Source organism: Bos javanicus, chromosome 17 (genome assembly GCF_032452875.1).
Source record: "Bos javanicus breed banteng chromosome 17, ARS-OSU_banteng_1.0, whole genome shotgun sequence".
NCBI lineage: Eukaryota > Metazoa > Chordata > Mammalia > Artiodactyla > Bovidae > Bos > Bos javanicus.
Window position 1 is genome coordinate 70,446,808 of NC_083884.1, and position 566,255 is coordinate 71,013,062.

At 48.5% G+C, this 566,255-nt stretch overlaps 11 protein-coding genes, 2 long non-coding RNA genes, 1 other non-coding gene and 1 pseudogene across 63 annotated transcripts; 8 read left to right on the forward strand and 7 right to left on the reverse strand.

Moving 5' to 3' along the window:
• Positions 1-349: 349 nt before the first annotated feature.
• Positions 350-30,494, forward strand: RNF185 (ring finger protein 185). 3 transcript variants are annotated; one of them, XM_061385418.1, is made up of 7 exons: positions 350-458; positions 15,373-15,594; positions 18,311-18,329; positions 20,382-20,494; positions 22,169-22,223; positions 26,126-26,243; positions 28,116-30,494. In XM_061385418.1, exons 2-7 carry the CDS (start codon positions 15,419-15,421, stop codon positions 28,211-28,213), a joined length of 579 nt encoding a protein of 192 aa, XP_061241402.1. In that variant the 5' UTR covers positions 350-458; positions 15,373-15,418; the 3' UTR covers positions 28,214-30,494. The 3 variants fall into 3 exon arrangements, with proteins under 3 accessions (XP_061241402.1, XP_061241403.1, XP_061241404.1); XM_061385419.1 differs by lacking the exon at positions 350-458 and adding an exon at positions 9,559-10,628; XM_061385420.1 differs by lacking the exon at positions 350-458 and adding an exon at positions 12,105-14,151.
• A 3,633-nt stretch (positions 30,495-34,127) lies between these two features.
• LIMK2 (LIM domain kinase 2) lies at positions 34,128-88,715 on the forward strand. 3 transcript variants are annotated; one of them, XM_061385415.1, is made up of 16 exons: positions 34,128-34,314; positions 48,849-48,948; positions 75,466-75,601; positions 76,278-76,387; positions 76,910-77,098; positions 78,252-78,357; positions 78,643-78,839; positions 79,903-80,089; positions 80,824-80,910; positions 81,542-81,673; positions 81,918-81,974; positions 83,367-83,432; positions 84,294-84,468; positions 85,146-85,201; positions 85,970-86,127; positions 87,278-88,715. In XM_061385415.1, exons 1-16 carry the CDS (start codon positions 34,299-34,301, stop codon positions 87,420-87,422), a joined length of 1,917 nt encoding a protein of 638 aa, XP_061241399.1. In that variant the 5' UTR covers positions 34,128-34,298; the 3' UTR covers positions 87,423-88,715. The 3 variants fall into 3 exon arrangements, with proteins under 3 accessions (XP_061241399.1, XP_061241401.1, XP_061241400.1); XM_061385417.1 differs by lacking the exon at positions 34,128-34,314 and adding an exon at positions 65,795-66,116 and having other exon boundaries at positions 48,859-48,948; XM_061385416.1 differs by lacking the exons at positions 34,128-34,314; positions 48,849-48,948 and adding an exon at positions 66,159-67,169.
• A 1,136-nt stretch (positions 88,716-89,851) lies between these two features.
• Positions 89,852-100,440, reverse strand: PIK3IP1 (phosphoinositide-3-kinase interacting protein 1). Its single transcript, XM_061385421.1, has 6 exons — positions 100,358-100,440; positions 99,310-99,426; positions 99,099-99,218; positions 98,038-98,232; positions 97,864-97,942; positions 89,852-91,422 (listed from the first exon to the last, which is right to left on the reverse strand). The coding sequence occupies exons 1-6, from the start codon at positions 100,425-100,427 to the stop codon at positions 91,218-91,220; spliced, it is 786 nt and encodes a 261-aa protein (XP_061241405.1). The 5' UTR covers positions 100,428-100,440; the 3' UTR covers positions 89,852-91,217.
• Positions 91,419-133,998, forward strand: LOC133229106 (uncharacterized). The gene is made up of 3 exons (XR_009730481.1): positions 91,419-97,780; positions 98,598-100,807; positions 131,188-133,998. It is a non-coding gene; the product is annotated as an uncharacterized LOC133229106 (long non-coding RNA).
• Positions 121,296-139,155, reverse strand: PATZ1 (POZ/BTB and AT hook containing zinc finger 1). Of its 4 annotated transcripts, XM_061385413.1 has the most exons (5): positions 137,528-139,145; positions 136,148-136,211; positions 130,007-130,178; positions 124,223-124,360; positions 121,296-122,815 (listed from the first exon to the last, which is right to left on the reverse strand). In XM_061385413.1, exons 1-5 carry the CDS (start codon positions 138,796-138,798, stop codon positions 122,397-122,399), a joined length of 2,064 nt encoding a protein of 687 aa, XP_061241397.1. In that variant the 5' UTR covers positions 138,799-139,145; the 3' UTR covers positions 121,296-122,396. The 4 variants fall into 4 exon arrangements, with proteins under 4 accessions (XP_061241397.1, XP_061241394.1, XP_061241395.1 ...); XM_061385410.1 differs by lacking the exon at positions 124,223-124,360 and having other exon boundaries at positions 137,528-139,139; XM_061385411.1 differs by lacking the exon at positions 121,296-122,815 and having other exon boundaries at positions 122,822-124,295; positions 137,528-139,155.
• Positions 139,156-165,052: 25,897 nt separating this feature from the next.
• DRG1 (developmentally regulated GTP binding protein 1) lies at positions 165,053-179,930 on the forward strand. 3 transcript variants are annotated; one of them, XM_061385468.1, is made up of 9 exons: positions 165,053-165,209; positions 165,990-166,113; positions 167,022-167,197; positions 171,246-171,315; positions 173,613-173,782; positions 176,939-177,069; positions 178,133-178,300; positions 178,563-178,685; positions 179,618-179,930. In XM_061385468.1, the coding sequence occupies exons 1-9, from the start codon at positions 165,168-165,170 to the stop codon at positions 179,715-179,717; spliced, it is 1,104 nt and encodes a 367-aa protein (XP_061241452.1). In that variant the 5' UTR covers positions 165,053-165,167; the 3' UTR covers positions 179,718-179,930. The 3 variants fall into 3 exon arrangements, with proteins under 3 accessions (XP_061241452.1, XP_061241454.1, XP_061241453.1); XM_061385470.1 differs by having other exon boundaries at positions 165,123-165,209; positions 165,950-166,113; XM_061385469.1 differs by lacking the exon at positions 165,053-165,209 and adding an exon at positions 165,257-165,605.
• A 4,376-nt stretch (positions 179,931-184,306) lies between these two features.
• EIF4ENIF1 (eukaryotic translation initiation factor 4E nuclear import factor 1) lies at positions 184,307-223,770 on the reverse strand. 8 transcript variants are annotated; one of them, XM_061385457.1, is made up of 19 exons: positions 223,702-223,770; positions 222,479-222,598; positions 209,836-209,909; positions 207,727-207,854; positions 206,396-206,682; positions 205,895-206,096; positions 202,381-202,556; positions 197,470-197,605; positions 197,076-197,255; positions 196,203-196,435; positions 193,273-193,344; positions 192,634-192,817; positions 191,624-191,703; positions 191,145-191,287; positions 188,952-189,036; positions 187,558-187,690; positions 186,088-186,432; positions 185,679-185,843; positions 184,307-185,157 (listed from the first exon to the last, which is right to left on the reverse strand). In XM_061385457.1, the coding sequence occupies exons 2-19, from the start codon at positions 222,569-222,571 to the stop codon at positions 184,916-184,918; spliced, it is 2,958 nt and encodes a 985-aa protein (XP_061241441.1). In that variant the 5' UTR covers positions 222,572-222,598; positions 223,702-223,770; the 3' UTR covers positions 184,307-184,915. The 8 variants fall into 8 exon arrangements, with proteins under 8 accessions (XP_061241441.1, XP_061241443.1, XP_061241442.1 ...); XM_061385459.1 differs by having other exon boundaries at positions 191,145-191,284; positions 223,702-223,769; XM_061385458.1 differs by lacking the exon at positions 223,702-223,770 and adding an exon at positions 223,520-223,597 and having other exon boundaries at positions 191,145-191,284.
• On the forward strand, positions 222,694-320,206 carry SFI1 (SFI1 centrin binding protein). Of its 14 annotated transcripts, none has more exons than XR_009730482.1 (32): positions 229,551-229,640; positions 231,418-231,547; positions 240,991-241,164; positions 242,619-242,690; positions 260,757-260,867; positions 266,386-266,480; positions 269,032-269,149; positions 271,010-271,112; positions 282,784-282,940; positions 285,117-285,278; positions 287,036-287,106; positions 288,949-289,041; positions 291,079-291,176; positions 292,339-292,405; positions 297,073-297,203; positions 303,653-303,734; positions 304,043-304,236; positions 304,940-305,015; positions 305,533-305,628; positions 306,001-306,077; positions 306,824-306,926; positions 307,999-308,095; positions 312,697-312,857; positions 313,279-313,353; positions 313,839-313,913; positions 314,003-314,179; positions 314,260-314,522; positions 315,028-315,132; positions 315,233-315,419; positions 316,463-316,791; positions 316,915-316,995; positions 317,257-317,345. XR_009730482.1 is itself a non-coding variant. In XM_061385449.1 (32 exons), the coding sequence occupies exons 2-32, from the start codon at positions 231,525-231,527 to the stop codon at positions 317,539-317,541; spliced, it is 3,789 nt and encodes a 1,262-aa protein (XP_061241433.1). In that variant the 5' UTR covers positions 229,551-229,640; positions 231,418-231,524; the 3' UTR covers positions 317,542-317,627. The 14 variants fall into 14 exon arrangements, 13 of the variants coding, with proteins under 13 accessions (XP_061241426.1, XP_061241433.1, XP_061241424.1 ...); XM_061385449.1 differs by lacking the exon at positions 316,915-316,995 and adding an exon at positions 317,437-317,627 and having other exon boundaries at positions 317,257-317,368; XM_061385442.1 differs by lacking the exons at positions 229,551-229,640; positions 316,915-316,995 and adding an exon at positions 222,694-222,923 and having other exon boundaries at positions 317,257-320,206.
• Positions 317,574-345,124, reverse strand: PISD (phosphatidylserine decarboxylase). 5 transcript variants are annotated; one of them, XM_061385464.1, is made up of 8 exons: positions 344,850-345,124; positions 338,320-338,399; positions 334,915-335,090; positions 320,100-320,336; positions 319,819-319,957; positions 319,520-319,666; positions 319,181-319,341; positions 317,574-318,810 (listed from the first exon to the last, which is right to left on the reverse strand). In XM_061385464.1, the coding sequence occupies exons 1-8, from the start codon at positions 344,909-344,911 to the stop codon at positions 318,586-318,588; spliced, it is 1,227 nt and encodes a 408-aa protein (XP_061241448.1). In that variant the 5' UTR covers positions 344,912-345,124; the 3' UTR covers positions 317,574-318,585. The 5 variants fall into 5 exon arrangements, with proteins under 5 accessions (XP_061241448.1, XP_061241449.1, XP_061241447.1 ...); XM_061385465.1 differs by lacking the exon at positions 344,850-345,124 and adding an exon at positions 340,516-340,606; XM_061385463.1 differs by lacking the exon at positions 344,850-345,124 and adding an exon at positions 321,554-321,719 and having other exon boundaries at positions 338,320-338,405.
• Positions 345,125-346,367: 1,243 nt separating this feature from the next.
• On the reverse strand, positions 346,368-396,475 carry PRR14L (proline rich 14 like). Of its 6 annotated transcripts, none has more exons than XM_061385423.1 (9): positions 396,342-396,474; positions 386,854-387,377; positions 379,805-379,877; positions 372,023-377,138; positions 371,085-371,156; positions 370,325-370,496; positions 369,680-369,786; positions 362,582-362,653; positions 346,368-359,881 (listed from the first exon to the last, which is right to left on the reverse strand). In XM_061385423.1, the coding sequence occupies exons 2-9, from the start codon at positions 387,325-387,327 to the stop codon at positions 359,602-359,604; spliced, it is 6,366 nt and encodes a 2,121-aa protein (XP_061241407.1). In that variant the 5' UTR covers positions 387,328-387,377; positions 396,342-396,474; the 3' UTR covers positions 346,368-359,601. The 6 variants fall into 6 exon arrangements, with proteins under 6 accessions (XP_061241407.1, XP_061241406.1, XP_061241408.1 ...); XM_061385422.1 differs by having other exon boundaries at positions 396,263-396,474; XM_061385424.1 differs by lacking the exon at positions 396,342-396,474 and adding an exon at positions 395,788-395,872.
• A 3,719-nt stretch (positions 396,476-400,194) lies between these two features.
• Positions 400,195-472,970, forward strand: DEPDC5 (DEP domain containing 5, GATOR1 subcomplex subunit). Of its 10 annotated transcripts, none has more exons than XM_061385429.1 (43): positions 400,197-400,412; positions 401,087-401,204; positions 405,704-405,791; positions 406,580-406,626; positions 408,234-408,319; positions 409,521-409,604; positions 410,602-410,651; positions 412,091-412,160; positions 413,742-413,820; positions 414,721-414,782; positions 417,659-417,728; positions 418,663-418,735; positions 420,015-420,118; positions 420,404-420,478; positions 421,781-421,915; positions 422,648-422,709; positions 422,848-422,921; positions 423,685-423,754; positions 423,950-423,986; positions 424,840-424,960; positions 427,475-427,695; positions 428,878-429,081; positions 429,827-429,962; positions 431,161-431,258; positions 432,854-432,919; positions 435,950-436,133; positions 436,297-436,457; positions 439,406-439,523; positions 441,617-441,784; positions 444,224-444,443; positions 446,591-446,724; positions 452,386-452,494; positions 455,194-455,259; positions 457,773-457,927; positions 460,446-460,523; positions 460,892-461,024; positions 462,215-462,323; positions 463,299-463,523; positions 466,214-466,383; positions 467,198-467,369; positions 469,724-469,784; positions 472,022-472,104; positions 472,221-472,845. In XM_061385429.1, exons 2-43 carry the CDS (start codon positions 401,147-401,149, stop codon positions 472,511-472,513), a joined length of 4,809 nt encoding a protein of 1,602 aa, XP_061241413.1. In that variant the 5' UTR covers positions 400,197-400,412; positions 401,087-401,146; the 3' UTR covers positions 472,514-472,845. The 10 variants fall into 10 exon arrangements, with proteins under 10 accessions (XP_061241418.1, XP_061241419.1, XP_061241422.1 ...); XM_061385430.1 differs by having other exon boundaries at positions 435,977-436,133; XM_061385433.1 differs by lacking the exon at positions 441,617-441,784 and having other exon boundaries at positions 400,196-400,412; positions 472,221-472,970.
• On the forward strand, positions 418,462-418,591 carry LOC133229306 (U4 spliceosomal RNA; annotated as a pseudogene).
• A 14,356-nt stretch (positions 472,971-487,326) lies between the features above and the next one.
• On the reverse strand, positions 487,327-498,384 carry LOC133229117 (uncharacterized). Of its 2 annotated transcripts, XR_009730483.1 has the most exons (4): positions 497,358-498,384; positions 493,181-494,596; positions 488,724-488,811; positions 487,327-487,706 (listed from the first exon to the last, which is right to left on the reverse strand). It is a non-coding gene; the product is annotated as an uncharacterized LOC133229117 (long non-coding RNA). The 2 variants fall into 2 exon arrangements; XR_009730484.1 differs by having other exon boundaries at positions 487,327-494,596.
• An 11-nt stretch (positions 498,385-498,395) lies between these two features.
• Positions 498,396-508,294, forward strand: YWHAH (tyrosine 3-monooxygenase/tryptophan 5-monooxygenase activation protein eta). Of its 2 annotated transcripts, none has more exons than XM_061385471.1 (2): positions 498,396-498,764; positions 506,845-508,294. In XM_061385471.1, exons 1-2 carry the CDS (start codon positions 498,678-498,680, stop codon positions 507,496-507,498), a joined length of 741 nt encoding a protein of 246 aa, XP_061241455.1. In that variant the 5' UTR covers positions 498,396-498,677; the 3' UTR covers positions 507,499-508,294. The 2 variants fall into 2 exon arrangements, with proteins under 2 accessions (XP_061241455.1, XP_061241456.1); XM_061385472.1 differs by lacking the exon at positions 498,396-498,764 and adding an exon at positions 500,448-501,381.
• Positions 508,295-549,557: 41,263 nt separating this feature from the next.
• TRNAW-CCA (transfer RNA tryptophan (anticodon CCA)) lies at positions 549,558-549,629 on the reverse strand. The gene has a single exon. It is a non-coding gene; the product is annotated as a tRNA-Trp (tRNA).
• Between the last annotated feature and the right edge of the window lie 16,626 nt (positions 549,630-566,255).

Genomic DNA, 566,255 nt, shown 5'->3' on the forward strand with positions numbered 1-566,255 from the left:
CATTTATTTGATCACTTCTTTATTTATATCAGTAAAGACTCATTGGGTTACCATTTTAGTCAATCGGTTATACTCTGTTACTGTCATCATGTATTTTGCTCATATTGCCCCAATTTGGCCAGTGGGATCTTCAAGTTAGCTCATGGGTCCTTTGACATATTCTCGTCAGTCTGATTCCCATCATCCTTAGACATTCCGTTCCAAAATGTTCCAAGCTTGTCTGACCCTTTCCATGGTCACACCTTGGCTTTCTCAAAGGCTTCCAGACAGTCCTTGTGTTTTTTCCCTTCCTCCCGGCAGGCGGAACCTTAGAGCCCAGGATCTGGCCCGGAGCACAGCGCAATGGACCAACCACTTCCGGTTTGGGCCGGAAGTTCCTCGGAAAGCGGCGGCTTGGCGTCAGCTGACCAGAGTCCGCGTAGAAGCGCTCCGAGGTCCGGCCGGATAGACTAACCCAGGTAAGAGACTGGCTGAGCGACCGACGGGCTGACAGGCTGGGGCGGCCTTGGCGGCGTTAACTGAGCAGAGGCAGGTACATAGGGGTTGGGTGGGGGGGTCAGCTCGGGGCCGCCCAGGTTGAGGGATGGGGATCGGTTTCCGCCCTCACCGGGCCCACGGACTTGGACACTTGAGCCCAGAAGCGCAAAGACTTCAAGCCCGACTCTGGCCCAGGCCCTTCGTCCCAGGAGGGAGTTCAGGATTATGTTGTGGTCTTCTGTCCAGCAATTACAGTTTGGGGAAACTGAGGGCTAAGTAGAGAGAAGGCTCCCACAAACTCTCCCCTCCAGTCAGGAACTCACTCAGACTCCCAGTCGAGGCCGCTTCTCACGTAGGGGGTGCTTTTAATGAGTTTGCCCCCAGTGGAGAGGCCGAGGCCGGGCAGCGGGCTGAATAGAGTTGGCTTGGGAGTGAAGGACCAGAGTTGGAGACTTCGCCGCCAGCAGCCAGTCATGCTTTCCGTGCCGAGTCCTTTCCCTGTACCAGGTCTGTTTCCTCACTTGTGAAACAGGGCAGTGTTTCTCTAAATACGGTTCTCACAGCCTGTGCTTTGAAATGCCGTGGGGTGCATACTTCCCAGTACAGGACTTAAATAAGAGCTCTGATTTAGAATCTGGGTCGGAACCGGGGAAACCGCATTTTGAACATACTCCTCGGGGGTCCTCTGCATACCCATGTTTGAAACCCACTGATGGTACGTGCTTTCTTGCTGTGGGTTCTAGAAATCCATTCTTTGCTTTGAGCAACTGGAACTCCTTCAGTATCTTTGGAAGAGGGTGCGGTGGTGTTTAGCCCAGAAAAGAGAGCAATGGAAGGGAACTGTCATCGAAAACAATGTTATGGTGAAAAGAGCTTCCACTTCATCTTTGCTGTTGAAAGAGGCAGGAACTAGGACCAATAGGTGGATTCTACAGGAAGACAAGATTTTAATTAAAGAACTTAAGGGTGGTCACAGGGGACCAGCAGTGGAATGGATTGCCTCCAGAGGTGCTGTACTTCCTGTCGCAGGAGTTTTTAGATGAAAGTCCTTTTCAACTTTAAAGTGGCTAATTCTAAGTCTTTTTTTAAGTCTTCTCTGGTGCTGACTTCTTTTTTTCTGCCCTCTTTTTTAAACATCTATGTCCCCCCAGCCTACATCTCCTAAAAGTGAGGCCAGTGGGTCTGAATTTATGTAATCTCTTCCTTGTTCTGTGTACCATCCTTTTCAAGGACTTGGGAATGCCCCATCTGATCAGGGCCATTAATGTTTGTTGAATGAATAACAAAGCAGGGTCCCCACCCCCTCGGTTTGGAGCTTATTTTCCTAGAACAACTTGGAAATGAATCTGAAGACTTTGTGATTGATGAGGAAAACCCAGTAAACTCTTTGGACTCAGAGTTGAGGAGCCTGTGTCTGAAAGATCCCCTTGAGGTTGTTCAGGCCAGCCTCCCCCCAGCCCCGGGACATAAATTCCTCTTCCTCTGCTCCTGCTGCTAAGTCGATTCAGTTGTGTCCGACTCTGCGCGACCCCATAGATGGCAGCCCACTAGGCTCCTCTGTCCCTGGGATTCTCCAGGCAAGAATACTGGAGTGGGTTGCCATTTCCTTCTCCAATGCATGAAAGTGAAAAGTGAAAGTGAAGTCGCTCAGTCGTGCCCGACTCTTAGCGACCCCATGGACTGCAGCCTACCAGGCTCCTCATCCATGGGATTTTCCAGGCAAGAGTACTGGAGTGGGGTGCCATTGCCTTCTCCTTCCTCTCTCTAGCAGTGTGTTGTTATAGATGATGTGTCTACTGAGAGAATTTTTGCAATCTGTTGGCTAACTTCAGCATTAAAACCAGTCCTTTGATGGACTTGACTTGCCAGTTCATCCTCAGCCGTAATCTGCAGATAATGCTTCTAGCGTGTCTTTAGTTTTCTAATAAAACATCAAAGCTCCTTATTTTGTGATTTACAAAACTCCAAGCAGATCCCTTTTTAAAAACCAGTTAGAATGCTTAGGTTGCCCAATGGAACAGAGGTTCCGTATTATGACCCAATCCTGCTGACATGCCTTTGCCAAAAAAAGGTTAGATTTGAGCCAAGACTTCGTGCTTGTGTTTATTCTTCCTCCCTTTTTTGTGTTTCCTAGAATTTTTTTTTTAAAGTTGTGAAGTGCTTATTCAGATGTTATCCAGGTGCTGAGTAAAATGGTTTTAATTTGGTGGTGTCTTTAAAACTTTTCAATCTGAAGTTTTCCTTTTAAAAAAGTACCTTAATCAGGATTTCCATAATGTGTTCTTCAGGCCGCTAGTCTGAAGAGAAGCCTCTGAAAAAAATATTCTGTGGTTAAAGTAAGTTTGGAAAAAGCTGTGTATGAGTACCCCTTCTTAGAGCTTCTCAGCGTGTAGTATCTTGTCAAAGGCACTGAGACGTCGATAAGAAATGTGCCTAACCTTGTTTAATCTAGTGTTGCCAAACTTAATTGATGTGAAGCACTTTTTTTTGGGGGGGGGTGGTAATGGAAGCACACTGGCAAATTCTGACCTGGAGCAGGAGTCTGCAGTCTTTGGCCTGGGGCCCAAATCTGACCCCACTGCCTGTTTTTGTGTGGCCTGTGAGCTGGGAATGGTTTTTACATTTTTTAATGGTGTAGATTACATCCAAAGAGGAAGAATATTTTTTGATATGTGAAAATTAAAAGAAAATCAAATCTATTTCTATCAATAAAGCTTTATTGGAACACAGCCACATCTGTTAATTTACATACTGTTTTTGGCAGCAAAGAAGAGTAATTGCTCCAAAAACCATATGATCTGCTAAATCTAAAGTATTTACTATACAGTGCTTTTCAGAAAAAAATTTGCCAACCGCTGACCTGCTCCATATACTTTTTTTTCTTTTTCTTTTGAAATGATTTTAGACTTCCAAAAATAACACATAAACTTCAAGCATACTCTTAACCCAGCTGTCCCTAATGTTAACATTTACATAACCATAATAAAATTACCTGATAAATTTAGGATAAATACCGTACTACTAACTATAGGCTTTATTCAAGTTTTGCCATTTGTTTCACTGATATCCTTTTTCTGTTCCAGGATCCAATCTAGTTTCCCACATTGCATTTAGTATCAAGTCTTCTTAGTCTGTTCAATCTGAGACAGTTGCTCAGTCTTTTTTGGCTTTCATGAATGTAAACTTTTTTTAAAAAGATAACTTTATTTATTCATTCATTACATTTTGGCTGTTCTGGGTCTTCATTGCTGTGTGGACTTTTCTCTAGTTGCAGAGCGTGGGGGCTACTCTCCAGTTGTGGTGTGTGGGCTTCTCATTGTGGTGGCTTCTCCTGTTGCAAAGCACTGGCTCTAGGCATTCAGGCTGGAGTGGTTGGGGCAAGTGGGTTCAGTAGTTGCAGCTTGCAGACTCTAGAGTGCAGGCTCAATAGCTGTGGTGCAGACGTTTAATTACTTCTTGGCATCTGTGCTCTTCCTGGATCAGTGCAGTGCCTCCTGCATTGGCAAGTAGATTCTTTACCACTGAGGCACCAGGGAAGCCTGACTGTAAATTTTTGAAGAGAGCTGGCCGATTATTTTGTAGATGTTTCTCAAAGTTTTTGAGAGGGTGGGATAAAATTCACATATTATGAAATTCATCATTTTAATGTGTGAATGTTCCCAAAGTTATGCAGCCTTCACTGCTGTTTGAATTCCAGAGTATCTTCATCATCCCAAGAAGAATCCCTGTACATGTTAGCAGTTTCTCCCTCCTCTTCCCTCTTCCCATCCCCTGACAGCCACTAATCTGGAATCACATAGTATGTGGCCTTTTGTCTCTGGCTTCTTTGATTAAGCATAGTGTTTAGGGTTCATCCACGTCATAGCACGTGTCAGTACTGCGTTCCTTCCATGGCTGAGTAATATTCCACTGCGTGGACGCACTGTTTGGTTAGTTGTCAGTTGATTAACATATAAGTTGTTTCTGCCTTTTAGTTGTTATGACATGCTGCTCTGAACATTCATGTGCAAAGTTTTGTGTGAACATATTTTGAATTCTTTTAGATGTGTATACCTAGGAGTGGAATTGCTAGGTCATATGGCAACTCTGTTTTTTAACCTTTTGAGGACCTGCCTAACTGGTTTCCACAGCACCTCACCATTTTATATTTTCATTAGCAATATATGAGAATTCCATTTTGTCCACGCCCTGTTCAACACTTGTTATTGTCCTTTATTATTTTATTATTTTTTCCACTCTAGTGGGTGTGGTGTGGCATCTCATTGTAGTTTTATTTGCATTTCCCATTTCCCTAAGACTTGATGTTGAATAACTTTTCATGTGCATATTGGACATCCTTGCATCTTCTTTGGAGAAATGTCTATTCAGACCCTTAGCCCTTTTGTAATTGAGTTACTTGTCATCATGTACAGTTTTGCATGTAAATATTCAGAGTGTGCAGATCCCCTGAAGCCCCTTGAAGTAATTCAGCATGAGCTGAACTGCAAAATCTGAGGCAATGCCAGTAACGCCCTGATCTGAATGCAGTTGGATTTGGACATGTTGAAAGGGCTTCCCAATGGCTTAGCGGTGAAGAATTCTCCTGCCAATGCAGCAGACACGGGTTCCATCCCTGGGTTGGGAAGATCTCCTGGAGGAGAAAATGGCAACCCACTTCAGTATTCTTGCCTGAAAAATCCCATGGACAGGGTAGCCTGATGGGCTACAGCTCATGGGGTTACCAAAGAGTCGGACACAACTGAGTGACTGAGCATGAAGTTCAGAGTAAGTTGCCATTTGAAACTGCTGACCACTCAGAGCTTGGTTCAGCCCAACCACTGCTGACTGTGCAGAGCTGGGATGGCCATGTCCAGTGAAAGGGGTACCTCGGCCTCACCCCAGACATGATAAGAACACTAGGAGATGCTGTCATTCAGGAGCTACTCTTGTGTTTGTCTGATCACAGGCAGGGACTCGAGGAGTCAGAGGTAGTTGGCAAAGTCAGGACTGGTGATGGCCTTGGGCTGCTACCTGAGTTGGCAGAGCTACCAGTGCCCTCATACATCTCTGGACTCCAAAGCATTCAGCTCTCACTAGACTGGAAAACACACACACCAGTAATTATTCTTTTTTTTTTTTTTTTAATTAAAATTTTTTAAGGTCCATTTTTTAAGTCTTTATTGAAAATTTGTTACAGTATTGCTTCTATTTTATGTTTTGGCTCTTTTAAATTTTTTGGTCAAAGGCATTTGGGAACTTAGCTCCCCAACCAGGGATCAAGCCTGCAGCCCCTGCATTGGAAGGTGGAGTCTTAATCTCCCGACTGCCAGGGAAATCCCCACACCAGTAATTCTAATTGTGAAAGTAATTTGTGCTCATACTAGACATTTTGCAGAATACAGAAACTGTCAGACAGTTTCCCGCAGCAGCTGAACCATTTTACATTCCAGCAAAAGTGCACAAGGGTTCCAGTTTTTCCACCTCCTCACCAACTCTTGTGGTCTTCTGTTTTGTTTTGTTTTGTTTGATAGTAGCCATCCTAATGGGTATGAGATGGCATGTCATAGTTTGATTTGCATTTCCCACATAATTAATGATGTTGAGCATCTTCTCATGTTGTTATTGGCCATTCGTATATGTTCTTTGGGGAAATGTCTTTTGAAGTCCTCTGCCCATTTTTGGATTAGATTGTTCATTTTTTTGCTGTTGAGTTTTAGGAGTTCTCTATATACTCAGTATATTGATCCCTCAGATACATGACTGGCAGATATTTTCTCCCACTCTGTAAGTTGCTTTCTTACTCTGTTGATAATGTCTTTTTTTTCCCCCCGCTTTGGCCTTATGGCTTGTGGGATCTCAGTTCCTTGGCCAGGGATTGAACCCAGGCCACAGCAGTGAAAGTGCCAAATCCTAACCACTAGACAGGGAACTCCCCTGATCTGTTTTATGCGTGCTCTCCTGATGGTCCTCCTTAGGACCTTAGGAGAAGTGGGATCATTGTTTTTGTCAAGTATATGCTGACGTTATTAAAACTCTTAGACAGTTTTGTTGTTACCTAGTTAAATCTTGTTGACCTTATTCATTTTCTTGATGTTCTGTCTTTAGAGTTTTTCAGAGGTCCTCAGCTTCAGATAAAATTTGAATTAATGAGATTTTGTAGACTCTGAATTGAATAAGAATTCACTGGCCACATGAAAACAAAAGCTGAACTCTCACTTTGAAAAGGTTTTGGATGACAAAGCAAGGGCACACACAATCACCCCATCTGCAGGTGAGGACCCTGGCCTAGCTGAGAGGGCCAGCTGAGAGCTGGACTAGGCCCTCTGGCTCTAGGTTGTTCCTCTCACTGTATTATACTAGAAATTCACCATGCTTGCCTAGGACCTGTCCACTCTGAAGATCTTTCTTTGATACAATGTTTTATCCAGTTATGTTGGTTTGAACTGAAATTGTCAAATTCCCTTTTGTTTATTGACATATTTATTGAATGTATACTGTCTGTCACGTACTGTGCATGTGACTCTGGGAGTGTTTAACTGGAGTAAGCAAGACAGTTCAGTGAATAATTGATCCTCTGTGTGAGTAGTGTTATCTCTAATACAGATCGGTACTAATCTAGGGAAACCTGAACTTTCTATGGTCCCATATCCATAATCTTTTTTTTTTCCCTTATATTTGTTGAAGAGTTTTGGACAATGCTTAAGAAAAAAATTACTCTCAAACAGTTATGTAACATTTCCAGTTCTGAAAAACATCCCTGAAGAATGTCTTGTACTTTTAGAGCACTGATTTTCTACGGCTTTAGTTGGCTACATTGATTCATCTTGAGTTGTACAGTTCAAAGTACTCCTGGGCATCAGATCCATCAACCCACACGCATTTATGAGATGCTCTTGAGGTGTCTAGCCCTGTGCTAAGGCACTTAGGGTCTGGGTCTGGACTTGAGAGGACATACAAATGAATCATTGAGGTACTTAATTGAGCACATTGGCTTGGGAGTTGAAAACTGCCTCTGACTGGCTCTGTGACCATGGGCAAATGACCTAACTACTCTGCACCTCAATCTGACATCACAGGGGGTGCTGTATATGGTAGGGAGTGTTTACCTTGAAGGCAGGTTGTGAAGATTGGATGAGACAGTTTGTGTAAAGGGCTGAGCACAGTGTCAGCTGATGTTACTCATAGTGGTAATAGATATAACAGTTCCCTCCTGACTGTAACACTGTTGGGGGAAATCTGATTTTGCCCAGGTCAAAAATCGTGTCCTGGTCTGGATTTGCTCATACACAGTTCTGCTGTCTCATCTACAATGCCTTCAAGGAACAATGCTCATTCAGAAAGGGAAGTTTTGACTCATTCATTCAGCAAATTAATCAAATAAATATCTGCTGACTGCATAGATCCGTGGGGAGTGTGAAGAAGTAGTTACACCTTCAGTGTGCTCTGTGAAACCTCAGTGGAGGGGTATTAGCTCTGTGCCAGCCCTCATTGTTTTATCTCTTTAATCCCTCCAACTACCCTGTGAGGAAGGTAATTGCCCCATTTTAACAGATGGGTAAAAAAGGCCTGAGAAGGTAATGCGCGAGGTCACAGAGTAAGTGGTGGATCTGAGATTTGAACCCAGAGCCATCATATTCCTCTGTGCCATGATGATTTTTAAGGACAAAAGCCCATAAAAAGTTAAAGAACATTTTAAGACAGTGGTATAAGGAATGACAGAAGGCAGCCTTTTGGTCCTTGAAAGTTTGTGCTGGGGTTATCTGAATCCTACCCTGTCCTTGCCTATGAAACCTGGTAAGCTTTAAGAAAAGTCATTGACACTTGATGCCAAACAAGCTAAAACACTTTTGATTTAGAAATGATGGAAGATAGGACTTCCCTGGTGGTCCCCTGGTTGGGATTCTGTGCTTCCACTGCAGGAAGCGTGGGTTTGATCCCTGGTCGAGAAACTAAAATCTTGCATGCCACGCAGCGCAGCCACAAACACAAAAAGGAAAAAGAAAAAAAAAAAAACAATAATAATAACTGAAAAAAAAAAAAAACCCACCGAAAAACAAATAATTGAAGACAATGTGAGAAAGTTGAAGCAGCTGAACCTAGAATTTCCACTCAAATACGTGTTATGTTTGGAAATTGTTACCTATAAGGCCTGGTCTAGTGCATGGGATATAATGGGTTTTAATAGTTAATTAGCAAATGAATTAGTGAATTTAAAATATCTTCCCAAACTGCCAAAATTACCCTATTTTCCCCATGAGACTTAGGATGCGTTCTCTTTTGAAAACATGTATACTGTTGGCAAAGATGGGAGTAACAAGCACTCTTGTGTATTTTTCATGGGAGTAAAAATTGGCACATCCTTTTTCAAAGGCGTTGGTACAAAATTACAAATTTTAGATACCCTTTGACCCAGCAGTTCTAAGCTGGAATATGTCTTAAAGATGTAGTCTAGAACCATTGGTCTCCAAGGCCAAGAACAGGATGACTAGGTTGCATGGATGAGAGAGACTTTTCAGTCTGATCATTTTGTGCCTTTTGAATTCAGCCACATGAGTGTTACTCATTAAAAATATAAATCAATAAAATTTCAAAATGTGAAATGTCTGAAATAATTATTATGCTAAGGATCATTACAAGTTAGTATAGATTTGTTTAATCAGATTGCTTTCCTTTTTGTCCTGTACTAAGATCTGAACTTCTGGGACATTTAACATTTTCCCATATTTTTCTGTGTCTTAATAATGTAGTACTTACTATGGAAAAAGTGGGAAGTACAGTTAAGTGTAAAAGCAGCTTTAAAAATTTGCCCATGGTTCCATTATCCAGAGACACTACAGATAACATTTGGGCCCCTTCCAATTTTTTTCTGTATCTTTTAACCTGTTAATATCATACAGTATGTTCAGTTTGGTATATAATTTTCTATTTTGCTTTTTTTTTTTTTTTTTTACTTTATGCTATATAGAAAAATTCCCACATAACCAAAATCCTCATAGAAGGGTAATTTTTAGTGGTCTTATAATCTGTCGTGTGAATCTACCAGTTTAGTTTAGCCAGGGGATGGAGCTGGGTGGGGAAAGGAAGAGACATTGGGATCATGGAAGCCTTTGGAAGGTGAGGTGGGTCTGGGTTAGGTGGCTCAGCTGGGCATGTCAGCCTGACAGGCCAGGACTGAAGGGCACAAGGATTTCCACGCTTTCCTTCCTGCTTCGGTTGCAGACCTTGCTGCCCTGCCGCCCCCACATGAGCTCTGGGCTCCAACCATGCTGAACTTGGCAAATTGAGCTGTCCACTTGTCTTGTGTCACCAGTAAGCCCTGCCCTCGGGCGCTCTGTACACACCACTGTCAGCACACTGGGCTGCCTGTTGGTTCACTTGCCTGTATCTCCCTTTAGACTGAAACCCTTTTTTATTTATGCCTTGAATGCCTGGCAAATAGGATCATTAATAAATCTTTGATGGTTGGTATGGGATTGGGTGGACAGATAGATTAGAGATACCCAAGAAAAGGACCAGTGCAGCCCTAAGGAAAAGAGGCCAATTGCTTAGCCTCCTCTGTCCTTCTGGGCCTGAAAGTCCACTCATGCCCTTGGTCCTGTATTTGAGGGCTGGGCCTCTGTGAGCTAACTGTGGGACCAAAACTTCACGTAGACGCCAAAATTTTAGGGCCTGGTTTCTGTGTGTTCCGAGTTCAATCACCCTCTTACTTAGATTTCCTCCCACTCGAACCTTCTGTGAGTATGATGTCGACATTCTTAGAATGTGGGTCCCCTCTCTGCCTGTGTGTCCAGCAGCAGCCTGATGAGCCGTGAAGACAGGCTGGGGCTCGGCACTGTTCCTGACAGAAGACTTCTTTGTGAACACGTGTCTGCCCATAGAAACAAGACCTCTGTGGGATCACCTCTCACATCATGCTAGTTATTTATCATCCAAATCTGTAATCTTCATAGTTAGAACCAACGTTTCCAGATGTCTCTGTACACTCTGGTCAAGGAATTCTTAGAGTTAAAGGGGCAGGGAAGGAAGATTATGCATTCCTGCAGTTTTCTCTAGGACCTGAGAACTGAACACAAGAGTACTGCAAAGAGATTTCTTCACGAGCTCACATTCCCTGGTAGTTCCTTCAGGGATATGCAACTCTCGCTTTCTCTCTTCTGCTTCGATCCTGTGAGGTAAGCCAGGCCAGCTCTGGGAAGGTCGTAGGAGTGAGGATGCTCAGTCAGTCCACTCCAGCTGCCAGGCTTGGTGTTCCTAAGGGATCATGGAGTATTACAAACCTGCCTTAGTCCCAGCACTATGTGTGGTGCCTTGGACATCTCAGATTTAGAGATGTTTTTCAGAGCAAGGTATGAACTTGTTCTTTAAATGATCAGCTTTGTCACGGATGGTCCAGGTGCTGGCTGGTCTGAGGCAGACTTGTCCCTGCCTCTGCCTGCCCCCTGAGTTGACCTGACTTCTCCGTGGTCCCTGTGGGCTGTAGCTGGGGTTGGGCATTCTGAAGGACAAGCCTTGAGGTTATTGTCTTTCCAAACTGCATTCTGGTAGAGTTCTACTATTTGAGAGCTGATTTTCCAGAACACTTCATCAGAATCATCTGGAGTGGACTGTGGGGACACTTATTTAAAATACACGTTCTTGAGACTTACCTGATAGTCCAGTGGCTAAGACTTCTCACTCCCAATGCAGGGAACCCGGGTTCAGTCCCTGGTCAGGGAATTAGATCCCACATGCTACAACTAAAGATCCTACAATGAAGATCAAAGATCCCACCATCCAGTTCCAGGTCCTGTTTAAATCACTGAGGGAGTCTAGGAACCAGATCTCTGGGGGGCTGCCGTGTTTAGGAAAAACAGGCAAGTTTGATGGAGCTCCTTGTTAAAGATTATTATAATTAGCTCCTATTCTAGACTCCAGGGACTCAGCATGGTCTTACTCTTCTTTATGACTCTGTCACCCCAGGTAGTAGCACCAGGCCTCCATTGTAGTTGGAGTAGAGATCCTTTGGTCTCAGGCATAGATGGATGAAGGGTGAGTTTGCTTTGCAATCACTGCAAAGAACAAAAAAGTTAGAGGAATACATTTGAGGAAAAGCAAAGACCAGATGTTTAATTTTGTAATGCTGCATGTTAAAGGGGCAACAGGTAAGAGTGGAAAGAGTGCTGATGTGTTGGAAAGTCAGAATCGGGCACAGAATTATTACATGTGTAGTGGCCTGACCTTGGGCAGGTCCTCTGACATCTCTGGCCTGATGTCCTCTGTAAAGTGGAGTGAGAGTCAGAAGTGGTAGTAGATGTGAATGTGCTTTGAAAACTGGAAAGTGCGTTCAGATCAGGAGTGAAGAACGGTAGGGGTAGGGACAAGGGCACACAATGGACTGCTGCAGGGCTCCTCTGTGGTCAGGTCTAAGTCGAGGCCTTCCGGGGACCAGGCCAGCTTTCAGCAGGATGGCAGCGCACATATGCCCGGGGTCTACTTCCTCTCTACTCTATCTGGTTCCTGAGCTGACAGGGCCCTCTGTTCTCTAGACCAGTGTCCCAGAGGCTCTGTCCACATCGTGTTCTGCAGGTGCTCAGTGAATGGACCCGGGGAAGGGCCTGGTGCAGTGAGGCTCCTGTGCCTGAGGGAAGGCAGGAGGTGGGGAGAGGAGGCTCTGGGGATGGGGCCCAGGGTACGTTGCAGAGAGAGCTTGTGTGAGCGGCCGGCCTGGGAGTTGACTGAAACCAGTTATGTGTGTCTGTACCCGCTCACTCAGCAAATATTTGAGTGCCTACTGGGATGAAGCTCTAGAGCTTAGGTAGGGACCACGTGATCAGTCTGCTAAGAATTAGAATGAAAGTGATACGGTCTACCTAGAGTCGGCACATGCCGGCCTGTCCCAGTGCCTGGCCTGCTGCAGGACTGCTATTCCCTGCAAACTCTGAGGTGACCTGTCACTGTCCCCTGGCCATTCCTACCCTGCCACCTGCCATGACCCCGATTGTCCCCTTAGGCCTCTGTAGGAAATGTGCTGTGTGGAGCCTTGTAGGGCCAGTGAGTGGAGAGGGCAGTGAGTTGGGGGCAGTGGGTGTATGTGCATCTCCCCACAGCAGCAGCCCCCTCCTACCTTGGAGGCTCCTACAAGTCACTGTGTTATCTCATACGGCCACCTTAGCAGCCTGTAGGAGGTGTGACATTTTCATTTTTCTGGTGAGATACTCAAGCCATCAAGGCTTTTACTCACAGGCCTTTACACGGCTGGTCAGTGTGGAGCCAGGACTTCAGCTCAGAACTCTCAGGTTTGGGAAGTGAAACATCAGGGAAAAAGTTTTTTAAGGGCATTGTTATTGTCTGACTTTAGAATACAGGTAAAAATGTCAGTATTATAAACAGGGAGGACCTCTGACCCCCACCTGCAAAGTTCCCCAGCCCTCCTAATCCCAGAAATGACTGTTGATAGTTTATAGTATGTGCGGTGTAGACATTTTCTTTGTGAATGTGTGGATGTACACTCATTTATATAATCTATTTTTTCTCACCTAAATAAACTTATACTCTCCTGCAGCCTGACCTCTTTGTAAAGTACCTTTTATTATGGAAGATTTTCAAGCACACATAAATAATGCGATGAATCCGCATTCATCATCCAGCTGCAACATCAACTTCCTTGTTCTTGTTTCATCTTTTTTTTCCACTTTCACTTTTCCCCCTCGAGTACTTTAAAGCAGGTCCCAAACATTTTCTCATTCCTTCATAAAGACTTAATTGTACATATCTAGCAGGTGAAAAAAATTTAAATATGCCATTATCACAACCAATAAAAGTAACAGTAATTCTTTAATATAAACTAATGCCCAGGCTGAGTCGGTTTTTGTCAGCCATCTCACAAACGTCTTTGAGCAGGTGGTTTGTGTGAATCTGGTTCCAGTGAGACCCACCTGCTGCCAGTGGCTGGTGTGTCTCAAGTCTCAGTTTATAACTCTGCGCTGTTTATTTTCTGGAGAACTTTGGTTACTTGTCCTGTAGAAACTCCTACATTCTGAATTTGCTGATTGCAGCTCCCTGGAGTTGTTTAACACATGCCTCTGTGCCCCGTATTTTCTGAAAATGGTCATTTGTTTTACAGACTTGATTAGAGTCTGTGTTTTAGGGCAAGGACACTTTGTTATTGGTGCTGTGTGCTTCCTGTTGCATCACATCAGGCGACTGTCATTAAGATCCATCAGTGAACCTGACTGAAGGTTGTCTTTCCACATCTGTACATATAGTCCTTAATTTTAAAATAATTTTTTTTTTTTTTTTAAGAAACACACATGTCAGGGTGCTTGAGTTGGAATGACAAAGAAAGGCCATAATGGGGCCCTCACAGACAGGCTCCATGCTGTGAAGAAGAGAGCAGACTTGTGGAGAGGAGGAAGCCCTGGACCACAGGGAAGACCTGGAGCAGAGGCCAGAACAGTGCTGTGCTGCTGGCAGCCAGCTGCTCTTCTGGGACATTATGTAAAATGATGTAACTGAGTGAAAAAGTGGTGCTGAGCTGGCTGCCTCTCCCTGCTCAAGTCACTGAGCTGCTGTCGTGGTGAGGGGTGCTCGTGGACGCTGAGTTCCAAGTCCGTGGTGTGTAGGAAGGCCCTGGGCCTGAAGGGACTGTGGCCTTTTGGTCCTTATCTCTTGGTACCCTGGAAGCTGAAATCAGGGAGGTCTTCTGTTGCTCCAGGGGTGAGTCCCAGACTTGTGGTGGGCCTACCTGCGCTGGAGAGAGTGAGTGGGATGGCCTGCCGCAGCAGTCTCAGAGCAGGAGAGGGCACCTGGAGACCATGGAGTCCAGTGCCTCAGTTTACAGATGAGGAAACCGTGGCCCAGAGAGGAGAAGGGAGGGTTTCAAGACCACCTAGCAAGTGGTCTTGTAACCACTATAAGCAAGCTGGAGGCTCAACTGTGACCAGCATCCAAGCCTCTGATTCTCTGACTGGTAGTCAGCTAGCATTTCCCCCTTGGAATTTCTGAGGTGACCAATTCTTACTCTGCAGCTAGAATTTCTGGGTATCCTTTGGTGGTGTTCTCATGCTTGTTCTTGTTCAACTCCTGGTGGATCTTTGAACTGGAGGTGGTCATGAACGGTGGTCTGTTTCTCCCCGCGTGTGGTGCCCAGCTTGGTCTGTGGTGGTGCAGTGGTGGAGTGAATACAGACTGTGTCAGGAGTCCCAGCCTCAGCCCCGCATCCATTAGTCAGCCAAGAGGTCTCATGCTGCAGTTTTCCTGAGGGGTAAAAGCTTTTCCTTCATTATGTTTATATTTATTTTTTACTTACGGTAGGTGATACTGATTTTCTATTTTCAGCATGGATATAGCCTTCTCTTTATTGAAAGTTGGTAGACTTAGACAAAATAAGGTAGATAGGATTCCAGCTTAGCAGAAGGGAAAATGCAAAAGATGGCAGTGTGGAAAATGTTGGACCAGATGACTTTTTGTCCTTGCCAGCTTCCTAACCTTTCACAGTTCCAGGGTTTTCTTTGTATTCTGGTGTGTGCTGGTCACAATCCTCTGGCTTGAGCAGACTCACCCACCAGCATAGAGGCCGTCCATAGTTATGAGCACTGCCTGTGAACTTTCAGTCTGATTGAGCGTGTATTTATCACTTGGGCAGTTCCCCGGGAGAATGGAAATACACTGAGACGGGGTCCTGGTTCCAGTGGAGGCTGTCTTCTTCTTGTGTGCTGTTATTTACGTGGTCCATTCTGGGCTACATTCACGGAAAGTTTCTGAGTCATTTTTGTCTGGCTAACACCCCACGACTGCCACCCTCTGCCACTTCTAGGAAGTCTCAAGGGTTCAGTCATAATCTGAATTTCCAGACGTGAGAGAAGATGGGGGTGTTGGTGTGGAGCGGGGCACAGAGAGTGGGCTGCAGAAACGGGCAATCATGTCTCTGCCTTTCAGATTTCCCTGGGGAGAGTCTTCACCCCGAGCTTGCTGACGGCCAAGGATGGCAAGCAAGGGGCCCTCAGCCCCTGCGTCCCCGGACAGCTCCAGTGCGGGGGGGCCCAGTGGCAGCAGCAACGGCGCTGGTGAGAGCGGGGGCCAGGACAGCACGTTTGAGTGCAACATCTGCCTGGACACAGCCAAGGACGCCGTCATCAGCCTGTGCGGCCACCTCTTCTGGTCAGTACCCTTCCGTTCTTCTGGGGCACATGTGCCAAGTCTAAAAAGCTTGTGGCCCTGGACAGTTTTGGAGCATTTGGGTCCTGATATACTCAGGCCCAAAGGCAGGAGACCTGGGTTCTCATCCCCGCTGTGCTGCTGATAAACTGAGTGACCTTGGACAGGTCCTGTCCCCACCCTGGGCTCCCTGACCCCATCCCTGAAGTGACAGTGCTCACCATTTAGTGAGCACCACTCCATGCCCACTTGCTGCACTGAGCCAAGAGGCAGTTACAGTGCAATGGCCCTGAGCAAGGACCTTGCCCTGAATCCTGACTCCACCACTTTCCTCCTGAGTGACCGTGGGCAAGGTGCTTCCACACACAGTGCTTCATTTTATAGGGTTGTTTGGGAGCATTCAGTGACTTAGAAGAGCATGTAGAAATGTTATGTTTTAGCTGTGATCCTGATGTTTGTTACCATATTTTACGTATATCCAAATGAAGTGGCAGAGTCCGTGTCCATTTTAGCCTTGGTGCTTATAGAAGCCCCTCCTGGCTCTGAGAATCTGGGTGAATGTCAAGATTTTATTGATTTATTTTTTTGCTCTTGCTTTTGAGCTGGACCCTGAGGGTTAAATTGGGGAAACGAGAGGGATGAGAGTGCCAGCCAGGTAAGGTGCAGAGCGTGCCGCCCGAGGCAGGCGGTTTGCATGGTCAGGTTCATGTGACACCTGAAGCTGCTGTGTGGGCAAGGAAGTATTAGAAGCAAGAGGGTTAGAGGAGGATTGGGCTAGATTGTCAAACCTAGATTTGATTAAGCAGAACATGGAGCTGTTGAATATTTTTGAGCAGAGGAGTGGTGTGAAGAAAGGGTCATTTAAATAACGTGTCAGTAAGTTTAAATTGGCAACAGGGAAAAGGATAAATTTATTAGCGATTTTTTTTTGGAGGCTCTTGCTTTGATGATTAAGTTTTATGCAAGAACTGTTTGTCATCAGCCCTCTCTTAGAAATTGAAGATACTCTAGTTTTGTGACTGAGGTATCATAAAACCAAGATTTTAAAAAATTAAGAATTCAGTCAGGGTACCATTGGAAAGAACACATTCAAAAATGAAACAAATGCTTCCAACCCTAGTGGTTTGTCCCCAAGCAAATCTGCTGTCCTCGCTCTGAACCCCAGCTTCCTTGTCTGTGAAGTGGAGACAGTTGCCTCGAATGTTAGTGTGACGACTGTTGAGTGACATGGAAACAGGAATAGTCATTCAGCCATAGCCTGGCACACAGTGGTTGTTTAATGCCTGGGAGTGACCATCATTGTTAGAATCCAGAATTTTTCCTGGAGAGGCACCCTGTCTTCTCCCCTGCAGCCTGTGAGGGAAGTTGCCACTGGAGAGCTGCCACAATTTGGGGTGCCCTCTGCTCTGTTGGGAATGAAGTTGCAGGGTTAACGTTGGAGTCAGGTGTCTGTTATGTCCAGGGAGGTTTTGTGTTCTGGGTTATGAGGGTAAAGTTCAGTAATTGGGAAAGGAATTATCGTCTGAGTCCAGAGGAGATACGTTGCGTCTGCGTTTTCTACTGTCCTAGCGCTTGGTAGGCATGCACCAAGTGTTTGTTGGTTGAGTGGATGAATGAATGAAGAGAGAAAGAATAAATCTGGAGGTAGAGTAACTTTTCCTTCAGTTCTGTAAATGTCTCCTGCACCCAGTGCTGGGCAGCAGAGGGACAGGAAACTGGAAGCCAGAAGACTTCTGTTTTGTTTGTTTTTGACTGTGCTGAATCTCCGCTGCTGAGCAGGTTTTCCTCTCGTTGCAGCTTGTAGGCCTCTTGTTGCAGTGGTTTCTCGTGTTGCAGATGGCAGGGTGTAGGGTGCTCAGGCTTCAGTAGTTGTAGTGCACGAGCTCAGTTGTTCTGTGGCATGTGGAGTCTTCCCAGATCAGGGATTGAACCCATGTCTCCTGCATTGGCAGGAGGGTTCTTTACCACTGCGCCAGGGAAGCCCAGACTTCTGTTTTAGTCCTGGTGCCACAGGCAAGTGGTTTCATGTTTCAGAGTTTGGTTTCTTCATTTGTAAAATGAGAAATCAGGCAGCAGTCTCTCCCTAAGCTGAATGTAGACCTTTCTGCCAAGCAGTGTCCCCGTCTTTCCATTATTTCACGATGTCTTTACCGTGCCGTTGAACTTTTAAGCTGCTTCCTGCCTGCAGAGCTCTCAGGGCTGAGAACAGCCTGAAGATTTTGTTAAATTGGGTCTAGATCCCACCTTCCTTGTGGGCCTGAGGAGGCTGTGAACCCACTGAAGTTGAGTCTAAAATAGGACATGTGTGCACGTGCGTGTGTGTGAGGATGCCCCCGTGAATTTCCCTGCACGGAGGATCCTTAGCTTTCGTTGGTTTCCTTCAGAGGTCGTAACCCCCCCAGAGGTCGATTTGTAGAGAAGCTGGTTTGGGGAGGGTCTGGAGCCTGGGGATCTTCATAAGTAGTGGGACTCCGAGGGTAGAGACTCGGGTCTTGTCCCCATTGCTTCTCTTCCTCTGTGGCTTTAGCTCAGTCTCTCCTAATTTCTGATACCATCAGTCCCCACAGGCTCTCAGTGGGTTGCAGTACTCCACAGTTCAGTCCTGTTGCCCCTTTCTCTGCTCCCACCACACCCAGTGTTTCTGTTAACGAAATCATTTTTTTACCTTTCCCCCTTTCTCTTTCTCCTTGATGAATGCTTGCCCTGGGGACTCTTGCAGTTGGCCGTGTTTACATCAGGTAAGATGCATTGCATTTTACTTTGTCTTTCATCAGCTGTGGTTGCACAAGACACCCCTGGTCTCAGGAGACTGCTGTCAGCAGCTGCAATCTCCCCTGCTTGTGGGCTCATTTGCCTGTGTTCCCCCTAACCCTGTGTATTCACCTGCCTGCTGACAGCCACTTGATGAAACAAGAGGTCAGTGGCGTCCCAGGCAGGGTGCTCCTGACTGCTGCCAGTGGCCTTTGTGGCTTTGGCAAGCTGCTCCTCTCTGGGTCTCATTCCCTCATGTGTAAATCAGATTGGATGTGATTGTATGTTAGATTTTATTGTTGAGATTGTGTTTCTATAAAAAGTACCTCCCATCATATCAGCACTCTTTCTAGCCTTAAAGGCCTTGAAAATACTAGGAAGGGGAGAACTCTTTTCGTCTCAATGGAGAGCTTCTATGAAAAAGTCTGTTTTCCCAGCATTTGATTATTATGAAAACCAGTTGGTAAGTCTTCTCCAAGACCCAGGCGCCTGCTTGGTGGGACAGAGCGGGGCCTGGCATTGATGGCTGGCTGTGAATAATCGCTGCTGGCTGACAGTCTCCATGGTTGTTGGCAGTCAAGCCCTGTACTCGTAGGTGGCTTGGGAATGTAGAGGGAGGTTAGAAGTTCCAGACCGCTGGAGCCTCAGAATCTGAACGGGAGAAGCAGAGGAAGCGAGAGGGCTTTCCACTGCGTTTCCAGGCTGTGCATTCTGACCCCAGTGGAACCTGGTAGAGCACGTCTGTTCTAAATCGATAGAGAGCACGTAGCACATTCTCACGCCTTTGACAGTAAAATAAAGGCAGTAGGGTATAAAACCGTCAGATGCTGCGTTCTCCTTGCCCTGAAATTCTAGATTCACATTTGTGTGATAAATGACGTATCATTGTGTCTAAAGGTACAATTTATGCTTTAAGATAAATATTGAGTGTGTATGTATGTGTGTGTATATGTATAGAGAGAGAGATTATAAATCAGTATCTAATGTCTACAAAGACACTAACGTAATGTATTTTTATTTTAATTTTGTTTTTGAGAAAACTAAAATTATTTTAATACAACCAGGGAAAGGACCTAGAAAACTCAAAATGGGATTGTTGTTTTTAATTTTGAAAGAAGTAGTTGAATGCACAAATTAATGGAAATGCATTAAAAAACACTAAGCAAATTTAGATAATAAGAAAAATCTATCCTTAGCACATAGTAAATAACCAGAAAATGGTCAGTTTATGTCTAGATACTGATGACTAAGGTACATAGTTGTTGAGGAAATGCTGTAAAAGTAAGAAACAGAAAAATATGACTGTCAGGATCATACAATTGACCTGTTGAGGAGGCCTGTTGAGGAGGTGGAGATTTAAAGTTTGTTATTTTGGGACTTCCCTGGGGTCCGATAGTTAAAACTCTGTGCTCCCAATGCAGGGGGTGGAGATTCAATCCCTGGTCGGGAAACTGAGATCCTACATAACACATGGCATGGCCAAAAAGAAAAATAAAGTTTGTTATACTTACATGTGCGTGCTCAGTTACGTCTGAATCTTTGCAATTCCATGGTCTATAGCCCGCCAGGCTCCTCTGTCTGGAATTTCCCAGGCAAGAATACTGGAGTGGGTTGCCATTTTCTTCTCGGAGGATCTTCCCCACCCAGGGATCAAACCTACATCTCCGGCTTGGCAGGTGGATTCTTTGCCACTGTGACACCTGGGAAGCCCTTGTTATATCTGCAGCCTAACCTGAGACTGGGTCTGTCAGACCTCTTGACACAGCTCCAGGCCTGCAGTTTCTTCCTGCTGGGAAGCCCCGTGAGAGAACGAAGCATTAAAAAGCCTGTTTAATTATGATAGCATTTAAAGGCAATTTTGATTGCACCACTAGTAAATATTTATCAAGTGCCAGGTGCAGGATGAGAGACTTGGGTTCCTTGCGATGTTCCTTGCTGGTGTTCATGTTTCCAGTGTGAGACCTCTGGTCCTCTGCTGGCTCTGACAGACCACCCTGGTGGGCTTCCGCCCTTCATGCACTTTTCTCTCCTGCTTGCAGTGGTTGGAGACGAGACCTAACAGACAGGTGTGTCCAGTTTGCAAAGCTGGCATCAGCCGCGACAAGGTCATCCCGCTCTATGGCAGGGGCAGCACTGGGCAGCAGGACCCCAGGTGAGTCCATGGGGCCCCTCTTACTGCTCCCCGTGGACACATACTCACTTCCATTCAGCACCCCTCACCCCCACCCTTTAGTAGGTGCTTAGAGACCCTCAGTTTCCAGACGCTTGAGATCCAGATGGGAGTCAGCCAGGAGGGGAGCGGAGCCAGGTTGCCACTTGCTGGGCTGTAACAGACGTGCTCTGAGCACCTGCTCGTGGGCTGGTCATGTGCTGGGCAGCACGCCGGACTCCACCACCGCAGGTGTGCAGAGTGCTGTGAGGGAGCCTGGGAAGCAGGGTATCCAGCGGGAGGATCTGCAGGGAGGGCGGTGGCTGTAGCAGTGATGTAGAGAGTCAGGGGGAGGAAACGGGATTGGGAGACTTTCTGGGGTCTGAGATTTCTGGAGATGGAGGCATGAGCAGGTCTGGCATGCTGTAGACACAAGTACTGAGAGCCTGCATGGTGTGGTGCGTGCACACGCACACACACACATAAACACACTCTCTTCCTGCAGCTCCTCCCCCACACACTCTATCTCTTCCAGCATCACACACACATAGGCACACACATAGACACACACACACATACACACACACTCTCTCTCTCTCTCTCTCTCTCCCCCCCCACCCCCTCGCCCCAAACTCCTGCAGTGTCTCTTAACCTTCCACCCCACTCCAGCATACCCTGTACCCAGACACACTGGCCTTCCCTTAAGGGACACACTTACCCTTTTACCTTCATGAGCCTTTGTATTTATTGTCCCTTTGCCCTTTCTATCCTGTTGGTCCTGCTCAACTCCCCGCTCCTCCTCTATAAATTCTCCATCTTTAATGAGCAGCCCTAAAGTCACCTCCTCCTTGAAGCCCCCTTTCCTCCCCACATTAGGTGCTTGCACCCTGCTCCATTCAGTTGGCACCTCCATTAAAGAAGTGCCTTCTACACAGTAGTGTGATATTTTACAGCCCCTTTAACCCACAAGCACTTCAGAAGTGGTGTCTGTCATAGCCTGCTGCCTGATGGGTAATGAGCAAAGTACTTGCCCAAGAGTAGTGGGACATAAAGCTGAAGGTGATGGGGTGGAACAGAGAGACCCTGAATCTCAGCCCTCTCTGCTGACAAGCCATCTTCTGTTCCAGTTTGGATTTTGGGTTTTTGACACAGTGACCCACTGGCAGTCATAACCAGTCTGGGTCCAGCTCTCTATTAGAGGAGTAAGCCAAGAGCAATCTGATGAGCATCTTGTAGCAAGTGGATTTTCTCTCTGGTTTTCTACACACTGCTGCCGTTGTTGCTGCTGCTGCTAAGTCGCTTCAGTCGTGTCCTACTCTGTGCGACCCCATAGACGGCAGCCCACCAGGCTCCCCCGTCCCTGGGATTCTCAAGGCAAGAACACTGGAGTGGGTTGCCATTTCCTTCTCCAGTGCATGAAAGTGAAAAGTGAAAGTGAGGTCGCTCAGTCATGTCCAACTCGTAGCTACCCCATGGACTGCAGCCCACCAGGCTACACACTAGGGAAAGGCAATTGCAGGTAGCACAGAGTTGATAGTTGATCTGACTGGGCATTGGTTCATGTGCATGGCACGAAAAGGGGCCCTGGCCTTGACCTTTTTGGTGAAGGGCTCCCCCACTCAGGAAACAGATCAAAGCGTTTCCTAATGGACTGACTTTACACCGTTTCTGTTTCAGAGAGAAGACCCCTCCCCGTCCTCAAGGACAGAGGCCAGAGCCGGAGAACAGGGGGGTAAGGAAAATTCTAGAACAAACCTTCTTGAAATGAGCCCCTGACTTTAGAAGTTTCCCTCTTGGCCCTACACTATTTCTCCTTGATTACAAAAGTAAAGGGAAATTTGCAAAATACAGAAAGGAAAAGAGGGGAGAAAATAACTTATAATCACACCATCCAGAGATAACCACTGGAAACATTTTGGTCTGTTTACTTTTCTATTTTTCTATAATTATCTGTGTACACAAACTTTATAGATTTGTGTGTGTATCTTTTACAGATAGATCTGTTTGTATACATATATTTTTATTTTTATGGCATTTGGCTCCTGTTTTGTAACCACCTTTTAAAATTGTATTCTTTCTTTTTAAATTAAAAAATTTATTTTTAAAAATATTTCTTTTTAAAATTTTATTTAATGCCTTCTGTATGCTGGGCATCAATCTAGGCACTGGTGATGTACATAGTGAACATACTAAAGATCCCTGCGTCTGTGGAGTTCATAGGCAGCTCTGGGAGATATTTCAGGTTCCGTTCCAGACTGCCACAGTAGAGTGAGTATCACAGTAAAGCAAGTCACACAATTTTTTTGGTGTTCCCAGTGCGTATAAAAGTTATGTTTGCAGTATAGTCTATTAAACGTGTAATAAGCAGACATAATTTTTAGACAGTAAATTAAATTATGGCCAAAAAAAGTATATACTTCAATTAAGAAATACTTTATTGCTAAAAAATGCTATCATCAAAACCTTCAGCAAGTCTTAGTAGTGGTAACACCAGAGATTACTGATCGTAGATCACCATAACAAGTCTAATAATGAACAAGTCTGGAATACTGCGAGAATTAGCAAAATAGGATAAATCAAACAAATGGTGTTGGAAAAATGGTGCCTTTAGACTTACTTAATGCAGGGTTGCCATAACCTTCCATTTGTAAAAAACACAGTGTCTGTGAAGCACAATACAATGAGAAATATCCTCAGAGAGGGAGGGATTTGTAATGATGTATCTTGAGATTTTGCATCAGTAATATTTTACTTCATGGCCATTTAAGTGATCACATGGACTTAATGTAATTTATTTAATCCTTTGGATTGAATGGATATCTAACTGCTTCCTTTTCTTTTTTATATTTAAAAAATACTCTGGTGAATTTTTTTTTTGGCCACACTGCACAGCCAGCTTGTAGGATCTTAGTTCCCCAACCAGGGATTGAACCCAGGCCCTCGACAGTGAAAGCACCGAGTCTAAACTGCTGGACCACTAGAGAATTCCCCCTCTGATGAATTTATAACTTTTTTGCAGGTTCATGATTACTGGGATAAATTCTTAGTAGAGTTACTGGATTAAAAATTTGCACATTTAAATGTGCACAAAACAAGTATATTTCATTTCCCCATCTTTTCGTCTGTGTGCTTGTGTATGTATATTTTTATGTAGCCATTAGTATTCTGCTTTCTTCTTCAAGAAAATTGTTTAATTTTAAATTTTTTATTTTGTATTGGGGTATAGCTGATTACCAGTGCTAAAATTTAATTTTGACAATATTTTCCATAATGTTCTTCATGTCCTCTTTATTAGTTTTAATGATAATAAAAAATACTTATTTCATTGAATTTTGATGCATTATAATTTGTTTTTTTTTTCATTGAAGGACCTTTTAGTTGCTTTCAGAATGAGGATCTTAGTAACAGCAGTGAACACTTGATGAATGATTATTATATGCAAAGAACTGTATGTTAAGGCTTTATATGTATGATCTTATTTAAACCTTACATCAACGCACTGAACAAAAGAGAAAACTGAGGCTTGTGAAGTGACTTGTCCGGGGCCACACAAAGCTGAAACCTAGACCAGGCTTGTATTGAAGTCCTGGCTCTTGACTACCAGATGACCCCACGTTAACCATCCCAGGCTTTGGTTCCCAGCAGAGCATTGCTCCTAACACAGTAATCCGAGGCCCCAGGAAGGCGGAGGCCCTGGCTGTGAAAACTGAGATGTACCTCTGACGTTGACCAGCGCCACTCACAGCCGCCAGTCAGGCTTTGCCTGCTCTGCCCCAGGAGCAGAAGCCTGTGAGGACTTGTGGGGTTGCAGAGGTGTTGCTGGAAGTGGGGCTGGAGGGCCAGTCCTTGGGCTGGCCCTGAATGAGGTGGTGGTTCCTGATGAAACAGTTGCATCTTTCTAGGTGAGGCAGCCTTGATCCCAGGAGCCCTCAGACTCTACCAGGCTGGTTCTGAGTCGGAGGCTTTTCTGTACCAAGGATATGGAAACCAGTTGTTTTCTTCCCTGAACATCTTATCAAAATCGGCTGTTAGGCTTTATGGGTAGTGCGGTCCAGCAGGAAGTTCAGAGCTGGTGCCAGGCTACGCTCAGTAGGGATGGGGGCGGCCACTTCCATGACCTTCGAAAGGCTCACAAGTGCAGCCGGTCAGCTGTTTGTGAAGAGCAGTTAGCCCAACAATTTTTCTTATTAAAATTATTTTAAAATCATTTGTTCTAAGGATCTACCCATGGATGCAGAGGAGGAGAGTTTTTTTAAGATGTGCACAGTAATTAAGAACATGGAGGGGGAAGAGGGGTCCACGTGATTAAGACTCTGCACTTCCATTACAGGGGGCTCAGGATCGATCCCTGGTCAGGAAACTAAGATCCCAAATGCTGCTCAGTGCTGCCAAAAAAATAAAATTAAAACAATATGCTTTGGGACTTCGCTGGTGGTTCAGTGGCTAAAACTCTGAGCTCCCAAGGCAGGGGGCCCAGGTTCCATCCCTAGTCAGGGACTGGATCCCACATGCCACAACTAGCACAGACCTGGTGTAGCCAAATATTAAAAAAGAAAAAAAGCATGGATTTTCAAACCGTATTATTGATCTAGTTTCAGATCTAAACTCTACCCCTTAGCAGCTGTGTGACCTTGGTCAAGTTATTTCACCTCTGAGCCTTGGTTTGGTCATCTGTGAATGTGGGTGATGCTGATGTAAGAATTAAATGTGATTTGAGTGTCCCAGTACTTCACTTGATGCCCAGCACAAAGTTGGCCCTTAGAAAATAGGAGTTAACCTATTTACAGTATTGCAGTTCCTGCCGAATCTTTTCATGTGAAAGATGATGCCGGGTAGAACACATTATAGAGAGAAAAGCTGAGGATGATACCAGACTGCTGGCAGTGATCATTGCAGGCAGGAGTTATGAAGTGGAGGGTGAACAAGGAGACCTCTGACTTCTATGTCATTTATTCTTACAATATGTGAATTTCTCATAGCCAGCATATATTACTTTTATAATCAGGAGAAAAGGTGTTTTGAAGTTTTAAAATTCTCTGTGACAATATTAAAAGAAAAATTTGAGGGAAAATACTTACCCATATCTTTTCCACCTGTGTACGTATTGTCTTGTACCTGTGATCATGGTGTTCAAACAGTTTCATCTGATAACTTGTCACAAGAGTCTTTCTGTGTTCCTGCATAGTCACCGTAATGTTCTCTGGGAGGAGGTATGGAAATTGTGATCATAGTCTCCATTGTTGGCTGATTACGGTTCCACTTTCTATTGCTGTTACAGATAGTGTGTAGCTTGTTCTATGTTCCTTTGTAATTGGGCATGGGGGTTATTGCCACTCCGGCTGTTACAAAGCATGAAGAGTTTTCTGGCTAGTGTGGGACTCTGGGAAAGAATCCCTGGAGCTCTGAGAACCCTCACATGCATCAGCAGAGAGTTCTACTTTGGGCCAGAGCCAGCCCTTTCTGGCATTCACAGCTCCTTAGCTGGGCCACCTGGAAGGGCAGAAGAGCAGAGCTCCTCTGCCTTGGGGTTGAGATGGGAGGAAAAGAGGGTGGGAGGTGCCACACGTAAGTAAGGTGACATGTGACAAGTAGGGGAGAAACCTGCTGGTTCTGAATTGCGTCTCTTCCACACAGGGATTCCAAGGGTTTGGATTCGGAGATGGTGGCTTCCAGATGTCTTTTGGAATTGGGGCCTTTCCCTTTGGCATCTTTGCCACAGCATTTAACATAAATGATGGGAGGCCTCCTCCAGGTAAGACCCTGTTCTCTTGGTAATTTTTCTTGTGGACTCCTTGGAATTGCACAATATGTATGTTACTACATGGATAATCAGGCTTTTCAAAATGTGCTAAACTCTTTCCAGATTACTGGTAGTCCTGGTCATGACACTGCACACTTACCAAGTGTTAGGCATGTTCAGAATGCTTTCCATCATAAACTCGGGGTCCTCCCAATGAGCCCGTGGGATGGGGGTGCAATCAGCTCCATTTTACAAACCAGAAAACGCTCAGTAGTGGTTCCCAAGATATTTCCCATGCCCCTAAAATGAAAAGAGATAAACTGTACCAGCTGAGTAGAAGCATCATCCTGGGCACATACGCCTCACCTTTGACCATTGGGGGCGGGGAGGGCAGGGAGACTGCATGGAGTCAGGACCTCTCGATTACTAGCATCTTTGGCCATTTTCCCCCAGGACACACATGGGGCTGGTCCTAAGTCCCAGCCCTTTGGGAACTCTGCCTGGGTCTGCCACCTGCTTCTGCCTTTCTCCCTTTAGCTAGCTTGCGTGCCAGCTCGTTCAGTGTCGGGCAGGGTGGCGAGGTAGATGCCCTGGGCTCTGTTACAGTCTGATGCCCGGGCCTGGATCATGACCCTGGAGCTGCCAAGGCCACTGAGTGGAGCCCGTGCTCACTGGGGCCTCCGGTGTGCAGGGCACAGTGCATGGTTCCGGACCAGGAGCTCACACTCTCAGGACAGGAGCCTCTCCTGAGCTGTCCATTCTTCTCGTACCTCCATCCTGGTGCTTGGCACGTGGCAGACAATCCATGAGTCTTTGTTGCCTTCCAGCCTGCCTGACTCCACCAGAGTGCCTCACTGGGGAGGAACGCAGCACCACACAATCTGGGGACTGGCCTTCCTGACTTCCTCCACCCCAGAAGTCTCTCCTCTGTCCATCTGCTGTTTCAGCAGAGGAGAGAGGTCCCGCAGCGCCGGGTGTGCTGTGCTCCAAAGGAGCCAGTCAGGGCCCTGGGAGGAGCAGGCGCCTGCCTGGCAGCACGGTTCCATCCAGCCTGGCCCAGTCTCACCTGGGCTTCCCAGGCGCACAGCCAGGCTGCCCTTGGGCCACTCCACCCCCCTGCCCCAGTCACAGGCGGTTTTCCCTGTTGTGTTGGGTACAGTTTGCCCATCTGGGATGGAGATTCTCCTAACTCCTTGCCCCACAGGCAGGAGGAGGAGCTCTGTATAGTAGCTTTTCTCAGAGTGGAGAGGAGTGGAGACCCAGGCTCTCAGCCCACTTTTGCCCCGAGCCTGCTATGCACTAAGGGAGACAGGTCGTCTTGTCTGTCTGGGTGCTCATTCTTGCCTCTGAAAAAGGAAGGCACCCCACACGGGGCTCCGTGAAACACCTCCTGACTCACCAGTGCCAGAACCCGGAGATGGTGTGCAGAGGCTGAGAGCACAGCTGCGGGGTCTCCACCAGCTCATGGACCTTGAGATGTTGGGAAGGTCCCCTCATACCTGTGCTTCAGTTCTTGTTACACAAAATGGGATAAAAATACCTACCAGGCCGTAATGTGTACACTCAACAGCATACATCAGATACTTAACAGATCACAGCTTTTCTTTTCTTCCTCTTAGACTTTCCTATTTTATGTGCACCTGCAGGCAAAAACCCTCTTAGGATAAACTGGAGACTTTTATCCTCATTGTTACATGATTCCACATTTTTCAAATAATTCTAATTTTGTTTTGTCTGATATTATTTGGGGTTGGAAATATTTTTAGTGTAGCAGGATTCTCTTGTAAAGAGACGAAGGTTGATGCTCTGGACTTCTGACCCCAGCGGGCAGTGTGCACAGCTGTAGCATTCTCACAGCCTCTCCCCTCCCTTGTGTCCCTCCAGCTGTCCCAGGAACGCCCCAGTACGTGGACGAGCAGTTCCTCTCACGCCTCTTCCTGTTTGTGGCCCTGGTGATCATGTTCTGGCTGTTGATTGCCTAATGCTGGGCTCCCGGCCCACACCCACGGCAGGGCCGCTGGACCGGTGACTCGCCACCCCCACTCTTGATGTTTGACTTCCTGGCTAATCCTGACCCCTGGAATCAGTGGGGTTAGTGACACATCAAGGAGTCTTGCTTCTCCATCAGAGTTTTGGGACTCAAGACCAGCCGTTGAGGACCCTGGAGTCTGGCCACTGCTGTAAACACCCTGCTGTAACCTCAGGCCTTGGCATCGAGTCCGTCTCTCACTGGTTACACCATGAAATCCGGTTCCAGCCAGCTCAGCAGGTCGACTCCACACAGGGGAGAAGCAGGAGAAAAGGAACTGTCCAGTTTCCCCCAGAGTTAACATTACAAAGACAAAGGGGTGAGCCCAGTATGGGAACTTCCTTCCATCTCTTTAAATACCCCTTGGTGAGTGGCCTCTGAAGTCAGTGGGACTCCTTGAACAGAGAGGTTCCCCTGCCACATCCCAGTCCTGTTCTGTCCTGTTTCCTCCTCTTCCTCCTCCGCAGACATGCATGAAATTGCCGTTCTATTAAGAACCTAATTGCAGCAGCTGGAGCTGGGGTTGATTCATGAACTCACCGGAGACCCAAAGATATATTGCCTCTGGGCCTTGTTCAATGTCTTCGGCTCCAGAGTGGCCTGAATGACCTCCTGATTTCCTGACGTAGATTACCTGCAGAGACATGTGGTTGCCCATCACCTTACCCTCCAGAACGGTGCACATCTGCCTCCTGCTCGGGGGCACCAACCCAGGTGATTGCCGAGCCCGGGACCGACTGCATCTTAGGAAAGATCTGCTGTGGAACTCAGGTGGGGTTCCGAGCTCGGGTGCAGAAAGGATTGAACAAGCAGCCATCCCAAAGGCCGCAGAAGCTCTGGGTGCATCCTCTCCCAGACCCCCCAGAGGATACTAGGGGGCCGTGTTGAGTCATCCCAGCAGCATGTTGAAGACCACTCTCCTCAGAAGCCAGATTGTCCTTAATGAAGAGGCAGGGAGGGGGAGACCGGCATGTGACTCTGATTTTGGTATGGCTCCAAGACCTTCTGTGTGTGTGCTAAAACCAGGGGAGCACGCACCTCCAGAGCCCCTGGTGTTTTGTAGAGCCGGGCGCAGAGACCAGGAGCCTCAGCATGATAAGAGGATGCAGTCTTCCCGTGGAAACCTTCCCCTGGAAACGTCCAGGGAAGCCATTCGTCCCCAGCCCTTGATCTGATTTTCACTCTGAATCTGATTGAGGAAGAGTGGTGCCGGCAGCAAGCCAGCTTACCGGGTGGGATGGATCTCGCTCTGCTGGTCTGGCTTCTTCCTAGAAATCTAGTCTCTTGCAGGAGAGACCCTCGGGATGGGGGGAGGTGGATTTACTCTGGGGCTCTCTCCCTTCACCGGTCCACACTGCTCCTGGGTTTACCCCAGTTGAGAGCCCCACCTAGTGTGTGTTCCAGATACGGCTCTGCACAGCCTGTGGAAACCGAGACCTGGAGGAAGATGAGGGAGGCCCTCTGCCCTCTTCACTGCAGCCCCCTTCCCCAGCCCCGTACCTTTCAATGCCAGAGCTCAGTGTTCAAACTGACAAAACACAAGTATTGAATAGGTGGTTCATTTACCGAGCCCATTTGGTAGGAATAAGCCACCTGCTTTACAGTGTGCCTGATGGATTTTAAACATTCTCTGGGCGCCCACAGAAGAGTGCTCTTTTTCTCACCTCTGGAAATACCCAAAGTGTGAGGCCCCCTGAAGTTTCTCAGTGCGATGGCCCCACCTAGTGATGGGCAAGAGGACTTCAGTTGGATGGATCCAACAGAAATGGGTCTGCAGAAGAAAGGTTAAAGAAAGAAGGGTTGCAGGTAGGAAGACAAATAATTTGGACCCGTCAGTGAAGTGGAGTGAGCCCAGGAGAGCTCCACCAGCAAAGGCATCCCAGGAAACTTAGAAAAGCCAGGTTGGCCCTGTGCTAATCTTGAACCTTGCAGGTCCCCACTTGCCCTCTGCCAGGAGTTGGGGCAGGAGAGCCGACTTGGGACTGCTGGCCCAGCCCCGACAGGGAGCCCCCTTCCACCACTCCCCCACCCCCATCCCCCACAGGCTCACCACGGCGCCTCTCTGCCGAGGCAGTTTTCCTTTCTTCTGTGTGTGTTTTATGTTCTTGGTCCCCAGCCCCTCCTGCCACCTATCAGAAAACAAGACCGTGTACAGTGGCACACCTTGACCAGTCACTAATTTTCATTGTTGTGAAAGTGATTTGATTTAGAATTAAACAAATGGTTTTACATAACTGTGAGCTGTGGAGTTTCTGTGTCAGGGGAGTGGGGGTATAGGCTGGGGACTCATCACGCTGGTCTGGCCTCTTCAAAGCACCTTTGTGTCCTCAGGAATGTTAAACTGAGGATGGAAGTCTTCAAACACCTGTGGATAATTAGAAATGAGAAGCTTAGGTTGGAGGCCTGGTTTCATAGACAGCCCCACCCAAGTTGTGACCTGTCTGGCAGGCAGACCCAGTTCTGATAAGTGTGTGGAAATCTGAAGCTTGCAGGCTGCCACAATGGAGCCTGGCTTGTGGCCCGAAAGAGCCTTGAGGAAAATTGGGTTGTTGAGTGTCAGCATGTCTCTCCATGTTCCTTGACGAGGCAGGCTGTCTTGTCCTCCAGCCGTGCCCTCCACCTTGAGCAGGGGCCGTGCTGCTCTGTGGAGTTCCTTGGAAGACGGTGGGATTACAAACCTGGCCCAGCCTCAGGCTCCCCAGCACATCAGAGCTATAGGTCATCCCTCTGAAAGGAGCTCTCTTCACCCTCTTAAACTTTGACCTCAGAGTTACCAAGTTGAATAGTGTCAAGATGTAGTAGAAAATTTGAAGATAAGGGAGCTCTAGGAGTTGATAAACCCAGTAAGAAAAGGAAACAAAGCACAGAAGAACAGGACAGTAAAGCCTCCATGGAGCAGTCTGCCAGCCCCAGTAACCGTCAACACAGGTCCAGCCTTAATTTATCCCCACGCTCACACTTCCTCTCCAATTCATTTGTCCTGTTAGAACACTGTTTGGAAGCAAATTCTAGTCATAGCCCATCAATTAAGTATTTCAATGTGCATCTCAATAATGATTTTTTTAAAACTAAAATACTTTTCATGTACCTTTAAAAATTAATGGTACTTCCTTAATATCATGTATCTAATCATTGTTCAAATCTTCCTAGTTGTCTCATAACTTTTTCGTATAGTCTGTTGAGATCCAAAATAGACCCATACATTGGTATTGGATGTCTTAAGTCTCTATTATATCTGTATGGTCCTTTTCCATCTCTTTTCTTTCCCTTGGGGTTTATTTGTTAAGGAAACCAGTTCATTTGTCCTGTTGAGTTTTCTGCGGCTTCACTTTTGCTGTTCGCATCACCATGGTATTAACCAAGTCTACTTACGCTTGTATTTCCTGTAAGTTGGTTGTTAAGTCTAGAGACTTGGCCAGATTCAGGCTTTATTTTTTGTTTGTTTTGTAAGACTGTGTCATAAGTGGTGGTGTATACTTGCTGCATCATATCAGGAGACACATAATGTCTGGTAGTCCCTCTTTGTGATGTTAGCAGCCTTTCCTGGTCACTGTCTAGATGTTCTCTGCGCTGTGCAACACAGTAATTGCTAGCCATGGGTGGCTGTCAGTCTCCTGAAATGTTGCTAGTGGCCTGAAGAACTGAATTTTTAATCTTAATTTAAAATCTCACATATGGCTAGTGGCTACCACACTGGACAGTGCAGATTTAGATTAGTTCACAGGGGTTGCAAAATGATATACTTGAAAATAACAATGTGTTAAGAGTTTAGAAACAAGACTGCACTTCTGGCAGAATGGGACAACAGAACTACAGAGGACATGGGGAGCAGTGGGGTCAGTGGGCACAGCTGGTGGCTGTAGGCATGGCAGAATGGCACTGGGGCAGAATGCGTTCAGGAAGAAGCAGAGTCCTGGGGAGACGGGAGTAGGAAGAGAAGGCTTTAGGGTGAGATGTGGTTAGCTCGTGAGGGCCTGGTTTGGCTGTTACTTTGTAGGCAGTGGAGAGCTATCACAGGTTTTTGAGCAGAGAGGTGACAGAAGCGTAACTCTGGATGATTCATCAGTCCATTTTAGGTAGGATGATTCAGGGAGAGGAGATTAGAGATCCTAGACTGATTTGGTTTGAAGCACATGGAAATGACACGGAGTGTCTGGCTGTTGACCAGTAGACCAGTTCCCTCAGGATGGCAGAGCTTCTTGCACCTTAAGCTGGTGTTAGGGCCCGGGTTTCCATTTCTGTCGGCCCAGAGAGTTGATCGTGAGTCAGTCAGCAGTATCTGGCCTCAAGGACTGACCAAGCCATGGTCATGTAGTCAAACTGGACAGTTGACTTGGTACCAGAAACGCAAGGGGCCTTCTCTCTGCACACACAGGTCTTTTCTGCCTTCTAGAACTCCCTTTGAGTTCAGTGCTTTTGAAATGTTTTTTGTGTCCATGTTGAAAAGCTTTCTCTGGGTTATATCATTTCTATAGACTGCTGTTCTCTTCCTTTCCATTTTAACTTGTGTTTCTCAGAGTTCCCTCAGCTTCCCAGGGGGCAACTTGGGGGAGTTGTTTATCCCCTCACTCCCAGTGGGTGAAGACCATGAGGTTTGAGATGGGAAAGAAGGGAGAGAGAGTGAGGAAGGAGATGAAACAGACCTGGGTACCTTGCTTTGGGGCAGAGGGAGAGGGAAAGCCTCCCAGGGGTCTTGATTCCAAGGCTGCCAGTGCCTGGGTGTCTGGGAAAATATAGTGTAACCTCTTCCATGTGCAGGACAAATAAAAGTCCCGTGCCTTTTGTCTAGCCCTGAGGTGGCTTGTCAGGAGAGTTCCCTGGATCCCCATCACTTTAACTTAACACACAGTTTCGTCTTTACTATATCAGAGCAGAGATTTCCTCAGACACTAAAGCCAGCTGCTGAAGAAGTTTCCCAGGAACTAACAGAAGTCAGACATATCTCCGCCACTGCCCCTCAGCACTTTCTTCACACTCAGGACATCAGTGGCCCATCTGACCTGCATCTGGTTTGGACTACATGGTTAGGGCAAGAGGGAAGAGAACTGTGCTCACCTTTGCTGGGACTGGAGTCAGTGGGATGAACTTCGTCATTGGTGGGAGTGTCCTGATTCATTTCCTTGGGCCCCCTTCCTGTCCCTTCCTTGTCATTTGTACACTTTCTCATGACCTAAATCTGATCTAAGAAAAGACCCAGCACAAGAGAATCAGACAGGAAGGACCTCAGGGACCAGCTGATGTGGTCAACCCTTCATCACACAGGGAACCAAATCCAGTGAGGGAAGTGGCCATCAGCCAGGTAGTGGCTGCCAGAAACCAGTCTGTTGTCCTAAATCCTGGTCCAGGGCTCTTCTCTACAAAGAGGAATCCGAAAAGGGTGAATCCAGACCACAGGTATATTTCCACTGGAAGATCTGGTGTTTCGGAGTCATTTATGTACATACTTGGCTTGCTAAGGATCTGCCACCGAGTGTGAGCTTGCTTCTAGACAAGTGACTTCTCTGAGCCGGAAGCTTCTAAGAAAAGCTCACCCTCCACCACCCTCCCCAAAGCTATTTGAGGGGTAAACCTGGTTTCTCCAGATTCATATTGATTCTTGCTCTACTGAAAAGAGCTTTGAACTGGAGATTAAGAGCCTGTGTTCGCATTCCAGCTCAGCTCATTTTGAGGTAGTCAAACTTGACCCTTTAGCCCTCTTTTCTTCATCCTTAAAATGGGTAGAGGGTCCTCTGAGTTAGGTCTCAGGCCTGCTCTGAATCGCCCTCACCAGTTCGGGCACCCAAGGCGGGCGCCTCTAGCGCTAGGGGGCGCTAGGGCTGCCACAGAGCCGAGTCAGGGGGCGGGGCCTGGCCTCGGCTGGGCGGGGCGTCGGCGGGCGGGCCCCGTTCCAGGTGTGGGTTTGGTCCTCACCGGGCGCCGTAAGCGGTGCAACCCGCTCGCGCCCGGGGCTGAGGTCCTCCCGCGCCTGAGGCGGCGGCGGGAGCTTCGCCGAGCTGGTGTGGCAGCGGTCTCCTCCTCATTTCCGCGCCTCCGGGACCATGGCGGCGCAGGCAGGTAAGAAAGGGCCGCGTCGTCCTGTCCTGGGCTCGGGGCGCCTGAGGGGAGCTGGCGACCTCTCGGGGGTTTCTGTCTTTGTGGTCCCCGCTCCTCTGAGGGATAATTTGGCGAGTGAGCGCAGCGCTCCCCGAAGACTCGGAGGTTGTGGGGGGCGGGGAAGAGGGCTCGCGAGAAGTGGGGGGCTAGCGGAGTGGGTCGGTTTCCCGCGAGCTGAAGTCCCTGAGGGGGGGAATGCCGGGGAGCATCTTTTTCTGTGGCCCTAGGGGCCACAGGCCCTCATATTAAAACTCTGGAAGCTGAGGAGCTCGGGTTTCCTTAGAGTGAGGGGTTTGAGGGAACATGGAGAGCACGGGAACCTCAGAGTTTGAGGCAGTTCTGAGGGAATGGAGAGTTTTCCCGGGTAATGGGTTTTCTGTGGAAAATTGCGGAGAGAATGGCTTTCCCCATGGGATCCAAGGCTTCTGGCGGGTATGTTGCGGTCGGTCTCCTGGGCGTTCGGATTCTTTGAGGAAGTAAGCAGTGTGGGCTCCTTGGGGGTTTAGGAAGCGATGGAAGATAGGGAGAGTGCATCTTTCTGGGGCAAGTAGGCCCCCGCCCCGGGGCCCTCACGGGGTCCCTCTGAGAGCAGAGAGGAATGTGGGCCAACACCTCCTAAAAGGAAGTATCTAAGGGTGAAGGGTAGCTTCAGGGTTAGGTTGGCTGGGCCTGCAGTCCCCTCCCCATCACCTCACACCACCCTGCAGCTTCCTGCCCTCCTTGTCTGTCCCCCAGCACCAGGACCTTACTGTTTCCCAGCCACCTGTGTGGGTGGCCCATCCTCTAGGTCGACCAGGGTCAGCATCCAGAAGCTTTCTAGAGCTGACAGGAGGGAATAGTGGCGGAGGGAGACTGTCCTGGATATCTGCCCCCTGCTTCCTGGCTTTCAGCTTGTGGACAGTCACTTCCTCCATCCTGAATACAAGGAGCAGGCCACCAGTGGGTCACTTCCTCACCATGGGAGCATGGCATTTTCTCCTTATTCTTGATAATAGGCTTCTGGAGAAAGAGGGCTAGGGGTAGACATGCTGCCTGTCTCTTCGTGTTTTACCTTTGTTTTTTAGCTTCCAGAGTTTCTTCATCTCAAATGATTTCTAATTTTTTTTTAACTTCTAGGTAATGTCGGTTCCCTGTCTTGAACTTTGATTCTCAGAAACTTGTGAAAGATCTTAGAGTGCAGTAATGTTTATTGGCTCTTTCTCTGAAGGAACTGAAAAGCTGTCCGGAGGTATTAGTGCTCCTGGATGCATTAGTTTGTACATTCTTCCTTAAAAATATTTATTGGATACTTCTGAACCACGCGCTTATCCAAGCGCTGAGAAATATAAACAAAACAGACACAGTTCTTACCTTTATGGTGCTTACACTCCTAGAGATGAACAGTAAATAAATGAGGTGAGCAATTGAGATAATTGCAGTAAGATTGCACCAGGGGCAAGTGGAGTGGATAGGGAATACATTCCTTCAAAAAGCAAGTTTATACTGAGCCCTGAAGATAAGAAGTTAGTCCAGCTAAGAAAGGGCAAAGAACTTTCCAAGCAGAGGGAACATTAAAAAGGTCCCGGGGCAGGAAGGCACGTGGTGCCTTTGAAGAGCTATGAGAAGGTCAGTATGGCTGTTTTATGGGAGAGGAGACTAAGGTTCAGAAATTGCTTGTTCAAGGTTGCAAAGTAAACCAAGTAAATGGCGTTGGTCAAAATTCATATTTTCCAGCTTCAAATATGGTGCATCATCCTCTCTATATCACAAGCATTAGAATGAAGTTGCTCATGGAGTCAGAGAAGGAAGTGGGACTTAAACTTTTACTTGTCATGTCTGAACTGTGTTCCAAGACAACTCAGATTCTTGTGTAACAGGAGAATCAGCAACAAAGAAATCAAATATTTGCTGAGTACCTATGGTGTCTAAGGCACTGGGCTGGGTCCAAGTGTTACAGATGCTAGAGATAATGTAACTCTCCTCATTTTATATGTAAAGAAACTGAGGCCCAGGGAGGAAGATGGATTTGTCTTGGGTCACTCAACTAGTGGTAGAGCCAGGACTAACCTTTGACCTGTCCAGTGCTCTTTCCAATAGTCCAAAGTCCTTGAGGTGTACAGGGTCTGGCACACAGTAGGCCCTTGGTAAATATTTGTGGAAATGAATAATATGTGGTTTGTGCCTTTGAGATACTCACTATTTAGAGTAATTAAGGAAAAAAAAAAAACAAATCAAGACAAGCTATTATGAGTCCTGTAGGTGACAACATTTTGTGTGTGTGTATTAGTCGCTCAATCATGTCCAACTCTTTGTGATCCCATGGACTGTAGCCTGTTAGGCTCCTCTGTCCATGGGATTTCCCAGCAAGAATACTGGAATGAGTAGCCATTCCCTTCTCCAGGGGATCTTTCTGATCCAGGGATGGAACCTGCATCTCCTACATTGGAGGCAGATTCTTTTAATATCTGAGCCACCAGGGAAGCTTTCAGGTGATAACACTAGGGAATTTCAAAGGTGAAGGAGAACTTTATTCATACATTCATCCCACAAATATATATTAAGTTCCTATTGTATACCAAACACTTCTAGGCCTGGGGGATTCAGCACAGAGCAAGATAGATCAAATCCCTTCCCTCATGAAGTGTATGTTCTGGTGGTGAGAGATAGACAGTAAGTAAATATATGAATATCATATGTCAGGGGTAACTGCTTGGAAGAGAAATGAAGTATGATAAGGGCATAGGTGCAGTGGGAGGTCATGAGAACCTCTGTGGTTAATGCCATCTGAGCAGAGAAATGAAATGTATCTGGGGGAAGAAGATTTTAGACAAGGTATACAAGAAAATGAGCAAAGACTCTGAGCCAGGAATGTGCTTGGCATGTGAAGAACAGCATGGTGTCCAGAGTGGCTATCCGATTTGTTCAGGGAATACTTGAGGGTAAGATTTGAGAAATCTTAGGTAGGTTAAAGAAAGGGGGATGGGATTTAGCAGGTTGATATCCTGGTAAGGGAGAAACTGTGGGAGTACAATTGCAAAGGCTGGTGAGTTTCAAGATCTTCACAAGGGGTGGTGACTTGATATGTAGGTAGAGACAAAGATTGGAAGGTGTGGGAGTCGTAGGAAGTGGAATGTAAAGCTGAGAAGGTGCGTGAAGCCAGCCTGGAGGTTTTAATGCCAGGCTTGTAGAATTTTCTGGTCTGCAGTAGAGACCATAGGTTTAGTGGCATGATGTGGGTATTTTATGTTTAGACTATCAGTTTGTTTTTGGTGGGCACGATGAATTGGACAAGGGTGAGGAAGAGCACCAGTCTGGAGTAGGGTACTTTGGGCCCTGAGCTGAGCTTGTTAGTGATAGGAATGGGGAAGGAGGCACCAACTAGAGGAAATGCCTTTTGTCATGATCAGGACAGGGTGACACGAATGGCCCTGGATATGGGATGGAGGGAGCAAGATAGGGTCCAAGAAGACCACAAGGTTTTAAAGCTGAATAGAAACCCATCATAGAATAGAAACCCAACTGTTAGATTTCCACATTCCTGGTGGGTTGTCTGCCTTTTCTGGAGGCTAGGCTGGTTTTAGCCCAGGCTTCTGATCAGTGCAAACTGAGGCAGGGAGCTCAGGCTCAGACATACTAGGGAGGTGTGGGGTCCACCCCAGGTATCACTTTGGCATTTCACTGAGAGGACAGGGAACTGTACAAGTCTCTTATAAGTCTGTTCTTTCCCACTTTTGACATTTCTTTATACAATAGCAAGAATTAGACTCTCTTACCTATTCATTCACATCCAGCAGTAGCTAAACATGAAACCATTGCTTGATTCTATTAAAATAAACCTTGAACATCCATCCTGGGATTCTGTTTGGTCAGATCTTTCTGGCCATGATTTATTTTTCCAGGAAAGAAAGTCTAGAATGTAGTTAAAGACATAGACTTTGGAGTTAGCAGACCCTGTGGTTTAATTCCAGCTCTAACACTTGCTAATGGACCATTTCTATTTCATTTTTAGTAAAATGGAAACAATACTAGTCCTTATTTCATGGAATCCTTATTTTTGATTTTTAGTTTTTAGTCACTCAAGTTGTGTCCAACTCTTTGAGACCCCATGGACTGTCAGACTCCTCTGACAGTCTATCCCGCCAGACTCCTCTGTCCATGGAATTCTCCAGGCAAGAATACTGGAGTGGGTTGCCATTTCCTCCTCCAGGGGATTTTTCCAACCATGTTCGTTTAGTTCATGCTTGCATAATGCTTAGAACACTGCCTGACACGTAATAAGGACTCAAAGTAATTCTTCTCTGCCGTTGACAATGGGTTGAGAATGACCATTGAAGAGTGTACGATTGGTTAACCAGGTTCACCAATTTGTAGCCCTTCCCCCAGATAAGAAAATGCCCACTCATTCACAGCTAAGTAAACTTGTTGGAAGTGAGAACCTGAGTGCCCCAAAGCTGCAAAAACCACCTGTCTTGTTTGTGTCTCTACCAAATATCTTAGTCCTCTACCAAGCTTGCCCTGCCCCCAGCACCTGGTTTGTCCCTCTTCGAGGTCTGTTATTTTTGTACATATCCTTGCCCCTTATACTCATGAAGGGCCCCAGAAGTTTGTGGCCTACTTTGTGTCTTGCATGTGGGCACATAGAAAACATTTGCTGAATTTGTTTTGAAAACCTCCCCTTCAGATTTTAGAGGCAGTGGGTTTTTTGTGTTTTTGGTTTTTTTTTTTTTTTGGCCGCATGGCATATAGGATCTTAGTTCTCCCATCAGGAATTGAACCTGTGTCCCCTGCAGTGGAAATGCGGAGTCTTAACCACTGGATCACCAGGAAAATCCTGAGGCTAGTGTATTTAATAGCTCAACCGTTTCCCCATCCAACTCCCTAGGTATACAGGAAAGAAAGAAGGAAAGCTACTCACAATTCAGTTGCCAACTAAGTGCCAGGCACTGTGGGAGGTATTTTCATGTAATGTATTTCTCTTAATTCTCTTGGTAATGCTGTAAGGTGGATGATATTATCCTCTTTTTAAAGATTAAGAGACAAGGGAGGTGAAAAAGATGAAGAGGATTAAGAGGTACAAATCTCTAGTTATAAAATAAGCCACAGGGATGTAATATACAGAATAAGGAATATGGTCAATAACATTGTAGTAACTTTGTACAGAAACAGGTGGTTACTGAGTGTGGTGATCATTTCATAATGTACACAGACATCACATCACTATACAGTGCACCCAAAACTAACACAATGTGCTGCTGCTGCTGCTAAGTCGCTTCAGTCGTGGCCGACTCTGTGTGACCCAATGGACGGCAGCCCACCAGGCTCCCCCGTCACTGGGATTCTCCAGGCAAGAACACTGGAGTGGGTTGCCATTTCCTTCTCCAATGCATGAAAGTGAAAAGTGAAAGTGAAGTCGCTCAGTGACCCCATGGACTGCAGCCTACCAGGCTCCTCTGTCCATGGATTTTCCAGGCAAGAGTACTGGAGTGCCGTGCCATTGCCTTCTCCGAACATAATATATATCAACTATATTTCAATTTAAAATCTTAACTGATAGGAACGGGGGGAGAAAGTTATTTGTTTACTTTCTTAAAAAAAAAAACTTTAAGACACAGGATCTGAGAGGTTAAATAATTTGCACAAGGACACAGAGTCAGGTTTCAAACCCAGGTCTAATTCCAGTTCTTCTGCTTAACCCTTAGAAATGTTTCCCAATAAACTAAAGAAGGGCAGAAGGGAACAACAGCAAGAACAAAACCTTCTGAGATTCCTGTGTTTGTGCCTTGACCTGAAAAATGAGAGGCCCCTGGTTTGGTGTCATAGACCCTCAGAATTAGTAAGAATAATCTGATCCCTCCTTTCATGAAGAATCTAAGGTCCAGATAAGTCCATAAGCATCTTTAAAAATCATCTACTTTTTCTTCCTTAGACACTCCCTTTGGTATATTTGGGAAGCTAGTGAGGAGGAAAATTCTTTGGTATGCAGAGAAGAGTATCTACTGGAACATAAATCATTATTGTTAGTCTTGTTGGTAGTCACTTCATTAAAATGTGATATTTTTTCTCTTGGCTGTTTCCTACCAGTTGCTGCCCTGCCCGTTTGCTTCCTGCTTTATCCCTGAACAAATCAGATTTCTATACCTGACCTGTCAACTCTCAGGGGGCACAGCAGTCACCATACTTGTTTTCTGCTGCACGGAATTGGCTGGGTTTTGTTCCTGGTTCTCATTGTCTAGTGGAACATGAGAAGCACCATTGATTTTTTTTCTCAAGTGAAAGGATAAAATCTGTACATGTTGGTTCAGGTCAGGCTTTATGGTTTCATGAGCTCTCAGCGCTTGAAATTTCTCACCACTTTGAAGTCAGGAAAGGACTAGTTTGCAGAAACCCAACTCTTAGCTCAAGATTAAGGTGAATTTTAGTGTCTTATGGGAAACACACTGGCTCTGAGTTGGGGTGGCAGGCTGAGCCTTCCACAGAGTAACTGTAGTCTTGAGCAAGTCTCAGCTTATTTGAGGCTGCCTAGGGTCATGAACTGAGAAGGCGATGGCACCCCACTCCAGTACTCTTGCCTGGAAAGTCCCATGGATAGAGGAGCCTGGTGGGCTGCAGTCCATGGGGTTGCGAAGAGTCAGACACGACTGAGCGACTTCACTTTCACTTTTCACTTTCAAGCGTTGGAGAAGGAAATGGCAACCCACTCCAGTGTTCTTGCCTGGAGAATCCCAGGGACAGGGGAGCCTGGTGGGCTGCTGTATATGGGGTCGCACAGAGTCTGACACAACTGAAGCGACTTAGCAGCAGCAGCAGCAGCAGGGTCATGAAACGGAGAAGGCAATGGCATCCTACTCCAGTACTCTTGCCTGGAAAATCCCATGGATGGAGGAGCCTAGTAGGCTGCAATCCATGTGGTCGCTAAGAGTCGGATACAACTGAACGACTTCACTTTCACTTTTCACTTTCATGCATTGGAGAAGGAAATGGCAACCCACTCCAGTGTTCTTACCTTGAGAATCCCAGTGACGGGGGAGCCTGGTGGGCTGCCATCTATGAGGTCGCACAGAATCAGACACAACTGAAGCAACTTAGCAGCAGCAGTAGAGTCATGAAAATCTTAAAAGGTCTGGTGGTCTCAGAACTTAGGTTTGAGCCTTTCTCATGGTTTGATAACTCAGTTATCCTCTGATCCCATTTATGTTTCAGAAAAATGAAAGGGTTAGGTTTGAATAGATGATTTTTAGCCTTACTATCCTCGTACCCTTGTGCCTGCCCCAGTAGAGTCACAGGTTGTTTGAGGGTCACATCACCAATTATTAAGTTGGGAGAGAGAAGCATGTATAAGCTGAATATGTTTTATACCGTTTTTCCAAAGATCCTGAAGGTGAGAAACTTCCTAACGAGCCATTTATTACAATTATCACCTTGTCTGCATTGCACACTTAGCACTTCTTAAAAGCAACAAATCCCAGTAATAACCATGAAGGGATCAGTCAATTCAATTCAGTTGCTCAGTCATGTCTGACTCTTTGCGACCCCGTGGACGGCAGCATGCCAGGCTTCCCTGTCCATCACCAACTCCCGGAGTTTACTCAAACTCGTGTCCATTGAGTTGGTGATGCCATCCAACCATCTCATCCTCTGTCATCCCCTTCTCCTCCTGCCTTCAGTCTTAATCTGTGAAGGCACAGTTTTTTGATTATTAAACACCTAACAAGGGCTTTGTATTGTTCAAAGTTGCTGAGGGCATTTACGTAGCCAAGCTCCCTTTTTCAGACTCTTGACAATCAGTAGTTGCTGTTAAGTCTGCAAACAGGATTGGTAAACACAGTCAAGGGAGAGGTGAACAGCCTGGTACAATGAGGTCTTTTCTTAGAGGAAGACTTTCCCAGGCAGATAGCACTCAAGATTGGTCTTCCACTGGGCCTCACCAAAATCTCCAAGACTTTGTATTACTATATTTCTCTTCCTTTTCCTAGAATGAAGGTTGTAAGAGAGAATCATTGACTTTTAAGACTGTAAGCGTGCGGAAAAGGCCAAGAGTATTTTTCTGAAGAAAATCCAGGCATGGGAGGCTGAAGGTTCTGAGGGAATTGCCTAGGCCAGGTACAGTGTGACAGACCAGGACATCTTCATATGACTTTACCTGGAGGTAGTCCTAAGGACACATTCCAGGTGACTCATCGCTGCTGACTGTTGAAGCTTATCTTTGGAAATTACCTCTATAGCTGGCAGCTGGGTAAAGTTTTTCAGTTGGATTTGCCACATAAAGGAGTATCCATTTGGCACCCACCTTTAGGCTAGGCCTTGGAGATCTGAAGATGATCAAGATACGATCTTTGCCCCTTAGAGCTGGGGGCAGTGATGCAGACTGGGAGGGAGGGACTGAAGGAGGCAGAAACAATGAGCTGTAATTACAGAACAAAAGGTATTAAGCAGGTATTTGACAAAGTGAAACAAACACTTACTGCCTTTAGAGGACCGTGAAGGGAAGGTGGACGTCTGATGAAGGGCAGAAAAGGTGGGTAAATAGTAGCCTAAACACCTAGAGTAGCTCGAGGTGTGAGCGTTAGGATACAGGAATATGAATGTGTGTGACAGGGATGAAAAATAGATCAAGATGTGACTAGAACATTCCTTTGTAAGGCGTGTTAAAAGATAAAGGTTCTTTAGGGCCACCTTGTAGAGGGCCATTCCTTCCTTTTTCTTCATTTCTTTATTTTTGGCTGTGGCTGAATCTTCATTACTGTGAGCAGAGACTCTTCTTTATTGCAATGTTCTGGCTTCTCATTGCGGTGGCTTCTCATGTTGTGGAACATGGGCTCTAGAGCGCACAGGCTTAAGTAGTTGTGGTGCATGGGCTTAGTTGCCCCACAACATGTGATATCTTCCCGGACCAGGGATTGAACCCATGTTCCCTGCATTGGCAGGCAGTTTCTTAGCCACTGGACCACCAGGGAAGTCCTCCTTTCAATAAATGTTTGTTGAGGGATTGTAATAGACCAGGGAGCTGACAATAGGCAGCTTTAGTGTGTGTGAGGAGCTTGTGTTCCTGCCTTAGGAGCTTTGCACAGATCTGCCCACCATCCCAGCTTCCACAGCTATCCTTTCCTCCTCCGCTTTGCCTGCTTAATTTCTCTTCATCCTTTAGAGCTCAACTTGGAAATTACTTCCTTAAGGAATATGTTTTTGTGTGCCCTACCCAACACCATTTGCTCCGTTATAAGGACTTGATATCTCCTTCCTATGACTTGCCACAATTATAGTGAAAATAATGTTATTGTTTAATATATGCTCTATGTTTAATCTGTCTCCTGTGTGCTGCTCTTTTCCGACCAAGCACAGTTAGATACATAGTTGGCATGCAATAAATATTTGCTGAAAGAATGACTGAAGCATGTCCATTGAATTTAGCAATAAGCAGTCACTGTTGATCTTGGTGAGACAGTTTCAGAGAAATGGTGGGGGTGGAAGTCAAATTGCAGTGGATTGTGTGGTAAATAGGAAGTGTGGAAATGAAAGCAGTGCAGTATGTGTAGACAGCTTGTTTTTAAGTTGAAGTATAGTTGAGCTCCTTATTGCCAAATTCAGACTTAAATTGAAGAAAGTAGGGAAAACCACTAGACCATTCAGGTATGACCTAAATCAAATCCCTTTTGATTATACAGTGGAAGTGAGAAATAGATTTAAGGGACTAGATCTGATAGAGTGCCTGATGAACTATGGACTGAGATTTGTGACATTGTACAGGAGACAGGGATCAAGACCATCCCCATGGAAAAGAAATGCAAAAAAGCAAAATGACTGTCTGGGGAGGCCTTACAAATAGCTGTGAAAAGAAGAGAAGCGAAAAGCAAAGGAGAAAAGGAAAGATATAAGCATCTGAATGCAGAGTTCCAAAGAATAGCAAGAAGAGATAAGAAAGCCTTCCTCAGCGATCAATGCAAAGAAATAGAGGAAAACAACAGAATGGGAAAGACTAGAGATCTCTTCAAGAAAATTAGAGATTCCAAAGGGACATTTCATGCAAAGATGGGCTCAATAAAGGACAGAAATGGTATGGACCTAACAGAAGCAGAAGATATTAAGAAGAGGTGGTAAGAATACACGGAAGAACTGTACAAAAAGATCTTCACAACCAAGATAATCACGATGGTGTGATCACTCACCTAGAGCCAGACATCCTGGAATGTGAAGTCAAGTGGGCCTTGAAAGCATCACATATATGAACAAAGCTAGTGGAGGCGATGGAATTCCAGTTGAGCTATTTCAAATCCCGAAAGATGATACTATGAAAGTGCTGCACTCACTATGTCAGCAAATTTGGAAAACAGCAGTGGCCACAGGACTGGAAAAGGTCAGTTTTCATTCCAATCCCAAAGACAGGCAATGCCAAAGAATGCTCAAACTACTGCACAGTTGCACTCATCTCACATGCTAGTAAAGTAATGCTCAAAATTCTCCAAGCCAGGCTTCAGCAATACATGAACCGTGAACTTCCAGATGTTCAAGCTGGTTTCAGAAAAGGCAGAGGAACCAGAGATCAAATTGCCGACATCCACTGGATCATTGAAAAAGCAAGAGAGTTCCAGAAAAACATCTATTTCTGCTTTATTGACTATGCCAAAGCCTTTGACTGTGTGGATCACAATAAACTGTGGAAAATTCTGAAAGAGATGGGAATACCAGACCACCTGACCTGCTTCTTGAGAAACCTATATGCAGGTCAGGAAGCAACAGTTAGAACTGGACATGGAACAACAGACTGGTTCCAAATAGGAAAAGGAGTACATCAAGGCTGTATATTGTCACCCTGCTTATTTAACTTACGTGCAGAGTACATCATGAGAAATGCTGGACTGGATGAAGCACAAGCTGGAATCAAGATTGCAGGGAGAAATATCAATAACCTCAGATATGCAGATGACACCACCCTTATGGCAGAAAGTGAAGAGGAACTAAAAAGCCTCTTGATGAAGGTGAAAGAGGAGAGTGAAAAAGTTGGCTTAAAGCTCAACATTCAGAAAACAAAGATCATGGCATCTGGTCCCATCACTTCATGGGAAATAGATGGGGAAACAGTGGAAACAGTGTCAGACTTTATTTTTGGGGGCTCCAAAATCAGATGGTGACTGCACCATGAAATTAAAAGACGCCTACTCCTTGGAAGAAAAGTTATGACCAACCTAGATAGCATATTGAAAAGCAGAGACATTACTTTGCCAACAAAGGCCCATCTAGTCAAGGCTGTGGTTTTTCCAGTGGTCATGTATGGATGTGAGAGTTGGACTGTGAAGAAAGCTGAGCACCGAAGAATTGATGCTTTTGAACTGTGGTGTTGGAAAAGACTCTTGAGAGTCCCTTGGACTGCAAGGAGACCCAACCAGTCCATTCTGAAGGAGATCAGCCCTGGGATTTCTTTGGAAGGAATGATGCTAAAGCTGAAACTCCAATACTTTGGCCACCTCATGCAAAGAGTTGACTCATTGGAAAAGACTCTGATGCTGGGAGGGATCGGGGGCAGGAGGAGAAGGGGACAACAAAGGATGAGATGGCTGCATGGCATCACTGACTCCATGGATGTGAGTCTGAGTGAACTCCGGGAGTTGGTGATAGACAGGGAGGCCTGGCGTGCTGCGATTCATGGGGTCACAAAGAGTTGGACACGACTGAGCGACTGAACTGAACTGAGGCTTTCTCTGGTTGTGGCGAGTGTGGGCTGCTCTCCGTTGTGGTGCATGGGCTTCTCGTTGCAGTGGCTTCTTGTGCTGCAGAGCTCGGGCTCTAGGTACTCAGGCTTCAGTTGTGGCTCACGGGCTTAATTGCTCCACGGCAGGTGGGATCTTCCTGGACCAGGGATCAAATTCTAGTCCCCTGCATTGGCAGGTGAGTCTTACCCAGTACACCACCAGCAAAGTCCCATAAGTTTATCTTCTGTTAGACAGCTTTTAATACATGTGGCTACGAAGTGGAGAAGCAAGGGTGGTAGCTAGAGGAGAAAGCGGGCTCCAGATTTGTTTTTAATGGGAAAAACTTGAACTTATTTAAATGGCAGTTGGAAGGAGCCAGTGGAAAAGGGAGTGGTGGTGGAGACTGTCTTCTGAAAGGTGTGATGGGGTGGAGTCCAGATCATAGCACATTGTTCAACAGTTGAGTTCTGTAGACACTGGGGAGTCTGGGCGAGTCAGCCGAGACTGTGCAGTACACCAGGAAAAGAAGCTGTCTATAGGGTCGTACAGGGTCGGACATGACTGAAGCGACTTAGCAGCAGCAGCAGTGTCTAGTACAGAGCACGTGTTAAGTGTTTGTTTAATGGCTTTGAGTTTCTGAAGACTGGAGCGCACCGCAGGCTCTGGAGGGTATGGACATAACGAATTAGCTTGAATATCTTCATAGTGGAAAGTCCTGATTCTTCTTGAATTTCGGAAACAGCCAGAGGTCACTCAGAGCCAAGACAAATTGTTGAGCAAGTGGGTGGTCAGTTCAGAGACTGTTCCTTGTGGGTTAAAAGTAAAAGCAAGAAACAGGTGTAGCTTAAAATAATCAGACTTGCTGGGGGTGAGACATGGCAGTCTTAACAGGCCTTTCATATAAGAGTTCCCAAAACATTTCATGCCAGTACCTCCAGAACTGGGAAGATTCATTTTGATGTCTGTGTTCACTAAAAACCCTCTCACTAAACCACCGGTTGGAGAGAGTGTCTCAGACTTTTCTGCCTCAGAGTTTGTGAGGTTTTTGGTGCACTGTGTGAACACTACCACCTTCAAAACACAAAGGCTTCTCCCCCTTGAAAGTCTTAAGAAGTTTAGATCCAGGAGGTGATGCATGCATAGGAGAGAAGCAGGTGGGCCGAGGCTTTAAAACCTTCTGCCAGCTTGTTCAACTCTTCCCTGTGCTGTGAGGACAGCTGCCGGTGCCCTGGCTGCCCCGGAAGGCCGCCAGGCAGTCTTGAAGTGTGCGGAGCCGTGCATTGTCTATTCATAGCCCCTGTGCCTGTAAACCAGGGTCCGGTGCCTGTCACTGTGCCTGTGGCAATCTGGAGTTACCCAGAGAGAACAAAGCTGCACACACGGGCACACAACAGAGTCTTGTAACAACCCTGTCCCATTTCCTAGGCCCGAGTCAGGTACCACAACTTGATCTCAGCTGCCCGCTTTATTTCACGAAGTTAGCACCTGAATCACACCAGGAGCATTGTGTTCTGTCCCTTTTGAAGGGACATGGATGGGCTCTGTGCTACTGCCCATACTTCTCTGAGCCCACACAGCCCTTTCCCATCCTTTTTCAGGCTTTAGTAAACTTTCCCCATCTTTCAAGGCTCAACTTCCCCTGCAGTCACTTTACTGGCTCCCCTGAGCAGAATGAGCAGGAACTAGAAAGAGCACAGGCTTTAGAGTGAGCCAGACCTGAGTTGGGATGCTAATGCTGCTGCTTGAGCTTTCACCCCCAGCCCCAAGTTTCCGTTCCCTCACCTATTAAATGAATATAATAATACCTGTCTCATGGTATTGTTTTGAGAATTGAGATTGGGTCTGTGAAAGAACCTAGCACAGTTCTTGGCAAGTAGGAGGCGTTCATGAAATGTTTGTTCTTTCCCTACTGTACTGGTAATTTCTTTCTCTGAACTAAATACTTTGATGTGAAATAACATCTCAGTAAAAAAAAATTACAATATGGAAGAATGTTTCTTTTTCAGTGCATTTCCTCTTCCAGGAGCAAGGTGATTTATCCAACAGCCTCCAGTGTAGAGCTTAGACTGATGGGTCCAATGAAAAGACCCATGATGCTGATTGAATGAATGAGCTCCTAGACGAAGTGATGGGAAATCAGCACAACTAGGGCTTTTGAGGAGAAGGACAAGGCTGCAACTTGTGTAACCTAGAGAACAGACCTTTCTGGGTGCTGGCTAGGGACAGTTGTAGGAAAGGCCGACCCGAAAAGAAAGAGACTTGTTCATTTCATGTACTCAGGACTGTAAGCATGGGCTGAAAGGAAGGAATAGGCAGGTTTTGTTTCAGTAAAAAAAAGGAACAACCAGAACCAGCTTTTAAAATATTTATTTACTGGTTGCTTCAGGTCTTTTGTTGCTGCACTTAGACTTTCTCTGGTCGCAGCGAGCAGGGGTTCTACTCTGGGGAGCACAGGCTCTAGGCACACAGTAGTCAGAGCACAGGGGCTCAGTAGTTGTGGCACATGGGCTTAGTTGGAATCTTCCTGGACCAGAGATCGAACCCGGGCCCCCTGCATTCCTATGCAGTATACCACCAAGGAAGTGCCAGGACCATTTTTTAAAAAGTGGAGCGACACTGCTTTTGAGGCTATGGAGTTGCTGTTGCTGGGGAGATGAGCAGCTGGATGATTGCTCGGAAGGGATCTTGTGGAGTAGGGAACCGTGCGTGTAGCAGAGCATCACTCAGCCCTTCCAGCACCAGAATCTGTTAAGTCCATCTTCTACAAGGTAGGGATCCTGCCCCCGCACTTTCTGCTTCTTCAGCCTCTGAACCCCTTGCTTCTGTGTGCAGGTGACGATGCCTGGAGGTGTCAGGGCTGTGGAGACTATGTCGCTCCAAACCAGAGGTTGTACAGGACCGTCAGCGAAGCCTGGCCCACCTCCTGCTTCCGGTAAGTGAGTCCATGTGCCTGTCTTCACCAGCACCCTGCGGGCCAGGCACTGGCCTTCATCCTCTGGAAGATACAGAACATGCTTCTGACTTGAGAGTTTCCATTTCGAGGGGTGATGTTCAGGGGGCAAAGAGGGAGGTGCCCAGGAAGTGCATGTGAGCAGAGGTCAGGTGTGGCCCCCTGATGCCAGATGGAACTGGAAGAACGGCACGTGGGCCAGGTATGGCTAAAGATGGGAGGTTTGGGGATGGGAGGAGCCCTTTTCAGGGTGTCCCAGCACCCTCACCTGGCAGATGAGGAGACTGAGGAGGAGAACGTGCGACTTTCCTACACCTGCACTTCTGATTACACAGATGCCTTGAGGGCTGTTGGCACAGCCAGCTCTTCTTCACCCCAGGATGCCTCCCTAGCTTCCTGCTTTTTATTATCAACTCTGTTATATCAGTGGCTCTTAGATGATTGTTTGGTGGAAGCTTGGTTTCTTGAAAACAGCACAGCCTTTAATGTCAGATCTGTTCCTGCTCTCTGAGACTTAGTTTCTTCATCAGGAAAATACAGATGTTAATCATCTCTCTCACAGACTTGTTGAGATCTAATGAAGTCAAATATGCCAAGGGTCCAGCCCATGGTAGGTACCTACTGAATGAATGGCTGGAATCCTCGAGAGTAGGAGCTTGTCTTTGTATAATACAGAGCATAACCCAGCGCCTGGCCCGCAGTCATTCTTCACCGGGAGGCTGGGTGGGCATTTGTGGCCCTCGAGGTCTGAAGCGGCAGGGCTGTGCTCACGACAGAGAATGAGACAGAGTGCAGACAGGCACCACATGCTGTAAATACCAGCTCCCACACACAGCAGAGCATCCCCTGTGCTGATAGCAAGTTACTGAATTGACCTTTGAGCACTTGCCTCCGCCCAGGGAACTATGTGGCGGGTTGGCCTGGAGGGCTCTGGCCTCTGGAGGAGTTGGAGCACTTTCCTGCCCTTTCAGCTCTAACTCAGAGCTCGCCAGTCTTCGCTGTGCATCTGATTACCTTGGTTACTCCTCTTATCCCCAGGGAAGTTGATTCTACTTCCGTTTTGCTTCTTTGGTAAGATAGGAGCAGAGTGTCAGAGCTGCAGGGGCCTCTGGCTGCCCTTTCATTTTACAGCTCAGCCAAACCAGCATCAGAGCCCTGTGAGTTCCCAGGCTGGAACTCTCCTCGGCCTTCAACCCACATGGTCATGTTTGTTCCTGCCGTTTTCTTACTTCTATGGATATCTTCTATCCAAAATAAGCAAGAATGGGTAGAACAAGCTATAGGAGAAATGCTGGATTCTCCTATAACTAGAAGCACCACTTCCTGAATGATACAGCCCCTTCATATCACAGACTCGAGGCCTGAAACCAGAAAGACAAAAATTACATGGACTGGCCATGGATGAAATGAGCTGGCTCTAGAACTTAAGTCTTGGGTCACTAGTAGGTCTGGTGAGATGCTAGCTTGTTAGAGTGCACTGTGTGTGTGTATGAGACAGACACAAGTACGTGCTCACAATGAAGTGAGGCATGTTATCCTGGTGGCAAAGAGTGCAGGCTATGAAAGAGAACTGTTTTCAAATCCTGGCTTTGCAGTTTGTTAACTGGCCATCAGTGACTTCCCTGAGCTTCAGGTACCTCATCTGTAAAATGGGGAAAAGAATAGTTCTCATCTCACAAGGTGGTTCAAGAGGATTAAAGGTAGTGACCTGTGAAAAGTCCCTGGCATAGGGCCTGACACATAGAAAACCATTAATAATCAGTAGTTGTCATTAAGTGCTATGTTGAGTGTGTGTCTATATTCCCCTATATGCGCATGTGTATTTTAACTTTGAACCACCCTGGCACAGTTAAACCAACGTCATGCCTGTGGGGGAAGCATTCAGGTCAGTCTCCTATTTGCAGCTTTGCCTCGAGGACAGAATCTTTCTGATCTCGCTCTACTGACGGGGCACGTCTCCCGACTCCTGAGCTTTCCCATGAAGTGGATGGCGTGGAACCCTCAGACAGAGCCTGGCGATTTGCCCTGGGGAGACTGGCTGCTCTGGAGCCAATTTGTTGTTGTTCAGTCACTCAGTCCTGTCTCTGTGACCCCCATGGACTGGAGCATGCCAGCCTTCCCTGTCCTCCACTAGCTTCCGGAGTTGGCGCAAACTCATGTCTGTTGAGTCGGTGATATCCAACCATCTCATCCTCTGTCACCCCCTTCTCCTCCCATCTTCAGTCTTTCCCTGCATCATGGTCTTTTCCAGTGAGTCAGCTCTTCACATCAAGTGGCCAAAGTATTGGAGCTTCAGCATCAGTCCTTCCAGTGAATATTCAGGGTTGATTTCTTTTAGGATTGATTGCTTCGATCTTGCTAATTTGACTCTGCCCCAAATTGGAGGAATATCTTCAGGGCTTGGAAGGACTACATTTTCTCTCTGACTCTAGAAGTGACCTTGGTTACGAGGAGCACTAGGCCTCAGCCTGAACTGTCTTAAAAGGTCTCTTCCACCCCAGCTCATCTGATTTCAGAGTGTGGGTTCAGAGTGTCTGGGTTCAAGTCTGCCAGAAGCAGGGCCCTCCCTTCCAGCTACCCAAAGAAAATCCATTCTTTGTGATTCCCAGCCCCGCTCTTACCCAGCTGGGCTCCAGTTACAATAAAGGAAATGACTTTTCTTCTCCCCTTCCCCCACACCTTTGTTTTCCTAGTCACAGGGTGGGGCTGGATATTGAATGGAGAAATTGCTGGAGTTTGGCCCAAACTGCCCCACTCGCCTTCTTACACCAGCCCATCCTCTGTCTGCAGCCACATCCGTAATCTTGCCTCTGATAGTGCCTTCCGCCAGATTCTCAGGTTCCCCGGACAACAGGAAATCACTTAAGGCTGGGAACCGCGGCTGTACAGTGGAGGCCAGGTGACAAACCTCCTGGAAGTCCGGAATTGTGCTGGTGCCAGTGGGCGCCTGGCCAGGATCCCCCTGGTCTCTGGATGCTTGGTGACCACCCCTCCCGCTTCCTCCCCTCAGCCTTTGCAGTGGGCCCATTTGGACTCTTAAGTTCCTCTGACCTTCCTTCTCCATGAGCAGTGCTGTTGGCTCTAGAGCCGGGGCCCTCCTCTCTGAAGCTCTCTGGAAAACTGGCCCCTCTTGCTGGGGAGGGAAGCAGCTGGGCCGCTCACCCTTTGCTGTTGTTTAGTCAATATGCTGGGTCTGACTTTGTGGCCCCGTGGACTACGGCAAGCCAAGCTCCCCTGTCCTTCACTGTCTCCCAGAGATTGTTCAAACGCATGGCCATTGAGTCGGTGGTGCCATCCAGCCATCTCATCGTCTGTGGCCCCCATCTCCTCCTGCCTTCAGTCTTTCCCTGCATCAGGGTCTTTTCCAACAAGTCAGCTCTTCCCATCAGGTGACCAGTGTATTGGAGCTTCAGCATCAGTCCTTCCAGTGAATGTTCAGGGTTGATTTCTTTTAGGATTGACTAGTTTGATGTCCTTGCCGTGCAAGGGACTCTCAAGAGTCTTCTCCAGCACCACAATTCGAAAGTGTCCATATTTTGGCACTCATTGTAGCTGAGGTTAAAACAAGAAGCTATGAGTGGTGACTTGGTCTCTTGGCATGTTTGCAAAGCAGGTGACAGGTTTTCTGAAGACTGTCCTTTTCACCCTCGTCAGAAACGGTTGGCCATGGAGGAGGGTAAAGCTGCCTCTGCTGGTCTTCGTGGCCCCGACCTAGAACTCTGCTGTCTGACCTGCTTTGACATCATCTTCAGAGGGAAACACCGGGCCCCCTCCCCCCATACGGCTCCTGCTCACGCTCAGGGCCTTCTTCCTCAGGGCCATGAAGAGCTTTCTCTTTCGAGAAGTGTTTGCTAAAGGCAGAGCTCTGGAAAAGAGATGCCGCAGATAGAAAGCTGTCATCACTTCGTCAAGCTGCAGACCATTTCCTCTAAATTTGTGACTCCAGGAAAGGCTGGTGAAGAAATCACAGACGTAGCCACCGACTGTGGTGTAATGGGCTGGCTGACGACAGAGGGTTTTCTGCGGTGCTGAGAGCACCCACACCCCTATCCACACAAGCACAGTAGCTTGATAATTAGAGTAACAGGTACCATTTATCGAGTGCTCACTCTGCACCAGACACTGTCCTAAGCACTTCACATACATTATCTCATTTAATTTCCACAGCACCCTAATAATGGCGGTGCTGGTCTTACCTATTTTACAAATATAGGGAAGTGGAGCTTACTTGCCCACAGTCACAGAGCTAGTAGCTGGCATAGCTGGGATCTGAATCGAGGTGTCCTGCCTCCTGGCTTACCAGAGTCTTTGCATTCCTGACTGGGGCGGTCATTTAACCTCCCTGAGGCTAGATTTCCTCTTCTGTAAAGGCAAGGTGAAAAGAGACCACTGGTGGTATCAGCTAACATTGAAGGGCCTCTGTTCAAAGGCTTCGAGAACTCAAGTGTCGACAGAAAGTGCTGTTAAACGGCTCTGGGCCTGGGAGTCGGTGGAGCATCCCTGCCCCCTGCTGTTGGTGCTGCTGCCACTCAAGCCCCTGATGCCCATTGACCCGTTTGTCCAGTTCGTCTCTAAGGAAGCTGTCAGCAGCAGGGTGTTAAGGCGGGTGCTCAGGGGCCTGCGGCCTGCCGCGCCGGGAAGGGAAAGGGCAAACACCTGGGCCGCCTTTTGCCCCCACAGGGGACTCCATCGTGGACAAGATGGGGCTGCTGGTATGCAGCAGAGCTGTGCACCTTAGTCCTGCTCTGTTCTCTGGAAAGAGAAAACTAAGATCCCATAGAAGCCCCGCAGCAGCTACTGGGGCAGAGATGGAGAGGGGTTGTGGGGAGCCAGGGATGGACAACTGATATTTACTAAGCATTGTATTGGGAGTTTCACTTAGATTATCTGATTGAATCGGTTTCACTTAGCTTGCCTTACAGTGATCCTGCAACCCCATTTTGTCCTAAAACAGAAAGGGCCAGAAAGAATAGGTAACTTGCTCAGAGTCACACAGAGCTGACGTTTGAATTCAGGTCTCTCTGGCTCGCGGCGGGGGTGGGTGTGGGGGGTTCTTCTTCCCACTGTGACTTCCACAGAGGAACAATAGACCTGGATTTGAGCTTTAACTGAGCCAGGCCAGCTGTGTAACTGGACCAGGTCGTTAGCTACAATGAGCCTCATTTTCTTATCTCTAAGACATGGTGAAAGTTACCCACCTCATGAAGTCCCTGTGAGCATCACAGACGTAGCGGATCAGAGAGCACTGAGAGTGTTAGGATGGGGCAACGCAGGGTCAGCGGCTGCAGGGGCAACTCTGGTCCTTAGTTTGCCATTCTGACTTCACTTAGAGCATCATCTACTGTATTAAAGCATGCAGTTGGCTGCTGTTGGGGATACAGATTTGACTTCTTGGCCTGTTCTCCTAGCTTGGAGCATTCTTAACAGTGGGCTCTAGTCTGTCTTCCACTGTGTCTCTCCCCTGGAACGTTCCCTTGTTGGTGGTCCAGAGGACAGCCCCACCAGTCTGTCTGCCAGCCACTTTTCAGTCCATCTTGTCTGGCCTCCTGAGCTGCGCTGGAGGTGGTAACGTGAACCAGAGTTCGCAGTCAGGCTGCTTGAGTTTCCATCCCAGCGCCACTTGAGTCACCACCTTCATCTTTCTTTGCCACAGTTTCCTCCTCTATAAAGGAGTGACTTGGTTCCATCTCAAAAGGTCATTCTTTGTGCAGACTAAATTTGACCGTGCGCTCAGTGCACTTAGCACTGCCTGGCCGTAATCAGGACTTAATAGGTGTTAGTGTTGACTGTTGGTGTCTCAGTCACTCTGGAAGCGGCCCCTCCCCTTGGCTGCCCCGAGTTTCCCCGATCTCTCTGGTCGTTGTGGCTTGTTCACGCCTCTCTACCCAGCTCTGAAATGCTGCCGCCCCTCCGGGTACTCTATTTCCTCCCTGGGCAGCCTCACCCACCCCCGCGGCTCCTGTCGTCCTGCACACACTGGTGACCTATACTCCACACACTGATGAAACCAGTACCAGTCCAGACCTTTCCACTGAGTTCTAGACTAGCTGTCCTTCTGTCGACCTCGCATGTCCCTTTGGATGTCTTGTGGACATCTCAGACCCCGCTGGACCTTCAGTCTTCCCCCCAAACTGACTTCTTTTCCATTGTTACTATCCCTTGAATGGTGCCACCATCCGCCCACTGCCCAAGCCACAGCCCAGGTGTCCTTCACCTCTCGTCATCTGCATATCCAAGCCTGCCGGTTTTAATATCTCTTTAAATAGTAATATAATAGCTTTGAATGCCTCCACTTCTTTCCATTGCTCCTATCACCACTGTGTTCTGGGTTACCACCATCCCTCACCTGATGACCGCAGTAGACATCTAACTGTCCATAGTCATTCTGCACCCCCAGTCCATTCTCCACAGAGAAGCCAGAGTAGGTGATCTGTGGGGGGGAAAAAAAAAAAACCAGTGTGACCGCATCACATTCTGTCATCTCTCTGCCTTATACACTTCAGCAGCTTTCTAGCGTTCTTAGATCAAGGCCACAGTCCTTTTGGGTGCCTGTAGAGCCCCTGTGGCCTGGCCTCGCCCCACAGCCTCTGTTTCCTCTGCTTCAGCCTTGCTGCTCCTCACAGATCCAAAACTTGCTCTTCTTTCTTCTGAAGGGACTTTGTTCCTGCTGTTCGCTCTGCCTGGAATGCCTCCTCACCCTGTTTTGGTCTAATTAACACCTGCTCATCCTTTAGATCTCTACCTGGATGAGGAATGGATGTCTCAGGGAAGTCGCTGCAGAATAGGTCATGGCCCCTGTTTCACAGACCTTTCCCTTTGAAGCCTTTTCTGTGGGTTTAAGCTCACATTTATTCACTTGATCATCTTCTTAATGACATCCTCAGATCTGTACTTTGCTAGCATAACTTGGTTGGGGACCACAGGGCTTTTTACCTGTCATGTGTCACCACTGAGCTCATGTTGGCATGGGAGGGATAGTTGTTGAATGAATTGCCAGGGGCCAGCCAAGAGATGTGAAGTAAGTGAGGCCTTTCCTTGCCCTTTCTTCCCCACATCCTTCCCTCAGCAGCCTCTGTGGCTGCAGTTACTGTAAACGGTAGTGAGTGAGTGGTTCTGAATGTTGGGTTACTTGGGACAGCTGCCTGCACCTGTTGAGGTGAGAAGTTAAGGACTTGTCTTCTGCTCCCAAAGGAGCCTGAGAGGCTGGCCCAGGAGTCCTCCTGTCCAGCGGCAGGTCTTGACCTGTCCTTCTGTGTAGGTACAGTCCAGACAGGAGTAAGCCCTGGAGAGAGAAGGGGCTCAGCTACTGTGGCCCAAATTGGTCATGAACTGCCCTGAAATCTGCCAAATCCCAATTCTAGTTGTAAGTTTTAAATTTTGTTTTTTAAACTTTTAGAAATCTTTGAAAGATGGCATTAGCTAAAGATGACCATTGAGTGTAAGGTAGGGGGGGGAAGTATCTTTTACTTTTGGGTGATTTATGGTGGGGAGAGTGTGGATTTGGGCACTTCCCCAAGAACTTGGAGATGAAGTTTGTCCTGTGGGGGTTAGACTGGTTGGGTCCATGTGGAATGGGAGCAGTCTTGTGTGGTAGTTAAGAAAGACTCTAGAACCAGATTGCGTGGAGGCAAATCCTGGCCCTGGCATCTACTAGCTGAGCACCTTGAGCAGGGTACTCACCCTCTCTGTGCTTTGTTTCTTCATCTGTGAAACGGAGAAAATTGCCTACTGCCTGCCTCCTGGTATTATTTTGGGGGCGAGTGAGTGAAGCTGTGTGTGGCCCTGGTGGGGCCAGGGCTGGCAGAGCAAGCACTTGTCACTATTATCTGCTTGTTGGTAGCTGCCAGGGAGCCCTGAGTCTCCCAGGGCTGAATCAGTATGTAAATTGGTGACATGTGCTCCTTAGAAGAAAAGCTATGACCAACCTAGACAGCATATTAAAAAGCAGAGACATGACTTTGCCAACAAAGGTCCATCTAGTTAAAGCTATGGTTTTTCCAGTAGTCATGTATGGATGTGAGAGTTGGACTAGAAAGAAAGCTGTGTGCCAAAGAATTGATGCTTTGGGACTGTGGTGTTGGAGAAGACTCGAGAGTCCCTTAGACTGCAAGGAGATCCAACCAGTCCATCCTAAAGGAGATCAGTCCTGGGTGTTCATTGGAAGGACTGATGTGGAAGCTGAAACTCCAATACTTTGGCCACCTGATGCGAAGAGCTGACTTATTGGAAAAGACCCTGATGCTGGGAAAGATGAGGGCAGGAGGAGAAGAGAACGACAGAGGATGAGATGGCTGGATGGCATCATCGACTCGATGGACATGAGTTTGAGTAGGCTCCAGGAGTTGGTGATGGACAGGGAGGCCTGGCGAGCTGTAGTCCATGGGGTCGCAAATGTTGGACACAACTGAGTGACTGAACTGAACATACTTAAAGAAGTAATGATTTTTTTTTCAATTAAAATTATTTTAAAAACTAGTGGAAGTCTTCCCTGGTGGCTCAGTGGTAAATAATCCACCTGCCAATGCAGAAGACATGGATTTGATCCCTGGTCCAGGAAGATCCCACATGGCACAGAGCAGCTCAGCCCATGCACCACAACTGTTGAATCTGTGCTTTAGAGCCCGTGAGCTGCAACTGCTGAGGCCTGTGCTCCCCAGTGCCTGTGCTCCACAGGAGAGGTCACTGTGATGAGAAACCCTTGCACCACCACTGGAGAGTAGCCTCGACTCTCTAATGAGAGAAAAGTCTGCACAGCAGCAAAGACCTAACACAGCCAAAATAAGTGATTTTTAAAGAAAAGAAAAGTCAGTAGAATAATGTCCAGCAGTGAAACAGAAAGTGAAAAGTCAGGCAAAGCTAAAAGTATGTCCACATAGAGATACCGAATCTGGGTTTAGTCACCAGAAGGGCCTTCTTTGTTGCAGGCAGGGCTGGTTTGGTTAACACTCAACTCCCAGAATGACATTTCTCTCCGTGACTCTTCATTTCCCTTTATCTTAGGTTCATGCTCACATTGCAGCTTTCTGATGCCTAATTCAGCTTCCTGGGTTCTTCTTTTTTTTTGGCCACACGGCACGTGGAATACTAGTTCCCCGACCAGGAATCAAACCCTCACCCTTGCAGTGAAAGTGCTGTATCTTACCCTGGGACCATGAGGGAAGTCCCTAAACTGACTTTTAAAAAAATAAATGAAAGGACCGTCTCGATGGAGACCTGGCCTGAGGATGAAGCTGTGCTCTGCTGTTAGTGAACACTAGCCGGCAGCAGGCCTCAGTGGACGTGCACACAGTCAGCTGTGGACTTGAGACAAATGCCAGTAGTGGGAGAGGAACTGGCAGCTCAGGACCGGCACTCCCTTTGTATTTCAGTCTTCCTGTTCTCTTGGTTGAGAGCCTCTGCTTGCTTAATGCCTCTGATGACTCCTCTTGCCCGTGGGCGACCTGGCTCATGGTGGTCTGCCCTGCCCTCCCTCACCATCCCAGCCTCCCGCTGCTCGCTCGCTCACATGTGCCCAGTGCCGTGGCGGACGGGCCTTCCTCTGTTCCACCTCAGTGCTTTTGCACATGTTGTTCCTTCAGCTGAAATGCCTCTTGTCTGCCTGGCGATCAGCCTGTTAGATGCGGCCAATCCCTCGTGGAGGGGCCTCCCCACATGCACCCGCTCTCCTCCCCACCAATCAGAGGAGACTTTCTCCTTCTCTTATTCTCCGTGTATAACCTCAGGCGTGGCTCCATCAGTATTTGTTTACATGTCTAGCATCACTCCCCGAGTATGAAATTCTCTCAGTCTGGAGCTGCATCCAGTTCATCTTTGTATCCCAGAGCTCGGCAGAGTGCCAGAACACAGCGGGCACTTGGGGTTTGTCGGGTGAACCATGTTTTTGTCCAATGACCACCTTTCTCTTTCGACTCTTGGATGAAGCCCGCCCAGTACACGTCATCACCATCTCTTCGCTCTGCACTGTTCTCCCAGGCGAGACCGCTTCTTCTGACATGGGGGCATGGAATAAGACCTCCATCTGTAAATGTCATTCTAGAGTCTGGAGCCAACAGTGCTGCAGCCTTGAGGGATGGCATGCTTTCCGCACAGCCCAGCCCATGGTGCTAGAACCTCTCCTCCCTTGGGCAGTGCTGGAAGAGTGCTAACAGGCTCTCTTTCCACCCTCTTCCCCGTGACCAGGAAAAACCTCCCAGTACCTCAGGCCGGATTATCTGAGTGGTTTTCTACGCGTCAGTCACCTTCTGGTCCTGCCTTACCCGGTAGTGATCCTGGTTAGATTGGGGGAGCCCCACTCTGCTCCCATCAGTAGCACTGACTCTTGTAGCAGTACCGGCTGTTTTTGGTTTTTTAAATATTTATTTATTTGACTGAGCCAGGTCTTAGTTGGGGCATGTGGGCTCTTTAATTGCAGCATGTGGGATCTAGTTCCCTAACCAGGGATCAAACCCGGGCCCCCTGCATTGGGAGCATGGAGTCTCAGTCACTGGACCACCAGGGAAGTCCCTGTTTTTGTTTTTGTCAGCCCTTGTGCTTTGCTTTGTTAACTTGTTTCAGTTCCAGAGGTGGCCTTTTCATGAGATGACCCTGTATTCTGGAGTCACCTTTCCCCAGTGTACCTTGAGCAGCAACACTGCATTGTCACTGAGGACAAGAGAGAGGCAGCTACTGTGGGTTCCAGATGCGTAAGAACAGTGCCAGGAGGGGGGCGTCCCCAGTGAGCCAAGGCTTCACAGGATGTCAGCCACCAAACCTTTCTTTACTCGAGCTGCATCCAGAATAAGCAGATGAACAGACTGCCTGTAGCCGTTTCCTCCTTCGTAGCAGGGGATGCTAGTGATCTGTCCTGCCTGCCTCTCGGATTTTGTGTGAGGATAGGATGGAATCAAGGGGGAGAGTGCACAGAGAGAGGAAAGCTGTGCTTTCAGCCTCCAGTCTGCATCAGAAACACTGGGGCTTACGCAGAATGCAGTTCTTGGGCTCACTCTCAGCAGTTCTTACTACATCGGTCTGGAGTGGGCTCAGGAAGCTTGATTTTTAACACGCTGTCCAGGGGCATCTCATGCTGCTGTTCTTTTAACCACGGTTTCAGAAACAGCACTATAAATCAAAGAACAAGTATAAAATAGTTATTCGAGGCAACGTTAGTGCCTTGGACCTGGAATCCAAAGTCTTGGGTTAAATCCCAGCTCTGCCCATTCCTAAACCCGTGACCTTGAATGACCTTCTCTTTGAGCTTCAGTTCTTCATAAGTACAAAGGAGATGATACTCTTGGACCTGGAATCCAAAGTCTTGGGTTAAATCCCAGCTTTCCCCATTCTCAGACCTGTGACCTTGAATAACCTTCTCTTTGAATTTCAGTATTTTGCCTGTAAAATGAAACTGGTACACCCCAGCCTCACAGGGTTGTGAGAATTAAAATGTTATGTGAGCAAGCCCACCTCAGTAAAGGGCTCATGGAATTCGGTCAGTGTTTTACAGAAAGGGAGCCAAGTGTCCACTACTTCTGGAATGTGGTGTCGTGTTAACAAACACAGGGTGAAAGACAGTCCTTGGCGCCGAGCTTAATCAGATGGCACAGAGTCTGAATAGAGCCTTAGACATAGGGTCCAGCCCCTCGGAACTCGGAAGGGAGGACGGAAAGCCCAAGGTATACAAGGGTACCCAGTCAGGTGAAATGTGTTTAGTTTAGATGGAAAAATTATTTCTCAATACACTGAAGAAAGAAAGGCGGGGGTGGGGGGACCTTATGGGTGTAGGAACAAAACCGCTGTTAGTAACTTTTGAGAAACTGTGCAGAATGGGGTAATCCCCCCGGGTGTAATTGCTTATTACTGTATAGTTGTTAATACCTGCTGTGTATCAGGCATTGGTGATCTAATCGTGAATAAGAACGGAGGTGGCTAACTGGCCTGGTTTTCAAAAAGGAAGAATAGAGATCCTGGAAAAAGTACTCATTACTTTTTTGGCTTGACTCCTTCACAGAGTCCTGATGGGATTTTGTGGACGAATTCCAGTGGGGTTCCGTGGAATTTTGCAGATGATGGAATAGGTGGGCAGTGAACACTTAGGACAGGGGCTCCAGCAGCCGTGGATCCGTCGTGACTCATTAGACCTGACTTCCTATTCTCACTGGGTCCTCTTGAATTCTACAAGGCATTGGATAAAATCTTTTGTGATATCCTAACAGTGCAAATGTGGGCAGGAAATCTGGAGAAATCAGAGGCAGAAGTTCAGGGTACCCAGCACTTTGGGGCCCTGTGTTGTTGCAGAGGCCGGATTCCTGAATACCTCACTTGGGCTCCTGTTGAGGAAGGCCTTAGGACTGGAGGTTGGCAGACCCGGCTTTTAATCCCAGCCCTGAGCTTCCCACAGTAACTTGGATGGGTTGCTAACATCTCTGGGTTTCCCTTGCCTTGTCTGTGCTGTACATACTCCTTTCTAGGTTGTTGCAGGGACTGACCTGGCTGATGAGCTTGAAAGCTCTCTGTAAATGGAAAACACTTTATAAACCTTAGTTTTCATCACCAGTCTAGAAGTTGCTCATAACAGGGTTCCTGAACCATTTACTAGGCATCTGTGAACATCAGGTGTGGACCTCACATATTCGATCTGGAGGTAGGTAGATACAGGCTCCAAGTCCCTCTTATGTGATGTGCTTGAGGACGCATCAGGGAATCCCCTTCCTGAGAAGATATGAGTGCTCTGTGGGAGGTGGGCCTGGAAAAGGGAGGAGATAGCTGCCAGCTGGGGGTGGAGGAGGCTTCAGAAGGAGCTAAGGGAACAAGGGCTTGGGGACTGACTACCCAGGGAGAGCCTGCATGGCCGGGTGAGGAAGTGGAGGGGAGGAGGTGGCCAGAGCCATGACCCCAGGAGCGAAGCTGTGGAGACAGCCTGGGGATCCCCAGTGCAGGGCGCCCAGGCAGGCTTAGCACTAGGAAAAATGTGTGAGGTGTTTGCTCTAAACCGTGGGACTTCTTTTTGTTTTTGTCCATTTATCATTTTAAAAACCAGCACTTAGGAGCTTCCCTAGTGGTCCAGTGGTTAAGAATTCACCTTGTAATGCAGGGGACACTGGTTCCATCCCTGGTCTGGGAAGATCGTACATGCCACATGGCAAGTAAACCTGTGCACCACAGTTAGTGAGCGCACGTGCCCTAGAGCACATGCTCTGCAACAAGAGAAGCTGCCACAGTGAGAAGGTGGTGCACACAACCAGAGGGTAGTCCTGCTAGCGACAACTAGAGAGACCTGTGTGCAGCAGCAAGGACCCAGCACAGCCAAAAAAGCAGCACTTAGGGATTTCCCTGGTGGCCCAGTGGCTAAGACTGTTCTCTTCCAATGCAGGGGGTCCAGGTTTGATCCCTAGTGAGGGAACTAGAGGCCTCATGCTGCAAGTAAGACCTGGAACAGACCAAAAAATATATATATATATATGTATATATATATGCGGCACTTAAGTGTAAGGAAAACAATGTAGGCAGTATCAAAAGGGTAGAAAATGAATGCTGTTTCATCTGTGCTGCTTGTTTCACTGCCCTAAAGAGGAAACCGATTAGCCATGCGCTAGAATCCAGCAGGATGGCTAAGGACTATGTATGCAGACTTTTGAAACAATGGGATCACTCTGCACATTCTCTCCGATGCCTAGATTTTTCATATAACCCCTCATCCAGGACAGTTTCTGTTTCAGGACCTAAGGTCTCCCTCGTTATTTGTAACAGCTGCATAGTATTCTGTCTCATGGATGTGCAATAGCCCAGTCCTGCTGACAGACACATGGATTGTTCCTCATCTTTTAGTATTAAACCATGCTGTGAACACGTGTCTCGGCACATTTGTAGGAATATTTCTCTGGGCAAGATTTCTAGCAGTAGAATTGCTGGGACTCCCCTTCCTGAGAGCTGACTGCTGCTGTAGTGTGGAAAATGAGCTGGAGTAGAAGGGGAGCAGAGGCAGGAAGAACGGCCAGCAGATGGGCTGACGCTGCTCCCTGGCTAAGGTCCCTGAGTACCCATCCCTGGTCAGAGTCCTCCCGGCCAGTAGAGGGCCCCACAGGGACAGAGTTCCCCAGGCATCAGGCTGTCTGACCAGAGCTGCCTCCGAGAAGAGGCTGGGGTGATTCATTCATTCATAGTGTTCACTTGGGGCCGCTGGTCTGAGGGCTGTCCCCTCCAGCCTCTCACCAGCCACCTTAAAGCCCCGCTCCTCAGCTGATTCCGAGGAGTCGGTCGGCTGGGCTCCCTGCCAGGTTTCCAGCTTGAGAAACGTGCAAAAGATTACTGCCTCTCCTGCCATCTTCCCCCGCCGTCACCGCCAGTCCAGGGATCCCGGCACTGCCTCTGGCAGCTGCCGCGTCTTGTGCCAGCTGCTCTGGTACCTAGAAGAGTGGCTTCCCACCCAGAACCAATATCCAGGGGCAGGGCGTAGAAATACAGCCTCCACTGTGACCTTTCACCTCCCATTCTGAGGGGTTCGGGCCCTTCGAAGTTGGCCCCGAGGAGCCACACACTTGGGTCTGAGCGGCCAGCGGCTTCTCACATCTGGTGGTCCCCCATCTTTTGTGGTTTCTCTGGAGGTCTGGATTTATGGGGGTCAAGCCGACTCTGCCTGGGAGGGGCCTGGGAAGTGGCTGCACCTCTTCCTGGGGGAGGTCCTCACATTAGTTCCCCACACGCCCACCCACCCACCGAGTGCTTTGTGAGGGAGCAGGGGGATGGAGAGAGCCTGCAGCCTCGCTCGCATTCCTAGACACCGACTCACTGCGCCCGCCGCCGCTGGAACAGCAGAGCTGTGTGAAATGTCAAGAGGAGTTATGCTCATGGGCTCCCTGGCCCTGTCTCGCTGTGGCTTGCATTTTCTTCCACCCGCACTCTGTTCATCAGATGGAAATCGGAAGGTGCAATTAGAAGATAATTTGCTAGTTCCAGACTTAATTTGGGGCCCCCTCCTTGCCTGATCGAATTACAGGGGAACATAATAGATTTTTGGTGAGAAGTAGTTGGCTGGAAGAACAGAGCTCCCCGCTCTCCAGCTGGGCGGGCCTTTCAGTATCCCGCGTGCCGTCCCCTCTCCGCTCTGTGCGGCCCCCCACCCCTGGCTCTTGTGTGGCCCCCAGGCCGGAATCCTGATCCTCCCAGGGTCAGCTCAAGAGGTCTAAACTCAAATTGAGACCCAGGGAAACAGGGAGCCCTCTGCAACTTCATAGTGCTGAAAAACGTGGAAGCTGGCAGTTTTTTAGAAACATCACTGAGACCGAGATAGAGGCAGCAACTTGCTGAAGGCCACAGAGTGAGCCTGTAGTGGTAGTAACAGTGGTCTTAATGATATTAGCAGCTAACATTTATCAACCCTTAATGTGTTCCAGACTGCGTGCCAAGGGCTTACGTGCAGGGCCTTGTCGCATTCAAACCCAGACAGTCTGGCTGCAGTCCCAGGCCAGGCTCCAGCATAGCAACGGTAGAGCCCAGGATTGACAGCCCAGGTTCGAATCCTCGCTCCACCTCTCACACGTGCAGCTGGTTGACCTCAGGCATGGGGTTTATACTCGGTACCTCGGTTCCTTCCACCGTAAAAAGGGGGGAGTCACAGGACTGTCAGCTGGCGTGGTTTAAGTTCATTCATGTGTGTAAGGTGCTGCGCGCAGGCTTGGGGCAGGGTGCGTGCTGGTCCAGTGCTCACTGCCCGCCGGCCGCCTCGGGGGCTGGAGCGTGGGGCCCGTGTGGCAGGACACAGACGTGGCTGCCGTCCGCACGAATGCAGGAAGTGGTCTTCACTATTAGAGGCCAGGTACAGTGTGGTTGAGGGAGCTGCCTGTGGGGCAGAAGCCAGCAGACTAGCCCACTGCCTCTTTTTGTACAACCTTTTGATTTTCACATTTTTTTATCTTTTTTTTTTTTTTTCAAAAAAATATATTTATTTATTTATTTGACTGCCTTGGGTCTTCTTGCAGCATGTGGGCTTTCTCTAGTTGTGGTTGTTCTGCGACATGTGGGTTCCTAGTCCCCTGGCCAGGGAGCAAACCCATGTCCTTGGCGTTGGAAGGCAGATTCTTAACCACTGGACCACCAGGGCAGTCCCTTCACATTCTTAAACAGAGGAAAGCAAAAGAATATTTTGTGGCACGTGAAAACAGCACAAACTTCACGCTTCCATATCCATAAGTAAAGCATTATTGGAATATAGCGACATCCATTCGTTTTATATATATAGGCCACTGTCGTGCTGCAGTGACACAATCTGTATTCGTTTTAGGCCTGCACAGCCTAAAATGTTTGCTCTCTGGCCCTTTACAGAAAAAGTGTCCCAGCCCCGGCTCTTACTGGATTTGAAACCCAGCTCCCTCACTCAGCAGCTGTTTGTCTTCAGGCTAGTGACACAACGCTTAGGAACCTCAGTTTCATCATCTGTTAAACGGGGGTGATAACATCTACCCCATGTATTGGCCATTTAAGTATGACAGATAAGTGATAATGCAGGGCCTGGAACGTCCTAAGTGCTCCATAAGTGGTAGCTTATAACAGGGTGCAGACACCCTGTCTTATCACTTGTGTCCTTATCCCCGTGCCCCATCAGTAGAGGAATGGGAAGAGGGCCCCCCAGCTCCCAGCCTCCACCTTCGCCACGGGCTTTCCTGTCTCTGGGACAGGGTGACTTGCATGGAGAGGAGCGTGTGTCGGGTGGGAGAAAGCAGGCGTCGCTCCCTCAAGTCCAACAGTGGGGTCTGGACGTGGCCCCGTCTTCCTCAGGCAGAGGGTAAGGGACTCTCTCGATGGTGGGCCCTGGTTTAGCCAGTCCCGTCTCCAGACACGTGGCTCATCGTCCCCACAGGCACCCTGGGCCTTGCCCTCCATCGTGCCCTGGTTTTCAGTGTGAGAAGCCTGGTTACCGTGGACACCGGGGAAGAAGCACCACTGCCTGCTGAGGCCGAAGGGTGGCATTCCAGGAATGAATGAATGAATGAATGAATGAGAGGGCACAAGTGACCTGGACTCCAGTCCCTGTGCTCCTCCTGTGTGCAGAAGGGTTTTGCGGGAGATGTTTTACCTTGAAGAGGCAGAATGAAGCTCGGCGGCTGAGACCTCCAGCTCTAAAGTCACATGAGCCTGCATTTAAATACCAGCCCTGCCGCCGACTAGTTATTTGGCCATGGGTAAGTGACTTAATCTCTCTGTACCTCGCTTCCCTTGTTTCCACCGAGGAGATAGCCCCCATGTCAGAGAAATAAGACAGTATCACATGGCGCTTGTCACAGGAGAAATGGCAGGCAACATAGCGCTCTGGGCCTTGTTTCCTCATCTGCGGCGCAGCTCTGCCCAGAAGTGGAGTGCCCAGGCCAGACAGAGGGAAGGAATGAATGGGGACCCTCGTGCCAGTACCGAGTAGATGCCAGCCCGGAGCCGAGAGCCCAGAGGGCAGCTCCCTGGCCCTGGGTCTCTGGACCGGCCTCTGGGGCCGGAGGGCCCCCCCTTTAGGGGGTGTGGCTTGGCCTGGAGCTGGTCTCCTGGGCTTTTCTTCATCTCCGAGCAGAGTTCCCATCCTTTGGGCAGCTCTTCAGGCCGGGGACACTTGGGGCAGCTGTGCCCACCCCGTCTCCTGCCCTGCCCTTCCCCAGGCTGAGGGATGGACACCCAGCCAGTCCTGGTTATTGTCTGCGGCGCCAGCCTGCAGCCTCCCTCCCGCTCGGCTCCACCCCTTGCCTGCAAGGTCTGTTTCCTAATAGCTGCTCCAACCACACACCTCGTTCCGCGCGGAGCCCCTCCCCTTCCTCCCTCCCCCGGCAGGGGTGGGGCTGCCGAGGAAGGCTAACTTGACAGCAGCGCCTCTTTCTTGGCGAGTCACCGGCCCCTGCCTGAGAATGCCTGAATGCGTGTAGCCTCTGCAGAGAGGTGCTTCTCCTGAGTCCCGAGGGGCCGCCCAGCCTCGGAGAACCGGGGAGCAGCGTCCCAGCCATGAGCTCCTGCGGGACTTCGCTGGGGGGCAAGGGGCTCAGAACGCTCACGCCCCTCCGGCCGCCCCGGAGGGAGAGGTGAGCTGGGCAGCCAGCGCTGCCAGAGCCCCAGGCCTGTCATGGTGGCCGCCCGCAGGCCGGAGGTCCTCCCCGACGGGTTTGCAGCTGAGCTTGTGTCTTGTGTGTCTGGCGTGGGAAGAAGATGGGGAGTTACTTGTCCGTCCAGGCTTACTTCACCTCCAGAGACCCCTTCCGGTGAGTCGCGCTTCCCATCTCCTCTTTGGGCCCCGGTCCTGAGGGGAGGGCCAAGGCCACCCCCCTTTGCCTCTTGGGTTTTTCTTGTCCTCCCATCGCGCGTGTGTCAGGCACAAGCCAGTGGAAGCCGCTTCCCCACGGAACCAGGTCCCCCCACCCCAGATGCTGGGAACAGGGAGGGGAGGGGCGGTCGGGCCGCAGCCGCCAGGGAGCTTGGCCTCCCGGGGCTTCCCAGACGCACCTGGACGAGCCTCCGAGAGATGCAAGGTGCTGCCGAGCTGGCCTGCTCACGGTGCTACTTCTTCCTGGGGGAGTGCAGGAGGGGCTGTTCTTTCCAGCTCTCCACGTCTCACCTGTGGGCTGTGCCGCCTGCCCGGGAATTTGTCCCAACAAGCAGGATGGGCAGGTTTTGCCAAACAGCGTGGAAGCCGGCGAGGCTGGGTGTGGGCAGCCCAGTACACTGTAAGCTCTCTCATTACACAGTTTGTTCTCTTAATAGCAGGCACCTTGGCCTCTGGCCTCTAAGGGCTCCTGCATTCCCTGTGAGTAGGATTGCCTGGCAAAGTCCTGGGCACGTGAGACCTGGGGCAGCCGGCTTTGGAGGGTCCCGAGCTAGGGGGCCAGCCCCCATGCCTGCCGGGTCCCCAGACCTGAGCTTCTGCGGGGCTTCTCACGGGGAGATGTGGAAACTTCCGGTCTACCTCCGACCTGCCTTTCTCTACTGTCTGCCCCACCCCACCTCCCTACAGAAACTCCCCAGGGGGTTCTGGCCTCTGGGTCCCTCCTGGCTGGAGCCATTCCTGGCTGGGGTGGAGCTTGTTTTCATTCTTTGGGAGCAGCCTGTTCTGAGGTCTGCCTCCCCCTCACCAGTGGTCCTGGTCGGCTTCTCCCTCTGGCGTCCCCAGCCCAGCCCCTTGCCCAGATTGCGCTGTGGGGATCAGTCGGGTGGCCGTGCCCTGGGCAGAAAAGCAGAGCACCACGTGGCTTCTCAGAATCACCAGACCCTGGTCGAGTGGTGGGAAACCCCAGGGTCTGAGGGGGCGGGATAAAACTGGTCCTCGGGGCTGCCTCTTCCAGACATCCTGCCCGGCACTTCATCCTGCAGTCTCTTGACAGCCTCAAGACCTTTGGTGTCCCCGTTTTACAGATGTGGTAGCTGCTTTCAACAGTTAACTTGCAGGGTCTTTCTGGCCAGCCTCGGGAGGCTGCATCTCCCCCTGCGTGTATCTCCCCAGGACCGTTCTCAGGTTTGCTTTCCTCGCAGAGGAGAGAGGGAGCAAGCAGGGAAAGGCTTCCCCATAGTTTTCCTGGCACATGGCGAGGACAGCAGATATTCTCCTCTGCAGGGCCTTTGGGGATGGGGATTGATCTTGAGTTGTACCATGTGGAATCAAGATGCCAAGTGTTTGAAGCAGCCACTAGTTTAAGCCAGGGCCTCATTAATCCCTCTTACTCTTAATCCTGGATCGGCAGCCTGGGGGTGGGGTGGCTTCCTTAGAAGCCAGGAATGTGTGCCCCTTTTAATCTCTGGGGGCACAACACAGCCTCTCAGGAGCTCAAGCAGATAATGGACAGTCAGCGTGGACCTGTGAGGACCCGGCCACTGCGCCACCCAGGTCTGCCCGTGCTTTGTCTTGCTCTGCCCCAGCCCCTCCGGGCAACCTGACGGCCCTCCCCCCAACTCTGTTTGCCCAGCTGGAGTCAGGGGGGGACTGACTGGCGGGCCACAGCCGCTCTCCCCTCCCCCGAGATGGGAGGCCACATTCCTGAAGCCACTTCTGAAGAGCTAGCCGAGCATGGGGCTCTGTGCCCTGCCTCCCCACCCAGGGACCACCCAGACCCTCTCCTCTCCCAGGTAGCAGTCCAGTCAGTCACCAGTGTCACTGCCTTGTCAGAAAGCCGCTTCTGCCCTCGCCCCCTCCTTTATTGCAGGATGTCCTCAAGGGCTGCCCTCTGACCAGGTGCCTGACCCCACCCTGGGCCTCGGTTTCCTCCCCTGCGGAGCGTAGGGACTGGATTTCCTGGGCTCCTCGACACGACCCTTGCCAGATTCTGTGGAAGAAATTAAGTCCTTGACCCCAGGCCCTGAGCACACAGTTCTGGGTCTGCAGCTTCAAGGAGAGTGACGCAACCAGATTCCATGGGGACATGATCAGGCGTGACAGCTCGCCGGGGAGGGAAGTGGGAGCCGGGGATGAAGAATGCGATTTCTGTGCCCCAGGCGCCCCTGCCCGCCAGGGAGGCAGGCAGGCAGGCATCGTCCCCTTCTGCCCGTGCACCAGGGTTGGGGGCTGAGACGTAGTCATGAGCATCCTCGCGAGTAAGAAAACCCCTCCGATCGGAATTTACAGAAGAGGAAAATTAAAGAGGGACTTTAGTCTGACATCATTAAAGGATTTTTCTTTTTACAGCTTTCCCCTTAATGCCTGACGTTGATTTGGTGAGTTTGGTTTACACATTGTCTCTTGAAGAAAACAAGTGCATCTTTGTATTCTAAAGCAACCCTTGTTCAAAGGGAGAAACTATTCTTAACCCTGCCCACCTTCACAGTCATATTTGGCAGCTGCCTTAGGTCCCCTGGGACTCTCTCTCCTCTGAAAAATGAAGGACTCAGATCAGGTGAATGGTTCCCAGCTCTGCAACCCACGTGGCTCCTCAGACACACAAGCCCTCTTCCATTAGCTGCAGCACCACGGCACAGATGACTTGAAACCACAGGCTTTCTGGCTTCTGGTTGGAACTGAGTCAGCGCACTCTGGCAACACTTATTTCTTGCTGATCAGAAGCTCGTTATGTGTTTGGCTAATTTTTTCAAACAGGATAACAACCTATTTATTCCATAATAATTACAGCTTAATTGACAGCCTGTTTCAGTCTGCAGGGTCTGCAGGAAGGAGGGGTGATTAAGGGGTCTGGGGTGGTAGAAGGCTGAGCTCTGACAGACCGGAGTCTCTGGGCCCCTGCTCTATTCTGCCCCCGACCCCTTCGGGCCCAGAGGAGGTGTGGCGACCCCAGTCGTTTCACTCAGGCTAGAGCAGAGAGATCTGCCAGGTGCCCCGTGCACCCCAGTCAGTGCTCAGAGGCAGGGGCTGGAAGAAGCTTCTCCCACTCTGCTTTCTGCTCAGAGGCTAAGGACAAGCCTCCGGCCAGGCCCTCAAGCAGGACGCTGGAGGGCTTGTTCTTTAACCTGTGTAAATCCAGGTAACAATGGCTGTTCTGGCGCTCTCACCACCAAAGGTGGAAAATTTACCTGTAAACGTTTGGTCTGAAGAATTTTCATGTGACTGAGGGCGGGGCCTCTGTCTTATCTCACTTGGCTTCTCTCAGCACCTTGCTTGTTCCATCTGGCACACCCTCCATGAACAGTAACTGTTTCCTAATTGGTCAGAATTGATTATAATCAATTGATTTCTAACTGGCTAGATAGATAATTCATTTGGGGACCTTCCCTGTTTCCAGAAATCTGTTTGGTTCTGGGCCAAGAAACAGGTCCCTCTTGCTTGGGCCTGGGAGAGGGACGGGTCTGTCTCCTTTCACCCTGGGTGTTCTCCAATCGGAGAGGGAGGTGGGGAGATGAGCACTTCCTGGGCCCCCGCTCTGGGCCAGGCTCTCGCTGGGCGTCTGTACGTGGTTTAATTTTCATCATCACCAGTGTGCGAATGAGGACACTGAGGCCTGGGTCATGAAGTAACTGGCTTCAGGTGACTCAGATAGTGAGTGGCAAAGATGGAATGTGGACCCAGGTCTTAAGAGAAATTATTTATGAAACTTTAAGTTTGATTATTATTTTTTAACCAGTATGTTCCCTGCTGACTCTAAAGGCTTTAGCTTGGATCTGAGCTGCCCACTGAACTGACCATCAGGGTTTGGTCCACTCTAGCTGCCCAGGCTCTCCATAGTGCTCCGGGAAAGTTCTGGAGGTTGTTAAAGCATGTGGCTGGAGAGTCTCTGCTCCATTCACTGCTCTGGAGAGTGTGTTGGCTGATGCCTTGGCCCTGGGGTCTGGCTCCACCGCCAGGCCCACCACCTCCAAGCTCGATGCCCTGGGCCTATAGCCAGGGCACATGCTAATTTTCACTTGAAACTTCAGAAAATTGAAGGCTGGGAAAGGCTTTGGGGAGAAGGTATTGTGGCCATGGCCCCTGAGGATCAAGGTGGAATTCTCCTGAGTCACACCTTACATTCCCAGAGTGAGTTTTGGACCCTTTTAATAGGGGCAGAGTCTGCTGGGGACCAGCCTGCCATGGACTCAGTGGAGGAGGAGAGTCATTGTGCCACTTAACGTTGGGTCCTTGGGCTTCAGGAGAAGCACCAGCAGGTGCTGACACGCAAAGGGACGCGTGCTCTCAGGGCTCCAGCCTCTGTGTCTTCACAGATGCGAGCCCCACGGCCCAGCTTAGTGGGCGTGCTGCACCATGAAGCGGAGGCACACGTTGGTGCAGATTCCGGCTTCGTCATGTGTGTTCCGGGCAACTTCGCAGAAGTGACTTGACTCTGCTTTTCAGTCTCCTAGTCTGTGAAACAGGGCTAATCCTATCACCCTGCAGGGTGCGGTCAGGATTAGAGCTCATGAAAGTTAGGTATCTCCTACAGTGCAGCAGAATATGGTTACATTCTCGAAACAGGTTACCGTGGCTGCTGTGAACATTTAAGTGAGTCTGCCGCAGCAGTGTCCCCGGAGGCCCAGAACCACTTGTGTCCTGTGTAAAGCAGCCTGGGGGCTGTGTAAAGCAGCCCGTCCTCCTGTCAGACGTTCAGCTTCCTGTTCTTCAGAGTTGCCTGTGGCGCCGGCCCTGCCTGAGCAGCCGGCTGTGCCCCGCAGAGGCATTCCTTGACCCAGATATGTGCGTGGTGGTGTCACGCTCTGGCCAGGTCTTCTTCCCAGGAGGCCAGCACGTCTGGCTCCTGCCTGCCTGCACTTGCCCCTCTCCCCGGCCCCTTCCCAGTCCTGGCCTGGGCTACTTGCAACAGACAAAGGGAGGCTATTGGCAGTGGAGAGGAGGACGCATTTGGTGCTTCTGTGCCCTGCAGTGCACATACCATGGCAGGGGTGTAACAGGGCCCCGGCCAATGGTTGGTGCAGGTTCGTCTGCAGCAGCTCTCCTCCACCTCAGACAGGAGAGGGGCGGGCAGGGCCCGGTGACCGGGAGCCGCGAAACCCCAATGCTCCCACCTGGCCCGCTGGTGCTCGCCACGCCCATAGTGTTCGCTCTGGAAGTGTTTGCTGAGGGCTTACTCCGAAGGCCCTTTGCACGGTGCTGAGTCTCGCAGGGGTGAGTGGGATGCTGTTCCTCTCCTCAGTGAAGGAAGAAGGCAGGTACCCAGATGCCTTACATCAGAAGGTGGGAGCATGAAGGAAGGCCCTGCCCCTGCTGCCGGCCCCCGTGCCGGGCACGTCACCACCGTCCAGAACTGAGTTCTGTCCTCACTGCCTGCCTAAAAATAGGTGATGTTGCCACTTCAGAAATAAGGAGCCAAGCAGCTGGCCTGAGATCACCCGGGGGCGGGGTGGGGGGAGATACATGGTGCTGAGATTGGAGCCTTGGATCATCCAGGGGAAAGTCTAATCCCCTCAGTTTACGGGTAGGGGGACTGAGCCCAGAGAGAGAGAGGGGCTTGTCCAGAGACATGTGGTTCCTAAGAACCTGAACCTGGTGTCTCCTCCCAGCTCAGAGCGCATGTAAAAGTGTGCCTTTTACGCTGAGAGGAGCTGGAGTTGCGTGCCCAGAACGGGGTCTTCCCCTCCACCTCCTGTAACTCATGGTCTGCACTGAGCCGTCCTGGGCACTGCACATCCATACTCGTCTACCTGAAATTCAGCAGCCAGAGGACAAATGAAAAACGCTAAGGGTGGGTGGCTGATGGCGGACGCCCCATCTCGGCCTCTCGCCCTGCACTGTTAATCAAGTTTTGTTTAGATTTTCTCTTCTTCAACCCATTATAAGCTCTTGGAAGTGGAGGAGGGGACCCTGTATGATCTATCTTTTCTATCTGCAGTGCCTACCAAGTTACTCTAAGAACACACTTGCTTTGCCCTTCACAGTTTGCAGGAGACTTTGCTCTTTATTAACTTACTTGTTCATAGTGGCTCTTTGTAGTAGATGCTATGGGTCACGTTTTGTCCGTGAGAAAAAGCTAGTAAGAGAAGTTGTCCAAAAACCACCCAGGTAATGGCAGTAAGTGGCCAATAACATGAGTTTCCATTATCATCATCACTCAATAGCAGTGGACGCTACAGCATTGTTAGAGTGCTAGGCCTTTTATATAAGCTGTCTTATTTTAAAAAATATTCTTGGCCCTGCCACACAGCTTGTGGGACCCTAGTTCCCCGAGCAGAGATCAAACCCTTGCCCCCTACAGTGGAAGCACAGAGCCCCAGCCACTGGACCGCCAGGGAAGTCCCAAACTGTCTGTACTTTAACATGTATTATTTTATTTTCACAGTAGTCTATATTACAGATAAGGAAGCTGGGTCAGAGAAGTGAAATAACTTGCCCAAGATGACATAACTAGTAAGCGGCAGGTCAGGATTCAAACCAAGAAAAGTTCCACCCTGCCTCTCAGAAAGCAAGGAGAGTGTGGGTGCCGCGAGGCCTCGACGACAAGAACAGTCTGTTAACTAGGAAGAGGGAGGTGGGACAGGCTCACCCGGCCAAGGGGCTCTTAGCTCTGAGTGCCAGGGTCAGACGTGAGGATGATCGCGTGTGTAGACATGACCCCAGAACACCCCCAGCCTGACCGAGTGTGGAGCTTCACAGCCCAGTGACTGGAGGAGAAAGGAGCTCTGAGGCTCACACGCACATGTTACATGGTGCTGATGGAGTCTTTCTTCCCCTCATTATTTTATTTTGAAAAATTTCAGATATATAGAAGAGTTGAAAGACTAGTTTAAAAAACTCATATATCCTTCACCTAAGATCATTTGTTAAGTTTAAGCCACTTCATATGTCTGTATACACACATACACAGAGTTTTATTTTTTACTTATTTATAAGTAAATTGCAAGTAAAAGGAAATCAGTCCTGGGTGTTTGCTGGAAGGACTGATGTTGAAGCTGAAACTCCAATACTTTGGCCACCTGATGCGAAGAGCTGACTTATTGGAAAAGACTCTGATGCTGGGAAAGATTGAGGGCAGGAGGAGAAGGGGACGACAGAGGATGAGATGGCTGGATGGCATCACCGACTCAATGGACATGAGTCTGGGTGAACTCCGGGAGTTGGTGATGGACAGGGAGGCCTGGCGTGCTGCGGTTCACGGGGTCGCAGAGTCAGACACGACTGAGTGATTGAACTGAACTGGCTCTCCTTATTACTTTACTATTTTTCTTCTATAAATTCTTCTGTATAGGCAAAGTATCATTATCGCATCTAAAAAATTAACAGTAATTTTGCATTATAATCTAATGTATAGGCGAAATTCAGATTTCCTCAGTTCCAAAAATGTCACTCTTGTCTGTTTTCATTTTCAATCCAGAATCGAATCCAGGGCTTAGGTGTTGCATTTGGGGGTTTCTGTGTCTACTGGGCTTTTCTAATCCCTGTACCTTAACTTTTTAAAACAGAAAAGACCAGTTGTCTTATAGAATGACCTCCCCTTTCTGGATTTGCCTGATTGTTTCTATACACTTAATCTGTTTTTCTCAAGGATGCTCATAGGTAATGCTGTTGGAGATGGGTAGGTTCTGAAGAGTGGAGGTCACTGAGCTTCTTTGGTTCATTGAGGTATCATTCTTGACCAGAAGTTCTTAACTGGCACATGAATGGGCTTCAGTCCTATGACATGTACCCCATACCTAAATTATATGCACATTTTTCTCATGTGTGTATTTTTTTGGGAGAGGCTTCTTACTCAGTCGCTAAGTCATGTCGGGCTCTTTGCAACCCCATGGAGTGCAGCTCACCAGGCTTCCCTGCCTTCCACTATCTCCCAGAGTTTGCTCATTGAGTCAGTGATGCCATCCAACCATCTTATCCTCTCTGTCATCCCCTTCTCCTCCTGCCCTCAATCTTCCCCAGCATGAAAGTCTTTTCCAGTGAGTCTGCTCTTTGCATCAGGTGGCCAAAGTATTGGAACTTCAGCTTCAGGGTGAGTCCTTCCAGTGAATATTCAGGGTTGATTTCCTTTAGGATTGACCAGTTTGATCTCTTTGCAGTCCAAGGGACTCTGAAGAGTCTTCTCCAGCATCACAATTCAAAAGCCAAGAGGTTTCTTGACTCTTATCAAATTATCAAATTTCTCCAAGGGCTTCAAGACCCAGAAAGGTTTAGGTTTCTGTTCTTGCCTTGCTCTTCAGGTGTTCTGAATGCCAGGATTCCCTCACCAACTGGTACTATGAGAAGGATGGGAAGCTGTACTGCCACAAGGACTACTGGGGGAAGTTTGGGGAGTTCTGCCACGGATGCTCTCTGTTGATGACGGGGCCTGTCATGGTGAGTGCATCCCTCCATCTCTGCCCCCTCCGTCGTCAGAGTTCATTGGCAGTGCCTCCGGTTCCCTGTGGCCATTCACCTTCTGTCTTCCCGTCAGCCGAGGCCTCTCCCTTTATTTATTCAGTCACTTAACAGATGATTTTTAGGACCTATTAAGTGCCAGATGTGATCCGTCTCTCAGAGACTTAACAGTCCAGTGTTGGGAGGGCTGGGCAGGCAAGGAGGGGAGACGGTGAGATGGGATGGGGCCCTAAAGGGGAGCATGAGCCTCCCTCCTGGGGCTGATGACTTCTGGGGGCCTGTGCCCATGGCTGAGACCGAGAGTTTTTTTCTTACAGTCTCAGAAATGACAAGGAGGGACTTCCCTGCTGGTCCAGTGGTTAGGACTCCTCGCTTTCACTGCCAAGGACCTGGATTCAGTCCCTAGTTGGAGAACTAAGATTCTGCAGGTCACATGGTGTTGACAAACAGAAAGAAAGAAATGACAGAGAAGCACCAGTCCAGCCCTTTCCCTGGAAGCTCTGGGACGGGGTGGGCCAAAGTCAGCGATGACTGGGCAGGGATGGTCTGTAGAGCCCTGATGGGAGGCCCCTCACCCACCCCGCCTCCACTCCAGCAACAGTGCCAACTTGTCTCCTCCCCACGTCTGTCCACCCTGCTCCCCACCTGCCCACAGGTGGCCGGGGAGTTCAAGTACCACCCAGAGTGCTTCGCCTGTATGAGCTGCAAGGTGATCATCGAGGATGGGGACGCATACGCCCTGGTGCAGCACGCCACCCTCTACTGGTAAGATGGTGGCCCCGTGTCCCTCCTTCCTGACAAGGGTGGCTGAGCGGGCGGGGCAAGTGGCAGTGTGAATTGTGCAGGACTGCTGGGGTCTCGGCGCGCTGATTGTATTCCTGTCACAGCGATGGCTCTTGACCAGCTCTGAAAGCTGTGAGCGAGATAATGAACGTCTCTGCCTTCTCTCCGTACCTAGTGGGAGAATAAGCATACTGCCCTGCAGGCCTCCCAGAGGGAGATGATGGCTGGGAGGGGACTCTCGGAGAGGGAGCCCAGGATGTTAAAGGCAAAGGCCCCTTAGAACTCAGCCCAGCTGCCTCGGTCGACAAAAAAAGTCAGGCTGGGGCCCAGTTCTTACCTTGAGTCAGAGGCAGAGAACCCAGCTGCTCATTGTGAGCGGCCAGCTGGAATCGGGCAGGGCAGTGAACGTGGGGCTATGCGCTCTGTCGCTGGAAGGCTCATCGTTGCTGGGGGCTTCCAGGTGGGGCTCCAGGATCTCAGCCCCCTTTCTGCTCCTCCCCGCAGTGGGAAGTGCCACAACGAGGTGGTACTGGCACCCATGTTTGAGAGGCTGTCCACAGAATCCGTCCAGGACCAGCTGCCCTACTCCGTCACACACATCTCCATGCCAGCCACCACCGAAGGCAGGCGGGGCTTCTCTGTGTCCGTGGAGAGTGCCTGCTCCAACTACGCCACCACCGTGCAAGTGAGAGAGTGAGTGCCTGGGGTGGGGGTTCTGGAGCGGAGCACACAGCAGGCCTTGGAGCCCCAGCATCTTAGCAGAGCTCTGCATCCACATCGCGTCTCTCCTTCCTGGGCTCACTGTGCTGTCACCACGCCTAGGCCCTGGCACTGACCGCCCTCATCCCCCACCATGACTGCTTCCCGCCAGATACCTAACACCAGAACCGCTTACCTTTCACGGGTCAAATTTCCATCATGTTTGCTCTTTGAAATTATCTGGCTTGGTTATGTTTGTTTATCATCTGTCCTCCTCAAGAGTTCCCTGTGGAACTTAGTCTGGTTCTTTGCTGCGCACCCAGGGCCTGGAGCAGTGCCTGGCACATAGTGGGTGCACATGGATTGTTGTTTCATTGGTTGAGTGAGTGAATGGAGGAAGGAGAAAGAGGTAAAGACTCCATGCTGTGTCCAGGCTGGCGACCAGATGAGGAAAGGGTCTGTCCATCTGATACCAGTTGTGAGGCACTGTGGCTCCCAGCCCTGTAGACGGTGATCATGTGCTTACTGTGTGCTGGGTGCTGGGTGCTCACAGCAGAGCGGGGTCCTGGGGCTGGGAAGTCAGAGGGAGGTGAGGTCTGCTCTAAGCCCGAAGCTGTGTTCAGGACAGAGGTGGGGGTCTGTGGCTGTGTCTGGTATAGATTGGGTGGTTGGGAATAGCCAGAAGGGGCCTGTTAAGTCACAGAGAGCCTGGATCATGAGGATCCAATGGGTCTCTTGAGGGATTTAAGCAGCAAGGTGACACGACCAGGGGAGCGTTTTAGAAGCATGCTGCTGTGGAAGTGGGATGGAAGAAGGGCAGGCCTAGAGGTACAGAGACCAGTTAGCAGGCTGATGCATGGAGCAAGAGACGGGTGTTGGTAACCATGGTGATGGAGCATTCTTCAGGACGTGAGGATTGGGGGGCAGTGAGGGAACTCCCGAAGCGGGGAATGCCGTCTAGGTTTCTGGCTTAGGCCTCTGGGTGAGTGGGGTGCCTTTCACCGAGATGGGGTGGAGCCTCTCCCTGAGTGGCCTGGGCCTGGGGGCCAGTCGGGGCCCAGGGCCTGGTGAGCCCTTCCTGCACAAGTGAAATTGGTCAGGCTGTCTTTAAAGATGCCTCTGCCCTGCCTTCTCTCGTCTGGCCCAGGGTCAACCGGATGCACATCAGTCCTAACAACCGAAACGCCATCCACCCTGGGGACCGCATCCTGGAGATCAATGGGGCCCCCGTGCGCACGCTCCGCGTGGAGGAGGTACCTGCCATGTGTCCTGTGGGGTGTGGGGGGGCGGACCGTGAACAGACCCTCTTTGTCTTGCCACTGAGCCTGTGAGCACTGGTGACCCCCTCTGTCAGCCTGGCTTGTTCCCAGGGCAGCAGGGATGGCTGGCCATGTTGGGGAGTGCCAGGCTGTGGGCAGAGGGCACGGTGTGGCCAGTGGCCGCCAGAGGCCACAGCGGGCTCTGGTCCTCTGGCCTGATGGTGGGTGGCCCACGATGGGATGCCCTGCGGGCCTGCCTCACACTGCTCCCGGCTGCAGGTGGAGGACGCCATTAGCCAGACGACCCAGACACTGCAGCTCCTGATTGAACACGACCCCGTCTCCCAGCGCCTGGACCAGCTGCAGCTGGATGCACGGCTCTCTCCCTGCGCGCAGAATGACAGACACGCGCACACCCTCAGCCCCCTGGACACCAAGGAGAACCTGGAGGGGACACTGAGGAGACGCTCCCTGAGGTGCCCCGTCCCGCCCTGGCTCTGTGCTGCCCCACGCCCAGCTCTTGGACTAGTGGAGCTGGCTCTCTGAGGCCAGCAGAGTTAGGAAGGGAGCCAGCTGGCCGGGAGTGGGCAATGAGGATTGTGCTGACCCAGCGCCCCCCCGAGGATAACAGTTCATAGCCAGGGCCCATGTGTGATCTGACCCAGCTGTCTGCCAGCTTTCCCTAGAAACCAGAGTGTAGTTGCTAAGTCATGTCCGACTCTTTGCTACCTCATGGACTGTTCCCTGCCAGGCTCCCCTGTCCATGGGATTTTCCAGGCAAGAATACTGAAGTAGGTGGCCATTTCCTTCTCCAGGAGAAGCCAGAGGGTCAGGCTTTGTCCACTGAACTCTGAGCTGGGCAGGAGGCAGCGGTGCTGGATCCCAAAGGGTGGCAAGGCCTGTGGGGGAAGCGTAGGGTGCCGAGGCTGGACACGGGGCACAGATAAGTGTAGATAAGGACGTTGACAACCAGAAAGCAAGAGATGAATGCACGAGGGGGGACCAGAAGTCCCTTCTTTAGGAAGTCAGAGTGACAGTCACCAACCATTGGCTGCTCTTTAAAAATGTCATAAACAAAGTGGCTTTTTTGCTCTAAAAATCATACGCACTTATTAAAGTTCAGGAAGTACAGGCAGGTACTACAGAGATGTCCCATTTGCTCATGTTTTGGGTGGTAGTAGGCTGTTGCTCTAAGCCAATCGGGGCTGTAAATCAGGCAGACCTGGAAGGTGGTGGATTCCCATCGACCCATCGACAGTGCTGCCAGCTGGTGGAGTCTAGTCCCTCACTCTGGGTGAGAGGTGCTCAGAGTTCCCGCTTTGCGGGTGATTTTCCCATGCTTACATAGACTCCGGATGTCTGCCGCCCCCAGACAACACCTCTGTCCAATGTCAGAGTCCCCCTCCCCCGTCCCAGCACCCTGACTGCAGAGGTTGGAAAGACCAGGGTGGCCCTGAGGTTCCTGCCTCAAGGCTTCCATGCTGGGTCTTTGAGGGCTGCCCTGTCCCCACCCTCATCCCTTCTCCTCCTCCTCTGCAGACGCAGTAACAGCATCTCCAAGTCCCCTGGCCCCAGCTCCCCCAAGGAGCCGCTCCTGCTCAGCCGTGACATCAGCCGCTCAGAGTCCCTGCGCTGCTCCAGTAGCTGCTCACAGCAGATCTTCCGGCCCTGTGACCTGATCCACGGCGAGGTCCTGGGGAAGGGCTTCTTCGGGCAGGCCATCAAGGTGAGCGCCAGCTCTGCCCCTGTGCCCCCCAGCCCTCGAACCCTCCTCTGGGGATTTTCACTATTTGCCCTCCCAGGCCACCTGAAGGCAGCGTTGCTGCTGGTGTGAGCTTGGGGGACCTGGAGCCCCGGGTGGGATGAGGTTGACTGTGGCCCCCCCATCTCTGGTCAGTGAGTGTTTCTAGGTGCCCAGAGGCCTCGGTGTGGGAGTGGCTCCTGCCTCCCTGCTGAACAGTCTCGGGGACTAACCTCTCTCTCTCTCTCTCTCCTCCTCCTCCTCTGCTGAGAGCTGGGAGGGGGGGTCAGGTAAGCCATGTGTCTCAGCCTTCGGGGCCATGGGGCTGGAGAGCTTCCTCCCAACCCCCCCAGCTCCCTGGTGCATGTCTGTGGCACTGACCCTCTTGCCCCCCAGACTCCTGTTCCCCGAGAGACACGCTCCTGGGTCAGATGACCAGAACCCTTGCTTGGCTTGGCAGCACCCCTCCCCCTGCCTCCCCCCAACACGCCCCTTTTGTGGGTTCTCACCTCTCCTCCGTGCATGCCCAGCTCTCCGGGGAGGAAGGTGTGCTCCCTTCTGAGGCCCTTGCTGTGTGTTCTGCACTTGAACTGTCAGTCTGATCCGGCTGATGACGTCAGCGTGTCCTCCAGGGCATGGGATGGCCAGCGACAGATTTGCGCACAGTTCCCCAGAAGGGCCTCTGTTCTCTGCACTAGTGACAGTCACCCTCCTTTTAGGTGACGCACAAAGCCACGGGCAAAGTGATGGTCATGAAGGAGCTGATCCGGTGTGATGAGGAGACACAGAAGACTTTTCTAACTGAGGTAAGAAGCGGGGTGGGGGCTAGGAGTTTGTGTCACTGTTGAAAGAGGAAAATTGATACTAAAGAATGACTTCAATCCCAGCTTTCAGCACCAAAAAAAAAAAAAAAAAGATGTGAAGAGGAAGCTTAGTTTGGAGTCGTCACTTTCTTTCTGCCTGCCTTTCTTAAGGCAGAACAGACCATTAGAGGAATGTCCCTGCCCCCCCCGTAAATGACGGCACATTATTTGTACAAAAAACACTGAGGACAGCACGAACTGGTACAGTGAGCTGTGCTTCATGGAGCTCGTGGAGTGTGGGGTGAGCGCAGGCGCTTTGGAGCAGCTCGACACTGGACACCCCGCCAGGCCAGCCTGGCACCTTCGTGTCCTTCCCCACCGCCCCACAGGGTGCTGCCCTCCTGGTCTCCACCTCACTCTGGGGCCCTGCCTCTCCAGTTCCCCAGATGTAGCTCCTAGAAAGGCAGGGTCCCAAGCACGAGGCCAGGGAGGCTGTCCCCATCCACGTGGGGCTTTCTTCCCCAGCACCCGAGACAGGAGGGGGAGACACGGGGCACATGTGTCATGCTTACTCCCCGAGGGAGGGGGTGAGGAAGAAACCGGGCCCCGCCCTCGTGGCCTCCCCGCCCTGCAGGTGAAGGTGATGCGCAGCCTGGACCACCCCAACGTGCTCAAGTTCATCGGCGTACTGTACAAGGACAAGAAGCTGAACCTGCTGACGGAGTACATCGAGGGGGGCACGCTGAAGGACTTCCTGCGCAACGTGGTGAGCACAGCACCCCCAGAGTCCCTAAGAGCCTTGGGGGGGTCATCAGTGGGGCCCCTGTGTCACCACTGCTCTGGAACCACAATGATCAGAGAGACCTGCTGCCTTACCTGCAAAGGGCCATTTTGGGTGGGACTGGGCACAGGCAGGGAGGGTTTACTGCAGATCACGTTGACCCACGGGGCCTGGACCACCAGTAGAACAAGGCCCACCGGCCTCTGACGGGCCTTCCTCCATCCTGCAGGACCCGTTCCCCTGGCAGCAGAAGGTCAGGTTTGCCAAAGGCATCGCCTCTGGAATGGTGAGTCCTGCCGACAGCCCTGCCAGCAGAGTGGGTCTGGGAGGAGCTTGGACAGGCATCTGCTGAGGCTGGTGTGTAGGTGCTTAGTAGGGGTTAACAGTGACCAGAGGGGCTGACATTGAGGAGGCCAGAAGGAAAAGGCAGGCACACACCGTCTTGGAGGCAGGTGGCACAGGAGAAGGGTGGGCACCCCCTGAGGAGGGGCGCCAGGCAGGTTGGAAAGAGTTCCGTGGGCCTGTGAGCGGCTCCAGGAGCCCAAGGGAGGGAACTGGTGTTGCGGGGAGAGGGGCGGGTTTCTGCGTGGGAGGGTGGCTCAAGAGCCAGAGGCGGAGGCCTGGATGGGGAAATAGCAAATACAGACTGGTTTGGACACATGAGGGTAGGAAGAGGGAGAGGTTGAAGTCAGAGCGCTGAGATAAGAAGATGCGGCACGTACACACAGTGGGGTATGACTCAGCCGCGGAAAGGATGGATTAGGCCGTTCGCCGCCACGGACGGACCTAGAGACTGTCACACTGAGTGAAGTCAGTCAGACACAGAGAGACAAATATCATATGATACCGCTTATGTGTGGACTCTAAAACAGTGGTACAAATGAGCCTGTTCACAAAAGGGAAGTGGAGTCACAGATATAGAAAACAGACTCATGGTTGTCAAGGGGGAAAGGGGGAGGGATAAACCGGGAGGATGAAATCAACATATATACACTACTATATGTAAAGTGCGTCACTATTAAGAAGGCACTGAGGAGTACAGGGAAGTCTCCTCAGTACTCTGTAATGACCTGTATGGGAGAAGAATCTAAGCAAGAGTGGATATGTATATGTGTCACTGATTCATCCGCAATACACCTGAAACTTCACATAGCATTATAGATCAACTACACTCCAATAAATTTTTTTTTCCCTAAGTGAGAGCACTGAATGCTAACCAGTAGATCACAGGGAAAGTGTAGACAGAGAGGGAAATGTGTGTTGGGAGCACAGATCAGCTGGGCCAGGAGGTGGCCACTTCCCCTCTCCCAGCAGGAAGGATCCAGGGTGGCTAAAGCCAGAGACTGGGAGGGGGTGGCCTAGCTCTGAGTAAAATAGGTTGGGGGGTGCTCACTGGGCCCAGGGAGTCGGGAACTTCAGGACAGAGCAGCGCCTGGGTTGGGATCGGTGAACAGAGGCTGCTGGGCAGGAGACGGCAGCAGGGAGAGGGGAAGCCCTCGGCCTTCTGTTGACACCGGGATGAGGAGTGACAGCAGGAGGGCCCTGGAGTCCAGCTTGGGTTCTTAAGCTGGCGTGGGGGGTGGGGGTGTCCTGGGGGAAGAGCAGGTTTTGGGGCCCCCGAGTCTCAGAGTCAGCCGATTGACTGGCCATGGGCCTCAGCTCCTACCTCTTGTTCCAGGCCTATTTGCATTCCATGTGTATCATCCACCGGGATCTGAACTCGCACAACTGCCTCATCAAGCTGGTACGTGCCCCCAGGGCAGCCCTCCTGGCTCCCTTGTTGCCAGCAAGACTGCCTGGCCCCTCTGGCTTTAGACCAGAGGTATCGCCTCAGGCTTCTGTCTGCTGGGGGATCCCCATACATGCAGACAAACCCCACCTCCTCCCAGTAGCAGCCTTTGAAATCCTGTGGTTGGAAAGGACTTGAAGTTCCTCAACTGTTTGTAGAGCCCTGTCACTTTTCCTGGTTTTGCCCCGTGTTGGGGGCAGCAGCTCCCCAAGGACCCCATTTTGCAGCTGTGGCACCTGAAGCCTCAGCCCGAGGCTACAGAGCTACTAAATTCACAGGGAGGGGTTTGGGGCCAGCCTCCCTCTCCCCTGCTGGTCAGCTCTGCTCGCTACAGTGTTACTCCTGTTGACTTGCAGTGTAGCTTCCTGGGTGTCCACTCACTGGCCCTGGCCATGCCCTCTGGACTCACACCAAACAGTCTTAATCCCTTTTCCACATGACTGCCTTGTAGCTATTTGAAGAGCTTATCTCCCCTTCGCCCCCCACCCCCACGGAAGGCCTGTATCTTGTCTTTTTCTGTCTTATCCTGGTTCCAGCTTTAAATCTTTCTGAGAACAAGGCAGGACGAGAAAAAAAGCAAAACGAAATCCACTGTCCTGTCTCTTGGGTTCCACTCTCCAGGTCCCAGGGCCTCTGCTGAGAACACCCTCTAGGTCTGGGGGTGTCTGCCATGCAAAGAGTGCAGACTGAGAAGACAAACACCACCATCAAGACCCCCCTTGGTTATACGCGTCTTCTCTCCTCCTCTTGGGACTGTCCTGTCCCCGTCCGGTCGTCCCCCGCCCCCCAGGGCTGACCTGACCCTTGTCCTCTCAGGACAAGACCGTGGTGGTGGCTGACTTTGGGCTGTCACGGCTCATAGTCGAGGAGAGAAAGAAGCCCCCCGTGGAAAAGGCCACCACCAAGAAGCGCACCTTGCGCAAGAGCGACCGCAAGAAGCGCTACACGGTGGTGGGGAACCCCTACTGGATGGCCCCGGAGATGCTGAACGGTCAGTCCTGACACCCCGGAGGGGAGGTGGGGCCACGTCTTGCAGCAGAGCCCCAGGGTGTGTAGACCAGGTACCCGAAGCCGGGGGTGCACGGTTTTCATCCCGTGCCAGACTGGACCTCAAAGACGCCTCCCTCCCCGAGATCAGGCCTGCAGGCTGGCTGGCGCCCCATCTGGGGCCCACGCTGAGGTCTGACCGCGGTTCCTGTGCCCCAAGGGGTAGCTGAGCGCTCAGGCACTTTACTGCCTGTTCTCACTCCTTGCTGAGAACTGAGGTGTGCTGCCCCCTCGTGGCTAAGGCGCAGACCAGCCGGAGATGCTGGCCAGGCCTCCTGAGCCAGACAGCGCTGTGAGACTGCAGAAGTGGCCCGCTGCAGCCGTTTCTGAGGTCTCCAGCCAGAGAGTGCACAGGAGGCAGTGCCAGAGTCCAGGTGCATCCTGGCCCAGTTCTCTTTCACTATCCCGTGCGGCTTCACCCTGGGCAGTGTTGTTTCATGAGACCTCTCTGAGGCTGACTGGTTTTCAGACGGGGCCTGTCCCCACAGCCTTAGAGGCACCCCCACAGAACCTCTCCTAGCCCTGGCTCTTAGCTCTGACCTGACCTGGCTCCAGACGCAGTGCAGAGCAGAGACGGGACCAAACCTAACAACAGCCTGCTCTCCTGTGTTTTTTGTGAAGGAAAGAGCTACGACGAGACGGTGGATGTCTTCTCTTTTGGGATTGTCCTCTGTGAGGTGAGCCCCAGCACGGAGACCAGGCCTGAGGCAGCAGACCTGGCAGCCCGGCCCCCGCAGTCGAAACGGGGGCTCCTCCTCCTAAGATGCATAGTGCCACAGAGTCAGCAGGAGCAGAGGGCCGTGTCGGTTATCACGGGTCTTTGGACACGTTCGAGTCTCACTTTTAAAAATATCGTTCACTTAACAGAAATCAGTTGAGCATCTACTGTATGCAGAGCCCTGGGCTGGCAGCAGAGGGCTTCGGACATGAATCAGATCCAGTGCCTCCCTTCTCAGGGCCCGAACTCCAGCACAGGGCAGGGCGGGGCTGTGTGGAAGCAGCCCCTCCAGAGGCTGGTCACGGGCGTCTTGCTTCTGTGCTGAGGCTCCTCCAGATTCTCTAGTCAGGAGACAAGCCTGCATTAGCAAGATACGGAGAGACGGGAGGGGGCAGCCCTCTCAGCTGGGTTTTTACTTCCTTCCTCTTCTGTTTATTTGACTGCATCTGGCCTTAGTTACAGCACGCAGGCTTCCCTCGAGGTGCAGCACGCAGGCTCAGTGGCTGCAGCACAGGGCTTAGTTGCCCTGCAGCATGTGGGATCTTAGTTCCCTAACCAGAATTGAACCTGCGTCCTTGCATTGCCAGACGGATTCTTAACCACTGGAGCACCAGGGAAGCCTCTGCCTCCCGCTTCTGACCATCCCTCCTGTCCTGTTCCCGCACCAGCACCCCCCTCCCCCACCACATGGCTGCACCGTCCCTGACCACTGTCTCTCCACCTGCAGATAATCGGGCAGGTGTATGCAGATCCTGACTGCCTGCCCCGAACACTGGACTTCGGCCTCAACGTGAAGCTCTTCTGGGAGAAGTTTGTCCCCGAAGAGTGCCCCCCAGCCTTCTTCCCCCTGGCAGCCATCTGCTGCAGACTGGAGCCTGAGAGCAGGTTGGAGTCCACGCCCCTCGCTCAGCCCTCATGGTCCTGGGATGCTCACCCCAGTCCTCAGCCATTGCCAAGCCTTTCCCAGGCTCGCAGATGTGGCCATCAACCACTGAAGCCACCTGACGACCCTGACGTGTCAGTCAGCAGGGAGGAAGACGGGGGTTTTGTAGCAAGTGACCCAGAGACAGCGTTAAACTTTAACAGCAGGAAATTCACCGAAACCTATATACCATGCTAACAGTGTTTTCAAGTTTCCATATTCCCATGTCCAAACACATTTTTTTTAATACAGTTATCTTAAGTAGAGAAAAGTTTGACATTTCGCTTTGCATTTTTGTCACTACCCAGTATTCCAGATTATCATTTCTGTTGACTGTGAAATTCACTAGGAGACTGTAGGAACATACATGCGTAGATGTTCAGGTTTTTCCAGTTTGTCCTTATAGTAGGTATTACAGTGAGCATCTTTATGCATTAGCCAATTTTTTCCTTTAAAGAAATCTTCTTAAAATTATCTTTAGTATATGAGAACATGTATTTAATATGTGAGAAAGACACAGATGCTATGGAAAAAGTACTCAAGCCAAGCAAAAAGGGTTGTTCAGGGTGCAAGTTACCACCATCTTTAAGATGGTGCTCAGAGTAGGTCTTGCCAAGAAGGTGACAAGATGTTTAAGCAAAATCAAGGAGGAGATGGAGGAATGGACCTGAGCTGTCTCCAGGGCAACAGGAGCCAGGCATTCTCTTTCTCTTTGGGGTGAGCTGCCAAGACTGTGATAAGCCCCTCCCGGGGCAGATCCCATCGATATGGAAACGACTTTCAATCTCAGGACTGAAAGGATCTTTAAAAGGGCACTTAGTCCAAACCTACCTGTGATGATTGCGTTTTCTCTGAGACCTGGCAGGGGCTTTTCTCCTCCTGTACTTCATTTTCAAGCTGCCCCTTTGAGCCAGACCCTCCTCTCCCTGTGTTACCACCTCTCGTCTTTGCAGCAGCCTGTGCAGTCTATGACCTGAGGCACACCAAGGTTAAGGGCTCGCCCAAGGTCAGACACCCAGGAAGTGGTGGAGCCACAGGCCTGGGTGCCTTCTTTGCCACCTCACTGCCCGCCCCTACCCCCATGACTCACCTGTCTCCTCCTCCTCTTTCTAGACCGGCATTCTCCAAACTGGAGGACTTCTTTGAGGCACTGTCCCTGTACCTGGGGGAGCTGGGCATCCCACTGCCCACAGAGCTGGAGGACCTGGACCACACCGTGAGCATGGAGTACGGCCTGATCCGGAACCCGCCTCCCTAGCCCTGGCCCAACCCCCTTCTGGGGGCATCCCCCAGCCAGCACTGCCCCCTCTGCACCCATCCCTGCTGCGGGCAGGGCCGGCCAGGCCTCCTGGGGATCGGCAGCTCATTCAGAAGCAGGACTGGCCATCCTCCTACGTCCCCGGAGGCAAGCGGGCACAGCACCAGGGAAACGTCCCCACAGGTCCTGGAGCCCGGTTACTGTCTGTAAATCCCACACTCGCCTGGAAGCTGTGAAGAAAACAAACAAAGCCTGGTCCCTGAGCCAGGAGGAGTCTGTTACTCGTGACCACTCGGGAGCGCCCTGGCAGTGGATTCCCAGAGGCCCCTGCTGACACTGACCAGCGCACCCTGGACCTGCTGGGCAGGCTCCCGGGTGCACCGCCGGCGGGCCCTGACGCCTCTGGTTCGGCCGGTGCAGGAGGACTTCTTGTGGAGTGTGGCAGAGAGTGCGGCTGTCCGAGGACCGGAAGCGACCGCGGTGCTCCCCGGCCCTGGCGCGTCCCTCCCTCCCCTGGGCAGCATTGAGGGAGTGGGCTGTAAAGCGTCTCCTGGTCGGTTTGTGGTGGGTCCGGCCAGGAGTCAGGAGCAGGGCTGGTTTCTGTTCGCCTCCTGGGCCCCGGGGCCCCATAGGCTCGAGGCGGAGCCTCCACTTGTGTTCTCACACTGAGCTCCGGACTGGCGGGGAGCTCGTGGGCGCGTCCCTCCTGCCAGCGACAAGCAGTCACCCGCAAGCGCAGGTGGCGGCCAGCGTGAAGGAGAGGCCCTGCCCTCTCGGAAGCCCTGGTGTCCTGGCTGCTGTCCTTTGCACGCTCACGTGCGCTTCATCCAGGAGCCCAGGCTTGTGCGGGGCGGGCTCTGGAGGACACTGGTTAGTGGAGGCCCAGCATGTGGGGTGTGAGGTGACCCTGCACCATATTTGCTAAGTGAGGAGTGGGTTTGGGACCTTACTGCGGTGTGTGTGGTTGTGCTGGGGGCGGGGGCGGCTGGGTGACGCGGGAGAAGGCGGTTGCCGTTCAGACTGTCTTGGTGTTGTACCTGTGGGGGTGATGTGTGAAACGCTGTGCACAGACAGACCTGATGAGCTGAGGCACTGGGTGTTGCCTCTGGCCAGTCTCCTTGCTGTTGACGCCCTGCTCAGGTGTGGAGTGTGCGAGCCCTCGCCCTGGGCTCCCGGCAGCAGGGAGGCCAGCATCGTGCAGCTGGTGCTGCCTCGGTGGTCCCCACAGGAGTGGGGGTGGTGGGCCCAAATCAGGCCGCGGAGCAGACCAAATAAATTAAGCAGTTAACATGACTGATGGTGCGGAGAGTGAGAACGTGACTTGCGGCCTGGTTCAGGGACACGCACATGGAGGCTGCAGTGGCCACTTTGAGGCCCCGCCCATGTGACCCCACAGCAGGGGTTCGAGTGCTCTGACCCCACCTCCTTACACAGACACCCGCCTGCTCCAGGGGACGTGTGCAACCCGGAGGCAGCCAGGCCTCGGGGCAGGTGACCTGCCGCCTCCCAGCCACGCCATCCCCTCAGGCCCACCCAGGCCCGCCCTCCGACATCCGTGCACTCCCACTGCCCAGCCGTCCCGGAGTCCTCTCTGCAGGGCTGGGTGCCACCTTAACAGAGGGAGGAAGTGTGTGCTCGTCACCCCTGCCCCTGGTGTCTCCTTCCAAGAGCTCAAGGGGAGACCTGCTTCTTGCGTCCGCACATGGGGCCTGTGGGGTGCCAGCTGGGCCAGGTGATGCGATCTGGCTCGCGGGATCCTGGGCACAGCACGCATCCACAGACCCAAAGGTGCTTTCTCCCAAAGCTGGCTGGAGTCGGGGCCAAGATCTAGTTCCTGGAAAAACACGTGCTAGGGTGCCCCTTGCTGGCAGCAGTATAGAGTGGTGACTGGATACAGGCAGAGGTTGCCCTGGGTGTTCCTAGAGGCTAAGAACCTGTTGTGAAATCCTTGCTAAAAAGCCCCCAAAAAACTGCCGTTGGTAGCTTCTGCTAGAGCTCTAGGAGTCACCCTGCGGGGACCTCCCTCGGCCCAGAGCAGCTCCTGGGAGCCCATCACCCCCTGCACACCCATCCCTGCTTCGGCTGCTGCAGCCGTCCCATCCCCCAACCCTGTCTCCAGCCCCTCCCTAGCCTCTAAAGAATGCTGAGGGGGAGAGGGTCTGCAGTGACTGGCTGCCCCCTGCCATGCTGCACAGCGTCTTTCCTGCAGCTTCGACCCGAGAGGCTCTCCTGGTGATGACGCTCCAGTTTCCAACCACCTGGCTGTTGCCCCTGGTGTGGACCAAAGGGAAGGACAGACAGCGGAGCTCGCCCTGCAGGTGTTGACAAGGTAATCAAACACTTCCCAGCTTTTAAGGAGGAGTGTCCTGACACCCCACAAAAACTTGGCAGTATGGGTTTTTTTTTTTTAACGTTGAGTCAAATGCAGAGCAATTTCCTGCGCTTTTATTCGCAGGTGTCAGAATGAGGTATATAAAAACATGTACACAGAAATGCTTTTATAGAAAAGTAGAAACCGGTAATGTTCTCTGCATCATGACCAACAAGAGACCCCCCGAGGCCTAGGTCCCTCAGCAGGTGACTTCTGGGAACAGCCTGCCCGAGAGACAGGGCCCCACAAACCCGGCCTCCGTGAAGGGTGGTGGCAGGGCTTTGGGAAGGAAGCTCTGCGGACAGGTTAGCTCTGCTGAGGCCCCGGAGTGTGCCATCAGGGCCTTGAGGCTGACTGGGCCTTGAGGCTGACTGTACTGGTAGCTTCCTCTTCAAACCGTAGTGTCACACCCTTCAGGCCCCCTCTGTCCAAAAGGCGTCAGGAACCCTAAGGTCCCTTCCAATAGGTCTGTGATTGTTTCACAAGTTAGGGGTCGTGACCCTCACCCTGCTTCCCCACAGGAAGGTGCTGGTCCTGAAGCCTTCCATCACCTCACCTCCAGGCGGGTCTCCGGGGTTAACCTCCGAGCAGCAGCTCACGAGGCCCCGCCCACAGCATCATTCCTGCAGGTCAGCTGGCTGCTGTCTCAGCCCTGAGGAATGCAGAGAGGTCACTGTGCACCCTGAGAGGAGGCTGTCGGGGGTGCCCCGGGCCCGCTCAGGTCCTGGGGGCTGAGGCAGCTGTGACCCCTCGCCCTCCTCAGCGGAATGTTCAGTGCCGTTCTGCCCTTCCTCTCCTTTGGGAACAGAAAGAGCCCTGGGGCCCTGGGCCCGGCCCGCAGTCCTCAAGGCACATCGCTGCCAGCAGCCTCTGCCTAGATCCTGTTCTCAACCCACAGTGCTGACTTTCGTACAGACTCGTTTCCATTTCTCAGAAATGGTCAGTAGGGGACTGCGTCCCAAATGCTGAAAAAACCAAATATGTTTTTTAAACACCGCCTCTCGACCTACGTGACCAGAACTGTGAATAACAGCACACGCCACTGAGACCCACAGCGAGCACGTGGGGAGGCCGAGGCTGAGGCCACCTTGCACAATGAAGCAAAGGGGAGCTGGGGGAGCCCCCTGTCCATCCCTGGTTTGGTTCCGGGGCACAGGAAGCCCCTGTCACAGCGCTGCTGTGGGGGCTGCTGCTGTCCCCATCCGTGGGAAAAACCCTGCTCCATGGTTATGGAGAGAGAGCCTTGGCAGGACCCTACCCAGCCTCGCTCTCAGCCCACAGTGCCACCTGCTCCTGTCTTCGGGTTCAAACAGAAAAAGTGGGGGGTTTCAACCACAACAAAGTGTAGATCCTCCCAGCTGTGGAGGGGGGTAGGTAGTCCCGCACCAGTGTCTGCAATGGGCTCCTGCCCATCGTGGCAGGGCTCAGGCTCCTGGAGTGCCCGCCTGGCCCATGAGGGGGGCACTGCCCTCCTGAAGGTCGACTGGAGTCTGGCTGGCGTGGACCACAACCGTCTTCTCATCCACGATCTCGCAGGTGGGGTTGGTGAAGGCAGACAAGGGCAGGGTGATCCGCTGCAGCTCCCGCTCGCACACTTTCTGCTCGTGCTGGGCTTTCAGGTCCTTGCCCCTGGCAGGAGAAGAGGGAAGAGTCGGGCTGTGCCTCCCGCACGGTCTGCTCATAGGCCAGCACCCTGAAGCTTGGCAGGGGCTGGCCGCAGTCACAGCCAGGCAGGGCTGTTCTGCCAGACTACCTCAACTCAGCAAGGAGCCCCTAAACCTCGTCTGTGAGATGGGGGTGACAGGAGCACAACCCTCACTCAGCTGCAATGGGGCTAATGAAGATGGTGGGGACAAAAGAGACGCTTAAAGCAAAACGGAGTTTTGCTTTTTCAGCCCAAGGCACCATGGGATCCAGAAAAACCCTCAGCCCTCACCCATAAAGCCGTCCAGAAAACTGACCTGACCATCCTGTTCTGAGATGCCTCATCCAAAGTCTCAGAAGGTGTGAGCTCTGACTGGAAATGGGAACCATCCCCTCCCCGGAAGGTGTGAGCCCTGGCTACAAAGAGGGACCATCCCCTCCAAGTGCAGTGGGCAAGGAGCCTCTGCAGGCTGCTTGGGTCGACGGGAAACGGACACAATGACCATGGGACCCCTGGGTGTTCACAGGCCTTCTCCTGGTACTCCGTGACCCAATCAGGCTGAGGTGTTAACCCCATTTTATTCACATGAAGTGCTCACTCCATGCTGAGGGCTTGACGTGCATTACCGTACTTCATTCTGAACCCAAACAATTAGGTGTTATCATTCATTTCATAGATGAGGAAGTAAGTCCAAAGAAGCTGAACTCTCCAAATGACACGGTGGGCTCGAGCCCAAGTCTGTTGGACTCTGGCTGATGCTCAAGAGAAGTTCTGACCTTATCAGGATCACCCCCACAAAAAGGACAGGGCAGGGCCTCACCCACCCAGTCTTCGGCTGCACATGTCGGGTCCACCCCACTGGGCCGGCCACGCCCACTGCAAGCCAAAGGGTGTGGTGTGCGCCTGGCACATTGCACACCAGAACCCAGGTCAGCATCCTTAGCACAGCAATCAGACACGGCTCAGCCGTCAGAGGAAATCTTCCCGGAAGGAGCCCATCCTGAAGAGGCCCTGAAGCAAGCAGCTGAGGGATGACCTGGTGCGGCGAACAGGCCTGCCTCAGAGTCCCCAGGGAGACAACCGAGAGCAGACGGGTGACACAGCTATTGCCCAGGGAGGCGCAAGGACAAAGATTCCCAGAGTCACAAACGCTGAGGACGAGGGCACTGGAGGGAAAGGAGCAGGGGCCTCCTAATTGCCTTTAAATCAACCAGTTCTCCACCCCTGGAGCAGCCCAGCCTGGGCTGTGTGACACGGCCTTGGGGAGCCTTGGTTTCATCATCTGTGAAATGGGAATGATACCTGACTCCAAATATGATGATGAAAGTGAAAGTGGAGTCACTCAGTTGTGTCTGAATCTTTGCGACCCCATGGACTGTAGCCTACCAGGCTCCTCCGTCCATGGGATTTTCCAGACAAGACTACTGAATGGGAAAGCATTTCGAAAACCATGGGACTGCTATAAAGCTCACAGGGGGCTGTTGCGATTTGCCCTGAAGGTGATGTGACTCACCAGGCAACGTTATCTTAATCTGGGTTCCCACAGGAACTCTCCTACTGGACAGCCAAGGTGAGTGTTGTTTATGTGACCCCGACCACTGCCCTCCGCTCTAGGCCTTGAGCTTCATCATCCTGTAAAACGGGGAGCCGGACTTGAGAACCTCCAGGGCCCCTAACATCCTGTGAGATCCTGAGCATGACGTGTGCCCCGTGCACCCCTGCTCCTCACTGTTGGGTCACAGACAGCATACCTGTGCGCTCATGCCCCCGACTAGCCCTGGGTGGCCAAGTCTCTGCGTGTAAGCCTTGCAGCTCCTGCCATCCGCATCGGGCTCCCCAAGCCACAGTAGAGGAGCTCCCCGAGCCCCTGGAGGGGCTGAGGAGGGCCACGGGGACACGGCTGCCTGGAGCAAGCGCATCCCCACTCATGGCCCGAGGTTCGCTCTGCCTCTGGGCACTTCTTGGTCACGGCTACTGCCACACAGAAGAGAACACCTCTACCTCTGGCATACAACAGAAAACTACAGTCTGCCCACGTCAGGAGAAACTTGGAAAGTCTGGATTTAATTCTATTAAGGAAGAGTCCCTTGGACTGCAAGGAAATCAAAACAGTCAGTCAAAGGAAATCAACCCTGAATATTCATTGGAAGGACTGATGCTGAAGCCCCAATACTGTGGCCACCTAATGCGAAGAGCCAACTCGTTGGGAAAGCCCGATGCTGGGAAAGATTGAGGGCAGGAGGAGGAGGGAGTGACAGAAGATGAGATGGTTGGATGGCATCACTGACTCAACGGACATGAGTTTGAGCAAACTTTGGGAGATAGTGAAGGACAGGGAGGCCTGGTGTGCTGCAGTCCACAGGGTCGCAAAGACACACGACTGAGCGACTGAACAAGAGGGAGCCCGCAAACAAGCCAGCAGAGAACCAAAGGCCATTTACAAAAGCAGCAGAGTATGTGCCCAGAGCCTTGTGCCAAGGCCCGAATTTCAAAACCTAAGGGGCTGGAGGAAGAAGGAAAGCAGGAACTCATGCTTTCCAAGGACCCACTAAGGTGCCAGGAAGTGGCCTTCCCACCTTCCACCCTGAGAAGGGCCACCTATGCACCGGCTGGATGCCGCACCCTTTATACGTGCGTCATTTTTGTCTCATTTCCACCCAGCACTGCGTGTCATCCACATTTTACAGCCGAAGAAACTGAGGCTTTCCTCAGCTGCCTCCTTTACCAAGCATCTGGCTGTGGTCAGCCGGGCTGTTGATAACGGTCAGGCTACGTCATACACAAGTCTTGGGGGGGAGAAAAATCAATGTGGATTAATGGGGCAGAGCTGGGCTTGAAGCTCAGCCAAGGGTAAACGTAAGGAGCAGGTGCCGGGACAAGTCTGGATGGCAGTCTCTTCCATTTAGAAGCCTCAAAACACACTCAGCCCCACATGCCTCCTGCTAACGGCGCCTGTGAGTCCTAGAGGTGCCAAGGCAGCCCCCAGCTCCTTCTGGGGTCTCAGAGAGGCCACCAGCATGGCTGTACTGACCGTCAGGCAGCTCAGCCCCTTCTCACACCTATGAGGTGGGGGGACATCCAGGCTGTTGTCTGACAGCCAAGAAAGAACAAAAGACTCATTCACTAACTCAGTTCCTCTCCTGGGCGGGCTGAAGCGTTGACTGACAGTTTTCCCCTTGCCTTTTAATCAGAGCCAGAGCACAGACACTGCGCTCGGGGCAGTGAGCTGCAGGCTGGCCACCTGAACCAGAAAACCAGGATAAAGGCCCACCAGGCTGAGCCCTTGCCCGCTCCCACCTGCCTCCCTTCCTCCCCTGAGAGGAAGCCTGGTGCCTGCCCGCCCCTCCCAGCCAGGGGAAAACTCCCTCCCATTAGCCTCCTGGCCCTTGGAAGGGTTCAGGGCTCGCAGGAATTCTATCCTGACTGCTCCAGGGTCAGGCCTGGTGGCCGGGCTGGCCAGAAAGCAGGAGTGCACGGAGCTGCTGTCTTTATCTGACATCCGCCTGCTGGGTGATAGAGGCACCCAGGACCTCCTTTAGGCATCACAGGCTGCCTCAAATTATTGCGTAACTCTGAGCCACTGCTCTCGTCCCCGTCAGAAGTGGCGCTGTGCCACACTGCTGCTCAGGACAAGTTCTTCAAGGCAGCCAAGGTCAGGAACACCAACTGTCTGCCCAGACTACACTCATTTGATCGTCACAACAGACCTATGCGGCATCTATTAGGATCTCTGTTTCAGGGACAGGACAGCAGAAGTGGAGAGGCTCCACCATTTATTCACGCAGAGGGCGGATTTGGGATCTGAACCTAGTACTGCCTGCGGCCCACCAAGTAATACTGTCTTTAGGAAACGTTTGAGCTGGGCAGCTCATCGCTAACCTGCCCCCGTGCTATTTTACACATGAGGGAAGCAGAGAAGGTAAATGACTTGTCCAGTGTCACACCCAGAACTGCTCACAGTTCCAGAACCAGATCCTTTTTCTTTTCACTTTTAAGCCCAGCTGTTATAGTTTGAAAGTTTCTGTTTTATTTTGAAAGGTTCTGTGCGTGTTCACCCAGTCGTGTCTAACTCTTCTGCAATCCCATAGACTACAGCCTGCCAGGCTCCTCAGTGCATGAGATTTCCCAGGCAAGAATACTTTGCCGTTTCCTCCTCCAGGGGATCTTCCCAACCCAGAGACTGAACTTGGGTCTCATGCATTGGCAGGAGGATTCTTTACCACTGAGCCAGCTGGGAAGCCTGCACTGTCTTATGCACTCCAAAGCAAATTGGCATGAAGCTCCTGAGCCTTGCTGGACTTCTGGGAGACACTGGCAATCCTTATTGGCCATGTAGCTTGGACACACCGCTGAACTCCTCTCGGTCTCAGCTCCTCGCTGTGAAATGGTGTAAAAGTGGTCCTTCTAGTGTGGTCCTGCGGCTTTGGTGCAATCGTCAGGGAAGGACACTCAAGTGGGTCTTAAGAAAGTCTAGGTGGCTGTGGTGGTTATTTAACCTGACTGGTGTTCTGCTGTCTCCATGTAACAGTTAAGGGTAACCTGGGGTGGGCATGGGTGTGCATGAAGAGGGGGCACAGCTCCACGGAACAGAGGAGACAAGGAGGTGCAGAGAAGTGGAAGGACCTGTGCTCCACAGTACTTCCAGGACACTGTTCTGTGACTGGGGAGAAAGGGGGCTGAGCGCTTGCCTCCAGCCCACAAGCCGTTTCCTGTGGGCTGTGCTTGGGGCACTTTTGCTGAGGAAAGGGGTGGTCCCGTGGTTAGAAGTCTGGTGACTCGGTGCCTCGCCCTGAGATTACAGGAAAGTAAATATAGGCTCTCAGGGCACTCCCATGACAGCCTACAGGAGCAGATCTAGAAGCAAAAGGCGTGGCTTCCTCCTCCGGCCTGAGAACTGAGCTCGCGATTAAGGACGTTTAGCAGTCAGTTCAAGCACCTGGAGGCCTGGACACTGTCACAAGACCGGAGGCAAGCCCAGTGCTATCCAGTGGCTGAAGAGGAAATATTTCAACAGCTAGACTCAGCCAACACGGTTTGGGTCTGAGCTGCGAACTGTAACCAGGGCCTCCCCATCATTCCCCCTAACTCCCTGAAATGACAAACAGGTGCCCCTAAACCTGCCCCATCCACTGTCGTGCTGAGGGCAGCGACCTTATGCTAGGGGACAGGAGACCCTCTCAGGTCAACACTTCCCCCCTCTCTGAACCTGTGCTTCCTGAATCACAGAAGATCAGAGAAGCAATGGAGCCTGGAGAGCACAAGTGCAGTGTGCCCACATTTTACAGAAAAGAAAAACAGCTATAGTTTACTGATCTCTTTCTTTGGGCCAGGCAGTCAAGAGTCTCAGCGACAGCCGTGCCCTGGAGTAGGAAACAGAACCACCCTGCCCAAAGTCACACAGATTGCTAGTCACTGGCAGGACTGAGACTGAGCTCCACCGAATGCTAGGTGTGTGACCTCAAACAAGTCTCAGTTTCCTTATCTGTAAATATCATTGGCCTTATCAGGGGCGATTGTGAGGACTGAGTTAAAGCACACATATCATTTGAAGCAGTACCTGGCCTTTAGAAATACTGCTGCTTTTACTGTTATTATTCTTACCAATATGTCCCCTTTTCCATCTGTAAAATGAGACTGACTACATCACTCTAGAGACAACTCGATTTTATTTAATACTGGGTGACCCACTGGGGCTGTGGTCCTCACCACTGGAAAACGCAGGCCACTACATTACTTCCCTTATAGGAAGCCTTCCCAGACCACAGAAAAGAAATATCACAGATACTCAGGAATGGAAGTCAAATACCCTGATTTTTGCCCAACGTTTTGCAAATAATCTTCCCAGAGTCAACCAGGGCACAACTTGATTATCATCATGCACTCCAACTCGCTTCCTTCCTCCTGTCCTAGAGGAGATCCCACTGCTTATAGCTCAGGACATTCAAGCCCCAACTGCAAAAGCAGTGGCTGGGAACCTTTTCTAGGAGCAGATTTTTATAACTCACAGAATTCAATCTCCCAGTCCCTGCAATGAGAGCCCAGCCTCATTTCTGAAAGGCCACCCGGTTCCACAGCAGACATGCTTCCACACCAGACAGCAGGGAATGTCGGTGTCAAGAGAGCTGGATGTGACTCCAGCCACTCCCAGGCAGTATAACCTTGAGCAGGTTACTTCACCCTTCTGATGAAGGCCTCCTCACCTGTACAACGGGGAATAAGAATCCCTACCTCATCATGCTTTCTGGGTGATAAGTAAATGCACCAAAGAAGAGGGTTTGTCCAAGGCCACCTGGTGAAAACTAGAACCAAGTCTCTGCATCCAAGACCTCACTTCCTTTACAAGTAAGAATGCCACAGAGGAGTCTGGTTTGACTTTGTGTACCTTCCTCTCCTCTCTCACCGAGCCCAGAAAAGAAGCTACTGACCTCTTGTAGGTGTAGCCAAGGACAATTCCAGCTCCAATGACGACGATGATCACCATCATGGTGATGCCCAGCACGTAGCCTGCCAAGGACAGGACACAAGGTTCCATTAGCTCCACCCCAGATAATCAAATATTTCTCCTTGAATTTCACAAGGACAGAGGCGGGCAGTCATACCCAGTGTTCCCAGGTCCTTCTTCTCCTTGGAGTTCACCCGCACTCGTTGGCTGATCCCAATCACTGGCTGCACAGCTGCAGCCTCGCTCCGGGCAGGCAGGGCATTGGCAGGAGCAAACACCTCATCTCCCCCTGGCACTTCAGCGGCCTCCTCAGTTTCTGTTGCAGAGGTTGGCAGGCCCTGGGAAGTGGTATCTGGAGGTGAAGTGGGAAAACAGCTCTCATCAGAGAGTGGCCTGAGTTTGGGGGAAGCTGAGTGGGCCCACCTTAGAATGCGCTGTACACACTGAAATCAAGACCTAGGGGCAAGATCTGGCCTGAAGGCTGGACCACAGCTGGAACAAGACAAAGAAGGCTGTGAGAATGGGCCTCACCTGCCTCCCATGTCTTCATATTCTCAAATTCTTGCCGTCTTCCAAGGCCCAGCTCAGCTCACCTCCAGGGGTACCCCCTCTATGCCAAGAGGCAATGCGTAACTCCTCTAAACAGCTCGCATTTGCTGAGCCCACGCTTTATGCCAATCCCTATATTACATGCTAACATATCCCATTTAATCCTAGAGAATCGTCCTTGCTGCCCTGGGAGCCATAAGCTGGACTCTAGAGTCTAAGAAACTTGGATTCAAATCTGGACCCTGCCACTGCCTTTGGTAAGTCGCTGAACTTCTCTTTAATCTTAGATCCTCCAAACTGGGTGCAGGGGGGCTGTGAAAGAGTGCCTAGCACACAGCAGAAACTACACAAACCGGCCCGTAAACACCGAGGGGCGAGCTAAGGGCGTGGACCAACAACACACTTCTCCGGGGCTCCCCCGGCGCGGAGCTCGGCCGAGGGGCGGGGCCTAGCCGCCCACAGTTGTTTACTAGGAGCTTGCGGAGAATGAGCTCATTCCGGGCGGCGGCGCCGGCCAATGAGCTTCGGGTCCCGCGGCCTGGAGACAGCCCTGGCCAATCGGACGGGGCGGGGCGGGGCGGGGCGGGGCCGGCCGGTGTCGCGCGGCCGCACGTGCGCGGCGGGTGTTGCGACAGCTCCTGGGAAGCCCTGGGAGCGGGGTCTGGGTACCTGGGCAGCGCAGGTCCTGGCAAGGTCGCTTCTCGGGAGCTCCAGCCTCGCCGCTGACGTAGCACCAGGGCCCGCGTGGGTCCTGGTCCGGGTTCCGGCAGTAGCTGTGGTTGCCGGCGCCTGAGAGGGGAGAGAAGGCACCATGGGTCGGGGTTGGAACACGGCCTCCGCCCGCCCGCCCGCCCGCCCGCCGTCCGGGACGGGCACTCACCCGACTCTGGGGCAAATGCCAGGCCGCTCTGCGCGTCCAGCCAGTTAAGGCAGCTGTGGCCCGGCGCGGGGGAGGGCTGATCTGCCCGGTACAGGTGGCCGTTATCCCAGAAGCAGCCTATGAGGAAGAGGAGCCCCCCGACAGGACACTGAGTGGCGGACAGGGGAGCCCGGGCCCACCCCTCCTGGGAGACCCTGCCCTCACGTGGAAAACCCCGCCTGCCTCGCTGGGCTGTAGTGAGGCCGGAAAGAGAAGGGAGGGCGGGCGAGTGAAGAGCCCCTAGCCGGTGCCCGGCCCCCTCTGCTCAGTGTTGGCTTTTTTCTTTTCTTTTTTAAGCCGGAAAGCACTGCACAAGTGCAAGGGGTTGTTGCTCTGAAACTTGTGACCACTTTGGAGGAAGGTGCGGGGGAGCCCTGGGTTCAGGACCGTCTGTGGAGACGGTGGGAGTTTTGGGTCAGGGGGCGGCAGGACCCCAAATCCATCCGTGTGTTGTCATTCTATGTTATATAAACTCTGGTGTTCTTGTCTCCGTGGATGAGGCCACACTTTCACAGGCAGCATTCCCTCCCAAGAGAATCCTACAAAGGCCTTTATATCCAGTCAGGCAAAAGAGAGCCTCAAATGGAGGGAACCTGCCTAATTGCTGCCTGGATGTGACTCCAAACTCCCACTCCCCTCAGCAGGAGGGCCGCAGGAAGGGGCTGGGTAAGGAGGGCAAGTGCTCTGGAGACAACCTGCAAAGCCCCCCGAAAAGAACAGGACTTAGGAGTGGGGGAGGTGAACCTCCAAGTTCCATCCACTCATGAGCCACCGGCAAGAAAAAGAAAAGAGAAAGTGGTTACTTGCCTTTGTTCTTAATGGCAAAGATGGAGCTGCAAGCTCCAGGCAGGGAAAGGAGAAAGAAAAAAACAAAACCAACAAAGCTTTCATGGGACAACAGGAAGCTGCTACAAGCTCCGTTTCCTGTCGTGGTCCTGCTTGGAAAATAGGAAGCATCACCCTTTCTGCTTCATTAAGTTGCTGCAGAAAGGAAAGATTGTAATCTCACCTCCAGATCCATAGGCTTCTGCCAGGAGCATGTTGCTGACGAGGATTGTTCGCACCCAGGCCAACAGCATCCTCACCTCCTTCGTCCTGCAGGTGACTGACCAACCAGAGTCCAGCCGGGGTCCCCCTAGGCGGCGGCTCTGCCTCCCGTTCCCAGCCTTGCAGTCAGACCTGCTCTTGTTATGTGCTTCTGGTAAACAGCCTCTCTTTAGAACTGGGAGCTTCCAGCAAGCTTGCTGCAGCGAGGTGGTTTTTTTATTTTTCCGGCTGAAAGGCGCCCCCTGGGTCCTAAGCCTCCTATGCCATGCTCATCACTCTGCCCTGAGTCAAGAGAGGAACTCAGCCAAGCCGAGAGAGGCAGAAAAGTTCAGGTCGTGCTTAGCAGTGGTTCAGCTTGAGACATGCACTGGCTGCATCCCCGGGGCCTTTCATCTCTTCTGTTTACATTTGTGTGAGTACATAAAGAATAATTTTGTCAAGAGGCATCTCTAGGGGTTGGGGGCTCAGGGAGTTTGGAATTATAGTCAGTAAGGCAGAACCACTTAGGGAGAACATGTTTGCTACACAACTTGGAGGAACTCAAGACTGGATGGGACACAGATAAGAGAATCCAGGTGGAAGCAGCTCTTTATACCCGTTCTTGAAAAAAAGAAAAGGGCCTTGTGGTTTATACATGTTTATAAACACTGACTCTCTCTTTTTTTTTAAACAGTGTAACTTTGCCAGAGTCATATCAGTCACATTCTTTTGCTTCTCTTTGGGGCTTGGGAGCGTCATATATAGTAGGAGCCCACTAGGGGTCTCTTTAGTTGGAAAAATATGTCCTGCAGACATTGGGACATTTGCTCAGCTGTGTTTAATAGCCTGGCCTCTCTACCAGCCATGAATTCATATAGAGGAAGTTAAGGAAAATGGTTGCCCTTTCCTCACCCCCACCCTGTGGGAAATCCATCTGCAGCAATTTATATCCATTATTAAACCTCACCACATCCATACGCCTGAAACCTTTTGGAGTTAGGCAACACGGCCCTCTTCCTGTCTGGCTGGCAGCGCCTGTTCCCAGGCAGCCTCAATAAACTGAGGGATGGAGCAGAGTGATTCGCCAAGACTACCTTGTGACTCAGGCGAATCTCAAAATAGAAATGGGAGACGGTTTCCATCTGAGGGCTTGCATCTTGCAGGCAGTAATTTAGGGAGGAGGGGAACAAAAAAACTTTACTATGTAAGTTTCAGAAGTTTTCTCAAGGAAGAAAGCTAATGTTAAGCCAACTAATGTGAAGTGAATCTGAATTCACTCAGATTCAGACGTGGAAAGGGCAGAGAGATGAATTGAGTTGACTGTAGAAGTTCGGTGACACTGGGTTCCGTCCACCCATCAAATAAGACACATTGCTTTGTTTGTGCAATTGCTCTCCCATCTACACAAGCTTCTGGTCCTCTGACTCCTGACTTGGACTGGGAATAACAGACATAAATACACTGATATGCCAAATTTTTATACTTTAATAATTCTAACATATTCAGGGGTCTTTTTAAAACACTTTTAATTTTACAAAAATTTTAAGAACCTCCTATAAGTACATGTTAGATAAGGTTCTGTATACTGAAATACTGAGAAGAAATCTGTGAACAAAGTATTTTAAATATCTGCCTTCATGGAGCTTATATTCTAGGTTAAAAAGAGAAATGACAAATCTATAAAAATGTCAGGTGGTCTTAAGTGTTATGAAAAAAAGTGAAACTGGATAAGAGGGGGAGAGTAAGGAGGTGGTACCTCACTTGCTAAAGAAAGCTTACACTGTTTTCAAGGAGGATATTTTTACAGGGAAAAGGCTGAAGGGGAAGTTCTTTGTGCAGTTTTCCTTGTGAGTCCTAAGTACTCTTACACCACTGCGAGAGACGTATGATACATATTTTATTTCATTACATAAACTATATCAGCTTGGGAAAATGAGGATGCAGTTCTGATTTCAGAGTAGCAGGAGATTCTTGTGGATTGATCCCTCAGCATCTAATCTGTTGCCTTTGTAAGCAGTGAGCACTCAGTTATTGTCTGATGAAATGCTCCTCCTTAGACTCTGAAGGGCTGCTTCCGCTGGATCTTAATACTTTTCCTCCTGATTACAGTAGAGACAGCTGTGCTCAGCCCGGCACTCGTACCATTTTCAGATTATCCACTGTGCCCGTATAGGAGTGCCAGGACTTCCTCCTCAGGAGCCCAAAGCTGCTTTACCTGTTGCTCTTACCATCTAATTTCTCCTTTTAAAACACTGCTGTCTACCCTAACTTACACACTTTGATATACGGCAAAACCATGTTTTGTGCTGTGCAACTTAGCTGGAAAAGTGCTGCCTGAAAGAGATAAAGAACAGGCCAGAAGAGATTTCTTTCAGCTTAGTCATCTCTGCTTTTTCTCCCTGGTAACTAAGGCGTTTATCATGGTGATTTGATTTTTTTGAGACTGAGGGACTCATGTCTCAGTCCTTCAAAGGCACACTCTATTATAATAGGCTCAGTGCCTCCCTTCCTCGGGGAAATCAGATTGAGTTCAGAGATGTGCCTGTCGTCATCACTGATGATGTCTTGTTTTTTTCCTTAGGATCCAAATTTGAATTTTGTTTCATGTATTGGTGCAATATTGGTCATTTTTTGTGACCTATAGTTATTCTAAACTTCAGATTTCTTCTGGAAATATTACTGCAATAACAATGTGATACAATGCTACCCAAAATAGTTACTTTGGATTGTTTATTTCCTGAAGATAACATTGTGAAATATAATACTCCTGTTTTACTAACTATTCCAGGGATGTTTAACTATTGGTTTCATATTAAATCATTGCTAATCCAGAAAGGAACTAAAAAACCTCTTGATGAAGGTGAAAGAGGAGAGTGAAAAAGTTGGCTTAAAGCTCAACATTCAGAAAACTAAGATCATGGCATCTGGTCCCATCACTTCATGGGAAATAGATGGGGAAACAGGGCAAACAGTGGAAACAGTGGCAGACTTTATTTTTGGGGGCTCCAAAATCACTGTAGATGGTGATTGCAGCCATGAAATTAAAAGACGTTTACTCCTTGGAAGGAAAGTTATGACCAACCTAGATAGCATATTGAAAAGCAGAGACATTACTTTGCCAACAAAGGTCCGTCTAGTCAAGGCTATGGTTTTTCCTGTGGTCATGTATGGATGTGAGAGTTGGACTGTGAAGAAAGCTGAGCCCTGAAGAATTGATGCTTTTGAACTGTGGTGTTGGAGAAGACTCTTCAGAGTCCCCTGGACTGCAAGGAGATCCAACCAGTCCATTTTGAAGGAGATCAGTCCTGGGTGCTCATTGGAAGGACTGATGTTGAAGCTGAAACTCCAATACTTTGGCCACCTGATGCGAAGAGTTGACTCATTGGAAAAGACCCTAAACCTGGGAAGGATTGGGGGCAGGAGGAGAAGGGGACCACAGAGGATGAGATGGCTGGATGGCATCACCGACTCTATGGACATGGGTTTGAGTGAACTCCAGGAGTTGATGATGGACAGGGAGGCCTGGCGTGCTGCAGTTCATGGGGTTGCAAAGAGTCGGACATGACTGAGCAACTGAACTGAACTGAACTGAATCCAGAGAGACAAGCCTATTGAATTACCTCATAAGGGAGCCTCTAGAGCATTTCCCAAGAAGGATGGGCAGTTTGCTTTGAACTTAGCTCTAAGAAAGCCTTCATCTGTTAAAAGGCGTAAGAATGCTTTTTGTCAGTGAAAGGGCCAAGATGTTGGTTTTAAAAAAGACTGTGATGAGATCTGATGAGTTGACTCCAGATATTCTCTCCATATGATGTGCTGTCAAGGGGCCGTAAGTACTTCCCTGGAGACCCAGTGGTTAAGACGCCAGGAGTCTGCTACAGGGGACATGGGTTTGGTATTGATCCCTGGTTGGGGAACTAAGATCCTGTATGCATCGCAGCATGGCCAGAAAGGAAAAAAGCGACCACTGAGATTTTGCTGAGAGGTGTTTGGGTGTACAATCACAAACTGAGCAGGGGGTGATTTTATGAAGCTTGTTAGGAAATAATAGTCCAGTCAAAAGAGCTAAACTCCAATGGTGTTTCTAAAGTTTGGCCTTCAGTGAGTTAGGTTATGTACATTTTGGTACATGACGAAGTGTTCAAAAAACATTTGAAACAAAAGGGAAAAGCAAAGTGTGTGAAGGAAAGAGTCTAATAAGCCCACAGAGAGTAGTAATTTTTTAAGGGTAAGCAATAAAACATCCAAGGGCTTCCCTTGGTAAAGAACCCACCTGGCCAATGCAGGAGATGGGGGTTCAGTCCTTGGGTTGGGAAGATCCCCTCCAGTAGGAAATGGCAACTCACTCCAGTATTCTTGCCTGGAAAATCCCATGGACAGAGGAGCCTCAATGACTATTGGGTTGCAAAGAGTTGGACACAACTGAGCGACTAAAAAACAAATTACTTAGCATAGGTAATCCCACGTATCCTTAGCCTCTCACTGTAGGGGTTGAGAATACAAACACAAATGTCAGGATTCAAGTCCCAGCTCTATCACTAGCTACCAGTAGGGAAGCTACTAAACTCCCTGACTCAGTTTCCTTATATGGGAGAGAGAGAGAAAAACAGTGCCTGCATCACTGAATTGTTGACATTCATGAAGCCTTGAATAATTAATTGTCAGTTTTTAATAAATGTGTCCATTTTTGTGTCACTAACCTCAACTTAGAAATACTGAGTACATTTGCTGTTTTTCAGAAAATTACAATCTGGTTATAAAGATCAGACTAACACGTTTGAAAATAAAAACAAGATGGGGCATTTATAAGTAGGTGTTGAAGGGCATGGCAGGAGGAAAAGGAGGCAACCGAGGATGAGATGGTTGGATGGCATCACCGACTCAGCGGACATGAGCTTGAGCAAACTCCAGGAGACAGTGGAGGACAGAGGAGCCTGGTGTGCTGCAGTCCATGGGGTTACAAAGAATCAGACACGTCTTTGAGACTAACAGCAACAACCACAAAGTCTGACACAAATGATAAAGGTTTATCAGTTCAGTGATTATTTATTCAATGCTGTTCACAGGCGGGCACTAAGCTGAGCGCTGAGGATGCAACAGGGACCCTACCAGGTCCTTGTCCTAGAGAAGTTCACAACCTTGTGATAGGTCAGGCGTCAGTGGACAGGCAGAGCAGTGCGGAGAGGGACACCCCTGATACTCCAGTGACAGAGTCCATGCGTCCAGTGCAGGGGGCCTGGGTTTGATCCCTCGTCAGGGAACTAGATCCCACATGCCTCAACCAGAGAGTCTGCATGCCACAATTGAAGATCCCTCGTGCTACAAAGAAGATTGAAGATCCTATGTGCTGCGACTAAGACCCAGAGAAGCCAAATAAATGTGTGTTTTTTTTTTAAAAAAAAAAACACACACACAGAGATGTCAATACTAAAGATTTCTGCTACTGGGACTCACAGGAGAGGCAAGTGGTCTAGTTTTAAGAGGTCAGAAAAGGCTTATCAGAAAAAGTAAAATCTGAAAGGGAAAGATCCACTTTCTTGGCAGGTTGGAGGATGTACAGAAGCCTGGTAGGGGGCTGTCGCCATGGCTGCTGGAGCCTTCAGGGAGGTAATTAAAGTGAGGCTGAGAAGCCAACAAGTGAAGTCGAAGAGGGAAACACCAGGTTATGGAGGTTCCCGAATGTGGGCGTTATCCTGAAGATGAGGCAGATCCAGTATAGAGTCAGACTTGTGTTTTAGGTAGCTGACTTGGGCCGCAGCATGCAGAATTAGAGGAAGCCAAGGCAGAGCTGCAGATGGTGACTGCAGCCATGAAATTAAAAGATGCTTACTCCTTGGAAGGAAAGTTATGACCAACCTAGATAGCATATTCAAAAGCAGAGACATTACTTTGCCAACAAAGGTCCGTCTAGTCAAGGCTATGGTTTTTCCTGTGGTCATGTATGGATGTGAGAGTTGGACTGTGAAGAAGGCTGAGCGCCGAAGAATTGATGCTTTTGAACTGTGGTGTTGGAGAAGACTCTTGAGAGTCCCTTGGCCTGCAAGGAGATCCAACCAGTCCATTCTGAAGGAGATCAGCCCTGGGATTTCTTTGGAAGGAATGATGCTGAAGCTGAAACTCCAGTACTTTGGCCACCTCATGCGAAGAGTTGACTCATTGGAAAAGACTCTGATGCTGGGAGGGATTGGGGGCAGGAGGAGAAGGGGACGACAGAGGATGAGATGGCTGAATGGTATCACTGACTCAATGGACGTGAGTCTGAGTGAACTCCAGGAGTTGTTGATGGACAGGGAGGCCTGGCGTGCTGTGATTCATGGGGTCGCAAAGAGTTGGACACGACTGAGCGACTGGAACTGAACTGAACTGAGGCAGAGCTGAAAGGCCTAGAGGAGGCCGTTGCAGTGGCCCAGGTGAGAGAACAGTGGGCCTGTCCTGGGGCTGAGGCCACCTGGGTGTGAATGCTGCTCTCCATGATAGACAGGAGTTTGAGCAAGCTCTGGGAGTCAGTGGTGGACAGGGAGGCCTGGCATGCTTCAGTCCCTGGAGTGGCAAAGAGTCAGACAGGACTGAGCGACTGAGCTGAACTACCACCTAATAGCTGTGTGACCTCAGGCAGGTTGCTTAAGGCCCCTGTGTTTCTGTTTCCTAATCTGGAAATGGAAAATGGTAATAAAATTTACCTCAGAGGCTTGTTGGGAGGATTAAAACACCCAAAACACACCTGTCCGACTCATAGTCTCACAGACATAGGCAGTGTGGCTGAGGAAATGTAGCGCGTGAGCAAGACTCTGGCTGAGGGGGTGTCGGGAGCAAGCCGGGGGACCTACAGAGTCTGCAGAGGTGGTGGTGGTGCCACTCGCTGAAACCAGGATCGAGAGGAAGAGCAGGCTGCGGAAAGGCTTAGAAAATGTGGCCAAAGGTGTGTGGCTGGCAGCCAGGAGAGTGTCTAAAGTTAGAGAAGCTGTTTCGGGAAGGAGGGTGGGGTCAGCATTGCCAAATGCTGCCAGGAGCGTCAAGGAAGAGCTGAAAAGAACATGTCAGTGAGACTTCCCTGGCAGTCCAGAGGCTGAGACCTCATGCTCCCGACGCACTGCACCTAAGAGTTCACATGCTGCAACTAGGGCCCCCGGTGCAGCCAAATAGAGTAAAAAAAAAAATTTTTGCCATAAATTGGGGAGGTCAGAAGTGTGGAGTCCAGGAGCTGTAGACTGTCAGGAAGAGGAAGCAGGAAAGGAACAACTTGGGTTTGGAGCTGGAGTCATTGCCCTTGGCCAGTTGCTAGGTCTGGTGTGGGCAGTCACATGACATGATGGACTCTGCTGGCTGACTTTAGGGAGGCAGCACTTTTGCCGGAACCTTGGCTGTGTCTTCAAAATGTAAAAACGCTCATCCGTATCATTTCAGGTGTGCCTAGATGATCGTGGTGTTTGCCGTGAATTATTTTAATTTGTCCTACATGGCTGTAGTTATTAATAGCGTTTATATTCACGTGAACAGTGTGTAAACTGGGTGTTTATCTGTTAAATCTGTCCTGGATGCAGGAATTAGCATGTAGCTGGGAAAATATCTCTGTACCACCTTTTGAATCCTGAAATTCTCCTCCACTGAATCCTGTTGATTCCCTCAGTAGCAGCTGTGTCTGGGCTGAATCTCCTTTCCCACGTCACTCTCCCCTTCTCCCGCTCCTGCTCTGCACTGTCACGTACATCGTTCTCTTCACCCACCTTTTCCCACACTTAGCTTCCTCCCATTCCTCTTCAGAGATATTCTTTAGGGACTTCCCTGGTGGTCCGTGGCTCAAAGACCCCACACTCCCAATGCAGGGGGTCTGGATTCAGTCCCGGGTCAGGGAACTAGATCCCGCATGCCACAACTAAGAGTTCTTATGCCACAGCTAAAGATCCCACCTGCTTACAGTTAACACCCCATGTGCCTCAGGTAAGACCCGGAGCAGCCCTTCCCCCAAATATATATATATATATATAGTTTAAGAAATAAACTATATTAATAAACTAAAATTAATAAACATTGTAATATATAATCTCCAGACTCTGTTACAGTAAAATGAAGAGAGAAGAAAAAAAAAAATTCCAAACAGGATCAAAGAGTGACTGTGGCTGGAGGAGGTGCAAGGATGAGGGAAATGAACGTCTTATTACCGCGAAGCCCAGATAACAGAACCGAGCATGTCACAGGGGAGTCATAAGTGGACGCAGTTTGGCCCCAGCTTGGCAAGACCCTGATTTCAGTGACAGGAGGTCACGTATCAGCTTCAGGCTCTCAGTGTGTCCTGTGAGTTCCCATTGGCATTTCTACCTGGAACTTTCTTCTACGTTTACCTTAATGGCTCAGCTGGAACGCAGCCATCGCCACCTAGCGTTCTCGAGCTTTATGCAGTATTGGCAGCCGCTTCCTTATTGTCCTGATATTAGAAATAGAAATTCTGCCCAGTTGCAGCCAGGCTGTCGCCGCCCAGGTGTTGGAGGGGCACTTCCACTTTATAGGACCTTGTCCCTCCCAGCGCCGAGGGGCCTTTTGTCGTCTTCAAGAGCCGTCAGATTCATGAAGAAGCTCCCCGCCCCTCGGGTGGCTCTGCCGTCAACTGTCTCACCGCTTGCTGCTCTGACTTTGTGCTCCCTTGGCTGTGAGAGTAAAAGCTGCCCCAGTCAACACGGCAGTGCTAACACGCGTAAAGCATTTAGAAGAGCGGCTCACATGCATGGAGAGCTATGACCATTGATATGACTGTTGTTACTGCCACCATCCCAGATCAGCAGCTATGCTGATGGTTATGAAAATCCACATGATCTAGAAATGGGGTAGAGAATACTTGGTTTCCTCTCCGTTTTGTGGCCACCAAGGAAGTCCCTGCGAGTCCTTTGATGCACAGAAGTTTTTCAATTTTGAGGAAGTCTAATTGGTCTGTTTTTTCCTTTGGTTGTTTGAGCTTTGAGTGTTATATTTTACATGTGTTTGTTTAGCTGTTCCAGCACCATTTACCCATTGGCTCAATGGTAAAGATTCTGCCTGCCAATGCAAGAGATGCAGGAGACTCTGGTTCAATCTCTGGGTTGGGAAGATGCCCTGGAGTAAGAAATGGCAATCCACTCCAGTATTCTAGCCTGGAAAATCCCATGGACAGAGGAGCCTGGTGGCCTGCAGTCCATAGGATCACAGGGTCAGACATATCTGAGCAACTGAGCACAAACACACACCCTTCCCATTAAAATAATTATGCAGTGTCTTTTTTTTTTTTTTTGCCCTACTGTGCTGTGCTTGGATTTATCAACCTCTTTTGTCATCCTGCTTTCTGAGTTGGTATTTACTATTTAGATAGCCTTGTTTGCACTGTGTTTTCTGGAGCCAGACTCACTAGGTCTCAGGTCCCACCCTCAGACGTCAGAGAATGCTGGCTGTATTTTTCAGTTCATCCTCACAGAAACTCGGACCACTCCTGCCTGCCTCAGCCCAGACCTAGTACCTCCTGCCAGTTGTGAATTGAATTTCTGGGGTAAAGGACTGCTAAGAAAGCCTCTGTCTTTCTTGTTTAACCATTTAATTTTTTGTGTGTTTTTGGTTGTACTGGGTCTACGTTGCTGCACACGGGCTTTCTCTAGTTGCAGAGCTGGAGGGCCGCTCCTCACTGTGGTCCGCAGGCTTCTCGTTGCGGTGGCTTCTCTTACTGTAGAGCACGGGCTCTAGAGCACGCAGGCACGGTAGCTGCGTGCACGGGCTTTGTTGCTCCGCAGCACGTGGAATCTTCCCTGTCTAGGGATCGGACCCATATCCCCGGCACCCAGCGGGTGGATTCTTATCCACGGTACCATCAGGGAAGTCCAGAAACCTCTTAGTGGAACCAGAGCTCTCCAGAGGTCAGGAGTGGCACCAGCCTTACAATCTGCTGTATGCTTTTTTGTAAATTACTATCTTGGAGAAGCCATATGAGGAAACACATGGGGGAAAAAACTTATCTTTTGAACTTCTCTCGTATTGCCAAAACAAGCCCCTACAAGTGCTGTGTGTGTATGTAACGTGTCCCCATCCTTAGACAGGAGGTGCTCCTGGATGACGCGGCTTGTTCAGCTTGTACAGTGCCCGAATGTGTCCCGGGAGCAGAATTCACCCCTCATGCCTGTGGAGTCTCCTGTCATCCTCGCCAAACTCAGCTTTCCTACTGGGCCACTGAAGACAGAATTTACATCTCAGTCGCTTCCCCGAGGGAGGTCTGAAGTTCCTTCTTCCCCGCTCTAGCGAATAACCAGGCGAGGGACCCCAGAGAAAGGACGTGCACATGCTCTGCTGTTCTTTAAAGGATCAGGCTCGTGGCTCCTGGAGCAGACCTGAGGGAGGAGGGATAGCCGACCAAGTCCACAGCTTCCGGGTGTCTGTCCTGAGCTCATGCAGATTTGGGGTGAGCAGAGATGCCCAGTTTTCTCCCATAATAAACAGGGTGTCTCCTGTGAAATTTGGCTGTAGCAGTCATCCACCAGCTGGTTGACATACATAAACTTCCCCTGTGGGAATTTTCAAACAGATACAAAAGCAGAGAGACTAACGAGTTAGCAGGTACGTGTCACCCAGCTTATGGCGCTGTCAACACAAGGCCAGTCCTGTTCCTCCCCTCCCCCCACCACTCCCTCTCCCCACTGCATTATTTGAAAGAAAATTAGTATATTGATCAAGTTTTCAGTTTCTACTTGTTCTTGAAGCTGTCTCCCTCAGGTGCGGGAATGTGAGCTGTCATTTAGCTTGCTCTTAGCAGCTTTATTGAGCCCGGCGTTCTCTCTCTGGCAGTATTTTTGGTATTGGCAGAAGCACAGGAATTTTCTGGCCTCAACAGTCAGAGTCCCGGGAGCCCATCCTGTGTCTTCCCTGTGATCCCGGCGCTAGACCTCCGCTCGTGAGCTCTACCGGCTCATCTCTCCTGACGGTAGGGGCTGGGGGTTACTCTTCACGAGGGTCTAGGCTGGCTCAGAGAAGGGGCTTAATACCGAGTTGTTGTTGCCTGACTGGATGAATTCCATTTGGCCTTCCCCTCACCCCAACCTCACCCTCAGCTGTGCACCTGGTTCTGTGTGTCTAAATGAGGAGGAAGTCACCTGAGCCTCACTACCCCTTCTGTCCAGCTGCAGAATCCAGCTTTTTCCTGGCTCCCCCTCCTGGCCGCTCCCGTACAGCTGCGACAGGTTGATGCCAGAGCCAGCTCTGCCAAAGGGAAAGTTGAACACTGTCCTGAGGTGGCCAGGCCAGTCCAGGCAGGTCTGAGGAGGAGAGCAGCTCATGGAAAACAGCTCTGGGAAGGGCGGCTTTCCGGGGAAGGGACAGGGAAGGTGGCCCACTGCCCACCTCGGTCAGGAGAGTGGAGCTGGGGCCTCAGCCCTGGAAGGCCACGTGGGCCCGTGAATGAGCAGGTCATCAGGGTGTGGGTATCAGGCCAGTACTGATAATAGAGTTGGGCTTCTCCCGCCCTTAAGACACAGCAGCCCGGGGTAAGACATAGTCACTGGGCAGGCAGGGGGCTGCAAAATTCTACCTTGGCCTCCATGGAGGTCGAGGCCAGGAGGGTGGTGAATGTAGGCAGGAGCATCCCCCCAGTTCCCAGCTCTTTGGACGAGTGGCAACTCTGCAGAGCTCTGGGTGCATGTTTCTGCATGGAGGGGCCCTCCCTCCACCCTCCATAATTATAATAAATTTTCCACACCTCCCCACTCCTTTGATCACAGTTCTTGGTTATCTGCACATATTTCTCTTTTCCAAAACACGACTTCCCCGGAAATGGGCTGTGGCAGGACGCATCTCACCAGACTCCAGCCAGCCTCAGGCGTCAGGAAGAGGGTGGGAGGTGGTCCAAGCTTGAGGGCAGGGCCCCTCTCCTTCCCTCCAGCCCCTAAGCCTAAGAGCCAGGATAATTCCACCCTGAGCTGAACATGGAAAATGGGCTTTTGTTCTCTTTCAGGGTGTAGAGTTTCCCCAATACATAAGGAAGGGAACCCAATCCAGAAGAACCCCAGGGCATGAACGTTGCCATTGGACTTGGGCAGGTGTAACTGTGAGACAGTCCCTACAATGAAATGTCTGGAAGGAGTTAATTTCTGTGCAGGGTGATGGGGAAGGAACAGTGGCCCGTGACCTGCTGTCTTATGGGGGAAAGGAGACCGTGCACTTACAAAGTGTAAGTATATAATACTAACACATCAGGTGTGCTGTGTGCTAAGGTTTAAGAAGAACCTGGGGTAACAGAGAGGGGAGGATGTGTTGTGTTATATTAGGTGGTTAGAGAGAACGGCTCTGCCCTGTGAGTGCCTGGAGAAAGAATATTCCCGGGACTCCGTGGGTGGTCCAGTGATTTACGACGCTGAGCTTCCACTACAGGGGCTGAAGGCTCGATCCCTGGGGAATTAAGATCCTGCATGCCACACGGCTGAAATAAAGAAATAAAATGTAGATGAACAGCTTCAAAAAAGAAAAACATCATTCCAGACAGGGCACAGCGAGTGCAAAGGCCCCAAGGTAGGAGTGTAGGAGCGTGCTAGCTTGTGAGAGGAACATCCTGTGTGGCCAGAGCCGGGTGAGGGTGGGAGGGTCAGAGAGGGAACAGGAGACTGGGTCCTGAGGGGCCTTGCACACCTCACAGAGGGATTTGGATTTGCTTTGAGTGAGATGAAAAGCCCATCAGAGTGTTTGGAACCCCCACTAACATGAGCCCACTGACGTTTGAAAAGACACCCTGGCTGCAGAGACTGCTGGTAGGGAGGGCTGTGTGGGCAGGGGACCAGCCGGATGACGGGGTGGAGAGACGAGGTGGCCGGGCCGGGCAGCAGCAGGAGCCAAGGAACACTCGACTTGCAGATGGGGCTGCAGGTACAGCCAGCAGGGCGTGCGGGCTGCCTCCAGGGCCTGGCCTGGGAGAACAGGCTGCCCTTCACTGAGATGGGGGGTGGGCGGGGGCTGTAGAACAGCAGGTCTGAGGAAAGATTCACCAGTTCTGCAAGTGAAGGGGTCCTCTTCAAGTGACAGTAGACATTTCAGAGAATTGGCTCCTCAAAGGAATAATAATAATGGCTAATGACATTTCATCATGAGAAACGCTGGGCTGGAAGAAGCACCAGCTGGAATCAAGATTGCCAGGAGAAATATCAATAACCTCAGATATGCAGATGACACATCACCCTTATGGCAGAAAGTGAAGAGGAAAAAAAAAGCCTAAAAAGCCTCTTGATGACAGTGAAACAGGAGAGTGAAAAAGTTGGCTTAAAGCTCAACATTCAGAAAACGAAGATCATGGCATCTGGTCCCATCACTTCATGGGAAATAGATGGGGAAACAGTGGAAACAGTGGCAGACTTTGTTTTTGGGGGCTCCAAAATCACTGCAGATGGTGACTGCAGCCATGAAATTAAAAGACACTTACTCCTTGGAAGGAAAGTTATGACCAACCTAGATAGCATATTCAAAAGCAGAGACATTACTTTGCCAACAAAGGTCCATCTAGTCAAGGCTATGGTTTTTCCTGTGGTCATGTATGGATGTGAGAGTTGGACTGTGAAGAAAGCTGAGCACTGAAGAATTGATGCTTTTGAACTGTGGTGTTGGAGAAGACTCTTGAGAGTCCCTTGGACTGCAAAGAGATCCAACCAGTCCATTCTGAAGGAGATCAGTCCTGGGTGTTCTTTGGAAGGACTGATGCTAAAGCTGAAACTCCAGTACTTTGGCCACCTCATGCGAAGAGTTGACTCATTGGAAAAGACTCTGATGCTGGGAGGGATTGGGGGCAGGAGGAGAAGGGGACGACAGAGGATGAGATGGCTGCATGGCATCACTCGATGGACATGAGTTTGAGTGAACTCCAGGAGTTGGTGATGGAAAGGGAGGCCTGGTGTGCTGCGATTCACGGGGTGGCAAAGAGTCGGACACGACTGAGCAACTGAATGGAACTGAACTGAATGACATTTAGGGCTTCCCAGGTGCTGTGTGTTTGCTCAGTCGCTTCAGTCATGTCTGAATCTTTGCGACCCCATGGACTGTAGCCTGCCAGGGTCCTCTGTCCATGGGATTCTCCAGGCAAGAGTACTGGAGTGGGTTGCCACGCCCTCCTCCAGGGGATCTTCCTGACCGAGGGATCGAACCCAGGTCGCCTGCATCTCCTGCATTGCAGGCCGATTCTTTACCCACTGAGCCACCTGGGAAGCCCTAATTAATTAAGTGGCTGCATCCGGTCTTCACTGTGGCACACGGGATCTTTGCTGCATCATGCAGAATCTCTGGTTGTGGCATGGAGTCTCTAGCTGTGGCACACGGGCTCTAGAACAAGAGGGTTCATGTGCTTGGACTTAGTTGCCCCGTGGCATGTGGGATTTTAGTTCCCGACCTGGGATCAAACCCGATTCCCTGCACTGCAAGGCAGACTCTTGGCTGTAGGACCTCCAGGGAAGTCCCGAGCCTCGATTTTCTCATCTGTGAAATGAGTACTGGGTGAGACTGCACCAGTCACAGTCATGAGAATCAGAAGAACCGTGTGCTCAATGAATGAGGGAGCTATTAGGGAGGGAAGACTTGTTATTTAAACCTGGCTGTAGAATTCCTCTTAGGAAAATGTCTTTGTTCAGACCATGGAGCATGGTCTGCCCCAGCCAGCTCTTCTTCACTGTCTGATTGCTGGCTGACTTTCCCCAGCAGCCCCTACACAGTCAGAAATGGCCCTTTTCTCCCTCAGTGATATGAAGGCATTTGTCATTGTGATTGTCAGCTGTTATTTGGGCGTCAAGCGTGTGTTTGCCCAGGTCCTTCCTTTTCTGAGTCCCCGCCCTGTTTCCCCCCACCCCACCCCTACATCTCTGAGTCGAAGCCTGCTCCAGGCTCCTGCTGCAGGGCCACCACCTTCTCAGACCTCCTGCAAACCAGCAGAGCCTTTATCTCCCTCTCCCCTCTGCTGTCACATCCTCTCCGGAGGTTCGGACGTTTCCTTGTGTGTGCGTGTCCCACGTCCTGTCCTTCCCGTGCAGCCGAGCGCCGTGAGAGCAGTTCAGCCCTTCCTGGCACGTCGCCCTCTCAGAACATCTGTCAAATGAATCAGCCATCGCTGAGTGCCAAGCACTATTCTAGGTGTTGGGAACACAGAGATGAATTATCTTTGCACGAACCCCGTCTGCAACGAAGCCTGGCCCCGTGTGGGGAGATGGATCCATAAAAGGATGATGTAAAAGTAGAAATTATGCAGAACAGGGAGATGGCACTTAGGGATGGGGCCCTGGGATCCACGGTCAGACAGTTCAAGATTCGGGTCTTGACTCTGGCACCGCGCAGCTGTGTGAACATTGGCAATTACTTGACCTCTCTGGGCCTCTGTGAGATTAAACAGAACCTACTCCTCAACCACCGGAGAAGGCAATGGCACCCCACTCCAGTACTTTGCCTGGAAAATCCCATGGATGGAGGAGCTTGGTGGGCTGCAGTCCATGGGGTCGCTAAGAGTCGGACACGACTGAGCAACTTCCCTTTCACTTTTCACTTTCATGCATTGGAGAAGGAAATGGCAACCCACTCCAGTGTTCTTGCCTGGAGAGTCCCAGGGACGGGGGAGCCTGGTGGCTGCTGTCTGTGGGGTCGCACAGAGTCGGACGCGACTGACGCGACTGAGCAGCAGCAGCAGCATTCCTCAACCACGGGGCTGTTGAGGTACTTGGGGCCCCTGGCACGGTGCATGGCGCAGAGCAGTGATGTGAGGGTGAAGCTGCCTCCCTCCTGGAGAGGGCGGGGAAAGCCGTACAGGCAAGGGGCCACCTGAGCTGAATAAGATGAATAAGCATTCCTCTCGGGCTTCTCTGGTGGCTCAAGTGATAAAGACTCCACCTGCCAATACAGGAGACACAGGTTCAATTCCTGGTCTGGGGTGACCCCACATGCTCCGGAGCAACTAAGCCCGTGTACCGCCACTACCGAACCTGTGCCCTAGAGCCCGGGAACCCCACCTGCTGAGCCCACATGCTGCGGCTGTTAGAGCCGCAAGAGAAGTGGCTGCAATGAGAAGCCCACTCACAGCAACTAGAGAGCAGCCGCCGCTCGCAGAAATTAGAGAAAAGCCCGGGCAGCAGTGAAGATGCAGCACAGCCGAATAAATAAATAGATAGAATTATTTTCTTTAAAAAAACGGAGCTCCTCAGGTAGACAGGAGATGGAAATGACACGAAAAGGCAAATAGTTTATCATCATCCAGAGAAAAGCTCAAAAAGAAGTAAACAGGCCCTGCCGCGCGTGGAATCTGTGGTCCTCAGTGTGGACGTCGGGCAGTTTTTTAGCTGAAATCTGAAAGATTACTCACTCAAATGGATGTGAACGGAAGCAAAGGCTTCCAAGAATCAAGAATGCCATGTGAAGACTGCCGAGAGTGACGGAGGCCGGAATCCTCTGGAAGAACCACGCGGCATCCATTCCGGCTGAAGCGTGCCTGGAGCAGCATCATGGGGGCCGGGGTGGGGTGGGCAGGCTCAGGGCACGGGTTCCGACCCGGGAGAGGAGAGAGGCAGAGGAGAAGGAACGTGCTAGCCGGACGGAGGTGTGGTCGGTCCCGCAGGCCCGCCCTCAGCGCTGCAGGCCTGGCCCCTGCCCGTGTGGCCTCCCCCGTGTGGGGCGCTGGATGGAATGCAGGCAGCAGGCCTTCCCTGCAGCAGAGGTGCGTGGTTCTCCTGTGGTGGCTCCCTTCAGCGGCCTTATCCTCCAGGAGCCTTGTTTGGTCGGGACGGATTCGTCTCTTAGGTGAATGTTTGGCGTTTCCTTTCACACAGTTTAGTGGGAGATGCAGATCCAGACAGACATCCTGCCCCCTGAACCTCTCCAGTGAGGACCACCTCCCAGGGTCCAGCAGGCACCTCGGGAGGGCCCGGGAGAGTCAGGCCTTGGCCACGGAGAGCGGGGCAGAGGCGGGGTGTGTGAAGACGCCAGTTCTGGAGGCCTGCTGCCAGGTGCTGGGTGGCTGGCTGGGATGTGAAAACTGGCAGGAATTGGCGGGGCCCTGGGGATAGCGTTAGGGTGAGTCTGACGTGGCCACCCAGCATAAGAGAAGGCAGGACTGTGGAATTTCCTCCTGCAGGAATACTGGAGAGAACTGAAACTCTGAGCTCACTGCCAGACCTGGCCCTTTATCCTGGTGCCTGTGAGCACAAGCCTCTGGGGAAGCCAGGGGGAAAGCTGGGGCAGACGGGGACAGAGCTGGCCTCACTCCCCACTTCTCCGGCTCCCCGCCCACCCTCTTCCCTCTGACCTGCCTCCTCTGCCCCGCCCCTTCCCCCAGAGGAGACATGAATGAAAACAAGGTGACCAGAGAACTGGGCAGGCAGGTCTGGCTCTGGGCACAGTAGGTGCTCCTTTGTATGGGGCTTGGAGTTCTTTGAATGACCTTGTTTGGGGGACATGGCATTGCGCTCTGCGGGGATCAATGGACTGATCAGCAGACCAAGAAATCATAAGCTCTGGGTGTCCGATCCATTTTACTCACATAAACTGTGAGCCCGCAGTTGGCTGGCCCCGAGTCTGAGAGAAGTCTGAGCTCTGAAGCCAGGGGAGGCCGGAGGAACAGGAAGAGAGGCTGGTCTTGAGTGGTGGTCAGCCGACTCGGGCTATATGGGAGCCAGCATGCACCAGGTTTTATAAGACGGATGAGCTAAGAATTATCTTTACATTTTTAATTGGTTGGGAAAAAACCCCAAAGAATATTTTGTAGCACGTGAAAAGCATATGATGTTCGAACCTCAGTGTCCATTGATGCAGGCTTGTGGGAACCCAGCTGTGTCTGTGCCTGGCTGCTCCTTACAGCGGCCACAGGGCTCTCAGAGCTGAAGGTGTGCACCCTCCTGTTTCACAGAAAACACTTGCTGGTCCTGCTCTTGTGCTTTTGTGTGGGTATAGCCTGGTGGAGGGGACGATGCAGGTGAACTAGGAGGGAGCCTTCTGAATGTCTCCTGACGTGCTTCACAGGAACCAGCCTGTGTAATCCTCACAGCGGCCTCGAGAGTAAGAGCTGCGCCTGCCAGAGGCTACCGGGTTAGAAAGAGGTGGTACTCGGACCCTCGCCCCGTTGGCAGTCTCAGAGCCCACCGAGAGCCAGGGCCTCTGGTGACAGTCCGGGGAAGGGGGCCGCTGCGGCACTGCGAAAGGTCAGGGGAGGGCAGAGGTGAAGGCGGCCACGGAGACGCTAAGACTCAGGTGCACAGGGCTGTGGAGGAAGAGCCTTCCAGGTGGCTGGTGTTTCAGGGAAAAGGCTCGGGGCTGGGACAGTTGAGAGGTGCTGAAAAGGGGTGGGGAGTGTGGAGCCTGGTGGTCAGGACTCACCCCAGTGCAGGGCCAGTCCCAGCCCCTGCCCCGCACCACTGAAGGCCCCATAAGGCTGTGTGTTCTGGGCACATTGTTCAAGGGTAAGAACAGCCTTGCCTCTTTGGGAGGTTGTGAGGGTGTATAAGTGTAAAGTGTTCAGAAGGGCACCTGGCACTTGGTATGGCGGCTATCGCGCTTACTCTTGTTAAGTTTGGGCTGTGACTGCAGGTCCGCACCAGTAGGGGCTTGTGCTCTGGGCAGCCCCCGTAGAGAGTGTAGGACTGGAGCGGGGAGTCTGGAGGAATCGAGCTAATGTGGAAAGTTATTAATAGTTCTGCGGACCCCACAAGGCTCTGGAGAGAAAAGGGCAGAGTAGTAACAGAGGGGGCCAGGGAAGGCTTGGGGCCCACTCACGCCCAGGGATGTGCCCGATGTGTGTGATTCAGCCTCAATACAACCTCCCAGGTCAGTGCTGTGTCCCCCCTTCACGTCAGGAGGCCAAGGCGTGGAGCATCGCCACGGCTGTGGAAGAATCTCAGAAGCACCTGAGACTTGCCTCAGGCACCCCCACTCCCAGCTGTCGGTGGTCACCTTTCTTGGTGGCCATATGTGCTGGGGTCCCTTGGTGCCACAGGGCCCCGCTGTGGGTTATCACCACTGTGGGGAGGCAAGGCCAGTGCCCCTGTCCTAGCCCAGACCACCAGGCAGTGAGTGGCTGGACAGGTTCCCTGGTGTGACAGGTCTGCCCAGAGCCAGTCCAGCAGACTGCTGGGGGTGCGCGAGCATCTTCATTCAGAGGGACCCAGGCTTCCCGGGTGGCTCACCCGTAAAGAATCTGCCTGCCAAGCAGGAGATGCAAGTTGGATCCCTGAGTGGGAAAGATCCCCTGGAGAAGGAAATGGCAATCTACTCCAGTATTCTTGCCTGGGAAACCCCATGGACAGAGGAGCCTGGCGGGCTGCAGTCCATGGGGTCCCAAAAGAGCAGGACACGGCCTGGTGACTAACCAACAAGGGGACCCGGGAGCTGAGGGGGTCAGTCTCGAGATGAAGAGTGCCCTCACTGTCTCGGGCACTCCTGGTGCTGACCCTGACTTCCTCTGCAGCTTTTTTCCGGTGCCGGCCCTTGTCGTGGGAGCCTGGTGGGGAAGAGAGGCAGCTCTGTGCCAGGTATGGCCATGTGCAGAGGTACTGCCACTGGAGCTGGGGCCAGAGGCCCTGGAGTCAGAGGACAGAACTGAGTGTGAATCCTGCCGGCGCCCCTTCCCATGTGATGGGGCGAGGGCGTGCTGGGGGCAGGGCAGCGGTACCTCCACCTCTCAGCCCATCTGCTCACCTGCAGGAGGGGGAGTAATGGACCCCACCTCACAGGCTGTGCTGAGAATTAGGCCCAGGGTTCAGCTCAGGCTCCCTCCCAGCCTTGTCCTTCCTCTGACACTCACCCCAAAGGGCCCAAAGCCTGCATCACACACTCCACAGAGCCCAGCCACTTACCCCAAATTTCATGTAGATGCTTCGGGCTTTTAAAGAAAATCCAGCTATGGGAGATGGGGGCAAAATAGATGAAGGGGATTAAGAGGTACAAACCTCCAGGTATAAAACAAGCCACAAAGAATGTAATATACATAGTAAAGAACAGTCAATAATGTTATAACTTTGTATGGGGATAGGTGGTTACTGCACTTATCCTGGTGATTGTTTCATGATACACAGATTGCTATGCGGTACACCCAAAACTCTCATCACGCATGTCAACTCTATTTCCATTAAAAAAGAAAAAAAAAAAAAAATCCAGTCTTTACCTTTAAGCCAGAACAATGTAATTACTGATATTAACGTGGGTCTAAATCACTTTGCGCCTCGTTTACTTCTGGTCTGTGTCTATTTCCCTCCCATCGTTACACTTTTCCTTTCCACCTGCTTGGAGATGAGATGCTGTTTCTGAGTTCTGGGACTTCCCTCTTCCCTGGGGTTCCTCAGGATGTCCGGGGTTCCATCCGTCTTCCTGTCCCTTTGTGCGCTGCCTTTTTAACACGTTGTTATTCACTTTTGGCCGCGCTGGGCCTTCACTGCTGCACAGGCTTTCTCTAGCTGTGGGGAGCAGGGGCTGCCCTCTAGTTGCAGCGCACAGGCTTCTCATCACAGCGGCTCCTCTTGTGGAGCCCGCGAGCTAGGGTGCGGCCTTGGTGATTGCAGCTTACGGCTCAGGATGAGCGATTGCGGCGCTTGGGCTCAGTTGCTCCCCAGCACGTGGCATCCACCTCTCACGGGCCTGGGGCGCGCACCTGCTCCCCTGCTGTCACTACTCCTACCTTGGATGTTTATCTGGACTCTGTGGTTAAGTCTGCTTCCTGGTTACCCGTCTCTCTCCCTTCAAGCTCCATGAGTGTATCCTGGGCACCACTGTGACCTCAGGGTCTGGGGCAGACAGCAGTGAAGACAAAGGGGAGAGGGTGGGTGGACGCTGGCAGCCCAGTCTGCAGGGAAGCACCCACCTGTCGGTCCCAGTGGAAGAGAGGCCTCCCGGGACCGCATACGGGTGCAGGGGCTCAGATGCCCATCCCCCAGTCCCAGAGACCCTCATAGCTGAAAAAAACAGAGTCAGGACAGCAGGCAGAGTAATGTAATGTACTAATGTTTTTAATACAGTCTGATCAGGTCAGTTCACGTCACAGGGTTGACCCGGGCTTGCTCCCGTGCGATACAACCACGGTGCATGATGTCCACCCTCGCTCGTTCTGCCTCCCTCCAACAGCACAGAGAGCCCCGCCCGCCCTGACCAGACTGGCATTTTTAAAATTTTGCATAAAACTATTTCTTCCATAGACTTCAAACAATCAACTAGCCAAGTTAATTATGGTACATCTAAACAAAGTTTTAATCCTAACCCTAAAGTGTGACTGCGGTTTACAAAGAGCTCTGTATCACCTGGGATAGCTTTCAGTAGCAATTCACTACGACTGGTCCTAAAAAATAATAATAATAATAATAATAATTAGAGAATTAAAACCCAACAGCAAGTTGAATGGTTAAAAAATCACAGAAGAACTGGAATTTGGGGTTGGAGTGTCCTCAATGCTAAGCCTGTCCTAGTGGCAGAATGCTAGCCTTCAGGTAGGGCTCAGAGAAAGGGTGGGGGCCCTCCAGGTCAAATGTCAAGCTCAGAGGGGCCCTCAGAGGGCACTGCCCCCACGGTCCACGGGACGCTGCTGCGGGCTTCCAGCTTCCTTAAAAACAGTTGGGCATCAGCTTTGTGTAAGTGGGTAGAGACCCTACTGTGGCTTCTGTGGAGGGATATGAGAAGGGGGGATGAGGGATCGGAGAAGGAGGGCAGGGGACTGGACTCTCTGAGGTCCCAGGACGCTGTCAGGTGTGGGGGTGGGACTGGGGCCACTGAGAATGACGAGCACCGGGGGCTGCCCGTTGGAGAAACCGGCCCTGGCCTCCCCCGGGAAGCCCGCGTGTAGTGTTTTTTGCCCTCATCCCATACCGGGTCTTGTAGGTTATTTCTGCCGAGTATCAGATGAGAATCTATTTCTAAAGACCATTGGGGGATGGGTGGGGGGTGGGGGCGACAGGGCTGGAGCGGGGGTAGTTAAAAACGAATAAAAATCTTCTCAGCTACAGAACCCAAAGACACAACTTCCCTCCGCATTCACAGCATTTCCCAGCCGTCCCCAGCGGCTGTCTCCGCAGGGACGCAGCGTCTGTCTGGCTGCCTCACTTGCCCTCGGGCCCCAGGGGCTGCTGGTCGACCTCGGGGTCGACCAGAGACGAGGCGAATGCGGACTGAACGATCTGAAACCCGAAGGACTCGAGGAGAGACATGTTCTGCTGGGGAGAGAAAGGCGAGCCGAGGGCGGGGCCCAAGTCCCCCAGGGGGCCCCCGAGGGCGCGGACGTGCACCTTCTGGATGTGTTTGTTCAAGTAGGACTTGGAGCGGAAGAAGCTCCCGCACTCGGGGCAGGGGTACTTCTTCTCGCCGTCAGACTCCATTTTGTTTTTGGGGACCGCCATGTCGCAGGAGAAGGAGCCGTTGGTACTCTGTTTCTCGGGCGTCTTCAGGTCGCTGGCGTCCGAGAGGTCACCGTAGGAGTCGGAGCTCTCAATCGGATCCTGATGCGAGCATTTCTGACCTTCTAGGAGGAAACAGAACACAGAGGGGCGGGTGAGGCCGGGCTCTGGGGACGCCCCCTTGGAGGGGGTCACCAGGGGCCAGCTCACAGACTCGTGGAAGGCAGCTGATGACCAGCCACCGCCCAGCAGAACCCACGGAAGTGCAGCGGGTCAGTCGGGGAGCCCGGCGTGCCTACGGGGGGGTGAGGCAGCAGGGCCTGGGGCCGCTGACCTCCGTCGCCGCGGACTCTCCACGCAGGCGCACTTGAACCGCTCACCGCCATCTTAGCCTGCTTCAAGGAATATGGAGAGGGGGCCTCCACTGTCTCCACCGGAGAACTCAAGAGCCCAACTCCTAGGCGCCCTCTCAGGTGCCTCTGCGGGTAAAACAGCTGTGGTAATGATGCTGAACAGGTATGTCGGTGACCTCACCTCGGCACCAAACTGGCTGCGCCCTAGCAAGGCAGAACCAGAGCCGTGGGCTCCTCGACCCAGGCAGACCCCATCGACCGCTGAGGCTGAGCCGGTCCTTCTCCCGACGCTGCGAACACACGCCCTGCCCTCCGCGCCTCCGCCTGCCAGAAGCCTTCCGGGCCAACTGGTCAAAGCACAACAGCTTAGAAGGAACTGAACAACTCCATCGGCTGCTGTCCATACGCAGGGCCCGGGACAAGCCGGGCCTTAGGACAGCCCTTGCTCATCTGCCCTGCCCGGCCCACACGGGCATCCTCCACCAAAAGCAGCTTCCTGTCTGGGTTCAGAGCGCCATGCCGGGAAGGGAGGTCTGTGATGGGAGTGTGGAGCATGCCAGCTCTGCCCTCTGCCAAGCCTGGGCATCACCCACAAGGCAACCACAACTTGAAATACCGCGGAACAACCGGAATCAACCAGTGGAGGTGGGGCCTAGGGAGCTCTACGCAAACCGAGTCGGAGTCAGCGCCATGCATCTCACAAACGCGGCCAGAGGCTCTCCGGAAAGGGCTGCCCACAGCAGCCAAAGGCCCCTGCCGAGGGGGAAGCCAGCCCTTGGCTCCCCCTGCCCACAGGCTCAAAGGAGAAGAAAGCGTTCAGCCGCAGCACCACGCCCTCCTGGAAGGGCCACAGGCAACGGACAGGCCCAGAGGCTCATCATGCAGGGCTCCTCTTCCTGCCTGGGCCGGGGGCGTCCCTCAGGGCTCTAGGTGTGGGGACTGGCCAGGAGCGAGGGGGGAGGGCTGGGGAAGAGGAGGCGGGGGCTGGATCTCGGCAGTGCCCTGCAGTGAGACCCCCACTGTGACTTCTGTCCTGGAGGCCACTGCCACTCGGATCTCGAGCCGCCTCCTCGAGGCGGCCAGCAAGTCGGCCGCCTTCCCGCCTCCCCACGCCCGGCCCAGCGCCCCCACAACACAGTCTGCGCAGAGAAGCAAAGTGCAGAGCAAGGGGTCGCTTGCCTTTGTTGCCATAGGTCCTGGCGCAGTGGAACGCTGCTCCCCCATTCGGGATGGGCTCCTGGTGCCTGGAGACCTGGGGAAGGGGAACACCGTGGTGGGTTTTAACATGGACCTTTAAGTAGGAGGCAGAGGAGAAACCTAAACAAGACAAAAGGAGATGAGATCCGCGGCCGGCACACAGACACCTCTCTCTGCTTCCCCCTCGCCTCTCCTCTGGCCGCGCGGGCTAGCACTTCTAACAGGGGCCCTCCTTGGCTCAAGAGCACCACAGCCACGGGAGCCACCGCCAGGCTCAGGAGGGCGGCGGCACCGTCCTGAGTCGGCATCTCTGCAGAGCCTGCCCTGCAAGGCTGCGGTGGAGTCCGCCTGGAGGGAGGGTCTGAGATCCCACTCCTGCCAGGGCCAGAGGCCCGCTGCCTCCAGACCGCTCAGTGCCTCAAGGGGGCCAGTGGTCAGAGCGGATGGTTCACAGCCCCACACCAGCTGCGGGGACCTGACTAGAAACACAGTCAGGAAAACACAAGGGACTCCAGGGCAGCCTCGGGACTCCAGCTGCCTAACACGAAGGCAAACCATCTGCACAAGAGACCGGACGCAGGCAAAATGAAGTCCCAAAGAAGCGCCTCCGGAGTCCCCCTTCTCCTGATGGTCAGGACCAGCTCTATTCTGCTCATTTCTCACCTGCAGAGTGACTGGGTTTAGTGACTGTTTAGACCTTCTGAGGAACAATGAAAATGGGAAGTTGTCTTAAACGGAGGGTTGCAGTCATCTCTCATTCACAGTGGTCTTCTTGGTTAGGTTTTGGAGGATCCATCAGGTTCACTTAAGGAAGAAGGAAGAGGGACAGTCCTTGTCTTTACTGGGGAGAGGCAACCCCGCCATCTGGGAGCTGCCCCACTCAGATGCTCCGAGGTCACTTTGGGCCTTGAGACGCTTCCGCAGCAGCGATGAGTCCTGGGAGATGGAACTGGCTGGACCAAAGGAACTCTACTTGGGGTGTCACGGGAAGGAGCTGTGACATCAAGTCCCCCTACAGCCAAGGATCCGGAAGTGCCTTCAGCAGGAACCAAAACTTTGCAAAAGACCCACGTGCAGTGCTAGTGCCTTGATGGTATCCCTTCAGTCCAGAGGCAGCTGACATATCCTTGGGTACTTCCATTTTCTCGTTAAATTGTAGCCACAGGGTAGCAGTGGGCCCACAACCAATGGGCCAGTGGCTGGAGAGTACAGTGAACGTGTGCACAAGACTTGGGTTTTTTTTTAATGTTTATTTATTCTGTCTTCATTGTGGCTTGCGAGATCTTTAGTTGCAGCATGTGGGATCTAGTTCCCCAACCAGGAATCGAGCCCAGGGCCCGCCCCCTGCATTGGGAGCATGAAGTTCTAGCCCCAGGGAAGTCCCTGAGACTAGTTTTAAAAATGCTTGGATTGGCCTGGCTTTCAAATGCTGCTGGAACTATTGTTCAGTAAAGGTCACCTTCAGCCAGTGACAGAGGCATGCCAGGCCCTGCATACTGTGTGTATCATGCTGTGCTTCACAGCCACAGGTACAGCTGCTAAATGGCAGAGCCTGGACCCAGTCCGGGGACCACATGCATCACACAGTCCTTCACCACTAGGCAGACTGTCTAATGGTCCCTGCATCTTGGTCCTGGACCCAGAAACATCCCCGGGCTTTGTGCAACAGGCTCAGTTACCACCACTTAAATTCCTGCACTTTTCTGCCACATATGCATGCTAAGTTGCTTCAGTTGTGTCTGACTCTGTGACCCCCATGGACTGGTAGGACCCCCACCAGGCTCTTCTGTCCATGGGATTCTCCAGGCGAGAATACTGGAATACTTGCCATGCCCTCCCCCAGAGGATTTTCCCAACCCAAGGATCAAACCCAGGTCTCCTGCACTGGCAGGCAGGTTTTTGTAGAATCTCATTTAACAAACGTGCTCCCGATGGTAGCAATTGTGGTTCTGGAGGGAAATGGGGGACACGGTGAACTGGGCTTCCTCTCCTGATGAAAATCCTCCGGGACAGGATGCTACTGTCCCGCCCTGCCTAGTAGAGCATGCTGTCCTGCGCTGTGACTGGGTGGTCTGCCTGCGGCCAAGCATGGGAACAGACTGGCTTCCAAGGGTCCCACAGGAATACTCTCTCGAGGGAGGTTGTGGTCAGAAGGAGCAGCGAAGGCCCACAGGATGGAGGACCTCAGCCCTGTGCCCTGGCAGGCAGCAGAAATATCAGACTTCTGCTGATATGATGACACTGCTTCAGCAGGCAGTCTGTGTCTCTTCATCCCTGTGGGGCCTCTGAAGTGGAGCGAACCACTCTCTTGGCACACCAGGACAGGGCCACGGCAGCCAAGAGGGACAGAAGAGGTGGGAAGGAGCCCCAGGAGCTATTATATCTACTCCTTGTGGGAAGAGCTGTGCTGGGGACACAGCAGATGCTCAATGAAAGCTCACTGCGTTTTCCTGGAAAACAGTCTGGGGACCACGTGGCTGGGTCCCCTTGACTCTGCCCCAGCTGCTGACTGCTTACTATCTATAGCAAAGCCACGTGGTGGGTGGTAGGCAGCATCCACAGCTGCCACCTAGAGCCCAGAATTTAAACACACGGCAGCTCAGCAGCCAAGTTCTGGGTTGAAAGCTGAGTTTTCCACAAACACATCTTTGAAGCCAGACACATTTGGCCGGAATTCTAAACTCACCTGCTTGTCCATCACTGACTAACCAAGAACCAAAGAGGCCGCATGATACAAGGTTTGGGGTGATGGGGCTCGAGCACACCGGTGACACCCCCATCGCCGACGGGCTACCTTCCCATGCTCCAGGGGCAGAGAGTTTACTGCCACGAAGCCACTGGGCCTCTGCGGCATGTCCTTGGCTGGTGTGTGCACTTCCCACTCTGGAGGCAAACCCTCTGCTCACAGCTTCCACATCCGTGCGGGGGTCAGAGGCTGCTTTCTCTTGGTCCACACCTTGGTGGGGCCGCGCCCAGCTGAGCTGTGCTGGAGAGGGCTCTGAGCAGGTCTGTGTCCGCACGGCCCAGGAGATGGCACACCTGTTGTTGGTGACAATGTGTGTGCTCGCCTCCGGCTGGAGCGACGGCGTTCCCTACCCGTGGAGCAGTGACACGTGGGTGCAAATGTTGTCTCGGTCACGGTCAAAGGGAGACTCCCAACGTGCTCCCCCTCGTCCCAGGATACACGCACGTGTACACGGCCTACCACAGAAACTTCAGAAGAAGGGAGAGCATGGCAATTATTACACCAGGTCGTCCCCACCATTCAACTTGGCTGACTTCCTCAACTCGAACGTGAGGGAGCCGGCTTCTGCAGCCATCCGATTCCCCTGCTGGGACTCATCTCCTCTAAGATGGGACGGCCCATGTCCCGATGTGTCTCCAGCTCAAAGACGAGATCATCTGTCTCCAGCGTGGGATCTGCTCTCTCCCATTCTTCATGGGCAAGAGTCTTCTGTGTGGCTGCAAACAGGCAGATGGGTGAGTAGTAGAGCTGACTGTTCAAGGACTGCTGGGACTGCAGGCTATCAGAAGACACCTGGAAACCGACCTGATCCAGCCTCACCTGTTGATCGGCGGGCTGACCCTCCGCTTGGTCCATCGCAGACAGAAGGACATCCACCTAATTCCTGCGGCAGCACCTGCGTCACAGCTTTGATAGGTCAGCCCAGAGCTCCCTGTGATCTGATTCCAGGGTCTCCATGTCCCAGTGGCCCGTCCTCTTCCTGGAAAAACTGCCTTCCTCTTCCTTTTTGTGGGGGGAAAGGAATTTCTGCCCAAGGAATGAGTCCAAGGTAGAACCCTGCTTCTTCTCTTCTGACGAAGACCAAGACTGTCTTCCTTCTGAGGACCCAGGGTGGTTTGGACTTCTCTCTTCTTAGAGGAATAGGACTTCTGCTCTGACGCTGGGACCCGAAGCTGCTTTGCTTACAGTCCAGATCCAGGGGCTTTTCTGAGGGAAGGAGGGCTCTGGTTCTACTCTACCAGCACCCCCACCCACCGGAGCCACGTGGCCTGTGGCCGCCGCCCAGTCCTCTTCACCAGCGCAGGGCAAACACAGCCTGACTTTCAGCAGTTGCTGGCTCTGCCACACCAGCTGTCTCCTGACTGGGTTAGCATTCCCTCTTGCTCCCCGCTGCTCTCAGCTCTTCTTTCCTCCTGAGCAGGGTCCCCAGGGGCTGTGGCCCTGGGCCCCCACCCCATCTCCCTGCCTCTGTAATCCAGGCTTCATTTCAGTCTCCTCACTGGCATCCTCCTCCGCGTGCACTGGTTTCCCACCTCTGGTCTCCGATGCCGACTCTGAGGCTGAGAACGTTAACTCTGAAACCCTGACAGAGTGCCTGCTGGCAGCACAGTGCAGCGGGCCTGAGCCATCAGGGGCGTGAAGAGGAAGCCAGACAAGGAACCGTCTCCTCCCGGAGCCGGGCAGCCCCGCTGCCCTCTACGGACATGCAGAAAATAGGACGGATGCCTCCACAGCTTTTCTGACCACCTCCCAACCTGCCCGCTTCCACAGCACTTCCTGGTGGTACACACATCGGCATCTGGCAACCTTCAAGGCAAACCCCAAGTGTGCAGTTCTGGTGGGGGGTGGACCCAGCCCAGGGCAGCAGGAACACCTGGCTACTCTGCAGGCACCCTCCACAGGATTCAGAGACCCCGGCCAAGGACCGCAGGGGTGCTGTGCCTGGTCAGGACCAGAGTGTCAGAGAGCTTTGTGTCTCCCGACACAGCGACAAAGGAGGGCCTCCCGAGTGTGCTGTGGCTTGCAGGGCCCAGAGAACGGTCACCCGCCCCGTCTCCCGGGATCTTCACAACAGCCCTGTGATGTGGGCAAAGGGGTGTTCTCAACCCCTTGTAGAGATGAAGAGACTGAGCCTTAGACACAGGGGAAGGGAGAGTTCAAGGTCGTACAGGAAGGTGAGGTGGGAGGGGCCGGCGAAACCCAGGGTCCCCCGCCTCCTGGCTCAGTGGTCAGCCCGTGAAGCCACACATAGGACTTCCAGGAGCACTGGAACCAGCGCGTCCCAGGAAACAGGACTCGCAGCCCTGTCCCCCGCTCCCAGCCAAGCCAAGCGCACCATGCAGAAGCTGCCTCACGCACGCCGGACAGCCGCGCCGACTCCGTCAGCAGACACGGCACAGCCTCCTCCTCAGACAACACGAGCCTCAGCCCTTCCGGCAGCCGGCGGGCCCGGCAGAGGCGACTTCACCCAACACGACAGTCAGACGCCAGCCAGGCCGACCTCGGCCGCGAGCACGCTGCCCTGCTCCGAGCACCTGCCATGTTCTGCCCTCGTCAAGGCCACAGTCTGCCCGGGTCTGGATTTTTATGCTAGAAAGTTCCGGCCCTTGTTTACCTACAGACTTGAGCTCTTTACCTGGTTGCTGACTTTCACCCGTATGCCTGTGACTCAGCCGGCACGGCTCTCGGGTCGGTCTCTCTCTCTCCTACCTCTCGGGGGTCTCACGATTGCCACAGACCTCAGTGGTTCAGCGCATCCATCCTGCCCCCGGGGCAGCAGGTGCGTCATGGGCCTCAAGCCTGGGAAACACCTCTCTCCTTCTGTCCCCGCCTGCTGACCTCCTGGGAGCTCCCACTCCAAGCTCCCCAAGTTGACGGGAAAGGAAAGGGCGACACACAGCTAGCTGAGGGTGAGGTGTTCACCGCTCAGTGGGGTGGGCGGGAGGGGTGGCTGTGCAGAGTGGGGCCTGAGGCGGGGCGCAGGCCCGCCCCCCGACGTGAGGAAACAGCAGGGCGATTACCTCGGTTACAGATACTGCAGAAGTTGCTGGGCCCCTCGCTGTGCTTCTTCAGGTGGTCTGCCATGTACGCCGCCCGCAAGTACTTCCCGCATACCTGGCAGGGCACCTTGTCTTCGTGGCAGGCCAGGTGGGAGCGCAGGCGGTCTCGGGTGGCGAAAGAAGCATTGCAGGTCTGAGGGCAGAAAGGAGAACGGGGTGAGGTAAAAGCTGGCCCCACACCTGACTCCCCGTTGAGCACATCGTGCCACAAAGCATTTCCAACCAACACAGGAACTCCCTGTACAAAGAGAATTCGGCAGGTGGCCCAGGCTTCCTGCCCAGATGCCGAGCAAGCCGCTCCTGCTCCCCACAGTCTTCCCCACGGGACCCCTGAGCTGGGATCACTGGTTCCCACTGGCCCCCGACACGCCCGGTTCATGGCAGGCTGAGTTCTGCAAAACGAAGAGCTAGGCACTTTTCATTCTTGAACATTTAAGAACTGACTTTCGTTGCCCTGGCTGTAAGTGAATTTACAGAAGAGCTGCTGGCATGTAAATAGAGCAGTCTTCACCTTCTCCACCCTGGGTTTCCCCTGGTTGCCTCACACGAAGAATTCCATTTACTCACTATTTATTCAAAAGTGACAGTTGCGGCCACGGGGAAATGGGAAGGAAAGGCAGGATAGAACAGAAATTACTCTTCATAACATTCGCGTGCATTTGCATTGAAAAAGCAGCCCATGAAAGGACAGCGTCAACTGCGCGAATGTGAAAATTAGCAGAGACCAAGAGGCTCCTGGGGGGCATCTGGAGAATTCCCAGGACTGGTGCCAACCGGGACAGCACCGCCTGCGCCGGCCAAGTGCCCCTTGTGCCAGGCAGGCCCAGGCTCCGCCTTCATAGGTACTAGTGGCAGGCAGTACCTCACGGTGGCCCTCGAGCCTGGCTGTGCCCTGACCCCGCCAGCTGGGAGCTGCACTCAGCTCCCCAGATCCCTCGACTCAGTCTCAGTCCTGGATCTACCCGCAGCGTTCCGCCCAAGCCGGGGCCTGCACAGAGCCCTAGAGGTCACGGAATGTCGGGAAAGCCCTGAGGGTTCAATCTGATGACCTTCAAATTATTTTGGTTCCATGCATATGTCTCAGCTTTGAGTCAAGGTTGACTTCATTTCTTTTCTCCCTACGTGTGTGTTTACTGTTTTAGAACCATAAGAGAAAGCAACATTCACCTTTAAGGTCATCACAGACAGAACATTAACTCACTGAAGACGGGCCACCCCCATCAACTGGCTAGAATGGAGGTGCTCCCACAGTCTCCGTTGAACAGAAACAGATCCTGAGACCCCCGAGGCCTTAAGGTAAGCGTCTGAACACTGTCTCCACGTACAGCGTTTATCTGTTGCTTCACTATACAATCAAAGCGAGAAACAAACGTGCGAGATGCTGTGGAGATAGAAGACGCCGAGGTGGCCACCCCGGCCCCAGATGTGTGTGTCAGGACCGCCTCTGTTCTTCTTGGCCGTTATGTCTTAAACAAATGTCACAGATGTGAATAGAACAAGTTACGCTAATAAAATACAGCTTACCCTTGAACAGTTTTCAAGGGTTTGAACTGCAAGGGTCCGTTTATATGCAGGTTTTTTCACTAGTAAATACTGTGATAGGTGGTACAGCACCTATAATCAGCCGAACCCAAGGAAGAGGAGCCTGGACAAGGAGGAATCACATGGACAGGAGGCCGACTGCTAAGCTGTGCGTGTGTATCTGAGCCCGAGTCAGCGCTCTCACCTTCACGTTGTTCCAGGGTCAACTGTACTGCTTTCACCTACTTCACATGTTGAGTTGATTCATGTGACAAATGAGGGGCTAAGTTCTGAGAGTGACCTGCACAAAGCAGAGGGCTCAGCTACTGCTGGGCCAGGGCCCTCCCCTCCGTGGTCAGCCTGGGGTGTTCCCACCCTCCGCGACCCACAGGCAGGCAGGCAGAGGTCCCGCGAGGACCTGGGGCAGCTGGACTGAGAGCCGGCCCGAGCCCATGCTCTGACCACCTCCAGCCTCAGCAGAGGTGTCTTCTGGTGAAAGGTGTTGGTAGTTTTTATCAGTGCCCTTGGGGGCCAGGCTATCCTGACAGAGGTGACAGGATTTGTGCAGGGAAACTTGGGCACTCACATGACTCAGAAAGCATCATGGGTGTCTGGTCTCATGGCCTCAGTAGGGGGAAACAGAATTCTTCCCTCACCCAGCCCACCAGACTGTAAACCAGGATAAGGGGTGCTGTGGACACCTCAGGGAGAAGGGGTGAGAGCTGGCTCTGCTAGACAAGTGACCGAGGACCACCCATCCCGTGACGAGGGCAGTGTAATCTACACCACACAACACAACTCAAGAAAGGAAGCAACCACGGACCAGGTGTAAGAAAACGCAGCTGAAAACGCACACTGAGGATTCCACCTTCCGTGCTCTCTGGAAGAGGGTGCCGCCAGAGGGAGGTGAGGGAGAAGCCTCGTTGCCAACTTTCTTTTGGGACGTGTCCTTATAAACACTACCTGTCACGCTTTGCTAACAAAAGATAATGGACAACCAAACCTCAATTATCCGCAAGTGGATTATCCGTCTAGGGGATTCGCTAAGCAAAACTGAAATCGCAGACCAGGCTGAGGTTCCCCACCCCGTCGTCCACTGATTATCTCTCAAGGGATGAGAGCTAACTTGAGCCTGAGTAAGCATCATTAGGAGTGTAAATCTGCTACTTGGAAAAAGAAAATGTGAAAACGTTTCCTGTGTTACAAAGCCACGCTGGAATGGTGGTTGGCTTCTCTATGCCAGCACTGACCCTCTGGCCGGAGAACCAGAGGTTTTCTGGAGGAACTGAGAAAGTGCCCAAGTCCAGGCCTGCCAGAAGTTCACACAACAGCGAGCATAAAGGGCCTGGCTACTTGACTCAGGAAAAGAAGCAGAAAGGCTGAGAGAGATGGATCTCAAAGACGGGGTGCCCAGAACTTCCAGGCTGGGGCCACTCAAGACAGAGGCAGCCCCTGTCCTAGGGGCAGAAGGCAGGGCACCATGCCAGGATCAGGACCCCGGCCCGGTGGTGCTGGGACGGCCGCCTGGCCCCAGCCCCGCGTGCAGGCAGCCTGCTGTTGCCAGCGGTACACCGGCCAGGGCCCCCCAGCCTGAGTCCCCTCTGGTCGTCACCACTCAACCCACAGCCCCAGCCAGGCTCCCTCCCCGCCCTACCAGTTTCTCCCCATCCCAGACTTCCAAAAGTCCCAGACTCCCAAGGGTTGAGCAGTTTGGGAATGGGGCCCAAGTGGTAGCAGGGACACCGGGGCACACCCTACGCCGGTGGCCTTCGAGTCTGGCAGCCTCGGGGTAGAAGTCTTAAGGGCAACATGTGGGGGCCCAGCAGGCCCCCTTCTGGAGGATGTCAGTTCCTTTATTCCCACCTCAGTTCCTAATGAGTTATCCCTCCAGCCCAAACCCCACCCCCGACCAGCCCCTGAGAAGTGGGGCCACGGGGAGCAGCAGGAGAGGTCTGAGCTGTTCCAGCCTCTCGGTGTCAGGCTGAACTCCCTGTGGGGGGAAGGTCCAGCCCACAGCACGTGCAGATGAGCAGTGCTGGGGCATTATGAAACCCCAGGGAAACTGGTGTGTCACCGCCAGGCTGAGCCTCCATGCCCCTGCATTCGGAGGACCTTTGCCCTCAGGCTGAGGCATCAGTCCCCGTAACCGCTGCCTCTCTGGCACCAGGAGGGCCGAGAGGTATGGCCGTGCCCAGCCCTGCCAGGGGCCCCAGGAACCAACTCCCAGCGAGCCGTCTCTTCACCTCCGATGCTTTCAGCACACACACCATGCAAAACAGACTCCCCTGCCCTGTTTAACCCAGCCCCGGCACACCTGGCTGGCCAGCCTAAGCCTAAGGGGCAGCACATCTTCACCTGCCAGGTCACCGTCAGGGGGGTTCTGGCTGTGGGGCTGGAGGCGGGACCACGGCCCTGTGAGCGTGTGTGTGTCGGAGGGCAGGGCAGGGCAGGCACGTACACCAAGAGACCGTGAGGTCAGCGTTATGACACAGACCAAAGACAAAACACACAAAGCCTCAAATGTTAGAATGAAAACTTTTATCATCACTCCTATTATTCCCACAGAGCCCAAGGGGGCTAAAGGACACACCACTGGGATCCAAGGGGGAGGGTCTACAACCGCTTTATCAGCCCCAAAGCCATGTGTCAGGATGACCCAAGGTAAAGCTACTGGTTAGTCTAGTTCCTGAGCAGACCTGCTAATGAATGACACTCAAAACCACAACCGTCTAATTCACGAGCCAGCAAGGAAAGCAGGACCTGTGTGAGTGGAAGGGAAGCAGGCAGCTCGGGCTGGCCAGCAGGAGGAGGACTCACTCCCAGGGTAGGAGGAGAGGAGGCCAGGCCCCCTTCCAGAAACCCCGGGCTTCAGGGAGGTGCTATCAGGGGAGGGGAGGCACTGGCCTCCAGGCAGGGGCAGACACCCAGGGTACCATCAGCTAAAGGGGGGAAACAAGGCCCGAAAGCCCTGAAAGAAACACGGAGACCGCGGCGGGCCCAGGAAGGAGCTCCCTGCAGCCCCCACATGGGGGTCCCTGAGCTGGGGAAGAGCCCGAGTACCCAGGAGGAGCTGGGCACAGTGGACAGGTCTCTCCCAGGAGCAGGAGGTCCAGCCCGCTGCCCCCACCACAGAAGACCTTCTCAGGAGGCCCGGCTAGCCTACAGGCCATTGGGTAAAGGCCCGGCCACCCTCAGAGGCCGTCCAGCCCTGCCTCAGATATCCCGGGGGGGCTGGGCAGAAGAGAGCGTTGCTGGAGGGTGCCGGGCCCAGGTTTTCAAGGGCTGGGAAGGATTTTTTTAGAGAAAGGGAAAAGGCGGTGTCAGGAACCGAATGGGACGACCTCCACAAAGCAGGCTGGGCAAAGTCCCATGATGGCAGGTCGCTAGGAAGAGATTCCAGGGGCGGCAGGCCGCTGCTGCTCCCAACCCACACCTGGAAAAAGGGCAGAGAGTGCAGGTTACCCCCCCAGGCCACCGGGCACGCCCCCACTGCCCGCTGGGCACCTCCTGCTCTGCTGGGCTGCTCAGCACACTACCTGGGCGTCAGAACGTGCTCCATAGCGGAGAGTCAGAGAGAGAGGAGGCAGCGAGCGCACATGCATCCCGGCAGGCCTGCAGGACCGCCGCCATGCCTGGCCCCCTGGGGCTCCCCGTCCCTCCTGCAGCACGTCCAGCCCTCCCTGTCGGTCTCCCCGGAGCACTCCCTCCTTGCCACCAACAGGATAAAGAGAAGCAGGTCACCCCACAACTGTCTCACGCCTGAGATGGTGAGAACTCGGCCCAGGAAAGGGAAGATGACCAAGGAAAAGAGAGAGTCGTGTTTTCCACCCACACAGGACTGCTTAATGGCCAGGAGAGGAAGCTTGGTTTTCTGGGCACCACAGGGCACCCAGATACCATTCAGGCAGACACACCAAGGGTGAGAATCTGGCTCAGTCTCCCCTACCTACTGCTACACAAAAAGCTCTCCAGGACAGGAAGCCACCTCGCTCTCCAGTTCTCAGAAGCCCTTGGCTGCGCGCACACGTGGCTCGGGACAGGTTAAGCAGGTGCCGGTGCAGAGGTGAGAGCACCAGCGCCCTGCCTCCTTGCCACCACCCCCACCGCGAGGTGCCTGAGCCGAGGGGACCCAGATGGAGCGCCAAGCCGGGTCAGGCTGCCAGGCACACAGAGGAAGCGGTGCGGGCCGGGCCACCAGGAGCCCTTCCGAAATCACTTCTGCCCACGGTGGCCCCTGCGAACCGCCGGGAACCAAAGTCGGACGCGGTGGGCTGCCAGTACCCCAGGACGACACGTGTGCCCTGCGGCCCACCATCCAAGGAACTGGCAGACGCCAGGAGAGGACAGCCAAGCAGCAGAGCGAAGACAGAGACGGGTGGGAACCAGGACCCAGCAACCAGAAGGGAGGGGACATCAGCAGTTGGGGGGAGGGGGCGGGGGAGAACAAAGGAGGAGAGCAGACGAGGGGGAGGGGGGCAGGGGGAGGGGGCAGAGGGAGGTGTGCACAGCGGCGGTCAGCCGGCAGGCCCGCTCAGACGCCAGCGGGCTCGTGTTCCCTCTCTGCCCCGGCCCGGCCCCTACCTGACACTTGTGAGGCCGCTCAGAAGTGTGCACCTGCTTGATATGTCCGTTCAAGTGATCAGGCCTGGAAAAGAGAGACCAAGAGAGACTTTAGAACAAGACCTCCAGAGAACAGGGGCTGCAAGCTTGGCCAGACCTCCCCCTCTACCCCTGCACGACAAAGGAAAGTCAGCTCGCAGCCCTGGCTCCTGAGGCCCAGGCCTCTGTGGCCCGGTTTTCTCTAGAGGGGGAAGGGAATGAGCTGAGCATTTGTCTCTGACCTTGTCTGCCCGCCCCCACCCCCAGACACTCCGTGATTTCTAGGTCCCAAGGACAGGGCTTTAGAATGAGACCAGGCTGCCTTGCTGCAGCCTTTCCGGGAGGGGCTGTGTGTGCTTCATTGTCCGGACTAAAGCCCCTTAGAAACTCCATGTTCCCCTCCCCCAGCCTCTCCCGCCACAGCAGCCAATGAATGCCACCCGGATGGAATTCAGTCCCCAGAGGCCAAGGAATGGAGCCCTAAGTCCCCAGCTGGGCTGGTAAACCAGATGCCCGACAGAGCAGGTGGGCAGGGGTTGCCTGACCGGTATGACTGGTTCCTGCTTGGGGCCCCTCTGAGGGAGTTCTCTGCATGGCGGTGTTCAGACACACAAGGCCCTCAGAGCCCAGGCAAGCTAAAACCAGCCTTTTATTCTGAATATCCTCTTAAGAGGAAAAACAACCCTCTGCTGGCAGACAAGTCTGCAAGTTCCTTATCAGTCTCACTAAAAAGTCGATCTAAAAAGACATCCTGCCCTTCTTCCCCCTCTGTCCAGTGCACATAAAGGGGATCTGTGGGTTCAGGTAGGCTCTGGAGCCACCAGGTCAGAGCATATCAAAGATCTCGCTGTTCAGAAGACTCTGGGTGCCCAACTCCGTGCCCCTGATTCCGGGGTCTCCTGGCCCAGGACCGCCAGTGGTGGGGGTGGGGTCCTACGCCGTCCCAGAGGCACTTGTTTCAGTCCCTCCCCCGGCAGCCAGGCAGCCATTCAAGCGGGGAAAGTCGCTGGAGGAGCCCGGCCTCCCGCCCCCAGAGGGGGCCCCTCGCCTGGTGCCGGAAACACAAAGGGAGCCCAGGGAGAAGAATGGTGAGGCCCGGTGGCTGTGGCCACAGCCGGCCCCTTCCCACAAGGCCCCGAGGAAGAGCAGCAGGGCCCGCCTAGTGCCAGAGAACGTCCCCCGAGGCAAGAGAAAGCGTGTCGTGACCACACCATCTCAAAAGTCAGCATCGTTAAAACCCTCTGCCCAAACCTGATGTGGCCCCACAAGGCCAAGTGAATCCCCAGATGCTGGCGAGGAGCTGGCTGTTCCAGGAGGGGGGCTAGGACAAGTCATGGGGGGTGGGGGTGCGCCGTTCCTCACCTGGAGAAGCCTTTCCCACAGCTCTGGCAGATGTAGGGCTTGCCCACGGACCCGTCGTGGGAGCGCACGTGGTAGGACATGCGATCTTTCCTCTTGAACCGCAGCCCACACACGGGGCAGGAGTAGGGCTTCTCCCCCGAGTGGGAAAGCTTGTGCCGGTTGAGATGGTACACATCACGGAAGATCTTGCCGCAGATCTCACATGCCACCTGCTTCCTGGTCCGGCTCCTCTTTCGAGGGCCGTCAGGGTCCTCAGAGATGGGCAGCCCGTTCTCACCCAGCCTCGGAGGAGGAAGGTCGATGTAGCCCAGCTGGAGGCTGGTGACCCCATGCTGGGCCTCGTGCTGCCGGAGCCGGTTGGCATCAGTGAACACCTTCCCACACAGGCCGCACGGAAGGATGCCTGCCTCCCTTAGGCCCCCCGGGGACCCGAACATTGAGTCCAGCAGGTTGGCCTTCCTTGGGCGGCCCCTGCCTCGCTTGCCAGTCAGGGGAGGAGCACTGGATGCCACATTGGGGAAAGGTGAGGTCAGCAGCTGGGGGGACAGGGGTCCGGCCACCATGGGCAAGCGGTCCACCCCAGGTAACACAGGCAGGGAGGCCTGGCTCGCAATGGCTGCACCAGCTGCCCGCGCTGCCTCCTCCTCGGGCTGCATGCTGCCTGCGATGCCATTGCTGTTGGCAGCTAAGGCTGCCCCGTTGGTCATGTCCAAAGGGAAACCCAAGTCCGAGGTCCCGGGGGGACGAAAGAGCATGATGTCGGCCCGGGCAGGGGGCACCAGGATCTGCACATTGGACTGTTTGATGACTTCCTGGCAGATCTCAATGACCGACCTCATCAGCAGAAACTTGGCGGCGGTCATAAGCTCAGGGAAGCTCTCCAGGCGAACCACGATGCGGGAGGTGTAGGCGAAGTCCAGTATGTCCCCAAACACCTTGGAGCTGATGGTGTGCATCTCCAGCTCCCGGCTGCCCCCAGCCCCGCCGCCCGGGGCCGCCGCCGCGCCCCCCACGTCAGCGGGGCCCCCGTCCGCAGCTCCGCCGTCGCCCAACTGGGCGCTGAACACCGACTCAAAGTACTCGCTGCAGGCGGCCAGCACCGCGCGGTGCGCTGGGAAGCTCTCGTCGCCCACCCGCAGGAGCACGTCGCAGAAGCGCCCGCCGTTTTTGCGCTGCTGGTTCAGGTTGTGCAGCATCTCCGTGCTGTGCCTGCTCACCTGGTAGGTGTAGCAGCCCGACGGGCCGCAGGAAGCGTCGTTCACTCGCTCCATGGCCGCCGCCCCCTCCCCACAAGCCGGGCCGCCGCACTTACCCGCCCCACTCCCTTCCCCTAGGCAGCGAGAAGCGGGGCGCAGCGAACGTGTCTATACTCCCCACACGTGCCGGCCCGGGGCTCTGTAATCTCGCAGGTGCGCCGAGCGCACACGCCCCCTGCCCGGATCGGACTGTCTAGACGGCAGGACGCACCACCGCCCACATAGCTGCCCCCACCCCTGCCAGATCGTGCACTCTTCTCTCGTCTCCGCCCGCCCGCCTCCCCTTCTCTTTCTACCTCCGGGGGGGTACGCGAGCAAAGAGGTGCGCCCCTCCCGCAAACACGCCTGCCACCTCCCCTCCCGCCCGCCAGGCGGCGCCGGCGCGCAGCCAAGAGGGCGCGCGCGCGCGGGGAGGAGGAGGGGGGGGTCTGTCGCGCAGGCGCGCGCGCGCGCGCCGCGGATTTTCCCGGGCCCGCTGGGGGCGCGCGCTGCGTCCCCTGCAAAGCGCGAGCCGGGGCGGGGGCGCCGGAGCGGAGGAAACAAAAGGCTAAGGCGGCGGCGGCGCCGGGGCGCGCACCAGGGCGGCAGCGCGGGCCGGATCCCGGAGCCTGGCGGGCGGAGTCGGCAGCGAAGGCTGGAGCGGGCGGGCAGCGGCGGCGGCAGGGCGGGCCCTTTCCCGGGCTGAGCGAAGACGGCGGCTGAGCGACTGCGTTGCGGCCCCGGGCTCCGTGTGTTCGGAGCGGAGGAAAGATGGCAGCGGCTGCACTTCCTCTTGCACTTTCACCCCTGGGGGGAGGAGAAGGAGGGGGCGATACCAACAACACCCCCCCCCCTCGCTTGCAGAAAAAAAAAAAGAAACGGCGAGCTCGGCGTGGGGGGCCCTCGGTGCCCCCGGCCCTGCACGTGCGCACCCGGATCCCTGGCCCGGACCTCCCCGCGCTGCAAACTTTCCACTTTCTTTGTGCCGAGCGCCCCCCCCCTCACTCAGCCGAGGATGCACGTCCCCCCTTCCCTATTTATACACCCCCCCTCGCAGCTCCGCTCCCCCCCGCTTCCTGCCCCCCCCTCCCCAGTCCCCTGCTCCGCCAATGCTAGCGCAGACTGAGCCCCCGTCCGGCCCCCGCCTCCCCACCCCGCCCACGGGGCCGGGGGCTGCAGTCTCACCCCTCCCGGACCAATGCAAACGAAGCGCCTAGCCAGCAAACCAGCTCCCACTGCCCCTCCCTCCCCGCCAAGAGTGGCGGCTAGCGGACAGGGCCGGGGGAGGGGGGAGACCAAGGGGGTGCAGATCCGGGCCCCCCAGCCTGCGGTGTGCGCCCGTAAGTCCAGCGGGCGTCGGCTACGCTTCGGCACCCCCCTTTGATGCGCGAAATCCCCAGAAGTCGCTTGCGACCGCCTCCCCCACTCCCAAACCCAAAGAGGGCCAGGGTCCTCGCTGGGGGCAGGCCGAACCGCCGGAGCTCCTTCTGGACCCCGCGCACTGACTGAGCCGAAGGGGCTTCGAGCCCGGGAAAGCTGGGGATACGAGGCCATCGTCCATCCTCTCCCCCAAACCGCCACACGCCAAGCTTTGTGCCCTAGGGAGTGGAAAGTCACCAGTTTTGGGAGGCGACAACAGAGGCAAGGGCGGTGGGCAGGAGCTGGCATCCCCGCGTTCCCCAGGGAAATGGGGGTACAGGAGGCTCCAAGGAGCCTTCCTGAGGTCGGGAGCATCCCCAGCGCCCGCAGCCCAGCGAGTCGCCGAGCGCTCGGGCTCTGAGCCCGGCGGGCGGGCCTGGACGCTTTGTCCCCGGCTGTCCGGGAGATGCTGCCGCGCACGGGTTGGACGCAGAGGTTCGTCTGCTCGGGAAGAACCGGCGACTGCCGCCAGGGAGCCCGACTTGGAGCCCTGGGCTACAGGCACAGCGTGTGCGGGCGGGAAGTTCCCACAGTTGCAAAGAGGGAACGAAGTATGTGTTCCAAACTTTCCACGGTTCCAAACTGAGCGCTTCCATTAAGAGAAGCGGTGTGCGGGGCGGGGGGGGGGGGGGGGGGGACATTCTGGGTATTAGCATGCAAATGAACGGGCCCGGCTTACAACTCCTTTCGGGATTCCCACCGCCGCGCGCCCTAGTTTCGCGGAGCCACGCGCGCCCGGGGGCTTCCGGGCGTGGCACCGCGGGAGGACTCGAGTTCGAATTCGAGACCTCTGCTTGCTGGTTGTGTGTCCTGGTGCCAGTCACTCGGTCTCTCTGAACCTTAGTTAAGCACACTCAGTTTCCTAATAGGTACACCCAGGATAGCAGCACCTGTCTCGAAGTCTGCACAGCACGGAATTCTGGGCCGGGTCTTTCTACTTACACACCTTCGCCTTTCTAGGCAGAGTAGGTGTAAAACACTTGCTGAAGAAAATAAGTGATGAGGCTTAGAGGCTTGAAGGAAGTTCTCTGGACCCGGAGCCAGGCCATCTGTATTCTAAGCCCAAACTAGCTGTGCCACCTCAGGCTACTGCCTTAACCTCTCTGAGCCACATCGCAGATATTTTGGTGGATTCTGGGAACCGGCAATTTTTGGGTTGGAGAGCAGCGACAAAGAAAGAAGGAAGGGATCTGATTATTGAGTGCTTACGGTGTAACACACAGCCTCTCTCCAAGATAAGAGATGTTCCCATTCTACCGCTGAAGAAAATGAAAGACTTGCCCTAGACCACACAGGTAATGGTGGATCCAGGAATCTACCTGGGTGTGCCCCTTCGGAGTCAGTGTGGACCCAGGAATCTACCTGGGTTTGCCCCTTCGGAGTCAGTGGGTCCTGAACCCTCCTCAGTGTCTCCACATGAACTAGGAACTGATTCTCAGTCTGCTGTGTTTAGAAAACAGGGTGCTGAGACATCATCCTGGAGGGGTCACTTTGAGAACATGGGCTCTCAGAGTACTCTCAGAACTCTGCCCCACAGTGCTCTGAGGAAAACAAGATGCATCAGCCCCATTTTGCGGATAGGAAGCCTGAGGCTCAGGGAACTTGAGTGAGTGACCCATGATCCCACTATGAGGAAGTGGCCAGAGACTCATCTAGATCCCAGTCCTGACTGCTACTGGGAGCTTTTTTCTGCATATCCTCTGGGCAGAATAATTGTGTAGTTGGCCTGTGATGGTCTCCCATTTTCATCTATGGCTGAACTTTTCATCTTGCCTATCTCTTAGGTTCTTTCTTTTTCGATATAATTGAGATGAAATTCACATAAAATTATCCATTTTAAAGTGTCTAATTCAGCAGGACTTATTACATTCATAGTGTTGTACAAACAAGACTTCTTACCAAGTTCCAAGACACTTCTGTTACCCTAAAAGAAAATTATGTCTCCACTCCCCACTTCCTCCAGCCCCTGGCAACCCCCAGTCTCCATTATGTTCCTATGGATTTCCTTGTTCTAGATATTTAATATAAATGGAATCACACAAAATTTGATCTTTTGAGTCTGGCTTTTTAAACTTAGCATAATGTTTTCGAGGTTCATCCACGCTGTAGCACTATCATTCCTTTTTATGGCTGAATTCCACCATCTGGATATACTACCTTTTACTTATCTGTTCATCGGGTTGGTGGTCTTTTGGCTACAGTGATTAGTACCACTGCTGCTGCTGCTGCTAAGTCGCTTCAGTCGTGTCCGACCCTGTGCGACCCCATAGACGGCAGCCCACCAGGCTCCCCCGTCCCTGGGATTCTCCAGGCAAGAACACTGGAGTGGGTTGCCATTTCCTTCTCCAATGCGTGAAAGTGAAAAGTGAAAGTGAAGTCACTCAGTCGTATCCAACTCTTAGCGACCCCATGGACTGCAGCCTACCAGGCTCCTCTGTCCATGGGATTTTCCAGGCAAGAGTACTGGAGTGGGGTGCCATTGCCTTCTCTGGATTAGTACCACTATGAACATCCAATTACAGATGTTTGCTTAAGTACCTGTTTTGGGTATATACCTATCAGTAGAATTGGTATCATATGATAATCTATGATAATTCTGTGTTTAACTGTTTTCCAAAGTGGCTTCACCATTTTACATTACTACCACACATGTCTTTTTATGAGCAATTTTAGACTGATCAAACCTCTCATTTTATGAATAAGCATGCTGGGGCTCAGAGAGGTTAAGTAACTTGCCCAAGGTCACACAGCAAGGTTCAGACTAGAATCACATTTTCCTGAGTCCCTAGCCTTCCACCCATGAAGAGTCTCTTACGCACCTTCAAAGACCTGAACTACTTGCCTGAGCATCCGATGACTGATTTGACAGACCTGTCCAGTGAACGGCTAAATCAACCCTATGGTGCAGCTCCTCCTCTTCCCTCAGCATCTGTCCAAAGATCCCACCACCATGTTCCCAGTTTCCAGATCACACCTTGAAAAGATGCAGAGCTCGTAATCCCTGTGTCTGCATCCTGCTGCTGGCCTGGTGGGCCCACTTCTGTTTCAGTGGAGACCACGCGCCTCCATCTTGGCAGTGCACAGCTGGACGGCGAATCAAGAGCATCCTTGTCTCCCAAGCTAAGTCAGCTGTCAAGGCTGTTTGCTCACTAGATCCATATTTACTGAGCACCTACTAAGCACTAGTTTTTTTGTCTGTTTGTTTTTCAAAAATTGTTTTAGATGCCAGGGATACAGCAGTGAGCAAGTTAGACCACGAATCGTGCCCTCAAGGAGCCCACAGCCTAGGGAAGGAGACAGACCAAAAAAAAAAAAAAAAGGACATCAAAAAGACTTCTCCTGCCTCTCCTCCCCCATTCTTCAAATTCTCCCATCCTTCCAGGCCCTGCTCAAATCCCACTTCCTCTGGGACATCTTCTCCACAAGCCCAGATCCAAGTAATAACTCCTCTCGTCTCTCACAGTGCTTCCCCTTCACCATTGGAAAAGTGATATGTGCATTGCATGAAAATGTAGAAAATACATGAAAAGACAACAAAAAAGAAAGATCCTCTATAATTTCATTACCAAGAATTAAGCGCGCCACTTCCTTCTGGTCTTTTTCTCCTTCTACGTATGTATAATGTTTTTGTTTTTTAAACATAATTGGGTTCTATTTTACATACTGCTTTATGCTCTGGTCTCATAGCAATGTATTTTCTTCCCAGCATGTTTCAGTGTTCCTGTCTGGGAACAGGGTGTTGATAATAACAGCGGACATTTATTGAACAGTAACTGCCAGGCATGGCACTAGGGACATTAACTTGGTCTACCGTCTGTCATTCTCGAAACTCCCCCATGAGGTGTATGCTCTGGGATTCTCATTTTGCAGAGGAGGGCACTGGGGAACAGCCAGATGAGGAAGGGGCCGGGGTGGCTGATTATGCATAAAGCAGAGTGACACCTGGACCCCGACCACTCCTGGGGCCTTCCCCATGAACCCAGACTGCCAGGCTTTGGTCGAGCAATTGGAGCCAGGGATCCAACGGGAGGAGGTGATGGAGAGAAGTAAGCCAGAGAGGCACCTTGGTTTCTGCCAGGCAACCAGAAAGCACCCTTCACACCTTTATTGGGCTTGCTTAGAAGGCCTGTGACAGCAACGCGCCTCCTCTGCTGGCTCCCCAGTGCTGGGCTGTGTCGACAGGGTCATTCGTTGGGCCACGATGGCACCTCATGCAGGAGCAGAGCATGGAATCTGGAGCCAGACAGACAGTGTCGTTTTGGGTGAACTGTGCCAGAACTTTATTTAGTGCTTCCAGCCTTCCTCTGAGGGTAGGGTTATGGCCCTCTTTCTATAGGTGAGGTTACTGGGAAACGAGGTGGTTCGTCCAAGCCTGCATTCGTGGAGGGTGGGGTCCAAGTCGAGAGCTGGCCTCCCTGACTTCAGCAGCCAGTCTCTTAGCACCGAATCTTAGGCCTCTTTTCTTTCTTGACAGCTGGGTTTTCTTCGTGCCTGGGAAGAGCATGCAAATCATTTGCCTCTTCACAGAGGATCCTGCAAGAGGCCCCAGAGCTTCTGCCTCCACCCCCACCCAGCTTATCTCGGCCTCTCTGTGCTGTGGTCTCCGGGGCCCGACAGGGACCCTGCAGGCTGGGGTTTATCATCAGCCATATTTCCTGCCGCTTTGTCACCAGCAGGACTTTCTGTCTCTTTCGGTTAATCGGGAATGAAAAAAAAAGCAAAAAGGCTTTCTATGTAATTATCTTATTTTTCTTCCTATATGCAAATCTATGAGAATTTTTCTTCTTGCTCCTAACTAGTTGAGAAAGAGCTATGGTGCCACTGGTGACGTGGGTGCAGGAAGCACGCGTGCGCGCACCCACATACGTGAAAGACAAGGGGCCAAGCATGGCAGATGATAAGCTGTTGTGTGTATGCTTGCACGCGTGCGCACACCCACATACGTGAAAGACAAGGGGCCACCTGAAGAAAGCTGGCTCCAGATGCCAAAGTCTATATCCTTAATATAGAAAGAATTCTTAAAGATCAATTAAAACGTAAACATCCCTCAAATCAGGATATTTGCTGTACTGTGTTTTAGGCATTTTGTGAACTTGAGATTTTTCAAAATAAATGAATTAACTAAAAAAAGAACTCTGAAGCACACAGCATTGTGAACGTACTAAATGCCTCTGAATTATGCACATTAAAATGCTGCCCTTTACGTTATGTGAATCTTACTTCAATTTAAAAATTTTTTTCTTTTTTCTTTCCATCCGTCTAGTAGGCTTTGTTGGTTTAGTTTTACACAACATTTTTCATGACCTAATTATACAGAAGGTAAATGATTGCTGCAAAATACAGAAATATAGAAATAAAATTGTTTTAAAAACAACCATCATCCCAACCAACAACAAGCCAGTTACAATTGGGGGAGCATTTATTGGTCGCACTCTAATTTATATTCCATTTCTTCTCTTTCTGGATACAAATCCGTTAATTTTTAAAAGAATATCCTAAAGGAAAAAATGTGCAAAGGACACAAGCAGGCAACTCACAAAAAGAGGAAATGAAGCGTCCTATAAAACCAGATACTCTTTCCAGTGTACTAGTTTGTCTCCATTTAAATATGGCTTCCCCAGACAGCCTAAGTATTGGATTGGCCAAAAAGTTTGTTCCGTTTTAAGAAAAAGACACATCCTTGGTGAAAATTTAAAACGTCTTACAGTTTTACTTAAAACTGAAAAAACTTTCTGGCCAACCCAATAGTGAACGGTCACTATGTTTCCAGCGGTGCCCGAAGCTGCCCCTTTCTTATTTTCACAACGCCTCTGACACCAGCGTTCCTCAGGTAATGAGTACCCCTTAAGTCGTCTTCTTCCCTGCTAGACAGAGGCTCCCATGCAGAGAATCCTCTTATCTCATCCCCACAGTATCTCCATTGCCCAGTACGTGCATGTGACTTATAAATACTTGTTGAATGAATCTATGAAAAAGGCCATTTTGGGCAATCAAATTATCCAATGTTTTGCTAGCTGTCATTATGGCTGCAAGGGCCCAGAAGGACCTGGTGTTCTCATGCTCTGATGGTGCCTCCTGCAACTTTCTGGAAAGCAATGTTCTAAAAGCCTAGGAAATACGTTTGCCCTCTGACCTAGCAATTTCATTTGATGAAATCTGATGAAATAAGCACAGCTGTGCTCTTAAGATATGGGTTCAAGAATGTTCACTGGAGCACTGCTCCTAACGCTGACAACTGGAAACCATCAGCTGTTTGCACGAAAAAAAAGTGACAGCCTTTGGGTTGAGTTAAGCTTCCAGCTGAAGATTCCGTGGTAAAGTGTGGCCCAACCACCAGCTCCCGTGGAAAACTGTCATCACTATACGGCAGACGGTATGGCAGGATGGTCCTGGGACGCTCCTGTTCCCCAGCCCTTGGCACAGGACACAGAGCCCGGAGCGCCCTTGGAGCTCAAAACAAAATATGTTTATTGAAGTGAACTGACCTCAATGGAGAGACCACAGGGTAACCCGCCACGGGAGTCCGTGCTGGGTCTCTATCTCGGGCTCTTCCTAGACCACCGCCCTCCTCTGAGCCTCAGTTTCCTTACCAAGAAGTTGGCTCAAAAAAGTTAGCTCTCGTTATCACGGCTTGCCATGGTGGTGGTCAGCCTGGTTTAGGTCATTTTTATTTTTATTGTTCATTTTTCCAAAATGGATTATTTGGAAGTGAGAAGCAGACGGAAAAAAATGATCCACAATCCCATTATCCAAACAGAGGTACTAAAATGTTATTTTTTGCCTAGCCCTTTCTTCCAGTTTTTTAATCACGGTAAAACACAACTAACATAAAATTCACCATCCTAACCATTTTTAAATGCACCATTCAGTGGTTTTGAATACATTCAGCGGCTCAGCGGTAAAGAATCCGCCTGCAATACAGGAGATGTGGGTTCGATTCCTGGGTCAGGAAGATCCCCTGGAGAAGGAAACGGCAACTGGGTTCAGTGTTCTTGCCTAGGAAATCCCACGGACAGAGGAACCTGGCGGGCTACAGTCCATGGGGTCACAAGAGTTGGACACAACTTAGCAACTAAAAAACGACAACAAATGGTACAACCGTCACCACCACCCGTCTCTGTAGCTCTCTTCATCTTGCAAAGCTGAAACTCTGTGCTCTTTAAACAATAACTCCTCATTCCCGCCCCTCCGCTGCCCCTGGCAACCACCAATCTACTGTCTGGATGATTTTGACTCCTCTAAGTACCTCATGTAAATGGAATCATACTGTATCTGTCTTTTTTTTTGGTCTTATTTCACTTAGTATAATGTCCTCGGTGTTCATCCACGATATCAGAATTTCCTCCCTTTTTGAGGCTGCCTCATGCAGCCTCATACGTTCCTACGTTCCCCTGCACGTATGAACCATGTCTTACTTATCCATTGATGGATACACAGGTTACTTCCTTATTTCGCTATTGTAAATGATGCTGCCATGAACATGGATGTATAAATAGCCTTTTTTTCCCCCATTCCAACCTGTAGATTTTTTTTTTAAGTGTCACAGTGATACTAATGAATATATACAATTTAATCTTGCTGCTGCTTCTATTTTTTTAATTTCTTTGTTTGGTTGCAGCAGGTCCTCACTGGGGTGCACACGAGATGGTCACTCTTCATTCTTTTTTTCTTTTAGTGGTGGCGTGCAGGCTCTCAGTTGTGACCCATGAGATTGAATTCCCTCATCAGGGATTGAACCCGGGCCCCTTGCATTGGGAGCGTGGAGCCTTAGCCACGGGACCACCAGGTAAGTCACTATGCTGCTTCTTAAATGTACCAATATGTCATGAATACCCTGCATGTTACCACTGGGGCTGGAGGTAAGTATGTTTGTGGGGCAGCTTCACCTTTTACCTTAAGGATTTCTAGTGTTTCATTCTATTTTGTAATGAAAAGGGATTACTTTTGTAATTTGAAAAGCAATGAAGATTCCATAATGTCGTGAGTACTTTTCAAGTCATTATATAAACATTAAATATAAGATAAGCAAACACTTTCACTCGATGCAGAGTTTCCTGTTGCACGGATGGTTGTCTTTTTATTTTTAATCAGTTTCTATGTTGGCCCTTTAGGTTGTGTTCTTTTTATTTTTCTTTGCTGTTAGAGTCAGCACTGAGATGAACATCTTTGCACATCACACATAGTGTGAGTTTCTAAATGATCATCTAATTTTGTACGTTGGGCTGAAAATAGAGGAAGACAGCTTGTCGGGCCAGCAGTGCTTTCTCAAGGCATTTTTTTACTGGGAGAGAAGGTGAGAGATAAGTAGAATTTGGGCGGGGGGCTTACAACAACAAGAGTGAAAAACAGATTTTAAAATAAGAATTTTCATGTAAATTACTGGAGTTTCCATAAATGAGCCTCAGGTCCACTTTGGCTCAGAAATTTAGGGTGTCAATCCAGACTGGTCAGTAGTGATTCTAACTGGACTGGTGAGTACCTCAGTCCAGGGCTGGGATGCAGGGTTGCAGGGAGATGACACCTGCAGAGACTTGCAGTCCACCGTCCACACTTGCAAAACCCCTGTCAGGCCTTTTGCAATTCCCTCTGAGGGCAGATATAGCTCCAGCCATGGAGGAATTCCTGGGGGAAGGACTAACTGGCCAGACTTGGATCCACTGCTACGTGGGTCCAGTCAGCTGTGGTCAAAGGCAAGATCATGTGGTGCAAACGTGGCTGCCAGGAGCCAGCCCTCATCTCTTTCTTCCCCCAAGCAATCTTGCCCTCTACAGATTGGCTTTCTCTATCTTTCCAAGCACATGGCAGAAGAGGGCTACATTGAGTGAGTGAAGTCGCTCAGTCGTGTTGGACTCTTTGCGACCCCGTGGACTATAGCCCACCAGGCTCCTCTGTCCATGCGATTCTCCAGGCAAGAGTACTGGAGTGGGTTGCCATTTCCTTCTCCAGGGGATCTTCCCGACCCAGGGATCGAACCCAGGTCTCCCACATTGCAGGCAGACGCTTTACCCTCTGAGCCACCAGGGAAGCCAAATTTTGTCATGTTCCTTATCCCAGGCACACTAACCAACTAGAGCTGCTGAAGTCCAGCGTTGAGTCCTTTGCAAAGAAAACTGGATGAGTCCAGTTCAAATCTCTTATTCACCATGCCTGTGGCCAGGAGAAAGGAAAGAGTCCTGTCCTAACAGATGACTCCCCTGTGGGGAGAGGGTAGTTCTCAGAAAATGTGGATTGTTATGAACTGGTCAGATACTTACAAAATGAGGGCTCTTCCTGATGCAACTCCATCATGTCGTAGCTGCTAAACTGCTAAGCTTGAAAACGTTTTCTCAAAGAAGGGGCTTGCTTATCTGTGTTCCATTGAAACACCAGAGAAACTGAGTCTTTTCCTTTTAAGGATTTCAGGACTAGAAACCTTTCTGCACATGGACTAATCAGACTGGCCAGCACCCTGAGCTAGACTGCCTGCTGGGTCCTGACCATCCAAAGATGATCAGATATCCTTTCAGCTCTGGAGATCCTGCCCCCGCCCGCAATATTGTGTCTGTATCAGTCAAGCTCACTTAGAAATCTGATATTTCCGACACAGCCTGCTTTGCAACTTCCATATGACTGCATCAGAAGGCACTAAATTGCATGAATTCATCTGAGAGTTGAGATCACAGGAACTAATAATGTACTTGATCTCCTTACTTTGAATCATCTTTTTTTTTTTTAAACAAAATATTATGAAGGCCATTGACGGTGGTGAAATTAATATCCGGTTGGGATTTCCCAAGCAGCCGCAGAGGCCTGTCATTACGGAGCGGAATCTGGGCCAGACACCCTCGTGATACGCTCCAGTGTCTGCCTTGGCTTGTCGTGTTGTTAGCACTTCTGCTGAGAGCAGGAGGGGAACACACTCGGTGCAGGACACACATTCATCTGGGTTGTTGCTGCTGTTCAGTCGCTAAGTCGTGTCCGACTATTTGCCCCCCGTGGACTGCAGCACCAGGCTCCTCTCTTCTCCCTGTCTCCCAGAGTTTGCTCAGATTCATGTCCATTGAGTTTGTGATGCTGTCTAACCATCTTGTCCTCTGTCACCCCCCTCTCCTGCCTTCAATCTTCCCCAGCATCAGAGTCTTTTCCAACGAGCTGGCACTTCGCATCTGGTGGCCAAAATAATGGAGCTTCAGCATCGGTCGTTCTAATGAATATTCTCTGGGTATTCCAGAATAGGAAGGAAGTACCTAACCTTCCATCTACGAGCTGGGTCACTGTGGATGGTTCATCTCCCCTCTCTGAACCCCAGAAAAAAGGGCTGGCTGCCTCTTAAGTTGTATTCCATGGAACCAGGGACTCACTGCTGATAAATCCTCGGAGCTGGGGATTCCAGTGAGCAGCCAAAGGAAATGTTCACACACTGCTTCATTGGCTAGTGCCTGAATTGACTACGTAGAGCTTGTGTTTCTCTTATGATTTTTAAAACACATCTTAAAGACTCTGAATAGAAGGGACAAAGGCAAATGTAAAAACAAGAAAAAGTTGAGCATCATCTTTTAACACATCCAGGTACATGTTGCTGCTAACATCATTTTGTTTTAAAGCTAAATAAACCGTGCTGCTGTCTCAGCCGGGTTTTTTCCTCTTCTTTTATCTCGTGTGCCTCACACGGAAGCAGAGATCCTAAGTTTTTTTTCTCTAGGCTAATCTGCAGGACCCAGTGCAAAATGAAAACTCAGGGCCCCCTTGTACACAAGACAGGAAGAAAGTGGTGTTGAAAGTAACAGCAAGTAAGGCTTTTCCCTTTCTTCTGTGATCACTCTTTCTATTAATATCTGTCTCAACTTACAGTGTTTTTCATTTCATATTTAACATAGTTCCAAAGAGAGAAAAAAAAATTTTTTTTAATTATTAGTATGAATTTTACCATTCCCCTTGACATTGTGCATTGCCAGTTTTAAACGCAAAAATCTACGAGAGTCTAACTCACACAAAGAGTTACCAAATTACACAATTTGCATTTTGTAACTTGTCCACAGGCTTGTGTTTTGTGTTTGCCACAGCAGTGGAAGCGCTGCACAAAACACACTCAACTGTTTTTATTTCACTTCTCAAGACACACATGTTCCAGCAACAGCTTACTGATGAGTCAGGGCAGACTGGGAGGAAAAGAAACTCTGGGTTGCTCTGTCTTTGCATTTTCTCCTGTCGTCATTTTCAGCATAAGTACTTGGCTGATACAAAGGCACGTGAGTGAGAGAGAATACAACCGGGCTCTTTGGTCATTCATCTTTCTTAAAATGTTAGTGTCTTCTTTCTGCGTTCAGGCAAGTCCCAATTCAAACGGAAGACATGGCCGCTCAGGGCTGTGTCCCCGCTTCCCCTCAGAGGAACCCTTTGACCTTGTACTTGCTTTGGGGCTTGCTGAATTCCCATGTAGCGTGGCTCCACCGGAAGCTGTGCCCACCGAGCATCTAGAATGCTGGATCCATTCTCCAGGTATCAGTGCTGTGATCAGTCATGTCCAACTCTTTGTGACCCCATAGACTGTAACCCACCAGGTTCCTTGGTCCTTGGGGTTCTCCAGGCAAGAACTCTGGAGTGGGTTGCCATTTCCTTCTCCAGGGGTCTTCACCCAGGGGTCGAACCCGCATCTCCTGCATTGGCAGGCGAATTTTTTACCACTGAGGCACCAGGGAGCCCACATTTTGACTGTATATTGATTTGTGTGTTTGCGTTACTGTACGCCACGCCATTTTTACTCCACTGTGAGCTCTTCCAGGCCAGACGATGTGTTGGTTGTCACTCAAAGCAAGTGCTCGGAAAACCCCAGGAGTATTTTCCCAAAGGGATTCTGATAAACCACAATTGTTGATGAACAGAGAAGTTCCTCATGATATACTATTGAGCTCAAAGAAAGAGTGGTATGAAACAATATAAAGAATGATTTTCTTGTAGTAACACGGATGGAGCTAGAGATTATCACACTGCCCGACAAAGACAAATATCATATGATATTATATGTGGAATTTAAAATATGATACAAGTGAATTTATTTACAAAAGAGAAATAGACTCACAGACGTAGAAAATACCTTATAGTTACCAAAGGAGACGGGTGTTGTGTGTGCTCAGTCACTCAGTCGTGCCTGACTCTTTGTGACCCCACGAACTGTAGCCCGCCAGGCTCCTCTGTCCATGGGACCTCCAGGCAAGAATACACGAGTGGGTCGCCATTGCCTTTCCCAGGGGGTCTTCCCAACCCAGGGATCGAACCCACGTCTCTTTTGTCTCCTGCATTGGCAGGCGGATTCTTTACCACTAAAAGGGAAGTGGGGAGGGATAAATTAAGAACTTTGGATTAATAGATACACGCTGCTGCTGCTGCTGCTAAGTCGCTTCAGTCGTGTCCGACTCTGTGCGACCCCAGAGATGGCAGCCCACCAGGCTCCCCGTCCACTACGATATGTAAAATAGATAAACGACAAGGACCTACTGTATAGCACAGGGAACTATGTTCAGTATCTTGTAATAAGCTACCTTAAGACACGTACACTTACACGGCTGGTATTTGTGTTACTATTTTTAACATATAATTTTAAGTTTCAAGGTAATACCCTGTTCATACTTGTTTTAACAGGTGAAACTCTCTTAATCGTCTCTTGCCGCTGGCCTCTCTTTCCACCCCCTGAATGTAGGCAGGTTTGTAGCCCAGTATGTATCTATTTCTTTATCCACATTCATCCACTTATCTGCAGGGCTTCCCAGGTGGCACTCTGGTCAAGAATTTGCCTGCCAGTGCAGGGGACGTAAGAGACATGGGTTCGATTCCTGGGTGGTGAAGATCCCCTGGAGAAGGGAAAGGAGTCCTTCTATTCCTGCCAGGGAAATCCCACGGACAGAGGAGCCTGGCGGGCTACAGTCTATGGGGTCGCCAAGAGTCGGACACGCCTGAGCACACACACACAAAGTGAGGTGCTGAGAATAATCGCATTAATTCATCATGGCTTAAGGTTTCCTGCGTTTTTACCTAATGTCCTGGATCCCATCCGGGACACCACGTTATAGTTGTTTTTGTTTAAACATTTATTGATTTATTTTTGGCTGCATTAGGTCTTAGTCGCCCTGCATGCAGGGTATTCCGTTGCGGCCTCGGGGGCTTCTCTCTGGTTGCGCACAAAGGCTTAGTTGCCCGGGGCATGTGGGATCTTAGTTCCCCAACCAGGGATTGAACCGTGTCTCTTGCATTGGAAGGAGGAGTCTTAACCACTGGACCACCAGGGACGTGCCACCACGTTATATCTGAATTGGCATGTCTCCTTAGGCTCCCCTTGGCTGTGCCAGTTCCTCAGACGTTCCATGTTTTTGATGACCTTGACAGTTTTGAGGAGTCCCTGCCAGGTATTTCGCAGACTGCCCCACTACTGGGAGTGGTCTGATGTTTCTCTCATAATCAGACCGAGGTTATGGCTTTAGGGCAGGAAGACCACAGAGGTAAAGCATCATTCATCACATCATATCCAGGGCGCCCACCATCTGCAGGATTTATCACAGTTGTTGTTAACCGTGATCACCTGGCTGAAATAGTGTTTTCGGAGTTCCCCAAGGTCAAGTTGTCCCCTCTCTTCGCACACACACTGGACTCTTTAGAAGGGGGTCTCTGTGCACAGCGGGCACCTGTGTAGTAGGGACTTCGGTTCCCCTTCCTCATGGACAGAGTGGCTGTGTGAATCATTTGGAATTGTGCACAGATTTGTCTCTTTGCCCCATGTCTCTTTTTAAACGTTTATTTCATTTATTTATTTGACCACATCAAGTCTTAGTTACAGCATGTGGGAGCTACTTCCCTGACCAGGGATTAAACCCAGGCCCCCTGCTTTGGGAGGTCAGAATCTTAGCCACTGCACCACCAGGGAAGTCCCTTTCCCATGTACTTATTAATCAATCGTTTCCACCGATGTGGACTCATGAACATTTATTATTTATCCTTTGGGTATATGTGGTGTTCCTGCAAATCTCAGTCGGTAAAGAACCTGCCTGCAATGCTGGAGACCTGGGTTCAGTTCCTGGGTCAGGAAGATCCCCTGGAGAAGGAAGTGGCAACCCACTTCAGTATTCTTGCTTGGAAAATCCCATGGACAGAAGAGCCTGGCGGGCTGCAGTTCATAGGTTGCAAGAGTCGGACATGACTTAGCACTATCTTTTCTTTCTTTCTTTTTGTGTATGTACTTCTTTATTTATCTTATTGCTCAAATTGTTCTAGTTTTGGCCATTGGGAGCTTGTATCTATAGGATTTTACGTGAGTTTTTTTTGTTTTGGTTTTGTTTTCATAAAAATTAGGTAAACTGCGTATGTGTGTACACGCTAAGTCGCTTCAGTCCTGTCGGACTCTTTGCAACCCAGAGAATGGTAGCCCGCCAGGCTCCTCTGTCCATGGGATTCTCCAGGCAAGAATACTGGAGTGAGTTTCCATGCCCTCCTCCAGGGGATCTTCCTGACCCAGGGATCAAACCCACATCCTTTATGTCTCCTGCACTGGCAGGAGGATTCTTTACCACTAGCATCACCTGGGAAGCCCTCCCTTTTAGTATCTATGCCTAATTCTGTATTGTTCATATACAGAATGGATTCTGCTGTTCCGCTACTGATGGACATTGGATTGTTGCAGTTTTTTTTTTTTTTTTTTTTGCAATGACAAACAATATGCCATAAACATTCTTGTACTTATTCAGAAGTTATAAGATAGATTCCCCAAAGTGGAATGCAGAGTCAAAAGGCATGTATGCTTTAAATTTTGGTAAATACTGTCATTTTATTTCCCAAAAGGATTATCACAATTCACCTTTCAAGTAACAAGGAATGAGAGTGCTCCTTTTTTCCACATTCTTACTAGTCCTGGATGTCTTTTCTCTATTTTTATCAATATAATGGGGACAAAATGCTATCTCCTTATTTCTTTAGTTAGAATTCCTGTGGTCAGTAGACCCATAAACTGTTTTTCATATATTTACTGATTCTTAAGACATTCCTTTCTTCCATTAACAAACTGTTAGAGAAGGCAATGGCACCCCACTCCAGTACGCTTGCCTGGAAAATCCCATGGACGGAGGAGCCTGGTAGGCTGCAGTCCATGGGGTCCCTAGGAGTTGGACACGACTGAACGACTTCACTTTCACTTTCATGCATTGGAGAAGGAAATGGCAACCCACTCCAGTGTTCTTGCCTGGAGAATCCTAGGGACGGAGGAGCCTGGTGGGCTGCCGCCTATGGGGTCGCACAGAGTCGGACACGACTGAAGCGACTTAGCAGCAGCAGCATAGTATCAATAAGAATGATAAAGTTTTGTTTTTCATACGTGTTGTAAATATTTCTTTTATCAGTTGGTTACTTATATTTGGCTTTGTTGTGGGTGTCTCCTGCAGTCCAAAAATATGTTGTTTTGTAGTTAAATTTGCCAGTCATTTCCTTTAAGGCCCCCGGGTTTGTCTTATTTTAGGAGGCTCCACTCACCCAAGTTTTTATAAATGCTTTTTTCACGTTTTTTTGATTGTGGTCATTTTTAAAAGATTTAATATCGTACCATTTCATGTAAAACATGACACTCTTACAATAATATAATTCCATTTACACCCCCAATATTGTCCTTTGTGCTATGATGGTCATATTCCATGTGTCTGTACACAACTCACAATACAATACTGATTTTGCTTTAAACAGTTGTCTTTTTAAAAAAATATAAAACCAAAAATTTCCAGTTTTACCGAGACGCAGTTAATGTGTAATTTAAAAGACAAGTTAAACAATATTTATCTACATATTTTTCATTTCCAGTGCTCTTTGTCCTTTTACTCATCAGAGTTCCATCTGGAGAATTTCCTTGAGCATTTCTTGTGGCTGGCAGTGAACTTCCCTTAACTTTCAATTATCTGAGCCCCTTTATTTCACTCTTTCTTTTTTTCCTAAACTTTAAACTTTTTATTTTGTAATCAGATACAGCTGATTAACAGTGTTGGGGTAGTTTCGGGTGAACAGTGAAGGGACTCAGCCATGCATATGCATGTATCCACTCTCCCCCAAGCCCCGCTCTCCTTTAGGCTGCCGCATGACACTGACACCCTCGCTTTCTTAGAATAGTTTTACTGGATGGAATTCTGTTCTCTATTGCAGAGAACAGGTTCTCTGTTTCCGCGCGTAAAGGGCCTCGCACTGGTGTCCTCTTTCATCTGTTTCTGATGAGACAGGACTTGTCGTTTGTACTGATTTCCTCCATATGTCTTTTTTCCTCTGGCTGCTGCTTGATTTTCTCTTTAGCTACGGTTTTCAGCACTTTGGATATGGTGTTCCTAGGTGTGTGTTTGTATTTATCCTACTTGAGGTTTGTTGAGCTTCTTGGATCCACGGGATTGTGTTTTCTGCCAAACTTGGGAGATTTTGGCCCTTGTTTCCCTGCATGGTTTTTCTACCCTATTATCTCGCTGCTCCTTCTGGGCTACTCATGCACCGTTTGACGCACCGTTTGTGTCGTCTGGCAACCCACTCCAGTGTTCTTGCCTGGAGAATCCCATGGACAGAGGAGCCTGGTGGGCTGCAGTCCATGGGGTCGCTAGGAGTCGGACATGACTGAGCGACTTCACTTTCACTTTTCACTTTCACGCATTGGAGAAGGAAATGGCAACCCGCTCCAGTGTTCTTGCCTGGAGAATCCCAGGGACGGGGAGCCTGGTGGGCTGCCGTCTATGGGGCTGCACAGAGTTGGACACGACTGAAGTGACTTAGCAGCATGGAACACTAAGACTCTGTTCATTTTTGCCCCCAATTTATTTATCTTCGTTTCTCAATTTAGATAATTTTTGTTGATTTTTCAAGTTTGGTTTAGCTTTTCTTTGCACTTTAAAAATCTTTTGTTGACTTCATAAGGTGAGGTTTTCATTTCAGATGTGGTGCTTGCCTGTTCTATAAATCCCATTTGAAAAAATATCTCCCATGTCTCTGCTGTTTCCTCATATGTCTGCTGCTTCCTTTAAATCCTTGAATATGTTTATAATAGTCCTGTTAAATCCCTTGGTGCTCATTCCAACCTCCAGGTCCTCTCCTGTAGATTTTTCTCTCTCCAGGTTGTCTATCTCACTTTCCTTTGTCCTTCTGCGTGCAGGTTGTATAGTGTGGTGGATATGAGTGATACGTTGCAGGGAGTCTGGATTTTGATGCATTCAAGGGTTTTGAGTTTGGGTCTGGTAGGTAGTTAAATACCCGGGGTTCCCTGACCCGGGGTTGAACCTGTGTTCCCTGTATTGCAAGGCGGATTCTTAACCACTGGACCGATAATGGAAGTCCCACCAGATTTGGTTTTGAGTTGTGTCTGGGAGAGTCTTTTTTGGTTTTGTCTTTAGTCCTTGGGCATGACCTTTACTCTAGGGCTTAGTTCTTACTCCTAAAGCATGGCCTTTGGGGAGTCTCAACTGAATAACTCAGATATTGAGGACGTACATTCTGATTGGGTTTGAACTGCGTGTTCCAATATTGAACAAACTTTGCTACCTCTATTCAGCTCTCAGCCCCGAGAAGCTGTCTCTGCTGAGCCTCACGGGGTCTCATTCTGAACACACACAGCCTGTCGGCCAGCTTTCCTCAGCAGAAGGATCAAGAGGAATTCCCACACAGGCTGTTGCCTCCTTCCAGCCCCTGCTGTGCTGCTCCGATACCCTGGCCTGCAAATTCTTGCTGCATCAGCGGCCCCAAATACTGCCTTCTGACTTTTCAGCTCAGGAAAAGTCACTCCTTTGCTTGGGATCCCCTGCAGTTGGGAAATTGTCACCAGGGTGAAAACCAGCAAACATGGGACTCATCTTGTGTACCTCCCTTTTCTCAGGGATCACAGTCTGCCTTGCCTCTTTTCCAAAGCATGAAACCGATTGCCTCTGATTTTGTCCAGTCTGATACAGATGTTGTTGAGGATCAAAGGATTAGTTCATCATCATTGGAAGTGGAAGTCCTACTTTCTCTGTCTTTTTGTAAACATCTTTTTAGAGGTATAATTGACATAATATGTTGTACCTATGTGAAGTGTACAATTTTTAAAATATTTATTTATTCGTCTACCTTGGGTCTTTAGTTGCTGCATGTGGGATCTTAGTTCCCTGACCAGGGGTCGAATTTGCGTCCCCTGAATTTTAAGGTGGATTCTTAGCCACTGGACCATCAGGGGAGAACCTAGAATGCACAACTGATGAGCTTTTATTTATGTATATTCCCATGGAACCATCACCACAATAAAGAAATAAAGATAATGAACATATCTATAACCCCCAAGTTTCCTCTTGTTCTTTAGAATTGAAGACATCTCAGCTTAAAACCATCTGAACCTGGTGCCTCCTAAAAATGATTGATACTTACTTTTACAAACTCTAAGCAGTTAATATACTAATCTATTTAGGTCTAGTCTTCTCTCCTGGGGAAATTGTAGTATTTTATTTTATTTTATTTTTTGCAAGGAATGATGGTGTTTCCCATAGATTTTCTAACTATTTGATGTAGAGTTATACAGAATAGCTTTTTGTAATCATTTTTAATTGCTTTTATTAGTGGTTATATGTCATTTCTGATTCACAGTTACTGTTTATTTATTATTTTTCTATCTTTTACCCATGTGTCAGACTTGCCAGGATATTTTTCCTTTCGATTTTATTGGGCCTTTCAGATCCTTTCAACTATTTTGACAAATTGTTATTTTGTTCATTTTCTATTTAAATTATTTTTAGAATTTTCTTTCTACTTTACGTGGTTCTTGTACTAATTTTTAAAATTGAATATTTAACTCATTTATCTTTTTAAAAATAATTACAACCTTTAAGACGACACAATTTCCTGAGTACAGTTTTTGTAGTATTACCATGGTTTTGTATGACATGTTTTATTCATAAAGTTATACATAATTTGACATTTCACTATTTATTTAAGTATAGTTGATTTACAATATTATATTAGTTTTAGCTGTACAACATAGTGATTCAATGTTTTCATAGAGTATATACTCTATTTCTTTATTTTATTTAAATTTTTTAGTCTTGGTTACACTGCGTGGCTTGCAGAATCTTAGTTTCCCTATCTGGGACTGAACCCTGCCCCTGGCAGTGAAATCTCAGAGTCCTAACCATTGAACTGCCAGGGAATTCCCAATACTCCATTTAAATTTATTACAAAATAATGGCTCGATTTTCCTGTGCTGTACAATATATTCTTGTTGCATACTTATTTTATACATAGTAGTTTATATCTCTTGATCCTGCACCTCTATCTTGTCCCTGAAATTCAGTCTTTCTGTTGTATGAATAGATGCATTGGATGTTATTCCTTTCATTCTATTTTATGTTTATTATTTATGCTACTTTATTATTTCCTCTTTCTCTTTTTCATTACTTTGCTTTATCCCTCCTGTTATTTTAGAAGCTCTTCTATACTTTTTGATTCTACATTCTTACCTTCCCATTGCTGACATCATAATCAAATGTACATTTCTTTATTAACATACCACAGTTAAATATGACTAAGGCTTTGGAGGTACATGTATTTCTCCAACCTACCTCCATTTTGCTAAACTAGATTGACATTTATAGTCTAGGGTTTTAATAAGATTTCTCCTCAGTTCATTTCTTCTGTTTTGAGCATACTTACTTAGAACAAATAATACAAGTTTTTGGATATTTTTTACAGTTTTCTCAGAAGAAAACTAAGGGAGGAAAGTGAGTGTTCTTTTAGCAAGGTACTGTTTGCTCTTTGCCCCCAAATGACTGCCCGCCCTGACCATATTCACCGTCTCAGATGAGCAGGATGTATGCTGGTGTTCAGGAATAATTTCCTTTCTTGAGACACCCTTAGCCCACACACTTGCTCCAGCCTAATGGCACTTTCGAAGCCACAGTGCTTCCCCTGCCCTGCCTTTGCTCATCTGCCTGGAATGTTCCCTTTCTTTCATCTCCATCTCCATTTCCCTGGGCACGTCTCTTTCAAAGCCATTTTCTGACCCAAACCAGATGTAAGCACTTCCTTCTTTGAACCCCACAAGGTAGCTTGTTTATACCTCTTCTGACACTTGGCATTGCTCACTGGGTCTTGTATTAATGAGTTTGGGGTATTTTCATACTTTTACCCCTCTCCTGGGGGATAAAAGATATCCTATCTTTGCATCCCCAGTGCCTACCACAGTCCCTGGCTCATAATTCATACTGAACAGAAATGACTAGACTGTATTGTGCAAATCAAGGAATCACCCACTTGAATGGCAGAAGAGGCAGACTTTTAGTGAAAACTTTTGTGTATTTTCTTTTTTTTCTTTTTGCATTTAAGAGAGAACGTGTTTGTAGAGAAGAATTGTCTCCATCATGCTCTGTTGTTTTATTCAGTTGCTCAGTCATGTCCAACTGTGACCCCATGGACTGTAGCGCGCCAGGCTTCCCTGTCCTTCACTATCTCCTGGAGTTTGCTCAGACTGCCCTAGATGTGCACATTCCCTTCTAAAAGTAAGACACGTCACTCACTAGTGATACTAATACCCATCCTTCATGGAGGGCTTCCCATCCTCTGCTGTCACAATATCTGGGAATTTTTTATTTTTTCTTTCTGTATCTGGGAATTTTGAAGCAATTAAAAAAGTGGTAACATGGATTTTTCATGTATCATTATCCTGTTATTTCTCCTGCCATCAACCAGATACAGATGTTTAGCTTACCTTACTATTGTGTCTGTAGATAAAGTATAAATGGTCATTTAGGGGAAAAGTTACATATCTTTTAAGCTTCTTCTTAAAAAATTTTCCCCCTGTCTTGTTTTTATTTCCATTTTATTTTCCTGGTGTACAACCTGTATTCTTTGACTGTTAGAATTATTTACATTTGTTTAATAAATATGTTTCAAGGACTGCCTGTAGCTGTCCCCATGCTGGTGTTGCAGATTTATATCCTCACAGGCTCAGGGGTTGGTGGGGAGTCAGAGGAGTAAACAAGTAGAGTGATTGCTGCTCTGATGCGGTGAAAACCCGGGGCAGCCACTGGCGGCTCTCCACCAGTCTTAAGCTTCAAGGAAAGCTTTTCAGAGACTGTAGGGCCTGGAAGACCATGAGGTTGAAGAAGAGTTATCCAGATGCAGGCGGCACAAGGAAAGGGTGGGAGCAAAGTATACTTAGCAGAAAACACAGTGCAGAGAACACCTGCACATTTGAAGAACTGCAGTTATTTCAAAATGCTTGGGGGGTCCTGTCAAGAGACAAAGCTTGTTCTGTCTTTCCTCTGTTTTATTCCTTTTTTTTTTTTTTTTAAAGAAACACAGTGCCAAGGCACTAGTAGTTTAGCCCTAGGGCAAGAAGGCCTTCTGTTGTGGTTGGTACCCAGCAGACCTGGGCTCGCTGTGGCTCTTAGAAGCTGAGCTTTAAGGCCTGGCCGTGGCCTCCCCAGGGCTTCCCTAATAGCTCAGTCGGTAAAGAATCTGCCTGCAGTGCAGGAGACCCGGGTTCGATTTCTAGGTTGGGAAAATCCCATGGAGAAGGAAATGGCAACCCACTCCAGTATTCTTGCCTGGAGAATGGATAGAAGAGCCTGGCAGGCTACAGTCCATGGGGTCACAAGAGTTGGACACGACTCAGTGACTAAAACACACACACACACACACACACACTCGGCCTCCCAACCTTGATACTTAAGCACAGGGACAGTGTCTTAGTCACTCTGCTCTGTCCTCAGACCTGGTACAGTGCCAAAAAGCAATAGGAGCTCAGTTACTATTTGTTGGATGAAGAAGACGGCCACCCAGGACCTGGGAGTGCTTCCCTGGTAGCTCAGTCGGTAAAGAAGCTGCCTGCAGCTCAGGAGACATGGGTTCGATTCCAGGGTTGGGAAGATCCCCTGGAGAAGGAAATTTCAACCCACTCCAGTATTCTTGCCTGGAAAATCCTATGGTCAGAGGAGCCTGGTGGGCTGCAGTGCATGGGATCACAAGAGTAGGACATGACTTAGTGACCAAACCACCACAGGACCTGACAGAGATCAATATTACCCTTCAGCACAATCCTGACAGTTGGGGCCCCCCAGGTGGGTCCTGGGGTGTCTTTGGTCAATGAAGTGGTTAACTTAGCTGCAGGCTTCCTATGACAGATTTGCTAAGGAGAACCTCTTCACAGAGCATCATGCCCTTGATATTGTCAGCCAATTAATTCCTTAAGTACTCTAAGTTAGCAAAGGCATGCTGATTTGATTTTATCTGTCTTTTAAGACTGATCTTTGATCATATCCCATTCCAGCTGGACTTCCTCTCCTCTCCTTCCCTCCTCCATTAGACGGTGCATGATCTAATTACCTCATCACCCCTTAATTTATTTATGAAAAGACTGAGGTTAAAGGAAAAAAAGACAGAAACTTCTGAGTCCTTTGGGACTTTCTATAAAAGCTTTCCTTTCTCCATTCCTTCCCTTACACGGAATAAAACCTCCTTTTGCGTCTCTGGCAAGTTGGAATTGTTCTTACTTAAAAATTTAGATAAATAAACTTCCCTCCCAGGGCTGAGTGGAGGCCAGCCTGCAGGTTAAGCCTGGCCTGCGGACTCCCAATGGATCAATCAATCTATCAACAAGAATTCCTTGATCTTGCAGGAAGCAGCTTTCAAAATCAGCACACAGCTTCTGGGCGTCCTGGCTTCCTCTGCACAAGACACTGGGGAAGAGGAGCCTTTTGAAATTTTAAATTTTATTATTATTACACAAATAATGCATGGATACATTAATCTTTTTTTAAAAAAATTGAACAACAGTAAGAGAAGGCAATGGCACCCCACTCCAGTACTCTTGCCTGGAAAATCCCATGGATGGAGGAGCCTGGTAGGCTGCAGTCCATGGGGTTGCTAAGAGTTGGACACGACTGAGCGACTTCACTTTCACTTTTCACTTTCATGCAATGGAGAAGGAAATGGCAACCCACTCCAGTATTCTTGCCTGGAGAATCCCAGGGACTGGGGAGCCTGATGGGCTGCCGTCTATGGGGTTGCACAGAGTCGGACACGACTGAAACTACTTAGCAGCAGCAGCAGCAGCAATGCAGAGTAAGAAGTGAAAGTCTTTCTCCACTTTTCCTTGCATCCATCCCACTGTTTGAGATTGTATCCTTTAATTCAGACCATTTAACCATGTACAACTATGTAAACATATGGATGTGAGAGAAAGCTGTGCGCCGAAGAATTGATGCTTTTGAACTGTGGTGGTGGAGAAGATTCCTGGGAGTCCTCTGGACTGCAAGGGGATCCAACCAGTCCATTCTAAAGGAGATCAGTCCTGGGTATTCTTTGGAAGGAATGATGCTAAAGCTGAAACTCCAATACTTTGGCCACCTCATGCGAAGAGTTGACTCATTGGATAAGACTCTGACGCTGGGAGGGGTTGGGGGCAGGAGGAGAAGGGGATGACAAGAGGATGAGATGGCTGGATGGCATCACTGGCTCGATGGATTTGTTTGAGTGAACTCTGGGAGTTGGTGATGGACAGGGAGGCCTGGCATGCTGCAATTCGTGGGGTCACAAAGAGTCGGACACGACTGAGTGACCGAACTGAACTGAACTTTAACATCTTTCCATGTCCTATCTTTTTGTCTTTTCATACTGTTCATTGGGGTTCTCAAGGCAAGAATACTGAAGTGGTTTGCCATTCCCTTCTCCAGTGGACCACGTTTTGTCAGACCTCTCCACCATGACCCGTCCATCTTGGGTAGCCCTACATGGCACGGTCCTACAAGGAATGGCTCTTAGTTTCATTGAGTTAGACAAGGCTGTGGTCCATGTGATAGATTGGTTAGTTTTTTGTGACTGTGATTTTCAGTCTGTCTGCCCTCTGATGGAGAAAGATAAGAGGCTTATGGAAGCTTCCTGATGGGAGAGACTGACTGAGGGGGAAATTGGGTCTTGTTCTGATGGATGAAATGAGATGTGATGGTTGGATGGCATCACCTACTCAATGGACATGAGTTTGAATAAACTCCAGGAGTTGGTAGACAGGGAGGCCTGGCGTGCGGCAGCCCAGGGGGTCACAAAGGGTGGGACACGGCTGAGCAACTGAACTGAACTGAACTTCAACATAATTGGGATCACAACGTAGGTGCAGTCTTGCTACCATTTTTTTCTTGAAACACTATCTCCTGGACATCCTTTCAGTTAAGACCACACAGATCTACGTTTTAATGCCTGAAATAGTATTTCACAGCATGGAGGTACCGCTATTTAATTATCCTTAACACAGTTTAGAGTTTTTCAGTATTACAAGCAATGTTCCAAGGACCGGTTCTTTGGGAATTATCCAAGCATGCGTTTACTGCAGCCTCACCATGTGCCACGCACTTTACTCGGGGTTGGGGGGGTAAACAAAACAGACAGCTAAAAATAGTTTTGAGTGATGGAAAGGGGGTATTTTCTTTTCCCAAGAGGACAAGACAGGCTGAAGATCGGTCTCCACATCAACCCAGGAGGCCAAGCAGTCCTCGGGGTGTCTCCCCAGCAGGGAAAGGGGCCCCAGCACCCGTCGGTGCTGGAGAGGAAGATGTGGGTGCCCTTTTCAGGAAAGAGAGTCTGATCGCTGCGGGTCAGCAGCAAGGAGTCGCTCCACATACACCACGCGCCGGGCGCTGGGCGCGGAGCCCTACGCGGAGCGCACGTCCGGCGGGGCGGGGCCGAGCGGCGCGCGACCCTCAGCGCGCTCGGGGAGGTAAGGACCGGGGCGGCCTCTCTGGCCCCCAGTCCCGCGGGCTCTATGACACCGCACTGGCTCGCGGGACGGGGCGGGGCTGGCTGAGGAGGAGGAGGAGGAAACCAATTCACGTTGTAAATCTCGCGGTGAGCCACGCGGGGAACTCTCGTGAGAAACAGGAAATACCGCGCTTGCGCACGGCTGTAGCGCCTGGTGGTTGTGGCCGGTCTGCCGGCGACTGTGAGGCGGGGAACTGCTCCCGTGGAGGCCGTTGAGTCCCCCGCAACTCGCCACCATGAGCAGCACCCTAGCTAAGATCGCGGAGATCGAAGCCGAGGTAACGGACGCTCGAACGCTCCGTCCTAGCCTTCCTCTGAAGCGGCGTTGCTCCCGCCTGAGCTCCCCTCAGACGTGTCAGGCCCGGGGCCGCGTTGCCGGCCTCCCCTCAGCCTCTGCTCGCTCTTCTTGACTCCCCTCAGCCCGGGCCCGCGCTACTTACTTTTGCACCTTACTTGGCGCCCCCTCCCAGCATTCGGCTTCTGTCTGAACTTTCAGTTTTCTGTTTCTTTTCTGTGAGCAGCACGGAATCCTATCTCCTCACTTTAGCCTTGACTTGCTCACGAACCTCAGTGTCTTTCTTCACACCCCTTCTTCCCTAGTCTCTGCTTTGGTGACCCCCTTTCCCAGAGTGTTGCTCCCGGGAATAGGATCTGGAAGTAAATTGTCACCTGTGGTAGGTTTGATTTCACCTGGACTGTTGTGTGGTTCTTCTGTCTGAAGGGCTCAGAGTTCTTTAAAATCGATTGGGGTACACGGGGTACAAGCAGTTGAAAAGGGTTCAGCAGTTGAGTTGTAGTCTAATCTGTGAACGCTGATTGTAATGATTTTGGTCACATTTCTTCTCTGGGCCTCAGTTGTTTGCTCTGTAATGAGGCGAATTGACTGGGTGATGGAGAGAATGGATTTTTACTCTTTCAAAGTCTGACTTAAAATGGGTATAGTGACGTTAGAGGACTTAGAAGAAAACATCCTTCTCAGAGCTGAGGGAGCATTCATTCTGGATGTTTTACCTTGTAGGAACTGCTTCTGATTTATGGCTGTGATTCCTCCCTAATAGATGGCTCGGACTCAGAAGAACAAGGCCACAGCACACCACCTAGGGTTGCTTAAGGCTCGTCTTGCTAAGCTTCGCAGGGAGCTCATTACTCCAAAAGGTGGTGGTGGTGGAGGACCAGGAGAAGGTTTGTGTTTGGGTTTCTCTTTTCCTTTTGTGTGTGTGTAATTTTTATGAAAGTAGTAAAGGTAAAAACTAGTTTAGAAATGTCTATCGAAGTAGATTTATGTTTTCTAAGCTTAAATTCTTGAATTGTGTTTATTTTTATTCTATTGATTTCTGGGTTTGTGTGGGTTTTTTTTTTTATTTGGCCATACAATGTTGCTTGTGGGATTTTAGTTCCCCTATCAGGGATTGACCTGGGCCTTGGCAGTGAAAGTGCAGGGTTGTAACCACTGGGCTGCCAGGGAATTCCCAATTCTGCTGATTTCAAAGGTTAATGAATATTCTCTCTAAGTGAACTAGGGTTTTGTTTATGTATATCCTGTCCTGATCCAAAATAGATTTATGTTGGCTCAGTGAAATGTATAAATAAAGAGTCGACAAGATAAAGGAAGTTCCTGCAAAGGGAAGTGAAGGTAGGAAGAGTAAGTTGAAGCCAAGAGAAAGTTGGTATGAAAAGTAATGTCACAAGGTCTGTACACTTCTAGAGAAGGGCCACAAATTTGGCTTTGAATTTGTTTGCAACTAATTGTAAGAAAAGAAAACTCCTGCTAGTCACACAGTTCCCAGAGTTTGTAGGGAAAAAAAAAAAGTTTTTTAGATCAATTATTGTATAATATTTGGGCCCTAAATACTGTGCATAGGTATATAACAACAGTTAGAGGTATAAAGTTTTTCCATCAAACAATCCATTAAATACTGTGAATTGCCATGGGGGAATTTTGTGTGCTTAAGTTCTACCCTAGAGATAAAACTGTTAAAAGTTGGAGAAATAGGTTTTAGAGGGGTAGGCGACCAGAGTGTAAAAGGAATTGCTTGAGTCTCAATGCTCCCAGGATAACATTCTTCTTTTTATATTTATTGATATTTTAGGATTTGATGTTGCCAAGACGGGTGATGCTCGAATTGGGTTTGTGGGTTTTCCGTCTGTGGGGAAGTCAACGCTGCTCAGTAACCTGGCAGGGGTATATTCTGAGGTGGCAGCCTATGAGTTCACTACCCTGACCACTGTGCCTGGCGTCATCAGATACAAAGGTGCTAAGATCCAGGTAAGTTAGGCCTGCAGGCCAAGGACTGGAAGAAGTCAGTTCTTCCATTCATTAAAAAAAAACTTACTTGGAACTTTCTGTATGCCAAGCCTCGTATTTGATCTACCAGAACCTCTTTGGCTAGCAGGGGAGACAGAAGACCAGTGCATACAAATAAAAATATCGTTTGTAAAAACACGGAGAAAGGAAGGACTGCTTTTTCCACCTGAGGATGGGGTGAGGGAAGGTCTGCTAAGACAGAAAAAGCTTTACATGGAAAGTGACAGTAAGATGGGTTTTGATGTTTATTAGAATTTTATCAGCTGGAGAATATAAAGGGCAATTTCAGGCAGCTGTAATGGGGAACAGCCTGCATTTTGAGCTTAGCTGTGGATAGGAAGTAGTAGAAACTGAATTTGGAAAGGTAGATTAGAGCTGAATTATGAAGGATCTTATGTGCCTGTCAAGGAAGTTGAATTTTATCTTGTACATAGCTGGGAGCCATTAGAAACTTCTTAATAAAGAATAACATGATCAGACCCTTTTTAGAAGGTAATTCTTATCTGTGAGGCTTAATGAAGTTGTTGTCTTCAAAAGTTCTCAGATAGATGATAGATTTAGGGCTCCCAAATGAGGAGTCCACTTGGGTATGAAAGATATGTGTAAAATATGATGTAACACTTTCTTTTTGGCTCTGCAGCTAAGAAGGTAAGGTTCTGAATTTCATGACATTTGAATCTAGGCTAGAGGTTCCCAAACCCTTAGTGTCTCAGTAGGTTCATACCCTCAGTGTCTTAGTAATTATTTCCTGATAACTTTTCTGTTTCTAGTAATTTTTTGTGGTGCTCCAGACCAAGAGAAGTAACCTGTTCCTTTAATAGTTAGAGCCAAACAATTATTTATGATCTTACAGCTACATTTACTGTAGCTGTAAGTAAATAATAATTAGTTATTTACTAATGGGATATGGACACTGTTAGGTACCATGTAACTTCTCAGACTTTGGAGTCAGATTGAATACTGCCACATTTGTTTCTTTTTCCACCCTTATTTTTGTGTGTTGCTTAATTTTTGCCATAGTAATCTCTGAAAAATCCAACTTTCCAAAGATTTGGATCTGTTATTTTTGAAATCGGTGTAGTAGAATCTAATGGTGAAATTGTGAGCTTCTTGGATCTAGTAGGTTGACAGATACTGAGAATTGCTGTTTGTCTTGAAAATCAGAATGCCCCCAGTGCCTTGGCAGAAGATTTAAAAACTCTTTAGCGTAGGCATTTGTTTTCCCTCTAAACAGTGAGTTACAGAGTGAGTTGTGAAGTGCATTCATATTTCCTTATTACAGAGTCTGAAGTAAGGAGGGACCAGTGTCCTGGTGGTATTTTCAGTGACTTTTTCTTTCTGGTTAGGTTCCATTAGAACACATGCCTTTCTAGGACTCCATGCCAATGTATATAATAAGAATGAGGACACTTGGGCATATCTGGACCATTTCTTAATTTCATCGGATTTCAGAATCTTATTGATAGTCAGTTTTGTCAGTTCAGAGAGTAACCTCTTTCCTGAAGAGATGTTATGGCAATGCTTGGTAAAACCCCTCTCTTTTCTTGTCTTTTCCTTAAAACCTTTATTTATTTCAGTCTCTTTTGACCTTTTCAGGTTTTTTTCTTCCTTTTTTTCATGGTGCTTTCTTTTCCATCTGTGCCCTCTGCCTGTTTTTCCTTCCCTTTCAACTTTCTCCAGAAACCAAGTTAAGTAGGCATACTAGTAGGTGTGTTTAACTGGATTAAAATGATTGCCCTCAAAATGTTTTTTTAAAGGCTCTTTTGTGGCAGAGGATTCATTATCTGTGATTCTCTGGGGAATGGTATACAAAATTAGAACCATCTAATAATTATAAGGAGATTGATTTCTGGTTTTTGTTGTTGGTGGTGTTGTTAGGAAGATTTTTTTAACAATAAAGATGCCTAAAAATGGAATAGTACCTCTTGAGGTAATTAGTTACTGTGTCTGGAGATGTTCAACTAGTAGCTGAACCACCAACTAACCAATTAACCAGTGATGTTAGAAGAAAACTGATGTTTCACATAGTCAGAGATTGGCCTGCAAAGTGGATGTACAGTGCTTTAAAAATTATGGGGCTTATGTTTCACCTTGCCAGAGTCCCTAGGACTCTTGTCATATATATGTATGTGTGTGTGTTGTGTATCTATGTATATGGACATGCACATATATCTGCTTTAACTTCTAAAGGCATTCGAATTTAAAGTAGGTTAGCATCCAGATCTTAAAATCCTACAGTTATGTGATTTGAAGATATATTTTTTCTTTTCTCAATTCTTAGTTGTAATCTGAAATTCATATATGTAAAGGATGGCCTGTTTTTATTGGGTGAAATTTAGTTGCCACATTTTAATAGTTCAGTGTAATTTAAAATATTTAAATAGTTTAATGTAATTTTAAATATTTCCCTCTCAAGAAAAGCTTAAGTTAACTTGCTTTTATGTGTGTTGGGGCCTCAATAAATTTCTCCAACATGTTCAGCTGCCACAGTTAGAAAGCTCTTGCTCTTTTTTTCTCAGTTTAATATTAAAGGAAATATTATTTTATTTATTGCACTGTGCCAGGTCTTAGTTGCAGAAGGCAGAATCTAGTTCCCTGACCAGGGATTGAACCTAGGCCCCCTGAATTATTGGGAGTGTAGTCTTTGCCCCTGCATCACCAGGGAGGTCCCCAGGCTTATCTTATATTTTCCCTGCCCCAGCCCTGCAATGAACCACTTCTGAAGGAGCTGTTCCTCCCTTTTGTTGGAGACAGGTACTTAGAAATCAAGATCTGGTGTGCTCACTAGTCCCAGTTTTAGAGGAGGTGATGTTATTTATTATGTAGTGAGGAATAGAGAGGAGCTTTTGAGCAGGTTCTTGAATGGAAAAGTTGAACTCTAAACACCTCCCGAGTTTGTTCTTTTTCCTTGTGGTTTATTTAATGTGAAGTATATTTCTGTAATATCAGATATGCTTACCACAAAGGATAGTTGTTTTTTTTCCCTTTGGCCATGCTGCACAGCTTGTAGGATCTTTGTTCCTAGACCTGGGATGAAACCCAGGCCCTCGGCATTCAAAGTGGAGAGTCTTAACCACTGGACTGCCAGGGAATTCCCCAGCAAAGACTAGTTTTAAATGATGTTTTGATAAGCTCTAACTATATCCCTGTCTGTTCATGTAGATAATTCAGTATTGGCCATTCAGTACCATGGCCCTTGGTATTTTCAGGTTTTACATATGCTTGTAACGGACTCTTAAGAGCTTGTAACTGTAGTTTATGAATTTGAATCATGAGTGCTACAGATTTGGTTTTGATGTTCTTATCATTAGGTACATACACTGTGACTTATGTGAAGTTTTACTTTATTGCATTTCCCGGGCAATTGAGTGGTTATTTTCAACTGAGGACACATATCAGAGTCACCCTTGGAGCCTTTTGAAATACACATCAGTATCTGAATCCTACTTTGGCTCTTGCAAAGTAGAATTTGCAGGAATAGGGCTTAAATATCTGCATTCTGAATTGTTTTATAGGCGATTCTTATGTGCTTGCTTAAGAATGGCTGCAGAAATTTTTGTGAATTGGAGGATTTGCAAAGGTCTCAGGATTTATCACTTGTGAATATCATGATCCAGTTATTATCTATAGTAAAGAATTTGTGTGGAGGCTCAACTTTCTGCAAAGTGGGAAAATATTGAAAGACACTAAGGTAGAATTATGGATTTGTGTCCCCAAGATGTGGATTAAAATCTGATTTATTTGGACTGTGACTTTGGGCAAACCACTTATCCTCTCTGAACTTCAACTAATATCCTTATTCACAGACTTGCTACGTATTTTGAGTGAGATAAAGTATGTAAGAAGCTTGCAGCTGGTATTTAGTAGATGCTTAGTAAAAGTAAGATTTACACATTGACTTACAAGGAAGGTTAGATTTGGATCTCCTGAATTTTGAATACTTAAATCATTCTGTTTAATCTGTTGAGATTTATAACCAACTTTTCCTTTTCTCTCCTTAATCTTGCAGCTTCTGGATCTCCCAGGTATCATTGAGGGTGCCAAGGATGGGAAAGGTAGAGGCCGTCAAGTCATTGCAGGTGGGTATTCTGGGGCCACCGTCCTGGTATATCATCTCTTCACTGGGTGCTGTTCCTTTAGGGACTGTGGAGCTTGGAGTTGGCACCACAGTGAAGGGAGTAGTTTTACCTGACTTCTCACTGGAGCAAAATGTTGGAACTTGAAGGTATTCAGAGAACAGTCCAGACCCCCATTTGAAGGGAAAGGAAGGACAGGAGAAGTGAAGCGCTTTGATAGAATGTTGCCCTGTTGTGACAGATTCAGAGCTAGACCTCAGGTTTCCTGACTCCCACTCATGCCTTTTCTTCTTTTTTTTTTTCATTTAAAGTAAAATTTTATACAAAAAAGTAAATAAAGTAAAATGTTATAAAAGGCTAATCATAGGGTAATTCTTTGGTGGTCCAGTGGTTAGAGCTCCATGCTTTCACTGCTTAGGGAGTGGATTCAATCCTTGGTCAAGGACCACAAGCCACATGATGCAACCTTTAAAAAAAAAAAAAAAAGACTAATCATAAATTGCACTAATCTGCTACTCCATCTGTTTTCATCTCTACTGTCATTCCCCATTGGCAAGTACTGTCAAGTCTTCAACTGTTTCTTCTACTTCATATTTTAAAATGTTATGCTTATATTACTGTTTCATGGTTAATTAATTTTAAATACCATCTATTGGTTTCATGTTATGGTAGGAAATTAGCTCTCTCATACTCCATATCTCTTCTATTTTTTCAAATATATTTTCAAATATATTTTTTCAAGTTATAATTTTTAGTTAACTCATCAGTCATGGTTTATGTTATTATGTAATGACTGTGTAACTTATTCAGTGCTGAGATAAGTACTGTATTATGACTTGATTTCTTTAATCTTGAAATTTGTTTTTTAAATTTGTTTTTCATTGAGTTAATAATTGGTTCTTATTTTGTTTGCTTTTCTGTTTGCTAATAGTTTTCAAATGTTCCAGTAGATCAAATGCCTATCAATCAGTATTTTTCTAGATATTTGAATACAGTGGCTATTGAGGACTTTGTGTGCCTGGTGCAATTGAGTTATGGAATTTTAAATTTTATCATTTTAATTTAAATTTGAATAGCTCCAGGTGGCTAGTGGAGTCTGTGTTGGACAGTGTAGCTCCAGATTTTTTTTTTTTATAGATACATTTATTTCTTGAAAGTGAAAGTGAAGTTGCTCAGTCATGTCTGACTCTTTGTGACCCCAGGGACTGTAGCACACCAGGTTCCTCTGTCCATGGGATTTCCCAGGCAAGAATACTGGAGTGGGTTGCCATTTCCTTCTCCAGCTCCAGATTTTTTGCATGGCTGAGATTGTGTATGGGATCCCCTATTTCTTAGAGTTGTTGTCTTACCTTTTTTGGGTTATTTTCATGTTTTGCTGAAGTACATTATTTAGAAACTTAACGAAAAAGAGTGAATGATAGGTAAATTGTTCGTGTTTTTTTCATGTTTGAAAGTATTTTTATTTCACCCTTACATTAAAGTAATAATTTAGCTATTTATAGAATTATAGGTTTGAAGTCATTCATGGATGACTATTAGGAACTTGCTAAATGAAAAGAGTTGGGCACAAAAGACTATATTTTGTATGATTCCATTTATAGAAAATTCTTAAAAATGCAACTTAACCTATGGTGACAGAGCAGTGGGTGACTGGGAATTGAAAGGGAGAGATTGCAAAGGGGTACAAGGGAACTTTTGGAGATGATGAAATGTTCCGAATCTCAGTTGCTATGGTGGTTACATAGGTGTATACATTTGTGATCAAATTGTATGCTTAACATGGGTACTATTAATTTTTTTATAAATTATAGCTCAAGAAAGTTGACAAAAAATATGCGAACTGGATAACTGTTTTCTTTTAAATCTTTCTGAACTTTTTCAGGGATTCAGGTTATTACCTGGTTTGTATCTTCATTCCAAATTATTTTTCTGCTAGTGTATCTAGAATGCTAGTATATCTAGATCTAGACACATCTCTCCATGCACTAACAGAAAACAAAGCATACATTGCAGAGTGACTCTGGCATAAATCTTTGGAAACCTTAACTTCATGTGTGTGTGTATATGTATGCATGCTAAGTCACTTCAGTTGTGTCCGACTCTTTGTGACGCTATGGACTGTAGCCCACTAGGCTCTTCTGTCCATAGGATTTTTGAGGCAAGAATACTGGAGTGGGTTGCCATTTCCTCCTTCAGGGGACCTTCCCTACCCAGGGATCGAACCTTCGTCTCTTACATCTCCTGCATTTGCAGGTCTTTAATGATCTTTGAAAAAGATTTTTTTATTTTCAATTCTTCAGTGGCCAGAACGTGTAACTTGATCTTGATTGTTCTGGATGTCCTGAAACCCTTGGGACATAAGAAGATAATTGAAAATGAGCTGGAAGGCTTTGGCATTCGCTTGAACAGCAAACCCCCCAACATTGGCTTTAAGAAGAAGGATAAAGGAGGCATTAATCTCACAGCCACTGTAAGTGAAGAAAGTATATGGGGTAGGTTGTTGAAGGGACTGGGGTGGAGAGTGGATTGTGGTTTGTGGACACTGACATTTGGAAATTGCTTGGCTTCTCCCAGAGCTAATTGAAGTCCTACAATGACATTGTAATGACTGACAGAGTAGGACAGGAGTCCGTCTTAGACTACTTTTGTGGCTTTATTTCCTCTTTGGGGTGGTATGGAACTAAAGCTTATGCTTGCATGAAGTAGATGGCTGCTTATATCATCTATTTTCATTCATTCAACACAGATTTATAGAGCACCTCCCATGGGCCACCATTGTTTTAGGCTTTCCGGGGAAATGGAAGTTCAGTCAGTTCAGTTGCTCAGTCGTGTCCAACTCTTTGCGACCCCATGAACCACAGCATGCCAGCCTGTCCATCACCAACTCCCGGAATCCACCCAAACCCATGTCCATTGAGTTGATGATGCCATCCAGCCATCTCATCCTCTGTCGTCCCCTTCTCCTCCTGCCCTCAATCTTTCCTAGAATCAGGATCTTTTTAAATGAGTCAGCTCTTCACATCAGGTGGCCAAAGGATTGGAGTTTCAGCTTCAGCATCAGTCCTTCCAATGAACACCCAGGACTGATCTCCTTTAGGATGGACTGGTTGGATCTCCCTGCAGTCCAAGGGACTCTCATGAGTCTTCACTAGACAGACCTTTGTTGGCAAAGTAATGTCTCTGCTTTTTAATATGTTATCTAGGTTGGTCATAACTTTCCTTCCAAGGAGTAAGCATCTTTTAATTTCATGGCTGCAGTTACCATCTGCAGTGATTTTGGAGCCCAGAAAAATAAAGTCTGACACTGTTTCCCATCCATTTGCCATGAAGTGATGGGACTGGATGTCATGATCTTAGTTTTCTGAATGTAGAGCTTTAAGCCAACTTTTTTACTCTCCCCTTTCACTTTCATCTAGAGGTTCTTTAGTTCTTCTTCACTTTCTGCCATGAGGGTGGTGTCATCTGCATACCTGAGGTTATTGATATTTCTCCCGGCAATCTTGATTCCAGCTTGTGCTTCCTCCAGCCCAGCATTTCTCATAATGTACTCTGCATATAAGTTAAATAAGCAGGGTGACAATATACAGGCTTGATGTACTCCTTTTCCTATTTGGAAATGGAAGAGGGGGCAAAAATTCCTGGCTTTATATTCGAATGGGTAAGTAGCAAACAAAATTAATGAGTGATTATAGTATATTATGAGTCTGAGTGCTACCTGCTGCACTATTACAGCATATTATGTTAGGATAAACTAAGGACAGAAGTTAACTAGGGAAAGAGGATGGAGAGTGTTGGTGGAAGGGTTGTGGTTCTAAGTAGGTTGATCAGAGAAATCTTCACTGAGGTGACAAGAAGGAGTGAACCAAATGAATATCTTGAGGAAGGGCATTTCACGTAGAGGGAACATCCAAGTGCAAGACAGGTAGAGCTTGCCTTTGCTTGTTTGAAGACCAACAGGATGAGCAAGTAGAAGAATAGTTAAGAAACAAAGTCATGGCATAGGGCCGTACATACTTTTACTTTGCAGAATTTGGTTGGGTTCCAGTCTGTGGAATAAAATTGATTCAGGTTTTAATGGAATCAGTCTGGCTGTTTGTTGAAAACAGACTGAAATGGGTTAAGAACAGAAACACAGAACCCATTTAAGAGGTTATTAAAATAATCTAGGCAAGAGGTGATTGTTTCTTAGATCAGAGTTGTAATAGTGGAGGAGATGTGGAGTAGTTATTGTGGAAAGATCTTGGAAATAGTTGGTGGGAATTACAGCTAAACTGGATGTGGGTTGTGAGAGAAAGAGGTGATGGTGAGTTTTTGTTATGAGCTAGAAAACGGACTCTCGTGACTAAAATGGTAGGATTTAAGTGCAGAATAGGTTTGGAAGGGAGGGGAAGATCAGATATTAAGATGCCAGTAACACTCAAGTTAGATACCCAAATATTACTGTCAAATAGGCATTTGATCGGAGAAGGCAATGGCACCCCACTCCAGTACTCCTGCCTGGAAAATCCCATGGATGGAGGAGCCTGGTAGGCTGCAGTCCATGGGGTTGCTGAGGGTCAGACATGACTGAGCGACTTCACTTTCACTTTTCACTTTCATGCATTGGAGAAGGAAATGGCAACCCACTCCAGTGTTCTTGCCTGGAGAATCCCAGGGACGGGGGAGCCTGGTGGGCTGCCGTCTATGGGGTCGCACAGAGTCAGACACGACTGAAGTGACTTAGCAGTAGCAGTAGGCATTTGATGAAAGATCTTGTTGCAGGTATAAATTTATTGGTTATCAATTTTAAAGCCATGAGCTTAGCTGAGATCACTTAGCTGAGGAAGGGAGTATAAATAGAAAAGAGTTCCAAGGATTGAGCTTTGTGATACCTTCCTCCACCCTCTCACAATGATTAGAGGCCAGGAGATGGGAAGAATCAGCAAATGAAACTTCTCAGTCAAGAAAGAAAATCAGAGAAGTTTAGAATCCTGAAAGCCAATTAAAGAAAGTGTTTCAGATTGGTAGAGTGATCGGTTCTATCAAATGCTCCTTCTAAGTCATATAATTGAGGATTGAGAATTTCCTATAACATCTAATATTCTAGAGGTCCCAATTATTTGACTGGCATAGACTTAAGCTGTCCTGCCCCAAAGATCTTTCCTATTATCTTCTCATAATGTTTGAGTTGGAGGCTTCTTTCTGTATTTTTGCTATGGCTGCTGTAGTAAAGTACTATAGAGTGGGTGGTGTAAACAGCAGAAATATAATTCTCTTAATTCTGGAGCCTGGATATTTGACATCAAGATGTGAGCCATACTGGTTTCTTCTGAGGCCTCTGTCTTTGGCTTATAAATGGCTGTCTTTTCCTGTGTTTTCGTATGATCCTCCCTCTGTGTGTCTGTGTTCCAATCTTGTAAGGGGGAACATGAGTCATATTGGATTAGGGCCCACCCATATGACATTTTAATTTAATTACCTCTTTAGATTTTAAGTATTTCCTACTCAAAGCCTGTCTTATCTAGGATAACGGTCTTTAGAAATGAATTTGCCCTTTATCTAGAATTATCTGGGTATATCAACAGACACTTTTAGGAGATTTTTTTTTTTTTTGCTCTCTGACCAGTTGTCTTCTGTGCCCATTCAGTGCCCTCAGAGTGAGCTGGATGCTGAAACTGTGAAGAGCATTCTGGCTGAGTACAAAATCCATAACGCTGATGTGACTCTGCGTAGTGACGCCACAGCAGATGACCTCATTGATGTGGTGGAAGGAAACAGGTACTGATTAAATGGTGCCTGAGTTTGAATTTGAAGCCTTGTAATGGAAACAGCATTGGATTGTGAATCTGGCAGATAGCAGTTCTAACTCCAGTTGTGCTCTTATTAATAATAGTGGGCCTTGCTTTCTTTCTTTTTTTTTTTCTTCTTTTTTTCCTTGCTTTCTTGATAAAATGAAGGGTTGTTCTTGATTGCTAACATCCTTCTTTGCTCTGAAGTTTGATGATTATCAAATTGCTTGTTTCAGTTACTTGCTATGAACTAGACTATCCCCTAAGCTCTGTGTTGTATGATGGTTCAAGAGAGTAGGTTCTCAGTCTGCTCTCACAGAATTAATCCATCTGAGAAATTCTGTAGGCTCTTCTGCAGAACTTAGAGCAGACTGGGATGTATCTGTTCTCTAAGAGTACATAACTGAGATCTTACATAACATGAGACAGTACTATTTGAAATTAATAATTGAAACTACTGTTATTTCTGGCATTTTGAAAACAGACAAAAACTGGTGCTTTGAGTTACATGTTTTATAAGTGAGGCAACTGAAGCCTGAGAAGTTGTAGCTGGCCTAATTATTAGTAACCTTAGCTGCCCTATTGATTGAACAGTTAGGATTGTGACACTGCTAGATGTTGTGTTTAAAATTTTTTTTTTTAATTCTTGAAGTTATTATACTATTAGAAGTGTTTTACATTCTTACAGTTCATAAAACAACTGGGAAATTAACTCTGAGATCGCCTAGGGACACATGTCTAGAAAGTGACAGAGCTGGGAATACATTCTGTGTGACTCTAAAGCTTATATTATTTACACTGCAGCATGCTTTCTCAATAATTAGTTGCATGACTAGGGACTGTGGCTTGAGTTCCGTTACTTCTTAACTGATAATTCACTTTTTGCATGTTCTACCTTATTTTGATAGGAAACATTTTCTTTTTTTTGGCTGACTTCCTCATGATTCCAGTTTAGAGTCTCTGATTTTGAGTCCTGGGTGAGGGGCTGTTGAATCAGACTGACAGTCTTGTCCACAGCTCTAGACTAACATACTGTTTTTCTATTTCTGTAGAGTCTATATCCCCTGTATCTATGTGTTAAATAAGATTGATCAGATTTCCATTGAGGAGTTGGATATTATCTATAAGGTGCCACACTGTGTACCCATCTCTGCCCATCACCGCTGGAATTTTGATGACCTGTTGGAAAAGATCTGGGACTATCTGAAACTAGTGAGGATGTAAGTCTTAGTGGAGAGGGTGTTATTACTGTAGGACTTAAAGCAGACTGTCCAAAAATAATACCTGCTAGAGCTCATTAACATAATCTGTTTTTGGAGATAAAAATAAATTAATCCCTATCATCTGCAAGGCCATATTGAGGGCATCTTCTCCCTCAAGATAGAGGTTATCCATGTCTGGTCTGGGTTGATGGAGGGTTAAGTTGTGTTCACCCATGAAGCATTCTAAGAAGTAAGCAGCCTTGCTCCCTCTGTATTCTAGTTACACCAAACCCAAGGGCCAGTTGCCCGATTACACGTCTCCAGTGGTGCTGCCTTACTCCAGGACCACGGTGGAGGATTTCTGCATGAAGATTCACAAAAATCTTATCAAAGAATTTAAATAGTAAGTATGATGGCATGTGGTGCCTTCTTTTCCCTGTGAGCTACTGATTCTTCTAATGAATAATTCTTAGGATAGTGTTATAGAAATTCAGTCAGTTCAGTCGCTCAGTCGTGTCCGACTCTTTGCGACCCCATGAATCGCAGCATGCCAGGCCTCCCTGTTATAGAAATTAGGCATCAGGAAATGCTTGCTTGGTTAGAACCTTGCAATGTCTTCTTAAATGCTAAATCAAAACAGAAAGTGACACCATGCCAACTTGGAGCAGGAAGAGCCCTAAACACCGTTTCAAGTTGGGAGGGCTGACAATACAAATTGCTCTGAGGTTCTCTTGTTAATTCATTTTCCTCTTGGCAAACACAAAATGTTAATTCTTCCTGCCAGCATCATATTGGGCTTCACTGGGTACTGAGCCCCCCCTAAACCTTTTGGATAAGCAAATACTCTCTTGATAGAGTTCTCCTAGTATGGCTAAGGAAGGATATCCTACGTTTCTTACCAGTAACCACTGATGGTTCATAGGCCCAATGAAAACTAGTATTCTGTAACTGACATTGCATTTGTAGGAATCAATTTCCAATCAATTATTTCAGGGTATTTCTCTATAACAAGTCTGTGCTTTCTCCTTTTATTTTTAAATTAGTCTTGTCACACTTCTCATTTGTATTTTTTTGCTTGACTTTCATAAATTGGCTCTGGAGCATGGGGAACCACATAACTTTCAAGTCTTCCACATTTTATGTGAAGGCTCCAGTGTGCCACACTTCAGGGGAAGCTAAAGTCTTTGGGCTTTGACTGGGGATTGGGAACCTTGTCTGTTGCAGGTCTTTGACTCTTAAGAACTAGAATGCTAACTCTAAACAGAAAGTGACACCTAGGTAGCTAGAAGCTAGGTGATTATTTACACTGAATGTTCTTTTTTTCCTTCCATACAGTGCTCTGGTGTGGGGTCTGTCTGTGAAACACAATCCTCAAAAAGTGGGTAAAGACCATACGTTGGAGGACGAGGATGTCATTCAGATTGTGAAGAAGTGATGCCATCCCCTTCCCCATCTGCTGGGCCAACCCTAGCAGCTTTCTCCACGATCAAACACCTGACTCCAAGCCCCTCCTGGGTTTGACAGGCACTGGATCAGGATCAGGGAGGGAGATGGAAGCACCCAAATTGGAACTTCACTTGTCTTAACTTGGTGTCACCTTATATGTTGAGCTGCATAAAGGACCTGGTAGGCCAGCTGACTATGTACAGTTCATGTGTCATTGTCAGAATTTGTTTTGAGATGGATTGAATGAGGATGGTTATGTACAGTGAGGCAGCTGCAGAAGAGGTCCTTGGGAGCTTGGTCTTGAATGTGAAATGGGTAAAAATATGACTGCAGCATTTCATCTGGTGGTTAGTCATGAGATGCTTCCAACTGGATGTGGTCCTTTCAGTCCTTTCAAGGGGTCTTTCTCTAATGATACTGGAGAAAGGAAGGACTTGATGTAAGTTAAGTGATTATTCCCTGCAAGTCTAGCCCACTTGGGAGATGGTGGTTCAGTAAAATACTCCGACCAGACACATTGGGCTTTGAGTGGCAAGCCCACCTTTAATTAGCTGTGGAACTCTGCATAAATTACTTGATCTCTGTGTCAGTTTCCTCGTGTAACATGGAGATGGTAATAACACCTTCTAGAATGGAGATTCTTAGTGTTAAGAGATGGTACTTGTAAAATGCTTATTAGCACAGTGTCTGATATGTAAATACTTGGTGAATGTTGGCTGTTGTTTTCACTGGTTCCTCTCCTTTAGTTAGAGCACAGCTGTGTATCGGTGTTGGGCTGAATGTTGAGCTGAACTGTGCTGCCAGCTGCATGCCACTGTCTCCTTTGCCATAACCCAGCCCTTCTTGACTTCAGGACTTCCCATGGCAGTCCTGGCCCCAAGCACATAACCTGGATGAAAGCATGGAGGTAGCCCAGTGCAAGTGAGGCAACCAGTCTGATCAGAGCAGGTTTGTGGGTACACCTGTGTGTTTGTATGGAGGTGGGAGGGAGGGTAGGTTATAAGAAGTAATGGGGTCAGGATTGCTAGAGAGGGTACTGAGGACATCATTAAAGGTTATTAAGGGAATTTAAAGGGGTTTTCTTGATAGTGGAAAATTGACTGGCAAAAATCTGTGTGTTGGAGTGATGAGTGAGAATATGGGAGACAGAGGGTGTGGGTGTACAGGAGGAGAGACCTAAACCTGGCAACTGGCCTGCTCTTTGCAGAGAGAAGTCAAAGACTATATAATTATGGATTGCACAGATGATAGAGAAGGGTGGTCCATGAGAAAGTCAGCAAGGGAAACAGATTTACAGGAAGACAGAATTTGATTTTAGATGAGGTGAACTAGAGCTTCTAGCAGGCTGTGAGCAGTGAGGATGTGGGATTATCCACACACTCAGCCTTTTCCAGGAGTTGTTTCTCTTGTTATCTTAGTGACAGTTGTTTCCCTCTCGTATCTTCCTAGAGCTTGGGCTTAACACTGTCCCCAGACCCAGGAGATAAGCCTCTCAGGCCTGGTATCCTAGTGACTTTGGAGGGTGTAGATCTTGATATCACTGGTACATTCATGATAGAGGCCATAATTTAGAGTCTACTCTGGCTTTTCAGAGACACTGGCTTTCTGAGATATGGGATTTCCAGCAAGGTTTACTTTCCAGTCAGAGCTTATATTGGGTTTTGAGGAATCCTCAAATTCACTTTCATTGGGCAATGAAATGCCAGAATGTTGAGAAAGATGTTGAAATCTGGGTTCATTCCAAGGCTTCAGGATATGCTTTGAATGGGCTTTGCTTCCATCCTTCCACATCTTCCCCTTCCCCCATCAGTGGCCCCCTGGTGTTTGAGGAGAGCATTACCCTACCTCCTTTCTGAGCTCAGACTTGGGAGTTCTGGGAGAGGTACAGTTTTGTGTTTGGAATGCTGCCTGGGGTGGGGCCACCAAGGAGCGTTATTCCTACAGGGCAAAGCTTTCTCTTCCTGAACTCCACGACTAGGGTTGAACTCCACGACTAGGGTTGTTTGACTGTCACAACATAGCCTGAATTTCCATTTTTCTTTTCAAATGCCTTTAGCTGTGTTTCAGTTCAGTTCAGCTCAGTTGTGTCTGACTCCTTGCAACTCCATGGACTGTAGCATGCCAGGCTTCCTTGTCCATCACCAACTCCTGGAGCCTACTAAAACTCATGTCCATTGCGTTGGTGATGCCATCCAACCATCTCATCCTCTGTCATCCCCTTCTCCTCCCACCTTCAATCTTCCCCAGCATCAGGGTCTTTTCCAGTGAGTCGGTTCTTGTCATCAGGTGGCCAAAAGTATTAAGCTGTGTTTAATAGCAGACAATAACTTAACTGGCTGAAAGGAAGAAAACTTGGTCTCTCACGTAAGTTGTCTGGAGCTCAGATGGGCTAGCTGGTGGGTCACTGAAGATCCAAATTCTTTCCATGATGCCATCCTGTTCACTGCTTTGCTGGGCAAATGGCGCCCTTCACAGTCGAAGAATATCTTTATAGCCTTGGGCTTTATACCAGTATCTAGAGGATGCTAAAGAGGGCTGAGTCTTAACTTTTGGTGAAGCCATTTCCCAGAAGCTGCACAGCCAATTCCTCTTAGTGTCTCATACCCATTCTTGAACCAGCTGTTAGTAAAGGGAGTAGAATATTGAAGAGTCTGTTTACTCCAGTATGTTATCTTCATTCTTGGAGTTTATTCCTTTCATTTATAGGCCAGTGGACCTGACTTTCTTTCTACCTTATAAGAGACTGTCTTATAATCTCCTATAAGAAGACCTGGCTGTATTTTCCCATTAAAAAAAAAATTAGCTTTATTTTTTTTTGTTGTGCCTCATAGCACACAGGATCTTAATTGCCTGACAAGGAATTGAACCTAGGGCCCCTGCACTGGGAGTGTGGAGTTTTAACCAGTGGACCACCACAGAAGTTCCTGTACTTTCCCATTTTCCCCCCTACTTCTCATTATTACTAATTTTCAAAGTACTGGTTGCTCAACTGCTTTCTTAGGGGTGGAGGCAATGTTCTTTCCTACCTGACCCCTCAACTTCCACGAGATTCTCTGTGGCCCTCTGCTGTTTTACTTTGAGGAGGCTTTGCACATCCTTCCAGCTTTGATTGCTTCTAAGCTTGTCTCATGCCTGCTAGACTCCCCAGAGTTGCTCCCTGTAAGAGGGCTTATTAGCTGAGACATCATGTCATCATGCTCTCCTTACTCCATAGCTGGCTCTTAGTTTCTGAAGACTGTACTCACTTCCTTTTTTGCCTCTACTTCCATTCACCAAAATAGCTTTAAGATCTATGCATTTAGCTTCTGCTGTGCTATTCTTAGCAGCATTCCTTTATTTTCTTCTGACTCCCATCTCACCAGCTACTGGCTTTGCCCTTTGCTTGGTGCCTACATTTGTTCATGTCTGTCGTATTAGCTTCTAGCCTAAAAAGGAATTCCTCACTAGCAGCTTCAAACCAACCTCCCCACTTTACACCTAGGACTGTTGGTTCAATATGAAAGGAAGTGAAAGGACACACTAGATGGAATTGGATCCAGGTTTCTGTTTTGCCACTGTTGCTTGAGACTGTTTTCCAGATTTTTTGTTTATGAAACAAAGCATTTGTGAGAATTCTAAACAGGGCTTATTTCTGAAGTTGACTCACTCAGGTCCCACTGCAGGGAGGGAGGGGTGAAGCTGAAGTACTATGAAGAGGCAGACCTCATGCTCAATCCACAAAGCCAGGTTTTGTTGAAAAGCGACTTGCTATTTGTTCTTGGAAGTATAGGGCAGGGTGGGCAGCTCCAGGTTTATAGGCTGCACCCCTAACCCTTAGGCTGTTTTTTTAACCTTTCAGTCAAAATCCAGTCATCTTGCTAACTTCACTTGTGCCGAATCAGAATGGTCTCATTATTTGAGCCTCTACTATGAAGTCAAACTAGAGTTGAGGGCCCTAAATGGTTAAGAACTGAGAAATCGGCTGAGTTAAGTCGAGGAGCTTGAGATTTGTCACCTCAGATTGGGAGGAATAAAAAACCTTCAGTCAGGAAAGGGGACTCAAGGCCATAGTTATTCTGGTAGAATCCTTTTCCCCAGTGTTGTGCATGTAGTTACGGTACACAGAATAACGGAACGGAGAAGTAAGAACACAGAAGAAGTTAACACAGGCACCAGAATCTTGAGGGAAGTTCTATATGGAAAAAATTCTGGAATGAATCAGAATACTAAGGCTCCATTTTTCCCTATTGGGGACTCTGACTTGGAGACCCAGGAAGCCAACTGTTGACTTTTGCCCCAGTAAACGTGACAAAGGACCATATACCTGATTACCAATAAATTATTTTCTCTAGTTGGGTTTAATTTTAGAAATTACACATTATCATCTGATATTAGCCATAAGACTACCTATAGGGTCAGCTCAGTCTAAACTCACTCATTGGAGTCATTAGGCTCAAGAAAGAGGGCCATGGCTTCCTCCTCCCAGTCAGAGTTCAGGTCCATGAGTCCTACAGAAAAACTCAAGGTAATTTCCCTCAAGAACCTACTGAAGAGGCAGGGATTCAGGAAGAAGAAAACACAGCAGTGGCATTCACTTCATTCACACACTTAGCATATGCAACTTTAATCAACCAAAAGAAAAAGCCCCAACTGTACAAGTGAAAAAAAAATCCAAAATGTTGACACAGGCTTACCTAACACCAGCTACTTTTATGTACAGCTGTATAATTTCAAAAAAGCTATCCTATATGTATGTACAAAAGTTGTTTATACACAGGTCTGTACATAAGGGTCTATACATTTATTTCCTCAGAACCCTTAAGGTGCCACCTCTTGGTGAAGACACCAACACTTCATTCACATATCTTACAAAAAAAGACTTTCTAGGACTGACAATACTGCATCCTGTATTCAGACCATGTAGACTCCACTGACTGGTTAAGTTCCTTCCATCATAACGCAGACCACACCAGAAGCCTGGGTGCCCTAGACAGCTTCACACAAGAATGACCACACCAGATGCCTGGGTGCCCTAGACAGCTTCACACAAGAATGACCACACCAGAAGCCTGGGTGCCCTAGACAGCTTCACACAAGAGTGCTACAAAGTAAAAGCCGCAAACCGACGTGAGACGAGGAAGCAGAGTCCTGAGCAGGTGCCGCCGCAGGTCCAGGCTTTGGTGAGCGCAGGAGCCCCGCCTGCCCTGCTCACTGTCGGTACTCCAGTTCATCTACACTGATGACTTTGGTGGGCATGGAGGGCAGGGGCTGCTGTAGCACATCTGAGCCAAACCATTTGGCGAGGCCCACAGGGGAGCTGCTCCTCTGGCTGGGGCGGTGCTCGAGCTGGGAGTGCACATGCGGCAGGCCTGACCGGCTGGGCACATTCTGAGGAGTCGTCTGAACGCTGACAGCAGCTGCCTGGGAACCAGAGCCTGGAGGATGAAGAACTGTGGAGATACGAAGGAAGGTTCTCATTCAGAGCACAAGGAGGGGAAGTAGTTCTCCACTAGGCTGTGCTTCACTGTGCACGAAACTGTGAACAGTTCTTAACAAGGTGATTGATTCTAGGCTTCTTTTGGAAACTCCTTTCCAAAATGCCAGAACAGTACCTTGGAAAGCTGAACTATTCAGAAGCCATTTGTACTGACAGTCCATCTTAGGTGACACACCCCCTACTCCCCATGACAAGCAGAAGCAACGACCCAAGCCAGGGAGAGTATCTACTCTCGGCACTCCCTATGCTAAATCTGTCAGAAGGATTCTCAGCCTCTCTTCTCCAAAGAGGCAAACATACCCCCCCCCCCCAAAAAAAAGCCAGGGTATACCTGGCTTTCCAACTGTCTTTACAGGAATTCCCAATCCAATCTTGCTAGGATGTATGAGTAAATAGTGTCATTTTATCCCCTTCACTGGAAATTGGTTCAAAAACTCCTAATCCTTAGCTCATCTGGTCCTCTCCTGAACCTACCTGAGCGCTGTAGCTGCTGCTGCATCATTGCCAGATGCAGAGGTGTCCCAGGACGAGGGTTTAGGAGAGGGTGACTAGTGGCAGGTAAAGGGTAAAAGGGTTGACTCAGGATTGGGCCAGACAGTCCCTGTAAATGGGTCAGGTCCATCCCAGGGGGAAGCACACCTATTGGGCAGAAAGAAGAAACATCAGAAATAATGTACCTGAAAATTTTCAAGCTTGACTATACAGTTTTGCTGATCTGAAAGTTCCTTAAGAATGAAGACTGCTCAAGCTAGGTTCCTAATCTTTCAGTGGGCTAAGGACTAGATCAGATTGGACCCAATGGAATATCTTTCTAGGGATAAGACCCTCCAATGGTACAGCACTTCATCAGTTCTAGCAACTCATGCTAGAGTTAGAAACTCACCAGCTTGGAGCAAACTTGGAAGATGCTGTGGATGTACTCCCTGGGCCAGCATCCTTTGGACCAACCCCGGGTGAAGCTGGTGAGCGGGCCGAACGATGGGGACGTGGGGGACCAGGGGGACTTGGTGGACAGGGCGGAGAAAAGGTGTTCCTGGAACGGGGGATGCCAGGGTGGGTGTCTTCCTCCCCGTTGCTTTAGGTCGATAATCTTGTTCTTTGGTGTAACGGTTGGTCTGGGACAGTGGGGTGGAACAGGAAAACCGCTGCAGGGTTGACAATTTGGGATTTGTGGTGGGAGAAGAGTCCCGATCAGCAGTGGGCACAGAGCTGGATGACAGGAGGTTCTCTGTAAGGATCCAGACAGAATATTTTGGTATTCACAAACTTTTTTGTCTTCCTGATGAACCAGTAACTCATTTGTTAGAAAGCTCACAATCCTTATTTGATCCCCTCAACATATTTAGAGGACTGCACAGTGGGGCCCACTGTTTTTTGTCTTATGAACTGGCCTAGTCAGGGTCATGGGTAGTTAGGGAGAGACCCTGGAGTAGATCCCAGGTTTTCCAGTCTTCCAACACCTTGCTGGAAGAGTTTATTTTTGCTACACTCTCAAAATCCAAAGACTCTGAAGTTGTAAATGAGATAACTTTAAAAAAATAAAAAGGATCCATCTTTGTTCTTCCCAATCCAAGAACAGCTATGGGCAAGCAAGGCTGGCACATCGGGTCTGGTGGCCTGACTTGGTCGGGCACTTGGCTCTGTCCATAGTTAGGGCTGTGCTCTGACTCTGTGTGGGAGCTGCTCCTGTCCTAGTCGGGTGCTTGGGATTAACTTGCTTTTCAGCCTAAGAGTAAAAGTGAGTAAAATTATGCAAATTCATCACAACAGAAAGCCTACAGAGCAATTATTGTCTGGTGAAGGACTCTGAACTGCCTTTTAATAGGACCAACAGGATTTCCTTCCTTTCCCCAGAAGCTTTCTCAGAGGCAGAAAGCTCTTAGATCAATACCTAGACCTATGCAAACCTCACTTATTAGAATCTGTTTCACTATGTCCTTAATCTGAGCTGTGCAACCCCTAAAAACCTCTTACATTTTCCATATATTTCTGAAAGCCTCACACACCTCCTATATGCGTCACTCACTGCACAGATCTTACTGGGTAATTAGTCTCCAGACTGGAGAGAACCTTTCAGAAATAAAACTGGTTGAACTTTTATTAATTTGCCAAATAAATGTACTCATAATTCAAGCCTAAATAAGGATCCTGAATGCTTGTTCTTCCTAATGCCAGCACTCAAGGCACTATTAGACTGGTCAGAATTTCAAGTGGCTAAGTGACTATGAGCTGGTCCACTCCTCCTGTTAGACCCAGAACTGAGGTCCACAGCAGCAGGGGCCTTGCCCAAGGCTTTGCACGCTGGCGCACACATTGCTGGTGCTCTACCACACACTCAACGGCTCTGAAGTACCTTCACTGGGCTTCTGGGTGTCCTCTTTACCGTCACCAAGAGCTGCTTTTCCAGAGGTTGGCTCCTCCTTGCTTTTCTCTTTGCTCTCATACATCTTACGAATCACTGAGGTAGGAGTGAAGGAAGGAGAAAGCTGTAGAGGAAAACAGTATTCACACATTCTTTAATTGCCTCTCCCTAATCAAGTGGCCAAACTACTGAAGCTGACGAGTCCCCTTTCACAGCATGTGGCAGAGGCCAGCTCCAACGTTCTGGCCTCTAGCTGCTGAAAGAAGAGCATCAGGATGGGCCGAACAGGCAGTGTCCCCAATGTGCCGTCCCTTGTTCGCAGTTCACTTTAGTCAAAACCGAGATGCAGCTAGCACACAGCTAGTTAAAGCACAGAAAGTTCTACCTGCCTCTGCAGCCTCTGCTCCAGCCATTCCCCAGGCCAGAGTTAGGCTGGGAAGGGGGAAAAACATGGCCCGGAGAAAACCCTGCAACAGCAGGCCCCCTCCCCTAAGCTGGGAAAGGACATTTCAGATGCAACCACAGAACCTAGACTTCTCTGTCCTCTTAATGTTTCCCACCCTTACTTGGCTACCAGAAAACCCAAGTAGCTTCCTGACGGTCTCCTCCGCACCAGCACTCACCATTTGGGGTCATTTGTTCCCACCTCTTTACTGCCCGTTTTTACACTGACGTTTTTACTGTGCATGCAACTTTTCTCATTAAACAACCCTGTATCCTTGATGACAGGAGACAGGGCATGAGTTAAGCACAGAAGAGCTCCTAGATCCTGCCTTCAAGGTGCTTGGTGCAAAGACCACTTGGGGTACTGAAGTACAGAATAATAGTCTTTTACCCTCATCAGCCCTGAATAGGTGATAAAGGTCTGTGGGGTGAGTGAAACCTAAAAAAATAAATGATGCTGGTTCTTGAGTCAGTTGTAAAGCTTGACTTGTCACTGCAAATGAGCAAGCCACTCTGTCCCAGCCTTAACTCTGAGACCTGAATCTAAATTTGTGGACTCACACCATGGTTTACTGGACTCCCCATGCTCTAGCTCCCATCACCCATCTTCCTCACCTCCCATCCTTCACGTTCATCCCTCTTCTGCTCCCCACTCCAGTGATCATTCATCGGAACATACCACACCACCCTGTATGCCCTGGCCCTGACTCTTCTGTCTGCTGGAACACACTTTCCCCAACATGGGGGCTTCACTAGAACTTAGAATCCTAAGAGACTACATCCTGAAAGGGGAGGCCCTAATTAACAGGCAGGTGTAAACGTCTATTACATCACTGACTCCTGTGGAAGGCGCTCTAGGAGAATTTGGGGTACCTAGTGACACAGGAGCAGCCAAGCAAGGAGAAGCCTAGGAGTCATTCATAAGGGCAGAGGTCACTGACCATGCTTGTGATGGAGGCGGCTGGGGCAGGGGAAGAGGAATTCCCTCGGTGCACGGGTGCTGGTGACTTGGTCACTCGCTGTTGCCTGTAAACAAAAACCAGTTATCCGTGTGAGTCCCTAGCTGCTCAAACTCCAAGTTTAAACTGCATAAAACTCAAGGCCAGCCCAGGAAACATCCCATTTCCTTTCTTCAATTTCCCAAGCATTTAGTAAGTGTCTAACATGTGTAAAACTATATGCCAAGTTCTGAGGAGAGACAAAAGCTTAATGACACATAGTCCTGGGTCTTGTAAGAGCTGTCATCTAATGAGGGAGATACTAATCTAGGGCAAACGTGTCATGTCAAGGGTACCAGCAGAGTACAATGGGAAAGCGAGGGGCAGAGGGGACAGGTACAGGGACATGGGAAGGTCTTGGGAGTGCAGGGCTATCCAGGGCAGATGTGGAGTTTGTTGCTGACTATGCCAGTGAGGCAGGCTGGAGAGGGCCTGCATTCTGCAGGGCAGGGAGCAACACCAAGTACTACAGTCCCTGGCACAGAACTGAGGCTCTGAGAGACACCAGGTCAAGTCAGACAGGGCACCAGGACTGAGCTACTTTCAGGACCCAGTCACCCGGAGCACTCCCTGCCACTCTGGGTCTGTACACAGGGCTGGCCCCGGGCCTCCCAAATAAAGTTTAAAAGAGCAGACTTCCTTCTCTCCCCAGACTTTCTACTTATTCTCTCTTGGAAGAAAACAGGAAAGAGTTGATGACCACACAGGCTGAGAGAAGAATGAATTACATGAGCTCACTGGCTAATCAAAGCTTCACTGCATTTCAGTGATGTCAGACCTTGTACTGCAAAGGCCAAAGCCTCAGGACAGTCAATGATTCTGAAGTTCACTGACTCATAAGCAGAAGGGAACCCTAAACTCCTGGCTGCCTTCCAGTCTGTATCAGGGAAGCCCCAGTGCTGCCACACTGAGACCAAGTAAGACAGCGAGGGGAGAGAGTATTCTGAGTGACTAAGAGGTAAAAAACAGGCAAGACAAGGAGAAACCGTGTCTGTTGGGGGCCACGACTGTACACAGAGTGTACAGGCAGGGAGGGCCTACCATCTGATCCAAAAATTGACACTGTCTTGGATCTACCTGCTGCTTTCAACTAAGTCACATTTGAAAAACCTGTTTCTGTATCTGTCAAATGCAGTTCTTTACCCCATCTACCTCACAGAGTTGTTGCCAAGAGCAAATTAAGTTGTGGATATCTAAAGTGCTTTGAAGGTCAACAAACTGCTATGCTGTAGAGAGAAGTCCAGTGAAGGGGCTCAGCAGAGCAGCTGTGAGCTCTCTGTACAGGCTGGAGGGCTCTCTCAGGGTGGGCACATTTATGCAAGAGGACAGGGTGCTTACTAGTTCCAGTGCTTTCTGAAAGTGCCAACATATGACCAGATAAAGTAAGACACTGAGGCAGCATTTTTAGTAATCACATCAAAACAAGTAAGTTTCAAGTACCAAATACTATATACGGTGGGAGTACTGTGTTTAAGGATGCCCACTTTGGTGATAAAACTAAGAATATGAAGGTGGTGACTACTTTTCTTTTAGAGACTGGACAATGGTCACTTCTGGAGAAAGGGGTATTGGGACAAGGCACAGGGATGGCTTCTGGGGAGCTGACAAGGGAGTCTGCCTTACAACAAGCTATACATTTGCTTCATGCAGTTTTCTGCCTGTTTTATTTTATAATTAAAAAAAGGACAATATTGCTACTCTTTCTTCCCCAACTTACGGTTCGTTTCATTTCACTGCCTGTTGAAACTGCTGGGGAGGATGGGAGGAGAGTGAAGTCAGGAACTATTTGATCAACAAACCTGACTCAAGGGACAGTTTGATACTCAACAAGGAGCCTGAGGGTGAGGAAGCGAGATGGAGTTTTACGTTCCATCATTTCATAAGTATAACTGCAAATAAGTAGCTATGCCAGCTACATCTGTAAAAATGAATCCTTTAAATGAAGAGTATAAATAAAATTATATAGGATGAAAAGCCTATGCCCCTGCAACAGAATTCAATTATACAATTTCCTCTACTGAACACTCGGTAGGTAAGACTTGTCACCATATGTTGTACAGTGTATCAGTGTGTACAACAGAAATGATACTGTGGATAACTCATTTGCAAATCTCAAGGGTAGGATTAGAAATTTACCTGTTTCTGAATCCATCTCTGGTTCTGTCCACCTGCGGTTTGCCAAAACCAGGCTGGTAGAAGTTTGCTGCCTGCAGCGCGAGGTCATGTGGCACGGCCAGCCCCTCCAAAGCTGCCTGTTGCAATTCCAGCTGGCTCATCTGCTGGACAGATGTGGCAGAGTGGGAGTTAGCAGAATGACAGCCAGTGCACCTTCTACAAAGGTCTCTCTTTGATCTTTCAGAAGAGGTATGTTTTAAGCAGCAGCTAAGAGAAACTAAGATACTGCAAACCTGCCTAAACTGTGCTGCCATCCACTGAACTGGATGTTAGTGATTTATGACTTTATATGATGCAATAACTTCACCAGTTTTCTAGCCTTCACTGAGCCTGAGTTACAGTTCAAAACCACTTTCAAGCATTACAGCCACTTAATTCTGTATCCCACAAGCAACAACAAGGGTGGAAAGCAAACAAGTTTGAGAAAAACTCAGCCAGACCTGGGCCGTGACTGGGCTCATGGGCTTGCGCATGCCTTGGAATGGATCTCCGAGAAGCTGCTGTGGTCCTGACGTGAAACCTGTTGGGAAGGTTAGATTCAGGGCGTGTCAAGACAGCACCTGTCCCTCAGAGGCATTATCTCTACTACATGATGCGCCTTGCTGAGCATCATCTCTTTCATGAAGGACTGACTTCCTGGGCTGATGATGTCGCTCTTCTTCTGTGCCCCTACAGTGGGGACCTCACGGACCTCTATCTGAGCACTTAATGATTCAAGCTGCTGGGGTATCCATCCCCCACTAAGCTGTCTCTTCAGAGCCGAGACCTCTATCTGGGAGAGAAGAGCTTTTCTAGCCAGTGATCTGGCTCTCTGTAACCACACCAACTGGTACCAAAGCAGACACCAGTGTTCTGAGATTCACACTGTTTCCATTAGATCTCCCTAACTGTGGAAAGATTACAAAAACTTTCTCTCACAATATAATTGGCAGGGGTCAGAACAGCCAGCAGCATAGAGTGGTCGAGGGTACAGGAACACAGATTCTGCACAACACTTTTGCTAACACAGCTTTCTGGAAGTGCTTCTCCCATTCATGTTCTGAATCAGCCGTAATACCTCACAGTTGGTTGTGTATAGCTTCATCAGGTTGGCAGAGAGCCACTAGTCTGACTTCTCCATGAAGGAAAAACCTAAGGAGCCAAATTAATTTTTTTCAGTTGAATTTTCCAAATAAGGAAGATGACTAAAGAGCTGGATCCAATTTAGTTCTCCAGAGAAAAAAATACAAAACTGTAACATAAACCTATTTATCCAGAAGGGCAGCTGGATAATTATCTTCCACTTGTGTCCTTACCACCCCCTGAAAAAAGTGTAACAAATCAGCACGTTTCTTTTTAAACTCTTCAAGGGTACCAATGAAAAAGACTTTGCCAGTTTTAGGAGATGGGTATACCCTAGGGGAAGGAGAAGGGAAATGACGGATGGACACCTATGCACAAAAGCATTTACCAATTGGTGATGGTATTCTGGGACGAAGATAGTCTGCTGAGGCTGCTCTCGTCTGAAACACCTGTGACAATGGAGGAGAGGGTGCTCTCTGGCCCAGTAATGATGTCGTAGGCTCCAGGCTCCCCATAAGGCCACTCAGGAGATTGGAAGAAGCAGGTCTCTGAACAGGTGGGCCCAGAAGTTCCTAAAGGCAGAAAAGTCAAATCCTTGTGAACAAACCTAGTTCTTTCTTCCTCCTAGTCAGAGGCTGTGGATTATGAATTTGGAAGCCAATGATGAATCTCCCTCCTGCTTCACTGAAGGACTTGGTACATGTACATGCAATGAATTTCTCTGAACGTTCAGCTACCAAGATTTCCTTTAAGTTAGTGCTATAGATATAGGTTAGATACTTTAAATTTCCACAGAAATTGCAAACCTGCAAACGGGAAACCAAGGCTTTACTCAATCATCTTTTTTACCCACCAACCCACCCCACATTTATAGCTACAGAGAACTATGTCAGGCAGCAAAACCGTATCCTTCATTGCCAGGCAACATGGATCATTCTCTACGGCCCAAAGCTGGCCCACTACACAAAACCAGTTTGGAGGACTACTGTTCAGGACTCCAAGGCCTCGGTATAAGATTGTTAAGTACCTGCAAGATGTTCTTAGGGACAGGCTGGCCTGGAATCTCAGCAGGGGACATCAAATGGCTTTCAAGAGTTCGCTAAAAAAGTCAAAGGAAAACTGGTTTTAACCTTCTCACATACTTAACTTATAGATTAATTGGGGACCACAAGGAAACATTAAAAACTCCCCAGGGAGTTGGCACTTAATAGCAGAATGATATCCAAATCACAGAAAACTTAGATCAACTTGCCCCACTTGTCACACAGGTCCCAGAGATCTTGGAACAGGAAGAATTTTCACATATACATGCAAAGTCCACTCAGAGACCCTCAGACAAGGTCTTTTCCTCTCTGGTAACCCTAAGTCCATTTCACTATTTCTAACATTGCATCCAAAAGAAGGGAAAAAGAAAATGGCGAAATGGAGGAACACTTTAGTAAGAAGCCACAAGTAGGAAATTTTGATAATTTACAGATTTTAATGTTCACGGCAACCTTTGCTAGCTATTATCTTTAACAAGATTTACAGATCATAGATGGTATCAAAAAAATGTGAGTTCAGCCAAAATCATATTTCAGTTTCATATTTTAGGAAATTTAAATTTTATTATTTTTAAGCAGCTATTCCAAAGTGGGTCTCCTATTCAGGGCGAAATTAAAATCTTCCACTTTCAATTCTTTTAATGCAGTAGCAGTTATACTTTGCATCCAACTTATATTACCTCTGGTGCTTCAGAAAACCCTTGTGTGTCCGTTTAGCTCTGCTTGAAGTGCTTTCTCTGTCAAGTTTCCCTTCTACCAGGTGGAACTGTGAAGGTCCACAGCAGTGTCCTCAGGCATGACAAACAGCCCCAAATATGCAAGTGTTTCATTGTTGGTTTTGGAATTGGAAAGGACTGTAAGTGATTTTAATAAGATCTCCTCAAGAGTCATTTAATTCCAACTAACAAAAACAAACGCACAACTTTATACTAGATGGCTTGCTATATCTGGAGGATAGAGTCTACAACTTAATTTGGAATAGAGTTTAGACTGAACCGATATGTCCTCTTTTGGGGATAAACAATATGACTGAACCAAAATGGCTGGAGGCAGATCAGAAATAGTATACGCAACACACACAGCTGTAGTAACTAACGGCTTGGAAGCAGTCCCTGACAAACAGCAACATGCAAACTAAGCAGTATTTTGGGATGATGCCTGGTGCACTTCATAGATTATTTCCTTGTTGTTGTTTTTCTAGATTGAGTTTGTGTTCCCCTTTGCCTATTATCCACTCCTTTATGCATCTGTCTGAGGCTCATTCCCTCAGCTGAAGCCAGATATATTTCAGAGCACTGAACCCCCAACATCAAGCAAGTTATCTTCACAGCTTAGGGGCAACTGTGTTAATATCAAACCCTAGAATCATATCTAAAACAAAATGTTCAAAAGCATCATCGGGTAAACAGTTGAACCCACCCCCACCCCCGCTCCCATTTCTTTACTAAGACTAAAAGAAGCTATTTACAAGATTTGACCCACCCTGCTGTGGTCAGCACCTAATCACCAAGACAGAAGGTAACAAGAAAGCAGAGCAGGACTGTTTACAGCCAAGTGATCTGGTCCTCATTTGAGAGCATTTACATCTAATAGTTCCTTGCATGGAAATTATTTAAAGCAGCTTACAAGGAACATTCCCCTGTAACTGGCATGGTGTGGTCAGGTACACAGGAATAACTCTACCTATCTGCAATGTCCCCTTCTGGAGGTAGAGAGTCAGGTAGGTAGGCCAGGAACAATGGTATCTCTGTTAGGATTTATCACTAACAGCTAGTCAGATTCAAAATATCAAAAATCAGCTGGTACCAGCTGATTCTCCCTTGGTACCAGGCACAATGAAACACATGCTTCCCCCATGGTTAACCAGTAGTTCCCAGACAAGAAGGTGTCAAGAAAAACAGGCAAAACTCAATTTGGTAAATTTGCGATAACTTAGCAACTAGAATAAGTCTATGTTTTTGTTTTTTTTTTTAATTAATATTATTTGATTTACTGTTTCCCTTTCACTCTGTAATCATCAAGGGTTAGCAATAGTAACACACAGACGGTGGCTAAGAGGCACCCTCTAAATGTGTTATGCGGAAGACTAGTGTGGGCTACACACCTGTAATTTACTGACATACAATCACCTTGTAACCCAACTTCATGCCTAAAGGTGTTTTATAAGTTTGGAGTCACAGCTTTTTCTATTAATAAATAAACAGAATGCAATTGTCTTGAAAAATCCATCTTAGATACTTTACAAATGCCATGTATATCTGTCAATACCTAATCAAGAAAGCAAATAATCCCAGGTATCTGGGAGCAATTAGGAGTAGTGAAAAGATTTTACTATAAAAATATGGTAACATTATTTTAACTTAGGTAGCTGAATAAGGGCTTCCCTGGTGGCTCAATGGTAAAGAATCCTCCAATGCAGGAGATGCAGGTTCCATCCCTGGGGAGGGAAGATCCCCTGGAGAAGGAATGGCAACCCACTGCAGTATTCTCGCTGGGAGATCCCATGGACAAAGGAGCCTGGCAGACTATAGTTCACGAGGTTGCAGAAGAGTCAGACACGACTTAGCGACTAAACAACAGCAAACAGCTGAAGAAACAGAAAACTCTCTCTAGAGTTCATCCCTAAAGGTATTTTTACACCATTTTTTTTAAGCACTGAGTTAAGATAAGCAAGTCATATCTGAATCCATCAGTCTCTCTACTGTCATGCACAATACATACAGATAAACCTGCTTTCTCAAGTAACAAAAGAACAGTGGTAATTGGAGAAGACACAAAAGCATCGAGGATCAAGTGACTACTAAAGAATTTCCAACTTACTCAGAGTACCTTTTAAAAAATCCATTTATTGGATGGGACGTGGAATAGAAAGAGAGAAAAGGAGAAAAGGCTGGGGTCTGTGCCAAATACTTACACTGACTTTAGGCTGAGAAGGCAAAGTCCCACTTGCCTTCATGGTGCTCACTAGCTTGTTGAACGCAGTCATATCTCCGTCTTTTTTGAGCTGTCGATTGCTGGCCACAGTACTCAGGGTCTCCTCTAAATGTTCTGCCATAAAGGGAGTCGAATTCTTCACTTGCTGGTCAACCTTCAAGCCCTTGAGCCCTGCTTCCACCTCCTCCACGGAAAGCACAACCCCTGAATGTGCTGAAAGGTTGAGAAAGTCTAGGTTCAGCCAAGCAAAGGAATATGTGGTAGGAACTCTCTTTGTACTCTGTGGTGGATAAGGTGAAAATGATTTATTTCACAGTTGAACTGAAGTTGTCAGGAAAGACTGGTAACAAATACAGACAAACTGAAGGCACCGAGATCCTGCAGGAGGATGTCTATTATAAAGAGTCTTCTGGAGACTCGTGATGAGGGACAGGAATCCCAGACAGCCCAACAAGAACGAGAGTGCTACCTGCACGATGGTTATTCTAGCATCAAGGCTGCATGTTCAGGGCTTATAACCTAAGCAAGAACATGGCAACCCAGGGCAGAGGTGTGAGCAGCTGCCAAGTTATGCTCAGGAGGACTGAATATTCACTGGAGGGCTCTACTCAGGCTCCAGGTGAGCAGGACTTAGAAGAAGAGTTCTTGCCACAGAGTTCAATGACCTGCTGATCTGGTAGATTCTCAAAAGAGGTGGTACTGTTTGATAAGTGTTTTTGAAGAACATTAAACAAAACCCACCATCTATTTGACTTTTGATGAAATAGCAGTCTGTTAGAACTGATTCTGCCTTAATTAAGACTGAGCATCCAAATGTTTTAAATACCTAAAACAGACTCTAACAGACACTTACAGCTCTCTTTAAGCTTTTCTTTATTTGCAGAAAGGCTGGAAAGGAGAGGCTTTAAATCCACTTTGGCTTTCTGTAGCATTTCTAGAATATCCACTTTAGTTTCAGCATGGTCTTCTAATGGTATAGGAGCAAAATAATTCCCCGAGTTCTGTCCAGGAGAGAGTATGGCTTGTTCCAGACCTAACATGGCAAGTTAATATATGTATAATTAACTGGTCTTCAAAAAAGCACAGAAACACATCTTCAACAATATTAAAATGACACAAATTGAAGGATATTTTTCAGTATCCAGAAACCCATGAATGCTAATGGACCCCTGACTAATAAGGATGAAATGAACCATATTAAGGAAAGCTCAAGTCTATGTCCAGGACAGAATCTGAAGCAACTGTACCTGCAAGTCTCTCCAGTTCTTCATGAGGCGTTGACCCAAGGCTGCTGGATCGGCTTCCTGATCGGCTCGGGTTAGAGAACCACCTACTGAACCGACTGGCGGAGACTGAACCTTCTCCCAAAACATCTTCTATCATCTAAAGGGAGAAATGAAAGAAGCTAAGATAACAGTTTCCAGGTGAAAAGGACAAGAAGGTTCAAAATTTAAGGAAGGGTCACTTACTTTGAAACTTCCTTTGATGCTGCTGACCTGAAGGCAAACACCCTCAGAACTTAGGATTTTGAACATCTTTAACTTCTCTTCCCCTCCTGGATCGTTTCTGAGTAACCCAAACTTGGGCATAACCATGTATTCTCTAAGCATATAAAGCAAAACCTCTTTGCCACAGAAAGTGTTCTGATTTTCTATCATTTGCCTCATTAGAAAATCCATGAATGTTCTAAGAGGGCACAGTTTCAAAATCAAAATCAGCACCAAAGTAAAGCATTCCGCTGCCAACCTTGAGTGGCCTTTAACTAAGCATCAGGTGTGGAGAGCTGATGAAAGAAAACCCTTGCTTCAAACTTCAACACCCTCAAGGTTGTAATAAACACCGTGAAATCCAATGCTGCTAATTTCAGAACCCAAAAGCTAAAAAAGCAGAGCTCATATTTCCAAGTCAAAGTTTAAGAAGTGTCAAAATGTGAAAGACAGACTTTTAAATGATCTCTAATATCTGTTTGAACTTCATGGAAAGTTTCAGGTGTTTGTTTTCTTTTAAATCTGACCTCCATAGTTTTTGGTTTAATAAGAGTGATTAAATGATGCATTATGATCAGAAATAATTTTTCAACAGTGTTTCTTAACAGTAATTTCTATTACCAGTCCTTCTTGAAAACTAGATTTAAGCATTTTTTGGAAAGAAATTTTCAGTTATACCCTATTATAAATCTAATTAAATACCCAAATTGATCTTTATGCAGTGCTCTGATCAATATTTAGAAAAGACAAGATAAAGCAAATATCAATCCAAAAATGAGGCCCATTCTTGACGATAAGGCATAAACAGCAAACAGGTTTTTCCCCAAGACTTGTACATATATGACGGAGTTAGGGACTTTGTTTTATCTGAAATCTAGAACTCATACTTCTGTCTTCGCAGGTATTGTTCAGCAGATTCAATCACATTCCACTTGTAAATTCTCACACCTTGAATAATGCCGACTTTCAAGTGTACTAATTTGCAATCATTAAATTTTAAGATAAACATTATAAAGTGATGTTTCACTGTGAAAAATTGGGAACTGTACCCAAAACACAACCGCCTTGGTGAAAAATGGTTATTTTTAAAAATAAAAGCTACAGCTATTTAAAATATTTTAATTTTAGAAAGAGTTTGAAATTTTACAAATAGCAAAAATAGCTTAGCACTGTACTTTGTTTTTATTTCCTCTGATTGTACTGTATAGGAGAAAAGCCAGAAGATACGCAGGAAGAACGTGAAAAAGTAAAGAAAGTGAATATAAGGTATCTGGATATTTTCTAAGGATTTGACAGTAAGTGTTGAGAAACTCATTTCCATACTTTGATCAGTGACCAACTTTGTTAGAGAAGCTTAGTTTTATTATAGCTAAAACATACGCAGAAACAAAGTCGCTTTTACTCATGTTTACTGGAAATGCCAATTTCAAGAACTAGAACATTTTGAAGCCAAAAAGAATCCTAAGAGTCAATCTGGTCAGTCATTTTTACCACAGGGCCAGCTGGGATGCTACAATGCTCAGCTGAATGCTGCTACATCCCACATCCTCCTCTAATCAAGTCTTTGAGGAGGCTGTGAACTGCAGTCTGGTATGTTTCAAATGCTCCTTCTAGACATTTTTAATAGCATTTTTAAGGTCACCCATACGACTGCTAGTTTGGTCTGTCAGAGGTTGTTTAGATTGCTCATATCCTAGGATTCATATTATGCTGATACAGATACTGTGAAATATTTTTGCTCTTTGACAATTACTAGCTTTTACTGATCAATGCTTTTCTTACTTTCCACTTTCATTGAAACGTCTATATTTTTGTATTTGCTTCATTCTAGTTTGATTTTTCTTTGGATTTCTAATGAATGCATTTAAGGCTACCTGTTTTCTTCTTAGCATACTTTTGACTATACCACCAAGGTTTTTCTTTGTCTCATTCCTGTTCATCACTAAGTGATTTAGGATTTCTGTTTTGATTTCGTTTTCCTTCATTTGACAGTTCTATGTACTTGTAGTGTGTCAGGCTCTGTGGTTAAGAGGTGCAGATCTAAAATCAAATTATTTTTCATTATTTATTTGACTGAAATTATTTGCACATGTGATCCAAATTTTCATTTTGTACAGATTTTTGTGGCTGTCAGCTTCTAATGTATTGTAATGCTAGTAAATATAACTTACAAATATAGGTGCAATTCTCTTTATGCCAATTTCTACCCAATATTTATGGGGCCTAAGTGCCAGGTACTATCTCAAACATTTTATATAATTTGTCTGTTGATATTCAAACATTATATTGCCCTTATCTTCCCCAACTGATTGGTCATTTTCTGAGAATTATGAGTCTAGTTGTTTATAAAGCACAAACAGAGCATCTCTTTTTACTGATCCCAGCTTTGCTTTTAAGTGAACCTATTATAGAATACATACCTTAGTGAGTAAGTACCTCCATGAAAAACCTGGAGAGAATTCCTAGCCTAGGTTCCTATTCAGAATTAACCAAGTTTTGGTTGAGGGTGAGGCTAAAGGATAAGACGGTGCTCAGTTCCCATTCCTCCCATTTATATTTTATAGGCAGTACAGTTGTGGGGAATTTGGAGTAAAGAACTCTTAACTCAAAGTACAAAAACTAGAATTCAGTTTCCACTACTTACTAGCTATGTGACTTCAGAAAAGTGATTTAAATCTCTTCCTCATCTATGAAATGGGAACAGTTGTAATCTAACTTACAAGGTTTTTCTGGGGATTAAATGACCTGTTGAATGTAGAGCCTAGAACAGCACAGCATGCATATTACCTATCATTACAAGTTCAGCTTTGAATTCTCTCTCTGTCAAGACACACAGGTAAGTTTCACGGGTGCTCACAGTGGGAGCCAAGTACAGGCCTCTAAATTTTGACCTTTAGCTGTGAAAACTTTTTACAATAAGATTTCCATTGTCTTCTAAGAGAATGCAGAAAAAAAAAAGTCACTAAACACAGTTGGTGTAAAAATAAAAAAATTACTGTCCCCTAAGAATTTGAAAAGACCACTCGGTTTTATATCAGGTAAATTAAACTCACATCTGGATGCAACCCTTCTGCTCAGTGAGCCAAAGGACTACTAGTCAGCTCACTGTAAGCGAGATATCTGACTAGGAGACTAACAGTTAAAACTGTGCTAGAACTTAAGCAGCAAAGCCAGGCAGCTGCCAGTTGGTTTGCAGCCACCCTCCACCTGCTCCTGACCAGCACCGTGGACAAGTGTGGTCTTGGGCCAGGCTGGTCCACAATCAGGTAAGTTCAGAGAGCTGCAGTAAGTGCTTAGAAACTTTTGTAGCAATCTGGCATTGCTGTGATATTTTTACTTTATACTAAAGTATTGGTCCTCAGTGGACTGGAAACAATATCTGGTCCTCACCATAGAGAATTTAAGCTCTACTGCCCTAGCACACTCTTGCCTGGAAAATCCCATGGACGGAGGAGCCTGGTGGGCTGCATTCCATAGGCCCATTATTCCATGGCGTCGCAAAGAGTAGGACAAGACTCAGCAACTTCACTTTCACTTTTCACTTTCATGCATTGGAGAAGGAAATGGCAGCCCACTCCAGTGTTCTTGCCTGGAGAATCCCGGGACGGGGGAGCCTCGTGGGCTGCCGTCTCTGGGGTCGCACAGAGTCGGACACGACTGAGCGCCTTAGCAGCAGCAGCAGCCCTAGCACTCACCTGTGGCCCTACACCTGTGAGTGCTATGCAATGTCTGCTCACCTGTTCTGGGTGGGCATCTTTTAGGCTTTGGGCAGCAGGCAGATGACAAAGGAGACAGGACAGCGCAGCCTGCTTGGTCATGCCCAGTTTTGTCCACTCATGTAATAATCGACCAGGAAGCAGTTGTAGTTGAGGAGTCAAGTAAGTTAAAGTCTGTGAACCAATAATTCTAAAGGACTGGCCAAACTTACTAGCTGTATTTCATGTCCTATAAATGATGTCTAAGATGTACAGTTGCTCTTGGTCAAATGGCCTTAAAAATTCTATCTCATCAGTCCTATGCACTGTTTCAACAACTACAGAGTTCTGAGGACATAGGTCACAGTTTTGTATTTTCTCTGAAAATTTGATGAAGCATTGCTAATCCCTAAGTGGTCAAAGGGGACGGGGCAAGGGCAGGGACGAAGAGCAGATGTGGGATATCTTATCGTTTCTATTTTAGAAGTCGAGAAAGATTAGACCTCAGCAGTTTAACAGCAACAGTGATGGTGTCCCACATTCCTTTCCACAAAAGGTTTTCAGAACCATCACATCACACAGGTACCACCTAACCAGCCATACCCGAGGAATGCAGATCAGTGTGGTACTGACCACCAGTTATAAAAATCCACCTCCACAGTAACTTTTTACAACAAACACTTGACTATTTAAAAATAGAAGCAATGTTCTTAAACATCTGAAGAATTCTTAGTCCAATGCTAACAGCCTGGAGAAAGAGTTAACTGGTACAGAATCCTCACTCAATCATTTCTACTTAGCCTCTCAAAACAAAGCCAACAAAAATTCAAATAATATTTAAGAATAAAAGTCAAAAAAACCTCCCAATCATCTAGCAAAACAAAACTTTTAAATAGAATCTTAAAGATTCAGGTCAAATTTAATCCCAATTGGCTGATCCAATTGTGATTAATTATAAGCATGCTGCTACACTCACCGAAGCCAAGCATGGCACCTTCTCAAGGTTAAAGAATTCATTAAAGTCAAATTCTCCCGGGGACTGCTCGGGCAAGACGGCCTCCCTTGGCACTTCCTGATCAGCAGCAGGCTCCTGTTCGAGGATGACCTCCACCTCATCCTCTTCAGCCACTCCTCCATTGCACTCGACTATGCCTGAAAGCAAAACCGGACAAAGACAGTCTGATCAAGCACACTGCTCCAGAGGTATTCGGTGGCCTCGGCACGATCACGAATGCAGAAGAGCCGCGGGTGACTTTAAAAGCAGACTTCCTGTACCGGTGCAGCACTTGCCACGTATGGCTCCTACGGGGGCCAGGGCAGGAGAAAGCCTGAGTACCAAGCCACAACACCAACTTGACTCAGCAAGGGCTATGGTCCCTCCTCTGCCCCGTCTTCAAATTGTCCATAATGCAGTGGATCTTCTTCTAATTTTTTTTAAAAGGACAATCTTTGAGCATATCTTATACGAATGGAACCAAATTGACGTGGCTCTGCTTTCACCCATGCGCCTGCATTAACACTTTAAGTCAGAGTAGTTACGTGAAACCTAGTCCAAGGGCAATTTCCACTTGCCTACTGACTGTAGGTCATCCTTCAAGGCAAAGTTCAAACCTTCACTGGGAAGTATGTCCTGCCTACCCAGTTTTACCCTACCAGAAAATTAATCACCGCCTTCTCTGTAATATGTGTGCTATCCCTCAGAGTACATACCACACTATATTAAAGTCTGATGTGACTCGTCGGCTTTGCCTTACTGTGCAGTGCCTGGTACATGTAAAACACAGTTACGTCCAGATGTGAGGATGGGAAGATAAGGGAAGCTAACATCTTAGTTTTAGCCAGAGGACGGGGCATAAAACAAAATCCTTCAGATAAAAACAAACCCTTTTTTTTCTTTTAAAATAAGTGCACTGAGAGATACAGGAAACTCAACCTTTTAATCTGAAGGACAGAGCTCCCAAAGCCCTTCCCTATAAAAGCACCTGTGGAAGAGCTGCTTATGGTTTCAAGATCATAGCAGACACGAAGTCCTCTTAGGGGGAAACAAAAGAGTGCCCATCCCCTCTCGAAAGGCCCCCACAGGCCTGCAGTCTTGTTATCACTCAGCCAGGATATTCTAGACCAAGAGAGGCTACGTGCTAGCGTCTGCTTTGGTTCCAACAACACTTCAGAAAGCTAGACAGCAAGGCAGGGGCTACAGCGACTGAAAGGTGGGGGGACCCACTCACCCAGGTCATGACTGTCAGGTGGGAGTGGCAGCCAGGGCGGCAGCAGTGCTCCACCATGTGGTGCTCCGTGCTGTGCCCAGGCGGCAGAGGTGCCCGCCCCCTCAGGGCCTGGGCCTTCTGAGGGCCTAAGGCCCCAGCGAGGTGGCGTTTTTGTGCCTCGGACAAGGCAGTGGGTCAGCACACATTTACTGCCAGACAGCAGAGGCCGACTGACATTTAACTAAAACTACTACTTCAGTGGAGGTAGTTTCCTCATTTTATAGACAAAGAAACCAAACCCTAGAAAAGGCAAACAACAGCCTAATCAGTGCCAAGTCTGTGTTCTTTTCCACTAGAGCAGCTTCTCACTCATCGAACCTACCGGAACCTGTCTGCCTACTTCACAATGAGAGCCAGCAGAGTCTGAAATTAGTTCAAACGCTCACAGAAAAGCTTTAGTGATTCTCCTGTTCTCCTGTGTGGAGATGAGAGCATCTCTTAACAGATGAATGGCTTTTGCAAGCGGCAGAAGTGCCCTGTGTGTAATTTTATGCCAGCTTGAGAGCAAACTGGGTCTAACAACTGAGAGTGGGTAGGAATATGCTCTAGCAGACGAACACAACTGGCCATTTATTATGATGGTCTCCAAAGCCAGGGACCCAGGAAAGATAATTAAAGTTAGGTTTTATCATATTTCAGAATGAACATATGCTTTTCTTTTTTTGGCCTTGCAGTGCAGCATGTGGGATTATCTTAGTTCCCTGACCAGGGATCGAACCCATGCCCCCTGCAGTGGAAGTGTGGAGGAGTCTTAACCACTGGGCAGCCAGGGAAGTACAGAATGAATACAGATTTTTCATTAGAGAGAACACAAATTAAAATTTTCTATCAATGGAGAGCTTTAACCATTTCCTCCTTCCAGATAATTTTTTTTCTGTTTGTAACTGCAATATATATTCAAACTTTCATTCATCACCATATATACAATACCTAGCACTGGGCCCTCTATGCTAGGTGCTCAACACACACTGTATTAAAACCACGCAGGCAAAGAACACATCTGTTTTGTTGATGGCTATACTAGCACTGTGATGTGCCTGCAAGGAACTCAACACACAGAGTTCAATGGAAAGCTAAAATACACTTGTAAATGGGCTCAAAGGCACTCATCGGCCCTCCCTGTCTTTTCATTCCTGCAGCCAAGAGGCAACTACAGGACACGTTCATCTTAAAGACGGTCGGTAGGGCAATTAACCACTGCCGGTGACAGAGCCAGGAGCCCTGGATGCTGCTTGAGGCTCTGCCGTTCAACCCACGGGGCCGGGGCCCCGCTGTCACCTCTTTCCAGGCCTGTCTCTTTTTGCATCTGTGAGCTGAGGAGGTGACACTACTGATATATTTCGCTACTTTTGGTTCCTTCTTTGTTGATACAGCAATGGCTGAAATTCATATTTCATCTTAGTTCAGAAAAAGACTGGCTTTTTCTCACCAGAAGCCTGATCTTTACAATTAGGTGAACAGATCACACTTGGTGGCGTTGCCTTCACCTAACTGAGACAAGACAAAAGCATCTCTCAAAGGCAGTTTAACTTCAAAGTCTCTCAAGCTGCCCACTTGCCTCTTCACTGCTTCCTCCCAAGACCACCAGCCTGATCACTGCCCTGAACATGACTATGAGCTCCACCCTGCAGCAGGCATGCCTCATACTTCAGCTCTGGCTTCTTTAGTTTAGCCAGGGAGGTGCCTGAAAAAGTGAGTTTGGGAGAAGCCAAGTGACAGCTGACTAGGAAGGCCTACCACCACAATGAGGGAGGCTGGCTCAGAAGCACAAGCATCTTGCTCAACTTCACTACTCACTTCCTCAATGTCCACCTATGGAGCCACCTATGTCTCCACTTGCTCTAAGATGGGTACAACAGCCTCTACCTCACAGGGTTGTTAGAAGTAGGATTATATAGACAAAATGCTAATTGCATGTCCAGTATACGTAGGCTCAATAAACGAGACCCCTATTATTTCTATCACATACTCTTACCTCTGGGGGGCCCTTTCGTGTACACAGTGCTCTTACTGGGTGGGGAGACTGCTCTGTTTAGCCCTGCAGGCAGGACACAAGTTGAGGAGACGTACGGCCTACACAGTGAACTCACGCACAGGAAGCAGCTTCACTGTTCAAAACATGCCACTTCTAACACTGCTGCCTATCTCTAAGTGTAGTTAAGCCAACTATAAACATGTTTCATTTCAGAACAGTGAGCTTTCCCTCCCAGAGGTCTTGCTGACCTTCCTTCACAGAGGCTGTTCGTCGCCGCGTTCTTTTTCTCCCCTTATGGTCTTCTTCCAGTATCTTATCATCAAAGCCAGTCAGCTCAATGGTTTCGGACTGACTCGTGGGTCCAGCTGAGAACCATTCTGGTTCTTCTTCTGTGTAGGAATCGTTTCTTCTACGCTCACCAAAGACACGCTTACTATCCACAAACTCCCTCTGGAAAAGTACACAATGCAAAATAAAAAGTAAGATTCTAGTCAAGGCATTTCTACCTCAGTCCAAGTCTTGATGAGTTAAGCGATGCTCGGTAGCGCGATGAAGATGCTCTGTGGTGGCCTGACGCTGCTCCCCACCCCAGCTCTCGGCTCCTCCCTCTGTACTAGGATGGGCTGTGTTCACCCAGCATCACGGCTCCTCCCTCTAGACTAAGATGGGCCGTGTTCACCCAGCGTCACACAGCACACTGCTATAAATGAAGTGCACACGCGAGGTGCCAGAGGATTGAGGAGACAAACCCTGAAACGCTTGTCCTTGTAGTCCCTCTCGCGGTCTCTCTCTCTCAAGTCTCGCAGGTCCTTCTCGCTAAGACGGTGATCCTTCTCAAAGGTCCGAGCAGAGATGATCCTCCCGCTGCCGATCCTGCGTCCGCCAAGCAGGCGGAGCCCGTCGCCGTCTTTCTCCAGCGGGCTTCCTGAGCGCCGGGAGCTGACGGCCGCCGTCACGTGGCAGCCCCCTCCAAAGCTGCGTCTCTGTGGGCTGAGAACAACATCTAAGTCATCTTCCTTCACACGCTCTCGTGGATCTGCAAAGATGCCAGAAAGAGAGAGTCAGGTGAACCAGCAAGGGTAGTTCTCCTCCCTGGGGTAGGGGTGTGTCTCTGACTGGTGGCCACTGGGGTCCTGGGAAAGAGTCACCACTGAAACAGCCAGAGAGTTCACATATTTTTAACAAAGCGTGCGCCTTTTGCTTCATCTCTGGAGGGAGAAATGTACTTCATAATCAGTAACTTTCCATGATTAATCTCCACAGTCCTTTTAACTAAATTCTTTCTTTTTTGGGGTTGTACAGCATGGGATGCAGGATCTTAGTCCTGGTGTGTGTGTTCAGTTGCTCAGTGGTGTCCAACTCTTTGTGACCCCCTGGACCACAGCCTGCCAGGCTTCTCTGTCCGTGGGATTTCCCGGACCAGGGATCAAACATGCACCCCCTGCAGGGGAAACGCAGAGTGTTAACCACGGGACTGCCAGGGAAGTCCCTTAACTAAATTCTTATCTGTATAATTATTAGCAAATGTTTCGTCAATTAATAAACTATAGTAGGTGTCAGTATTTGAAACTAACTACTTTAAAAGTTAAAGTGTCTCTTCAACAAATAGTATTGAACAGCTGACTATCCATATGCCAAGAAAGCCTTATCTTCACATTGCTATCACATATAAAAATTAACTCAAAGTGGATCACAGATATAAATGTGACCCTTAAAACTACAAAGCTTCTAGAAGAATATATGAAGGAAATCTATGACAGTGGCTTTGCACAATTTTCTTAGGCTTTGACACCAAGAGCACGATCTACTTTAATAAATGATAAACTGAGTTTGATCAAAATCTAGAACTTCTGCTCTTTTAAAGTTACTGTTCAGAGAAGACAAAAGCAAATCTACCCACCATGGCCACACAGGAGGGCTATGATTTTACTTGCCAGGTAATCATAAATGAACTGTTCAGTCAGTTTTCTGATAATGGTACTTTCTCCCAACGCCTAAAACTCTCACAGCTATGAATGAAGCCAGAAGCGAAGGGCACTGCCTCTGAAATTGCGGCTCCCACCTCTTGGAGACTGCTTACCTACTATCCTGCGCACCAGGGAAGGCCGGTCCGTGTCCAGCTCTTTCTTCAGGCTTTCCACCGGTGAGCTCCGCCCTGAAGCTGGGTAGAGGGAGGCGTGCCACTTCTCAGGGTCCCAGACACCATCACTGCAAGTCAAAGGGCACCATGGTTCAGCTCCTGCACCACAAACTACACAGGTAGTCTACCTTCTACTACTGCAGGTGCCAGGTTAGGGAAACCCCTTTGCACTATAAAGCTTCACAGTGGCCATCAGAACGGTTCCCTCTTTCAAAATAAAAACAACTGACAAATTCTGCAGTACTTTGCTGTTGTTCATGTAACAGCAACAGACTTGAAAAGCAGTGGTCTGAGAGGAAGTGTATCTACCCCTGTCCTATACAAACAAATGCTCCCTAAATATTGATTACTCAGTTTACTGAAGATAAGTACAGGGAGGAAAAAGTCCCTTAATCTTCTCACTAGAGGCAGCTCCTGGAATGCTTGGTGTATATTCTTCCAGAATTTCTATGGACAGTCTTGGGTTTTCCCTCAAAGGTGCGTAGTCTAGGTCTGATATTGTTACTCCCATGCTAATGATGGGGTGGCAGGCGGTGCCGTGTGCCGAGCAGAAGCTCTGGAGCCTAATGATCTGGTACGAAACTCCAGCTCTGCCACCGCTGACTGGGCCCTCCGGACCCCTTACTGAGCTATGTCCTTTAGCCTTGTCCAGAAAGGACTTTCGCGCCCCCGGGTCAGACCAGGCTGTGCTGCACACTAGCACCGCACCCTGCACTTGCCCTCCACAACCCGTGATGGTGGGCACGACAGGCTCTCAGGAGCATCTGTGCCCTGGCGCAGGCCCACAGTCCAGGATGACAGCACGGTGTTCGACAGCACCTGACACCCAGCGCTCGCCACACAGCGGGCAGCAGTGCAACGCCTCTTCAGTGAGTCAGTGACCTTCTGGGCCTCAAACTCCTTTAACAAAGGAGGTATTACCTATCAAGGATCACCTGGAGTGTAAGAACCCAATAAATCTTAATTCTCTGAGAGAAAAGAAATAGCAGAATGAGAAGCCCTTTCCTCTGTCTCTTCATCATTATCAATATTATTAGGCACAATGTCTCCACTTCAGGATTAAAGCGAGTACGTGTGCCCATGGTAACTTTATTTTATGCCAAAGAATAGCTGTAACAAGAAAATTCAACTTGAGGCATAAAAAACCCATTACAGCTTTAATGAAGAAAAAAAAAAAAACAAAAACCAAAACTCAAGCTCATCTGAGACTCAGCAAAAAATACTAACCAGTTGGAAAAGCCGTTATTCAAGGATCACCCTTACCAGGGGGTAAGTGGCGTGGAGTCCAGATTCAGCACCCCATGAACCGTCCATATACAAAATTAAAAAAAAAAAACATGTCCTATTTTACCAAACAATTAAACACTTTATATTCTTTAAAAAATGTGGGCCAATATGAAGTATTTACCTTGATATTTAAGTGACCGTACAGTCTTAAGATAACCGTAAAAAATGCAATGTAGGGTTATTGTAATTTCAGACCATTGTAGCTATGGCCTTCTCAAACCAAAGCTTTCTACTTCTTTGGAGGGAGCCCAAGATGCAAAAGGGCTAATCTGATTGGCCTAATGGTTCTCCTGTTTGGTGGGGAGGGGGCTGATAAAAGGCTCAGAGTTCTGCTGATCATCCTACCCGAGGCCCTTGAAGAAGGACCCTTAAAAGCATGTGCAAAACATCACTGGTAGAGAGAAAAAACCCTGGCTGGGACTCCTGTGCTCAAGTCAACCCTGCTTTGTGACTGTGTGCCTCGGACCAAGGCATTTTCTAGTTTTAGTTTCAACACCAGTTAGTTGAAAGGGAACTGGTTCAGTTGTCCCTGGAGTTCCCCGCAGCTTCTATCTCTGAACTTCAGCGAATCAATCATGAAGCTGATAAAGAAGACAGTGCAGTGAGATGCCACTTTTGTTCAAGCTTACTTGCAATGTATTCGTGTGGAAACCCCTGAAATCTCCCCACTTGTTAATTCTAGCAAAACAATACAACTCTTAATTTACTAAGTTTGGTATAACTTAGTAAATTATACCAAAAGAAGCTGACCCCCATAAATACCTGTCGTATTTCTCAGAGAGGCACGAAGGCCTCTGTTTGGAATGAGGGCGTTCTTTAATATCCAAGAGCTCCTCCTAGAAAGAGAAATCATATGGTGATTTTGAACAGTATTTCTTGGGTCACATACTTGCAACTTACTTTTGTTACCAGTAACTTAGTGTCTACGTTAAACAGTTCACACAGTTCTTATTTATTTACACCCTGGCTTACTCCTGAAAGGACAAAGTCGGCTCAAGGTCCTCAACAGGCACTCAAGCGTAATTGGCAAATGATGTAAGTGATCAGTTTACTGCTAAAACACATTCTCTCATAAACTTCCATCCAATAATATACTCCACACACTGAACGCTGATAAGGCATGGTAGCTTCAGGCTGATACAAAACGTTCAGCTAACCTGACTAGTCTTAAATGCATCAGAATCCAACTTACAAGGGGCAGATTTCCTTTCCATTGAATAGTGAAACTGCAAGGGAAAAAAGCGTCCCAAACACCCATGTACCACTTATCTGGTGTACGTGTCCTTAACATTCACAATGCCTCTCCTTAACTGTTTTGGTGCTCAAACTGAGAGCCTCTTCAAACTGGCTCCTGTATCCTTTTGACACACCCCATCATTTTAAATTTTTATTTATTTAAGCCGTGATGCCTGCCATGAAGGATCTTAATTCCCCAACCAGGGATCGATCTGCACCCCCTGCAGTAAAAGCACAGAGTCTTAACCACTGGACCACCAGACAAGTCCCCCATTATTTTTAAAAAAGCACGTTTTTACTTTCTGCATTACATGTACCCATCCTGTCCTAGTCTTAGAGTCAGCCATTTCTCTGAGAAATCCAAGTTCCTTTAAGTGAGAATGGTGTAAGAATTTGAGGTTTGGTAACTCGGTATCCTCATTTGCTTCCAGGTATGTTATATACCTGGAAAATGAGAAAAGAGAAGCAAAAGGCAAAGGAGAAGAGGAAAGATATACCCATCTGAATGCAGACTTCCAAAGAATAGCAAGGAGAGATAAGAAAACCTTCCTCAGTGGTCAATGCAAAGAAATAGAGGAAAACAATAGAATGGGAAAGACTAGAGATCTCTTCATGAAAATTAGAGATACCAAGGGAACATTTCATGCAAAGATGGGCTCAATAAACGACAGAAATAGTATGGACCTAACAGAAACAGAAGATATTAAGAAAAGGTGGCACGAATACACAGAAGAACTATACAAAAAGGATCTTCATGACTAAGATAACCACAATAGTGTGATCCCTCAGCAGAGCCAGACATCCTGGAGTCCAAAGTCATGTGGGCCTTAGGAAGCATCACTATGAACAAAGCTAGGAGGTAATGGAATTCCAGAGTTATGGAATTCCTGATGGAATAACTGAGTTATTTCAAGTCCTAAAGGATGATGCTTTTGAAGTGCTGCACTCAAATATGCCAGCAAATTTGGAAAACTCAGCAGTGGCCACAGGACTGGAAAAGATCAGTTTTCATTCTAATCCCAAAGAAAGGCAATGTCAAAGAATGTTCAAACTACCGCACAATTGCACTCATCTCATACTCTAACCAAGTAATGCTCAAAATTCTCCAAGTCAGGCTTCAACAGTATGTGAACCGAGACCTTCCAGATGTTCAAGCTGCATTTAGAAAAGGCAGAGGAATGAGAGATCAAATTGCCAACATCTGCTGGATCATAGAAAAAGCAAGGGAGTTCCAGAAAAACATCTACTTCTGCTTGACTGACCACGCCAAAGCCTTTGACTGTGTGGATCACAACAAAATTTGGAAAAATTCTTAAAGAGATGGGAATATGAGACCACGTTACTTGCCTCCTGAGAAATTTGTATGCAGGTCAAGAAGCAACAGTTAGAACCGGACACGAACAACAGATTGGTTCCAAATTGGAAAAGAAGTACGTCAAGGCTGTATACTGTCACCCTGCCTATTTAACTTATATGCAGAGTACATCATATGAAATGCCAGGCTGGATGAAGCACAAGCTGGAATCAAGATTGCCAGGAGAAACATCAATAACCTGAGATATGCAGATGACACCACTCTTACGGCAGAAAGCGAAGAGGAACCGAAGAGCTTCTTGATGAAGGTGAAAGAGCAGTGAAAAAGCTTGCTTAAAATTCAACATTCAGTAAAGTAAAATTATGGCATCTGGTCCCATCACTTCATGGCAAACAGATGAGGAAACAATGGAAACAGTGACAGACTTTATTTTCTTGGGCTTCAAAATCACTGCAGATGGTGACTGCAGCCATGAAATTAAAAGATGCTTGCTCCTTGGAAGAAAAGCTATGACCAACCTAGACAGCATATTAAAAAGCAGAGACATTGCTTTGCCAACAAAGGTCCATCCAGTCAAAGTTATGGTTTTTGCAGTGGTCATGTATGGATGTGAGAGCTGGACCATAAAGAAAGCTGAGTGCCAAAGAACTGATGCACTGTGGTGTTGAAGACTCTTGAGAGTCCCTTGGATGGCAAGAAGATCCAACCAGTCCATCTTAAAGGAAATCAGTCCTGAATATTCAGTGGAAGGACTGATGCGGAAGCTGAAGCTCCAATACTTTGGCCACCTGATGCGAAGAACTGGCTCATTTGAAAAGACCCTGATGCTGGGAAAGATTGAAAGCGGGAGGAGAAGGGGACGACAGAGGATGAGATGGTTGGATGGCATCACCGGTTGGATGGCATCACCAACTTTATTGACATGAGTTTGAGCAAGCTCCAGGAGTTGATGATGGACAGGGAAGCCTGGTGTGCTACAGTCCACGAGGTTGCAAAGAGTCGGACACGACTGAGCAACTGAACTGACGTTACACACACACGCACCTGCTCATATAGATGCATATACACAGAACCATTGCCGCCTTTTTATATAAACATCTTCAAGTAAACTAAAAATAGCGATTCCCAAACCTTCAGTACCAGTAAAATGCTACAACTGCTTTGCAAAAAAGCACATACCACTGTGCCAGGGCCCCTCCAACACCCTTGTCACAGGCCTCACAACAGAACACTTGCTGCTTGTCTGATCACCGCTTCCCCTGTCTTGGGGAGAATATGAAGGGGCAGAGTTACTCTCTTAGCCTTTAGGCATCACTGCATAGAAGCATGCCGTGAAATCACTCAGTGTCGTCATACACCTGAGGTACCTAGATGTTTTCTCCATGATAGCAAAATGCCTGAGAAGCAGAAGACATTTTACTTTTAATACCACGATATCAATCAGGCATTTACATTTATTTATGATTCACTTATGAATTGTGTCTTATTAATTGGGTAGAAATACCTAGAAAAATTGGGAATGTTGAGATACACAGAATCCCAAATATAAGAAAATGTCTAGAGGCTACTAAAAATTCTGAAAAAAACTGTCAAAGCACTGACATACCACTGCAAACTGGCAGTAGCGAGTGGAGTCCAGTGGAATCTGCGTGGTGAACGATGTCAGAAAGGTAGGAGTGACACAGCCTGGTGGTGAGGGAGGGGCGGGGTGGATGACCAACAGTAGTTATGATGACAGAAGATATAACAACACCGAAATCCTAAGAACAGGAGGGCTTAAAACATTTTCCAGTAAAAACAGGAAGGACCTTGCAATATAGGAAATACTTATACATATACCACAGGAAAAAAACGCTGCAATTTTCTGCTACTTGAAGCAGCCCAAAGATGAGTACACACCCCTCACTTCACCATTCACAAATCCAATATTAAAGTAAGAACCCCAGGATACTATTAAACCAAGGGCAATGTACTTCATCCTTAAATAGGTATATTCTCAATACACAAAGTTTCTAAACAGTGTGGCTTTGAAATGTTTTAACTCCAAACAACAGGGAGCCCAAGTGGTAGGTGTTCTCTATTATTACTATCGCTGTTTGCTGAAATTAGATACCATTTCATGTCTACCAGGACGACTGTTTAAAAAGAAAAGAAAAGAAAATAGTATTGACAAGGATGTAGAGAAACTGGAAACTTCTATCATTGCTGATGGGAATGGAAAATTGTGCAGCTATTGTGGAAAATGGTGGCAGTTCCTCAAAAAGTTAAACACATGACCTAGCAATTCCCCCACTAGTTACATACCAAAGAGAACTGAAAAATTATAAACCTATACAACGCAATAGTTAGCAATAATACAGAATAAGTTCTGATGCAATATAAGCCTTGAAAACACTACGTTAAGTGAAAGAAGTCAGACACAAGAGGCCACATACTGTGGGATTCTCTCTACACGCAACATTCAAACTGGGCATATCCATAGCGTGGGAAAGTAGGTTGATGGCTGCCAGGTGCTGGGGGAAGGGAACTTTGTGGGGTGACTGCTAGTGGGTAGAGTTTGTGTTTGTGGAGACGAAAACAATCTCAAATTAGATAGTAGTGATGGCTGTACAACTTTTTGAATTTACTAAAAACCACTAAATGGTATATATTTTTTTAAATGTTTATTGGACACACCGCATGTGGGATCTTAGTTCCCCAACCAGGGATCAAACCCATGCTCCCTCCATCGGGAGCTCAGAGTCTTAACCACTGGACCACCAGGAAAGTCCCTAAATGGTACATTTTAAAAGGGGTAATTTTATGTATGTGAATTCTATCTCAAGAACAAAAAAATTTTAAGCAAACTAAGAGGTTCAGTTACCAAAAGTTAATGTTTTACTCTCTCTTTTTACAGATTTATCACTCTAATTACAGATTAATAAACACAAACGACTCTCAGATACAGAAAAGAGGCTCAGATTGGTACAAATGTTTTATGTTTCTCTCCCGTATTAGTCCAGTTTTCTCTGTTGACTATATGCTTGGCATGTACTAGGTGTGAACGCTCAAGGGACTGCACAAACTTGACAGGCATGTAAGAGCACGGAGGGGAGTTACATGCACGGAGTTACGGGCACGAAGGTTGGTGCACGTGGGCACCAACCATGCCAGCAGCACCATCCATGCCAGGGTATGCCTCTGACCAAATGCAATGGCCAAAACACAGTCCACCTGTCTACAGAGGATAAAGAGTCATTTACTTTATTAACAGGCCAAGAACTGGGAAAACAAAACAATTCTTGGATTGTAATAATTGCTGGAAATAACATCTTTAAACATCTAGGTCAAACTATACACTGTTCTTGAGAGTAGGCCTTCTAAAACCAGTTTCACAGCATCAAGGAAACCGCATATAAACAAATTTGTACAATTTCTGCAATAAGTGTTCATCTCCAATGGCGATCCAAAGACCTCCACTGGACCCTAAGAGGTTAAGAAGTAGCACTTTAAACCAATCACGTTTCTCAAAATGTGGCCCAACGTCTACCCCAACATTTGGGGAAAAATGAGATCCTCATGGGGTTTAGAGAGCTACACCTGTTAACCTTCAGCAATGTCTCAGGTTGCTTAAGATGGTTTTCCATCCTGAGAGGATCCCCCACATAAGTGGGGAGGAGAGAAGCCATTAGCTAAGTCAACACAAAATCTGCTCTTTCATAACTGTCCACAGAACACTTCCTGTGTGCCAGGCTTAGTGGCTAGCACAGGCAGATGACTGTTGTCCCTGGCCCCACTGCTCTCCAATCTCTCAAGAGACGTCTTCTTGAACTCGCCATCTCAGGAGTTCTTAACAGCAATTATTCCTGGAAAGGAATCTCTTTGGGATACTTTCAAAGAAAACCTTCAAGTTTGGCGAAAAGCAGAATACTTCAGAGTGCTCATTTTGAACTGAGTATGTTCCTTCGCTATGAGTACTTCAGGAGGGGATGGGAGATTACCCTTTTGTAGAGTTCTGATAACCTACAGAAACTTGCATCGTGGACAGATTTACTGAAACGATCATCTGGTCAAGAGAAGAGTTATTATCTGAGACCTTGCTTTTTTTTTTTTTTTTAGACCTTGCTTTTTTGCATAAGTGACTAAAACCTGACTGGGCAAGAATACGCTGCTAATTCGCTAAGAGTCCCACGCCCACAGAAGTGTAAACGTATTTTCTTAGGTTTAGCAGCCTTCCTTAAAGAAAACGTGTCAAGCTTTCCCAAACAATCTATCTGGGAACTACTAACATGGATACCGCTTTCAGTGATCAGAATTAAAGTAGAAATCAAATGACAGAAACCCAAAGCAATAGTTAAAGCCTTACACAGTTTCTGCAGAAATCCTATGCATTCTGTTGACCATCTGACATAGACTTTCACACAAGTCACTTAGAGAGGTGTTCTTTACTTCTGTGAGCTGAGTTTAATTCCTACGAGTAAGACGGCCAGGCTTTTTTTTGGGGGGGCAGGGGCTGTGCCCCGCAGCATCAGGGATCCTATTTTCCCAACCAGGGATCAAATCCGTGCCCCTGGCTTTGGGATGAGGGGTTTCAACCTCTGGACTGCCAGGGAAGTCCCCAAAGCCCGATTTTTTTTATGATTACCCTTTACATTTCTATTTCACTGTTAGTTGTCTAAGCACCCTGGAAATGACTCAGTACCTCACCTGTGTGCCTGCTCTTTCTGAAGAGGGCAGATGTCCCTGGAACAGCATTTGGGCTGGGTTCCCCTTTGACCTCCTCTCCTGGTCCCCACCCTCCACACACCCATTAACTTTGGGCTTCGCCCATGAGGCTCTCAAATGGTTGCTGACTGACCTGATATCTCAACCTAGGAGTCACATGACTTTTCTGAAAGGCTTAGAAAGCTTTTAAAAATAGCAAAGGGGTACTGGCATCCAGAGATGACAGCCAGGCAATGGTAAATGACCGACAGGGTGTGTGGGATGCACTTCCCCATCCCCCACTCATGAAGTTTGCTGAAGGGGCACCATTCAGAGCAGGTCTTACAAGCAGGTCAGGGTTCAAACTAGATCCTGTAGCATCCTGCAGGATGCAGCACCTGGATTCAACCCAAGCCTCTAATGGTGGCTGATTTGATGCACACACTTTCTTCTATTGAAAGAATTCATGTGAAGATAAGAAAATGGAAATAGGGAAAAAAATAGGAGAGCCTGCTTTTTCTGTTGATCTGACCAATACAATAAAAATAAACCTTGGCTTTTAAACATGTTTATACAACTGATAAAAGCAATGTAGAACATGAAGTAAGCTGGTAAATAAGTACAGAAAGAAACTTACAAAAATCATTTTCAGGGTAGAAGCACTATATCTGCAATACTGCTTTATGGTTTCATATTAAAATGGAGATGGTTACTGTGACGTACAGAAAGCAAGCATGTGGATCTGAAGTCGGTATCTGAAGAAGCTACCTTTTAGTGCTTCCCCCTACCCTTATTATATCATAAGCTGTTTCTAACACTTATTGTGTGTCAGGCACTTTTCTAAGCACTTGACATCCATTTTCTCATTTATTCTCCGCAAAAGTCCTATGGGGTAGACACTGTTCTATCTGCATTTCACAGAGGACAAGGATGAGAGTCAGAGAGGTGAGAATATGGCTGAAGGCAACACAGGTTAAGTGAGTGGCAGAGTGGGGATACCAAACCAGGCAGCGGGTTTTGGCGGCTCCCTGTTCTCTCCACTGATTCTCCCAGAGGATGAAGGAAGACACCCAAGCCCTCCCAGCAGCTCTGTCATCAGTGCTGGGTTTGTCTCCGTCCACTGAGACCACGAGGAGCCCTGAACAAACTGCCAGCTCCCTGCACAGGCTTCCCCTGGGCCAGCTCCTCTCAGAGAACCTTTCCTGAATCAAAGGCCCTGCCCACAGATGTCTATGTCCCAAGTTCCCATTGTGAAATGACTGGCTCCTTATCTAGCCAGAAGTTCCCACCACGAGCAAGGAGAGGATACCCAAGGGGGCAGGGAACCGTGAATCCTGACTTTTTCCAGATGATTCAGAATTGAAACAGGTAGGAAAGAGCACTAGCAAGACAGTGTCTGCAGTGGTATCAGTCAGCCCCCTCTAAGAACTTCCAGTTAGGTTTTCTGGACAGCAGAAACTTTAACATGGTATCGTGATTTTTTTGTACCGTAAATCTGCCTTCCCCAATATAAACAAGCACCCCTATTTTTATGTTGGCTTAAAAGTTTGTAGCTTAGTGCCTCACTGAAATGCCACCTATTAACTCAATTTATGAGGCACCCATGAAGTTGTTGAACGAGATCTCGGTATAGTAAAGACTTGACTATCTGACTACTGATTTCAACCTAGACTTTAAATCAAACAGTATTCTCAAAGGCTTGACTTCAAGTCTCGCAACTGATTCTAAGAAGGCCAGAATGATTACTCAAAGCAGTCCACTTCAGTTGCTTGTCTGTTTTCTTAATGATTTTCCCTGGCAGTCAGCACTTTCACTGCTGGGGCCCAGGTTCAATCCCTGGTTGGGAAACTAATATCCTGCAAGCCATGCGGCATGGCAAGACAAACGCGCACACGCACACAGAAGCAAACAGAGCAAAACGCAAAACAGAGACACCAACGCGGCTGTCGCACCGCACACAGAAACAAACAGAGCAAAACGCAAAACAGAGACATCAACGCGGCTGCAGCACCGTAACCAACTGCCCCTCAGCCACAGATCAGCGTGGTTCCCTTTAAGGATCCTTACCCTGACAAAAGGGTGCCGGTTTATAACTAGTCAAGGCAATGAAGAGCACACAGGAAACTCAGATAATCCAACACTTATTTTTCAGGTGGTAGATTTAACATGCAGGCTTAACATTGGTCAGTATCAAGCTGAATATTCTAAGTGTCCTCTGCTTTTATTCCCTGTCCAACTGGCAGGTGACAGCATTCATTAAGGAGTCTGTGGCAAGCTACAGGAGCAAAAGAGGAATAGTACAAAGCGTGTAATACTCCGATCTAAGAGAATCAGTTTATTCACCTGAAGAAAAAAAAAAACCAAGGATCTGAACAGTGAGATAGTCCCAAGCATTTCTATTCTGTGTTTCAGGCAAAAGATGCTACCACTAACTGAAGAGCAGGTACTACATCTCAAGAGCTGGTAAAAGGGCCTCTGAAGAAGGTAAGCAGCAGCTAACGGGTCCCCAGCTTTTCCCACTCGTGAGCCTCACTACCTCCTGTTTTCTAAACGGATGGTTCTCAAACCTGAATCTGAGTCAGAATTCTCTGAATTGCTTGTTATTCAGCCAGACATGGCTGGCCCTACCCCTAGAGTTTGATTCAATGCCTATGAGATGGGGCCTGAGATTTTGTATTTCTAACAGTTTACCAGATGATACTAAACCATGGCTTCCCTGGTGGCTCAGATGGCAGAGAATCTGCCTACAATGCAGGAGACCTAGGTTCAAACCCTGGGTTGGGAAGATTCCCCAGAGAAGGAAATGGCTACCCACTCCATTATTCTTGCCTGGAGAATTCCATAGAGGAGCCTGACAGGCTAAAGTCCATGGGGTGGCAAAGAGTCAGACATGACTGAGCAGCTAACACTTTTAGTTTTCACTAAACGTTACTTCAAGCAACACACTTTGAGAACCATTGTCTAAACTATTTTTAATCCATGACTTTTGATGTGGGATCCCACTCTATAACTTCCCAAAGTCCTTAAACATAATGCACTCACTTAAAAAAAAAAAAAAAAAAGCACCATTTAAATACTACCAAATCATAGCTTTTGATCTTAGGAAAATGCCAATCTAGCAAAATGGACCTCAGTAGGTTTACACATTAAGGGCTCAAAACCCTCAAAATAGCAAGTGATATAATAAGTCTACTTATAACCATCCAAATTAATAATCACTGAGGCTTAGGAGGAGGCCTGAAAATTCCCAGTGTGACTCTTACATGAGTTCCTGAGACATTCATAGAGGCACAGCAGACAGTAACTGAACCCTGAGGAGTAACTATGCACCTGAGTCCCTTGACAACATCAACACCACATTTCAAGTTCCCCACGGAAGATGAGAGCCTTGTTACTCAAAGCATGGTCAGTGGGCCAGCAGAATGGGCCCCACCTGAGAGTTGGTTAAAAAGTCTCATTAAAAGAGTTGGTTAAAGAGAGGCAGAAACATCACTAAATGCTTTGTTTATTCCAACAGTTTGGTCCCAATAAGTAGATAGGGAGGAGGATGGCTCAAATATCATTCCAGGAGTAGAATCAACAGACCATTTACTATAGTGCTCAGAACACAGAACTGTTTTAAACTTCCTTCAAAAGAAAAAAGGCTTAGTTTGCCTCAAATCCCACATGAAATTACCAGAGTGTTGAGAAACATGTACATGGAAACACTAACCTAACACCCCGACAATACCCAGTTGCCACCCTAAAACTGTGTGTGTGTGTGTGTGTGCTCAGTCCTGTCCACCTCTCTGCAGCCCCATGGACTGCAAAGCCTGCCAGGCTCCTCTGTGCATGGAATTTTCCAGGCAAGAATACTGGACTGGGGTGCCATTTCCTACTCTAGGGATCGAACACATGTCTCTTGCATCTTCTGAACGGCAGGCAGATGCTTTACCACCAGCGCCACCTGGAAGCCCCTGTAATTGTCATTAACTAAAAACTCTTAAATGAGCCGCAAAGTACAACTATTTCTAACTAACCTGCGTAGAGACCGTTGAATCTAAATGGTCATGAACCGAAAAAATTTCTTTAAGGCACATTTATTTAACTGAGGCAGAATTCTGAGGCTAGACTGCCAAATACAGGCAATACTGAGTTTCTTAATCTTTACTGTAGACATTGTAGACATTCATAAATTCTACACTAACAGATTAATAGTATCTTCCTAAAAAATGACTTATTCATAAAGATAGATATGCATTAAAAAATGAAATATACACCTTACCCTCTAATCAGGGTGTGAAAGTAATTCAACAGCCTCTATGCCTGGATTCTACAACATAATGCACCAGTCAGAACTTTCACTCAAAAAGAACCGGGAGACCTGAATTCACATGAGTTTATAAAAGCACTTTCCTTTCTTTTAATAAGCCTTTCTCCATTCAGATTTCACTTGTCCACATTTTAGGTAACGAGTTTAAGTTGTGAAATACTACTCAAGCACTCTTAGGTTTGAGACAAACTATATTTGGGAAAAGCAAACCTGAATGAAGAAGTCACGTGCTTTCTATCGCTGCATATTCTGTTATGCCAAAACAGACTGGCTTAAGATAGAAGCTGACCAAAAACCTTTAACAAGTGAAAACACTCTTGTCCTCAAGTTTTTTTTTTTTTAATGCTAAAAATGAATGTTACTCCAATAACATTGGGTACTTTATCAAGTAGTTAAAGTACCCAGTGTTACTGGAGTAATATTCATTTTTAGAGAATTAAAATTAGCTAGTTAAAAGTAGCAGCATCACTGCACACACAAGCTGGTTAAAAGAAGCAGAATCAGTGCACACAGAAGGCCCGAGTTTAAAACACGAACCAGCCAGCATCCTGGGAAGCCTGGGACAACAACCACATTAGAGTCCTTGATTGGGCTCATACAAGGGAAGTAAGATACAAGGCCCAACTGGGGCATAACCCTTCCCACCAACAGTCCCAAGCACATTTCAGGGAACTAGGAAAGAATTCAATGCTCTCGTCAACTGCTTCAGAAATGGTCAGCAGTCCACAGGACAGTGAAGCAATAGCTTCAATAAACACATGACCTTGAGGTGATTCCTCCCCCAACCACCTCAGGAAAAGCAGGTATCTAAAGGAACTGAAATCACCTCAAGTCTTCAGCTAAGGGAAATATGATTAAAGTCTTACTTTCTTGAGTCCATATCCATTTTATAACAGCACGTAAAAACAATTAAAAAATCTGGTTACCCTAGGAAGGCACACCAAAGAGTACTCCTGTGAGTTCACCTCTCAATGAAACATCAACAGAGGACACTGATGTCTGTGAGGCATCGCAGAGCTGGAATCCTTACTCTACGGCCTGTAAATCAGTAGTAACGCACCAGTCGCACAGCTGTTACACAGAGTGTGCGCCAACACATTTGTTGCTGTTGTTTAGTTGCTAAGTCCTGTCCGACTCTTCGAGAGCCCATGGATGGTAGCTGGCCAGGCTCCTCTGTCCATGGGATTATCCAGGCAAGATTACTGGAGTGGGTTGCCATTTCCTTCTCCAGGGGATCTTTCCGACTCAGGGATCGAAACCTGGTCTCCTGCGTTGGCAGGCAGATTCTGTACCACTGAGTCACCAGGGAAGTGCCAACATATTCCGATCCACAAATTCACACAGGGAGGATCTGAGCCTTCAGTGGAAGCCTGCTGCTGCTGCTAAGTCACTTCAGTTGTGTCTGACTCTGTGCGACCCCATAGACAGCAGCCCACTAGGCTCCCGGGTCCCTGGGATTCTCCAGGCAGGAACACTGGAGTGGGTTGCCATTTCCTTCTCCAATGCATGAAAGTGAAAAGTGAAAGTGAAGTCGCTCAGTCATGTCGGACCCTCAGCGACCCCATGGACTGCAGCTTTCCAGGCTCCTCCGTCCATGGGATTTTCCAGGCAAGAGTACTGGAGTGGGGTGCCATTGCCTTCTCCTCAGTGGAAGCCTACTTAGGGGCAAATTTTAAAGTCTGGGTGTTTGTACTTTCAGAAAAAAAGTTCAAAGCAATGTTTTACTAAATCTAGTTAATATTTAGTCCACATAGTCAGAATGAGACTACCTCTTTAAACAATACTAATGAAGTTTCTGCACAATGTTACTTATCACCTCACCTATAAAGAAACACTATTTCATTAGTAACAAAGCCTACTTTTGTATAGCGATGGGGGGATCTGGAAGCGGGTTGCTTCTTCAGGTCGAGAAAAGCATCTCCATTTTCTGTTTCACCCACACTTCTATCCATGGCTCCTTGGTTGACAGTTTTTTGCACCTGTAAGAAATCAGCACAAAACTGTCACCGAGAACAATAAATTTTAAAGAGTCCTCACTGTTTAAGAAACTGAAATGATCTCGGACTCCCTTTAAAAAACCCTTTCTGTAAACCAGAACCCAGTGGAAACAAAACCACTGGTACTTGGATATCTCTTATAGTAAAGAGCTCTAAGCATCAACAGGGTAAGGAAAGCAGAAGTGGAACGTGCCCAGATCAGGGGACAGCCTCTAAGCAGCTTTAATATAAAAAGAAACCAAGCCTGGTCGCTGCCACTCGTGAGGGCCGTCCGGCGGAGTGGGGAAGTTTTCCGAAGTGGGGGCAGGTAGGAGACGGGCTGGGATCGGGGAAGCGGAGCAGTGGTAAAGTGCCTGTCACTTGCCAATGGACGGCGCCAGCTGCCCCTTGTTACCGGAGGCAGGGGACTGGGGACGGGGCCACAGCTCCCCTCGCCCGGCCCGCCGCACCTGTGGACATGTCAGAGGCGCCCGTGCCAAGGAAGGGGCGAGCGCCGGCTTCAGATCCAAAACTCGGCTTCCCGGGGCGGCGACCCCAACCCCCGGCCTCTCGCGCAGGCCCTGGCCCAGCAGCCGCCTTCGGAGGAAGGGCGGGGACAGTACTCACTGAGGGGAGGCGGGCCAGAGGGAGCGGGAGGGCCGAATCCCCCAGCCCCGGTGCTCCAAGCTGGAGCCGGCGCAGGCCCGCCGCCGTCCGCCCCGGCCCGGCGGCTCGGGCCCCGCCAGCCCGCCCGCTGCCCGCCAGCCGCCCCGCTGGCCTCCGGTCCCTGCCCGCCCCCCGCGCGCGCCTCGGCGCTCGCGCTCACGCACGCGACCCCGGGGCTCAGCGCGCCCGCGCCCCTTCTCTCCCCGCGGGCCCAGGCGCGCGGAGCCCCGGACCCCGCCGCTGCCGCCCGGCCCTTACTGGTTGCCTCGGCCGCCGCTCCCCTCCCCGCCGCCCGCGCCGGCCCGAGAGCTGCTCCGCGCGGCCTTCGCTCTTGCCCCCCCCACCCGCCCGGGCTGTCTCCCTTCAGCCGCCGTAACCGCGGCCCAGCCCTCCGCCCCTCCTCCCCGGCCCCCTCCCCCTTAATAACTCCCTCCACGCACCCGGGCCCCAGCACCGCCTTCGCCGCCGCGCGCCCGGATGTGAGGTGTCCGCGGCGGTGCCGGCCGGAAAAGGGAAACACGGCGGCGCGCTCCCAGGGCGCCGGCCCCTGCGTGCGCCCGGCGGCGGGGAGGCGGAGGCCGGGAGGCGATGGCGGCGGCGGGTGGAGACCGGGCCGGGGGCCGGGAGAGCCCTCCCGGATGCGCGCAGGCAGTCGTCGCGGGCAGCCCCGGGGAGGACGCCGCGTTCCCACGCGCGCTTCGGGGCGGGGCGGCCGGGGAGGACGGGACGGGCGGAGCTTGGAGCCCACCATCACCGCCCGGCGGCCGTCCGAGGAAGACAACTGGGGCCGGGAAGTGGATCGGGGGGCCGCAACCTGGGAACGCGGCGGCTGCTGCGTTTGCACGATCCGTTCTAGGCGGAGAACCCTGGGGCTTCGGCAGCGGGATTCTGTTTTAGGCGAACCTGGGGGCTTGGAGCCTTCCGGAGTGTGTTCGAACCTCGACTTTTTTTTTTTAACTGGTGGTGTGATGTTGGGCAAAGCTCTGACTGAATTCCGCTCTTCTTACTGTAAATGATGTATGTGTGTGAGGAAGAAGCGAGATTACACGTTGCTGTGTTAAAACTGCCACGGTTGCTTCTGAATGAGCTACGGGCGACTGACACATTCATTGAAATGTTCTTTCCCGCCCCGTAACCTGAATCTTTCCTTAGTCTGCACGGGAAGGGGAAGTGCAAGAGCTTTTGGCTGAAAATGAGATTGCAGATGTCAAGCGCTTAGTACGTAGTGCTGGAACCGGCAGACAGGGCCACAGAGAGGCAAAAATATCAATATGATTCCCCTCATCTGTGAGCAATGAGAGTAACTGCCGTGCTGGGAGGAAAGGTTTAACGGAGATCGCGTGTGAGCCTGGTCTGCAGGAATTTCACGAGCTCGTTTCTGCCTCGTGGGACCGTGAAATGATACGTGACTGTGGAGGGAAACGTAATTTTTCTCGTGGAAGGATAGCGAAATCTACATATCTTTCAATGAGCCTGCTTTCTTTAAGCTTCAGTTGTGAAATCAGCCCATTGGGCAGTGACTGAGCTCTTGAGTTCCCGTCCTGAGTCTTAGCAGAGAAAACAATTATGAAAACTTTTTATTTTTGTCTATTGGGTAAAATGTGTTTTTTTACAGTCTTCTATCCGCAAGCCACTATGGAGAAGTGGAGCAGGCCTTTTTTTTTTTTTTTTTGAAGCTCTTAAATCCTGACCCTCACAGTGTGAAACCATAGTTACTTTACCTTTGGAACCTGTTTACTCATCTATCAAAAAGAAATAGCAGTACCTACTTTTCAGGCTTGTAGTGGGAATTAGAGATAACATTAAAAACACTCTTCTGGTTATCTTTTGCTGTTTAACAAACAATCCCAGAATTCAGTGGCTTAAACCAACATTTACTTTACACCAAATCTGCAATTTGGGGTGGTTCTAGCTGGGACAGCTGGTCTCTACTCCCTTCGGCTTCAGCTGTAAGGTTGGGCACTGCTACTGCTGCTGCTAAGTCGCTTCAGTCGTATCCAACTCTCTGCGACCCCATAGACGGCAGCCCACCAGGCTCCCCGTCCCTGGGATTCTCCAGGCAAGAACACTGGAGTGGGTTGCCATTTCTTTCTCCAATGCATGAAAGTGAAAAGTGAAAGTGAAGTCGCTCAGTCGTGTCCAACTCTTAGGGACCTCATGGACTGCAGCCTACCAGGCTCCTCCGTCCATGGGATTTTCGAGGCAAGAGTACTGGAGTGGGTTGCCATTGCTTTCTCCGAGGTTGGGCACTAGGAACACCAAATGGCTCACTAACGTGGTTGACGGTTGGTGGTGGCTGTCAGCTGGAACCAATGAAGCTATTGGCTCTAACACTTAACACCTGGTCTCTTGCGTGGCCTGAGCTCCCTCACACTACTGGCTAGATTCCCAGAGCAAATGTCCAGGTAGGAGAGGGCCAGACAGTCGTAAACTGTCTAGCCTAGCTTCCAAGTCACTCATTGTATGTTCTGCCCCATACCAGTCTTTTTTTTTTTTAAGATTTTTTGATGTGGACTGTTTTTAAAGGCTTCATTGACTTTGTTACAGTATTGCTTCCCTTTTATATATATATATATTTTTTTTTTTTTAGCCAAGAGGCATGTGAGATCTTAGCTCCACAACCAGGGATTGAACCACTAACCTCTGCATTGGAAGGCAAAGTAGTAACCACTGGACAACCAGAGACGTCCCCACATCCCACATTCTAGTCTTTAGATAGGAGTCACTAAGCCAGGCCTGTATTTAAGGGAAGAGGACTTAGACTACACCTTTATATAGGAAGAGTGTCACAGAATTTGCAGGCATATTACAAGTCATATATGAAATGTGCTCCAGGCACGGTAGCTATTATGCTAGAGGCCTGGTCCTCCGATCTATCCTAGTGAGAATGTACTCTTCCTCCGCCGGGCTCTTCTTTAATGTATTGTAGAATCTTGTTCAATTTACTTTTTACCTCTCAGAGCCTTAATTTATCCTTATTAAAGGAGACAATTATTACCTAGGAATAAAGGCAATCTTTTACTAAAGGAGAGCCATCTGTGAGCTCCTTTCACCTGTCATGTAAAGCTGCTGCTGCTGTGCGACCCCATAGACGGCAGCCCACCAGGCTCCCCGTCCCTGGGATTCTCCAGGCAAGAACACTGGAGTAGGTTGCCATTTCCTTCTCCAATGCATGAAAGTGAAAAGTGAAAGTGAAGTCGCTCAGTCGTGTCTGACTCCTAGCGACCCCATGGACTGCAGCCTACCAGGCTCCTCCATCCATGGGATTTTCCAGGCAAGAGTACTGGAGTGGCGTGCCATTGCCTTCTCCGCACGTAAAGCTAGATGCTTGCAAATCTTTGTTTCATTGTAGCTTTTGAATGCTATTCTCTTTGGCAGAAATGATAATTTGTAATTCCAAATGCCTCCTTTACAACTAAAATGAATTTTCAAGCATCAGTATGGGAAATCCCTTTGAGAGAGTAAGAAAGAGATAAATGATTTATTCTACTTATAGATTATTTGTAAAATCTTGGTTTAGGTTCAAATTCTTGTTTTATAGTCCGTTGGGGAAATGAGCAGTTCAAGAACAGCACAAAAGCAAATGGAAATTAGAAACCTAGAAATTTTGAGAGCAGCTTCAACTCATAAAGTTGGGATTACATCTCCACTGCTCTCCACCTTTCTAAATGGGCTTTTTCCTAATCAGCTTTTCTGTCTCCAAGGGTACTCCCTAGTTCCAAGAAAATAGGATTTGAACAGTTTCACAGCTGTGGCATCATGTACTCAAGGATTCAGTTCAGTTGCTCAGTCATGTCCAACTCTTTGCAACCCCATGGACTGCAGCATGCCAGGCCTCCCTGTCCATCACCAACTCCTGGAGCCTACTCAAACTCATGTCCATTGAGTCGGTGATGCCATCCAACCATCTCATCCTCTGTCGTCCCCTTCTCCTCTCACCTTCAATCTTTTCCAGCATCAGGGTCTCTTCAAATGAGTCAGCTCTCTGCATCAGGTGACCAAAGTATTGGAGTTTCAGCTTTAGCATCAGTCCTTCCAATGAACATTCAGGACTGCTTTCCTTTAGGATGGACTGGTTGATCTCCTTGCAGTCCAAGGGACTCTCAAGAGTCTTCTCCAACACCACAGTTCAAAAGCATCAATTTTTCGGGGCTCAGCTTTCTTCACAGTCCAACTCTCACATCCATACATGACCACTGGAAAAACCATAGCCTTGACTAGACGGACCTTTGTTGGCAAAGTAATGTCTCTGCTTTTCAATATGCTATCTAGGTTGGTCATAGCTTTTCTTCCAAGGAGTAAGCGTCTTTTTATTTCATGGCTGCAGTCACCATCTGCAGTGATTTTGTAGTACTCGGGGATTACAAAGGCATTATTAAGGGACTTCTGGAAGACCATACAGCAAGTTATTTGCAGAGCCTAAACCCTTCCTGGAGAAGGCAGTGGCACCCCACTCCAGTATTCTTGCCTGGAAAATCCCACGGACAGAGGAGCCTGGTAGGCTGCAGTCCATGGGGTCACGAAGAGTCGAACACGACTGAGCGACTTCACTTTCACTTTTCACTTTCATGCATTGGAGAAGGAAATGGCAACCCACTCCAGTGTTCTTGCCTGGAGAATCCCAGGGACAGGGGAGGCTGGTGGGCTGCCATCCATTGGGTGGCACAGTTGGACACGACTGAAGCAACTTAGCAGCAGCAGCAGCAGCAACAAACCCTTCCTGGCACCTTACATCTTTGACTTTATATATGCAAAGTACTTAAAAGAGTCTGACACCACCAAGTGCTGTTGCACTATCTCTTGTTATTCTGATTAATCCTTCCCAAGAGGACTAATTATTTTATTATAATTCAAATAGAAATGGCTTTAATTCCTTCATAAATCAGTCAAAACCAACGGTGGTAAATGCATATGAAAAAATATTAGTAAATCATTTAAAAAGCATACTTACTGATTTATCTTCCTGGATAGTTGTAATTTGTATAAACATTATTTACATAAATATTCATACTTATAAAAGTAACTTTACAGTAAGTAAATACTAGTTACCATGTTAATTAAGATTTTTGAAAGTCACTAAATTATTTTAAAAAGTACTTGGCCACATCAGATAAAAAGATTTTCCCATGTCCCGCTAAAGTGGACCTTCTCCTTTTAAACACTTTTAATTACAAAAACTGACATAAGTAGAAAATAGAGCAAAAATGCAAATTACCTGTGATTCTAATCCCAAAGCACTCAACTTATTTTTCCTCATGTTTTTAACGTAACATGTCTCAAGTATTTATATTCATAATGCTAGCCTTTGTTTTTCGCGCTCCACCAGAAATCTCAGGTGCTTTAAATGTTTTACAAAACACAGAAGGAAAGGATTCAAAAATGCCCTACCTTAATGACCTATAATGAAAAAGAATCTGAAAATATATACCTGAATCATTTCTCTGTACACCTGACACTATTAACACTGTAAATAAACTATTCTTCAATTAAAAAATAATGCCCTACCTAACGTCTCCCATCCCCATGTTAAAAAGATAATGAGTGGGCCGAAATTTTAAAATTAACGGCTGTTTATGGGATACTAATAATTAATGCTTGTTAGTTACGTTTTAAAAGTAATGGTTAAGAGACGATATCAACCTGGGATAATCTCAATTCCCCGGCTGGGCAACCATGTGCCCTCACCCACGCAGTCCTCGCTGACAATCTCCCCACTGCACGCACGCGCGCGCTTCGGTACCGGCTCACTGCTCCCCGGGAACCGTGGAACAGTGCCGCCCATCACGCGCGAGGCCGGAGGTGGCTGAAGGACGACCTCGGTCCCCCCCCCGCCGGCCTCCACGCAGGAGCTTCGCTCATCTCTAGTGCCTGCCCCGCGAAGTGTAACTCGGGAATCCACTCAAAACAGGTTCAAACCAACATCGATGTCGTAAAGCAAGTGAAACAGCTCCCACCGCTCCTGTCCAAAAGCGGTAGAAAGCTGAGCTCTGAGAGAAGCGAGCAAGCCACAGAGGCACCGAGGCCTCCGTGGGGCCGCCCGAGGCAGGTGCGTCTCTCCACGCACCTCACGGCTAACTCGCATTTCGGATGCTGAGAGGTGGCGTTGGCGGGTGGGGGTGGGCGCGTCCTCTGCCGCACTGAGGCTGCGCGAACTCCGGGTCCCGGGCGGGGCGTCCCTCACGCACGCAGTGTTGCCGTGGAGACGGGGGGCGGGGCCGGCGCGAGACTTGCGTCCTGAGGCGCGGGAAGCGAGGGGGTGGCGGGCACGGGCCGTGACGGCCCGAGGGGTTGGGGCGGTATCTCCCGAGACTTGTCTGAGGCGGGAAGGCTCGGCCTCTGCGGCGGAGCCTAGAGGCGAGCGCACGTCCCTCCGAGCCAGGTCGGTGACTACTCTGTGGGCGCGTCCGCTTCCTCCTCCTCTGGAAGTGCAGGTGATGCTGCCTCCCCGCAGGGCTGAAGTGGGAGAGGGTAGGCGAGTGGAAAGGGCGCGCAGGACGGCGCCCGGCGTCGTCGCTTCTCGCCCCGCGTCCTCCCCGCGCGTCAGGTGAACCCGGGCGGGTACGAGTGCCGCGTCGGTGCTGGGCTCATTGGTGCGCGCGAATTCGAATTCCCTGCTGTGTGGCCGAGCGAACAGGGAGAGTTTGCAGAACTTAGGGGCCACACCAGAGCCCCGAGGGCCAATTGGGCGAACACCCGCAAGTGGGAGATTAGTGCTTTTTTTTTTTTTAGTTCAAACTAATTTACTTGTTTATTTTTGTTTGCACTGAGTCTTCGTTGCAGCGCTCGAGCTTTCTATGGTTGCCTGGTGGCATGTGGTATCTTAATTCCCTGGCCAGGGATGGAACCCAGGTCCTCTGCATTGGGACGCCGATTCTTAACCACTGGACCACCAGGGAAGCCTCGTGGTGCTGTTTTTATCTGATGGGAGGCAGTTCAGGTTTATTGTTAGCCTCTGGATTATAGTAAATATTTGTTGAGCGAATGGTGTTAGGTCCCTGTGTACCAGCCCCAGCTGTACCACTTAGTGATGATGTGGGCCCTTCATCTATAAAATGAAGATGGTTACCATCTGCTGAGGTGGTTGTGTTAAAGCAACTAGTTAATGAAGCGTGCTCAGTATTGATACTGTACCTGGGACAGAGTACCCGCTCCATGAATGCTATTTTGACTCTAATCTAGACTTTCTAGGTGGCATGGTACCCACCTAAGTGCCATAGAAGCATAAGGCTTGGAGGTCTCATGGAAGGCTTCCTGGAAGAAGTAGTTGAAATTTATTCTGCAACATGGCATATAAATTTAGGTATTTCCTTGCTTTTCTTTAGCAAGATCTCATTTCTCAGTTATTGTTAGAAGCTGCAGAATACTGTAGAAACTTCTTTAAGTTACTCTTGGATTTGCATTTTTCAAATTAACATGTGTATTAAAAAATTAGTATTGGGACTTTCCTGGCAGTTCAGTGGTTAAGATTCTCAGTTTCCAGTTTCCGGGGTGCAGGTTCCATCCTCCCTGGCCCAGGAACTAAGATCCCATATGCCGCCTGGCAGGGCCAAAAGAAAATTAATATTGAAAGCTTATATTAGAAAATAGTCTCCAGGTTGCAGTTCCAGTTTGCATTCTTCTAACTGTTCTTCCTCATGTTACTTGTAAATTGGAAGTAAATAACCTTATAGGTGATATTTTTTGATTTGTTAAATTTACACCTTGTGTCAACCATTATTCATGGGAAATAAGTACTTAGCTCAGTTTTTCTTTCCTCATCCCATCAACGTGGTTATGTGGTAATTTGTTGTTAATAGTGTTTACGTTAAATAACAAATATTCACTGTTGAACCAAATGTATGTGCCTGTGCACGCCCTCAGTTGCTCAGTTGTATCTGACTCTTTGCAACTCTGTGGACTGTAGCTTGACAGGCTCCTCTGTCCATGGAATTTTCCAGGCCAGAGTACTGGAGTGAGTTGCCATTTCCTTCTCCAGGGGATCTTCCCAACCTAGGGATGCAACCCAAGTCTCCTGCGTTGGCAGGCGGATTCTTTACCACTGGGCCATCTGGGAAGGCGCATGCTGAACCAAGTGGACTATTGCAACTCTTCCTCTCTTGTATATCCCATCATTTTTTCTGAGAATTAATGCTTGTCTTATTTTCTAATTTTCCTAGTATTCCATGCACAGATCACTAATTTTTGATTCGTGAAGAATCTGCTTACTGAAAAGTGTGCATCAAGCCACTGGTTGAATTTTCAGCAAAAAAAGATTAAGCAGAGAATGGAGAGGAAGGTTGACTCCAGGTGAGTGATGAGACTTGACAAAAAAGATAAGTGAAATTATGGCTTATTTAAAAGCTTGTAAACATTTTTTGTGTGAAAATAATAAATTCTTAAAATGCAGTTTTTTCCTAAAATCAGGAGTAGTGAGTAACAGTTTTTTGTTGATATTTTGGGTCTCTCATCTAGGGTATAGAGTATAATGCACATTTTGTACTTTATGTTACAGTCAGAATCCATTTTGGGTGTGTGGAGATATCCATCATTAAAATTCTTACTTTGAGCAGAAATAAGGATGATATTCCTGAGAAGTTATATTGAGGCTGGCTTTCTCCTTCTCCTCCTTTGGATCGTGGCTGCTTTCAGCCTGCACTAAGGTTCTTTTGATTGAAAATAAGAGACTTCAGTTCTGGCTAGCCAAGGAAAAAGGGAATTTACAAGAGACTACAATTTACTAACAAATCTCAGATTCACAGTGGTGACTTGCACCTGGCCCTTCATGAGTATCCTGCCCCTTAAGACAGAGGGACTGGTTCAGGGCTGGGCATGTGACTGCATGGGGCCAATCAGAGGTTTTCCTCTAAAGCTGGGACAGGCTTTGAAGAGTGAGACCCACCTGGTGCTGAGGTTATAGTGGCAGCTGCTGCAGTCTGCATGCTGCAAAGGCTGGGACCCTGTACGCAGGTCAGCACACTGAGAGAAGCAGGAAGAGTTGGCAATTTGAGCTGCCAGTTCTAGTCTTAAGGCTCATGTTCAGACTTCGGAAGTATGTGAGCTAGGGATTTACCTCTTTGTGCTGGCTATCTTCAGTATAACCCAGGGCTTTCCACTGAATTTGACCAGTGAGGTCCTGGTAGAAGATAGTGAGGAGAGAGGAAAGTGAGGCCAGACTGTTTATCCCCTTGGCTCCCTCCCTGCAAGATGCCTTTTGGCTTCAGTCTTTCCCAGCATCATAGTCTTTACCAATGAGTTGGCTCTTCGCATGAGGTGGCCAAACTATTGGAGCTTCAGCATCAGTTCTTCCAATGAATATTCAGGGTTGATTTCCTTTAAGATTGATTGGTTTGATTTCCTTGCAGTGCAAGGGATTCTTAAGAGTCTTTTCCAGCACCACAATTCAAAAGCATCAATTCGTTGGCACTCAGCCTTCTTTATGGTCCAGTACTCACATCCGTACATGACTGCTGGAAAAACCATAGCTTTGACTATACGGACCTTGGTTGGCAAAGTGATGTCTCTGCTTTTTAATACGCTGTCTGGGCTCGTTATAGCTTTCCTTCCAAGGAGCAAGCAACCTTGCATCCTAACTAACATGCAGAAGGTTTTTGTTTATTTATTTGGCTATGCTGGGTCTTAGTTGCAGCGTGTAGGATCCAAGTCCCTTACCAGGGATTGAACTCGGGCCCCCTGCATTGGTAGCACAGAGTCTTAGCCACTGAACCACCAGGGAAATCCCCATACAGAAGTTTCTTTCTTTCTTTGTTTTTTTTTTTTTAAATAGAATCTACTAGGTCTTGGGCAAGGTGGAAGCCAGCGTAGCTGGAGAGACCTATTCAGTAGCGTTTGGTCCCTTCCTCCTGAGTAGTGCCATCTTTGTACTTCAGCCCCCATGTCCTGTACAGACTGTGTCTCAGCTCAAAATTCAGTTCAAGGAGAATGAATCTGGTTGGTCCAACGTAAGTCAAATTTCTCCCCCTGCTCTAATCAAGTTTTTCTTGGAGTAGGGTCATGGAGCTCCCAGCACAGCTTCTGAGGTCCTACCCCTGCTGATCTCACAGCTTTTGAGGGATCCATCCTCAAAAGCTGAATCCATGCCCTGACAGTGTTTAGCAGTGATCCGTAGAGAGCTTGTCAGGCTTGCCTGCCTTTAGCTTCTGAAACAAATTAACCATGGCCTTAAATTGAAACTCTGTTTCCTCAAATAGTCTGCAGCTTTAGGATGGGAAGCTTTGATAGGAGAATGGATTCCCTAGGTATTCTGCTGTAAAGCAGTCTGAGATCCACCGTGTGAGTCCTGCAGGACTCCTTGACGTTCCTTTACTCTCCTTGAACGTCTACACTGCTCATACCTAGTATTCACACCAGCTATTTCCAGTTCCCAACTCCCGACTAGTTTCTACTCATACTTCCAAACTCAGGTCCAGTATCGTCTCTAGGAAGCCTCTTCCCACCCTGTTCCCCCTCCCCTCCCAGTGTGGATGAGGCACCCAGTGTGGGTGTTCCCATAACACACTAAGTTTACCTTTTTCGTGGCATTTAATGATTGGTATTCTCATTGTCGTCTTGATACACCATTAACTCTTGAGAAACTCTTAAGTGTCCAGTACACTTTCTCTGAGTGAATAAAAAGTGTATGTGTATGTGTGCGAATATACACGTATAGCATACACAGATACACATCTCTTTAGTATCTGAAGCCTGTGTGGATCTGTTGTTTCTGTTACCTTACGCGGAGTCGAGCTTCTTTGTATGCTGGACCCGGTACATTACAGGACTGTCTCTAGGTTTATGAAGGTGCCTCCCTTCCTAAAGGGTTTGCATTTCCCTTTGTTATTCTCCTTGGTGCATTACTATTCCACAGTCGCCTTAAACCAGTTGTAAGGCTTACGATTCCCTGACCCTCTTAGAACCCAGAGTGTAAATTCTCACAAGGCTGTAGAACTTCTGATTCACCCACACCCTCAATTTAGAGAATGGGCCCTGAGTCTTTTGGAGATGGGCTTGTGCTTTCTAAACTGATGTACCTGTCAGCATGCCAATTACTTCCATTCATTTCAGTGCATGAAGTACCAGTTAATTTGTTTACAATGAGAAATAACTAGGGAAACCAGCAGTGTATGCCTACCTGCTGCAGGAAGCCATATTATATTCTGAAGTTTTCTTAGGAAGTTTGAAATCACAGTGTGGAAACATAGTTGATATATTACCTCCAGGATGAGTGCAGAGTATTCAAATCTGACTGTGTTACCCCTCCCTACTTAGAACTTTCCAGTGACTCTTGTTGCCTTTGGGCTCCAGTCCATGCTCCTTTACTTGGCTTTCAAGGCGTCTCCACAGACCGTTTTCTAGCCTCATTTCTCACCACTCTATGCCTCATACTCTGTTTGCAGCTGTCCAGCTCTGTTGTTTGGGTCAGGTTCAAGAAATCCAGAGTTGTTGTTATTGTTTAGTTGCTGAGTCGTGTCCAACTCTTTGCAACCCCATGGACTGTTGCCCACCAGGTTTCTCTGTCCATGGGATTCTCCAGGGAAGAATACTGGATCAGATTGCCATTTCCTTCTCCAGGAGATCTTCCTGACCCAGGGATTGAACCTATGTCTCCTGCATTGGCAGGTTGATTCTTTACCCTGAGCCACCTGGGAAGCCCGAAATCCAAAGTAATGGATGCTAAACAAGATGGAAGTGATTTTCCTTTCACACATAGGAAGTCTGGAGGCAGGTGGTTACGATGATTATGTTCAGTAAGGTTCTTATGGACCCAGGACCTTCCCCCGTCCGCACCGCCATCTCTGAAAGGTCCTCATCCTTCCGGTTCAAGCGTGCAGCCATTCCGAGCAGCAGGTAGGAGCAAAATAGGAAGACAAAGTGTACATTGGCTGGCCCTTAAGGCAGATCGTAGGAACCTGCCACCTGATGAGCCCCTATACATCCTCTTAGAACTTAATTTTAGAAAGTAGGAGTAGGGGAGCCTCAGAAATGTAGCCCTTATTCTGGGCAGCCATGTGTGCAGCCAAGTAGAGGATAAATACTGGGAGCGTGTCAGTGTCCTATGCTTGCTGTAAGCTGTCGATATTCTTGTTTTCTCATTGTAAGACATGAGAAACACACTGAATACACATTTGTCTTTGTAGCATATTAAAAAACTGAGAAATTACTTTGCTGACAAAGGTCCACATAGTCAAAGCTATGGTTTTTCCAGTAGTCATGTATGGATTTGAGGGTTGGACCATAAAGAAGGCTGAGCATCGAAGAATTGCTGCTTTTGGTGATATTGGAGAAGACTCTTGAGAGTCCCTTGGACTGCAAGGAGATCAAACCAGTCATTCCTAAAGGAAATCAACCCTGAATATTCATTGGAAGGACTGATTCTGAAGCTCCAATACTTTGACCACTTGATGCAAAGAGCTGACTCATTAGAAAAGACCCTGATGCTGGGAAAGACGGAAGGCAGGAGGAGAAGGGGGCCACAGAGGATGAGATGGTTGGATGGCACCACTGACTCAATGCACATGAGTTTGAGCAGCTCCAGGAGATGTTGAAGGACAGGGAAGCCTGGCGTGCTGCAGTCCATGGGGTTGAAGAGTGTCGGACACGACTGAGTGAACAACAGCAACGACAGCAAGCCCCAGGCTGTACTGTGTTGCTGAGCGTATTACAGTAGGTGCTTGATACTGAGAGAATAAACGAACACTGCAGGGAGCACCTGCCAAGTAAATAGTTAAATGAATTGGTCAGGGCATGCCTTCCCCTGGGCACTGTTTTGTTTTTTAAATTTTTCTTAATTTTAAAAAAGTCGAAAAAAGTCAAAGTATAGTTGATTTGCGGTGTGTGTGTTTCAGGTGTACAGCAAAGTGATTAAGTTACACATATGTATATGTTCTTTTTCATATTCTTTTCCCTTGGAGGTTATTACAAGATACTGAATATAGTTCCCTGTGCTATATACAGTGGGTCCTTGTTTATTTTATAGTAGTGTGTATCTGTTACTCCCAAACTCGCAATTTATCCATTTCACTTCTGGTAACACCAAGTTTTCTGTATTTGTGAATCTGTTTCTGTTTTGTAAATAAGTTCATTTATATCATATTTTAGATTCCCCATGTGAGTGATATTGTATGATAATTTCTTTATCTGCCTCACTTCACTTAGTATGAGAATCTCCAGGTTCATCCATGTTGCTGCAAATGGCATTATTTCATTTTTTATGACTAATATTCCATTGTGTATATATGTACCACATCTTGTCTACCTATTCATCTGTCGATGGCCATTTAGGCTTCTTTCATGTCTTGGCTATTGTAAATATTGCTGCTTTGACCATTGGGGTACATGTGTCTTTTTGAATTAGAGTTTTTGTCTTTTCTCCTTGTCCCTTTTGAATGAACATTTTCAGATTCTGTCTCCTCACTTCTGTTTTTCTGTGTTTCTTGGCTAATCATCATCCTCCCATTGACATTTTTTTTAAAAAAAAGCAATTGTATTCCTGTGTTCTGAATTAAACCAGGCTCCTCCCTGTTCCTCATGATTGTTGGGTTTCTGGTATTGTTTTTGAAGTACCTTCTGTTTCATCTTTCTTTCCTTCTGCCTTTCCTTTGTTCCATAAGTGAACACATTTTATATGTCTACCTACTGTGAGTGCCTGGCAGTGTGTTAGGGGCTGAGTATATATTAGCAGATAAAAGTGGTTCCTTTCATCATGAGGCCTTGTGATGGGAAACAGGCATATATGTACGGAGACAAATCTGTGGCTTCAGTTTGTGATCTCTTCCTTTCGGTGTTAGAATAGCTTAGATTTCTGGGGCTACTTCACTTACACCAGAGTTGGTATCCTTATGATCTTTAAACTTACAGAGCTGCAAATAGTTCATTGCTGCTTGACTCACTAGCTGGTGAGGGGGAGCCCAGAGTCTGATGAAAGGAGAGAGCAGTGGTCAGGGATGACTTCAGGCGTGGGCCTCCCCGTCTGATGACCTGTTTATGACGTAACAGGACTTCAGAAGGGCACTGACCTAGCACTTTTTCCTTGAGTTTGCTGTTTCATAAGCTCTTAACATTTTTAGAGCCTCTTTTATTTTTATGGTAAAAGGAGTGGGATGAAAGCCTCATTTTAAAATTTTTTGTTAATGTTTTATTTTGAAATAATTTCAAATTTAGAGAAACATTGCAAGATTGGGACAAAGAACTATATATCTTTCTCATCCCAGGTTTTCCTGTTGACATTTTTACCGCATTCATCTGGTTCTGTCTCTCTCCTCCCCGCATCTCCGTCGTCTGTCTGTCTCCTCTCAGTGTTTTTGTGTCATTTATAGACACGTGCAGAGGGGCAAAGCATTTTAGTCCCCGATACACATGCTTCTGGCTGGACTCAAACACAGCCACGCTCTGCCTTCTCCTTTCAGCTCATACTGTAGGTGAGGACCCTTCTCCAGTCTGTGTACTGCCATCTTTTCACAGTTTGTGCTTTCTGTTGACAGTTTTGCTGTTTGAAGTGGCCCCTAATCAGAGCACTGAAGTTCTGTCCAGTGTTCCTTGGTACAGGAAGACTGTGATGTACCTTAGGAAGAAAATGTAGGGGACTTCTTTGGCGGTTCAGAGGTTAAGACTCCACTCTCTCAGTGCTGGGGGTGCGGGTTCAATCCCTGGTTGGGAAACTAAGATCCCGCGTGCCTTGTTTGTTGTCCATTTGCTCAGTCGTGTCCGACTCTTCGCGACCCTATGGACAGCAGCACGCCAGGCTTCCCTTTCTTTCACCATCTCCTTGAGTTTGCTCAAACTCATGTCCGTTGAATCGGTGATGCCATCCATCCATCTCATCCTCTTGTCGTCCCCTTCTCCTCCTGCCTTCAGTCTTTGCCGGGATCAGGGTCTTTGAGATGTGGCCTTGAGATCAGGCCTTGAGACGAGGCCAAAAATAAAAAAGAAAGTGTAGGCCTTCCTGGTGGCCCAGTGGTTAAGAATCTGCCTGCCAGTGCAGGGACCACAGATTTGATCCTAGTCTGGGAAGATTCCACGTGTCACGGGGCGACTAAGCCTGTGCGCCCCAGCTACTGAGTCCACGCTCTAGAGCCCGTGCTCCATAATAAGAGAAACCCCTGCTAGGAGAAGCCTGTGCACTGCAGTGAAGAGGAGCCACTGCTGGCTGCCACTAGAGAAAGCCCATGCACAGCAGTGAAGACCCAGCACAGCTGGAAATAATTTTTTTAAAAAGTGTATGTTAGATGCACTTTGTCCAAGCATGAGTTACAGGGCTGTTGGCTGTGAGTTCAATGTTAAAGACTCTCCATATGTATTAAGTATGGTGTCTTTAAACACAGGCACACAGAAAACAAGGCTCCGTATTGATTAGTTGATGATATTTTTTTGGCATGCAGGATCTTAGTTCCATTACCAGGGATCAAACCTACGCCCCCTGCAGTGGCAACGTGGAGCCTTGACCACTAGACTGCCAGGGAAGTCCCCATGAGAATGCTTTTAAAGACTGGCAGGAAGCTAACTATGTGTTCTCCTGTAGGGACAGTGGTTCGGTATATTCACTAGCTCAGTGCTTATGGTGGCTTTATAGAACTTACCACAAACAATGAGAATCAAACTATGTGTTTCCTCCCTCCCCTGGGCCCTTTGTGAGTAAACTGAAGTCAGTTGTCCCCAAAATGATATTTATAGCAGAAAGAAAACAACAAAATGTAAGAAAAACTTCCCTTTTCATTTTGTCTTTTTAATATTTATTCATTTATTTGGCTCTGCTGGGTCTTAGTTGCAGCATGTGGAATCTAACTCCCTGACCAGGGTTTGAACCTGGGCCCCCTGCATTAGGAGCACAGTCTTAGCCACTGGACCACCAGGGAAGTCCCTCATTTTGTCTTTTTAGTCCCCTTTAATTTGGAAATATTTCTCAATATTTCCTTATCTTCCATGACCTAACATTTTTGAAGAGTTTAGCTTACCTTTTATGCATATATTTGAATTTGTTCAGTGTTTCTTCATGATGAATTCAAGTTATGTATTTTTGGCAAGAATTTCACAGAAATGATGCTGTGTTCTCAGTACGTCAATATCAGGAGATTTGGTCCTATTACCATTGATGTTAACTTTTATCACTTGGTATAGATGATATCTGTCAGGTTTCTCCACTATAAAGAAGTGAATAAGTGTTTTATGGGGAGATACGTTGAAACTACATTAATAGCCTATTTCTCATCAGACTGGCACCCACTTGTTTTTACATCCATTGATGATTCTTAGCTGAGTCAGTTATTCCTGTGATGGTTCTTAAAAGTTTATTAGTTGTATTCTACTGCAGAGTAGAGCTTCCCATTTTTCTTCATCTATTTATTTACTCATTTACTTACTTCAGTATGGATTTGTGGATTCCTGTTTTATTCAGTGGGTTTTAGTCTGTTACTGCCAAAATTGTCCCAGATTTGGCCAATGGGAGCCCTTTTCGGCTGGTTCCTGTGTCCTTTTGACATTCTCCTGTCATTCTTTGAACATTTCTTTACTGTCTGATCCAGTAAGATAGTGCAGCTTGTCTTGTATTTTTCTTGTCTCAGATCTGAAAGTCAGCCGTATTTCCAGGCACTGCCACTTCCTCTTAGTAGGCAGTGACATTTTAGAAACAGTATTTGAGCTCTACGTTTGCTCATTCCTGGTGGGATGTTGTTGCCACCAGATATTTCCTGCAGGCAGATCTCTGACACGTGTTTTTGAAAATCATGCTGCTGCTGCTGCTGCTAAGTCGCTTCAGTCGTGTCCGACTCTGTGTGACCCCGTAGACGGCAGCCCACCAGGCTCCCCTGTCCCTGGGATTCTCCAGGCAAGAACACTGGAGTGGGTTGCCATTTCCTTCTCCAATGCATGAAAGTGAAAAGTGAAAGGGAAGTCGCTCAGTCGTGTCCGACTCTTCGAGACCCCATGGACTGCAGCCTTCGAGGCTCCTCTGTCCATGGGATTTTCCAGAATCATGAGTTCATACCAATAAGAAAATCTCTTAATGTTTCTAAAATGGGATTAAAAGTCATAAATTTAGTGTTTGGTCAAGGTGTGTAGTTTCACATTGATGTAAAAGTCACATAACCTGGAAATCATTCCTAGTTGTTTCTGCATGAAGAAACCTATTTCTAACTTGAAAATGATTCCCCTTAAATGACACGTTAAAGAAGTATGTGTTAGGACTGAGGTCTCCAAGGTGCCCTGCAGCTCTGTAGCTTCTGCCTAGAGCTGATCTAGTAGTGCCCACCTCCAGATGGGGTGGGCATTTCTTTTTTTTGTTGTTTATTTTAATAATTTTTATTTATTTTTTGGCTGCACTGGGTCTTTGTTGATGCACAAGAGCTTTTCTCTAGTTGCTGTGAGCGAGGGCTATTCTGTAATTGCGGTGCAAAGCCTTCTCTTTGCAGTGGCCTCTCTTGTGAGGCATGGGCTCTAGGGTGCTTGGGCTTCAGTAGTTGTGGCTCCTGGGCTTTAGAGCACAACAGACTTAGTTGCTCTGCAGCATGTGAGATCTTCCCGGACCAGGGACCAAACCCATGTCTCCTGCATTGGCAGGCGGATTCTTTACCACTGAGGCCCCAGGGAAGCCTGGGGGGTGGGTGTTTTTGTCAGAGATTGGGCAGTTTATTGTCCTTGAAGTAGAGTTATTACCTTTCTGTCTTGATGAGCTTATCTTTTTAATTTCACTTGTATGTTTAAAGATATTTGCATCACGTGCAGAGATAATTTGGTTCTCTCCTTTTCTCCTCAAATTTGAGGTCTTTTAGGGACAGTGCAGTAAAGAAACCTTATTCTCCAAAGATACTGTCCACAAAGAAGCCCTTTGCATTCTCTGGGAGCCGGAGTGAGGTATCTAGGGCCAGTCACCCAGTGAAATACCATCCCTCACAGGCCTGGACCCGAAGGGGCCGGCTAAGAGAACTGCGTGTCAGGTGAGCTTGCCAGGGGTTCCCTGCCTCAGGGACTTGGTCATTGTTCCCCTTTTTGGTTAAAACAAGGGGGTGAGTCTTATTCTCTTATCTCAGTTAATTGGAGACCGCAATGCCTGTTCGCCATGATGGAATGCTCAGAATATTTGGGAATATGCAAATGTAAAAGCCATCATTGAGTGTTTTCATTCATGGTCTCCACTTGTGCCCCACAATGTGTAAGCTATAAAGAGTCTTCCAGAAAAAGTCTAAACGTGATCCAAGAAAATGATCATTTTCTGCTACTCTTGATTAGGTCTTTGAAAGGCATCCTTTTGTTTATTCAGCAAAAAGTTATCAGGTGCCTGCCTGGCCAGGTGTGGTGTTAGATGCTGAGCGTATAAGGTGAATATGACATTCCTAGTGCAAGAGCTCACGGAAGTGTAAAGTCAAGTAGGCTTGGCAGACAAGCCACAACAGTGAAGTGTGGTAAGTGCTGTGAGGAGGGCGGATGTGGTCCCCAGGCCCATGGGGCGAGAACAGTGCACTAGCCCGGCATTGCCAGCAGTGACTTCCTGGAGAGGTGGAGTTTAGCTGAGTCCTGAAGGATAAGTAAGATTAAGGCAGGTAAAGGGCAGGAGGGAGAGTGTTCCAGGCTGAACCTGGAGGTTAACTGGCCAAGACATGCTCACCTTCCTGTGTGCTCCAGGTAGCGTGCTAGGGATACTGTGAGCCACGGTCCCTGCTCTCAGGCTCAGAGTGCAGAGGGAATGATGGGCACCCTGTGAGCGGTTTCCTGGGATTCTGCATCATAACATTACTCTGGGGGCTGGAGCAGGGCTGAGAGTACCAAGCTCCTTGCTCTGTTTGGTTGGGGAGAGCCCAGGAAAGCTTCACATAGGAGTGAGCATTGAAGATGAACCTTGTTGGGTAAGCGAGCATTTGCCAGGCCTTTGCCAGGTGTTTCGGGCAAGAAGAATGTGAACAAAAGCACTAGCGTATACTTCCTGTTCCTCAATTCTGAAGTCTTTATGGACAGAGTATATTAATAGTGTTTTTAAAAAATAATCTGCTCAATTTTAGCTTTTAAAATCTGTCCCATCTTGTGCTATTTTTTAAAAATTTATATTAATGCAGAATAATTGGCTTTACAATATTGTGTTGGTTTCTGCCATATATCAACATGAATCAGCCACAGGTGTCCATATTATCACCTCCCTTTTGAACTTCCCTACGGCCTCCCACCCCATCCCATCCCACCCCTCTAGATTGTCACAGAGCCCCAGGCTGAGTTCCCTGTACCATACAGCAAATTTCCCTTTTTTCTGTCTGATGCAGGATTATCTATGATTCACCTTCGACTCACGCTAGCATCCCACCCCCTGAGACCATTAAATTTCCGTCTCCTTTCCAGAAAATTGATGATACAAACCAGATGGAGTTCTTAAATGTGTATGTCCTTTCTCTCCTTCTTTCAGATGCGTGGCCAGAAAGTACTTTCATTTGTGGATTCGCATGACTTTTGGAAGAGTGTTTCCCTCTAAAGCCAGGTAGTATTAGCTCAGAACACCAGACTTCCCCCGAGTTTCATCCTGGGTTTCTGTTTTGCACGAAGCCCATGTGTAACCTTCATCCTGGCGTGTGTTTCATTCCCCCTCTGCTCCTCCCCGGCCGCCAGGAGGGGAGGATGATATAATGGTAGCCTAACACTTACTAGTCTGACTGAATGAATGTTATAAAGGAACCACAAATAAACTAGGACAGCTAAGACCCTCTCGGGGAAGAAGTATTTGCCCTGGAGAAGCAAATGAGCTCTTTCAGGTCCCTGTTGAGAGTAACAGATTGACTTGGTCTGGGGCAGAACCTAGGGAAAAGTTGACGCTGTCAAGGGGCGTGAAATATAGTCAGGTGTAAGTCCCACAGCTTCAGTTTGTCTAGGCTGCCGCCTACTGCTGTGGGTGTTAGTGAAGATCATTATGGCTGCAGTGCTCAGAGTGGACCACACGGGGAAGACACTGGGGTCAGGACACTGCAGGAGGGGCCAGTGTAGGGAATGTTTCAGAGAACTGAGAACCATTGAGAATGTTGTTGTTGTTATTCTGTTGCTAAATCATGTCCAACTCTTTTTGACCTCGTGGACTGCAGCATACCAGGCTTCCCTGTCCTTCACTATCTCCCAGAGCTTGCTCAAACTCATGCCTGTTGTGTCGGTGATGCCATCCTTTGCATCTTGTCCTCTCTCGCCCCTCTCTCCTCCCACCTTCAGTCTTTCCCAGCATCAGGGTCTTTTCTAACGAGTCAGCTCTTTGCTTCAGGTGGCCAAAGTATTGGAGCTTCAGCTTCCGCATGACTCCTTCCAGTGAACATTCAGGGTTGATTTCCTTTAAGATTGACTGGTTTGATCTCCTTGCTGTTCAAGGGACTCTCAAGAGTCTTCTCCAGCACCACAGTTCAAAAACATCAATTCTTTGGCACTGAGTCGTCTTTATGGTCCGATTCTAACATCCATACATGACTACTGGAAAAACCATAACTTTGACAAGACAGACCTTTTTGGTAAAGTGATGTCTCTGCTTTTTAATATGCTGTCTAGGTTTGTCATAGCTTTTTTCACAATGAGCAAGTGTCTTTTAATTTCATGGCTGCAGTCACCATCCGCAGTGATTTTGGAGCCCAAGAAAATGAAGTCTGCCACTGTTTCCATTTTTTTCTCCATCTGTTTGCCTTGAAGTGATGGGACCGGATGCTCTAATCTTTTTTTGTTGTTGTTGAATTTTAAGTCAGCTTTTTCACTCTCCTTTTACGCTTTCATCAAGAGGCTCTTTAGTTCCTCTTTGATTTCTTCCATTAGGGTGGGATAATCTGCATATCTGAGGTTCTTGATATTTCTCCCAGCCATCTTGATTTCAGCTTGTGATTCATCAGAGTACATCTATTTCACATGATGTACTCTGCATATAAATTAAATAAGCAGGGTTACAGTATACAGCCTTGTTGTATTCCTTTCCCAATTTTTTTTTTAGATTAAAAAAATTTTATTTATTTTAATTGGAGGCTAATTGCTTTACAGTGTTGTGGTGGTTTTTGCCGTCCATTGACGTGAATCAGCCATGAGTATACATGTGTCCCCCTGTCCTGAACCCTCCTCCCACCTCCCTCACCATTCCATCCCTCTGGGTTGTCCCAGCACACCAGCTTTGAGTGCCCTGCTTCCTGCATCGAACTTGGACTGGTCATCTATTTCACATATGATAATATACATATTTCAGTGCTATTCTCTCAAATCACCCCACCCTCGCCTTCTCTCACAGAGTCCAAATGTCTGTTCTTTACACCTGTGTCTCTTGGTGTCTTTCATATAGGGTTGTCTTTACCATCTTTTAAATTCCATATATATGTGTTAATATACTATATTGGTGTTTTTCTTTCTGACTTACTTCACTCTGTATAATAGGCTCCAATTTCATCCACCTCATTAGAACTGACTCAAATGCATTCTTTTTTGTAGTTGAGTAATACTCCATTGTGTATATGTACCACAGCTTTCTTATCCATTGATCTGCTGATGGACATCTAGGTTGCTTCCATGTCCTGGCTATTGTAAACAGTGCTGCGATGAACATTGGGGTACACGTGTCTCTTTCAATTCTGGTTTCCTCGGGTTGTATGCCCAGCAATCGGATTGCTGGGTCATAAGGCAGTTCTGTTTCCAGTTTTTTAAGGAATCTCCACACTGTTCTCCATAGTGGCTGTACTAGTTTGCAGTCCCACCAACAGTGTAAGAGGGTTCCTTTTTCTCCACACCCTCTCCACATTTATTGTTTGTAGACTTTTTGATGGCAGCCATTCTGACCAGCATGAGATGGTACCTCATTGTGGCTTTGATTTGCATTTGATAAGCAGTCAGTTGTTCCATGTAGGGTTCTAAATGTTACTTCTTGACCCACATGCAGGTTTCTCAGGAGGGAGGTAAGGTGGTCTGGTATTCCCATCTCTTTAAGAATCTTCAACAGTTTGTTGTGATCCACAGAGTCAAAGGCTTTGGCATAGGCAATGAAGTAGGTGTTTTTCTGGTATTCTCTTGCTTTTTCTATGACCCATCGGATGTTGGCAGTTTGATCTCTGATTCCTCTGCCTTTCTAAGTCCAGCTTGTACATCTAGAAGTTCTTGGTTCACTGTTGAAGTGAACTATTGTTTACTTCAGTGAAATGAAGTGTACTGTTGAAGCCTAGCTTGAAGGATTTTGAGCATTACTTTGGTAACGTGTGAAATTAGTGCAATTGTACAGTAGTTAGAACATTCTTTGGCATTTGGGATTGGAATAAAAACTGACCTTTTCCAGTCCTGTGGACATTGCTGAGTTTTCCAAATTTGCTGGCATATTGAGTGCGGCACTTTCACAGCATCATCTTTTAGGATTTGAAATAGCTTAACTGGAATTCCATCACCTCCACTAGCTTTGTTCATAGTAATGCTTCCTAAGACCCACTTGACTACACACTCCAGGGTGTCTGGCTTAAGGTGAGTGATGACACCATTCTGGTCATCCATGTCATTAAGACCTTTTTTGTACAGTTCTTCTGTGTATTCTTGCCACCTCTTCTTAATATCCTCTGTTTCCATTAGGTCCATGGTGTTTCCTGTCCTTTATTGTGCCATCTTTGCATAAAGTGTTTCCTTGGTATCTCTAGTTTTCTTGAAGAGATTGCTAGTCTTTCCTGTTCTGTAATGTGTTTTTAAAAGCTGGAATGTTACGGGTTCTCACCCCTTCCCCCTCTCCTTGCTATGCCTTCTCCTTTTTCTGACAGAATAGCTTTCCTGATCTGGAAAACCAAGGTCTCTTGATTCAGAGTCTCTCGAACAAATTCAGCTTTTGTCTGTGTTCTCTGAAATCTTTTCCCTGTATACCTGGGGGAGGGCCTTGCTGTTCCCGTCTTCTCCCCGGGTCTTTACCAGTGAAGCTCCCGGGGTGGCCGCTCCTCCCAGCCCAGGGGTAAGGCATAGTCCACCTCTGCTCCTCCTCCTTCCCTTGGACCTGGCCCTGCCCTTTACTGCCTGGGGAGCTCTTCAGCCTTCAAGGAAATCTTTTTGTGTGTGTCTGTCTTTCTTGTTGCCACTGGGAGAACTAATCAGGCTTACACAGGAACTCTTTTGTTTTTCTTTCTTTTTTTTTAAACTCGGTTGAATATTTTATTTATCTTCCCTGTGTTAGCTTAGAAGTTGTGTACTCTTTCATTCTTCTTTTCCTGACTGCCCTAACAGATGTGTTTAACTTTTTCAGGTATAATGTTAATTGGTTTTTTTACCCTCTCCCCAAACAAGGTTCCTTTGATCACTTTAATTCTGCCTGTCGCTGTCCCCATTTATGTGCCCTACTGTAAGGTATTTTAATTCAGTTTACATTTTAAAATCTTCAGAACAATATTTTTTTTCTTTTGGCCGCATCACGCAGCATGTGGGATTTTAGTTCCCCCAACCAGGGATCCAAAAGTAGGTCTGCTTGTGATGAATCCTCTCACATTTTGTCTAAAAATGTTTTTACTTTGCTTTCATTTTTGAAAGATATCTCACTGGTTATAGGAAGTCTACGTTACCAGTTTTCTCCCCAGTCTTTGAAGATACTCCATTGTCTCATGACTTGCATTTGCATGCTGTTGATCTTTTGAAGATTCAGTGTTTGTCTTATTTCTTGAAGATTTAATATGATATACCTGGGTGTGGATTTTTTTTTTTTTTTTAAGTCTTTTAGCTCATTTTGAGATAGGTTATAGGTTTGGTTGGTGGTTTTCTTGTTTGTTTTTTTTTCCCCCATTTTGTGGCATGTCTTTCTGGAATAATTTTTTTGTCCATTGTTGCTGTTCAATCGCTCTGTCATGTCAGACTCTGTGACACCATGGCCCACATAACTCCAGGCTTTCCTGTCCATCACCATCTCCTGCAGTTTGCTCAAACTCACGTCCATTGAGTCGATAATACCATCCAACCATCTCATCCTCTGTCCTCCCGCCTTCAATCTTTCCCATCATCAGGATCTCTTCTAGTAAGTCATCTCTTCGCATCAGGTGGCCAAAGTACTGGAGCTTCCGCTTCAGTATCAGTCCTTTCAGTGAAGATTCAGGGTTGATTTCCTTTAGGATTAACTGGTTTCATCTCCTTTCTTTCCAAGGGACTGTCAAGAATCTTTTGTCCATAGGCCTGTTACTCTCCTTTTCTCCTACAGTAACTTTGTATAGAATTTGACCTCAGTTACTTTTCTGTTGCTCTTTTTTATGTGAAATTAATTTTTGTGGACTTTTACAGTGAAGTGAGCTTTAGTTAAGCTTCCTAATTGCACTCATCTGACACGCTAGTAAAGTAATGCTCAAAATTCTCCAAGCCAGGCTTCAGCAATATGTGAACCATGAACGTCCTGATGTTTAAGCTGGATTTAGAAAAGGCAGAGGAACCAGAGATCAAATTGCCAACATCCGCTGGATCATAAAAAAAGCAAGAGAGTTCCAGAAAAACATCTATTTCTGCTTTATTGACTATGCCAAAGCCTTTGTGTGGATCACAATAAACTGTGGAAAATTCTGAAAGAGATGGGAATCCCAGACCACCTGATCTGCCTTTTGAGAAATTTGTATGCAGGTCAGGAAGCAACAGTTAGAACTGGACATGGAACAACAGACTGGTTCCAAATAGGAAAAGAAGTTCGTCAAGGCTGTATATTGTCCCCCTGTTTATTTAACTTATATGCAGAGTACATCATGAGAAACGCTGGACTGGAAGAAACACAAGCTGGAATCAAGATTGCCGGGAGAAATCTCAATAACCTCAGATATGCAGATGACACCACCCTTATGGCAGAAAGTGAAGAGGAACTCAAAAGCCTCTTGATGAAAGTGAAAGTGGAGAGTGAAAAAGTTGGCTTAAAGCTCAACATTCAGAAAACGAAGATCATGGCATCCGGTCCCACCACTTCATGGGAAATAGATGGGGAAACAGTGGAAACAGTGTCAGACTTTATTTTTCTGGGCTCCAAAATCACTACAGATGGTGACTGCAGCCATGAAATTAAAAGACGCTTACTCCTTGGAAGGCAAGTTATGACCAACCTAGATAGCATATTCAAAAGCAGAGACATTACTTTGCCAACAAAGGTCCGTCTAGTCAAGGCTATGGTTTTTCCTGTGGTCATGTATGGATGTGAGAGTTGGACTGTGAAGAAGGCTGAGTGCCGAAGAATTGATGCTTTTGAACTGTGGTGTTGGAGAAGACTCTTGAGAGTCCCTTGGACTGCAAAGAGATCCAACCAGTCCATTCTGAAGGAGATCAGCCCTGGGATTTCTTTGGAAGGAATGATGCTGAAGCTGAAACTCCAGTACTTTGGCCACCTCATGCCAAGAGTTGACTCATTGCAAAAGACTCTGATGCTGGGAGGGATTGGGGGCGGGAGAAGGGGACGACAGAGGATGAGATGGCTGGATGGCATCATTGACTCGATGGACGTGAGTCTGAGTGAACTCTGGGAGTTGGTGATGGACAAGGAGGCCTGGCGTGCTGCGATTCATGGGTTCGCAAAGAGTCGGACACGAGTGAGCGACTGATCTGATCTGATCTGAATATCACAGAGCTCCCTCTTCTGTCCCTTTCGTGGTGTCCACAGGTGTGGAGGCTTGCTCCTCTTAACCACGCCTGGTCTGATCCTCTGTTTCCTTGTCTCCTTGTCCTTTTCCTGCTCAGTATCTACTCTGCTCCCAGCAGTTCCTCCTTGGCATGAATCCCTATCTGATTTTGAGGTCAGCACCTTCAGCTCTCACGTGAGCCGTGATTTTGGAGAGCACCAAACTCCTCTGTATTTCAGCTGCTGGTCTCAAATTGTGCCTCCACATTTTGCAGTGACTACTCACCGGCTGATTTAGGTTCTCCTGTCCTCAGGCTCCTCAGATACCACCTTCATTGCTCCTTTCAATGATGAAAGCTCAGCTTCTTTGTACTCTGGTGCTGGATCAAATCTTGGACACAGAATTCCAGGTGAAGCAGAAAAGGATAGCTCTATTGCTTTGCCAGGCAGAGAGGAACACAGTGGGCTAATCCCACAAAACCAAGTGTCCCAACTTGGGGAAGACAGTGACAGGTTTTATAATAATTGTTCAAGGAGGGTGTGATCAGCTCGTGGACATTCTTCTGATGGCTTGGTGGTGCGGCAATTAGGAGTCCACATCATCAACCTTCAGGTCCAGCTGGTCTGGGGTCTGTATGCTGTGTATTAGTCATTATCTTCTTCCGCCTGAAGTGGGTTTTAATATCCACAGAGCAGCTCAGAGATGGGGGTCCTTTGATGGGGAAACAGGACCCTGCCCCAAGGCTGCTCTTTTCTCCTTGGTCTCCCATCCTCTCCCTTCCCTGATTAACGGCTGCTTGAATCTGCCCATTGGAACCCAGGGAAGATCATGGAGCTGAATGAAGGCTGTTTCCTGCAATCAAAGAAATGAAGGACACAAAGGCCTTGTGGCCAGGACCCCACTTTTCTTCTCTACGAATGGTGGTCCTTTGACTTGGGTGATTTGTCCTTACCTGCTTGCATTTTGGGTTTTTAGAGTTAACTTGTCACCTGGTTTTGTTGTAGTTGATACATAAGTTTTTGGTTTTTCTGCATGGTTTCTCTGTGTGTTTTATAAGGGTTCAGAGATTGAAACACTATGTGGCTGCCTTCACTCTCTTCCCCAAATCCTTTTCCTGCTTAATTTTTTTATAACTTAAATTTGACTCATTTAACTGGAAACCTCTTCAAATAATATCTATTTATATACCAAGTATTGGGAGATGCTAATTGTGTTAGAAATGCATTTGACTCCAAGTTAGAGAAAGTCAGAAGATGGCTTATGCAAATCAGGATTTGGTTTTTCTCACAGCCTGGTTGGAAAAGATGCTGATGCCGAGAAAGATTGAAGGCTAAAGGAGAAGGGGGTGCAGAGGATGAGAGGGCTTGATGGCATCACCAACTCAACGGATGTGAATTTAAGCAAACTTCCGGAGACAGTGAAGGACAACGAATCCTGGTGTGCTGCAGTCCATGGGGTTGCATAGAGTTGGACATGACTTAGTGACTGAACAACAGCTGTTTGGGGATGTCATCAGAGACTCAGACTTTTAGATACTTTTCAGTTCACCATCCTGAGCATATTGACCCTTTATCCTCAGAGATGACTGTTCTGGTTTTGCACAAAAAGGGCAAGGAAGGTTGGTATCAGCTAGACCTGTCTGTTTATCAGGAAGGCAAAACTTGCCTAAAACCCCCACCTGCATTCTGCTTTTGTCTCATTGGCTATAGCTCTGTCACAGGACTCTTTAGCTACAGAAGAGGCTGGAACAAAAACCTTCCCAGCCTTTCTAGTGGATGCTAGTGAGGAAGTAGAGGCTGGGCATGGGGTGTGGGGTATCTGCGACCCACGTCTGCCTCTCTGCATCAGAGCATTCATGTTGCACTCTTGTTCCTTCCTTTGCACTTGAGTGGTGGCAGGGATCGAGGAAAGAATACTGGGCTGGGTTTTAGGAGACCCGAGTTTCGGTTCTTAAGCAGACCCTAGATAATCACTTGATCTGGGATTAAGTTACAACTCTGGGCCTCTGTTTCTCAAATTGTAAAATTGAGAAAGTTTGTTCTCTAAGCATCTACCAGAATTATAATTCTGATACTGTGTTTTCATTGACTTTGAAATTTGTGATGGAGTGGGTATTTTCAGCTTGCAATCTCTTTTTCAATCAAATGGGTTATAACTTTGGGCAAGGTTGGGTGTATTGACCCCCCCTTTTTTTTTTTGGTCTTTTCCCATACTGAATTATTTATTTCTCACTTTCAGGAACATTAGGAGAGAATGATATCACACCAGAAGTTTGAGAATAATGCCTTTATGTGCTTGGAGAATGTTTTGACGTCTATAAACCGTAGTTGTTCTATGTTTTACTTGGCGCCCCACTCCAGTGCTCTTGCCTGGAAAATCCCATGGATGGAGGAGCCTGGTGGGCTGCAGTCCATGGGGTCACAGAGTCAGACACGACTGAGCGACTTCACTTTCACTTCTCACTCTCATGCACTGGAGAAGGAAATGGCAACCCACTCCAGTGTTCTTGCCTGGAGAATCCCAGGGACGGGGGAGCCTGGTGGGCTGCCGTCTATGGGGTCGCACAGAGTTGGACACGACTGAAGTGACTTAGCCACATTAATATATGGAACCAGAGTAACCACTGAATTAGTAAGGGCAAAAATAATATAGTATGGGTCCTTAGGTAAGGCCGTCTTAGGTAGGAAGTAGTCACTTCTCTTTCTGAAGAGAAGATCTGAACAAAATTACTCAGCTAATTTGGGAAGTAGATAAAAACATCACTTCCATTTAGAGTATTTAGTTTATCAATATTTATTCCTCATTCTTAACCGAGGCCTTGCTTCCTATTTTCTTGAGAAAATAGAAGTAACAGAGGAGACTATCACTGCATCTCCCCACGGCCAGCGTCTGTCACCACGTGGCTTGCTTTCCCTACCGTGAGGCAGATGAACTGTCCAGGTTCTTGTCTCTGGTAACGTCTTCTGGTGCTGCACTTTCCGGTGCTTATACCAGGCCACCACACTAGCAGTTCCCCCCCCCCTCTCTTTTCTGTATTAATTTTTCCCTCTTTACTGGATCATTTGCACCAGCATATAATGCTATTATTTTCCTATCCTGAAAAAAGAAATCTCTTTGATGCTGCTTCCTCCTGCAGCCAGTTCTCTGTCTCTTTGCTGCCCTTCAGCTCTCATCTCCTGAACATCTCCAGGCTCTATAGCACCTCTTTTTGTAGGCTCAAATTTACCTCATGAGGCTTTCGTTTTCCACCTTGCCACCAAAACTGTTTTTACTTTTGTGAGGTCACTTTGTTGTTGTTCAGTCACTAAGTTGTGTCTGACTCTTTGCGACTGCAGTACTCCAGGCTCCCCTGTCCTCCCGGAGTGTGCTCAAACTCATGTCTGTTGAGTTGGTGATGCTGCCTAACCATCTCATCCTCTGCTGTTTCCTCCTCCTGCCTTCAGTCTTTCTCTGCATCAGGGTCTTTACCAATGAGTTGGCTATTTGCGTCAGATGGCTAGAGTATTGGAGCTTCAGCATCTGTCCTTCCAATGAATATTCAACGTTGATTTCCTTCAGGATTGATGGGTTTGATCTCCTTACAGTCCAAGGGACTCTCAAGAGTCTTCTCCAGCACCACAGTTAGAAAGCATTAATTCTTTGGCGTTCAGCCTCCTTTATGATCCAACTCACATCTGTACATGATGACTGGAAAAACCATAGCTTTGACTATATGGGCCTTTGTCGGCAAAGTGACATCTCTGCTTTTTAATACCCTGTCTATGTTTGTTATAGCTTTTCTTCCAGGAAGCAAGTGTCTTTTAATTTCATGGCTGCAGTCACCATCCACAGTGATTTTTTTAGCCCCCAAAAATAAAATCTGCCACTGCTTCCACTTTTTCTCCTTGTACTTACTATGAAGAAATGGGACTGGATGCCATGATCTTAGTTTTTGGAATGTTGAGTTTTAAGCCAGCTTTTTCACTGTCCTCTTTCACTTTCATCAAAACGCTCTTTAGTTCCTCTTTGCTTTGTTCCATAGGGATGGTGTCATCTGCATATCTGAGGTTATTGATATTTCTCCCGGCAATCTTGATTCCAGCTTGTGCTTCATCTAGGCTACTATTTTGCATGATGTGCTCTGCATATGTTAAATAGGCAGGGTGACAATATACAGCCTTGTTGTACTCCTTTCCCAGTTTTGAACCAGTCATTTTTTTCATGTCTGGTTCTACTTGTTGCTTCTTGACCTGAATACAGATTTCTCAGGAGGCACGTAAGGTGTTCTGGTATCCCATGTCTTTAAGACTTTTCCATAGTTTATTATGATGCACATAGTCATAGGCTTTAGTGTAGTTAGTAAAGTGGAAGTAGATGTTTTTCTGGAACTCTCTTGCTTTCTCCACGATCCAGCGAATCTTGGCCATTTGACCTCTGCTTCCTCTGCTTCTTCAAAGCCCATCTGTACATTTGGAAGTTCTTGATTCACACGTTGCTGAAACCTAGCTTGAAGGGTTTTGAGCGTAAACTTACTAGCATGTGAAATGAGCACAATTTCATGGTAGTTTGAACGTTTGTTGGCCTTGCCCTTCTTTGGAATTGGAATGAAAACTGACCTTTTTGAGTCCTGTGGCCACTGGTGAGTTTTCCAAATTTGCTGACATTTTGAGTGCAGATTTTTAACAGCATCATCTTTTAGGATTTGAAATAGCTCAGCTGGAATTTCATCACCTCTACTAGCGTTGTTTGTAGTTATGCTTCCTAAGGCCCACCTCACACTCCAGGATGTCTGGCTCTAGGTGAGTGACCACACCATTGTGTTTATGTGGGTCATTAAGACCTTTTTTTGTACAGTCCTTTTGTGTATTCTTGCCACCTCTTCTTAATCTCTTCTGCTTCTGTTAGATGCTTACTGATTATGTCCTTTATCATGCCTATCCTTGCATGAAATGTTCCCTTGATATCTCCAGTTTCTGTGAGGCGATCTCTAGTCTTTCCCATTCTATTATTTTCCTCTATTTCTTTGCCTCATTCATTTCAGAAGAATTCACCATTGATTTTAGTAAGTTCACTACTTCTGCTAAAGTCAGTTGTGAATTTCCTCTCACTTGCCTCACCAGGGAGCATTGGCCAGCCCACCATTCTCTCCTCTAAGAAGCCCATTCTTCTCCCAGCTCCCAGGTGGCCACCCTCTCACTCCTCTGCCTCTGCTCCTCCCACTTTCTTCTCCTGGTCCCTCCTCACCCAAGTCCCCACCCCTAGTCCTTGCACTGCCTCTCTGTCTGCATCCCGCTCATGGCAGCCTCATCAAATCCCAGGTGATCCCCAGAGGTACGCACTCGCCCAGCCCTCTCCCTTGAACCCTGGACTGCTGCCCGCGTGACATTGCTGCCTGCACCAGCTAGACGTCACAGCTCAGCGTGTCCATAGCCAAAGTCTGGATGTTCCTTACAGACCTCCCTGCTGAGTCTTCCCCTTTCTAGTAAAGGAAACACCCATCCTTCCAGAGACTCGGGTCAGAAACCTGGGAGTCCTCCCTGCTAGCTCTTACTCCTTCATACCCCAACTGTGGTACCAAATGCCAAAATTATGTTGATTCAGCCTTCAGAATAGATGCAGACTTGAGCGCTTTTCAGCACTTCCAGTTGCCACCATGGTGGTTCAGGCCATCATCGTGTCTCCCTTGAATGACTCCAGGAGCCTCATCCCTGGTCTCCTGCTTCCAGTCTTGTCCTTAGTCAGTCTCTTTACACAGGCCAGGGGCTGTTTCCCATCCTATGGACGGTAAAAACCGGAGTCCTTACTGTGACTTACAGGCCAGTCACCGTTTTTTGTTTTAACTATTTGTGGATCTTTTCTTTTTTTTCATTTCTGCCATTATAGTTTTAATTTCCAAGAGTTCTTTTTTTGTTGTTGTTCTATGAATGTTCCTTCCACTAGAGAAGGGAATGGTAAACCACTTCAGTATTCTTGCCTTGAGAACCCCATGAATAGTATGAAAAGGCAAAATGGTAGGATACTGAAAGAGAAACTCCCCAGGTCAGTAGGTGCCCAATATGCTACTGGAGATCAGTGGAGAAATAACTCCAGAAAGAATGAAGGGATGGAGCCAAAGCAAAAACAATACCCAGCTGTGGATGTAACTGGTGATAGAAGCAAGGTCCGATGCTGTAAAGAACAGTATTGCATAGGAACTTGGAATGTCAGGTCCATGAATCAAGCAAATTGGAAGTGGTCAAACAAGAGATGGCAAGAGTGAATATAGACATTCTAGGAATCGGCAAACTAAAATGGACTGGAATGGGTGAATTTAACTCAGATGACCATTATATCTACTACTGCGGGCAGGAATCCCTCAGAAGAAATGGAGTAGCCATCATGGTCAACAAAAGAGTCTGAAATGCAGTGCTTGGATGCAATCTCAAAAATGACAGAATGATCTCTGTTCATTTCCAAGGCAAACCATTCAATATCACAGTAATCCAAGTCTATGCCCCAACCAGTAACGCTGAAGAAGCTGAAGTTGAACGGTTCTATGAAGACCTACAAGACCTTTTAGAACTAACACCCAAAAAAGATGTCCTTTTCATTATAGGGGACTGGAATGCAAAAGTAGGAAGTCAAGAAACACCTGGAGTAACAGGCAAATTTGGCCTTGGAATACGGAATGAAGCAGGGCAAAGACTAATAGAGTTTTGCCAAGAAAATGCACTGGTCATAGCAAACACCCTCTTCCAACAACACAAGAGAAGACTCTACACATGGACATCACCAGATGGTCAACACCAAAATCAGATTGATTATATTCTTTGCAGCCAAAGATGGAGAAGCTCTATTAAACAGTCAGCAAGAACAACACCAGGAGCTGACTGTGGCTCAGATCATGAACTCCTGATTGCCAAATTCAGACTTAAATTGAAGAAAGTAGGGAAAACCACTAGACCATTCAGGTATGACCTAAATCAAATCCCTTATGATTATACAGTGGAAATGAGAAATAGATTTAAGGGCCTAGATCTGATAGATAGAGTGCCTGATGAACTATGGAATGAGGTTCGTGACATTGTACAGGAGACAGGGATCAAGACCATCCCCATGGAAAAGAAATGCAAAAAAGCAAAATGGCTGTCTGGGGAGGCCTTACAAATAGCTGTGAAAAGAAGAGAAGCGAAAAGCAAAGGAGAAAAGGAAAGATATAAGCATCTGAATGCAGAGTTCCGAAGAATTACAAGAAGAGATATAAGAAAGCCTTCCTCAGCGATCAATGCAAAGAATTAGAGGAAAACAACAGAATGGGAAAGACTAGAGATCTCTTCAAGAAAATTAGAGATACCAAGGGAACATTTCATGCAAAGATGGGCTTGATAAAGGACAGAAATGATATGGACCTAACAGAAGCAGAAGATATTAAGAAGAGGTGGCAATAATACACAGAAGAACTGTACAAAAAAGATCTTCATGACCCAGATAATCACCATGGTGTGATCACTCATCTAGAGCCAGACATCCTGGAATATGAAGTCAAGTGGGCCTTAGAAAGCATCACTATAAACAAAGCTAGTGGAGGTGATGGAATTCCAGTTGAGCTATTTCAAATCCTGAAAGATGCTGTGAAAGTGCTGCACTCAATATGCCAGCACATTTGGAAAACTCAGCAGTGGCCACAGGACTGGAAAAGGTCAGTTTTCATTCCAATCCCAAAGAAAGGCAATGCCAAAGAATGCTCAAACTACCGCACAATTGCACTCGTCTCACATGCTAGTAAAGTAATGCTCAGCAATACATGAACCGTGAACTTCCTGATGTTCAAGCTGGTTTTAGAAAAGGCAGAGGAACCAGAGATCAAATTTCCAACATTTGCTGAATCATGGAAAAAGCAAGAGAGTTCCAGAAAAAACTTCTAGTTCTGCTTTATTGACTATGCCAAAGCCTTTGACTGTGTGGATCACAATAAACTGTGGACATTTCTGAAAGAGATGGGCATACCAGACCACCTGACTTGCCCCTTGAGAAATCTGTATGCAGGTCAGGAAGCAACAGTTAGAACTGGACATGGAACAACAGACTGGTTCCAAATAGGAAAAGGAGTTTGTCAAGGCTGTATATTGTCACCCTGCTTATTTAACTTACATGCAGAGTATATCATGAGAAACGCTGGACTGGAAGAAACACAAGCTGGAATCAAGATTGCCGGGAGAAATTCAATAACCTCAGATATGCAGATGACACCACCCTTATGGCAGAAAGTGAAGAGGAACTCAAAAGCCTCTTGATGAAAGTGAAAGTGGAGAGTGAAAAAGTTGGCTTAAAGCTCAACATTCAGAAAACGAAGATCATGGCATCTGGTCCCATCACTTCATGGGAAATAGATGGGGAAACAGTGTCAGACTTTATTTTTCTGGGCTCCAAAATCACTACAGATGGTGACTGCAGCCATGAAATTAAAAGACGCTTACTCATTGGAAGGAAACTTATGACCAACCTAGACAGCATATTCAAAAGCAGAGACATTACTTTGCCAACAAAGGTCCGTCTAGTCAAGGCTATGGTTTTTCCTGTGGTCATGTATGGATGTGAGAGTTGGACTGTGAAGAAGGCTGAGCACCAAAGAATTGATGCTTTTGAACTGTGGTGTTGGAGAAGACTCTTGAGAGTCCCTTGGACTGCAAGGAGATCCAACCAGTCCATTGTGGAGATCAGCCCTGGGATTTCTTTGGAGGCAATGATGCTGAAGCTGAAACTCCAGTACTTTGGCCACCCCATGCGAAGAGTTGACTCATTGGAAAAGACTCTGATGCTGGGAGGGATTGGGGGCAGGAGGAGAAGGGGATGACAGACGATGAGATGGCTGGATGGCATCATTGACTCTATGGACGTGAGTCTGAGTGAACTCCGGGAGTTGGTGATGGACAGGGAGGCCTGGCGTGCTGCGATTCATGGGGTTGAAAAGAGTCGGACACGACTGAGCGCCTGAACTGATGTTTGTTCCTTTGAAAAGAAAAGGACTTCCTTGGTGGTCCACTGGTTAAGACTTCACCCTCCAGTGTAGGAAATGTGGGTTTGATACCTGGTCGGAGAGCTAAGATTCCACATGCCTTGCAGCCAAAAACTCAAAACATGAAATAGAAGCAATATGGTAACACATTCAAAAAATTCAAAAACTAATAATAATGACATCCTCGAGGCTTGTAACTTTTTGAGGTTAATATAGTGATTCGTTTTTAAGATTTCTGCCCTCTCTTCTAAGCTGCTTTTTTGTGTGTGCCTTTGTTCACTGTCGCATGTGAGAGCCTTTCCTCAGTCCTCGAGAGATCCTTCTATTGTCAGCCCACGTTTAAGAGTTAGGCGCTAAAACTCAAGTTTAGAAGATAGATACGTCTATTATATTTGTATGCATAGGGACTTGTAAATTGAGGGTTTCCCTTTAGGCTTTTGACAGTTTCACTGGGAGACCTCCATCTTTCAGTATCGGAAGGCTTTTTCCCTTAGGCTGATCAGCTTTCCCCAGAGGAGAGAATCCTCCAAACTCCTTCTGGGTTGAGGTGGAGTGGAGTGGAGGCGGCGGTTACAGACTTGGCGGCAGGCGGAGGAGGGGGAATGTGGGTCTCATTGTTCGGTATGTAGACTCTTGGTTTAGGACCATCTCTTGAGCTCTGCCTGGTTTTGGAGAGTCCAGTGCCACTCAGGTTCATTCTCTCCAGAGATAAGCCTGAGTCTCTGCCCGTGTGAATAATGGGGTCCAGGGGGATCCAGCCTCTTCTTACAGGCTTGCAAAACAATCCTGTGTTTTCATCCCAACCCAGGACTCCGCACTTCCTGATGCCGCTCATTCCCATCCCTTTCTTGGGTCTGTGCCACCATGCACTTGCCTCTTGCCCCCCAGAAACTGAGTTCTCTCTCTCACCTGTTGATTCAGTTGCCACCCTCCTGCCTGCTTTCTGTCCTCTAAGATTTGTTGGCGTCTCTTGTTTAACATCGTTGTCTCTTGTCTCTTTCTTTGTGGGCTTACACCTTTTTAAAGTATTTGCTGTTATTTTAGTGAGGTTTTTGGAAAGAAAGGAAATAGATGGAGAGTCGATGGTAGAAGGAAGTACTTGTGCAGAGGGGTGTGATTCTTTTCCATTAAAAGTTATGGACAAAGCTGTTCAAAATTTTTTCAAACAAAAGAAATCTGTAATACAGGAAACACCAATCTCTTCTAATGCCTCCCTGAGAGAGAACCGCTAGTAACAGTTTGGTATTCTGGAGGTCTTTTCAGGATTTTAATATATATAATACAATAATTTATGTACACATATATACATGCATATGTACATGTTTTTATGTATACATACATTTTGTACATATTTATTTGGTATGTATTATATTAATTCTAACATGGGTACTGGAAATACAAAAATTACTAATAACTTTTTTTTTTTAAGTTACACATATCATATTTTACCTACCATGAGGTGGTGGTGGTGGTGGTTCAGTCGCTCAGTCGTGTCCACCTCTTTGAGACCCCGTGGGCTGCAGCACGCCAGGCCAGGCTTCCCCGTCCTTCCGCATCTCCCAGGTTTGCTCAAACTCTTGTCCGTTGAGTTGATGATGCCATCCAACCATGTCATCCTTTGTTTCCCCCTTCTCTTCCTAGCCTCAAGCTTTGTTTTTTCATCCAGCAGGTTTTCTGGAGTACCTTCCCTTTCAGTATGTTTAGTTCTATTTATAGAAAAATGACTATGCATCGTTGATTGAATTTGACATTGATTAGAATTTAAGATGTTCTCTTTTGATAGGTATTTGTGGTGATTTTCTCTTATTTATTATTATGAAAATAGGTGAATTTCTTTATTTTCTCTTTTTTCAAATTCTTTTTCCATTTATGCTATTGCAGAATATTGAGCAGAGTTCCCTGTGCTGTACAGTAGGTCATTGCTGATTATCTGTTTTAAATATAGCAGTGTGTACATGTCCACCCCAAACTCCCAGTCTATCCCTCCACCCCCTCCCTCCCTCCCTCCTGGTGACCTAAAGTTCATTCTCTAAGTTTGTGAGTCTTATTTCCGTTTTGTAGATAAATTCATTTGTATCATTTTTCAAACGACTTTGCCTATAAGCGATACCATAGGACATTTGTCTCTCTCTGTCTCCTCACTTAGTATGATGATCTCCAGGTCCATCCATGTTGCTGCAAATGGCATTATATCATTTTTTTAATGGGCAAATAGTATTCCATTATATGTGTGTACCATATCTTCTTTATCAGTTTATCTGTTGATGGACATTTAGGTTGCTTCCATGTTCTGGCTATTGTTAATAGTGCTGCAGTGAACACTGGGAGTTTAATTTCTCAATGTATATTTTTGCCAGCCAGTTTTTTAAAACCTATGACTGAATGAGGTAACCTGCAGAAGCAGGGAAAGATTTGGAGTGACTGACAGGTCAGAGTTCCCGAGTAATCGGTCTTCTTGACCACGCTGTTAACATCAGTACGCTGTCACTGCCCTGCTGTTTTCTTAGTAGGTTTTCCCTTCTTATTTTATCTTGCTTCTGTTTTGCTCTTGTTATAAATCCCCTGGCCAGATTTCAGTTAAACTCATGCACTCTGTTCTGTTAAGTCCTAGGACTGCCATTAGGCATTTGCTCAGTTTACAACTTTTAATCTCCTGGGTATGTAAATGAGAAGTAGAGCTGCTGTCTTTTACTAATCAAATATTTTTCAGTCCTGTGAACGAAAAAAAAATTGAGAATGTTAATTCTCAACTCACTGTATTTGAAAAGTCAGAGGTTTTTACTTTCACCTCTTGAATTGATAAGAACTAGAGTATAAAATTTTTTAGCTTTATTTCTAGTTTAAGTAGAGCTAAGATTTTGACCTGAAAAAGTTAAATATGTGTATTTTTAATCTATATTTTGGTGTTATCGAATAATGAGCCACAGTTTTCTGTGAGAAAGCAATGACCATAGGAAACAGTAATTTGGGAATAGATATCAGCTCCAACATCATCAGGTGTGTCTCTCTGATTTTTTATTTTTCACTGCTGTAGGCTTTACTATGAACAAAAAATTCTGCGAAAGGTCTTTGAAGAGTGGAAAGAAGAGTGGTGGGTTTCCCATCGAGAGTGGAAACTCCGTGTTCGAGCTGACTGTCACTACAGGTCAGATTTCATGTTATATTACTTTAATTTTACTGGTGAAGTGAAGTGAAAGTTCCTCAGTCGTATCCAGCTCTTTGCGACCCCATGGACTATACAGTCCATGGAATTCTCCAGGCCAGAATACTGGAGTGGGTAGCCTTTCCCTTCTCCAGGGGATCTTCCCAACCCAGGGATCGAACCCAGGTCTCCCGCATTGCAGGTGGATTCTTTATCAGCTGATCCACCTGGGAATTTTACTGGTACACATTATCAAATAATTACTTGTTGGCATGATCTTAGATCAAAGGAAGATAAGTCTTTTTTTTTTCTAGTTTTGTTGAAATATAATTGACATATATGAATTACTGTATGACTTTTAGGTGTACAGAATAGATATTTGACTTACATATTGTAAAATGATTGCCACAATAAATTTAGTTAACATTCATCATCTCATATAACCGCAATAAAAAACAATGAGGAAAAAATTTTCTCCTTGTGATGAGAGCTTTCAGGATTTATTTTCTTAACAATTATCATGTATTCTCTTAACAACTGTCATATATATCATACCACAGTGGTAAGTGTAGTCGTCATATTGTACCTTGTATCCCCAGAACTTATTAGTGTTATACCCGGAAGTTTGTACCTTTTGACCACTCCCCTAACCCCATGCCTCTGGTAAACCACAAATCTGATCTTTTTCTCAGGTTTTTTTTAAAAGAATGCACATGTGAGATCAATGTTTGTCTTTCTGTGACATACTTCTCTTAGCTTAATGCCTTCAGATTCCATCCATGTTGTCAAAAATGACAGGATTTCTTCTTTTATATATGTATATGTGTGTGTGTGTGTGTCTATATATATATATATATATATATAGTTTTTGTGGAATTTCCTCATTTTTAAATGGCTGAATAGATTCCACTTTATGTATTTGGGTTGGCCAAAAAGCTCGTTCTGTTTTTTCTGTAATGAGCTTTTTGACCAACCTAATGGATACAACTTCACCCGTTCATCCATCTGTGGACTCTTAGTTTGTTGCCCTGTCTTGGCTTTTGTAAATAATGCTGCTATGAACATGGTCGTGCAGATATATTTTCAAGTTAGTGTTTTTGTTTCCTTTGGATATATTCCCAAAAGTGGGATTTCTGGATTGTCTGGTAGTTCTATTTTTAATTTTTTGAAGAGCCTGCATACTGTTTTCCTTAGTGGCTATTACTAATTTACAAATCGTACCAGCAGACCGCAAGGTTCCCTTTTCTCTATATCTTCATAATCATTTATCTTTCTTTTTTAATCTCTTATTTTAGGGAGACCTAATTTCCTACTTTTTTTTAAATTAAAGTAAAATTGGTTTATAGCATTATATAAATTTCAGATGCACAGCATTATTATTCTATCTTGTCCTTTTGGTAATGGCCTAGAGGTGTGAGGTGATATCTCATTGTGATTTTGATTTGTATTTTCCTGATGACTAGTTATCTTTAAGTATCTTTTCATGTACCTGTTGGCTGTTTGTGTATCTACTTTGAGAAAATGTCTGAGTCATTTGCCAATTTTTATTTATTTTTGTTGAGAATTAGTATGTTAAATGGAGAAGGCAATGGCACCCCACTCCAGTACTCTTGGTCTGAAAAATCCCATGGATGGAGGAGCCTGGTAGGCTGCAGTCCATGAGGTTGCTAGGAGTTGGACACTACTGAGCGACTTCCCTTTCTCTTCACTTTCACGCATTGGAGAAGAAAATGGCAACCCACTCCAGTGTTCTTGCCTGGAGAATCCCAGGGATGGGGGAGCCTGGTGGGCTTCCGTCTATGGGGTTGCACAGAGTCGGACACGACTGAAGCGACTTAGCAGCAGCAGTATATTAAACACATGCGTTGCATTAATGCTCATTTAGAAAAAGAATGGTTAAAGGAAGTTGTATAATTTTTAGATTGGATAAAGATGAAAACATTGGGGATTCTGGAACAGTATTTACTTTCATTTAATACATATTCTTATTTTTCCTACCATAGGACTTTTGAGCACCCCAAGGGCTTAATTGTTGTTATCTATTTAAAAAAGTAACCTCACTTTTCAGTCTTTTATCTTTTACTTTTGACCACTTTTAAATTGGATTATTTGATTTTTTGCTATTGAGTTTATATATTTGGATATATATATTTATATCCAAATTATATATTTGGATATATATATATCTTTATATAGTTGGATATTAATCCCTATATATTTATATATATCTTTATATATTTGGATATTAATCCCTTATCAGATATATGGGTTGCAAATATGTTTTCCCATTTTGTAGGTTGTCTTTTTCACTTTATTGACGTGTTTGCTGTGCATAAGCCTTTCGGTTTACTGCAGTCCTCCTTGTTTATTTTTTATGTGGTTGCTTGTGCTTTAGGTATCATATCCAAAGAATCAGTGCTAAGACCTATGTGGAGGAGCTTTTTTCTTGTGTTATGTTTTCTCCTGTGAATTCCATGGTCTTGCATTTAAGTCTTTAATCCATTTCCATTTAATTTTTGTGAGTGGTGTTAGATAGGGGTCTAGTTTCATTCTTTTACATGTGACTATCCAATTTTCTCAGCACCCTTTATTGAAGAGACTGTGTTTCCCCCCATTGATTCTTGGCTCTGTTGTCAAGTATTAGTTGACTGTATATATTTGGGTTGATCTGGGGGCCCTGGATTCTGTTCCATTGGTCTCTGTGTTTTTTATGCCATAACACTGTATGTGCTGTGCTTAGTTGCTCAGTCGTGTCTGACTCTTTGCAACCTCATGGGCTGTAGCCTGCCAGGATCCTCTGTCCAGGGGGATTCTCCAGGCAAGAATTCTAGAGTGGATTGCCATGCCCTCCTCCAGGGGATCTTCCCAACCCAGGGATCAAACCCGAATCTCCTGCATTGCAGGTGGATTGTTTACTGTCTGAGCCACCAGGGAAGCCTATGACGTTGTATACTACCGCTTTATAGTATAGCTTGAAAACAGGAAGTGTGATGTCTCCTGCTTTGTTCTTCCTGAGGATAGCTTTGACTATTTGAGGTCTTTCGTAGTTCCACATAACTTTTGGGATTTTTTTTTCTACTTCTGTAAAGATGAGATTGGAATCTTGGTTGGGGTTGCATTGAATCTATAGATGACTTTTGGTAGTATTGACATTTTAACAATATTTTCCCAGTTCATGAACATGGACGACCTTTCTGTTTATCTGTATCTTCTTTGATTTCTTTCATTAGTGTCTTGTAGCTTTCAGAGTAGAGACCTTTCACTTCCTTGGTTAAATTTATTCTTAAATATTTTGTGTTTTTTTTTTTGATGCGATTGTAAATGGGATTGATTTAGTTCTTTCTTTTTCAGATAATTTGTTGTTACTGTAGAGAAATGCTACTTATATTTTACATTAATTTTATATCCTATGGCTTTGCTGAGTTCATTGATTAGATCTAAAAGTTTTTTGGTTGAGTCTTCAGGAGTTTCTATATATAAAATCATGGCATCTTCAAATTGAGACAGTTTTACTTCTTCCTTTCCAATTCTGATGCCTTTTATTTCTTTTTCTTGCCCACTTGCTCTGGCTGGGACTTCCAGTACTATGTTGAGTAGGAGTGGTGAGAGTAGGCACCCTTGTCTTGTTCCTGAACTCAGAGGAAAAGCTTTCAGCCTTTCTCCATTGAGTATGTGCTAGATGTGGGCTCATGATATGTGGCATTTATTATATTGAGACACTGATGATCTTTTGGTTTTCTTTTTTCATTCTATTAACGTGGTGTGTCATATCGATTGAGTTTGTGGTGGTTGGACCATCCTTGTAAGGAGAAGAGTTTTGTATTATTTTCTGTTTTTCTTCAAATTCTTTTTAGAGTAAGCAAGATCAGAGTCCTAAATTAAACCCAAGGCACAGTACTGTATGCATGTGAACTTATACACACAGAGGTAACCCTCTAATTCAGGTAAACCATTATGTACTGATCATGTTAATGATTAGAATAGATTTTTCCTCACCAGCTCCCACTGCTATATAATTTCTAATTCTGTTTTCTAAACCAGTAGAGTTACTTTAGTTTATATTGCTTGGGAAGAAGTATATGCCCAGTATAGAACTTTAAGAAAACAGAAAAGAGGGACTCCCTGACAGTCCAGTGGTTAAGACTCCATATTCTCAATTGCAAGGGTCATGGGTTTGGTCCCTGGTCAGGGAACTAAGATCCTCCATGCTGCACAACACAGCCAAATAAAATAAAGTTTAAATTAAAAAAGAAAATAGAAAAGAAAGAGAAAAAACTTTAAAAAATTATTTATTTTTTAGTGATAGAAGAAACTCTTAATCCGTGACATTTGTATTCCCAGGGATGTGAAAAAAGTAAAAATTGGGAATTCTATCACATACATATTTTCTATACCTTTTTTAAAAGTAAAAACTTAATATATCTCACATATTGTATCTTTTCCAAATGGTATTCACTCGTAATCACGTCTTTAGGCTCTCTGGGGTAGGGTTTCTGATTTATGGATATTTCAGATAAAGTATAGACAATGTTTTTATTAGGGGTTTCCCTGGTGGTTCAGTTGGTGAAGAATCTGCCTGCATTGTAGGAGACCCCAGTTCGATTCCTAGATTGGGAGGATCTGCTGGAGAAGGGATAGGCTACCCACTCCAGTATTCTTGGGCTTCCCTTGTGGCTCAGCTGCTAAAGAATCTGCCTGCAATGCGGGAGAGCTGGGTTCCCCTGGAGGAGGGAAAGGCTACCCACTCCAGTATTCTGGCCTGGAGAATTCCATGGACTATATATATAGTCCATGGGGTCGCAAAGAGTCAGGCACGACCTGAGCGATTTTCACTTTCACTTTCACATAAACAATGTTGAATCCTTCTAGTAAGCTGGCAGAGTATGAAATCAAGTCTTAGGAAATGGGATAGTGAAGAGATGGAGGGACTGACAGTCCTGTGGATAATGTATGTATTGAGGAGAAAAAGACAAAGGAGGACGCTGACCATGTTTTAAGTGCAAAGGAGAACTGGTGTTTTCCATGGCGTGGGTGAGTAAGAAATGACTGTCTTTCCAAATGCTGCAGCTCTGTGGATGCTGAAGATGAAGTCACACTCAGGTAATTCATGCCTTTTTCCCCTTAGTGATAACATAAGGTGTGGAGAACAACTCTCTGTCAAGGAGGACACATTTCACTGTGATTGTAGGAAATTAAGCTTTTAGTCATTCTTTATGACCCCATGGACTGTAGCCCTCCAGGCTCCTGTGTCCAAGGCATTTTCCAGGCAAGGATGCCGGAGTGGGTTGACATTTCCTTCTCTAGGGGGTCATCCCAATCCAGTGATTGAACCCACGTCTCCTGCTTGGCAGGTGGGTTCTTTACCTCTGAGCCACCAGGGAAGCCCAGCTTAGGATATGGATTGGTTTTTCTGTGTCAGAAGTGTTCTGTTAATTTTTCCTGTGTTCAGAATGGACTGGGTATGTCAGATTAAGAGTTGTTTTGTTTTAAAGAAACACTGCTTGCTTTTGTGGCTCCTCAGATATTACTTGTACAGCCTGATGTTCCAGACCTGGAAGACCTACGTGTATCAGCAACGGGAGATGAGGAGCAAGTACCTGAGAGCCGAGAATCATGGTGAGAAGAGGAAGTACATGCTAAAGAATATGCCTCCATTTACTTGTTTTTGCTTCCCCCCCCCCCTTTATTAAGACTTTATTGGGAGTCCCCTGGTGGTCTCATGGTTAGGATTTGACATTTTGTCTGCTGTGGTCTGGGTTCAGTCCCTTGGTTGGGAAACTTGGGATGTTGAGCAGAGGTGGTGAGGAGTCATCCTTGCTGTATACTTGGTTAGTGGAAAAGCTTTTGAGTTCCTCACCATTAAGTATGGTATAGGCTTCTTGTAGATATTCGTTATCAAGTGGAGTAAAACCCCTCCCTTTTCCTAGTTTACTGAGAGCCCAGATTTACTTTCATAGAAGCTTCTGTGAAGGACAAGTACATTGTCTTTGAGAGAGAATAACTGAGTCAAAGGGAAGAGTTGATTGACTCCCCTTCCTGTTTTCCCGGATGTGTGATTTCTCAGCAGGAGCTCCTGTGATCGTATCCCCGTGGTTTATCTCCATGCGGCATGGTTTGGGCACCTACAACTCACGTCAGCATGGTTTGTGTGAACAAATCACCAGGTTCCCACCCTGCTGGTGCAGCGTGCTGGCCGTGTTTCTCCCACAGCACATGGGGCTGCTGTCTGTCTTGCCACTGTGTGTCAGATCACACTGCTGGCTTCTGATCTTCTTGGTCCAGGTTGACCCTTAGTGATCTCGTGACAGTTCAGCTCTGGTTGGTATCCGGTTCCTCTGTGAGTTGAACTCAGAAACCCGTTTGGGTAAATCTAAGGGAAAAACACATAGTGAATGATAATGTCACCTCCTGCTATTTCTCATAACCACGAACGCCCTGTAGGCCCCTCAGACTCAGCAGGTCCCTCGGACGCCTTGTCCACTGCACCCTGTGTAGACCTGCTCTTCCTGTAGCTAAGAGAGACCTCACTTAGGAATGGCTTCCCCATGCCCACAGCATTCAGCTGTCTTCTCTTAGGGCACGGCTCCCTGAGCTGTCACTTGCATTCTTCTTTGTCACTGCCTGATAGTAAACGTTATAAGACCCTCTTCTTTCATCTTTTTTCATTTGTTTTCTCCTTTTTATAGATAATCTCATTTCAGTTCAGTTCAGTCGCTCAGTTGTGTCCGACTCTTTGCGACCCCATGAACCGCAGCACACCAGGCCTCCCTGTTTGCAAATGTACCTCTAAAGGAGGCACCATTTTGCAGGTGAGGAACTTGTGTGGGGTTACTTAGCTAAGTGACAAGGACAGTACTCGGGCCCAGCTTGTCTTACTCAGCAGCCTGTGCTCTAAACCCGCAGTGCCATGCTGGTCCTTCTTGCCTGAGATGTGCTGACTCCGGAGCTGGGGTGGGCCCACAGAAAACTGTGAAGTGAAAGTCGCTCAGTTGTGTCTGCCTCTTTGCAACACCATGGACCTGTTGCCCACCAGGCTCACCTAGTCTGTGGAATTCTCCAGGCAAGAATACTAGAGTGGTTTGCCATTCCCATCTCCAGGGGATCTTCCCAACCCAGGGATCGAACCTGGGTCTTCTGCTTTGCAGGCAGATTCTTTATCTTCTGAGCCACCAGGGAAGCCCAAGGAAGCTACATATTAAATTCTTTTTCATCTTTTGATGTGATTTGTCAACAACTATGAAATACAAAGTAAAGCTATAGTCCTCCTGTCCACATTTTAGAGAATGTGCTGAAAATGTTTTACATATTTTTATTTTCTCCTTTATGTTCTTTAAAAAAAAAAAAAAAACTTCACCAGTAGTGACTCTTACAGTGAAAATGGAATTTACTATAAAGGGAGGCCCGTGGACCTTTGTCCTTCCTGTATGTAGTAAATTCTCTTTGCTTTGGGATCATTTTATTTTGTCTCACAAATAAATACAGATAGTATCCTTTCCTTTTTATCTTGCCTATTCTACTTTACAAATATTGTTTCAAACAGCAAATTTTATAATATGACTTCTTTTTTAACCTTATATTGCTAAGTAGCTTCAGTTGTGTCTGACTCTTTGCGACCCCATGGACTGTAGCCCACCAGGCTCCTCTATCCGTGGGGATACTCTAGGCAAGAATACTGGAATGGGGTGCCATTTCCTACTCCGTTAACCTTATATTAATGGAAATTTAAAAAATCCACAAAATGGAAAGGTAGAATAATGAACTTCTGTGTACCCATCACCCAGCTTCTAGTTGTTATCAACTCACTAGTCTTGTTACATCTGTATCCCCATTCACTTCCCTGCTTCCTTTGTTATTTCATGTGTAGATATTGAAGAGTATATAACTCTATAAAAAATAAGGACTTTTAGAGATATCTGAACAGTGCAGTGCATTGGTTTTCCTTTAAATGTTTTGTAAATGTCATCACTTATGTAACTGTTCTTTGCATCTTGCATCTTTATTAAGTTTGTAGAGCTTCACAACTTTTCCAGCAGAGGGCACTGGAAGACCGGAGGAATTTAGATACTCAGCGGAGGGACCCGTCTGAGGGCCTCTGAACTTTTTTGTCTTAAGCCACAGTAATCCACCTCTCCTAACCCCTTCTTGGAAATCTTTTTGGTGCATCTAGATGCAAAGCAAAATATGCGACGGGCCTGGAAGTCCTGGTTGGTCTACGTGGTTTTCCGTAGGACCAAACTTGAGATGCAGACCATCGCCCTGGAGTTCAGGCAGCGGAGTGTTCTGTGGTGAGTGTGCTGCACGGCCCTACAGATCAGCAACATTCGTTTTTACCTCATCATTGCTTTATGCTGCTGGAAAGCCAGCATAAAAACCCACCTTAAAACAACATTTTGAATATAATTGATACATAGTAAATATTTATTGGTACCTTGTTTAGCATTAAGATCAGGTTTTCACAAAATCATAAGTAACACTAATTGAGTATTTACTGTTAAGCCTTGTGTTAAGTTTCTGAGTATGTTGATTTTTTAATGTAAAGTGTCCCATTTACTCCTTACCATAAACTGTAAGATAAATACTGTTATTGCACAGATTAAGATACATGAGCTCAGGCAAATTACTCAACATTTCTACGTGCATGAGTCGTAATTAGCGAAACTAAGGCTCACCCTCCCATCTTTCTGATGCCACAGCTCACACTTTTACCTGCTGCCCTGCACTGCATCTCAGCAGCACCGTCCTCCATTAGAGAGACCACCTGAGTCAGTTCACTTTGAAAGCCAGAAGTGTGTAGCAGTGAGCTGCTTTATAGTGGTACTGATGCCTCTGTGCAGTGTTCCCAGCGGTTCTCTGTCCCGAACGGCAGCGCACTGAAAGCTCAGTTCTGGCCAAGAGAGCGGGGCCCTGTGTGTAGCGTGGGTAAGAGCAGAAGCCTTGCAGCTACACTGACTTGGGTTCAAACCCCTCTTCTCACAAGTACTGGGTCATTTCACTTCTCCAGGCCTCACTTTCCTCACACCGTGAGGTGTCTTTTTCAGGTTGTCATGGGAAATACATAAGGTAGTATTTGTGAAGTATTAGCCTAGTGTCCAGACCATCACTGGACATAAAGAAGTAATTTAAAATGTTTCTTATTTAAACTTTATTCAGCAGATATTTGTAAATGCTTAGTAAGTACATAGTTTCTCTAGAGTCTATGGAGGATATTTCTACATAATTTTATTTATTCAGTATCTGTTACAGGCTTAAAATGTTTCTGATTGAGTCCAGAGGTTACATTCAGGGAATTTATAATTTCTCTAAGTGCTTAAAAAGATAAGTAGTAATGCCTGATAGGTTGAGATTTTGAAGAGATACAGCTAAGCATGGCTTAAGTTAGGAGGAAGAAGATATTGGTGAGTTAGAGTGACCAGGGTAAAAACAGAAGTTGCAAATGCTCTTTTCCACATTACTGCTTTTCTGCAACAAATCAGAGAATAAGTAGGAAGGAACCCAAGGCTAGAATGAAACCTGGCAAGGACAGGAGGAAGGGAAGGGATCCATCAAGACTGGAAATCTAAAAGCCATTATTGGGTGACTTCCCTGGGGGTCCAGTGGTTAAAACTCTGCTCTTCCACTGCTTAGGGGTATGGGTTCAATCCCTGGTCAGGGAACCAAGATCACACATGCTGCGTGGAGTGGCTGTAAATAAATACTAGTAGTTTAGCAGTTTATCCTGTGGGATCTCCTGAAGTAGTTGGCAGTGATTTTTTTTAAACCCACATTGGCCAAACAGAGCGTGTCTAAGTTGTCTAAGGCTGGTCTGACCTTGTGTGCTATGTCACCCTGGTTGTGTCTGACTCTGTGTGACTCCACGGACTGTAGCCCGCCAGGCTCCTCTGTCCATGGGATTCTCCAGGCAAGAATACTGGAGTGGGTCGCCGTGCCCTCCCCCAGGGGGTCTGACCTTAGGGACCATCAGTTTCCAACCCTTAGCTGGCAGCTCTAGAACTGTTCCTTGATTGCTTTTTCTGGCAGCAGATCTAATGGTGTTGGTCTTAGGGAGAGGGACCTGAGCCGCGGGGGTCTGAGGCCCAGCCCTCACTTCCCTGCTCTTTTGCTGACCGTGCTCTGACTGGTCCCGTCTTTGATTTGCTCTCCGGCAGGGTGTGGTGGAGTGCGTGGAGACAGCAACTGGGCCAGGTCCGCCTAGGCCGAGCCCTCCAGGCCACAGCCGTGAAGCGCCGGGCCCAGAGCCTCCAGCTACAGGTGAGTCTTCAGACTCGGGCTTTGGGGTCTTCTGTGCGTGTCGTCAGGCCCCCACCCACAGAGCACGCGCCCGACTTCTGGCGTCGTGCTGCTGCCTGTGCTGGGCCCTCCATGTGGCTCCAGGGGCGGGAGGCACAAGCAGCGTGGAAGGCTGGACTCTTCAACAGAGAGGCTGCTGGAAGGATACAGTAGATGTGATTTTTTGTTGTTAATTTGTTTTTGGCTGCTCTGGGTCTTTGTTGCTCTCTGTGGGCTTTCTCTAGTTGTGGTGAGTGAAGGCTACTCTCTAGTTTCGCTGTGGTGGCTTCTATTGTTGCAGAGCACAGCTCTAGAGTGTGGGGGCTTCAGTATTTGTGGTGCATAAGTTTAGTCTCCCTGTGGCATGTGGAATCTTCCCAGACCACAGGTCAAACCTGTGTCCCCGGCATTGGCAGGATTCTCTACCATTGAACCACCAGGGAAGCCTGCCCCGCCCCAGTAGCTTTTTATTAGACAACATTTTGCATCATCTCTGCAAGTATATGCAATACATGGAGATCGTGTGCAAACAGCGTAGGTCAGGGGTCAGCACACTCGGCCACAGATCAGGTTTGGCCAGCTGCCTGTTATAAAATTTTACTGGGATGCAGTTACACCTGTCCATTCATGTCTAGGCTGCTGTCAGGCTACAACGGCAGAATTGAGTAGTTGCAACAGAGACCACATGGTCTGCAAAGCCTAAAATAGTTACTATCTCACCCTTTAAGAGAAAAATTTGTTGACCTCTGAATTCACAAGGTCTTCTGAAGCAATAGGAAGGAAGTAGACTTAGTTGTTACCAGTGATAATGTGGTAACAAGAACAGTAGGAGCAGTAATGGTGTTTTTGTGGTCTTACTGTCCTAAATGCTGGACTAAGGCCCTTACATGTGTTACCAGAATTTTCAAAATTATTTTTAAAAGCCCATATTATTACTTTGCCAACAAAGGTCCATCTACTCAAAGCTATGGTTTTTCCAGTAGTCATGTATGCATGTGAGAGTTGAACTATAAAGAAAGCTGTACGCTGAAGAATTGATGCTTTTGAACTGTGGTGTTGGAGAAGACTCTTTGAGAGTCCCTTGGACTGCAAGGAGATCAAGCCAGTCCTAAAGGAAATCAGTCCTGAATAATCATTGGAAGAACTGATGCTAAACGTCCAATACTTTGCCACCTAATGTGAAGAACTGACTCCTTGGTAAAGACCTTGTTGCTGGGAAAGATTGAGGGCAGGAGGAGAAGGGGACGACAGAGGATGGGATGGTGGGATGGCATCACCAACTCGATGGACATGAGTTTGAGCAAACTCCAGGAGTTGGTGATGGACAGGGAAGCCTGGCGTGCTGCAGCCCATGGGGTCGCAAAGAGTCGGACACGACTGAGCGACTGAACTGAACTGATAATTACAGGTTAAATAACTCCGATACCTGGGCCCTGACCTTTGTCGTGCAGCTGGCAAAGGTCAGGGGCAGCATTTGAACCCAAGCAGCCTGAAAAGTGCAGAGTCGTCCCTTGACCATCATGCTGCCTTATCCTCATGGACTGGTGCTCTCAGGAGGGAGAGGGGTCCAGGTGAAAAAGCTGAAGCACAGGAACGGAGTGAGGCTGGTTTTCCGTCACTGAGGGACTCGGGCTCTGTGCGTGCTCGTCCCTCTCAGCAGCCACTTTGAGAGCCTGCACGCTCGTTCTGCGGGTGTCACTGTTGCTCAGCACGCTTTTAGAATTCCCTTTTGACTTTTGACCTCGGAGCTTGCAACAGCGGCTTTGAATGACTATCTTTAGTGATAGGTTTTCATGATTTGAGGTTGGATTTAACTTATAAGACACAAGTCATTCAGAATCAAATCCAATGAAAAACATGAGCAATAAGAAAACACTGATATGGACCAAAAGCTTTGTGAGACTCTTAAGACAAATTTTATGCTGCAGATTATAAATAAAATCCTTGTGTCTGGTACGTATGATTTACCAAGAACCTTAAGTCATTCCGCTCAATCCTCAGATCTCTGAACTAGTCAGGACAGACATCATGACATATGTGAAATTATAAAAAATGAGGTTTAAGCATAAAAACATGAAATATGAAACACTTGTTAAAAATATTAACAGGAGTCTTCCTTGGCTGTCTAATGGTTAAGATTTCACTTTTCAGTGCAGGTCCAATCCCTGGTCCAGGAGATAAGATCCCTCAGGCCTCACAGCCAAAAATCCAAAACATAAAACTGAAGCAACATTATAACAAGTTCAATGAAGACTTTAAAAATGGCCCACAACAGAAAAATTAAAAAAAAAAATTAACATATCCATATCTCCAACATACAAATTTAAAAGCTGTTAGCATTTTTCCATCCTTGCTCCAGAATTTGATGTAATTTTAATGTAGTTAAATTCGCATTTCAAGCCCTATCCGTCCTTCCTTCTGCCACCTTGCCTTCTTAGAGATAACTCCACCCTGATGTTGAAATCCTTATTCTCTTATATTCTTTTTCTTTCACTTACATGTACATAGAGAATAAATGTTCTGGCTTTGTGTTGTTAGGAAATTTATGAATGGCATCATACTCTACTTTGTAGCTTGCTGCTCTTTGTTTTTAATGCAGCAGTGTATTTTTGAGGTTTATTCAGGTTGATACAGAGATCTATTAACTGCATACATTCAGCCATTTTGCTGAGTAAGACTCAGTTTATCTGCTCACTGCTGCTAGACTGTTATTTCTTCCTGAGTACTTTTTTTTTTTTTTTTTTTTTACAATCACTAAGTGTTGCAGAAAGCGTTCTTTTTTAAATGAGTTTACTTTTGGTTGAGCTGGGGCTTTGTCGCTGCTCGCAGGCTTCTCTAGTGGGGAGCGGGGGCTACGCTCTGAGTTTCCGTGCGTGTGCTTCTGATGGCGGTGGTTTTTCTTGTTGTGGACCACGGGCTCCAGGGTGTGTGGGCTTCAGTAATTGCAGCATGTGGGGTCAGCAGTTGTAGCTTGCGGGTTTAGTTGCTATGTGGCATGTGGGATCTCCCCAGACTAAAGATTGAACCCGTATCTCCTGCATTAGCAGGCAAATTCTTTACCATTGAGCCACCAACCAGGGAAGCCGCCTCGGAGAGCATTCTTAAACACACATCCCTGTGTGAGAGTCTGAGAGTTTCTCGTTCCTGGAAGTGAAGCTCTTGGGTCTTTGGGTATCATCTCGTCATCCTTATCCAACATCACCCGTTTGCTCTCCACCGCTGTGCCAGTTTACATGCTAAAATTGTTGTTCTGGTTTCTTTGGGACTCATCAGCACTTTGCATTGCCAGACTGGGTCATTTTCACCAATGTGATATGTGTGAGGTGGTTCTTCATTGTTGGTTTAATTTCCGTTTCACTGATTCCTAGTGAAGCCTGGTATCTTTTCTGATGCCTGATTGTCGTTGGGTTTCTGGTTTTGAGCTTGTTACCATCCCTCACTCCTTTTTTTCTGTTGGGTTATCTAGCTTTTTCTGCTCTGTGCACATTGTCATAGATTCTGCTTACTAATCTTTTGAACTATTAGGTACACTAACTATTAGGTATTTTCCTCTAGCCTATAGTTTGTTTACTTATTTATTTTTTTGCTTTATATATGGTGCCTTTTTTTCATACAAGTGTTTTCTTAAACTATGTATTTATTTTACTATGATGTGGGTTCGTTGCTGCGTGGGCTTTTCTCTAGTTGTGGTGAGTAGGGGCTCTTCTCCAGTTATGGTGCAAGGGCTTCTCATTGTGGCTTCTGTTGTTACAGAGCATGGGCTCTCGGGAGCATGGCCTTCAGCGGTTGTGGCTCCCGGGCTCGAGAGCACAGGCTCGGCAGTCATGGTGCACGGGCTTAGTTGCTCCATGGCACAGGGATCCTCCTGGATCCGGGATCAAACCTGTGTCTCCTGCACTGGCAGGTGGCTTCTTTACCATGGAGCCACTAGGGAAGACCCCCATACAGGTGGTGGTAATTTCATTGTAGCCTAACTTATATTTTTATAAGTTGTGTGAGACAGGGTCTTAGTTTGTCATTTTCCTTATGGGTAATTAATTTCCACAACACTCTTTACTGAGTAGTTCATCTTTTATCTTTTTTATACTGATCTTATTTGGAGAAGGAAATGGCAACCCACTCCAATGTTCTTGCCTGGAGAATCCCAGGGACAGGGGAGCCTGGTGGGCTGCCGTCTGTGGGGTCGCACATAGTTGGACACAACTGAAGTGACTTAGCAGCATACTGATCTTATTAGTCCACTTCCATTTGGGGCAAGGTCCCATTTGTTCCAGGGTCTGTTCTGACCCTCTCTGGGCTCTCTGGTCCATTGGTGTAGCTGTCTATCTCTAAGCCAGCATCACACTGTTTTAATTATGATTTAATGAAGCAGGTAAGAAAGAACAAAGGTTCTCTCATCAGAATACCTGGGTGGACATTCTGCTGCCGTCACCTGTTAGCTTCCTGCCCTTTTTAAATGAGTTATCTAATCTCCTTATACCGTACCTTACTTATTTGTAAGTAAATAATGGTGTTGGCTTCCCAGCCCGGTGGTAAGGAATCAGCCCACCAGTGCAGGAGAGGTAGGTTCAGTCCCTGTGTCAGGAAGATCCCTGGAGAGGAAATGGCAACCCACTCCAGTATCCTTGCCTGGAGAATCCCATGGACAGAGGAGCCTGGCGGGCTACAGTCCATGGGGTCAAAAGAGTTGGACATGACGGAGCGACTGATCGTGCATGCAGATAATAATGGTACGACCTAACAGGGCTGTTGAGGATTAAGTGTGATGAGGCATGTAGTATGGTTAGAATGATGCTTGGACTATGGAATCCTCAGTAAATGCTAACTGTTTATTACTACTACTGATCTTACTGTATAGCTCTTAAGTCTTCATATGTGGAAAGAGATCTTATTTACTCTTGTTCTTTTTCAAAATTGCCATGGCAGTTCTTCCTTACTCTTTTAGTATCAACTCATCAAGTTCCACAACAAAGCCTACTTGGATTTTTATTGCAATATACTGACTTTTCACACTAGATTGGAGAAAGTTGTTTATGATAGTCTCCCCACCTGTGAACTTAAGGTAGCTCATGATATATTGATTAGTGTGAGAGGGAGAGTAGGAAAGGTTAGGCTGTGGTGTAACGAGGCGGGCTGAGTAAGGCTGTGCCCGAAAAGGCTTTGCAGGCTCTTTTTCCAGGAGGAGGGGCAAGCTCCTGGCTTTGTGTCGAGAAGAGCTATGATCACACTTCCCTCTTAACAGGCTCCCTCTGGTTCATTGAGTACTGCCTTTTGAGGAAGAAAGGGAAGAGAAAGTGTGTGTTTTCTTATATTTTCAAGAAGAAATAATGGAAATATAAACCAAAAACGGAAGAGTTGTTACCTATGAGGGAAGGGAGGGAATATATAGGAACAAAATTTCAAGGAATTTGCTTTGTTACACAGTTTTAAGTTTGGAACCATGTAAATATTTTATATAATTAAAAAAGAAAAGTAAATCAATAAGTAAAAGAACCAAGCCCTAGGATTTTAGAACACACTGAAAACAAATATATCAAGTTTGTAGCAATGACTACAAAGAGAAAAGAATTACTTTAAAATATGATACTTTGACTCTTCATTCCTAGCTGGGAGTATTCTAAGGACACAGAGAACTAAGAGATCTAAAGTTGGATTCAGTGGTCTTATTGTTAGTAGCAGGTTTGGATTGTTGCCTTGAACTATTATAGCTACTTTGTAAGATAAAGCAAATAACCATGGCAGTGTCATTAAGAAGCAGATTTTCAGTATAAAAGGAAAGATTACAGGTATAAAATCAAAGAAACAAAAGCCCTGTAATCTGAAATTAGAAATGCCAGTGTCAATATGGACCCATAATTTTATTTTTTTAACCTGAATTAGTGGAATTCTAACTATTGACTGAAAAGACTTAGAGGCAGTGGCAGTAATACAGCAGTTAGCATCCCCAGTGCCTAAGCTATGGTCTCTTATTTCCTTTTATTTGCCACTAAAAGGAACTGAGGTGTTTTTGGGGGAAATGACTGATTCCAGGAATAGAGCAGGAACTAGACATCAAGGCAATGGCACCCCACTCCAGTACTCTTGCCTGGAAAATCCCATGGATGGAGGAGCCTGGTAGGCTGCAGTCCATGGGGTCGCTAAGGGTCGAATATGACTAAGCGACTTGACTTTCACTTTTCACTTTCATGCATTGGAGAAGGAAATGGCAACCCACTCCAGTGTTCTTGCCTGGAGAATCCCAGGGACGGGGAGCCTGGTGGGCTGCCGTCTATGGGGTCGAAAAGAGTCGGACACAACTGAATCGACTTAGCAGCAGACATTGTAAGCCTAAGTCCTAGGAGATGGTGTGCAGGACTGTGAAGAAATAAAGAGCTTGATGGGCTTGTGTCCGCAGGCCTCCTGCAGGCTTAAGAACAATTTGAGCATCAAAAAGCGTAATGACTATAGTGGGTTGAAAATATACAAAGCATATAAAAATTCATGCATTCATTAGAGGAAAAAAGAGCTGATTGGTCACAATTTTGGGTTGTTAGAGCTTTAATTCTATTATTTGAAAATTAATGAAGACCAAAGTCAAGCATTTATCCTGCCTTTCCTGTACAGACTACTCTCTGAGAAATGAGAGGGTTAATGAGAGAATAAGGCTTTTTTTTAAAAAATAGAATTCCAGTTAATAAACAAATGTAGGAGTATTAGAATTAGAAAATTGTTGTTTTTCCTCCCAGTGAGAAAATGGATCTGGGCAGTAGTCACCCAGCGGAAAGACAACAGAGAAATATAAGGGAGGGGTCAGACTGATGCCATCTGAAGCCACTGAACAGTCTTAGCACTGAACAGTCGCTAAAGCTACGGCAGCCTTCCACGCTGCCGTAACAGGAAGGAATCCGAAGCACTTGAAACATGTCCCTGACTAAAATTTGAACACGACTCCAGCCAAGCCTAACGTGAATCTTATTATCAGTTCGTGGGAAACACAGGAATCGGAGGGACAGTTTAAAGACACCAGGAGGAGACAGTTGGCCAAATCTAAGACGTGGAACAGTTTATAGGGTACGTGGCCTGGTTTCTCCTTAACAGGTTAGTAGCATGAAGAGAAAAAAGGCAGAGAGGGAAATTGTCATCAGAATGGAGAGATTTAGGTACTTCCCTGGTGATCCAGTGGCTAAGACTCCAAGCTCCCAATGCAGGGACTCGGTACCTGGTCAGGGAAGTAGATCCTGCACGCTGCAATAAAGATTTTAAGGTTGGTGCAGCAGTAACTGTGGTTTTGGACCCTGAGTTTTAAATCATCATACCTGGGCTCATATACATCTTTATTAATTAAAACAGGAACCTTTACAGTCAACACAGTTTTGCCAACAAGAAATTAGTTTGTTTTATAGCATAAAAATCCACACTTCAGGATTTGATGAACTCTTGGAAAGCATTTTCTGTGTCCTCCTGGTTATGGAAGCATTTTCCCTGTGAAAGGTTGAGATGCTTGAAGAAGTGGTAGTTGATTGGCAAGAGGTCAGGTGAGTCTGGCGGATGGGGCAGAACTTAGGACCCGGTTTGTTCAACTTTTGAAGCCTTGATCGTGTGGCGTGCACTCAGGTGGTGTTGCTGAGAAGAACTGGACCCTTGCTGTTGACCAGTGCCGGCTGCAGGCGTTGCAGTTTTCGGTGCATCTCGATTTGCTGAGCGTATTTCTCAGATGTGATGGTTTCACTGTGATTCAGAAAGCTTTAGTGGATCAGATGGGCAGCAGACCACCAAACAGTGACCATGACCCCTTTTCTGATGCAGGTTTGGCTTTGGGAAGTCCTGTGGAGCTGCTTCTCAGTCCAGCCACTGAGCTGGTCATCACCAGTTGTCATATAAAACCCATTTTTTGTCGCACATCACAATCCCTTTGAGAAGTGGTTCATTGTTGTTGCGTGGATTAAGAGAAGACAGCACTTCAAAATGATGAGTTTTTTGATCTTGGGTCAGCTCATGAGGCACCCACTTAATCGAGCCTTTTCACCTTTCCAGTTTGCTTCAAATGCCAAATAACTGATTTAGAATGGTTGATGTTGAGTTCTTTGCCAGCTGCTTGTATAGTGGTAAGAGAGCAGCTTCGATGATCCTCTCAACTGCTGCTGCTAAGTCGCTTCAGTCGTGTCCAACTCTGTGCGACCCCATAGATGGCAGCCCACCAGGCTCCGCCGTCCCTGGGATTCTCCAGGAAAGAGTACTGGAGTGGGTTGCCATTGCCTTCTCTGGATCCTCTCAGCTGGTTGTTGTCAGCTTCCAATGGCCAGCCACTGTGCTCCTCATCTTCAAGGCTCTTGTCTCCTTTGCAAAACTTCTTGAACCACCACTTCTCTGTACATTCCTTAGCAGCTCCTGACCCAAATGCGTTGTTGATGTTGCAAGTTGTCTCCACTGCTTTGAGACCCATTTTGAACTTGAATAAGAAAACTGCTCGAATTTGTCTTTTGTCTAACAGCATTTCCATAGTCCAAAATAAATATAAACAGCAAGTAATAGGTCATTAGGAAAAAAATAAAGCAAGAAATGCACATTAAAATGATATATAGCATAATCACATTTAAGAATGTATTCCAGTATCAAGTGGCAAAGTTCAACAATGGAAAACCACAATCATTTTGCACCAACCTAATAGAAGATCCTGAGTGCCATAGCTAAGACTTGGTGCAGCCAAATAAAAAATAGTTATTTAAAAATAAGTAGCAAAATGGAGAGATTTAACTTACAAAGCAGTCATAACTAATGAAAAAGGACCACTGGCTACTGTGCTAAGAACAGACCACGGAAAATCAAGAGTAAAAGCAGGGAGGACAGTTAGGAAACGATTACAAAGTTCCAGGCGAGACTCTGGGCCAAGATGAGAGCAAGATGGTGTTGGATTCTGGATATGTTTTGAAGGAATTGCCAGCAGGGTTTGCTGCTGGACAGATAAGGTGTGAACCTTCAGAGAAAAAGTCTGAGAGGACTCCCAGGTGCTTCGGCCCGAGTCACTGGGCCAGTGGAGTTGCTGTTTACTGAGATAGGGAAGGTGAGGGCAGAGGCAGGCTTGTGGGGAAAGACAGGGAGGAGCTGCATCCTGGGCTCCATAACTTTAGCCTGATGGGCCTTTCACATGACCTTGAGGGGCTGTCAGGGAGGAGCTGGGTGGGTATGTGTGGAGTGTTGAGTCCACACCAGAGAGGTAAACTCGGGAGTCCTCAGCACACAGGTTTCATTTGGAGCCATGAGATGGTGAAAGCACAGAGGGAGTGGGTGTAGCCAGTGGCACTGAGCCTGCCCAGTGAAGAGACGGGAATCGGTGGTGGGAGAAAGGAGAGGCGGAGGCAAGGAGGCCCGGTGGGGAAGCTGAGCTGTGTCAGACGCTTCTGGCAGGCAAGGACTGCGGTTTGGCCTTTGGATTGAACAACGTGGAGGTCATCGATGCCCTTGATAAGAGCAGTTTCAGTGAACCCAAGGAGGAGAGGATCTCCCTGCTTATTGGGGGAAGAGAAGTGAGAAAGTAGACAGCCCTGCTGAAGGGTTTGGAAAGGAAAGGAGAGCACTTGGGTGTTGGTGGGTGGCCGAGTGGTCTAGAGAGGGGTGTTTGGTGGTTGGTTTGAGGATCACTGATCTATTCGCTTCTGGAAGTACTTGTGTGACCATAGTCTTTTAAAACTTTATTTATTTATGGACAAGTCTTCCTTGCTGCACCCGAGCTCTCTTGTTGCTGTGCACGGGCTTCCTGCTGTGGTGGCTTCTCTTGTTGCAGAGCATGAGCCCTAGGCATGCGGGCCCAGGAATGGGCTTAGTTGCCCCAAGGCTTGTGGTAGCTTCCTGAACCAGGGATCAAACCTTTGTCCCCTGCACTGGCAGGCAGATCCTTAATTACTGGGCCAAGAGTGAAGTCTCGTGTCACACCAGGCTGCAGCTTTTTCCCTCAACTTTTTAATTTTGACAAGTACCAGATCACAGAAAAGCTGGATACTGGCTTCTCTTCACCAGGTTAACCCATCCTTAGCATCTTCCCACGTTTGCTTTCTCAAGTGTATCGGTGTATTTCTTGTATTTTCTGAGTCGCTTTAAAGTTGCAGACATCAAGTTTAAGCCTGAGTGAAAGTGAAAGTCACTCAGTCGTGTCCAAGTCTTTGTGACCCCATGGACTCATACAGTTTATGGAATTCTGTAGGCCAGAATACCGGAGTGGGTAGCCTATGCCTTCTCATACAGTTTATGGAATTCTGTAGGCCGGAATACTGGAGTGGGTAGCCTATCCCTTCTCCAGAGGATCTTCCTGACCCATGAATAGAACCAGGGTCTCCTGCATTGCAGGTGAATTCTTTACCAACTGAGCTATCAGGGAAGCCCCCACCCTGAATACTTTAGCTCATATCTCCTAAAACAAGGACGTTTTCTTATGTAACCACATCCTCACTGTGTAATGTTGATCTGATAATATCGAGACTACAGTTTGTATTGCAGCTGTATATTGTTGCTCTTTTAGTATCAGATCCAGGGCCCAATCAAAGGTCACCCGTTGCTTTTGGTTGTCACATCCCCAAAGGGAGAAATAACAGCACGTTTGAATGCTGATTTTAAAAATCTAGCAGAGAGTGAAAGCTGATGACACAGGAAGGGAATGGGGGTAATTGCCAGAGTGATAAACTTGAGAAGGTGAGAGAAGATGGGCAGGGTAGGGGTGACCTTTGTTGGGAGTGTGGAAAGAAGGCAGAGCCCCTGGGGGATGTGTGGGAGCTTGAGAAAATTGTCTTTTGATTGCTTTTATTTTCTTGGCGAAATAGAAAAAATGGTATTCAGATGAGAGGAAGGAAGGGAGAAGGGGTGTCACAGGTTTACAGAGGTATGAAGGTATAAAAGAAGGTATCAAGTCATCTATGACAGTTTCCTTCAGAGTAGGGCAGGTGTATTGCTGGGTGTGCATGAAGACCTTCCCAAGGGTACCCTAGATGGATAATCTTAAGGGAATCCGTCCGCAGACCCTCGGTTTCTGTAGGTCCATGTCCTGGGGACTCACGTGCTGAGAAAGGGCCTCAACCGTAGGCTTCCTCCCCCTTTGGAAGAAAAGACAGAGCCTCACCTGTCCCAGATCTGAATTAATTATACCACCCCTTGGATTGTCCCAGCTTATTATTCCTCTTCTTTTTTTCCCCCTCTTAATCCAGGAAAGAAGGGCTTTCTTTGGTTGCGCTGAGCAGGGGCCACTCCCCAGTTACAGCGCGTGGACTCAGTTGGGTGACTTCTCTTGTTGCAGAGCCTGGGCTCTCGGGCCTGTGGGCCTCTGGAGTTGCAGCACACAGCCTTCAGTCTTGGGGCTCCCGGGCTCGAGAGCACAGGTTCAGTGTTTGTGGTGCACAGGCTTAGTTTCCCTGAGGCGTGTGGAATCTTCCCCAGCCAGGGATCGAACTGTGTCTCCCGCATTGGCAGGTGGATTCTTTACCCCCGGACCTCCAGGGAAGTCCCAGAATGCCCTTCTCAAAGATCCTCTCACCCCACATCCCCATCACTTACGATCCTGCTTTGGAATCGCCACTTCCTCGTTTTCTGACTTCACCCTCTCCAGTGTGTGGGTTTCTCTTTTCCCTTACCTGTATTTCACCTCTGGTTTCCTGCCTCCCTTAATGGTTGTCTTTTCTCTGGTTTCCAGGCTTGGTCACGGTGGCAGGAGCAGCTCCTCTTTGTCCAGAGGGAGAGATGGAAGACGGTCTCCGCAGTGACACACCTTCAGCGTCGGCAGCAGTGGAGAGCCCTCAGGGCCTGGCTTGAGTACCTGCAGCTGCGCAGAGAGAAGAGGCTGCGGAACCGTGAGTCCTGGGCGCCAGGGGTAGAGGGAGGGTCGCCATGCCCACTGCCGCCAGGGGTGGCCATGAATTTACGGGGGGTAGTAACAGTTACAGCACAGATTTTGAAAGAAAAGATCTAGGAGGACAATAAAGCATCCTGAATTCACATTTAAGTTATTTCCTTCTGTGTTTTTTTTTTTTTCAATATTTTATTCAATTTTTTTTACTTTATTATTGTTTTTTATTGAATGAAAGATTCTTTACATCCTATAGAGCTTTACAGTTTTCAGAAGTTGCGCACACGTGATTTTGTATAATCCCATAACAAGCCCCCTCCCCACTGGCAACCATTAGTTTGTTCTCCACACAGCCGAGTCTGCTTCTTTTTTTTCTGGATTTGCTAGTCTGTTGTGTTTTTAGGTCGCATGCATAGGTGGCTTCGTACACTATTTGTTGTGTCTGACTTGTTTTTAAAGTGGCGTTTTGTGTCCTCTTCCCCTCAAGGCACCGGCATTCTCCGGAAGGGGCTCCTATTCAATGTATTTAATTCAGTAGGATTTTAATTATGCTATGAGCGCTGCAATTATTATGATTAGTATGATACACAGTTTTGTATCTTGCTTTTTTCCATATAACTAATCGATGCTTTCCTGTGTCTTTAAGTTACTTTTTATAAGATTTTTTTTGTGTGTGTGTGTACCATTTTTAAAGTGGTTGAATTTGTTATGGTATTGCTTCTGTTTTATGTTTTGTTTTTTTGGCCATGAGGCATGTGAGATCTTAGTTTCCTGACCAGGGATTGAACCTACATCCCCTGATTTGGAAAGGTGAAGTCTGGTTTTTTTTTTTTTTAACTTTTTATTTTGTTATGGGGTATAGCCTAATGAACAACATTATGATAGTTTCAGATGGGAACTCAGCCATACATACACATGTATCCATTCTCGCCCAAACTCGCCTCCCATCCAGGCTGCCATGTAACATTGAGCAGAGTTCCTTGTGTTATATACAGTAGGTCCTTGTTGATTATCCACTTAAAACGCAGTGGTGTGTATATATCCATCCCAGACTTCTAACTATCCAGAAGACGAAGTCGGAACCACTGGACCTCCAGGGAAATCCCATAAATTTTTTTTTTTTATGACTGTTTTACAGGGGGCACTTACCTTAATATACTTAGTCATTCTTCTATTAATAGATATTTGGGGGAATCTGTGGCAGTCCAGTGTTAGGACTCCATGCTGTCACTGCTGAGGGCGAGCACTTGATCCTTGATTGGGGAACTAAAATCCCATAAGCTGTGTGGTGTGGCCAAAAAAAGAGAGAGAAAAGAGATATTTGGGTTGTTTGTCCCTAGTTATGCAGATGCATGATTTATGATGTTGCGTTTTCTGAGCACTATCCTGAAGGTTTAGTTTTCCCACAGTAGGTCAGAAGTAACGACAAATTGGTCATGAAGGCCAGTACTTTTTGTCCTTCAGTTTCTCGAGCCCACACAGAAGTCCTGGCCGCAGGGTTAGGCTCCCCTGCTTTCCCCAGGCCTCCCTGCAGGATTCCTAGCCTACCAGCACTGTCTCTTGGGAGAGCTGATGTGCCCACTTGAAACTAGTGATGAGGGACCCACTGTCTGGATGCCCAAGCCTGGAAGTTCAATGAAGGCATGAAGCTACTTAATGATGAGTTGCAGACTAATACATGCCTCTACCTAAGGCATTCTCATCCCAGGACCAATGCCCTTCCCCTCTCTGGCTTTAAGCTCATCAGGCCATTAGCTAATTAGTCTTAAAAGGAGATGGAGCTGACGGCCTGTATCAGCCTGGCTGACGGCTCACAGAAGCCTCTGCCAGCGTGTCGACCGAGTCGTGTGTCACTGACTCGTTCCTGAAGTCCCGAAATGCTGGTAAAGAGGCAGGAGTAAAATAGGGTTTTCTTTAGAAACAGCTATCCTCGGTCACTAACCAGGAGCTTCAGTCCTTTCACAGAATCCTTTTCTCTTTCTGCGGAGAGCAGAACTGTAGCTAAGGAATCCATAGTAACCCTCCCCTATTCAAAACCCTTTTTTCCAACGTTCTCTGTGGAGCAGCAGCCTTAAATCCCAGCTGTGTGCCAGTGGTGGGTTTCAGCCCATCCTAGAGATGCCTCCAGCTTGTGGCCCAGCCTTGACGGGGAAGCACTGAAGCTCCTTTCTCTGTTGCAGAGATGGCCGAGCGAGTCCAGTGCGCCACCCTGCTCCAGACGCACTTCTCTGCCTGGCGGCAGGCCTGGGCGCAGAGGGAGAGCCTGCATGCCCACCGCGCGCGGGTGGAGGGCCTGGCCAGGAGGACGCTGCTGCGGAGGGCCCTGACGCACTGGGAACACTGTATCCTTTGCATTCCTCAGGCCTGTCCTCCGGCCCAGCCAAGACAGGGAGAGCCCGGCAGCCTGTAAGACAGTCAGGAGACATGGGAAACAGTTACCCAGCAATTTCGGACAGTCCTGAACTCTGGTCAGCTTGTTAAAAAAAAATTTTTGTTCCATTCTGGGAATACTCATACAAAAGAGTGCCTGTAACAAACATTTGTAGTTTAAAGAATAATAGTAAAATGAGCACAACTCAGTAGAACATCGCACACACCGCAGTCCTCTCCTCCCTGAGTATTCCCGTTCCTCCCTCTCAGAAGCATTCCCACTGCCCTGATTTTGTTACCATTTCACCCTTCTCTTCCTGCCCATTAGATGTTACCATTTCACCCTTCTCTTCCTGCCCATTAGAGGGTGGAAATAGCCATGCCGTTTCTGCTTCAGAAACTTGCTTCAGTTCACTTCTGTTTCAGAAAGCCTTCTGTCCTTGGCGGCCATGTTGTTACGATCCCAGCTTCCGTTCCTTGAGCTGCTGCTATGTGCAGACATTGTGATTATCTCCTTAATCCTCATAGCAACCCGGTGGAGTGGGTGTCGCCATCTCCATCTCACAGATGAGGAAGCGGAGTCGGGGGTGCTAAGTGATTTTCAGTCTCATTGGCAGAGCCAGGCTTCTGACTCCAGTGCACTTTCTTAATCCCTCCCCCTGCCACAGTCTGTGCCCGGGTTTGGGGTTTGGACTGCCCTGGATATTCACTCACGTTTTCATTTGTTCACTGAACTCTTGTTTTAAACCCCTGCCCAAGTTCTTGAATACAGGGAAACCAGAAACTTAACAGTAGCTCATTGTCAACTGGGGGAAAATAGACATGAAAACCAGCCTGTGTAAATGTGGCCTGATAAGTACTATCATAAAGGTTTGTATTAAGTCCTGCTAGAGCTGCTGTGGAGACCTAGCCGAGGAGGTAATTGATGTTTGAGCTGAATTCAAGCCTTGCGGGCTGACACGTTCTCCCGACGGGAATCGGGAGAGGCGGTTCAGGTGTAAGGAGTGGCATTTACACAGGTGTGGATGAGAAAGGGCACCAGGGGTGGTGACCAGGGTCTGCATTGCGTTGTGGGGTGTTAGGGGCAGGCAGATACAGGCTGGGGCCTGGCTCGTGGGGCCCTTGTGTGGGCGGTCAGGAATCTGGGCTTCATCCCGGGACGCTGAGGATCCCCTGCAGGTTTTTGAGAAGCGATGCAGCAGATCTGTACTTTGGGAAGGATGAGGCTCGATGGTGGGAGTGAAGCTGGCACAGGGACCCAGTCTGGTGCACGGCCCAGTGCTGGGGGTGGGGACAGAACGCAGAGACAAGGAGGGGAGCAGATGGACTTGGCAGCTGAGAGATGGAGGGGTAGGAGGAGAAAAGGACTGAAAATAACTCCAAGGGTTTAAGCTCAGACATCTGACCGGATTGTGCTGCCAAAACAGAGAGTGCGGGAGTCTCAGGTTCTGCTGAGATTTTTAAATGTTTACTCTGACTGGTAGCAGTTTATCTCGACTATTTTTGCCCCTCATGAAGTAGGCATCACAGGGGAGAAAGGCAGATAAATAACTCACATCGTGGTTCCCCTCAATCCTCTCTTCCCTGGGTCATCAGGCGAGATGAGGTAGACACCAGCCCTCCTGGCTCACCCGTCGTCACCTGCAGCCGGGACCCTTGGGATGGGTCACTGGGGTCGCACCAAGCTGGGGTGGGGCCTTGTCGAGACGAGAAGCCTTGACTTGGGCAGACATGCTGCTGTGCGCAGAGGAAGCTGAGCGGTGGAAGGCGGCAGGAGAACACTACAGGCGAGGCCTGCTGGTAAGGGCGCCGTGGCTGTGCTCGGGCATCCCTCCTTGGGGGGCCCGACCCTTGTCATGCTCTTTAAGTGCATCTGGTTGTGTGGTTGCCATTTGTCATGGAAGCCCCCTTCATTGTCATGTCCTGATTTTAATTTTGGATCAGAGATGGCGATGGTGTGGGGTCAGAAGGGTTGGGAGCTGCAGAGGAGCCTTAGAAGCGATCTAGTCCTGGGGTATCAGCACTTCAGGCCCCCTCTTTAAATGGTGGAGGCCTAGTCTTGCAAATGAATCCAAGTTGAGGTGCGTGGATGAAGCCAGGTCTTAGAATAGTGTCCATTTTGCCGGCTGCTCTCCCCCACCCTCACCGCACGAGGTGGCCTCCAGACACTGTCAGGAGCCTCTGGGGGCCCACAGATCACTCTGTGAAAACCCCTAGGTGCTTCTTCTCTATCTCAGAAAACTGAAGCAAGCCTGTGGAGCATGGGCTCTGCTTAGTCACCCGTGAAGCATTTTGGACGGAGCTGGAGCCAGGCCAGCATGTCTTGCCCCTGTTCCCCGACCTCAGTCACCAAAGATTACTTCTTTTCCTTCTGTTCTACTCTGCAAAACTGCATTTGCGGTTGTGTAAATATACAGGATTGCCAAGAGGAATAGCAACAACTGCAGATATACAGGTGATACCACCCTGATGACAGAAAGCAAAGAGTAACTAAAGAGCCTTCTGATGAAGGTGAGAGAAGAGGGTGTAAAAGCTGGCTTAAAACTCAACATTCAAAAAACGAATATCGTGGCATCTGATCCCATCACTTCATGGCAAATAGATGGGGAAACAATGGAAAGAGTGACAGACTTTATTTGGGGGAGTTCCAAAATCGCTGTGGCTGGTGACTGCAGCCATGAAATTAAAAGTCACTTACTCCTTAAAAAAAAATCTTCAATCGAGATAATGTATTAAAGAAAAGAGATAACGTATTAAGAAAAGCTGACAATCCGAGATAGCATATTAAAAAATAGAGACATCAATTTGCCAGCAAAGGTCCATCTAGTCAAACCTCTGGTTTTTCCAGTAGTCATGTACAGATATGACAGTTGGACCATAAAGGAGGCTGAGCACCGAAGAATTGATGCTTTCGAACCGTGGTGCTAGAGAAGACTCTTGAGAGTTCCTTGGACTGCAGGGAGATCAAACCAGTCTATCCTAAAGGAAATCAACCCTCAGTATTCATTGGAAGGACTAATGCTGAAGCTCGAATACTTTAGCCACATGATGCGAAGAACTGACTCATTGGAAAAGACCCTGATACTGGGAAAGATTGAAGGCAGGAGGAGAAGTGGGTGACAGAGGATGAGATGGTTGGATGGTATCAGTGACTCAGTGGACATGAGTTTGAGCAAACTGGGGGAGATAGTGAAGGGCAGGGAAGCCTGGTGTGCTGCAGTCATGGGGTCACAAAGAGTCGAACATGACTTAGCAACTGAACCAAGTATACACGTTGACCCCACATGGTAAAAAAAAACAAACCCACCATAATCTGAAAGTCTGTCTCTTCTCTGAGAGGTAGTGGTGATATTTTGACCTTTGTCTGGTGTTTCTGTGTGGGTCACAGGGACTTCTCCTGGTCAGGGGTGAGGGTGATTTGCTCGTGTGTGTGCAGTACCTGTGGGCAACAGGGAGTGTTTATTAAGTGCCAACTGTGTGGGCTGGCTTGCATCAGACTCCCAGTTGAATCTCAAAGCAGAGAAACACTGTCTGGGACCCGGGAGCATCTGTGAACAGCCATGGCTGAGCTTCTCACCACCTACTCCGGCGTCGAGCTTACTGTTACAGGCACACTGTTGACTGTGTCTGTTCTTTTCACAGCATCTTTGCTTTAAAGCCCTGAAAGACAACGTGACCCACGCCCGTCTCCAACGGATAAGAAGGAATCTTGCTCACCAACAGCATGATGTCATGGTGAGGCCCTCTTCTGTACCAAGGCATTTCTTCTGATGGCCCTTCTTTCTCTTTTTTTTTTAACCTTTGTGCTTAGAGGTTTGTTCAGATCTTGAGACTCCAAAACCTTCAGGTCCATATTCTTCAGTGATCCATACCACAGGATAGAGAAACTTTTTTCTCTTATGTAATGCCGTTTTTTATCTGTTTGCTTAAGAAAAAAAATTGGTGATTGAATCAGAGGTCAAGCACTGTGGATTCAGCCTTGACCTGGGGAGTATAGTCTTAAGTCGTGCGTTCCAGGGACTTTGGTACCGTTTGCACCGTGTGTCTGTCGTCTTCAGTGGTTAATTTTCCTGAGGGTAACCAGCATTCTACCTTCATTTGTCAGTTGTGCTTCTGGGCATAGAAGGGGGTTTTCTAATTGTGAAAGTGTTCAAATGTACAGAAAAAATATAAAAAATAGTATAATAAATCTCAGTTTACCATTTAAGTTCAACAGTTGTTAACAATTGCTTTTTTTTCCTGAGTCATTTCAAAGTAAATTACAGATGTTTTGACACTTTACATCTAAACGTTTGAGTATGCATTGCCCCCAAATGAGGACATTTTGCTCTATAACCACAATATCATTATCATCCCTAACAAAACGAATAGTAATGCTCTAATACTAACCAGTGTGTGCTCACGCAGTCATGTCCAACTCTTTGCAACCCCTTGGACTGTAGCCTGCCAGGCTCCTCTGTCCATGGGATTTTCCAGGCAAGAATACTGGAGTGGGTTGCCATTTCTACTCCAGGGGGTCTTCCCGACCCAGGGACTGAACCTGGATCTCTTGCATCGTCAGGATTCTTTACCACTAGTGCCACCTGAGGAGCCCAGTATTAACCAATACCGAGCACATGTTGAAATTTCCATATTCAAATTCAGTTGCCCCAGACCCAAATGTGTTTATAGTTGTTTTTTACAAGCCAGGATTCAATTAAAAATTTATGACTTACTACATTGGGTTATGTCTCTTAAGACTCTAGTAAATCAATAAGCTTCCCCCACCCCCCATTTCTTTTGTTTAACATGTTTATTTTTTAATTGTGGTAAAACACACAAAACTTCATCTTAACCACTAAGTGTACAGTTCAGTGGCATTAAGTACATTAACATCACTGTGCACATCACCCATCTCCAGAATCCTTTCATCTTGCAGAACCAAAACAGTAAATCCCAGTCTCCTCCACCTCCCCCAGCCTCTGGCAACCACCGCTCTCCTTCCTGTCTCTGTGAATTTGACTGTTCCAGGTACCTCATATTTATAGAACTTTGCCCTTTTGTGACTGGATCATTTCACTTAGCATAACGTATATATGTATTTTTAATGACATTGACTTTTTGAAAAGGAAGACCAGTTTTTTGTACAGTCTTCCTATTCTCCATTTTTCTGTTTACTTTTGATGTCATTTGATTTCCCTTTTTCCTATGTAGCTCTTGTGAACTGGAAATTAGATCTAAGGGCTTGACTAGATTGAAGTTAAATGTTTTTTGGCAAGACTACTTCGTAGACAGTGAGCTCCCTTCACCAGGGTAAAGAATCTACCTGCCAGTGCAGGAGATGCAAGAGATCCAGGTTCAGTCCCTGCGTTGGGAAGATCTCCTGGAGTAAGAAATGGCAACCCACTCCAGTATTCTTCCCTGGGAAGTCCCATGGACAGAGGAGCATGGTGGGCTGCAGTCCATGGGATCACAAAAGATTCGTAAGTAGTAATATGTAATAAGATCAGTTTTAATTTCTAAAATGGTGTTGGCCTCCATGAGGCCCCGATTAGGAACAGCTTCTTCATTTTTATTTCCACAGATCTGATAGATTCAGCAGTTTGTTTTTTATGTTGGCCCAGAATAGTTCCATATAGTTTGGCCATAATTATTTTTCAAGTCTGTTACATGTCGGGTGTTCCAAATTGAGGTAATTCCTGCATCTTCTGGAGTTACAGATTCGCTACCTAATGGGTCAGGAGAGATCGTTTTGCATTAATGCACTTCCATTTCCTTCTTGTTTCACTTCAGCTGCTTCACAGGGTCTGGAACCTCTGGCAGTCGCGGCTCGAGCAGAGGGAGGAAAGAGAGCAGCTGCCCTTCCTGCGTGCTGCCTGGGACCACCGCAGGTAGGGACGTGGCCTGCAGGCTCCCCAGGGCCCGCTGTGACTTGCTTGCTGGTCTCTAGGAGTCATCACCGCCCTTCCCCACGTTACCGTGCAGATTCGGAAAGGCCCTGCCGTGGACCCGTGGTTCCTGCGCCTGCCTCTTCCGCTCGGTTGATGAGGTGGGAGGTGGGATGAGGAGCGCTTGTGCCGGTGCTCGGCCAGCAGCGCCTCAGGTCTCAGGCGTCGGTGACGTTCTGTCTTGGGATTCAGGCGTCATTAGTGTTACAGAGACGTCCCAGGCAGGTGGGTGTTTGTGGCTTGGTCTTGGAGGTTGTGAAGCATGTCCTCAGTTAAACATTCAGTTAGATTAAGTAAATAAAAGCATCACATGTCCACAGGGAAAACTCAGAATGTATAGAAAAGAAATAGAAAGTAAAAAGTAACGACTGCCTGGACGCCTTCCTTCAACGGCTTAGTCTTATTTTTCAGAGGGAACCGCTGTTCACTTTTTATTTTTTTTTGACTGCCCCTCGTGGCTTGTGGGATTTTTAATTCCCCCACCAGGGATTGAACCAGGGTCCTCAGCAGTGAGTGTGGAACCCTAACCACTGGATTGCCAGGGAATCCCCTTTTCTAAAAAAATTTTTTATTACTTTTTATTCACTTTCTTGCTGCAAGACATGTTCAATAAACCCTCCCCCAAGAGTATAACTTAATTTGCATAGCTATGGGTCCAATTTTGGAGCACTTTTTAATGAGTCAGTGAGAATCCCAGTATTTAGCCGACTCATATCGGAGCTGCCAGGGTATATTACTATTATAAGTCCTGTTTTACAAAGCTGAGTGTGGTTCTCAATCTTGGTATTATGTGAAGGCATGTCACAGACCAACATGGTCCTAAAAGACCCCAGAGTTTGGCCATAAAACCAGAAAGTTCAGCATACTGGGGGGATTTCATACATATTACCTAATTCCAAGTCCACTGTTCTTGGTGGTCCAATTTGGTTTACAAGAAAGCTGTTAAATTTTGGGGATTGGGCCACAGTCCAAAACCAGGGGTTGGTGGATTTCATGTCAGAAATCCGAAGTACCTGCACCCAGATTCACCTTCCTTAAAGTCAAAACAAAAGTTTAGAAGCCTGGAAGTGGGAGGGTGACTCCCTTGTGTTGTGTTTCGTTTCAGAATAATATTGCTTCGCAAGTGTTTCCGGCTGTGGTCACAGTCCACCCAGAAGAGGCGATCCCAGCAGGTACGGAGTTCCTCAGCTCAGCGGGCTCTGCTGGCTCACGTTCTTGGATCTGCTGGTGTTGGAGAGATTCTTAGGGAAGGCCTGTGTCAGGAGGCCTGGTGTTCTGGTTTGGAGGCAAGGGCACTGAAAAGCTCAAGGTTCTGCCCCAGGGCCCTCCAGGAGTGTCAAGGTCTGCATGACTCCCATCCCTGCCTCCATGTGCTTTGACAGCACAGCTGCTCTATGAAGGCGATGAGCGTATAAGCCATTCTGTTCACATCTTGACTGTCCTCAGCCAGCCCTTCATCCCGTGGGACCTTCGGGAGATGCCGGGGAAGGTGGAGAGCCTGAGTCCCATATCCCAGAGCTAAACCACGTGAGACACAGGTGCCCGCGGTGGTGGGAGGAGGCAGGTGGAGAAAGGCTTACCGAACAGCTGCTATGCCTGAGACCAAGCCAGGCCCTGAGAATGCAGCTATGATACAAAGCACAGGGGGTTCCTACTCTCACGGGGCTTGTAGTTCAGCCCCGGAGGGCCTCTAATGATGGCTGATCGCTGAACTGAGAAAGGTGGGTTTCCAGGCCACATCAGGCTCAGGGGAGTGTGTGTTCAATTGATGATGTCTGCAGGGCCTCACAGTAGGACATGGGCTGCTCAGCTCTTTGCTTGGCCTTCCCCCGGTGAAAACGGGCGGGACACGAACCAGGCTTCTCCTGGTTATTTTGCTGCTGCCCTCTCCACCTCCTCATCTATCTGCTGCTCGAGTCTGGCACATGGATCTAAGGAGCTTGGCTGGTTGCTTGGTTTGAACATCATACTGACTCCCTTGGGAGCTGGTCCTGTCTGCTCTTCTCCCTGTTCCTATTTCCACTCTGCCCTTCATAGCTGTGCACAGTCCAGCTGCCAGTCCTTCCTGGGTGTTCTCTGCCTGCTCCTGTTTCCCAGTCTGCCCACTGCCCTTTCAGCTCAGGTGTCAGCCCTGGCCCCTGCCCCTGTGCCACACGCAGCCTTCTCATCACCCAGCATTGGCTGCCCCCACCCTGTCCACCCCACCAGGCTCTAGGCTCCTTGAGCACAGAGCCTGCCCTGCCCCATTCATCTCCTGAACTGTTGGCCAAGGGCAGGCCCTGACTGTGTTTGGACGAGCGAGGGACACAGGTGAACAAACAGATGAGCTGCTGGTGACTGCTTCAGACTTTACCCCAAAGACCACCCCAGTGCTTGATGTTTGGGACAGATCAGAGCCTGGGTCGATTCTGCGTCACCTTTGCCTTCCACACCTGGAAAAGGCTTAGAATTGGTGCATTCTTTGACATCCCTTTGGATTATGTGGCTGTTTTGGAAAAGACATTGCCACCTGGTCTCTCAAGGTCATTTACTGCAAGCACAACAGAATATGAAGAAAGAGTCCTTTTAGAAAAAGAACATGAGCCCCCAAGTTGAAAGGTTATGTTTATTCAAGGTGGAAAAGAAGCAAAGGGTCTCATTGAATTTCTCCCTGAAAAAGAGGGATCCCCTCGACCCTGGGGCCCAGCACTGGAAGAAGGTCAAGGGTTGAGTCCTTATCTCTACAGGCCTCCAGCGCAGCCCACACAGTGGACGGTCTGAAAAATAGTAAGAGCCCTGCTCAGCTGTTGTGTTTTAAAAAACCTGTAGCTAACAATCTGGGTATTATTGCTTGGTTCAGATATCCAGGAACACATCAGTGCCTTTTATTTTAAGAAAAGATAAACATGTAATTTATTATGCGTTTCCTTCTATTTAAGAAGTGATATTACAAAGAATGGCGAGAATGTTTGCTTGTTGTTGAAGCTGGGTGAGAAGTCTGTGGGGATTTGTTTTATTATTGCTTCTACTCTTTTGTATACTTGAAAATGCCCATAAGCAATAGGTAGACATCACAGAAAATTTGAGAAGTGTACAAAGACATAAAAAAAGAAAAAAAATACCCATAATCCTGCCTCTAAGATGACATTTGGTGAGTAAACCTGATATTTTTTTTCCTCTGTGTGAGTAGGAGTGTGTGTACCCATATATTCACAAACACACACATAGGCATGCTGTAAAATTTTCTGTTGCTCTGTAAAAAAAAATCACTCCAAACTCAGTGGATTAAAACAACCACCACTTTATTATGTTTTAAGAATTCTGTGTGTCAAAAATAGAGAGGACATAGCAAGGATGATTGGTCTCTGCTCCGTGTTGCTGGGGCCTCTGCTGGTATGATTCTAGTGGCAGGGGGTTGGAGTCATTTAGCTTAGTTTCCTCACTCACTCACCTGGTTCTGGGGCTGGAATGACTCAAAGACAGGGCTCCACTGGGACTGTTAACTAGAGAGCCTATGCACGGCCTTCCCCAGAGGCTCGGGCTTCCTTTCAGCATGGCGGCCCCTGGGTAGCAGACTTCCTGTGTTGCAGCTTAGGGCTCCCAGAGTGTTCCCACGAACAGGACAGGAGCTATGTGGCTCTTTATGACCCAGCCTTTGAGGTCACTTAGTGTCACTTTCACCACTGGTCAAAGTAGTCACTGTCCACCCAGGTTCAAGGAAAGGAAGATCAAAGAGTTTGCAGTCTTGTTTTTTGGTTTTGTTTTATTTGTTGTTACCGTTTTTGGCTGAGGCATGGGGGTTTTAGTTCCCCAACCAGGGATGGAACCCGTGCCCCCCAGTGGTGGAAGCCCTAGCCACTGGACTGACAGGGAATTCCCTGCAGCCAGCCCTATCTTAAAAACCGCCACACATATGTATGCTTCCCCGCCACCCCAGGATTTTGTATCATGGAGGCATATGTATCATTCTGTCAGTGGTACATCTTCCTACTGATGTAGCCATAGAATAGCCATAGAATAGTAGTTTTTGTCAGTTGTTCAGCCGTGTCCAACTCTTTGTGGCCCTGTAGGCTGCAGCACACCAGGCTTCCTTGTCCTTCGCTACCTCCTGGAGTTTGCCCAAACTCATGTCCATTGAGTCAGTGATGCCATCCAACCATTTCACCCTCTGTCACCCTCTTCTCCTGCCCTCAATCTTTCCCAGCATCAGGGTCTTTTCCAGTGAGTCAGCTCTTCGCAACAGGTGGCCCAAATACTGAAGCTTCAGCATCAGTCCTTCCAGTGAATATTGAGGGTTGATTTCCGTTAGGATTGACTGGTTTGATCTCTTTGCTGTCTAAGGGACTCACAAGAGTCTTCTCTAGCACCACAATTCAAAAGCATCAGTTCTTCGGCGCTCAGCCTTCTTTATGGTCCAACTCTCAGATCTGTACATGATTACTGGAAAAACCATAGCTTTGACTAGATGGACCTTCATCAGCAAAGTGATGTTTCTGCTTTTTAATACTCTGTCTAGGTTTATCAAAAGTTTTCTTCCAGGAGCAAGTGTCTTTTAATTCCATGGCTGTGTCCCCATCCTCAGCGATTTTGGAGCCCAGGAAAATACAGTCTGTCAATCTTCCCATTTTTTCCTCCGTCTATTTGCCACAGAGTGTTGGGATCAGATGCCGTGATCTTAGTTTTCTGAATGTCCTGAAGTTTAAGCCAGCTTAAAACTGGACAGAACAGTAGTTGCCTTTTTTTCTTCCTGTTTTTTATTTAAATATACATGTTTTTTATTTTAATTTGTGTTGGCTTCTGCCATACAACAGTGCAAATCAGCCATAATCATACATACATCCCCCCTTTCCCTCCCTGATTGCATCCCTCTAGGTCATCACAGAGGGCCAGACGGGGCTCCCTGTGCCACACAGCACTTCTCCCCAGCCATCCGTCTGACACCTGATGGTGTCCATATGCAGAAGCTACTTCCCATTCTCCCACTCGCTCCCTCCCCCACTGTGTCCACAAACCCATCCTCCACATCTGTATCTCCAGTCCTTCCCTGCAGATAGTATCATTTTTTTAGATTCCATATATATGCATACATATGTTCGTTTTTCTGATTCACTGCACTCTGTAACAGGCTCTAGGTTCGTCCACCTCACTAGAACTGACTCATTCATTCTTTTTTACAGCTGAGTGATATTCTGATATATGTACCACAACTTCTTTTTCCATTCATCTGCTGATGGACATTTAGGTTGCTTCCGTGTCCTGGCTGTTGTAAACTGTGCTGCTGTGAACATTGGTACATGTGTCCTTTTTGATGATAGTTTTCTCAGGGTATATGCCCAGTAGTGGGGTTTCTGGGTCACATGGTAGATTTTACTGATCCTATAGTAGATTAAGTAGCCTTTTATAATTACATAAAAATTTAAAGACTCTGTATTTCAAAAAAGTATTATAAAATCAAAAGATACAGGGTGGAAACAAAAATTGATAACACACACAACAGAGGACTAATAAATTTAAGGTTCAAAAAACCCGTATATGTCACTGAGTTAAATGCTGACAGTCAGTAAACTGGGCAATGAGGATGAACACTTGGGCCATAGGACAAAACGTTAGATAGATACGCATACACACGCATATGGGGTCAAATGTAGGGAGAGACGCTTAATTCACTTTTAATGAAAGGCAAAGTTTTCCACCTATTATTTCATTTTTCACCTGTCATGTTGGCAGAAATTGGAAGTCATGCTTTTCATTTTAAAAGGTGTTTGTACCGGAAGCAGTCCTCCTTTGAGAATGTGACCTGGAAAGACTTTTTTTGTTTTTAATGTAAACTGCAAATGGTCATTCACGGTCTTCCCCTCAGCTGTTGCAGGCCAGAGCAGACGGCCACTTCCAGCAGAGAGCCCTGCCTGCAGCCTTCCAGGCGTGGAGGAGACTCTGGCGGTGGCGCCAGCAGCAGCGAGCCCTCGAGGCCCGGGCAGCGTGCTTTCACAGGTACCCCGCGCGGCTCTTCTCCGGCCACGTGTCTCGGGTCCAGGTCTGCTGCTGCCCATGCAGCCCTTTGTTTCGTTTCTCAGCCTGTTGGCACCGTCGGCCTGGGTTCTTCCTGGATTTTGAACACTGTAGGCTCACTGAGCTCGTCTGCCCGGAAGAGACAGCCCGTGTTTCCCCTGGGGAAACATTTGCCCATCTGTGTACAAGTGCTTCGAGAACTGCCCTGGTTTTATATCCCTTCCCGCATCACGAGCCGCAGTGAGCTGCTTTAAAGCTGCCCATCAGCGTCCCGGATCGGGGTGTGGCTGGACGTCGCATCACCTTGGCTGGCTTTCCTGAGCATGATTTCCCTGAAATGCTGGCTCCTCTTCCGCTGGACCATCTTTTCCCTCTCGATGGATGCGGTCTTCATGGGGGTGCTTCTTTAGTTGTGGTCAGTGTGAGCTTAGGTGCCCCGTGGCATGTGGGATCTTAGTTCCCCAACCAGGGATCAGCCTGGGACCTTTGTCAACCCCAACCGGGGACCTGTGTCCCTCACATTGGAAGGCGGTCTCTTAACTCCTAGGCCACCAGGGAAGTCCCTCAACCTGACTTTTTGAAGCCTTGAAAATATTGTCAGCAAAGTTAGGATGGACAGAACTCCATCCTTTTAGCTCCCGTGGGGGCAGCCTTGCCGAGAGCAGGTTTGCGCCACCCGTTAGTGGAGTACAGTGAAGAGGTCATTAATGACTAACTGGTGGCCACAGAGGTGTAGGTGTGGTGCGAGGGGAGAATGGAAAATACAGAAGCCCATTTGCCTGTGACGACATCATCTCCACTAATAATTTCCTTCTCACAGCAGCCCGGAGAGAACAGGTTCAAAGTGATAAATGACTCACCGTGTAACAACAGCCAGTGTTTACATTCAGGTCTTCCTGATTCCAAAGTCCAAGCATTTGCTGCTGGATCAGGAGGAAGGTCTTTTTATGACTTGGTTCAGTCCAGTCACTCAGTTGTGTCTGACTCTGCAACCCCATGGACTGCAGCACGCCAGGCCTCCCTGTCCATCAACAACTCCTGGAGTTCACCCAAACCCATGTCTATCGAGTCAGTGATGCCATCCAACCATCTCATCCTCTGTTGTCCCCTTCTCCTCCTGCCCTCAATCTTGCCCAGCATCAGGGTCTTTTCAAATGAATTCAGCTCTTCGCATCAGGTAGCCAAAGTATTGGAGTTTCAGCTTCAACATCGGACCTTCCAATGAACACCCAGGACTAGTCTCCTTTAGGATGGACTGCTTGGATCTCCTTGCAGTCCAAGGGACTCTCAAGAGTTTTCTCCAACACCACATTTCAAAAGCATCAATTCTTCAGTGCTCAGCTTTCTTCACAGTCTAACTCTCACATCCATACATGACCACTGGAAAAACCATAGCCTTGACTAGATGGACCTTTGTTGGCAAAGTAATGTCTCTGCTTTTTAGTATGCTGTCTAGGTTGGTCGTAACTTTCCAAGGAGTAAGCATCTTTTAATTTCATGGCTGCAGTCACTATCTGCGGTGGTTTTGGAGCCCTATGACCTGGTAGGAACTTTCAGTCTTGGTGAGGAGGAGAGACTGATGCTCAAGGGACAGTTGGAGAACAGTCCTAAAGAACAGGCCATCTGTGTCTTCACAGTGTCAACACAGGTTCTTCCAGGGCTCAGAGCTGGTGCTGAGGGGTGTGCCTGGGGAGGCTTGCTTTGTGGGTGGGGGAGAGTGGATGGTGGGATGAGGAGGGCCAGACTGAGGGGCCGCCTGATCCTGCAGGTAGATCGCGCACAGGTGTTTGACAGGTGCGTGGAAGTAGTGACACTTTGGATGTCGCCCTGAGCGCGGTGCGCATCACTTAGGGCACACACGGGGGACCAGCTCCGGGAGGTAGATCGCGGACAGGTGTTTGGCAGGTGCGTGGAAGTAGTGACACTTTGGATGTCGCCCTGAGCGCGGTGTGCATCACTTAGGGCACACACGGGGAGGGACCAGCTCCGGGAGAAGTGGACATGCACTTGGCTTTGGAGGCGCCGAACGCTGGTGTGAGAGGGTCAGCCAGAATCCTGGACTCCGTACACTAAGTTCAAGGAGGTGCTTTTAGTGGGTGGCCACGAAGCAGAGAGGCTGGCGTGGGCTGGCACTTATCTCTGCCCCCTCTGCTGCAGAGAGGGGCTTTGCCTTAGTTTCCGTACTGAGGTCTAATGTAAGAGGCATTCAACAAATGGCTTCACTACCTACAACATACGTTTCCTTTACAAATGAGCTGGTTCTGTTGCTTGCTTGTTTGTATTTTGGGATGTTATGAGGACCAGAAATCAAGGGCACCTTCAAAGCAGCCCAGAGGAGCTCCTAAAAGGGATGTGGTTGGCGTCAGCCTTGGGCGAGTTTAGAACCATCACTTGAGACAAAAGTGTGGAGGGCGAATCAAGGTAGGGAGTCAGATGGAGGCTTGAAGGCTGGCGAAAAAGATCTAGACTTTACTTCTTTGGGTTTAGTTGGATCTTTTTAGAAAACTCAGTTTTTCAGGTTCCTGCCTTCCTGGTTCACGAGGAGGCGGAGTAATTGGGAACCTGGCTTAGAAGCCGACAGGCCCGACTGAGTGCAGACCACACTGCACGCTTGGCAGCTCTGTGGCTCTGGGCAAGTCACTCAGTCTCTCTGAGCCCCAGTTTCCTCAAATGTAAAATGGAGATGAAGTGATAATATCCCACAGGGTTGCCATGACCATTGAGTAGGATAATCCATCCCCTGGAACTGATTTGTGGCTCTTAAGGTAAATTGATGTCCATGGGTTTGGTTTCGAGTTTAGCAAATCAAAGTTCCAAAAAAAAAAAGCATATGTTCTATCTTTCCATAATTCTTGGGGTACTTAAAAAAATATTTCAGGAATATAAACTGAATTCATGGTGGAATCTCATGAATTATGACTAAATAGTTTTATTAACCAGCCAGTGAAACATTATACTGAGAATGAGGCGATACCATTTGCCTTTTTTTTTTTTAATTGAGCTAAAATTTACATACAGTAAAAGGTATAGATGTTAAGCAAGTAGATTGAATTTTTACAGATTGCGTCGCAGGATAACTAGCACCCCACCTGAGATACAGAATGCTTCCATCATCCCGGAGAGTTCCTTCCTGCCCTTTTCCAGTCAGTTCCTACCCGCACGAGTAATCCCTGTTCTGCGTTCTGCCCTTCTAGGTTCGTTTTTGTGTGGTTTTGAACTTTGCACAATGGGATCATATAGTACCTGCTCTATTGTGTCTTCGAGTCTTTTAAAGTTCAGCCTAATGTTTTTGAGATTGAGCCAGGTTATTGCATGTATCTATAGCTGTTTTTAACTTGCTGAGTAGTATTCAATTGTATGTGTCTAAGACACTGTTTCGATCTGTTTTAACATAGGAGTTGTTTTCCAGTTTGAGGCCGTCGTACCTAAGGCTACTGTGGACACTGTTTTAGTGGAACACATTTTCGCTTCTCTTGGGTCGATACCTTGAAGTAGACTTCTGGGTCAGAGGGTGGGCATCTGCTTAATCTTGTAGGTGGCTATAGCATTTTCTGCTCAAACCAGAAAACCTGAGGATTCTGGTTGCTCCAGCATCCTCACCAACATTAAAATATTTTTTTATTTATTTTTGGTTGTGCTAGGTGTTCGTTGCTTCGTGGGCTTTTCTCTACTTGTGGCGAGTGGAGGCTGCTCTCTAGTTGCGGTGTGTGGGCTTCTTATTGCAGTGGCTTCTCGCTGCTGAGCGCAGGCTCGAGGGCATGCAGGCTTCAGTAGCTGGGGCTGAAGGGCTCTAAAGCACAGGCTCATTAGTTGCGGCGCATGGGCTTAGGTGCTCCACAGCATGTGGGATCTTCCCAAGTCAGGGCTCGAACTTGTGTCCCTTGCATTGCAAGGCAGATTCTCAACCACTGGCCTGCCAGGGAAGCCCCAACATTGCTCTCGAAGTCTTTTCAGCTTTGCTGTTTCAGTGGGTATGTGGAGAGCAGTTTCATTTTCCTGAGGACTAATGATGTACAGCATTTCTTTAAAGCCTGATTGTTGCTGTTCATTCGCTAAGGCTTGTCCGACTCTTTGTGACCCCGTGGACTGCAGCACGTCAGGCTTTGCTGTCCTTCACTATCTCCTGGAGTTTGCCCAAACTCATGTCCATTGAGTTGGTGATGCACTCAGCCTTCTTTATGGTCAAACTCTCACATCCTTACATGACTGCTGGAAAAACCATGAAAGTCGCTCGGCCGTGTCCAACTATTTATGACCCCATGGACTGACAGTCCATGGAATTCTCCAGATCAGAATACTGGAGTGGGTAGCCTTTCCTTTCTCCGGGGGATCTTCCCAACCCAGAGATTGAACCCAGGTCTCCCACATTGGAGGCGGATTCTTTACCAGCTGAGCCACCAGGGAAGCCCAAGAATACTGGAGTGAGTAGCCTACCTTCTCCAGTGGATCTTCCCAACCCAGGAATTAAACCGGGGTCTTTACCAACTGAGCTGTCGGGGAAGCCCACAGCCTTGACTGATCAGACCTTTGTTGGCAAAGTGACGTCTCTTCCTTAAAGCTCATGAGCCAGAAACAGGACATGTGTAATTTGACCAAGTCAGATTGACTGCCAGGAAGGAGGGAGCTCTGGAGTGCTGCTCTCTGTACACGAGGGAAGGGAATTTGTAACCGAGGAGGCTCTAAGAGAAAGAGGGTTCCTTTTTGGATGGATCGCTGTTTCTGAGGCCAGATGGGGCGGGTTGAGAGGTGGGGACTCACTTGGGAGCATTGTCATCGTGAGTGTCCTCGGGAGTGAGTGGTCACAGCAGAGCTTATCTGGGCATCACTGCTGAGGACAAGGGGGTCCTCGTGGCGTCTGACAGCTGCCGCGTCACCAAGGGAGAAGCAGGCTTGGCTTGTGGTTGGCTTCATCAAGTGTGGGAGTCCTCCAGACCTGATGCATGGTCGGGCTGCATTTACGCTTTTCAGTCTGAGCTGATTTTCATCCTTGGAATACCAGACAGGTTTTGATCCTTTTGGCCTTTATCACATGCTCACTGACCACTTTATACCTTTTGGGAGGTGTCCGTTCAAGTCTTTCTCCTAGTTTTTAAGAGAATTGAATTGTGTGTCTTTTAAAAACTCTTACTGATTTGTAGAAGATTTTAAAAATATTTTCTGGATACCAGCTCTTTGTTGGACTACGGTATTGAAAATACTCTCTTCCAGGATGTGGCTGGCTTTTTCATTTTCTAACTATTTATTTTAACTGAGAGCAAAGTAGGTGATTATATATGTACTGACGTGAATTAACTGTGTTTTGTTTTCATTTTTTTGTGAGCGGAAGTGTTTAATTTCAGTACGGTCCAATTCCTTGATTTTTTTTTTCCTTTGATAATTTGTGATTTGGGGATTCCCAGAAATAATTTGCGGTCTCTGCCTCAGCTCAGCAAGATTGTCGTGCTGTCCTCGGCCTCCCTCCCCTGACCCCAGTGTCCAGAAGGTGCCCCCCAGGCGAAATGGGGCTCACCTTGCACGTTCCCTGTCCCTCGATGATCACACCTGCGGTGCCTGGAAACAGTAACTTCGTGCATCTTGTCCCAGTTTGTACCACGTGGACGGATGGGTTGCTGTGTCCTGGCAGGAAGTGCAGCTCTTTGTTCTGAGTGGTGTATCCGACGGGTTAAACGCCAGGGTCGCTGTCTCCCGTCCCCCAGCATCAGTCCTAATGGCTTTGCCAAGGCACAGCCCCTGCAGGCTGTTGACCAGTTGTCCCAGTGCTGCTTCCCTGGTGGCTCAGACAGTAAGCTGTCTGCCTACAGTGCGGGAGACCTGGGTTCGATCCCTGGGTTGGGAAGATCCTCTGGATCTGGCAACCCACTCCAGTACTCTTGCCTGGAAAATCCCGCGAACTGAGGAGCCTGGTAGGCTACAGTCTATGGGGTCACAAAGAGTCGGACACGACTGAGCGACTTCACTCACTCACTCACTCACTCACGGTGTGCAGGTAGGCCTGGGCAGAGGTGCAGACCATCTCTCTGTCCACTTCACCTGAAATACTTGTTTGAACTTCTTTTTCTTGGGGCCCAGCTCAGCTTTGTGTTTTCCGGCTTCTGTTTTTAACTGCTTGCCCTAAGGACGTGGGTAGCAGCAGCCTGGCTGCTCAGCAGGGACTGGAAGGGCTTTCCCTGCGCCCGTCGAGCACTGTGGGTAATTGAGCGTGGGGCGCAGGAAGAAACAGGGTCTCCAGGCCTGAGTCGTCTTCACGCCGTGTGGGTGAGGCCGGAAACTGTGTGGAATGTGTCAGGTCATTTGGGGGGTTTGGCTTTTGTCTGCTTTCCTTGCTCCCCACCTGGGCTTATTTGGCTCTTAATATAAGAGAAAAAACCCAGTCATTTGGAACGTATCATTCTTGTGGAGTTAAGTGCTCTCCTGTTATTCACTCTTTTCAGGGAGGTGTTAGAGAAGCAGGTGTTTGCCATCTGGTGTCAGAAGATGTCTCAGCATCGAGAACACCGCTTGGCAGAGAGGATGGTGAGTGGCTCCCCCGGGGCCCCCCAGGGAGGTGCTGGGACACTCAGGGCCTGCTTCAGGCCTCCACCTGGCGCCTTGCCCCTGAGGACGCTGCTGGACACAGACCCATGCTGCAGGGTGACCCGCCTGCAGCCAGGTTTCACGAGGCCAGGGCAGGGCCTGGCATCTGTTTCCTTGTCTGTCAGTGGACTCTGCAGATGGTTTCTGGGCCCGCCCAGCTCCTGCATGTCCAGCTCTTCCGCCTTGGTCATCGCTCGGGGCCTGGACTTTTCCTGGCTTCCGTACCGCCGCCTCTGTGACCCTTCCAGTCTCTCCTGCCACAGGCCGTGCTCCATGCAGAGCAGCACCTTCTGCAGAAATCATGGTCCTTGTGGCGCCAGCAGGCAGCGGCACACCGCCTGGAGCAGCAGCAGCATGCACTGGCCTGTGCCCACCACCACCTCGGGCGGCTCAGGAAGGCCTTCTGTGTCTGGAGGGAGGGCTCCCGAGGGCTCAGAACAGAGTGAGTGGCTACTCGTGCCTTGGAAACCCTTCCCCACTCGGGGCAGCTTTGACTGTAGTGGCAGACTGTTAGCTCTGAGCGTCTGCCGGGGGGTGGGGAGGTGGTCGTGTCAGCCTGGATTCTGGTCTTAAGTCCCGGAAATTCAACTTGAAACCGTCTAAGCAAAACTGGGGCTGCAGTGGGAGGCTCCTGGGGTGTTCATGGATCTCTGGACTCAGGACCTTGGCTGGTCAGCAGGGCCTATGGACCTGAGGTCCCGCCCGTCAGCTCCATCCTGCTCACTGATTGGGGCCACTTGAAGCGCCCATGGCCGGGGCAGACTATGGCAGTTTCACCATACCCCGTAGTCAGGGACCAGGGCAGACAACCCTGTGTGCCCGGCAGGCGTCGTCCTGCCCTGGGTTCTCTCTTGATCTGCTTTGTGCTCCGAGGGTCTCTCACTTCTGGAACTCTGGCCACATTGAACCTCCTCCTCAGTTACCTGTTCCCACACGAACACAGAGCCCTGTGAATTTGTCCACAAAAATTGGGCTGCGTGAGTGCTGTTCTGGGTGGAACGCCCAAATCCTTTGTCAGCTGTTCCCAAAAGGTCTTGATTCCCCTGCATGTTTAAGACCCCCTGGGCAGGGTCCCGGCTGCAGTGGGGTAACCCTCGAGAGGGCCTTCACAGGGTCTGGGCTGAGTGCCAGCTGTCTCCCTGCAGGAGGACGGGCACTATGCGGGCTGCACGGTTCCACGCGGCATGGCTTCTGCGCCGGGCCTGGACCAGGTGGCGGGAGGTGAGGCCTTGGCACATGGGCACTGCCCGCCTGGGGCTGTGGGTGGGTGGAGCCTCATCAGGGTGACTCAGGGCGAACACAGGGTCTCCTCCACGGCCCCGCGGAAACCACCTTCCCCTGAGTGTGTGCAGGAGGCCGGGCGGCAGCTGGGGTGAGTGCCCAGCTGGTTTCATGAGACGACTGGGCATAGGTCCCCGCTGTGGCAGGTGCCAGGCTGTCCCTCCTGGACGCTCTGAGTCTAAAGTTCCTGGTCTAACGGTTCACAGACGTCCTCTTCAGGGCGAAAAATGTTCACACTGCTGCTGGTTCGCACTGAACCGCAGGAGGCATTTGCCCCATGTCATCCTCACAGCCCTCTAAGACAGCCCTCTAAAAACAACGTGTTTACAGAGGAGGATGCTGGGCTTGGGGTTAATAACCACTTTACCCGAGCTTCCCCAAACCAAGAGTGAGACCGAGGCACGGCCAAGCCCCCTCAGCCCTGGGCCCGCGGCGGCCGGCTCTCTCCTCTCCGCAGCGCCGGGCCCTGCGCAGTGCCGAGTGGCGGAAGCTGGCGCGAGCCGACCTGCACCACCAGCACAGCTTGCTGCACAGGGCGCTGCAGACCTGGGGGGTACGCGATGCCGCGGTCCCCCAGACCTCCTCGGCTGGCAGGGAGGGGGATTCCGAAGACTTGGTTCCCCTTCCTTGTTCCTCCCGCCTCTCCCGAGGTAGTAATTCCACAAGACTCAGAGCAAGTGCCCTGGCCAGTGGGTCTTACACCCCTGAGCTAGTTCTCTGTCCTTCCCTGGGGGCCAGGGGCCTGGGGGCTGGACTCACCAGGTGAGGGCATAGCTGGTCCTCTCGCTGTTCCTGGGTGGGCTCCTGGCCTCCCCCCACCCTCTGTGCTGCCTGCTCTGGGCATCACAGGCCCTGTACCCCTGCGGCTGCCCCAGGGTGACAAGCGCTGCGGCCCGGGTCCTCCAGTCCTCCTGGTCATCTGCAGGTTTATCAGAGCCGGGTGCGGAGCGTGCTGCAGGAGGCGGCTGCCAGGGAGAGCCGGCACAAGAGGCGGCTGCTGCGGTGAGTCCGCACGTCCCTGGCACAGCCCAGGGACCGGGGAGCAGGCTGCAGACCACGGCAGGTTGGGGGGACCCCAGCCAGGGTCTGGCAGTCACGCCTGGCTGCCTCCTGCTGCTGAGAGCAAGGCTTCGGTGTTTCCAGTGCTGGTGCTGCTCACTGGGGCCTCACGTGTCTTGAACCCACACTGTGTGCTGAGCGGGGCCTCTGGGAGGCACCTGTGCCATCTCCCGCGTGTCTTGTTCATCTGAGTACCTTTCCCTGACCGTTCAGACCTGCGGGAGGTACCTTGTCACCTCTGCTCCCTCCCAGGCCCACCTCCTGCCCTCCCCCACCCCTGCTCTAGGCCTCTCTCCAGCCTCTGGGCCCGTCTGCGTCTCGCACGTGGGCTCACTCACGCCCCTCGGCCGCGCTGTGTTCTTCCCCTGCCTCGGGCTGTTGAGCACCTGCTGTTCCGGGCTGTGCGTGCCTTCCTCAGTCTCCCCGCTGCACCTCTCTCAGCGTGGATGCAGCGCCTCTGTCGCTGTCACCGGGTTGCAGCCCTGTGTTCCCCGTGGCGCCTGAATGCACGAGGCCGTGGTGCCCGTGGTGCTCCCACGGCACCGCTCAGCCGCGTGCGGGGTGTGCAGTCAACGTAAATCGTCCGTGCGACGGACACGCTCGGGTGTGGGGAGACCTCGATTCACGACCAAGCAGAAGAGCCTCGCACTGTCCACCCCCAGGTCACCTGTCCCCCCGTGTGCCCGCAGGCATGTGTTACGTCGCTGGAGAGAGAACGCCATGGCCCAAGCAGACGAAGCAAACAAGATGTCCCGGGCGGCAGCTCACTACAGGAGGACTCTGTGCTCCAAGGTGAGCCCTGTGGGCCAGCTGGCCGCCGGGGGGCTGGGGCCACGTTCCTGCCAGGGGGCGGCCTGGAAGTGCCTCCAGAGGTGTGAACTGAACGAGGAGCCCAGAACAAGAGACAGCGCCCTTCTGCACATACACAGCTGGGCCAGCAGGCGGGCTTGTGTACTCACTCCTTTTACTGAATTCTGAACCAACATCCGTAAAACAAAGGCAGGGTGTATACTGACTGTGAACCAGCTCTCCCCAGAACCAGGGTTGCCCACACACGTGGAACCTTCCCTTGGGACGCCACGCCTCTGTCTCCTCGTATCATCACGGGGAGGCCTCCCTGACCCCTGCTGCTCTTTGGCCTTGCGGGATTCATGGCCTCGGGGGCTTTCTGTAGAGCCTCCTGGAAAGTGAGGTCATTGGTCACAGTTGGCAGGAATTGGTGCCCTGGCTCCACATGCTGGGGGTGCATGGGAACAAGTCACATCATGTGACAGGACGCACATGCCGTGGTGGAGGTGGTCCTCGACTCGGGGGCATTTCAGAAGAAGGCAGTTTGCTGGGAGCCCGAGGCTGTCCTGGCAGCTCTGGGGCCTCTGTGAACCAACAGCAGTTCCACGTGGTCAGGGTCCAGTCTGCTCTCGGGGAAGTTCACAGGCCGGCGTGAGCGCCCTGCTCTGGAAGGACGGTCGGGGCTCAGAGGGGAGGCGGCCTCTGGGGAGTGGAGTTCGTGACTGTGTGGCGAGCAGGCGGCAGGCACCCTCTGTCCTGTTACTGTGGTTTCACGTGTGCCTCACGTATGTCGCACGTGACATGAAGCTTCCACTTAACACACAGGATGGGAGCCCGAGTGAGCCTTGATGTCTTCAGGCACTGTGTGAAGTTCAGCTCATCTGGGCCCATCGCCTGGGGCACAGGGCTTCCTGCGAGGGGCCTGGGCAAGGTGGCCTGGGTCTGTGTGGACGGCGGGCACTTCCTGGAGCCCACATGAATGCCGTTCACTCCATGAGGAGCCACCCACAGAGCCGGGTTGACCCCAGGAAGTGGGGGCGTGCCACGGCCACACTCTCCTGCTTCTGCCCCTCAGGTCCTGCCTGAGTGGCGGGAGGCAGCATCTGTGCAGGTGCGTTACCGAGAGCAGGCGGACGGGGCTGTCAGGGAGGCCCAGCTGGTGCTGAGCAGAGGTAAGTGGGGCCCGGAAGCTAGATGGTGGTGGTTCAGTCATGTCTGACTCTTTGCGACCCCATGGACTGCAGCACGCCAGGCTTCCCTGTCCTTCACTGTCTCCCAGAGCTTGCTCAAACTCATGGTCATTGAGGCCATCCAGCCATCTCATTCTGTCGTCCCCTTCTCCTGCCTTCAGTCTTTCCCAGCCTTTTCTGATAAGTTGGCTCTTCTCTACAGGTGACCAAAGTATTAAAGGTTTAGTTTCAGCATCAGTCCTTCCAATGAACATTCAGGGTTGATTTCCTTTAGGATGGACTGGTTTGATCTCTTTGTGTTCCAAGGGACTCTCAAGAGTCTTTTCCAACACAATTCAAAAGCATCAGTTCTTTGGCACTCAGCCTTCTTTGTGGTCAGACTCTTCACATCCATACATGACCACTGGAAAAACCATAGCTTTGACTAGACGGACCTTTGTTGGCAAAGTGATGTCTCTACTTTTAATAGACTGTCTAGGTTTGTCATAGCTTTTCTCCCAAGGAGCAAGCATCTTTTAATTTCATGGCTGCAGTCGCCATTCGCAGTGACTTTGGAGCCCAAGTAAATAAAGTCTGTCACTGTTTCTACTGTTTGCCCATCTATTTGCCATGAAATGATGGTCCTGGATACCATAATCTTCTTTTTTTGAATGTTGAGTTTTAAGCCAGTTTTTTCACTCTCTTCTTTCACCTTCATCAAGAGTCTCTTGAGTTCGTCTTCACTTTCTGCCATAAGAGTGGTGTCATCTGCATATCTGAAGTTATTGATATTTCTCCTGGCAGTCTTGATTCCAGCTTGTGCTTCATCCAGCCCGGCATTTTTCATGATGTACTCTGCATATAAGTTAAATAAGCAGGTGACAATATACAGCCTTAATGTACTCCTTTCCCAATTTTGAACTAGTCCATTGTTCATGTCTGGTTCTAACTGTTGCTTCTTGACCTGCAAACAGGTTTCACAGGAGGCAGGTAAGGTTATCTGGTATTCCTATCTCTTTAAGGGTTTTCCACAGTTTGTTGTGATCCACACAATAAAAGGTTTTAGCATAGTCAGTGAAGCAGAAGTAGGTGTTTTTCTGGAACTCTCTTGCTTTTTCTATGATCCAGCAGATGTTGGCAATTTGATCTCTCCTTTCTCTGCCTTTTCTAAATCCAGCTTGAACATCTGGAAGTTCTCAGTTCACGTACTGTTGAAGCCTGACTTGGAGAATTTTGAGCATTACTTTGCTAGCGTGTGAAATGAGTGCAATTGTGCAGTAGTTTGAGCATTCTTTGGCATTGTCCTTCTTTGGGATTGAAATGAAAACTGACCTTTTCCAGTCCTGTGGCCACTGCTGAGTTTTCTAAATTTGCTGGCATATTGAGTGCAGCACTTCAACAGCATCATCTTTTAGGATTTGAAATTTCTGTCACCTCCACTAGCTTTGTTCATAGTGATGCTTCCCAAGGCCCACTTGACTTCACATTCCAGGATGTCTGGCTCTAGATGAGTGATCACGCCATCGTGGTTATCTGGGTCATTTTTTTTTGTATAGTTCTTCTGTGTATTCTTGCCACCTTTTCTTAATATCTTCTGCTTCTGTTAGGTCCATGCCATTTCTGTCCTTTATCGAGCCCATCTTTGCATGAAATGTTCCCTTGATATCTCTAATTTTCTTGAAGAGATCTGTAGTCTTTCCCATTCTGTTATTCTCCTCTATTTCTTTGCCTTGATCACTTAGGAAGGCTTTCTTATCTCTCCTTGCTATTCTTTGGAACTCTCCATTCAGATGAGTATATCTTTCCTTTTCTCCTTTGCCTTTTGTTTTCTCTTCTTTTCTCAGCTATTTGTAAGGTCTCCTCGGACCATTTTGCCTTTTGCATTTCTTTTTTTGGGGATGGTTTTGATTACTGTCTCCTGTACAGTGTTACAAACCTCTCTCCATAGTTCTTCAGGCACTCTCTCTGTCAGATCTGATCCCTTGAATCTATTGGTCACTTGCACTGTATAATCGTAAGGGATTTAATTTAGGTCATACCTAAATGGTCTAATGCTTCTCCCTATTTTTCCTCAATTTAAGTCTGAATTTGGCAATAAGGAGTTAGTTCACGATCTGAGCCACAGTCAGCTCCTGGTCTGTTGTTGCTGACTGTATAGAGCTTCTCCATCTTTGGCTGCAGAGAATGCAGTCAGTCTGATTCTGGCGTTGACCGTCTGGTGACGTCCACGTGGAGTCGTCTCTTCTGTTGTTGGAAGCGGGTGTTCGTTGTGACCAGTACGTTCTCTTGGCAAAAGTCTGGAAGCTGAAGAGCGGCCTGTGAAGATTAAACTCAAGGTGCTGGCAGGGCCGTGCTCCCTCCAAAGGCTTTGCAGTGGTGGGGAGGTGGTCTCCTCCCCTGCTCAGCTGGCTTCTGGTGGCTCCTGGGCACCCTTGCTGCACCTCAGGCTGTAGACATGTTGTCACTCCGGCCTTATCGCTCCTCACATCGTCATCCGTGTCTGTGTCTCTTCTTAAGAGACCAGTCATAACTGGGTTAAGGGCACACCCCACTCCAGATGTCAGTTGCTCCACACACCATTAGCTCAGGTTCTGGGGTGGATGTGACCTTGGGAGGAGTAAACTGGTCCATCTTCACATCCTTTTCCCAGCTAGTTGCCATTAATGAAAGGGCCCAGGCTTGAGATCTACAGAGAAGTAAAGACCTGGAGCTGGAATGGGGTCTTGGAGGCAGTTTGATGGGGACGTTCTGCCCGTGACAGCTGCTTGTCAGGTTGGGCCCTCCCTGTCAGGGTCCTGCTTCCTAGTCTGCTTGGGAAGCAGGGACTGTCCAGCTGGCCCCAGGCAGTCCCATGACCTGCCATTCCAATGGCCTGGGGGGACCGCTGCTGGAGAGAGATGTGAAAACAGGGACCCTTGGGTCTGCAGGGGCACGTCTGAGACTCTTGAGGAGACAGCTGCTGGTTAGAATGAATGAGAAATGGTTTAAATCGGACCATAGAGAAAATGGATCAAGCTGTTAAATTGGCTTAATAGCATTTTCTCTGAGACAAAAGCTAATCCACTCAGGTTTGGTTCTGACTGGTTCTTGTGTCAATGAACACAGTTCCATGCTCTCCTGGACAGAATCTCAGGGTCCAGCACGCTCCTCTGTGACCTCAGACTGCCCCTCACCCTAGAAACCAAGGCTAAGTGTTGCTAGTCATTCCCAGGAAAGATGCGGCGCTCAGCCCGCCCCCAGTCTCTGCTGGGACGGCTGCCCCTCACCCTAGAAACCAAGGCTAAGTGCTTCTAGTCATTCCCAGGAAAGATGCGGCGCTCAGCCCGCCCCCAGTCTCTGCTGGGCGGACTTTGGCACTGGTGCTGCACGGCACCCGGTTTGGGTCAGGCACCGCGGTGGGGAGGTGACCGGCACAGCTGAAGCTGCTTCCCTTGTGGGCCTGCCGGCAGCGTCTTTCCTCAGATGGCTGGTGGCACGTGGCTGGCCCTCGGCTTCTGTGTCCATTAGGGCTGGTGCGGGGCGCTGGGGGCTGTTGATGACATGCCGTGTTCTCAGCACGCAGCACGTGTGCTCGCCATACCCATGGGGCTGTTTCTTGGCATAAGTGAGCCTCTGAGTCTCAGGCACACATTGGTGGTCCAGGGCTCGGCTGGGGCTGCAGGAGGACGGAGCAGGGGTAAGGGATCGTGGGCACTCATGCCCATCAATGGCTGCGTAACTCAGGCAGGGCCTCCTCTCAGCCTCGGTGTGCCGGCTGAGTGTGGGAATGGTAGTACCTGCCCTGGAGGTGGTCGTGGGGGTCCAGTGAGGCTCACACGTCCGTGTGTAAAGCAGGACCCGGGGAACAGCAGCACTTAATGTGACACCTCCAGGCTACAGAAAAGGAAAAACTCCAAAAGGGAAAGCAGCACCAGAACAGAGTGCTTGGTCCCTCAAGAGAGTCTGGTGACAGACACGCAGGGTGCGGCCCCGACCCACCTGCTTGCGGAGCCCAGTCGTCAGAGGATGCATGCGCTCAGCAGAGCCGGGCTTCGCCGTGCCTGGCTCGGGCTGCCTGGGCTGCTGAGCCTCGGTTTCCTCCCATTGCCTCAAGCCCAGCAGCTGCTTGCAGGCGGCTCTGCAGGGGTCTTGGCACACCTGCGGCTGCTGTGCACAGGCTTATGGCTCGGGTGGGGTGGGGGGCCCAGCGATCAACAGCCCTGGTTCCCGTCAGGGTGTGCGCAGCCTCTGAAGGTGGCCAGAGCTGTCCTCACAGAGGACATGTCCACACGCAGTGGTCTCACCCAGGTTCTCCACCCTCTAAGTTTCACTGTTGCCTGCTGCTCCGTGAGGGCTTCCCAGGTGAGGCTAGTGGTAAAGAGCCTACCGGTGCTGGGACATAAGAGGCACAGGTTTGATCCCTGGGTTGGGAAGAACTCCTGGAGGAGGGCTTGGAAACCCACTCCAGTGTTCTTGCCTGGAGAATCCCATGGACAGAGAGGAGCCTGGTGGGCTACAGTCCATGGGGTCGCGGAGTCAGACACGACTGAAGCGACTTAGCACGCACAGCACTAGGGGTCCACGTGCGTCCTCCACGAGAGCTGACTGACTCCGGTCTGTCTCAGGCCGTCTCAGGACCTGGTTTCGGCTCTGGCGGGACCGAAGCCGGAGGGCTGCCCAGCAGAGGGTGCAGATGGAGCGGGCAGTGCGACATTGCTGCCGGAAGCTGCTGCAGGAGGCCCTGGCCCGGTGGAAGGCACACCATCAGGGCTGCGTCAGGAAGAGGGTGAGGTGGGGGGCGGCTCCACGAGCTCCCCAACGCGGCTGGGCTGTCTGGGCCAGGAGACTGCGTTCCGGAGAGGAACGGTCTTTCCTGAAGCGCTCCCAGCAGCCAGTGTGGACGGTGGTGACCGGGGTCCTGTGGGTGCAAGGCTGCCTTTCTGGTTGGTGAGTGAAGGCGGGGGAAGCAGCCTCGGGAGCCTGTCCCCCGGGTGGACAGTGGCTCTGCAGAGAACCCGTTCAATCTGAACCACACCTGTCAGCACTGGGTGAACTGCAGAGCCATCTGGACACCCCACCTGTGCAGGAGGCCCTTGGGAGGAGGTGCTGGTGGGCCTGGAGCCCACGACGCCCTCGGGGGCTCTGCGTGTGGGCACCTGCCGGCCCCAGGCACACGGCCCACAGCCCACTACATGCTTTCTCCCCAGCTGCGGCAGAGGCAGGCCGCCCGACTCCGGGCCCAGACGCTCAGCCGGGCCTACTTCCACCAGTGGAGACGACAGGTGGGCGCCCTGGAGAAGCCCCTCCCCGTCCTGCTCCCTCCCGGCCTGCCTCCAGCTCCTGCTGGTGTCACCCTCCTCCCGGGGCCCCCCCCATCCCCGCCAACCACTGCCCAGCACTGCCAGCTTCCTTCCCTGGGAACCTGTTTAAGGCCAAGTCCCTTCTTGCAGTGTCCTGTTGAAAACACGTCAGAGTAACGTGTAGAAATTGATAGGAAACCCACTTCAGGTCTTTACTGAGGCTTTGCGGAGACACCGGGCAGACTGCGTCCTGTGTCCCGCCTGGCGGCCCTTCAGGGGTCTGGTCCCTTTGCTCCCTGGAGCCCGGAGTCCTGCCCCCGGAGCTCCTGGACATTCTTTCCCGAGCAGCTTCCTCGATCCCCAGCCTCAGGGCAGGCAGGGCGGGACCCAGCTGGAGAGGGATCTGAGGGTGACTGGGGCCGCGCAGGGGGGCTCCCTGAAGGGGACACTGCCTTTGTGGCCCGCAGCTGCTGGACAGGAGGCACGAGCAGCAGCGCACGGCACGGGCCCTGTGGTTCTGGGCCTTCTCCCTGCAGGCGAAGGTAACGGGCTCCCCGTCCCAGCAGAGGCCACAGCCGGCGGGAGGGGGCCTCAGCAGGATGGCTGGGCCTCACCGCTCCTCTCCCTGGAGGCCTGGGCCGCCTGGCGGGGCTTCGTGCAGGAGGCGAGGAGGAAGAAGGCGCGGGAGGAGCAGGCGGTGCAGGTCTACCAGCTGCAGCTCCTCAGGGAGGGCGTTGAGCGCCTCCTGCGCTTTGCGGCCGGCATGAAGGCCTTCCGGCAGCAGCTGCACGCCCAGCAGCAGGTGCAGGTGGGTCTGGGGTGTCCCCATCCCCCCAGCCCCGTGGGCACGGGCGGCACAGCACTGCCCTGACCGGAGGCCGTTTGCAGGCGGCCCACAGTCTGCACCGCACAGTGCGTCGCTGTGCCACGCTCTGGAAACAGAAGGCGCTGGGTCGGGGCAGGGAGCCGCAGTCCCCTGCGTCCACTGAGCCCAGCAGAAGAGTGACGTTTGAGTGTCCCCTTCTTAGCCACGTTGCCGCCGGGGCTGGCGATGCCCCCCTGGAGACCAAAAGGCCACCAGCTCCTCGTGGGCTTTGGGGAGCTTTGGATGGCCTGGCGTCAGCCCCTGGGGACCCCCAGCTCCTGGAGCTGTGAGTAGCCCCGTCCCTCACCTCCTTCTCCTCGCTTCCTCCTGGGGCAGAGCTTGGACAGTATGGGAAGAACACTGGGCTCCGGGGTCACGGCTGAGCCACTGGGAGCCCCCTGTGCAGCAGAATCCTGTCCCCGCTCCTGTGGGGCCCTAACCGGGGGCTCAGCCGCTATTCCTCCCAGATGGGCCCCCTGGTAGCCCCTCCTCACCAGGCCTGGTAGTCTCCCCACTTCTCCCGGCACAGCCAGGAGCGGGTGCCCTCTGGGACACGCTGGCCCTGCACGCTGCGCTGCTGCAGCCTGTGCCTGGCTCCCGTGAGACGCGTGGGTGGGGCGCCCACAGGCAGCAGGCCCCTGGAGTTGCTCGTCCAGGAAGGCAGCTGGGGCGAGGGCCTTCCTCACCCGGCCTCCAGTCTCCCTGAGAGATTTCAGGGGACGGGCTGGATGACTGCACCCACAAGGTCCCAGGCCCTGGGCAGCCTGGAGAAACAGCCCGTTTCTTCCCAGCAATGCTGCCCGCTGGGCACGGAAGCAGCCGCGACGCCCAAGCTTCCTGGTGGAGCCCTTGCAGAGCCAGGCGCCCCTGGGGTGCGGCCCCCTCAGCAGGCAGGGGTAGGTGCTGCAGTCCTGGTGCCTTAAGGGGGCCTGGCTCCCTTCCTTCCTGCTCCTCTGGGGGCACTGCCTGACCGGCTCCTGCCGCTCCGCCACTCAGGTCCCAGGCCCTGTGGGAGTGCGGCCCACACCAGGTCCGGCCAGTGGGCCCCGCCCGGTCAGTGCTGGACCCAAGCAGCCCCCTGCCACGCGCCCCTGGCCTGAAGCTACCACCCATGGCACACCCCAGCCCAGAGCTGCTGCCCCCATCCTCCTTTGCGCCACGTGGGGCCCAAGTACCTGTTTGGGTAAGACCCCTGGGGCGTGTTCTGGTCTGGCCTTTGCTGCTGCTTTCTCGCATACTCGGTGCCGTAGCCAAAGCTGTGCCCGCTGCCTTGGGAGACGTACCCAGTGTAGGGGCCACTATCCTGGGGACACAGCAGGGAATGGCCCCCAAGGCCTGTGCTCGTGACGCTTACACGGAGGTGGAGACCAAAGGAAACCCCACACGCAGACAGAGGTAGAGGCTGTGGACCAGGGAGGGCCATGCAGGCCCCAGGGAGAAGCTGGACTTAGGAGAACGAGAGGCTGTGGACGCGGGTCCAGCAGAAGGTGCTGTGGCTGGGACGCGGTGCGTGGATGCCGTGGGAGGCAGAGCAGGCAGGGCTCGCTCTGATGGGTTTGGCGAGAGGAAGGGAAGGAGTCCAGGATGGCTCCTGGGTTTCCAACCTGAACAACGAGGGGAATAATGAGTTCTTTTACTGCGAGGGAAGACGTGGCTGGGGACCCAGGTGACACATGAAGAGTGAGTCCTGAACCTGTCAGGTTTGAGGTAAAGCAACAGATGGAGCCTGGCCTCCAGGAACGAGGTCAGGGCTGCAGATCAAAGTTGACAGTTCGCAGCACAGGTTGGAGGTAACCCCCTGAGAACCGAAGGGGTGACAGGGAGGAGGGGTTGCGACTCTGGGGCCTGTGATGTGAGAGTCAAGGAGCTGGGACGGGGAAGTGAGGAGGCACAATTGTGCCCTGGGCTGGCCCCGCAGGAGCTTGTGCCCGAAGGGCTGCGACCTGAGGGGGTGGAGAGGGGGTGGGAGCATCACATCCCTCCAGGGGCTGGTGTCACCAGGAGGAGGGAAGGAGGGCTGGAGCACCTTTCTCAGGGAAATGGTCGGTCGGTCTTTGCTAGAAGGGGTGAAAGCTTGGTACAGCTGGCAGTGGCTGCTCCAGTGGTGGGGGCCCTCTGGTGGGGTCGGGTGCGGAAGTAAGAGGGCAAGGCCAGAGCAGGTGTGGGGAACCCCAGCTCCCCACCTTCCTCCCGCTTCCCTGGTCAGTGTTCATCTTTCCTTTACAGTTGTCAGCCCAGCCGGTGACGCCTGGGCTTCCATCCCAGGTCCGTTCGTCCCTGGCCGGTGTCCCCAGCCCCTGTCTGCTCCTTCCTGGGGACTTCAGGGGCACCAGGCCTGGGCCTGGCTCTGACCCTGAAGGTGTGTACCAGGGGCCTGTCAGTGCCTCGAGAGGGGGCACCCCTCCTGGCAGCTCAGCTCATCCTGGACTGAGCCAAGAGGCTGGCCGAAATCAAGCATATTCTCCTGTGGGCACTGGCCACAGCGACCTGGAGGCTGAGCTTGAGGGCATCCGGCAGCAGCTGCAGGACTACCAGACCACGAGGCAGAACCTCAGGTGAGACCACGGCACTTGTGCCACCCCAGCAAGGGGACCGACCGGGGCGCTGTGTCCCCGGGGACAGCCCCGCAGGCAGGCAGAGCAGCTCCCCGCTCAGGTCCAGGGTGGTCTCACCTTCAGGGACCTGAGGGCGTAATGCTCAGGAAAAGCTGAGCAGAACTTGACACCCAGCTGTGCCCCTGGAAGCCGGTGGTCTGCCTGGTACGTTGTCACTCATTCGGGATGGTGCCCTGCGTGTGCTCTGGTCCACAGCCAGCCTCCCCCACGCCCAGGCACCTCCACATGGGCAGCAGCCTTGATCAGACGGAAGGGCTTGGGTCCCCCAAGGCCTGCTCTGCACAGGCTGAGGATGGTGGGGGAGCCTCTCTGCCTCCGCCCATGGCAGCAGAAGCGGGTGTGCTTGTCTCCAGGCTGCAGGCTCTGCCTGGGCAAAGCCAGGCAGCAGTTGCCTTACGCCCTCAGGTCCTGCCAGCGGCAAGCACACAGCCTGAGGCGGTGGCTAGAGCTGAGCAGGGCGGAGCCCCGGGCTGAGGACCAGGAAGCTGAGCAGCAGGTTGAGGAGGAGCTGCAGAAGGTGAGGCGCGGGCGGCTGGGATGGCTCCTGGGCTGGGCTTCCTCTCAGCTGGCCCCCCATCCCCCCAGGTGGAGGTGCAGATCCAGCAGCTGGCCCATGAGCTGCAGGCCCGGCGCCAGCCCGTCCACACCTGCATCGCTCGGGTCCAGGCCCTGCGGCGGGCTCTGTGCTAGTCACCACGTCCAGGAACAGAATGCAGAGCAGCAATGTTTTTTAGTTTATTTCAAAATGTTGCAATTAAATGAATCACTGTTCAGAAGTCTCCCACTTTTCATACAAAAATACTGTGCTACTGATACAGTTGAAAAAGTTCAAATGGCTTCTCCTGCAGGAGAAATTCACAGCATCCCCAGGAAACATGAAACTTGGCCCTCCCCCCGCCCCCCATCAGTGGCTCCCTCAGGACTTCGTACCTGTTTGTTAGTATCTGTTACTTGGGGACAGGTTTTCTAGGCACTGACACCCCCCTCCGTCACACACCAAAGACATCAACAAGGCTCCTTTGTTTCCAGTGTAAGCCCCTGATCAATAGCAGCAACTTCTGCATATTTACACAGGCCTGGATGTAGGGAGGGGACACAAGCTCGCCCCTGGTCCCAGCTGGGCCACCACTAGGGGGGTCAATAATAGATCCTACCAGCTCCGAAAGGTCACTCGCCAGGGCCTGCAAAGCACCGAGCCACCAAAGGCCACCCTTGGAAGCTGCTGACAGAGTCTCGGCAGGTGACGTGTTCAGCCACATGTGCAAAGAGAGAAGACAGCCTTTCCCAACAAGCAAGGTGGAGCAAACTCAGGGACAGAAAGCAGCTGCGTTACCGGCCCCGCTGTGGGGCCCACAGTCAGTGCCAGGAGGCACCTCACCCTGTGCAGGGGGAAGCAGAGGCGGAGGCCAGAAAGCAGTGACAGGACGAGCAGCAAGAAGGTACCTTAACTACCGCGTATCTCAGAACGGAAATCGGGACCAACCGAACGCTTGGCCGGGAGGTCAAAGAGCCAGTTTTTACGAGACGTAAAAAAGTCTCCAAGAGGGACTCCATCATCCTGGCCCACACTTTCTCCTCGGGTGGGAGAGGGGGTGACGGCGGTCTAGGGCACGACGGGCTCTGACGACCTTGTCTGCACCCCAGAAGCAGGGACGGAAGTCACCCAGGTCCTGCCTGGTAAGACCCTGCAGTCCCCTTGAAAGGACCCTCAGCAGCCACGGCCATGCAGGAGGCTCAGAGGGAGCCCAAAGCCTCCCCAAATCGGATCTTCTGTCCTGCCTGCAGTCTGAAGTTGAAGTCCTTGGGGGCCTCGAAGATGAGCACGATGGTGGAGCCCAGGTTGAACTCGCCCAGGTGCTCGCCCTTGCGCATGGGGATGCCCTCCTTGTTGGCGTGCGTCACGAAGCTGAAGTCGTTGTAGGAGCCTTTGCTGTACCGCGGGCTGTTTGTGTGCAGGTCCTGGGAGGTGGGGACAGAGCATGTGGGCCGTGGACACACCCTGCCCCCCACCCTGCTTGGGAAGGGAAGTGGGAACAGCAGCTCAGGCCAGGGGCCAGGTCTGAGCTGAGAGCCCCTGACCTGCTGTGACCTGGGGCTGGAAGGAATGGAGGCGGCATGACCTGCCTGTTCACCTGTGCCCGTCACACACAAGGGCTCCCCTTGGGTTTTCAGCAGAAGCAAGTGCCAAGCACGGAGATTAATTCCCTCCCCCTGCAGCCACCTCTAGACCGGGGTGGGAGACCCGCCTTCCTAGAAGTCGCAGCCCCAGCAGCTCTGGCCGCACAGGAGACAGTGCGGGGAGCCCAGAATGGCCGTGGGACCTGCTTACCCGGTCGAAGTAGATGCGGATGGAGCCCACGTTGGTGGCCCCCACGGCCGTCAGTGAGAAGAAGCCGTGTTTCCAGTCCCCAGTCAGGACCACCCGCTCATTGTGGCAGAAGAGCTCCTTGATCCAGCGGGCCATGCCAGGGTTCACGGACATCAGGGAGCCTGTGGGACAGACATGTGTACTCCCTGCCTGGCCTGTCATTCCAGATGCAGAGCAGGCTGGACCCCAACCTGCATCCCCACACCCAGCTCTGCCCCCAACTCTGGAGCCCACAGCCTCTGACAGGAAGAAGCCCAGGCGCTCGTCCGAGGCCCCCGGGGGCAGCTGGGCCTGGCCTACCTGGGAAGTGGCGCCTGTGGGAGACGGTCCAGTCAGTAGGGGAGTGGAAGCAGTGGTAGTCCCCGGGGGCCAGGTAGATGACACAGTGGTAGAGCTCGTTCCCTTCGCGCGTGACCAGCTGGCTCCTGAAGGAGCTGTGGGGCGTGGCTGCGGGCAGAGGGTGGGCCAGCTGCTCAGAGCCCTCTGTGCCGCCTGGACACCGGCTCCAGGGAGGCCTGAGCTGCAGGCAGAGGGTCTCCTGTCCACAGGCCTCCCGCCCCTCCACCTGCTGGCGCCCAGCACCGCGGGCCAGGACCCACCTGGGGGGAAGGGCAGGTCCTCTGAGGGCGTGCGGGGGCCCAGGAACGACTCCAGTGAGTAGGTGACCCCCTTCACCTGCTCCACCTCACAGTTCTTCACCTGTCCGAAGTTGAGGATCTTCCCATCCGAGGGGCTGATCTGGAAGGGTCAGGAGAGGCTCGCTGCAGGGGAGGGTGTGGAGGACAGGGCCATGGCCCCCCTGGGGGTCCAGCTTGGAAGCAGTGCCCACCAGGCCCAGTGTGCCCAAAGGTGCCGAGGCGGGAGGTGGGTTGGGCCTCACCACGCTGTGCAAGCCGCACACGGGCCGGGCCTGCGGCTTCAGCTTGCGCCGGAAGAACTCGCTGAGGTTGCGGTAGTGGTGCAGGTCTTCCACGGCGGCCTCCTTCATGTTCACCCCGAAAGTCCAGATGTACAGGCTGTAGACGGGCCTGCGCAGCCAGTGCGGCAGCTCCACTTGGTTGAGGCGGCCCCAGGCCCGCGACAGCAAGCGCGTTGGCACCGACTTGTACAAGGCCACCTGCAGGCCCCAAGGGCAGGTGAGTGTGCCACGCCATGCACGCAGCCCCAGGACCCCCCCACAGGGACCAGCTCTGAGGCCCGAGCAGCTGGGACCCTCGAGGGCTTTGTGACATGGTGGTTTCTCACCAGGAACCAGACTGAGCTTCCAAGTCTTTACACAGTAGCTCAGGTATCACCCATTTCCTGCAGCATTCCCACCCCGTTTCTTGGATGGGGATGGGCATACGAGGATCGGATGTGGTCACACACAGGCTGTGGTGGGCACTGCTGCGAGCGTCCCAGACCAGCACGGGAACAATCGGCTCTCGGTGCTCAGGCGAGTCCACACCCCAAAGTGCACGTGCTCAGCCTGCCCTGAGCATACGGGCTTTCGGGCAGAAGTACCGGGCACTGACACCTATACTCCAAGGGCCTCGCAGTCCACACAGCCGTCCCCACCCAAAGCTCCTCTAGGAGAGGGAACTCTGCACCTCAGTCAGACCCTCCAGCCCAAGCTCTTAAATCTCAGGTGCCACTGCAGGACCTGCTTTAATTGGTGGCTGCTGCTTGCTGAACACTGCCAAGACCAAGTCCCCAGGGTGCAAAAGCAATTCCACTCCCAACTTTAAACACCTCTAAAGAGGCACTGAGTTAGCAGCTCTTTGCACTCCCGGCTGATACCCACGTGTGGGGGTGGCCCAGGGCTGCCCTATGACCCTAGGCCTAATGCCCAGTGCCCCACAGGTACCCTCAGCTTCCAAGCCTGGTGACACCCATTGGGCTGCTCAGGGCCCTCACCTGGCCCTGCTGGGGGCTCCTGGGTCCTCAAAAGCATCCCTACCCAAAGAGGCCACACAGGCTCTAGCGTGTATGAACTGCCCTCTGGTGTCCAGAAATTTGATTCTTCTCAAAATCACCTCTAAGCTTTTTTCTGCCTGAACACAGGAGATGAAACAGACACCATTTTCTGAATGCCCAATGTGGGTTCTTTCCAGAAACAGAGCACTTACACGGCAGGAGTGCAGGCAGAGAGAGCAGCCCATGGATGATGGGCCTTTCCAGTCACCTGTCCACAGCCCACATGGCCACCGACCAGCCCAGCCCCTCCACCAACTTGCCTTCCAACAGCATCTGTTGAAGGGCTCAGGCACCACAGCACCACCTCTGCCCAGATAACTGGGCACCCCCCTCCAGCCTGCTGCGGGGAGGCAGGGCCGGCAGCCCCCGCACACTTACCCTGCTCACAGGCCTCCATCCCACCCGGCTGAGGGGCCTGAGGGCGCCGAGGGGCAGGAGGTAGTAGAGGACCGTCAGGGGCCAGGAGCGCAGTTTCAGGGCAGGTTTGGACATGCAGCTCAGCTGTCCCAGCCTCCGCCTCAGGGCCAGCTGAGGGAAGTGCAACCTGCAGGGCACATGTCCACGCACGGCCGAGGTCAGCAGAGGACCAGGGGCCCCACCCTTCCCATCCGCCGCACCCTCAGCAAGCTTGCCTGCCTCTCCACGGATTTGGTGACACTGGCCAGACCTCCTCACACTAACCGCACTCTGAGTCGGGGGCTGGGCTGCCTCTGTCAGCGCTCACCTCCCAGTCTCTCTACCTGCATGTCAGCTGAGACTGCTCAGAATAGCTTCTGAACCTGGCGAGGGCCCTGTCTCGGACCTTGGGGCCGAGCACCAAGGAGGCAGTGTAGACAGCCCACGGGGCGGTCCCCGCCTGCCTGAGGCCAGCTCTGTTCACATGGGCTTCAAGGAGAGCTAGGCTGAGCCCCCAAGCCTCTGGCAGCATAGGATCTGGGTAACTCTCTCCATGGACCAAGCCTCTTACTTCCTCATCTGATAAGAGATCAGGCCTGGTAAGATCACACATACACACGCAGGTGCACACACACAAACCCTCACGGCTACTGCTCCATCCCCCCTGCAGTCTTTCTATGTCAGCTCAGGTTCTCCACAACAATCCAGAGCGTGGTGGCGCGAAGCTCCCTGCCAACCCTCAGGCCTGCTGGGGCCACACACACCTGACCCAGGCCCCCCCCCTCCAGTAAAGGTAGGTGGGCCTTCCTCTGACCCCACCAGCCCCAATTCGGTACAGTCAGCAAAGGCTCAGCTTCAGGGGAGCCAGAGACCAGGGTAAGTTCTATCCTGAGTCGTGACACTGAGGCCCAGGTCGCCGTGCCACAGACCCAGGACCTAGATGCTCTCAAGGCCCCAGTGTGGGCTTTAGACCACACTACTACCCGCTCGGAGAATGTCCTGGAGCCTCGGTTTCATCAAAAACACTACACTCAGCGGGAGCAGCAGGCTCCATCTGCGCTTCTGCTCTCAGAGCAGCTCGGTCCTCTGCCCCCAGCTGCTCAACAAACCAAGGAACAAAGGCAGCACAGCTGATAGGAAAGCAGAGAAGATGCAGAACAGCCGAAGGCCGGGCCCTGCAGCTCAGCGGCGGCCCTGAAGCTGCTGACTCTGCACTGCTCACCAGACCCTCTGCGATCATTCTCTCCCGTCCCTTTAAAAAGGTCCACGAAATGGGTAGGGGCCAGGCCAAGCCAGACACATCACTCCTCTACCCCAGGTTCCTCCCGCCCACCCTGCTCTCTGCAGGAGTGCGGGGACCAATCCCAGAGAAGCTGCGCCCAAGCGGGGCGGGGGCGCAGCGTGGACACTGGACCACCAGCCCGCTGGCCCCCACCAATACCTGAAGCGGGCTCTCCGACTCAGGCCCCCCGGAGTGGGCCCCTCTAGCCGCGGGAGCTGGTCCCCTAGCCCCCTGCCGCCGCCACCACCTCCACCGCGGAGCCGCTGGACGTGAACTCTGACCTTCCGGAGGTCGCGGCGGGGTGCGGCGGGGTTAGGACGCGGCCGTGGGCATCTCACCATTTCGCCGCGCGGAGCTCGGGTCCTCGCCGCGCCTCTGACTGACACATGGTGGGCGGCGCCAGGAGGCGGGGCCGGCGCGCCTTTGTCTCTCCTCCTTCCTCCCTTCCCCCCGGGTCGGCGCTGTCACCGCTCCTCGGCCCCAGAGGTGGCGGCTGGGGGGACCGCTCCCCGGCTCGGTCCGGTCCGAAGGCTCGGGGGCGCAGGTGAGAAGTCGGGGCTGTTGCGGAGACAGGCGCGGGTCACGGACCTGCTCGGCCCGCTGTGTTCCTGGCCACCTGCCCACTCCCGGCAGGGAGGGGACTCGGCGCCGCCGGGCCCAAGCGGGAATCTGAGCCCTGCGCTCCGGGCAGGCACCCAGCGTCGGCCCTGCCGCCCCTCCCTCACCAGGACCTGACCCATTTTTCCTTTCAGGTGACAAAGTAGCATCTGAGGGATGAGGGCGCGGCGCTGGGACCCGGCGTCTGGCCTGCTGTGGCTCTCCTCGCGGCCTCCACCCCTTCCTCATTAGAGGGGCAGCCGGGCGCCCTCGGGGAAGCCTGCCACCCCGCCTTCCCCTCTCTCCGGGGAGGAGCGGCACTGTGGGGCGAGGGCGCCTGCCTCGCAGCTAGCGGGCAGGGGAGCAATATTCCGCAGCCCCGAGTTCGTCTGCCCAGCACACTGCCAACCCGCGAGCCTGGTGGCATCTTTACAGGAAGACACATGGGGGCCTAGGGCTGCTCCCGCCCGGGCTACCGAGCAGGGCAGAGCAAGAGGCCCCAACTCGGACCACCTGGACGTCTGCCGCCCAGGGCAAACCCACCTCGCTGAAGGTGAAAGTCCAGCAACTGCCGGCTCCCTGGGTGTACGCGGCCATGGGGCTGGACCAGGCTGACTAGGGTCTGGATGGTCAACTGAATTTCTGCCCTATCTCAAACCAGGACACCCATCTCCCCAGGCCACCCTCCTGAGTGGCCAGAGGGTGCCCACCCAGACTTCCTCTGCCCGAGGGCCAGGCCTGAGCTGACGTCCTGCCCACCTACGAGCAAGCCTGCCCCACCTGAGGCCCCAAACTTGCCTGCTGGCTCCCAAGAGAAGCAGGCCCAGTGGGAGGATGGGCAGTTGGGACTGAGCATGGAGCTAGGCTTCAGGACCAGGTTCACCAGCCATGCCCCACCCCCCTCTAGAAAACTGGATTCATGGTGGGGGCTGGTGAAGTCTTGTGGGCCTGGATAGCAGCCAGACTTCCTTGGGGCAGATTTCCTCACTGTCCTCCTGGCGGGACCATGACCGATTCTGCATGTTGTCAGGCACATTCAGGAGCCCACAAACCAACCCAGCTCATTCCAAAACGTCAGGCCCTCAAAGCAGATCCCCACGTGTGCCTTTGCGCTGCATCCTCTCCCAGAGCCTTCAGTCCAGGGGCTCTGGGGGGACCAGCCCAAGGAGCTGCTATCCTGGAGTCACTCCAGAACTGCCCTGAGGAGCCCGAAATCTGCATGCCTCAGTCCTGTCTGGACCACTACTCTGTTGCCTCCTCTAAAATGGAACACTGAGACCAGGGTCAGATTTCTTCTAAATCACCATCGGTGCACCCCCAAAAGGCCCCCAGGAAGCAGGCATGAGTTCAGCTGTCCCCCAAGAAATGGGCCAGCACCCTCAAGCACCAACCAGCTGGGAGCTGCACACTGGCGGGAATGGGTCCCTAGAGGTCCGCCCTTCTCACTCAGGGTGTTCCCACTTCAGAGCCCCCCTGCCCTCTGTGCCTACAGTGGCCTTTGGAGGCCAAGCCAGAGCCTTCTCTCCCTCTCTGGCTCCCTGAGTGCAACTTGGGGCACTCAGGCCTGAATGTGGACTCTGCAAGGAGGGCACTCTGAAACACAAGTACAGACAGCTTCCCTCTCTCCCTAGAGTCCCAAGGACACTCCGTGGGATGAGATGGGGCTGGGACCAGTAGGAGTTCAAAGTCATTGCGCAGCCTAAGAGCCAGCCATGCGGAACATGTGGACACAGAGTGGCTCTGGTGGGGGATGGGGACCACCTGGTGGCTATGACCCTGGATGCCCCCGCCACCCTCACCCTGCACGCTGGGAAAGGCGAGCCGCAGGTGCTGTCTAGGTCTCAGTGCCCTCATCTGAAAGGGGAAGGACTGTTCCTCCTGGTCACCTGTCTGGAGGCTTGGAAACCCCACGCCTCCATTCCCCCCAAAAGCTTAGTGCAGCCTCATCCCGCAGTCCTGGCTCCTGAGGCCCCCCTCCCTTTCAGACCCACGCTCTGGGAGGACAGAAGTTTGCTCTCACAGGGAAGACGGAAGGAACAGGGCGGAGGAGGCAGTTCGGACAGAGGAGCCCCAACCCCAGGGCAGCAATGATGTGAGCAGGAAGGGCGGGCTCAAGACGACCAAGTTGGAGGGGCTCACCTTTGTCAGGACGAGCTCTTCTGGGGTTCACAGAACCCTAGCCCTGCCGCAACATCCCCGCCCACCCCTCACACCCTGTACAAGTCAGCCGGGGGCAGAGGGGGCAGAGGGTGTTCCGTATGGAAAGCTCCCTGGGTGCCAGACACCCGGCCTGAAGCCTCGGCAGGTGACCCCCAGTGCCCCCAAACCACGTGTCCCTGGCCTGACTCGCGGTGCACACGCCTGCTCTGTGGGGTGGTCACAGGGCAGCTGTGTCCAGGTGGGGCCACCATCGATTCCTCCTCGAGTGCCAGGGCTAGAGGTGGCAAAACGTCAGAAGTGGGAACCAAGAACACGGATTCTCCCCGAGAAACGGGTAAGCCATCTTGGGGAAGCCTCCGGTGAAAGAAGAGGAAGCAAAAAGAAAGGTCCAGATGCGCCTCTTTCAGGGGAGGTGCAGGGAGGAGGCAGGAGTCGTTCTTAGCTGCCCTCAAGGAAAGCAACCTTCTCCAGGACAGTCCTTGGCACCAGCCGGGAGTGGGGTTCTGGGAAGGGCGGGTTTCACCCCCTCCGGCCCGTGGTCCCGCTTCCCTCCCCTCAACTCCCAGCCCCCGGCAGCACTGAGGAAACTGGGCGCAGGGAAGACCCCGAGCAGCCCGGGTTTCCCTTTTCCGGGCTGTGGGGCGAAGAGATGCTACAAGACGCTGAGGAAGTGAGCTCATCCGCCGGGCCCCGTGACCCACCGCGTGGGGCCAGGGAAGCCACAGCTCGGTGAGGACCGGGGAAGGGAGCGGGCTGCTCCTCAGATCCCCGGTGGGAAGGGGCGACCCACAGCCCAGGAGGCGAGGGCCTCCTTGCTCACTCACCCGCAGGTGGTCGGCTCCGCTCGCGTCCGCGCCGCCCGCGCGACTGAACTCCCGGGAGGCGCCGCTCCACGGAAGCAGGGGGCGGGCAGGCGGGGGCCTGGCTGCAGCCACTCAGGCCGCCGGGGCGGAGGCAGGGGCCGGACACCAGGCTCGGCCGCGCCCGCCCCGGCCAGGGTCCCTTTAAGGGGCGGGGCGGGGCAGAGGAGCGGCAGGAAGAGGGGACCGCCTCCGGGGCTGGGGGCGCCGCGCGGCCCCACACACGCCCCTCCCCACCGCCGGGCCTCCTCGCGGTGCGGGCCTCAGCCTCCAGCCACCTTTTCTAGCCAGCCCTCAGAGCTGACAGAAGGCAGCGAAGCCCTCGCTCCTTCTCACACCCAACCCTGAGGACAAAGGCTGCTTCCCCTCCCCAACCCCTCTTCTCCAGGCAGATACACCCTGACACATAAACCCCCAGTGCAGACCAGCACAGGAGGCCCAGTGGGCAAGGTCCGCCCAGCCCTGCACGCAGGCTTCCTCGCAGGGATCAAGACCTGTGGGGTGATTCTCCTCCTATCTTCCTGCCCCACTGGATGGTGGGGCCCCAGCCTGCAGGCTTCAGCACCCTACCCCCTATGCCCACCAAAAACACTTGGTCAACATGGGATGGAATGAGCCAGTTTTCAGGGGTGCACCACCACCACGACTCAGTCACAGAAAGCACGCAGTACCACCCCAGCATCTTCTGACCATGGGGAATTCACTTTCCAGAGCATTTAGAAGAGCCTCTTCCTCTTCAGGAAGCCTTAGGGCTTGTGAGGAGATGGCAGGGGAGCCAAGGCCATCTGCACCAGATGCAGAGAAGGCGCAGTGGCACACACAGCTCACACACCTGCCGGCATCTGGATCCACCAACAAACCACAGCCTGGGGCATCTCAGCGGGGAGGAGGGAGAAGACGGAGGCTCCTCCCTCAGGGACGGCCCCCATCACCGACGGGGCGGAGCTGGGAGGCAGGCGGGGGGGGGGGGGGGATGGGCATTCTCAGTGAGTCTCCAGGCCCCTCTGAGCTTAGAGCGCCAACCAAACACCACTCACGATGGGATGACAAGGAGTTAAAGCACAGAAGATGCTGATACACAATCCTAACAAGAAAAACACAGACCCAGAAACCTGGGGAGACCATCGCGGCTTCCCCAAAGCCTGCAGTGCACCCAGACCCGACGGAGCAGGGCGGGGGGGGGGGGGGGGGGGCGCGGTGTGTATGACAAACCTGGCCCAAGAGCCCAGCTTTTCATCCTCCGAGCGCCGCGGAGCGCTGCTGCTCTCCACCATGAAAGGACCAACTGGGCTGCTCCACGTGGACCTGAGCTCCTCTGGAATCATTCGAAACTCTCAGGCTGGTCAGTGCTTAGAAAACTCATAAACCAGCCCTGAGACCGGCTCTCCCGCCTTCTAACCTGCCCTCCACCACGCGTACCTCAGGAGGGAAATGCCTTCTGGACCATATTCCAGACAAAACTCAACATGGTTTCTGGGACTAACAAACCCCTCGGCAGGTGCACTTTCCCCGAGTGAGGCCCCTCTGGCCAGCCACACTTGGGCCTCTATTTCCACCCTGCCTGGACGCCCCTGGGCGGGAGTGCCACCTAGCGCCACCGCAAGGTTCTGCAGGCCCCCAGCCACTCGGCCAGAGCACTGAGGACGGTGCCGGCCCCTCCCCACACCCTGAGCACCGTGCCCTGCTGGGCCAGGGGGCCAGGGAGTGGCAGGTGTCCTCCGTTAGTTCTCACTGCCCGGGGCTAGTGGAGGCCCCTGAGGAAGAACAGTGATGGCCGGCGTCCCAAGGCTGGCACAGGGAGCCAGCAGCAGGTCATCAGCCTGGCAGGAGCCGGGACAAGCACAGAGCGCCCTCGGGTGACTTCTTGATCCAAGGGCTTCTCACAGTCCTGCCAAATTCTCCCGTGGGGCTCTCCAGTGTTAACCAGCAGTCCCACCAGCCCGATGACTTCTCTGCTGCCTGGAGAGCAAACAGGGTGCAGAAGATAAGGAAGCCCAGCAGAAAGCTCCCTCCTGGCTGGAGCCCAGCCTCATCCATTCCCTGCCCCCTCAGGGCTCCAGGCACAGGTGCCCCCCAGGCTAGGGGAGAGGAAGGGCTGGAGGCGCTGCCACAGCTCTGCTTCCCACCAACTGGACTGTCTGCCCATCTTAACATCCAGAGTTGTCTTCTCACCACCTATGAGGTAAGAAGCAGAATAGCACTTACTGAATACCCACCCCCTGCCAGCATGGGACCAGGTATTTATACCTGTGTCATTCTCATTGAAAAGCAGCCTGTTCACAGAGAGGAACAATAAAGAAGCTACAACAATTACCGGAAGTTTAAAAGCATGTAAAACAAGCTCCACACTGTCCAGGCTCACGGAGGGAAGGAGACGCCAAGTGCAGGTGGTGGGTGGGGGCGGGCCACGTGGGAGACCAACAGGCTGATCCGGCTTTCTTTCTTTTCACAGCTGGGATGCCGCACCTTCCTTTTAAAGATACTAAACTGAGCCGGAAACAAGGAAGCGATGTTAACACAGGGACCGCTCCCTGAACACCCCATGGCTAAGCTGAGACAACAAACTGCATCCTATGCTCAGATGTGGACTGAAGTGTCGAGGGATGAAGTTGCATTTTACAACATCTGCAATGTTCTTTCACTGGCTTTGAGGGGAGTCCACAAATGCACGCAGAAATGAAGCAGATACAGCGAAACATTAATGTCCATGAATTCAGTGGTCTGTGTGGGTAACTCTTCTCTCAACTTTTCTGCCTTATTCAAATGCTCACAATAAAAAACTGGAAGACTCTGTTTAAGCCACAGAAAAACTCTAAATTCTACTACTGGGGAGAAAAGCCCCAGACCAGGCTGGCACACGGTGCCTCTCCTGAGAACCCCTCTCTGTCCACACAGCAGCTCCTTGCCTGGTGGGAGAGGCAGCTGCCAACCACCACCCTGCACCTCGGGCCCCATCTCCATGGAGTCAGCTCCTTGGTGCAGGAGGAGGACACGTGCCAGCTTCTGCCCCAAAGGCCACCCTTTCCACCCCGCCCACATGACCACACCTGTCCTCAGGCCCGGTCAGAAAGGGACACCTCAGAAGTGCCAGAACCTGGGGGTGGAGGCTTCTGCCACCAGATGCCACCCTGCGTGGGACAGGAGACCCTGGGGTGGGCACACCTATGTGCTCCCTCCACACACCTGCCACCCACGTCACCTGCTGGCACACCTTTCAGCCTCTTGGTAAGAAGCACTTGCGAAGGTCTGTTTCCCCTTTTGCACTTACGGAGACACAAGCAGGGCATATCTGAAATCAGAGCCGCCACACAGACACAGACCGCACGACACTCTGGGCACGGGGGGCGGGAGCGCCTTCCAGCCCCGGGCAGATCTGTCCCCTCAAAGCCACCTCTCCACAGAGGCCCGGGGTGACCACCCTCCCCCTGGAGGCCAAACACCAGGCCTGAGCAGCCCAAAATGATCAGACTCTTTGACCCTGAACCCAAAGCTTTCCCAGGAAGGACATCATGAGTTCCTGAAAAGGCACTTGGGGAAGAGTCTTTGCCTCGCCTAGCCACAGCTCTGGCTCTGAAGGCAGGTGTCTTGATCCAACCGGGGCCGCAGGAGGGTGGGCTCCTTAGTCCATGCCAATCAGACTGAAATGTTAAGCTGACAAGTACACTGAGCCAATACAGGCAGAGAATAAACACATGAGAAATGTTGATGGGGACTCACGCTCAGAGAAAAGCCGACAACAGAGCGTAATACAGTATGAGTCTGGAGGCTCTTCATTCCCTCCCCTCCACCTGCTCAAGTCAGAACTCACCAGGCGTTTTCCACTCCCACCCCACATCCAACCCAGCAGTGCATCCTGTGCACTCTCCCCTCAAAACATACCCAGAATCGAATGTGCAGTCTACAAAATCCAATGACCTGGCGCAGCTAACAGAAGCACAGCAGACAGGTACCAGCAGAGCAGTTGCCAGGGGCGGAGGGAGGGACCCTGGGCTGGGGGTAGGAGGGGCAAGCTATTAGGCACAAAAGAAGCCACAGGAATATACTGTACGACGCGGAAATACAGTCAGCAGTTTATACGAACTACAAATGGAGCATGACCTTAAAACTTGTGAATCACTGTACTGTACACCTGTAACTTACATTCTACGTTAATTACACTTTGATAAAAAAAACAGCACAGACTGCCTTTCCCCTCCTCACTGCTCCCACTCTGATCCAGGCCCCACCTCTCCTGCTGGGATCCTGTCAGAGCCTCCCAACAGGTCCCCTAACCTGTCCCCACGGCAGCCAGGACAGTCGGATCAGAACCCACATCACTCAGGGTGCACTCAAAAGATAGGCAGAGCTGGCGCCCTGGGTCCTCCCGCCCTCCGGGCCTCCAGCCACAGGGCCTCTTGTTCCCCATCAACAGCGACAAGCGCGCTCTGTCCAATCTGCCTGGACGGCTCTCGCCGCTCCTCAGATGCCCCGGGAGCCCACACGGCTCTGGGCGGGCCTGCCTTCCTTCCTTCCCTGGTCCTGCCCAGCCCAAGACACTGTGCCCTGTACCTGTCTGTGCTTCCTCCATGGCGTTTCAACACCTCGACATGCCCATGTGTCCCTGTTTCTTGTCTGTCTTAGCCCCTAATAAGGGCAGCTCTCTGAGGATGGGAACTCCGGTTCTCTTCACTAGTGAACCCCCTGTAGCTCAACAAGGCCTGGCACATGAAAGAGCGCAAAGATTTGCTGTATGGAGTAAACACGAGAGGAATGATGTTTGCTGTGACAATGGTTTCACTAACACCCACTGTGGTTCATGTACGATGAGCCTATGCCTAATGGACAATGCCTATCACAGACGGCTACAAGAGGCTTAGATGCCAAACACACAGCACAAACTCTGCAGGTCCCCACACCCTTTCAGACAGCAACTCTACAGCCAGCACTCAGCCCGCGGACAGGCCTATGTGCAAAGACGTGCTCAACATTGAACCCTAGTGAAAACCACCAGTGCACCAGAATCCACCACAGTAGCAGAGTCACTTAAAGTTCGTACTTACGTGGAGTCTGCAAAGTCATCATACTAGGTTGGTGCAAATGCAATTTCAGTTTTTGCATTGTTGAAATTTGCTGTTTGATACTGGAATACATTCTTAAATGAGGTTGTGTTATACAACATCTTAACGTGCATTTCTCGCTTTATGTTTTTTGTGCTAATGACTTATTGCCGTTTAGTTTACATTTATTTTGGACTATGGAAATGATGTTAGACAAAACGTAAATTCGAGGGATTTTCTTATGTGAGTTCAAAATGGATCTTAAAGCAGTGGAGAACACTCGCAACAAAATGCATTTGCCCAGAAACTGCTAACATACATACAGTGCAGTGGTGATTCAAAGTTTTGCAAAGGAGACGACAGCCTTGAAGATTAGGACTGTAATGGCCAGACATTGGAAGTTGACAATGACCAAGTGAGAGGATCATCGAAGCTGATCCCCTTATAACTACGCGAGAAGTTGCCAAAGAACTTAACATTGACCATTCTACAGTCGTTTGGCATTTGAAGCAAACCGGAAAGGTGAGAAAGCTGGATAAGTGGGTGCCTCACGAGCTGACCGAAAATTTAAAAAATTCTTTTGAAGTGTCATCTTCTCTTATTCTAAGCAACAACGACAAACCATTTCTCGATAGGATTGTGACATGCAACGAAAAGTGGGTTTTATATGACAACCAGTGATAAGCAGCTCAGTGGTTGGACCAGGAAGCTCCAAAGCACCTTCCAAAGCCAACCTTGCACCGAAAAGAGTCATGGTCACTATTTGGTGGTCTGCTGCCCATCTGATCGACTACAGCTTTCTGACTCTCAGTGCTGAGAAATACACTCAGCAAATCGATGAGATGCACCCAAAACTGCAACGCCTGCAGCTGGCACTGGTCAACAGAAAGGGCCCAATTCTTCTCCATGACAACGCCCGACCACATTTCGCACAACCAACGTTTCAAAAGTTGAATGAATTTTGCTAAAGTTTTGCCTCATCTGCAATATTCACTGACCTCTTGAACATTCACTGACCTCTCACCAAACGCCACTTCAATCATCTTAACAACTTTTTCCAAGGAAAACGTTTCCATGACCAGCAGGAGGCAGAAAATGCTTTCCAAGAATTTATCAAATCCTGAAGCACAGATTTTTACACTACAGGAATAGATCAATTTATTTTTCATTGGCAAAATTGTGTTGATTGTAATGGTTCCTATTTTGATTAATAAAGATTGTGTTTGAATCTAATTATAATGATTTAAAACTCATGATCTGAAACCACACTTACTTTTGCACCAACCTAAAGACACAAAATAGGAGCAGCTGCCCCTGGACGGCGCAGGTACGAACTGCACGGGTCCACTTATAAGCAGTGTTCTCAATAAATACGCATTACAGAACTATGCAAATGGAGGATACGGAGCCACGTACCCCAAGGGTGGCCTGTAAAGTTACAAGCACATTTCTGACTGCTGCAGGGACGGAGGTTGGTGCCTTCAATTTCTACATTGTTCAAGGGTCAACTGTATATCCGTTTAAAAACAGAGATAGACAGGAAGTGAATACACAAAAACTAAAGCCCACGATTACGCAACAAGTCATCTAGTGAGAAGGAGGGGGAATCAAGAGTGTCCTCCCTGTTTTCCAACATTCTGTCAGAGCATTAACATCATCTCTGTCATTTACAAGAGAATGAGACTGATTTACAGACAGGGGCCGCCACCACTCAACCGGGAAAGGACAGCCTTTTTCAACCAACAGTGCTGAGCACACCAGACATCCACGTGAATGAAGTCAGACACTGACTTACACAACACAAAAAACAACTCCAAACGGATCAGAGACCTAAACATCAGACCTAAAGCCGTAAAATTCTTAGAAGAGAGACTTCCCTTGTGGTCCAACGGTTGAGACTCCACGCTCCCAATGCAGGGGGCTGGGGTTCGATGACACACGCGATGGGGCCACTCAGCTGTGCACACCCAGAGCCAGTGCTCCTCCACAAGAGAGACCAGGATGAGCAGCCCAAGTGCCGCCCCACTCACCGCAACGGAGAGCCCGCACAGCCAACAACAAATTTACAGAGGAAGAGAGCGCAAGCAGGACTGACTTCAGCCCAGCTCTTCCAGGCCTCTCGCCGCACTGGGCCGCTCTGCCCCCATGTCCCGTCACTGTCCGGAGCCCAGAGCTTATGAGCTAATTCAACCCTGTCCTCTTTACAGACAATCGTCTTTCAGGTACTGACTCACAGGTGGCAGAATTCCAGTTATACAAACAATGGATGCTAAAAAAAACCACTGACGTTGGTCTTTTGTGAATGAGGAAGCAGATTTCTTCCACACGCAGATTCTCTTGGGATTCCTTGGAAATGAGTGGGGATTTCCTGAAAGCAGGTGAGCAGGTCACAGGGTGGCTCAGCCTGACAGATGCTCAGGGTCAGAGGGAAGAAAGCTTGAGTCTAACACTCCAGTGGGGTCATGGGTCACAGTCTCACAAGTATTTCACTAGTTGGAAGGAGAAGGATATGTTTACACAGGAAACCACCAACAACAAATACGCAGCGTTCAGCATACTTAAAAAGTGTGACTAACACACTATACAATGACCCCTCACCAAAAGGAGTCTGGAGTATGTGACCCCAAAACAGAAAACTTGGAAAGTGATCTGTCTGAATCCACACAGCTACTAAGGCGCACAGACAGAACCAGCCTTCAGGACTTGAGACCCTGGCTGCCAGGGGCAGCCTGGCCGGATTAATGATATGGGGAGGCTCACAGGGAAACCCACACACATCACCCCAAATACCATCAAGTCTCTGCTTTCACAGGTCAGGGTCTACTCACAGTGCAGGTATTTCATTTGTTAAATTAAGGGTGAAAAGAAACCAATTTTTAAACTCACACCTTTATACTCAATTTCAGCATTGACGGAACGTCCACTAGGAGTCAGGAGCGACGCTGTGCCGCGGGAAGCCCAGGTGCCTTGAGTTCATCAGGCGTCCCTTGACCGCAGCCGTCACTCTGTGACACCCAACCACACCCTCACTTCCCAGCCCAGGAGCTTTTTGAGCAGTAATGGTAAAGAGACTGGACGGCTGCAGTCTGGTTCCTGGTGAGAACGTATCCACATCACACAAGTCCAACCCTTCTGGCCCGTCCTCAGACTGAGGAAGCATGACGGCCAGGACGCCAGCCCCAGGGGAAGGCATGAGCTCCCAAGATTTCAAGAGGCCTTGGGAAGACCAGGGCTGAGTCTGAAGACAGAGGGAAGCCTGACACGACTTCTACATCGCCCCAAACCCACTGGAGACATGAGCTCCAAGAAAGCACATTCCGCTTTCTCAGACGGCTTAACTTCGGGGTGATTTACGGAGGGACAGGAACTGTGCTCTGGGAGGACACAAGGCGGCTCCCCGGTTCCTACCTCCCAGTGACCAGCAAGCTTGGGCGGGACGTCCAAGCCCAGCTTCTCCAGCTCTCGCTCCCGGTACTTCTCGTACTGCCGGTACCCTGCATACCCGCCACCCGTGGCGACCAGAATGGGCAGGGGGCGCAGCAGGGACGAGGTGCGGGCAGGGGCCGTGTGGACTTTCCTGGCATCTGTAAAAAAACAGGAAAACGTTGAGCCAGGAGAAGGGACAGCACTGAGTCATGCAAACACAGCACCAACAGGAAGGGTGGGACAAGCCCTCAGGAAAGCTGACGGGACCCCAGAGATCTGACGAGCAGGAGCAGCCCTGAGTCACTGCGGAGACGCTGCTGCCTCCAGAGTCTACCTAGTTGGGGACTCATGCGTCTTCCCCATGAAACAACGATGTACCTCGACTGCCACCACAGCTACATAGTTTAAGATGAAAACGTCAAATGTAAAGAGATCAAGAAAAGTATCCCAGGGTGCCCTGCTGGCTACCCACAGGGCCAGACAGGGACAGGCTCTCTGATCTCACTTTTATGACCCAGACCCAGTTCTGACTGGACAGCAGTATTCTTTCAAAGGCAAAATCTCATAAGTTCTTACAATTCAACAATAAAAGACAAATAGCCCAATTAAAAAACATACTAAGGGCTTTCTTCATGGCTCAGTGGTAAAGAATCTGCTTGCCAATGTAGGAGACACAGGTTCTCTCCCTGGTCTGGGAAGATCCCACATGCCAGGGAGCAACTAAGCATGTCCGTCACAACTGTTGAGCCTCTGCTCTAGAGCCTGAGAACCAAAACTGAAGCCTGCCAGCCCAGAGCCCGTGCTCCACGATGGAAGACGCCACCGCAGTGAGAAGCCCGTGCTCACCACAGCCAGAGAAAAGCTCACGCAGCAACAGAGACCCGGCACAGCCAAAAATGAGTAAACAAAAAAATAAAAACATACTATGGATATGAACAGATGTTTCTCCAATAGGAATGGCCAGAAAGTACATGTAAAGATGCTCAACATGCATTATGGGTTGAATCATGTCCCCCCAAACCAGGTGGCTCCATGGTAAAGAATCCACCTGCTAATGTAGGAGCCACAAGAGACTTGAGTTCAATCCCTGGGTCGGGAAGATCCCCTAAAGTTGGAAGTGGCGACCCACTGCAGTGTTCTTGCCTGGGAAACCCCATGGACAGAGGAGCCTGTGGGCTACAGTCCAGGGGCCACAAAGTCGGAGACGACTTGGTGACTGAGCGCGCACACACACAAAATTCATATGCTGAAGTCCCAGCCCCAGCGCCTCTGTCACCTTTCTTGGATAGAAGGTCTCTACAGAGGCAATCAGGTTAAAATAAGGTCCCCACAGTGGGCTCTAATAATATGACTTGTCCGCTTACAGAAAGAGAAAACCTGGAGACAGACACGCATACAGGGAGAAGACCATCTGAAGACAAGGGCAGCGAGGTGAAGGCAGCAAGTGAAGAAGACTGCAGCACAGTGAGAAGAGGGGTTTGGATTTTTTTGTTTTTCTTTTTTTCTGGCCATGCCGAGAGGTTCGTGGGGTTTTAGTTCCCAGACAAGGGATTGAACCTGGGCCCTTAGCAGTGACAGCTTCAAGTCCTAACCACTGGACCGCCTCCCTGCTGTTTCTTTTTTTAATGAGCAAGTATGGATGTCATTAATCTCTTCTATCTTCTGATTATTCCTAAAGAACCCTTACTACTTAAACTAACTAGTCTACCTCTGACCAGAAAAACTTGTCAGAAAGCAAGAAACAGTTTTTTCCCTCTTTCTGGATTGTCTGGTGAGGAGAGACCTGCTGTACGCAGCCTCACGGCACTTAGCCAGCGGCCCAGGCTGGCGGGTCACACCCTCCTCGGCGCTTTGGCTACACCGGTCCTTGCTTCAGTTATAGGTCTCTTTCTCTACCGGCTTTCTTTACTCCTCTAACAGGAGGCAGTAAGCAGAGGGTGCCCTTCACTCCTGATGCCTCCCCGCTGTGTTTGTCACGTTATAAAAGCAGTTTTTCTGCAGACCTGCGACATTCTGACTTCATTTCTGAGGCTCCCCTCCATCCTTCAAGTGAGTCTTACATGTTCCCACGCGCAAGTCCTACTTAAGTAACACCCAGATGTGCTCCTATTTAACTACCTTAATAATAAGCTTTTTGTTTTTATTCTCATTAACCATCTCATTTTATTCCCAAGGTATGATTACTTGGCAGTCAAAAACAGCTTTTGGTACAGCAGAATAAAAAGGGTATCTAGATAATAAAAACAACGCACATTTTTGTACAGATTTAAACAGCTGCTTAAAAGAGCCAAAAAGTTCACAACCCAGTGCTGAGGTGGGTGTGGGGAACCGATGTACTCATGAGCCTTTTCTGCTCAGGAGTGTAAACTGGGACAACCCTCTCTGAAGAGCAATTTGGTCTAAATACCAAGTTATAAAATACACAGACCTTTTTAGTCAGCAACTCTAAGTCACCAAGTTTATCCTGAGGATGCATAAAGATACGTTACTACAGAACTGTCTGTAATAGAAAAAGAGTTCAGTTCAGTTGCTCAGTCGTGTACAACTCTTTGCGACCCCATGAACGGCAGCACGCCAGAACTCCCTGTCCATCACCAACTCCCGGAGCTTACTCAAACTCACGTCCATTGAGTCAGTGATGCCATCCAACCATCTCATCCTCTATCGTCCCCTTCCCCTCCCGCCTTCAATCTTTCCCAGCATCAGGGTCTTTTCCAATGACTCAGTTCTTCACATCAGGTGGCCAAAGTATTGGAATTTCAGCTTCAACATCAGTCCTTCCAATAAGTATTCAGGGTTGATTTCCTTTAGGATGGACTGGTTGGATCTCCTTGCATCCAAGGGACTCTCAAGCGTCTTCTCCAACACCACAGCTCAAAAGACTAGAAGCAACTTCAATGTCCAACACTAAACGGTACAATCAAGTGATGGAACACCACACATGCACCCAGTAAAGATAATCGGATAACAGCAGCTAAAGCTTCAGTGGTACCTATGTGCCAGGTACTCTAAGCACCTCACAGGCACAATTCCATCTGATCCTAACGACAGCCCTGTGAAATAGGTGCTGTGTTTGTGTGAATTTACTGATGAGTGAACTGAAGCCGAGAGGCCGGCACCGTCTCTAAGTGCTACTTGTGCTTTGCTTAGTCGCTCAGTCGTGTCCGACTCTTTGCAGCCCCACAGACTGCAGCCCACCAGGCTCCTCTGTCCATGGAATTTTTCAGGCAAGAATACTGGAGTGAGTGCCATTTCCTTCTCCAGAGGATCTTCCCCACCCAGGGATCTAACTCACATCTCTTGAGCCTCCTGCATTGGTAGGCAGATTCTTTACCACTGTGTCACCTGCGAAGTCCAATCTTTTGTAAGTAGTAAATTGCTACTTACTTGTGGAAAAGGTTCTCAGAGGTGGCTTCCTCAAGGACTGAAGGAAGTGGCTCAAGGCAGCATCTTCACAGTGAGGACGCCTATAATCAAGCAAAAAGGAGTCGTTAAACATTTTTTTAATTAAAAAAAATTAGAGGATCAACTGCCAAAATTTGAATACAATCTATAGAGTCAATAATACTATTGCATCCACTTAATCTACCAGTTGTGACCACTGCACAGGACTGCCGTTTTGTAAGAAAATGTCCTTATAGGAAAAGGGCTCAAACAGTTAAAGGGAAAGGGGCACCAAGTGTCTCAGCAGAAAGTGTACACATATACACACTCACAGAAAGAGACAGAGGGAGAGAAGGGGGAGTGATAAAGCAGATACAGCTGAACAGGGGAGTCAGAGCACAGGGTATTTGGAAATTCTCTGTACTATTTTCATATCTTTTCTGAAGTCTAAAACTTTTTCACAAAAGAATTACTCTTAAGACCATAATAAGCAGTCAAGCTGCACTTATACAAAAAGCATACGTTTTTTCACCACAAAAGAACAGCTGTACACAGCCTTGTAGCTTCTAACTCCTATTAATTAAAGAACCTAATAAAGTGCTGAAATTTTAAATGTTTTGCTTTTGGGCTGTGCCACGAAGCCCGCAGGATTGAACCTGTGCCCCAGCAGTGGAAGCACAGGGTTCTAACCACAGGACCACCAGAGAATACCCTGAATTTTTTAACTTTATATGTTTACCCTGGGGAAAGAATGACGCAAACAAATCAGGCTGAGCTACTCTAATCTACTTTGAGTCTGGAAGGCTCAACTTGTTTGGAATTTTTAAATTATTATTTGTGGCTATCTTGCCACAAAAGCTACTTTCACAGGGTAAAAGGGTTTTCAAGCATTCTGAGAAAAAATATGACCATTTTCATGGCTTCAAGCTGTAAGGAAATGGTATTTTATTCTTCGTCGCTCTTCATTTCCTCTTTACTTAGGGAAATAGGACACATCCCCAGTGCAGTAAGTGACTGTGCGAGCAAGGAAAGCATTAATGAATTTTTAGTAAACAACCGGCTCTCTCCTTAATCAAAGAGCAAACAACCCACCTTCAATTCAGATAGCACTTCAGTTCTCCCAAATACTGACCTGAAATCTAAAGTAAAGAAACTACGTCCTTGTTAGTAAGGGTTTCTTTTTTTCCTTTGGAGTCTTTTATGAAAGTATAAATTTACTCTATTATAAATGTCTAAACTGCTATTTTTGTGGAAAATAGAATGGCATTTATGACTTTCATACAGTAATATTTACATTCATGGATTCTTAGTAGTTATGTCTTACATAAATATCCTGTGAACATTATCAGATTTAAACACCTTCATTTACTCCTGTGAAATTTCCTTAATGACACTCTCGCAGCTTGGTGCTAACAGGGTGACTCTGATTCTCCTACAGGCAAGCAAGATCTGCATGCAGAACAAGTCTGGGACCTTGACCATCACCACCCCCTCAGAGGCCAGATGGACGGACAGCTACTGACACAAAAGAGGGAGTGTTGCAGTAGGTGAATGTCCTTTCAGAGTGCACAATGCTCATCTCTCAGACTGGACACTCCCACTGCAAAAGCAAGCGCCTGAGACTCTGCTTTCCCAGTGGAATTAGAGCCAGCGCTGTACGTTCTGACTGAAGGCTGCATTGTTGCGTGGCACACACTGCTGCACTGTGCATTCCAGAACTGCTGCTGAGCCCCCAACTCAAAGAATGCTTGCAGACTGTTGAATAAGGCTTTTTCTTCCCTCCCCCCGGGGTGGGGGGCGTTGGTTAGGGGAGATACAAGTGGGAGATCGTGGTTTATCTACTGTAACCCAATGCACAGCACCCAGGTAGCTGGTTTGCATTCACATCTTCCCAAGAACAATGTCAAGGTCTCGCCATCCACTGCTGCAGCCCTAGCTCCTGGAACAAGTGCCTGGCAAATAGCTCGTTGCATCAGATTGTCTTTCATCCCTGGGTCATTCTTATTCTCATATCAACACCACACTTTTTCTGATCTTACAACACTGCCCACGCCACTGCGGGCGCGCAGAAAGAGCAACGTTCGCTGCCATCACTTCCTCGCCTTCCTGTCTCTCTTAATCCCACTCAACCGGGCTTTTGTCCCCACCACATAGTCTCCTGCCAAGGTCACCTCTTCCACGCTGCCAACCCCTACTCACATTTCTTGGACATCGTGTTATTTGACCTCTCAGCAGCATCTGTCACAGGTGATCCCCTTCTTTTTTTTTTCCCCCTCCAATTGAGGTATAACTGAAATGTAACATTATATTAGTTTCAGGTGGAGGATATTATTCCCTATTTGTATATATTGAGGAAGGATGCCCACAATAAAACTAGTTAAACATCCCTCACCACACGTATTTGCAGATTTTTCTTGTGATGAGAAGTACTCTCTTAGCAACGTTCAAATACACAAGACAGTCCCAGGAGCTGCAGTCCCCACACCGTGCCGTGCGTGCCTGGGACTCAGGCGGTTTTAACTGGGAGTTTGTCTCTTTCAATGCCTGCCTTCACACCTTGCTCTTCTTGAAACACATAGAGCCTTTGGAGCCCTGATTTTCCTCCTGTCTGTCCAGTCTCCCTAACTTCAAACAGCTGCCATGCCCAAGGCTCAGACACCTGCTTTGTCCAGGCTGTCGCCCTAGAGATGTTCACCCAGTCTGGTTTTAAACAGCCAGATGCAGAGGACTCTCCTCACTGCTACTTCAGAGACCTCCAGACCATATTTCAACCTGGTACCCAACATCCTCACTTTGAAACGCCTCAAACTAAGTTTGTCCAAAACAGAATTCCCAACCCTCCCTCACTCCCCTTCAACGGCTCCATCCCCCAGAGCTGTCCATCTGTGGCAGAGACTAGCCAGCCGGTTATTAAACCCACTTCCTCTGCCCAACAGATGAGATTTCCTAGAAGTGAGTTCTAACCACTGTGAGAACCATTCAGACTTCCCAGGTTCCCTCCTGGCCTGTTAGATGGAGACAAACATGCAGATCCTGGGCAGCCATGTGTTACGATGGCAAGAGATAGGCCCTCAAATCACAGTGCCTTCACGATGAAAAGCAGCCTGGGCTTATATGATAGAGACAAAAACTTTCACTGTGTTAGTCACCAAGATGCTAGAATTTACCTGTTACCACACCAACACTGCTATAATTAATACACCATCCCAGAAAAAAGGCACCACAACTCCCCCAGTGCACAGGCTGAAACCCCAGAACTCCTCTGCAAGTCCTTTCTTTCTCACTGTCCATATTCAATCCACTGACAAGGCACGAAGCCCCCACTTTCAAAGTACACCCTCATCTGCCTACTTCTCTTCTGGCCTGAGCCACTGGGTCTCTGCTGAAGAGCTGCACTAGCCTGGTCTCCCTGCTTGGCCTCCGTGTCCCATTCATCACAGAACATCCAGACTGACCTTTTCAAAACAGACCCTACAGAAGTGGCCCTCTGAACCCCAGACCTCCTGCTACTTCCCCTCTCCTCATGCATCCACCCCCTTGCACACCCACGCCTCTGCATGTGCTGTCTGCTCCGGGGGGCACACCCCTCCAGCTCAGTCCCTCCTCACTCAATTCTCTGCTCAAATGCTTCCTCCTGACCACAAGCCCAAGAGTTCTCTCTCTGGAGCACTAACTCCTTAATTAACGTCCTTTATTTTTCTTCTCACTACCTGAAATGAACTGATTTTATATATATTCACGTATTTCTGTCTGTACTTGTCGACAAACACAGGGGTTTGTCTGTTTTCCCCCTAGACCTCAATCTCAACAGCGAGATTAAGCATCAGAGAAATGAACGGCTAGGTTCAATCACATGTACCTTCTGTATGGTAAACCCACGTGTACCTCCTGCAAGCAGGCAATTAAAGCCCACTATTAAGCACTTAAGTCTGACCCTGGGGCTCAGATCTCCATTCCGCCACTTGTTAACTAATTCTAAGCCTCAGTTTCTCCACCTCTAAAAACAGGACCCACCTCATTAGGAGTAAATGAGACAATCACATAAAACCTGAATCCCAGGCCCTGGTACCTAGCTACATATCACTCTTATCAAAAGAACACAAGTGAGGTTCAGCTGGCACATGGGGTGGCCGCACCAACTGTGACCACTGTTCACCCTAACTGGTCTGTGTCCACACTGTCAGAGTTTTAAACTATTTTATGATTTACTTATTATTTTTGGCTGTGCTGAGTCTTTGCTGCTGCGAAGTTCTCAAGCTGTGGGGAGTGACAGCCACTCTCTGGTTGTGGTGCTCGAGCTTCCAATTGCAGTGGCTCCTCTTGCTGCAGAGCACAGGCTCTAAGACTCGGTAGTTTCGGCTCTCTGGGCTCCAGAGCACAAGCTCAACAGCTATGGCACGTGAGCTTAATTGCTCCATGGCATGTGGGATCTTTCCAGAAGAGGGGTCGAACCCATGTCTCCTGCATTGGCAGGCAGATTCTTTACCACTGAGGCACCAGGGAAGCCCAGTTTGAAAATATTTTTAACATCACCTCTGGTGGTAACACTAACTATAGTCCTTATGTCCCTCCTGCTTTTTAGAGCTGTGAAAAGTTCTCCTGAAAATGAACTGGCAGGTTTCTTAAGGCCTTATTCCATGTTCTATCTCGTATTATTTAGCCATATTCCCTCTCTCTTCCACTAAACTGTAAAGTTCTTTCAATGCAAGGCCTGTATCTTTTAATTCCTCTCTTTTCTCCTGCCCTCCCCCCTCACCCCGGCACTGTAGTTGACAGTGGCAGGAATGTCATAAATACTCCTGAAGGAAGGTCTTGCACAACCACGCACCCCCTAGGCACTAGGTTCATACGTGCCTGAACCAAAGAATCGTCCAGAGCACCCATAAAAAATACAGTTGCAAGGGCCCCAACCGACACCTACTGAGCCTGAATTTGGCAGCATTGTGGGGATATACCTGGGAACCTCTTTTACTAATAAACACCCACTCCATTCTTTTATCAAATTTAGGAAACATGGTCCTAAATTATCACTTATAATTACTTTCTCTATTTCTCACCTGTCACATATCACTCAGTTACTGGAAAACTCTGCAGTATGAGGCTTTCAAATATATGTCTCTCAAACAGACACTGCTTTACTTAAAAATCATGGAAATGTTATCTTTTGGGGGTTTTTTGCATCTCAATATAGTTTCCATCTGGATATGTAACAGCTTTGAAAACTGAATTACTGTACCCAAATCCTCACCCCTCCTACCCAGTGGCCCTAAATCCAGTTGTATCTACCTATACGGGTACTAAAGTTTCGACTTTTTTCCCTTTTTAAAAGATAGTGGGTGAAGTCACCTTCCTCACCATCGTTTCAAAAAACAAAACAAAACAAAACAAAAACAAAAACATGAGGGTCATTTTTTTAGTCTTTCCAACTTATGACACATTTTACTACTGACTCGTAAACAGCACACCTGGTAACAACATTAAAACCAGAGACCCTCTTCTTCAAATCCTAACAGTTATCACCACACTGTGGAGCCCTCTCCTGAGAAGTTACACCACTTCTGAGTAATTAATAATAGAAGAGGGAAGCTCTCCTAGCCAGGGCAATGGCATTTTCTGTTCCCTCTCTGTCCGAAACCAGTGTCTCTACTTCCCAAAATCACAGCGCAAGCCCTCGTCCACGCTGACAAAATGAAGCCAGTCCGAAACACAAAAGTTGCGGGTCTCGCAAACCTTAGCTCTTCGAAATGACACCGAGCGACAGATTCTAAGTTACAGCAACCAACATTTTAATCCATTTCCCCAGAGTCCAAATGCTCCCATGCTAGCTCTTACATAAGCTACTTCGAATAATGAATGTCCTCACGGTGGGCAGCCTGAAGGAAAGGTCCCTGCGTGAGACACAGAGGTACCTGGGAAGGAGTCTCACCTCTGCTGCTACCTGGCTGGGTGGAACTGAGCAAGTCCCTCCGTCTATCAGGGCCTCGACCTCGCCAAAAAGAAAGGGCTGGATTTATGACCCCTCTAACAATCTAAGAGTTGACAGTCACCAGGGTAACCGAGACCCTATTTCCATCATGGACTATTTTGAGATTACGGAATCCTATCCTCTCACTTCAGAGTCCAAGAATCCAAAATGAAAGCCGCCCAACTCCAGCTCCAGTGCTCTTCCCACATCTCGGCGCCCCTCCCAGCAATACCACTCCCAGAGAAAGAAGCGTCCAGCCCTGCCTCGGCTCTAGTGGTGGACACGCAGCCCATTTCACCTGGTTTAGTGGGTGCTTTTTGTTTATATTTTTGTTTTTTTGTCCCTTGTGGAGTGGAAAGGACAAAGAGAGAGGTTTAGGCCAGATTCGGACCGTCCTAGGCGGAGGCAGTCGCACCTGCGCCCGAGCTCTAGGTGAAGGTGAGTGGCTCCGTCTCCACTCGAGCATTCCTCAGGGCGAGCCCGCGACAGAGAAACGACTCCTCTCTCTAGACCCCTGTTTGGCTCGGGCCGTCCCTCGCCCCGAGGCAGGCTCCCCAAACAGTTGTACCTGTTCCGCCACGCGACCCCGGGCAGCCACCTCAGACATCCCTGCCCCACGGACGCCGCCATCTTGTCTCCTCCTCCTCGGCGGGACACGCCCCCCCCTCTTTTATACGCGGGTCGCACTCATGTGACGTAACGAGTCTCGAACTCTCGGGCCCAATGAAGAACGCAGAGCGTGTGGGGGGCGGGGCTATGTGTCTAAGGTCCTTCGCCCGCCCCTTTAGGCACCTGCAGAGCCGGGTCGGGTAGGTGAGCAAGGTGGCTGCGCCTACTGTGCTAAACCTGGACCTGGGCGCCGGGTTGCCAGTTCTCCTTCCTCCCTCTGACGTGCGTTTCCGCATGTGCCCGGAAAATCTGACTCACCCAAGGTCTGAGAATGGATCAGTTGAGCTAAATTGCTCATTTTACGGGTGGGGAATCTGAAAGCGTCCACAGCTCAGCTGCCGTTGAGTAAGCGCTTCTTAAGTGCCAAGCTCTGTGCTAATGACTCAGCGTGCACGGTGTCTCATTCTTCACTTCCCATCGCTGTACTATCAGGGAGTCCAGAGACCAGAGGTCTTGGATCACCTAGACATGCAATTAGTCGTTGCACGAGGTAACTGGTGTGACAGCGAGTGCTCCTGCAGTTTCTTGACCTTCAGGTTTAAGTGAAAATAGACTTAATAGTATCTGCCTTCGGCAGCTAGCTCTGAGAATTATTCTTATTCTAAAGATAGAGAAATCAGAGCTCAGGAAAGCTAACCACTAGAATGCTAAAGGGCACACTGCTATAAAAGAGAAAAGCTAGAATTTGAACATACATCTCTAGTTCCAAAACCCATGAACTAAACATTCTTCTTTTTAAGCCCTTTGCCTAGAATCTGGCTGAATATGGGTCCCCAAACTAAAGGAATATAGCTCCGCTTTTTCCTCCCTAAGCTGCTAATTGTACTTGTCTTCACCAGGCATTTGATATTTGCCTGGTGCCTGCAATTATTGACATTTCTACATGGTTGGTTATGCTCAATTAGGACATAACCAGGCTCTAAAGGGAGCCTAACAGGCATCGGATTTCCTATTGAAGAGGAGACATTTCCCTTTATGGTTTTCAAAAGTCTGAAGCAGGTGGGGAGTATAGAATGGATTTTACTATTCATTGAAAGTAGTAACTCAAAACCAGGGTAAAAAAAGAAGTGGGAGAGGGAGATTATTTCAAAATGAAGTGCATTTGTGGAAACTGAATATTCACATGGTGGCTCAGGTGGTAAAGAATCTGCCTGCAGTGCTGGAGACCTGGGTTCAATCCCTGGGTCAGGAAGATACCCTGGAGAAAGGGAAAGACCCACTCCAGTATTCTTGCCTGGAGAATTCCATGGAAAGAGGAGCCTGACGGGCTACAATCCATGGGGTTGCAAAGCGTCAGACGCTACTGAGTGACTAACACTTACACCATATACAAAAATTAACTCAGAATGGATCAAAGACCTAAAGCCAAGAACTACATCTGTATAAAACTCTTAAAACAAGGGAAATTTTCATGACATTGAATTCAACAGTGATTTCTTAGATATTACACCAAAAGCATAGGCAACAACAAAATAACAAAAGTTGGATTTCATCAAAATTTAAGTTTTGGGCATCAAAGGACGCTGTCAATAAATTGAAAAGACAACCCTGAGAATGGGAGAAAATATTTGCAAACAAACACATCTGATAAGGGTATGGTCTCCAGAATATACACAGAATTACTAAAACTCAACAACAACAACAACAAATAATCCAATTCAAAAATAGGCAAAGGACTTGAACAGACATTTCTCCAATGATAATATACCAAAGGCCAATAAAAGATGCTCAGTGTTACTGATCATTAGGGAAATGCACATCACAAGCACAGTGAGATATCAACTTCACACCCATTAGAATGGCTATAATCAAAGAGAAAGGAAAATAACAAGTGTTGGCTAGGATTTTGAAAAATCAGAACACTTACGCATTGCTGGTAACAATGTAAAATGGTACAGCTGCTATGCAAAATGACTTGGTGGTTTCTCAAAAAGTTAAACAGAATTATCATATGATCCAGCACCTGTGTGCGTGCTCACTCTGACTCTTTGCAACCCTATGGACCGTAGCCCACCAGGCTTCTCTGTCCATGGGGTTCTCCAGGCAAGAATACTGGAGTGGGTTGCCATTTCCTCCTTCAGGAGATCTTCCTAACTTGAGTTCTTTACCACTAGCGCACCTGGGAAGCCCCAAACAAGCACCCAGGTATAACCTAAAAGAATGGAAGCAGAGACTCAGAAATTTGTACAACAATGTTCATAGTAACATTATTCACAATAGCCAAAAAAAATGGTTCAATAGATGAATAAATAAAAATGTGATATGTCTGTATAATAGAATATTATTCAGCTATAAAAACATGTATGAAGGGACTTCCCTAGTGGTCCAGTGGTTAAAAATCTTCCTTCCAACCCAGGGGTCATGGGTTCAATCCCTGGTTGGGGAACAAGGATCCCACATGCTATTGGGCAGCTATTAATAAATCCACAGTCTGGAACCCCTGAACCCCCAAGCCATAACTAGAGAGAGAATCCCAGACACCACTCGAAAGACCTCCTATGCTGGAAAAAAGATCTGTGAGCAGCAACTAAGACCCAATACAGCAAAATAAGTAAATATTAAAAAAATGTATGAAGTACTGATATATGCTACAACAGGAATAAACTTTGAAAACATTATGGTAAGTAAAATTAGCCAGTCACGAAAGGACACATATTGTTTAATTCCACTTATGTGAAGTGCTTGCTGCTGTTTAGTTGCTCAGTTGTGTCCAACTGGTTTGCGACCCCATGGACTGCAGCCCACCAGACTCTTCTATCTGTGGGATGTTCCAGACAAGAATACTAGAGTGGGTTGCCATTTCTTGAACGGGGGCTTCCAAGGTGGCGTTGGTGGTAAAGAATCCGCCTACCAATTCAAGAGACCCCGGTTTGATCCTGGGTTGGGAGGTTCCCTGGAAGAGGAAATGGAACCCACTCCAGTATCCTTGCCTGAAAAGCTCCATGGAAAGAGGAGCCTGGTGGGTTACAGTGCATGGGGTGGCAAAGAGTCAGACATCACTGAAGTGACTGAGCATGCAAGCAATAAATGATCTCCTTTTTGTCTCTATAGATTTCCCTATTTGGCATTTTCATATGAATGAAATCATATATGCATTTGCATAACTGGTTTCTCTCACTTAGCATATTTTCATGGTTTGTCCATTTTAGAACATGTACCAGTACCACATTTTAATGATTGAATAGTATTCCATTATATAGATAGACTGCATTTCTTTATCCAATCATAGTTAATCATTTCTACCTTTTAGCAATTATGAAAAATACTGCTATAAACATTCATATATGGTTTACTGTATAGGCATATATTTTCATTTCTCTTTTGTATATACCTAGGAGTGGAATTGCTGAGTTGTATAGTTTAATTGGGTTTCCCCAGTGGCTCAGCCGGGGCTCAGAAACAATATGGACCTCACAGAAGCAGAAGATATTAAGAAGAGGTGGCAAGAATACACAGAACTACACACACACAAAAGATCTTAATGACCCAGATAACCATGATGGTATGGTCACTCACTTAGAGACAGACATCTTGGAGTGCAAAGTCAAGTGGGCCTCAGAAAGCATTACTATGAACAAAGCTAGTGAAGGTGATGGAATTTCAGCTGAGTTAGTTCAAATCCTAACAGATGATGCTGTTGAAGTGCTGCACTCAATATGCCAGCAAATATGGAAAACTCAGCAGTGGCCACAGGACTCAAAAAGGTCAGTTTTCATTCCAATCCCAAAGAAGGGCAATGCCAAAGAATGTTCAAACTACCACACATTGCACTTATTTCACATGCTAGCAAAGTAATGCTGAAAATTCTCCAAGCCAGGCTTCAACAGTATGTGAACTGAGAACTTCCAGATATTCAAGCTGCATTTAGAAAAGGCAGAGGAACGAGAAATCAAATTGCCAACATCCATCCATTGGATCACAGAAAAAGCAAGAGAATTCCAGACAAACATCTACTTCTGCTTCACTGACTACGCTAAAACCTTTGACTGTGTTGACCAAAACAAACTGGAAAATTCTTAAAAAGATGGGAATACCAGACCACCTTACCTGCCTCCTGTGAAACCTGTATGCTGGTCAAAAAGCAGCAGTTAGAATCAGACATGGAACAACAGACTGGTTCAAAATTTGGAAAGAAGTACGTCAAGGCTGTATATTGTCACCCTGCTTATTTAACTTATATGCAGAGTACCTCATGCAAAAAGCCAGGCTGGATGAAGCACAAGCTGGAATCAAGATTTTTGGAGCATATCAATAACCTCAGATACGCAGATGACACCACCCTTATGGCAGAAAGTGAAGAAGAACTAAAGAGCCTCTTGAAGGTGAAAGAGGAGAGTGAAAAGCTGGCTTAAAACTGAACATTCAAAAAACGAAGATCATGGCATCTGGTCCCATCATTTCATGATAAATAGATGGGGAAATGATGGAAACAGTGACAGACTGTATTTTCTTGGGCTCCAAAATCACTGCAGATGGTGACTGTAGCCATGAAATTAAAAGACACTCCTTGAAGAAAAGCTATGACAAACATAGACAGCATATTAAAAAGCAGAGACATTACTTTGTCGACAGAAGTCCATCTACTCAAAGCTATGGTTTTTCTAGTAGTCGTGTATGGATGTGAGAGTTGGACCATACAGAAGGCTGAATGCTGAAGAATTGATGCTTTTGCACTGTGGTGTGGAGAAGACTCTTGAGAGTCCCTTGGACTGCAAGGAGATCAAACCAGTCCATCCTAAAGGAAATCAATCCTGAATATTCATTAGAAGGACCGATGATGAAGATGAAGCTTCAATACTTTGGCCACCTGATGCGAAGAGCCAACTCATTAGAAAAGACCCTGATGCTGGGAAAGATTGAAGGCAGGAGAAGGGGGCGACAGAGGATAAGATGTTTGGATGGCATCACTGACTCAATGGACATGAGTTTGACCAAGCTCCCGGAGATGGTGAAGGACAGGAAAGCCTGGTGTGTTGCAGTCCATGGGGTCGCAAAGAGTTGGACATGATTGTCAGAGAGTGTTCTGCCTATGTTTTCCTCTAGGAGTTTTACAGTTTCTGGTTTTACATTTAGATCTTTAATCCATTTTGAGTTTATTTTTGTGTATGGTATTAGAAAGTGTTCTAATTTCATTCTTTTACATGTGGTTGACCAGTTTTCCCAGCACCACTTGTTAAAGAGTTTGTCTTTTCTCCATTGTATATTTTTGCCTCCTTTGTCAAAGATAAGGTGTCCAAAGGTACATGGATTCATCTCTAGCTCCATTAAAAAAAAAGGCATTTGGCTGCACCAGGTCTTAGTTGCAGTACACAGGATCTCCCGTTTTCATTGTGGCCTGCCCAGGCCCCACGTACAGTAAAAGACACAACCCTTCTCCTAGAACCCCACCTACTGTCACACCAGGTCCTGGTGGTATAAAAAGGAGGAAAAAAACACTGTAGTTGTCTGGGACAGACTTGAGGACCTTTACCATGGTCAGATGGAACCCTCTGCTCCGGACCCCCCTGGCTACTTCCCAGCAACCCTTTGACATGCACTGGACTAGAAGCTTCCAAATATGTGTTGACAATGGTTTCCTCTGGTCAGGACAATTATACCGATTTCATGTGTTGTCAGATTTTGTTTCATCTCATTTTTCCTTTAAGTCATCTCTGTAGAAACACATTGTATTGGTGAGTCCCTGGGTAAAATCCGAGGGGGGAGGAGTTTCCTGAGTCCAGGTAGAGATGCTTATCCTCCAGAGTGAAGGCTGGCAAATGAGGTGTCACTTCCTGTTCTGTAAATCGAGTTTTATTGGAATACAGTCACCCCTATTTGTTCACATAGCATCTATAGCAGCTTTCCTGCTACAACCACAGAGCTGAGTAGCTGCAGTAAAGGCCATATGGCTTGCAAAGCCTGAGATAGCTACTGTCTGACCCTTCACACAAAAAGTTGTCTAAAATCTTGTCTAGAGCACCCTGCATGGGCGCCTCTGTCCTGGCATCATCAGAGATGGGAGCTAGCCACAGCCTCCCAAAGAAAAAATGTAAGAAGGGATTTGGATATAGTTCACCAAAATGGAAAATTATTTCCATGGGATGGTCTATGCTCTCTGACATTCAGTGACTATCAAGAATTCAGATTGGAATCAATGGAATATTGATCAGGTTAATTGTCCTGGGATTGGTGGGGAAAGACACAGAGGGCTTGCTGGAGAGCTGGAAATACTTGTAGAAAAGGCCAGGGAAGGCTTGCTGACAAGTTCAGAGGGGCAAAGGGACAAGCACATACCCGGCCAGCCCAGAGGAGTGGAAGTCATGGCTTTCAGCACCTCATCTCACATCTGAGGATCCACGTTGGTTGTCAGCATAGAAACTTGCTATAGAAATTCTTTAGGAAGGACAGAGCGTGAGATGGTTGAATGGTATCACTGACTCAATGGACATGAGTCTGAGCAAACTCTGGGAGATAGTGAATGACAGGGATGCCTGGCATGTTGCAGTTCATGGGGTCACAAAAAGTTGGACACAACTGAGCGACTGAACAGCAACAATAGTTTAATTGTTTAAGGAACTGACACAAGGTTTTCCAAAGTGGCTGTACCATTTTGCATTCCCATCAGTAGTGATGAAGGTTCCAATTTGCCTGGAAATTGCACCGTAGTTGAAGGGGTCTCAAGGAGTCGGACATGACTTAGCAACTGAACAACAACATGGAAATTCTAGCACAGTTCTACAGGGGAAGGTGATCAGCACTTTTCAGGAGTAAACAACAACAAAGCAAAGTAAAAGACACTCGTATACAACCTCTGACATCTTCAGTATGTGTGTATCTTTGTGTGTGTGTGTATATATACATACATGTATATATATATATGTGTGTGTGTGTGTGTGTGTTAGTTGCTCAGTCGTATCCAACTCTTTGCAACCCCATGGACTATAGCCCGCCGGGCTCCTCTGTGCATGGAATTCTTCAGGCAAGAAAACTGGAGTGGATTACCATTCCCCTCTCCATATATATGTGTATATGTATATACATATGAACATGTTCCAACCCCCTTAAATTTTAAGAATATATATGTCTGTGTGTGGATGTAAAATCTTTACATATCAGAGCTTCAAGGCCTCCTTCCAGCTATGAAGTTCTATGATTTTAAGGCAGCATGTGCCTAATTTGGGATTCTGTTCAATTATATATATATATATATATATATATATATATATTTTTTTTTTTTGCAGCCATGCAGCATATGGAATCTTAGTTCTCCAACCAGGGACCCAGTCTGTGCCCCCTGCATTGGAAGTGTGGAGTCGTAACCACTGGACTGCCAAGGATGTCCCCATAAATGTTTAAGATGATGAATCAGTTCTAGATTGTGTCTATATAATGAGGAGAAGAGAGGGGTACTTACTGGACAAAGAGAGAGGGAGGGAAAGGAGTTGACAGAAGAGGCAGTGACGGAAACAAACACACCCATAAGGAGCTGCTGACGTGAGGAGGAGGCTGCAAGGAGGGCGGCAGGTTCACCGGGCCTCACCTCCAGCACCTGGCCTCTTAGAGAACATCATGAAAGTTCTTCCGAAGGTGTGTTGCGGACCTAAATGTGGTGCACGACCTGTAGGCAGATAAATGTACTCGGTGGGGCTCCTCTGAAGCTCACAGGGTGGAGAGGGGGTGGATCGCAGTGCAGGTAGTTGAGCGTATGGGGGAGTGTGTGGGCTGAGGAAGCAGCTGAGAGGCGCCTAACAGGGAAGGAGCCGGAGGCAAAAACCTCCAGAGACCCGAAGACGTGGAGGCAGTCAAGTGTAGAGTATGTGCACCCGACGGTACAGCTTTTTGTGCAAAAGCATCAAGGCCAGAGGCAGCAAGGAGGGTTTGAAGAACCAGAGGGCGGAGCGCCTGGGGGCGGGGCTGGAGAGGCAGGTGTGGGCTGAGGGGTGGGGTTTGCTAGCAGAGGTGGATTGCACCGGGTGGTGTAGGAAGAGACCTCGGCGCAAGCACTTGCGCCGTCAATCAATCTGTCTTTAAGGCTCAGCTTCCTCATCCACAAAGGGGGATTAAAAACATCTACCTCATCAGGTTGTTGTGAGGATTCAAGAAGGTAATGAACAGTGCCATTACCTTGGTTTACTGGCACTGGGGGTCAGTAAACGCTACTGTGGGAGAGAGGAACACTGGGGAAGGATTTCAAGGGAGTGAGTGGTTCTGACAACGGCGAAATTAGATCACTTCGGGCTGGTGGCAGTAGGGGGAAACCCATCAACCACTGCAGTACCTGGGGATATTTGCCCCGTGTTTGTACTCTTCCAAGGACCATTTTACCCTCTCCCAAAGTCTAAAATTAAAATGCAAAAGGGAGAAAAATTCTCAAGACGATTCTTGCCTGCAGGAGCCTCCACCCTCGGCATCCCGGCGTGTCCGTGCCCAGGGCCAGGGATGCAGGCTCCAGTTTGGGCTGCGGAGAGGTACGTGGAAGGTAGGCGACCCCACCCGAGGTGAGAACATCTCGCTGGCACCGCCCCACCTGTGAGCTACAGCCAATCAGACGTCGCGAGGTCAGAGTGGGTGTGGCCGCGCCGGGAAAGGGCCCCAGTTCACTTGCTGTGCAGCCACCAACCAGGTCCCTGGAAGGGTAATCAAAGGGAGGAGAGTCATGAGGTCTTCAAATACTCAGAATCGGCAGGATGGAGAGGACCTCAGCCGGCCTGTCAAACAATAGGTTCTGTTAGTGAAGGCGACCTTTCATTCACAATCAAGTGTTTACTGAGCCCCTATAATATATACCAGGCATGACCGACTCAAAGGGCATGAGCTTGAGCAAACTCGGGGAGAGAGTGAAGGACAAACAGGGCAAGCTGGTGTGCTGCAGTCCATGGGGTCACAAAGAGTCGGACACCACTTGGCTACTGAACAACAAGGCAGTGTTTTAGGTGCCTGAGGGGTCTCAAGAGGGACCAGAGAGGAGCCTACCTTACAGGGATGAACAGATACAGGGAGGAAATTATAAACGCTAGACACATAAAGCATCGGAAAGAGGATTTACCAAGAGCTGGGGGTGGGGGGACGGTACACTTTTAAGAGTCATCTGGGAAGGCAGAGAGCTGAACAGTGTCTGTGGGCATCACGTGGGAGAAAACCCTTTTGGGCACCAGGATGCTGGGTGAATACATCATAGGGAGGACCATGCCTGCACCGGCCAAGGGTCTGCGTGCAAGTCCTGGTCAAACTGCTCCCACCCCAGGGAAATGCCCAAGCAGAAGTACTGGCTGACAGCGAGGAGGGAAGAGGACGGAGTAAGCCTGAAAAAGCTGTTAGAAAAGACTCACCTGTGACCCTGGAAGTTACCTGAAGAACTGGGGATTTTCTAAAACCCTCAAGAAAAGTCCCAGAAGGAACTGCAGAAATTAGGTCTCCATCACATACAGCGGGCAGGACACAGTAGAGGATTCTTCCATCAGTTTGGACCTCTTGCTCTCAAGAGGCCTTATCAAGGCATGCTTCTGTGGTGGGGATACTAAAGCAGTAACATGGGGACTTCCCTGGTGGTCCAGTGGTTAGGAAACCACATGCCAATGCAGGGCACATGGGTTTGAGCCCTGGTCCAGGGAAGATTCCACATGCCACAGGGCAATTAAGCCTGTGTGCCCCAACTACTAAAGCCCACGTGCCTAGAGCCTGTTCTCTATAAGAAAAGCCACTGCAATGAGAAGCCCACGCAACTAGAGAGTAGATCCTGCTTGCCACAACTAGAGACAGCCCGCGAAGCAACAAAGACCCAGCACAGCCAGACATAAAGGACCAAACTAGTAACACTGCCTCAGGTGATGACGGGCCTCTTCCTTCTAAAGGAAGAAAAGGTGTGGGGAGGACTCTGCTCTAAGTAACCGTGAAACCTAACCAGCACAAGCACATCCGCCAGGCAGGATGCTCGCTGAAGGTGACAGACCACATGGACAGAGATCTTCGCTGCAGAAATCCAGGAATTGGAAAAAGGCCAAGAAGAAAGACTTGGGCACTGCTTTTCCTCTGGACAAAGAATATCCTCAGGAATTTTGCTTCTTTCTGGAACATATCAGCATGATGGTAAATAGCGTTGTATTCAGTTATTCTCTTGAGTTTCCACTGGTTAAACACAGAGCTGAGAATCAGAAGACTCGCAGCCTAACCTCACGTACAATTGGGAAGGATATGTGATAGAAGGCAAGACCTTTTTTTCATTTTATTGTTTCAAGGCCTCTTTAAAAGTAAGTGAATGTACTCCACCATATTTATACTCTCCCAGGGAGCCTCCTCAGCAGGCTAAGCTCTTCTTCCAGACATCTTGCTAATATTTGATGTTTATTTTGACCTGAACTTGTTACTGCTTTTTTCATTTCCCAGCCATGTGACAAAACCAGCACTATTCAAAAACCACACACACAGCTTCCCTACCCAACTTAACGGGCTGTGACATGAATCTCAAGGAGTCTTAGCTGTTTCCAGATACTGAAGCCCCTCAAAATGATCCACCGCCTGAGTAAACTTAAAATGCTGCACAACTGGCTCAGAAGGCCACCCACAGGTGGAGCTCTACACGTGCCCTGAGCACAGGCCAGTCCTCAAAAAGTGGTGACCACTTTGGGAGGAAACATGTTTGTTGTGATATATGTAACTTTGGAATGTCTATTAGAATAAACAGCAACCTCATTATATTACAGGTAAAAATTTAACTTATGAAGCCATAAGAGGAGCCTTGAGAGTTATCTGAAAGGTTTTCAAAAAAAAAAAAAAAGAGAAGAATCTTTTTATTTTCATAAATTAACACACATAACAGTGGGATTTTTAGTCACAAACTACCGAACAGAAAAGGAACTGCAGGGGCATTGTGTGTGCCAAGTTACCAAAAATGTACAAATTTCACTTAACTATTGACCATGATAATTATATAAACACTTCAGGCGGCTATTTACTGGCCCAGACCAGTCCAAGGAGATGCTGAGGTCTCTCGCCAAGGATTAAAATCCAATTCAGCACCAGAGAGGGGCTCGAGAAGACACACGATGTACAAGGATCCAATCTGACAGGGTGCAGTGCCAGAGGGCGGACTATGCAGGGACCCTTGCTTCACAATCAGAATAAACAGCCTCTGCTGCTCAGTGTGTGGCTAGATGATAGTGTCACACTTTGATTTTAGTAAAATGAAGCCTTCTTCCTGGCCAACTTTTGATACAGGAAGTTTGGCTCTGGCAAGGAGCCCTCCCCGTGCACGAATCCAAGGTAGGGTGCTACGAGCCTCTGGCCAACCACAGACTTTGGGGACAGCCACCCACGATGCTGTCTCAGAGGTCCTTTCCATGATACTGGGGTCGGGGGACACGCACAGAAAACAGAACACAAGGTAATTAAGGAAAGCACCGACTGCATACTCGGCCCCCAGGGAATGGGGGAAAGTACCACCGCCTACAAGTTGGTCTTTTGCAGATCTCGACGTACATTATGAGATGAAATTCTAGCCTTGGAAACGAGCACTGGCTCTGTGTTCCACCAGCTGCAAGAGCCTTGGATTGATGGCCCTGCCCTGCACCCTCTGTGCCACCCTCGGCCTGGCAGGCAGAGAACCAGCCCCACGGGGAGGACTGAGCCCAGAAGGTGGGATCTGCAGTTAACCTCAGGTTGGCTCTGGTGCCCTTGGAAAGGCCTTTCCAGGCAATATTGTGACAAAGTGTCTGATTTTCACAGCTCGAGGGGGAGTGCTGAGTTCCAGATTCACAGCATGAGTTTCTGAGCTCTTCCGGCTCCAAGTAAGGCAAACGCTACATGTCTCTGCACTGCACCCTCCTTGGCTGTAGCTCTTAAGAGTAAGGTCAGTGTGAAAAAGTGGACATAATCTGCTTGAGTGGGTGATGAGGTACATTTAAACTGATAGAGAAATGAAGCTGCAAAGGAAACCAGAAGAAAAAGGGGGAGGGTGGCCAATACTGCCAGAAACTGACAGAGAAAACCACAGCTGAGGGGTCAGTGAAAAGCCGACGGGCAGAACCACTGATTGGACCTGAGATTTCTCCTCTCTTTCCCATATTAAAATCACTAAATCTGGTGGGGTGGGAAGTCCCCATCCATGGAAACTACCAACTCCAAGCCCAGAACCAGACCTCCCAAGGCTCTGGGCAGGTGGCGCCAGCAGCCAACTGGTGGCACGTGGCATAGCTCCTAGGACCACGGACAGTGCTGCAGCTGTTAGACATTAAGACAGGTGCGGGTGAACACAGCTAAAACCTGACGTGGATTCAGGCAAGCAACTTCAAGTCTGCAGCGGGGGCCCCTTCTTAACTTCGGAATGAGGCAGGACCAGAGGCAGGCCGAAAATTACAAGGGGAAGCTGGCCTCAGAGAAGCTACTTCCTACACTCCCAGGACAGGAAGGAACCCGGGTTCCACCTCCTCCATGCCTCCCCTCCAGACGCTGCAGCTCCAAACCGCGCTCCCAGCCCTGACAGGTGCCATGCCTGCAAAGGGCAAACTTGAAATTGGATCTCCAGAACACTGGTGAAACTGCAGCTGCACCCACTTCAGTCTGCCACGTTTGCCCCACGGTGGACTCATCTACACTGGCGACGGAGCTGGCAAACAGGGTGCTGTTCATTTGCTGGGAGTTTGTCCAGCGGGAGCGCCCTAAAAATGTTCGTACGTGGGCACAAACTCATCCCTACTCCCTTGAGCAAAAAGATGGACAGAAGCATTTGTGTCTGAGGACCCTGTCCCAGGACGGGAGAGGTACTGAGGCGACACACAGGTCATGTCTACACAGTCTGAGCAAAGTGGATGCACGGTGGCAGCCTCTGGTTTGCACTGTCCACAGCCGGTGTGAATGCCTGACTCTCCTCCGATGCTGCGTGGCCATGGCCTGAGAAGCCTCCGTGGGTCAGCAGGCCGGTACTTGGGTTCCTGAAAGCTCTGCCTGAGGCAGCGGGCCGACGAGACAGATGTGGCACTTTTCTCACACTGTCCGTTTTTCTGCTCCAGTGAGGCACAGACTGTCAGCCTGCAGAGGAAAGGCACATAGAGACCCCCACCCCCCACCCCATCTCCCCGCCCGCTGACTCACGGGGCAACAAAAGGAACCCAGGAGACATGATCCAGGATGGGACCACCCAGCCCTCTCACAGGCTGCCCGGGAAACGTCCCCACTGGCCAGCACTGCTCCCCGGAGGAGGGTGGAGGTGGCGGCCGGCGCCTGGGCTGGGTTTTCAGGGTCTGGCTCACCAGCCAAGGAATGCTAACTCTCTGCACTCTCATTTACAGAGACAGAGATGAAAAGAAAAGATAAAATGCAAGGGAAGGGGAAGGGGGAGCAGGGTGAGGGCACACAGGCCTGACGTGGGATGGGACGAAGCCTCTGGGTTGGGGGCCTCACACGGCAGCCGGCCGCTCCCCCGTCCACACACTCCTCGGGTGCACACAGAGAAGCTGAGAGACCTTCCTGACGTTCCTCCAGGCTTCCAGCAGCACTGACGCAGGAGCCCAGAGGACAGCGAGGTGCCCTTGGACGGGGCTGCCTGTGAACTCCGTGACCTCGGCTGGCCCCCTCTCCCCCTGGACCAAGCGGCTCTGGCAGCTGTGGACACTCTGGGTTGGCCTTCGTCACCACCAGGGCCGCTGTGGACCTTTGTCATGGACACCACTTCAGATGAAACCCGCTGAGACCACACCCAACTTTCCGACTTGTTAAATGACCAGGAGAGAAACCTGCTCTTACTTCCGTCATTACAATAAATACATCTAGTTAGTGGCCGAGAATGAGAACCCAGATGAGTTACAACAGTCATGCCCCGAGTTGCATGTGGGGAAGAGGCTGCCCAAACGCGTTGATGGGAAAGGAAGGCTCTTGGCCACCCACCAACAAACCGGGTCAAATGCCTGTCGTGTGTTCTGGAGATGTGTATTGTCTTTCTCCTTGATGTCTTAAAAAATTCGTTTTAAAATCACATTTAAAGGCTCCAAACATGCAGCAAAAATTAAAAAAAAAAAAAAAGAGGGAAATAAAACAAATTAATCAACACCACAACATTAAAAAGTGCAACTTACTTCAAATGGACCCTGGACGGGCTCCTCTGGCACTAGTGACCCACAGTCACAGAGGGGAAAAGACAATAGGGAAAAGCCACACACACACACACTCACACACACACCCCTGGTTCTGGACAGACGGACTCAAAGGATTAGAAAACACAACAGCTCGTCTTTCCTCAACTACTGAAGTGAGCCAGTGAGACCTCATGGGACAGGACGCCAGGTCTCTCTCCCCAGGCCACATGTCTGAATGATCTTGGTCTAGCACCACCATAAACGACGTGGGACTTTCACATGGACGTGCAAATGCTGTGAGTCGTTGAAACCTAGTGTTGCTGAAGGGGTGCCGCGTGCCCCTCCACGGATGGCAGAGAATGGGGTGAGGAGGCCGGCGTCATCCGGGACCATTTCCAAGAGAAAGGGAGCGTTCCTGAGGTTCTGTGCTCAGCAGTACAAGCTAGAGGGCCTTCCTACACCAACTCCAACAGAAGCTGCACCCGGAAGGAGGTAAAAATCCACAGCCTGTGCTCTGAGGGGTTTAGGTGGGAGGGCAAAATCAGGTATCCTCTTCCAGGAGGCCAAGAAAAGTCTGAAGCCGAGACCCCCAACCTGAATCGCCACTCAGCAGCCGGATGACTGCTCCTGCTCCTCCTCTTCCTTGGCAAAGAAGGTCTCCAGTTCCATCAGTTTCTGTATCAAGAGTGCGTCCAGCTCGCGGCTCTGCAGTGCTGCCTTCTGGGCCCGTGTAAAACTGCCCGCTACCTTGACCTTTCCACGTGCACGCCTCTTCCGAGGGACTGTGAAATCCTGAAACTCCAGGACTCGCTTCCTCTTCTGTTGGCTGATGGAGATGAGCGTACCGTTTCGTTCCTTAGGTTCCTCGAAAATGGTCTCTAAACACCTAAAGGTGAAGTACAAGACAGGATCATTGACACGCAGACCTGGGGGGCCACCGACCCTCCCCATCTATGCTGAAGGCTCACTGCTCCTGACTCAGCTCCTGTCTCTGGCCTGGAGCTTTATTTTTTTATGACCAAAAAAATACATACATATATATATACATATATATATATATATATATATGAATATGTAACACAAGCACTTTGAATACGTAATACAAGCAATTTGGAAAACTCAGCAGTGGCCACAGGACTGGGAAAGGTCAGTTTTCATTCCAATCCCAAGGAAAGGCAACGCCAAACAATGTTCAAACTACTGCACGATTGCACTCATCTCACATGCTAGCAAAGTAATGCTCAAAATTCTCCAAGCCAGGCTTCAACAGTATGTGAACCATGAACTTCCAGATATTCAAGCTGCATCTAGAAAAGGCAGAGGAACCAGAGATCAAGCTGCCAACATCCACTGGATCACAGAAAAAGCGAGAGAGTTCCAGAAAAACATCTACTTCTGTTTTACTGACTATGTCAAAGCCTTTAACTGTGGATCACAATAAACTGTGGGAAATTCTTAAAGAGATGGGAATACCAGACTACCTTACTTGCCTCTTGAGAAATATGTATGCAGGTCAAGAAGCAACAGTTAGAACCAGACATGGAACAATAGACTGGTTTCAAATTGGGAAAGGAGTACGTCAAGGCTGTATATTGTCACCCTGCTTATTTAACTTGTATGCAGAGTACATCAGGCAAAAAGCCAGGTTGGATGAAGCACAAGCTGGAATCAAGATTGCTGGGAGAAATATCAAAAACCTCAGATATGCAGATGACACCACCCCTATGGCAGAAAGTAAAGAACAAAAGAGCCTTTTGATGAAAGAGGAAAGTGAAAAAGTTGGCTTAAAACTCAACATTCAAAAAATTAAAATCATGGCATCCAGTCCCATCACTTCAGGGCAAACAGACAGGGAAACAATGGAAACAGTGACAGATTTTATATTTTGGGGCTCCAAAATCACTGCAGATGGTGATTGCAGCCATGAAATTAAAAGCCGCTTGCTCCTTGGAAGAAAAGCTGTGACCAACCTAGACAGCATATTAAAAAACAGAGACATTACTTTGCCAACAAAGGTCCGTCTAGTCAAGGCTATGGTTTTTCCAGTGGTCATGTATGGATGTGAGAGTTGGACTGTGAAGAAAGCTGAGTGCCGAAGAACTGATGCTTTTGAACTGTGGTGTTGGAGAAGACTCTTGACAGTCCCTTGGACTGCAAGGAGATCCAACCAGTCCATCCTAAGCAAAATCAGTCCTGAATATTCATTGGAAGGACTGATACTAAGATGAAACTCCAATACTTTGGTCACCTGATGCGAAGAGCTGACTCACTGGACAAGACCCTGATGCTGGGAAAGACTGAAGACAGGAGAAGGGGACGACAGAGCATGAGATGGTTGGATGGCATCACCGACTCTATGGACATGAGTTTGTGCAAGCTCCAGGAGTTGGTGATGGACAGAGAAGCCTGGTGTGCTGCAGGCCATGGGGTTGCAAAGAATCGGACACGCGTGAGCGACTGAACTGAACTGAATACAAGCACATAGTGAAGAAACAGAAATTGGACAGGATGGTAAAGAATAAAAGTAAGACACCCCCACCCCACTAGCAACAGTGTTTCGTGTATCCTCCCAAAGTCATTCAGCATACAGACGTGCACAGGTGAACATGCGTCAGCAGAGGTTAGCCCTGATATGTGAAGGGCTGGGTAGCAAACATTTTAAAAACCGATGAGCCACTTGAGTCTCTGCTACATATTTATTTTCATTTTTTAAACAGTCCTTTGAAAGAACAGAGATCATTCTTAGCTCATAGGACTGGAAAAAAAGAAAGGAAACAGGCAGCTGGCTGAACCTGGCCTGTAGTTTGCCAACTCACGGCACCATCCATCCAGCAGTCTGGGTTCCTCTTTACTCAAGGGGTAGCAGACCACAGGCTCTCCTGTGCACTGTGCTGCTCTGACTAGCAATAACCTTTAAGAGCGCCCCAGCTGGGTACGCAGGGATCCCATTTTAAGTGGCTGTGCGGTGTAACCCACAGTCAGGATGGATCATAATTTAGTCAGAACTCTAGTAATGGGTATTTTTAAAGTTGTTTCCAACCCTCTCCTATTATTGAGTTGGCCAAAAAGTCTGTTCAGGTTTGTAAAATCGTATGGACAAATTTAAAAGAACTTTTTTGGCCAACCTAATATTTAGCAATGCTGCAATGAACAGCATTATATGACAAAGGCTTCATAGCAAATGCTCATCCTATCTTATAGGATAAAACTCTCCTCCTCCATCCTAGACACCACAGGAATGCAATAAACGTTTAACGATTTGAATAGAATTTAGACCCACACAAAGCCAAGTAAGTGAAATGTCTTCTGTATTTGGGTTTGGAGTCAAATCTGTAGATCAATGATTCTTAGTCTTGAAGACACAAGTACAAACGAAAAGAGGATGACCAACCTGACACATTTCTTTCCTGTCCTACTGCTGACTCCAATTCAAGCGAACACTGAAAATACCAATCCTAGTTATTTTTGAGATCCGGTACTGGAAGAACTGAACATAAAACCCTTTCCAAAGTGAAAAGACTGGAGACTTACGTCGATCATTTCAGAAGCCCTCCCAATCTATTATTTCCTACTTGTGTGTACCTACCTGTTTGCAGGAGGAGATTTATAATTCTTGTTGGTATATATTTCTTCTAAACTAAACTCTTTTTTCTTTAACCTGAAAAGAGAAAAAGGTATAAATTCTTCATGGTCTCGGTTTTAAGAAAACAGATTTATTTATTTGGCTCTGCTGGTTAGTTGCGGCATGTGGAAGCTAGTTCCCTGCCCAGGGATCAGTCCCAGGCCCCCTGCATTGAGAGCCTGGAGTCTTAGCCACTGGACCACCAGGAAACTCCCTTCACGGTCTCCTAAGAGCAACAGGATTGGTTTCCCAACTTTATCCTTTTCCGGTCTTTTACTTTCCAATAGCTCTTGATATGTCTCATGTGAACCATGAATCCTGGATCTTCCTTTTCATGCTGCTGATCTTAACTTTGTGAGATTCAGTTCAGTTATACTTACTGGGAGGGATATAAATGGATCTGTACCTATTATCTTAGCTTACAGCTTCTTTTTTTCCTACTTTTTCAATGTTTCTTCTCTTTGACTGACTGTTCTCTTTTTTATCCTCCCCTCCTGGCTTAAAAATTATACATCTTCTGTTCTTTTAGCGGTTGCAAGAATTTTGATTAGCATATTTAACTTAGAAACTGAAGTGCAGTAATATTTTTACTCTTCTCTCAAACAACACAAGGTCCTGGGAAGTTCTAAGTCTAATCAATACTGTCCCAATTTATACGTTAGCAGTGTTGTACGTTGCCTTTTGATTTTGTAATTATGCATCTAATGAGCTAACCATGTTATCTCTTTATTTTGTTAATTAAATTTCCTTTATTCTATTAACATGGTATACTACACGGATTGATATCCTGTGTTCAACTAACTCTGCATTCCTGGGATAAAACCCACTTGGTCATGGGTATAACCATTTTTTCAAATATGTTGCTGGATTCAGTTTGCTAGTATTTGAAGATTTTGGTGTCTACGTTTACAAAGTTTCCTGGCTTCCTTTCAGATCATCTTTCTGTCTTTGGAACTCTGAGCTCTCCTCCCCGCCCTGGCTTCTTTTCAGATCATCTTTCTGTCTTTGGACTCTGAGCTCTCCTCCCCGCCCTGTCATCTGTTCTCTATGTCTCTGTCTCCATTGCCGCCCTGCAAATAGGGTCATCAGAACAATCTTTCTAGATTCCATAAATACGTGTTAAAATGTGATATTTGTTTTTCTCTTTCTGACTTACTTCACTCTGTATGACAGACTCTAGGTTCATCCACCTCATCAGAACTGACTCAAATGTGTTCCTTTTTATGGCTAATAGTCCCCTGTATATATGAGTTTGTGTTTTGTCTGTTTATAGCTTGTTTCTTTTTTCCCCAGCAGGAAAGATACAATTTTTACGAAATAGCTTATTCAGATTTTTATTTTGACTCTGAATTTTGTTATAGTTAACCATTTCCTATGGTTTCTTCAAGTATTCTTTTTTTTTACATTTAAGTCTGATTTCATGTGGAATATATTCTGGTGAAAGGTCTAAGATAGAGACCCAGCTTTATTATTCTTAGAATGGCTGCCCAGCTGTCCCAGTAGCACTTCACTGATTAGCCCATCTTTGCATCACTGATTTGAGGGGACACCTTTGTTACGTATTAAATTTCTCTATGTATTTGTGTCTATTTATGGACCCCTATTTTTGTTTTACAAGCTTGTATATTAATCCTCTGGCATCATGTTGTTTTGTTCTTCTCCATTCTGCCATATTTATTTACTTTTTGACATGTACATGTGTGTTTAGTCACTCAGTCATGTCTGACTCTTTTGTGACCCCATGGACGGTAGTCCAACAGGCTCCTCTGTCCATAAAATTTTCCAGGCAAGAACACTGGAGTGGGTTGCCATTTCCTACTCCAGGGGATCTTTCTAACCCAGGGACTGAATCCTGGTCCCTTGCATTTCCTACACTGGCAGGCAGATTCTTTTTTTTTTTTTTTAATTTTTTTTTAGTTGAAGGATAATTGCTTTACAGTATCGTGTTGGTTTCTGCTATTCATCAACATGCAGGCAGATTATTTACCATACACACAGCTTTACAGTTAGCTGTGCTGGGTCTTCGCTGCTGCACTTGGGCTTTCTCTAATGCAGTCAGCGGGGGCTGCTCTTCATTGCAGTGCGCAGGCTTCTAACTGTGGTGGCTTCCTTTGCGGAGCGTGGGCTCCAGGGCACGTGGGCTTCAGTAGTTATGGCTTGCGGCTCTACAGCGTGGGGTCAGTAGCTGTGGCAAACGGGCTTAGCAGCTGTGCATCATGTGGGATCTTCCTGGATCAGAGATTGAATCAGGCCCCTTGTGTTAGCAGGCAGACTCTTATCTACTGTGCTGCCAGGCAAGCCCTGGCATCATGTTGTTTAAATTGCTGAGATTTTACAACATATTTTAAGATCTCTTAAGACTATATTCTTTTTTTTTTTTAAATCTACTTATTTTTGGCTGGGCTGGGTCTTGCTCAGGCTTTCTCCAGTTGCAGCGAGTGAGAGCTACTCTTCATGTGTTGCATGGGCTTCTCATTTCAGTGGCTTATTGCAGAGCACAGGCTCTAGGCACTCATACTTAGTGGCTGTGGTATGCAGGCTCTAGGGTATGCAAGCTTTAGCAGTTGCAGTTTGCAGGCTTAGTTGCTCCACAGTAAGTAGAATCTTCCTGGACCAGAGATCGAACCCATGTCCCATGCATTGGCAGCAGATTCTTTACCACTGGATCACACAGGAAGTCCCAAGACTAGTACTCTTTTATTTCACTTGTTTGCTTAATTTTCCAGGCTATTCATGCTTTAGTTCTGTACCTACGTTAAATACGTGGCTTCCCGTTCATTCATATCTCTTCCTAAAACTACAGAGCCTGGTCAAGTGTATTTGCTTTAAATTTTGTTTACTGGAATGTACCAGTTACTAAATTACTGCTTCTCAGCTCAGAACGTGCCCTCGGTACCTGCTCTGTGATCATGGAATCTTGGCCTCCTTACACGTTTCTTTTCCACAGTGAGTACAGTGCTGGACTTTGGCAAAAGAAGGCACCAGACGAACACTGGAGGAGGAAGGGAGCTTTTTTCTTGCTCCTGCCACATGGTCCATCGTGGGTGTTTGTGTACTGGGGTGTCTGAGGTGGAGTCAGATGGGGACACTTGGAGGGGCTCAGTCCCAGCTGAAGAGCCAGAGTGTGCAGCCTCCGAGGACTCCTGCAGCACTAGTTTGGTGACCACTGCACCACAGATAAGGCATTCAGGGACAGAAGCACATGGTGGGACCCCAACTTCCTGGGGGTCATTTCCTGTGACTCCCCTGGAGCAAGCATCCCCCACTGTAGGCCACGCAACTGCAGCAGCACCCCAACACCCTGGGTGCAGCCCTCCAGCCTCATCTCATGTCCCACAAGGCTGCTGTTGTTTCCTGCTCACCCAGCTCCAGTGTTAGCAACCCAGCCATCTGATGGCTGCAACCATACCTTCTGCAACAAAATGAGACTCCAGTTGAGGTGAGGGCCCTAAGATGCCCTTCAGAATTCTCTGTACGGGGCACTTTCCTGGTGGCTCAGAATCGCCTGCCAATGCAGGAGGCATAGGTTCGATCCCTGGTCTGGGAAGATCCTACATGGCGCAGAGCAACTAAGCCGATGTGTCAAAACTACTGAGCCTGTGCTCTAGAGCCCAGAACTGCAACTACTGAGCCCAAGCGCCCTAGAGCTTGGGCTCCGCAAGAAGAAAAGCCAGTGCAATGAGAAGCCTGCCCACTGCAACCAAGAGCAGCTCCCCGGAACTAGAGAAAATTCTCTGTACACCTCTATGGTTACTCTTCTGTTATATTTATAGTTTAACACTTTAATATTAAACTTGCCCTGTTTAACATACCATGCGGTTTCCATCTCTGAATGGACTCAGACTGATATGTGATACTAAGGTGAAACCCCTAAGGCTTTGCTAGACCACGGGTCCTCACACCGGCATACTGGAAGACTTTCAAGAGAGCACACGGGAACTCAGCTCCAGCGTAATCAACCTTCTGAACTCTAATCTCCTGCTCATGACTCATCTACAAGTGTCCGTACGCTCATGCATAAGTTCCCACAAATTCTTCCCGAATAGTCCCATCCACCCTGAATTCTACCTTAGTATCGGAATCAAATCACTGATCTCACCAACCCCTCTTTACAGATTAATGAAGTCACTGTAAACTTGTCTTGGATGTGTCTCTCCCCACTTAACACAAGGTTCCATGAAGCGGCTTTATCGAGAGGAGACTGGGTCTGGTATAAGGATATCTGGATTTCAGATTCAGTGTGGGATGGAGCTCTCAGAGGGACTTTGTTTCATTCACCTCCTGACTATCATCAGATAACGCCTATTTAAGAAAGAGAGTTTCAAACACCAAAAACAGTTTAACTGTACACAATGTCTTTTTCAAACTATTCTCAACACTCAGTCTGTTATCACTTAGAAAAGCTGGACTTAATAGTTGATTCTTCTTCTTAAAAAAAAAAAGTAACTGAAATGTTTACTGGGACTATCAAACTTTTGAAGATAAAGTATATAAAACTTAGAAGAATTTTAATCAAATGTTATACAGAAACATTAAGTCAATTATTCAATCTTCATCTTATAAAATACAACTTCTACTTTCTGTTAACAACAAAAATGATATGATGAGCTGCCATGACAGCTGGTTTGCAGTGATACACTTGTACCCTACACTGAAGTGATGAGATTTTATATTAATTAATGGATCTTTTTTTCCCATGATTAGTTGTTCCTAAAAGTCTAATCACAGTTTGATTCCTGCATGTGCACACATGTACTGAAGCAACATCATGCTTTGTTATATAGTCCTCTCTTTGTAACTTATTATTTTAGCTACAAATCACATTGCTTTATTATAAATTCAATAACAGGAAATTTTTATACATAAATTTAAACTTTGTCTTATGACTTTTAGAAATCTATAAGATGTATTCCATAGTTTATTTCTCAATGGTCTGTATGGTTCTCTTGAAGGTGAATATTAACATAATTATTGTTTCATAGCCCTGGGCGTGGAGGGGAGACCGTATTTGTGGCACTGTGCCGTTTCATGTAAGAAACTTGGGCATCCATGGATTTTGGTATCCACAGGAACTCTTGGAACCACTTGCCCGAGGATACTGAGGGACGACTGCATTTGAATTGGAAAACAGAAAAGTAAGGAAATAAGACTGATCCGGCTGATGGGCTTGAAAAATAAAATATGCCTTTGCTAATTAAGTTACATGTCAAAAACTTTCCATAAGTTTAAGGCACTAAATCAGCATCTTCAAGACATAAAAGTGTACTTGAAGTAATAAAAACATCTTAATCAAAATGTCTTTGGTAAAGACTTATTGAAGATCCTAGTTTTCAAGCTCACTCATTATATAGGATTAAATAAAGTACCTCTAAGTGACAAAGTAGCATGTAATTTGTTAGCCATCTGATACTGGTCAGATTCTCCTGGGTCACGTCCCACAAACCGAGACACTGCCTACCTACAAAGCCTGGGTAACAGAACCCAAGGGAGTCAGCACTTTTCAATTCTTTGCTTTCAAAAAAAAATTAAGTGATAAATCATTAAATATAATTTGATGATAGATCACTGAGGTATTTTTTAATACTACTTGACAGAACTTGAAAGGGTTGAATGTCACTATTCCACTAAAACTCTCTCCACTCCCACTACTTATCTAAATAAGGTGAATAAGGTTTTCTAGAACTTGTATCTACCAAAAAATTGAAGATAGGATATCATAATTCTGAACCCTATTTTGTTCTAATAAAAAGGACTATTCAACACAGGATATCTGAAATACTTTAAAAATTTCTCTTGAAAAGACATTGCAAAAAAAAAAAAGAAAGAAAAGACATTGTAGGATGATCAATAAAAGAACTATAGGATACAACACATTAAGATAAAACCAAGTGGGAAAAGCGGAACGTCAATCATAGTAATAGTTAACTGTCACATCTGTATTGTGTGAAGCAATAAAATAGATACATTTTTTTCTCAACTGGACTGTACAACAATTTTAAATATTGGGAATTCTTATTTACCTTCTACAGGTAAGTCCTTGATGTTCAGGAGGGTGAAATAACTTACTTTGGGTTAATCAAGGGACCCAGGCTTCAATTCGCCAATGAGAAATGAATGCGTGAAATCCATCCCAAAGGAAATGTAACTAGACATCTTATAAAAATGTGTGTGTCTTCATTGTGTGTGCGTGCGTGTGTCACATGCACAGTCGTGTCCCTCTCTTTGTGACCCCAAGCACTGCAGCCCACCAGGCTCCTCGTCCATGGAATTTTACAGGCAAGAATCCTGGAGTGGGCTGCCATTCCCTTCTCCATGGGATCGTCCGGGCCCAGGGATCGAACCCGGGTCTCGTGCATCTCCTGCATTGGCAGGTGGACCCTTTACCACTAGCGCCACCTGGAAAGCACATGTGTGTAATGCACATCATCCCCAAACTCCAGTCATGTCAAATACACAATCCAGAATCATGCCCAATACATAATTTAGTAACCGTTTTCTTCTCACTTCGCTCTTTAGGGATGAGCAATCATCTCTGTCACAAAAATCTTTAGAATCCAAAATTTTAAATCATCTCTGTACCATAACACGGATCTAGCATTTTCTTTAAAAAAAAAAAAAAAGACTTCTCTCATAACTTGTGGGTCGCTTTCTAGTTCTGCGTGCAGAATGTCGTGAGTCTGGGCTGTGCAGTTGAGTGAGACCTGTGGGGATAGGAGCCACCAGGGCCAGGACAGAAGTTCCGGCATAACACAGGTGTCTCAGCCACTGAGCCCTGGCACCGGCACCTAAGCCTCGAGACAACAGCAGTGCCGACTTCCCAGCACCCCTGGAGGAGGCATTGGGATTGTAAACACAGAGGGACCTGGCACAGAGAGCTCAGGAAGTGACCCAGAACCCTGCACACAAATCTCTGGCCACAGTACTGGTGAAATTCTTTTGGATAAATTCCTAAAAGTATTGATATAACAAAAGCTCAGAGTATATGGTCATTGAAAAGGCCACTATATTATACTAAACAATTTCCAGAAAAATACATCCGTGTGTGTTAGAGAAGGCGCTCACCTTTTGGGTCGAGGAAGGCCCATGGGCGTGAGGTTAGGGTCTGGCTTAGGAATGGTTTTCCGGATGCGAATCTGTGAGACTTTCTTCGGCCTCTTCTCCAGCTCAGCCTATTTTTAAGAAGAAAGACAGGTTGTAAGTCATTCTAAATACACAGAGGCCCCTTTGTTGACACTCACCACACTACTTTCTCAGTGTACAGGTGGCTTCGGGAAGCAGTTTTATGACAGAGCTCTCCCAACCACTCCTCCCAACAGCATTTTCAGCAACTGCCCTCTTCATGTCACTGTGCGTGCAGTTCAGATACTAAGATGATCAATACACAAGTTTAAAACTGTTGGAGACAGTGGATGTTGAGAAACTGAAGCACAGCATCATTCACTCATCTCTGAATGTGTCAAGTCCCCTGCTCTGTGCTTCAATTCTCTGAATGTTGTTAAACGCGTCATTAAGAAAAAAGGGTCCGGAGAGCAACGAGGATGAAGAGATCCCAGGCACCCTTTAGTGGCCAATGGAAGAGCCCCTGTCCTGGTGACATCCGGGACTGGGCTGAAGCTACAGGTGGCAGTAAGGAGACCCGGGGGTTGTCTGCACCTGTCGCGGAAGCTGAGGCGCCTCTGCCACCCGAGCCCACCGCACCAAGTTTACCTCTTTCTGGTCTGGAGGGCTGCCCTGTGGTCGGGGGCAGGCGGCCGTCACACCGTCCAGCTCGTCAAACCCGGGAACCGGGAACTCTGAGGCTGAGAACAGGAGCTTGCTGACGGCTGAGTCTGTTACCAGGTGAGACTTTGGTACCAAGGCAGGGAATGGAGGCTCTAGCCTGAGAGAGACAGCGGAGAGAGAGACAAAGAAGCAAATGTGGGACAGGTTCACCTTCCACGCCGGCACTAAGTGACATTCCCGTAAGGCTGTCCCCATGTTGCTTCTGGACACGCCTGTGTCTGCGTGTGTGATAAACTACAAGAATGTGGTCAAGCCAGTTCCCTGGGGTGGAATAAGGAAACTTGGAAGATGCAGTGAATAAGGAAAAAAATGGGAAAAGGCAAGGAGTGCTTGCAGGAAGAAGACATTTAGGGAACTGAACAAACAAATTGTGCTTGGATATGATCAACAGCATCCGGGCACTGAAATCGGCTCAAGACCTGAGATGTATCTTGAGGGGACTTGCAGTACAATGACCTGGCTCCTGATTTTGACTTTTTTCATTTTTTAAGTAAATGGGACTGATCACACAAATCACACAACTTTAGTTACACAGTCCTGAAGCTGAACCTCTGCCTGTGCACCTGAGAGATGCAGATCAGGCTTAGAAGGAGAACAGAGGCCAGAACTGCACCGAGCTCAACCCACAGCAGCTGCTAGAGTACCCCCCTCAGCCCCACGTCTCCCTCCCTCCGCAAGTCCTCACCTCATGTGACTGCCGCCGGCACTGTAAGCAGCTTCCAGGCCCGGAAGAGGCATGGACGGTAACACGGTGCGGCTGAAGTGGAGCAAGAATAAACAGTGACAGGTCAGGGTGGCAGGATGGTGGGAAAGGCTGTGGGGCCCCGCAGGTTTGGAAGGATGCTCAGTCAGAGCCCAGGGAAGACCTGAGAAGCGTCCATCTACCCATGGAGACAAAAACCTGCCTCCAGGGCATGGAATTTACATGTCCACGCCCATCACTGGAATGGAGGTGGGCTGACAGGAGGGCTGTGTCCTGACTTAAATGGAAAGGCAGAGAGAGATTAGAAGGCAAACTGATATTGGTGAAATTATTTTCAACTGTTCTCAGTGGTCAAACCACAAGAACTCTTTCCCAGTTCATAAAAGCCTATGAATTCTATAGCTATAACATGTACATGCCAATCTTTGAAGTTCCTCTGCTCCAGAAAGAAACAGAGGTAGGCTTATAAATAGTCTGGGTGTTTGCCTGCATAATTAATTTAAAAAGTACTTCTGTATACTTTACACACCAAACACCGAGTATAACAGCTGTGAACAGATCATAGATACAAGTCACAAGTCACCACTTACAGTCTTTAACACACAGTGCGATTTTTTCTTGGCAAGAAGAGGGCAAGAGAAGAAAAGGAGAGATTTAAGATTTAACGGTTCGTAGAATTAAACCAACAGAATGAAGGAAGGTACCAAATAAAGGGTTCTGCAGGAAATCCAGATCCTTCAGGAAAATTCGAGGGGCCCGCACTTCAGAATTACTGCTGCACTTTCTTAGCAGAGATCTGGCAATAAACAGGCAATGCAGACACAGACTCTGAGCCTTGTAGCTTTAGGAGCGCCCTCCCCTCTCCCCAGTGGGAGGATGCAAACACGGGACTTCAGCAAAGGACGGGGCATGGAGTTTACCTGCTCGTGGCGCCCAGAGGTGACTGCCGCTTGCTGTGAGAGGGTGGAAGGGCAGAGATGTCCAAGGGGCAGGCGGAAGGCCCATGCTGGCTCCAGATGGACAGCACCCGGCCCACCGAGTAGGGCAGGGAGCAGAAGACCTTGTCAGCTATGGAGGCGGGAGACCGCAGCCCTTTGAGGCCCTGTGTTAACTGGGTCATGAAGAGCCTCTGCATGGCAGGCGTGTGGCTGACGCAGCTCCGTTTCTTCGTCCAGATCCGGTAGCATCCCGGGGAGCAGAGTGCTAGGAGCGTGTGGAGCCCGAGGACGGAACAGCCCCCTCTGGTCTGGACTAGGGCGGTGGCCCTGCGGTCCTGGAGGGGAACTGGAGGCTGGGCGCCTGCCTGGCTGCAGAGGCCAGGGTCTTCCCTGAATGTGGCCATTCCAGGGCAGCCTTGGGCCAGGAAGAAGGAGAAGGTCCACTTGGGAGGTGGAGAACGGCCCCAGCGGGCCTCTCCTAAGGCGAGTCTCGCGGGCGCACAGTGCTCGGGGAAAGTCCTAGGGGACTCGGCCACGCGCTCAGGGCCCAGCTTCACACGGAAGGATACCGGGAAGGTTTCGGAACCGAGCAGCAGCAATGGCATCTTGTCACTCACATCTATGAAGCTCATTTTGACAGTTTCGAGCGAATAAAGCATCAGGGGTTTACTGCTAGGCCTTCTGTCCCAGTCACCAGCTGCCAGACACGGGTTCAGCTGCGTCATGCTGCAGGAGAAGCCGTCCAGGAGCCTCCGGTATCGGAGCTGCTTGTAGCTTTTAGCCATGGGGAGAAGGTCCGAGGAGCACCGCCGGGACCGCAGCTTCTGGGTCCTGGCAGCGGGGACCAGTCTGGAGGCGAGGACAGACAGCTTGCTGAGTAAGGCCAATTCTTTGGTAGGCATCCGCACATTCAGGCCCCCCGAGGGTGGGCCCGGGGCGGCCTTCAGCTTTGGTACGTGGCTCACAAGGCTTCTGGCAGGGGCTGTTTCGGGCTCTGGGCACGCAGGTACAGACATGGCACGGGAAGTGAGAAACCTGTGTGCTTTCGTGGGGATGGTCTCAGAGGAACTCTTTAGGAAAGCAGAATGTGCAATTCTACTCCTTTTCCTCCCTACGGAGACCAGCTCCTGGCAGGAGACTTTCTTGCAGGTTCGGGGGGGCTGCTTCTTTAAGGGCAGCGCCCCCTTCCTGTGAGAAGTGTTCCCAAAGGCACCGTGGAAGGCCTCCCGCCCCGTGGAGCTGGGGTCTTGAGCACGCCGAGGGGCAGCGCGGGGGCCGGGGCACGTGCATGACTCTGTGTCCTTTCTCAGCGGGTGACACGAGCTTTCCTCCTCCTCGTCAATGGGCTTCTGAGGCCCCACGGCAGAGGCGCCCGTGGCCGGCTTTGCTGAGGTGACTTCCGTTTCTGAGGCGGGCTCATTTTCGCCACCCTGAGGTGGGCTCTGACTCTGCCCCTCATCTGACAACGTATGAGATGGTGTGCACTGTCCCAACACTGTGTGTGCTTCTTTCTGGCGTGCCTGCTCCTCTTCCTTGTGGCTCAGAACCTTCTGGCTTGGGCGTCTCTCCGAGTCAGCCGGCACCCTCGGAGCTCTAAGGTGGGTCTGAGATGCCTGGCTCGGGACGTCAGCGAGACCGCCTTCCCTGATTGCCATCTCTTGCGACTCCTGCCCGGCAGGAAACTGACCCCACGGCCCGCTCTGCTGCTCTGCAGTGTCTTCTCCTTTCACGTTAGTTTCTGCATCTAGCGTCAAAGGCGAGCTCTCCGCCCTAATGGCTGTGCTGCTCTCTTTGCTAGGCTCACTCTCACTCCTTGGTGCTCCTCCTTCCATCTCAGGCAGGACTGTGGTGTTCTTATTCTCACAAGGCATTTCACCGTCTATTGGCTTAAAAAGGTTTTGGGGGTCAGCTTCTTCACTATTAATAATTGTTTCTGATTTTTTTTGAGACAATGGGTGCAAAGGCATTATCTCAGTGGATTTCGGGCTTCTCGAGGGGACAGAGTTTACATCGTGGTGTCCAGAAGATGTCAACTCTAGTGAAGAAATTCCAATGGTATTTTCTTTGTCTTGCTCAGGATTTATTTCTAGTCTTGATCCTTCAATTGTTCCTTGTGTTTCTCTCAGGGATGCTTCTTTAACTTGCTCTTCATGATGAATGTAATTTAAAGACATATTTATTTTACCCAATACTCTTACATCTGGTTCATGATCTGCGACAGACCCTGTGTCAGGCACACAAGGGCCTGGACACACTTCCATTTCACAGTCTTCTACGGGTCTCCATACTTTCTCTTCACATGATTTTTTAATATTGAGAGAGTCTGATGTAGAAGAAGCAGCATCTTGAAAATCCGACTCCTGGTCAATCACTCCTATAAATGCAGCGACAGGCGCTCCCCTCTGGGACAGCGTACTCGCTGAGGCTTCCGGCGACGTTGCCCTGGCGTGCCTTGCACCCCCAGTGAGAGTACCAGAAACCCTTCCATCCAGAATGCCTTCTGTGGGCTCATCACTACAGCCTGTGGAGACCACATGTGCTGTCCCATCTGTGGGCTCTGCACAATCAGAAGTCCTCCCACAGCCCCCTTTCTTGGGGCTCCTGCCAGATGCTGAACTGTTACTGCCTGAACCAACGGGTGGAGCCTTCAGGCTGTGGCTCGCCTCTCTGTCAGGCTCTGTGGGCGACTTGCACTGGTCACGGCCGAGCGTCTCCTCAGCTGGGTTACCTTCACCTCTGCATTCACTGGGTCCGCCTGGGTTACCCTGGGAGCCGAGGGCGTCATCTGCCTTCTGCTTGGGAGTTTCAGCTGCTTGGTTCACGTTCTTAACACCGGAGAACATTATGGGAGGAAACTGGCCAAACAGTTTTTCAGGACTTGGAATGTTTGTGGGTTGGTTTAATTCTTGTGCGACACGAGCAGAAACGTCACGTTGACAGAACACAGTCTCTTTGGGTGTGTCCTGTTCTTTTTCCTCTGGCCCCTCCTTGCACGGTCGGGTGGTTTGGTCTGGAGCTTCACTGTTTAACGTGCCTGCCGTCATTTCATCTCTGGCCTCACCTCCAGGAAGGCTGCCTTCAGTTTCTCCCTCACCTGGCTCACTTTGCTCCGATGCACAATTCTTTCTACAGCTGCAGCTTTCCACAGAGCTGTCTCTCTCTTGGGAGTGGTGATCGATATGCTGAAAGGTATCTTCATACTTGGTTAACAGACAGTTCTCAACGCCCAGGGTCGTTCTGCTGGGCTCCAGGGCAGCACACCTGCTCTCCTCTGGGACGTTTTTCCTCACACAAAGGCAGCTAGAGAGATCCTGAGACGGAACGCTCTGACGTTCCCGGACTGAGACCTCTACAGGCAAGGCTGCCACTTTGCTCTTATCTGAGGGAAGTCCAGAATGCAGACTACCTGCTCCCGAATTAGCTGCTTCGGTCTTTCTTTCTAGGCGTTCTGATCTGCTGTTTGAAGAGGCACCACAGGTTCTGTCACTTGGTGGAGAGATGTCTTCTGTCTTTGTTTTCACAGGAATGGGGTGGGTTCCGGCAGTGACAGCTGCGCCATCCTCTGATGGAGGGCGCTGGCTCTGGCGGGAACCCCCGCTCACTGCCACAGGCATCTCTTTGTCGCTTGGCAACTTTGTGTGGGTTTCAGAATTAAGGGACACTTGATTTAAAACACATTCACTTCCTGTTTTGTTTACAACCAGTTTGTTGTCATGAGGAAATTTATTCACCTCCCAGGCAGCGCTCTGTTTACCTAAATGTGGACCATGGTCCTGGGCATTTTGTATGGCTATTTCTGACTCAGGCCTGTCATCAAGTTCTAGGGATGGTGGCAATGGAGTAATGTGTTTCTTGGGCTTAGACATCTCATTTATAGAATTTATCTGGTCCTCTGGTGTTAAACTCACAAGGGATTTCCCTTCAATTAAAAATCCATTAGGTGAGGCTTGGTTTAACTGGGGTCTGCCTTCTAGATTTCTCTGGGTACGGACTATGGAGTCACAGTCTCTACTGTGAGTCTTCTCAGTCAGCACACTGGGCTCTAGGGTAGTTGTCTGTTCTGGTTCTTCAATCTGCACTGAGGAGGGAAAATGACTCCCTTCAGAGTCTGTGCCTGGTTGGCTCATTTCAGCAAAAGTTCCTCTGTGGTCCTCATTGTTTGCCAAGCTACCGTGAACATCTAAAGTGATTTTCAAATCATTTTTTTCAAGCATTCCTTCCATGGCTTTAGTAAAAGAACTGGGTATGAAGGAACTGGAGCAGCCTATATGGGGACTGCCTCGAGGGCAGTAGTGATCGTGGGCATTTTCTTTGGGGAAGACAGTAGTCTCTTTTTTTCCAGAACAGTGGCGACTAGAATTCTCTCCTGGTTGCCTGGTGTTAACAAGGAAGAGTTCTCTTTCACTTCTAGGGTTCAAAGGCTGTTTGTGTTCTTCTCTAGAAGACAAGTTCTGGCTTTGACCATTCCCATCCAAACAGGAACTGTGCGTCTTTCCAGCAGATCCCTTTGGCAAGCCATCACCTTCAAGACCATGCTTTTCTGAGGATGTTGTTCTGGATCCTAGACCAGATAAACCTGATGTGAAATGGGAAACTTTAGAATTTTCTTCTGAGGGTTCTGTTATAACCACCTTTCTTGTGGCTTTGGGACTGTCATGTGCAGAACTGTGTCTCTCACTGTGGTGCCCAGGGACCTGTTGGTGATTGTCATCGGCTTCACAGACAAGGTTTAATTTACGTAACTCTTCCTCCCTGCTGTCCACTTTGGAAACAGCACTGTTCCCTGGTAACAATGACAACCAAGAAGGATAAGTTCTTATTTCTTCACATTCTTTTTCTTTTGGATTTGCTTCTGTTAATCCAGGGTCCACAATGTTTAAAGGCTCTAGAGAAACTAAGGTGCTGGACTCTGAAACCTCAGCACTGGTCATGATTTCGTCTGTCTCTGAGTGTCCACGACACCCAGCCAAGAGACCCTGACTCACACGGCCATTCTCGAGTCCTTTGTTATCGTCCACCTTAGTTCCATGGACCTTCGTAACTTGGACTTCCTCAGTAGATGTCAGAAGAGTTTCAGCTGTGATTTGTACATTTCCTTCTGCACAAGAGAAATAAATCTGAATTAATGTGTAATCATTTGCTCTAACTTCATAAATTTAATCACGCAACAAAAACAACTCCAAAAGAGGATTGCAAAGTTAGTGTTACAATACCATTGGCTTTGTTCTTCTTTGCAAAATATGACAGAGAGCCAAAAGAGTACCTGAAAGAAACAGGTTATTCTGAACAAATCCTTTCTTTAAATGTGTTACTTACTTAAACATACTGACCTAGCTGGACAAATGACGATAATGGGAGACATACGCTTACTTCAGAAGCTTTCTTACTTAGGAAGCTTTCATCCTAAAGCATTTATAAAGCAGACTCACATTAAAATAGCTTATGTTACGAAATGACCATCTTAATACTCGAATAAATAAGTAATAAATAAAATTATCTTTGAAATAGAATAGTAACATATAAAGCCTTAAGTAAAAGAGATTAATCTGTAAGTGGAATATGAGTCTTGAACCCGATTACCTGCAAGGCTTGCCTCCCTACAGGGTCGGTCATGAGTTGGTAATAATTGAAGGTGAGAGACAGGTTCACAGGGATTTAGTATTTTTTCCTTTCCTCTTCTGAGTAAGTGAGAAATTTTTCATTATGAAACATTAAAACACACACACAAAATACCTAAGATGTAAATGTAACTCATGAAGGAGTTTTACTTCCCAGAAGTTCTCTGAAACTCTAGGCACAGGATGCAGTATAAAGAAGTTCCCCCAACCTGTTAATCTACAAAAGACTTTTTGTCCCTCTCCCAAAGCTGTTCACATAGAGGTAAATATGTGTATATGCCTGTACGTATGCTGCATGCATATAACAGGACGCCTGCACTAAGCAGACAAAGCAAGATGCAAATCAACCTATAGATCTAGTTCCCACTAGAACATAAGCTCCACGAGGGGAATGATCACCTCTGATTTGGTATCTCCACCTCCCTGTTGTCTAGCGTAATACCCGGTACATAACAGCACTCAGTAAATATTTGTGGAGCTGATAAATGACTACAGTTAGGTGACATCAACAAATGCTATTGGATCTTACTGCTCACTCTGTACTGAACACCCCATGGTGACCCTGGTGACTGGTAGGTATGTTACAGATGTCAGCAGAACAAGGAATTAAGTGAGGGAAGCTGTTACAAGTTAGGCACACTGGAGGGTGAAATGTGTTCTGTGAGGTGTATACCTGTTTCAGCAGCACAGGAGTTTTGTGACCTTGGTTGAACATCCTGGATTTGTAGTCGTGTGACAACTGTTTAAATGGTGCTTACATTTGCAGAAATTGACAGACAGTCTTAAACTTGTATGAAAATGCAATGGACACATAACACCCAACACACATCTTGAACAAAGAAAATGGACTGGAGGGGTTGGAGAGGAGGATAAGGAGCCTGCAAGATGGAAATGTTCCATTTTTTTTATTGTGTCAGTACAGCTGTGATTATACAACTGCATGTTTGTGTACACACACACACACAAGTGAATTTCACTGTATGTAAGCTATACCTTAATTAAAAAAAAAAGTCAGTGCCCCAAATGTCTAGACCGCTTCCTGGTTGCCTTTTAAATGGGTGTGGTACTGGCTCATTTTTCAACTTTCCACTCTTCCAAAATGTGAATTACAGGAAGATAATGACTATCCTCAACTTCAGAGCTTTACTCTCCACAGGACAGCAAGGCCTTTGAGCCACAGAGAGAAACTCCAGCAGCAGGAAGCAGGAGGATGAACTAGGACAAGTGTCCTTTCTCACAGGGATGGTCTGCACCCCCTTTTCTGTCCAGGCTGCCAAGCATCATCATCAAATCTGACGCTGTTCCACAGTAACAAAATGTTCATGTGATTAAACATATTTGCTGGTTTTTTTTTTTTTTTGCACCTCTAATTATTCTACATAGTTAATCTTAATTATGTAACAGATACACACAGAATCTTGGCTCAGCACCCTCTTTTAGGCCTCGGTTTCTTGCTTAATCAATGAACAGATCAATCACAATGAAGCAGTATCTCTGAGGCCCATATCCTACCATTGTTTTGAGGAGCAAATATGTGTACGTGCTCAGTCACGTCTGACTCTTCGCGACCCCCTGGACTGTAGCCCATCAGGCTCCCCTGTCCGTGGGATTCTCCAGGCAAGAGCAGTTTGCCATTCCCTTCTCCAGGGGATCTTCCCAAGCCAGGGATCAAACCTGAGTCTCTTGCATCTCCTGCATTGGCAGGCAGAGTTCTTTACCACTGCAAAACCTGAGGAGCAAATGAGGTAACAGAAATGAGCTTGGCAAACTCTCAAGGTGATGGGGAGTGGACGTGGGATGAACACAGTGGGATGTCCTGTGAGGCAGTAGTTCCTGCCCTGTCCATGTGAACTCGTTTGGAAGGCAGGGTTGCTTTATAAAGTCAAATGGAAGATTCCAAACTAGTTTTAAGGTTCAACTCATAGTCAATGCCTCATTACAGAAAAAGTGGGAAGCAAAGTTAGTCACAGAAGAGGCACCATTGGATAACACCAGGGGCCTCCGAGCATGTCCATGGGCAGTAATACCAACAGCTGCTACAGCCGGTCCTTTGTGCAAGACGGGGTCCTACAATCCTCATGTTCTCAGTGGGAACAAAAATGGTGTAACAAGTGGAAAAAGGAAAGGATGTGAGAGAAATGGATACCTTTGTTCCTCAGACCATCTTCAGGGAGGCCCGTGCATAAAAGTTCTTCACTTGCCTGCATCCAGAGGTCCTCCTGCGGTAAGAAAACCCAGTGGTCAAGGAAGACCCAGAGACTCCGAGCTCACAATGCCAACGATCCTCTGAGAGGCTTCTCTGCAGCTCTTAGAAATGTGCTAGTGGTCACAAGGACTGGGAACTGAAGGAAGCCGCAAATTCAAGTTCATATTATTAGTAAAATTCCCATTCCTCTAGACTTTGAACTTGAAAAGTCAAGTTTCCCAAGGTCCTGACAGATCCAAACAAAACCTTGTGTCTTCTGAATCAATAAACACACTGGTGCAGTGTGATCTTAATAAAGTGAAAACCTAACTGGAAACTATCAGGAAGTTGGATGGCACCCAGCCCCTAACCATGTTCTTTCTTCCTGGAAGGGCTACTTTCCCTTTTCATCCCTGTTCACTGGAGCAGGGGATGAGGGGGAGCACCATCAATGACAACGGACAAGAGGGACTTCAGGAAAACAGGCAGGGGCAGCGTGGGTGTGGAGCCCGATGAGGACAGGGTCCAAGTGGGCTGGCAAGCTGCAGACGCCGACTGACCAACGACGGCTGCTCACATCAAAGTGTCCTTCTGGCTCACCTCTGTTTATCTGCCCACTGATTTACATTTGTTTTTTTTTTTTTTTGCAATGTAGACCCCAGACCAGTTGGACCCAAAGGTTGACAATGTGCACTCCTACTTACCTCATCACTGACCCATCAGAAGGGTGTCCACCAGCTAATCACGCCCTCTTTGAACAATTACTATAAAACTCCTCACTGTCTTCCCCAAGTGGGGACACTTGGATTTGAGGGCATTAGCCCACTGTGTCCCCCTTTGCCTGGCAAAGCAATAAAGTTATCCTTTTCTACTTCACCTGTCCCAAAACTCTGTCCCAGAGATTTGACTCAGCACCAGCATCGGGGCACAGAGAGGCTGAACTTCTCGCATCACCCTGAGGAAATTGAGGGTAGGAACTACATGCCCGCCGGCCAGCATTCAACTGCCGCAGCCACGCCACGCGTGACGGCGCACCCCAAGGAGACTCAGGAAGAGAGGCACAGGACACTGACCTCAGGGAGCTGAGGTGTGCGTCAGAGGAATGAGTTCAGTGAGTTCAGACTCTTGCATCTTCCCACACAGACAAAAGCACTAAATTCCTTAACTGGAGATATCTGGGGGTTTTTGGTCTTCTTCTATTTTTTAAAAAAATCTTTTGGTTTTTCTTTTTGCCTCGCCCTGAGGCACGAGGGGTTTAGTACTCCCCCTCCCCACCAAGGGTGGAGCTCTTGTCCCCTGAAGCGGAAGTGTGGAGTTCTAACCACTGGTTTTCTTTTACATCAATAATCTTTTGATGTTCAAAAAAAAAAAAAAAGAGCAGAATTTTCCCCTACACTAATTTAATTGGTAAGTACAAGATTCTGACTGACACAACACTCACTTAAATCTACAGATGGTGAAGTCACTGTTGTAACTTCTGACAATTTTTTTTATAGCACTTAAAAAAACAATAAGCAAAACCATTTCATCTCTAAGCAAAGTTCTGCAGTGGAAACAGAAGACCCAAGTGATGGCAAGTACAGGGGGAAAAAAGTATCGTCACTGGACCTGAGAGAAGAGGCCTGGCACGGAGCGTCATGCAGGAAGCAGGACTGTGCCTTTGCTTTTTCTCGAAACTTTAGAGATGAATGCTTTGGCGAAGCATGAACTCAAAACACCTCTCTCCCACAGAACTTACTGTTACTGTACTTGACCAAAGCGTACAGATTCTAGCGTGATGCTGGGTCAAATGTATTTGCAAATGGGGAGAGGAGAAAGCTCTTACTCATCATGGAAGGAAGGACGGAACTAGAAAATCACCACTTGGGAACCATCATGATTATTACCTCAAGGAGACTCATCAGTGGGTGTTAAACCTACTGGCTAAAAGTTTGAATGAGAAACAGAAATAATTACGTATTCTTCAAATATCGCCCCACAAGATACTCAATAATTGTGAAGGGGAAAATGGTACCTCCACAGTGGAGAGGCCGGGCAGTTCCCCTGCCCAGGAGGGAGGCACCCCCTACACCAAGCCTGCGAGAGGATGTATGGAGAAGAACCAATCATTTCTGTGGGATTCCTGCCCCGCTAAATGCACAACCACGATCTGATCATGAGGAAATGTCTGACAAACCCAAGCTGAGGACAATGCTACAAAATAAACGGCCTGCACTCTGCAAGTGTCAAGGTCATGAGCTGAGGAAACACTGCAGATTAAAGGAGACTGAAGAGACATGACAAATGAATGCCACGAGTGATCTTGAATTTTTCTCTTAGATCAAAAAAACATTTTCTTTTGCTAAAAGACGTCAGTGGGACAACTGGTCCAGTGTGAATGTGGTCTTTCGATAAAAGGGTTAATGTCTTGATTTTGATTCGTGTACTGCAGCCACCTAACAGAATGCCGGATGTCTGTGAGTAAATACACAGTCAGGCATTTAAGCCTCACATCTGCAACTGCAAACTAAGATCAGAAGGGGAAAAAAGCAAATGTGGTGAAAAGCTAACAGGAGAGGGATCCACATGAAGGCCTTCACATTGCTTCTGCAACTCTTCTGTGAGTCTCAAATTATTTCAAAATGAAAGGTTAAGAAAGCACCTTTTTCTGTGGTAACCCTTATCCTTACTCCAAATGACACTGCCCTGCACACTTCTAATTCTCAGGCTGTGTCTGAGGGGTGAGACTGGATGCTATTCGAATAGTTCTTCAGATCAACACTCTATAGGCAAGGCCGAGTGCTGGAGCAGAAGCCGAGGGGGGAGGACCCAGACTCAGCTCTGCTCCAGCCTCAGGATGCCCAACTGTAGCTTCGCAGGGCGGAGAGCGAGCTCCTAGGTGGTTTTATAAATGGGGACCACAGACAGCTTGCGCCATGAACAGAAGCTCTCGCCACCCAGCACACCTCAGACACTTGTCATCCCTTCCTGTGAGAAAGCTGACAGGACTGTCATCAGCAGACCCCGGTGTCATCTGGGGTGACCGCCCTAAGCTCTTCTGGGTCTAAAGAGCCTCTGCAGGGTGAGAGTGGACCTCCCGCCATCAGCACACAGCTCCCCTCAGATTCCCAAGGGCCCTGGTGATCTCGCCAGGTGACTCCTGAGGGGGCCCTGGTGGGGCTGCTGGGAGTTCAGTTCCTCCACACCTGCTGCTCGAAGGAGGGGTCCTAGCTAGAGCCCTCCCACCCAAGCCAACTGCTTCAGGTCATCCCCTTCTCCCTGGTTAGCAGCACGATCCTAACAGGGAAGGGGAGAAGCAGGGGCCAAGAGTGACAGACTCCCCTCTCCCTCGCTGACCTCTCGAAAGGTCCTAAGTAAGGAAAAACAAGTCTCCCCGCATAGGGGCTGTGGACCCTACAAAGCTTTAAGTTTCAGATCTGATCTGGGTTATCAGATATGACCAGGTGAGGCTGATGTCGGATGTGAGGGACACCCAAGCACTGCCAGCAGGGTGGTGGGCGACCTCCAGATCAGGTGGGAGCTTGACCAGCCTGGGCCCCAAGTGCAGATAAGAGCACAGAACAGACAACTTGCAAGCTATGGCTGAGTAGCCTAAGTGTCCTGTGTGTAACTCCACCGCCCTCCTAAGGCCAGCCCATCATGTAACACTTGCAAAAACTTATCAGACATGAAGTTCTCTTCCTATAATACTTTATCAGCTAGTTTTTTCCAGTAGTCAGGTACAGATGTGAGAGCTGGACCATAAAGAAGGCTGTGTGTGTGTGCTTAGTCGCTTTAGGTCTGTCTGACTGTGACCCTATGGACTGTAGCCCACCAGGCTCCTCTGTCTGTGGGATTCTCCAGGCAAGAATCCTGGAGTGGGTTGCCATGCCCTCCTCCAGGGGATCTTTCCAACTCAGGGATTGAATCTGTGTCTCCTGGGCCTCCTGCATTGCAGACGGATTCTCTACCAACTGAGCCACCTGGGAAGCCCAAAGAAGGCTGAGTGTCGAAGAATTGATGCTTTTGAACTGTGGTGCTGGAGAAGAGTCTTGAGAACCCCTTGGACTGCAAGGAGATCAAACCAGTCAATCCTAAAGGAAATCAACCCTGAATATTCACTGGAAGGACTAATGCCGAAGCTCAAGTCCCAAAACTCTGGCCACCTGATGCAAAGAGCCGACTCACTGGAAAAGATCCTGATGTTGGGAAAGATTGAGGGCAGGAGGAGAAGGGGCTGTAGAGGATGAGACAGTTAGATAGTATTGCTGACTCAATGGACATGAATTTGAGCAAACTCCAGGAGACAGTGAAGCACAGGGAAGCCTGGCATGCTGCAGTCCATGGGGTCGCAAAGAGTCAGACACGACTTATCGACTGAATAACAACAACAAATGTACTTAAGTTTCAGGATTCCTAGAGGTAAAGTCCTAAACATTTCTCTCTACCATCTAGATTTTTTAAAATGTCCATAACTGATCACTAGTGTCTTAATATTCCTTGCAAAATCTGTTTCCAAGATAAAAGTTAATGTGGATCCCTCTTGCAAATTAAGTGAGATCACTACATCAGTCTGTAGCATGATATACACTACGTAAAATAAGAAAGGCCATACCACAGTGGAATCTGTCAAACCGACAGCGACCTCTCCACCTCAGCCTGCCACAGCCAATGTGTCACTCTCCTGCCCACTGCTTTCAACCAAAATCAACTTGCCATACTTCTCCAAAGTCGAGGCAGATTTTAGGAGGGTACTGAAAACCATTCTTACTGTTCATCTGTAATCTCATTTCCTGTTAAAAGCTGGCTGTGAGTCCTAAAAAGATGCAATACTGGTTCATACCTATGAGGTTACTATAGAGCCAGAAAAAAAAAAAAAAAAACCAACCCACAAATATCTTTAGGAGGGAAATGAACACATACCAGGCTCTTCAGCTTTTACAAGCAGGCTGGTTAAAGCTCCCTGGGGCCTGATGTATCTCTGAACCTTGGGCCCTAGATCCTGCAGACCTCCTCCAAGCCTAAGCTTCCTGAGTTGCAGGCAGTGGTGGTCCCAGCTTCAGGCAGAACCACTGCCGACACACGGAACACACAAGAGCGGGGCCACACATGAAGCAAACGAGATGGCCCACACTTCTTGACGCTCATGGGAACAGCCGTGACCATGTGTGTATACTGAAGAACACTGAAAATCAATGAGACTCGGAGTCTCCAGACGGACCTGTTACCTACACTCGCACATCTGGGAAGAGCTGTGGGACAGGAACTCTAAATCACCTTTACAGGGTTTACAAGGAGTGTTCCTCTGTGGATCTCAAGTCAGAGAAACTTTAGATAAGGCATCGATTATGTGAGCTGGGTAAGGCATTTCATGACAGCCCCCCACAGGGACTGACCTAAGAGAACTGCTAAAATAATGAGAAAGTTTCACCTTGTGTGCATGCTCAGTCACGTATGGACTGTAGCCCACCAGACTCCTCTGTCCATGGGATTTCCCAGGAAAGAATACTGGAGTGGGTTGCCATTTCCTCCTCCACGGTATCTTCCCACCCCAGGGATCAAACCCCCATCTCCTGCACTACAGGAGCACTCTTCACCACAGAGCCACTAAGGAAGCCCTAGTTCTACCTTAAAGCCTGGTGACATGCACACGGTGTCTCAGGCACTGCTCTGTCACACACTTTTAACAACAGGAACTGAGAACCGCAGGCATGTGGGGATCACTGTGTCCTGGCTGACCTGGAGAAGAGCTTATGGCCATCAGCTTCACTACTGAGAGTGTGAAGTTCAGATTTTTTTCACTTTTAAATCACTGAAAACGAGTTCTGTCCAACAAGATCTTTTTTACATAAACAGCAAGCTCCTTCACACTGTGGAGAACTTCCTCAGGATCAGAGACTCTCGGGGTGACAATGAAGCAAGCTTAACTGGCCCTCAGCATACCAGCCTTTCACTTAAGTGAAGTCATGGAAATCACACGAGATTGGGTCTTTTATGAACATGCCATTAAATTACAAGTTTCTCAAGAGTGTCACACACCTCGAGTGATCACCGGCCACTGTGCATCCTTACTGGATGTCTCCTGTCCACATATCTGTCAGACGATGTACTGAGTCCTCGGATGTTTCAGCCAGCAGATGATTCAGAACATTTTCTGAATCTGTGCTGAGCATGAATATCTTGAGGCTAAAGCTTTCACAACAGATTCAACCAGGCAGATCTATCCCTGTGACTCTCAGCACCAAGAAAAACAAACAGAAGAGCAAGCACAGGGCTTCCTTGGTGGCTCAGTGGTAAAGAATCTGCCTGAAATGCAGGAGACATGGGTTCAATTCCTGGTCCAGGAAGATCCTGTATGCCATGGAGCAACTACCCATTAGTCTCACCTAACGAATCCCTCTTACTCTAATAGCAAATTCACAGAGACTGGATTTTTCATGTCACACTAAGCAGAGATTCCACTTCTCACTCTGTATTAAAGAACGGGTTTTCTGATTTAAGCTTCAGCCTCCCACAAAGTGGGTTACCTTGAATCAGTTCTTTGGAGATTATCATCTCTGACGTAGAAAAAAATATAATCAAAGTTTAGAAATGACTTTCGAAACACAGAGACCCCTTGAGGGTTTCCATCCTGTGAAGCCCTTGCTGCGTCCAATCTCCCTCAGGCATCTCTGTGACACCTCACTCTGTCCTGACCGTGATACTACCAAACTCAAGCAACCAGTACGCATCGTTCCTTAACACTGAACACAGAAACCCCATGCAACTGTCACAAAGAGACTCAACATTCCATACACAGCAGCTGCCACACAGGACTGACACTTTCTACATGAGATAAGCACTTCCTCTCTTCAAGTGTCTGATGCGACACACGTTTTCAAAGATCACTGAAAGAAAGTTAACATCAAGATCAACATTCTGGAAATGTTTCAAGAATGAGTTGTAAGCCACCTGTGAGCGTCTGTACTTTATCTTGTGACGCGTCAGTCCAGCTGGAGAGACGCCGAGTGAGCCAAGGTCTCGTGTCTTACCTGGCCGGGGCGGGGCTGTTCTCCAGCAGCTGTGGGATACTGATGCAGGTCTTCTTCCGCTCCCTCACAGGGGTCTCTCACCACCTCTGCCTGGTCCCCTTCATCTCTGAAGACCTTTTGCTCCAGGCTCTTGGCTTTCGCTTCCCTATCCAGGCTCCCAGGAGCCACAGGACCTTCTGTTGAGGGGTCCACCAGCCCACACTGCCCAGGCTCACCCCCATGGTCCGAGGTCTTGGGGGCTTCTTCACGACAACTGTCCGCAGGAGTCCTCTGCAGCTCCGAGGGCACAGCCCTACTCTGACTTACACGAGAGCTTGAGGCTCCGGGTTTTACATCTGGAGTTGCACTCGGCTCGGGGTCAGCATGAAGCTCTTTGGAGGCACTCCCTGGGAGTTCAGAGTATAATTCCTGCACCTCAGCAGACATGGAGGAATCAAGCGGAACGGGCTGGGTCTCCACGCCGGATGACAGCATGGGGGCAGGTGCAGATATGGAGTCAAGCCTCTTACACCAAACGGTTCACCCTGACACAAATCAAAGGAAGGGATAAGAATTTAAAACCTTGCAGGGTAGAAGGAAGCTGTCTCAGCTCAAATTGACTAAAACAAGCGCCAAAAATTCTACCTCAAATGCCAGCATTATCTGGCACCAAGAAATCTGCTTAACAGACTGAGTTTGAGGAAAAATAATACCTTAAACCTTCAGTAGACGTTTGTCTAATTGTAATTCAGAGACCGCCTTGTGATAAATTCTCAATTTAAAGCTGGATTTAAGTGAGATCTGATCAAAAGTAGATGAGAATAAGACATGTCTAAGCACTCAAGGATTGGAGAAGGCAATGGCACCCCACTCCAGTACTCTTGCCTGGAAAATCCCATGGACGGAGGAGCCTGGAAGGCTACAGTCCATGGGGTCGAGAAGAGTCGGACACGACTGAGCGACTTCACTTTCACTTTTCACTTTCATGCATTGGAGAAGGAAATGGCAACCCACTCCAGTGTTCTTGCCTGGAGAATCCCAGGGACGGGGAGCCTGGTGGGCTGCCGTCTATGGGGTCGCACAGAGTCAGACACGACAGACGCGACTTAGCAGCAGCAGCAGCAAGCACTCAAGGATAGGCCCGATGGATCAAATCAATTAGAAGATAAATGGGAGTTCCCTGATGGCCCAGTGGTTAGGATTCCAAGCTTTCCCTGCTGGGGCCTGGGTTCAATCCCTGCTTTAGAAACTGAGACCCTGCAAGTTGTGAGGCAAGGTCAAAAAGAAATACATTTTTGAAATTAGAAGGTAAAGATGGTTTTCCACTTGTTCTCAGGTCATGAACCTTGCCCATTTTATTCAGTGCTGCAGCCCCACTGCCTGGAACAGCTGCCTCACACCTAGCAGGCACTCAGAGAGCATCTTCTGAATGAACATACACTGAGGGACTCAGAATCTGATCAACTGACTTCTCTTCATTAAGAATTTTCTTTAGAAGAACATACAGAGAAAACAGGATTCCATTCTTTTATTGTCACCAAACCCCTGAGCTGTGTCCACACAGCCTGGAGCCAGACAGCACTATACCAGCTCTGGGGCAGAATCCTTCCTGACTTCTACTCAGCACCTCAAGATGCCCAAGTGCCTTCTAAGACACCGCTCACGTGATTTTCCTGACAGCCCCATGAGCTGAGCAGGGCAGCCGTTGTCCTTCTGTTGTAGGCTCCAACACCAAAGCTGAGGAGGGTGAGGGTGACCTGCCGGAAGTATTGGGTGCTTCCCAGGGGGCTCAGTGGTAAAGAATCTGCCTGCCAATGCAGGAGACGTGGGTTCGATTTCTGGGTTGGGAAGATCCCCTGGAGAAGGGAATGGCGACCCACTCCAGTATTCTTGCCTGGGAAATCCATAAGACAGAGGAGCCTGGTGGACTACAGTCCATGGGGCCACAGGAGAATCAAACACAATGGAGAGAAAGAGCACGCACGCCTGAAATATTGCATTGTTAATGCAAGGGAGGAGAGGGGACGCCTGGGGCTTCTAATGTGGGTGTCACGTTTCACTTCTTCTGCTGGGCAACAGAAACATGGGTTATCTGCTAAAATAAGTATGTTTAAGTAGTTCATGATACTACATTATTAAAGTAATCAAAACAAACACGGAGAGATAGGATATGGTACCCCCAGAGCCAGGGGTTCCTGGCTGGCGACTTTTCCATTTTAGTCTACCAAATGTGTGCAGTTTCCACCACAAAATCCACTTGACCTGACCAAGGCGGAAATGGTTAACCAAATGAGATACTGCATGCTTTCATTCTTGATGTTTTCCCTAACCCTGAACAGGAGAACAGAGAAGGTGAGAAATATTTGGCAACTCCGAATTCAGAACATGAATTTACTAGAGGTACTGGCGGCCAATCCCTTTGGCCAAAACAGACACAGAAAGGATGTTTCAGAAAGCTACTCCCACTGCTTCCGAAAGTCCACGTTTTCCCATAATAAACACATTACATCAAGTAAAACCCAGTGCCAACTACAGAACTGTTCTCACTGTATTGAGCAGTCTCATCTTCTCTCCAGCGACGGCAACTGTGTTTCTGAGCAGGAGGGACTCCCTTACACACTGTGTAACTCCTTAGGACCCAGCGGCCTTTGGGTCCCGTCTCTATGTGTACCCCGATTCCCTGAGGGAGCCCACCCGCATCGCTTCCACAAAGGCACATGCTCCGCCTCCCCATCACTGAGCACCCTGCTCCTTGAACACCCCTGGGCTGACAGGGGGATGGACAGTCCCCTCCACGGGCTTGTGCTGCCTGGACTGGAGCTGGGACCGAGGAAGGGGGCGGGGGGCGGATGACAGGCTCTCTCCTTGTGGGCCATGCTGCCCTTCTCCTGGTCTTCCGACCCGTGGTGGACAGTTTATTCCCGCCCCTGTGCTCTCATCCGCTGAGCACCTCTGTGTTCTCAAGGAACCCTACTCAAAACGAAAGGGCACACTGTGACACCACTAATTTAAATGCTAGAAATTATAGGAAAGCAGACGGCTGATCCACGAGGCTGAGGTAACGTAAGAAGAGACTTAACTCCAAAAGGGAAACAAGGAGAGAGAGGCCGCTGACCACAGGAGCACGGCAGGGCTCGCAGACTTCCACAGAGAGCGCCAACAAGGCCTCCTTCTTGGAGTTCGTTCCCCCTTTCTCTGCGAGCTCCTGGATATCTCCAGGGGTACTCTGGATTTTAGGCCAACGTGTGTGTGTAGATACGTGGGGGTTAAGGGAATAACAGTGGAATTGCTATTGAGGCCCCTCCCAAAAAAGGCTGGCAGTGCTCCTTTTTAATTTGGTTCAGCTCCCCTTTCACCTCAACAGATACCATCCAGCTTCTGACTGTCACATCACAAACAGACCACAAGAGCAAGCGCAGAAGTGGAAAGCCCACTGCAGGAGATGGTCTTGTGGCTGGAGAGGCTCCATGGGTCTTGCCAGCCGCCATCGTGCAGGGCTTTTCAAATCCTGCCCTGGACACGCCTTCCCCGGCTTCACTTTCTTCACGCCCTTGCCTTTTCATGCAGCTTGTCTGCCAAGAAGGTGACTCAAAACTGTCCCTTTAGGCACAGAGGAACCACATGACTCCACGATTCCACTCTGAGGAACATGTGCAAAAACCACACGACTGCACAAAAACTTGTACAAGGATGTTCACTGTAGCACTGTTCACAGGGGCCAAAAAGCAGAAACAACTCAAAATGTCTGTCAACGGATGAAGGGCCAACAAAATGTCGTCCATCCACAACGGAGTATTACTTGACTATGAAAGGACCCAACGTGCTGGTTCATGACACAACACCGATGCATCTTGAAAACATCATGCAGGTAAAGGAAGCCATCAGGAAAGACCACTGTTATAAGATCTCATTTCCGTGAAATGTCCAGAGCAGACACATCTAGAGCTGCAAAGTGGATTAGTGGTCGCCTACTTCTGGAAGCGATGGTTTTTCCAGTACTCACATATGGATGTGAGAGCTGGACCACAAAGATGGCTGAGCACCAAAGAATTATTGGTTTCAAACTGTGATGCTGGAGAAGGCTTTAGAGTCCCTTGGACAGCAAGGAGATCAAACCAGTCAATCCTAAAAGAAATCGACCCTGAATGTTCATGAAGGACTGAAGCCGAAGCTCTAATACTTTGGCCACCTGGTACGAAGAGCTGACTCACTGGAAAAGACCCTGATGTTGGAAAATACTGAAGGCAGGAGAAGGGGACAACAGGATGAGATGGCTGGATGGCATCACCAACTCAATGGACATGAATCTGAACAAAATCCAGGAGATGGTGGTGGACAGGACACTGGCGGGCTGCAGTCCATGGGGTGGTAAAGAGATGGACATGACTGAGGGACTGAACAACAACTTCTGGAAGAAGTGGACAAACGGAGTGGCTGCTGATGGACAGTGCTGCTTTGGGGCACAACTCTGACTATGCCAAACACCACTGAATTGTACAATTTACACTGTGAATTGTATGGTATATGAATTATATCTTAACAAAGTTGACTTTTTAAAAAAAGAAACCTGTCCATAGCCCCAACCTTTTCTCAAGTTGTGATCTATGTTTCATTCACAAGGATGGCACCCTCTCAAAACTTGTTGTTTAGTTGCTAACTTGTGTCCAACTCTTTTGCAAGCCCATGGACTTTGCTCAGACTCTTCTGTCCATAGGATTTCCCTGGCAAGAACACTGGAGTGGGTTGCTATGTCTTTCTTACCCTCCTACTTTGCAGTTGGATTCTTTACCACTGAGCCACCAGGGAAGGCCCCCCTCCCCCAAACTTAACATGTCTAAAATAGAGCACACTCAACCCAGTGAAAAATTGAGTGTTGTCCATGCAAACAGCTGTGAGATTCAAGGATGAGTTAAGATGTTCTCAGTAACCTTACACACTTATTTCTGATCCTGCTGCCTCTCTCAGTAATGGCACCGCGTTACCCTAGAGCTCAGACGTGAATCCCCAGATGTAACTGTCTGACCGTCCACACGCTGTGTAGTCAGCACTCATCCACACGCACCCAACGCCAGCTGCGTCTCCACCACATCCCACTGTTCCATCCCCATGGTGCTAACTCAAGATTTTGTTCTGAACACAGGATCACGCACAAGCACAAGCACACACACACTAAACAGATCTTTATCACAGAGGGGCAACACTGATCACCCCAAAAAATGGCTCAAAATATTCCTCAGGAAAAACTGCTATTACTTTTCCTGTGCCCCCACCTATGCTGTGAACCGAAGTGGACCGAAACAAAATTGAAAGCTTGGTGACTAAAAGGTGACTTCCAATATACAAAAGCCAGATATGACAAAGCTACTGGCTCTCAATACGTATGTTTGGTAGAGACAGAATTCTAAGACTTTTCAACCTGTAAAACAACCATGCATATCGGCTATTCAAGCAAAACAGACATCCCCTCCTTTTTCTCTTCAGCCCTTCTGGTCCTCAAGTTTCTCAGCAGTGTGTAGTGGAGTCACCACAAACAGCTCAGCGCCTCAGCTGAAACCCCGAGCTGAGTGAGTGAGTGAAGCTGCTCAGTTGTGTCTCTCTCTGCAACCCCATGGACTGGACTGTAGCCCGCCAGACTCCTCCATCCATGGGTTTCTCCAGCCAAGAATACCAGAGTGGGTTGCCATTTCCTTCTCCAGGGGATCTTCCCGACCCAGGGACAGAACCTGGGTCTCCTGCACTGCAGGCAGACTCTACAGTCTGAGCCACCAGGGAAGCCTCAGAGGTGAAGTAGTATTTAGAAGCAAGCCTAGAGTAGCAGTTTACAATTATTCTTAGCTCACCAGTGCATGTCACTAAACTCTCCATCTATCAAGATACTTGGTTGTGCCACAAAGACAGCAGAAACAAAATTTTACCATTTGAGTCCTTCAAATTTCTGAATTCAGTGGAGCAATAAAAAAAAAACGGTATAGAAATATACCTCTCCATAGAAAGCTGTCTGGGATGTCTTATCAAACTAGGTAAACATTGTGTGTTTATCTGTTGTCAGTCGTGTCTGACTCTTTGCAGTCCCATGGACTGTAGCTCACCAGGCTCCCCTGTCCAGGGAATTTTCCAGGCAATAATACTGGAATGGGTTGCCATACCCTCCTCCAGGGGATCTTCCTGAAACAGGGATCGAACCCGTGTCTCTTGTATCTCCTGCACTGGCAGGGAGATTCTTTACCACTGTGCCTCCTGGAAAGCCCATATTAAAAAATAGGATTATTTTATTTTGGTAAAATATGTATCTACATCCATACAGGAAAAATCTTTTAAAAACTATAAGCCAAATATTAACAATGCAACCATGAGTGATAGGATTATTAATGACATATCCCCCCCCCTTTTTTTACAATGAGGGTGTAATACATGTTAAACTTTTTAAAAATATTATATCTCAAGATCCAAATATGAAGCAATAAATAACAACTGGTAAGTGTATTATCCCTTTACTTTTATCAGTATTTTTTAAATGTTAGCTTTCTCCTTTAACCATAAAAGTTTTTACATTAAAGTTTTAAATATACTTGAAATAAAGTAAGTATAGCACATGCTTATAAAATGTAGACAGAGATTTATGGCTTAATGCTTACTACAGACTTATAACCAACCTACTGGATTGAAGACATCAGATAATTACCTAGTTTGAGGTTCAAGGGAAAAATAACCCATAGACTCACAAACAACTCTTTCTTACTGCTATTGGCTTGTCATCTTTACCGTGGAGACTAACATTTGGTGGAGTAGGCAGCACAATTATTCCAACGGAAGAAATCATTTTTCAATTGAGAACAATCATCTCCCAGTCTTTGTGTTTCAAAGGCAGAGTCAGGGTTAGGAAGTAGTCTAGTTTTGGTCTCCAAGGTGGGAGACCGGGGTCCCTATCCTGCCCCTCACACTCAGCACGCCCTTGAGCGTGTGCCACTGAACTTTCCTGGGCTTGTTTTCCACATGTAAAATGGACAAGTCAAACAAAATAACCTCAGAGAGTCCTGCTAACCCATCAAATTCCCAAGACTCTAAATAACTTTTCTATTTCACTTTGTTTTGGCACAGGGCACCTAAAGACGCCAACAAAAGTGGTACAGAATTCAGACTAATCCCCACCGCAAGGGCAAAGGAGGTAATTTAAGACCACTTTACATACGAAAAGGGTAGAAAGCTGTTCTTTAGCGTGTCTTCAGGCAATTGGGAAGTGTTAACTCCTATCCCACCAGATGACAAAAGCCAGGGGGAGGGTGGGGAGACTACCAGTGAAAGATTAACTAACACTGCAGCTCTCAGCCTCATTAGAATACGTTTTATTATAGTAATATTAAAAACCTGACCAAGTGACAACTTTTAGTCATTCAAACACTCCCCAAAACAAAAGTTCTGGGGGTATAAAGTTTACAGCACTAAGCAAAAGAAGAATAAGAAAAAAAAAGAATCAAACAAAGAAAACAGTAGAACAGAAAGCCATGTGCCCCAATAATCCCAAGTCTGAAGGTCTCCCTTCTCGTTAATTCCAAAGGCTGCTCTTAACGAAATGAAGCAGTGAGAACACTGGGCGCTGCCACACTTGTGTCAGGGGACAATACTCACAATAGTGATCGGGACCTCAGAAGTTCCCCACAGGCCTTTCACCTTGAGAAAGGGCCTTTCTTTTCCAAAGATTCAAACACTGTAGCCAATCTCTGAGGCAATTCGGAAAAGGGGCCTCTTCTTGAGGGACAGGGGAAGAAGGATCTTTTAACAAGCTCTCCAGACAAGCTCAAAGTGGGGCAGGGAAGTCCACACAATGAACAGGGCCTCGCTCTTCCACAAGGGAAAAGAGTGCACAGGAAATCTCAAGCGCATCAGGCACAGCTTCCCTGTTCCTCCTGTTATCAGCACTCAGAAAAAGGATCCCTCTGTCTCCACGGGGGTGGGGAGTGGGGAGTGAAATACTGAAAATGCTCCTGATTTCTACTGACAGAGACTCTGCATAAGAGATTTTCATCCTTTTCTCAAAGGGAGGGGAGAAGAGAAACCATTTGTGCCACTCCAAAGATACAGCAGAAAAGGGCACTCATCTCAAAGGTCTAGAATCATATTTTTCTTGGGAGAGCAAGAGAAAGAAGTTGGAATCTCCTTTCTGGGGGTGAGGGGTGTGCAGATCAGATAGAGGGAAGCTTTTTCATCAGAAGAGCAAGTACGGGGAGTGGAAGAGGGCAGCTCTAACCAGTCGGGAAGGACTGATAGCTTCTGTGGACAAAGGGAAGGCTGCTTCTCCTATCAGATCTTCCAGACCTGTTTGCCCAAACAGTCTTTTCCCCCAGATTACTCTAACAGCTTTGTTAATTTAGGATCTAAAAGAGTAAAAGCGCCTCTTTCTCTGCCCCCCGGGGGTTAAAAGCCTCCTCTCTAGTGAGGAAGGGACGCGGGGGGCGGTGGGGAGGGATGGGGAGAGGCACGCATGGAAAAATCTGTTTCTCTATGGAAGATACTACTTTTCTTTCCTAACAAATTAAGTAACTAATAGCAACAGTCTACCAAAAGGTTACTATGTACCAAACAGTTACACGAAATTCCCTGTAGTCTTGAGGACAATTCTATGAAGAGAAGACCGAAATTAAGAGATGGGCTAACTGACTAAAGGTGAAGCTGTGAGTCAAGGTCATAAAGATGGAAAGTGGGACACACGAGCTTGCATCCCTCACACTCCCAAACACTACGCTCTTCATGGTGCAAAGGTAAAGAGCTCAAGGCACACCAGAAGACTCGGGGGCAGAGAAGCAAGGCTCCCTCGGTGGACACGGCTGGGGGAGGGGAAAAAGGCCGACTAACGCCGCTAAGTAAATTCTAGGTCTTCCTCCCCATATACCGGGATACAGGCGAAAAATATGAGGGAAGATAACTCTAGCTTTTACAGGAAAGGAAGATCTCGCTCACTTTTAGGCAACTTGAATCTTTCTCTCCACCTGAGGGGCGCTGACCAAATCCAGACAAGTCTTATCCCTCCTGAAAATAAGTTCAGAATCGCCCCCTCGCACTCCGGGAGCGGGTCTCCCTCCGCTGACAAGCGCGATGCAGCCGGAGTCGCGCGTTCGCCCACGACAACGGGCGTCGCCTTCCCGAGGAGAGGAGTTGGGGGGTCCCCCGCCGTACTGAGGTCGACGAGGAGTCGCTTTCCCCCGCCGGGGCCATGACACCGAGAAGCTGTTTTGCCCTCGCGACGCGGGGCCTGGGCTCCTCCCTCTCCCCTGGTCTCTCGGCGCCCGCAGCGCAGCCTGCGTTCCCGTCGGCGCTCCAAGAGGGCGGGGGACCCGGGCTCTCCCTCAGCCTGCACCATCCGGCTGAGGGTCCGCTAGGGCTTGAGTGGGACGGGGCGGCTACGCCCCAAGCGTTCCCGCCCCCAGCCTCTTACCCTGAGGCCTGCTCCGCGGCCCGCGCTCGCCCCGCCAGCCCGGCCTCTGCTGCCGCAACCCCGTAGCCGCCGAATCTACCTGAGCCAGCCGAGCCGAGAGAGCCCGGGGGCGCTCCGGCCACCACAGCCTCTTCGTCTCTATGGTCGCCCTGCACTTCCTCATCCGGGGCCCGAGCCAGCCATGCGGACTCGCCCAAGTCCCGCCCCCGCACTGCGCGCGCGCACCCTTGAGGCGGCTCTTCCCGGTAGGGACTCCCGCCCTCGGCCAGCTCCGGCGGCCTCTGCCCCGTCCCCGCCTCCAGGACTCTTAAAGGGGAACACACCTTTTGATTCCGCTGTTGAGCCTCAGGCCCAGTGTCTGATTGCACTGCTACCAACCCTGGTCCAGTCCTCTTTTGTGGCCCTAATGTTTGCAGCTCTTGGGATCTCTCGGCTTCTACCCTGGCAGCCCAAGATATCTTTTTATACCTGGAATCAGTATTTTAGATCATGTCACTCCCCTGCTCCCTCTCCTTTCTGGAATTTTGTTTTCATCTCTTCATAGCTTTAACACTAGCTGAAATTGCCATCATCCATTTATCGACTCCTTTTATCATCTCTCTCTCCCACCCTTGTCTGTTTTGTTCATCATTCTTTGTTCACCGCCTAAAGCAGTGCCCGCGCAAGCAAACACTAAGCAGATATTTGAAGGAAGGAAAAGAATGTTCTTTTAAGAGGGAATTGAGGTCTAGAGAATGCAATCAACTTGCTCCAAATCACACAGTCTTATGTTTAAACAGAAGTCTGTTATTTTTTGGCTGATTAGAGAGCTAAAGTTTAACAGTTTTGTGAGAGATTTTAATTTTCTCTTCTTTGATCAAGGTATCTTTGAACCAGTCAACATATGGACTGTTTTATCTGAGATCGTGGTTTTCCCAGCTTTAGTTAGGGCTGGAGATACAGAAACCCAAATGCCAACACTATTGTTTACATCCAGTGAGTCTATCCATCGTCCATGTATGCATGCACTTCACATATAGGCTACTACAGATGTTGTTGGGATTAAATAACTAGAAACTCACTTTAAGACATTTCAACACGTTTTTACAGGAGTATGCAAGACCTCAGGTTCTTCCTCAGGCCACTGCATGCCTACAGACAAGGATCTGAGAAACCCAGTGTTATTGGTTTGTCTTCTGCCTCAGGTTCTAAGATGACAGGCACTGCACCATTATTACTCTCATCTTTATTTTTAAAATGTAATATTTTGTTCAACATGGATTTTTTTGTAGTAACGCTTCTTTTCAAAACAATCACATTATCATTTATCTCACTGAGTTTTTTGGCACCCCCTTAGCATTTTGTGCCCTAAATAAGGCAAGTGGTTAATAGGATCACCGATTCAATGGACATGAATTTGAGCAAACTCTGGGAGATAGGGAAGGACAGGGAAGGCTGGTGTGCTGCAATCCATGGGGTCAAAAAGAGTCAAACCGGAATTATGACTGAACAACTCATTAGGCTCACCCACCTCACCCTAGTCCTAGTCTTGCTCCTAGCTCTGTAGTAAGCACAAAGGGACCTCAAAGAAGTATCATCATTCAACCCCTTAAAAGTCAATGAGAGCCAATTTCCTGATAAATTCCATGCTTTTGGAATCACTGCAGATGGTGATTGCAGCAATGAAATTAAAAGACGCTTTCTCCTTGGAAGGAAAGTTATGACCAACCTAGATAGCATATTAATAAACAGAGACATTACTTTGCCAATATAGGTCCATCTAGTCAAGGCTATGGTTTTTCCAGTGGTCATGTATGGATGTCAGAGTTGGACTATGAAGAAAGCTGAGCGCTGAGGAATTGGTGCTTTTGAACTGTGGTGTTGGAGAAGACTCTTGAGAGTCCCTTGGACTGCAAGGACATCCAACCAGTCCATCCTAAAGGAGATCAGTCCTGGGTGTTCATTGGAAGGACTGATGCTGAAGCTGAAACTCCAATACTTTGGCCACCTCATGCAAAGAGTTGACTCATTGGAAAAGACCCTGATGCTGGGAGAGGTTGGGGCAGGAGGAGAAGGGGACGACAGAGGATGAGATGGTTGATGGCATCACCGACTCAATGGACATGAGTTTGGGTAAACTCCGGGAGTTGGTGATGGATAGGGAGGCCTGGCGTGCTACGATTCATGGGTTCGCAAAGAGTCAGACACGACTGAGCGACTGAACTGAACTGACATGGCATTTTAAGTTCTTTTAATTTCAAAGACCTAATGTAACATGTCCTTCACTTCATCTGGCCCTCAAACATCTCGTGAAGGAAGAATAACACATACTTTTAATTCCCATCTGTCAAGGGAGAAATTTGAGCAGAGAGAATTATCTTGTGCAAAGGTACACAGCTAAAAGCAGGCAATCCCACAGGTGGTTGTAGAACCAAGGCTATTGACTCCCCAGTATTTCAGCTACCTGCTCCAGCCTTCCCTAGCTTTGCCCAGCTTTAGACTGGGCAAAGTCTCAAACCTTGACAAGGTTTTTTGTTGTTGTTGTCGTCGTTTTTTTGTTTTTATGAATTTTTGCCAAATTAAAAAGTGAAATATGTGTATTTCTAAGATATGACACCAATTATAGACATTGCTCAGGACAAAGAATCAAATTCCCCTAAGGGTCAGGGACATAGAGTCCCCTTAATTCTGTTCCGGACGGAAGGACTTCTCACTAGCTACTAAAAAACAAAGAAACAAAAACAGTCTGAGAGATCCGGGGGGGGGGGGGGGGGGGCGGTGCCACCTGAAATGGCAACATAAACAAGTCTAACATTTAACATTTTATCCTTGAAAAGTTTTGCAACTGTTGCAGTGTGCTTGATTACATGCTTTTCTTTACAATTAAAAATTACAATTATTTAAAAATTATTTAACTTCTGAACCCTTCACCCACCCCCACCCCCAGTTCCTTTGTGATATGCGGTGCCTTTTTCCTTTCAACATTCAGAAAATTTCCAAAAATTATAGTCAATTGCCTTGCCTTGTAGCTCAGTCAAAATCAGTAAAGAATCTGCCTGCAATGCCGGAGACCCGGATTCGATCCCTGGGTTGGGAAGATCCCCTGGAATAGGGAATGGCAACCCACGGTGACTAACTTTCACTTTCATAGGTCTAGTAGATGGAACTGGAAACTTGCCTGGAGCCCTTAGCCAGCTTCAGGCACTGCCCACACAGCGCTATTTCCCTTGAGAAGAGAAAGGTGTCCCAACACAATAGAGCCTTAGGCCCTTGGGTGGGACATGAGGATGCTGGTTAAACGCTCAGCCTTGGAGCCAGGTTGGACTGCATTGGGTCAGGATCCGTACTCGCTTACCTCCCGAGGATTTTTCTGTCCTCGGCCTGTTCCAGTTGTCTGTGAAATGAAATAGAATCTGCCTCCATAAAGGAATGTGACGATTACATAAGAATGTCTGTGATAAACCATGGTATCTATTAGCAATAAACAGAGGCACTGAACACCACTTGGGGTTTGGAAGAATTTTAAAAGCTCCCCCAAAGTGGATACTTCCCAGCAGGACCATCGCACTAAGTCGCACATGCTCAGCCCTTTACATTTTACAAAAGTTCCCCCAGAAACTCTATTTTGTGCCTCTCTGTTGCCCTAGGAGGCCCCGCGAAGGTCCGTAACATCCTTTATAGATCCTGGGACGCTCGTCCGAGTTTGTCCTGTTGGGGAAATCACTAGGTCGGAAGTCAATTCTTGGGCTCGAGTCTATTTCGGAACGTCTAGGAGGAAAAGGATTTCCTGCCCGGGTCGATGGCTCTTAAGAAGCGGGAAACGCCGTCTGGCATCCCGGCCAATAGGCCGCACGTGAGGCCCCGCCCCCGACGCGAGCCCCGGATGGGGAAGTAGCGCGGACACCGAGACGAGGCGGAGGCCCGGCCAGAGCGGCCCGGCGCGGGTGGGCGGGAAGGGGGCGGTGCCCCGGGGCGGAGCCACCGGAGCGGCGCGGGTTCTCAGGTGAGCGCTCTGTGGCCGGGGCGGGCCGGCCGGCGCCTGGAGATCCGGCACGGGATCCTCGCGGACTCTGCGGGCGTAGGAGGGACGTCCGGAGGCGGCGCGGGGATCCAGCCAGGGTCCGGCCGTCGGAACCCCGGCCTCACGCAGGAAGGGGCTCCGGAGCTGCGGGTGAGTGGACCTGTCCGCTGGGGCCGGAGTTGGGGATCAGGAGGAGAGGGCCAGGGCCCCGGTTCGAATCCTGGCCCCACCCCCAACCTGCTGTGTGACCTTAGACAAGTCTCTGTCCGTCTCTGAGCCTCAGTGACATAAGTTCTGACATGAGGGGAGCTGGTACGGGTAGGAACCGCGGAGAGTTTGTGCAGATGGAGGTTTGGGGAGCGATCTTTCCTCTCTCCTCGCCCAAGACATCGGTGGCCGAACGGGAACAGTAGGAATTCTCTGTCTCAGAGACCTCGGGCATGTCCCTTGCGCTGGCCCTCACTTTCTTCATCTACAAAATGAGTGTACCAAACCTCTTTTAAGGTCTCTTTAATGTTTGAGTGTTGTTGATTTATACAGAGGCAAGGTAATGGTGCCTCGTTTACTCCAAATTTTTCCTTCAGGGTGTGATAGCATATCTAGGAGGCTGGAGTAGACCCTGACTTGAATTCCTTTTCGTTCCCAGATTGGTTGGTTCTGTTTTGTTTTCCATCCCTCTTGGTATTTGGAGGAGTGATTTCATCCAAGGATTGGTGCCACCTCTCAGCTGAGCAAGAGCAGTATTTTCACTGCCCTAAAATCAAAGAGCAGTTGCAAAGAAAACTCTGACATTCCAGCCTTTTTTGTTTGTATTTCACTGGCAGGGAGGCAAGATGACTTCTCTCCCCCAAACTTGGAACAGCTGAAGGAAACAACAGTGCAAGATGAGAACAACAAAGGTCTACAAACTCGTCATCCACAAGAAGGGCTTCGGGGGCAGTGGTCAGTATTGATTGGTCTTTGGGGTTGTGCAAGTTGGCTGAGGTTCTGATATATCCTGTGCCTTGAAGTTTACACTCTGACTCAGGAGACAATGGAGGCTCAGCAGGTAGCTTAACTGAGTGAGGCAGCAGGTGTGATACTGAAGTATTGAAAGGGTAGCAGGACCAGAGAGCACAAGCCCCTTCTAGAAGCATTTGCATTCTGCATTTTCAGGGATGTTGTGAGTATTTCCAGCTTACTACTCTTCATTTGTTTGTTTTTGTTTTATTTTTAATTGATGTGTGGTTGATTTACAGTGTTGTATTTAAGATGTATAGCAAAGTAATTCATATATATATTTTTTTCGTGTATTTTTCTCCATTGCAGGTTATTACATGGTGTTGAATATAGTTCTGTGTGCTAGGTCCTTGTTGATTTGTTTGTGTTTTTTATTACATATTTACTGTGTATGTTCTATAAAATTTCAGTCTGCACTGGTTCGGCAGATAAGAGAAACTTATGTTCAATGAAAGAGAGGTAGTAGGTGTGCATAAGACAGGTATGATCAAAGCAGGAACCTTTGCCTGGCTCTGAAGCACCATGAGTTGGGGCAGGACACAGCATGTTGCCCTCCATTAAACCTGAATCTGGGTATCAGCTCTGCCTCTTAATTTCTCTGTGACCTTGGGCAAGCCTCTGCTATTGCTGCTACTGCTAAGTCGCTTCAGTCTGACTCTGTGCGACCCCATAGACGGCAGCCCACCAGGCTCCCCGGTCCCTGGGATTCTCCAGGCAAGAACACTGGAGTGGGTTGCCATTTCCTTCTCCAATGCGTGAAGGTGAAAAGTGAAAGTGAAGTCACTCAGTTGTGTCCGACTCTTAGCGACCCCATGGACTGCAGCCTACCAGGCTCCTCCGTCCATGGGATTTTCCAGGCAAGAGTACTGGAGTGGGGTGCCATTGCCTTCTCCTTGGGCAAGCCTCTAGTTTACCTTAATTAGAAATTCCAGCTCTTTAGGGTAATTTCTCCATTTTTCTTAGCATGTTGAGATTATGAATCTGCAGAATGAGGAAGTACCTATTTATATGACTTTTTTTTTTTTCTCTAGAGGAATGAATTTCCTTTCTGTCCTAATAACCTTATTTACTTCAGGAGTTGAAATTAACAACACAGTGTTTTAAAAATTGCATTTTACTATATATTTGCTCAAAATCCCTGGTGGCTCAGATGGTAAAGCATCTGCCTGCAATGTGGGAGACCTGGGTTCAATCCCTGGGTTGGGAAGATCCCCTGGAGAAGAAAATGGCAACCCACTCCAGTACTCTAGCCTGGAAAATTCCATGGATGGAGGATCCTGGTAGGCTATAGTCCATGAGGTTGCAAAGAGTCGGACATGACTGAGCGACTTCACTTTCACTTTTGTATCTGCCCCTGTGTTATAGATGTATAAGCCTCCCAAAGGTAAGGGCTGCCTAAAAGGTAGAATAATAGTTTCTATATCATAAGATCTTAAGGGATCAAATTAAGTGATGTATGTACAGTATTCAGCAGGCTACTTTGAGCTGCTAAATAAATGTAGCCATTGTAAGTACCAGGAAAAGGCTATACCAGGCATTGCTATATTTAAAACATAATTTCTGCTAAAACCACACTCTGTTGTTAACATTGTACTTTGTATGCAGTGGAAGCTGCTAAACCTTTGTGGAGCAGAATTGAACAAACAAATAACTTTTGACACAGGAAAGGATAAAAGGATACAGTGTATACAGTGTATCTATTAATACAATGTATGCAAGTGTTCTTTTTCAGGTGTGCAAGACAGTGGTAGATCCCTGCTGTACCCAGTCTGCTGCAGGACTATAAAAAAAATACACCCTACAATATTACTCAGCCGTAAAAAAGAATGAAATGCCATTTGCAGCAACATGGATAGACCTAGAGAATATCATGCTTAGTGATTAAGTCAGACAGAGAAAGACAAATACTAAAAAAATAATACAAAACAAACGAATGTATATGCAGAGCAAACGCTCAGACATATAAAACAAAACTTGTGATAACCAAAGAGGAGAGGAAAAAAGGGAGGGACAAATGAGGGGTATGGGATTAATGGATACAGCAGCTGCTGCTGCTGCTGCTGCTGCTAAGTCGCTTCAGTCGGGTCTGACTCTGTGCGACCCCATAGACGGCAGCCCACCAGGCTCCCCCGTCCCTGGGATTCTCCAGGCAAGAATACTGGAGTGGGTTGCCATTTCCTTCTCCAATGTATGAAAGTGAGAAGTGAAAGTGAAGTTGCTCAGTCGTGTCTGACTCTTAGCGACCCCATGGACTGCAGCCTACCAGGCTCCTCCGTCCATGGGATTTTCCAGGCAAGAGTACTGGAGTGGGGTGCCATTGCCTTCTCCAGGATACAGACTACTATGTATCAAATAGATAAACAACAAGGATATATTATGTAGCAGAGGGAATACACCTCTTATCTTATAATAGCTCATAATGGTATATATTCTGCAAAAATACTGAATCATATGCTGAACACCTGAAGCTAATGCAGTATTGTATGTCAACTGTATGTCAATAAATAAATAAAATAAACATCAAATTGAAAAAAATACATCCAACAAATATTTATTAGATACATACCTATACCAGTGGAGAAGGAAATGGCAACCCACTCCAATATTCTTGCCTGGAGAGTCCCATGGACAGAGGAGCCTGGTGGGCTGTAGTCCATGGGGTTGCAATAGTCGGATATGACTTAGCGACTAAACCACCTATCTATATACCAAGCATAAAGATTTTGAATATGACAAGGTTCCTTCTCCCTAAGGAGCTTTCAGCTTGTTGAGACATACATGCAAAAAGAAATGATAAGATTAAACAGGAAGGAATACTTGTTAGACTGTGAAAGTTAGAGGAAGACTTCATAGAGGATTTGCTTTACACCTGTCAGTGGAAACTGTATCCCGCCCCCCCCAAAAAAAAACAACTGTGAATTAACTCAGTACTTTGCTTTCCTAGGCTGAATTCTTGTTGGTTCTGATTATATCTGAAATCTGGACATATTTATTTGTCATAATTTTAGCATGATAGAAGGATATGTTGGGAATTCCCTATGGTCCAGTGGTTAGGACTCTGTGCTCTCACTACTGAAGGCCTGGGTTTGATCCCTCGTTGGGGAATTAATATCCCACAAGCCATGTGACATGGCCAAAAAAAAGAAAAGAAAAAAAAAAGACCATCTTTCCCTAAAAGCTAAAACAGAGACAAAGAAAAAACAACAACAAAAAATACCGTATCTTTATGATCCTGAGTTTGTTATATTTGAAAGAGTTCCCTCCCCCGTCCCCAAGCCCTAGCGTGGGGCAAGGATAGGTAAACATATAAAATCACATCCTCTCTATATTTAAGTCTCCTGTACCCAGCTCCAGACTGAAAAAGAAGACTCTCATACATTATATGCTGTGTACACTGTATCCTTGCATCCTGTCCTCTGTCAGGTTATTTCTGTTGTCTATTCAATTCTGCTATATGTGAATTTTTTCCCTGATCAAGCATTGCCCTCCAAGTCCAGGGTGTTTTATTTGGCTTGAGGGGTGTGGGAGACTGTGGGTTTTGGAACCCTGCACTAGTAACCAGTCCTCGTGCACTGTCGTTACTAGCTCTCTACCTTTGGCAAGTTGCTTTATCTCTTGTTTCCTTCTATTAGATCTAGAGATTTATTGTGAGGGTCACATTCAGATAGTATTTTGAAAAATTCTTTGAATATTAAATAGAAGGGATTGTGCTGTATGTGGGCCCCTGGCTGTCTTGATCCTGGTGTATGCCAGATGCACGCCATTTGAGGAAGGAAAGAATTGCCCTAGAGGCCTAATTCCCAGAGAGGAAGAGCTGCCTTCTCCCTGGGAGCAGTGGGCTGGCAGGTAAAGGTCTGGAGACAAAGGTCCCCGAACACCATCCCACTCAGCTGCTCACCAGCTCTGGCTTCCTGTACAAATCCTTCAGTCAAGCTAAATTTCATTTATTTATTTTTAAAAAGAATTTTTGTTATTTTTGGCTTTGCTGGGTCTTCGTTGCTGCGCAGGCTTTTCTCTGGTTGCAGAGGTGGGGACTGCTCTCTAGTTGCGGAGCATGGGCTTCTTGTTGCAGTGGCCTCTCCTGTAGCAGAGCACAGGCTCTGGGGTATGCAGGCTTCAGTAGTTGTGGCGTGTGGGCTCCGTACTGTGGTTCCCGGGCTCTAGGCTCAACAGTTGTGGTGCACAGGCTTAGTGGCTCCCAGTGGGATCTTCTCGGACCTGGGATCGAACCCATGTCTTCTGCATTGGCAGGTGGATTCTTTACCACGGAGCCACTAGGGAAGCCTTGATAGAAGGAATTTTAAATGGAACTTCCTCTGTGAGATGGGGTTGTCGTACTGAATGATGGGGTTGTAAGGATCCAGCATGAGAACCACAACTGAGTTGTGGATCCACAACTGAGTGAGTTGCTTGCTGCCTAAGATCCCTGAATTGTCTTTCAGACGATGAGCTAGTTGTGAACCCCAAAGTATTTCCACACATCAAGCCTGGAGACATCGTGGAGATTGCCCACCCCAATGATGAGTACAGGTGAGCATCTGAGCAGGAGCAGGGGGCTAGCTGGGCAGCCCGCTGTTTCCAGGTGACGTGTCGTCTAAGGGGATGGAGGGCGAGATGGCTCTTTGCCTTGGGATAAAAATGTTCCTGCCCTCCGGGATTTGCTAGACCAATCAATCTTTTTAAAAGGGGTCCATTCTTTCTGTTTACAAAGCTGAGAGGAGAACTCTGAACAATTCTGTAGCATTTATTCATTTCCTTGAATACAGTAAGTCTCTGACATACAGATGAGTTCTGTTCTGAGAGTTCGTTTGTCCGTAAGTCCAATTTGTCCCTAAGTCCAGCGAAGTTGGTCTAGGTACCCAACTGACACAATCGGCTGTATAGTACTGTGGTGTAATAGGTTCAGAACATTGGGCTTGCCAGTATTCGAGTTCTTCCATATGGAAAAGCCCAAATGAACTTTTTGGCCAGCCTAATACTTTTTCACACAAATAATATATACATCAAAAACACAAAAAATAAAACATGTTTAATCTCACAGCACAGTACCTTGAAAACTACAGTCATCCGGTACAGTGGGTGGCACACAGGGGCTGGCGCGCACGTTCACGTCTTTGAAAGTTCACAGATTGAAGGTTTGGATGTAGGGGCTTACTGAACAAGTGCAGAGTTGGTTTCTAAAGGAACTCTCTCCTGTTCTTGTGCTGCCAGTTAGAATATATCCAGAGTGATCTGTTTGTGTTTTCTGGGTGGTAAAGAAAGCTGATTAGTTAATGCTGACAACATCTCTTCTCTTGGTTGCTTTTTTTTCCCCCCAGCCCTCTGCTTTTGCAAGTCAAGTCACTTAAGGAGGATTTGCAGAAAGGTAAGAATTCCATCTCTCTTCTCCAAGATTTTTTACACTTTATTGTTTCAGAAACTTTAAGAAACCCCCCTTCACAATGAGGGCACAGTACGTCTCTCCTTATCAAATTGTGTTCCTGCTAATAAAAATATTGTCAGATACCAAAACTGCCAAGGAATCTCATTTGTCAGCACCTTGAAGGCACTAGAAATTTTTAACTATGTTTAGGGACTTCCCTGGTTGTCCAGTGGCTAAGACTCTGTGCTCCCAATGCGGGGGGCCTGGGTTCGATCCCTGGTCAGGGAACTAAGAGTTCCCACAACTAAGACCTTCCACAGCCAAATAAGTAAATATTAACAAGAAAACAAAAACTATATTTAGAATCAAAAGGAAAGTAGATGAAGCCCTACACTTAAACTCCAAAACAATTTTTGGCAAAACATGTTTTCCTCAATATTATATTTTCTCACAAAATATTTGTTACGTGTCTGCACTGGGTTGGAGCAGGGGAGGAACATATACCACTGATTACCCAGCACCTGGGCAAGGCACTGTGCTGCAGCTGTTTGTCATCTATCTTTCTTGATCTTCCCACCAGCTCTCGAGTGAGGGAGGAACCTTTGTCTCGGTGGGATGAGCAAGTTTGCCTGGTGTTAGCAAGTGAAGGAGCCAGAGCAGTGATCCTGTCAATACTTACTCATTCTGGATCCAAATCCTTTCTTCTAATGACTATACCCTGCTGATCTAGGAACTAAAATGTTAACTGATAGCAAATAAAATAATTCCTTAAATGGCACTGAAAAGAAAAAAAAAATTTTTTTTAATCTTCTCTAAAGGATTTTGATGTCAACCACTTTTTTATGTTTTAACTTGATGGGAAAACGTGTTTTCAAACCTAGATCCTGAGTGTCCTTTTACTCTCACCTCTTCTTCTGCTGCCTGTTAAGGTTTTTGCTTAGCAGACTTCAGGGCTCATTGGAAAGTTTGTTTCTTCCTTGACTACCATCACTACTCTTATTCCAAAAGAGAAACGATCTCTTTCCTCTTCTAAATTTTTACAACCCTTTGAACGTTCTTATGTTGCTTCTTAAATTCTTTTCTCTCTCTCTCTAAATATACATATACATATATATATATATTTCAGTCTGTCTCTCTCTCATTTTTTAATTGCTTGGGTTCAGGTCTTACTTCACCTGAAAAGCAGTTTTAAGTTCCTGAAGACAGAAAACATGTCTTGCCCTTGGTAAGGGATCAGTTGTATTGTTTGTTGAATGTTTGGGTATTTATAGATTGTGTGTGTGTGTGTGTGTGTGTGTGTGTGTGTGCGCGTGCACACACACGCACACACATGCCCTCAGTTGTATCTCATTCTTTGTGACCCCATGGACTGTAGCCTGCCAGTCTCCTCTGCCCATGAATTTTCTAGGGAAGAATACTGGAGCGTGTTGCCATTTCCTTCTCCAGGGGATCATCCCGACCCAGGGATCGAACCCACACCTCCTGATTCTCCTGAATTGGCAGGCAGATTCTTTACCACTGAGCCACCTGAGAAGCCATTTATAGATAAGAATGTATTTACCTGGTTTTTCAGAATACGTTATGTGATCCAGATTTCTTCTCTGTTTCAGAAACTATCAGTGTGGACCAGACTGTGACTCAGGTGTTCCGGCTGAGACCTTACCAAGATGTGTATGTGAATGTTGTAGACCCTAAGGTATGTCTTTGTTCTGGATTTGAAAATCTTATGGGGAATGATTGGAGAAGGAAATGGCAACCCACTCCAGTATTCTTGCCTGGAGAATCCCAGGGACGGGGGAGCCTGGTGGGCCGCCATCTATGGGGTCGCACAGAGTCAGACACGACTGAAGCGACTTAGCAGCAGTATGGGGAATGATTAATGCCTTACCTCAACAGTAGGTTTCTAAGGAAATAATGAGTTACTTAGGGCTTCCCTGGTGGCTCAGACAGTAAAGAACCTGCCTGCAATGCAGTAGACCTGGGTTCAGTCTCTGGGTTTGGAAGATCCACTGGAGAAGGGACTGGCTACCCACTCCAGTATTCTTGCCTGGAGAATTCCAGAGACAGAAGAGCCTGGTGGGCATCGCGAAGAGTGAAACATGATGGAGCAACTAACACACCAAGTGTAGTGTTAGACTATTCAATGTGTGGTCATACAGAGGTTATTTAGGCTATAGACAGAATGTACGTTGCATTTAAGTCCTCCTTTTTTAAAAGCTTGTCCTATAAAGGTTCTGTACATATATATATGTTTGTGACGCTAAATATAAAATTCTCTATAAAATACTAAAATTTCTTTCTGTGTTGTCATTTTACTTTGAGCAATGATGCTATAAAATTAAGAGGTAAAAAAAATCATTGTCCAAGTGACATAATCAGTATTATCTAGGGAAATAAAACCCATAGCTCAGTGTCACATTTGTGTACCAAAATCAAGACTAAAACACTGACTGTCTACTCTGGTATGCTTTGCATTTTACCATGGTACAGTGGCTGTCATATCTGTTGGACACTTCCCTGTCCTCAAAAGCCTTCTCAGGCAGGATAAAATTCTATTTCTCAGGGTTCCGCTAATGAATGGGCTTCCCTTGTGGCTCATTGGGTAAACAATCTGCCCGCAATGTGGGAGACCTGGGTTTGATCCCTGGGCTGGGAAAATCCATGGAGAAGGGAAGGCTACGCACTCCAGAATTCTGGCCTGGAGAATTCCATGGACTATATAGTCTATGGAGTCACAAAGAGTCGGACATGGCTGAGCGACTTTCACTTTCACTACTGAATGGTCTTCAGTGCTTGTCTTTTTGTCAAAAAGTTTCTCTGTGGTGAGTGAGCACTATCTTACGCCTATAAAGCATGGCAGAGTAATGCAGAGACATACATCTGATTATCCTTTTTAGGATGTGACCCTTGACCTTGTGGAATTAACCTTTAAGGATCAATATATTGGCCGTGGGGATATGTGGCGACTAAAGAAAAGTTTGGTAAGATGTGATTTTTTTTTGTTTTTAAAGTCTATTACTTTTTCTATTATGTTAATAATCTATGTCACTGGGGAGATTTATGTCTAGTCGGAAGAAAAGTATAAAATCATTTCCAATTCCAGCATCACAGACAATTATTGTGGAGATGTTGTCTGTCTCCTTCCATTCTCTTTTCATGTTTTTTTTCATGCTTTCTTCTGCTTGTTTGTTTTCACAGAGTTTTACTTTGCATTTTTTGATCTGAATGGGAAAGTATAATATGATTTTACATTTAAATGGGACTTTGATTTTCAAGTTTTCGCCTGATTTCATTTGCTCCTCATATCTCCTCCTGTGGATAGGCATTTATTACCCTGAATTTATATATATGAAAACTGAGATAGAGGGGTTGAGTGAGTGCCCAAGACGAGAAAGCTAGTAAACAGTTGACACTCGGCTGGAACCGAGATCTTGTTGCTTCCAGGTTAGACTGCTTTTCACTTTCCCCTCCTCCCATTTTTCCTTGTTTATTTATTTTTAACTGGCATTTTCCACTGAACATGATCAGTTCATCACAATTGCGAGCTGCTGCAGATACTTCTCCTTTTGGACTCTTTGGTAATTATGGAACAGCAAGTCCTAAGTAAAATGTCCACACTGTATATTTTTAGACAGAGATGTTTTTGCGTATTTTTTATTTGGTGGGAGAAGGTTCCATTTTCTAAAATGAGAAGTAGATGTTCTATATGTAAATATAGGTGCATACGTGAGCGTCTATGACAAATACACAGGTGAAGCGGGCCACTTATTATCCGCCCAGTCTTTACTATTGTCTGTACCTGCCAAGCCCTTAAGAACCTACTGTTATACCCGCCCCAGCAGGTTTCCCTGTGGGATAAATCTATTCTCCCATGTTAATTGAATATCGGGTGGTTAGAAGAGATTAGAAAGCCAGGAGACTTTCTTTGTGCCCTTTTATGGCCTCGATGTGTTGTTGAATCTCTCTCTCCCCACTTAGGTCAGCACATGTGCCTATATCACTCAGAAGGTGGAATTTGCTGGCATCAGGTAACTAGTGTGTCCCTCTTGATTCATCAGCTTGTGAACAGGAGCAGGATCCAGTGCAGTAACTGTTCTACATACAGCCTTTGAGTTGTGTGGGTGTCCATATAATAAAACACACAGTAGGTCCAGGAGCAGGCAGATCTGTTTGCTAGGCACATTTAAAGCCCATTAGAACACCCAGTTTGGGTGTTTTTCTGCTCGATCTGCCCAACTGCAGAGGATCTTCTGGAATATTCTCTCTGACTTGAGCTCTGATTCTTTAATGGCCAGTCTCAACACACGTGTCCTGGTCATGGAATTAACACTGTCAAGTACCACTTGTTCAGCACATGCTGTGTATCAGGCGTGTGCTAAGTATTTTTACATACAGTGCTTGTTCGTTGTAGACAATTTGAAAAACAGGATAAAGAAGCAAGAGGAGGGCTTCCCTGGTGGCTCAGTGGTAAAGAATCTGCCTACCAATGCAAGAGACACAGGTGTAATCCCTGGTCCAGGAAGATCCCACATGCCGCCAAGCAACTAAGCCCATGCAACACGACCACCAAGCCTGTGCTCTAGAGCCCAGGAGCCGCAACTACTGAAGCCCGCTCGTCACAGAGCCTGTGCTCCGCAGCAAGAGGAGCCACTGCAATTAGAAGCCCACACACCACAACTAGAGAGTGGCTGCTGCTCGTTGCAGCTAAGAAAAGCCCATGCAGCAACAAAGACCCGGCACAGCCAAAAAAAAGCAACAGCTTAATCTCACAACAATGACTGAAAAATAAACAAAAATGAATTAAAAAAAAAAAAAAAGATGCAGGGACAGAAGATATCATATTACTTAATAATGACATGAAAAATTTTCAGTAAAGTGGCTTCCATTGGGACTTCCCTGGTAGTCCAGTAGTTAAGACTGTGCTTCCAATGCAGGGGGCATGAGTTTGATCCTTCGTTGGGGAAATAAGATCCAGAATGCTGCATGGCTTGCCCAAGAAAAGACGGGCTCCACTGAGTAGGGATCCTGTGCCTTTATACTTCCTGTCTGCTTGTGATACTGCGATGGGTCTTGTTTTTGTTGAAACTCATTATCTCAAAGCTAGGATTAGCAAATTTGTTCATCAGTGCTTTCTAACTGTTTTTGTGACATGGGCCCTTTTGAGATTTGACAAAGTGTACAATTCTGTGCTCAGGAAAGACTGCATCATTTAGACGGTTCGTGGGTTCCCCAAAGCCCTTCCTCAGATTCAGAGGTTGTCTGCAGACCCGCAAATCAAGAGCTCCTGTTGTACAAATTCAGTGCACACTGAAAATTCTTTCTGTTGTGTCTGTGGCACTCTGGAAATCTGTAACTGACCAGGTCATTTGGGTGACAATGACAGAGTAGAGGGAGCTACCCTGAAGGCACCTCCATTTCTTCCTGGTTTATGTAGGACTTGTAATAATGTGTGTGCGTCTCCTTTTAGGGCACAGGCTGGTGAGCTGTGGGTCAAGAATGAGAAGGTCATGTGTGGTTATATCAGCGAAGATACCAGGGTGAGGTTGATATGACGCTTTTTTGGTTTTGTTTCCCCATGTTGTGATGTCTGTAAGTCATGAAATAAAAAACAAAACGGAAACCAGCAAAAACCTGATCTTATGATCAAGCTCGTGACCAAGCTACCATCTGCCCGACTGGCATAATACTGTAATAAAGCAGGGACTCCTGAAATTCTAGGGTTTTACAGTTTGATCTCTCTGCTTTGGGGGTGATCTTTGTTTTCTTTTGTTTATATCAGATGTAAAAATGGAGTGTCTAGGTCACAGACTTCTGTGCCCACTAATTCACAGCAAACGTTAAGCTGAGTTGAAGATTGTGTTGGTAAACCTGGAAAAGGACCTTTGCCAGGGAATCTCCTGTGACTCTGGTACAGTTGGGAAATTCCAAACTGAGCGCCTATGCACGTTCCCCACGCTGGTGGGAATCAGGGCCCAGAAGCTGTGGCTCCAGGGCTTTCCCCACCCTGGTGAAAGCACCTGTCTGCTCTTCCGTGTTCCCACCCACAGCCTCCCCACCAGCAGTGGTTCTCAACCCCAGGGTGATGATGCCTCCCCAGGGGTCTTTTGGCAAAGTCTGCAGACATCTTTGTTTGTCACAACTGGGGTTGTGTGGAGGATGCTGTTCAATCTGTTACAACATGAAGCATAGCCCTCCAGAGAGAGGATCACCTGGCCCGAAAGGGCAGTAGTGTGGGGGGCTGTACCAGGCACTGTGGGCTGGTCAGTGTCCCTGGCTTCTACTCACTAAATGCCAGTAGCTCCCACCCCCGTCCCCACCCCCTGCAAGTCACAACCTCCAGAAATGTCACCAGACATCACCAGATGTCTCCTGGGCAGGCAAGATAGTTGGGAACTTGGGGCAATTTTGAGAGATAACCACTCTGTCTTACAAAAAATTATTTTTGTAATTTGCTTATTTATATAGTGACAATACATATATATTTTACCCTAAGCAGTGTATTCTTCATTTTGCTTACTTTTGAGTTTTATTAAAGAGTAATGAAAATGTATTCTCCCCCTTCCTCCCTCCCACTTTCTTTTTTAGCTGTCTTGTTTGCACTCACTATGTCTTAAATCACTGATTAGGAGTGTATTTGTCATGTCATAGGTTCTGCTCTGTAAGATAAGGCCAAATTATCTTTCAAATTCTTTGGACCAATTTATACTCCTAGTTAGCCATATATAAAACCTCCTGTTTTTTACTTTCTCCAATACCCAGTTTTAAAGTTTGAAAATTTTTGCCACTGTAGTGGGCATGCATTGGTATTTTACAGTAATCTTTCCCCTAGTTTTATAGCAATTCACTCCTTTTTTTCTTTATTGTCTTGGCTGCGCTACAAGGCATATGGTCTATAGTTTACCAATCGGGTCGAAACCCATTCTCCTTGCAGTGGAAGGGTGGAGTCATAATCGCCGGATCACCAGGAAATTCCCTTAACCATTTTTAAATGTACAGTTCAGTAGTTTTGAGTATATTCACATCATTCTGAAACAAATCTCCAGAACTTTTTCATTTTGCGGAACTGAAATTCTATCCGAAATTGCTTTTTAATGCAATTATGTTTTTGTTTATTGCAGGTGGTGTTCCGTTCTACGTCGGCTATGGTTTACATATTTATTCAGATGAGCTGTGAAATGTGGGATTTTGATATTTATGGTACTGTTCCTAAGTGTGGGTTGTAATGCTGATGGGGAGAAGTTTCTGGTTTCCTTCAAATTGGTATCATTAACTGTAATCTCTGAACATTCTCTGAAGATATGTCCTGAATCTTTATAAATCCTCAAATGTTAAAAATAAATACACATATTATATGTGCAGTGAATTGTATGAAATGTAGTAAAGCATTAAGGAAAAATCTTTATTCTCAGATCTTCAATTATTCTATAGGTGCAGAATCAAAAGTCATAGAGGTAGTGACTTTATGGCCAGGAACCAGCATCTTCTTTGATAACTTTCATTTCATGTTCTGCCACTCACAGAAATCACCAAGTTTGTCTCATTTTATTAGAATTACTGCACTATAAGTGGAGTATGATAAAGCTGCCATGAGGTGTGGATGCTGTGCCCAACACCCCAGCCTCATGGTTCATGCAGTTCTAGCTTGTGTTTAGCAAAATTACAAATTAATTTTTCATGTAGGTCATCAAGGGTTTGCTGAAGAACAGCAGAAACTGCAAGGGATAATTTAGTGACTGCCCAGGGTCTGCCCGATCACCTTCGAACAAACATGAAGCATCACTGTGAGAATACTTATATTTACCACTTAGATGGTTCTCTCATTTTGAAGATACACTCTTTTTCAAGCATCAAAACTTTTTCAATCTTTTCACAACTTTATCAGATCTTTTTCAATCATGGGTTTTACCCTGAACCCATGACCTCTTAGCAAGTGAGGTAAATATTAAATTTGGCTCAATAGAAAGTCTAGGTCGAAACCACTTTTAGGATAGAGCACCTTCTCTTTGACTAGTCCTATTCCTATTACTTTACTGAGGGAAGAATTTGTAAGCAAGAAATAAAGAGAATTCTCACCTTCTTCCTATTGTTTCTTTTCAGGGGATCTGTATTTTGAGAAAGCTGTGAATGGTTTCCTTGCTGATCTCTTTACCAAGTGGAAGGTATGTTTCTTCTCATGCACCAAGTCTTGCTGTATAAACATTATTCAGTGCAGATTTTTAAAACAAACTATTTCTATTAATCTGCATTTAATGGAGGCACCAGAGCTAATTGATGAGACTGTAGATTTAAATTACCTTAATCACTTCAACATGGTGAAGTGTACTTGTGAAGAACCCAGAGCTAACATCAAACTCAGTGGTAAGAGACTGAAGACTTTTCCCCTTAAGTTCAGGAACAAAATAAGGATATTTGCTTTCATCACTAGTATTCAGTGCAGATGGTGACTGCAGCCATGAAGTTAAAAGACGCTTGCTCCTGGGAAGGAAAGCTATGACAAACCTAGACAGCATATTAAAAAGCAGAGACATCACTTTGCTGACAGAGATCGGTAGAGTCAAAGGTATGGTTTTTCCAGTAGTCATGTACACGATGTGAGAGTTGGACCATGAAGAAGGCTGAGTGCCGAAGAATTGATGCTTTCAAATTGTGGTGCTGGAGGACAGCAAGGAGAGCAAACCAGTCCATCCTAAAGGAAATCAGTCCTGAATATTCACTGGAAGGACTGATGCTGAAGCTGAAGCTCGAATACTTTGGCCACCTAATGTGAAGAGCCAACTCATTGGAAAAGACCTTGATGCTGGGAAAGATTGAAGGCCAAAGGAGACGTCGGCAGAGGACAAGATGGTTAGATCGCATTGCTGATTCAGTGGACATGATTCTGAGCAAACTCTGGAAGACAGTGAAGGACAGGGAAGCCTGGTGTGCTGCAGTCCATTGTGTCACAAAGAGTCAGGCATGACATAGGGACGAAACAACAGCAATTCAGTGTCGTACTGGAAATTCTAGCCAGAGCAACTAGGCCAACAAAAGAAAGAAAAAGAAGGCACCCATGTTGGAAGAGAAGTAAAACTATCTTTCTACACAGATGACATCTTATATGTAGAAAACCCCCCAAAATCCATTAAAAGAAACAACTATTAGAGCTAATGAACACATTTACCAGAGTTCAAAATCAGCACACGGATCAATTGTATTTCATCAACAATGAACAATCTGAACAGGAAATTAAAACAAGGAATTAAAAAAAAATTTTTTTTAAACAAGGAATTAAAAATTTTAAAGAGAAATAAATTAAAAATTCCATTTACAAGAGCATCAGAGAAATAAAACACTATGCAATAATTTACCCAAGAAGGTGCAAGGTTTGTACACTAAAATCTACAAAATGTTGCTGAAGGAAAGACCCAAATCAAAGAAAAACATCTCATGTTCATAGATCAGAGGACTTAATATTGTTAAAATAGCAATACTACCCAAGGACTTCGCTGATGGCTCAGACAGTAAAGAATCTGACTGCAGTGGAGAAGACATGAGTTTGATCCCCTGAGTTGGGAAGATCTGGAGAAGGAAATGGCAACCCCCTCCAGTATTCTTTGCTGGGAAATCCCATGGACAGAGGAGCCTGGTGGGCTACAGTCCACGGGGTTGCACAGAGCTGGACGTGGCTGAGTGACTAAACAAAAGCCGCCACCGCCAGATGTTGTTGTAAGTGATTTACCTACGTTATCCCACTGAATCCTCTCTCTCGTCACTCTTCACAGGTAGGGAAGGTACAGCTGAAAGAGGTTAGGTACCTTGCCTGGGATCAGTAGCCTGCAAAAGCAGAACAAGAATTCTAGTCCTGTTCCATCCTTTCCCCCAGTGCTCTCCTGGGATCGTAACCCCCAGGCCATCCTGTCTGTGTTTCTGTAATCCTGAGCCATGTCACCCTGTTGTATGTCACCTCCTCCATCACACATGAGTTGAGAAGCTCACATGCCCATGCCAGCTCACCGTCAGACATTTTTTCTGTCTAAAACTTGCACCCCAATCAGATGAGTTTGAAGCTGCATTTGGAGTGCTAGGTGTCCAATAAATGAGTTGGTGGCTAGTGAAGGTATGCCCTTGGTCCTGTGGCTTGTATTTAGGGATTTCTGTCTGCCTGAGAGATAGCTGTGAAGACCGTATGGTGACGTGCAATGTGCGTTATGTTGTCTTCCTTATGTGATGACTGCTGAATCGTGCAATCAGTAGGCTGAGTTTGAGTCGAGGTTGGTTAGTGTGGGTTTCTGTTTTCAAAGACAAGGAGGAACTGATACTGAGCTTGCTGACTCCCTGGTGCAGGCCAAATTTCATGCCGTCTGTAAACACCCTACTTCTAGAACATTGAACTCCCGACTGCATGGAAATGTTTATTCTCACTCATCCCCGTCCTAGTCCAAAGGTAATTCTCTGCCTTGATTTCAACCCCTGCATCTCAAGCAGCATCCAGTCGCCATCCTGTGACCCTGGAAGTAGGCAGGAGTGTCTGCTTCTGGCATCCCACTACCCTAGGTTCTGTTCTTCTCTAAACCACAGTCCTGAAAAGGTTAAAACACACCGTGAAGCAGGTATAAATACCAGGATCCTCTGACAGGGGGCTGGTCTGTTTCACACCACAGCAAGGAGACACCCCCACCTTACTGGTGATCTGCAGTTTTTTGTTTGTTTGTTTTGGCTGCACTGCGTAGCTTGCAGGACCTTAGTTCCACAATCAGGGATGGAAGCCATGCCCCCTGCAGTGGAAGCGTGGAGTCTTCACCACTGGGCCACCAGGGAAATCCAGTGATTTGCGGTGACTTCAGATAACTTTCCCAAGGTCACATAGTGGTCAGTTTCAGGGCCATGAGTCAGCCTAGCACTCTGTCCTCTGTATTATGCAGCCTACAGTTACAGGAGGTTACCCAATACCTGAGCCTCTGCTTCCCAGAGCTGAGACTGCTGTGTTCACGCAGGCTGCTTCACAGTGAAGTAAATGGATTGAACTTGAGCCCTCTTTTTCTGTATTCATGCCTAGGAGAAGAACTGCAGTCATGAAGTGACAGTGGTCCTGTTTTCTAGGACTTTTTATGATGCGAAATCTCTTGGTGAGTAACTCTTTCTCTTACAAAGTTATATTTTTTTTAACTTTTTATTTTGTACTGGGGTAGAGCCAATTATGGCCCCCCACTCCAGTACTCTTGCCTGGAAAATCCCATGGACGGAGGAGTCTGGAGGGCTGCAGTCCATGGGGTCGCTAAGAGTCAGACACGAATGAGCGACTTCGCTTTCACTTTTCACTTTCATGCACTGGAGAAGGAAATGGCAACCCACTCCAGTGTTCTTGCCTGGAGAATCCCAGGGACGGGGGAGCCTGGTGGTCTGCCGTTTATGGGGTCGCACAGAGTCGGACACGACTGAAGCGACTTAGCAGCAGCAGCAGCAGCAGAGCCAATTAACAATGTTGTGATAGTTTCAACTGAACAGTGAAGGGACTCAGCCATACATATACATGTATCCATTCTTCCCCCAAATCCCCACCTATCCAGGTTGCTACATGACATTGAACAGAGTTCCTTTGCTACATAGTAGGTCCTTGTTGGTTATCCATTTCAAATAGAGCAGGGTGTACATGTCCATCCCAATCTCTCTAACTGTTCCTAAAGTTATTTTTTTATTAAGCTTTCCACATGTCAATCCTGATTCACTCTGTATCATTTTTTCTTTCCTGCTCCATCTCTCCCAGTTTTTCGGTTAAAAGATAGGATAGAGTGGGAAATGACTCAGTCCATTAGTCAATGCAAGAAGTCTCTGGGCTGTGATCCATCTTAAAACCAACCTAGTTTTGCACAGTGGCAGTATCGTAGCCCATAAGGTTTATCTGAGGTGCCATTATTGCTAATTGAAAACTTTTCCCAACTTAATAGAAATATAGTTATCTTTTGTGTGTGTTTGTGTGATGTAGTTCTTCAATCCAGAAGGGGGAGCAGAGAAACTGAATTTCTTCAATTTGATCTACGTATGTTGTTTTCTCTATTTCAGATGAATTTCCTGAAATAAACCGAGCCTCAATTAGGCAGGATCACAAGGGGCGATTCTATGAAGACTTTTACAAGTATGTTTGGGTGCTTTACTTTTTTTGCCTTTTTTCCTCCTTGCTTGTTTCTTACCTAACTTAACAAATTAACCTTTTGACTTTGGAATAATTTTAGGTTTGCAGAGAAGTAGCAAAGCTAGCACAGAGAGTTCCCATGTACGCTTTACACAGTTTCCTCTGAACACTTCCTAACCAAGGTACATCTGTTAAAACTCAGATGAGCACTGGTGTGTGCTCAGTCGCTTAGGTCTTGTCTAACTCTTTTGCAACCCCATGTACTGTAGCCCACCAGGCTCCTCTGTCCATGGGATTCTCTAGGAAGAATACTGGAGTGGGTTGCCTTTTCCTTCTGCAGGGGACCTTCTCAACCCAGGGGTCGAACCCCCATCTCCTGCTGGGCAGGTGGATTCTTTACCACTGAGCTACCTGGGAAGCCTCACGCTGGTACATTGCTATGAACTAAATCTCAGACTTTTCTCAGAGTTCATCAGCTTTTCCACTTATGCACCTTTTTTTATTCCAGGATCCAATTTAGGGTATCACATTGCTTTTGAACTTTGCAAGCTTTTTACTGTGAAAAATTTCAAATTCTCACAGAAAAGAAGAATGAACTAAATATAATGAACCCATACCCCCAGTTCTTGGATTAAACAGTTAATATCATTCCGTGTTTGCTTCACCTGTGTTTGTGTGTGTGTTAAATTTTACTTTAGAGCAAATTGCAGATACTAAAGCATTTTGTTCCTAAAGAATAAGGGGACTTTCGGATGATGACGTGTCCCTGTGGGTTTAGGAATCGCAACAAACGCCCCACTCCAATGAGGAATATTGATCAGAGTCGGGGAAGGGGAGGACAAAACACGTGTTAGAGGAGGGAATAGGTGGAAAGTCTATAAGCCTCCTCTCAACGTTGCTGTTTTTTAAAACATTTTAACTATTGCTGGCTGCACTGAGTCCTCGTTGCTGTGCTCAGTCTTCCTCTAGTTGCATCTGCTGGGGGCGACTCTTTGTTGTGGCGCCAGGCTTAGTTGCCCAGCAGCATAAGCAATTTTCTCAGACCAGGGATCAAACCCTTGTCCCCTGCATTGGCGGGCGGGTGCTTAACCACTGAACCGTTAGAGAAGTCCAGTCTGCTAATGTTTGTTAAACACGTTTGACTTCATCATGTACTGTTGTATGATAAATGACCCCAGCTCCAGGCGTCCCTTCTTCCCCTTTCCGTGAAACCCTGTAAGGGACCGGATGTCCCATGTGTCGTCGCTGCTTGGTACCCACCTTGCGATGGTGCTCCTTTCAGGGTGGTGGTGCAGAACGAGAGGAGGGAAGAGTGGACCTCACTCCTCGTGACCATCAAAAAGCTCTTCATCCAGTACCCAGTGCTGGTGCGACTGGAACAGGCAGGTACTGCACTTAGGTGCTGGGAGGTGTGCTGGGAGGGGAGGGGTCGGGTGGAGGCTGGGGGACGCAGAAGTTCCTGCTTGCCTCCCTCCCAGTGCCGAGTGTGGCTTCTGCTTCTGGCCAGGTGTCTGTCTCAGGGCGGGGACCCCGCTGGTCATTGTGTGTGCAGTAGGTTCAGTCGTGTCCCCTCTGCAGGGCGGGGGCCTGTGGGGCCAGGCACCTTCCGCTCGTTTCTTACGGGTCCGTCTTTCACGAGGTGTTGTTCCTTGTCTGTGTCTTCTGCTACAGAGGGCTTTCCCCAGGGAGACAATGCTACCTCAGCACAAGGAAACTACCTGGAGGCCATCAACCTGTCCTTCAACGGTGAGTGAGGCGCAGCTGTGGTGTGTGGGCATTCGCTGACCACGTGACCGTGAACGTCTCTTTACTGATGTGCAGAGACCCAGGCCGAGCTGGTGATGCCCCCAGCTGCCACCCTGCAGATTAACTGAAAGCAGTAACTTTACAAATTATATATTTATGTATTTGGCCCATCGGGTCGTGGTTGCAGCATGCAGGATCCTGGTTGCATCATGTGGGATCTTTTGTTACAGTGCTTAGTTGCTCCGTGGCATGTGGGATATTCGTTCCCCCACCAGGGATCGAACTCATGTCCCCTGCATTGAAAGGCGGATTCTTAACCACTGGACTACCAGGGAAGTCCTGATTGGATGGATTCAATGGCCACCATGTAGGTCTTGGGGCTTCTGCTGGCAGTTGACTTGCTTGTCTCATGCTGTCCCAAGGGTAAAGAGCTGTAGGCAATCCTCCTTTGGGTCCTTTATTTTCTAAAAACTGTGTTTTTATTATTTTCCACTCCATCCCTCAACTGCTTCTAAGTAATTTTTATAAGTCTACCTTTTTTTTTTTAAATGACAGAAGGAACCCATGTTCCTAGAATTCAAATACTAGAAAAGTACTTCAAGTAAAATAAAAATCTCCCCTCTCCCTCCACTGTCAGCCTTCCCAAGAGGAACCATTGTTAATAGCATGATGTATAGCAGAGAGCTCGGCCATACACATACATTCTCCCCCAAACTCGCCACCCCTCCAGGCTGCCATGTAACATTTAGCAGCGAATACTGTCTTAATTAATATTTGATTCTTCTAAGTTGCAATACAGATCCATTTATGGATGGTTTAAATTAACCACATGAAATTTGGGCATGGTGTCTCAGACAATAAAGAATCTGCCTGCAATGCAGGGGACATGGGTTCTATCCCTGGGTCAGAAAGATCCCCTGGAGGAGAAAATAGCAACCCACTCCAGTATTCTTACCTGGGACATCCCATGGACAGAGGAATCTGGCGGGCTATGGTCCATGGGGTCATAAAGAGTTGGGCACGACTGAGCAACTAACACTTTCACTTCTCACACAAGGCTGCACAAGCTAGGTATTTGCCCTTGAAGAGGGGGATTAACGAAGGTGACAGGGACATAGAGCTGTACACAAGAAGCTCTTAACATCAAAGGGGAAGGACAGACGTGAACTCAGGCCAGGAGGTGGCAGGCGTTCTGATAGGGACGTGGACGAATCGGGTCTGAGAGAACAGGAGCGCTTGCCACTGGCTGGTTTCTGAGAAGCTGTAGCATCTTCACCGGAGGACTTTTTGCTCTGTTTCAAGTGTTTGACAAGCACTACATCAACCGCAACTTTGACCGAACCGGGCAGATGTCTGTGGTGATCACACCCGGGGTGGGCGTGTTCGAGGTGGACCGGCTGCTCATGATCCTGACCAAGCAGCGGATGATAGATAACGGTAATGCGCCCGGGGCGCTGCCCTGCGTCCCTGTGTTTACAGCCTAGCTTAGCCTTAGGGCTCTGAGTGTCGGGACTGGGGACCTGAGTAACGTCAGGTGATGAAAAGAGTCCCATGGTCGGTCGGCTTGGGAATGCACAGTCAGGCACAGTTCCTCGTTGCCAGTGTGAAGGTGTCAGAGTGTCTTGCTTGCCTCTAAAGGACACAACTGGCGCCCTGAGTGTCCCAAACGTACTTGATGCTGGAGAACCCCTTTGGGGTTGTTTCCAGGATCCAGTGCCCATCGGCCCGTCCTGGGAAGCGCCAGAGCATCACCTGGTACTCCCTCCGTGATGTCCCCAAGCTGCGCCCCTCCTCCAGCTTGATTTGTGTTCCAACAGCAAGACACAGTTGGGAACATGAGTCCCGACGGCCAGTAAAGAGACTGTTAACTGATGGAATTGTTTTGCTTTTTACTGAGCTGGCAGGGTTCCCTTTCCTCTCTGGCCTTGAAACTGTGTTCATGGCCACATGGTGGTCTGCTCGACAGATCACGACCTGCAAGGCAGTCAGAGGCGGATTGTCAAGCGCTGATTAGTGGCAGCTGCAGGGGGACTTGGTGAAAGTTAGAAAGACGGAATGCACCTATTTCCTTCTGACCTGCCATGGGCAGCGCTGATACGTCAGCTGTGTCTCGAACCCTGGCCCCACTTAAATCACGTGCACCCCCCAACTCTCCCTTTTGTTCCTTAGGAATCGGTGTGGACCTGGTGTGCATGGGGGAGCAGCCGCTGCACGCTGTCCCGTTGTTCAAGGTGACTGATCTCGCACTGCTTGCTAAAAGCCAGGCTCCGGCGCAGGGTGGTCTTGAATAGTGAGAATCGAAGAAGCTGGGTGGCTCCAGGTCCCGCCTGCTTCCCAGCTCACCTGGTCCATGCTCTGTTCCCTTTCAGCTGCACAATCGGAGTGCCCCTCATGACTCCCGTCTGGGGGATGACTACAACATCCCTCACTGGATAAACCACAGGTGAGCGAGAGCCAGATTCACCGTAGATGATCAGGGATTCTGTTAGCTCCCTTGCCATTTTTTTCTGCAAACCTGTTGAGCTCTTACCATAAAATCTTTTGTCAAGAAAATGTGGAAACTTTAAGTTGTAATATTTGCTTCAGGTCTCTCTACATGCAAAGCCATGGCCATGACATAATTACAGTCTGTGATGAAAAGCATGAGACCAAGTTAGAAGGACTTATTTCCACACCAGTTTCCGACTCCCACAGCCCACAGATGACTGATGCTGGGCCTGGGCCCCTCTGTTTGTAGGAAGCTCCCTGTGCCTCCTCTTGACTGGGACCAGGCCTCGGTGTTCCTGCTGATTTCAGCTCGAGGAGGAGGTTCTAGACCACTTAGAAATCAAGACTAGCACACATGAGACAATTTATGGGGAAAAGGAATAGAACAATAATTTAAAACGTAACCAATGTTTCCTAGTAATTACAAAGCAAAGTTAGAATTGGAAAGATCAGTGAGGGCTGAGTGAGCATTCCTAGGAGGGCTGATCAATGCCTGGGATTCCAATTGTGTCTGGAGGTTTAGAATGAAGGGGGTTTGAGGACTTCCCTGGTGGTTCGATGGTTAAGACTCTGCACTTCCACTGCATTGGACATGGGTTTGATTCTTGGTAGGGGAAGTAAGATCCCACATGCCATGCAGCACTGTCAAAAATTTTTTTAAAAACTAAAAAAAAAATGAAAGGGGTTTAGATGAGTGACCCTGTCTGTTTCTTTCACAGTTTCTACACATCCAAAAGCCAGCTCTTTTGTAATAGTTTCACACCACGAATTAAACTGGCAGGAAAGAAGGTAGGTTTCATTGACCAGCAGAGCCTTTGGGGACTGTCACTGATATTGTTATTTTGGCCCTAAAATACCCCTGTTCCCCAGTGGTCATGAGTAAAAATTGAGAAATTCATTTTAAGATTTTATAGTCTTCTGCATTGAATAAATAAACAGCAGGGCAAATTCCAGGAGTGATTAACTATCTGTTTAACTTTACAGCCCACCTGTGAGAAAGCAAAAAATGGCCGTGATACATGTGAGTATTTTTTCCCTTCTTTCATCACTTTTAGGAAGAGTCAACTGAGCCATGGCAACAGGATTTTGTGAGGTTGAATAAAAAGTTCATGGCCAAGTTTGGGACCTGAATTCCCCTTGTGTGACCTTTGGAAGGTCCCTTAATGACTGCACCCACTGCAAAGTGGGTGATAACAAAACTTTTTTTTTTTTTTCAAAATCTTGTGTTTATTTTCCATAGGTTGGTTATAGGAATGGGGTGGAAAGTTTTAAAGGACTAAAGATACACATTGTGTGTGTGTATATATATATATACATGCATAGTTGCTCAGTCGTGTCTTGCGACCCCATGGACTGTAGCCTACCAGGCTCCTTTGTCCATGGGATTCTCCAGGCAAGAGTACTGGAGTGGGTTGCCATTTCCTTCTGCAATATATCCATTAAGGTGCCATTTTTTATGATTGATTTTTTTATTCTTTTAATTGGAGTATAAGTGCTTTACAATGTTGTGTTAGCTTCTGCTATACAACAGTGCGAATCAGCTGTATGGATACATAAATCCCTTCCCTGTTGAGCCTCCCTCCCACCCACTCCCCACCCCACTAAGATGCTATTTTTTTAACAATGGGATCACAGAAAGAAATGGTGCCATCATCTGGCCGTTACTTAGTGCTTGTAAATAGTAATTTCTCTATCATTTTGATGCAAAAATCATTTAATCTTTGCAACCTGATCATGGGTTATTATCTCATTGTTTTTCACGTGGAGATGCTGATGATGACCTACCTATACCTTGCAGATTTTGATGAAGACCATCCAAAGGCCTCTTGTTGAAGTGTGTTTTGATGACAGTTGATATTTTTTATGTGTTTCAGCTCTCGGGACCCCCAAAGAATCTGAGAATGCCCTTCCCATCCAGGTGGATTACGATGCTTACGACGCACAAGTCTTCAGGCTCCCTGGCCCCTCCCGGGCTCAGCGCCTCGGCACCTGCAGGTTCTCTGCCAGATGTGCTTTGGGGGTGGACGTAGAAACTAACTAGGAAAACCTGAGGCCCCAGAGGGACCTGCATGAGAGCAACCTTGAAAATATCTTAAATTAAAATGAGCCAAATGGAAGCCTTAGTGTGTATATCGTTAGGGAGTCTGTTTTCCCATTCTCTGGCCTAGCTGTTTGGTTAGCTATGTTTGTTATAATGAAGTGTTCGCAAATAAGGAGAGCATTCTGCTTTTTCTAGTCAAGAGGAGCAATTTGTGAATTCTAGAATCTTCATTTCACTGAGCAGCCCCTAATAGATAAAGTGAAAGTGTGTTATTTACTCAGTCGTGTCCAACTCTGTGGAACCCCATAGACTGTAGCCCACCAGGCTCCTCTGTCCATGGGATTCTCCAGGCAAGAATCATGGAGTGGGTAACCATTCCCTTCTCCAGGGGATCTTCCCAACCCAGAGATCAAACCCAGGTCTCCTGCATGGCAGGCAGATTCTTTATCGTCTGAGCCACCAAGTTAGATAGAGCAATAGATCGATCCCAGCGTCCAGAGTTTCTCTTAGGTTTATTATTCCCAGAGGGCAAGATACTTTTCTTTCTCTAACTCTTGTGTTTGAAATTTGCTCCCTGGTATTTGGGTCACACAGTAGTTTTTCATTGTGATGTGTTTAGATTTACCAAAACACTCATTTCTGGGTCTAGTGTAAGAAAGCCATCCCAGATCCAAGATGTGTATTTTATGTTTTCTCCTAGTTCTTTCAGTGTTGGTTTTTGTTTGTCTATCTGTTTGTTTTTGACTGCACATTGTGGCATGCGACTCCCAGGGACCCAACGACACACCTCCTTGCAATGGAAACTTGGAGCCCTTACCCCGGGACCACCAGGGAAGTCCCCATAGTCTTAGTTTTTATGCTTAGTGATTTGTGTAGATTTTTTTTTAGAATGTGGGAAACAGAGTTCTAGCTTTTTTTTTTTTCCCCCCTCGTTGACCAAGCATTGCCAGTCTATTTTCTGTATTTCTTAGTATGGAAAGTGTGCTGTAACTCAGTACCACTGGCTGGAAAACCCCCCTGTCTCTTCACATCATGACAGACGGGTTAGGCTTAGCCACGTGCTCGTCTTGTGTCCACTCCCCTCATCCCATCCTGATGTCTGGTCCCGAGAGTGCTCAGAGCTCAGGGTAGCGCTGTTAGCAGCAGTTCGCTACACGTGGGTGCTGCCTTAGGGCGTGGTGCTGCTTTTCTTCTGAGCATCTAAGAACATGTCCAGGGTCCAAGATCCTTGGTTTTCTTTCTTCTGACCAAAGATGGCGAGACCCGATGTCCCAGAGACTCAGACTGTTCCGAGGGCATAGGCCGTGCCCTAATCGGTGCTCTGTCCCTCCACTGGGCTGAGCATGTGCTGGTGCTCAAATATTTATTGTTGGAATAATGGAATGTGCAGTCTGCCCTTGGGGTCTATCTTCAGGCTCCATTTAAGCTCTCACTTTAAAACTCTTCCAGGTAGAGAGAGAATAGCTCTGATATCACAGGGGCAGCCCGTGGGCAGTTGCTGACTCTTTCATTCTGAATTTTTGCTTCCGTTGGACTTCTCTCCTTCTGATCCTTCTTCCTGCCACTTCCAGAGGCTCCCGTCTCAGGGAGTTTCATGTTTTAATAAGGGCATACTGGTTTTGTTTTGTTTTTTTTAACTTTTATTAAGGAAACTTTCAGAGACTAGTGAAATGAACAGTTATCAGCATGTTGTCAATCTTGTTTTATCACTTCTCCCACATTTGAAATTTCGTTGGAGTATTCTAAAACAGATCTCAGATACCCCTTTTTTTTTAACCTGTAAATATTTCAGTGTGTGTCTCTAACAAATAATTAAAAAAACAAAAAACAAAACCCAACATGATCACAGTACCTGTGTTACTGGTAACAAAATTCACACTGGTTGCTAATATCCTCTGATAGCCAGTCCCTCTCCAGACTTCCCAATTGTCTCAAAAATGCAGTTTTTACGGTTAGTTTGCTTGGGTTGGGATCTGAAGAAGGTGCACACGTGGCTTTCATCTTGTGTCCTTTCTGTGACTGTAGAGTGTCTTGCTTTTTCTTCCTCTGGCTCTTTATTTCCCTTATTATGTTTAACTTGCCCTGTTGTCTCTGAGTCTCCTGTAAACTGGCGATTGTCTCTGGAGGCCCAGTGAGATTTAGATTCAATTTCTGATGCCAGGAGATGTCTCAGGTGGTGCTGTGTGCTTCCTCCTGGGTGACCTCAAGTCAAAACTCCATTTTCCGTGACTCGAGCTTGATGGTGGGATGAGGTGGCGTCAGACTGAGGGATCGCTTCTCTAAGGCTCTGATCCCAGGACTCTGGCCACGGGAGGACTGTCCATCATTTCCCCTGTTTCTTCCTGGAGCTGCTCAGGGCAGAGTACCTCCTGCGTCACCTCCCACCCAGAGATCCCATGGAGGGTTATCATTACTGGTCTTCCATGTAGCCCGGGCTGGAGACAGTGACTTGGTCTTCCACCTGCCAGGTCTGTGCGAGAGCGGGAGAGTCACAGCCGGAAGAGCGCCAGCTCCTGCGACGTTTCATCCAGCCCTTCGCTGCCCGGCCGGACGCTGCCCACGGAGGAGGTGAGGAGCCAGGCGTCTGACGACAGCTCGCTGGGCAGGAGCGCCAACATCCTGGTGATCCCTCACCCCCACCTGCACCAGTACGAAGTCAGCAGCTCCCTGGGCTACACCAGCACTCGAGGTCAGAGGGCAGGGCTGGGCAGCCGTTTTAATCTTTTGTGTCTTTATGTATTTGGCTGCGTCAGGTGTTAGCGGCAGCACTCGGGCACTTCAGTCTTCGTTGTTCGGATCTCTTTTAGTTGTGGCACGTGTGGTCTAGGTCTCTGGCCAGGGATCGGCTCCAGGCCCCCTGCACTGGGAGCACACAGTCTTAGCCACTGGGCCACCAGGGAAGGCCCTGGACCCACTTTCTAACCTGGGTGTTTGCTTGGTGGGCATGCGACATTCCTCAGGGGACCTGGTTGTAGGTTTCGACTCTTTGATCCACCCAGGTTAGGGACCTGTCTGCCATTGGGTGGGACGGATTGGGTCTAAATAGCATGCCATCTCCATGCCTGGTCAAGGCTGGATACACTCATTTCCTCATTTATTCCTCCCATGAATTTATTATTTTTTTAAACACAGTCACATTGATTGCTTATTCATGTTCCAGGCCTCTGCATCAGTGGGAGGGGGTTTCTGTCCACCCAGTCACCTAGGGCCTGGGGTTCCTTCTATCCCGGGATGCCATGGTCATCAACACAGGTCTCCAGAGTTTCCACAGCAGGGGAGAGGAGAAGGGAGGTCATGAGTGGAGGTGTCAGTGGTCCAGACCTTCAGGTGGAACAGGTCACTTCTGCCTGTGCTCTGCTGACTGGAACTGTTCTGTGGCCCCAGTGCAAAGGGGCAGGAAACTGCCCTCTCCTTGTGAGCCTCAGAGGAAAATCAAATGGGTCTAGTGAACTGAACACATTGCTGTCTCTGCCAGGGTCCCCCCTTCTGGTCACCAAATACCTACCTGTATTGTTCCTCCCGTATACAGAATACATCCACCCCATCCCCAGAGGAGACAGCTCCATGGAGTCATTGCATCCAGCTCAGAGTCCAGGGTATCCAGGCAATGTGTGGTCCTCTCCATTGGCTTTGGGTGTAGCTTCACTAGGCTAGTAATTTAGGGACCAGAACCTCCTTCTCTTAAGTGTTTAAAAAGTAAACAAACCCAGTATTTCATTTCTCTATAATTTGGCGATTTCCCTCATTTCCCTCACATGTACACCCTCCAAGGTCCTTGTCAGCCTCAGAGGCTCTCCTGCCTAGTCCTGCTTTCCCCGTGACCCTGTGCTTTCTCTCTATGCTCCCCCCTCATCCCCACGGTAACTGGCAGACGTCCTGGAGAACATGATGGAGCCACCACAGCGGGATTCCAGCGCACCGGGCAGGTTCCACGTGGGCAGCGCAGAGTCCATGCTGCATGTCCGCCCCGGGGGGTACACGCCCCAGCGGGCACTGATTAACCCCTTTGCGCCCTCACGGATGCCCATGAAGCTCACGTCCAACAGGAGGCGCTGGATGCACACTTTCCCCGTGGGTAAGTTTTTCTTGGGAAAGAGCCCTGGCCGGGAACTCCCAGTCCTGGCCCTCAGCACCCGTCCCTGCTTGGCCTCAGTCAGAGATGTCATCCCTCTCTGCACCTGGAGGCAGGGACAGCCACATGTGTTCTTCTTGTCTGACTTGTTCCTGGGAGGAGCCCCTGCCTCCTATGCTGTTGTCTTTCTCTACTGTATCGCACTTGATGTGTGTGAAACAAAGGCTCCCACAATGTTCTTTCTTTCTTTTATTATTTTTGGCTGTGTTGGGTCTTCATCGTTATACGCAGGCTTTCTCTAGTTGTGGTGAGTGGGGGCTACTCTCTAGTTGGCAGCGTGCGGGCTTCTCATTTTGGTGAATTAACTTTGTGGCTCTCAGGCTCTAGAGCATGGGGTCAGTAGTTGTGGCATGCAGGATTAGTTGCTGCAAGGCATGTGGGGTCTTCCCAGAGCAGAGCCTGAACCTGCGTCCCCTGTACTGGCAGGCGGATTCTTATCCCCTGCACCACCGGGGAGGTCCCTGCAATATTCTTAGGCTGAGGCCTCACAGGAGGACAAGCCTCGCTCAGAGAAGGCGACGTCCCGTCTGGGAGCCAGAGGGTTGAGGACATGATGATCCTCTGTGCTGTGGTTGCCTTTCAGCCTCTCCAGCGCTCGTGTCCTAGCAGCAGGAAGAGAGACAGTGTGAGGTAGAGTGTGGCTCTGGCTTCTGGGGGGACGATGGTCAGTGGGTCTCTGTCTGGATAGGACCGTCGGGAGAGGCCATTCAGATCCATCACCAGACCCGACAGAATATGGCAGAGCTGCAGGGCAGCGGGCAGAGGGACCTGACCCATTCCTCCGCGGAGCTGCTGGAGCTGGCATACCACGAGGCCGCCGGCAGGTGAGGCTGGGCCTGGGGCTCTGGGAGGTGCCGGGGTATTGGCGGAACGGGCTGCCCATGACGCGTCACGTCCGGGAGACTCGGGGACGTGGTGGGGCTGCAGCACCACCCTTTGTCAGTCCCCTTCCCTGGGCCCGTTGACACAGACAGCCTGGGGTGTTTTTGCCAAAGATGTTCCCCAGGCCCTTGCTTTGGCTTCCGCTTTAATTCAAAACACGCTTTGTCAACCACAGACATGAGTTACTTCTGATCCTCAGTCGAGGGTGAAAATGAATTCCAGGGCGGGTGGTTCCTGCTGTGTGTTCTGGGCAGTCAGTCTGTGACTTTTGTCGTTTTGGTCATTGAGGAATCCCACTGTTGGGTTAATGCAGAAAGCAAGGTATCCCAAAAGAATTAGAGTCATGCCTTCACTGCAAATATTTATCTTTTTAATTATTTTTCATATTTTATTGTATTGTTGAGGATCTCAAAATAACCACTGTATAAGAATTTATTTAATAGTAATGGTTGACAAATTGCAAATCATGAGACGGGTGCTACTGACTTTCAAGTGATATTTTTGATCAAAGACTATTATATATTTCTATATTATTAAAATTTTGCTTGATAAAAAGTAAATAAGTTAAAACAATGGAGACCAAGGCCTGTGTTTATAGAAACAAGTCTTTTTGAACCGGGGTTCTAAATGTGTTACAAGGCATCCAGAGAGAGTCAGCCTAGGAAGAAAGTCATTTAACCCTTGACGTGCTCTAGCCCAGGCTATACTGGGTCTTCTGTGATGTGTTACTCTTGCAAGGTGCAATCTTTGGCCCCTTTCCAGCCGTCCCAGCATCCCATGGGCTGGATGTGGGACACAAGCAGGGCGTGACCCTCTTTACCGGCTTAACGTGATACCTCTGTTGAAGCACCTCACGTCCCGCCGGGGGTATCAGCAGGGGCAGGCTTAGGATGGAGAGGGCAGGCATCTGGCATGGTGATGGGGATGCAGCTGGGGTGCCAGGGTGAGAGTCTATAGCTGGCATGCGCTCTGAATCCCGAAGCCTGGCAGCTGCGATGTGGATCTCAGTGTTTGCCAGCCTATGTGGCTGAACGTTCAGGCCTGTTTTTGATGAAAACCCCCCAGAGACAGGGTGAGCAGGATAAAAGAGGTGATGATCCACATTAAGCTAGGCGGCTGGGCTCTGTTTGTTCTCTGCAGGCACAGCACTTCCCGCCAGCCCGGCGACGGCACGTCCTTCTTGAGCTTCGCTGGGACGGAGGAGCTCTCGGTCAGCCTGCTCCGTGGCAGTGGTGCAGGTAACCCGCCCAGGAGACGCTCTGAGCAGGCCCACCCCCGGGAGCGACATGGGGATGGAAAAGCAGGGCCATGTCTATTTTGGGATCATTTCAGCCACAATTTCGGGTGACCTATTTAGAAGCTGTGCTTCTAATAATGCATGGAATTATAAATGGGCTGCACGTTACGTTTTTAGCTGAGAACATGTTGGTCAGGAACACATTTATCATTGGTCTGTCAGTGAGTCGTGATTGAGGGCTGCTTATGAGATCACTATTGAGGGCCGCACCAGGCCTGGAAGCTTTCAATTATATGTGGAAGGGGACCCCCCCCCCATAAAAATGATCAGAGACCCAGAGGGAGCAGTGTGGTTTGAGACTGGAGAAGAGAAGGGTGGCCTTGTCGCTTACGCAGGGGTCCCCAACCTCTGGGATCTAGTGCCCGATGGCCTGAGGTGGAGCTGATGTAATGGAGATAAAGCACACAATGAATGCAATATGCTGAATCGTCTCAGGACCGCCCCCCTCCCTCCCCATCCGTGGAAAGAGGGTCTTCCACAAAACTAGTCCCTGGGGCCAAAAAGTTTGAGGACCACTGGCTTACAGAAGTGGATAGGCACCTCAAATGCGAAGGGGTGGTATTTGGTCAGGAGGAGAGTTAGAAGGTGAGGGATTCTAAGTGCAGGGAGGGTAGGAGCTTTTATTGATTGATACAGGCTTTATGCTTTTTGGAAGCGCTTGTTATCTGATCATTCCTGTAGGGAGTAAGTCATTCAATACATTTTATACACGTAGCAACTTAACACCCAGAGATGTGGAGGTGTTATCCTGGTCTCTCCAGCCAGCAGCCAGCTGTCCTGCTGTTTCTGCGCTCAGTCGTGTCCAACTCTTTGCGACCCCGTGGACTGTAGCCCGCCAGGCTCCTCTATCCATGGGATCCTCCAGGCAAGAGTACTGGAGTGGGTTGCCCTGCCCTCCTCCAGGGGGTCTTCCTGACCCGGGGATCAAACTCGCCTCTCTTATGTCTCCAGAGCCTTTACAGGGATAGGGTAACATGAGTTTAGATGGGTGGCAGATTTTGGAAAGCCTCAAAGGATAGATGGTATACCAAATGAATACGAGAAACAGTAAAATTGAAAGAAACAATGAAGTTACTATTTCATGTCTTCGTTTTCTGTAAGTTAACTTGCCTTTCTGAAACTTGACTTGAGGAAGACAACGGAATTGAAATTTTATAAAATTAGTTAATAAAGTTTGCCTCCAGTCACGAGTGGATTCAGCTAGTGATGCTTAGAGCGAGTTTCCTGGCGACACTGAAGCGGGGGAACCATGGGTTCGGGTGGTAACTGCTTCAGGATTTTCCCAGGGTGGACATGGAGTGTGATTCTGGGCCTGGGGGAGGCAGCTCTCATAGACCCATTGATTCCTCAGAAGATGAGTCTTGGAACTATAAAATCTGCTCTGGAGAAAAGAGGGAAGTTTCAGAGAAATCCTAATTTAATGACTGGTGTGGAAGGTTCTCTCTCTCTCTCTCTCTTTTTTTTAAAACTATAACTGGTCAGAACTTTTTTGCAAAATGAGCCTCACTGAAACAGACTCTTTTTATCTTTCCATAGATGTGAATCCTCGGACGCAGAATAAGGATTCTCCAGAGGACAGTGTGTCTACCTCCCCAGACCCAAGTAAGAGGGGGCGACTGATGGAGGGAGGCGGGGTGTGGGTGGATGGTCAGGGCACTGAGGGGGAGCAAGAGGGAGCCCTGTTTGGGGGAGAACAGCCTGGACGTTCACGTCTCAGGTGCGGGAAGGCAGTGTGGTGAGGTGGCCATATTCCCGGCGCTGGCCTTGGCTCTGAGATGCCTAACAGTGGCTGTGGGGAGAAGTCAGAAGGAATAAGACCTGAAGCTGTTTACGTCACTGCAGTTGGAAGTGTGTGTCTGGGTTGCATTTACATTGATCATCCTTATCTGTTGAAATAGCTGAACATCTAAATATCAGCAATAGCAAAAGACCAGAAAAAGAAACTCTACTGCTTGATCAACATTGCTTTACCTCACTGTGACCAATGGATGTATGTACATCACCAAATCTTTTTTGTCCCCACTTTTAAGTAACTTAGCAATCATTGCACTGGTTCTCCAGGTCTGGCATGCTAGTCATTTTTCATGTCAATATCAAACATGTTACTATATTGTGATTTGGATAATCATGTCTATTGGTGGCCATTTGGGTGATTTCTAGTTGTTTTTTTTTTTTAATAGTATATAATGAATGCATGGTGCCGTGGGTGTATTTTTTTCTCTTGGTTCAGATCCTTGGAATATATTCCAAAGAATAGTTGGCAGATTGATTATTTTCTAGAAAGCTGCCAGCCTTGAATAGATGAGCCTGTTTCTCCTCTGCAAGCCCAGCGCTGGATTTTGTCATCTGTGTTTGTCACTGTGTGGTTCTGAGCTGGAACCACCTCAGAGGCTTTGGCAGGGCCTGGAGGTACTGGAGGTGGAAAAGACGCCACCCAGACTCTTTCCCCAGGGAAACAGCAGCAGCACCCAGCTGAGAACTGGGGGCTTTTCTCACCACAGGGTTTGAAGTCTCCATGTGTGCCCGTGGACCCTGTTTCTAAAAGGTTTTTCTAGTGCCAAGGGTCAAGGAACTGGCAAGGGCCAGGACGGTGAGAAGGCACAGCAGCAGAGGACCTTGCACTTCCGGCCGCCCCTTGGGGGCTCCATTTGGCGCCCACCTTCTGCTGCTGATTCTAACCCGGAAGCTCACACAAACTCACCCTCGTTTGCCATACGGGAAGTTGGGGTGCTAACTAGGATGCTGTGGACTGGGTCTTTTGTTTTTGTTTTTTATTGAAGTGTAGTTGATTTACAATGTTGTGCGACTCTGCTGTACATCCAAATGACTCAGTTATACACATATATACATTCTTTTCTTTATATTCTTTTTCATCATGGCTTATTACAGGATATGTAATATAGTTCCCTGTGCTATACATGAGGACCTTGCTGTTGATCCATTCTAAATGTCAGTTTGCATCTGCTAACGCCAGACTCCCAATCCATTCCTGTCCCTCCCCTACTTCCCTCTCGCTGTGTTTTGAGTTCTTGGGGTATTAAGGAGTTAACAAGGCCTGTATAGAGTCAGACTCATAGACTCAGAGAGCGCAGTGGTGGTTGCCAGGGTCCCAGGGGAAGGGGGCCAGGGTGCGGGGTGTTGCCAGTTGGTGGGTGTAAAACTTCAAGTCCTTGTGAGGTGAGTAAGGTCTCTAGAGGCCTGCCGCATGGCACTGTCCCAAATTTAAGCATACTGAATTGTACACTTAAAATTTGTTAAGGTGGTAGATCTCAAGTTAAGTGCTCTTACCACAATAAAATAAAATTCAGACCAACCAACCAGAAGTCACCCGGGACCTAGAGTGGAGACCATGGAGTTAGGCTTGTTGCAGGTCAGGTATTCTTCCCCAAAGCCTTGTGGCTGCACGCTGGGCATGTTTCCCCCTGGGACTCAGCTCGAAAGTCTTCCTGGCCCCTGGCCCCCAGGCTCAGGGACACTCTTTTCCTGGGGGCACGTCGGTCACTTTAAGGAGGAAAGATCCCTGAGCAGAGAGGCTTCTGGTCCTGTGACCTTGGGGGGATTCAGCTCGGCCAGGTGTTTAAAGGGGTTGATGATGGCGCCACACCTGCTCAGAGGAGGGGTGTCGGGGACAGCGGGCGCAAGGCCGAGGAGCCACGGGAGATGAGGCGTGTGAGGGTCTCGCTGGGGACACAGAGCCTGAAGCGAGGAGTTTATCTGCTTCTAGTTGTTCCCTTGTATGGAGATTTGAAAAACAGTGTTCACTTACTTGACTGAAGAAGCTGACTGCCCCCCTGCGTTAACTCAGTTATTCTCAGCAAGGAATATTCTGCTCATCGGGGCACATGTGGCTGTGTCTGCAGACACCATTGGTTTTTACAACCAGGCGATGCCACTGGCATCTAGTGAGTAGGGACCGGGAGGCTGCTCACATCCTGCAGTGCCCAGGACCACCCCCCATGACAGAATTATCCTGACCAGAGTAGGTCTCATGCCCTGAGGTGGGGAAGCCCCGCTTCACCAAAGCGCAGGTGATCTCTGACCGACCCAGAGGGTCAGGCCCACTCTGCCATGACAGCTCTCATCTCTAGATTGTTAAACTCCGGCTCCTAAAGTTCCAGCCTCGTAACTTTCCCAGACGTCCTCCCTTGACTCCTCTTCCTGCCCTGATGGATCTGTGACTTACTTTTCAATCCTGAGTTCTGCTCCCCTGTGCTGTTCCCTCCAGAATCAGCTGCACCCCCCTCTCCTCCCCACCTGGCCCCTCCGCCACCTCCGGGAGGCTCCTGGCCTGAGCCTCTCTTCCGCTCTCAGGACATTGATTTGCTTCGATGTGTAACTCTGCCTGGCCTGCCCCTGCCGTAACCTCACTGGACTCACGGCTGCAGCTCACGATCAGCAGAAAATGAAAAGTGTCAGCTGCGACTCCCATTTGCATGGTGGGATCGGATAAGCACTGCGTTGTCTAACAGCCTCTGTTTCTCTCTCTTTCTCCCTCCCCCCTCCCTTTCTCTCTCCCTCCCTTTCCTGGCACTTTGATCACCTATCACACTGCCCTTCTCCCCCCGACTCCCCACCCACATCCCACACCTGCCTGGTGACCTCACTACCTTCCTCCCTGTTCACACGAGGCAGTTCTGACGCTGTCTGCTCCCCCTGTAGTGCCAGGCTTCTGTTGCACAGTTGGTGTGGACTGGAAGTCACTCACGACTCCCGCGTGCCTCCCCCTCACCACGGACTACTTCCCCGACCGCCAGGGCCTACAGAATGACTACACGGAGGGCTGCTACGATCTCCTCCCGGAGGCTGACATCGACAGGTCAGTGACAGAGAGGTGCCTGGCTTTTCCTTCTCCCAAGACTGGTTTGCAAACCTTCAGTTTCACGTACCACCACGGAAGGGCTCACGGGGATGGAGCTGGGGACTGGGGACTCTCTCACTGTGCTCCTGGCATGTCCTGTGAACGCCGTCTGTCTTTTCAGGAGGGATGAGGAGGGCGTGCAGATGACGGCCCAGCAGGTATTTGAAGAGTTCATCTGCCAGCGGCTCATGCAGGGTTACCAGATCATCGTTCAGCCCCGCGCACAGAAGCCCAGCCCTGCTGGCCCACCGCCACTCAGCAGCAGCCCGCTCTACAGCCGGGGTGAGGTTCCACTGCAGACCCTGAGTTTTCTCCTCTATTCAATTTGTGGAAACAAGTTCTTAAGATAGTAGGGAATACATACACTTAAAGTCATTGTTTTTCAACACACATTTTTTTTGATCTAGTAATTTCATATGTTTATGTATATATATTCATATGTTTATGTATACTGATAATAACATATTAATGCATCTATATAATGGTATATTTATACAGATATTCTCTGCTATATTGCTTACCCATTTTTTTTCCCTTAAAATTTTCACTTTATACAAGAATTAACATCTCCTCCAAGTTCAGACTTATCTTAAAACTCTCTTTAATCTCCAGCTCTCTTTTTAAGGAAGAGGGTATGCCTAAGTTCAGGAATGTTCCAGCCTGGCTTGAGCAGTTCCTTGGGTCCCAGGTGGCTGAGCAGGGGCCGAACTGTCAAACTACAGGGTGAATATTCCTGTCCCAGAGGCCTGGGTTTATTTCGTGCACAGTGCCTGACACAGTAGGTCCTCTAATGTTACCTGAACCTGAAGTTTATGCTTGTTCTCCCCTCCTTCCCTATTCTTGTCACTGCAGCTCATTGCAGTTCAGTGACTGGAAGCCAAGATGGGTCATCCATGAGTGGCAGAGGCTAGTGAGTACAGAGACTCGGTGGTGCTGGCTGAGTTTGAGTTGGGCTCTGGAGGTCTCCCCTGAAACAAGTCCAGCAGCGAGAATTACATGTGGGGGCCTGGAACCAGAGAGTGGCGGTCACTTCCTGGAGCCATCACTGAGCATCTCTTCATCCCCTGCTTCCTCCTTGTAGCTAGTGAGCATCCCACCCTGCTCCCTAGACAGCCAGAACCAAACCTCAGGCCAGCTTTGGTTCCATTAAAGCTCCTCCAGTCAGAGGATCAAAGAAGCATGGACCCGTCAATGGAGGCTTAGTGGTCCTTGCGTCCAGGGCCCATTGTTCAGCATGAAGCTTTGGGTTCCTCTGGGTTTTTTCTAAAAGCCTCTTGTGATATGCATCATGTGATGCCACCTTCTCATATTATAGACTCTACTAATAACCTTTCTGATTGCTAGGATAACTTCAGCTTCATCTTATTCTCTTCCACCATGGAAGCAACCGTGCCTGGTATAGGACAGCATGGGTCTATGAACTTACGACAGTGTTCATTCATTCATTATGTCATGCATTCATTATTGCACACATTCATTCATTATTTCACTCACTCATTTTATTCATTCATTCCTTATTTCATTATTTCATTAGTTCACTCATTCATTCATTAGTTCACTCATTTTATGTCACTCATTCATTCACTCATTATTTCATTAGTTCACTCATTCATTCATTAGTTCACTCATTTTATTATGTCATTCATTCACTCATTATTTCATTAGTTCACTCATTCATTCATTAGTTCACTCATTTTATTATGTCATTCATTCACTCATTATTTCATTAGTTCACTCATTCATTCATTAGTTCACTCATTTTATGTCACTCATTCATTCACTCATTATTTCATTAGTTCACTCATTCATTCATTAGTTCACTCATTTTATGTCACTCATTCATTCACTCATTATTTCATTAGTTCACTCATTCATTCATTCACTCATTCATTCATTAGTATTTCTGAAGCTCCTGCTCTATAGGACAAAATAACATTAGTCAAACTATGAAATACAATGTCATGTTATGATAAAGACCATGACGGAAAAATCAAAATGCTTGCCTGAGAGTATTTAATATGGGATTGGATTTGGTCTGGAGAGTCAGGGGCAGCTTCTTTGAGGAGGTGATGTTTGAGCTGCGACCTGAAACACACGCAGGAGTTTTTAGTGTGAGAGGAGAGGAGTGGAGGGCAGAGCATGCTAGGCAGCAGGATTAGTGTGTGCAAAGGCCTCGTGAGACTTTCCAGGCACCTAAAAGACAAGTGTGGGGAGTACCACGAGTAAGCCAGCAACATGGCCAGAGACATCAGGACACCCAAGCTGCACAGACCATGTGAAGGATTTTGTTCTTATCCTAAACACAGTGGTATGAATTCCCTTTCCATGTTAGTGGTCCCATCCAGGTTGCCTTTTCCCTGAACAGGCACTTTATAAGGTGCTACTGAAAATACAAAGATGAACAAGATTTGGGCCCTGGCCTCCTGGAACTTTTACTTTGTCGGGAGTGAGACCCACACACACAAGGAGCTATATCCAGGGTAGAATTCACCATTGATGAGGTCTGATAGCTTTCTGAAGAAGGTGGCACTTGATGGTGACCTTAAACAATCTTTAGGAATTTGATGGTGAGAAGGCAGAGATGAGATGGAAGAGAAGGTAGAAGAAACAACAGGAGCAGATGTTTGGAGAAGGAAATTTGAGCAAATAAATAAATGGTTCTTTTGTTTTTTTGGCTGCACTGCATGTGGGATCTTAGTTCCCCGACCAGGAATTGAACCCATGTCCTCTGCAGTGGAAGCACAGAGTCTTAACCACTGAACTGCCATGGCAGTGCCCAATAAGTGATCCTTTACGTCTGAAACATGGTGTAGCAGAGTGGGCGTCATGGGCTGGGTTGGCTGCCCCAGGGCCGAGGGTCTCAGATGCCAGGGGGCAGCTCGTGCCTGAGAAGGGTGGAGTTCCATTTTAGTCAGTTAACATCCAGCTTAGAACTTCCCTTCCCAGAGGACGAGGCATCAGGTCGTTCAGCCTCGAGTGTATCATCCAGATGCTGTCGGTACCCCCGACTCCAACCCCCTGCTGGCTGGCTCAGTAACAGAAAAATCTTCCACCTTCAGGACTTTTTTTTTTTTTTCCAACCAAGAGTTATTTCTTTTCCACGAAATTGTCAAACTGAAAGTGTTGCCTCTTTTGTCTCTCCTTTTCTGAATCTATGTGGAAGAGAAGCAATTGCCTTTTAAAGGAAGGACCCTCAACCAGATGGAGGAAATTCTTCTTTTCCTTATTAGGCCTTGTGTCCCGAAACCGCCCGGAAGAGGAAGACCAGTACTGGCTGAGCATGGGCAGAACCTTCCACAAAGTCACACTGAAAGACAAGATGATCACAGTGACCCGCTACCTTCCCAAGTGAGTCCTGGGGGTTTAACATTTTCAGCTTCTGTCCTAGATCATGTCCACCTACCAAGCGATGTTTATAACACATACTGTCCGCATACTGAATTGCATGTATATTCACACCGGGGAGATTGAGTGAGTAGTTGTTGTTTTGGAGTTACTATTTTGTTTCCCAGGTTTTCTTTTTTTAATTTTTATGTATTTATCTTTGGCCCCACTGGGTCTTCATTGCTTTGCAAGGGCTGGTTGAGGCCAGCAGGGGCGGGGCTGGTGTCTGGGCTAGTTGCTCTGTGTAGGCTTCTCACTGCAGTGACCTCTTTTGTTGCAGAGCACACGCTCTAGGTGCTTGGGCTCCAGCAGTTGGGGCGCATGGGCTTAGTTGCTCAGCTGCATGTGGAATCTTCCTGGACCAGGGATCCAACCAGTGTCCCCTGCATTGGCAGCGGATTTCCACGCACCACCAGGAAAGTCTGCTTTCCAGGGTTGTGTTTTATGGTTGCAGTTCACCTATTTCTGAAAGGGATTTGATCCAGCTTACAATGTTTAGCATGAGTCTTAACACTCCAATTAAAAACAAAGAATATGATAGAAGAATAAGAAGGTTTCGGTTCAGTCACTTAGTCATGTCCAACTCTTTGCAACTCCGTGGACTGTAGCACACGAGGCTTCCCTGTCCATTACCAACTCCCGGAGCTTACTCAAAATTATATCCATTGAGTCGGTGATGCCGTCCAACCGTCTCATCCTCTGTTGTCCCTTTCTCTTCCTGCCTTCAATATTTCCCAGCATCAGGGTCTTTTCCAAGGAGTCAGTTCTTCGCATCAGGTGGCCAAAGTATTGGAGTTTCAGCTTCAGCATCATCAGTCCTTCCAATGAATTCAGGACTGATTTCCTTTAGGATGGACTGGTTGGATCTCCTTGCAATCCAAGGGACTCTCAAGAGTCTTCTCCAATACCACACTTCAAAAGCATCAATTCTTAAGCGCTCAGTTTTCTTTCTAGTCCAACTCTCAAATTCATACATGACTACTGGAAAAACCATAGCTTTGACTAGACGGACCTTTGTCAGCAACGTAATGTCTCTGCTTTTTAATATGCTGTCTAGGTTGGTCGGAGAAGGCAATGGCACCCCACTCCAGTACTTTTGCCTGGAAAATCCCATGGACGGAGGAGCCTGGTAGGCTACAGTCCATGGGGTCGCTAGAGTCGGACACGACTGAGCAACTTCACTTTCATGCATTGGAGAAGGAAATGGCAACCCACTCCAGTGTTCTTGCCTGGAGAATCCCAGGGATGGCGGAGCCTGGTGGGCTTCTGTCTATGGGTTCGCCAGAGTCGGACACGACTGAAGCGACTTAGCAGCAGCAGCAGCTAGGTTGGTCATAGCTTTTCTTCCAAGGAGCAAACTTGTTTTAATTTCATGGCTGCAGTCACCATCTGCAGTGATTTTGGAGCCCAAGAAAATAAAGTCTCTTACTGTTGCCATTGTTTCCCCATCTATTTGCTGTGAAGTGATGGGACCGGATGCCATTCATTTTCTGAATGTTGAGTTTTAAGCCAGCTTTTTCACTCTCCTCTTTCTCTTTCATCAAGAGGCTCTTTAGCTCTTCTTCACTTTCTGCCATAAGGGTGGTGTCATCTGCGTATCTGAGGTTATAGATATTTCTCCTGGCAATCTTGATTCCAGCTTGTGCTTCATCCAGCCCAGCGTTTCTCATGATGTACTCTGCATATAAGTTAAATAAGCAGGGTGACAATGTACAGCCTTGACATACTTCTTTCCCAATTTGGAACCAGTCTGTTGTTCCATGTCCAGTTCTAACTGTTGCTTCTTGCCCTGCATACAGATTTCTCAGGAGGCAGGTCAGGTGGTCTGGTATTCTCGTCTCTTGAAGAATTTTCTAGTTTGTTGTGATCTATACAGTCGAAGGCTTTGGCATAATCAATACTGCAGAAGTAGATGTTTTTCTGGTTTAAAAACTGAGACATCTCCATCACCAGCCCCCTGAGATGAGTTGGTCACTGTGCTTGAATGCCAAGAATACTGAGAAAGAAAAGGTACAGAAGAGTTGGCGGATATCCTTGTTTGGACCTTTGTTTTTCAGGTACCCGTACGAGTCCGCCCAGATCCACTACACCTACAGCCTCTGCCCCTCCCACTCCGATTCAGAGTTCGTCTCCTGTTGGGTGGAATTCTCGCATGAGCGACTGGAGGAGTACAAGTGGAATTACTTAGATCAGTACATCTGCTCTGCCGGCTCCGAGGACTTCAGGTCAGAGAACCCGAGTTGGCTTCCTCCCATCGTGGCCTGCCACATGTCTGTAATCTAATGCCTCTGTTCTTCATCCTGATTGTAAAATGAGGGCATTCTTAGGGAAAAAAAAAGTGGAGGGAAAAACACATCTGGATTGGGTTAAAAACTCAGTGATGAGATGGACGGGGACGATCACACAGCAGTGTGAATGTACTGAGCGCCACTGAATGTGCTCTCTTAAAGATCGTTATAATGCTAAATGGTGTTACATGTGTTTTACCATATGGAACAACAAAGAGCAAAAAAACCTGGTGAGGATGTGCCCTTTGGTGGAATGTCCGTGCTGTTCACATCTTCCTGAGTGCTTGTAACTTTTTTTTTTCATTGAGGTGTAGTAGATTTATAATGTCACATTAATTTCTGCTATATAGCAAAGTGGTTCAGTTATATATGTACTTTCTTTTTTTAATATTCTTTTCCATTATGGTTTATCCTGTGAAAGTGAAAGTGTAGTCACTCAGTTGTGTCCGACTCTTTGCAACCCTTGGTCTGTAGCCCACCAGGTTCCTAGAATACTGGAGTAGGTTGCCATTCCTTTCTCCAGGGGATCGTCCCCACCCAGGAATCGAACCTGGGTCGCCTGTATTGCAGACAGATTCTTTACCATCTGAGCCACCAGAGAAGCCCCCCCATGGTTTATCCTAGGATTTTTAAAAATCTTTTTTCAGCTTTATTGCGGTATAATTGACAAAAATAGTATATACGTAAGATGTGCAGTGTGATGGTTTCATGTAAATGTACGTTTTTTTCTTTTTTTTTTTAATTGGAGTATAGTTGATTTATAGTGCTGTGTTAGTTTCAGGCATCCAGCAAAGTGAATCAGTTATACACATACATTTGTCTACTCTTTTTTAGATTCTTATCTCATATAGATCATTACAAAGTATTGAGTGGAATTCCTCGTGCTGTACAGTAGGTTCTTACTAGTTATCTATTTTATATATGGTGGTTTAGTCACTCAGTCATGTCTGACTCTTTGCGACCCCATGGTCTGTAGCCTGCCAGGCTCCTCTGTCTGTGGGATTTCCCAGTCAAGAATACTGGAGTGGGTTGCCATTTCTGTTTCCAGGGGATATTCCCGGCCCAGGGATCGAACTCGGGCCTCCTGCATTACAGGCAGATTCTTTACCAACTGAGCCACCAGGGAAGCCCTATTTTATATATAGTAGCGTGTATATGTCAATCCCAGTCTCCCAATTTGTCTCTCCCCACTCTCTTTCCTCCTTGGTAACTGGTTAAGTTTGTTTTCTACATCTGTGATTCAATTTCTGTTTTGTTCATTTGTACCGTTCTTTCAGATTCCACATTTAAGTGGTGCCATGATATTTGTTTCTCTGACTTACTCCATCCATTATGATAGTATCTAGGTGCATCCATGTCACAGTAATGGCGGTATTTTCTTCTTTGTTTTTTAATTGGAGGCTAATTACTTTACAATATTGTGTTTTTTGCCATATATTCACATGACTCAGCCATGGGTGTACATGTGTTCCCCATCCTGAACCCCCCTCCCACCTCCCTCCCCATCCCATCCCTCAGGGTCATCCCAGTGCACCAGCCCTGAGCACCCTGTCTCATACATCGAACCTGGACTGGCAATCTGTTTCACATATGATAATATACATGTTTCAATGCTGTTCTCTAAAACCATCCCACCCTCGCCTTCTCCCACAGAGTCCAAAAGACTGTTCTATACATCTGTGTCTCTTTTGCTGTCTCGCATATAGGGTCATCGTTACCATCTTTCTAAATTCCATATATATGCATTAGTATACGGTATTGGTGTTTTTCTTTCTGACTTACTTCACTCTGTGTAATAGGCTTCAGTTTCATCCACCTCATTAGAACTGATTCAAATGCATTCTTTTTAATGGCTGAGTAATATTCCATTGTGTATATGTACCACAGCTTTTTTATCCTTTTGTCTGCTGACGGACATCTAGGTTGATTCCCTATCCTGGCTAGTATTTCGTTCTTTTTGATGATCATAAACTATTGAATATAGTTCTCTGTGCTGTGCAGTAGGACCTTGTTGTATATGCATTCTCTACATAGAAAGCTTTCTGATGTCTTGTTTTTAACTTTTCATTTTTATGTGTGATTTATGGTTGTAATGATAAAAGGCTGCCATTGCACTGGGCCTGGGCGCACACAAGCATTCCAGTGTCTCTGGGGTAGAAGGGAAGAGCAGCCTTGGAGGTCTTCCCTTGGAGCCTGCAACCTCAGATGGGCACGTGCTCCCAGGCAGATGGACCCTCCACACCCCACTCTGGAGGTGGGGGTGGGGGGGTGCTGAGATGGATGCACCTTGCTGGAGGTGCTTCTATCACCGGCTTGGTCTCACCTCCACTGGCTTGGTCTCACCTCCACCCGTTTTCCCACTGTATCCCTCCGCAGCTTAATCGAGTCCCTGAAGTTCTGGAGGACACGCTTCCTGCTGCTGCCGGCCTGCGTCACCGCCACCAAGCGCATCACGGAGGGAGAGGCGCACTGCGACATCTACGGGGACCGGCCGCGGGCCGACGAGGAGGAGTGGCAGCTCCTGGACGGCTTCATCCGCTTCGTGGAGGGCCTGAACCGCATCCGCCGGCGGCACCGCTCGGACCGCATGATGCGGGTGAGGCCCCGGGGCCCCTCGCGGGCTGAGCCGGGTGTGGGCTGCAGGGACCGCCTCTTCTCACGTCAGCAGCCCCTCCCCAGCCAGTTCTTTACCCCACAGCCCCCCAGAGATTATGTTCAGTCCAGCAGAGTGGGTTCTTCTTCAGTGCAGGATGCAGTGGTTGGTGGTGGGGGAAGCGGGGGAAAGCTCCCCACCCGAAGACAAAGCCCTCCATGAGCTCCCTGCAGGGTTCCCGGTGTCAGGCACAGCTGCCTGTGTGCCCTGGTACCGGATTGCTCAACAGCAGCCATGTCACTTCAGTCACTTGTAGAGTTTACCCGCACCCTTGGGCCTCCTTTCAGTGACTCACTCCCCAGTGAGGGTGCTGAGGCTTGTAGCGGTGATGGGAGGATGTGTCTGAGGACACCCAGCTAACAAAGGGCTGATCTGGGATGATTCGGCCCATGTGCACGCCTGTGTGGCTGTGCACACAGGTCTCTCAGTTTTATAAACGTATAGCTTCATGCCACCACCATCACTGCCACGGTCAGGACACAGAATAGTTCCATCACTCCAAGGAAAGCTCTCCCAGCACCCTTTAGAGTCGCACTATCCCTCCATCTCTAACCCTGGTGGACACTGGTCTGTTCTCCATCACTCTACAGTTGTCTTTTCCAAATACCCTATAAATGGGATCATACAGCGCATAATCTTTCCAGGCTGCGTTCTTCCCCTCAGCATAACGCCTTTGGCATTCATCTAACTTGTCGCTTGACTCCACAGTTCATTCCTGTCCATTGCTGAGCAGTGTTTCATCATCAGTTGTGTTTTTACTTTTTGTTTTTAACCTCAAGTTCAGCTGTCTTCTGTTCACAGCATCATTTCCAGGAGAGCTGTGTAGTGGAAAGAACCTTGGTTTTGGAGTCAAGTCAACTGGACATGGAACAGACTGGTTCCAAATAGGAAAAGGAATATGTCAAGGCTGTATATTGTCACCCTGCTTATTTAACTTATATGCAGAGTACATCATGAGAAACGCTGGACTGGAGGAAGCACAAGCTGAAATCAAGATTTCTGGAAGAAATATCAATAACCTTAGATATGCAGATGACACCACCCTTATGGCAGAAAGTGAAGAAGAACTAAAGAGCCTCTTGATGAAAGTGAAAGTGGAGAATGAAAAAGTTGGCTTAAAGCTCAACATTCAGAAAACGAAGATCATGGCATCAGGTCCCATCACTTCATGGCAAATAGATGGGGAAACTGGAAACAGTGTCAGACTTTATTTTTGAGGGCTCCAAAATCACTGCAGATGGTGACTACAGCCATGAAATTAAAAGAGGCTTACTCCTTGGAAGGAAAGTTATGACCAACCTAGACAGCATATTAAAAAGAAGAGACATTACTTTGCCAACAAAGGTCCGAATAGTCAAGGCTATGGTTTTTCCAGTGGTCATGTATGGATGTGAGAGTTGGACTATAAAGAAAGCTGAGAGCCGAAGAATTGATGCTTTTGAATTGTGTGTTGGAGAAGACTCTTGAGAGTCCCTTGGACTGCAAGGACATCCAACCAGTCCATCCTAAAGGAGATCAGTCCTGGGTGTTCATTGAAAGGCCTGATGTTGAGGCTGAAACTCCAATACTTTGGCCACCTGATGTGAAGAGCTGACTCATTGGAAAAGACTCTGATGCTGGGAAAGATTGAGGGCAGGAGGAGAAGGGGACGACAGAGGATGAGATGGTTGGATGCCATCATGATTCGATGGACATGGGTTTGGGTGGACTCCGGGAGTTGGTGATGGACAGGGAAGCCTGGTGTGCTGTGGTTCACGGGGTCACAAAGAGTCGGACAGGACTGAGTGACTGAACTGAACTGAACTGAGCTTCACTTTTCTGAGACTTAGTTTGTTTTTCCATAATGTAGATGTAACAATTGTTTACTTCCTCAAACTGTGATAAAAGTAAAATGTAAGTAAACTGCCTCAAAGAGGCAGTTTGTTTTGAGTCTGACAGCTACTTGGGACTTTTGGTTTGGTAAAAAGTTGTTTCCTGGCATTTCCAGCTCCTGGATCTCATCCTCCCAGACTGTACTAATGGGTTCCCAGAACCTGAGGCACAGCGGACACAGCAGCATCTGATGGCCTGTTTCCTTCTCTCTGCTCTAGAAAGGGGCCACCATGAAAGGCTTGCAGATGGCCGGGCCCATCCCCACGCACTCTCTCGAGTCGGCCGGCCCCCCGGTTGGGAAGAAGGGAACCTCAGCTCTGTCTGCCCTGCTGGAGATGGAGGCCAGTCAGAAGTAAGTGCCTGGTGGAGGGAGATACCTCCATGCCCTGTAGGCCCAAGTGCGGTGAAATGTTGGTGCTGTCTGCCAAGGAGCCAGTAATTGACAAAAGACAGGCAGGTGAAAAGAAAGGTTAATACATGGTAAGTGTTGAATGTCATGAAATAGGCCAGAATTTATGAACTTGAAGTCTGGAGCTTGATTTGAAATACATGTACAATTGTGTTTTTTTTTTTCCCACAATGTTTTTTGTTTTTTTTGTTGTTGTTGTTAGTGGGTTGATTTTTTGTTTGTCTTTATTTTTAATAGACTTTTCTGTTTTTAATCCAGTTTTAGGTTCAAGGCACAATTGAGTGGAACAGAGGGTTCCCATATGCACCCTTCCCCACACAGTATCCCTGTCCCTCACTGAGCAGCCCAGTTGGTGCAACTGATGGACCCAAAGTGCACCGTTTATTTACATCGAGCTTCACTCTTGGTGTTTCACACTCTGTGGGTGTGGTAGTGGTTTAGTCTGGTCATAATTTGTGTCTGACTCTTTGCGATCCCATGGACTGTAGCCCACCAGGCTCCTCTGTCCATCAGTATAGATAAACTTACAATGACACATAGCCACCATTAAAGAGTAGTTTCTCTATCCAAAAAACACAGAATATTTTTAGAATATTTGGGCAATATTTGAACAATTTTTTTGTTTGTTTGAAGAGTTCATATAAAAATCTTGACTTCCGGGGCCTGGTGGTCCAGTGGTTAAAACTCTGTGCTTCCACTGCAAGCGGCATGGATTCAATCCCTGACTGGGAAACTAAGATCACACGTGCTGCACAGCCAAAATACATAAATAAGTAAATAGTAAAAAAAAAAAAAAAGCCTTAAAAAAAAAATCTTAATTTCCTAGTGAATTCCTATATGAAAAAATAGATAACATATACCTACATGATGCGTGGTTATATGAAAAATATAGATAATGTCATACAAAGGTATGTTACATATAATATGTAATATTTGCTTGGCTTGAGCTAGTGGAGACTCAGTTAGCACTGGGTCCCCGTTCAAGCCTGGCCATGGTGGATGGGCTGGCACTTTAGGTGGGCTTGTGCCCTGGTTCACTGTGGAGCCAGTGCATCCTCTGTGCTTGGACTTGACTTGGTCCCTCAGTCCGCCACCCGACCAGCTTCTCTAGGCGTTGGAGTGTGTGGTCCCTTCGTGAAGAGCAGGCGCTGCAGCTCTCAGGACCCCAGAGGGATCCCATCTTGCTTTGGGATGTGGGATTTAAGATGTCTTTGTAGGAAGGGATGCATTTATTCCTGGGGAGGTGGGACTTGGGGAAAAGGACAAAACATTGCCATAAGCCTTAACCCCTGCCCCTCCACCCTTCCAGCCAGATCAAGTCCCCTCTGTGCCCCCCAGTGTCTATCCAGTGGCCTGGGGGGTTCCGAGCTGTGCCTGCAGGAGCCCACATATGTTGAGCTTTCAGAAGGTAATGTGAGTGAGCTTGTGGCCCAGCGGGAGATACAATTGCAAAGACAGCGTGGGAAGTCAGACTCGAAGCTGTTCCTACATGTTCCCATAGCAAGAGCGGTGGTTTGAAAGTTTCTTTATTTTAATGTAAAATTTCAAACATTAAAAAAAAAAAAGTAGATTCACATAATAAATCCCCAATTACCCATCACTCAGATTCAATGATTGTTAACTCAGGGCCAATCTTGTTTCATTTATATCCCACTTGCTTCTCTTCTTTTTTATTTCTTATAAAACCCCAGACATCTCATCTCTTCCTCTATAAGATTTCAGTGTGCATCTCTGAAAGACAAGTACTCTTAAAGCCGTAATATCATAATTCACCTAAGAAGTCACAGCAGTTCCTTAATATCGTGAAATATTCATGCAGCGTCTTTGGCAGAAGTGGTGTTTTCAGAGATGGGTCCTGCATATGGGAAGGCCTGGTAGATGGTCTCAGGAGGCAGAGGCCTAACTGGTCCAGGCGATAGGCAACAGAGGCTGGAGGCAAGGATGGGGTAGAGAGAAAGGGATACAGTGGGGAGGGAAGAGAGTGGCCAGGGTGACGGTGGGGGGGCGGGGGCGGACAGATGACAGGCAAAGCTGGGATAGGTCAGGCCCATGATTGAGCGTGCTGGGGCCTCCAGAAAATCTGACCCAGGAAAGACCCCACAACTCTACCTGCAGATTGTCCCTTAGCTAATCACAGACCTTTCCTGCTGGAAAAAAAGAACAAGGAACATATGTTGCTGGGAGGGGTGTGAAGCTGGAGGTGGGGGAATCTTATTTTAATGTGTCAGTGAGTCATTGTTCCGAGCGCTCCATGGAGCCTCTTTCTGCTCAGATGGAAAGAGGAGAGATGCCTTGGGGTGACAGTGTCCCCTAATGTGTGGGGGGCGCTCAGCTGACCCCATAGCAGGAGGCAGAACAGGGCGCCCTGAGATGTATTTTCCCCCAGATGGCTGCTCCCAGGCGACGTGGTGCCTCTTCTCAGAGCTGGAGGCCGAGCAGAGGCCGAGCAGAGGGAGCCAGGCCTTTATGTAATGTTTGCTCATGTGGCATTTTTTACCTTGTGCTTTTCTTTATTTTTTGCTACCCCAAGCAGATCCAGTTTTATTATGGAAAACTGCGTTGCAGCAGTATGAAGAAGAGCTTTAGAAGTTTCACCTGTAGGCCTGCCGTCTTATCACATGTCTCGGTTTCCTCCGGTTCCCCTGAGTCTTTGCCTGGAGGTGCTCACGTGGCATCAGGCTCTCGTGGGAGGCAGGGGCCACGGGAGAAGGGCTGTGGGCAGTATGGGCTCCGTGGCTTCTGTTTGATGGAGAGAAACTGACACCAGGGAGTCAGAGCAGGGAGCGAGCCCACGTGGCAGTCATCGTGGCCTCTGGGAAGAAGGCAGCGTGCCCCATACGTCTCTCGTGTGGGCATGCACAGCATAGCAGTTTTTTTTGGTGGCATTCCCTCCCCTGAGCTGTGGAGCCTCTAAGGGCACGGATAGGTCCCAGGTGTCTCTGAATCCCCAACCCCTGGTCCATAGGTCAGCACATAGATTGCAGCCCAGTGCACGAGGGTTGTCACGCACATCAGACGAGGGAACACTGGAGCACACCCAGGGAAATGGCCATGGCTCCCAGGAAGCATAGGAGGACGTCCCAGTGGGTGTGTGTGGACAAGGCCCAGAGGAACATGCCATGATGTGATGCAGAGACGGCACGATGTACGGGGCTCAGGCACAGTTGAACTTTTAGTCTGCTTTTCATATGTGAATCACCCTTCAGAGTAGCCAAGCGATTGGTGTGGGGAGGTGTTTGTCTCTCCAGTATTCAAGCTAATGGGTCCAGAGGGAGTGCTCGAACATTACCACGTGTGGGCTCCTATGTGCTTACGGATCTAGCAGAGATCACCAGTGACCGCTCACATCGCCAGATGCCAAGGCCTCCAGATAGAAGCACACAGCATGCTTGAGAAGTTCCTGCCCATCAAGCCTAAATGTGCTCAAACCTCTAGATACAATTTCTAGTTCTCAGGAAGTGCTGGGCGCAGAGGAGCGGGGTAAACAATAAAGGGATGTGATGAGCACATCCAGATGGTAAATTTACAAGACCAGTGGGCTCCTTTCTCCCACAGATAAATTGCAGGATATGGAGAGATGAAAAGAGCTTCCGGCTTAAAGGATGCTCGAGAGACATGACTGACTGCAGCATAGGGACCTTAACTGCATCCAGCAAACACACTGTAAAAAGTTTTTTTGGAGACAATTAGAGAAATAATGATACTAGAAAATTTTAAAAAATTTAAGTGTGTTGATGGGATTGTTATTCTTTTATTTTCTTCTAGAGATGCAATACACACTGAAGTGTTTACAGATGAAATAATAGCATATGTGAGTTTTGCTTCCAAATAATCGGGGTGGGTAGGTATAGATGGGACAAGATTGGCTCCATCATAAATGATCCTGGGGTCCAGGTAAATCATGGGTTTGATTAATTATCCTGTATTTTCATATGGGTTTGAAAATTTTCCATGATAAAAGCTAAAAAGAGAAAGTGTAGCAAGTTACTATGGAAACCAGTTTTTAATCTCCGATATGAGTTAACCTCACCATCAGTAACAGACGTGTCAGAATTTAAGATGAGAGAAACGTCACGAATTGGTTTCCCAGGGGAGGGAGGGGGCAGAGGACCGAGGGAGAGGCCCCGCTGCAGGAAAAGCCCCTGACGCCTCCGGTCTCCCCCTGGAAGTGAGCCGGGTTAGACCAGGGCCAGGCGTTTACACCCTTTGGTGATGGTTCATTGTCCCCAGGCAGCCTGGGGAAGGGCATGGGCCCCCCTGGAGGGCTGCTGGGGGGCCGCTGGACAAAACGGCAGCTCCTGATGCAGTGCAGCCACACGAGGGTCTGAGCCTCACAGTGCCCACTGCAAGTAGGGTGTGTGACAGTAACACCTGAGCATTTAAGACTGGGATGTGAGCCTCCTGGAACTTACCAAATAAAGATTCAGTGACACTTTAAAAGTCTAATTTGGGGGCTCATTTGAGTTACAGTTTGTTATTGCTTAGTCGTTAAGTCACGTCTGATTCTTTTTGTGACCCCGTGGACTGACCCATCACCGACTCAATGGACGTGAGTTTGAGTAAACTCCGGGAGTTGGTGATGGACAGGGAGGCCTGGCGTGCTGCAGTCCATGGGGTCGCAGAGTTGGACGTGACTGAGCGACTGGACTGAACTGAACTGAACTGAATGGACTGTAGCCCACTAGGCTCCTCTGTCTATGGGATTCTCCAAGAAAGAATACTGGAGTGGGAAGCCATTCTCTTCTCCAGAGGATCTTCCCAACCCAGGGATCAAACCCAGATCTCCCACATTGGCAGGTGGATTCTTTACCACTGAGCCACTTGGGAAGCCCTAAGTTACAATGATTCATGGTTTATTTTAGTATGGAAAAGAAATTAGAAAAATAAATGTGAAAGTAGGCATTTATGGACTCCAGAACCAATATAGGAGGAGATGTCATAAGAAAACCATAGTTGTCTTGTGTCTGAGATAATGCCTGTTATGTGCGTGGCTTTTTTTTTAGGGGGTGGGGAGGGATTAAGTGTGTGCATTTGCAAGATTAACACATCTTCAAAATGTGTGAAGAGTTGACACAGTCCACCCTATTTAGTTGTGCTGAACGGTAACACAGCCCTAATTTTCAGAGTGTGCTTCTGGTGGTCTATTTAATAAAAACTGAGGAAAAGCTCTGTCGCAGAGAGTTGAAAGCATGGTGTTCACGGATGGAGTGACTCAAACCATGTCACTTGCCTTTTCAAAGGAATACGTAAACCCTAAGCTGTGCCAAGATACTTTTATTTACTCGTTTATTTTTTGGCTGCACTGTGTGACATGCAGGATCTTATTTCCTCCACGAGGGGATTGAACCCACATCCTCTGCATCTTAACCACTGGACCACCAAGATGCTTTTAAAATTGAGCTATTTTCTGATTTTCAATGGCAGCTGGCAATCATTCAGGACAGTGAATGAAATTAAGGGCACCACACAGGGTCTGAGGAGAAGCAAAGGGAAAAGCGTGTTTCAGAGATGAGGGCCGCAGAGCAGCCTTCGGCTCGTCATGGCCGACGCTGGTCCTTCCTCGGGCTCTGAGCAGAACCGCCTGTGTGTGTTTCCTCCTCTCAGGTGCCTGGGAGAGCAGCAGGCAGCGGCACACGGGGTCAAGAGCTCCGCCCCGCCGGCCGAGAGTGGCGGTGTAGCCATGACTCCCACCTATGTGGACAGCCCACGAAAGGTAAAGGAGCCCCTTGGATGGGCAGGGGGCCAGCGTGTGCACTCAGGGCCTCGCCGTGGAAGGTAGCACACAGCCCTCGGAGCCAGAACCAAGTGTGCTGAGGAATTGGTGAACCCTTGGTAGCATCACTGTGTTGATGGCGGGACTTGTAAGGAAGCTGACTACCTGAGGAAAGCAGGTGTATTAGTCAGGTTAATTGGGTCAGTCAAGCCTGAAGGTCTGGCTTGAGCTGTGACGCTGGCCTCTGGTTTCCCTTCAGCTCCATCCTCAGCCCTCCCTGGTGAGGGTGAGAAGGGATGGGGGTGGGTGGGCAGGGGGAGGATAGAAAACGGCTGAAGCAGATTCCAGGAGAGCTCCCTCTTTGGTGAATGAAACGCCCATCAGTCAGCATAGACTCCTGAGAAGTAGTCAGACGGGAGTGTCCTGGGAGACAGAAACCAAAACCTGGGGCTTTGGCCCCTGCACAGGATTGGCGAGTACAGCAGAGGGGCTGAAAACTCCACAGGGCAGGCTTGTCCTGCCTTTGAAGACCAATAGGTACGACTCTGTCAGCTCCTTCTCCCCAGAAATTCAGAACCTGAGATCGTTCTCATGTGGCCGCACGTTCCCTCATCTGGTTTCTCTCACTCAGAGACTTAAGATTCAGTAGGCTTTTTTATTTTTCAACACTGTGGCCAACTTATATATCCATCTGCCTATTTATTTATTGTTCTACCACATCATGAAGATTTCCCCATCTCATTATTTCTCCAAAGCATGATTAAAAAAAAAAAAGTCACTATAAAATATTTCATCATGTGACTAGACCTTTATTTGTTTAAAACAACATGTATGTGGTTTCTGATTTTTAAAAATAGTTTTTGGTAAGTATTCCATAAAGTTTTTATAATTATTCTGCAGTGTCTCACAATTTCAAATAATGCTGCAACAGCCTTGCACATAACTATTTGATCACATCTCTGATTATTTCTTCAGGATAAGTTCCTAGAATTAGATGACTAGGATGGAGGGATTGAAATCTTGAGAAAAGTAGCAGCCGAGGCTGCAGGCAACTTGGGGAATTCATAGACCTGAGACGGCAAACCTTAAGAAATATTTTAGTCTTTGTGGGCTGAGAGGCAGGACCCAGGTTACCGTGTGGACTCTTCCTCCACCATTTAAAATTTGAAAAGCTCACAACTCACAGACTGGAACGGCCAGGGGACCAGATTTTTTTGTAGGCTGTTCTGCAAGCCCAGCTCTGAGACAGTGGCTCTGGGTCCAGTCCCCAGTGGAGTCTGTGCATCGGGAACGACCGTCAGTGAAGGAAGTCTTTTCGTCTGTCCTCGGGTGCCTCGTGTCAGCATCTCCACTTCTGTGTGCTCTGGCAGAGGAGGGGCGCCTGTGCTGTCCCCAGGACTAGAAGCCATGTGGGGACCGAACTGAGAAGTGGGCGCTTACAGCCACAAGGATTAGGGTTAACACATGCCAGTGGCCAAAAGGGAGGCTTGACCACAGCACTCCCCTTCTCATCCGGCTAGACAGTGAAGTCCACACAGGTGGCCAGGGGTCTGCCGGGTGTAGATTTCCAAGTGGTCCGGGGGAGGCAGAGGGGTCAGGAGACGGCCTGCCACTGTCTCCAGGGAGACTCCTACACGTCAGGACGTGTGGAGGGTACCCGCATGCGCGTTTCCGCTGCTCGTTACTGGAGCTTGTCGTGGCTGGTGGGCCGGGACAGCAGTCCTGGTAAAACAGACAGTGAAATGCTTCAGTGATTCTCCTTTTAGAATTAAAGAAAAGTTGTAGGCAAGCAGAGACCTTCAGGTATATGGAGTGCTAGTTCCAAATTTCAGTGATGACATAAAAAGTGCAAAGATTTTGAAGAGACAAGAGGATATGTCTTGACCTTAAGAAGGAAGGAGGGAGGGAGGTGTGATCGGAAAAGTTCTCTCTGCCGTTTATGTTTCAAGTCCACGGCAACCTGAACCCTGCAGGGATGGCGGGGAGGCCGCGCCAGGAGCTCCTCCTGGTGAGCATACACATGTCTGACACTATAAATGTTTCAGCGGCTTCGTGGTGTCGTTACACAACCAGTAGAGGAGAAGGTACTGCTGCTTCTGTGTCCCTGGTTCGCTTGGAAAATTTAACAAAAACTTTTCCTGCATTGAATCCTTTTCTCCCATCTGCTGCCATGTTTAGTAACAGGTGGAAGCACAAGCTTCAGGTGTCCACATATCACCCAGAAGCCTGGGGGTCTCCCCACCAGGCCAGGACCCTGCCCCCAGTCCTGCCCTGTGCCCCCACACACACAAGCTGCCCTGCGGCCTTCCCGTCCCCTCGGCATGGGTCTGAAGGACGTTCAGAGCTATGTCGGGGCGCAGGCATCCGAGCTTGGCTCTGATGAGACCTGAGGCGGTTGGGCACACCTTCCCCCAGGTGCTGCGCCTACATGGCTGGGATGCTGTGCCTGGGAAGGTGTGGGTTTCTGCTAACGCTTTGCATCTGGATATCTTCCTCCTGGGTGGATGGGTCTCTCTTTCTCTCTCTCTCTCTCTCTCTCTCTTTCCCTTTCCCCTCATGTGCCCTTCTTTCTCTCCTTCCCTCCTTGTTTTTGTTTTTTTCTCTCGTCCCTTCCTCCTCCTGCAATGGTTCACTGCTGGGCCACGTGCCATCCTCCACCCTCTTGCACCTGCCGCCGCTTCCTGCCGCTCTGACCTCAGGACGGGGCCTTCTTTATGGAGTTTGTCCGCAGCCCGCGCACAGCATCATCCGCCTTCTACCCGCAGGTCAGTCCAACCCCAGGGCCCTGCAGCCCATGCATGCCTGTCTGTCAGCTGAAGCCTTGACCTGGCCTTCAGCTTGGTTCTGAAAACACCTGGAATTGGGCTGAAGCCGAGTTTGAGGGGCAGTTGAAATTGAATTTGATCTTGGAGATGCAGTACCTTCTGTTGGTGGCGACAAAGGGGTATCAGTGTCCCCATCTTTGCCCACGTGGTTGCCACTGACATGGTAGCATCTTCCCCTTTAGGTGTTTTTGTCCATATGACGTAGCAACCTGACTTAAAGGTTGAACTCTTTTTTTTCCTGGTAAGCGTCATAAGGGCAGGGGAAGTTTTATCTTTTTTAACTTGTTATTTTATATTGATTAACCATGTAATCATACAAACACTAGTCTGGCCCACCATCTGCTTTTGTCAATAAAGTTTTATCGAAACACAGCCACACCCCTTCATTCACATTGATGGTTGCTTTTGTGCTTTTTCATGCAGAGTTGAGCAGTTTGAACAGGGCTTATAGCCCAAAAAGCCTAAAATAATTACCATCTGGTCCTTGACAGAAGATATTTGCCAACTTCTGATTTAGAAGATAACTCTTTAACCACATCCTTGTGTGGGCTGGTGGTGGGGTTCTGACTCAGGAGCGGTAGACAAGAGATAACCCACAGAGAGGCCCAGAAGGGGCACCTGTGCCAGAGAGCTGGGTCTGGTCCCCTCCATTAGCTTCTAACTTAGTTTCATGGCATGAAACCTCTTCCTAAGTCTTGCTGGTTGAGGGCAGATGGTGGTTGGTAATTGCAAGCTGCCTCTTGCTGCGTTTCTTTGTGTATTTATGGGGCTGGCAAAGTCTATGTGGTCCTTTTTTTTTTTTTTTTTTTTTTGGCAATTCATTGAGCCTGATGTAGAAGAGCACACTGGTTCTTTCAGAACCAGGGATGACTTTGTCTCCCAGGGGACCTTTGGTCATACCTGGAGGCATTTCTGTCACAGCTGGAGCAGAGGGAGATGATAAGGGGGTCGTGGTTAGCGTCTGGTGAGCAGAAGCCAGGGATGCTGCTGAGCGCCCACAGTGCACCCGGCGGTCCCCACAACAAAGGCTTCATGGGCGCTCAGGCACTCTTGTGACCCCAAGGCTGTAGCCCGCCAGGCTCCTCTGACAATGGGATTCTTCAGGCAAGAATACCGGAGTGGGTTGCCATTTCTTCCTTCAAGGGATCTTTCCGGCTCAGGAATTAAACCTGCATTACAGGTGGGTTCTCTACCACTGAGCCAGCTGGGAAGTTCCCACAACAAAGGCTTATCTGACCCCTAATGGCAGCAGTACCGTGGTTGAGACGCTCTCTTTTATTTAGGAGTGATATTTTTTTTATCATCTAATAGAGTATCTGATACTCTTCTTCTGGAAGTACTCGAGAACCCCGTGTGAGAGAGGCCAGGCATCTTGTATCTTGCCAGAAGCACTCTTGAAGGCTTGCCTTCTCTCCAGACGTTCTCTCCAGACGTCCGCTGTCCCGTGCAGCCTCTCTAGGTGGGCGGGTCATCGTCCTGCCCGTCAGGCTGTTTAAAGGGAATGAGACAGAAAACCATGACAGGAAGCAGAACGTGCCAGCCCCAGGCGAGGGTCCGAGACTGAAAGTAGAGAAGGAGATTTCTGTTTGGGGAGCAGAGTGAGTCAGGGAGCGTCTCACTAAGGGAGCAGCACTTGGAACACAGCATTTGTAGCCCACATTGGTGGGGAAGGGCGTCCCGGCGGGGCACACAGACAGGATTGAACACCAGGGTTGACTCTGCTGGAAATGCAGCCGTGGGTGTGGGGGTGTGTGTGCGGAAGCCCCCAGTTCTGCGAGTCGGGTCTCAGTCCGATAGCTTGTGGGGAGACTGGAAAGATATCAGGGTAACAGAGTGATGGGGTGAGAATTGTCCTTTAGGAGGGTGAAGCTGGAGTGCTCGCAGGTAGGGTGTGTGTGGGGTGGGGTCAGTGGGAGCCGGGGGGTTCATGGGCAGATCTGGTGGGCTCTGGGAGTCAGTGGAGGGGAGGCCACAGGACGAGGCCTCTCCTTAGGGGTGAAGCGGGAGAAGGGGGCTTCAGGTGTGCCTGAGGTGTGAACCTGGATAAACAAGAAGACTGTCCGCACCCGGGACGGACGTGGGCGAGGAGGATAGGGCTGGGGGTCAGAGCTGCTTGTCTCTGTGCTGTCTCCCTCCTCCCAGCCCTGGGGGGACACCAGCTTCCTCACTCCTCCTCCGGGGTTTCTTCAGTGCACACCTTGTGGCTTGAGTCAGGTGCTGGTCTGGGGGGTTCGCTGTGCACAGTGGCCTCCCATGGCCTCGGTTTGGGGTGCAGGAACTCCTCCTACTCTGATGGAAGGGGGTGCACGCCTGGTGGGGGGTGGTCCCTGCACGCTTTAACTCTTCCCCCGGGGACCAGCGGGGACTGGGAAGGAGAGGGACAAGAAGGACCGTACATGTGAACAGCCCGAAAGGTTTTTGGGTTCTGGCATTAACTTTTAAATCTCCTGCAGGTGTCTCTGGACCAGACGGCCGCCCCGGTGCTGGACGGCAGCAGCTTGGGGGTGAGCACAGGCCAGTCCGTGGACAGGGGCAACAGCCAGACCTTCGGGAACTTGCAGAGCTTGGGGGAACAGGGCTTCCCCTCCGCAAACTCCAGCGATAGTGGGTGAGCCTCAGGAAGACCACACTTGTGCTCCTGGGAGGTGGGGATGCTCTGACCGCAGAGGCTGCAGAGGCCGGGGGTCTGGATCTCGGGCCGGAGTTCTAACTCGGCTACGAGTTATGTCTGGGAGCCCAGACCAGTCAGTCCTCACCGGCACCTTCCGACAGGGCTGGTGGTCTGTGCCCTGCCCTCCTCACAGGCTCCTGTAGAGACACCACGGCATCAGGTGCTGTGTGGGATCTGGGCTCGTCCGGCCTCTCGTGTCTCTAGGCCCACGTCCCCACCAAGCCTGGTGGACGCTTCACCTCCGGGGCACAGGAAAGGCATGCACGTTGCTGCTTCCTTGTCGCTCACGAGGGTAGAACAGCAGGTTCTCTTCTGCTTTTGGAGGAGGAACTGGGAATGTCTAGGCTGGAGAAGGCCGGGACCTACACGAGTCAGAACGCCTGGCTGAATTACAGAGAACACACTCCATCTCACGGCAGAGAGCCCCAGGCAGCTGGTCCTGCCTCAGGGAACCAGGCTCTGCCGCTGATGATGTTCACATGACGGGGTGGCCTCTGTCCAAACGCTTGTCACAGGGACTCAGGCATCGGAAGGAAGTTCACTTCCAGGGTCTTTCTTTAAAGGCTCCTTTAACCCCTGAGGTTCTGAAATGCTCTGGTGGGTCCTGGACCCACCGAGTAGGAAGAGGAGACCAAGACGGGTGCCCGGGGAGGGGGCGGGGGTTAAGGAGCTTCCGGATAAGCCCCAGGTTTGGTGTGACCCGTGCCTGTGTGTCCTGTGCCCAGGGACCTGGGTTCAGTTGCTGAGTATTCAGCATCTTTATGATCCGTCATATCGTCAGGGAAGAGCTCGCGCAGCAGGTGATGGAAAGCTCTGGGCACTGGGAGCAGGCAGACGGGATTCAAATGTGGACCCTTGATGCCTCCTGGCTCTTTGACCTTCACCAGTTGTTTTTTTTGGCCATGCCATGTGGCATGTGGGATCTCGGTTCCCCAACCAGGGATTGAACCTGTGCCTCATACCTTGAAAGCTCGGAGTCTTAACTACTGGACTGCCAGGGAAGTCCCCTTCACCAGCATCTTCCACGTCTCCAAGTTCAAAAGGGTGGCTGTTACTCTTGTGTTTAGAATCTTTGACCGCTTTGGACTTGGTGGGTGTCAGTCCATGCTCAGTATTTTACACATGTTAACCTCTCAGCAACCCTGGAGGACAGGAACAGTGTCCTCCCCAGCTTATAGATGGGGAAACTGAAGCCAAGCGAAACCAGAGGCCCTCCCACTGGTGGTGATGACCGTGGGATTCTGGCCCCCGTGCTCTGACCACAGTACCTGGTGCTTCTGTGTGTGCTGAGTCGCTCAGTCGTGTCCAACTCTGCGACCCCGTGGACTGTAGCCCACCAGGCTCTCCTCTATCCGTGGGGATTCTCCAGGCAAGAATACTGAAGTGGGTTGCCATGCCCTCCTCCAAGGGATCTTCCCAGCCCAGGGATCGAACCTTCGTCTCCTGCAGCTCCCACACTGCGGGCAGATTCTTTACCCCTGAGGCACCAGGGAAGAAGGATGTGGTGTGTGGGAGGCCCAGAGCTTCCCTCCAGGGAAATATCTTGGAAGTGGTCGGGCCTGACATAGATTATTCAAAGGGGAGATGCTTGTTAAAGGAAGCAAGTTAGGACACAAAACCACTTTGAATTCTTCTTTTTTTTAAAATAAATTTGTTTAATTGGAGGATAACTATCTGTAACTGCTTTACAGTGTCGTGTTGGTCTCTGCCCTGCAGCCACGTGAGTCATCATAGGTGTACCCAGGTCCCCTCCCTCCTGAAACTCCCTCCCACCCCACCCCTCTAGATTGTCGAAGAGCACCGGGTTGAGCCTTCTGTGTGACAGAGCACCTGCCCTTTAGCTAACTAAATATTTCACATGTGGTACTGTGTATATTTCAGTGCTACTGTCTCAATTCATCCCACCCTCTTCTGCCCCCGCTGGGTCTGTAAGTCTGTTCTGTGGGTCTGAGTCTCTGTTTCTGCCCCACAAATAGGTTTATCAGATCAGCCCAACCAGCCCAGCTTGAGGGCAGCCACAATGTCATATATAGTCCCTGGGGGACACGGGGACCCAAGGATGGGGTTTAAATACATATATATATATATATATATATATATATATATATACACACACACACACACACACACACTTCTTTGGAAAGGGCTTCCCTTGTGGCTCAGATGGAAAAGAATCTGCCTGCGGTGTTTAATCCCTGGGTTGGGACGATCTCCTGGAGAAGGAAATGGCAACCCAGTCCAGTGTTCCTGCCTGGAGAATTCCATGGACAGAGGAGCTTGGTGGGCTACAGTAAATGGGGTCGTAAAGAGCTGGACATGACTGAGTGACTAACACACACACACACGCTTTGGAAGCAGGATAGCCCCGCTGAGATACCCCCAGGATGTAGCTGTCCATACTTTGCTTCAGTGTCTTCAGTGTCCAGATCATCCTGGCTTCCTTCTCTGTTTGCAGCGCTCAGCAACTGGTGGCCAGCTCTCTGACATCTTCCTCCACCCTGGTGGAGATCCTGGAGGCCATGAAGCACCCCTCGTAAGTGGCTGAATGCAGGGGGTCAGAGGATCCCATGGCGTGAGCCAGGGTGCTGCTCAGGCAGTGCGGTTTGGTGGGTTTATACCTGACTCCTCAACAGCTGTGTGGCCTTGGGCAAGTTACTTGACCTCTCTGAGCCCTGTTACCTTGTTTGTAAAGCAGGGACTACAGTGGTTGAGTCACAGGTATTCTGAAGGCCAGGTCTTCCCCTCCCCCTTCTCCTTTCCCCCGTCACACCTTCTTGTCCCGCCACAGGGATTTCTCTGGGTCTGGGAAGAGTGGGGAGAGATTGCACTGTGAGGGTCCTCACTTAAGTGGGGGACCTTTTTTTACCTTCTGTCTCTCCTTGTTGCCTCCTTGGAACTCAGGACAGGTGTCCAGCTGCTCCCTGAGCAGAAGGGCCTCTCGCCAAGCTGCTTCATCAGCGCAGAGGTGGTGCACTGGCTGGTGAACAATGTGGAGGGGGTACAGACGCAGGCCATGGCCATCGACATCATGCAGGTGAGACCAGGGGCGGGGGGTGCTGACCGATGCCTCACGGGCCCATCTTGCTTTGAAAGGCACTTCTATACCTGACTTAAACGTTAGGCAGGATCTGCCACGTGCACTGAGGTGTTTTGGGCAGAATCTATACTTCTGACCCTCGGAGGGGAGTCCCAGTGAAAAGTGCCCAGGCAAAGCCTTCTCTCTGCCTCAGCGCCTTCCTGGCTCCCTGCTCTTCCCAGAGCGCCGGGCACAGCCGAGTGTGGTCTGTCTGCATCTCATTCATCCTTCGCCCTGACCGGGCCCTTTGAGAACAGGGCAGCTCTGACTATGTGTTTCCACGACACCGGTGCCCGAGTATTGCTTGGCATGTGGTAGGCACTGAGCCAGCCCTTGCAGAATTTAATGACATCGTTCGGAGCTGGGATTAAACTCGAGAAGTGGGCAAGGGAAAGGTCAGCGCACACTGTCCTGTCCACACAGAGGCCCCCATGGAGAATCAGTAACGTTTGATCAATATGTGTCCATATAATGAAATTATTAAAAACATACATGAGAATTACATTACACTAACCATTTATTTCTAGATAGAGAAGAAGGGAGTGAGACATGGGAGAATCCATAGAGATTTTAAAGTTTTGTTTAGTTTTCTTTGGCTACGCTGCATGGCTTGTGGGATCTTAAACAAAAATCTCTTTAAATCCAGAGAAGGCAATGGCACCCCACTCCAGTACTCCTGCCTGGAAAATCCCATGGACAGAGGAGCCTGGTAGGCTGCAGTCCATGGGGTCGCTGAGGGTCAGACACGACTGAGCGACTTCACTTTGATTTTTCACTTTCGTGCATTGGCGAAGGAAATGGCAACCCACTCCAGTGTTCTTGCCTGGAGTATCCCAGGGACGGGGAGCCTGGTGGGCTGCCGTCTATGGGGTCACACAGAGTTGGACACGACTGAAGTGACTTAGCAGTGTAGCAGCAGCAAAAAGTTAAATTAGTCGAAGGTGGCTGATGGTATGGCCTGGGTTTTCTTTGTACTTGTCTGTGTTTGAAATACCTAATGACACTGTATTATGCGTTTGCATTTTATAGTGTCATCTGTATCAGGCACAGCGTTTAACATAGTGCCACCGATATAGCTGATGGCAGGAGAGTGGGGTCTGAGGGGTTCCCCTGCAGGAATTTCAGAGTTTTGCTGACTCTCCTTCTAGAAAATGCTGGAAGAGCAGCTCATTACACACGCCTCTGGTGAAGCCTGGCGGACCTTCATCTACGGCTTCTATTTCTACAAGATCGTGATGGACAGAGATCCTGAGCGAGGTGAGGCTGACTATTGCCTACGAAGCAGGTATTTCCTGGCAATCAGATCAGATCAGATCAGTCGCTCAATCGTGTCCGACTCTCTGCGACCCCATGAATCGCAGCACACCAGGCCTCCCTGTCCATCACCAACTCCCGGAGTTCACTGAGACTCACGTCCGTCGAGTCAGTGATGCCATCCAGCCATCTCATCCTCTGTCGTCCCCTTCTCCTCCTGCCCCCAATCCCTCCCAGCGTCAGAGTCTTCTTCATCCTCTGTCATCCCCTTCTCCTCCTGCCCCCAATCCCTCCCAGTGTCAGAGTCTTCTCCAGTGAGTCAACTCTTCCTGGCAATGCGCCCCCCCAACTACAGGGCTTCTCAGGCTCCTTGTGTGACGCTGTCCCCTCTGTTGATGGACATGTCAACCTCCCTGAGCATCTGTACTTACTTGAGCATCACCGGAGGATAAAATAGTTTTTTAATTGAAATAGAGGTCACGTGACATGAAACTAACCATTTTATTTATTTTTGCCTTTTTTTTTTTCGGTCATGCCACGTGGCTTGTGGTGTCTTGGTTCCTCGATCAAGGGTTGAACCTAGGACCACCACTGTGAAAGTGCCTAACCACTGGACCACTGGGAAGTTCCCCCAAACTAAGCATTTTAAAGGGGACAGTTCAGTGGCACACAGGGCTCACAGTGTCACGTAGCCACCACCTCTGTCTACTTCCATGACCTTTTCATCACCCTAAAGGGAAACCCCATTCTCACGGGTGCTCCCTCCCAAACTCCGCCTCGCTCAGGCCCTGGCCACTAGTCAGCTGTCTGTCTCTAAAGGCTGCCCCATTCTGAACATTTCTACCCAAGAGGCTTCACGCCCTCCACAGCCTTTCATGGCTGGCTTCCTAGCGCTGTGTTTTCAGATTCACTGCGTCAGGCGTGAATCGGTGAGAACACAGGCACCCGTGCTGAGGGCCCCCCCACCGCCCTCCGCAGTGGCTGTGCAGCAACCCACCACCTGGCACACGACGGCAGTGGATGACTTCGCCAGCTTCCAGCGCAAGTGGTTCGAGGTGGCCTTCGTGGCGGAGGAGCTCCTGCACTCGGAGATCCCCGCCTTCCTGCTGCCCTGGCTGCCCAGCCGGCCAGCCTCCTACGCCAGCAGGCACAGCTCCTTCAGCCGCAGCTTCGGGGGCCGCAGCCAGGCCGCCGCGCTCTTGGGTAGGTGCTTGGGCCGGTGGGGCCCGGGGAGTGCTGGTGGGTAGCCAGCCAGAAGGGCGATGCCGTGGGAACCAGGGTTAGGGCCACCGTGGCTGTCATGCTGTGACTGTCAGCACTGAGGGCTCCTGTGCAGCTTCCACCGGCTGAGTGGGGCACGTGCATTACTGCCCCAGCCAACCAACAGGGCTCAGCAGTCGTCAGATCGGGGCCTGGTGCTAGTCCTGCATGGACCAGACGGACAGTGTGGTCACTTTTCCCAGGGGGTCAGGACACAGAGGGTGTGAGTGACTATTCTCTGTTGGTTTAACCCCTGCCAGAGGCTGTCCCCACACCAGAGTATCTCAGGACCTCAGAAGAGGAAGGGGTCTCAGGGGTGGTCCATTCCAGGCACTCACTCTGAGCATGGACCTCCCGTCTGTCCTCCCCACTAAATGTGCTTACCTTAGGGCATGCACCCCAGGACTCTTCCCTAAGGTGGGGTGAATACGTGCTTATTGAATGGTGGTGACCTGATTATGAGAACCAGACTGATGAGTTGAGATATGAGTTCTAGGCAAGGTGTCATGAGATTCCCCTCACAGGCAGGTTGGAGTGACCCCGAAAACCCCGCAGAAGGAGGGGAACAAACATAACACAGGCCAGACTCCAGTGAAATTCCTCTTTCTACCTGGTCAGCCTGGAAGTGCCCGGCTAACTCGAGTTCTTGCCTGGCTGGTGGGATGGAAACCTTGCTGGTTTCCAGATTGTCAGAGTCACTCAGAGCCAGCATGGCCAGTGCCCTGTGTGAGACGTAGGGGCAGGGCACCGCCCATCACCATGGCCCCCCAGGCATGGGTGCAGGGCCCCATGTGTTGCACTTACTCCTTTGTTAGGGTTTCTGCTTCTGGGAGAAGTGTTATTGTTTTGGTTCTTGACAGTTTCTTCAGGAACACCCTGGGCGTCAGGGGTTCAATAATTCTGAAACCAGGCAGAATCTTTCACGTGTGCACGTTTTCTGGGAAAATACTCTTACTATTTCAGGAGCTCGCTTGATTGTTAGAGTGGGCTGCTGCCCATGGAGAAATGCCACTGGATTCGAGGGGGAGGGAGGAAACGGGACTGATCTCAGTTTATAGAAGCCCCAGGTCCGGCCTCACCCAGAAAGACAGAGCGGAGCCCTGGCTTTTGTTTACTTCCGAGCCAGCTTCAGGCCTTTGGTCAGGAACTCTACATCTGACCCGTCTCTACAACACCCATCTTGGCTGAGAAGGATTTGTGAGCAGGAGCCCAGATCAGATGAGCTACTTTGGTGCTGACCTGGCATCAGTGGGCAGCACCCAGTCATTGGGACAGGGCATTGCATATGTCTGCTCCTTCATGTCTGACTCTTTGCAACACCATGGACTGTGACCCACGAGGCTCCTCTGTCCGTGGGGATTCTCCAGTCAAGAATATTAAAGTGGGTTGCCATTTTCTTCTCCAGAGGGGTCTTCCCAACGCAGGGATCGAACCTGTGTCTCCAGCATTGAGGAGGGTTCTTTACCACTAGGGCCACTTGGGAAGCCTGGGACAGAGCATTAGATTTCAGTAAGAGTTTCCATTTCTTGAGAAAAGATGATAGAACTATTGCCTTCCTGGGTTGAAACCAAAAAGCAACACCCCCTCCTCACTCTGGTCTAGGCTGCTTGGTCTCTGAAATCGGAAGATCTGGGGCTCAGCCTGGCTCAGGTTCTGACTCTGATCTTGACCAGGGCAGTTCCCCTCCATGGGCTGCTATTTCCTCATCTGTAGATCCGGGGCTGGATTAGATTAGAGGAGGCAAGCTATGAACAAACAGGCCTATTTGATCATTTGTTTATTTTAGAATAACTTTGGTTTTAGAGCACTTTTAGGTTCACAGCAAAACTGAGCAGAAAGTACAGAGCTTCTGTATACTCCCTGCCAGCCCCTGCCTCCCCGCCATCGACATATCCCACTGAAGGGGGACGTTTGTTACAGTCAATGGCCCTGCACCAGCACATCATTATCGACCAGGTCCATGGTTTCCCTTAAAGTCTGCTCTGGGTGTTCTGCCTTTTATGGGTTTAGACAAATGTGTAACGACACGTACTCACCATTATGGGGCTTCCCGGGTGGCACTAGTGGTAAGACCCTGCTTCCAATGCAGGAGACATAGGAGATGCGGGTTCTGTCCTCGAGTCAGGAAGAGCCCCTGGAGCAGGGCAGGCCCACTCATTCCAGTGTTCGTGCCTGGAGGATCCCATGGACAGAGGAGCCTAGCGGCCTATAGTCCACAGTCCAAAGGGTCGCAAAGAGTTGGACGTGACCAAAGCAACTTAGCACAGCGCAGCAGCACTCACCATTATAGTATCACACAGAGTAGTCTCACTGCCCTAAAAATCTATCTGTTTTTGTAAATAAAGTTTTATTGGAACACAGTGTGCTCATTCATTTAGGTAATGTCTGGCTGCTTTTGCACTCTTAACAGCAGCATTGAGTAGTGAGAACAGAGACTTTATAGCTGCACAACCTAAAACACTTGCTCCCTGGACCTTCATAGCAAACATTGGCCGAGCCCTAGACTAGACGATCTCCAGGAAGCGTCTAGGCCCTGCAGTTTCACGTCGATGTGCTCGGCTGTTTGCTCCTCCTCCTCACCCCCTGCCTTCCTTTCCCTCCCCGGGCGCCCCACTGCCTGCACGCTGACGTAGCTGCCACTGTCCCGGAGCAGAGGACCGTGACCCTGGACGTGGACGTGAACAACCGCACGGACCGGCTGGAGTGGTGCAGCTGTTACTACCACGGCAACTTCTCTCTGAACGCGGCCTTCGAGATCAAGCTGCACTGGATGGCTGTGACCGCCGCCGTGCTCTTTGAGATGGTGAGCCCCCTGTGTGTGGTCGGGCCTGTGTAGGGATTCTCATCCCTTAAACAACTGTTTTCAGTTCAGGCTCCTGTTACCTTCACCTGGACCATTGCAATAGCCTCTCTCAAAAAATTAAACACTGTGAAAAACTCAAAACAGTCAGAAAAGGTGTAGATCAGGGGGTGTCTGAGCCTTGGGCTCCTGACTTGTAGGATAGGTTGTTCTGTCAGGAGTAGGGGACCTGGCCTGTGCGCTGTAGGATGTAGAGACCAACAGCATCCTTGGTCTCTGCCCACAGTGGCACCCCCTCCTGTGTCAACCAAAAATGTCTCCAGATTTTGCTAGTGTCCCCAGGGAGGGGGGCATTGCCCCAGTTGAGAATCCCTGGTGTAGAGCAAAAAGTAACGCTCTCTCCCACCCTCCCCCCGTTCTCTGGAACTTCCATCTGCTGCCCTGACACTTCACTGGTACCGTGGAGACATTCTGTGCAGGTAGAGGCCCTGTCACTTTTTTTTTTTAACAGATAATGTTCTGAGAATTTCCTGTCACCTATGTATCTTCTGTATAAATAAGTCGGCCTCTTTTTTTTTTTTAATTGGTTTTGCCTCATTTTGGGGGGAAGGTTTTTTAAAATAATGTTGTTTCTTAAAACAATGTTAACATATGTGGGATTTCCCTGGCAAGTCCAGTGGTTAAGACTCAGTACTTCCACTGCAGGGGGGCTCGGGTTTGATCCCTGGTCTGGAAAGCTAAGATTCTGCGTGCTGCTTGGTACAGGAAAAAAAAAGTTGTGCATAACCGGAAACTGTGCTTCTGTGCTTCCCACCAGGTCCAAGGTTGGCACCGCAAGGCCACCTCCTGTGGCTTTTTGTTGGTGCCGGTTTTGGAGGGGCCCTTTGCTCTGCCCAGTTACCTGTATGGCGACCCGCTCCGGGCCCAGCTGTTCATCCCACTCAACGTCAGCTGCCTGCTCAAGGAGGGCAGCGAGCACCTGTTTGACAGTAAGAGACACCCGCCTCCCAAGGGCTGTCACCTGCACAGAGCCCGCCCCCCGCCCCACCCGCCAGGGTTGCCTCCCGAGGCGCCAGGAGGGAGCTCAGCTTTTCGTGGGTGGTGAAAAGAAGGGGCTTCTGGTGAGGGACCAGCGTTTAATCCTGGTTTCTTCACTTAGTGGCTGGCCAGCCCTGGACAAGTCACCTAATGTCTCTGAGCCTCAGATGGCCTTGTTTCTCAAATGGGGCTGGCCAGAGCTGCCTTGCCAGCTCAGGGAGACCCTCGTGTGGCCGGGGGAGCATGGTGGGTAGGAGGGGCGCTGCTGTTTGGGCTCTCCCGTGCCCTCCTCTCTCCGCTCCAGCCTGACTGGCGTGGGTGGCAGGAAGCTGAGCCGCACGGGAGGCTTGCACCTGCTGCTCCATGCAGCAGGGCTGGAGAGGGGAGGCTCTGAAAGCAGAGCGGGACATGGTGCGCTGTGTGCACAGCTGAGGCGCCTCAGCACCCGGAGGGCTCCAGTCCCACGGCACAGGAAGGCAGAGCAGAAGGAGGACGAGGGGCCCCTGGTCCCAGCCCTCCCCCAGAACTGAGCCCACGGGGCCAGCCTTGCCCGCCTGACTCCAGGGGCAGGTGTGCACAGATTGAGGGGTGAGCTGCGTTCACACGGCACGGACTTTTCACCACCAAGCACACTGCAGTGAGCATATTCTTAGCTCCTGCAAAGCGTCCCATAAGCTCACAGGTGACCTTTTTATAAGGAAAAGCTGGAGTCACTGCTGGTGATCCGAGCCCTTTAGCTTCCTAGGTGTAGAAATTATCAGTGTGGAAGAAGAAACCTTTGAGGCAAAGGAGGTGCTTTTCCCTGAGTTCTCATGAGTCTGTGGCGTACTTGGTGGCAGAGAACCGTTCTCCCCCACCCCCATGCCGGGGTGCAAAAAGCTTTTGTTCTGAAGGTACATCTGTATGTTTTTTACATTTTGGAAGACATTTTTGTACAGACACAGCATTTTAAGCAGTAGTTGGGGATCCAGGCGAGCTGCATGACCCCTGGAGGCCATAGATCCCGTGATCCTTAGAGTTTATGAGTTCCCCTGACCCCCTACGCTCTTGTTTCCTCCCGTGGTATGGCTGCAGAGGGACCGTTTTCTGCACTCCTGAAATGCCAGATGTTTATATCTGTGTCTGATGACTTTAAGCCAGGCACTGCCTCCTACTGCTGTTGTTAATGTGCTGCGGAGAAGGCGAGATCTTCACCCACACCATCCAAAGACTCTTCTGGGGTCTCCCACCTTTGCTGTAACTGGGCAGGAGTGCTCACAGGGCTGGCCCCGGAGGACATTGCTGTATGAGCTGATGGTTCTCCCTGCCAGTTGTAACCCAGTCTGCAAGACCAGCATCCTCTGTTGGTTGCCATGGTTACAGCTGAAAGAAAGGCATCCTAGTTGAAAGGAATAAGGACTTGAATCTGAAAATCGATTTTCTTGCTTCTGTGCCATCTCTGCTCCTGTCCTCTCCCTTTCTAATAAGGAATTCAACATCTTAAAAACATGACGAGAACGTGCTGTGTCTTGTATTTACCAATTAAAGCCAACATCTTTTTTTTTTTTCTCTTTGGTTACCCAGAATCCTCACATCTATCGTACATATAAAATTCCAAAGAAGGAAAGAGCAGTCAAGCCCCTGCAGGCGCCCCTGGCCTCTGGGATGCCGTGTTGAGTGGTTGCTGCTCTAGCACTCAGCACGCTGACCCTAAGGGCAGCCCCAGCCCGTGGCCTCTGCCCTGTGACAACTGCCTCAGCCCTGCCACCTCCTTGCCCTGCTCCTCTCCTCACACCAGCCAGGCCACAGCATGAAGTCGGCGGTGGGGGCGGGCACCCATCTACCCCACGCCACTCCCCTCCCCAGCTGATCACTTTTCCAAAAACCATTTTTATATTGATTTGCTTCAGTTTCCCCACCCCTAAACTGGAAGATTGGTAAATCGTTTTTTTCTCCTTGGAAGCAAATAGCATGCACTTAAAGCTTGTCCTTTGCTTGGATTTAATATCCTGCTCCTTTCTGCTTTGGGCACAGACTTCATTAGAATGAGTCTCATAGCAAGTTCTGGCAGCTCACGCTGGTCGCTGAGGACTTGTGTTCCTCCCCTCTCTAGACCTTGATGGAGCTTGGGGGCTGTCATTCTCTTTAGGACGTCCCTCCTTGGGGTGGAGGCCAGTCCTTCTGAAAGCTGGTGGCGTGGAAAAGCAGAGCTCGGGCTCAATGGGGGAGAATTGCCAAGAGTAGTAAGGGATCACAGAGGCCGGACCCAGGGATGATTGCAAACCTTGGAATAGCAACTCAGTGTTTATTCTTTTTTTCCTTGCAGGCTTTGAACCAGAAACATACTGGGACCGAATGCACCTTTTCCAGGAAGCCATCGCACACAGGTTTGTTCCTAGCAAGAAGGAAGCATGGGGAGGCCTCGGTGTTTGTCTCAAACAGTGAAGCTAGCCCATCCCCTTTCCTGGGAGACAGAGCCAGTCCACCAAGGACAGGTGTACTGCGTGTCTCCGACGGGTCCCTCTGCTGCGGTTCCAGAGATGAGCCCTCCTGTCCAGTTCCTGGAGCTGCGGTTTTTTAGGCCTGATTCCCTCTCATTCGTGTTGGTGGGAGAGCAGAGAGCCGTCTCCTCAGCCTCCACCCAGAGGCAAACTTGCCAGGAGATGAAAACCTGTAGAATTTTTCAGGAGCCCCTTGACCCATGTTGAGAAGACAATGAACACTTAACAAGCAATAGATACATTTAGTGGCTACTTAGTGATACCTACTATGTGTACCAAGGAAGGCCTGTCCTAGGCTCAGGCCGGTCCAGCTCTGTCTCCAGAATGTCACTAGCTCAGTGTCCGGTGGCTTCCTTGTGTTAACCACAGAAAATCAAAACCTCCTGTGCTGCTTTTAGGGTCATATCACCTTATTCAGGTGCCTTCAGCTGTCCCAGCCGCACCGTCCACACAGACACCCACCGTGCACACACCACTGTGCATACCCACACCCACCATGCACACGCACACACTGTACACACACACTCACACCCTGTACACATACGCACACCATGCACACAGAGCTCACTGTGCACACCCCTTCCACTATGCATACACACCCCCACATACCATGAACACACATCCCCACTGTACACACACACACACCGTGCACACACACACCCCGTGCACACAGACACCATGCTTACTCCCACCATGCACACACCCACCCACCGTGTACACACACACACACCTACTGTACACACACCCCATCATGCACAAACACACCCCCACTGTACACACACTCCACAGCCATAAGGTGAAGTCCAGACCGTTCAGCCTCCTCCACCCAAACTGGCCCAGGCCTGCCTTAGATCTTCCTCTGCCCTTGTCTTTGATGTCTGGTAAAGGCTGTGAAATAAGTGCCGGGGACCTGACTTCCTCCTCTCAGGAGGAGGGTGTACAATTCGGAGCAGTCGAGTGAAGAGGTCGGTGGGAAAGGACTTTGACGCGAGAAGCATTACAGGCCTGGTTCACCTCTGCCCCGCCCACCCCTCCACCAAGCATCCGGCCGAGGAGTCTTGAGCTGCTCTGCCTTCGTGTTCTCCCGGGTTGTTGGCGGGGTTCCCTGACATTCCTGTCACCCAGTGAGCCTCCAGGAGACGGTGGTTACTGTTAGGAAGACCCCAGCCGAGTTTGTCAGCAGGTCGTGCTGATCCACGCTGAGTCGATAGCCTTGATGGGAAAGTTGAGAGGAGGAAGCGCGAACTCCAGAGCTGTGCCCACAGGTGCTAGAACTGACTGATGGTGCTGAGCTCACGGTGCAAGCAGCCGATGGGTTTAGCTACACATCTGACTTCACATGTCCTTCAGCAAAGAGTTATCAGGTGCCTTGTGAAACCGGGAGCTTCTGCCCAGGATGCAACACAGCACCTCCCCAGAGCTCAGTCCAGAGAGGAGACAGGACTGTGCCTGCTTTAGTGCTGCCTCCTCACAGCACTTGTTACATAAACCCCTCAACTCAGGGCAGGGGCCGCACTCGCCAGCACGTCCTCCACAGCACTTAGCAGGCAGAGCTGTGATGAATGCGCTTCGTGGAAATAGAAAAACCAGGCATAGAACCTGCCATGGATGGAAAACAGCCCCTCCTGCCTGTTTCCAGAACAGAGTGAGGCAGGGCCCCATGTGTTTCTCACCTTAAGGAAAATGACTCTGGTTGCGGCATTTCTCAGTGCGAAGCCTTTATTGGAAACACTGCACTTAGTGCAGGAGCCCAGACAGGAAGGGGAGTGAGGCCGGGCAACTCAGTGGAGTGAAGACAAGGGCCTGCCCCGGGGAGCTGAGGGTCTTGGGGGTGGGGTGGTAGAGGGGAGAGGGAGGCAGGGCCAGTGTGATGGAGGGGGGTGGCTGGGGGGATGAAGGCTGGAGGAAGGAGGGCCAGGCAGGTGAGGGGCTCTCAGCTCCTCAGAGGGGACAAGGTGGGCGGGGCGGAGGGTGGGAAGCGGTGAGGATGGAGAGGAGCACAGGGACGTTCCACGGGGATACTTTCCAGGTCCGCTCTCCCAGGCCGGGCTGCCTGAGGGTCGTGTCAGCCACACTCCGGCCCAGGAGGTCCTCAGCAGCGTGTCTCGCTGACCTTCCTTTAGGTTTGGGTTTGTTCAAGATAAGTATTCTGCGTCCGCTTTCAACTTCCCAGCCGAGAACAAGCCCCAGTACATCCATGTCACAGGTGAGGCGCCCCGGGCGCGGCGTGGAGGGTGGGGTAGGATGGTGTGCACGGGCTGGCCCGGGGTCCCCTGCCTGCCTCCGTCCTGGCGGCACCGCCACCCGGCCCTGTCCCCGCAGGGACAGTGTTCCTGCAGCTGCCCTACTCCAAGCGCAAGTTCTCGGGGCAGCCGCGGCGGCGTCGCAACTCCACCAGCTCCGCCAGCCAGACCCTGTTCAGCGAGGAGCGCGTGGGCTACAACTGGGCCTACAACACCATGCTCACCAAGACCTGGCGCTCCAGTGCCACCGGCGACGAGAGGTTCGCCGACCGGCTGCTGAAGGACTTCACAGACTTCTGTGGCAACCGCGACAGCCGGCTGGTGGCCTTCTGGGCCAGCTGCCTGGAGAAGATGCACGCCAGCGCCCCGTGACAGGCCGGGGCTGGGGCTGGCGTCCCCCTGCCCGTGAGACTCGTAGGGGGGACAGTCGGGCAGGCTCGGGGGGGTGGGGGCTGTGGGGGTGCCTGTCCCCCACCAGCGTCCATCCTCTTCCCGGAGGGAAGTTGCAGGAGCCGTTGTGCCCCGGGAGCAGGCGGGAGGGTGGTCCTGTGAACATCCGCAGTCTGTCAGAGTGGGATCTGCCACTTCCCGCCCAGGAGGAGTGCTCACAGGATGTATAATTTTGTGAAATAATGTACCATAAGCTCACACCGCTGTATATACCTGTACAGAGCAGAAGCAGGAATAAAGTGCCCCGGGCAGCATCTCGGTCCCCAGCCCGGTCCCCGGCGGCAGCTACCCCATCCTGGGCCGGGTGGTCACGCCCCGTCGCCGGGGCCCTGGAGGCTGATGACGTGGCCGCGGACGCTGGGGAGGACTCCAGAATCCACCTGGGGCGTGTGGCTATGAGTTCGCTGAAAGTCGTCTCTGAGCTGAGAAGGGAAAGAAGGGCCTCCTTGCTCCCGCCCATTGGGAACAGGATGCTGGTCCGAGGCTGGGAGCTCTGGAGACGTTTCCCAGCTCGGTGATTGCACCAGGGGCAGGGGGTGCACACAGGCCCCCTGTACACCTGGGCAGCACCTGTCAGCCTCCCGGATGTAGAAATGAGCCTGGGGTGAAGAACCACATGGGGGTGGGATGTGGAAAACGTGGCGGGGAAAGAAATGCATCCCGTTACTGAAGCATCAAGAATTCAGGCCGCGGGGCTTCAGAGCAGAAGGGGCCGCCTTAGTCCCAGCTGTGGTTCCTCAAGGCTCCTGTGCCCAGGAGCGCCTTAAATTGCAAGCTCCACAGCGTCCCTTGGAGATTCTGATTTGGGGGCTCTGGACTCTGCACTGTAGGTGATGCTCAAGTGACCCAGCTCTCGATGGTCCATTTGAGAAGCCCTGCCCCCATACCCCTCCTCTGGGCTTCTTCCCGCTTACCTCACCTGCGTCCCCAACCCACCTGGAAATCTGGTTCTCAGACCAAAGCAGAGTAAAGGTCGCACCCCGGAAGGCAGAGGACTCGGGATCAGGGTGAATGACAAGTGACGGCTCGATGGCAGTAGGGGCAGATGGAGAGCCACAAGGACCGCCCAGGGTATGGGACCCCAAAGGCACAGGACCCCCCCCAAAGGCTGGGCCAACACTGCCAAGTTCTACATCAGAGAGGCACAGAAGCCCATCTCCTGTTTGTAGGAAAGTGAAGTGAAAGTCGGTCAGTCATGTCTGACTCATCTGACCCCCCACGGACTGTAGCCCACCAGGCTCTTCTGTGCACGGAATTCTCCAGGCAAAAGAATACTGGAGTGGGTTGCCATTCCCTTCTCTGCCATATCTTTCCAACCCAGGGATGGAACCCGGGTCTCCTGCATTACAGGCAGATTCTTTACTGTCTGAGCCACCAGGGAAGCCCGTTTGTTGGAAGAGACCCATCAAAACAAGATGGAAGGTTCGGGTTCTACAAGAAACAAGCACACGATACACATCTGAGACACCGAGGCGCTGCTCACGTGCAGGGAGTCGGGGAGAAGGCAGCAGAAACCGGCTACAGGCCCCTTCGGTTACCTGGAAGACCTGAGATGCGTGAAACGATAGTGGCACCATTCCTTGCGCGTTCCTGTGTTCTGCACAGTGTAGCACACGCCACGCCTCTCCATCCTGTAATCTTGTCAACAGCTGTCACGACCAGATGAGGGTGGGAGCCCCGAGGCCACACACCCAGGCCATACAGCCGACTGCAGCTGGAATCAGGTCTGTGGGACCCGGAGCCCAGCCGGGCCCCGTCCACTGCCCTGCACCCCTCCCCTCCCCAGGGAGCTAGGACAGGCAGGCATCAGCCACCGTTCCATCCTGGGGGCCCTCTGTGCCAGCTGACTTTTCCGCCGAGGTGCAGCGTGGGCTCTGGTGGGAAGTGGGCAGGGCCCTTCCTCTCCCCCAGGCTCCCCCGGTCTGGCCTGAAGCCCCTGACGTCAGCCTGCAAGCGCTCCAGGCAGCCCCTGCCTTCAGGCTGGCCCCAGGCCTGGCCTGGAATGTGCGGGCGCTGATAACTCAGTGCCTCCAGCCCATACATTTGACCTCTGCCCGCTTCTGTGGCTGTGGCAAGAGCCACCTGTTTCTCCGTGGATCCTCACACCCGCATTCCGAAAAGGCGCCCCCTTCCCCGTGGGGGTGGGAGGAGAAGGGGAGCTGCAGCGCCGTTCTCGGAGGCCCCTGGCGCTCTGAGCACTTCTTCCTCTGCTTCGAGTCTGGGTGAAACCCAGGGGCCTACGGGACTCCAGACCTTCCCTTCTTAGCTGGCAGGAAGCCAAGCGCTGAGAGGGCTGGTGCCCCCTTCCCGGTCCTTCAGCAGCCTTGGTGGGAATGGAGTCTCACATCCCAGGTTGCTAATCCGGGGAGGGGGATGGGAATGGAGCCTGGATAAGCAACCTGGGACTTGGTTTTCAGGGTGGCTCTTGTGTTTCCCTTTTGTGGTACCTGTGGCTTGCCTCTCGAGGTGTGTATACACTCTTCGAGAACAGAGAGCAGATCTCCCTCACCGTGTACCCTCACTGCGGGTGCCCACCACACACGGGTGCCCACCCCACATGGGTGCTCATTTAGAATGGGTTGAATTCATTCGTTCAGCCAACATTTATGCAAAGCTGGACCAAGGTGGCCCTGCACTCTTGGTGGAGGGCAGCAGATGCGTAAAGCACGACAGATAGAAGAGGGGGCGTAATTCTGTACAGGGCAGCTGGGCGAGGGCCGTTGTGCCCATCCAGAAGTTCTGACTTGAATGTGCCCAGAGGTTACCACCAGCTGGTTGGGAAGGGAAGGAAAGAAGGCAGAAGAAAGGTAACCTCGACCCCTCCAAGCCGGTGTGCATCCACTGTCCGGGTGCTGGGGCCTGAGGACAGCACCCCCGCCCCCACCCCCGCTCCTCAGGGAACGGGAGGGACTCTGCCTGAGTTACTGAGCACGCGCGCACACACAGGAAGGACTGGACTCAGGATTCTCCACCCCAGGGTGGAGACGTGGGAGACAGCAGCCCACAGACAGGGGCTTCCAGGGCGGGGCGGCCGCGTCCTGGAAGCAGAGAGGACAGGGCTGCCAGCCTGGACTCCCACACAGGGGTGCAGGCTGGGTTCCAGGCTCCCCAGGGCCTGGCCACCGCACTGGCCGCCGTTGGCTGTTGGTGCTGGGAGGATGAGAACGCTCCAGGGTGGTCTAACACAAAGGATGTGTCTTGCCTCAAAGCAGAAGTGAAATGGGACACACTTCCCCTTGTGAGACAAGAAGCAGGTCGGCCCACCCCTCACCACCGCCTCCTGCAGGAGCGGGCGCCTAGCTGCACCGCTGGGGTCTGAGACTGGGGGACGACAGAGAGGAGCCGGCCTGGTGTGGGGACCCACACAGGGAGCTGGGGTCCACCTCCCACTGTGCTCGCTGCCTCGGGCAGCATCCCTGTGACTGGAAGATGCTATTTCTACCCAGTTTTATGATTTAGGCTCTAAGGGGGTTGGTCTCCGGGCAGAGCCACAGCCAGCCCATCACTGCAGGAGGGAGGTGTGTGTGGTTTGTTGGCTCATTCACTGTTAACACATTCAGCTTCCACTTTCCCATCCATCATTACATTAAGACCCATCTATGTGCCAGGCTTTGAGTGGATACAGGAGGGAGAAGGGCACGATTAAAGGCCACACAAATATATATGGTGATGACTATGAAATAAAAATAGGTGGGAAAAATGCTCCAAAGGCCATGGAGAGGCCACTGTGCGAGGTCTGACAGACACCTGACTGAGAATGGGGCTCATGGAGGCTCCTCCGTGGAGACCTGGTGGATGGCAGGGCTTGCAAAGGGCAGAGACGGTAAACAGGGGAGCTCCTGGCTGGAGGAGACTTGGACCCTGTGACAGAAGGAAGCTTCAGGGGTAGTGGGGGATGATGTCGTCGCAGAGGCTGGATCACACAGGACCTTGCAGGCTTCACAAAGGTTCTACCTGTTTGGTGCATCCTCCAGGGGTGTGTTGAGGGCTGGGGGACCTTGGGCAAGTCTTTCTCCTCCCCCTGCCTCAGTTTCTTCATCTTTTCAGTAGGAACATGTCCACTGTCCTTGCAGGGGTTTGACAAGCCCTTACATAGAGCACTGGCGCGGCGTCTGGCATGGGGGAGGTGCCCCCTAAGTGGAGTCATTAGTCTAATTGTGACTGAGCCGGGCCAGGAATCCAGGCTCCAGTGGCTGCAGTTTCTGCCTCCCCCACCCGCCCTCCCTCTGGGGTGCTTCCAGGAGACACCGAGCCAGGAGCCGTCATCAGGCTGAACACACTGGCCCGAGCTCCAGCTTGCTCTCTGCTAAAGTGTTTCCCTGCTGTCACATCACTGCCCTTTGCCAGTCACGCTAATGATGCCTGGAAAGTGGTGCTGGTCCACAGCCACAGCCAGACCAGGAGCCCATGTCCACTCCCTCCTTCTAGTCCCCGTGGCGCCCGCCCCAGGCAGGATCCAGCAGATGACTGACTGGCCAGTCTCTGCAGACGCCTGATTCCTGCCGTGGCAGCCACGTGCCTGCAGGTGAGCGGCAGGGGTGACGCTGAGCCCGCAGCCCCGGGCCTGAATGCAGCAGGACCACATTATCCTGCCAGGGTAGAGGCACCTGGAACCCCTCTCTTCTGATTCAGGGAAGGAATCTCCTTAGAGGGGGAAAGGCGCTGGCCCGGAGGCATGCATGCCTGGAGCCATGTGGGTGCTCTACTCGCTACCTGGCTCCTTTCTAGCAACACCCCCTCATGCTGGGGACCACTGGCCAGTTTTACAGATAAGGACCCTCTGGGGATCGGGGTTACCCAGCTGACAAGTGGGGGAGTCTGGCTTCTAATCCAGGTCACCACGATCTTGCTTTGGCACCCACCCCTTGGCTGGTGGCCCTTTGGGCTGGATTTTGCTATATTTTTGTATTTCATCTGACGTAAGCCGGACTGTAGGAGGCCTGGAAGCGAGGTGGGCAAGGTTGAACTTCGGTTTCTTCATCCGGCAAGGGGCCACGGGCTGGAGGCACCTCAGTGCTGGGTGGGGGTGGGGCTGGGGCCCCCCTTTCTGGTTTCAGAGAGGAAGCCGAGGTCTGGAGGTGAAGGGCAGCTTGCCCAAGGTTACAAGGGTAGTTGGTGCAGACCCAGGTCGGGTGGGCTTTCCTTGTGTCTCTTTTGTGACCTCCCTTGTTGGCCTCTGGGCTGCTGTCCAAGCTTTTCCCGTTGGAGAATCCCAGCCCAGGCACCCTCGACCTCCTTTCTGCGTCTCATTCCCCCGGTGGCCCGGTCCTGTAATTCTGACCACCATCAGCATGCCTGTGAGTCTCCACTTGAGACCTCTAGCCTTGACTTCGAACTCCAGCCTGTCTGTCCAGCTGCCTTCTTGACCCTCCCTAGAGACCTGAGAGCATAACGAGCTGGATGTGTCCATAACACAGCTCTTCGGAATTCCCTGCTGATCCAGGTTAGGACTCTGCGCTTGCACTGCCAAGGGCCTGGGTTCTGTCCCTGGTCAGGGATGCCCCACAAACCATGCAGTGTGACCCCAAAAAGAAGCAACCAAAAAACAAAACACAGGTCTTGATTTAGCTGCATCCTCCCTGCACCTCCTAAACCTGCTCCTCCCACAGCCGTGCCAGTTTTAGTCACTGTACCATCATCTGCAGCCCATCCTGAAGGAAAGCAACCTTGAATGTTCACTGGAAGGACTGGTGCCGAAGCTGAAGCTCCAACACTTGGGCCACCTGATGGGAAGAGTTGACTCATTGGAAAAGACCCTGAAGCTGGGAAAGATTGAGGGCAGGAGGAGAAGGGGATGACAGAGGATGAGATGGTTAGATAGCATCACTGACTCAATGGACGTGAATTTGAGCAAACTCCAGGAGATAGTGGAGGACCGAGGAGGGTGGCATGCTGCAGTCCATGGGGTTGCAAAGAGTTGTACACAACTTAGCAACTGAATGACAATAACAACCATCATCTGCCCAGTTTTCAGGCTGAAAGCCTTGGAGATATCTTTTAGTTCCTTCTCTCCACCCCCACATCTAATCCACTAGCAAAAACGTACTGTGACCCTTCTTCCCATCTCCACCTTTATCTGAAGCAGCAGCCCCTGGCTGGTCCTCCTGCATCCCATCAACGGGATGGAATCCCAACTCCTTGCTTCTGAACGCTTCTTTCACCTACTCTTCCTCGCTCTGAAAGATGCAGTGCCTCCTCTTTCTGCTGTGTGGATGCCCCAAGGTTGCCCCTGTCTCAGGGCCTTTACATGACTCTCCCCTCCTGCCTCAGGGTTTGCACGACTCTCCCCTCTTCCTGGAATCCTCCTCCCAGGATCGTGGCTCCGTTGCCTCCTCATTGTTGGTGTCAGCTGTCGCCCTCCCTGACTCCCGTGTCTAGAGACACACCCTCGCCCTGCCCTCCACTGCCCATCGTGCTCCCATCGTCTCCCTTGCAGCCTCTGACGTCACTGTAATCCCCCGTATCACTGGCCCCTTCTCGCGCTGTCTCCTCTCCTCAGCGGGATGTAAGTTCGGGGACTGTTTTCCATTCCTGCCTCAGTACTTACAGTAACAAGGTGCCTGGCATGCAGTAGGTGCTCAATGAGTGCCCGATCACAGAACCCAACACAAGGGCCCGAGTTTCACGTCAGGCTCATCCTGAGTTGCTGTCTCCAGACTCTCCTGCAAGACGGCACTCCCCTGTCTTTTGATTTCTTTACTGCAGTCATTTCTTAAGGTGCTCAGAGGTCGCTCAGTTACCTGCCTGCTCTACCCTCTACAAGCTTTGTGACCTTGGACAAGTTACTTAACTCTCTGGGCCTCGGTTTTGCGGACTGTAAAGTGAGAGTAGTAACAGTGCCCACCTCATAGGTGAATGTGTGTGTGTGTGTGTGTGTGCGCGCGCTCGCGCGTGCACGTGTGTGCTCAGTTGTGTCCGACTCTTTGCAACCCCATGGACTGTACTGCCAGGCTCCTCTGTCCATGGAATTTTCCAGGCAAGAATATTAGAGTAGGGTGCCGTTTCCTTCTCCACTGTTACCTCTACTGCGATTTTCACCACCATTGGCACCAGTTTGATTCTTGAAAGACACGACTCTTGTTTCCTCTCTGCCTCCAGGTAATAACTGGAGTTATCTGGCCAATTTGCCTGCGTGGCACCCTCCGGGGGCTTCATATTCCACTTGGGAAGAGACCAAACCCCTGGGAGCAGCCTGGCAGGCCCACCTCCCTCTGCAGCGTCACCTTGCACAACTTTCCCTCTTGTTCAACCCTCTGTAATCACACCAACCTCATGTTAATTCTTCTTCTTTTTTAAAGTATTTATTTATTTGGTTGCGTGGGGCTTAATTGCAGCATGTGGGATGTATCATGGTGGCATGCAGACTCTCTAGTTGTGTTGCGCTGGCTTAGTTGCTCTGTGGCATGCGAGATCTTAGTTCCCCGACCAGGGATTGAACCTGAGTTGCAAGGTGGATTCTTAGCCACTGGGCCACCAGGAAGTCCCCTCATGTCAGTTCTTTGTTCAACTGCTGCTCGTCCCATGCCAGGCACTCTGCCTGGAATGACCTTTCTCTCCTCTTGCCTCTGCTTGGGGCCTCCTCACTTGGTCATGGCCCTTCAGCCTCCCGAGACGCCTGACAGGGGGTCCCTCCTGCACCCCTCCACCCTGGCACGGGGAGACTTCTCTGCCACCCATGTCTCGCCACGAGCAGGCACGCACGCCTGCCCTGGGTGGATGTGCGCCTTTCCCACGAGACCCTAAGTTCCACGAGAGCAGAGATGCAGTCATCCTGTGTCACCTTTGCAGTCACGGTGTTTGCACACGGTAAATATTAAGTGAAGGAGTGGGGAGACAGCCTTTGGATTGCACACGCAACCGCCCCGAGAGAAAATTCTGCTGCCTTTGCAGAACCAACTGGCCTCTCTCACCAGCCTCCGGCCACAGAGCAGGAACAGCCCTCCCAACTTCCAGGAGGGTCCACTTGCTCACAGCGTGGCCAGGGGCAGCCCCTGCTTGCAGGCTGCCTTCTTCCACACGGTGCCCACAAGGTCGCAGGCATCGGGAGAGCCTTTGCTCAGCGAAGCCAAGATAGAAACGGGACATGAAGCAGCGACTCTATGGGGAAGTCTGTCTGGCTCCCTGAGCTTGGCCGGCTCACGGCCAGATATCCAGCTCTTCCTTCCCTCTGGAAACGGGGCGACTCTGGGGTCCTGATGCCCTTGTTTTTCCGGCTGATGGTGTTTCCTTCTGAGCCAGAATGTGCCAAAATGAGAAAAATCGGGACACTACAGGGAGTTCTTGTAAAGCTAAATTAATTCTCAGATTGTCTGCCCTCCTTTTTTTGTGTGTCAAGATGCCCTTTCTTTTATGAAACAAGGGTGATGGAGGTTGAGATAGGTTTTCTTTCCGTCTTTATTTTTTTCCTCTTAATGTCACCACTTGTCAAATTACCTACTTAATTTTCTTTTGAAATTTCCTGGTCTGTGGACAGCAGCTGAGTGGGGGTGAATGCTCTGTCCACTCTGCAGCCCTTCCATGGAGAGGATGAAACGCAGGGGAGACCCAGGAGCCGGCTGTGAATTATTGACGGGCTGCCGTGTGGAAGGGGAGACACGCTTGTTCTGGTTGCATCCTGGGGTCACTGGGGAGCAGTTTCAGATGGGCATGTCCCGGGCTTAGAATAGTTTCTGACAGGCAATTATTCAACCACAGAGCGGGTCACCCCATCACAGTTGTCCAGGCACAGCTGGGGCAGCTCCATTAGGGGCTGGTAGAGAAAATATTCTGACCAGGGCCGGGGTGGGGGGACCAATTAAGAGTCTTTGTCTTAGATTCGACCTGCTTTCAGCACCAGTTGCACCATTTACTACCTGTGTTACCTTGGGCAAGTCTGATTCCTATTTAAAATGGGGTAATCATTGTCACCCTCAGGGTCCCATGAGGTTTCAAAAAAGGAGTGAGACCTTCCAGGAGGGTGAATCCTGCCCCCGGGGAGCTTATTTAGACTCTGGTAGAGAGCAGGAGAAGGCAATGGCACCCCACTCCAGTACTCTTGCCTGGAAAATCCCATGGACAGAGGAGCCTGGTAGGCTGCAGTCCATGGGGTCGCTGAGCCGGACACGATTGAGCGACTTCACTTTCACTTTTCACTTTCATGCATTGGAGAAGGAAATGGCAACCCACTCCAGTGTTCTTGCCTGGAGAATCCCAGGGATGGGGTAGCCTGGTGGGCTGCCGTCTATGGGGTCACACAGAGTCGGACACAACTGAAGTGACTTAGCAGCAGCAGCAGCAGAGAGCAGAAGACTCACAGAGAAAGGATCGTGTGTAGCAGTTTACCAACAAAGCCCTGCAAGAGTGGCCCAGACTTCTGAGCCGGGGGTGTTTCTGAGGACGGATGATCAGGGGAGGAGGTAACACTTAAACTGAACCTGGAGACACTTCCCAGGCTGGACAAGTAGAGAGGAAAGGGTGGGCAGCTTCCCGGGAGGAGAGCATACAGCGGTCTATTAAGTCTGTTGTTACTTGCTCAGTCATGTCTCTTTACCACCCCAAAGACTATAGCCCACCAGGCTCCTCTGTGCATGGAATTCTCCAGGCAAGAATACTAGAGTGGATAGCCGTTCCTTTCTCCAGGGGATCTTCCCAACTCAAGGATGGAACCTGGGTTCTCCTGCATTGCAGTCAGATTCTTTATCGTCTGACAACCAGGGAAGCCCAAGTATGGGTCTAGCAAGTAGCTATTATTACCTAAGTTTCCAGGGCAGAGCAATCTCTCTTTCCCTGGGCTGTCACAGCTCTGCGGTCACATTTCTGGCACATGAGAGGTGCTTGGTGCATGTTGAATGAATGGGAATGGTTCAGAATAGAGGGAGATATGACTAGATCTAAGTGACCCGGGGAAAGTGAGAGCATTCTTCCATCCAGTCATACACCTGTCCATCATCCAACAATACCCACATCCATTCTTCCATCTGTATGTTTCAGGCAGAGAGCAAGAAAAAGCCACTTAAAGCTTACATCAAGTGGGACAGGGCTTACAGATACGAATCAAATAATGACATGAATAAGTATAAACCTGCAACTGTGAAGTGCCACAGTCAGATGGGTTCGTGGTGCCAGGAGAGTCCAAACCAGAGTGATTCGACCTATTCAGGGAGGTCAGAAAGTCTCCCCAAGCAAGTGAGAACTCATGGGTGAGCTGGAGTAACTAGAAGGATTGGAAGTGTGTTGGGGGATGTTCCAGGCAGAGAGGGCAGAGCACACGCCAGGGCAAGACAAAGTTGTGGGTGGGGTGTCAGCCTGTTGATGCAGGGCCTCCTGGGCCTGTTTAGGATTTAAATTTTCATCCATAAAGGTTCTAAGGAAGCATCAGCATCAGATTTAAATTTTGTAAAGACTGTCTGGCTGTGGTTATAGAAAATGGAAGTAGGGGTGGGACAGGCAGGTGTAACAGCAGGAGACCTGTGAGAAGCCAGGAAACCCATGATGGAACCCCGGGCTGGGAAGGGGTGGGGAGCGGACAAGTGGGCGAGGAGGCCTTTAGGAGATAAAGGGATGTGACTGGGCGATGTGTTTGGTGGGAAGAATGAGGGCGAGGGAGCTGCCTAGGATGATACCTAGGTTTCTGGATGGAGCTGTTGCCAGGCAACAGAGTGAAAGCGAGAGTGCGGGGGAAGGGGTGGGACACATTTCCCTTGCGGTTGTTATTATGTCTGTGTTTGCAAAATAAGGATGTCGGGAGTGTGGGCGTGCACCCCTCCCCGAACGCACGCATGCTTGCTCAGGGGTGGGAAGGCTGGTTTGAGGAGACTGCACGTGGCAGGCGGCAGAGCTGGGCTGGGAAGCTAGCTAGCCTTCCAGGCTTGGCTCCGCATCAGGGCAGCTGTGTGACCTGAGGGGGCAGCTTCACCTCTGTGAGCTTCGGCTCTGCAATGGACAGGATCAGCATTCGGTGCAAACTCTTAGTTGAGGCATGTGGCATTTTAAGGGCATAAAGCAACCTGAGTCTTACTTGTGTCCACTGGCATTATTTACAAGGCTCCCCCTTGGAAAGTTATTCCTTGTAGATCCCCTTTATCTAGAGCCTGAAGGTTAAAACAGCACCAAGGGGACTTCCCTCGTGGTCAATGGCTAGGACTATGTGCTCCCAATGCAGGGGGACCCGGGTTCAATCCCTGCCCAGGGAACAAGATCCCACATGCCTCAACTAAGAGTTTGCACCGAACGCTGATCCTGCATACTGAGCCCACATGCCGCACCTAGGATCCAGCGCAGCCAAATACATAAATATTCACAAAACAAAAACAAAAAAATCAGTATCGAGTCTAGCATGTGAGCTCAGAGGACTCGCAGAGCCTGCTTGCCCCATCCTCTGATTTTACAGAGGGGCAGCGCTTGTGTCTGACTGATCCTTTTCTCTCTCCTCCTGCCTGACCCCACATGTAGCAGAACAGGGGGAACAGTTTTCATAGAACCACAAAGCTACGGGGCAGAAAAACACCCTTTGAGGTTAGTCCCACTGTCCTCTTCTTACTTTGGGGGTGGGGAGTCTTCTGCAGCCTACCACTGCTTCTGGACAGATGGGGCTAGGCAGAGCTGTGGGGATAACGTAAGATCACAGACAGGTGATGCTGAGCATCTGGGGGAAGAGTGATGAAGGGGACATCTGAAGCTATGTCCTGCTAAGCTGGAGTCCTTTCTGACTCATTGAAGATGTCTTCTTGTCATGCACCCCTGCTGTGACTCCTGGGTGTCCTCCACAGGCTGCAGGATGCTGTCTGCAAAAAAGGAATTCAGTAAACCCAGCCTAGCCGCTCACCACCCCCCAACCCCCGCATACAAGATATGGAGACAAAAACCCGGTTGGAACCTCAGGGCTGAGGTTTCCATGGTGGCTCCACTCTGCCGCCCTTCCCATTGGCTGGGTGTCCTGCTCTGGCTTTAGCAACAGAGGCTCAGATACACGTCTCCTTCCTGATTGGCCAGGCTGGTGCTGCAGCGCCATGGCAACAGGGGCAGAGGGACCAGTCTCTGCAGAACAATTTGAGTCACTCTCTACCTGGGGTGGGGCTGAGATCCAGAGGGCTGTTTGCAGGGGATGCAAACTGGAACAGGTAGCCCCACCTCAGCTCAAAGTCAGGTGGGCCAGTTCTTGGTTGCCCAGGGCGTTGGGAGGCTGCTGAGCTTCTTCTCTTCTCATCTATCCTGTATCTTGCAGCACGTTCCCAATCCTCTTGCCCCAGGGCTACCGTCTCCATGGAAGGAAAAATCAAATCTGTAGCGGTGCCAGCGGTTAATTCATTTGCCCAAAGTCACACAAGTTACAAGTTAGGACTTGAACCCTCATTATATTTCCTGACTTAAATAAAGGCTTTAGAGGGTCTTTGATAGAAAATCTAGGGGTCCCTTTTTTTTTTTTTTTTAATAGACTTTGCTTTAAGGTCACAAAGTATATTCATGCCAGGGCTGGCCCTCCAACCCAGGCCTCTTGAATCCTTGTCAGGGGTCTACCCCCAAACCACTGGCTTATCCATACCAGGGGCCCCCAGGAGGGTTGAAGGGATGCTCCGAGGGGTTCTCTCATCTGTTTAGAGAACAGTTGCTGAATAGAATCAATGTCTCTAACATGGACCAAGGGTTTCACATCAAAACTCCAGTCCCTGCCAGGCAATTCTTAAATGCGGCTCCAGTTCCCAGGAAAGGTCCTTGTTTCACTGCAAACCTTGCTGCCCACCCTGCTACATGGACGCAAGAAGATACACGCACAAACATTACAGTCAGTTTAATGTTGCTCTGCACTTGAATCTGAGCTGAGGGCCTGCCTGACTCCTCATTGCAGCCTTGGGTCTTCATTGTCCACTGTTTGCAGATGCAGAGGCTGGCTCCGAGGAAGGTCGGCCTGCATGCCAAGGTCACACAGGTGGCGGTGCGGCCACACTTCCGACAGGAGGCCACCCGACTCTAAAGCGGGCTGACTTCAACATGTGACGGGCTCTCTGCCCCCACAGGAGGCAGAACGGCAGCTCCATGAGGCATCGGAGAGCAGATGCTGTTGCTCTGGCGTCTGCATTTTCCACAGTGGAGGCAGTGGCTGGATCTTTTCGGTGCTGGAGAAGGCAGGCTCAGAGGATCTACTTTGTGTTAGGGATTTAGAAATCCTTGGCCCCTGAGGAGCGACCCAGTGCCCCCTACACCATCTCCTGTGGCCTAGGGTCTCAGTTTTGTGTGATCCTTCAGGAGGATGTGCTGGGTGGCTGGTACTTAGTCATCAACTTGGAGGAAGGAAAAACCCTGTGGTGTCCTTGCTCGGAATCTCAGCCCCAGCTGAAAATGAATGCTTTGGCAGATTTCTTTCCTTCCTGCTCAGCTTGGGCTCCCTGAAGCTCTTGCCCCTGAAACCCAGCCCAGCCACCTGGCCTGCCCTCCTGCCCTCCCAAGGGCAGGCTCTTGGAGGACACAGAAGGCGGGAGCTCACGCCCATCCCTCTGCACCCCAAGTGCCACACCAGTAAAGGGCAGGCTCAGGAGTTGGCATCAGTAAGTCTGCAGCATCCTCCCTGGGCCAGACACCCCACAGGAGCTAGGGAGATGGACAGGAACGTGTCCCTATAGCCCTGCCCTCAGGGAAGCTGCTGCCTGGTGGAGGAGATGGATGATGGACCACAAGTGAATAACTCGTGATTTCTGACAGCAGTAAATGTTGTGAACAACAGATTTCCCTGGCAGTCCAGTGGTTAAGACTCTGTGCTCGCAATGCAGGGGACGTGAGTTCGATCCCTGATCAGGGAGTTAGGATCCTGCATGCCACAAGTCACGGCCAAAAAAAAACACCGAGGACTTGTGGACTGGATGAGACAGGGTAATGGGACAGGGAGTGGCTGGCTGGGACATGGGGTTTGTGTTTCCTATTTCAGCCAGGATGGTCAGGAAACGCCTCTCTGAGGAGGTGATATCTGAGTGCAAAGAACTTGGATAAAGGCGAAACCATTGATAGGCAAAGTGTGAGGGGCCGTGGGGTTTAGCAATCCAATGCAACAAATGTCTGCTGAATCCCTAGTCTGCATCAAGGCACCAGGACAGACGGGGGACCTGCCCAGGTGCGGTGGGAGCCCAGAGGAAGTACCACCCAGGCCTGGAGAGCCAGGAAGTCTTCCATGAGGAAGCAATGATCCTTTGGAGGCCTGAAGGATGTCAGGTCAAGCACAGTGGGGCAGCAGAGGCGTGGAAACACCAAGATGGTTCCAGCGGAAGAACAGCAGCTGCAAAGGCCAGAGGGAGGGAGAGCTGGGGATTGTCTGGTAAAAGCAAAGAGCTGTGTCTGAAGCAGAGAGGGGAAAGGAGGAGTTTACAGGGCTTCCCTGGTGGCTCAGCTGGTGAAGAGTCCGCCTGCAATGCAGGAGACCCTGGTTCAATTCCTGGGTCAGGGAGATCCCCTGGAGAAGGAAATGGCCAGTATCCTGACCTGGAAAATCCCACGGACAGAGGCGCTTGGTGGGTGACAGTCCATGGGGTCTCAAAGAGTCACAACTGAGTGACTAAGCACGAATGGGGTCAAAGTGGGCCTTGGAGGCCAGTTAAAAGACTCCAGCATTTTCCTGAAGGTAGTCTGCATAGGATTGCTAGGTTTAGCAAAAAAAAGAAAAAATACAGGCTGTCCTGTTAACTTTGAATTTCAGATAAACAACAAATACATTTTTAAGTATAATTATAGGCACGCAATATGTGGAACATTCTTATACTAAAAACCATTACTTGTTGATTTGAAATTCAGTTTTAATGGGGCCTCCTGCATCCTGTCTGGAAACCCTGAGTTTGGGCCCACAGAGGGGTTTTACGCAGGGGATGACATGGTTGGATTTACATTTTGTGAAACTTCCAGGATTTGTGGGAAAACACACTGACGAGAGACTGGGAAGGGGGTGGGATGATGAGGCCCTGCTTTGTCCAGGCCAGAGACGCAGAGGACAGGGAACAGGGCCTCTCGTTGCGTCACCTGCCTCCATGCAGGTGGCCCTGGGTAAATCCCTCAGCTGATGCTCTCAGGTGGGTGACTAAAGACGAGGTCAGACCCCGGCTCTGCAGTGTGAGCCTCCGGGCTGGTCTGCTCCCTCCGGGGCCCTCGGCATCCTCTTCTGTCGAGTGAAGGGGTCAGATAGATAATCACAAGAGACGGTTCACAAGGGCCCTTCTGTTCCTGCCACCCTGGGCACTCTGTCCATCCTCCGTCTGACGTCTCTCTGGGACATTGCCCCACCACAGTGACAAGTCCAAACCCGAGACAGCTGGCTCCAAGTTCCCCTCCCTCGCCCCCTTGCTCTTTCTTCCCTTCCCAAATCACTCCAGCCAATGAATGCATGAAACACCCCCACAACTGGTTTGGGAGAAGGCACCCTGTCTGCTGAGGTCCTGCTGTGTGCTGGGCTGGGTCCTCTACATCACTGCTGGTGGTTTAGACTCTTGGTTGTGTCTGACTCTTAGTGACCTCCTGGACTGTAAGCCCTCCAGGCTCCTCTGTCCATGGGATTTTCTAGGCAAGAATACAGGAGTGGGTTGCCATTTCCTTCTCCAGAGGATCATTCCGACCCAAGGATCAAACCCATGTCTCCTGCATTGCTGTCGGATTCTTTACCGACTGAGCCACCAGCAACTTCCCGATCTACAACATTCATCTCCGTCAATTCTCACAAAAGCCTCTCGGGGAGGGTATCATGATTCCCATTGCACAGATCAGAGAACTGAGGCTCAGTGGTGCAGCTGCTGCCCAGCTGTGCAAGGCAAACCTGGGGTGGAGTCTGGGACCGGTCGGCGCCAGGGCTCTGTCCTCCCACCATCTCCAGGAAATGTCCCCGGGAGCCCCTAATCCCCCTACATTTATCGCCGGGGCTTGGTCAGCAGTCTCCTTGTCCCATGGCAGGCACGTGATACCCTGGCTCTTTTTGAGTTAAGCCGGGGGACTAAAACTTGTTGCTGTGATGCTCATCTGATGGGGGGGCTTTCCGGTTTAGGAAACTTTACCATCTGTGCCCTCCTCACGACCATGTGGGGACTCAGCATGGCCCCGCAGCCCTCCTAGCCTGCAGCTCTGCCGCAGTGGAGTCTTCATTAAATATTAACGGGGCCGCTCCCGGCACTGCTGTGACGTCAATTACCGGGCTGCTCTAGAGAGCTGTGGCCTCCTTTCCAAGGTGAAGCAGTGCCCGGAATTCAGCTGGCTCAGATGGTGTCCCTGGGGTCAGGCTGTTGGAGAAGATGCCACTAATGTAAGACGTGGCAGGAGTCCAGGAGCTTTCCTCCCATCTCTCCGGCTCCCTCAGGACCCCGGTGGCATCCTGATGCTGGCACGATGTGTTCAGTCATTCATTAGATATTTATTGAGCACCTGCTGTATGCCAAGCATGTACAACAGATGAGACGGTTAGATAGCATCACTGACTCAATGGACTCCAGGAGTTGGTGAAGGACAGGGAAGCCTGGCATGCTGCAGTCCATGGGGTTGCAAAAGAGTTGGACACAACTTAGTGACTGAACAACAAGTATGCCAAGCACAGGTCTAGGCTCTGGGGAGGCAGTCATGAGGGTGACGAGGTCCTTCATCACGGGACATTCTTGTCTGGTGGTGGAGAGGGAGAAACTCTCTTAATGTAGAACGGTAGACCCATGCTGTGAGCCAGGGCAGGTGCCTACCCCAGCCTGCCTGTGACCAAGGGATCCTCCCAGAGGAAACTAGGATTAAGTTAAACCCAAAGAAGGAGCCCATTAGGTCTGAAAAGAGGACGGTGAGGGTTTTAGCAAGAAGGACTAGGATCAGATCTCAGACCCGAGTTCTATCCCTCCTTGGTCATTTACCTGCAGCTGGGTTTCCACTGTACCAGCTGCTACGAGGACTCCAGGAAGCCACAGCTAATGATAGCAGAGGGTTTGATGCCCAGGGAGAACTCAGGAGCAGCTCTTATGAAAATAGCTCTGTGCCTTCATAGAATTCCTCACCCTGTCAGGGATCCTTACCCTGATTCGGGGAGCATAGAAACTGAGGCTCAGAGGGGGTGACATCACAAGCCCTGGGTAATATTGCGGATCAGACCCCAGCTGGACATAAGACCCCAGGCTCTGACTTGGGCTCTCTGACATTTTCCAGCCACAGGCAACCCAGCTGGGGTCTCAGCTCATTGAGACCCAGAATCCCATGAGAGATCTCAGTGTGAATTCCTCAGCCTTCTTTGAGGTTAAGGCTGCAGCTGCCCAAGGACAAGCCCAGGCTTTGGCTTTGTGGGGGGAGGGGGCAGGGCCTAGGCCTTGCTCTGTTGGGAATCTCCTGTGTGACTATGAGTGAATTTCCTTCCGTCTCTGAGCTTCAGTTCCCCATAGTTAACACTAACACCAGCCTGGGTCTCTGATCCTCACATCAGAGCTGTGGCAAAGGAATTATTTTTAATTTCTTGTTAAAGATGAGGAGCCAGGCCACAGAGCAAGTGGGGGCTGGATTTGGAGCCAGGTTCATCTGCCGGCAGAGCTAGCTAACCGCCCATCATGCAGTGTGGTCTCAGAGTAGGAAAGCCAGCCTCAGTTGTCTCTAAGATCCTTATTATTAAAAAAAAAAAATGCATTTATTTAGGGACTTCTCTGGTGGTCCAATGGCTAAGACTCTGCACTCCCAATGCAGGGGGCCCAGGTTCAATACCTGGTCAGGAAAAATAGTGAAAACTTAAATATTTGTTTATTTGGCCATGCCAGATCGTTTCAGCAGGTAGGATATAGTTCCCTGTTGTTGTTCAGTCACCAAGTTATGTCTGACTCTTTGCGACCCCATGGACTGCAGCATGCCAAGCTTCCCTGTCCTTAACTGTCTCCTGGAATTTGCTCAAACTCATGTCCATTGAGTCGGTGATGCCATCCAACCATCTCATCCTCTGTCGTCCCCTTCTCCTCCTGCCCTCGATCTTTTCCAGCATCAGGGTCTTTTCCAGTGAGTCAGCTCTTCACATCATGTGGCCAAAGTACTGGAGCTTCAGCTTCAGCATCAGTCCTTCCAATGACTATTCAGGGATGAGTTCCTTTAGGATTGACTGGTTTCATCTCCTTGCTGTCCAGGGGACTCTCAAGAGTCTTCTCCACACCACAGTTCGGGCCCCCTGTATCGGGAGCTCAGAGTCTTAACTGCTGGACTGCTATTATGAGTCTGTGATTCAGTGAGTTCTGTATGCTCCCCAGGCCTGCAGGGCCCAGAGATTTCATGAGGAGGGCATTTCGGTTTGGGCTGGTCCTCTGATGCCTCACGTAAAGGAGGTAACAGCGCAGTCACAAGTGCCAGGCAGGCAGCACCCACCCCCTTCCTCATCCTTGTTCCTCCTGGCATCAGCGGCCAGGTGAGCAACAAACCCACTTTACAGACGAGGAAACTGAAGCTCAGACAGGTGCAACGATTTGTCCAGACTACTTCAGCTACTGCAGAAGAGCTGGGATTTGAGGCCCCGTCAGGCAACTCCGGATCTTATACCCCAAGATACTGCAAGGTGGCCAAATTCAACCGGGAGACCACCTCCTCCTCACCGAAGCCCCCTCCTGGGCCCTGCAATCTTGCCTTCCTCCCTCAGCTCCCTCCTGTCTTATCTTCCACGAGGCTGCCAATCAGCTGTCAGCCAGTATAAAGCACATTCCCCTCCTGGAAGACCTTGGTCACTTACAAAGAGGGATCTTGGTGGTGGCATTTCTTAAAAAAAAAAAAAAAAAAAAATTTCCTTATCTGGCCGTGTCAGGTCTTAGCTGCGGTGCATGGGGCCTCGCGTTGCGTGGCACACAGACTCCCCAGCTGGAGTGTGTGGGCCCAGTAGTTGCAGCGCACGAGCTTAGTTGCCCTGTGGCATGTGGGATTTTAGTTTCCCGATCCGGGAATCAACCCCTCGTCCCCTGCATTGCAAGGCGGTTCTCAACCCCCAGAATCACCAGGGAAGTGCTTTGTAGCGGCATTTGTGCAGTAGGCACAAGGTGTGATCAGGTTTGATTGAGCATTCATGAAGAGCGGCACCCTGGACCCCTAGATGGTGAACGAAATGAAATGCAGGCTTGTCCTCTGGTGTTTACTTTTTACGCAGGAAATGCCAACTTCCTTTAGGAAGCAGCTGGTAAAAGTGACAAAAAGCGTGAACTTCGTAGTCAGAAAGGCCTGACTACGCAAGGGTTCACATCCTGACTCTGCCCCCATTAGCTCCATGACCTTGGGTATGAGAGCTTCCGTTTCCTCATCTGTTTAAATGGGTACAAGAGGACGCTCCCACATCACAGTTGTCATGAGGATTAAACAAGATTAAATTGCATAACACAGGGCTTGATGCCTAGTAGCTGGCCAGGAAATACCAATCCTACCAAGAGAAGTCCATGCAGGTGGTGGATACCAGAGTCATGGTGGGAGTGAGTGGAAGGAGAGAGTGCTTCTTGGTGGAGACCTGGGAAAGATCTTGAGAGGAGGTGAGCTTTCAGCTGAGTGTTAGACTTAGAGGAAGAGGTGAAAGAATGGGAAAGTCGGCAGAAACTTGCAGGCAGGGCCTGTGAACCCCTGGTTTTAGGATGTCCATACAGTAGGTAGTAGTTTGGAAAGGTGGGCCAGGGCCAGGTCACAAAGGGCCAGGCAGAGGGGTTTGCATCTTTTAAGGGTGAAAATGGCCTTCCTACCTATGACCCCAGTGGCCACTCAGGGCCATCTGCAGAGACCAGCCCCCTAGAGTCAGGCTTCTCCCCTGGCTTTGGCGATTCTAGATCCCTTTTCCTCCCGAGTCGGGGCCAGCCCACCACTGTCGTCTGGAAGCAGACAGAAGGCTGCAGCAATCTGCTTGCCTCCTACTAACATACTGGGGAGGAAAAGCTGTTTTTGAGCACAGTTGCCTGGCAGAGAACCTTGGTAGAAACTTATCAGCTCTCACCCTCACGTCCAAGTTTATGGTTCAAGCAGCAGTTAATGATAGTTACGTGCGCAGCTCAACAACCGAAAGAACTTTTCAGGTGCTCACAAGGTCAGGGCAGGCACAGGAAGGATGGTGATGGTGGTAGAGTGGGTCAGGATCCGGGTTCCCGCCCCCCGTTCCCTGTGCTGCAGTGGGACAATCTTAACCTCCTGGGCCTCAGCTTCTTCCTCTGTAAAATTGGAACGGAAATACCAAACCTTCATGTTTCTTCAGTAGTCATGTACGGATGTGAGAGCTGGACCATAAAAAAGGCTCAGCGCCGAAGAATTCATGCTTTCGAATTATCGTGCTGGAGAAGACTCTTGAGAGTCTCTTGGACTGCAAGGAGATCAAACTAGTCAATCCTAAATGAAATGAACTCTGAATATTCGTTGGAAGGACTGTTGCTGAAGCTGAAGCTCCAATACTTTGGCCACCTGATGCAAAGAACCAACTCGCTGGAAAAGACCCTGATGCTGGGGAAGATCGAAGGCAAAAGGAGAAGGGGATGGCAGAAGATGAGATGGTTAGATAGCATCACCAACTCAATGGACATGAGTTTGAGCAAACTTCAGGAGATAGTGGAGGACATAGGAGCCTGGTGTGCTGCATCCACAGAGTCCCAGAGAGTCGGACACGACTTACTGACTGAACAACAACACTGTCCTTACCTTGACTGAGTGGGAGCTCACTGGCCACTCGCTGCCCATGGCCTGCTGAGGAGTAGGTCCTGCTACCCTCTTCCACTCCCTGTGTAGATGTGGGCCAGACACTGGGCCTTTGAGGCATCACTGCTTCATCCTCTTGAGCTGCCATGTCATTTATGGAACTTCCAGTGGTGTCACACCCTAAACCTTCAGAGCTGGAAAAAAGACAGAAGCCTCCCATTTCATAGCCAGGAAGTCGAAGGCTCTTAGAAGGGAAGTCACCGCACTCCGGCTTTCCCTGGGCCACCACAGCCTCTCCCACCTGGGCCCACCTCCTGAGAACCACACAGAAGGCAATTATCCAGATGGCTCCAGCCAAAGGATCTAGAAAATTCTGGCTAAGAAACACAAGCTCCTTGACCATCTGTGGAACTGAAGCAGAAGCCTTTTTTGCTCTCATTTTAACTATGATTCTATAGGCGACAGCTTGGCCTTCTTCCCCAGAGCCAAGCTCCACTGAACAAGCTTGCGGGGGGAGTGAATGGGGGTTGCTGAGAACGGGGCTCCAAGCTCCCCACCAGCTCACAGATTGCAGCTACCAGGACATTTTCGCACTTCTTAATGCCAAAAGCTGCCGTGGAAGCCGATCTGCTCCCAAAGAGGGCTTTCAAAGAGCAGCAGGATACTCTGGCTGATCCTGAAATCTGTGTGCTCAGATCCTGAAATCTGACCTTCGACACAGCGGGTGGAAGTTGGTATCTGCAAAAGGGCCTGGCCAGTTGGCAGAGAGTGGGTGTGGGCAAGGAGGCCGGGGGTGACCGCCTTGACCACTGAGCAAGCACCTCACTGCTCTAGGTCTCCTTTTCCTCATGCATATGATGTGAGGACTTGGGGAGCTGGTCCAAGGGGGGTCAAGTGTTTATCCCCAAGGTAGGCAGAGAGCCAGCAATTAACAGCGAGAGCTGCTGCTGCTGCTGCTGCTGGTGATATCATCCCTGGCTTGTAATCGGCCAGGTCACTCAAGCGGCAGGAGGCTTGCAATTTGGGAGAAAAATAAAATTGAAAATTCTATCTAGGTGACACAAATCTGTGGGCAGGCGGCCCCTCCTGCTCAAGCTGGTAACCATGCCGACAGTGTGAACACCGTCTCTCCAGAACAATACTAGGGCTTCTTTGTAACACGTCCCTTGGTGTCCAGACTTCACAGGGAGCTCAGAGTGTCCCAGAGCAGGGGGAAAAAAAATAAAAGCAGGGCGTGCCTTTTCTGGGTCACCTATTCACTGGGCTCTGGCGGAGGGTTCTGGTGATGCTTTGGAAATCCAGTCCCGCGTGAGAAACAGTCGTTACCACTGGCTCAGGGTGGGGCACGGCATGGAATTTTCTACAGCTGTGATGGCTGGTGCAGGCGGGGTGGGAACTTGTTCTTGCTGATCCCCAATCCTAAGAAACAGGGTGGTCAGTTCTCCTGACAGGTGGCTTTCCCAAGGGTGCTCATCTGGTAACCGGGAGAGCAAACCCAAGCCCAGATCTCCAGATCTCCGTCACACACGTAGCAGTGGGGAGAGTGTTGCTCTGTTCCCCGGGTGAGATCCTGCTAGGTAAGGATGCAGCGTACTTGGCCCCTGCTCTGGGCACCTGCTCCGAGCTCGAGGGGCCACACAGTGTGTCTGACCGTGATCATCAGTCCCCATCCCCGGGTTCAGCGGCCCTCTTGGAAATTGCTCAAAAGCAACGTTGCTTGATGGGACTTTGAGCTCTAGGAGTAGGTAACCTGTCTAAGGTGGTCATCTTGGTCTCTGTTTACCAGACTTTAGGGAGCAGGCAGCTCTCTCCTGAGGGTGAAGGAGATGGATGCTGCTAAGTGTTTAGGCTACAAGAGGGAGGCTTGTGTGTGCTTTTCACAATCTGAATGACCGCTAAAAGGGGAGTCACACCTTGACCCCTTCTCAGCTACACCTCAAGACATTGTGGGGCCATCAGGCCCAGGAGGTGGATAGATTTGAGCTTGAATCCTGGGTCTGCTGACTACCAGCTGCGTGATTTTATTCAAGTCATGGAATATCTTCAAGCCAACTTCCTCATCTGTTAGATGGGGATGGAGGTCCTACTGACCTTACAGGGACTATCTTGAGGGAAAAGATATGCCCACCTCTGCAAAGCCCCTGGCCCAGTGCTGGCAATGAGGTAGAAGTTCCCTTCCTTTCAAGAGCAGGCGAGGATGAAGTCACCCGGGATAGGGCAGAGGGCCTGGGCAGAGCTCTGAGAAGCCCTAGCATTTCTGTGTAGGCTGAGAAGATGAGCCCACACAGGAGACGGAAGAGGGGCGGCTGGAGCAATATAGAGGAGCCAGGAGAAGCAGGTCACGAAAGCTAAGAGGAGAACCTGCTAAGGAGGGGTGAGCAGTTGTGCCAAGTGCAGAAAAGAGGGCCAGGAAGGGGAGGACTGTGCAGTGACCCTGGACTGGTGGCCACAGCCAGGGCCAACTAGGTGGAGGAGTGGGTGTAGAGCCAGAGTACACTGGATTGAGGGGTGGGTGGGAGGTGGAGACAGTGATGTTTTGTGAGAAGTAAAGAAAAAAGCCTTATGGGAGAACCAGTGTTCCCCATATGACATGTATGAATGTCAACATCAGTTACTTAGAATGCCCCAGTCTACCTGATTTTCACTGTTTTGAAATCACTCTCAGTCCAACATGATCAGAAGCCAGAAGGGCTCAAATCTGTCTAAGGACTGGAAGGAACTATGGAAGCACCGCCCAGTGCTTGCCCTCCTCCTACCTCTCACAGGAACCCATCCTCTTGGGGCCCCCAATGTATGATAAATTAGTATCTATTACTCTCTGGGCTTCCGTGGTGGCTCAGACAGTAAAGAATCTGCCTGCAATGCAGGAGAACCAGGTTCGATCCCTGGGTTGGGAAGATCCCCTGAAGAAGGGAATAGCAAACCACTCCACTACTCTTGCTTGGAGAATTCCAGGGACAGAGGAGCCTAGGGAGCTACAGTCCATGGGGTCACAGAGAGTCAGGCACAACTGAGCAATTAACAGTCACTCATCACACATTTTAAAGATATTCACTAGGGGAAAGATCAGCCTGGTTTGTTAACCTTGATTCCATTTGTAGTTAGCAAAGGTGGCTCTTCAAAGCATGGAGAAACCTGGGGTGGGGGCTTCCTTCCAGACATACACTCAAATGCTGTGTCATGGGTCCTCACGGCAGCATCACAGCAGGAAGAAGGCAGCCCAGGAGTAGAAGACCTAGTGTGGAGGCCCTGGCTCTGCTGGCTGTGCAAACTGGGGCCAACCCCTCCTCCCCGAGACTTCAACATCCCCTGATGCAGGATGAGGGGTCAGACAGTGGTGAATCTAAGGGTCCTGCCAGCTCTGACATTCCAGGATTTCTCCTACTCTACAGTACTTTAAACAGTTTTAGTTCTACAGGTGGTAGACAGGTCCAGAAAAGGACCCCTCTACAGTCCCTCTCTCTCCCTTCTTTTCAAATAATTTTTAAAATTTATTTTTGACTGCCTTGGGTCTTCGCTGCTGCTCTGGCTTTTCTCCAGTTTTGGTGAGCGGGGCTACTCTCCAGTTGCAGTGTGTGGCTTCTCATTGCAGTGGCTTCTCTTGTTTCGGAGCACAGGCTCTAGGGCACATGGGCTCAGTAGTCGCAATTCCCAGGCTCCAGACCACAAGCTCAATAGTTGTGGCACACAGGCTTAGTTGGCTCTATGGCATGTGGGATCTTCCAGGATCAGGGATCGAACCCATGTTTCCTGCATTGGCAGATGGGTTCCTTACCACTGAGCCACCAGGAGGCCCTCCCACCTTTTAAAAAGTATGTATTGGCTGCGCTAGGTCTTAGTTGTGGCATGGGGGATCTAGTTCTCTGACCTGGGATGGAACCCGGGCCCCTGCAACGGGCGTGTGGTGTCCCAACCATTGGACCACCAGGGAAGTCCCCTTCCTCTCCATTCTAATGCATCTGACCCTGCAGAGCAAGAATCTGGACCCAAAATATCTCTTCCATGTCTCTGGTACTTCTCAATCACCCAAGGGTAAAGCCTCAGATCTTCAGTCTGGCATTGAAAACACTCCATGATCTTGTTCTATTCAACCTCAGGTCCCACTGCCAGGACTCTCTCCTCACTGCCAAGCCCTCGCCCTTGCTGGACCCCACTCCCTAAGACCTTTTCCCTGACTCACCTCCTTCAACGTCTGGCCCACCTGCTCTTGAGTACTTAGGTCTCTGATTCTCAGAGGCAGGCACTGTATCCTGCTCTGTAGCTACTCCTTTCCCCAGTGCTGAGCATGCAGTAGGCACTCAATAAGATCCTCAGCGAGCAAAAGGTCCCTCCCTTTTCCTGCACCTCCCTTGGCATGTTTTATTAAGTCTGGCCAGGCTTCAGTCACTGGGCTTTTCCTCCCTTCCCCAGGGCCTGGCACCAGGGGTCCTCAGCGTGGAACACCAGGACTGGGCTCAGTGAACAGCTGGTCCACTCTCCTCTTTCCCACAGGGGGAATCGTGCCACAACTTACAGGCGGTGGAACCTTCAGCACGTCACTATTCTGGCTTTGAAAGATGGGGAAGCCAGCAGCGCCCACGAGGGTGGGGTTGTGAGCATTAAACAGCATATGCCTGCAACGGCCTATACCACCAGGCCAGCTCCTGGCAGGTGTGTGGTGTTACCCGTTCCAGCGGGGCCTCTCAGTCCCTCCTCCCGTGGTGGAAGGGATAAGGCCACCTCCCAGGGCGGGGACCCCGTGAGTGAATGTGCGTGGGGCTGTCCCCAAGACCGGACCCCACCCCGCCCGGCCAGCGCGGACCCAAGCGCAGGGTGTGGTCCACAGAAGCCCAACCGCCAGGCTGGGCGGGCGCGAGTCTGTCCGCCCGCCCCTCGGGCACGCGGCCTCCTGGCTCTCCCAAGCACTAAGTGTATTTGCTTTTGGGTCCCTCCTCAAGCCAGACGTCTATCCTGAACTCCGAGCCGCCTTTCCGGCTGGGGCCGTGACAGTGCGCGGCCTGCGAGGCCTCCGTTACCGCGGCCCGCGGCCCGCGCCCCGGCTCCGCAGTCCCCACCCCGGGTCTCCCCTCTCGCACCTCCACCTCTGCGGCGGTAAAATGCAGCACTCGCACGGCGCCTGCGCGACTCTGGGGCGGGGCGGTGGCCGCAGCTATTTATAGAAGGTGACGTCACCTTGAAATAGACCGTTAGGGCCGGGCCGCCCTTCCCCCCCTCCCACTCGCGCCGCTCCGCGCCGCCCGGCCCGGCAGCTCCCACTGCGCAGGCGTCCTCCCGTCCTCCCATCCCCCCCCGCGCGGCCGCCTGTCCTCCCTCGGCGGCGTCCGCGGCGCGAGCCACAGAGCGCCGGGCGAGCCAGCGAGAGGGCGAGAGGCGCTGCTTGCTGCCTGCAGCCTCGGCCGGCCGGCAAGCCAGTGCGCGTGCGCGGCGGCGGCCTCCGCGGCGACCGGAGAGGACGCGCGGGCGAGCGAGCGGAGCGGGAAGCGAGGCCGGGCTCAGCGACATGGGGGACCGCGAGCAGCTGCTGCAGCGGGCGCGGCTGGCCGAGCAGGCGGAGCGCTACGACGACATGGCCTCCGCCATGAAGGCGGTGAGCGCGCCGGGAGCCCGGGCGGTCGGCCGGGGGCCCGGCGTAGGGGAGGGGTGGGCGGCCCGGCGGCAGCCCCTTCGGGCCCGGGGCGAGCCCGCCGCCCGGCTGGGCGCGGCCGCCGGCCCGCAGCCCTCGCTTCCCGCGCCCGCCGCGCGTCCCGCCATTTCTTGCGGCCGGGCGGGGTGGGGTCTCCAGGGAGGGGGCGCAGCGGGGACCCCGCGGGCGGATGGGGGGCGCGGCATCCCATCTTGGAGCCCCGAATGGGGGAGGGTTCCCGGGGGAACGTGGGGGACCCGCATTCCTCCTCCGGTCCGTTCCGCCAGGCTGGGGCACCCCCTCTCGCTTTCCTCCATGCACCCCAACTTGTAATAAAGAATCACCTAGTGAGTGGCGCCCTGTCTCCACTGGTTTCCGCTGCCACGACCCGAAGTCGGTGTAATCCCGATGCGCTTTCGTTCGGCTCGCCGGAACCACTCTAGTTCCATCCTGCCACGCCCGGGGTCCGCTTTGTGTGCTGAGACCCCTACCCTGCAGTCAGGCGAAGGCGTGGGGCCCCCTCCCATGTCGGATGCCCGTCTGCCTGGAACCCCAAACGGGTTGCGACTCCTGGGCGAGCCGAACCCATGTGCCTTTGCCCGCTCGAGATCCTCGGAGACCCGCCTGCAGCTCCGTTTCCGGGGAAGGAATCGTGGCCGGCCACACCCTGGCCAGTGCCTTGGATTAGACACCACCTGCGTGTCTGAGACCTAGAGTTCCAGCGACCCCCTCACTGCTCTGTCTCCTCGTAGTATTTCATGTCTTCTCTAAATGAACATTACTTCTCTCTGCGTCAAGGTCACAGGGCTAGAGCCACAGTGGGCAACCTGCCCTGTTCACCCGGCGCACAACCTCCTGAGACGGGGGCGGATCCTCTGGGGCCCCACCCTAGACCTGCAGACTCAGATACTCGGGGGGTGGGACTCAGAGCTGCCCTTGACCCATCCCTCAAGGCAAGTGCCAGTGGGTTTAAGGTCAAGAATGACTGTCCTGGGTTATTTAGCTCCTTTGCCCTTTTTTCCTGGCTTGGGAGAAGATTTGGTACTGAAAAATCCTCAAATACAGTGGCTCTCTAAAATTTCAGAGTCATGTGAAAAGCTCCTTTTAAGGCTTTTGTTATTAATACAAACTCTGTTGTTGGGGTCCAAATTTAGGATTATCCAGATAAGGAGGGTATTTGAAGCATTATCTTTTCCATATCCTCCACATCATACCTTGAACCAGGTGTCTGGAAACTACCATCACCACCGCCCATTTGTTGACTCATTGGTTATCTCCAGTTGAGCCCAAGCAGGGTGTTATGGGCTAGATAAGAAGGAGCTTTTCATCCACGCCAGGGACGATGTAGGTTTGGAACCTGAAGTCTATGTAATTCTGAGGGTCTCATAAGAAAAAAGAAGATTTAATAATTTAGCAGATTTTACAGAAATAAGATTGACTATGAGTGCATTTCTTCGCAAGGAGTCCTGAGCTTAATCTTTGGGATAAAGCCACTTCTGTCCACTCAGCAAGCCACACTAAAGTGGGCCTCTTCTCCCTAGTCACTGAGTGGCACTGGGGTTGTGCAGGTTGAGGCTGCTCTCTGGACGTTTTAGTGAGGCCCTCCCCTGCCCTGCCAGTGGGACCTGAAGACTGCAGTGTTGGAAGCCTTTTGGGGACTAAAAAAGGAGCTGGAAACAAAGTGATTGAGATTATGGGAAAATGACTAGAAGGCAGTTGTGGAGCTGTGGGAAACAGGAAATTTGAAATGAGAAGTAAGGAGAGAGTGCAGAGATGTAACAGGAAAGGAATAGAGTTTGCAGAGAAAAAATAATTGGTTTTCTGCTCTTTGTAAGCAGGCTTGAAAAATGCTTTCCTGTAGCCTCCTACTTGTGTCCACAGATTTTCTATGAGACGTTAAGGTAGGATTTTGCAAACGTGTATTGGAAACATAACATCGGTATCAGAAATAATTGGTGGGTTGGATAGGCTCCTGAAAATTGAATCCAAGCTCTAGTCATCTCAGAATTGTGAGACCAGTCCCTCAAGGTAACTCCTGCTAAAACGAGAACTTTTTTGGTCAATATGCCTGTTTCTTCTATTAAAGAAAAATTTTTTCTTATCTAAATTAATGGATATATTTATTGGAAAGGACTCAGCAAGGTCAGTGGAAAACTTTCTCACATTTTACCTAAGTTGATGTTTGAACGTTAAATTTTTAGTGTTATTTAGAAGGCTTAGTCCCTATTTCACTAATATCCTAGGCCTGAAATACGGGTTTTGGGAGGACTTGGGATTCTGTTAACTCTCTGGGTTTATGGGGGTTCTCTTCAGGGCAGGTAAGTAGACTGCTGTAAGGCACCTGAGTGAGGGAATGCTCTGATGCAGCCACTCTGTGACCTTGAAGCGCACATCTCTTGTCTCCTGGTCCTCTGAAGGGCAAAACTAGTTATGTTGGTGTTCCTGTCAAATGAGTTTTTAGCTTTCATTTTTCTAACTTGTTTTCTGTTTCCTTTATCATCTAAATGATACCTAATAATATTGCCTGCCTGTAGTGACTGATGTTCCTTATGCTACCAGCGTCACCTGGAGGAGGATGTCGGTAAGGCCTAAAAAAAAACACGCATGTTGAAAACAAAGGTGTTTGTTCACATCAGTTGAGAGCTGCAGTTCCCTGCCTCATCCCCTAATTTGAAGAGGCAAGAAATGTTTTTGAAGTTAAGTAAAGGTGTATCTTCCAGCTCATCTCACACCTAGCTGCTTACATAGAGTGAAACAGTGGAAAGAAAAGTTGTGAAAGATTCGGGAACACAAATCCTTTTCAGACCAGGCTTGGAATGATCTTATACAGTTCATCACCTCATAAAATGAGCCTAGTTTCTCATGAAAACTATAAGATAAACCCATAATGTGGGATAAAAATATTAATGCATAAAACTAAGTGATCTAAGGAAAGAGTAATTGATCAGATAGATTTCTAGTGAATACTCATGGATAGACATCATTCAGTCATGTCACTACCCTTAGTCATACTGAAACGGAGGTGGCAATCATGAAGTTATAAAATGTCAAAATTATTTGGCATGGCGTGGTGTGTTCTAATATTGTTGCACAGTCATTGACAAAGGACGTAGAGAAATACACCTGAAGGACTTGAAGGCTATCTGTAGAAATCTTAAGTGCAGGCAACAAAGCTGCAGCTTTTGAGGCCCAGCCCAGTGCTGTAGCTGTAAGATCTCAGGAAGCAGGGAGTGAGGAAGTGCTCTGTGAAAGGTTAGAGCAGGCTGAGTGTCCTAGGCTGGGACTTAACCCATGTTGCAGATATGGAAACAGGATGATTTTGAGGTGGACCAGAACTGTGATCAGTGTGGCATCATACAGCCACATTGGTACTACTATTTGAAATGTGCGTGAACCATCAAGCTGTGTTGCCCATGTAAGTATCACTTTGTCTTAACAGCTGAGGAAGAAAGAGGGCTCTGCATTAGTCCTGCAATATTCTCAGTTAAAAGACATTCACTTGGTGAGCAGTTTACATAGCTTTGCTGCATTGACATGAGCTGTCCCCATCTGGATTTGGGGTTGCTAAATTATCCCCAAAAGAGCTCCCGCTGTCAAAAACCCCACCTTTCCTTTAAAGAAAACAAAAATATATTTTCTTGTCCTTGTCTGGAACTTAACACTAGTGATAAGACTTCAGTGTCACACTTTACAGAGATAATGATGGGGGGGGGTGATACCCCAAGTGTGTGTTCCATGTTACAGTTCATCAGGTTTATTAAATTTACTGTTTCACCTACTAGGCACTCAGTAAAGGGTAGCTTTGATTCCATGTGTACGTTCTCATTTACTCTTGAGAACAACTCTGGATGGATCCTGTTACTAACTCCATTTTACAAACGAGATTTGAAGAGAGAAATTTCCTCAAGGTCGAGCTGTAAAGTGAAGATTTCGGCTCTCAAGTTGAGAGCTCTCCCTTTAACCCAGTGATGATGCCCCATGAGGCTGAGGGATCAGGTTTCTGTCTCGTATACTTTCTGGTCCTTTAGCCATTGTCATCATTGGTCACTTAAGTTCCGAGCCAGTCACATAAGTGGGCTTACTGAACAAATAATTCCCTCTATTAGGTAGAAGTCATTTATGTCAAGTTTAATTAAAAACAGAATCTGCCTCTTATGGGTCTTAGCTACAGCAGGGGAACATAACTGGATTATGCTTGGTCTCTTAAAGACCAGTTTTTTTTTTTTTTTAAGCGTAGGAAGCAAAGTATTAATTGAATTCCTGCTCTGACTTGAGAAGTGCAAGACTATGTTAAATTATAGTTTTAAGAGATTGTTTCTCCATATTGTGTTTAGTATATTTTACAATCCTAGAGACCCCCTAAGTTTCAGTGTTTAGGTTGGTCAGATTCTCCCAAGTGTCCAGGTTGAAGCCAGTCAAAACTGCCCCTCCTGCTCCTCGCCCTGCAGTGGCGTCCCCTCCTTAGTGGTGGGCTTTGGCACTTCTGTGGTTGGAATCCGCACAGCTTCTGAAGACTTCAGACCCGGTGCCTCAGGGCAGTAGTGTGCAGTAACCCTGTTCGGATGGGGTTGTATTTAATGCCGGTCACGGCCCATGAAAATGTCTACTTAAAGCCCAGAGCAAGACAACAGTGGTTTCTTAATGATACAAGGGTAGCTATTTTGACCGATAGTGAGCTTAGAGGGAATAGTCACTAGCTGAACTCACCTGCTGTGAGCTCAAAGCCGGGTCCCTTCCCGGCCTTGGAGGACCTGCAGCTTCTGCCTGGTGAGGACAGAAGGTGGTCTTTCCAGGTCAGGGCAAATGGAGACCAATGATGGGTGCCTTGCCAGTGGGGCACCAGGCAGAATCCTCACTTTGGGGGGCATTAACTTGGGAAAGAATCAGCCTAAAAAAAACCTTTCATTCTTCAAGGTCACTTTTCTTTTTTAAAAATCTATATAGGGTTCTGCCAAAGAGGCTTAAAGACTATCATGTAGTTATGTTTATGTAATTGTTCTTGAGGGTTTTTTTTTTTTTTTTTCTATTGTAAACTTCTATATCAAAAGCAAGCTTGTTGGTAGCATGCGGGTGTGGGTGGCTGTAATGAGTGGTAGGAGTGTATGTGGCCATGAAGGATGAGAAGGCTTCTTGGGGAGGAGGAGTATCTAAACCTCAGCTTGAGCCATGTGGTCTGGCAGCTCAAGGGTGATTTTTTTTTTTTTTCACTTGTTTGTTCAGTGTTACTTTTGAGGTTGGATGTTTCCCAGATTGAGAACTTTTAAGTTTTCCCAAATAGTTCAGGCGCTATTTTTGGCAGCAGGTCTATTTTTACTCACAAACACATAGCTTATTGCCCTTTGAGTTAGTGGGAGGAGGCCCTTGGGGATTGTTGAATAAGCCAATGGTGTCACAAGAAGATAAATGAACTTGTAACTAGCCAGGTCATTGGATGCTTTCAGAAATGCCATGTGGTCCAGAGCAGAGAAGCGTGAAGGGAGCTGGTGCAGCCAGAGGCTCCCTGGTGAGGACAGACATGAGCAGAATGACTGGCAGGGAGGCCAGTCATCAGAGGAGGTGGGAGGAGAGCCTTCCCAAATGGGAAAGCTTCAACAGTCTTAAGGTTTTCAGGAAGCATCTAAGTAGGATTACCTGCGGTGGGGAGTGGGGCAGGAGAACCAGATGGCAGAGGGGCAGTGAGCAGAGGTGGGGGAGGCCCTCAAAGCTGGCGTGGCCATGTGGGGACTTAGTGTCGGGGGAGGGGGGGTGCTGCTCTGGGCACAGCTGGCATGTGATGGACATGAGAGTGTTGGAACCAACATCAGAGGAGAAAGAAGGCTGAGAATCCTTGTCTAGGTCTCTCCTGTCTCGAGAATTCCGTGTCTACTCTTTCTGTTCCTAATTAGCTGTTTGGAAACTTGTGATCCTAGAGATGCAGGAAGTCATCTCTGCCGAATCCACAGGTGGCTGTCCCGCTAGGCTCCTCTGATGGTTGCTTGGGACAAGCAGTTCCTACTTTCCTGCCCTGCATCGCATTGCCCTCAGGATCTACCCCTCTTAGTGGGTGACCAGACTTGTCTTTAAGTATCCTGGCTCCTGTATTTTGGAAGTTGAAGTGTTGAGAATTCGCACTAGCAAACATTAGCGAAGGTTATTTGCAGTAAGTATCAACAGCCAAGACTGGCTATAAATCTTGATTTACAACAGGCCATCGGATTTCACCTCAGTCTATAATTTTCCAATCTGGGGAAAAGTCCCAATTTTCTTTAGTTATCTGATCAAGTAATAAAGCTAGCTTCCTTTCAAAAGTTTGCTTTTGTTAGCCAAGTTGTAATCCAGGAGTATTAAAAAACACTATATTTAAACATATGCAGTTGTTTCCTAGTTAGGCCCTGGCTGGGGTTCTGAGAACAATGCTTGTTTAGCTGTTAGTCACACTCAGCTGATGCCGATAGTGATTCATTCAGACTGGCAGGCGACCAGGTGATCGTTACATAAACACTGACACTCCTAGGCCCTAGTGTTTCTTGTGAAGGTGTCATTACAAATATTGCCCAGTAGCCTTTTTTGGCGGTTTATTCTGGATGGAGAAGGGATCAGACCTGTGGATTCCTGGGACCCACAGATGCACCCCCATGGTACAGCACCAGCCTCAGGCCTTCACCGCACCTGTTACTGTTCAGGAGAAACAGTCCTAGGGTTTTAGAGCTGAAGAAATCCTTGGAGGTTGTTTGGGCTGGCTTCACTGATTTGACTTTTGATGCCCAGAAAAGTTGTATTCTGTTGAAGGTCACACAACTAGCTCAGGCTATGCTCCAGATGTCTTAGGATTTTTCTGAGTAATGATACTGCCTCTTATACAAACACTGTGTGATATATAAATATTTCAGGTATGCACTCAATTTTAATGATATACTCTGGGGACGTATCTTGAGGTGTCTTTGCAATAGCCCAACAAAAGCAGTTTTATTGGTCACGGGATGAAGTATATTATATAGTGACTCCTTATGGATGTCACTTGCACTTTAATATCAAGTGGCCTTAGTTGGGATTTGCTTACTGGAAGATCTGAGGAGCTTTCTAAATTCTGTTCTTGCCTCACATTTTGTTTTATGCAATATTGTCCTAGAAAAGTGTCATTCTAAAGGATTCAGGCATTCTGAGATTTGTCATAGTATTTGAGATAGAATTTTGATTTATATGGGTTGCTTCCATAAAAGGCCAAATTATCAGGAAAATATAAAATCTTTTTATACTTACAGTAAAGCAATATGAGTATGTGAGTGTCTAAAGGCAGTCTTTGGAGAACACCAGTGGGGTTCCAGGTCTTGAGGGACCTGGGAATGTGGATGAGTAGAGAATAGGGGATTACTTCAGACCTGTGTGGACACCACTCCTATCTGTGTGATGGTACCGAGGAGCCCAGCTTGTGGGCAAGCCTCCTGGGGAATGTCGGGCGGCTTGCAGCTGAAGATGCTGTGGAGAATGAAGTGTGGTTGGGTTGATGGACTGGGCAGAAGAGAAGACCATCCCCGGCTAAGGTCTTGTAGCAGAAGAGGAAGAGTCCTGGGGATAGGGAAATAGGGAAAGTTAGAAGAAGGAGGGTGTTTATATTTTGTCTGGGATTTATTGAGGAGGGAAGTGGTGATAGACAATTGCTTGTTTCACTTTTTAAGAACTTGGCACAAGGCCTGAATTATGAATCTCTCAAAGTTCTTACTGCTAATATATTTGAGTTGGTATCTGCCTCTTCTGTTAGACTGTAGTCTCCCTTGAGACTATAGGGTCCTTGTCCAGTTGGTTTTTCTTGTGTGGCTTCTCTAATTCTGTTTCATTTTGGATACTTTTTGTCCATAGTGTGCGGCATGTAGCATCTTAGTTCCCTGACCAAGGGATCGAACCCGTGCCCCCTGCACTGGGAGCATGGAGTCTTAACAATGGGATCACCAGGGAAGTACCACATAATCCTGTTTTTCAGGAGGCTTGTTGACGGGGTTGAAGGGAAGATCTCTCTCCCAGGTTTTCGAATTTGGGTCTCAGTGTTTATCTTTTGGGGATGTTGCAGGTGACTGAGCTCAATGAACCTCTCTCCAACGAAGACCGAAACCTCCTCTCCGTGGCCTACAAGAACGTGGTTGGTGCCCGGCGGTCTTCCTGGAGGGTCATCAGCAGCATCGAGCAGAAGACCATGGCTGATGGGAATGAGAAGAAGCTGGAGAAGGTGAAGGCCTACCGGGAGAAGATTGAGAAGGAGCTGGAGACGGTGTGCAACGACGTGCTGGCGCTGCTGGACAAGTTCCTCATCAAGAACTGCAATGACTTCCAGTACGAGAGCAAGGTCTTCTACCTGAAGATGAAGGGCGACTACTACCGCTACCTGGCCGAGGTGGCTTCTGGCGAGAAGAAGAACAGTGTGGTGGAGGCCTCAGAGGCGGCCTACAAGGAAGCCTTCGAGATCAGCAAGGAGCACATGCAGCCCACACACCCCATCCGGCTGGGCCTGGCCCTCAACTTCTCCGTGTTCTACTACGAGATCCAGAATGCGCCTGAGCAGGCCTGCCTCCTAGCCAAACAAGCCTTCGACGACGCCATAGCCGAGCTGGACACACTAAACGAGGATTCCTATAAGGACTCCACGCTCATCATGCAGCTGCTGCGAGACAACCTCACCCTCTGGACGAGCGACCAGCAGGACGAGGAAGCCGGAGAAGGCAACTGAGCGCCTTGGCCCGCCCCGCCCCCGCCCCATCACCACCAGTCCCCTCTCGCCACACTCACTAAGTATCCAGTGCTCAACCTATCTGTACGGCAGCACAGCTACTCAGACCTGCTGTCCGCCCCCGGGAAGCAGTTCCAGATAAATTAATTCATGGGCATCGCTGGACTGACGGTTGCTTTGAGCCCACAGGAGCTCCCTTTTTGGATCGTGCAGACAGGTGCGTTCTGAAGGAGGCATTGTCGTTTGCTTGCCTGTCTAGGTGAATTGCAGGCGAAAGCCTCAGAAAGTTAGAGAGGAGAATTAGCCACACAGGCTACAGTTGGTATTTAAATGGTCCACTTCAAACCAGCTGCTAGTGTTTTGTTAAAGCAGTACATCTGTGCATGCAAAAGTGAATTCACCCCTCCCTCTTCTTTCTTAGCTAATGGAAAACCATTAAGGGAAGCTGGGACGAGAGACCACTTGCTCCTTTCCATCAGCTTAATAATTAACTTTAACGTGAGGTTTCAGTAGCACCTTGTTCGCCTCTTTAAATTATGACGTGCACAAACCTTCTTTTCAATGCAATGCATCTAAAGTTTTGATACCTGTAACTTTTTTTTTGGTTGCAATTGTTTAAGAATCATGGATTTATTTTTTGTAACTCTTTGGCTATCGTCCTTGTGTATCCTGACAGCGCCATGTGTGTCAGCCCATGTCAATCAAGATGGGTGATTATGAAATGCCAGACTCCTAAATTAAATGTTTTGGAATTCAGTGGGTAAATAAAAATGCTGCTTTGGGGATATTACCTCTATGTGTATGGTCTTCATTTCTCTCACTCTTGAAGAGCTGTTGCAGCTCCCTGCTCTGAACCCTGATTCGATCTCTCCAAACTCCAAAGCATTTCTGGAATAGGGAGTCTGTGCCCCCTGATTCCATCACAGGTTTTGCGGCATACACATAAGACTCATGAATTTTAAGTAGTTTTCTCTGAACCCAGCTAATGTGGCCTCTCTGGTCCCCTTTTCCTGTTGCTGGTTCCTTTAAACGGAAGACCCTAGTGCATCTTCTGAGGCACAGCCCCTCTGGAAGGTGGGTCTGTGTGCTGACTTCAAGGATGTAGCTCCAGCCACCCCACAGAACGTTGGTTGCTTTTTAACACACAAAGTAGGTACGTGTTCACCATTTTTCTTAATATTTTTTCTGCACTATGTGGAATAAAATGTTAACTAGGGACACAGCTTGGACACCCAATACAATCTTTAGCAATCATTATTAAGAAAGCTCTGAGTATTCTTTAAAATAGGGTAACAGAACTCCATCTGAGTTTTAAGAACAAGAAAGGCCTGGCCCCTAGTGTACTCCCCGCGCACCGCCCCCGCCCCCCGCCCAATCTGCCTCCTCCCCAGGCTGCTCCTGAAGCCCTGTGTCACCAACTAGACCCTTGAACTCCAGCCCCTTATGATTTCTGGCACTGCCAGCCTGGTACTCGGGACTGGATATGCTTGTCGAGCGGGTTGGTTCAGTCACACGAAGGCCCTAAGCACCTTAGGGCCTTCTCGACTGAAGCTTAACGCTAGGCTGGTGAAGGTGGCCATGCCCAGTCTCTCTGTCCTTGGTCCTACGTTGTGGAGCACAGAACTCGTCAGCACGGACACTTAACCTGTTTTCTCATCCTGATAGACCCAATGATAATGAGTTGTCCTCAGGAAGCTATTTCAGGTTGACCTAATTGCTAGCAAAAATCATTACTGAGTTTTGCTTCAATTAGTAGGTCAGGTATTTTAAAGCTACAAGCTTTATGTGGCTAAGGCACTTGGCTTTGATGAAAATACTTCAAATTTTCTAATTTGAAGTTTCTAATGTAAGTTCTTACATTAGGAATGCCCCTCACAAAAGGGGATTTAGAAAAAGCATTCACATTTTCACTTCACAGCCATCTTATGAAAAATTGTGTTCCCTTACAGGGGGAGGAAATAGGTGCAGAGCTGGCGGACCTCTGGAATCATAGGACAGCCTCTGCCCATGACCTAAGGCTGTCTTCATCCACAGTCTCTGATTCAGAGTCCTAACTGCCCCTGGTGGGCCCCAGGCAGCCGACAACCTTCTAGGTTCAGGTCCCTCATCTAATTTGGAATAAAAGTTTTAATTCAACTCTTAAGTACCATGTGCAAGGCATCCTCTTGGGTCTGGGAACATGGTGTGGGGAAGTATGGACACATAATTCCAGTCAACCCCACAAGTAATAAACAGGGTTCTTTGAGAGGACCTGAAATTACACATGATGTAAAGCTGAAAGCATCTCTGTTGCGTGGTCTCAAAGGCTTCCAGTTCTGCATGCTCTGATGTTTTAAAACTTGTCAAGATCAAAGGAAAATGATAAAAAGCTTGTCAAGATAAATTTATGGAATGAAATAGGATCATCTCAGTGTTACCACAGGGGAAATGAGACCAGAGAAATGAATAGAGTCACACTGCAAAGTTAGTGCCAGAACCGAGGTTAGCATTCAGATCCCCGGAATCCTTGTTCATGGTTTTTTTTTCACTGGGCTACAGTCTTGGGGTTGAGAATAAAAAATGGATGTCACACACATCTTGTTCTGGGGCACTTTTCAGTGCTTTTAATATTTCACTTACAGTTCAACGAAATACACTTGGCAAGGAACATCTCTAAGAGTATTGGTGCTAATACTCAGATTTTCAGTAACTCCTCAAACCCTGCTCAAAGGTCCATTTGTTTGATTTGGAGGAAAGGGGAGGATTCTTGATAATGGCGCTATTGTCGGGTACATACTTGGCCATCTCAGATCACTTGGGATTGGGAAGCTCAGGGCGCTGCTTGGTTCTGCAAAGTAGGCTGCATTCCACTGTGCCAAGGGAGTCCTTGGTTCTCAGAAGGACCCCCCCTCCCCCCAAGCCCCAGCTATGGGGCAGGCCCAGGCACTGAGTCACAGCTGGGTGGGACTGAGTAGATCATCTTCTGTTACAAAACGCAGATGTTAGGCTGATGGGCACAACCATTTTGAACACTTTCTGTGTTCCAGACACTAAGTACCTGGTCTCTGAGTCTTTACAGAGACCCTGGAAGATAGGAATGGTTTAAGCGCCTCACAGCTTGTGGGAAAACGAACTTGACAGTGGATTCCTTCATCTTTAGCTCCCCCCGGGCTCCTGTACTGTGGGTCTGCACCGCATGACGGCATTTATCACCTGTCTTGTCAACAACCCGTTACCTACCATGTGGTAGGCACTGGTCAGGGTGCTGGGGGTGGATACCTTGGTGAATTACCTGTCCTTGTGGGGCTAAAACTAGGGCAGGGGATACAACACAAACATAATAACTATAAAGATAACACTCAAGTTCTCAGGGCCTAGCACACAGCTCAGAGTAAGAATTTGTTGACTTCATGAGTAAATGACTGACCTGAGACCAAAATTTTGAAAAGTGAACAGAAGGAATCCTTCGTTTTCACACCCAAATCTACCAATGAGCCACTTAAGAAACTGAGGGTCGGGACTTCCCTGGCAGTCCGGTGGTTAAGATTCCATGCTTCCAGTGCAAGGTGCACGGATTCAATCCCTGGTCAGGAAATTAATATCCTGTATGCCTAGTGGTGTAGCCAAAAAAAAAAAAGAAAAACCAAACAGAGTCATGAGTCCTTGAGCTTAGTTCTAACATCACCTATAAACGGGTTTGAGCATGTCCTGACCTCTCAGCAGCCTCTAAAAACGAGCCGGATGCTTGGGGTGGTCTCTGGGTACTTTTGCATTTTGGAGATTCTATGATTCTGTTATTTTCAACTGCTCTGGGATGGTCCCCATCCTCTTCCTGGCCTTTTTCCTGCTTTCCCCCTGCCTTTTCCTTCCGCCCTTCACATTTGTCCCTTTTGCATCCGCCCTCCACACCCCACTTTGCTTTCCTGGCCACCCCCTAGTTCCACCAAGAGGGTTTCCATGGCAATCATCTCCTGGAAGTGACATCACTCATCTCCTAGGCAACAGTTTCTAAGGCAGTGACATCATCCAATCACCATGGCAACCCTCCAGGAGGATAGTTCTGCAGTAAAATGGGCAAATAGAATTCTTATGTATTTCTGGGGGCTTGGGGGGGCAAGGTAGGGAGCTATTACAAAGATCTCAAGAACCAGATGTAAAAGCTTTGGGCCTGTAGGGAAAAAAATGGGAAGCCAATGTGGGGGCTGGAAAAGCAGTTCTGGGATAAAGCCCTTCTCCTTTCTAATAACTAGGTTGACCATTTAATATGTCACCAAATTGGGACACTGGGGAGCAAATAAGAGCACTATGATTGTTACACCGGATGACAGGTGGAAACTGGGCCTCCCCCAGCAAACCGGGGCACGTGGCTCCCGCCTAGGTCAGGCTGCTGCTGCTGCTGCTGCTAAGTCGCTTCAGTTGTGTCCAACTCTGTGCGACCCCATAGACGGCAGCCCACCAGGCTCCACTGTCCCTGGGATTCTCCAGGCAAGAACACTGGAGTGGGTTGCCATTTCCTTCTCCAATGCATGAAAGTGAAAAGTGAAAGTGAAGTTGCTCAGTTGTGTCTGACTCTTAGCGACTCAATGGACTGCAGCCTACCAGGCTCCTCGGTCCATGGGATTTGCCAGGCAAGAGTACTGGCGTGGGCTGCCATTGCCTTCTCCGGGTCAGGCTAGTGCCTGGCTTTACTTCCTCATCTGTGGCTCATCCCACAAGCATCGATTCTGCTCTTCTGTGTGCAGGCACTGGGTATACCACAGTGAGCAAAACCCACCTAACAGAACTCACAGTTGTGTGTGTGTGTGTGTGGTGAGGGGCTGGCGTAACACGCAGTCACCAGGTGAGTGCTGCAGTGCAGACTGAATGCAGTGCTCAGAAGGGAAGGCGCAGAGCCCCAGGGGTGGGTTCACCACGGGTGCCTGCAGCAGCTGTGGCAGGAGGGGCCTTGGTAAGGGGGGTGGGATGGCGTAGGTGGGGAGAAGTCTGTTCGGCAGAGGGAACAGCATCTGCAAAGGGAGTGTGCAGAGCACCAAGAATGGAAAGGAAGCTGTGTCAGACTGCAGGGCAGGAGGGAGTGGGCAGGCAGGAAATGAGAGTGGAGACGTGGCCAGAGCGCTGGGCACCCCCGTGGATGTGTTCAGAGGAGCAGGAGACACAATCCTGTTTGCATCTTCAAAATCTGGTTGCAATGTGGGGCAGAGTAGGGGAGCAGATTGCCCAGGAGGGAGATTGGCGCAGGGGAGCTGGGTGATGGCAGGCAGATGGAGGATAAGGAGCATATATTTGGGAGACGGAGCTGACAGGATTTCCAAGGGCCACCTTCTTCATCTTCGCCACTATCATCTGTGCTTTAGGGCCCTTCCCCAGGCTGCTCTCCGCAGGAGGAGTGACCTCTGTGCCTCAGCTTCCCTTCTGTAAAATGGGGATAATGACAGTAGGCGTTCCCACCCCACTGATTTGTGCTGAGGCTGAATGAAGTGAGTAAAGCGATCAGAATGGTTTTCCAGTATAGACTGGATGGATGGGTGTCAGCAGCTATCAGGATGAGGGCAGGAGGGTGGGAGTGTGGGTGTGCGCGTGACACACGGCCTGTGGGACGGAGGTGGGAGAGGCGGGGCAAGGATTCGAGGACTGGCTGATGGCCGAGGGAGAAGCCTCCTCCTCACCAGCTGGCCTCCGGGAAGACAGCACATTTTGCACTCCTCCTTCCAATCCTACGCCTGCTGCAGGTGGAGGAAGATGAGCCTGGCCTTCCTTGGGAAAAGGGCATCTTAGAAAAAGCCTGGAAGCAAGCAGTTCACACCCATGAGGCTAAAGCCTGGGGGCAGGGGTGGTGCAAGGGAGTAAGAGCTCTGCACACAGGCACCCGCCCCATCCACCTCCCCGTTGACTCCGCCACCCGCCCCCACCCCGCCCCACCCCAATGCCTTGCTATTAAACACTCAGGGTTTTGCTTTCACCTCCATCATTGCCGGGAGAAATATCAATAACCTCAGATGTGCAGATGACACTACCCTTATGGCTCTTGATGAAAGTGAAAGAGGAGAGTGAAAAGTTGGCTTAAACTTTTAAGCCAACTTAAACAGAAAATGAAGATCATGGCATCCGGTCCCATCACTTCATGGCAAATAGATGGGGAAACAGTGGCAACAGTGGCTGACTTTCTTTTTCTGGGCTCCAAAATCACCGCAGATGGTGATTGCAGTCATGAAATTAAAAGACGCTTACTGCTTGGAAGGAAAGTTATGACTAACCTAGACAGCATATTAAAAAGCAGAGACGTTACTTTGCCAACAAAGGTCCGTCTAGTCAAGGCTATGGTTTTTCCAGTAGTCGTGTATGGATGTGAGAGTTGAACTATAAAGAAAGCTGAGCGCAGAATTGATACTTTTGAACTGTGGTGTCGGAGCAGATTCTTGAGAGTCCCTTGGACTGCAAGGAGATCCAACCAGTCCATCCTAAAGGAGATCAGTCCTGCGTGTTCATTGGAAGGACTGATGCTGAAGCTGAAACTCCAATACTTTGGCCACCTGATCTGAAGAGCTGACTCATTTGAAAAGACCCTGATGCTGGGGAAGACTAAAGGCGGGAGGAGAAGGGGACGACAGAGGATGAGATGGTTGGATGGCATCACTGACTCAAAGGACATGAGTTTGGGTAAACTCTGGGAGTTGGTGATGGAAAGGGAGGCCTGGCGTGCTGCGGTTCATGGGGTCGCAAAGAGTCAGACACGACTGAACAACTGAACTGATAGGATCCTAAAGACACAGGCCACCTTGAGTTGCAAAAAGAGTGAATTAACAAGAGGACTGGGCCCTATGATGCCAGCACACACATATACAGACATACTTACTCACCCCTGCTTCCTCTGCGTATATTCATCAGGGTTCAGCCAGAGAAATGGTACCAATAGGAGATGCACATTAAGAGATTTATTGCAAAGAGTTGACTTATGTGAGTGTGGAGCTGGCGAAGTGAGTGTGAAATCGTGAGGTTCAGGCTGGAACTCCTGCCAAGGGCGGGAGCTACTGTCCAAGGGCAGAATAACTTCTTCCTCAGGGAAGCCTCTGCTCGGGTTCTTAAGCTCTGTCCTTCCAAATGGGACTGAATCAGGCCCATCCAGATTAGCCAGGATAATCTCCCTTAAGGTCAATTGACTTAATTGCATCTACCTTCATCACGACACCAAGATTAGGGTTTGATTGTATAACTGGGGACTGTAACCTGGCCAAGCTGACACAGTAAACAAGACTGTCACACTCAGCTTGTAGCTAGACATGCTTTGGGAGGCATGTGCGAAGCTGCTTTATGTTTATTAATGTGAGTAGTTACTGAGCACTTAACATGTGTTAGGCAATGTACCAAGTGATTTCCATGCAGGTATCAGTGAATCCCCAAAGTTTCCTGTAAGAGCAGGTGCCCTTCTTGTACCTAATTCTACAGGTAAGGAAACAGCCTCGGATAGGTGAGGACCCCTTGGGATGGCAGGTGTCCGGCCCCTCCCTGTTGGCCTGTCTCTCGCTTTGTCTCTTCTCCTGGACCAGAAGCCAGAATTCAAACCACATGATGTGAGGCGATCCCGAATTTCCGGCCTTCGGTTCTCTGCGAGGTGGTTCCATCCTTCCAGACTTTTCTGGGCTTAGGGCTGAAGCAAGAGGCCATTGTGGGAGCACTTTCTCAGTCCTTTGCCGCCACCTAGGGGGCTCGCCGGAGTTCGCTACGCTCCATACAGGCCCTGGGAAGGCAGATGAGTTGGCGGGTAAGCTGCCAGGACCAGCAGGGTGGGGGGAGGGAGTAGGTGGAGGCCAGTGTGGGCTCAGTACAGACACAAAGAAAACCCCACTGGCTCCTGTCCCCACCTGCTCACTTAGGTCCCCCAGGTCCCTGAAGAGTCCTCCAGGATTTCTGGGGCCCCAGGCATATTGAGGTTTCCATCACTGTGGAGCTCTGTGCTAGCCTGCCCCTGAGAGGCCCTGTCCATCCCCTGCTGAAGCTGGAAGCCCAGGATGCCTGGGTTCTAAGGAAGCCTGGAACCTCTCTCTCCAACAGGTCGCCTGACTGGCCTGCAGCACGGCTCAGGCTCCTGAGGGGACGCGCCTGTTCTGCTCTGGAGGAGGAGACCCAGGGGTGAAGGGAAAATCCGCCATTCTCCAGCTTTTGCTGTTGTTGCTGGTCAGTCACTGTCCGGTCCACCCTTTGGGACCGCATGGACTGTAGCACGCCAGTCTCCTCTGTCCTCCACCATCTCCTGGATTTTGTTCAAATTCATGTCCATTGAGTTTGTGATACTATCCAACCATCTCATCCTCTGTCATCCCCTTCTCCTGCCTTCAATCTTTCCCAGTATCAGGATCTTTTCCAGTGAGTCTGCTCTTTGCATCAGGTGGCCAAAGTATTGGAGCTTCAGCTTCAGCATCAGTCCTTCCAATGAATATTTAGGATTGATTTCCTTTAGGATGGACTGGTTGGATCTCCTTGCAGTCCAAGGGACTCTCGAGAGTCTTCTCCAGCACCACAATTTAAAAATATCAATTCTTTGGCTCTCAGCCTTCTTTATGGTCCAACTCTCACATCTGTACATGACTATTGGAAAGACCAGAGCTTTGACTCTACAGATCTTTGTCGGCAAAGTGATGTCTCAGCTTTTTAATATGCTGTCTACGACGTTGTTACTGCTTTCCTTCCAAGGAGCTGCTGCTGCTGCTAAGTCACTTCAGTCGTGTCCGACTCTGTGTGACCCCATAGACGGCGGCCCACCAGAAAGGAGCAAGAGTCTTTTAATTTCTCCAGCCTTAGTCCAGCCTCTATCCCCGCCCACCCACCGACCCCTCCCACCACATCCCCTTATCCACCTGTCGCCCCGCCCTTAGCCCTTGCCCCGCCCCCATCGTCGTCCCCACCACCGACCCCGCCCTCCCGCGCCCCCCACCAATGGCCCCGCCCACAGCCCTTACCCCGCCCCTCGACCCTGCCCCTCCGTTCAGAGTGAGGCCACTAGGTGACCCAGCGGACCGCGTAAGGTCGCGGCCACAGGCTCTGTGGAACCCTTTCGTGGTGGGTGAGTTGGCATGAAGTGAGCGGGAGGTGGAGGCCAAGGCTGAGAGGCCATGGCAACCCCCGCAGCCGCCGACCTGCCAGTCAATGTCGTCAGCCGTCTACAGTCCAGTCACTCAGCCTGTCAATCCTGCCAGCAAGCCTGTCAGTCACCTGTCAGTTCTGTCCGTCAATCTGTCAGCTCCTTCAGCCAGTCAGCCAGCCTGTCAGTCCAGTCAGCCTGTCATTTCTGTCAACCATCCTATCAGCCAGTTTGTCAGCCAATCTGTCAGTCCCGTCAGTCGGTCAGCCAGTCAGTAGGTCAGTTGGTCAGGTCACACGGCCGCACTTTCCCGTCGGCCCTTGTGCCATCTCGGGGCTCTGTCGTCGTCGAGGCCGAGGGTCCGTGGGGACGAGAGGAGCCCGGCGGCGGGACCCTGACCTGGCGGCGGACCCGGCGGGGCTTCTGCGGGCGCCGCAGCCGGGGGAGTGGGGGTCACCACCCGGCTTCGGTGGCTTCCCAGGGTCGACGGAGGGACTTAGAGAAGGAGGGGCGGCTTGACCAGACCATGTCCTTGCTCCTGCTAGGGCTTCAGTGATTGGGCGGCCGGACTCGCGGCCCTGCGGCCCCCGCGGCCCGCGACTGAGGGAAGGAGGATCGTCCGGGGCCACGGGGGCGCTGGAGCAGCCACGCGGGGGACTGGGGATGGGCCTGGCTGGGCAGGGTCTCCGGGCGGAAGGCCCCCGCAGCGTGGCCCGCGGAGCTTCCGAGACCTTCGCGAGGAGGAGGCTTTACCTATGCGGAGAGGGAGGTGGGGAAAGGGTTAGGCTGCTGAACTCGGCTCCCTCTGGAGGCGGGTCTCCCCGCCTTCCGCCCCGGCCCCTCCCCTTTCCTCCAAGCTGGGGACCCTCTCCTGCCAGGTGCGAGCCAGAGTCCTAGAGGTGGAACCGCAGTTCCAGAGCTGGAGGGGGCGGGGCCTGCAGGACACCCCGGGGGGCGGAGGTCTGGGAGGAGCCAAGGGGAGTTAGCTGTTCATCCAACTAGGATTTGTGCGCCGCCCACAAGTGCAGCTCTGCGCTAGGCTATGAGAGACAGAGCGAATGGAGCAGATGCTGCCCTGTTTCTGGGGTGCAGAGTATAGAGCGGTCGTAAGAGAGATCAGAGAAGACAAAATATGAAGTAAACAAATTGACTGTGGTCGAAATTGTGCTATGAGAGCTGCAGAGAGGATGCTGAGAAAAAAAGATAAAGCACGTCAGTTTGGGAGGCTTCCCTGGGCTGGTGCCACTCAACCTAAGACCCGGAGAAGGAACCAGGCATGGAAAGGAGAGCGCGCTCCAAATGGAGGGAATGGCGCTCGCTCACTCGCGCTCTCATTCCTAGGTTACTGAGTGTCAGGTGCTGTTCTAGTTGCTAGAAGAACGAAGGTGGACAATAGAAGGAAAGTTCTTTCTCTCATGGAGCTTATGTTCTAGCGGGAGGAGACAGAAGACAACTTTAGGGAATGATGAATGCTATCAAGAAAATAAAAACAAGGTTGTGGGATAGAAAATGACTGAAGATGAGGGCGCTATGGCAGATGGGCTGGTGAGGGAAGGCTTCTCAAACTAGAATGATGAGGAGACAGCCATGCAAGGAGGGGGAAGAATATTCCAGACAGAGGAACATGGAAATGAATTTAGCATGTTTTGTTTGCAGCATATATCTGGTAGTTTAGTGATGGGCAGCCAGGTGCAGGGAGCAGGTGATGAAGGGAGTGGCCAAGCCAGGAGAGGAGTTTGGATTTCGTGTGTGTGTGTGTGTGTGTGTGTGTCTGGCTGCCCTTCTTGACTTGTGAGATCTTAGTTTTCCACCCAGGGATCAAATCTGTGCCCCCTGCAGTTGTTGCACAGACTCTTAACCAGTGGACTGCCAGGAAAGCCTCTGCATTTTATTAGAGGCACTGGGAAGCTGATGGAGAGATGTGGACGGTGTGAGGGATATGAGAAGTCTGATACCTCCGTGCTCCTTGTGGGTGTGGAGTGAGGGGGTGGGAGAGTAGGAGTGGAAGCAGTTTGGAGGCTGGTGCAGTAGTCCAGGGCAATGATGATGTTGTCCTGAATGGGGGTGGTGGTAGTGGGGTAGAGACAAGTAATCAGACATATCTATGGGCTGAACGGATAGGACTCAATGACTGCTTGGAAGTGGGGCAGGGTTGAAGGAAAAGGATAACCTTTTGGATTTTAATTCCAGCAACCAGCTGGATGGTGATTTCATTGAGTTGAGTGGGCTGTTGAGACAGTTTTTGGCGGTGGAAAATGAGAATGCCGTTTTGGAGAACTTACAGATATTTCTGTTAGATAGGCAAGTGGAGAGGCCAAGAAGGAAGCTAGTTTTCTGAGCCTGGAGCTCAGGGGAGAGGATTGATCTAGAGTTACCATTGGCTTGGGACACGAGATAATGCTAGTTAGGCCAGCAAGGACAGGGCAGGTCAAGGCACTAGGGCTAAACTGTCCATCACAGTAGCCCCTGGATACACTTGACTGTTGGGCACTTAACATAAAAGGCTTTGAATTGAGGTGTCCGTAGGTATAAAATACACACCAGATTTTGAATATTTAGCATGGCAAAAGGAGCATAGACTATCTTATTAATATTTTTTCTATTGATTGCATGTTGAAGTAGTAATAGTTTGGATATATTGGGTTATATAAATATATTATTAGACTTAATTTCATCTGTTTCTTTTTACCTTTTAAAAAGTAGCTATTAAAAAAATTACATCTTTGCTTGCATTATATTTCTGTTGGGCAGTGCTGCACTAGAGGTTTGGGCTGCACAAACATTGTCAGATGTGGCCAGTCAGGGCACCAGGGGGCAGTGGTGGTTAGGAAATGGAAGGGCACTGCTGCTGAGGGCAGCCTTGCATTACACCTAGGTGAGGATTGTTGGCTTGGCCCTTCCTTGCTCGCCTTCCTGGGACCTTGTCAGATCAGAATTGCAGCGCAGCCTTTGGACTTCCCAACTCCTTGGTTCTCTCAGTTGGAGCTGAGGAAGAGGCAGGAGGGATCTCAGTGAACTCAGGAAGATATGGATAGCTCGGATGTCGAATTCTCATTCCCTTCATATTCCCCCTGGCTGACATCATCTGGTGGGGGAATACTTCCACTCCTTGAGTTGAGCAGGGTATGCCACCAACAGTTGTGCAGTCAAGGCAACCAAGGTCGTAAAACTCATAGTGATTAATTTATATGAAATAGATGTGACTGAAAGTTATTTTCACTCATTAGCATTCTAAATACCTTCCTCGAATTGCCTGTAGTGTTTCTAATTGGCAGGAAAACTGCCATTAGGAGAAAGGAGAAATGAGGTGAGTGAGTGAGTGAGTTGAATTGAGTGAGGGAGTGAGGTTGAATTCACTTCAGTTAGTTGGGCATGATTTTTGTGAGTACCACTGTGTGCCAAATACTGGGGCTGTGTGCTCTGGGTTGTTGACTGTGCTGTTCTAAGGAATATATGTTGAAATACCTTAACACAGGGACACATGCATAAAGGTCTATGTAGAGACCCATGAGAACTAGAGGAAGAGTGAAAGCCTGTGTGTGTGTGTCTATGTGTGTGTAAATTTTGAACTCAAAGAAGATACCAAGTGGGATCAGAGCTAAGGGTCAGGATTTGGCTACGCTGTGGAGGTGGGGAGAGAGGGTTTTCCAGGGACATGGTACATCAAGAAAGGACATGATTCAGGGAAGGGCAGAGAAAGAATTGCTTGGCTAGAATATTGGGTGTGTGGAGCAGAGTGATAGGAAAAGAAACCTGGTGCCAGATCTTGAGAGGCCTTGATTCTCAGGTTAAGGAGATTTGGCTTTAGACTGTAGATAGTCAGGAACGATTGAGGAGAGTGCTTAGAAACAGAAACCACTTAGGAAGAAGGAGCCACTTGCCTGGAGTTTTTGGTGCTCAGAGGACAGGACAAGGTAGAGTGTGAAACAGGAGGCTGTATGGGGAAAGGAGGGAGATAAAGAACCCTTCTGGGACTAGTCAGCCTGCAAATAAGGTGGGGCCATGTCATGGTTAAAAGCATTCATTTGGGAGAGGGAAGACCTAGATTTGAGCTGTAGTCTTATAACTGTTTTGTTTTTTTGGCCGCATCTCAAGGCTTGAGGGGATCTTAGTTCTCTGACCAAGGATAGAACCTGGGCCCTGCATAGACCCCTTTAACAGGACTGATGCTTTGGGCAGCTGCTGAATTATTGTGGGAACTGTGAAGGAGCCACACAGTGAGCTTAGAGGATGGTCAGTGCTCAGGAGCTCCCCTCTGCCCTGATTTCCTGCTTTGACACCTCTGAGGGCTCTGGGGGCAACTGTGGCCTTACTAGGCAGAGAGTGAGAGACAGAGTTGCTGAGGTAGAGACAGAGTGAGGAAGGGAGCCCTGACTCCCTGGCTTGTCGGGTTGGAAAGGTCCCTAGCTGTGGTTCCCTGCCTTTGTTAAGCAGAAGCGTGTCCAGTTTGGTGAGAAGGCAGTGCCCACAAAGTTATTTAAATGGCTTTGGTAGCCCAGGTCTTCTTCCTTTTTTTTTTTAATTGAAGTGCAATTCACACAACATAAAGTAAACTATTTTAAGGTATAATTCAGTGGCATTTAGTACAAATACAATGTGATACAGTTATCACCTCTGTCTAGTTCCAAACCATTTTTATCATCCCAAAGGGAAACATATACAGTTACAAACTTAGTTGCCCTGATCCCTGGTCAGGGGGCTAAGATCCCACATGTTACAGGGTGACTAGACCCACATGCCATAGTTACTGAGCCCATGAGCTCTAGAGCCTGTGCTCGGCAACTAGAGAAAGTCTGCTAAACTAATGCCGTATTTTCCCCAGGTTATGTATTAGCATTTGAAATAGGAACCTTCTGGAGACATCAATCAGATTTATTAATCAAATTTATTTTTCCCAGGAAGAATAATTTTTTTGAAAGGGAAAGTAGGACCAATGAATGAAAGTTGCTGGGAGGTTGATTTTTGTCCCAGGATGAAAGAGAAATTCTCAAGAGAGCATCTTGGAGATAGTGAGCTCTTGTATCCTAGGAGGTGACCACACAGAGGCCAGCTGACGTGTTGGTGGAGGGGCTTCCTGGATCCATTTGAAGGTTGTAGAGGGGATGCTGGCCTCCTGAGGTGCGTTTTGCAAGGGCTGTCTTTTCCACGCCTGCTCCCAGAAGCCCTTGCTCTCTCCTGCTTGAGTGGCTCCCTCCTTTGGTAGGGCCTGGAATGCCACAGGTATTGGGGTGCCAGAGGTGACTGCTGGGGTGGGTGCCTCCTGCAAGTGACCTGGCACCCTATCTCTCCTGCCTCCATCTCTCCTCTGCGTTTTCTGGCTTACCTCCTAGATAGAAATAACCCAGGGCCAAACATTAACTGTGAAACCATAAAACCACGTGAAGCTCAGGTGGTTTCCAGCAGCCTGGACTCTTGGTGCCCTGTTATCAAGAAATGTTGCCTCACCCCTCTGTGGGTGGGGAGGGTGTCATAGCTGGAATGTTGAGGGGGACAAAGCACTTCAGGCTTCTTCCTTGGCAGAGCAGGGGGCAGAGGATGCTTCTATTGCCCGAGGCTCAGGTAAGGGCTGTTTAGATCTGATCCTTGGGGCTTGGGGAGAGAGCGTAGCAGCATCAACAAGATGTGCCCTCACATATGCAATCCTAGCTTGCTGTGGGCCTAATGTACACTTACATGTGTGCAGTGATTTCACAGACATTTACATAGCACTGAAAAACACACCTTCCACCCATGTACACTGGTGTGTACCCATCTACTGTGTCTTATTCAGCCCAGAGCCTGGCACAGTGCCTAAAATAACAACACATCTGTGTTGAACTGATGGGTGAATGGTGACTTATGCCCATGCACACTCATCTACACATATATGCATTAACAGGGGGGACTTGCAGATGCCACACATGGATGTCTACATTATACCTACATACTGCACGCACACTACATAAATGCACCTGTCTAAAAGCACTGGCACCTAAAAGTCATATATATATGAACATGTGAATTTATCTATAGGTTCCCAAATGACCCTGCTAAACAGCAAGGGTGGTGACTGTGAGGAGACAGTATGATTCCATGGACACAGGACAGGGCAAAGATATTTCCACTGGGAAGCCCAGCTCCCAGGTGTGTGCTGGAGTGCTTGCCCACAGTCTAAAGCTTTTATGCTTCTCTTCTCCCTGGTAAGCAGTCTAGTGCACAAGGAGGGGCTGAGGGGAGCACACCAGAGCAAGTAGGACCAAGTTCAGCATCTCTTGGCCTCTTGTAATCTCTTCAAAAAGTGTACTGGTTGGGAACTGTTGTTCCCTTAAAGGATGATGATGAAAGAGGGCAGGGACTTCCTTAGTGGTTCAGCGGCTAAGACTCTGACCTCCCAATGCAGGGTGCCTGGATTTGATCCCTGGTCAGGGAACAAGATCCCACATGCCACAACTAAGAGTTCACAGGCTGAAACTAAAGATCCCACACGCCCCAGCGAAGACAGAAAATCCTGTGTGCCACAACCAAGACCTAGCCAAGTAAATAATACATCAAAAGAGGGGAGGAAAACAGTCTGAGATTCTAAAGAGGTGAAGCTCTGAGCAGGCTGGAGCCCTGCTCCAGGGAGGTATTCATGAAGTGTGCATGTGTATCCACATGTTGGTATGGAGGCTGAAGCTAGCTATAATTTCTTAAAAAGAGGGTGAGGCTTTGGTTTTGCTGTGTGCCACACACTCTGAAGCCCAGAACTGGGAGGTGAAAACTCTGGCATATGCTGGGGCTCTACCACCAACTTGCCATGTGGCCTTAAGGAGATGCTTCATGTCCATGTTACATGCTTCACACTCCAGTTAAGTGGTTGACTTGTTTCACAGAGGTCACATTAGAATCCCAGGAGCTAAGAGAGCTTACAAGTACTTTGAAGAGTGAGGAATATTTCCCCGTGGCCAGGCCTTGTTCTCAGCTCAGTGAAAGGCATTTCAAATATTCCTGCATTCTCAACAATGAACCCATACATAGAATAAAAGGTGGAACACAGTGCAGTTTCTACTCCCAAGAGAAGTAACCAAGTAGGAAGAAGTAACCATAGGAGTGGTCACTACAACCTCTGTGTTAAATGCTTTCCACTGGGATAGAGTGCAGTATACTGAGGTGAACAGAGAGCTGTGGTCACAGGGCCTCGGGAAGTCAAAAAGGGTTTAAGGGGTGAGGATTGATGTGGTTTAGTTAGGAGGAGGGGGAATGGGGGTGTAGGGACTGCGGCACTTTGGATAGAGGGTTAGGGGATGGCACCAGGACCGTGCAGCCAGGAGGGGAATGGTACCTCACCAGAGTATGGATGGTAAAGATTGAAGGGAAAGCAGGAGCCACCAGGTTAATTTTTGAGTCCTTTCTGGAGCTGACCCAGTACAATGGTTAATCATTTGACCCTCGAGGAATTCTTTGGACCCTGTCCCAGGCATACACACACAACTGGAGGGTCCAGAGTGGCCCAGACTGGAGCTGAGGGGAAACTTGGAAGTGACTTCATCCAACACTGACCCTTTACCAGAGGCAAAAACTGAGGTCAGGAGAGGACAAATAGAGGGACTGTGGTTTCCCAGGGAGTTAGTTACAGAGCAGGACCTTGAACTCAGGTCCCCTGAGTTTTGGTCATCATCGACTGGGTCTTAAAAGTGGCCTGGTTTTCAGAGGCTTTCTGCCTAGTGTTGGGTAAACCTCAAATGTGGATCCTGACTTGTAAGAGTAGCTGTATGTATTTGCTGATTGTTCTGGAAGTAGAGGTTAACACTGCACACTGGCTAGGCTCCTGTATGTAACCAAGATGGGCAGTTCCCAGGGATTTCATGGGTGACCAGAAGGCCCTCTGTGTTCCTGCTGCTAAGTTGCTTCAGTCGTGTCCAACTCTGTGCGACCCCATAGATGGCAGCCCACCAGGCTCCCTCATCCCTGGGATTCTCCAGGCAAGAACACTGGAGAGGGTTGCCATTTCCTTCTCCAATGCATGAAAGTGAAAAGTGAAAGTGAAGTAGCTCAGTCGTGTCTGACTATTAGCGACCCCATGGACTGCAGCCTACCAGGCTCCTCTGTCCATGGGATTTTCCAGGCAAGAGTACTGGAGTGGGGTGCCATTGCCTTCTCCCTCTGTGTTCCTACTTGGCTACTGATAGCTAACATTCTGCTGGTAGAACTTCGTGGCCACAGATACAGGTAACACTGTTCTGCCCTGAGTGCCACAACGAGACCCAGTGCAGCCAAAAAAAAAAAAAAAAGAACCCAGCATAGCTAGAGTAGTAGCTCTTGACCATGGTTCTCAAGTTGGGTGTGCATCAGAAATGACCTGGAGGGCTTACTGAGACATAGATGCTAGGTCCCCATCTCAGAGTTTCTGGTTGGTAGGTCTTGCCTATCTAACAAATCCCAGGTGGTGCTGATTCTATTTTTCCCTTGTTTCCCACTGGAAGACTGCACTTTGAGAACCACTTTGCTAGAGAGCTTCTGTTAATTTGCTCCACCTGCCATAACAAAGTGTAGTTGTCTCTTCATATCTGTGGGAGACTGGCCCCACAGGGTCCAGTGGGACCTCCTCCTCCCCCAATGGATACCAAAATCCAGTGATGCTCAAGTCCTTTATATAAAATGGCCATCTTCATATTTTCATGGCATTCTCCCTGTATATGTGTCTGTATCCAAACATTCCCTTTTTTATAAGGGCACCAGTCATACTGGTGGATTAAGGCCTACCCCAATGACCTCATTCTAACTTGATTGCCTCTGTGAAGACCCCATCTCCAAAAAGGTCACATTCTGCACTACTGGAGGTTAAGACTTCCACATATGAATTTTGGTGGGACACAGTTCACTCAATAGCAGAACTAACTTGTTGAGTTAGGGATACCTTCTTGGAGGCCCTGTGTAAAAAATGATCTTTGTACAAAACAATGCTCCCCTTGTGTTTGTTTTAAACAGAGGGCTTTTTTTTTATTGTTTTAAAACTATTTATTTATTTATTTGGTTGCACTATGTCTTAGTTGTGGGGTACAGAATCTTTTTTTGTCTTAGTTGCAACATGCGGAATCTTTAGCTGTGGCATTTGACCTCTTAGTTTTAGCATGTAGGATCTTAGTTCCTTGACCAGTAATCGAACCTGCCTCCCACCCCCTGCATTGGGAGAGCAGAGTCTTAGCCACTGGACCACCAGGGAAGTCCCTGCTCCCCTCATCTATGAATTGTGGATGGAGGTTAGCTTGGATAGGCCCTTCCTGCACTAGGAGGTAGGAGTCTTGGCTTCCAGTTCTGCTCTCATGACATCTGACTGGGGGACCTTGGATAAATTACTAATCTTGAGACCTTAGTATCTCCCTGGGCTTTGGTTATTCCAGACAGTCTGTGATTCCCAGGTGGTAAGACAAGGTTAGTTTTGGTTATTTCTCAGCCTTCAGGCTTTCTTGTAGACTTTCGATTTCAGCTAATGAGACCAAGTTTGGAAATTTGGGTTTTAAGGGACTCACTGACTTTTTTCTAGGGCCTATCATTTTTTCATTCATTCTTTCACTAAACACTCACTGAGCGTCTGTTGTGTACTAGGCATTGTGCTCAACAGGGCACAGTCCCTGCCCTTCTGAGCTCAGTCTGGTGGGGAGATAGCTGTATAGCCAAGTAACCAGGAACACATTTGTTGAATGCTATAGCTGTTTTGTAAATATCATGTACTACGGGTCCTTGGAAGAAAAGTTATGACCAACCTAGACAGTATATTAAAAAACAGAGACATTACTTTTCCAACAAAAGTTAGTCTAGTTAAAGCTTTGGTTTTTTCAGTAGTCATGTAGGGATGTGAGAGTTGAACTATAAAGAAAGCTGAGCACCAAAGAATTGATGCTTTTGAACTGTGGTGTTGGAGAAGACTCTTGAGTGTCCCTTGGACTGCAAGGAGATCCAACCAGTCCATCCTAAAGGAAATCAGTCCTGAATATTCATTGGAAGGACTGATGCTGAAACTGAAATTCCAATACGCTGGCCACCTGATGTAAAGAACTGACTCATTGGAAAAGACCCTGATGCTGGGAAAGATTGAAGGTGGGAGAAGAAGGGGATGACAGAGGATGAGATGGTTGGATGGCATCACCGGCTCGATGGACATGAGTTTGAGCAATCTCTGGGAGTTAGTGATGGACAGGGAAGCCTGGCATACTGCAGTCCTTGGGGTCACAAAGAGTCAGACACGACAGTGACTGAACTGAACTGAACTGAGCTGATGGGTCCTAGGAGTGTGAGCTGGATGGTTCTTCCTGGAGACATCAGGGAAGGCTGTATCAAGGAGATGAGCTGTATCTGAAAGGTTGAATAGTAGTACTTCCAGGAGAGAGGAACAGAAGAGTAATTCTAAGCAGAGGGAACAGCATGTTCCTGGTGCTATGGGAAAGTCATTAGATATGGCTAGTGCTCTGAGACATGTGGACAACTAGTGGGAGATAGGGCTGAAACGTGGCTTAAGCTTCATTATGAAGGAATCTGCCAGGCCAAGGAATTTAGATTTCATCCTGAGACTACAAAGGAACCACCAGGGTTTTTACACCTGGGGAGTTACATATTCACATGTTTGTTTTGGGAAGAACTCTGGCAGCAGTCTGAGGGAGGTGTTGGAGGTGAAGAGGCAGTTAGGGTCAGTCCAGCAGCTCAGGCAAGTGATGATGAGGGCTGGACCAAACCAAGGATTATGGTGATTGAGAAAGGACAAATTCAAGAGACGTTCAACAGGTCTTTAGCTTGGGCCACCGGATGTTTAGTTGAGCAGTGGCTGCTCAGGGAGGGGAGGGGGGTGGGCTGCAGAAAATAATGACTTGTGTTTGGACATATTGTATTCAAGGGCTCTGGGCACCACCAGGGAGGTGTGTGCCATCAGCTTGTGAACTGCAGGTCTGGAGTTCAGGGAGGGGCAGGGGCCATCTCCTCCTGCTCAGTGCTCCAGCCACTCTGCCCTTCTGTCCCATCTGAGCTCATGCCAGCCACACTCATGCCCACCTTAGAGTCTCTGGCTTCTGCAGGACTGGCTCCTCTCATTCTTCAGCCCCTAGCTCCCTGAGGGCAAGAACCTTCACTGTTTTGTCAGTGCTGTGTCCTCAGAGCCAAGCACAGTGCCTGGCACATAGGAGCTGCTCAATGAATGTCTGTTGAGAGAATAAGTGAATGGTGGCTAAAATCTGGATAAGAAGCAGGGGGAAAGGATGCACATTAACGTTAACATTAAAAGAATCTGAGGGGAATCTGATGGCAGAGCAATTCCCGCCACAGTTGGCACTGGAATCCTTTTTGAATTTTTGTTTTTGTTGATAATAGTAATATTAAAAATGACAGTGTATGAGATAGATTACCCAGGCTCAGATTTCTCTCTTATTACTTGTGTGACTCAGTTTTCTCACCTGTAAAATGGGGATTATAATACTTTTATCTACTACTCTGCCACTGTTGTAAAGATTAAGTGAAATGATGCCTGTGTAGACAGGCACAGAGTAAATATTCAATGAATATTAGCTATAATTAAATTAACATCAACTTACATCAGGCACTTTATTAAGGATTTTTCACTTCAAGTTCTTAATTTTCTCAATAACCTGGTGAATTTTATTTTCCAAAAATTCAGAGACTTCCTGGGTGTTCCAGTGGCTAAGACTCCTTGCCCCCAGTGCAGGGGGCTTGGTTCCATCCCTGGTTGAAGAACTAGATCGCACCTGCCACAACTAGGCTAAAGATCCCGCGTGCCACAAAAAGACCTTCAAATACACAAATTAAAAAAAATATAAAAAAATCCATGTTTCGTAGTTGAAACATGAAATGGAGGCTTAGGAAGAGAAAATCACTGAATTACCAGTTGGGAGGTGGAGGCACTGGAGTTAAGCCCAGGTTTGTCTGGCTTTGATGTTGGTGCACGAAACCATCGCATCACACAGCAACCCCTCTGCAGGGGTGACCCCAGAGTCCTGGCACAGTCAAAGGAGCTGACTGCAGAGGCTGATCAGAGCTTGGAATTCTGTCTCCTAGACTTTAGCCCTCCTGAGCCTGAGTGGACCTCGTGGAAGGGCAGCAGAAAGGGTATCCCAAGACAAGGGGGCACCGCAGAATAGGGTTCCTACTCTGACCGGGAAGCCTGGGCAGAGGGCCTTGTGATGTCTACAGCCTGGTGACCCACACCAACATATAGACCAGAAAGCTTATAACCAGTCATCACATTTTTCTCCACTATCTAGGAGATATTTAGGTATCTATATACCTAAGATATAGATATATATTATATATATCTAAGCCTCTGCTGTTGCTGCTGCTGCTAAGTCATTTCAGTCATGTCTGACTCTGTGCGACCCCATAGATGGCAGCCCACCAGGCTCCCCCGTCCCTGGGATTCTCCAGGCAAGAACACTGGAGAGGGTTGCCATTTCCTTCTCCAATGCATGAAAGTGAAAAGTGAAAGTGAAGTCGCTTAGTCGTGTCTGACTCTTAGCAACCCCATGGACTGCAGCCTACCAGGCTCCTCTGTCCATGGGATTTTCCAGGCAAGAGTACTGGAGTGGGGTGCCATTGCCTTCTCCAATCTAAGCCTCTAAGAGGCTTCAATTAAAATAAGATCTGCCCCTTTGAACAATCAATTTTTAATTGTCTGGCCGCCCACTAACCTTGGCTGATATGCTGATAAACACAAGGAAATGACTTTTGAATTTGTTCCTTGACAACAAAAGTCTTCAGAGGAAACCGTGTTTTATGTATACACAATATGTGTATACACATGTATGCGTGCATGCACTGCTCAGTTGCAGACACCCAAACACGTGGCTATCGGGACGTACTCTCGGGGCACTGGTCCACATACTCTTGGGAACAGAAACTGTCTTGTGAGGAACTTGCCCTGTGTGCAAGGGCTCTTATCTACGCAATTCTGCACACATGGCAAAAATCAAAACAACCACACGCGCACACACGTAAAACCTTCAGATGCCTCAAGTTTGGAAGCACAGAGACTAAATGAAAGAACAGTAATACTGGCTTCCATTCAGTGAGAGCTCCAAGTGCTGGAGATTGTGTTAAGCACTTTACATTGTATTGGTTCAGCTAATCTCCATGGCAACCCTTTTAGCGTTCCCTGCTTTCCCACTGGGAGGCTGAGGCTGTGCTGAAGTCTGGATGCTCCAGGGGTTTATACGTTCATCAAAGTCTGGATGCCTTGTGGTATAGCTTGTAGGAGTGTATACAACTGGTAAGTCACAGATGCAAATAGTGAACTTAGTCGTGTTCTAAGTGTACACCACTAGGATTTACCTGTCTGTATGTCCATAATAGTGACAGAGAGAAGAAACATAGATTAATGTTTACTAAAAAGCAACACATGACATCGTCCGCAGCCATCATCCAGCTTGGAAGGAGCAACTATTTTCATAGCACCTATCATTTTTTTAAATAAAAAGTTTTAAGATATTTATTTATTCTTGGCAGTGTTGGGTCATGGTTGCAGCATGCAGGCTCTTTCTGTATGGTGCGTGGGCTTCTCTCTAGTTGTGTTCTCAGGCTTAGTTGCCCCGAGGCATGTGGGATCTTAGTTCCCCAATTAGGGATTGAGCCCCTACCCCTCTCAATGGAAGTGCAGAATCTTATCCACTGGACCACCAGGGAAGTCCCAAAAGGTTAACTTATTTTTCAAGAAGGTTTGAGGTTCATAGATAATCCAATACCAGCTCACTCACCCCCTGGGAACATCAGTGGTAATATACTATTTATTCTTCCTGTCTTCCCCTGTTTAATTCACCTTCAGGCTTAATCTAGGTGGTCCTGATCTTGCCTGAAGTATATTAGGAAGAAGGGAGACCTCCAGGCCTCCAATTCCTTCAAGGGAACCCCAGAACAGGTTCTCCTGATTCCTAGTCATGTCTGTTGTTTACTCTAGTTCTTAGCTTCTGAGGCGGAAAAGGCAATGGCACCCCACTCCAGTACTCTTGCCTGGAAAATCCCATGGACGGAGAAGCCTGGTAGGCTGCAGTCCATGGGGTCGCTAAGAGTCGGACACGACTGAGGGACTTCACTTTCACTTTTCACTTTCATGCATTGGAGAAGGAAATGGCAACCTACTCCAGTGTTCTTACCTGGAGAATCCCAGGGACGGGGGAGTCTGGTGAGCTGCCGTCTATGGGGTCGCACAGAGTCGGACACGACTGAAGCGACTTAGCAGCAGCAGCAGTAGCTTCTGAGGACTCCCACCTGTCTCCAGTGACTCCACACCCAGACAACATACAGCCAGAGAACAGCTGGGGAGGAACCATCTCAGCGCAATGCTGGGTCTCACTGCAAGATGGCGCTATATCCTTCTTAGCTTTTAGTTTCTATCTTGATGGAAAATGTCTAAATTTGCACACTGTCATTCAACAAATAGAACTGTGACCAAGGGGTGGCTTCACAATTTAATCGACTATCCTATTTCATGTTCTATTAGGTTTCAGATAGTTACAAATAAATTTGTTTCTTTGCTGTGCTTTTAAGATAATGGCGTTACACTAGAAAAGAGAGGGTCTCCAAACCTTAACTCATTCCTGAATATTCATTGGGGGACTGATGCTGAAGCTGAAGCTCCAATACTTTGGCCACCTGGTGTGAAAAACTGACATTGGAAAAGACCCTGATGCTGGGCAAGATAGAAGGCAGGAGGAGAAGGGGATAACAGAGGATGAGATGGTTGGATGGCATCACCGACTCGATGGACATGAGTTTGAGCAAGCTCTGGGAGTTGGGGATGGGCAGGGAAGCCTGGTGCCCTGCAGTCCATGGGATCGCAAAGAGTCGGACACGACTGAGTGACTGAACTGAAACCTTAACTCTCACCTTACACATATGGATTTTCCAGAACTTTCTGCTACATTCCTTCTTATAAGTTCTCTGAAAAAGAGGCAATAATTTGGTCTTTCCTTCTTGCAAAACTCTAGGAGCCCATGGACCCTCTTGCTCCTTAGATGACATTGCTTTCATTCTATCTTTTTATTAGCTAGTTAGTCTATGTAAAGACACTAGCGTATATGCCTTGGGGACATGAAAAGGCAGGGCTTAGTCTCTCACTTTCACTTTTATGGACGTCCCTGGTGGCTCAGATGGTAAAGAATTGGCCTGCAATACAGGAGACTGGGTTTGATCCTTGGTCAGGACGATCCCCTGGAGAAGGGAACAGCGGCTACCCACTCCAGTATTCTTGCCTGGAGAATTCCATGGACAGAGGAACGTGGTGGGCTACAGTCCGTGGGGTCACAAAGAGTCGGACACGACTGAGCAACTAACACTTTCACTTTAGTCTTCGGGTTGCTCTTAAAGCCTGTGGAGAGCTTTCCAGAAAGAGAGTGTAAACATAAGAGCTCTTTAGATATTCTGGGTGTTTATTTTGTGCATCTGTTTATTCCCTGTCCTCATGGACTTCACAGTCAGATGAAGAGAGTGGAAAATGAAGTATGATGTGTGCTATGAGAAGTACCCAGAACTAAAGACACGTAGGGAGAATATTTAAGCCAGATTTTAGGTGCAGTGGGAGGCTTCCTTAGAAGTGATAGTTAATCTGAGTTCCTGGGGGATGAGGTAGCCAGCTGGGGAACTGGGCCATATCTTCTTCCTCTGTTTATCTCCCTAGCAACACTTTTTCCACACATTACCTTCCACTTGAGCATTATTTAGTGTTGTGGAAGTAAGAGGGAATTTCAGGCAGAGGAGAGATTTGGGGCAGTAGAACTTCATAGTATTTCTCAGATTTTACTAAGTTAAAGAGTCTAGGGGAATTCAGCTTCTGCTGTGCAGTGCTTGGAACTTCATGAATTTTAGAATTGACCTAGAAGTAAGATGCCATTGATTCTAATCTTAAATACAGTGATGAAATCCCCTGTATGAAATCTTAGATAAGCGGTCAACCCACTTCTGTTGTTTAGTCCTTGAGGCTGAGTTTACTTCTTGCACGAGGCATCTCATTCTATTTTCAAATTAACTGGTTGTTAGAAATCTCTTCCTTATTTTGGACTTTGCCCCCTTTCCGCCCATTGTTTCCTGGCTTCCCACTAGAAACACTAAGCATTTCTGTTCTTTCCACCCAGTCACCCTTCAGATAAAGGATGACCCTTTATCTGGGTGACCCACCCTTCACCCTAAAGACAATAACCTTGTGTGTTTTGAGTCTCCTTTTCACCAGATGAAATATTCCTAGTTCAGTCAATCTCCACTTTCATTCTGAAAGCCTTCATGGGTCATCTTTTACAACTCAGTGAGTCTTTGTTAATGACCCACTGGGGTGGGAGGGGAGACTTGACTTCTCTTGAGAAGACTGGGAAGAAAAGGTAGCCCTAGGGGAGCTATGTACACACCTATGTGGGAAGATAACTACCTTGGGCTATGGTTCTTAACCTTGATACCATTTTGGAACCATCTGGGGGATTTTTCCTTTATTACATTATAAAAAAATGGTCATCAGTAAATATCAATAAAAAATGGAAATATCAATAACCTCAGATACGCAGATGACACCACTCTTATGGCAAAAAGTAAAGAACTAAAGAGTCTCTTGATGAAAGTGAAAGAGGAGAGTGAAAAAGCTGGCTTAAAACTCAAGTTTCAAAAAACAAAGATCATGGCATCCAGTCCCATCACTCCACGGAAATAGATGGAGAAACGATGGAAACAGTGAGAGACTTTATTTTCTTGGACTCCAAAGTCACTGCAGATGGTGACTGAAACCATAAAATTAAAAGACACTTGCTCTTTGGAAGAAAAACTATGACCAACCTAGACAGCATATTAAAAAGGAGAGACATTACTTTGCCGACAAAGGTCCATCTAGTCAAAGCTATGGTTTTCCAGTAGTCATGTATGGATGTGAGAGTTGGGCTGTAAAGAAAGCTGAGTGATGAAGAATTGATGATTTTGAACTGTGGTGTTAGAGAAGACTCTTGAGAGTCCCTTGAACTGTTGTCAGTCCTAAAGGAAATCAGTCCTGAATATTCATTGGAAGGACTGATGCTGAAACTGAAGCTCCAATACTTTGGCCACCTGAGGCAAAGAACTGAGTCATTTTGAAAAGATCTGATGCTGGGAAAGATTGAAGGCAGGAGGAGAAGGGAACGACAGAGGATGAGATGGTTGGATGGCATCACTGACTCAATGGAGATGAGTTTGAGCAAGCTCTGGGAATTGGTCATGGACAGGGAAGCCTGGCGTGCTGCAGTCTATAGGGTTGCAAAGAGTGGGACATGACTGAGTGACCTAACCGAACTGAAAAAAAAAAGGTAATTTATTAATTTACACTTTATTGTAAATCACAGATCTTTCATTGCAGTTTTTAAAAAATTTATTTATTTTTAAATTTATTTGCCTGAGTCAGGTTGCAGCCTGGGCCATCTAGTTCCCTGACCACACATTGAACCCCCTGCATTGGGAGTGTGGAGTCTTAACCACTGGGCCACCAGGGAAGTCCCTCATGGCAGTTTTTTTATTTTTAATTTAAATTTATATAGAATAAGATTCACTCTCTGAGTGTTTAGTTCTATGAATTTTGGCAAATGCAGAGTCATAGAACTACCACCACAATAAAGATACAGAAAATTTCCATCATCCCCACAAATTCCCACGTTTTGTCAATTTGTAGTAAACCCCGCCACTCTTAACCCCTGGTGATCAGTTCTCCATTACTATGGTTTTCTGTTTTCCGGAATGTATATAAATGAAACAATACAGCATGTAGCCTTTTGACTCTGACTTCTTTCATTTTGCAAAACACATTTGAGATTCATCAGTGTTGTTGCATGAATCAGTAATGTGTTACTTTTTACTCATGAATAATTGTCCATTTTATAGCTATACTATTATTTGTTTATCCATTCCCTAGTTGAGGGACATTGTTTCCAGTTTTTAGCATGACTGGTTTTTGTGTAAAGGTAGGTTTTCATTTTATTTGAATAAATAGTTAAGAATAGGAATTGCTGGGGCACATGTAATTATATGTTTGACTTTAGAAGAAAACAACAAATTGTTTTCCAGAGTGGCTGTACCATTCTCCGCTCCTGCCAGCAACATATGAGAGTTCCAGTTGCCCTACATCCTGTCTGATGCTTGATATTGTGCTTTAGTGAAAGTCGCTCAGTCATGTCTGACTCTTTGAGACCTTATGGACTGTGGCCTGCCAGGCTCCTCTGTCCATGGGGTTCTGCAGACAAGAATACTGGAGTGGGTAGCCATTCCCTTCTCCAGGGAAGTTGCCTAACCCAGGGATCGAACCCAAGTCTCCCACCTTACAGGCAGATTCTTTATCATCTGAGCCACCAGGGAAGCCCTGTGTGCTTTAGGTGTCAAGTATAAGAACTCTGCCTACCTCTAGATCATGAAGACTTTCTCCTATGTTTTAAAGTTTTGTAGTTTAACATTTTACATTTGTGTCTATGACAGTTAACTTTTATATAAGGTACGAAGTTTAGATTGAACTTCACCTGTGTGTAAGGATGTCTAATTTTCCCAGCACTGTTTTATTATTTTAAAATTTAATTAAAATATATGCATTTATTTATTTGTCTGTGCCGGGTCTTAATTGCAGCATGCTGGTTCTTTAGGTGTGGCATGAGGGATCTTTTGTTGCTACATGTGAACTCTTAAGCACAGCTTGAGGGATCTAGTTCTCCAATCAGGGATTGAACCTGGGCCCTCTGCATTGGGAGCATGGAGCCTCAGCCACTGGATCATCAGGGAAGTCCCTAATTTTTTTAGTCAAGAAGAAATAAGTTTTATTTGTCTGATGAGCAGGGAGCAGCACCAGTGTCCCAGCTGTGCCTTCCTCTCTCTCAATACTTTCCAGACCTTCTCATGCACGTTACTTGTGCTCAATCGCTTCAGTTGTGTCCCACTCTTTCTGATCCCGTGGACTGCAGCCCAACCAGACTCCTCTATCCATGGGATTTCCCAGGCAAGAATAATGGAGTGGGTTGCCATGTCCTCCTCTGGGAATCTTCTGAACCCTGGGATCAAACCAGGGCCTCCTGCATTGCAGGTGGATTCTTTACCACTGAGCCACCTGGGAAGCCCATGTCACTTGGGGATCTGTTAATGCAGCTTCTGCTTCAGCAGCTCTGGGCAGGGTGGCTGACACCCTGCATTCTTTTTTATTTTCAGCACCATTAAAAAGTTGTATAATTCCTTAATAATATACAATGTTGGACATCTTTCCATATGCTATTTTCCAGCTGTACATTTTCTTTAGTGAGATGTGCTTTCATGTCTTTGACTTATTTTTAAATTGAGTTGTTCGTTTTCTTATTGTTGAGTTTTATGAATTCTTTGCATATTTTGGATAACAGCCCTTTATCAGATGTGTCTTTAGCAAGTATTTTCTCCTGGTCTGTGGCTTGTCTCCTTATTCTCTTGACAGTGTCTTTCTCAGAGCAAAAGTTTTTAATTTTGATGAAATCCAGGTTATGAATTATTTCTTCCATGGATTATACATTCGTTGTTGTATCTAAAAAGTCATCCCCATACTGAAGTTTACCTAGGTTTTTTCCTGTGTTTCCTTCTAGGAATTTTATAGTTTTGCATTTTACATTTAGGTCTATGATCCATTTTGAGTTAAGTTTTGTGAAGGGTGTAAGATTTTTGTCTTGATTAATTTCTTTCTTTCTTTTTTTTTTTTTTTTGCACATGACTGTCCAGCTCTCCCAGCCTCTGTTGTAAAGACTACTTTTCTCTGTTATATTGCCTTTGCTCCTTTGTCAAACATCAGTTGACTATGCTTATGTGGTCTCTTTCTGGTCCTGTTTCTGATCTGTTTGTCTGTTCTTTTGCCAATACACGCTGTCTTTATACTGTAGCTTTATAATAACTATTGAAGTTGGATAGTGTCAGTCCTCCAACTTTGTTCCTCATCTTCAATACTGTGTTGTCTATCCTGGGACTTTTGCCTGCGTACAAACTTCATTTATTCTTAAAAATACTTATTTGGCTGCATCCGGTCTTAGTTGTGGCACAGGGGGTTTTCACTGCGTCGTGTGAGATCTTTCCGTGTGGCGCACAGGCTTAGTTGTGCTGTCACACGTGGGGTCTTAGTTCCCCCATCAGAGATGAACCTGCATTCTCTGCACCGCAATGAGGGTTCTTAACCACTGGACCACCAGGGAAGTTCCCCTACAAACTTTAGACTCAGTCATCTTAACAGGTTCGAGTTGATGTCTCATTCAGGTTTTTTTTTCAAGATTTTTTTTTTTGACGTGGACCATTTAAAAATTTTTTTATTGAATTTGTTACAGCATTGCTTCCATTACGTGTTTTTGTTTTTTTGGCCTCAAGGCATGTGGAGCGTTAGTTCCCTGACCAGGGATCGAACCCATACCTCCTGCATTGGAAGGCGAAGTCTTCCATAGCCATTGTGGTTTTGGTTTTCTTCTCTCTGATGATTAGTGATGTTGAGCACCTTTATGTACTTGGTTGTGATTTGTGTGTCTTCTTTAGAAAAAATGTCTATTTAGGGTCCTTTGCTGAAATTTAAAATCAGGTTATTTTTTATTATTATTATCTGGCTTTGAGATGCCAGAGAAAGGGTAGAATAGTTGCTGGGTGTGGTTAATTATGGAAGACTTGAATGATGGTTGGTTATGCCAAAGGCACAGACTAAGATATGAATTTCAGATTTCAGCTTTGTCTGTTACTACTTCTGATTTGGGGCCACTTATTTCACTTCTGTGCATCTTAGTTTCTTCATCTATGAAACCTGGTAATAGATCTCACCTTATATCAGATTCTTATGAAAATTAAACTAGCCAATATATTGAAAAATGCCTAGCCTAGTGCCTAGTACATGGTGAGTAGCTGCCATAATATTAACACGGCAGTGTTAGTATTATCGTTCATATTATTACTACAGGGCAGGGCAGACTGCGTAGAAGTAAAACTGTTGAGGAAGCAACAGTGAGTTATGTAAGTGGCATCTCTCCAGTGAGTTTGAAGACAGTGTCTGATTATCTTTGGACTCCCCGGTTCTGAGCTATGTGTAGGGCGTTATTCAGGGCAGCCTGGTGAGAGTCAGCTATGAGGTGGGCAAGGCAAGAGAGCTCTGGCAGATGAGAAGCGTCTAAAATCAAGGGCAGGTGGGACTTCCCTGTTAGTCCAGTGGTTAAGAATTTGCCCTTGCAATGCAGGGAGCACAGGTTCGACTCCTGGTAGGGCAACTAAGATCCCACATGATACCTCACAGCTAGAGAGTCTGAATGCCACCACAACAAAAAATCCTGAATGCCGTAACTAAGTCTTGAAGCAGTGGGAAAAAAAAAAAAAAAATCAAGGGTGGTGGGCTTCACGGTTGGTTTCCAGTTAGTGTTGTGAGGAACGCTAGGAGGAGTGGGCCCTTTGCAGGAGTGAATGGGCAGCAAAGTTTTCCAGGCTCTGAGACTCTGCTCCCCAAGTTTGTGCTTTAAATATATGGTGGTGAGGTAGGGGTCCATGGGAGCATTTATTTAAATCATAAACCCACAAGATTGGATGGTGGCCGAGAGTTTCAACTCATGACTTTTCAGAAGAGTGTGGGATGTGACTCCAGTTTGGCAGCTGGCTTGGCTGCCTCCTCCTCTTTGGGTGTGTTTGAGACATGTCTCCTTTCGTCAGCTGGTGGGGGATTCCCTGTGGTGGGAGGCTGATTAGTGGTCCCTCAGAACATGCATGTCTGAATCCCTAGAGCCTGCCAATGTTACCTTATATGGGATTTTGCAGATGTGCATGTAAGAATTTTAAGATGGGGAGATTATCGTGGTTTATCTATGTGGCCCAGTGTCATCAAAAATGTTCTTGTAAGAGAGAGACAGAGGAAGACTTGACACAGAAGACTTTGAAGGTGGACAAAGGGGCCACAGGCATGTAATTCTAGAAGGGGAAAAGGCAAGCAAACAGATTCTCTCCTAGAGTTCCTGGAGGCAGTGCTGCTGCTGCTGCTAAGTCGCTTCAGTCGTGTCCGACTCTGTGCGACTCCATAGACGGCAGCCCACCAGGCTTCCTTGTCCCCGGGATTCTCCAGGCAAGAACACTGGAGTGGGTTGCCATTTCCTTCTCCAATGCATGAAAGTGAAAAGTGAAAGTGAAGTCGCTCAGTTGTGTCCGACTCTAGCGACCCCATGGACTGCAGCCCACCAGGCTCCTCTGTCCATGGGATTTTCTAGGCAAAAGTACTGGAGTGGGGAGGCAGTGCAGTCCTGCTTAATTTCAGCCCAGGGAAACTCATTTTAGACTTCTGACCTTGGAGCCAAAACTGTAAGAATAGTTGTGTGCTTTTCCCCCATTTTCAAATAAAGTTTAATAACAAGGAAAATCTTTATAAAAGAGTACTAAGTAACAAAAGTAGGCTACAAAGCCATATGCACATGATAAATGCTCCCTAGAAAATTATGTCGTCTTCCCAGATGGCTCAGTGGTAAAGAATCTGCCTGCCAAGCAGGAGACACGAGTTTGATCCCCAGGTTGGGAAGATCCCCTGGAGAAGGAAATAGCAACCAACTCCTGTCTTCTTGTCTGGGAAATCCCATGGACCCTGGGGGCTACAGTCCATGGGGTCGCAGAAAAGTCAGACACAACTTTGCAACTAAACAACAATAATTATGTATGCATGTTCGTATGTATGCGAGCACACATATTAGGGTGTGTCAGATGTGTGTACAACAACATACATAAAACCTGGGAAGGCAAATTGTTAGTAGTGCTTTTTTTTGGATCCTGGATGACTTAAAAATACTTTTCAATTATGAACATGTTCTACGCCAGATGGGAATGCTCAGCTACAGTCTGACAGTCAACATAGAAAAAGCAGAGATGAAGCACAAAGTTAGAACAAGGAAGTCTTGACATCATTTGGGTTTCTGGATCCAGTCATGGATAAATCAGCTCCCCGTCCTTCTCACAATTTTGTTGAATATGCAAATACATTACTTACACTTTGGTTTTTCCTTGTTCTGTTTCCTCTTACGTAAGGTTAAACTGGGCTTCCCAGGTGGCTCAGTGGTAAAGAATCTGCTTGCCAATGCAGGAGACGTGGACTTGATCCCTGGGTTGGTAAGATCCCCTGGAGAAGAAAATGACGACCTAATCCAGTATTCTTGCCTGAGAAATCCCATGGACAGAGGAGCCTGGCGGGTTACTGTTGTGAAAGGGTTGGACACGACTTAGCAACTAAGCAACAACAACAAGCTTAAACTAGGTTTCCATCACTTGAATTAAAGTTGTGTGTTGTTGTAAGGCACCAGGTTTGTGGTAATTTGTTAGAGAAGCCACAGGTAACTCACACACCTGCCCTCTCCCCATCTTCCCTACCTTCCCTTCTTGGAGGGGCTGGATGTTCGCGTTGCTGCTCTTGCTTTTGTCCAGTGTTGTTACCTGGGAAATCCCATGGACAGAGGAGCCTGGCAGGCTACACAGTCCATGGGGTTGCAAAAGCAGGACATGACTCAGTGACTGAGCACATATGCACGCATACCAGTTGTATCTTAATAAAATCGGAAGAAAATATTGCATTGAAAAAATTGACCAGTTTTATAAAAATCAGTCATTTTCCATTCAAAAAGATTGTTTTAAAATGTTTAAAGTGTGGTTTACTTGTTTCTTACCAGATAAACGAAAATTACACTCACTGAGGATGCTTATTTTTGCCTTGAATTCTGTGACTGCCCCTAGTCTGCAACAGGTGTCTTGTGGATAGAACCTGATGCCAGGTAGCTCTCTGGAGTCTCTGGGTTCCCCACCCCAGCTGTGAAAAGGAGTTTCCCAGGAAGAGGGTGTGACAATGCTCGTAAGGTGATTAGTGTTTCTTGCTTCAGACACAGGTGTGGCCTAAAGAGGGTGGAGCCAACCTCCTAGGCCAGACTCCTGAATGGAGCAGGTGGAAACATGCCCTAACCTGACTCAGCTGGAGGAGTGGGGGAACACCAAGCAGAGGCTCAGCGTCCTTCCCGGACCTCAGCATCAGGGAGCGGGTCACCGGAGGGTAGTGAGCTCAGGACAGGGCCAGGGCTTACCCAGGGTCACCCGCCGTGCCTGTGGCAGACCATCCCCTGGCTCCGCCCCGCACCCCAGGCTGCCTCTTATTAGGCAGATACTTGCTAAGCACCGGCTGTGTGCAGGGTACAGTGGTGCTCTGACTTGCGCTGTGCTCCTTTGTCTCGTGCTATGCCTTGTGCCCCACTTGCCTATTTTGCCTCTTTCCCCTGATCGTTATCACTAGTTTTTCCAAAACTGCTGACATCACTCTTCTGGGAGCTTTCCTTGAGCCCCTGCCTCCTGAGGCACAGCCCCGATTCAGGGCCCCTTCCAGAAGTTCTAGAGCATCCTGTGGGTGTCTTTGTCATAGCTCTTCTCACCCTGTACGATGTGGAGCCTAGATGTCCCTTCTTGTCTGCTTCCCCACTGGTCTCTAAGTGTCTTCAAAGGCATGGGCCTTGTTTTATTTACCTCTGTATACCTAGCATTCTCCGCAATGCCAGGCACATAGCAGGAGCTATGTTTATTTTTATTATTAGTATTGCCTTATTAATTGAATAATTACTATTAATATGTGTAAGGCATTGTGCCTAGCATATCCTATATGTCACCTCATTAATCATTACAGTAACACTGTGACTTAGGTCTTATCCTCATTTCGCAGAGGAGAAAACCTGAGACTCAGAATGGCTAAGTGTTTGCTCAAGATCATATTACTAGCATGATCTATCTGCCGCTGCTAAGTCGCTTCAGTCATGTCCGACTCTGTGCGACCCCATAGATGGCAGCCCACCAGGCTCCCCGGTCCCTGGGATTCTCCAGGAACACGGAGTGGGTTGCCATTTCCTTCTCCAACGATCTATCTAGTAGTAGATAAATAGAGCTATGGACTCATGCTCAGGTCTCTTGGACTCCAAAATTCTATTCAGTAAATTATTAATGAAAGAATTAATCAATGAATAAAAGATACCATGCTGGGCCTGTGGGAAACATACAGACAAATCAATATGTACTCTGTTTTTGAGAAAGTTTGTATTCTATTAGGAGAGAAAACAGGTACATAAATACCTAAGGCTTAAGGTTTATCCATCATAGGGTCTTGTATGTGGTGCTAAGTCACTTCAGTCCTGTCCAATTCTGTTCGACTCTGTGGACTGTAGCCTGCCATAGCCTGCTAGGCTCCTCTGTCCAAGGGATTCTCTAGGCAAGAATACTGGAGAGGGTTACCAAGCCCTCCTCCAGGGGATCTTCCTGACCTTGGGATTGAACCTGTGTCTCTTTATGTCTCCTGCATTCACAGGCAGATGTGTTTTTTTTTTTTTAAGTGCCACCTGGGAACACCAAGGTCTTGAGCCTAAGGGTCTTGAAAGAAAAGTGAAGTCACTCATTTGTGTCTGACTCTTTGCGACCCCATGGACTGTAGCCTACCAGGCTCCTCTGTCCATGGGATTTTCCAGGCAATAGTACTGGAGTGGATTGCCATTTCCTTCTCCAGCGGATCTTCCCGACTCAGGGATGGAACCCAGGTCTCCCGCATTGTAGACAGACGCTTTACTGTCTGAGCCAGAGCAATAATGTACATTGGGAATGGAGTATGGGGAAGCTTCTTGGGGTCAGAGGGCATTTGAGTCAAGCCTTATAGGAAGGTGGGTTGGACAGGTGGAGGTGACAGGTGAGCAGTGGGTAGTCCAGTTTTGCAAACTCAGTAGAAGAAGTAGCATGACCAAATGCAGAAGCAGAAGGGAGATACTAGGAACAGCAACCAGCTGATTTAGGCTAGGCCTGGGGTCTGTGGGGAGGGGAGGTCAGGGGAATGAGAAGCTATTAGCAAGTTGGTGTCAGACGGTGATGGGCCTTGAACACCAGGTCAACGCTTTTGGGTTTTCTTTGGCAGGAAAGGGGAGCCCTTGACAATTTTCAGGTCAGAGTGTGACTCAGCACGTCACCCAGGATGGACTGGTAGAAGCGGAGACTTGGAGGAGGGAAACCACAAGAGTCTGCAGCAACAATTTGGGGAGAGATGATGGTCTGGGAGGCTGCTGGGGGAAGGGGCGAGGAAAGCACTGGAAGAGGCATTAAAAGGCTGACTCCATGGGCCCAGAAACCTGAGGGGTGAAATGTGGCAAGCGTTAAGGCGGCAGCAGGCCTGAGTTCTGGCTGAGCCACATGGCCTCACTAAGCCTCAGTGTCCCATTTGTGAAAGATGGAGGATGAGTCATGCCGTCTCTAGTGAACTTTCCAGGGCTCACAGTCAAGCCATGGAATTTCCAGATCTTTGAAAGAAGCTGAGCAAGTTGCAATCTAGGTGAGCAGATTTGGAAATGTAGACCAGTTGTCTTCCTCTGGGTGGTGAGCCGGCTTTGGCAAGACTTTGGCTCTGGGCTCCTAGGTGTGGAAGCTGTGGATGCCTTTGACACATGTGTGATCAGGGATCTGTGATAACAGAATTAGAAAGAAAAGAAAGTGAAGTCGCTCAGTCGTGTCCAACTCTTTGCGACCCCATGGGCTGTAGCCTACCAGGCTCCTCTGTCCATGGGATTTTCCAGGCAATAGTCCTAGAGTGGATTGCCATTTCCTTCTCCAGGGGATTTCCCAACCCAGGGATCAAACCCAGGTCTCCTGCATTGTAGACAGACGCTTTACTGTCTGAGCCATGAGGGAACTCCCTGGTGGCTCGGACGGTAAAGTGTCTGTCCACAATGTGAGAGACCTGGGTTCGATCCCTGGGTTGGGAAGATTCCCTGGAGAAGGAAATGGCAACCCACTCCAGTACTTCTTGCCTTGAAAATCCCATGGACGGAGGAGCTTGGTGCAGGCTACTATCCATGGGGTCACAAAGAGTCGGGCACGACTGAGAGACTTCACATGGTCAACAGAATTAGAAACTGCTCCCTTATACATTTTTGCAGTGGGGGTATGTTGGCATGAGGCTTCCCTGGTGGCTCAGTGGTAAAGAATCTGCCTGCTATGCAGGAAACCTGGGTTTGATCCCTAGGTTGGGAAGATCCCCTGGAAGAAGGCATGGCAACCCACTCTAGTACTCTTGCCTAGAGAATCCCATGGATAGAGGAGTGTGGCAGACTGCAATCTATAGGGTCACACAGAGTTGGACAGGCCTGAAGCGACTAAGCAGCAGCATGTTGGCATGACTGAGGTTATCACCTAAATTATGTACCTTCTGAGAGAGGAGTACCTTCTAATTTACCGGCCTGTGAATGTACCAAACTCATTATGTGGTAAGGCTCAAGATATGGGCCCTGCTAAAAGTCACAGAGAAAGAGCCAAGGGTCCTGAGCTGAGCAGAGCTTCCGGGAATCTCCTGTCTGTCCCTCTACCCACAGGCTATCAAGACTTTGGGACCCAGTCAGAACCTAAGTCTGGCTCAACTAGAAATATGAGAAGAGGGGGTCAGTAGCAAGATGCCAGAGGGGATGAAGGGAGCCCATGGACTGAAGAAAATGTTTATTCAGGTCTTCTGGCCATTTTTAAATTGGGATGTTTGTTTTATTGATGTTGAGTTGTATGAGCTGTTTACATATTTTGGATATTAACCCTTTATTCAGTTCAGTTCAGTTCAGTTGCACAGTCGTGTCCAACTCTTCGAGACCCCATGAATCACAGCACGCCAGGCCGCCCTGTCCATCACCAACTCCCGGAGTTCACTCAAACTCATGTCCATCGAGTCGGTGATGCCATCCAGCCATCTCATCCTCTGTTGTCCCCTTCTCCTCCTGCCCCAACCTCTCCCAGCATCAGGGTCTTTTCCAATGAGTCAACTCTTTGCATGAGGTGGCCAAAGTATTGGAGTTTCAGCTTTAGCATCAGTCCTTCCAATGAACACCCAGGACTGATCTCCTTTAGGATGGACTGGTTGGATCTCCTTGCAGTCCAAGGGACTCTCAAGAGTCTTCCCCAACACCACAGTGCAAAAACATCAATTCTTAGGTGCTCAGCTTTCTTCACTGTTCAACTCTCACATCCATACATGACCACTGGAAAAACCATAGCCTTGACTAGACAGACCTTTTTTTTTTTTTTTTTTTTTAGACAGACCTTTGTTGGCAAAGTAATGTCTCTACTTTTGAATATGCTATCTAGGTTGGTCATAACTTTCCTTCCAAGGAGTAAGTGTCTTTTCATTTCATGGCTGCAATCACCATCTGCAGTGATTTTTGAGCCCCCAAAATAAAGTCTGACACTGTTTCCACTGTTTCCCCATGTATTTCCCATGAAATGATGGGACCAGATGCCATGATCTTCGTTTTCTGAATGTTGAGCTTTAAGCCAACTTTTTCACTCTTCTCTTTCACTTTCATCCAGAGGCTTTTTAGTTTCTCTTCACTTTCTGCCATAAGGGTGGTGTCATCTGCATATCTGAGGTTGATATTTCTCCCGGCAATCTTGATTCCAGCTTATACTTCTTCCATCCTAGCGTTTCTTATGATGTACTCTGCATAGAAGTTAAATAAGCAGGATGACAAGATACAGCCTTGACGTACTCCTTTTCCTATTTGGAACCAGTCTGTTGTTTCATCTCCAGTTCTAACTGTTGCTTCCTGACCTGAATATAGGTTTCTCAAGAGGCAGGTCAGGTGGTCTGGTATTCTCATCTCTTTCAGAATTTTCCACAGTTTATTGTGATCCACACAGTCAAAGGCTTTGGCATAGTCAATAAAGCAGAAATAGATATTTTTCTGGAACTCTCTTGCTTTTTCCATGATCTGGCTGCTGCTGCTGCTGCTAAGTCGCTTCAGTCGTGTCCGACTCTGTCCAGCGGATGTTGGCAATTTGAACCCTTTATTAGTCATATCATTTGCAACTATTTTCTCCCTTTCAGTAGATTTCCTTTGCAGTGCAAAAGCTTTTAAGTTTAATTAGGTCCTATTTGTTTATTTTCTCCTTTTTTCTCAAAGTTTCATTTCCTTTGCTTAGGAGACAGATCTGAAAAAAAATATTGCTATGATTTATGTCAGAGTGTTCCTCTAGGAATTCTGTTATTTCCAGCCTTCTATTCAGGTCTTCAATCCATTTTGAGCTTATTTGTATGTATGGTGTTAAAAAGTGATCTAATGTCTTTTTTTTTTTTTTTGCAGCTGTCCAGTTAGCCCAGTGCCATTTGTTGAAGAGACTGCCTTTCTGCTGTTCTGTAATCTTTCCTCCTTTGTCATAGATTAATTGACCATAGGTGCATGGATTTATTTCTGGACTTTCCATCCTGTTCTATATTTTAATTGATCTATATTTCTATTTAGAGTCTAAATATTGATCTATATTGATCTAAATATTGATATATATTTCTGGTTTTGTGCCATTACCACACTGTTTTGATGATGATAGCTCTGTAGTGTAATTTGAAGTCAGGGAGCCTGCTTCCTCCAGCTCCATTTTTCTTCCTCAAGACTGTTTTGGCTACTTGGGGTCTTTTGTGTCTCCATATAAATTGTAAGGTATTTTGTTCTAGTTCTGTGAAAAAATGTCATTGGTAATTGGATAGAAATTGCATTGAATCTGTAGATTGCCTCGGGTAGTATAAACATTTTTGACAATATTGATTCTTCCAATCCACAAGCATGGTATATCTTCTTATCTGTTTGTCTTTGATTTCTTACAGTTTTCAGAGTACAGGTTTTTTTGTCTCTTTCAGTAGGTTTATTAGTTTGGTGAGTCTTGAAAAATGTTTACATCCATGTAACACCATCTTGGTGAGTAAATATAACATTGCCAGTGCTCCAGAAAGTTTTCTCATGCCCTTTTGCAGTTAATCACCCCTCTCTGGTTCCAGAAAACTGTAGGCTTGTAGTTAATTTTGCCTCTTCAAGAACTATGTACAAAGGAAATAATACAGTTTGTATTCTTTCACGTTTGCCCTCTTTTCCTAGTTCAGTGTCTGTGAGAGTCCTCCATGTTGCACTGTGCAGTTTGTTCGTTTTTTATTGATGAGTAGTATTATACTGAATGAATATACCAATGTCTGTTTATTGATTTACCTGTTAGTGGACATTTGGGTTGCATCTAATTTCTTGCTATGGATAAAACTATTGTAAGCACTTGTGTTGAAGTCCTTTTGTGGATGTATGTTGTCTTTGTCTGTTCTGGAGAGCTATAACAAAATACCACAGACTAGGTAGCTTGTAAACAACAGAAATTTATTTCTCAGTTCCAGAATCTGGCAAGTTCAAGATCAAGGTGCCAGCAGGGTTGAGTTTTGGTAAGGGCCCTCTTCTTGGTTCAGAGCTGGGGCCTTCTCACTGTGTCCTCACCTGGAGGAAGGAGCTAAGCATCTCTCTGAGACTTCTTTTATAAGGGCACTAATCCCATTCATGAGTGCTTCACCTTCATGGCCTAATCGTCTCCCGAAGACCCTGCCTCCTAATACCATTACCTTTTGGGGTTAGGACTCAACATGTGAATTTTAGGGGGCACATTTAGACCATACCACATGTTTTCATTTCTCTTGAGTAAATACTTACAAGTGGAATTGCAGTGTCATAGGCTACATGTAGGTTTAACTTGATAAGAAATTGTAAGAGTTTGTTTGAACAATGTTTTTGATCTGAGAATAAGTCAGAACATTGGATTGGGAGCTCAGAGATCAGGCAGCGACCTTGGACAAATCACCCTTCCTCTTTGGATCTCAATTTCCACTATAAAATGGGCATGTGTGCATATTCAGTCGCCCAGCAGTGTCCAACTCTTTGTGACCCCATGGACTGTAGCCCACCAGGTTCCTCCATCCATGGGGTTTTCTAGGCAAGAATACTGGAGTGGGTTGCCATTTCCTACTCCAGTGGATATTCCCAACTCAGGGATTGAACCTGCGTCTCCTGTGTCTCCTCCATTGGCAGGTGGATTCTTTACCACTATGCTACCTCAGAAGTGACAGGGTGGATTAAGTGCTCTTAAACCTCTTTCAGCCTGAAGAGTCTTTATATCTTAGAGATTGTGGAAATTGAAAGCCTGACACATGTCTGATTCAGGTATTAAAAGCACTGACCCTCAAGGCCATTCACCAGCAACTTCTGGTGCCCAAGAAGGTACAAGCAGCCCTCCCATATCAGGGCTATGTGAGTGCAATACAGTGTTAATGACAGTGGTGATTTGAAGACGGCTTTGCCCCCAAAAGCTCACAGTTCTTTCACATGAAACAATGACTTCGACTTGACTTTGGAGAATATCAGAAGAAGCTCTCACAAGGAGTGGAAATGGGAACAAGTGGGTATTGACTCAGGATGAATGAAAACAAGAGATTAAACTAATATTTGTGATGATTGCTGGCTGGCCAGAAGAGCAAATGGGCTTTGTGGTCGCCTTCCATTAAACATAAGGCCTTATGGTTGGATCCATGCCGGGGTCCAGCCCCGGCTGATCCAGGGTATTCGAAGCGGGGACGGTGTCGTCGGCGAGGGTCAGGATACAATAGCTTCAATTAGATATTAACTAGAGATGTAAAGAGTAATAGAATGAGGATAGCTCAGTGAGGAAATTCAGTGGAGAAAAGCGGCTGAAACAAGGATAGCTCAGTAGGAAAATTCAGTGAAGAAAAGAGGCTGAATAAAATTCCAAAGCAGGGAATTTACGTCACCTACAAAGGCCGCAGGCGTCCTCCTGTTCTCCCGAAGGAGAGGAGACACTAAGGCCTCCCCGGTCAGATCTTAGAAGCCCAGGCAAAATTAGTAGGCTTGATGAGCTTCCCCGCCTCAGAGGAAAAATTCAGCTAGAAGGTGAAAGAAAGAACGACATGGGGAGACCAAGTTTCGGTGAACAAGGCCCGCACTTTATTTTCCAAAGTAGTTTTTATACCTTAAGTTGTGCATAGAGGATAATGGGGGAAGGGGTGGAGTCATGCAAGGACAGCAGTTCCTGGTCCTAATCGAAGCCAGGCTTTCAAACTTATCCTATGCAGAAGTTCAGGTGATTTACATCATCTTCTGGCCGGGAGGCCTGTTAACATTTTAAGCAACTTATTTTTCTCTAAAGGTGATTATTCCAAAGTCAGGCACCAGCCTCCAAAAAAGCATTGGACAAAGCTGCATTCCTATAGGGCAAAGGTGAGGTGGGCTCAGTCAAGAAAAGAATTAACTCAAGGGTCCAAGGTTACAAACAGAGGCTACTACTTACATTTCTATACACCCATTATATCAATCAATACACTGCCAAGGACACAGTAGGTAAGGGGTATGGAGACTTAGCAACAAACATTGGCCCAATAAGTGAAAAACCCTTCACCAATACAATTTCTAATCAATCTTTTAACTACTCAAAAGAATCTGTGTTTAGACAGTTTAGAACATCTCCTCCCTCTCACAGTTGGGAGAGTCTGAACAATCACATGTGGCCGGAAAAACCTATTCAGGCAGGCTAGAGGATTTCCAAAGGAGTTTGTAGGTTGAAACACTGTCACACCCAGGAATTATTAACTGGAGCTGTAAGTTAACTCTTTTTCAGAGAGAGGTAGTGGGGGACAGCCCGCCGTAAAGTCAGAGGTGTAGGTGAAAGCACAAAGCAGAAAGTAGGCAGACTCTGGTTTTGGGGGTAGATGCTTGAGAATTTCCAGGGGACTCCTGAGGCTTGATCCCGCCTTTGCGTATGCCGAGCCTCCTTCCTCATGACCTTTGCCATGGGCGGAGCTCGCTCCCCACAGATCCATGTCCTAAGTCTGTAATCAAAAAAAATCTCAGTTTCCTTCTCTACTTTTTTCAAACACAACCCTGAACCATCTCCTCTCACCCATCAGCAATTACAGTCTCAGTAAAGGTTAATTCCTTATTCGACCTACCTGTCAGAGCCAAATTAAAGCTGGAAGGTCAACCAGAAGGTCCTCCTTCAATCATAGAATCACTTGGAAGACAGAGATTTCAGGATTTTGCATTCTGTAACATCACAGTGATTCTTTCTTTGAGTGAGTGAAAGTTGCTCAGTTGTGTCCAACTCTTCGAAACCCCATGGATTGTAGTCCACCAGGTTCCTCTGTCCACGGAATTCTCCAGGCAAGGATACGGGAGTGGGTTGCCATTCCCGTCTCCAGGGAATCTTCCCGACCTGGGGATTGAACCCAGGTCTCCTGCATTGGAGGCAGATTCTTTACCGACTGAGCCACCAGGGAAGCCTGAACTTAAACAACCTAAGAAGTTCTTTTTTTAAAGGTAGCCAATTTAGAATTGATGGTTCTTCAACTAAGAATTTTATTCTGTGCTTTGGAGTTGATATTTTTGTGTATGTCTATGTGGGTTTATATTTATGGGGATGTTCATATGTGTTTGTGTATATATGATTTCATTTTTATACCTGGTCTATAATACTTTTTAAATTGGAGTATAGTTGTTTTACAATGTTGTGTTAGTTTCTGCTGTACAACAAAGTCAATCAGCTATATGTTTACGTATATATAATACTTTAAGTTAGCCTAAAACATTAGGCTAAACCCCAGGCCACTGATGATTACCTCTTTGTTATTCAATGTAATGAGAGTGATGCTCTTCTTTTCTTGCCTCCTGGTAGGATTTTCCAAACTTGGAAAAAACCTATTGAAGAGTTTGGTGAAGACCCTTTAAAAAATCCCAAGGATCAGTTATACTTGACTGTGGGTTAGGTCTTTCGTCTTGGTCAGACAGAAGATCTTTCTTTAGCTGAGTCTATGCTTTATTACTTTGTCTTAGCATTTTTGGTGTCTCAACAAGGACAAACGAATCATCATTTGGAAAGGTGTGTGTGTGTGTGTGTGTGTGTGTGTGTGTGTTAGTATTTATTTATAATGACTCCTAGGAAATGGCAACCCACTCCAGTATTCTTGCCTGGGAAATCCCAAAGACAGAGGAATTTGGCAGGCTACAGTCCATGGGGTCACAAAAGAGTCAGACACGACTGAGTGAGTAAACAACAAATACTATTCGTGTGAATGAAGGCTGAAGATCGTATTGGGAGATCTTTCACGGGTTGGCGGTGACTATGACCACTAGAAAGCGTGTGTAGAAGAAGAAAACTCTTTCTGGGAAGCCAGTTTTGTGGTTCACTTATTTTTACACTTGTAAGCATCGCCTGGGTAATCAAGTCCATTTGCTTCACTGTACTTTAATCCCAGGGGAGAAAATAAAACCCAGCAGGAACCTGCAGGCCTGGGTTTCGGACCCAGCTCTTCCACCAACAATCTGGGCGACCTTGACGAGGTCGTGCCTTCTCTGGGTCTCGGTTTCTCACTATAAGGTCTTTTCCCTATTAGCTTCTGTGCTCTTACATCTTTGCATCTTGCTATCTGCAGCACCCAGAGCAGTGCCAGGCATATATAGGACACTCCAAATATATTTCTTTTCTTTCTTTATTTTTAAAAAATATTTGTTTGTTTGGCTGTGCCGGCTCTTAGTTGTGGCATGTGGGATCTGTTAATAGTTTCCCGACCAAGGATTGAACCCGGGCCCCCTGCACTGGGAGTGTGGAGTCTTAGACACTGGACCCCCAGGGAAGTTCCTCAAAATATATTTCTTGAGCTGGTGAATATATTATGAAGTCAAGTTGGAAGATCTCTGAGGTCCCCAAATACTTGAATACTCAGTGATCCTAGCGTAGTGTTCTTCCTCTTTCTCTCATACCCTCCCTCCTTCTTACTATCTATTGAACTAATTAATTTGACATTCTCATGTTTCCAATGTAAGCATATATAAAGTCTCCCAGTCATCCAGATATTCTCCCTGAAGGCAATCAATTTTGCCAGTTTCTTGTGTTTCCAAGAGATTTTAAAATTGTACATCCAAGCAAATATGTACCTATATGCTTCTCTTACCCCCTGATATTTTACACTAATTTTAGCATACTATACATTGTTTTGTATACTTTGCTTTTTTAACCTAACAAAATTATCTTTGAGATCAATACCTATCAATATACAAGAGCTTTCTTTTTTATTTTTAGTGGCTGTGTACTATTATTCCATTAAGTAGATAAACTAATATATTTAACCAATACTTTATGGATAGGGATTTAGGCTGCTTCTAATCTTTACCCATTATAAATAGTGCTGCAATAAATAACTCTGAACATAGGTCATTTGCCCCCATGTAAGTCTATCTGTAGCATAAATTCTTAGGAAAAAAATGATTGGGTCAAAGGGTATGCTCAATATAATTTTAAATAGATTTTAAGAGCAGTTTTGGGTTCACAGCAAAATTGAGCTGAAAGTGCAGAGTTGCCATATAGCTTCCTCCTCCATGCACAGCCTCTGTCACTGTCAACATGCTGCACCAGAATGGTACGTTTGTTAGAATCAACGAACCTACGTTGATATCTCATTATCATCCACAGTCTGTAGTTCACATTAGGGCTCTCTCTTGGCATTGCACATTCTATGAGTTTTGACAAATATATAGCAATGACATGTATCTATAACCAGACTATCATACATAATAATTTCACTGCCTTGAAAATTATCTATGTCCTTCTGTTTATCTCCTTTTCCTCTCTAACCTCAGGCAGTCACTGATCTTTTTACTGTTTTCATTGTTTTGCTTTTTCCAGGATGTCATAAAGGTGGAATTACACAGTATATAGCCTCTTCAGACTGACTTCTTTTTATAAGTTTTATTTATTTACGTATTTATTTTGTTTTCACTAAGTCTTTGTTGCTGCTTGTGGGCTGTCTCTAGTTGGGCAAGCCAGGGCTACTTTTGTTGGGGTTTGCAAGCTTCTCACTGTGGCGCTGCGCTTGTTGCAGAGCACAGGCTTCAGTAGCTGTAATACATGGGCCTAGTAGTTGTGGCTCACGGGCTCTAGAGTGTGAACTCGGGGCTTGTGGCACATGGGCTTAGTTGCTCCGAGGCATGTGGGGTCTTCCCAGACCAGGGATTGAACCCATGTCACCTGCATTGTCAGGTGGATTCCTATCCTCTGTGTCCCCAGGAAAGTCCTCAGACTGACTTCTTTCACTCATTAGTACACATTTAACATCCCTCTTCTTTTCTTGGTTTGATAGAATGTTTATTTTATCACTGAGTGATATTCCATTGTTTGGGTGTAGGCCAGTTTGTCCGTTCACTTACTAAAGTACATCTTGGTTTTTGCCAAGTGTTGGCAGTTATGCTGTAAACATCTGCATAAAACGGTTTTTATGCAGACCTGTTTCAGCTCCATTGAGTAAATATCTGGGAGCACTATCGCTGGATTTTATGGTAGGACTGTTTGGTTTTGCAAGAGACTGCCAAACTGCCTTCCAAAGTGGCTGCACCGTTTTACATTCTCATCAGCAATGAATGAGAGCTTTTGTTGTTCCACATTCTTGTCAGCATTTGGTGTTGTCAGAGTTTTGGATTTTGGCCATATCTATGGGTGTGTAGTGGCATCTCATTGTTGTAATTTGCAACTCTCTAATGACATGTAACATTGAGCATCCTTCATGCTTATTTGCATGTCAGAAGATATCTGTGTATTTGAACAAATGCCTATTGAGATCTTTTGCCCATTTTCAAATCAAGTTCTTCATTTTCTTATTGTTTTGAGTTCTTTGTATAGGTTAATAGTCCTTTATCTGATGTGTCTTTTACAAATATTCTTTCCCAGTCTGTGGCTTGTCTTCTCATTCTCTTGATATAATTTTGATAGACATTCTCAAATTACTCTGTTAAAATTGGCATCTATTTGTACTTACACTTTCATGAGAGTAAACGTTTTCTCTCATGACACAGTGTATTATCAATTTGTGATTTTTTCCCGTATGATAAGTAAAAAATAATACTTACTATAGTCTTGATTTCCATGTACTTTATTAGTGAGAGACTGGTTATCTTTTAGTATGTTTACGTGTCATTTGTATTTTATTTTGTATGAATTATTTGTATTTTTTGTTCATTTTTCAGTTAGGATTGGCTCTTACAATTGCTGTGGCTGGTGAAACTATGAATAAGCAAATTCTGTGGACTAGAGCAGAGCTCAATATCCTCAAAAATGTCCTCTCTACACTCCTCATTTTCACATACTACTTTGACACTTAGATCCATTCACTGCCAGCATCATCTGTAGCTCAAGGTGCTGAGTTTTCAGTGACTTTGCTTTTTGTTTTGACTGATGTTATGGTTTGTTCAATATTTGATACTGAGTATGATTTTTACCCAACTCGGATACTCTCTTCCTTCCCAGGATTATCACTCTGGGAAATCCCATTCTTCTTAGTCAGAAATACCTTCAGGTTTCGTACATAATCTTTTTATATGTCAACTGTGATAATGAAATAGCACAGAGAGTTACTCATCCTTATAAGTATTTCGAAATTCCCTTTAACGCAATACTACTGCTATTGCTGGGCTTCCCTGGTGGCTCAGCCATGCAGGAGACACAGGAGACATGGGTTCAATTCCTGGGTTGGAAAGATCCCCTGGAGGAGGGCATGGCAACCCACTCCAATATTTTTGCTGGGAAAATGCCATGGACAGACGAGCCTGTCAGGCTACAGTCCACGGGGCTGCAAAGAGTCAGACAGGACTTAAGTGACTGCAGTCAGACAGGACACATGCGTGTACTGCCATTGTTACAATGGGGTCACTGTTACGTCACAGTATCTCTGATGTCAGGTGTATCATGCAGGCAGAAAGTGTGACAGCCAGGACAGGAAACAGATCTAACTCCATTTAGGGCTCTTTAGCTTATCTATCAGTCCCCCTATCACTCACTAATCCACCTACCCATCCACTCTTCATCCATCTGCCATCCATCCAAGAGTAATAAGTGATTACTCTTATTTCAGAAAGGATCTAAAAATATCTACACATTCATGTCCATAGCAGCATTAGTCACAATGGCTAAAAGGTGAAAGCAACCCAAATGTCCATTAATAAGTAGATAAGCAAAATGTACTATATTTAAACAATTAAATTATTCAGCTTTAGAAAGGAAAGAGATTCTGACACATGCTGCAACCTGGAGGCTAAGTGAAATAAGCTAGTCGCAGAAGGCCCAATACTATGATGATCCCTTATATGAGATACCTAGAGTAGTCAAGGTCTTAGAGATGGAAAGTAGAATGCTGGTTGCCAGGGGCTGGGTGGGGGTAGGGGGATGGGCAGTTAGTATATAATAGGTACAGAGCTTTAGTTTTCAAGATGAAAGGAGTTCTGTGGGGGATAGTGGTGATGGTAGCACAACACTGTGAAAGTATTTAATACAACTGAACTTAAAAATGGTTAAGATGCTAGCTTTTATGTTCTGTGTATTTTGCCACAATTGAAAAAAAAAACACATCTATAGTAAGATTTGTTTAGTCAACAGATATTTACTGTATTCTGTAACTTCCAGGCCATGTGCGCTAGGCAGAGGAGATAAACCCTGAGTAAGAAATGTGGTCTCTGCTCTCACAGAGGGGAAGAGAGACACACACACACACAAAAAAAAGTGAGCAAGGAAATCAGCAAGATATTTATATTTTGTTATGAGTACTATGAAATTCTCGAACTGGGTGGGAGTGGGGCTGTTTTAGTTAAGGCAGTCAGAGAAGATGGTAGCTCTTGTTCTTTTTTTGAGTCACTGATCTTGCTGAGAATCTGATGAAAGCTATGGGCCCTCTCTCCAAGAAAACATTAATGTGATCACAATTGTGTGTACAATTTTAGCAAGTCCATAGATGTTCAAAACCCACCTCTGAGGGGTCCAAGATCAAAAACACCTGCTTCTCTGGTTCCCCAGTGTTCTATGGGATAAATTATAAATTCCAGGATGCTTAGTATGCCACATAAGGTCCCTTGTGGTCCAGTTCCTGCCCACATCTCTGGCCTTCTCTCTGGCCAGATAAGTAGACCACAAGCACTTACCGTTCCCTGAATATGCACACTGTGTTCTCTCACATCTCAAAATCTTTCCCCAGCTGTGGCACCATAGGAACTCTTCCCTGAACACTCAGTGTAAATATCCCCTCTTATCGATGATTTCTTTTGTCCCCTCTGTATCCTTTCAGTTCAGTTCAGTTCAGTTGCTCAGTCGTGTCCGACTCTTTGCGACCCCATGAATCGCAGCACACCAGGCCTCCCTGTCCATCACCAACTCCCAGAGTTCACTCAAACTCAGGTCCATCAAGTCAGTGATGCCATGGGCCATCTCATCCTCTGTTGTCCCCTTCTTCTCCTGCCCCCAATCCCTCCCAGCATCAGAGTCTTTTCCAATGAGTCAATTCTTCACATGAGGTGGCCAAAGTACTGGAGTTTCAGCTTTAGCATCATTTCTTCCAAAGAATACCCAGGGCTGACCTACTTTAGCATGGACTGGTTGGATCTCCTTGCAGTCCAAGGGACTCTCAAGAGTCTTCTCCAACACCACAGGTCAAAAGCATCCATTCTTCGGCGCTCAGCCTTCTTCACAGTCCAACTCTCACATCCATACATGACCACAGGAAAAACCATAGCCTTGACTAGACAGACCTTTGTTGGCAAAGTAATGTCTCTGCTTTTGAATATGCTATCTAGGTTGGTCATAACTTTCCTTCCAAGGAGTAAGCGTCTTTTCATTTCATGGCTGCAGTCACCATCTGCAGTGATTTTGGAGCCCCCCAAAATAAAGTCTGACACTGTTTCCACTGTTTCCCCATCTATTTCCCATGAAGTGATGGGACTGGATGCCATGATCTTCATTTTCTGAATGTTGAGCTTTAAGCCAACTTTTTCACTCTCCACTTTCACTTTCATCAAGAGGCTTTTTAGTTCCTCCTCACTTTTTGCCGTAAGGGTGGTGTCATCTGTATATCTGAGGTTATTGATATTTCTCCTGGAAATCTTGATTCCAGCTTGTGTTTCTTCCAGTCCAGCATTTCTCATGATGTACTCTGCATAGAAGTTAAATAAGCAGGGTGACAATATACAGCCTTGACGTACTCCTTTTCCTATTTGGAACCAGTCTGTTGTTCCATGTCCAGTTCTAACTGTTGCTTCCTGACCTGCATACAGGTTTCTCAAGAGACAGGTCAGGTGGTCTGGTATTCCCATCTCTTTCAGAATTTTCCACAGTTTATTGTGATCCACACAGTCAAAGGCTTTGGCATAGTCAATAAATGTATCCTTTAGTGGAACAAAATTAAGCCTGATCTATCTCACCTTGCCTCATCATTTATCATGTTATAAATTTTTGTGTTCATTATTTTAATTCATTCATTTGTCCAGCTAATATTTATTGAGCATTTACTATATCTCAGCCCCAGTCCTAGGCACAGGAATGGCCAGGAAATACTGGGGCTACCCACATGAAACTCATAGTCTAGAGGGAACCCTAGATATATAGTTATACAACTAAAAGTCAATTGAAAATTGAGACAAGGACAGGAAGGGCAAGAATAGGAACCGAGAACAGGGTTCTCAGAGAGCTTTTAGGCTAGGGGTAGGGTGCAGGTCAAGAAGATTCTTGGAAGAAATTTAAGCTGAGATAAAGAATTGAGAGTTAGCCAGGTGAAGAGCAGGGGAGAAGGCGTCCTTGCATAGGGAACAGCACATGCATATCAGATGTAAACTTTCCTTGATGGACTGGGAGGGCCCCAAGGCAGAATCTGTGTCTTTTTTTCTTTTTTGGCTAGTATTTTCTTCCCCACTCACTTTGTTGAGATGTAACTGACAAAACTGTATATGTTTAAGGTGTATAATGTGATGATTTGATATATGGATACATTATAAATGATTACCACGATCAAATTAATTAACATATTCATCATTTCACACAGTTATCATTTAATACTCCTCAAATGGAAGAAATGCAAACAATATTTGAGGAGTCAATCGGTACATGAAAAGGTGCTCAAGATCACCAATCATCAGGAAAATGCAAATGAAAACCACATCTCATACATCTTAGAATGACTGACTATCATCAAAAAGACAAGAGATAACAACAACAGGCAAGGATGTGGAGTTGGTAGGAATGTAAATTGGTGCAACCATCATGGAAAAACAATATGGAAGATATTCAAAAACTTAAAAATAGAATACTATATGATTCAGCAATCCCACTTCTGGGTATTAATTTTAAGGACATGAAATCCATACCTCAAAGAGATATCTACACTCTTGTGTTCACTGCAAAGATTGTATCCTATTCAAGTTTGTAACCCCCAGTACCTGCCGTACAATGGATCGTCTGAATGAATGAATCCATGAATGAAGCTTCTCAGTGTATGATGATCAGGACCAGCCATTAGACGGCAAGGAGATTTCTTTTGGTGGAGAAACAAATTCACCTTTTCATTTTGCTCAAATGACTTGTTGGACAAATGAATGAAACTCTTGAAATTTTAGGATCAGCCAACAGGTTGGGGAGAAATAATCTGCATGGGGAATTAAATTTTTATGATCGCCAGAACTGGTACCTTATGCATGGGTTTTTAAAAGATTGGAGCGAAATTTACATAATATAAAAGTAACCATTTTACAGTGAAAAATTCAGTGGCATTGAGTGCATGCAGCTGCCACCTCCCACTGTAGAGGTGATTCTCAGATGACATAGGATGCTTGCCCAAGGTTACCCAGCATGACAGAGGCCTAGCCAGGGCTCTGATGCTGGGATGGACACCACAAGGGGTCAACACCCTGTTGACTTTAGCTGTAGAGTGAGAGTCAGGAGCACTTTGTCCTTTTCAGCTTTCCATTCTGCCCCTACTCGCCCTGGGCCCAGACAGTAGTTCAGGAGAGAGGGGTGGACAGCTGAGGCCAACTCACTGGTTCCCTCTCCTAACTCTTCTATTCATCTTCACCTCTTCTCTTGGCAGCTTTTTGACATTTACCCCTGGGTCTGGACTTACCGCCTCCAGCAGCCCCCTCCTCCCCTCTCTGCCCTTCCTCCTGTTACCAAACTGAACTTGGGTCTGCTTGCCCAGCTCAGCAACCTATTCATCAGGTTGTGATGAAGCAAAGTGCAGCAGCAGTTTGCAGGGCACCAGGCAAGGAGAATGGGGGCTATTGCTGGGAGACTTGGACTGCTCAGCGCCTTTCAGGCAAGGGAGCATTGAGGGGAGACAACATTGAGGGGAGGTTTGTAGGATGCTCCCATGAGGGATCAGCTCATGGACATTAGTCTGATTGGTTGGTGGTGAGGTAACAGGGTGATGTTTCGGGAATCTTCATTATCAACCTTCTGGTTCCAGCCAGTTTGGGATCTATGTGCTTGTGGTCAGCATGTAATCACCAATGGGGGGCGGTGTCTTAGTTTCTGCAGAACAACTCAAAGATATGAATCAGGTTGTTATCTATCTCTCTTCAGGAGGAACTAGGGATCCTTCGACCATTGTTCTATTTGTTAAATGCTTATGTCTGCTCTTTGGAACTTGAAGTGAAAATGAAAGCATTAGTTACTCAGTCGTGTCTGCCTCTTTGTGACCCCATGGACCGTCGCTCCTCTGTCCATGGAATTTTCCAGGCAAGAATACTGGAGTGGGTTGTCATTCCCTTCTCCAAGGGATCTTCCCAAATCAGGGATCAAACCCGGGTTTCCTGCATTGCAGGCAGATTCCTTACTGTCTGGGCTACTAGGGAAGTCCACTGGAACTTGAGGAAGACCAAACAAGAAGCAGGGGACATGGTGGGACTTGTACTCAGGAAGGCCCTGCAGGGTCCTGCTCGGTTTCAGTCCCCTCTTTCCTTTGTTGTTGTTGTTCAGTCGCTAAGTTGTATATAGCTCTTTGTGGCCCCATGGACTGCAGCACGCCAGGCTCCCCTGTCCCTCACTATCTCCCAAAGTTTGCTTAGATTCATGTTCATTGAGTCAGTGATGCTATCTAACCATCTCATCCTCTGTCACCCACTTCTCCTTTTGACCTCAGTCTTGCCCAGCATCAGGGTCTTTTCCAATGAGTTGTCTCTCCACATCAGGTGGCCAAAGTGTTGGAGCTTCAGCTTCAGCATCAGTCCTTCCAATGAATATTCAGGGTTGATTTCCTTTAGGATTGACTGGTTTGATCTCCTTGCTATCCAAGGGACTCTCAAGAGTCTTCACTAGCACCACAATTTGAAAGTATCAATTCTTCAGCACTCAGCCTTCCTTATGATCCAGCTCTCCCATCCATACATGACTGCTGGAAAAACATAGCTTTGATTATATGGACCTTTGTCAGTAAAGTGATGTCTCTGATTTTTAATATGTTGTCTAGGTTTGTCAAAGATTTCTTTCCAATGAACAAACATCTTTTAATTTCATGGCTGCAGTCTCTGTCACAGTGATTTTGGAGCCCAAGAAAATAAAATCTGTCACTGCTTCCATTTTTTTACCCTTTCTATTAATGTTTGCCACGAAGTGATAGGACCAGATGCCATGATCTTAGATTTTTTAATACTGAGTTTTAAGCTAGCTTTTCTTCAATATTCCTCAATCCTTAAGGGAGCAGGGACTGGACAAGAAAGAGAACAAAGTTTTGGATAGAAAAGTGAATCATAAATTCAGCAGGGAACATAAGTTTTAGGGGGATTTAGTCTTGGTCCATCAACACTTTCAACATTCAGATTTCTTTATCATCACTGATTGCAGTGGTTCAAATAATGGCCACCCAGAGGTAACAGGTCTTAACCTTGGAACCTGTCAATGCTACCTTATTTGGAAGAAGGGTCTTAGCAGTTGTGATTAAGTTAAGGAGCTTGAGATAAAGATACATCATCTTAGATAATTCTGGTGGGCCCTAAATGCCATCACAAATGTTTTTGTAAAGGAGAGGGAGAGGGAGATTTGGCAGACAAGCACAGAGCAGAAGGCAATATGAAGTTGGAGGCAGACAGTATCATTCCACTTACAGGAGGCCCCCGGAGCAGTCAAGTTCGTAGAGATAGAAACTACAATGGTGGTCTCCAGGGGCTGGGGAAGAGGGAATGGGGAGTTACTGTTTAGTGGGTACAGTGTTTCATTCTGAGAAAATGAAAAGGTTCTGAAGATAGATGGTGGTGATGGTTGAACAACAAAGTGAATGTACTGAATGCCACTTTAACTATACACTTTAAAATAGTTAAAATGGTAAATTTTATGCTATGTGTATTTAACCACTCACACACCCAAAGAGACAGGGGAAGAGATTAGAGTGACGTTGCCACAAGCAAGGAATGCTGGCAGCCACGGGAAGCTGGAAGAGGCAAGGAAGGACGCGCCCCTCAAACCTCAATAGTGGCCCACGCTATTATTGATTTCAGGCCAGTAAAACTGATTTTGAACTTCTGCCTTCCAGAACAGTGAGAGAATAGGTTTGTTTTTTTAAACAATTTAATTTAATTTTATTTGGCTGAGCTGGGTCTTGACTGCTGCACGTGGCCTCTCTAGCTGCGTTCGTTGAGTGGGGGCCGCTCTTTAGTTGTTTCTCTTGTTGTGGCTCACGGGCTCTAGGGCACAGTCTCTGTAGTTGTGGTGCACAGGCTTAGTCGCCCTGCGGCGTGTGCAGTCTTCCCAGACCAGGGATCAACCTGTGTCCCCTGCATTGGTAGGTGGACTCTCAAGCACTGGACCACCGGGGAAGTCCAATTTCTGTTTTGTGGTAATTTACCACTGAGTTTGTGGTAAATTCAGACGGAGGAATCTAATACTTACACTAATCAACAACCTGATTCTCACACCTGTGCTTATAACCAGGAAAAGGTAAAGGAGAGAAAAATCATGGAAGCCCCCTCAGCCCCTCACTTTCACCCTTTCCTTGTCAACAGGCCTCTTCACATCTCATTTGCACCTCATAGGTACGTAAGACAGTCTTTGACCGTCCTTTGTCTCTCTTCAAATGGGAGTCACAGATGCCTGTGAGCTGTCCATGGTCCGCTGCTGGTGATGGCTGAGCTGAGATTCAGGGTAGACACATGGGTCCCCTCCCCAGACAATCTCCCAAACTCACGGCCTCCCCACCTAGGCTGTCGACTTTACTGTGGGACAAGAGATTGGGAGCCAACCATCCCACCATGCGGTCCTCACTGAGTAGCACAGTTTGGCCCATGAGAGACAGAGGGGCCTGCTGGGGAGGACCTTCCTGGCTGGCAGGAGCAGGTTGGACTCGTGTGAGACCTGCATAGATGAGCAGTGAGGAGGGAGGCAGGAAGAGGAGATGGGACAATTCCCATTTAATAATGAGGGCTTCCCAGGTGGCTCAGTGGTAAAGAACCCGCCTTTTTTGCAGGGTTCTCGGGAGACTCTGGTTCGATCCCTGGGTTGGGAAGATCCCCTGGAGAAAGAAATGGCAACCCATTCCAGTATTCTTGCTTGGGAAATCCCATGGACAGAGAAACCTGGTGGGTTACAGTCCATGGGTTCACAAAAAGAGTCAGACATGACTTAGTGATGAAATAACGAAAACAACAACCCTCCAAATTTGGGGCTCTCCTTGGCCATCTGTAGATACTAGCTTAGCAATCTGAGTCATTTGAGTATTTTTCTCCAACAGTCAGGTTTAGCTGTGAACCTGCGAGCACCTGGCTTTTCAAACTTAAGACCCCAGTCTGACCAGAGGTTGTGAACCTGTGTGGATTCAGGTGGTTCTGCTTCATGCTGTCACATCTGTCTTTCTTCATCAGCCTCATCCTCCCCACGTCAGGTTGATTGGCCTGCTTTTTTTCTCTGAGGTTCTGGTAACAAGGTCCTTTTAAAAGACCAGACCCTGGTTTTTGTTGGCAACAGGGAGGGCAGGAAAGAGGTGAATAGGATCCTTACCAATGAGCAGTGACTCAGCAGCTCTGGCCAGCTGTGACGGCAGACGGTGCATCATACTTTCGTCCTCTGGAAGCATCTGTTCAGGGGAAATAAAAAAAAACCAGGTTGTACCACAAGACTTTTTAAAAGGTGTACTATGTGATGATTTAATATGTGTATACACTGTGAAATGATTACCACCATCAAGTTAACTAACCTCACATAGTTACTTTTTTTTTCTTTTTTTTGTGATGAGAACACTTAAGGTCTCTTAGCAACTTCCAGTAAAATACTGTTAACTATAATCACCATACTGTGCTTTCAATTTCCAGAATTTATTCATCTTAGAACTTATATCCTTTGACCAATGTCTCCACCATTTCCTCCACCCCCAGCCCCTGGCAAACTACCATTCTACTTTTTGGTTCTATGAGTTTCCTTTTTTTAGAGTGTAGGTAAGGTCACGCAGCAATTGTTTTTCCATGCCTGACATTTCATTTAGCACAATGCCTTTAAGGTTCATTCATGGTGTTGCAAATGGCAAGATTTCCTTCTTTTTGATTGGCTGAATAACATTCCATTGTGTAATATATATCACGCCTTCTTCTTTTTATTTATTATTTTATTTAATTGGAGGCTAATTACTTTACAATATTGTAGTGGTTTTGCCATACATTGACATGAATCTGCCATGGGTGTACATGTGTTCCCCATCCTGAACCCCCCTCCCACCTCCCTTCCTATCCCATCCCTCTGGGTGATCCCAGTGCACCAGCCCCAAGCACCCCATCTCATGCATTGAACCTGGACTGGCAATTCATTTCACATATGATATTATACATGTTTCAATGACATTCTCCCAAATCATCCCACCCTCTCCCTCTCCCACAGAGTCCAAAAGACTGTTCTATACATCTGTGTCTCTTTTGCTCTCTCGCACATAGGGTTATCATTACCATCTTTCTAAATTCCATATATATGTGTCAGTATACTGTATTGGGGTTTTCTTCCTGGCTTACTTCACTCTGTATAATAGGCTATATTATAATCTATAATCTATATTATAATCTATAATCATTAGAACTGATTCAAATGTATTCTTTTTAATGGCTGAGTAATACTCCATTGTGTATATGTACCACAGCTTTCTTATCCATTCATCTGCTTATGGCCGTCTAGGTTACTTCCATGTCCTGGCTGTTAAAAACAGTGCTGCGATGAATATTGGCGTACACATGTCTCTTTCAATTCTAGTTTCCTCCGTGTGTATGGCCAGCAGTGGGATTGCTGGGTCGTATGGCAGTTCTATTTCCAGTTTTTTAAGGAGTCTCCACACTGTTCTCCATAGTGGCTGTACTAGTTTGCATTCCCACCAACAGTGTAAGAGGGTTCCCTTTTCTCCACACCCTCTTCAGCATTTATTGCTTGTAGACTTTTGGATAGCAGCCATTCTGACTGGCATGAAATGGTACCTCATTGTGGTTTTGATTTGCATTTCTCTGATAATGAGTGATGTTGAGCATCTTTTCATGTGTTTGTTAGCCATCTGTATGTCTTCTTTGGAGAAATGTCTATTTAGTTCTTTGGCCCGTTTTTTGATTGGGTCATTTATTTTTCTGGAATTAAGCTGCAGGAGTTGCTTGTATATTTCTGAGATTAGTTCTTTGTCAGTTGCTTTGTTTGCTATTATTGTCTCCCATTCTGAAGGCTGTCTTTTCACCTTGCTTATAGTTTCCTTTGTTGTGCAAAAGCGTTTAAGTTTAATTAGGTTCAATTTGTTTATTTTTGCGTTTATTTCTAATACTCTGGGAGGTGGGTCATAGAGAATCCTGCTGCAATTTATGTCGGAGAGTGTTTTGCCTATGTTTTCCTCTAGGAGTTTTATAGTTTCTGGTTTTACGTTTAGATTTTCATCCATTTTGAGTTTATTTTTGTGTATGGTGTTAGAAAGTGTTCTAGTTTCATTCTTTTACAAGTGGTTGACCAGTTTTCCCAGCACCACTTGTTAAAGAGATTGTCTTTTCTCCACTGCCTATCCTTGGCTTCTTTGTCGAAGATAAGGTGTCCGCAGGTGCGTGGATTCATCTCTGGGCTTTCCATTTTGTTCCATTGATCTGTTTCTGTCTTTGTGTTGTACCTTCTTTATTCGTCCGTCAGGGATGCTTAGGTTGTTTCCATGTCTTGGCTGTTGCAAATAATGCTGCCGTGAACACAGGAGTACAGATATCTCTTTGACACAGTGTTTTTATTTCCTTTGGATATATTCCCAGAAATGGGATTACTGGTTTATATGGTAGTTCTAGTTTTAATTTTTTGAGAAACCTCCATACTGTTTTCTTGGGCTTAATTTGTTCTTTTCGAGACCAACGAGGAAAAGAAATTGCAAAAGGACCTCGGTAAGCCTGGGGATAGCCATGGTGGGGATTGCTTGCTCATGACATGTTTTTAATTTATTTTTTGTTTTCAGTCCCAGCTGGTGACTTCTTACACACTGTAGACAAATCCTCTCCCTCCCCCACCATGCTTCCCTCTCCTGGTACATCCCTCACTCCCCTCTTACCTGACTCATTCCTTCTGTTTCAGGACCCTGCCCAAACCAGACCTTCCCACAATCTCAACTCATTCCCGGGTCAAAATCCTTGCTAGATATTTGGAGCATTAGTGCTTCTCTTGCAAAGCACCCGTCACTGTACTAATTTTAGAAGTCTATGTCTCATCTTTGCTGACAGTCTGTTTCCGCTCCTGGGCGGGAAACCCTGTGAGAAGGGCAGGAACCCTGTGGGTCTCATTCATAGCTGTAACCCCAGTGTCATCACACATGACCAGGCACACAGAAGCTGCTCTTTTGTTGCAAGAATGAATGAATGAATGAATGAGTGCATTCTCTGTGTCTCTCCCTGGCTGCTACCCATGCCTCACCTGCTCTGGCCACCTATATTCTGCTGCCCTACAAAGGGTCAAAGAACAGCTATGTCCCCCCCTCCCCCCGCGGTCCATTAGCACTTCTGAGCCTTCCTCCCACTCACGTTTTAAGTTTTCTCATTTCCACAGACTTCACTTTTAGAACTGGGCATGGGCTGGCTGCCTGCAGCTGGGGGTTCAATGCTGGACTTTTCCTGGGGGTGGGTTCACTTCCAGATTAGACTGGAAGTTCCCTGAGGACAAGAACTCTGCTTGGCACAGAGCCAGGTGAAAAAAAAGCTTTGCTCAATGCGGGAGCGGATAGACATGGATTGAAGGTAAGTGGCTCCACGCTGTGGCTGATGGCTGAGCTCTAAGTCACAGGAGGCATCCATGGTGAAGAGCCCCTGCTCTCAAGATCCCCAGATGGGGAACTTCTTTTTCCTGTGGACAGGTATTATTTTTTTCACTGTTTGTTTCTTTAGTTGGGGGATAATTGCTTTACAATGTTGTGTTGGTTTCTGCCATACATCAACACCAACAAAAATCAGCCATAGGTACACACGTGGTGGACGGGTATTATGATGGGCCTTGGACATAGCCTCATAGAGTTTATTGTCCTGGGGAATGGACAGGGAAGTGGGGACGAACAGGCACTGGAGGGACAGGAGGGGAGTGGCCCTCGGAGGCAGTGAGGTGCAAAGGAATGGGCTGCTTGACTTTAAGCAGTGGTTGGATGTCTGGTGGGCAGGGAGGGCCCAAGGCATCATAGCACCCTGGCAGGGTTTGGGTGGGCCTTCCCCACTCTAAGCATCTCATCACCCAGCAAGGCTCCCCTGTCTAGATTGCCTGCTTGGGGGTTTCCAGCACCAGCCCCTGAAAGCATCCCAGCCCTCCTCTGAACCAGGCCTGCCTTGGCCTGGGCTGCATGGTCACCTCCGTCACTGGATCACCGTGAGCCCTTGGGTGAGCCATGCCTCTCCTCACCACTCTCTCTCTTCTGACTTCCAGATTAGACCTGTGCTTCCAGGTGGACAGGCTGAGTCCCAGAGAGGGCCAGGGTTTGGTGAGCTCCTTGGGGGGGATTCTCTAGCATCTTCCCTCCTTGCCTTAGAAAGGTCCCAGATAACGTCACTGGGTGAGGTACAGGGCGAGGAAATAGCTCCCAGGGGATCCCCTTTCCCAGTCTCTGTGTCTCTGTCCTTAAGTTGGGATGACCATGCGTGGGGGGCTGCAGGCT

What these genes read in the sequence shown, in the direction of transcription:
- RNF185 (XM_061385418.1), top strand. Translation starts at nt 15,419, where the DNA reads ATGGCAAGCAAGGGGCCCTCAGCCCCTGCGTCCCCGGACAGCTCCAGT. An exon ending in ACTGGGCAGCAGGACCCCAG is followed by an intron (nt 20,495 to 22,168) that starts GTGAGTCCATGG and finishes TTTCTGTTTCAG; the next exon opens with AGAGAAGACCCCTCCCCGTC. An exon ending in CAGAGCCGGAGAACAGGGGG is followed by an intron (nt 22,224 to 26,125) that starts GTAAGGAAAATT and finishes TCTTCCACACAG; the next exon opens with GGATTCCAAGGGTTTGGATT.
- LIMK2 (XM_061385415.1), top strand. An exon ending in TGATGACGGGGCCTGTCATG is followed by an intron (nt 75,602 to 76,277) that starts GTGAGTGCATCC and finishes ACCTGCCCACAG; the next exon opens with GTGGCCGGGGAGTTCAAGTA. An exon ending in ACCACCGTGCAAGTGAGAGA is followed by an intron (nt 77,099 to 78,251) that starts GTGAGTGCCTGG and finishes CGTCTGGCCCAG; the next exon opens with GGTCAACCGGATGCACATCA.
- PIK3IP1 (XM_061385421.1), bottom strand. Translation starts at nt 100,427, where the DNA reads ATGCTGTTGGCCTGGGTGCGAACAATCCTCGTCAGCAACATGCTCCTG. An exon ending in AGAAGCCTATGGATCTGGAG is followed by an intron (nt 99,427 to 100,357) that starts GTGAGATTACAA and finishes TCTTCCTCATAG; the next exon opens with GCTGCTTCTGGGATAACGGC. An exon ending in CTTGGCTACACCTACAAGAG is followed by an intron (nt 91,423 to 97,863) that starts GTCAGTAGCTTC and finishes TTCTCCTGCCAG; the next exon opens with GGGCAAGGACCTGAAAGCCC.
- PATZ1 (XM_061385413.1), bottom strand. Translation starts at nt 138,798, where the DNA reads ATGGAGCGAGTGAACGACGCTTCCTGCGGCCCGTCGGGCTGCTACACC. An exon ending in AGCGGCCTCACAAGTGTCAG is followed by an intron (nt 130,179 to 136,147) that starts GTAGGGGCCGGG and finishes TTCTGCCCTCAG; the next exon opens with ACCTGCAATGCTTCTTTCGC. An exon ending in CAGGACCTATGGCAACAAAG is followed by an intron (nt 122,816 to 124,222) that starts GCAAGCGACCCC and finishes GTTTCCTCCTAG; the next exon opens with AAGGTCAGAAATGCTCGCAT.
- DRG1 (XM_061385468.1), top strand. Translation starts at nt 165,168, where the DNA reads ATGAGCAGCACCCTAGCTAAGATCGCGGAGATCGAAGCCGAG. An exon ending in AGGCCGTCAAGTCATTGCAG is followed by an intron (nt 171,316 to 173,612) that starts GTGGGTATTCTG and finishes TCAATTCTTCAG; the next exon opens with TGGCCAGAACGTGTAACTTG. An exon ending in TATCTGAAACTAGTGAGGAT is followed by an intron (nt 178,301 to 178,562) that starts GTAAGTCTTAGT and finishes TCTGTATTCTAG; the next exon opens with TTACACCAAACCCAAGGGCC.
- EIF4ENIF1 (XM_061385457.1), bottom strand. Translation starts at nt 222,571, where the DNA reads ATGGATAGAAGTGTGGGTGAAACAGAAAATGGAGATGCTTTTCTCGAC. An exon ending in AGAACTGGAGAGACTTGCAG is followed by an intron (nt 197,256 to 197,469) that starts GTACAGTTGCTT and finishes TTGCCATGTTAG; the next exon opens with GTCTGGAACAAGCCATACTC. An exon ending in CACCCAGAAGCCCAGTGAAG is followed by an intron (nt 186,433 to 187,557) that starts GTACTTCAGAGC and finishes GGATCCTTACAG; the next exon opens with AGAACCTCCTGTCATCCAGC.
- SFI1 (XM_061385442.1), top strand. Translation starts at nt 231,525, where the DNA reads ATGGAGAGGAAGGTTGACTCCAG. An exon ending in ACCAACAGCATGATGTCATG is followed by an intron (nt 289,042 to 291,078) that starts GTGAGGCCCTCT and finishes GTTTCACTTCAG; the next exon opens with CTGCTTCACAGGGTCTGGAA. An exon ending in TCCACCAGTGGAGACGACAG is followed by an intron (nt 313,354 to 313,838) that starts GTGGGCGCCCTG and finishes TGTGGCCCGCAG; the next exon opens with CTGCTGGACAGGAGGCACGA.
- PISD (XM_061385463.1), bottom strand. Translation starts at nt 335,090, where the DNA reads ATGCCAGGAAAGTCCACACGGCCCCTGCCCGCACCTCGTCCCTGCTGC. An exon ending in TGTGCGGCTTGCACAGCGTG is followed by an intron (nt 319,958 to 320,099) that starts GTGAGGCCCAAC and finishes TGACCCTTCCAG; the next exon opens with ATCAGCCCCTCGGATGGGAA. An exon ending in TCCGCATCTACTTCGACCGG is followed by an intron (nt 318,811 to 319,180) that starts GTAAGCAGGTCC and finishes CCCACCTCCCAG; the next exon opens with GACCTGCACACAAACAGCCC.
- PRR14L (XM_061385423.1), bottom strand. Translation starts at nt 387,327, where the DNA reads ATGCTGTCATCCGGCGTGGAGACCCAGCCCGTTCCGCTTGATTCCTCC. An exon ending in AACAGCCCCGCCCCGGCCAG is followed by an intron (nt 379,878 to 386,853) that starts GTAAGACACGAG and finishes TTCTTACCGCAG; the next exon opens with GAGGACCTCTGGATGCAGGC. An exon ending in AAATCTCCTCCTGCAAACAG is followed by an intron (nt 359,882 to 362,581) that starts GTAGGTACACAC and finishes CTTCACCTTTAG; the next exon opens with GTGTTTAGAGACCATTTTCG.
- DEPDC5 (XM_061385429.1), top strand. Translation starts at nt 401,147, where the DNA reads ATGAGAACAACAAAGGTCTACAAACTCGTCATCCACAAGAAGGGCTTC. An exon ending in GCCGGCTCCGAGGACTTCAG is followed by an intron (nt 441,785 to 444,223) that starts GTCAGAGAACCC and finishes ATCCCTCCGCAG; the next exon opens with CTTAATCGAGTCCCTGAAGT. An exon ending in CAGGAAGCCATCGCACACAG is followed by an intron (nt 469,785 to 472,021) that starts GTTTGTTCCTAG and finishes ACCTTCCTTTAG; the next exon opens with GTTTGGGTTTGTTCAAGATA.
- YWHAH (XM_061385471.1), top strand. Translation starts at nt 498,678, where the DNA reads ATGGGGGACCGCGAGCAGCTGCTGCAGCGGGCGCGGCTGGCCGAGCAG. An exon ending in TGGCCTCCGCCATGAAGGCG is followed by an intron (nt 498,765 to 506,844) that starts GTGAGCGCGCCG and finishes GGGATGTTGCAG; the next exon opens with GTGACTGAGCTCAATGAACC.